Genomic DNA, 539,775 nt, shown 5'->3' with positions numbered 1-539,775 from the left:
CAAACCCGACCCCCCCCACCTTTCCTCACACCCCACCCTGACCTCCAAACCCGACCCCCCCCCCACCTTTCCTCACACTTCACCCCCCCGACCACCAAACCCAACCCCCACCACCAACCCACCATGACAACCCCCTTAAACCCACCAGCCCCCTCGCCCTGCCAACCTTCAACCCCCGCCCCAAAGCTCCCTGACACCCCACCCCCTTACCCCCAAACCTAACCCCCCCCCGACTCCCCAGCCCCTCGGACCCCCCCCCCACTCTTCATGACCCCCTCCAAACCCAACCCCCCAAACTCTTCATGAGCCCCCCGACACCCCCAACCCTTCCTCATCTCCCCCCCCACATTTCATAACACCCTATGCCCCCATCCCCCCTAAACCTGATCCCTTCCCATCCTTCCTCACATCCCTACTACCCCCAACCCCAACTCTCCACCCTTCATGCCCCCCCCAACCCCATTACTGATGCCCAACCCCACTTTACTGATGCCCCGCCCTGCCAGCCCCCCCCAAACTGACCCACCCCAGCCTTCCTCCCACCCCTTCCAAATCCCCCCCATTTCTGCCACCCCCTTTACCCTTCCTGACACCCCACCACCCTGATCCCCCACCCCCCGTTGACTTCCAGAACCCCAGCTTATCACCCCCCCCCCCAATACCCCCCCCCCCCCCCGGCCAAACAAGGAGACTGACCACTGTCTGGTTTTGACCATATCAGCTTCCCAAACTGGTTCAGGGCAGTGGACAGGCCCCACAACCCCCGCCAGGCCCTGGCCCACACCATGGTGGTGCAGTGGCAATGCCATGACAGTGCCGGCCAGTTCTGTGATGCCAGAGTGTGCCTGTCCCGGCGGCTGGCAGTGAGCACCGCATCCCTCCCTCGGCACTGGCCAGCAGGGACATGCAGCGGCCCCTGTGCGCTCTGGGGGATGCAGCCTACACCCCTCGTCCCATGGCTAATGAGGCCATATACAGCGCACCTGCCCCCCCCCCCCCCCCCCCCCCGAATGCTTCAGTGCCGGGCTGCCACAAGCACAGCACCCCCGTTGGGCTCACCTTTGTTACCTGCTGGGGAGGGCCTGGGCTACTATCACTGCCTACTGCAGGGCCTGTAGGAGCACCTGGGGCATGGGCTCAGGGAGTGGCAGAGGGACATTGGCGACAGGGCCCTGGGATACCAGACCCCAGGCCTCAGCCAGGTCCGGGGCACAGTCCACTCAGGCCAGCCACAGTTCTGAGGCCTGTAGCCAAGCCTGCAGCTGCCCCAGGCAATGGTGTTCTGCCCCCAGACGGTGGCTGCCAACACCTGGTAGCCAAAACCTGCCAGGTGGCAATGGCCCCTTGGGCCGCAGTAGCACATGGGGGGAGCGGGGAGTTGTGCCCTCCCCGGGCAATGTGCATCCTGGTCCCTCTGGCTCGGGCTCCTGACTGGGGCTGCCTGGTCCCACCGGATGGGGGCTATAAGGTGGGAGGAGGGGACACTGGGGTCATGCCGCTGCACAGTCCCTGCACCCCCACCCCCAGCACACCCATGACCCCTGGGTGGTGGGCCATGTTGGACAGGACCATTGCGGGACTGTCTCATCGGGCCAGCCCCAGGGGCTGGTGCCTGGGTGGGGCGGGATGCAGCAGTCCCCACCTCTGGATGGTAGGCCTGCTGGGAGCTGCCCCGCATGCATGTAGCCTGTAGCGCTGCCCACAGGGGTGGGTGCTGGCCATTGCCTGTGGCCGTGCCCGCTAGCAGGGAGCCACGCCCACAGGTGGGGTGTGCAGGGTGGACCCATCACCCGGGTGGCTGTCATGTACCCTGGCATGGCAGGGGTGCGCATCTGCATCGCCCAGGTCCTGCGGGGGTCAGGCTGCTTCTCTTGGGGCTGCGGGCAGCCCAGGCGCCATGTCTGGGGGGGCCACTCATGGGGTCTGGCTGGCACACCCCATTCGGTGCATGGGGCAGATGTCAGGGTCGGGCTGTGGGGCCATCCTATTGGGGACCGTAGCGCACCTTGCCCCCCCACCCTCCTCCGCAATGGATGTATTCTCCCCAGGGGGCATGTGCCCCAGGGTGCTGGGAACAGCTCCTGGGACGCCTGTGCTGATGCTGCAGTGCTGGAGGCCAGTGCAATGGTCAATGTACCCTGGCTGGAATCGGGGTCAGAGGATGGGATGTCCTGGGGCTCTGGGGATGAGCTCAGGTCTGAGGTGATGGCCTCACTGCTGGACTCCTCCTTGCCAGTGTCCGCCGTCTCCCGGCCTGGTGCTCTGCCATCACCACCCCACACGTGCTGCAGGACAGCCCAGTAGGGGCAGGTACCTGTTGGAGGGGTGCTGCCAGGGGCCTGCACTGTGACAGGGCTCCAGCTCTGCAGCCGTAGCCAGGGGCATTCCCGCACTTGGCGCTGGGGTCCAGGCCGAGTGGCTCATCCACCCTGGGGGCCAGCAGGTCCCAGACTTTGGCACTGGACCAGGCGCTTTCCTGGGCAGTGTGCCATGTTTCTAATGGCTGCTGAGGGGCAGGACAGAGCACATGCTGCCAGCATGTAGCCACACCCCCAGCTTCCATGATGGGGCTTCTTGGAGCCCTGTTTTTTAAGGGCAGGTAGCTGCAGTAACCATGGAGCCCTGCTGGCTCTGGAGAGGGCATCTCCCAGCCCCAGCTCCCAGCCACCATGTTGACAGAACTGTCTACAGCAGTGTTATACCTGAATGGGAAGAGGTATAACGCTGCCGCCAGAACAGCTAAGTGATGCTGACAACTGTCAACCGAGGACTTTAGCCATGCGGACGCTCAGGGTGTCCTATCGACACAGGGGCTCTTCTGTCAACAGAAGCGCTCTTGTAGACACAGCCCTTATGTAAAAATTTATGGCTAATGTTATGGGAGTTTAACGGTGGAAAGAATGCACATCATAGGAAAATGCACAATGCACATTATAGAAGCAGCTTAAAAAATGCAAGCAAAACATGCTGCTTAATTACTACGTATTGTGGAAGAACTGCCCATAAGCAGCATAACAAAGGATTGCAAATAAGGAATATCCCTGGTCAGCAAACGCACCAAAGCTGAGAATAGAAGGGGAAAGGTTAATCCTAAGTAGAAAAAAAACCTGTGTATGCATAGTGCTAAAATCTAAAAACAGATACAAAAAGGAGTCAGGTTATGTGCACAGCACCACACTTTTATTTAATTCACCCCCAAAGTTGCAAGGACCTGATTAAATTTAAATGTACACACAGATGTCAAGCTACATGAAAGTCATGGTTGATTAAGCAAAATATTTATAACCACTCACTTGTAAAAAAAAAACAAACTAATGTTAATGTTCCTATTTAACCCTGTAACCAAGTGCAGTGTATATGATTTTCTTGTGGTAAAAGACAAGCCTGTAAGAATGTTAAAATGGTAACTGGAAACACCCCCATGATAAAAGGGGAGGGAGGGCTAACTGTAGTAATAATGCTTCTCAGTTATCTATAAATAATGTCAAAGATTAGCACAACAGAGAAACTATTACCAACTTAATCTGCTGTATAAAAAGGGAACTGAGGCACGCCATATCACAAATTCTGAATGCTTGATCAGTGGAGTAATTCACCTCGAACCAACTTAAAGAGTAGAAGACATTAAAAGCTTGCCTGCTAACAGAACAAGAACAAGTAAGTCCCATTTTGCCCCAAATAGGCAAACACATTTGTACTGCAAAGGGGCTATTTTAAAATATAATCTCCTGCCCCCAAAGGGGTAGAAAACTGCTCTTTTTAATCTTTCAGAAAATCAAAAGAAGCTTGTACAAGCTGAAGAGCAACCCAAAATACCACGGATCTACTGTTGCCACAAACATTGTGTTTTCTACGTTTAATGTTTTGTCTATCTGGTGGTGTTTGTCTTACTGCTAGCATTGTTGTGTATTGTGTCTAATATATATGTTCTCTGCTAATTATTTAGCAAAACTGAGGCATACTATAATAAAAGGAGTTGTTTGTATTGTCAAATTATCCATTGTATGGCAAAATATGTTAATACTGGGAAAAATATTGATTTTGGTTTACCTCTAGAAGTTAATGTAACAAAGGTATATAATTGGATTTATAAAATAAATTAGCTTACTACCATCACTGTACAAACTCAAACACACAGTTTCGTAATTTTATGTCAAATGTGATCACTCTCCCAGCTCTAAAGGCATATTGCCTATTGTATTTCACCCACATTGCATTGATGTTATCCTGTATTTGCCTTGTGGGATTGTGCTGTACGTGCTGTTGGATGAAAAGAATATACCTCGAATTAAAACTGGAAAGAGAAATCATGAATCAATACATAGCCCTGAAGCAAATACATGCAATTTAAATGTGACCCACTCAAGAACTGAAATGACAACTGAAGCAGATGGCAGTCAAAGATGAGAACGAAGAAGTGCTCATGAACAGGGAGAAGATTGTGCAGCGATGGACAAGATACTGCACCGACCTATACAAAGCACAGCTGGACCCGAGTGTCTCAGACAGACTGACTGAAGAACTGAAAGAGAAATCTCCACCGAGCATTGAGAGCACGACCGATATTTCGAAGGAGGAAGTAGAAAAAGCAGTGAAACGACTAAGGAACAAGAGCCCTGGAAACGATATGATCACAGGAGAGATGATCAAATATGGTGGAGAAAGCATGATTCAGGAAATACACCAACTATGTCATATAACATGGAAAGAAGGGAAGACACCTAAGGAATGGACAAGAGCTGTACTAGTGACAACACCCACGAAAGGAAGTACATTGGAGTGCAAGAACCACAGAACGATTGCCCTAACGAGTCATCTCGCTAAGGTGCTGATGATGATACTGACTGAGAGACTAAGATGGCAGATAGAAGAACATACAGCAGACGAGCAAGAGGCGTTTAGAAAAGATAGAAGTAACATACAGCAGATACTGGCACTAAGACTGATAGTGGAGAAAGCTTGATGAAAGAACAAACCGTATACACTTGCTTCATCGATTTTCAAAAGGCATTTGACAGTATAGATCAGTAAGCGACTTGGGCGGTCTTGGAGTCATATGGAATGGATAGCAGACTGATACGGTTGTTGAAGAATATCAGTGACAATGCGGAGGCAGTGGTGAGAACATGCAGGGAGTTGGGAAGTTGGTTTAAAACAAGTAGAGGTAGGAGAGAAGGAGATCCAATATCACCAAGTATCTTCATTGTATATCTGGAGAGAGCGATGGACAAGATCAAGGAAGAGGTAGAAGGGATATCTGTGCATGAGAAAAGAATTAACAACTTAAGGTTCGCGGATGATATAGTTATCACTGAGGAAGATGAGGAGAAGCCAGCAAAAACAGTGTGGGTGTTAAACGAAGAAGGGAAGCGGTACGGACTGATTATGAACATTGATAAAAAAACAATGGCATTTGGAGATAAGGAAATAGGAAGGAAGATCAGTGTGGATGGTATTGAACTAGAAAATGTAGAGTAGTTCACATATCTGGGGAGCAACATACGATCTAGACTGTAAAAAGGAAATAGCGACTAGAATAGTGAAAGCAAGAGTGAGTTTGAAGGCGATGGATAAGATCTGGGAAAGCAAAGCAATTGGCTTAAGAACAAAGCTGGGTGTCTTGAAAACGTATGTATTCAGCAGCATGTTGTACGGATGTGAGACATGGGTGATAACGAAAGATTCAAAAAGAAGAATATTGGTGTTCAAAAGGAGTTGTTATAGAAAGATTCGGAGAACAGGACGGATGCAAAAGGTCGCCAATGAGGAATTATATCGAAAGATACAGCCGAAAGAGAACCTGCGGCAGGAGGTTATAAAACGGAAGCTGCAACTATTTGGACATATCTGCAGAATGAACGACGAATGAAAAATCAAGACCCTGGTATTCGGCATAATGGATGGTTTGAACAGGAGAGGCAGACCCCACAGAGAATGGATAGATGATGTAGCAGATTGGTGCGGAGCTAGTCTACAGAACCTAAGCTACTTTGCACTGGATAGGGAAAGATAGTGAGAGAGAGGCATCAGATACCAACGGGCACTGAGCCCACGGTTATTGATGATGATGGTCAAGCAGGGGACATAGCAATTCTGGATAGTAATGTACATTTTAATGGAAACTTTGTATGACTATGTATCTTTGTATCACCCTGTACCTTTTTAACAGGCCACATACTCGTTAGACATGTTATTTTATACTACTTTGTACCTTTATATTTGATATTTTGTATTCATAAGACACTTAGTATCTAACTCCACACGGTGTCTAAACTCCATTTTGTTGTTGTATTAGCCTGTAAACCTTGTGCTGTCTGTGTGAGAATGGGTGTGTGTGGGATCTACCTGGAAGTGTGAATGTGGGTGCTTAGAGAATTACCTTCTGGAGCCAGCTTGTCTGGACAACAAAGATTCGGTGGCTGAAGACCAATGAGAACTGGGCTTTACAGCAGTGACCCACCCAGAGAGGAAGATTAAGTCCCATCTATAGGTGATGAGTCACACAGAAACCTTGGGCATTGGGAAAGGATCAAACCCCTTTGCCACTGACAGGTGACTCTCCGTGCCTGTGGCAGTAGCACAGAACCAGGTCTATGGACTCAAAGACATGTGCACCACTACAGGGTTAGGTGCTTCTCATCTTGTCAGCGTCAGAGCACTGATCCAGACCAACAGAACCTGGCTCCACACTCCCCTCTAACCCATTTGGCCAGTGGATTACAGTGAGCACCTCTGGGTAACCATAAGCAACCGCAAAAGGGTGTGCGTGGGTGGGTGGGTGTGTACCTGTGAGTAAACTAAATATATTTTATGCACGTAATATCATGATGCTGTATTCTCCATAAAGGTGGCGCTCTTGCCTTATCCCTCTGAAAAAATCCCATTTGCTTCTTATAAGCATAACAGCTCCAGCCCCCTAATAATTTTTGTTGACCTTTGCAGGACCTGCTCCAATGCATCCACATCCTTTCCATACTGGGGGGCCCAAGACTGGATTCAATACTCCAGATGTGGCCTCACCAGTGCTGAATGGAGGGGAATAGTAACTGATCTAGCTCTGGTGGAAATGTTTCTCCTAATGCATCCCAATATCCTAGGAGCCTTCTGGGCTACAGGGGCACAGTGTTGACTCATATCCAGCCTCTCATCCACCACAATCCCCAGGTCCTTTTCTGCTGCACTGCTACTTAGCCAGTCGTTCCCCAGCCTGTAACAGCGCTTGGGATTCTTCTGTTCCAAGTGCAGGATTCTGCACTTCACCTTGTTGAATCTCATCAGATTTCTTTTGGCCCAATTCCTCTGTCCAACACCACCTGTGCAATTACACATATACCTCCATGATTTGACCCTTCAGCATATGATTTGGCAAGTAATCTCCCAAGCTGGTTGCTGTGTTGTATGTTACTAGGAAAAAGAAGTTTAGCTTAGCTAATCCTTATGGCTTGCATAACTGGTTAGCTAGTTTTAGACTCTCTCACTCAAGTATACAGTGCAGATTGCTGCAGTACGAGAAATCTGGAGTTGCCAGTTGCCACTGTTATTTTTTTTATTCTATAAACATAACATATGCCCGTTACTTTGGAACCTCGTGGCCACAGACCACAACGGGTAGGCCATAAGACTATTCCCTTTTTACTGCAGCACAACCCTGCTTTTGCAAGGGAATCCCATTCTGCACTTGTTTTCTCAAAAACAGAACTGCCAGTGAGCTCAATGGAGCTTACTCCAAAAGTAAGGGCACTCTAAGCACAGTCCGTCTTAGCTCTTCAGTAACCTGATTTAAATCAATGGATTTTTTTAAATTTAAGTTGTGATTTAAATGGCTTTGCTTTAATTCAATCTACCCTGAGATAAAGGCCCTCCTCTGGTCATGTACATCCAGATCCCCAAAGGCACTGAGGTGCCCGACTCTCAGTATCAGGACTGGGAGCTGAGGTACATTTAGGAACCCTACACGCCTTGCGGACCTGGGCCACACGCCAAACAAAACCACAAGGGCTGGATGAGGAAATGGTGCAGTACAGCAGGCTTGTCTGCAGCAGGAAAATTAGGTCCCATAACTCTCCACATGTGCAGCTCCATCCAGGGCAGCCCTGGTGGAAGCTGCATGTGGTCAGACTGCAACAGGATTACTGCCATGAACCTGGTCAGAGCAGCAGCTTCAATTCTGTTTAATGTTTGCAGGACTTTTAACGCTAACATGTCTGACAGACAGTATGTCCTCAAGCCAGCGCAGTGTCCCTGCAGCCCTGTTTTGGTCTGTCATGCGTACGTACAGGGTCCCATACAGCCTTCTCCACCTGACACTCCAGTGAGGCAGGGCAGGGCTACTTCCACACTGCACAGATGGAAGCTGAGGTAGGCAGACCAGTGGTGAAGCAGGCACTTGAAACCATGTCCCAAGTCCCAGGCAAGTGCCCTTTGCACTTCACCTTAACCAAGTTTTGTACCTGAAATATACACAAAGGATGGCGGAGAGCCTCCCCCGCCCCCGCACCGACCATAACCCCTGAGCCAAGCCTCCCTGACATTCGTAGCTCAAACCTAGACGTGTGTGTTGAGCAGACTGTTCTCTCGACAATCGGCCGAACTGAAAATGGTGACTGTCTCTGGGCCTGAGAGCCCAAGACGGAGGCTCAGCCTCACCCCTGCAGTGTCACAGACAGCCATTTGTCCAAGCTGTAGATGCGCTTCAGCAATCTGTCTCGCTCTTTATTGCTCTCGGCATTTCTCTTGCTATTGCTGCTGCTGCTACTGCTACTGCTACTGCTGCCACCTGGTGCTCTGCTGATGGCTGTGGCTGTTGGAAATGGGCTTTGATCTTACTCAGCTTCCGGATTTTCTTCTCACAGCTCTGCAGCTGAGAATTGAAGAACCGGCAGAACTTTTGCAGCCCTTTCTCTGGGTCACTCTGGTACAAGGCGTGGAGCTGGGAAAGGCTCACGTTGTGCATGGACAGTGTCTGCACGGCGGGCTTAGTGAGAAGCTTCTCATTCAGCAAGGGCTGAAGGGAAATGTAACATTCCAGATTAGAGCAGGTGAGCACGGGCCCTGGCTCCTCCACTGGGTCAACTTCCAGAACTATACATAGATCCCGCAGGGCCTTCGCGTTCTCCAGCGGGCTATTATCTTCAAGCTGCCGCCAAATGTAAGTGCTGGCCAGGTTCTTCAGTTTGTAGCTCCCAGCCTTGGGGATCTTCTCCTTAATCAGAGGCAAGACGTCTAGGAAACCAAAGACCACAGCAGAAAACTCCTCTTTCTTGCTAATGAGTGCTAAGGACTGAAACAGGACTGGCAGGGCGAGCGCCCAGAGCTCGTACCCGGCTAAGACAGGGTTGTGGACAGACCAGAGGTACTGGAATAAGGACTTCATACCGGTCTCACAGACATCACCTTTGGTGACCAAGCTCGGCAAAGCTTTCAGCGGCGGAATCAAGATGGTAAAGCTCTTTTCTCCGTCCACTACGGCCAGCTGAAGGGTCTGATCCACTGTTGGGCATGAAAGACACAATTGGTTGGGGGAAATTTGCATCCTGAGCGTGCCCCTCACCCAGTGTAATAAACTTCGATGGAGCTACACAGCCTAATGGTGGCTACGTATCTGCCCACTCCAATTCTCCTGTCGCTTTCCCCAGGCAGCATCTGACATCTGAGCAGAGCTTGCCTTCTGGAGGGCGCTTCAGCTAACTCCTCCCTTTGACTGCATCTGCTGCTCTTCTGTAGCCTTGTGTTCCTGGAAGAGGGGAAATGGGGCTCCCTTCCCTGAGGCTGCTGAGATGGGGCATCTAAGGTGCTTCCTCATTTGACTGTCACTTCTAAAAGGGAAGGGCTGCTCCAGAGGCCATTAACCTAGAGCTCTGCATGCCGATGGGGAAGATGCCCTGGCCACTTGCAGCATGAAAATCTTTAACTCTTCCTGGACGCAGTGCTCCTCCCAGTGGCAGAGCAGCCTCACCTCACTGTGGGGACCATCCTGCCCCCATTGGTGTCATGGCAGGCAGTACGTCCCCAAGTAGAACGAGGGAGCCCCACAGCATCTGGCCTCTCCCCTCCCCTCGGGCTATTGATCCGCGCAGTAGCCTCGCCCCCAGTGATTTGCCTTTGGACCAGCGATTCTCAGCGTCTTACTCAAGGGCTTGAGGTCAAAGAAGATCAGTGAGGCATGTCTTGTGCCGAGCTTCCTTGGGCTGCTGGCAGAAAAGATGAGGAGGTCTCCCTCGTTGCTCTGATCTGGCAGACTAGACTCCTGGGGAGGGAAACAGTGACTTGTTATCAAAAGCTCCTAAAGACGCCAGTGCTTGGGTCCTGAACACACATGACCGCTCATTCTCCGAGAGGCGCTGAGGTCCTGCAAACTCCCTACGGTGCCGCCCTGGCTCAGGAGAGCAGGCAGGCGATTGGCTCCCAGCTCTGAGCTCCCAGGATAGCCTCGCCCTGGTGTGAACATCAAAGCACTGCCCAGCTGAATGTGTCCTCCTGGGCGATGTGCTCCCGTGTCTGGGGTCAGCCCACGGTTCTTAGCACAGCAGTGAGCAAAGCTGCCATGTGATTCTCCCAGAGACTTCAGGGAGACCGTCTCTCTCCTGCTGGGCTAAGGGGGATTGTGGGAAGGCACTGAAGGACCATCAGCACCCAAGTGGGTTTGCATTCTTGCTGCAAAGCAGATACGTTACCAGCCAGCCCTGCTGAAAGCTGCCCTAGGTGCTAAGCCCCTGCCCCAACTGAGCAAGCTTGTCTGGGTGTAAAGCACCACCAAGTTCAGGGCTTCTAATGGCACAGCACTGAACACCCTGGCCCTGCCCATGCTCTGCCCCTCTCCTGAGACTCTGCCTGTACTCACTCCATCCCCCGCTGTTCACCCTCCCCCAGCCCCAAGCACCTGCTTGTTTTCACTGCACTGGGGCAGGAGGTTGAGGTGCAGGTGGGGTCTTGGGGTGCAAGCTCATCTTAGGCAGCACCTTGGAAGCAGCAACATGTACTGCAGCTCTTAGGCAGCTCTGCACATTGCCTCCACCCACAGGTGCTGCTCCTGCAGCTCTCTTTGGCTGAGAGGCCATCCCCCACCTATGGGGCAAGGGACATCCCCACTTCCAGAGACCCACGTGGAGCCAGGCAGGGAGCCTGTCAGCCCTGCACCTGCTGGGTTTTAACAACCCTGTCAGCAGCGCTGACTGGAGCTACCAGGTCCCTTTTCAACCAGGTGTGTTGGTAAATCCTGTCAGGTGCCTCTCTGCAATGCAGGTGCTGAAATTCCTCTGCCAATCTGGCCAGGGGCATTGGCTCTCCTGCACGCCCTACACCATATCTCCAGACAGTGCCTGGTGCCTCCAGCTGAGACACCTCACCCTGGAGGCTGCTCTCAATCGCCCAGCACCTGCCCCAGGTGCGCTGGGTGTTCTTGGACAGTACGCCACACTCACCGTTGACGCTTCATCGCTGTCCTCCCCTTCAGAGCTGTCCAAAGAGCCTGCAGGATTATCTGCCGGAGACAAAAGGCATGTTAGCCCCCGATGGTGTCTGAGTGTGCCAGGGCCACAGGACTGTGTGTGAGGCAAGGGACTGGAGAGCACGAGAGGTGATCTTACTTTTTCGTGCGGTGCACTGTTAACCTATGGAACTCGCTGCCACAGGAGAGCATTGAGACCAAGAGCATAGCAAAATTCAGATGAAAGACTGAACATTTCCTTGGATTTCAATTGTGCAGCTTCTAGCTCCTGTGACCGTCCCCTTGCCCTCGTACTCCGAGAAGAGGCAAATAGCAGCCCGACCTATTTTCTCCATCCCCTCCGTGATGACAAATGTCTATGTCACATCTCCTTTCCTTCATCTCCTCCCTAAGGTGCAGAGTTCCTAGCTTTGTGATCGCTCTTTATGCGGAAGATTTTTTCTACTCACAGCAAGGGAAGGGATGCCCTAGGTGTGATGGGGTTCAGGGGTTCCCAATCTCCGCACCCCATCCACAGGCAGGAATGACTCTCACTCAGCAGGTAGAACAGGAAGTTTATGAGGTGACAGAGGCCCAGCTCAGCACAGAGGTGTCAGTACAGCAGGCAGAGGCAGTCATTCCAACCCATCCTGGGGAGAGGAGCCCGAGGGGTGCCCCTCTGGGGTGTAACTTCCCCCCTAGCCCAGCTGGCTGCCTTCCAACTCTCTCTCCCCCCACCTTCCAACTGCCGCCTCTGATTCCAACCCAGCTCAGCTCCTCCCTGCTCTTTGTTCAGGACAGAGATGTTACCTGCCATCTTAGGTTACAGCCCCAGGGGATCATCCTTAGCCGCTGGGAGCTGCTCCGCCTGTCTCACACACAATTAAACAGAGACTGGGAGTGGCTTGCAGCTTACAACGGCAGCTTCTCTGCCCTGGGTGTTAAGATCTCCCCAGTAGACTCTGACAAAGGCTCACATCCCCATGTCTGATCTGACTTGTTTTTTTCCTCTTCTGATAAGTACTATTGATACTGGGCCATTTCCACCTTGCTCAATAGACCTTGTCAGCTCTGGTCCTCCCACTTACTGGGACCCAACTCTTTAAATATCCCTCTGAAACCACCCCCCCACCACTCATGCATCTGATGAAGTGGGTCTTTGCCCATGAAAGCTTATGCTCCAAAATATCTGTTAGTCTATAAGGTGCCACAAGACTTCTTGTTGTTCTCAAAGCTACAGACTAACATGGCTACCTCTCTGATACATCCAGCCTGACTCTCTCACACGCACCCTCCCCACTCCATCACACTAGATCAGGCTGCCAGAGTCAGAACAAACCCTCCAGTTGGGGGCTGATTCTGCTCTGACTTACACTGGGTTTTCTGACAGTTCCCCAGGGCACCTGAGAAAGGAAGTGGGCACTGAGAAGGACATGTTGACTCATCAGGAAAGAGAAGAAAGGGAGCCTTTCTCCACCATGCAGCAGCCCGTCAAGAGTCACACCTGGGAGGTGTCACAATTCCCTGCTGGACAGAGTGGAAAAAACACAGAGCTAATAGTACTAACAAAAACAAAAAATGGGCCGAGCTGTTCAAAGGCTCCTTATGGAAATTGGACATTGAGGAGTTGTGCACCTAGCTTCTTTAGGCACCCGGGAAGTTTCTACTCCTTGCTAGCAACTTGACTTCATAGGGTAAGATTAGAAGGGACCATTAGATTAACTATTCCAACCTTCTGTACAACACAGGCCACAGGGTTTCTCCCACCGTCTTCCAGCCTAGGATCCAGCTCAGCCTAGGTGCAGAATCCCCCTGGCTAATGGAGGCACGTTTGCCTTTTCACTTGTTTGTTTTAGGTCCCCATGGCCTGCAACTGCAATCTGACCTCAAAGCCTAGTGCATGCTGGAACTTCAAAGACGATCCAATCAGCTGTGACGCTGAGGAAACACTAGAATAAAAAGACAATCTGTGTGGAGTCAGCTGTCTGGTAGTGGCCTATGCCACTGTGCCATGCGGGGCGCTCACATGTACCCCTAGGCTGGCGTCTGCCTGGGACTCATGTGTGTGGGAGTAGGATGAGCGAATATATACAACAACATTCGGTTCTCTGAAAAAGATCCTGAACAAGAAGATAACGTGCCCACCCCTTCAGGGAATCAGAGGTGGTGCTTTTGTAACTGTCCACCAGAGGCACCTCGCACAGACTCAGACTTTAAGGGCGGAAGGGACCGTCATGATCATCTAGTCTGATCTCCTCATTTTGCAGGCCACAGAACCTCTCCACCCTCCCCTCTAACAGACACCTGACTGCTGGCAGAGTTAGCCAGTTGTCAAATCATGATACAATGACTTCAGATTCCAGAGAATCCACCATTTACACAAGTTCAAACCTGCAGCTGATCCGTGACCATGCTGCAGGGGGAGGTGAAAAACCCACAGGAGTCTCTGCCCACCTGACCCAGGAGAAATCCTTTCCCACCCCAAATGTTAGACCCATAGCACGTGGGCAAGTCACCCACTTGGGAAAGAATTCTTTGTAGTAACTCAGAGCCCGCCCCATCACCAGCCGCTGGAGATACTGGCTACAGAGACTGGCCTATCAGCTATGTGCCACGATAGGTGGTCCCATCTTAGCATCCTGTTTCATAAACTTAACAAGCTCAGTCCTGAAGCCAGTTAGGTTTTTGCCCACACTGCTCTGGTTGGGAGGCTGTTCCAGAACTCCACACCTTCATCTAATATCAAGCCTAAACCTGTCACTGGCCAGTTTCTATCCATCTGGCCATCTATCCACATTGATCCTTAACTTAAATAACTCCTCTCCCTCCCTAACGTGTGTCGCTGCTGATATATTAATCAAGAGCCTTTTTTTAGCTAAGCTAAACAAGCCAAGCTCTTTGAGTCTCCTCTCAACAGGGAGGTTTTCCATTCCCCAGATACTTCTCTGCACCCTCCGAATTCCACTTTCTGAAACTGGAGAGGCCAGGCTTACACCGTTTTCCAGCTCAGGGCTCACAGACCACTTTTGTGTGGGAAATCTCCACAGATGGTCAAGTAAGACTCTAATCACTTCTGCCTACCTGGTTCACACAGCTCGTAGGTGTTATTTTCCAGCAGGTCAGCTACCTTAGCTGTACTGAAGCTGTCAGTTGTACAGAACGAGCTGCTTGCTGCTGAGAAGCTGGTCCCAGGCCGTTCCAGCAAAGTTTGCTGGTGCTTTCTTGCTGATTCCATCCACTCAGACATATCAGCTTCAGTCTTGATCACCTTGGCAGGGCTTTCGGTTTGGACTACTTTCCTCTTCACAGCTGGTGACATCCTGGGGGCCTAAAGAATGAAGACAGACCCTTCATAGGTGATCATTTTCTGCTTGGGACTATGTCTGAAAGAGGTTTTTGGAGACGGTGTGACTTTAGGGTCTGTAACTTGGAGGCTAGAAAAAGGCACTGATACAATCTGGGACACATAAGAGGAAACATACCATAACAATGTGGGGGTGTGGACAGGCCCATGGACAGCAATGAGAAATGTTCTCAGGTCTTGGACAGAGAGGCTGGGGCAGCGCACAAGTCACAAGCAGTGACAGTGTCATTATTTTTTTCTCTTTAGGTAATTCAGTGCAAATACCTTTGTGACTTTAAACTGAAGTTTGCAATTTCAGTCCCTCCTTTGTAAAGTGCTCTGAGATCTACTGACGAAAGATGCTAGATAGCATGAGAGGGTGCGCTAACCCCGCACTGGCAAGGTGAGGGTTAACAATCTTCTTGAGACCCAAGAGGCCAAATCCCCTTGCTGAACATGCACCCAGAGGCAGGAGGGCTCAAAGGGAGCTGCACTGGGCAGCCTGGGCTGCAGGAGGAGAAGAGCAATTGTGCGCTGCAGCCTCCTGCCAGGAAACTACCAGGGCTCCCAGCCAACCAGGGCTGAGCTGCCTCGCTGTGCTGTGGGAAGTCAGCTGGCCCTGGGGACCAAAGAGGACAACTTGCTGTTACCTGAACAGTCGTGAAAGGCACCAGATGTCCCAGCCCAGAGCTGGTGCTGGAAGAACTGAGACAAAGGCAGGCAGCGACCCATGGTATGTGCCTGAGATCGGGCCTGAGCCCAGTACCTGGTTTTGAAGGGCCCGGGTCAGAGCCTGGTGAGGTAGGGGTGGCGGTGTGCACCTACCCCCCTGACTCTCATCACAGAGAGATCACATGAGAGAAGGGTCCCCAGGACTCTCACTGTGGGGCAATAACGCCAATGGTGATACACAAGGGGAAGGGCCCCCAGACGATAGTGACATGAGGCAGAGCACCCTGCAGTGCTGGCTGTTGGGTCTTCGATCGTCGGGTGTCGCTGCTGGATGCCCTGTCATCACCTGTTCACCCAACCAGCCCCCTGACAACAAGAGCTGGGGATTACTACTTTCCTGGGCTCGCGTGGCCCCTGGGAGAGGTGCATGAGTGACCCTAGGGGCAGGAAAAGGGCTGGAATTGAAGGAGTGTTAGGGCCTTAAATGAAAACTCCCGTATTAAAACAAGACGGGGCAAGAGGGTTGTGTACATCACCCTGCTCTGCGTTCCCGCCAATGCCCCAGGCAGCTGAACTTGGATTCCTGCCACAGCGGCACAAAATGCTGCCCGTGCCAATCCCCATCTCTGTCCAAACAGGCACAAAGCTGTCCTACCTTGCTGGAATTATCTGTGGCTCTCACTGGAGCAGCTCCTAGGTAAAACAAAAACAAGTGAATTAAGCCAAAGGCCAAGCCACCATTGCCGTGCGTGGGAACAGCAGTTCCGGCTAACAACACAACCTAGCTCTAAGCCAGCATTTTGCATCAGTAAATCTCAAAGAGATTTGGAAAAGTGTCATTGTTGCAGTTTATATGTGGGTAAATCGAGGCACGGAGCAGCAACATGATTAGGTCAAGCTCAACCAGCCGGTCAGGGTACAGCCAGCAACGGAGCCCAGCTCTCTCGACTCCTAGTCCAGCACTCTTCCCACTGGGCTCACAACATTTGTAACAGGAGCCCCTTCAGAACGAAGGCAGAGCGCGTTTCACATGCGCAGACCTGTCTCAGAAAGCCGCCCAGGGCAGGGCTCGAATTCGCCGCACACAGGAGCTGCACGGGGTGACTGGCCATCGCGCATCAGCTGGCATCATGCACAAGCCCAAGCAACTCTCCTGCAGGGCTGAGTACTGTACATGCCGCTGCTCGTCAGTCTTCTCGCCACACACAGCCATGCCCTGGAGCCAGCAGCCAGTGCATGCCACTAAATCAGCTTGCTCCTCACTTACCCGCTGCAGGACTGTGGCTGCCCACGGACACCAGGAGAGGCAGGAAGAGAGAACACACCCTCAGGCACAGAGGGTGACTGCAGGTGAGCATGCACTAGGGAACGCCCAAGAGAGGGATGGCTGGAATAGGTGTAAGGGATGGGGCAGGGGGGCATTGCTCCATCAGACAGCAAAGGCCTGGAGGGGAAGGAGCCACTTGGCCCCTCTCTCAAGACCACAAGAGGCTGCTGTGAACACCGGGAGAGAGGGAGAGAAGCAGAGCATGAAGGGGAACCCAACAGGTCCAGTGGCCAGAAGCTGATGCTGCACAAACCCAGCCCAGAGGCAAGGGGCAGCTTTTAACAGCGAGAGTAAGCGAGCATTGGAAGAACTTACAAAGGGAGACGGTGGAGTCTCACCAGGTGAAACCTTTACACGGAGACTGGGTAGGTCGGTCTAAACCACATGCTCCAGTTCAGCCACAAGCTCTGGGCTGGCTGCCAGACCCCCGCTGGGTTAGCTGACCTATTTTGTAGAGGCAGCTTGGACTAGCTGATGATAACAGCCCCCCCGGCTTTAAAACCTATTGATGGATGCCGAACACCACCTACAATTCAATCCACAAGACTCTGCAGGCCAGCCGAGGGCAAGAGACAGTCTGAGCCTCTGGACCCTGACAGAGGTAGCTGCTGAACGCTGCGCAGACACTCCATGGGACAGACCTAGCCAGAGGGACAGACACAAAACTCCCTCTCTCAGCAGCTCCCAGGCTGATGAGATGATCCACCAGGGTGAGGCAGCCCACAGGGTTTGGGGGTTGACCAGCTGTGCCCGTCTGTCTCTCAGGTGCAGGCGTGTGCTAGACCAGGGGTGAGGAACCTCCAGTCCACGAGCTGCACACAGCCCCTGGCCGGCCACCTCGGCGTCTGTGGGCACGGTCTGCAGGACGTGGTACCCAGGCCACACCACTTCCAGCAGCTCCCACTGACCAGGACTAGCAAACCGCAGGCACTGGGAGCTGTGAGAGGCCTTGCCAGTGGATGCTCAGGTAAACAAATTGCCTGGCAGCAGCTAGCCCTGAGGACCCATGTGCAGCTGGCGTGCTAGAGGCTCCCTCCCCTGTGCCACTTCCCCGCGAGGGCCAGGACCAGTTATTTCCCTCCTGGTTTTTGGACGAGAGGACAATTCTGATTCCTGCAGTCATCGAAGAAGAGGCCTTGCTCGTGCCATGTCCTAACGCAGACGGTGATGAGACGCTGATTAGCGATTAACAGGGTAGGAGGGATAGCTCAGTGGTTTGAGCACTGCCCTGCTAAACCAGGGCTGTCCGTTCAACCCTCACAGGGGCTACTTAGGGGATGCGGGGGGGAGGGATGGCGCTTGGCCCAGCTAAGAGGGCGGGGGACTGGACTCCATGACAGCCCAAGGTCTCTGACAGCTGTGTATCTCCATATGTCTACTTTGTTAGTACTAGCATTATGCACAGGCGCTGTGGTCTCTGCCCCAAGAGACTGACAAAGGCTGTACTGTTATCCCCATTCTGAGGGGAAACTGAGGCACAGCACGATTGGTTGACTCACCCAAAAAGAACCGAACCCCAACCACCTTAATCCTCCTTATCCACAAAGCCACCTTTTCTTCTCAGTGGCACGCACTTTCGGGGACATAAGGGCCAAAGAACCATGCAGCAGCCAACTCCGGCAATTACCAAAACACCAAGGAACCAAGAGGAACAGCAAGGAAAACTTTAATGTGGCTTCTTTTTGGAAGCAGCTGCCATCAGGGTCTGGTGTCTGTGCTTGCGTCTGCCACAAGCCTTTGATGTGCTAGGCCCTGGCCTGAGCCCCTCCTCCCCAGCTGCAGGAGCAAACCAGCTGGGGCTGGACAGGTGGTTTGACGGAGGAGGAGGATGCCTGGGGAGGAAGGGGGGTTGCAGGAGCAACGGGCGCTGCTGGGAGCAGGGAAATGCTGCCTTCCGGGCTGTCAGAGAACAGGTCCAGCAGGTCGAAGGGCAGCGAGGGCACTGACAAGCCTGTGGCCAAAGGGACAGGTGGGCTCCCAGGGCAGGGAGGGGCCAGGGGAGGCTGCTGCACAGCTTGCCACCAGCTTTTAGCCTCCTGCAGAAAGGGGATGAAGGCCCAAGTGAGGGTCTGGAGGGACCTGGCGATGGATGTGACCCTCCACGACATGGACAGCAGGTGCTGGCTCATGCCGTGCTGTCCCTTCAGGAGACTGTTGCCTAACACGAGAAGGCTGTCTGCCTGGCTGTCTCTTGCCCTGGGCTGGGCTGCTACGTCCCCCTGCCCTGTACACCCCCATGGACACTCGGGCTTTCCATCCCAGGGCTTGCGAGCAGCCTACAGGCAGCGTCCTCCTCCCCATCCCCTTGCGCCTGGGCTGGCACAGTGCTCCGCAGCATTGCAGAGCCATCATCCCAGTTAGCTGGACAGCCACCTCCTCCTCCATCCAGGGTGGGCAGGGCTCAGCCTGGGAGCTGCGGGGGGACCACGGGGTCCTCGCAGGAGAACCACCTTTCACTGCCACTGGCAGAGAGGTGACTCTGCTGGTGTGAAGCCTCTAGAGGATGCAGAGGCTCAAGGCTGAGCATCTCCATGCTCCCCTCCTCTGACGGGGGCGCGGTGGGGAGCAGAGGCACCTGCAGGAGGGGACAGATGGGGAGAATCAGGAGCTGAAGGGCCAGCGGCTCCCTGGGGCCAGTGACGAGTCTGACAGAGTGGAGCGTGAGGGGCATGCAGGTGATGACGCTGTGGATGCGGGAGCAGAGGAGACGGGTGGAGATTCTGACCTGGAAAGCCCTGTCTTCTGGAGCCGTCCCCTCCAGATGGCTACAGCAGGGGTCCCTCCCCAAAATGCCCACCCCCAGCTGTGTGCCACGGGCCCAAGAGGAAGGATGACCAGAGCTGCAGGCTATGCCAGCGGTGCCCTATCCTAGTGCCTGCCAGCAAAGCTGTGCCCTGGGCGAGGACCCCTAGTCCCCCTGCCCCCGCGCAGCTGGCCCCAATGGGCCACAGTGCAGGAATGCAGCATGGCTGCCTCAGAGCTAGTGCCAGCAGCTGCACAGCTACTGCTGCCACTGGGGTGCTGCTCGCAGAAGCTGAGGCAGCAGCACCCGGCGCCCATGCAGAGTACAGGTAACCAAGGTTGGCTCTTCCTTGGCAGCCGGATGCCCGCTACGCCATCTGCCTGCGTTTGCTTCATGCCGACGTGCCTCCCTTCCTGCCCAGCAGAGTGGGAAGGCCTCTCCCCAGGCACTGCCAGCACAGGGCAAGGCAGCTGTGTCCAGCAGCATCCCTGCAGCTGCCCATCCCCCGGTGGTACGGCTTCCCGGCCAGCCTGCACCCTGGCTGAGCGCGTGCCACAGCTGGGAGCTTGACCAACGCACTGGGACTGAGCTAGCGCCAGGAGCTCATAGCATCTGTGTGTTGGGAACAGAGGAGCCCCCCCACCACTCCCAGGGTGACACGGGCTCCCCCAGGGAGGAGCCAAGACCGATCCCCAAAGAAGGTGCTCTGTGCATAGTGCCAGAAGCCCCTTTACAGGAGGCTTTACTGCCCTTTTGTAAGCGGGCATCCCATTCAGTGCAGCCAAAGGAGAACACCCTGGCCTGGGGGTGCCGGCCTTAGCCCTTCTTCTTGCTTAGCAAGTCACTCCAGACCCAGCAGGGGCTTTGCTACTCGCCTGCACTCACAGAAGCTTCTGGACAAGCACGTTTCAGATGACGGGGAGTTAACCAGTTTCACTGTGTCTAGTCACCGTACACTAACCCTGCTGGATGATGCATAACTTAAGTCATGTGCTCTCCTTTGCGCTCCCTGGTTGGGTCACTGAGTCTATCAAGAAAAGACCTGCCCTCTTTCCAGCCCGGTTTCTCAGACAACAAATCACTAGCACACAAGTGCAGGGCATCAGGACTCATGCAGTTTTGCAGACACTCACCACTCTGTGGATGCTCACAGGTAACACGCCCCAACCAGGCAGTGAACCCGGCCTGGCACATGGCTCAGAGGACATGTCAGCAAATCCTTTCTCTTACCATTCAGCCCACCTGTGTGACTGGCCACAGCAACGGTGGGGCCGACCTGCAGGTCAACACAAATTCACAAGCCAGGAGCCCAGGAGCTCATCTCGGTCCCCTGCATAGCCCAGGCCAGGTCCTTTCTCAGACAGGCTCTAGGACGGGGGCTCGTCTTCTGCTTTTTGGAGCTGCCCAGTTGCCATCTGCAGGCCAAGCAGGCCTTGAACTGTCTCATCATCTAACAGGCTTTCCCCACCACAACCCTGCTTCCAACCACACCTACATGGCATGCACATCCCCCTCCTCACCCTTCACACTGACCCTATATGAACACTAAAAGAGCCTCCCAGTGCACCCTCCGGAAGTCCCGTGCCACATGGCCCCCAGCCCCATCCCAGCCCACCACCGCAGAGGGATGCGTCAACTGTGGGAACGCGCCTTACTTCTCTCCGCAGTCACTCGTTCAAACAGCGCCTGGAGTCTGGCCTTACACTGGTCGAAGCCTCCAGCCTGGACACTGGCTTCCACCACCAGGGGCTGCAGCGTTCTGAGTTCCTCCAATGACCCCTTGATGAAGGGATGCAGGCCCATCACCTCCTGGTCTGAAGCATAGAGATGCATCTTCTCCACTAACTGTTTGCTGGCCCCCATCCTTTTGAGCACGGCTTCGGTCTGCTTCAACTTCCCCTCCAGCTCCTGGCTCCCCAGATGGTGCTGCTTCTCCACCATCTCCCGCAGCTCCTGCCCCTTCTCTCGAATCAGCTGCACCATCTGCTCGACTCTCTTTTGGATCAGCTCCTGGGTTTCGTTCCTCACCTGGTGCAGGTGCTCAGCTTTGCTCTTCAGGTTATTATAAGCCTCTTTGAAGAGTTCCTCTCTCTCGTTCAGTTGCTCATTCATGTTCCCCAGGTCCTGCTGTCGCTTGTGGATTTCCACCCGGATGTCACAGTGCTTGCCTGTGTGCTGGCTGTCCAGCAGAGCACAGATGCAGCAGATGGGCTTCTGGCACTCTCTGCAGTAGATGCTGTTGGGGAAAGAACAATTTAGAACAATGAGCCAACGCTTAGCCCATTGCGCTGGAAGCCGTCACACCCTTCCCACGGCCACTCCTCCTTTGTCTATGGCACTGTTGGAAGGTGGCCGGGGCATTGAAGGACAGAACCAACACACGCAGCAGCGAGTGATCTGGAATGTCTGTCCACGTTGGCTTTCTAGTGACTGTTCAGTGAAAGGCCTCCACGTCTTCCCTCCCCATACCCTGCTGGGGCGTCCAGAGCATCCGCCAGGCAGCGCACCCATTTCCTTCCCACAACTTGCTCCCCCTCCTTGTACTCGCCTAGGACCAAGCCTGGCAGATTCCCAGCCACCCTCCCTCTTACAGCTGACACAAACAGCTCTGCACCGACACCCCATTCCTCCCGACAGCGGCCTCTCTGCAAAGCTGCAGGTTCGCTGAAGGGAATCAGGCAGATTCCAGCAGTTCACGTACTGCAATTAACCACACCATTGATACCAGCTGGCCCAACAGGGTTTGTTACCCAGCGGTGCCTACTGCAGTGTGATGGGTTCCTTTACACGAGGCAGGTCTAAGTCCCCTGTGCTAGGGCAGCTGCTCCCAGTTGGGCCGGGTCAGAGGGCAAGGCAGCAGCTGGGGCTGCGAAGAGCCAGACAGTCAGGATGAAACAGGGAGGAAGAATTCCCTGGAGGGGAAGCAATGGGGACCTGCAGGGAACAGGGCCTCTGGGACGAGAGCTCTGGGAGGTGGTGCTCAGCAAGGCATGGACGGAAGAATCCTGCAGCAGGCCCTGAGGCAGGAGGGACTGAACGAGGCATGGGGCTGGGAGATGGAGCCCAGGAGGGGCTGAGGAGCTGGTTGGTGTTTGCCTACATTGAAAGAGAAAGCTGGGCCAGGAAGGCGCCTCTGGGTGGAGCTGCACAGAAAATGGAGCAGGTTGGGAACATTACCTCAGCGTCTGGCTGGCGTGCGTTGGATTGGGACAGGACAAGTTCCTGGACTTCTGGGAGCCACCAAGAAACTCCCGGACAGATGCCACTCTGAGATCCCGCACTGCCTTGGCGTCGTGGCTCTCACGCTTTAGATACCGCTGGTGGGTCTCAAAGCACCTGATACAAAGGAACTCCTCGCAGTCAGAGCACCAGAACTCTGCCTCTTGCCCACAGTTGTCACAGACCAGGTTGTTCCCATTGACGATCTTCTGGTAGATGCTCAGCTTGGCCTGCAGCTTGGCAAAGAGCAGGTTGTCCTGGTCTGGGATCCCGCTGGCTTGTGGGATGGGAGTCTGGCAGATGGGGCATTGGCCAATGGGCTTGTTCTCTTCCAAGCACTCGGTGCACAAGGTGTGAAGGCAGGAGAGGAGCTTGGGATTCCTGGGTTCTTTCTGGCACCCCTGGCAGAGCAGGAACTGGAATTCTTCCTCCATGGCCTTTGGGAAGCAGAGAGCGAGACCCGGGGTTACCAGTGCTCGATGGCAATGTTCCGCAGCCCAGCGAGTGAGGCAGAGGACAGAGGTGACACCTGCTGTATGCAGGCACGGTGATGGGCCAGACTCTGGACCCCATTAAGGGGGCTTTTCTGCCTCTGCTTTGGTATAGTCCTGGAGCTGTGACCCCCTGCCACCCCCTGTCCGTGTCCCAGCCCCAGCCGAGTGGGCGTGGGGTGGAGTAGGCAGATAGGAAAAGCACTTTTCCCATTCTCAGAAACCCCACCCTAGAGGTGTCTTCCCCTCCCTCTTCCTCCTCTGAACTCTCTGACTGTTAGCACTGCCACCCCCCGTCAGTGTACAGCCCCCACCCCGCTTCTCCGCCATCTCTCCTCTCTCAGGGACTCTGGGCCAAAGCTCTTCCCTGCTCTAGCTTTACCTGCCGAGTCTTGTTCTGTCCCTCTCATCGCAGTTACCCCAGCTGCTCACAACGGCACCACAGGGCTCTGCCCATTCTACAGATGGGGAACCGCGGCACAGATTCTCAAACAGCCTCTGAACTCCCCTGGAATCAATGGGAGTTTGCCACCATCCCTTTGAGCCACTAGGCCTGAGTGACTTGGGAGCCTGGGGGGGCGGAGGGGAGGCGCAGAGTCTGGGTTCCTGACGCTCAAGCTAGCACAGGGCCATGCATGGGCTTGCTGAAGAAGGACTCCCCGACAGCCCTGGGTCGGGCTGGGTAACACAGGCACCCCCAGCAGCAAGCAGGAGACGCCACAGAGCTGGGAGGCTCTCCCCTCTGCCAGGGTGTCCCTAACTGACTCAGCCCCCGTGGGCTCACTTTTCTCCCTTTGCCCAGCTGTCTCCCGGGCTGGAAGGTCAGTGCTGTCATGCTAGGCTCCCACGTGCCCTGGGCCAGCACCCCCTACAGAAGGGAGGCAGAGTCCCCCAGCACCTACACCCCTTTCCGCACCTTATTTACTTTTTGCATGTAATGGACCGTTTCAGTCCCTGAACATGCCAGCCCACCCCCCAGGGAGAAGGTCTGCCCATCGCAACAAGCTCACCTCTTTCTGCACGCTGCCTGGGTTCCCCTGGAACGAGAGCGTCACGGCCCACAAGGCCCTGCCTTGGTCGGAACTTTACCTGGGGCGTCTGGGCGCTCCTCTGCAGAGTAACACCTCGGCAAGGCCTGCTGGTAAGTTTCGATTTCTGTGAAGTCAAAAACAATCCTCTTCCTGTTGCTGGCCCTGTCCCTGTGCAGCTGCAGCCTGCCCTGCCCTCTGGTGATCATTCACTGCTTTGGCACGACTTCTCTTGCCAGGGCAGGACAGGCGTTCTTGGGCGGCTCAGCAGAGAATGGGCTGGAAGCCATGCAGTTTGGGCTTGGGATCCAGGCCTGAGCTTCCCAAAGCTCCAGAGCGCAGAGAGCAGCACTATCAATAGACACCAAATTGCTCCAAATTCCACAGCGCCCTGGGCGCTGTGTATGGGGCGCTGCTAGCTCCAGCGGCCAGCCGCACTCCTGGACGTGTGCCCCCACCCCGGGCTGTGCCCTGCCAGGCTGTCTTGGGGGGCGGGGGCCAGGACACTCCCTTACACCAACTTTGGTGCACAGGGCACCAACATTTCTGGGGACAGCCCTGTTTGGGGTCGAGCCTCTTCATATGGACTTTTACTGCTAAGAGACCGGATTCTCTGCCCCACTGCTGCTCCAGGCACCGCTGGCGTACAGGGTAGGGGTGGGGGCAAGCTTCCTGCAGCTCTGCTCCATGCAGGGCTGCGAGTGGGTGGGGACGGCTGCTAACGTGGCCGGATTCCGCTACCCCTGACTGCAGCTGCCCCCCGGGCGCCACTGTACCAGAGGGCAGCAGTGTGTCAGTCACCCGCTCCCGCACGTGACTTCTCTGGGCCTGCAGCGGGGTGCAGCTGGAACGACACAAAGGGGCTGCCCTGAGCACTGACCTCTGTCTCGTCTCTCCTCCAAGGGACATGAGTTCCATGGGGCTGTTAATTTCTGGGGTGTCTTCGGGTCCCTTCTGTTTCTGCTCCATCTCCGGTGACTCACATGTGCCACAGAAGAGCTGACCTAAGGCGCAAACGCAGGCCGGCATTTCAGGCTGCCCGCTGGGAGGCTGGTGACAAGGGGCAGGCAGCGTTCCCTGGACGCTGGGCACTCGGGTGGCCGCTCAGGAGGGAGACTGGCAGGTGGTTTGGTTCCGTGGGTTCCACGGGGCTCAGGAGCGGCGGGGGCCACACGCCTGCTCGGTCACTCCGGGGGCCCAGAGCGCTCGGCCTCCCCTGGGCCGCGCAGCTTCTGGGTGGCCATGCAAGGCCCGCTCCTCTGGCCTGACGACAGGTGCCCGCCTCCTCCCGGCGCCCTGGGGAGAGGAGGAGGCGCTGCCACGCGAGGAGCGTGGGGCGCGCAGGGGACGAGCCGCTGCGCCTGGCGGGGAGGAGCCCAAGCCGGACGGCCTCGGCTCAGCGGCTGGAGGAGGAGTGCGCCGCGCCGCGCCGCCTGTGCAGAGCCGGGGGTGTCTCCCTCCACCTCGTCTCCCTCCCTGGCTGCTCCGGGGCCTGTGCCAAGCAGCGCGCGGCTCCTCCCCGGCCAGTGGCGCTGGAGAGGGACGTGGCGGCGGGCGCAGAGGAAGAGCCTCCAGGCGCGGGGCAGCCGAGTCCCGGGCCTCTTAAAGGGGCAGGGGCCAGAGCCGGCACTGCAGCGCAGCCGGTGGCTGGACCCCTTCACCCCCTCCCCGCACAGCCTGGGCCCCTGCCCGCCCCCTGCCCGGCCTTTCGTCCGCGCTGCCAGCGCTCTTCAGAGCCGCCCCAGGAACGCTCAGCACCTGGCCCTCGTCGCTCGTCTCTGACGGGCTGGTTTGTTCTCCTAGAGGACGGGCCGCCGGGGCCAGGTCTCTCTCGCTTTTCTTTCTGCCTCAGGGTGTTTTCCCTCCAGCTCAGCTCGTTTTCGCAGAGCAGGAGCCGACTCCAAGCACTGCGAGCCGCCGGGCCTGTTCCCTGGCGCTTGCTGGCCCGGTCACAGGCCTGAAATGAGACGTTGCAAGGGGTGAATCTGGGACCCAACTCTGCTTACAAGGTCTGGAGGATGGAACCAGCACTTCACCCGGTTCCCAATCCCAGGGGGGCTGGAACAGGTTTTTAGTGGGCAGTCCTGAGAGCTGGTGAATCAAACTGGTAACCCAGGACATAAGGGACACCGTTTCAAACTGGTGGGGCAGCAGCATCCCCCACACCCAAGTTCCAGCCCCTATGCCCAGTCCTGGCACCGAGCCAACTGCCCTTAAGCGTAGGTCTCCTGTGAAAAAGGGATCACAGCTTAGAACTGCCGTATGTCCAAAGTGCTGCCCTAGCGCCGATTGATCGCAAGGACGAGTCCACAACGTTTGGGCCCTCATGCATGCAGTCACTTTAGTCTGTCAGTGGCAGCTCTCCTGTTGCTTCTTAAGGGCCCAGAGCTCCTGGAGTCCGTGATTTTATGAGATTCTCAACTTTTTTTCTCAAAGTACGTCTCTAGACCTCACAGTTGCAGAGAAAACCTTACGAATTGAGTGCATGCACAAGGCTGGGAAACCAGTCGTTTCATTAGTCTCAGGATCACATCCTGGCAGACAGAAGAGCTAGAGATATTTAAAGCTGCAGTTCCCAAAAATTACTTAGCCACACAGACACCCCAAAGTGTTCATTAGTACAGTCCTTGCTTTCTAAACTCAAAGACAGCTTTGCAGCCAGCCTCCGGGGATTCTGAATGGTTTCAAAGCCCATCAGCACCATAAGAACACCTGACACATGCCAAACACGGGCAGCAGAGCTCTGTAATACCAGGCCAGGGGCAATTCTCAAAGCCATAGAGCAAAGATCATTGCGGATGGAGGTGAGCCACCACCGAGCAGCATTAAGAGCTTGTTCCCCAGCACGCTGAGCCAACCCCTCCTCTGGCTGCTAGGAGCAAACCCTCCCCAGGGTGCAGCTGGGGGTGTACAGCTGTACAGCTCTTCTGCCCCCACCCACTGCTCCCTTTGTAGCACCTTTCGGGGAACCGGTTTGTCTCCTGCCAGGCACACAATGAGCAGAGGAGCCCTTCCTGGTGTGCTGCGTCACATGGGCACTGAGAACAGTGCTGGCTGCAGCACAGGTGGGGAGGAGGTTTGCTTCCTACGGTGTCAGAACTACTCCATCTGCCATGGGGGGGCCTCCCTCCGACCTCAAGGGGCGGGAGCAGCAGCAGGAGGGCATTGCTGGCTGTGCTGCGGGGTTCCCTTCTGCAGGCGAGCCCTAAGCAGCAGGGACCGGGATTGGGATTGTGGGAGGGTGAGTCCCCTTTGGAGTAATGAGTGTCACCGTCTAATGGGAATGCTGGCAAGGGGACCCCCAAAGGCAGGCCCAGGAGATGACAGGGTGAGTGACACCCACTAGTAGTCCAGCACAGGGAGTTTGGGCTGTGGGTGGGGGAAGTCTGTTCTCAGTTGCCAAGTTATCCCTGGGGTCACCCATCACTCTGACCCTGGCTGATCCTCCCACCCCATCTCCTGCTCCTGAATGACCCTATAGGGGGAGTCCTGCCCAAGGCTGTTACACTCTCCTTTCCCCTGCAGCTGAGCTGTGGGACAGGAACCAGGGAGTTCCCAGGGAGAGACAGAGGGTAGGGGAGGATCCTGACTGGGCCATTGGGGGTGGGAGGAGCACTGGTTCTGACAATGGGATTGATATAACGGACCCCACCGCAACACACACACTCACACACACACACTCGCCAGCCTGAACCTCAGTACAGAGACAAGAAGGGGTTCAATCCCATGGAAATAAGGTTCCCCAACCTACCACTTGTCACCACTTCATTCCACTGGAGAGCTCTGCCCATATACACACCTGCAGCACGCTGAGTGGGGAGTAATACCCGCTCCCCTGGGACAGGTCCAGCTTTTAATACAGTCTCCCACAACACTTTGCCCATGAGTTAAGGAAGTGTAGACATGGACGGTAAGGTGGATAGAAAGCTGGCTTGATGGTCGGGCCCAATGGGTGGTGGTCAATGGCTCTATGGCTAGCTGGTGGTTGGTTTCAAGTGGCGTGCCCCAGGGATCAGATCTAGGCCCACTCTTGTTCAACATCTTTATTCATGACCTGGATGCAGGGATGGATTGCACCCTCAGCAAATTCACAGATGACACTAAGCTAGGGGGTCAGGTAGATACATTGGAGGGTAGGGATAGGGTCCGGAGTGCCCTAGGTAAATTGAAGGATTGGTCCAAAAGAAAATTGATAAGATTCAACTAGGAGAAGTTCAGAGTCGTGCACTTGGGCTGGAAGAATCCCAAGCATTGTTACAGGCCAGGGACCGACTGCCAAAGTAGCAGTGCAGCGGAAAAGGACCTGGGGATTATGGTGGATGAGAGGCTGGATATGCGTCAGCGTGCCCTTATAGGCAAGAAAGCTAATGGCATATCGGGGTGCATTAGGAGAAGCATTTACAGCAGATCTAGAAAAGTTATTGTTCCCCTCTGTTCAGCACTGGGGAGGCCTCATCTGGGGTATTGTGTCCAGTTCTTGGCCCTCCCAATATAGAAAGGATGTGGATGCGTTGGAGGAGGTTTAGCAGAGGGCAACAAAAATTATTAGGGGGCTGGAGCACATGACCTGGGGGAGAGGCTGAGAGATTTGGGGTTATTTAGTTTGCAGAAGAGAAGACTGAGGGGTGATTTGATAGCAGCCTTCAACTTCCTGAAGGGAGCTCTAAAGAGGATGGAGAGAGGCTGTTCTCAGTGGTGATGGATGGCGGAACAAGGAGCAATGGTCTGAAGTGACAGAGGGAGAGGTGTAGGTTGGATGTTAGGAAAATCTGTTTCCCCAGGAGGGAGGTGAAGCACTGGGATGTGTTACTGAGAGAAGTGGTGGAATCTCCATCCCTAGCTGTTTTTAAGTTCCAGCTTGACAAAGTCCTGGCTGGGATGATTTAGTTGGGGTTGATCCTGCTTTGGGCAGGGGGCTGGACGCAATAACCTCCTGAGGCCCCTTTCAGCCCTAGGGCTCTATGAGTCTATGCAGCAAGGGAGGTTTATGTTGCACATTAGGAAAAACATCCGACCTGTCAGCGTGGCTAAACAGTGGAATAAAATGCCTGGGGATGTTATAGACTCTCCATCGCTGGGGATATTTAACAGCAGGTTAAACAGACACCTGTCAGGGATGGGCTGGATGGTGCTAGGATGCTATGACCTGGTGTCCTAGAGCACACCTCCCTGCAAGGATGCCAGCCATCTGACATGATGCCCTGTCTTGCCCTTGACTGCGTCTCACTGCCAGCCAAGCAGCAGAGACTGCCCCACTGCATCCCGTAGTCCCTGGAGGGAAGCAGGGCAGCACTGGGGCCATCCCCCTGCTGGCCTGGCCCAATGGGGAACAGCCAGGGGGGTGAGAGACAGCCATCGGGTGGGGAAGAGCAGTGGCTGAAGCCTCATGCTAGCTTGGTGGGCAGGGGGTCTGGGCAGCAAGGGAGAGACCAGGGTGAGAAAGGCGAATCGGGCAGATTGGGCTGTTACTGGAAGTTTGGGACAGAGGCTGAAGCAGGGACAGCTCCAGGCTCTTCTATGCCTCCCAGCCCCTCAGACCGCCCTGTGCTTTCCCACAGCCGCCCCAGGCTCTCAGTCCATGCTCCCATTGCTCGAGCAGGCCCAGATGGGTGCAGCCAGCCGTTCTCATTCCCATGCATGGGGCTGCCTGAGAAGAGAGAGGTCGTTTCCAGGAAAACTCAGAGGTGGTAACTCTGGGCACAGAGGCAAGCCAGGCCCTTGCAAACCTCACTGCAGGCAGCAGCTGGCTCCATCAGAGATGAGCCTGCTGCACAGCAAGCAGGCTGGCACAGCAGCCAGGCAAGGCCTATCCCCTCCATGCTGCAGGCTGAGACAGGCAGACAGGGAACTGGGCCTGCCTGGCCTTGCAGCCAGCTGTTCCTTCCCTCCCACCTTATGTGGTAGGGACGGGAAGGACTCCGCCTTTTTTGGCAACAGAGGAAACTTCCTGCAGCTCCTCCTCCCTGCAAGTATCTCAGAGAAACTGAAAGTAGCTGTGACGCTTCTGTTTTGCAGGAAGTGCCTTTGCCTCTTCGTTGACCACAGCAGCAGCCCCGTCCCAAGCACCGTGGCAGGAGCAGCCCGTTCCCACTGCAGGTATGTCTTGGGGCGAGTGCGTCCCGTTCCCCAGCTGCGCAGGTGGCGGCGGGAGGGGGATGCCCCTGCAGGAGACAACCCCAGCTCCTGCTTTCTGGAAGGCATTTCTGGGAGACCTGCTGTGGCAGAAACACACTGCTTCCCTGGCCAGCACAACAGCCATGGGAACCACGGCCCAGTCTCCGCCCATCACTCTTCCGTGACACCTTGGTGCCAGCATGTGAGGGCAAAACGTGGCCCTCTCTCACGCACCCGGCGTTTTGGAGGGTCCCACTGACTTCCGGCAATGAGGCCAGCAGGCCAGCTGTGAACTTGGGGCTATCCCAAAAACACTGAGGGTGGATCTAGTTCCCAGCACAGGCCGGTGGCATTAGCTCTCAGAGCTGGCAGCCTACCTATGCTTCTCTCTCTCCTGCCTGTCTACTTCTCTCACCAAGTGAGATCCCAGAGGCCCAGCCTGACAAAGCTGTATTGCAACAGACTGCCAGATTTTTCAAAAACCACACCTGAAGTGGGTCTCAAAAGCTGCCCAAACTTCTGGAAACAAGGCCATACAACACACACAAACACAGGAATGGCCAGACTGGGTCGGACCACAGGTCCATGTAGCCTAGGACCCATTATCTTCTGATAGTGGCCAAGACAAGATAACCCAGAGGAATGAACAGAACAGGAAATCATCAAGTGATCCCTCCCCTTTTGCTCATTCCCAGCTTCTGCCAAACAGAGCCTGGAGAACCATTCTCCTACCTGTCCTAACTAATAGCTATTGATGGACCTAACCTCCATGAACTTATCTAGTTCGGTTTTGAACCCTGTTGAATTTCTGGTCTCCATAACATCCTCTGGCAAGGAGTTCCGCAAGTTGACTGTAGATTTTGTGAAAAAATACTTGTTTGTTTTAACCCTGCTACCTATTAATTTAATTTGGTGACCTCTAGTTCTTGGGCAAATGTAGATAAATAACTTTTCCTTATTTACTCTACCGACACAAGTCATGATTTCACAGACCTCTGTCATATCTCCTCTTAGTCTCCTCTTTTCTCAGCTGAAAAAGCACCCTCTGGGGCCATACTCTGCGATGTTCAGGTCCAGCAGCCAGCCTGGAGCTATTCCTCTTTGCCCCAGTTCCTTGCTAGTGCCCAGCTATCTGTTAGGGTACAGTTCCCTTTGGCCAGCCAGGAGTACTCCTTGCACTCCTCGGGCTCCAGCAATAGGGTCTTCACTGCAGCTCCTTTTACAATAGCCTAAGAAGCTCTGATTGGCTGGACCCTAACAACCAGAACCCCCGCCCCCCTCCTCCCCACTGGCTGTCTTCTGTATAGTCTCTGAGCCATTGATCGTCTTAGCCCCGCTGCTGCTTTCCAGGGCTAGGTGCGGCAGGATGTGCTGCTGTCCCATAGGCTATTTCTGGGCCTTGTCTGCCTCTCACGCAGGCTGTACGACACTCAGAACAGCCACATTTCCCCTTTTCTCCCTGGGAAAATAGAAGGGTGTAAAAATACACTACACAGGTATCCAGTAATGTTACGACTGCTACGTAGAGACACGTCCTCACCCTCCATCACTCACTGGGGCTCGCTGCAGGGCAGCACACGCTGTGTGTGACCTGCGAGCTCTCCTTTTCTTTCCCAAAGGCCATGGAGGAAGAATTCCAGTTCCTGCTCTGCCAGCGCTGCCAGAAAGAACCCAGGAATCCCAAGCTCCTCTCCTGCCTTCACACCTTGTGCACCGAGTGCTTGGAAGAGAACAAGCCCATTGGCCAATGCCCCATCTGCCAGACTCCCATCCCACAAGCCAGCGGGATCCCAGACCAGGCCAACCTGCTCTTTGCCAAGCTGCAGACCAAGCTGAGCATCTACCAGAAGATTATCAGCAACAGAGACTTGATCTGTGATCTCTGCAGGGATCCGGCTGAGTTCTGGTGCTCTGAGTGTGAGGAGTTCTTTTGCGTCAGATGCTTTGAGGCACATCAGTGGTTCTCGAAGAAGAAAAGCCATGAAACCAGGAAGGTGAGGGAGCTGAGTGCAGAATCTGCCCAACAGTTCCTCGAGGGAGCCAGGAGGTCCAGCACCCTCTTCTGTTCCAATCCCACCCACAACAACCAGGACTACATCACAAGGTAAGAATATCAGTCTGCTATACCAGTCTGGTTTCCTTTGGTTCTGTTCAATGGGGGTGAACTCACCTCCCCCCAGTTAACACAGCGAAGGAAAGTCAATCCCAACTGCATTAGGCAAAAGGAGTTTTGCAATATGTGCCCATAGGGTGCTGTAATTTATGACCCATGGGTGCTGACAAGCTGATTTTGATGAGAATTTAATGTCTCTGGGGGCAGGGGGGAATAAAGCATGTGCATGCTTCCTGGGCAGGGACCAGCAGCAGGAGTCAGAGCGGGGGATAAATTAGGGGGAGAGGGAGATAAGTGGGGATGGGTGGGAGGGTAGAGGAGAAAGATTGAGGGGTTCGGGTGAGGATGACATAGCACTACCCACATCTGCCAGTGCACCTCTAAACCCCTTCACTCTGCTGCTCCTCCAGGGGTCCAGTGCGCCTCAGCCCTGTATTCCAACACACCTGTTCTTCCCCAGCCGGCATACAGTGGCTGGCACTAGCAGGCACAGAGACAAATAGAAAAAACAGAACTTGGAGTCCATCCCTAGGGGAACAAGCACTGCCCTTCACTTTCTTAAATCACTGGGCAGTGCCTTCCCAAACACAGCAAAAGCGTGCAGGATTTTGCTGACAATCCCAGTTATGGTGGCTTCAGGGAGTGATGCTTTTCCAATTTAAAAGTTATTAAGAACTACTTACCGCCAACTGTATCTCAGGAGAGGCTGGGTGGACTTCCTCTTCTGTTCACTGAGAAGAAAGTAGTATCAAATCTGGATTCCCATGGTCTGATAGAGTTTGTGGCAAGGAAGTCCAGAAAGATGGATTTCAGAATATCAGTGGTATGACACTGATCATGATCGGTGAAGTTTTGTTTTGTTTTTGTTTTTAATTATATGAACTTCATTATAATTATTAAAAGAGCTGCAATATTATATTGCAATTTTACAGCCAAGTGTTCTCAGAATTTAACCGACAACCAGCAGCTGCCTTTGACGCTCACTGTAACCCCATTTCAACTGTATAAAAATGTTAAGAGGCGCTGCTCAGGCCACATCAGGAGTATTGCATCCAATTCGGGCGGCCTCATTACGGAAAGGATGCAGACAAACTGAAGAGAGTCCAGCAGAGGGCAAAGCTGATGATTTAAGGCGCTGAGGTACATGATTTATGAGGAGAGGCCAAGGCAATTGGGCTTATTTAGTTTGCATAAGAAAAGAATGAAGGGGGCTTTGCTAGCAGCCTTCAACTACCTGAAGGGAAGTTCCAAAGAGGATGGAGAGAAATTGTCCTTAGTGGTGACAGGTGGCAGAACAAGGAGCAATGGTCTCAAGTTACAGAGGGGGAGGTGTAGGTTGGATATTAGGAAAATCTATTTCACCAGAAAGGTGGTGAAGCACTGGAACGGGTTACCTAGTGAGGTGTTGGAATCTCCATCCTTAGAGGTTTTTCAGACCAGGCTTGACAAAGTTCTGGCTGGGATCATTTAGGTGGACTTGGTCCTGCTTTGAGCAGGAGTTTGGCCTAGGTGATCTCGTGAGGTCCTTTCTAACTCTAATCTTCTATGATTCTATGATATGTCTCATGGTAAGGCAAATATAACAGACGAGTGTAGTAAGTTATTGCAAATATTCCAACTACTAGTACTACAAACCTCTGTCAGTGAACCCCTGGTCAGGAGATTCCTAGTTCTCTTAGAGGACAATGGTTTGTTTATTCCTTCCATCTTCTCAGCCCTGTTTCTTAGGTTGCTTGTAGCCTTTAAAATCATACTTCAGGGTTTGGTTAATTGGGATGCTGTCAAACTGAAAAATGACGGGCATGAAAAGAAGCAAGACCGGGCAGGAAGAGAAAGACTCACATCACATTTCCATGTCTCAGGCTCTACGTGTCTGTTCGAATGGGCCAGATTCTGATCCAACTTGCACCATTACAAATGCAGAATGGCTTTGTCGTCACTAGTGAGTTATGCTGATTTTATACCGTTGTGATGGAGATCAGAATCTGGCCTGGTGAGATTACTGCGAATGAGAAACATGCATTGCACAGACATGTTGGCTACTCTGACTTGCTCATTCACTGGGTGCAGCTGAATCAGTGCTTGTGGCAAATGGGAATCAGGGATTTTCACGGCCGCATGGTGATCTGCTCGGCGTAACCAGCAAGGTGAAAACAGTGATGGAGCCCTGGGTGTGCTGCAGCTGACACCGTTAGTACCACTCCTGCAGCTGTAGCAGTATCTCCTTGCATGGGGGGCTAGTCCAGGTTTTAGGGACCTGGACTGGGGCCTGGAAGATGCAGGGTGGTCAAATCCCTGCTCTCCCCCCGACTGTGCATGACCTCGAGTGAGTCTCAGCCTTTCTGTGCCGTGGCTCTCAATTTTGTGGGAGGAGAGATGGAATTGGAGAGCCAGGGACATCCCATTTCTCAACAAGAGCAAACTGCCAACTTCTACAAATAGCTCTTCACGGATCCCCTAGTAGATTCCAGGCTCTGGGTGACTGCAGTGGCCTGCAGCGCTTCCCCATTCATCTCCTCTTTGGAGACTGTTCCTCTTCTGGTGTCCCTGAAAAACACCTCTTTCCTACCTAACGTAAATGAGAGTGGCTCCAGCGATCTCAGCACAACCACTCCCATCAACACCAGCTGAGGAGGATCTGGCCCAGAGTATCTTTAAGGAATTCCCCCAAATAGGAAGGGAATTTCCACTGGATGGCTGCCATTATCCCTGCTCTCATTCTCTCTCTCTCCCCTGAGCCCTGAGCCCCACCACCACATCAAAATAGCCCTGGGTAGGAAATTGTTTTCCCTCCCACAAACATGGAGAATTTAAAATGTTTGCCTCCTCCTGGACTGGGTCAAAACGTCAAAATCTCAGTGTTACTTGCAATATGAAACGCTGGCTCTATTCAGGTGAATTGAAACATTTTGTTTAGTTTTTAACCTTATTTTTCTTTTTTATTATAAAGCTCTCGTTGTTGTATAATTAGCTGAAATTTCTTCTAACAATTATTTTGGATGAGAAAACTAGAATTTTTCACTTTGAAGAAATGAAACTAAAACTTTTGAAATGCCTCTTGACCTTTTGTTGAGTCAGGAAATTTGTCAGGTCCAGCCCTGTTTGTGAATGGTTTTACTTGGGCCTAACTGGCATTTCTGATGAAAAAGTTTAATTGAAAAATTCCTGACTGTCTCAAACCACAAAGCTCAGGAGGTGGCTACAGCCAAAGGCCTAGTCAGCTCTCCAGCTGTAGCCGAAATGATGAGCTGTGGGAAAGATGGGACTTCTTGGGATGCATTTGAATTAAACTGTACATATTTGTATCAGCAGCATCTACTGCAAAGGGTGTTGCAAGCCTCTGTGCTGTGCTTGCGCGCTCCTGGATAGCGAGCACTCAAAGCTCTACTGCAACATCCAGGCAGAAATTGATCGGCGGCAGGAGGAGATGAGGCAACTCAGTGAAGAGCTGAAGAGGAAAAAGGCCCATTTTGATGACGCCTATAACAGCCTCAAGGACAAGGCTGATCACATGGACCAGGTGAGGAACGAAACCCAGGAGCTGATCCGAAAGAGAGTCGAGCAGATGGTGCAGCTGATTCGAGAGAAGGGGCAGGAGCTGCTGGAGATGGTGGAGAGAAAGCACCACCAGGGGAACGAGGAGCTGGAGGGGAAGTTGAAGCAGACCGAAGCCGTGCTCAAAAGGATGAGGGCCAGTGAGCAGTTGGTGGAGAAGATGCATCTGTATGCATCGGACCAGGAGGTGATGGACATGCATCCCGTCATCAAGGGGTCATTGGAGGAGCTCAGGAAGCTGCAGCCCATGTTGGTGGGAGCCAGTGTCCAGGCTGGAGACTTTGCTGAGTGCAAAGCGAGACTCCAAGCTCTGTTTGAAAGAGTGACTGGGGAGAGAGGTAAGACCTAATCTGTCCAGCTCTTGTTGGAGTGAAATCGGGTGACGAAAGGTGAGGTGAGGGCATAGCTGCATGATGCTGTTACTGACTGACAAGCGAGGTGGCCTCCTTCAATGTGCCATCTACCCTGCCTTGCTAATTGCTAATAACGATACATTGAAAACGGGGCAAACAATTTTCCCTCTTGTAAAATGCTGCTCGAGAAATCAGGGGAAGAGGTTACACTTTGGGGCAACTACATTAAAACCCAGGAAATATCAGTGTCTCCCAAGTGTGCGGGAATCCCTGCCATCTTTGAGTAACTGTCCTCATTAAGCTCATGGCAGTCTAAAGTTCAGGCTGGCAGGAGGTGATGTGAAATGTGCTCCTTCCGCCTTGGCTCCATTTGCCTGATTTCTCAGTACCTCTTGCTTTGGGTCTGCCATTCCCACCAGTGCAAAGTGCATGCCAGTGGCTCCTGGGTCTGTGCCTTTTGCACCTTCTAGTTTAAAGGATGGCCTGAGGTGGGGTACAATGGAGACTCCAGCTTGTGCGGACGTGACTGAGCTCCCCAATCAGCTAGGTCGATGACGTAAGACCTACGTCTTGCCCCTGAGAAACAGGAAGCTGTTTCCCAAAAGCAGAGCCTCCAGCTGTCAAAGGCACAGAACCACCTCCTCCAGCTGAGGCCCGTCCCACATCATTGCATCATTGCCAGGTGACCAGAACCACTCTCCATGTACGTACACTGCAGTCAGTCCCACCAGTGGTGCGGCCGATCCATTGGCAGTGCTACTCGGCGGTTTGTGTCCCAGCTGCCTGTGCAGTATGAAGATGGTTAGCTGAGATTTTATGACATTCTGGTCACTGCTGTGGTTCTGCTTGCTGGACCCCAGGCCAATGGAGCAGGTACCTGTGCTCCTGGCTCAGTCAGAAACATGCAGCCAAGCTCTTGCTGATGGATGGGGGATTAAAATAAGCAAGCCCAATCTTACTGCTTCAGGCGTTCTGCCAAGGCCACTCCCAGCACAGCTGCTGGCAGGACATGGAGACATTCTGCCATGGCTGTAACCAGCACTCTGGGAGCTATTGCAGTGCCGCCCAGCTCAGTCTTTTCCTTTGCAGATGCTGCCTCCTGTGCCACTGTCTCTGCAGCTCCAGTGACTGACGTGCCTTCAGCTAAGGACGTGGTGAGATGCACTGTTTGCATTGGGTAGGGCAGGGCTCCCTCTGAGCTTGCTCCTACCTGCTGCCCTGGCAGAGTGTCTGTGGGTGCTAAGGAGTGCTGAACAGGGGAAGGAGCATGGGACGACCAATTCTGCATTGCTCAGGGCACGGCTGCCCCATCCCTCCCACTAAGGCCCAGCAGGGGAGGCGAGCATGGCACCTCCCAGTTGTGCTGAGCCCCTGAGTGAGACTGTACCGGGAGTCAGAAACAGAGCAGAGACGTGTGATACTGGTGTCAAGGTTGCCCCACAACGTCCCAATCCCCACACTGCTTAAGGGCTGTTCTCCTCCTCCAGGCTGCCCCATGGAAGAGGAACCCAGGCCAAGCAGAAAAAGCCATCCAGACGCCAGCCAAGGTGCTGAAGCTTGAATCTCAGCCTGAGGCACTAGAGAGATCACCCCACAAATTCCACCAGGGCCTGCCAGACTGCGACCTGCAGCCTGGGCCCAGCACCTCTGGGCCCAAGAGAGACTGTGGAGGGGCCCTTGTGGCGAGGGGAGCCCTGCTCACACAAGAGCTGGGATGCGCCCACTCTGAGCCCAGAGATCAAGGTAAGTAGGGCTGATCTGGAGCCTTGTGGGGAGGCCACCCTGGGGCATCTGGAAAGGGCAGCTTGAGCCAAAGCAGTCAGATGTGTCCTGAAAGGAACATCAGGATTGTGAAGCAGAGGTCACTGCTTCACACTCCACATTTCTGGCTTTGTAATTTGCACCTTCCTTGCTCATGGAGGCAGCAAGTCAAAGGCAGTGCACCCTAGTGGAAAGGGCACGGGACTGAAACCCAGCTACAGTTGCCAACATCGTAGTTTTTTTTAAAAAGGGACTGTTTTATTATGATTAGACCTATTAATTGAGTTGACTCCTACAATTAACTACAATTAATAACAATTACAAATTAATAGTGATTAATCAGTTTTAATTGCACTGCTAAACAATAGAATACCAGCTGAATTTTATTATGTATTTAGACCTTTTTCTACATTGTCAATGACAACACAGAGTGCCATGTACAGTGCTCACTTTATATGACTTTTGTTACAAATATTTGGACTCTAAAACTGATGGATAAAATAGTATTCTTCCGTGTAGCTCATACAATTTATGTCACACAAGTGGTGCAATCTCTCATATGAAGGTGCAGCTCACGAATGTAGATTGTTACGTAACTGTACTCAAAATAAATGGACGTAAAGCGTTAGAGCGGGTGTCTGCAACCTGCAGTTCCACAACCACTTGGAACTCTTTAAGCACTTCTTTGTGATTCCTGATGCTGATTGGAAAGTTAAAAAAAAAACCCACAATCCTCCTGATTACTTTCAATAAACAGTGAACTTCTAAAAGCCCCAAAATGAACAGCTCCTATCTAAATAGCAAACGATATATGATCTTCAAACATTGGATAACTCCCCCTAGTGTGCTCCAGAAAGAGAGCGGGTTTGGGAGTGGAAATCGAGAAGACAGTGGTACATGTGAAGTGTGAGGAAATAGAATATGTAATGGTTTGCAAACATGTATCTCATTACAAATCATTGTGTGCACACTGTTCTTAAACCAGGGGTTACAAAAGCTTTGATTTGATGTTACTTATTAAGAACTGTCTAGTATTCACATGCATTATGGCTCTGGAACGATGGAGTTTTTTTACTGAATTGGAAAAAATGGCTCTTCCTGCTGTTTTGGTTACTGATACCTGCTTTAGAGTCTACAAGTGCAATTAGTCTTATCTCTTTGTCAGGCAATCATTAAGAGAAACAAGTTTTTTTCACATCTGTGGGAGATAATGCTGCCTGCTTCTTAGTTAGAATGTCACCTGGAAGTTGAGAATAGGTGTTCACCCGGCACTTTTTAGCAGGTGTTGCAAGGTAGTTAAGGGCCAGATATGCTAAACATTCATATACCCCTTTCGGCTTTGGCCGTCATTCCAAAGGAGGCCTCCATGCTGATGATGCTCCCTAAAAAATAATGCATTAATTAAATTTGTGACTCAATACTTCGTGTCCTGCTCTGTGTTTTACCCACATTCTACTGTACATATCATGTTACATTTGTCCCAGGTGATGACCCAGCACCTTGCTTAGGCACATTTTCACTGCAGATTTGACAAACACTTCGACCGTACCCATGTGAGATTTCTAAAGACAGCTACAGCACTTGTCTCAAGATTTAAGAATCTGAAGTGCCTTCCAAAATCTCAGGGACAAGGTATGGAACAGAGTTTCAGAAATCTTAAAAAACCAACACTCTGATGTGGAAACTACAGAACCTGAACTGTCAGAAAAGAAAATCAACCTTCTGCTGGCGGCATCTGACTCAGATGATGAAAATGAACATGCATTGGCCTGCTCCGCTCGGGATCATACCTAACTGATCCGTTAGCAGTGGGGATGCATGTCCTCTGGAATGGTGGTTGGATCATGAAGGGACATGAATGTGTAGGGCATGTGGCATGTAAATACTTTGCAATGCTAAATGCAACAGGTGACATTGTAAACAAGAGGCAGGCAGCATTATTTACTGCAAACGTGAGCTACCTTGTCTGTCTGACAGGACAAGAAGGAGAACTGAGTGGACTTGTAAGCTCTAAAGTTTCACATCGTTCTCCTTTTGGAATGCAGGGTTTTTGTACAGAGCTCTACATTTGTAAGTTCAGCTTTTGTGATAAATAGTACTACAGTACTTGCATTAGGTGAATTGAAGAATACTATCTCTTTTGTGTTGACCGTGAAAACATTTGTAATAAAAATATAAAGTGAGCATGGTATGCTTTGTGTTCTGTCTTGAAATCAATATTTGAAAATGTAGAAAACACCCAAATACTGGTATTCTATATTATTTAAGAGTGCAGTTAATCATGATTAATCTTTTAAATTGCCTCACAGCCCTAATTGTTATTAATTAATATTGAGAAGCAGGGTTCTGAGAAATCTGTTTGCTATGAGAATATATGGAATTTGTATTTCACAGAAAAAATCTTTCATTTTTACCTTTTAAGAAAAATACTATGTAGAGTAGAACCCCAATTATGTGGGACCAGGGCCAGATCGGATAATCAAATATGTGGATAATCAGGAGAACAGGCGGAGCTCTGGCTGCCAGCCCCAGGTGACAGGGCTCAGGCTGCTAGCTTAAAAATTTTAAACGGGTCAATAAAAACATTATGTTTGGCTGATATCTGGTCAGATTGTGGCTAGAGAAACTAAAGCACAACATTTCACTGTAACAGCACAAAAAATGGCTTTTTATGTTTCTGAATCAGAGAATTTTCCAGGGTGCGGGGAGGGGAGGTTATCAGGAAACACTGGGGTCCCTGACTCTGCCCCAGGTAAGCAACCTCTAACCAGAGCATGCACCCCTCCTGTACCCCAAGTCTCTGCCCCAGTCCTGAGCCCCTCCCCAACCTAAGCTCCCAGAACGCAGCACACTGCATGCCCTTCTGCATCCCAGGGCCCTGCCCCAGATAGGAACCTGCCTCTGCCCCACCACATCACCCCCACTGACTGGATTTGGGCTTATTAAAATCTTCTGAAATTCTTACAATAGCAACTGGGAGACTGAATCCAATTCCAGAAGACCCCTGGCCAACACGGGAGGCTTGGTAACCTGACTCCCAGAGCCCTCATCCCCTCCCGCATCCAGCCACCTGCCCCACAGTGGAGCACCCTCCCTCACTCTGAACCTCAATCTTCTGCCCCTTCCTGGAGAAAGTGAGTTGGAGGGAGAGGGGATGTTGTGAGTGGGAAGTGGGGCCTTGGAGAAGGGTGGGTTGGGGTGTGGCCTCAGAACAGGGGACATGGTAAGGGTGGTTGGGTTTGTGCCATCAGACTGTTAGCAACCCTATCTCCATCCCAGACCACAGACAGGGATTGCAGTAAGGACTTCTGGTGGACATACAGTAGACCCCCGAGTTACGTGAAGGTTGGGTTCCTGGGCAGCCTTGCGTAACTCAAATTTTGTGCAAGTCGGGAGGAGCTGGGAACCAGGTGTCAGCCTGCCACACCTGGGGACTGGGAAACTGACCACTGCAGCAGCACTGGTCAGTTTTCTATCTCCTGAGAGTGGTGGGGAGCTGAGAGCCTGGCTCTGGGCTGCCCACTTCTCACAGGAGAGGGGAAACTGACCAGCGCTGCTGTGGTGGTCAGTTTCTCCCCCTCCTGTCAGTGGCAGCAGCCAAGAGTCAGTGTGTGGCTGTGGCTGCCCCCGCCCCCGACAGGAGCCAGGAAACTGACCAGCGCAGCATCTGATCAGTTTTCCCACTCCTCTGAGTGGAGGGGAGCTGGCACCTGGCAGCCTGGAGCCCAGTGCCAGCTCCCTGCCACTTAAAGTTGTGTTAACCTGAGATATGCACAAATTGAGTGCACATATCTCAAGGTTCTACTGTATTTAAAAATGCAACCTCAGCCCCTGCGGCTTTTCGTAATCCATCACAACTTTGTTTGGTGTAGCATCACTGGTGCAAATAGCCTCCCAGGTTGTTTTCCATAGTGAAGTCCTGCAAAGAGGACTAGGAGGAAAGGCAGAAGAGAATCCCCTTGACCCACAAGTGGAGGGAATGGGAAGGGGAAGAAAAAAACATAAGGTATTCCAGAGAGGATGGACACTATTCATGGAATAAGGCAGCTTCCCACTGGCACCTGGAATGCAGGGGAGCAGCGGAAAGAGGTTTCAATGCTAGCAGTGTCTGAGGCATGAGTGCACTCTCCCCCACCCACCCAAAGACAAACACTTGAGTGCATCCACACATACCCGGCCATCAGGTAACACACCCGGTGAGCCATCAGAAGTCTGAATGGACTGTTAGTGACACGTGCTTAGCCAAGACACCTTAACCCAGAGTGAAGGGTTGGGTTCCCCAGTTGTCACAGCAGCCCAATCAAAATCAAAGGAGTTGGCACTTAAACAAGCAAACTCAAGTGTCCATTGATGGACCCAGTACAATGATTGCAGAGCAGCTGGCTTCTCAGCCTCTTTCATGGCATGACCCCATGTTACAAAATACTTCAGCAACCACCCCACTTCCAGTAATTGTAAGACTTCTCCCATCTAGCCAAAAAAGGTAAGTTCTACCCACCACATCCCCGAACTGTTCCTTACCCCCTTGCTAGGGCTCTGAGCCACAGGTGGAGAAGCCATGATCAACAGCAGGGCTGGGCAAGAGGGATAGTGGCTGGGCTGCATGAGTGGCCCTTCTTCACCTTGGTGGGCTGCAGAAGCCTGTGGCTCACTGGGGTTCCACCTGCGTCCACGTGGCCCCACACCCCCTGCCTTTCACATGCCAGAGCCCCACACTTACCTGCTCCTCCCCCTCCCTCCCAGCACATTCAGAGCACGGCCTTCCAGCTCTGGGAGGGAGTGGGGGAGAAGCAGGGACAGAGCGTTAGTCAAGATGAGAAGGACGTCTGCTGGGGCCAACAGGAAAGTCACCGCACACAGCAGCAAAGGGAGTTGCCACTCTCTTGCTGCTACACCCCAGACGGGAGTGCGTGCGAATGCAGCGTTCCTCTGCCAGCCTGCTAGGTGGCATTTCTATGGCCTGGGCAAGCGCTGTGTGGCTTGGGAGGGACCCAGGCATGGGGTGGCGGAGGAGGGATCCACTCTGCTTTGCCAGTTTTTCCTCTGCCCTGTCCCCCTTTCTGCACAAGCTCCCAGGGGCTTTCACACTCTGCCAGTTGGAACGGGCCCTTGACTCCCTCTCGTCTGTTTGCAGAGGACTCCACCATCCTGATAAGCAGTTCTGAAGATACTGACGAGGACACTGTCATGGTAAGTGCAATAACAGCTCATCATCTGCAGTGACTGGGTTACAGTATCTATTGTTCCAACAATACAGAGCCCAGCAACTGCCTGTTGTGAGCTCAATGGCTCCTGCCACCCGCCTTGGCATCACAGTCCAGTGAGGGTTGTGGGGCCATGCACTGAAGGCCTGGCATGCCCTAAGGATTACATTCCTTTCCAGATTCTTAGGTGTGGGCAAGAAAACATCTCCTTAGTTGGATAAGAGTCCTCAGGCAGGTGTAATTTTATCCTTCTTCTCTGGGACTCTCTCTCTCTCTCTCAGCTCCTCACCCCATAACTCAATCAGCTGGAACATTTCTGAGCAGCCTTTGATCACCCTGGTGTTTGTTCAGCAACAGTTCTCATCCTCGGCTTGCTCGCTGTCTCCTCCCCCAGCCATTCTGCCATTTCTCAATGCACCACAATAGGCTGAGCTCCTGCTGCTGGTCATAGCAAGGACAGGTCCTTAGCTCCCTTCTAGTTGACTAAGTGAGGTTTCAAAATAAAGCCAGTTGTAGATCTCCTGACTGTTGTTCCCAGTGATCCACACACCTCCTTTCTCCTTCCCAGCGAGGCACATGCCTCCCCTTCACCAGCGGCATTATGCATTTGACATGTCCTGGGCTTACTCCTAGGTAGTGTTGCCTAATGAGTAGCGCCTTGGACTAAGACTCAGGAGACCTGGGTTCAATTTTCAGCTCTGCTCCCGGCCTGTTGTGTGTTCTTGGGTCACATCAGCATCCTGTGCCTGTTTTCCCATTTGCCATATAGAAATAGTGATCATGCCCTACCCTGTAAAGTACTCTTTGCAGAGGGTTATTCTGCAATGCCTCTCTCCGGTGACCGGTATCAGACACTGACCTAAGGAGGAATAGATGGCTCTGGACTGTAGATAAAGTCACAGGCAAGCACATGCGCATCTAGTCCAAGCACAATGCTCTGGGCTGAGGGAGAAACAGATAGCTAAATGTTGGCCAAAAGAGACCAACTCATCCTTGCTGAAAGGCCAGAGAGCCACACAGACAATATCTATCCCAAGATGTCACTGCATCTCAGACACGCTCTCTTCATTGACTGAGTATGGAAAAAGTAAGGCAGATCACCTCTCTCACCCCAGTACAGCACAGCACAGCACAGCACAGCACAGCAAGGACAGCCCTCACCAATGCTTTGGTGCCCTCTAGCTATTGGAAACCCCCTCTGGACTCATCTCCCATCGCCCGATTGTTGTAACTCCAATGCCATGAGCCACGGAGCTCCACCAAGGCCTGGATTCGGTCACATCTTCTGACATCACTCACCTTTGTGAAAAGTGGTGTGAACGACTACCACTCCGGTCTGGTCCGCCCCTGCTGCCTAGGTGCAATTGGCTACCCAGGTGCAGGTATAGGGGGACCTGTCCCCACGTGCTCCATGAATGCTGCTATAATTCGCCATCATTTTGTCTTGCAAGGACAGGCCAGTGAGTACTTTGAAATGGTCTCACTCCACGTGCAACTATGGTTCTTCAGCTGGCACATCTGAAGTGGCCCTCTCACTGCGTGTGACCATCCGCCTCTCTCAGAGTTCATTTCCTCCTTTCTGGGTGTTTTCTTTTCCTGGTTTGCAAGAGACGTACGTGATTAAATGAAGAGGGCCTCCAAACAAGTAAAGATCTGGATTCAGGCCCACATTTTGCTGCTGGCCTGGAATTTCCAAGAGAGGCTAAGGACACTACTACATCTCTTAATACAGATCCTGGCTGTTTTGCACATCTCCTCTATATTTAATGTTTCCAGTTGTGTCCATCCCATCCATTTGAATTTTTTCTGGTACTCCAGCACATTTCTACATCATTTACATCGAGAAGTTCCGGTGTTATTCTTTATTGATGACACTAGCATAAAATTAAATAGGAGGAAATATCCTTATAGAATGCAGGAGTATGATCCCCAACTAATTTCTTCAAGCTTACATGGGAAAGCAGCGCTGTGCTACACTACAGATTAAACTGCATGAAAATCATTTATCAAAACTGGTGCTAGCAGCACCAGATCCAGATAAGATTGAGTTCCGGTTGCGCTTTCAATGGTACACAGACAAATGTAGGCTTTAATTTTATGTTTCACTTCAGCTGTTTGTGAGTTATTGGAGCATGTGGTACTGGGCAACCCTATTAGTTTACGTCAGAAGTGCTCTGTGTAACGCAATACGACTGAAATGCAGAGGAACTAATTCTTCACTCTCTTCTGTCACTTTTACTTTGATATGCATTGATTTCAGGGCTCTCGCTCTTGAATGACATTGGCATAAGTGAGAGGAGAATTAGGGACAAATGTCAAAGTTGCCTTGTTTCTTGTCTCATTGAGATTTAACACTGCAGGCTGTGTTTACAGGTACTTGGTTCAGATGGTTTGAAGTCTGGCGTGTTTAACATCACAGATTTGTGTGTCTGCATTAGAATTTTCCTGTTTTTCACTTGTTTTAAGGATGACTTTGTCAACGATTCTGCCAATGTTCATGCTGCGCTGCACTCTCAGAGTTAAAAGACGAGTATCTCCAACTGAAGGAATTTACCCATTCTGCTCAAGAAACAGGCAGAGTACTTAAGATCTGCAGACCAAATTGCGTCATGTCAAGAAACTGACAAGCTCACTTGAGAATGACTAAATTAAGCATGTTACATTTACAGATAGTTTCACTGAAGTCTCTAGGGGGCTGAACCTTGTTGATTTTATAAGCCTCAGGAAGAAGAGAATTTTTAGCATAGGCCAAAGATAAGCAATATTGTCAGAGATTGTTTGTTCCAAACTGAACTGGCTCTGCTGAAGGCAAAGTTAGGTGTGATGCAAAGCAATCAACACCAGAGGGAGTCTTTGCACTGCCTTCACTGGACTGTCTTTTGCCGTTGGAGCTGGATGTATAAAAGCATTAGCAAACGAGGTTTTCTGTAGTTTGATGGATCAACATGAGCAGTTGTGTAGGGTCTATAAAATAGGGCCCATCTTTAATGCATGGGATAGGCGATAAGTGGTTCAGTGTGTAGAAACTTTAATTGTAGTTATGTAGCTAAATTTCCATACAACATTTGGAAATGGTGCCACCTGCCCTCTACTTTGAAAACAATACTAAAATCCCACAGCAGTCTTGGTACATTTAACTATGTGCAAATCCTAGTGACAGCTGTTCTTATAAATAAACAGCAGTGGAATCAGCGGGATGGGAAGGGGCCTGTTCTCTGTGGAAAGGGTTGGATATTAGCTTGGGATGGAGGCCATGGTTTGGGGACTGTAATGTGGAGGCGCTTTTGTGTGATGGAATAGTGCAGGGGTGTAAGTCGCTCTTGTTAACCTCAATAAAACGATTTTCACAGTAAGAAAAACTCACTGCCCTCTTCCGTACTCAGTTTCTCTGCAATTCCTCTTTCCTTTTCCACCTGTGAATTCAGCCTAAATAGGGTCTGGGCCCAGGCTAACCAAGGGGCTGATGTCCACTCCATTCCTTCTTCCAGTGCTTGCTCCTGCACCCCTTGCCCTCTGGTAAAGCCTAGCAACACTTTCTGGCATTTTCGCCCCTGGGCAGCGTGGTCTGGAGGAACAAGCCTGGGAGTAGGACTTGCAGGGGCCAGGCTTCCAATCGCTTCATTCTTGACTCACGGCATCTTTTATTTGCATTTCCCCACGTGTCACATGGGGGATGAGGATACTCATCCTTTTCGTCTCAAAGGGGTGCGGGGAGGTTAATTAGGGTAGCTTCTGTTCAATGCTTTGGACGTATGAAGAGCTATGTAGCAAGACTGTGCCATACTCCATGGGTCACCTCTCCAGCCACTGACTGTACCCATGAATCCCCTTCTCCATAGGCTCAGTAGTCGGAGTGCTTTGGCTCTTCACGCAAGGTGTTGAGCATGTTGTTGAAGTCATTCTTACCACACTCCTGTCTAAGAACCTCCACAAGCATGTTCTGCTTTTCAAAGGACTTGCCCACCTGACTCCCTCAGACTGCCTTGGAAATCCCAGCCACCAGGTGGAGCGTGAATTGGGACAATTGCTAATCTAGTGGCCCTGTTGCCTTGTAAAGTGCTGTTCTCTGGCTCTGGTGAGGCCTCGGCGCCCCACAGTGGGTATTTCCACAGGATGCAATAAATAGTTAGTCGCTGTTAGCATGGAAAGGAAGAAGCAAGCTGCCCAAAGTGTCAGGCACATGGGCAATGGCTGAGGTGGCCACTGCCCCAAGTCAGTGGACACCAGGAACAGCAATGAAAGTGACAGCAGATTTAAGAGAACAGCAGAGCGACCCCAAGGCACAGATAGTGTTAAGCTCACCTACATAAGTGACACTTGTATCCCACCCTGCAGGCAGCTAGTGAAGGACTCCAGCAGATGTCCGTGAGGTGAGTTGTGTCACTATGGGCTCTCCACAGGGGAAGCCCTGTCTGCAGCTCCATTCAGACTGAGCCTAGAGACCTGGAGTAGCTCCCATGCATGGTGACTGATCAGCAGAGACTTAGCGCAAGCAGACGTTGCTGAAGTGCTTATGAGTTTACCTCTTCAAAGGGTGGTGCCTGTGTTTCAAATGCAGGTGCTGGTGCACGCCATAGCCAGAGTTGGAGGGTTGTCCTAGCCATGTCCATTGACCCAGACATGTATTATGTATCAAGTGCTCCCAGCTGAGGCTGTGTAATGCTGGATGGGTCAACACCACACTAGTTCCCTGCTACTGCTACATGGCTGGAGTCAGAACCACTGTTCCTGTGTGACTTAGGCGACCACTATTCACCATTTGATGTAGTTCTTGTCTGTTGTGTGCTTGCACAGCATGGTAAGAGTACGTGTTAGTTAGTGTGCTTAATTAGAGATGGTTTACTCCATTTGTGGGGTGTTTTCCCTCTGCCAGGGACTGTGCACCCCATTCTGGGGTTTAAAAACTGTTCTATGCCTCCACTTGTTCTCAGTGAGCAACTCGCACCAATGTTACCTACACTGCAGTGGGGAGGCTCATAGCATGACTCATTGCAAGACCTGTAAGTCACCTGCCACCCCCGCCCCCACATGGACTCTGGAAGTGCAGGACCCTCACCTCTGAAAGTGGCGTAAGCAGGAGGTCATAGAATGTGTGAACACAGCAATTTAGAGCCATCACTGCAGCGCCAGTGAACGATCCTTCCAGGGCTTCCCACGGCCTGGCTCCAACAGTACCAGCAGTCAAGGATGAACGAGACACGGGGCATGCAGCATTCTTGTGGGCGTTGGATCAAGTCCCATCGAGGGCAGCACTCCATCCACGAGCCAGGCCTTGTTGAGTGAGTAGGCAAGTGCCACACCACACCCCCCGTTCCTAAGCTCCCCATAATGAGGGCAAAGTAAAGTGCAAAAGGGATCTGGTGGTACTACCAGTCTTCCCAGCATCCACCTGTCTGGACTGGTTTCCAGCTCATGCACTGCCCATTCAGCCCCTCCCTTCATGCCTGTCAGTCCAGCCAGTCCTACAAATATCACTGAGGTTCTCCAGTGCTTCCAGGGACATCCCCATGTCTACTAGCTGTTTGGGGCTCCTTCTCACAACGGAACCTTCTCCATGGCTTGCTTGTGAGCTACCACTCCAGTGACTGAACTGCTATTGCTCCTTCTAGGCCAGCATTTAACAATTTCCCACTGCCATCCATCTCAGGAAATCCTCATTCCTACCCCCTCCACCACACCCACTGCCCAAAGGTCACAAGCACGAGAGATCCGGTTACAAAGGGTAGCTGTGGTTGTGGGCACCATGTTAGAGGGGGTCCAGGACCAGGATCACCAACTTCAAGACATGCTTCAATCACAGAGACAGTCACAAGTAGGACGGCCCATGAATGCTGCTGTCCTTCAGCCCCTCTCCAACTTCCTGTACCCCCTGCCAAAATATGCAAAGTGCCAGTCCTTTGCACCAGCTGAAGGGATGGACCTTCTCTTCTCCCTTCCACTCACCCACCCAGCCCTTTGGATTTGCAAGCAGCCTTGGAATGGGTGCACTGGGACACACCAAATCCAGTGCTCCGGACTGAGCATCAAAGCACTGGTCAAACAGGTCTACTTGGCAGCATGGCAATGCCAGCTTGCAAATCACAAGGCTCTGCTGGCTAAATATGATTTTCAGAGCTACGCTAAGCTCAAAAGAAAGAGCAGTTTCGTGCCCTGGTGGAAGCAAGGCACCTGGTGGCCTCCAAGCAGCAATCGACACCACAGGCTTATCTTTGCACGCCCTCGCCCTGCGCATCATCATGCAATGAGATTCCTGGCTACAGTCATCCAGCTTTCCTCAGGAGGCCCTCTGATGAGCACTAGTTGTTCTCTACCAAAACAGGCTAGGTCCTTCACTCGCTGAAGGATTCTAGAGCAAGCCTGCACTCCACGGGGATCTACATTCCAGCTCTCTGACACAAACAGACACACCAGCTGTTCCACCCACAGCCGCATGCTGTCAGCATCACTATGCACCCCTCTCTCCCCATAGGCAACGGTGATTCAGACCTACAGCATCTGCCAGGGCTACCCCCTCTGCCCTGGCCCACTATCAAGCCAAGACACAGTTTAGACATCACAATCAAGAACTGCGAACCCTCCTCAGTGCCACCTTTGGGGTGTCTTGCATTGTTCACTCACAACTGGGGCAAGATCACAACAGACCACTTAACCCCGCAGAACCCTCACCAAAGATACTCGGAATTTGTCTTTTCCTCCAATCCCGACCCCTTGCATTCCAGGCGACCCTTCCCATCGTGTGTGAGAATGGCTCTAGCCCGCAGGCATCTGTTTGTATGTCATGTACTCCGCTGCTTTGCTTGCTCCGGACCAGGCCCTGTCTTCCCTACTTGCTCTGGTTGTGCTGACACTGGCGGCCGAGTGAGGACTGTAAGCAGTGTTCCAGTTTGCATGCTGTTGCCCAACCTCCCTTTCCTCCTCTCAGCAGACGCACAGGCTACCTCCTAGTGCAGATGAAGCTGGCTGATTCTTGGCACTACTGGGAGCATGGTACATTCTTTCTGGTTCTCTGTTGCAGTTCTCCAAAGTGCTGGGAGACAGCAAGGACTCCTCCTCGTACCTGCAGTCTGAATGGGAAAACAGTGTGCCAGGCTCTGGGGTCGTGGCCAGCGGTGGTGTTGGGGGAAGCACGCTGGTGTTCTTCGACATGAAGGTCAACAAAGAGAGTGAGTCTGCTTTGCTCATTGAGAATCTCAGAGCAGACAACCTGCACAGTGCAAGCAAAGGATAGGAACTTCCATGATAGCACCTTCCCTGCTGTTAACCCATCCCCAGGAGCTTTTCCTCCTGCAGTTCCTACCGACTGACTGGGCACATGCTGTCACCCCAGGTTTTGTGCAACTCAGCCTCCAGTGCCACGAAAACCCTGAGGCTGTCACTCTGTGCTAGGCACAGGTCTCTTCCTACTTTGTTTATCCATCTACCCAGGATATTCCTGTAGTGCCAGCCACTACGAGGACCAGGTGCTTTACAGAGCAGCCAGTTACTCTAATGACCCTGGCTGAGTCTTCGCTGAACCTGAGCCCTCCAGCTCCAAAGCACAGCCCTAACCCTGCCCTTGCACTAAAGAGCTAACCCCATTAACAGGAGGCAGCAGCGGGGCTGATATCCTCTGTGAGTCACCAGCCATCAGAGGGGCACAGCACACTTTGCTGGCATGTTTCCTCCGCTTAGTAAGGACTGGACTCTGGCCCACCTCTTACTGGGGTGGCCACCTGTCTCCTCGCACAAAATAGAACAGCCCTACCCGCCCCTCCCTCTGCTGCTTACTCTCCCCACCCTCCTTCTCCTGCGCATTAGCCCTGGATTGGCTCAGAGGGCTGGCACTGGGCAAGGGCCCTGGAATAGGGCTGAGGTGTTGAGGGCAGAAGGGGCTTTGAACGATGGGGTGGGGGGAGCTGAGTGGTTCAGCGTATGGGATGGGGTTGTGGCAGGGGTCTGGGGGTGGGAGGGGAACAGACTCTGGGCGGGGGGGCAGGCGTGAGGACTCAACTGTGGAGCTAGAAATGAGGGGCTCAGGGTATGGGAGGGCGCTCTGGACTGTGCCAGGGGCTGGGTTACAGACACTGTGAGGGCTCAAGCAGGGGGTAGAGGCTCTGGGATGGGCCTCGGGAGCAGGTGGGTGCTCCAGGCTGGGACCATGGGATTCTGAGGGCGGGAGGGGGATCAGGGTGGAGCGGAGGGCTGGCGCATGGGGGATGTGGCTCAGAGATGCAGGCTCCAGCCAGGGCTTACCTCAAGCAGCTCCTAATGTGCAGGCTCTGTGCAAGGCCCTGTCCGCATTCACTACCCTCACTGTTCCCACTGGCTGCAGTCCCTAGCCATTGGGAGCTGCAGAGCTGGCACTTAGGCAGGGGCAGTGTGCAGAGTCCCCTGGCAGCCCATATGTGGGAGTCTGAGGGCGGACATGCTGCTGCTTTCAGGAGCCATGCAGAGCTAAACCAGGCAGGGACTCTGCCTTAGCCACACTGTGCTGCCAAGTGGGCTTCTAACAGCCCAGCCAGTGACGTTGCCTGGAGCCAGCAAGCTCCCTTGTCAGCTGGGTGTTCTGATCGAAAACCAGCCTCCTGGTACCCTCTCTGTGCCCAGGGCCTCGTTTAGCTCCATGCACACGCATGCTCATCTGCTTGGACAGGAGACAGCAGGGCAGACTGCTGGAGACATGCCCCAGCCCCCAAGGCTACCTTATGCCTAGATATCCCAAACAGAAGGCAAAGCTCTACAGACAGTGTAGGGACCACCTGCCCACTACCAGAGTGTGACACAAACTGAGACCCCTGAGCCATGCGGCCCCTTTTTCTCAGCTCCCCATGTCCCAGTTCTCCCTGCGTTAGATGCTGTTAGATGTCTTGAAAGTTCCTGATTCTGCCATTTCCTTCTCCAGCACAGATGATCACTCAGCTGGCTGCAGTGAACGGAGAAAGCAGCTTCAAGGCTCTGATTCAAACCCCAGAGTCTGTGCTCACTCTGCTCGCCCAAGGCATCTCCCTTGAGACAGGGCTGAAAAACTTTCTCTGCTACCTGCACTCTGTTCCCACGCCCATCTTAGTTGTCTATAATTTCTGGGCACCGGCGCTCACTGTTCTCTTTAAAGCCCTGGATTCTTTTGCCAAGAAATGGGAATTTTGCACAACCGTTGTTGGTTACCTGGACACCCTACCTTGGATTAAGGAAAAGGTTCCCGTACTTGGTCGTTATAAAATGAAGAACCTAACGAGGCTGTACCTGCACAAGCCGCTGAATGACAGCAGTGCTCTGGCATCGGCAAAGGCACTGAGGGACCTGTGTGAACTCCTGGAGATACACACAGAGCCTGATCAGAGACGAACACTCTCTCATTGTAACCTGGAGTCTTACACGTCTCTTCAGCCTTTGCTGCAGGAGAAGTTGCTCACTAGATCCGCCGCAAAGACTCTGGCAATGCGCAGTATGGTTCTCTGTGAACTGCAGGAGCTGTAGCAGGAGAAGGGGCTGTCCGTGTGCCCAGGCACCTCTGGGACAAGCCCTAAGGCGCCAAGTGATGTTACATCATTATTCCTGTGGCTGCTCATTGTTGACACCTGCCGGTGTCTCCTTGCTATGGATAATCGAGTGCCGAAATCCCCATCGGCATCTGGGAGGCCACTGCTCTGTAATACCAGCACCTTCACTAGAAGCAGCTCTCCATTCTCCTAGGGAGAGCTCATCAAGCTCCTGTGTGAGGCCGTTACCGAGCTATGTATCTTTAGATGCTTTTAAAGTGCCAGTCACCAGCTGTTCCCAGTGCTCCCTGTGCCGTAAACAATTAAACCATTTCCGAACCAGAGAATCTCTAAGGTGTTCCTGGTTGGAATCCAGCCCATGGCACAACTGGACAGGGGCCTATGTGCTATCCAAGCCTTTGAATATCTGGTGGGTGCATCAGCCACCACTTCCCGCAGACAGACTTTCACTCATTGAAATATTCCTGTCACCCCACTGCTGCATTTCTTCTGGTAACTTTAGTGCCCTTGTGGCCAGGATGGAGTCTGCTCTGTAGCCAGCTCTGGCCAAGAGAAGACACATTGGGAGTGCAGCTAGGAAAGTCCCTTCCGCCCCAGGCCTATCTGTTCCCGTGCCCCCAGAGCGAACGCAGACGTGACCGCACACCAAAAAAGTGCAACGAATACAGGAAGGGAAACAATTTACGGAGGAGGCAATGAGAAAAATGGGAAAAATATAGGGGGACAGTAAAACAGGGTTGCAGTCAAAACAAGGCCCCACAGGCCCAGTTGTACCACAGGCTGAAAGGCAGACAAGGTGCAATGTGTCTGCAACAAGGTTGTCCCTAGGGGGCTGTATCTAGGGGACTGTGGGGACCAGGACAACCCCTCCCTTGTGCCCCCAGTCTCACCTCTTTCTGGTCTGTCCCTACCCCCACTCTGCCCCTTCTCCTCAAGTGCCTGTCCCTGATCCATCCCCCCTCTTCCTGCTCCTCAAAGAATCTATTTTGGAGCACTTGGAAGAGGGGAAGCGATCAAGAGTAGTTAACATGGATTCACCAGAGGCAGGTGGTGCCTGACCAGTCTGTTTAGCTTCTATGAGGAGGTAACAGGCTCTGTGGACGTGGGGAAGTCAGTGGATGTGATTTACCTTGACTTCATCAAAGCTTTTGATACAGTCTCCCACAACACTCTTGCCCATAAGTTAAGGAAGTGTGGAGTGGACACATGGACTGTAAGAGGGATAGAAAGCTGGCTTGACAGACTGGCCCAACGGGTAGTGGTCAATAGCTCAATGTCTGGTTGGTGGTTGGTTTCAAGTGAAGTACCTCAGGGATCAGTTCTAGGGCCAGTACTGTTCACCATCTATGTTAATGAGCTGGATGAGGGGATGAATTGCACCCCCAGCAAATGCGCAGATGACACTAAACTAGGAAGTCAGGTAGATACTTTGGAGGGTAAGGATAAGAGCCACAGTGACCTAGATAACTTAGAGGATTGGGCCAAAAGAAACCTGATGAGATTCAACAAGGAGAAGTGCAGAGTCCTGCACTGGGGACAGAAGACTCCCAAGCATTGTTACAGGCTGGGAGCTGACTAGCTAAGTAGCAGTGCAGCAGAAGAGGACCGGGGGATTAGAGTGGATGAGAGGCTGGATACACTGTGCCCCGTAGCCAAGGAGGCTAACGGCATATTGGGGTGCATTAGGAGAAGCGTTTCCAGCAGATCTAGAAAAGTTATTATTCCCCCCTGTTCGGCACTGGTGAGGCCACATCTGGAGCATTGTGTCCTGTTCTGGCCCCCCAGTACAGAAAGGATGGGGATGTGCTGGAGCCGGTTCAGCGGAGGACAACGACAATGATTAAGGGGCTGGAGTACCTGACCTATGAGGAGAGGCTGAGGGATTTGGGGTTATGTGGTTTGCAGAAGAAGAGGGAAGGAGATTTGCTATCAGCCTTCAGCTGCCTGAAGGGGGCTGTGACGCGGATGGCGAGAGGCTCCCTGGGAGAATATCGCACTGTGAGGAGATAGAGAGCGGGAATAGCAGGGGCTGCAGGCAGCGCCTTGGTACCCTGGTGGGTGGGAATTGGAGAACGCGGGTGGGAACAGGAGGAACAGCGCGGGAAATGAAGACAGCCTGTGCCCAGCTGCAGTGAGATGCGCCGCCTCGCTTCACACGACAGCCAATGAGCCTGGCACACTTTTTGCCTTGCACAGAGAGAGGCAAACTGGGGTCTGGGCTGCAACAGAGGTCACACGAGAGGCAGCCAAGTTCTCCTGCTTGCCAGAGGGCTTCCCCCTCCCCGTCCTCTCCCTCGGACCAGGAGTCCTAAGTGCAGGCACCGCAGTGTTTACTGGCGTTAGTTTCAAGCAGCACATCCACAGCTGGGCATGACAGAGCCTTGTTTCCAGGCGTCCTGCCCCGCATAAGCACACCTCGAGAGCACGCACATCTCCCACCTCTTCAGCACTACGGACAGCTTCCATGCTGGGGGTTCGTGAGCCTGTGGGCGCCGTCCCACCGCCTCTGTGTCCCTAGGCGGGGTAAGGAGTGAGCCTGCACTTGGGCCAGAGGTGGGAATGTGTTTGGCCTTCATGTGTCCCGTTCCCCCCACCCCAGGCCCGTGTTTGCCCCACCCGGTCGGTTGCAGAACCTCGCCTGGAGGTAGGAGCTGGGTGGTCTGGAAGGCTACGTCTACACGTGAAGCGTACATCGAAATAGTCTATTTCAATGAATAACATCTACGCGTCCTCCAGGGCTGGCAACGTCGACGTTCAACATCGACGTTGCGCAGCACCTCATCGAAATAGGCGCTGCGAGGGTACGTCTACACGCCACAGTAGCACACATCGAAATAAGGGTGCCAGGCACAGCTGCAGACAGGGTCACAGGGCGGACTCAACAGCAAGCCGCTCCCTTAAAGGGCCCCTCCCAGACACAGTTGCACTAAACAACACAAGATCCACAGAGCCGACAACTGGTTGCAGACCCTGTGCATGCAGCATGGATCCCCAGCTGCTGCAGCAGCAGCCAGAAGCCCTGGGCTAAGGGCTGCTGCACACAGTGACCATAGAGCCCTGCAGGGGCTGGAGAGAGAGCGTCTCTCTACCCCTCAGCTGATGGCTGCCATGGCGGACCCCGCTATTTCGATGTTGCGGGACGCGCAACGACTACACGGTCCCTACTTCGACGTTGAACGTCAAAGTAGGGCGCTATTCCCATCCCCTCATGGGGTTAGCGGCTTCAACGTCTCACCGCTTAACGTCGATGTTAACATCGAAATAGCGCCCAACACTTGTAGCCGAGACGGTGCTATTTCGAAGTTAGTGCTGCTACTTCGAAGTAGCGTGCACGTGTAGACACGGCTGAAGAGTGTCTCCGCCTAATCCCCACAGCGACTGCTCCGAGCTCGGCCCGTTACCCAGCCAGCCAGGCACCAGCCCCCACTGCGCATTCGTCGGGGCGCGGAAGCGGTCCAAAAACCAAGCGGGCCGGGCTCCCCGTCCCTTCCACCGCTCGCTGCTCCCCCCGCTTCGCAGATGGACCCCCGAGAACACCGGTCACAGCGGGGGCTTCCCGGCAGCGCCGGAGTCCGTGGCAGTTGCAGAGGCTCAGGGGAGGGAAGATGCCCGGTGGGGAGGCAGCGCAGACTTCCTCTGCGGTGCGCTAGAGCCCAGCGAGCTAGGAGCGGCCGCCGGAGCTCGGCGCTGGGCGGCACCTGCCCTCCCGGCTCCTCCCTCTCCTGTGGCCGGCGGCGGCCCCGGTTCGCCAGACTCCCTCTGCCGCCGGGAGGAAGATCCGTCTCTCTCCAGCTCCCTGCTCAGGCGGCAGCGGCTCCTTCCCGGGCCGCGGCAGCGGCTCCTTCCCGGGCCCCAGCAGCGCCCAGCCGCAGGGAAGCAGCGCCCCGGGGGGAGCCCGCCCGCTCCGGGACTCGCGGGACTCTGAGAGCCCCCTTGTAGGACCCCGGCTCCGCAGCTCCCCGGCCGGGCGGGCTGATCCTGCCCGAGCCCAGGCGCGTTACGGGCAGGCGAGTGCAGTGGGTCAGAAGAGACCCAGGCTCGGGTCCCAACCGCCGGGGCAGCGGCCCATTCCCCGGGCCCCTGTGCGTGGTGGCGGCCCAGCTTCCAGGGAGGGAAACGGCGCAGGGCTCAACCCGCCATCCAACGGGCGGAGCCGCGGCCGGGTACCCGCGTCACACCCCGCTGGGGCTTGGCCCGGGCCAGCGCCTTCTGCTCGCACAGCAGCCCGGGCCTGGCGCTGCTTCCTTCCAGAGCGCCTCGGTCCGAGTCGCCCTTCTCGAGAGGCAGGCAGGCAGCCAGCGCCTCCCGGGGCAGGTCCTCCCCCACGGCCTGGGGCCCGGGCTCAGGTTAACGGGCCTGCGGGCCACGCTTCCGTTCTGGTGGGTCAGTCCTGAGGCTGGTCCCCCAGTCCCGAGCTGCTGCAAAGCCCCTGGCCCCAGCCCAAGACCGTCCCCCTGCCCGGGGGAATCTGCCAGTGCTGCGGAAATCGCCACAGCTTCTCCCGCCCAGCGCCGCCCCCGCAGCCAGAGTGATCCCCAGCCCCGGGAGCAGCTCCTGCTTCGTGGGGGCAGGCGCCCGCCTTAGCCACTTACAGCGGGCTCGGTAAACGGGGCGGTCACTCTCAGTCCAGCTGCAGCCCCCGACCCCCTTGCAGAGGGAGGTGCGGACTGGTGCAGACAGTGGACAGGCTGCACCCCCAGCCCGCTGCAGATCACAGCCCGGGAACTCGGAGACCGCACCGACCTACGCGCCAACACCAAAAGGCTGTTCCCCCGGCCCGGGCAAAGGCTGCGCCGACAGTTCCAAGCCGTGCCGCGGGCGCGCAAAGGGAGGCGCTGCTGGGCTCCGACCGCGCAGCTGAGGACCCTTCGCGACAGGAAACAACAGCCAAAGGGCAGCCTCGGGCAGAGCGCTGGCAGCAGGGGCGGCTCCGCATCACAATTGCAGCCGTTTACACGAGCTGGACCTGCCTCCCTCTGCCCCCGCAAATTCACAATGACCTTGGCAATGGCAGAAGAAGGCGCCGCACGGAGCAATAAACAGCGTTGCTGCCTTAAACTCATCTCGCGCAACGGCACCCCATAGGGCCCGCGCTGATTGGGCATTGTTAATAATGCAGTGCTTAATTTAAGCCACTCATAAAAGGCCCCCGCTAGCCGCGAGCGAAGCGCTATGGGTGGGTTTGCCAGGAAATGCGAAACCCCCCCGCACTTATGGAAAAGATGTGAAAAGGAATTGCAGCCACAGGGCCAGAGGTTGCGGTGATTGACCTGCTATGGTTCCAGCAGGGCGGTGTGGTGCGGGCTGCCAAGCACCCCAGAACCTGGCCCACACAGCCCCACCGCTAGTTCAGGGGCGGATTAAATATCTAACTAACATGATGCTGCTGCCACCCGCGGGAGCTCAGGAACCAACCGCTTTCCGAGCAGACGGGGGTGCAGCTGCAGGGGCTCTGAACCCGGCGAAGACAGGCGCTGCCTTTGTCCGGAGTGGAAGAAAGCCCATCTCACCGGCCAGGTGTTGAGAGGGGCGAGCGCTGCCCCACGGGTAAGAGACCAGACGAGCCTCTGGCGCCCCTGGGTTCCCAGAGTTCTAGAGCCAGGACCCGCAAAGTTCCCGGGCTGCCGTGACCTGCAGCAGAGCCCGAGCAGAGGGCATCCCCCGCCGAGCCCTGCGGAGGGGGACTTCGCCAGCTGCACAGCTCACGGCCAGCTGGCAGTCTGGCCCACTGACTGCAACAGGAGGACAGCTGGTCACACCTGACGGCTTCCCCCCACCCATTCCAGCCGGGCTACCGGCAGGCCGGGGTGAGCTGGACTTTAGGAAGCAAAGCCGAGGGCCAGGCCAGAGGGAGGACCCAGGAGTCAGACACAGGGGACGAAAGCACGTCAGGAAGTGAGTGCCAGGGCCCGGGGCCTGCTAGAGGCACCTCAGCCCCCTCCCGCCTTCAGCCCATTACAGCTGTAGCTGTCCCGCTCCCAAAGCCGCGGGGGAGAACTCTGGGGTGGTCCTTGGGCGGGGTCAGCAGGAGGCTGCTGGAGCCAGGGCGTGTTTCCAGCCGCGGGCTCTGTGAGCCGCCCAGCGCAGCCTCTTTTCTGCCCATCTGGGGTACCTCTGCAGAGCTCTCCAGCCGGGGGCGCATCACGCGCCCCAGAGCAGGGCCCCGTACCCTCATTTTGCAAGTGGGGAAACTGAGGCCCGGCCCGGCCCTGTGAATTCCCCAGGGTGAGCCCAGGGCCGAATCACGAGGAACAACGTGGTCTCCTGGCTCCGGCGAACGGCCCGTTGCGCGCCCCACGCTGCCAGCAGCCACGCGCCTTTGCCCCTCCGTGTGCGCGGCCAGCTGGACCGCGCGGTGGCACGCTCGGCCCAGGTTCCTTCTCCCGCGCGCGGAAGATGCCGCTGGGAAGCAATTGCCCAGACCCGTCACGAGGGGGAGCGTTTTCCACAGGCCGGCGCGGCGCTGGAGACTCCGGGTCAGAGGGACAGGGTGGCAGCGGGGCACGCCTGGAGAGCTGCGGGGGCTGACTTCCAACGCTCAGCTCCTGCCACTCCACGGGCTGAGCCGTCCTGGTGGGAGGTAGAAAGCACTAAAGGAACCGCGCAACGTTTACCTGGCTCACGGCGCGTCCTGCAGACCGGCCGGGGTGGTGGTGGGGGGTTGTACCACGCGAGTCCTGCAGCCCTGCCGGCGTGGGGGGGGCGTACCACGCGAGTCCTGCAGCCCTGCCGGCTGGCGGGGGGTTGTACCACGCGAGTCCTGCAGCCCTGCCGGCGTGGGGGGCGTACCACGCGAGTCCTGCAGCCCTGCCGGCGGGGGGGGGGGTTGTACCACGCGAGTCCTGCAGCCCTGCCGGCGGGGGGGGGGGGGGAGTACCACGCGAGTCCTGGCCCGAGACAGATGGCGCAAAGACGCACACAGTGGTATTGTTCTCGCCAGCACTAGGGCCTCCCGGGCGCTCTGCACAGCCCAACGCAAGACAGCAGGGTCCTGGACAGGAGTCCCACAGGGGGATCTGGTGACCTCCTGTCCCTGGGCGACTCCGCAGACAAGGCTTCCGGGGGCTCCTAGCCGGCTTTCGCCGGGGCCAGGGCTGCGCGTTCAGGCCACGGACAGAGGGAGGCTTCAGCACTCCTGCTATTAACCTTGTGCTCTGAGTGGAGGACAGGTCAGCTACAGGTCTCACTTCCCTCTGTCTGGAGACAAAACCTCGAGCTGGCTCCAGCAGCGCCCCCTCCTTGTCCTTGTGTCTCAGCAGACCCTCTCCACATTGTCCCGGGCCTGACTCTGCTGCAGCTGCCCTGCCGGGTCCCTGGGAGAGCTTGAGGGACGGTCCAGGGTAGGGCAACGAAAACGATTAAGGGGCTGGAGCACATGACCTGGGGGAGAGGTTGAGCGATTTGGGCTTATTTACTTTGCAGAAGCGACGACTGAGGGGTGATTTAATAGCAGCCTTCAACTTCCTGAAGGGGGATCTAAAGAGGATGGAGAGAGGCTGGTCTCAGTGGGGACAGGTGGCAGAACAAGGAGCAATGGTCTGAAGTTACAGAGGGGGAGGTGTAGGTTGGATATTAGGAAAAACTCTTTCCCCAGGAGGGTGGTGAAGCACTGGAATGTGTTACCGAGAGAGGTAGTGGAATCTCCATCCCTGGGAGTTTTTAAGTCCTGGCTTGACAATGTCCTGGCTGGGATGATTTAGTTGGGGTTGATCCTGCTTTGGGCAGGGGCTGGACTGGATGACCTCCTGAGGTCCCTTCCAGCCCTAGGGTTCTAGGATTCTAGGAAACAGAGTGGAATTCAGCTCTTCAGTTCTCTGTGCCCAGGGGCAGGTCTGACATCAGTCCGAAGTGCCCCGCCAACCCAGGCATCCCTGTCCTTCTTGTCATCTTCCCCCGGGACCCCCTGCTTCTCACCCAGCTGTGCACTCATCGGTATGCAATGCGAGTATCGGGGGGTCCCTAAGGACCAGCCACCAGTGGGAGCCTCTTGTGCTCAGCGCTGTACAAACACCCTGTAGCATCTGGTCCCTGCTCCCGAAGAGGGAGCCGTGCAGAAACCGGGAGTGGCGTGGCCCGGCGCGCTGTAAAGCGGCCCGGCGGGCTGTAGAGCAGCCCGCAGCCCTCCCTTACTCCAGCTGCGTTGAGCAGAGCCCGCGGGCCCCCTCGGGGCTGCGCCCGGTTAGCTGGCTCCGCGGGACGACGGCGAGCCCGGGGCGTGGGGCCCATCCGCGGCGGGCTGCTCAGCTGCGGCCCGTGCGCATCCAAGCGGGTCTGCATTTCCCTCGCCTGCGCGCCGAGGGAAGCCGCTGTCTGCCGCCCGAGCGAGACAGGGCCGTTACAGTCCCAGGCAAGGGAAGCGCTGAGCCCGTCTTCGCTGTCCTGGCACTGCCCCCGCTGCGTTCCCAGCCCAGAGCATCTCCCCCGCTCCTCACTGGGAGCCCCGAGCCAAGGGCAAACGGCCGGCCCAGCCTCATCCTCTAACCCGGGGCGTCCGCCCCCCCTGAGCGCTACACGTCCCCCAGCGCTGGGGCTGCAGGGACTCGGAGACCCCGAGAACCTCCCCAGCACCTGCCGCGGCCTCTGGGCCAGGCCTGGGGTGGAGCACAACCTAAAGTGGCAACAGGCGCTCCCCGGCTGGCTGCACCCGGCAGGGAGCTGCGGCCACCGGGGAGCAAATGACTCTCCCGAGGTCTCCGAGGAGTCAGTGGCAGAGCCGAGAACTGAGCCCAGATCTCCTGAGCCCTAGTGAGGCGCCTTGGACGAGCGGCAGCTCGCCCGCCCGCCCGCCCGCCCTGCGTTCGGCTTCTTCCCCCTCCCCGCTGCCGGCTTGCTGAGCAGCCGCCCGCCCGCCGGATCTCCGGCCCCGGAGCCCTCCGCCAAAAGGCAGCGGCACCAGCTGCGGGGGCCGGAGACGCCACACGCTGCTCCGGCGGACATGAGCACCCCGGCCGGCTGCTGCAGCTCGGGCTCTGCGCGCCAGAAGCGCCCGCCGCTGGCGGGTGAATGGTCCCAGCCGCAGCCGCGGGCGCTCCGCTTTGCACCGGCTGATGCGGCCGCCGCTGGGCGGTCAGTGCAGCCCCCCCCGGGGCTCCCAGCGGTCGGCCAAGGGCGCTTTGCATCGCGTGTCCCGACCTAGCAAGGGCCGAGGCGCTCTCGCTCCCGGGGTTACCACGCAGCCCACTGGAGGTGCTGCCCGGGCAGCGGCGCCGCAGGCTTGGGGCTGCTCCGGGCGACTCGGCCTGAGGGAAGCCCTGCGCGCCGCGCTGCACAGGGCGAGCTGAGAACAATAGCCGGGCCGGGCCGGGCTCGTCCAGCCCAGCGCCGAGTGCGGGGCCGTTAACACTTCGCGGCAGAAGCCCCCGCGGAAGCGCTCGGCAGACCCCGCCCCGCAGCCTGCGCCTCAGGGCGCCGCTCTGTCTCCGCAGATCCCGAGCGTGCCCAGCCGCGAGGTCCCGCCCCGCCCCGCCCCGCCGGCCGAGGTGCGCCTGTCTCCGTGTGCAGGGCGCGTGTGGACAAAGCAGAGCGGCCTGGAGCCCCACGCGCCCGGCGCTGCAAGGACTGGAGCGCCCCGGGCCCCGAGGGTAGGACACGCCGGGCCCGGCTCCGGGGCTGCCGTATTTGCGCACACGCCCGAGCGCAGGCTCCTGGAAAGGGCTGGCTCCCGCCGGGCAGAGCGGCGCGGCCGGGCTGGGCGCTCCCAGCAGGCGGGTTCCTTCCCCGCTCCCTCCCCAGCCAGCTCTGGGCTTCGGGCCATTCCCGCCCGACGCGGCGCAACGGGAGCGTTCGCCCAGCGGCCGGCAGGCGTTGTCTCCCGGCCCGGCCCCGCCCGGCTGCAGAGCTGCCCGCCGGCTCACCCGTCAGGGGTGCGTGTCGTGTGCCGAGCGGGGCGAGCCGGCCGCTGCCCACCCTGGGCCTGGTGTCCCTTCCGCCGGACGCCCGCCCCTCGGGCCGCTGCCTCGGCCCAGCCCCGCCCGCCCCACCGCTCTCCGCCTGCGATTAGTGCGCAAGCCGCGGCGCCAGCGGTCGGGGGCGGCGGGGCGGGGCGGGGCGGGGCGGGGCTGATTCCGTAACTAGCGCCTGGGGTTCCGAGGGGCCCTGCAGCCCCAACGCAGCCAGACGCCGCTGGGGGGCGGAGGGGGGGCAGGCGCGCTCCCGGGCGCCTCGGGAGTGCGCACTTGCTCTCCAGCCCGGCAGCGATCTGGAGTTTAAGGGGGGGGTCTCCGAGCCCGGAGAGCGGAGCGCTCCCCGCGTTGCTGCCGCTGCAACCGCAGGGCTCACACCTGCAGTGCCAGAGCGAGCAGCTCCCCAGCTAAACGCCCGCAATTGAGCGCGGCTCCTGCCGCGGGATGCCTCGCCGGACGCTGCCCCCCTAGAGACACGCCCGGGGCCAGGCGGAACAGGTAACGCCGGGCGCGCCTCGCCTCGCCTCGCCTGCGTGGGGCGCGAGGGCGGGCTGCCAGCGGAGGTGCCTGCGGTTCCCCAGGCTGCGGGACTGGCAGCCTGTGGCGCAGAGCCGGGACCGCAGGTAACAGCTGGGCCGGCGGGCCAAGCAGAAGACCCCTGCTGCGCCTGGGCTAGGGAGGACCCCGCTCCCTTGCGGTCAACAGGAGGCGGCCACAGGCTCCCGGGGGGGCGGGCTCCGTCCCAGCTGTGAGGTCCGGGTGTTTGTTTTCCCCTCTGACGCGGGGTAGCGGCAGAAACGCGGGTTCCGACCCGCAGCCTCTGCCGCTGGCGCGCTGTGGCCGGGGCTGGGGGCGAGCCGGGGCGCGGCGCGTTGTGAGGCGCTGAGCTGTGCGCATCTGTCCTTAGGCGGGTCCCTGGGGCAGCAAGGCCAGGGCTGGGGGCGCGGCGCGGCGCGGCGCTGCACGCTTTTTATTGGCCACGTTGGCCACGGCCGCTGTAACCATTGTTCCTGGGACTGGCCGGGGAAGACATCTCTTCTCCCGCCGCTGCCTGTGGGGCCCAGCCCAGGCACCTCCGGGAGCGGGCGGCTTCCCCAGGGCAAGGCTGGCTCCCCCCGGGTTCCACGCACCTTGAAAAGTGCCCGGCGCTGACGGATTGCGGGCGGCGGGAGCGCGTCTGGGAAGCGGAGCCGGCGGCGAGCCAGCGGAGGCGCGGCTGGGAAGCGGTCCGGACCAGGCGGTGGAGAGGTCCGTCCCTCCCCCACGCCCAGAGCTCAGGCGGCTGCTGTCCTGCGCATCGCACGTGTCCCGGGGCCGCGCGCTGAGTGCCCAGACGCTCTCCGCTCCGCTCCCCGGGCTTCTGCCGGGCGCTGCCGCCTCTTCCCCCGGGGCGAAGGGCCAGGCTGGTCCTGCCCGCCAGCGGCTCGCAAGGGGCGGTGTAACGGGGCCTCTCTCTGTCTCCGGCTGCAGGAGGAAGATGGACCTGCTGCTCTGGCTGGGTCTTGCCGCTCTGCTGGGGGCGAGCCGGGGCTGCCCGGAGCCTTGCGCCTGTGTGGACAAATACGCGCTCCAGTTCGCAGACTGCGCCTACAAGGACCTGCAGGCGGTGCCCGTGGGGCTGCCCTCCAACGTGACCACCCTCAGCCTGTCGGCCAACAGGATCAGCGCCCTGCAGCAGCGCTCCTTCCTGGAGGTCACCCAGGTGAGCTCGCTGTGGCTGGCGCACAACGAGATCCGCGCCATCGAGCCGGGCACTTTCGCCGGCCTGGTGCAGCTGAAGAACCTGGACATCAGCCACAACCAGCTGGCAGACTTCCCCTGGGAGGACCTGCGCAACCTCAGCGGCCTGCAGCTGCTGAAGATGAACAACAACCAGCTGGCCAGGCTGCCCCGGGAGGCGTTCCGCACCCTGGGGGACCTCCGCTCGCTGCGCATTAACAACAACAAGTTCACCACCATCGCGCAGGGCACGTTCGACGCGCTCACCTCCCTCTCCCACCTGCAGATCTACAACAACCCCTTCCGCTGCACCTGCGCGCTGCTGTGGCTGAAGGCCTGGACCGAGAGCACCCTCATCTCCATCCCCGAGCGGGACTCCATCAGCTGCGCGGCCCCGGACAGCCTCCGAGGCGTGCCCCTAGCCAAGGTGCCGGACCTGCCGTGCGCGCCGCCCGCTGTGCGGCTGACCTACCAGCCCAACCTGGACAGCACCGAGCTGTACGACGGCTTCACTCTTCTGCTGCATTGCAGCGTGAGCGGCAGCCCGCCGCCGGAGCTCAGCTGGAAGGTTCAGACTGTCAGCCAAGCTCTGGAGTTCAAGGGGCCTGGCGCCGAGAGGGACGGGAACGCGCTGCCGCAGGGCAGCTCCGCGCCGGGCGCCGAGCGCTTCCTGGTCTACGCCAACGGCACCCTGGTCATCCCGCACCTGAGCAAGCGCGAGGAAGGGACCTACACCTGCTTGGCCACCAACGAGCTGGGCAGCAACCAAACCTCGGTGCACGTGGCCGTGGCCGGGGCCCAGAAGCACCCGGCCCGGCCCCCGGGGGACGCCCCGGCTGGCAAGGCGCGGGCGGGGGAGAAGAAGCCGGGCCCCAAAGATTCCAAGAACAGTGTGCTCAGCCCGGAGGAGAGGCCCAAGGCTCTCAACCCCACCCGGCCCGGCTCCCGCACGCCGGCGCTGGAGCAGGGCCCAGCCAAGCCGCCCTCCTTCCAGAAGAAGTGCGGCTCCGGCGCAGCCACCCAGTACGTCTCCAACCACGCCTTCAACCAGAGCGGGCAGCTCAAGCAGCACCCCTTCGAGCAGGGCGTCTTCGCGCTGGAGGTGGGGGAGACGGAGGCCAAGGTGCAGCTCACGCCCTTCTACGGCCAGCCCGAGAAAGCCCAGCTGCGCGCGCTCTACCTGTGCGCCGACAGCGGCCCGGGCCAGGGCCGGTCCCTGGTGCAGTGGTCCCAGATCCAGGAGGGGGTGAACTCCTACTGGTTCCGGGGCTTGGCGCCCGGCACCAACTACTCGGTCTGCCTGACCTATGTGGGGGAGGACTGCGAGCTGCAGGTGGTCTTCGCCACCAAGAAGGAGGTCCCCTCCCTCCTCATCATCGTGGTGGTCAGCATCTTTCTGCTGGCCCTGGCCACCGTGCCCCTGCTGGGCGCCACCTGCTGCCACCTGTTCGCCAAGTACCAGGGCAAAACCTACAAGCTCATCATGAAGGCCCAGAACCCGGACCAGATGGAGAAGCACATGGCGGCCGACTTCGACCCGCGGGCCTCGTACCTGGAGTCGGAGAAGAACTACAACCCAAGTGAGACGGGGGAGGCGGAGGCGGAGGGGGACGGAGAGGCGGAGGGGGACGGGTCTCTGGAGCGAGAGGAGAGCCTGGCGGCCGAGTCCATGGCCGAGTCCCAGTCCAAAGCCAACGCGGAGGAGTTTGAGGCGGGATCCGAGTACAGCGACAGGCTGCCCTTGGGGGCAGAAGCTGTGACCATCTCCCAGGAGATCAATGGCAACTACAGGCAGCCGGCGCGCTGACTGCTCCGCCTCGCCTCGCCCCCCCACCCCACCATCGCCTTGGGTCGCCCAGCAAGAGGGGGAGCTCCAGCGGCCCGGGAGCGGCAGTTTTCTAGGGACACTTCTGCCGCTCGTCGGGGTGGGAGGACTCCAGCCAAAAGCGGCGGCGCGACTTGGCTGGAAGTGTTTTCAGATACAAGTACGCGCTGCTCCGAGCGTGGGACCCCAGACGGAGCCTGGGCTCTGAAGACAAAGGTCACTGGTCTCTGCGCATTAAGACACGCTGGCTCGACTCTGCCCCCACCCTAGGTCAGACAATCCAAGCTGTCCCGAGGGACCTGTGAACCCCAGCCTGGGCGTTGACAGTTTCAGCAGGTTGCTGTGCTGGACAGCTCCCTCCGCAGCGCAAACAGCGGTGCCTTTCCCGCGCTGGGGAGGGCCGTGGGCGTTGGCGCTTTCAGCAGGTTGCTGTGCTGGTCAGCTCCCTCCGCAGCGCAAACAGCGGTGCCTTTCCCACTCCGGGGAGGGCACACCGTGGGCGTTGGCGCTTTCAGCAGGTTGCTGTGCTGGTCAGCTCCCTCCGCAGCGCAAACAGCGGTGCCTTTCCCACGCCGGGGAGGGCACATCGTGGGCGTTGGCGGTTTCAGAAGGATGCTGTGCTGGACAGCTCCCGCCGCAGCGCAAACAGCGGTGCCTTTCCCACGCTGGGGAGGGCACACCGTGGGCGTTGGCGGTTTCAGCAGGTTGCTGTGCTGGACAGCTCCCTCCGCAGCGCAAACAGCGGTGCCTTTCCCACGCCGGGGAGGGCACACCGTGGGCGTTGGCGGTTTCAGCAGGTTGCTGTGCTGGTCAGCTCCCTCCGCAGCGCAAACAGCGGTGCCTTTCCCACGCTGGGGAGGGCACACCGTGGGCGTTGGCGGTTTCAGCAGGTTGCTGTGCTGGTCAGCTCCCTCCGCAGCGCAAACAGCGGTGCCTTTCCCACTCCGGGGAGGGCACACCGTGGGCGTTGGCGCTTTCAGCAGGTTGCTGTGCTGGTCAGCTCCCTCCGCAGCGCAAACAGCGGTGCCTTTCCCACGCCGGGGAGGGCACATCGTGGGCGTTGGCGGTTTCAGAAGGATGCTGTGCTGGACAGCTCCCGCCGCAGCGCAAACAGCGGTGCCTTTCCCACGCCGGGGAGGGCACACCGTGGGCGTTGGCGGTTTCAGCAGGTTGCTGTGCTGGACAGCTCCCTCCGCAGCGCAAACAGCGGTGCCTTTCCCGCGCTGGGGAGGGCACACCGTGGGCGTTGGCGGTTTCAGAAGGATGCTGTGCTGGACAGCTCCCTCCGCAGCGCAAACAGCGGTGCCTTTCCCACGCTGGGGAGGGCACACCGTGGGCGTTGGCGGTTTCAGCAGGTTGCTGTGCTGGACAGCTCCCGCCCCAGCGCAAACAGCGGTGCCTTTCCCACGCTGGGGAGGGCACACCGTGGGCGTTGGCGGTTTCAGAAGGATGCTGTGCTGGACAGCTCCCTCCGCAGCGCAAACAGCGGTGCCTTTCCCGCGCTGGGGAGGGCACACCGTGGGCGTTGGCGGTTTCAGAAGGATGCTGTGCTGGACAGCTCCCGCCCCAGCGCAAACAGCGGTGCCTTTCCCACTCCGGGGAGGGCACACCGTGGGCGTTGGCGCTTTCAGCAGGTTGCTGCGCTGGACAGCTCCCGCCCCAGCGCAAACAGCAGTGCCTTTCCCACGCCGGGGAGAGCACACCGTGGGCGTTGGCGCTTTCAGCAGGTTGCTGCGCTGGACAGCTCCCGCCGCAAACAGCCGTGCCTTTTCCACGCTGGGGTGGGCACACTGTTGGTGGGGCGGTCACAGCTACACCAGGTGATCCAGCGGTCAGGTCACCTGTCCCTAAACAGTGTCAATGGAGCCGTGCTGTAGAACGAGACGTGTGCGAGACGTGGACCTCTCTCAACTTGCGGGTGCTTCTCATTTCTTCGGAGGTCGGGGAGAGGGTGGAACTACTTCCACCTCTGACCCTTGTTGGTCTTTCCTCCAGCGCTCCCGAGAGGAGTGTGACTCGCTGAGATTTCCTAGATGTTTGGTGAATAGCGTAATGTGCTCGTAGAGAAACTTGCGTGCCCTTGGCTGTGAGTCTGTGTTGTTTAAAGGGGAACGGGAAATGTTGGGTAATTTGTGCCGTGGCATGGAGGAAAATCCGAAATGTACATGCCGCAGGTGCATCCCTGCGCTTTTTAATTTTGCCTCTGTATTTAAAAAAGCACCAAAATCAAAATGAAATCAGCACAACTGTCCCCAAGGGCAGGGATGATTGTTTGTTAATTGATTGTTAAAGATTTCCAAAAGCCACCCTAGAAACAGACCGAACAATCTTTTCTAAGCGCTTCTGTATGTGACGAGTCAATAAAGCAGATTTTAAATGGTCTTTTTGTTCGTTTTTTCTTTTTGGCGGGGTGGGGCTGGGCAGATAAATGGAAACCCACGTCCCCAGTCCAGTTGAAATGAAAAGGCCAGAGAGAATTATTTCCCCTGCAATATTTGGTTCTGATTGAAACGTGGGATTGTCTTTTCCCGCGGCTGTTCCTCTGCTAGTAGTGGCGCTGATCCTGGCTCCCGAGGGACGTGTTTTGTTTTCTCTTCTCTCTCAGGGTTTGGTGGGTTTGCTTTTGTAGCAGAACCCTCCTCTGCAGAGGGGCAGTTCTGGATTACAGAGCCGCAGCCGGCTTTGTCTCCCGGCGGCCCTTCGCCCGCGGGAGTCCAGCCAGCGACAGGGTTTGCTTTGTTTGACGAAAGACAGTTTTAAACCCGGGGCACAGCTAGCGGGGAAGGAAATCCGCCGACCTTGAGCCCGCCCGCGGGGCAGAGGCAGCAGGGCGCAGCGGGCAATTTGGCTCGCGGATGGAGCGAAAGGAAACGGAACCCGCCGCGGCCTGTGCCTGCGGAGCAGGGAGCGGACTGCGTCCCACACACCGGCCGGGTCCTATTTCACCAGGGCCCCTTGGTGGGGCGCAGCCCCCAAGCGCTCCTCCTGCTCCTTCCAGGCAGCGGCCGCCAGGTGCGCGGGGACATCTGCACGCCAGCTGGCGGAGAGCTCCCACCAGCTTCCACGCGCGGCTCTGGGCACGGGCGGGCTCGTCCGTGTGGCTCCACTACCCCGGGGCGGGCAGTTACAGGCACCCGTTTGCACACGGCCGGGCTGACGGACGGCCGGGGCTGGAGATTGGTGCACAGCGAGCGGCTCTCGGCCGCTTCGGTAAACAGACCTATTCGGCGTGCGCAGCTGCGGGGACTGCCTGACTGACGGACGGATACACACATACACCCGGGAGCCCCGCCTGTGCCGGCTGCAGGGGCCCATGCGGAGTGCGCCGCGGCGGGGCGCTGGCCCGGCTGCTCTGGCCGAAGCCCCGCGCCCCCGGCTGGCTGAACTGCTAGGACTCCCTGCCCTGCCCGGGGCTCTACGCTGGGCCCGCCGGCTGCTCAGTGTCGAGTCCAGGCTCGGCTCCCCCCGCCCGTCACTAGCCGCTTGGCTCCGAGCCCCGCGGGCCCCTGCCCGGCAAGGCGGAAGGGCAGCACCGGCCCCGAGTCGGAGGCGAAATAAGCGCCCGGAGGGCCCTGGGCAGGGTGCACCGCTCCCCGCGGCTGGCCAGCCGAGAAGGGGCCGTGACGGTCAGGCCGTCTGGCCCCCTGTGCTCCCTCCGCAGCGCCGACAACCCCCGCCATGTTCCAGGAGGAGAGCGAAACCCCTCACACGCCCGGGCTCTGTGCGCGAGCGCCGGCAAAGTGGACCAGCCGGGGCTTAGAGCGAGGCAGAGGCGCTGTGCGGGGAAGACTGCGAAAGCAGGGACTGCCGCGTTCCCTCCCACGCCTTTCAGACGCAGGCTGGTTAAATCTCAGCCTCTGTCAGCGGGCCGCTTCTTTAGACTGCCCCAGGGGAAAGGGAGCAAGCCGGGACAGGAAAAGAGAGGAGATGAAATCTCGGGGAAATTAAGAGTAATGTGGCCCAGATTCCTCTGCAGAACGACTCCACTGTACATTCATTGCAATCGGGGGAGTGAACCCCAGTCACATCAGTGTCATTGAGACCAGAAATTAGCCCCCAAGAATTTCTCTGCCTTCAGTTACTAGGATGCTGCCACTTCAGGAGATATTAGGAATTCAGAATTCCCAGTGCAGATCAATCCCCTTTTGGGAACACATTTTAATTGAGTTTTATGCCTTAAAACATACAAAGAATAAGAAAGCACAGTCATTTCTCTGAATCCAATTAATGAAGGAGGAATAGATTTCTCCCCTAATGTTTCTACAGGGAATCTAGTTATGATGAGAAAATCATTGGTGCTGAATTATGCTGTGACTTTTCCCTTTTGGAAGGTACTACTGGAGATGCAAAGAGAAACAAAAAGCGCAGAGATCAGAAAGGCTATGACAGAAGATGGTGTTTCAGATCATATAGAATCATTATTAGAACAATCGAATTGCACAGGTAATTTAGCTACACTTTAAGTCTATGCATAGGACTAGTGTATAAAGCGTTAATAAATTATTGCTAAGTATGATAATCGTTAATCAGTAGTTATAAATTGTTTTAAAGGCCTTCACGTTGCTTTTACCCATCTCTAGTGCTTTCGACTCATGTGCTCATAACCTTCTGCAACATACACTCTTGCCGTCTGACTATTGCAAACAACCTCTCTAAATCAGTGATAAGCTCCTTGTTAATGGAAATGGAATATAAAGTGGGATGAGGGATTTTTTAAAAAAGCCCTAGTGGTGCCTCCTCTCCAGCGACACCCCGACCTCTGGCATCACAAAGGACACGTTTAACTCTGAGCTCAGTTGTGCCCTACCTGGGCTTCCATTTGAACTCAGGCTGAAGCCTTCACTAGGACGGCTGCTGGAAACCAGCACTTGCAAAGGGCAGGATGCCTGCTGCCTAGGTGCTCCGAGCTCCAGAGGGGCCCAAGCCACTGCCAGCTTTTGAGGTTCCTAGCCACAATAAACACAAAAACACCACATAACAACAAAATCAGGCACCAAAAAGTGAGGCAGAAATGGACTATTTTGATTTCACAGATTTTTATTTATCAAATCTATTTCTAGCCTTCTCTCTGCAAAAATGCTAATTGAGGAATGTGCATAAAAACAAGTTGCAAAACTGATCAAATGCCACAAAATTAACAATTGTCTACATTTGAGCCCCCCTTTGAGCTTGAGACCAAAGGCAAAGGGCCCTCCTGCCCTGCTAGCTTCTGAATAATGCCAAAAATAACGCCAAGGATATGAGGGGGCTCCTGTCCAAATGCGGTCTGCAATCTGCACTGCCATGAAGAGCAGAGAGCAAGTGAGAGAGGAAAGATGGGCAGTGAAGCCTCCTGAAAAGAGCTCAGCAAGGAAGCTGCCGCTGCCGCAGGAGAAAAATGCCAGAAAAGATTGCTAGAGGTTGGTGGCCAGATCCGCATCTGGAGAAAATCACAATCACTCAATTGACTTCACAGCTGATCTACACTGGGGGAAGAGGCACCCTTTGCAAAACAACTGGCAGAGCTTCATCCCATGCTGAAGAATATGCAGACTACAGTGGCTACTTGGAGCCATCTGCTGCCCTTCCAGGCTCTGATTTGCTTCTTGGTTCCCCACTGAGTTTAATGGAGATAGTCCCAAATGGTACCAGGTGTCAGTGAAAGCAGAATCGGATGCTAGATTACTAGATCCTGCCCGAATTTGAGATGAAACATCCATTTAGACAGTTCCTTAATTTCTTCACAGAACATGAATAAAACTGGAGGGTCTGATCCAAAACTCATTGGAATTAATGGGAGCCTTTCCATGGATCAGAGCCCTCAACCTCTCAGGGCTAGATCCTCATCTGATGTAAGCCAGCACAGCTCTACTAACTGCTGCAAAGTGAAACCAATTCATGCCTTCTCTGAGAGAATTATAAACATGCTTTTCCAGCCCAGGTGGAGGTTCGGGCGGAAGTGGAGATTTACAAGGCTCATGCCCCTGAGGGAATTCAACTTGCCAACCCTGATTCTCCACTGCCTTGTATCTTTGTAGGCATTCCCCCAGGTGCCATGGGGGGCAGACTGGTACCCAGGACTTTCCCATGACTCACACAACCAGCACAGAAATCCCTTGTACATGCCACTAAGTTGGCATACCCAGGACAGTGGGAGCTGGTGATGGAGACCCTCAGTGCCTTGCTGTTGGAGCTGCTTCAAATGCAAGTGGCCATTAGGCTGAACTCACATACAAGGGCTTGGTCACTAAGCTGTAACCCCTTTGCAGCCCTAGGCCCAAGTTTTCTGACAGCTCGGCTTGCTCCCAAAGCTGCTCCACCTAGTGAGTGTTCCCTCTCCCCCTTTTTTCTGTCAGTGATTATAGGTAATGATGAAACCACACCTTATCTGGCTTCCTGACCACGTCATCCCATTGCCCCCAAAGGCATTTCATTGCAAGGGCTTACATGGAAATGACATGAACATTATAACAACAAAAATTCCAGATTGTGACAGCATTTACCATCCCGTCAGCCTGACCCTACCAGTTCTACTGCCAATGCCTGACATCCGATCACAGTACTGCATAAAGGGTGGAATTCACCATGGGGTAACCCTGTCACTTGTCATGCATCTCAGCCCTATAGCACAGTGATTTTTATTCAAAGCATGCAACATCGCCTGAATCTTGCATGGCTGAAGATGGGCGTGTGTTATATTACCATGAGAATAGCTGACACAGTGCTTCTAAGCACCCAGGGGAATAGATTATTCCATCTATCAGAAGGCTTAAGTGGCTCTAATTCTTTCCCCATTCTTTCATAAAAATAACTTTGTGGGGAGCTGTATGTTAATGAGAAACATGCTTGGTGCTCTCAAACAGTTCTCACTCAGATTCCTGGAATCTGTACCACCAAAGCCTGACTACACAGCAGGAGCAAAACACATATTCAATGCCGCCTTGGTCTTGTGTAGTGATTTTTATTATAGATGCTTTAAAATCATTCACTGAGTCAATGCCACAACCAGCCTGTGCAAAGTAGGTATTATTACCCTGTCAGCCACAAAAGTTTAGTCCTGGGACTTGGGACAGTGCTCAGGCCTCACTAGGGCCACACTCGTGCTTGGGGCAGGTCAACAAACAAGCCACAGCTCAGCGTACAGTCCTTAGGCCCAGGCCCTGGTTCAAGACAGGGCCACAAACAAACCACAGCTCAGGGTACAGTCCTTATAGCTCCAAGCCCTGGCTCAGGGCAGAGTAACAAACAAACCACAGCTCAAGGCAGAGTGCTCACAGGCAGAGGGCAGGTATGTGCCTTGAATGGTAAGAGGGAGAGATGGCTGCTCCAGGTTAGGGATAGTGGCTGGGGATTGTGGGGGTTCACAGGCCTACTGACTCCACCCTATGCCAGCCCATGGTCCTATCAGCAGCAGTGGTCTGCTGCAGGGATAAGCAGAGCTCCACACTGCAACATGCTGCCCCAGCTGCCCTGCGCCACTTCCTAAACTTCCTCTTGGCTCATACCTTGCGGCCTAGCTGGTGAAGTTCTTTGGTTTTGGACAGAGGGTGGTTTCTGTTCCGGCTGGTAGCTCCTCCTTGCTGAGATTTAGCTGTGGACCTCCCAGGCCAGGCCAGTCTTCAGCCTCCCATGGGGCTGGATCAGCCTCCCAGCCTGGGAGCTCAGGATCAGCACCTGGCTCCTCCATAGACTAAGGGCCCGGTGGGCTGCTGGCTGGGGCTTTTATACAGATAGTTCCCACCTCCCTGCCTCCTTCTGGTCAGGAGGGGGTGTGGCTAGCCTCTGCCCATTAGGGCCTAGGGAGGCCCCGGGGGCAGGTGGTTAGGTGCTGGACTGCTCAGCCTGTGTGCTTTGCATGGATGAGTTCAACACTCTTCCATGTGTGCAGTCTCCATCAGGAGGTGGATGCTGCATGATGGGGGGCACTGGGACTGTGGGGCCTATTTTTTGCCCCTCTCATGTGTCACACATGTGGGCAGCAGCTAGGCAGCCTTGAGGAGGAGTGGGTGCTTTCTGGTGCTCTCTGCTCAGCGCCCCTCTCCCCCATGACAATGCTCTGGTTTCACACCTGTGACCTGCACCTCTGCCCTGAGTTTTTCACTTGTTCTCCACTGGAAACAGTTGGTCCCTGAGTCCAGTAGCCCCTCCCACTATGCTGGGGAGGGGCCTTTGGAGGGGTAGACTCAGGTCTGCCCACATTCCAGTAACCAAATAGTGATCACTGCATACCCATGTTCCACAGGTGAGCAAACTGAGGCAAGATGTGATTATAGGACTTGCCCTGGTGAGTTGGCTGCAGCACATAGGATGATACCTTCCATGCAAGGACCTGAAAGCTAACTATTGTTAACTGAAGCTTTGTTTCAATTGTCAGTCTGGTTCACCTATGCACCTATTGCCTTTGGGATTTAACTATGTGCTTAAATTTTGTACAGCAATGGCAGGGGGTGGTCTAGATCCTGAACCCCAAGTGTTGTGCCAATCAACTGATAACACTGCTTTTACTCCTAGCCCCTCTCCTGCTGTCAGGGGCTAATCCTTTGCAGTCAGCTGGGTTGTCAAGGAGTGAATGTCAGAATAGAGCTTCCCCTGGGGTACATAAGAAGTGGTGGAAACAGTGCAAGTGGTGTGCTGATGGATAACGTCATGGCTTGAGACACATGTGCCATCTCAATAAACTGGTCTTGGAGGACCACCTCTTTACCAGTTGCAAACTGCCTGCTGTAGTCCTGCAACTTCAGTAGAACTACACTGGTTTACAACAGCTGAGGATCTGGCCCAGTAAGCCCATCCATGGTGTTCTGCTCAAACCTTCCTGCCTCTCTAGAGGATTGCTCCCTTTTCAGCCCACCCCATCTGTTTCTTCAAGTTGCACCTTCATCCTGTTATCAGCAGTGTAATAAATCACAGCCCTGGAGAGAACTATGCCCACATTCCTCTATGGCCACGTATAATGGCTACAGCTTAGAGCTAGCCCCAATCTGTAAAACATGGCTGCAACAGAATAGCAATGCAGAGAATGGTAACAAGAGGCTTGTGTAGGCATGGAACTGCAGCCCTTACCTGTCAGGTGCACAAATTAGAGGCTTGATAAAGTGCCAGAGACCTCTGGGTACAGCATACAGGGCCTCAGCATGCACTGTGGCACTGTCTCTTTAAAATTAGTCCTGCCTAGCCCACAGAGGGCCCTGCTTCCTAAGGGGTGTGTGTGTGTGTGGGGGGGGTCTGTTAGGTGGCATAGGCACGCGTAGGCTCTGCAGTGCTACCCAGAGCAGACAGGAGTTGTCTTGTTCAATACCCAGTGAAGGGAGTGGTGGTTTACAAATCGGCATAGCCCTAGCCTCATCCTGGTTTCTGAAGTACAGCAGCTGCAGCTGACCCTGGAGGAAGATGCTCTCAGCTGCCAGCTAGGCCTGAATCCCAGAAGTGCCCAGTGCTGCTAACTTCAGTAATGGGTGTATCAGCCATGCACTGTCCATTGCATCCCTTGCTCCTCATCTCAGGCTCCCACTATCTGGTCTTAAGAACCCATTGGCAAATGAAGGACCAACTTCATGTGATCAGCCACTCTCTGGTGTCTCTCCCCACTCAAGCCTAGACCCCCTCCCTTGCCCCAGAAGCAGGGACTGGGATGGACTAAGAGCTCAGAGAAAGATCTAAGAACCAGGGGGATTTGTTTGATCATTACCAGGGAGCAGCTCATTTTCATTCCCACAAGGAACAGAGAAACTGGCCTTCTCCAAGAGCAGCTGGGTTGAGTCCCTCCTGCCCCTGGAGGCCAAATAATTGGAGGAGCAGGAAGCAAAAGAGGTTTGATTGGATGACCTCAATTTCCCAGTAATGGCAGAGAGAGAACAAGGCAGAGAGACAGACTGTCCAGTGGCTGATGTGCTGAGGGAGGACAGAGGATGTGGCCCTGGTTAAACACAAAGCAGGCCCAGGAAAATGCAGCAGACAGGGGAGTAGAGGGTCAGAGCATGGCTCATGCTGGGCAATGAGGCCAAGCGAGGTTGTGAAGGAACAGAGACACTGGCAAGAAAAGGGGAAATTGGCAGGGGGGTGAAAGCGAGACAGACATGAGGGTAAAACGCCCCAGCTTCAGAGGCCATTGCTTCACACACAGCTCCACCAAGAGTCCTGTGCACAGCCCTGTGGCCTGACAGTGAGTATAAATCAAGGTCCCTCCAGACTTCCATGTTCCTGGAAAGAAGCCGTAGTGAAAACAAGACTCAGGCCTAGCCGGGGACAAATGTGAAGAAGCACGTGGCCATGGTGAGAGGCCTTTGTTGGGCCATGTCACAAGTGAGCGAAGGGGGCTGCAACAGGGGCTTGACAGAGGCAGGAGTCAATAGCGCATAAGACACACAAGTTATTGATGGCAGAGGAGTTGCTCATTTTCAGAATCAGTTAAAAATCAATACCAGAACCACACTGCAGCTTTGCCTTTACATGTCAGTCGCCCCAGAGTAGAGATGGTAAGAAAGGCCTTTTCCTGAGCCAGGCCTGTCTGCACCAGTGGTGGGCAACCTGTAGCATGAGGGCTGCATGAAGCCTGAGGGCGGGGTCCAGTGTGTGCCTCCCCAAGACATTTACTTCACCATTGCCCATGTACAGGGTTGCCAGATTTTGCTGTTTTTTGTCTACATAGTTTGTTTCCTACTGGTTGTACAGAAGTGACGTACCTAGAGCACGGACACATGAGGTGCCTTCTGAGTGTACGCACCATTGTGGGAACTGTGCATTCCCACTGCACAAGGCCGTCCCTACACATAAGCAGCATATGTGGCTGCATGGGGCAGCGCATTTTTGGGTGCTCATGCAGCCGCATGCTGCGAGTACCTTGGGAGAGGGATGGGGCAGCAGGCAGGGCTGGGCTGCTCTGCCTATGCAGCTCAGGCAGGGAAGGTGACCTGGATGCAGGGACCCTGATGTTTGCTCCTTGCTCAAAGCTCCCTAGGGAGCTGTAGGACAGAGAAGCAGCAGTACAGGGGTTGGAGGTGGGGAAGCAGCAATACGGCCATGTCAGTTTCCTCATGAGCATGCAGGAGGGGGATGCAGGGGTTAGCAGTGAAAGGCTGCATTGGGGTTGGGGTGCAGGAAGCGGAACAGGCCTCTCTCTGTGTGTGTGTGTGTGTGTGTGTGTGTGTGTGTGTGTGTGTGTGTGTGTGTGTGTGTGTGTGTGCGCGCGTGCGCGCGTGCGCGCACACACACACGCATGTGCCATCTTTCCCCTCCTTGCTCCCTGCTGGCCCAGCCCACGTGTGAGCAGCACCATCCTGGCAAAAATCAGCTGGCAGCAGGGAGAGGCTGGTGAGTGGAGGCACAGAGCTGAGCCAGGAGGGAGGGAAGTGTGGCCGAGTCAGGGCAGGACAGGTTCGTTCTGCTCACCTGGCCTTGCTCGTGCCACACAGGCTGTGGGGGACTTGGCCAATGGCTGAGGGCCTCAGCCAGCGAGGCAGGCACATGAGCAGGGTGCCATGGAGCAATCTAGCCCCTGCCCTGTTGTTTTTTCCCCCAGGAGATGCAACCCCTCAACACTCTGGGAGTGGTGCGGCACCATTTTATAATCCCACCTAGAGCCCCATAAACCCTGAGCATGACCTGGTCTCTGCATCCCCACAAAGTGCTGCTAGGATTCAGTCAGCACACGCCGCACATTGTAGGGATGCCAGTGCAGTCAACAAAACTCCCCTCGCCTGGGAGACTGTCGTGAGTCCGACAAACCTGTGTCCCACGGAGCCAAAGGGGGGGTGGTCCCTGCACCCCACACTCACAGCCCCTCACTGAGCTGCCACCACTTCCCGCAGATGGAACGACTGCACACAGAGGCCTGGCTGGCTCAGGCTTCTGCAAGGGGCTGGCTGAGGTCCATGACTTATGCAGCTGCTGTGCTGCTCCAGCGCTAGCCCTCAGCAAGGTGGTCTGTATTGCCCATCACAGCACAACACTCAGCCCTGCATGGCCACAGCAAGACCAGGTGTACGATGCCTTAACAGAGCAAAGGTACCTGCCAGCGCAGAACGGCTTGGGGGTGACGCTGCCTCACACACCAGAGACAGAGGTTGGATCTCATGGCTCTCACCTGACACGTCCTCATCTCACCCTCCAGGTAGGCAATGCTCCCACTGTCCACAGCCCTCGCTCCCTCTCCCTACCGGAGGGCTCCTGCCCTGCAGTAGGGAGCCCAGACCCACCCACCCCTCTATGTGCCAGGCTGAGTGTCTGGTTCAAATTGGCAGCAAACAACCCCTGACTGGTTCTCTGGCACAGCCTCAGGCCCAGCAGACCTGCCCCGCCCCTACCAGGCCAGTGGGTCCCCCATCCACTGCCCAGTGCTGTGACTTTCTGAGGCTCTTGCACTCCTCTGAAACCAGGAGCCCTTTGCCCCTCTCGTGGGGGGCCAGGCCCAGCATGTAAGCACTCGCTGCCAGCTCCTTTCACCAGCCTGGCGCCACTCCAGGTGGCAAATTGGGCCAGGTGGGTTTGCTGGCTCCTGCTAACTCTGCCCCTGCCAGCAGAGGTCTTTACAGCTCAAACAGCGCCCCCCCACCACCCAAGGGAGTGCCTGATACTGCAGCAGCCAGAGTGGAGAGGAGCGGAGCCCTAACTGTGCCAGGAGCATTCAAGGTAAATATTCTGCTGGCACATAGGAGTGGGAAATAATCACGCGCCAGAGCCATGTGGCAATAGCATCCCTTCCGTGGGGTGGTGCAGTTTGGGAAGGGGAAGGGGCCAGGGCTACGTGCTGTGAGAGGAGGGGGTGGGGGGCAGGATCTGGAGTGATGGGGAGGCAAGCACAGAGAGCTCCTGAGATCAGCTGCCAGCTGCAGGCTGGGAAGGAGCGACCTGGCATTTTGCACTACCATTTCTCTCTGACTAGTGCCCAGTGCCCTGAGCTCTGCCCACCCACAGTCTGCTGCTGTTGCTCCCTGCCCGACATCTGGTGCCCTGACCAGACCCCAGCAGCTGGTGCACATGCTCCTGCCCCTCCCTCCTGCAGGCCCACACTGACCAGGTGGAGGGCAGAGGTCAGCTGTTGCTATCTGCCCCTGGCAGCCAGCCCCAACTCACCCACCATAGGGGCTGCTGCAGCCCTTCCTCCACAGCCTGCACTAGACGCCAGGAGATAGTGCAGGTGCATAAAACACTGTGGGGCCTGGCGATAGAGGTCAGTCCCCACCCCCCTGCCCACACAACACTTCCACTGCAGGGGCACTGCCTTCCCCATCCTAGCACCGCTGCCACCCTGTCTACACTTTGCCAGGGCACATCCTAGTGCAACAGCCTGCATGCCTGCCAGCAAAGCAAGCTCTGCTCACAAGTGGTGGGGGCAAGTTTTTCACCTGTAAAAGCACTGACAAGGAGCATTCGCATGGCCCGGCTTTTAGCACCATGGCAGCACTGACCCAGCCACATGACTAAAAGCTGCACAGTGGAGAGAGACACGTCACCTCCCTAGCCCTCCGTTTGCCCTTCAGGCAGCTTGGTACAAATCTGGGCTACCGCATCTGCCAGGGTACCCCGGGAGAGGCTGGACCACAAGTGTAACCAGGCTTGGCAGGCGTCAACACTTTTTTTTTTTTTTTTTTTTTCTCCATTTTGCTGGATGAAATCAATGTGAAAATCAAGACTGGCCACAGCCTTGTCACTCTTTCTACACCCCTGCTTCCTACAGCTACAGTGCTTTTGTAGCAGCTTTTGGCTCAAAGTCACTGTTTTATTGCTAGTGCAGCTTGTACATGCAGTGGCTGGACTTGGGCTCGCTTTGAAGTTACAGCAGAGGGTCTGACACATTAAACATATAAACAATGAAGAACAGCTGCATGAAAAAGCACTGAACTGACAAGGATATCAAGCCTCATGCTCCCAGGCATATAGCAAATGGGGCTGGGGTCAGGAACGAGCCTCCAGCCCCACCACGGGATCATGCACATTGGAAGGCTTGTCTGTGTATTTGCTACACCCTGGGGCAAGCATTATACACAAAGACCAGCTATCTCACTGCTCTGTTGAACTTGTCTTGTCTGTGACAATCACATAATGGCGATACCATAACCACCAGTTTGGTGCACACATCACTGCTTCTCAAAGCTCCTGGCTATTACTTATTTACTGTACCTGGCTGCTTGCTAGAAGTTTGTACATTACAAGCATTTTTTTTTATTACCTCAGCATCACGGGTTTTGTTTCACTTCAAAGCCGTCCCAGTCAGAGTGGGGGTTGCCCCCTTTCCTGTGAATGAATGCAATTCAGCAGGTATTTTCCAGCTCTAAGGCCAGTGAATTACCAAACGTCCATCATTTCCAGCCAGGTGCTGCAAAGGAAGGCAACAAACTCAGAGTTGCCAATAAAAGAATTTTTATCTTGATTCATAGCAGCTCATAGTTGGCTGATGTGTTGAAAAATGAGGGGTTATAGCCCTTATATGTTAACCCTAGCTCTGTAACCAGATTGGTCTGATTATTCTTTATGTCAACTGCTCAAACTCTTTTGCTTATTCCTGCCAAGCTCTGGGACTCAGCGATAACAGGTGGTGATGCATTCCACAGGCAAATGGAGGTAACAGACAGATTCATTGCCTCTCAAAAGTTACCTCCAGGAAAGTGGCTCCCAGGGGGAGTTAAAATTGCTTCCACTAGAACAAGAAATTCAAGTGAGGGCAAACAGCCAACCTAGTATCTCTCAGAGGGGCAAATCCCCCCTTCAGTTTAAAGGGCTTAACCACTGGAAGGAAACATGTTACTGGATCACAGAACATGGCCCTGTGGGTCTAAGATTTCTCCAATGGTACCGTCAGCTCTTCAGAAACAAGGGCACAGCATTCTTGGCCCCTGCTCTGAAAAGGGGCAAGTCCTAGCTGACCATATGGCTCACATTTGGGCCTTTTGGCCATTGTACCAGTAGCAGAGGCAAGAAGGAGAGTTTGTACATTTTATAGCAGAAGCATACTGGCCTTTTATCACTAGGAATTCAAACAAGAGAATGAGCCTTTAACAGCATTTTATTTCATCAGTTATCCATTAAAAACCCCTGATGTTATTTGTCCTTCAGATTGCGGAGCCTGGAGCCCAGAAAAATTGAATTTTTAAGTGGCTTTGTGCTGTTAAAAATGGGAAGGAGGAAGGGAGAAATAAAGAGAGAGAGAAAAAAATCAAGTGGAATGGGAACTGCCACTCAAAGTCTCAGAATACTGAGTACTTATAAGAAGCTGGGTTTGTTTCTTTAAGAGATTCCTAGCTGTATTACGGAAGAGAAAAGAGGGGAAATAATTTGGCATCTTTTTCCATTTAAGTTTCAGGAGTCAGGAAAAGCAGGTCCTTGCTGCTGAAAGTAAGTTTTCACAAAGCGCCTCATGGGACACTGAAATGTAATATGCTACAAGCTGCCAAGAAAAATCTGTTCAGGAGTAGGGGGTTCAACTGCTTTGCAAGAGACTGCTTCCAATTAACAGTGCTCCGGGGGCTCCGTGCCCATATCCACAAAGCTAACAGTGGGCCAATAAACACCGTTTTAGTAAATACACCAGGAATAATGGCACAACTGTTGTCAGATGAATAACAAAGAATGCAACCAGCAAAAGGTGACACTGCTTTTTCCCAGCAAATTTTTGCAAGAGCAGAACTACGTGGAAAGTTTTTTTTTTTTAATTAGAAAGACGTTTGTACTGCATGACTCTAACAGGACCCGGAATAATGTTTACAGAGTTGACTTAACTGGTTTGCTTTGGAAGCCAGAAGGGGAAGCAGCAAAAGGAGGTAATAGCCTGGTTTTTAAGCCACCCATATGGGGATCTTTATATTTTAATAAGAGCATTAGCATTTTAACCTTCTTTTCCCAGGTCATCATTCATAATTCTAGCCACGGACCCATCTAGCGTCAGAAAAGTCTTGCCTCTAAGCGGGATGAGAGGGGCGGGGGAACCTTGCTAAGCAACATTATTTGGGCCAATGCTGGTATGGGTTTAGGGGCCCAAGCAAAACTGAGAACTGTTTGATAAACATATATAGGGCAGACAATAGCCTGAACTCAATTGCTGTGATGCCTCTGCAGAAAAGGGAGACTTTTTTTTTTTATGGGGAAAACAGTCACGAATGTTTCAATTAAAAAAAAAATAGCAACACAAAGGGCGTTTGCTGAGAGGAGAGCACAGGGCTGTGTTTGTGTGAGATGGGTGGAGCCCACATTGCTATCAAATCCCTGCAAACCTGGGGATGTTCCTGGCAATGGGTCACAGAGGAGCCCCTGCACTGAGTGCTAGACGAAAGGGCTCTTAGCCCCAGCGGCTGGAAGAGGACTAGGACAACAATCCTCAGACCAGGACTGGGGAGGAAAGGCCAACAGTAACACGCAGGCGCGTTCCTTATCACAGCTGGGCAAAGCAAAAGGCTTGAGCTTTGAGAGCAGACAAAAGCAAGGTTTGAAAGCGCTGCAGCCAGGCTTCCCTCCACCCCACTCTGGGACTTTCTCATATTAGTGGAGCCTTAGGCACATTGCAACACCCGGAGGGGCGGTGGGCAGTCACGCACAGACAGGACACAGACATTTCCGGGCAGTTGCACTCTTGGCCCAAGCCTGAGAGACGAGTAGCCTGAGGTAACACACATCTCGCACAGACTGGTGAGCCCACAGCCCAATCACAGGCAGGTTAGTCAGCCCATGTGGGCACATCCCAGAGGAGAGGAGCAGTGATGGCTCAGAGAAAAGATGGAAACAAAATAACCTGTGCCAATCCTGGTCTCTTTATCCACAGGTGAAATGATGGGTCCATTTCTCTACCTGTGGGCTGCAGCTTTCTTTGGGGAGAGCCAGGGCTGCCCAGAGCCCTGCACTTGCATAGAAAAGAAATTTGGTCGCCAACTAGCAGAGTGTGCTTACAGAGACCTGCAGGCAGTGCCTGTGGGGCTGCCCTCCAACGTGATCACCCTCACTCTGTCAGCCAACAGGATCAGCGCCCTGCAGCAGCGCTCCTTCCTGGAGGTCACCCAGGTGAGCTCGCTGTGGCTGGCGCACAACGAGATCCACGCCATGGAGCCGGGCACCTTTGCCAGCCTGGTGCAGCTGAAGAACCTGGACATCAGCCACAACCAGCTGGCAGACTTCCCCTGGGGGGACCTGCGCAACCTCAGCGGCCTGCAGCTGCTGAAGATGAACAACAACCAGCTGGCAAAGCTGCCCCGGGAGGCGTTCCGCACCCTGGGGGACTTGAGGTCCCTGTGGATCAATGACAACAAGTTCACCATCATCGCCCAGGGCACATTTGATGCCATGAGTTCACTGTCGCAGCTGCAGATTTACAACAACCCCTTGAACTGCACCTGTGCGCTCCTGTGGCTGAAGAGCTGGACTGAGAGCACCCTCATCTCCATCCCTGCACGGGACTCCATCAGCTGTGCAGCCCCGGACAGCCTCCGAGGTGTGCCCCTGGGTAGGATCCCAGACCTGCTGTGCTCACCTCCCTCTGTGCAGCTGAGTTACCAGCCCAACCAGCTCTATGATGGGCTCCGGCTTCAGCTGCACTGCAGGGTCACAGGCAGCCCCCAGCCAGAGATGAGGTGGAAGATACAGACCTCCGGCCAAGAAACAGAGATAAATGGGCAAGACCTGGCTGCTGGGGGCTCCAAGCAGAGTGCAGGGAGCTTCTTACTCTTCAACAATGGCACCCTGGTTATTCCTAAGTTCAGCAAGCAAGAGGAAGGGACCTACACCTGCCTGGCCACCAATGAGCTTGGTACTCACGAGGTCTCAGTCAGCATGGCCATGGCCAATGCTGAGAACCCGGTGGAAGATCTGCTCAGAAACAACCATGCAGCCAGCAAGCTTGGAGCCATCCACTGCAGCAGGGGAGCCGAAGCCAATTCCTCCAAGGCTGAAGAAAAGCTTGTGATCATTTACCATTTTCCTGCAGGGACGGAGAGCAGTGGCACAGGGGCTCTGCTGGAGCCATGGCTGAAGAGTTGCATACTCTGCATAGTCATCAGCCTTTATTGGTAAGGGAAATGCCAAAGGGCGTCTCTGTATTTCTGTATCTTTTATAGCAACATAATGTCACACATGCACTGAGCTCCTGGGGGCTGTCTGAGGCACTCAAAGAAATGTAGAAGTCTGGTCTGACTCTCAAACCTCCCTTTACCCCCTAGCTTGGTAGCATTCAGAACCAGGTGCTTGGTTCAGCTATCTGTATTAAACAAGCCAGCAAGGGCATCTGATTCAGGAGCCCAACCCCACCCTCAAGTCTAAGACAAAATTACTATGAGGTGAGAGCACAAGTGGCAGAAAGATCTTTCACCAAGAGGAGTTAACAATGGTTCACAGGCACAACTGTTGGTGTCCGGCAGTGGTTAGTCTTGGAGAGGTCAGTCCTAGATCTTCTATTATTCAGTATTTTCATTAGTGAGAGACAACAATTCATTTGCAAATGAAGCAAAGCTGGGAGGGGTTGCAACCACTAGGGAGGGTGCAGTTAGAATTCTAAACTACCTTGAAAAATTAGAGAATTGGCCTGAAATCAGTAAGATGAAATTTAATAAAAACAAGGGCAAAGTACATAGAGAGCAAAAATCAAATACACAAGTACCAGAAGGGGAATAACTAGAGAGCCAGACACCCTGAAAGAGAGGTGAGGGCTACAGGAGATCACAAACTGAATGAGAGGCAGCATCTTATGTGACACAGTTGTGCTCTGGGGTGAACAAAAAGGAGAGTCAGGAGCAAGGCATTGTCCTGCTCTACTCAGTGCTGGGGCGTCCAGTTCTGGGTGCACGTTAGGAAAGATGTGGACAAACTGCACAGAGCCCAGAACTAGGCAACCGAGAAGGCAAAAGGTTTAGCAAAGCTGAGCTGGGCAGAAAGGTTAAAAACCTGGGCCTGCGGGAAGATGACCTAGGGGAGGGGAACCAAGAGCAGGTTTCTGATAGGTTGCCAGCTGCTGCAAAGAGGATCTCCAGGGCCACGTAATATATAACAGGAATAGGCTGAAGCTGTAGCAAGGGAACACTCGGTTTGATATTCAGGAAGACTTTCAGCTGTAAGCGGATCTAAGCTCTGGAACAAGCTCCCAAGGGAAGGGTGGACCCCAGCACATCACAGGAGGTTTCAAGGACAGGCTGTGCAGCCCCTGTCAGGGATAGACCAGGTGCATTTGGCCTCAGGACAAAGTCTGGACTTGCTGAGCTCTCAGGTTCCCTTCCAGCCCTCTTTGTATCATCCTAGAGTACCATCTTCTCACTAATCAACAGGCACTGGAGTGAATGGCTGAATGGGAAACCGTGCCAGTCACTGGGTGAGCAGACAGTGAGGACACCTAGGAGAGGAGATGAACATGATCTGCAGGAAAAAGGAAAGGACCAACAGACCCAAATCCAGCAAATCCCTTTTGCCAGGCCCCTGCCAGCATCCTGCCCCTTATTGCTACCCCGAGGGGGCTGTCTTTGGAAGAGAGCGATTGGTCCACTTCCCAGGGGCAAAGGGCAGTGCTGTCATTCCGATAACCTGCTTGAGGCTGGGGGTGCCAGGGCTAGAGAGCACAGGTCACCTTGCTGGATAGCAGGGTGGATGCTGGTGTGCGTTGGAGGTAGCAGAGCAGGGCTGTGTGGTTGTACTGAGGCAGAGGCCACTGAGATGTGTGTACAATTATTCCCAAGCTTTGCACTATTCTGTTCCCGGTATGTCCCGGTCAGAGTTCCCTCAGTGCCCCTGGAATCAGGGACATGCAGCATATCGTGGGGACTGCTCAGCCCTAGAGTCCTTCTATCACATTTATCTTTCCCTCCTCACATCATGCACCAATTACACCATGCCATGGACTGACCCTCCAACCACACCCTCAGCCGGTGTAAACTGACAAGCATTGTGGAGCTCTAAGATCAGCTCAGACCCTTCCCCCCTCACTTACGCTGGCATCAAAATGAGAAGAGTCTCAGCCCAAAGCCCCAACCTCCTCCTCCTGCTCATGCCTTCATGGGGCTAAATGCAGGCCCCTGCGCCCTGGGGAACGAGGTGGAAGAGAGCTGGGAAGACAAGTGAGCTGTACTGCGCTACAGGTGACACTAGCACCTTGGCAGGGGCAGGGGAGCCCCCAGGATACGAGCTATCAGCCCGGCTGGCCCAGGCGTCTAGGACCAGTCCATCTCTTCTGGCAGGGAAGAGCAGGGAATTCTCCCTTCCCTGCACTGTGGAGCTGTTTCTCAGACACTGAAAGCTCTCCCCAGGGTTCGCTTTGCTGGCACTATCCCTGTAGGAGCTAGTACGCTATCACTGTAGCCATCTCACCTTGTCATTTGCAGAACTACATGGCTGTAACATAATGAATGCAATAAAGATCTCTCTAAACAACCCTCCCTTCCAGCTGTGGCTTGGACATAAGGGTCAGAGATCTAAGGCCAGCAACGATCATATTGCCATCCCCAGGGCAAGTGGACATGTCAGCAGGATCCACATCCTTGGCAGCAGTAAAGCCCCCAGGAAGCCATGATGCCTCCTGAATCACCACCTGCTAGCTAGAGCTAAGGAGCCTGCATTGTTCAGGAGGAAGTCCTGAGCAGCATAAGATGATACCTTTCTGGGGTGCACAGCTGAGGGCATTTCCTGGTGTTTCCCACTGTACAGGTCACAAGCGGCCTGGAGAGCATTCAACAAACAGCAGGGTGTCTCTCCCCAGGCTGGGGGCTGGGTGACAGCAGCTCCCAGAGGGGGCTGCAGCTTGTCACTAAGCAACCATCATGACAGACTACTCAGGCTGGAGAACTAAAAGGGCACAGCAGTACCCCATTCCAGGTCATATCTTGCAGATCCCATCACACTCAGTAACAACTAGTCACTCACCAGGCAACTAGGTCCAGCAAATCCTCCCAAGCGTATTGCAGTGCAGTGCAGAGCAGAGGACAGCCTGGTCGCTACCAGAAGAGCTATACCATGTGCTCTCCAGTTCTCAGACACTTTCCACCTGAGGAATTCAAAGCTACTTACAAACGGAAGGTATCTCTGCCCCTTACAGATGTGAAAACTGAGGCCCAGCACAGGAAAATGACCCAATCCAAGATCACAGACCAACGCGGCGTGGAGCTAGGAACAGAAGTCAGATGTCCTGACTTACCCCTAGATCTTGCTGCCTGCCTCTCGTCGTACTTTCCACATAAGAACATAAGAATGGCCATACTGGGTCAGACCAAAGGTCCATCCAGCCCAGCATCCCATCTGCCGACGGTGGCCAATGCCAGGTGCCCCAGAGAAGGAGAACAGAAGACAATGATCAAGTGATTTATCTCCTGCCATCCATCTCCTGCCCTTGTTCTGAAGGCTACGGCACCATACTTTATCCCTGGCTAATAGCCATTTATGAACCTAACCTGCAAAAATTTATCAAGCTCTTTTTTAAACCCTAATAGAGTTCTGGCCTTCACAGCCTCCTCGGGCAAGGAGTTCCACAGGTTGACTGTGCGCTGTGTGAAGAAAAATTTCCTTTTATTAGTTTTGAACTAATAAAGTTTTGAATGTGCCATGTTTGGCACATGCACCCCAGCCCCAGTGGTGTAGTGGGAGGAGCAGTTCAGGGAGAGAAGCCAAATAAATTTGTTTGAAAAGGACACCCAAGAGGCTGCCTCCCAGCACGAATAGCTGAGGAAGGCAAACCACTTCAGACCCCACTTGTGTCCACACCTCAGGGCAATGCACACCAGCTGAGCAGGTAGGATGGCCAATGGCACCAGAACATACTGTCCCGGAGTGGAAAGGGATCGTGGGGAGAGGCTAGAGAGACTGGGACTTTTCAGTCTGGAAAAGAGGCGATTGAGGGGCAATATGATAGAGGTATATAAAATCATGAATGGTGTGGAGAAAGTGAATATAGAAAAATTATTTACCTTTTCCCATAATACAAGAACTAGGGGACACCAAATGAAATTGATGGGTAGTACGTTCAAAACTAATAAAAGGAATTTTTTCTTCACACAGCCCACAGTCAACCTGTGGAACTCCTTGCCGGAGGAGGCTGTGAAGGCCAGGACTCTATTAGGGTTTAAAAAAGAGCTCGATAAATTTTTGCAGGTTAGGTCCATAAATGGCTATTAGCCAGGGGTAAAGTATGGTGCCCTAGCCTTCAGTACAAGGGCAGGAGATGGATGGCAGGAGATGAATCACTTGATCATTGTCTTCTGTTCTCCTTCTCTGGGGCACCTGGCATTGGCCACTGTCGGCAGACGGGATACTGGGCTGGATGGACCTTTGGTCTGACCCAGTATGGCCATTCTTATGTTCCTATGTGTAGCCTGCAGCCCAGCCTCCCACTATGCTGGATCCAGTGGTAATGAAGAGGTTTGGCAGTCAGGGTCCTGTCTTTACTGCAGCATGGACCAGGTCAGGCAGGGATCCCTTAAAATGGTATTTTACTTTGTAGGTCTCTAATGACCTTTGCTGGGTCCCCGAGGGGGCCAGCTTTTTAGCAGATAACTCTAGTGAGCTCTGATGTCTGGAAACTGTAGAAATTTAGGCTAAAAATAAAATAGGACAGTTTTCAACAGGACTAGATGACTTTCTGAAAGAGAGAGAGAGAGAGAGAGAGAGAGGAGCTGTGAGTATGGGCCAGGTGCAGGAATCACAGGGCAATAGTCTCAGGCCAGTCCTGCACAAGCAGTCCAACATCATGGTCTCTTCTGAGAAGCTCCAGCTGACTCAGAGCTGGTTACAAGGAGACAGTTCCCCAGGGGGGAAAAAATAGGGGTTTTCAGTTAGAAAAAAATTCTTCTGGGGTGTCACTGTCATGCTCCCTGGGAACCATAGTGAGGTGCCCTGTGGCTGCAGGGCGTAATGGGAGATGAAGTCACCTGGGATGGGGAGAATGAGGAACCCCAACTACAGCTCCTTTGAGTCACAATTTCAGGAGCAAAATCATTTCACTTTTCAGGGATGTTCTCCTTTAGAAAGGCAAAAGTTTCCTACAGCAAACAGCTGCCTCTCTCTGCCTCACCCGCACACACACTTGCAGCCAGCCCTACTGTGAAGCCAGTGGTTAGGTCTCATCTACAATAAATCATCTGCACGGCTTTGCTCTTCTTGTGCTTTGGGATTGCTACTGTGGTTTGCCACTGACTGTAACAATGCCCCCAGCCATGCACCAACTGGCCACACTAACCACATGAGGTGGTCATACATAAGGTGTCAGGGTTCCTGCTCCACTCTGCCCCCTCCCCCCTGCATCACCCCTTGCGCTCACCCTTGCTTGTGCAGGAGATGGAGAACAGTAGGAAAGAGGCATATTATTTATTCATTCCACATTGCCACGCCAAGGGGTTAAATTCACTGCACTGTACAAATGCTAGCTCAGCTCACTCCCACTCTAGCCTGCCGCCTCCCAGAGAATAAGAACAGAGGCCAAGGAATCATTTGTTTAACAAAATAGGCAGAGGGGGCAGGACGACAGAAGCCGCCAGTCTGCCAGAGAAGTGAGGCCAGGAGATGAGCAGAGCCTGAGGAGCTGGAGTGATCCACATGAAACAGAGAGATCGAGGGCACTTTTCCAGGGGTACAAAGCTACTGAACCTGCAGACTCAGACAGTCAGCAGCTAGGGCTAAAACCTATCACGGCAAAGACATGAAAAATGTGTTTAAAAAGTGATTCTTTTTCATTAAAAGCCTGAAGCCATATTCCTTCCTAAATGCTTCATCAGGGAGCCTCTGCAGCGCCCGAGCTGCTCTCTCTGCATTACAAAGAGCAGACACCCTGCCAGAAAGGCAAATCTGAATCCTGGTGCATCCCAGAGGTCCAGGTGAGATGCCAAAGCAGGCTCTCTCAGGCTGGTGGGGAAAACAGAGTGCTTTGGCCAACACCCTCCAATTCTGTACCTCTCGTTCATGCCCCACCTCACTTAGCACAGATTTACATATGCTAAACCGCCAGGCGGAAGGGCAATTGGGTCCTGAGACCACCCAGCTCATTTCAGTTGTGAATCCAGCAGGACTTGAACTAGAAAGGCTCCTAAGGGGGACGCTGAGCTGCTTCAGGGCTCTCAGGTGTGGCATGAGGGGCAAAGGCGTGGCCGGGCAGGACTTTAAAGCTCAGGCACTGGACTAGATTACCAGGCACTCCAGCCACCTTAGCTCCATGCTGCCCTAAGGAAGCAGCTGTGGTCTCAAAGAGGCAGGCGAGGGTGCATGGCCTTGTGCTAGGGCTCCACAGGGCTAAGGTTGCTGCTGTGGGGGCACCCCAGGCAAGGAAAGAGCAAGCAGCGACAGCGCTGTAACACTACCCAGGGAAGGAAGAGGGCTCCTCTGTGGAGGTCAGGGCTTATCAGGGCAAGACTGGGTCCCATTGGCTGTGGGATCGGAAAGCACAGCCTTTCGGCAGGCCAGGAGTGATGGGTTGTTGAGGAGAGTGTAGGCCAGCCCCCAGCGGGCTCGCATCTGCTTGGACCTGGATGCCTTGAGCAGCCCTTTCACAGGCTGCATCAGCTGGATCCCTGCAAAGAAGGAAACCTCAGCGTCACTCCCATCTCCCGTCTGCCTACAAGGGGCACTGACACACACCCAGAAGAAGGGAAATTGTTCTCCCTGCACATACCTAGGAGGAAAGGAAGCAACAGGCTGGCAGTGCAGAACCAGGAAGGTACCTGCACTGATGGGCCACACCAAGTCAGCCACTTTGCGGGGAGCAAGGGGAAATGGGCATGCAGGAGAAAGGGCGTCATGTAGGGCAGAAGCAGGACAGGAGGAGCACATGGGGCATTTATCCGGCACTACCCTTGACTGGTGGAGTTCTACACTCTCCTTTGTTGGTGTCACCCAGTGCTCATTGGTGGAAGGGTGAAACTGCTCCCCATCCCTCCCCTAGAAGGCAAACAGCACAGAGAGCCAGCCTGCGACTGAGACCTGGAATTCTCCACATGGGCTCCTCACACTATCTGTGCCCAGCATGGGAGGCTGCCCACAGACACGCCCTCCTCCCCCAACAGCAGTGCAGCCTCTCCTGGCTAGCAGCTCTTTAGCACTAACGAACAGCTGGGGGAAGGAGGGTGCATGAGCTCACCTTCTTCCACATCAGTGGGTCTGAGTCTCGTGTGCCGCTCTGGGCCTGGCAGTTGGAGGAGGAGGACACAAAAGGCCTTCATCACAGGGTGCGATTGGCTGGCCTCAACTTTCAAGTAATGGCAGTATGTGCGGTAGCCTAGAGGGGACACAGACCACATAGCGGAGCCTTTAGTGCAATCCAGAGCGCACACGCTTGTGCCCATGTGCACACACAGAGGACAGCAGAACTCACAGCTGCATCAATTTGGCTTTCTCCTCATAGGAATGGCCAGACTGGGTCAGCCCGAAGGTCCACCTAGCCGTGTGCTCCGACAGTGTCCGATGCCGGATGTCCCAACAGAACAGGCAATCATTGAGTGGTCCCTCGTCTGTCATCCATTGCCAGCCTCTGACAAAGGCTAGGGACGCCACTCCTACCCATCCTCCGTCACAGAAAAATAGAGGGGGGCGGAGTGGTAAGGGGAGATCTCAACATCTCAGTTTCAGCTATGCTGTAAGCCCAGAGCAGTTCTGGAGTCATACCAATGCAATCAGACATTAAAACCTAGACCACTGGCCTCACCCTGCAGGCCCCGAAGAAGTTAAGCTTCACCTAAAACGGCCCACAAGGGAAGGGAAGCCTGCAGGATGTAAAGGAAGCAGGTTTCCAGCAGCAGATAATGGTGCAGTGGTGCTTGGGAGGGCAGATTCACCTCCCCAGAACTCCGGAATCACCCTGTTAGCTTTACAGCACTGGGCCCAGAGGAGGATGTGTGCACCATGAGTAGTGCCAGGACGTGGAGGGAGCAGTGTGTGGTGGCTGTGGGGGTGGGGGCGCTCATGTCCTTTACCTGGATCAAAGGCCTCCACACCCCGGTTCAGCAGGCTGATGTCCAGCTGGCAGAAATGGACAGCATTGTAAAGTGCAGAAATGACCATTCTCCAGACTCCAGCCAGGACCCCCACCAGGACATTGATGGGGAAGAGCAGGTAGGTCATGATGCACAAGGCTCGCCTGGGGAATGAAGGTGAATGGAATGAAACAATAGGGCCAGGAAGCTAGGAAACCCAACCCACCCTGACAAAGATCCACTTGCTGCTCTGGCAATGCCCAGTGTCAAATCAGTACACAGCCTGCTGCCCCTCCCCAAACCTTCTGTGCTGCCAGGCTGGGAAGCCACAGGAGGCTGTCTGTTGAGTGTCTGCAGCCCTTTTGGTCCTCTGGGCATCTCAGGAAACTTTACAGACTCTCTGGTGAGGGACCACACAAACAAACAGCTCGGAACCCCCCCAGTATGCACCATTTCGATTGGCGTTTAACCCACATTAACACGAGTTAAGTGCAAATGCAAAGTGCTCCAGCTCCCAGCTCTCCTGCCTGGGGGAAGCCAGGGAGAAGCCATGCCCGGCTCCCAGAGTGGCGGGAGCCAGGAAACTGACCAGGGCTGGTGCCCTCATCAGTTTCCTGCCCCCCCCCCAGCATTACGTGAAAAATTTGACTTACATGGGGGGTTGCAAGAACGCAACTTCCCTGTCAATCAGGGGCCTACTGGAGCTTTTAGGAGGCTAGAAGGAGTTCACATACATGCTGGGAAATTGGAGCTGGTTTTGGTGAGAGAAGGCTTGTTGGCCATTACCCACGCACAATGTCCTGAGCCTGCTGCAGGAATTCTGTAGCCTATGTTCTGCTGGGAAGCAGAGAAGACAATCAATGGTCCCTTCTCAACCTAGCCTTCTGGGAATAGATGAAATTTTCATCTGTTCTGTACCGGAAAGCTAAGACCATGGAACATGAACATGCTGGCCTACCAAGCCTGAGACTTGGTTTGAGGTCCCTCCCCTGGCTCCACCTCAGCAGTTACCATTTCCTCTGCAAGGGTGTTGGAAAGCTTCACAATTGCTGGGGATGTGGGGTCCTTGGATGGATGGCACTGCCTCAGGGGCCAAGTGGCCTCACAGTGAGACCAGGAGTGCTCCTGACCCTCGTCGTGAGCCAGGGTGAGGGGAACTGAACCCTCAGGTGCAACTCTGGCATTTCATATGGTTCAGCCCCCTGTCTCACGGCTGCATTCAAAGACATGTTCACCTAACCCAGAAGAGGTGTCTTACAGCCCTGGGAACAGAGACCCAAGAGCATGCACCTTCAGCTTCTCAGTGCCCCTTCACCTGTGGGTCAGCTCCTTCTGCAGGTGGTGTTTCTTCAGGAAGCAGAAATGAGAAAGCAAGTTCTGCAGGACCACAGCAAGCACCAGTGTCAGCCAGAAGGGCCTGGGTGGGGTACAAGGAAAGGGCAGACCAGTCAGTGAGTTTGCAAGTCAGTTATTCATAGAGCAGATAATCTGCATGTTTGGCCAGGTTATGGCACGGCCCGGAGAGCTGAAAGGAGCCCAGCACATGTGCTGTGGAGCTAGACAATTTGCAGTCCCTAGGATTAGGAGAATACAGAAACCGCATGTGTCAGCATCCTCTGGGGAATAAGAGCAAACTACATCTCACTCATGGTGGGACTGGACTGCTCCTTAGGAGCTCCTGGGGTCCTTCCTGACTTGTCTACCCAGTACTACTCCACAGCCCCTGCCACCAGAGAGTGAATCAGTGCTTAAAAACAAAGCAAGCAGTCCTGTAGCACCTTAAAGATTAACAATACTATTTATTATGTAATGTGCTTTCATGAGAAAGACCCACTTGTTTAGATTCAGGAGCAGAACTTACAGGACAAACTGTTTGCTTTGTTTTGCAAAGATACAGACTAACACAGCTACCCCCTCTGACAATGTTTACTCTGCGTAGAGCAAGGGGAGCCCCAAACCATAGTATGATGATTTTCCAGGGTGGCCCTGTTTTGGCAGAGAATGCAGGGGCAGGAAGAGAATTCAAACCTCCAGGCCATTAAAAGTCCCCATAAATATCAGGGTCAGTGCAGACAGTATTAAGCCCAAACCAGCCACAGGATCAGAGCCACTCTGAAAAACAGTGTGAGAAGGTTCAGATCTGGAGCCGTTTCCCAGGTCAGGCCACAGTCTCTGCATGAGGTCCCCAAAAGACATACTTGATCATGCCTGCACAAGAACCATAGATCGCCCCATCAGCAGGTAGCAAGGGCCTGATTTTTCAGAGGGGCTGGCCACCGGAAATATAACTGTCACAGGTGCTCAGTGCCTCCTGCAGAAGGAGGGAGCTATGCAGGGTAATCGTCAGGATACTCCAGCTGAAAGACGCAACTCTAAGGCTGCCACCTGGCCTAAATCCATGGGACAACCCCAGCTGCTTTTGTTGCACAGAAATGTAATGGAAGAACCCCGCTGGCCCAGCATTGCATCAGGATGGAACCCCATGGCACAAAGCAGCTGGTCGCCCACCCCAGGTCCTTTTGTGTCTTGATGGAGGATTGCATCCCTGTCTCCTCAGCCCCGTGCTTCCCAGTGCCACCAGCAGGGGCTGATGAGCACTCACCACATGTTCTCCATGATTTTAAACAGATGCATGTTTGTGCCCATCTGGAGCGGAATGACCACCAGGAAGCTGAAGCCCACGGTGCAAACGAAGAAAATCACTTGCTGGGTGAGGAGACCTTTGACATACAGAGGATCAGCCACAGTAAAGCATTGCCAGGAGAACAATGGACAAATCACTGCCTGTCTCTATTAAGTGGGTGCCCAGACACTGAGGACGGCAAGGAAGGCACTGTTCCTCTAACCCTACTTAGTCTCTCCACGCTTCTCGGAGTTGCATCATCATTCTAAGGCCCCCCCCCTCCTTACCCTTGTGTGACTGCACCTCTGCTCTGCACAATACTTGGAATTCTCCTGGCTTTACACACTACGTATGTAGACCAGGATTATTTCCAAGGAGTCCAAGTGAGTTAGGCACCCAGTTTCCATTACATACAACAATAGTTGGTGTTGGCTTTCAAAAAGCACCCAAGTGATTTAGGAACACAAGCGCTATTGAAAAGTCCCACCCCATGCACTGGCTGCTTCTAACAAAATCAAATTCAGCTCAATTTCATTGACAACTTGTTAGTTCCTTTCTCCCGTATTAATTTACAAGTCTACCCTGTCATGTTCACACATGTACACAAGTCCGTACCAAATTTAATTGGGAGTCAGCATTTTCTTACCATGTGGCTCGTTACTCACACAGAGAAGAGCCAACTCTGGGAGTTTGGAACTGTGATTTCTAAGTAACAATCACTCCAAGACTGTACTGTCTGCAGAACCATTTAGCCTGATAAGAACATAAGAATGGCCATACTGGGTCAGACCAAAGGTCTATCCAGCCCAGCATCCCATCTGCCGACGGTGGCCAGTGCCAGGTGCCCCAGAGAAGGAGAACAGAAGACAATGATCAAGTGATTTATCTCCTGCCATCCATCTCCTGCCCTTGTTCTGAAGGCTAGGGCACCATACTTTATCCCTGGCTAATAGCCATTTATGGACCTAACCTGCAAAAATTTATCAAGCTCTTTTTTAAACCCTAATAGAGTCCTGGCCTTCACAGCCTCCTCGGGCAAGGAGTTCCACAGGTTGACTGTGCGCTGTGTGAAGAAAAATTTCCTTTTATTAGTTTTGAACCTTAGTTTTGATGTAAGAGGAGAGCAGCTGGACATTACATCACACAACTAATTCATTCAGCTCACCAGTCTAAGGCCATCAAAACTACAGGTTCAGACAAGGCGTCACACTCCCTATGCCAGGATGCATGACTTATGTTCTTACAGGACCCCTAAGGCAATCTGCCACAATCCCCCAGCTCACGAAGGTTACAGGTCTACCCTTTTGCTACAAGGGATGGTGTAGCTCACCAGCCCTGCAGCCTGAAGTTGACTGCGTATCTACCAGTCAGGTACGGCTGCAGCTGGTTGAGCTTCCCCTCCCACATCTGCAACACAGCCCACCTGATACAGAAGGCTACTTTTGGGTGGCAGGAAGTGAGTTCTGGCTCCACAGTCAATGCAGCCATTGGCCTCCCCATTAAAATGGCCAACAAGGTCAATTAGTGTCTGCCATTATGATCAGCCTTTGTTCTTGTTCCATTAATCAAAGGTTAACAGGAACTCGGTACAGCGTTGCTACGTCTGCTGGGTTTTCCAAGGGTTTGACAGATTGTATTAGAACATGGTTATGAACACTTAATGTCACTGCACAGATAGACACACATTACTTATATCTGGATCGTGCTCAGGAGAGCGATTAAACAGAACTTCCTAAGCTTTTACCACAGAGAGAGAGGAAACCAAGCTTGCTAAGCAAGATTTTAGGGTATTTAAAAAAAAAAAAAGGGGTCCATCTTCCACAGAAGGCCCCATTATTAAGGGCAAACCAAACCATTTGCATCTCCATAGCCCTGTGTGAGGCTCTCAAGTGTGCCTTCACTTGGTGCCAATCCAGGCAGCTCCACTGACTCTCAGGGGAGCTCTGCCACTTGACAACAGCTGAGGAGCTGACCTCACCTATGCTTCAGCATATGTCTAGAGGCTGGACATACCAGCCTGTGACCATTTGACTTCCTGACAAAGCCCCAGCCCCTGGCTTCAGCTCTTTAGCCTAAGGCCCAGTGCAGTGTTTGGTTCCTCTTTATGGAGGAGTTACCCAAGCAGGCGAACGCAGTCTGGAAGCTGGCAAAGCTCACCCAACAGACTAGAGCCTGTTGGGAAGGGCGGAGCATCCGAACACAGGAGAAGACATCTAGGACAGCCCCTCGGTACAGAGCCTTCAGATTGGCCCTGTGGAAAGAGAAGTCAGAGCCTTTAGCCCGCAAAGGCAGCACGGGCAAGGCATGGGGAGCATTTTGGTTCCATGAGCAGAGTTATCCCAACCCCTGAGGGAGTTCAGGGCAGATGGGTAAGCAACAAAGCTCACACGCAAGAGCATGAGAGGCTCACTAGACACACAGGTCCATGTTCTCCACCCTGGGAGAAGGTGGAAAAGACAATGGTCCACCATGGTGAGGCTTTGGAACAGAGTAGAAATGGGCTCTCACCTGTGTGTCCCCAGGGACCTCATCAGCATGGAGAGGGTGAGCAAGCAGGAAAGCACAAGGGAGCAGACGTAGCACACTGTAAGGGAGCAGACAAGGAGAGCTGTCATTTGAACGAGAGCCATACAATGGATTGTGCTAGATCCTGAAGTGCAGCCAACCACCGCTCACCAGCAAAGAGGACTCAAGCATCCACGCAATGGACCATTCCCAATTGCCATGACTGATTTCTGAGTCTATGGTGACATCCTCATTGCTGCCTCTGTAGCAGTGGTGACAGGTGCTTGAGAGCAGAACTGGAGGACGGCTAAGTTAGTTTATGCAGCCACTGAAACTCCTCAGTGTCAAGCTTTCCAGCATGGTCCTGTTAGCATATTTCCATCCTGCCCCAGGGGGTACCTCCAGGAGCTGCTCGTCACCTCTGCTGTCTTTGTGGTGAATGTCTGGTGTCTAGACCCTTTGCTAGCCCCCTCCTTGTTTGTGTCATAAGAACATAAGAATGGCCATACTGGGTCAGACCAAAGGTCCATCCAGCCCAGTATCCCGTCTGCCGACAGTGGCCAATGCCGGGTGCCCCAGAGGAGGAGAACAGAAGACAATGATCAAGTGATTTATCTCCTGCCATCCATCTCCGGCCTTTGTACTGAAGGCTAGGGCACCATACTTTACCCCTGGCTAATAGCCATTTATGGACCTAACCTGCAAAAATTTATCGAGCTCTTTTTTAAACCCTAATAGAGTCCTGGCCTTCACAGCCTCCTCCGGCAAGGAGTTCCACAGGTTGACTGTGCACTGTGTGAAGAAAAATTTCCTTTTGTTAGTTTTGAACGTACTACCCATCAATTTCATTTGGTGTCCCCTAGTTCTTGTATTATGGGAAAAGGTAAATAATTTTTCTATATTCACTTTTTCCACACCATTCATGATTTTATATGCCTTTATCATATCGCCCCTCAATCGCCTCTTTTCCAGACTGAAAAGTCCCAGTCTCTCTAGCTTCTCCCCATATGGGACCCGTTCCAAACCCCTAATCATCTTGGTCACCCTTTTCTGAACCTTTTCTAATGCCAATATATCTTTTTCGAGGTGAGGAGACCACATCTGCACACAGTACTCAAGATGTGGGCGTACCATAGTTTTATATAGGGGAAGTATGATATCTTTTGTCTTATCATCTATCCCTTTTTTAATAATTCCTAACATCCTATTTGCTTTACTAACTGCCGCTGCACGCTGCTGGATGTCTTCAGAGAACCATCCACCATAACTCCAAGATCCCTTTCCTGATCTGTCGTAGCTAAATTTGACCCCATCATGTTGTACGTGTAATTTGGGTTATTTTTTCCAATGTGCATTACCTTACACTTACCCACATTAAATTTCATTTGCCATTTTGCTGCCCAATCACTCAGTTTGCTGAGATCTTTTTGTAGTTCTTCACAATCCCTTTTGGTTTTGACTGTCCTGAACAACTTGGTGTCATCCGCAAACTTGGCCACCTCACTGCTTACCTCCTTTTCTAGATCATTGATGAACAAGTTGAACAGGATCGGTCCCAGGACCAACCCCTGGGGAACACCACTAGTTACCCCCCTCCACTGTGAAAATTTTCCATTTATTCCAACCCTTTGTTTTCTGTCTTTTAACCAATTCCCGATCCATGAAAGGATCTTTCCTCCTATCCCACGACCGCCTGTCAAAGGCTTTCTGGAAATCTAGGTATATTATGTCCACTGGGTGCCCTTTGTCCGCATGTTTATTAACCCCTTCAAAGAATTCTAATAGATTAGTTAGACACGACTTCCCTCTGCAGAAACCATGCTGACTTTTGCCCAACAATTCGTGCTCTTCTACGTGCCTTGCAATTTTATTCTTTACTAGTGTTTCTACTAATTTGCCTGGTACTGATGTTAGACTTATCGGTCTATAATTGCCAGGGTCTCCTCTGGAGCCTTTTTTAAATATTGGCGTTATAGTGGCCGTCTTCCAGTCATTGGGTACCAAAGCGGATTTAAAGGATAGGTTACAAACCACTGTTGTTAACTCTGCAATTTCACATTTAAGTTGGGCCTCTAGTATGGTGTCTTTAAACAGTTTCCATGCAGCTTCCAGGGGTTTTAGTTTAGTTACTCTACCTTTTAGTTTCTGTTTAACTAGCTTGCTCATTTTAGTGTAATTCCCCTTTTTGAAACTAAATGCCAGAGTGTTTGACCGCTGCGGTGTTCTTCCCAACACAGGAATATTAAAAGTTATTATATTGTGGTCACTATTTCCAAGCGGTCCAGTAACAGTTACCTCTTGGACCAGATCCTGCGTTCCAGTCAGGACTAGATCGAGAATTGACTCTCCCCTTGTGGGTTCCTGTACTAGCTGCTCCAAGAAGCAGTCATTTAAGGCATCAAGAAATTTAATCTCTGAATCCCGTCCTGAGGTGACATGTACCCAATCAATATGGGGATAATTGCAATCTCCTATTACTACTGTGTTTTTTATTGTGATAGCCTCTTCAATCTCCCTTAACATTTCAGCATCACTATCACTGTCCTGGTTAGGTGGTCAGTAATATATTCCTAATACCATATTCATATTAGAGGAATGAATTGTTATCCATAATGATTCTATGGAACATTTTGATTCCTTTAGGATTTTTGTTTCATTTGATTCTATATTATCCTTCACATATAGTACCACTCTGCCACCTGCACGACCTGTTCTGTCTTTCCGATATAATTTATACCCCAGTATGATAGCGTCCCACTGATTGTCCTCATTCCACCATGTTTCTGTGATGCCTATTGTGTGTCAACCTCCTCCCACATTCTCCCCGGGCCCTGCTGGGGGAGGGTTCTGAAGGCAGCCTTAAGTGGAACCAGCCAGCCCTAGCTGATTTAGAGCAGCCTCCTCCCCAGCTGCTCCGACTCCACCTGATTGCCAGGACTGTGATGAGCTGCTTTGCCTCTTGGGAGCTGCTCCCCTGATCTCACCCTGTCAAACCAACCTAGACCTCCTCCACTACAACCTGGGAGGATTGCTCCTTGTTCTGTCCTCTGCCACCCCTAAGAACAGCCCGGCTCCATCCTCTTTGGATCTCCACCCAGCTTCAGATAGCTGAAGGCTGCTATCAAACCTCCCTCCCGTTGTTCTCTTTTGCAAACTAAATCAGCTTGTTGGAGGGGTTTGTAGTGAGTGAACTACAGAGCGGTTATTATGGATTAGCGTGTGACTGGTCTGGTGGCTGCAGGGACTCAGCCAGGCCATAGAAGTCAACAGTCCGGCCCTCCGGGAGCAACCAAGTGCCAAACAAACATGATACCATCTGTCCGCACCCCAGCCCCTCAAACTGTGCCAGCTCCTCCAAATCTCTTCTACCCTCAATCTAGCAGTGAGTGGCTCCAAGGGCTTGCTACTTGGAATCTCCCTCTGGATCTCTGCCTCCAGCCCATGGCCTGAGCTAGCCATGTAACCTGCTCATCACATGGCTTTTCCTTCCACAGGTGGGGCAGGACCCATCTCCCTTTAACAGGCCCGTCACCCAGAGAAGGGGGCCATAGCCATTACCCACTCTCCAGTCTGCCACACTCTTCACACCCCTACCTCCTCCCCAGGCATTAGTCAGTCTACAGGAACGGTTAGAGGCTTCTGAACCGTCAGGCAGCATGAAAGGGATGACAGGCTGTAAAATCTCTGTGGAAGGGGGAGATGTAAAGGCGATAGTCACAAGCAGGGTTTTAGAGGTGTTGCTGTTTGCAGTGAGGCACTGCCTTCGTTTTAAGTGCTTAAAAGAGAGGCTGTCTGTACCAGGGGGCACCATGCTAGCCTGAGGCACCAGGGTTGCCTGTCCTGACTGGGGCTTTCAATTAACCAGTTCCTGACCCTCTGCAATGGAGCTTTGAAGTTCCACTCTCGAGAAACCATCTGCTCAGTTCCAACACAGACCTACCCCCCACCCAAACAAGTGCAGCTGGTGTGCGGAACGGCTGGCTGTGAGACGCCCTTGCAGGCTGCTTGGCATTCACCGCACTCTGGGTTTGCTGGCATGAGACCAGGGTGTTACTCCTTCCCTTCCGGTCTCCAGTGCTCAGCCTTTCGCAGCAGCTGCCGCCATGTTTCAGAGCTCTGCTGTGCAGCCTGGTTGGGGCTTACTGTCCAGGCCTGGAAAGAGTCAGGAGAGGAGGAGACTGCGCCATGATGTTCAAATAGGGCCATCTCTGGCTCTCCATGACCACTGTGTGCCACACTCTTTAGCCTCTCAGCCTTCCCTGCCCCGCATGCCCCATGAGGTGAGGTAGAGCTATTATCCCCATTGTGTACATGGGAAACGGGGGGAGAAGAGAGATTAAGCGACTTGGCCAAAAAGCAGAGCCTGTGATGGAACAGGGTGTGCCGAGTCCCAGCTAATCCCTTAGCCACAGGGCCACATGTGTTCCTAGCGCAAAGAGAAAGCTGTGGGGGAGGGGGAATGGGGCAAAGAGAGATTACATTTAAAAACAGCCCTGAGCCTTCTAGCAGTTCTTAGTGGGAGAGATTTCCAATGGCATCAAAGCACTATCAGGCACCCACCTCCCAGTGGCTGGCAGCTGGAGTCCTGTTCCATTATTTTTCCTGGCACCTCTCAAGAGCCCCTGGCCCCTCCAGATGTCTGACTCCCAGGACTCTGGTGCTCCAGTCTGAAAGCCCCTCCTGTCAAACTCCTCCCACCAGCCCTGCCCCACAGGGCCCATGAGATCAGCTGTGAAAATTCAGGTCAGCAAGGCACTTGCATTCATGCTTCACTTAAGCATCTGAGTAGCTGGACCCCTTGCCTGCTTCTCTAGGTGCGTGTTTTGGTACCTTGCCGAATTGCGGCCTCAAGGCAGACCTGCAGCCCAGCGACATGAGCGAGCAGACACCCCCTTGACATCTTTGAATCAAGCTTTTTAATTTTTAAGTCTCCTGCACCCAGGAACTTCTCTCCCAACCCCCGCCCCCACCCCTCTCCCAGCACAGCCACAAGCAATGGCTTTAGCCAGGCTCTCGTGAGCAGGGCCAAAAGCCAAGTCCCAGCACTCACCCTCCTGTGACACATTACATCCCACTTTGCCAGACAGACAGTCTGGCAAATGGCTGCTGACCTGCTACACAGGTCTCTCTACTGTCAGGGGGCAGATGGCTCCGTGACTGACTGGTGCCCTTAGTGCCATGCAGTTGGCTATTTTTACTCATTAAAAGGAGAGAGAGAAAACAAACATAAGCAGCTGCTGTCCGCTCACTCTGGGGGGCTGCCACTTGCTTTGCTTGAACTGAATGGGAAGAGTTGATACTTAAAATGATCACAGGTCAGGAATGTTTTGAGTGATTCTTGAGCCTGAAGGTAAGTATCAGCCTCATGGCCCTGCACTGTCACCAAGACAAATGACCTGCTTCCTAGGGAGTCTCAGGGACCAAGGAGTACATGTGGAGGGTGGGGGTGCACAGACACTGATTAACCCCTTCTCTGTATCCCTCCAGAGCCAGACAAGGCAGAGGCCTTTGGGTCCCTATGCAGAGGGACCAGAATTTAGGTAGGGAAATGGGAGTGGGATCACAGGCAGCCTCAGCATAAAGATCAACAAAACTGGAGGAACTCACCTTCCAGCGACCACAGATAGTGTCTGGCTGTGTTCAGCTCCTGCTCCATGTCTCCAGGGAGGCCCCCTGGGTTCTCTGAAGGGATGATGCCAAACTGAACCAGCAGGATTATGACATCCTTCGTCATCCCGGCCCTCACAATCTGAACGTTGGGGATGAAGACTACGAAGAGCAGCAAGGCCACCTGCCAACCAAGAGCCTAGGAGTGCTACAGACAGTGCAAGGGACCAGCAATCTTCCCAGCCCCTCCCACAGCAGCTGGGTGGAAGAGGTGGAGGAGCCTGGCAGTGGAACAGGGCCGCCCATTTTACTTCGCCTCACACAGAACGTAAGTAGGGCATGGGAAACAACAGGACAGGCTGCCAGGGCCACTCCTGGGCCCAGCTAGGCATTGCTTTGGACAGGCTTACCTGATAAACAGCAACCATGGCAGTGGTTACAGAGAGGACCAGCTTCAGAGGAACCTGGAACCCTACAATCCCAGAAAGAGAGGTGTATATGAGAGCCAGAGACTGATTCCAGCCAAGCACCTGTGAGTGGCTGGATGGCGAGTTATCCAAAGGCTTCTAGTCCTCCTCTCCTCAGTCACTCTTGTCATCCATTCAGGTTCACTATATCCATTCATAGCTGTTTGACTCACTCCTCCTCCTCCAAACCCCCATCCCTACCCATCCATCCCAGGCCTTCCTCACTTCATGCACATCTTCCACGCCACCCACTGACTCGCCCAGGAATGCGACCATGTGCACCTGAACCGTAAACCAGAGCGGGAGGCCTAGTGACAGGAAACCTTTGTGCAATCTGGGCCGTGCGAAGGTCTTGCCACTGGAGATCGCACTCTCCTGGCAATGCCCCACGTTCCTCCCACAAAGATAGCCGTTCACAAAAACGGAGTTGTGCTTATTTTCGATGGCAGCTGGATATGCACAGATGCTTTGAGGGAAAGCCAACAGAGTTACTTCATGCAAGAAGAAATCTGGTGCCAGGGACCCTGATATGCCTAACACCACATCAGAAGGCCTTGTCATAACAGTACCTTCCTGGGGCGTGTAGATGTAGGAGCTTAAATACATCTGGGCTCTTGAGAGCAGATTTGCTTTCCTGGTGCTGGAAGAGGAAGAATTGATGAGTTAGGTAAGAAACACTGGCCCAGAACAAAAGCACTGCTTCGGGGCTTTAGCACTCATCAATCAGCTCAGACAGCCTGCCCTGGCAGGTGGGTGTCTGCCAATACACCTCAGCGTGCATGGCCGCTGCAACCACAGGCTCCCCGACGAACAGCCCAACCAGCGTGTGTAGTCCTTGGCCTACCCCCTCCTCCACTATTCAAGAACAGCTTCTGTTCTGAACCCAGCTTCTCAGTCTCTCCAGGCCAGCGGCTGCCTAGCTGAAGTCAAATTTGTCAAAATGCCCTCAGGTTTGCCTTAAGACTAAAGCCGTCAACGAGCACATTAGTTGTGGAATCTAGCATCAGAATGGACCCCGGGAATGTCTAGTCGGACCCCTTGTAGAAGACAGGCCATGAGATTGCCCTGAATACAGGATGATGCTCATGTTTAAATGTATTACGCTTACATGTCTAACGTGCGGGTTTTGAGAGGGTGACAGAACCCTTGAGGCTGCAAGGTGAGTGTGCATGGGGAGCAGGGAGCCAGATTTCCTTTGCTTTAGGCTGTAATGAAATTTTCCATGTCTCAACTTCCCATGGCCTTTCGTGACCCAGCCCCTGATGGGTAACAACACTACAGGTGAGAATTAGAGCCAGGCTGAGTTGCTGGAAAGAGGAAGAGAATTGTTCTGGCCGTACCTTCTTGTGTGTGTTCTTTTGGCCAGGACAGTCTTCAGGTATGCTGTGTAATAGCTGCTCCCTACAACCTTAAAAGAAAGCAGCACAAAAGTCCACTTGTCATTTGGATACAGGACGCAGCTGGGTGCTAGAATCAACACCACAGTTTTCACTCCTTAGGGTGGTTATCTACAAAGGCTCCATAGGTAGCCCTGTACCCAAAGGCTTCAACCCTTGTTCCATTCTTGCTTCCCTTTGTTTAGCCCCGTCCCAAGAAAAAGCCGTCCCTGTAGACATTGTTTAGGGAAAGCATTGCCCAATCTATTGGCAGGCTCCAACAGTGAACTCACTGAACACCTTGTATCCTCCTCCAAAGAGTCACTAAATGGTTTCATTTGCCCGTAGGAGTAAAACTTCCCCACCTGGAAGAGCTACTCAATCCCTTTTTAACATGAACAATTTTTGTCACTTCTCAACAAAATGCTAGAGCCAATAACTCCAGAAGAAAACTGCCTCATTCACTAGAGCCTGAACATCAAGCTAGATGCGAGGGTCACAGGCTCCAGCTCCGGAGACTGTGCTGAGACCAGACGTCACACACAAGAAAACACTCAGTCCAAGGTGGAGAATGCCTGGGAACAGGATTTAGGTGAACTAGAGGGATCTGTAGACGAAATCCAGGATTTGGTATACGACTAAAATCTGCCAGATGGGAATGTCTTTGTGTTTGAGGGGGAGGTGTCAGGAAGAAAGTTTGTGGTGTTGCATTTTTAAATGTGTTTTCCCCCACATTCTCCAAACAACGATGATCAGAGCCTAAAGGATTATCCCCTCCTGCCATGTAAGCTTAGGCACACAAACAATGAGATCCCAGTTCTGGCCTAAATGGGGCTCATTGATGTCTAAGCTTCTTGAGCTAAGAAGTTTACACAGAAGAGATTTTCTTTCCCTCCAAGTGCAGTAAGATTAAAAACTCAGAACCACCAAACTCACTGCCCTCTGAGGCGCTTGCAGGCATTGTCAGAGAGAGCAGCTGGGGAACAGGCAGAACTTCAAGCACAGGATCAAGGGTTAGTGTTAACAGCACCGACACTGAAGTGGGGGTGGGGAAGGCATTTACAGGCATTTAGACCCATTGCCGCCTTTCCCCAGAGCCTGGAATGACGGCAGTGGATAGCTTCCATAGCCTGGATCGTTCCAAGGTCCCTCAAAACAGGAGCATGCCCTTGCCAGCTGCTGTGCTCACATCCCAAGAGTTTTGCTGTGCACTTGAGTGCTGGAACAATGTTTGTAGTGGGGATGCTGATGACAGATGCCAGGGAAATCATGCATTTAGCATCTGTTGCTACTACTTCCAGCCAGAGCACACAGCAGGGTTCAGTGGCCTGCACTCAACTTCTGCCCACTCCTTTTACTTTGGGAGATACAGGGAAGGGTGGAGCACCTTCTGCATTGGTAGGAGCAACCAGAGTGCCCGATAATAGCCGTAGGGGACTCTGGCTGAGTCCCAAAGGGTTGGATCTTGGGGGCAGACCAGGCACCATCAGAACTGATGCAGTAAAGGTTTGCTGACCCAAGACTGGGAGATGAGCACCTTCCAACCCCACCCCCAGCACGTAATGACACTTGGCAGGGGTGCAATGAGGATGTTGCAAGCAAAGAGAAAGTCCATTATCTCAGATGCCTTGTCTAACCGGGCTGGTTCTGGATGTGAAGGAAGGCCACACCTGCCAGGCCCCTGACAGCGGAGAGACCACCAAACAGGAATCCTTGTTGGCTTGGAAGTCTGATTACCAGGATAAAGTGACTTAGCGAGAGATTGCAAGCCTGAGAAGAGGGGATGGGTGGGACGTTAACGAACACTGAATCTAGGACAGGGTTTACTGGAGTCAATAGCACTGAGAGAAGAGGTTCAGCAGCTTGGCTCAAAATGAGCACATCTTCAGCTGGCACTCAGGTCTGCAAACTCCTGCAAAGATTCCTGCGCTAAAATGAGCACATCTTCAGCTGGCACTCAGGTCTGCAAACTCCTGCAAAGATTCCTGCGCTAAAATGAGCACATCTTCAGCTGGCACTCAGGTCTGCAAACTCCTGCAAAGATTCCTGCGCTTTATACTTCTGAGCAAGCCAAAATTATGCCTAGAACAGCTTCTTCCCCACCTTTCCGGCTTCACATCTTAGCTAGAGCCCAACAGCAGTGAAATATTGGGATTGGGGGGGGAGCTAATTCAATATTTGCAAAGTTTGGACTAGAGGCTCTATACACAGCTCAGTGTTTAGTCAAGTCCATTCCTGAAGCACAGCCCTACACAGATACACACTAGGTTACCTTTGCAGGACCTACTTCTGGTTTTGCATTTCTGCCCACTCAGCTGATTAAGCGAGGTACAAGTACAGATATCAATGAAAGCAAGGGACATGCTTGGGAAGTGAGGAAACTGACTCATGCACAGGCATGGAATTAAAGCCCACAATCATCCCAGTGTGCAAAGTTGGATGGGGAAAACATGCCATGCAATTGGAGATCTCTGGCGGCTCTGTTCAGTCCAAAGGACTTGTCTATACTTGAAAGTTATTTTGGACTAGGATGGGACATAAATTTAAAACGAGCCACACGATAGCTATTCAGGAATAAGAGCGTCCACAAAGGCAACTATAGCAGGTAAATTTCTCTGTTGCCAAGTGCTAAGTGGAAGGCCAGATGGAAGCGGAAACAAAATGACCAGCAGCAGGACGACTGCTGTGAGCCCTGGGGCAAGGGGCGTGGGTGGGGGAGACTGTCACCGCAACTCAGAAGGGGCCGGGCCGGGCCAAGACCAGCCATCTCTCAGTGCCCTCAGACGACAGCGCCGTGCCCCTTACACCCGCCTGCAGTTGGAGCTGTGCAGCAGCAGTATTTCAAAAGGGGTCCAGAGCCGCGGACTCCTTTGAAACACTGGGCCCAGGGCCAGCTTCCCCCTTTGCCCCCACTGCCGTGTTGGCAGACTTAAATACAACAAAACCATCATGCAGACACGACCAGCCACGAGCATCAAGTGACCAGGGACTTCAGAGAACTGTGATTAGTACCTCAGGCATTTTCACAACAAAATAGGGATGATCTATTTTGCACATAAGAACAGGAGAGGCCCCTATTGAGAAAAATGTAATGCACATGACATTCAACGTATTGCAACACTGACCAGTTTCCATGCTAATTAGACAGCACAGGCCAAGATGGGATTTAAAAGACAAGATACAGGAAAGAGGATACTGCTTGAAAATTGTCTAACTCATGCCACAGTTTGTGTCTCTTTTATAGCCACACCTCCTCTGGGGGTCACATCCAGACCTCTGTTTTAATTGGCACAGACACCAAAGTCTCATCCACTGATTCACAGGTGCGTGCACACACATGCATCCGCATGCACGTGCGCGCGCGCACACACACACACACACACAATCAAAATTTGAAGCAAGAACTGGTACATGGATGTTGCACAGGAATGGAACGAACATGAAGGGGGAAAACTGAGGTCTTCCCCACACTGTCTTCATTGGCATCAACACCGCATGGGTTTCAAAGGAAGCTGTAGTGCATTACCTCTCTAGCAGCTGGTTTCTCCTGTGTGAAGCTCCTGATGAGCAACCTCGGATACCAAATGCTCAGGACCACAAGGCAAAGGATAATGGGACCATAAGACAGCAGGGAATAATATCTGTAAATCTGGGGAGAAGGAATAGCTGAGAAAAAGTAGCATAGATTACATTATACAACGCCCCCCTTCACCGCTCCTGTGCTCTCTCCATCCAAGGAGTCACAATATAGGGCTTCTCAGATGTTTGCAAATGCCCAAAATGGAGCTGTAGCCAAAAGCCTTTTCCCATCAGCACAGGGAAAGGGGGTTTCACAGACTGTGCTCCAACGTGGCCTGCACCAAAGTTAGTCCTGCCTTCTGGTCCTTCAAGGAGCACCTCACTTGGGGCTTCACCATGAAAGCATCTCCCAGTCCCAAGCACCAGCCATTCATTCCATCTCCCTTTCCACTTACCTGGGGATGATCTTGGCTGCTCCTGTGACCAGGAAGGAAGAGCAATACCCAGATTGTATTTCTCGTTTACACTTACCTTGGGCGACTGAGGGCAGTCCACCTTCTGCCAGATGTGGACCACACAGTGACCCCAGGAGAGCAAGGAGCCTATAAAATACCCAGCTCTGTGCCTGATTGTGGCGCATGCAATTAAAGGGTAGTAGAAGGCAGGATAATAGAACAAAGCCATGATCTTCCAGTACTCTAGACACGGGCAGGGTGGGGAGGGGAGACAAAAACATAATGGCAGCACTGTCAGTCCAAGGATTACCAGGCAAAGCGACGCCCTTGCCTTGTGTATCAGGTTAAGAGGAGATGTTAAATCACCCAGTCCTGGAGACTGGACATCTACTCCATGCGAACTGCATGCAGACAGAGCCAGTGATGGCTTCTCTCTTCCTCTTGGCACGAACATCACCCTAGGGCTTCCCATCAGTCTGCAGTGCCCCATGCTCACTGCATAAGTCCTTAGTGGTGCTGCCTCCATGTAGCAGCACTCAGCAGCTGGCAATCCTTTGCTTTGCCATATGACGCTCAGATGAACCCTCACCTTTTAGATCAAGGCATTTCCCCTCCAGCCCCAGCTGGTTTTGTCTGGTTCAGTCCAGAGGAACTCCGCAGCTGCAGCTCACCCTCATATCTACTGGGGCTCTGACTTTCCTGCGCCGCTGGTGGGCCACACCAGTACAAATGCAAGCACGGGGATAGCAGCGCTAGGCTGGCACTGACTGCTCCACAAAGCTTACCTGAGTTACAGCAGCCCTGGCTTTCTCACGCAAGTCCCTCCCAGCCCTGCTGGAGCTGCACTACTCCCCCAGCTATAATGTGGCCCACTAAGCAGAGAACCTGGAGCACATTTGCGCCGATCTGCATGCAAGACACCCTGCGACAGATTGGCTAACTGCTGCCAAGGGGTGGGGCAGGGAGGGCCCAACACACTTAAAATATTAAAAATACATAGTTCTGTGTATGGGGAGCACAGCACTAAAGATCGAAGCCATTTATTCAGGGTGTCACCCAGGCAGAGGAAAGCTGGTCTGGATGTGATCCCGGTGCCCAACTGGGACAGCCCTGGCTTCTGAGGCTCCCAAGTGATTGAACCAACAAAGCCTCCCATCCTCAGAAAGGAAGGGCCCAGTGCCACCTGCCTTACCTCGAGTGCGCGGTGAGGAGCTGGCAATGAAAGGCAGGGGGTCAGGATCCAGCACCAACACACAAACGGAAGAGAAGAGAATTCCGAACACTGCTGCCACCAGCCCCCAGTGCTCCTCCGCCTCTAAGAAATTCACGGGACTGCAACAAGCAGGGGCAGAGAGAGGGTGGAATGAGAACAGAGAGGGTGCTGTGCACCTCCCCAGCTGCACGGAGACTACCCTGCCAATTGCTGCACAGACACCTCACGAAAGACAGGAGGGTGCAGTAGTTTGAGGCAACTCATCTACCTGCCTCTACTGCATAGGGTGACCATTAGGCGCAGCATACAGCAGCAGGGATAGCGCAGTGACCAAAAAGCCCTCACTGAGTGGCCATGAGACGTACGTGTATGTGTACGTCTCATTGCCAAGGTATCAGGGTGGGTCCCCCATGTCCTTTGTTTAGCTAGAAAAAACTGAGCCCCAACTTGACCCTGCCACGTGCATGCCCCAGCCTTCTCCGAGCTGCAGTTTGGACACAGGTGGCTCTTCACAGTCATTGCTGAGTGTTCCTATCACATTCACAGGGAACCTGGAGCTGCAACCTCTCTCGGGGGTGGATAATGCTTATTTCACTGCCCCACAGGCACGAATGGTGATTTACAGTCAGTCAGACTAAACAGTGAGGCCTTCCTGCCCCTGGTAATTCATCATCATCCATGGTAGAGATAACAGTGAGAAACGATTAACAGAACATAAGAACGGCCATACTGGGTCAGACCAAAGGTCCATCCAGCCCAGTATCCCGTCTGCTGACAGTGGCCAATGCCAGGTGCCCCAGAGAAGGAGAACAGAAGACAATGATCAAGTGATTTATCTCCTGCCATCCATCTCCTGCCCTTGTACTGAAGGCTAGGGCACCATACTTTATCCCTGGCTAATAGCCATTTATGGACCTAACCTGCAACAGGTGGAAGCTGTCAGAGGACAAAGGGGTGTCTGCTTCACTAGAGTTTCTGAATATTGCTCAAGCCACTCCCTACCCCTGGGTGATGGCAGATCAGATGCCCTCATTCCACCCCAACTTCTGGAGCACAGATGTCAAGGCTGGCCGAGAGCAAAGCTCCCAAGATGTCGTATGAGCAAAGGTTTGGGATCCTGGAGTAGGGATGAGGGGAAGGGCTCCACTTACTGGGTGAGTGACTAATGGTCAGGAATTACTGGGGGGAGATTCTTTAGTAGGATACCACAGTCAGCCCCCACTGCATGGGAGGGGAATGGCACACCCTCACTTTGCAGGAAGAGGAGCACAGGCCTCTCTCCAGTTGGCTTTAGTCTGGCCTGCAGACATCTGGCTGAAGGAACATTGGGCTAGGCCCCCAGAACAGCCACAAAGGCCGCCAAACAAATGGCAGAAGAACTCAAACAACCACCCTGGGCTGGCCATAGCTCCCAGTTCGTCAAAAAAGAAGCCCCCAGCAGGCTGACCTGTGAGCCTGGGGCAGAAGGGGAGTGGAAGTGGGGAACTATGAAAGCAGGTGGTTCAGGTCAGGTTTGACAAAGCTCTCAAAACTTTACGATTCTTACTGTGAGCTTGAGACCACTGAACATTTGACTAGCGAGAGGCTGATCTGCCTGGGATTTGAAAAGCAGCCTGGAAGTTTGCATCTGCCATTTCACCCCCTTGCCTAGTTACATGCCATGTTGTATAGTACCAAAGTGCCCAGCTACCCAACAGTCAACTCCATGCAAATCAGAGCACTCAATACCCAAAGCACCAAATGGTGTGCCCAATAAGCTGTGCTCACAAACAAACAGTCTGGATGGCAAAAATCAGAGCCCCAGGTGAGGAATTGGGACCACCAAGAGATTTCGGCAAATCCCATCTGAGTAGCACCAGGAACGGCTGCCTGGAAACCAATGTAAGCCTCAGCCAAGGTTGCCTGTGGGGCAAAGTGGATGGTGTGGGTGGGTGCATGCAGGGGCATGGGCTACAGGGTTATTCAGCATACCTCAGGAGTCCAGGTGCTCCATTCCAACAGCTTTTACGGGGGCTCTTGTGTTTCACCAGCAGAGATAAGACTATCAGCACAGCCAGCTGCAAGGAGAGCCAATGTCAAATAATCAGAGCAGAGAAGGCACCAAGGAGGGTGCAAATGCCCAGGCCATCTCCTTGAACACTGGCACTAGGAAGGGATGGAGGGGGATACCAGATGCTCAGTGAGATGCCCTGCTGCGTGGGAAGGTGCCAGAGAAATGCTTATAGGGAATCGACAGTGGGCAATACATCCGGCCTTGCCTGAGAGGACACAGAGCTCCGACAGGTGGGTAGTTGAAGCAACAGGATAAAGAACAGGAACGCAAAGTGTGGCACAGAATGAAACACAGAACAAAGAAGAGAGCTAGAGCCTCAGCTGATGTAAGTCTGCAGCTCTCAGTGACTGCAGCAGGCTGATTTATATATACATGCTCAGCTCAGGACCTGGCCTTTATCAGCAACCCAGTATTTAGGCAGATACAGAACAAAGCAGACCAATAAAGACGCTTGTCACCCTATTCCTTGTAGCCTTCCTCCCTGCCTCCCTCCACTGGTTTCATCGTAGATGAATTGTTCAATTGGGGAAAGAGTCCCATTAACAGGATGCCAGACACGTCTGTGAGCTGGTGGCTCTTCCCAGCCTTGTGCAGAGACAGCCTCTGTCAGCTTCTGCTAGGGCCACTTAGCATAAATTTCTAATTCTCTCTGCTGAAGAGAGGCATGATCAGTGGTGGGGAACCTCAGAGAGGTTCGGAGGAGAGCCCGGTTATTGGGATCTTTCAACGACTCCACACATCAGGTGGCGACCAAAAGTCATTACCAATTAGTGTCCAAGCAAGTGGCCCAGGTGAAGAGCTGGGGGCGAGGACGATTTCAGTGGACAGCCTAGTGAACAGGCATCTCTCTTGCAAAGCTACCACCATTATTAGCATGCTTCCTGGGGCCCTTGGAAGGGGGGTGGGGGTGCAAAGACTAAGTGGGATACAGGGACCAAATCACCCTATAAGTGGCGCCTTGGTCAGCAAGTGGGCATGTGAAGTATAGGCTGCTGCAGAGCATCTGTCCCTCTGATACGCTGAGCGCCTTCCAAGGTGCCTGACTGGCAGCTCTGCTCAGCTAATCCCCCAGTCCTCATGTAATGGAAACTGACTGGCCAGCAGGAGGGCAGGCAGTCGCATCACACGCTGGAGCACGTCTTACAGATTAAGGCCGGGAGGGTCCTTGATGATCATCTAGTCTGACCTTCTGTGGTCCCAGTCAGAGAAACTCCCCCAGTAATTACTGACATCATGACCCAGACAGGCAGAAGTGACCTCCCTCAGGAAGCAGCACAAAGCTCCACCTAAGGGGGCGTCTCTGAAGACAGACAGATACTTACAGATACAGGAGCCATGCAGCTGTGATACAGACCGTCCGGGATGGTGGGAGCGCAGGCTGGGATAACACTAGGGAACATAGCGAAAGAGAGAAATAAAGCCCCTCAATACAGTCAGTTCATACTGGAGCAGCAAAGATTTAGGAAAGTCAAATGTAGTCACTCGTGCTGTGCCTAGAGGAGCCAGAGGAAGTTTCTTTAGGGGCTGCCCTTCCAGCCATGTGGGGGTATGGGGGAAGTATGTGCGTTATGTCCCACCAATTGCACTTCTGTGAATACCTGAGCCATGCCTACAAAAAGCTTGCCTTCTACACAGCAACCCAGGGGCTGCCAGGTAGATGTTACACAGCAGTTTAAATATGGAAAGAGAGAGATATTACGAAATGAAGAACAATCAAATGACAGAGGGGCTGGAAGGCTGGCCTATGAGCAAAGATTAGAAGATTCAGCATGCAGGGAGATCGATCACCACATAAAACGTGTTTGACAGGTGTAAATACTACAGCCAGGAAAGAGAAGGGAATTGTTTAGGGTGGACCAAGGCAGTTATGGGATCTAATTAAGCAGAGAAAAGTTTAGGATGACTATGGCTGTGTCCACACTATGAGAGAAATTCAAATTTAAGGCCAGTGCGGAGGTGCCACATCTTAAAACCAAATTTATTAGCCTCCAGAGGTGTCCTGTATGTATCCCACAATGCCCCTCCATGCTCCGCTCTGGCCACTGCTCTCCATGTGTGCCAGAATTAGGTAACAGGAAGACCATGAATGTCAAATTGGGAGCAGGCAGCCTGTGGCCGTGGGCTCCTGTTTGTATGAGAGCCTGAGGAATGTCCGTCTTTCTTTGCTATTAGCGCTGTGAGCACATCTACCCATTACAAACAGCCCCAGCACGGAGTTCCTGGCTGTGTCTCTACACTTACTTTGTTCCACGCTGCCTGCCACTAGCCACCATCCCACTGCACCACATGGCAGCAAGGCCGTTGCGGGGCTCGTACTTGCGTAAGAGGCTGAGAAACTTCTTCTCAGCCATCTACGTTTGTGTGCGCTGCCCCCATCTCCCACAGGCACCACACAGTCAGGGTCTTTCCCGTGCTCAGCCACATCGCGTGGCTAGCCCCCGATGCACCAGAAGGACGTGCCTGCCATTCGGTGCTGACCGCGCTGCCAGGCAGCGCTGTATCCTGGCATCGACACAGGTAGGGCTCCAAGGGCAGGAAAGAATTTCAGAGACTTGCAGCCACCGGGAAGGGGGCGTGGGGGAGTCTCCCTGGCAACGACGATATTTGGGGCCTTGCTGCTGGTGTGTGGGGGGGGGGGGGGGGGAGTCTCCCCCAGCTGCTAAGATATTTGGGAGCTCGTTGTTGATGGGGATGGGGGTGGAGTCTTCCCTAGAAGCTCAGATAGTCGGGGGACCACTTACTTCAACTACCTCCCCACTGAGTCTCCCCAGGCCACTAGCAAGGGACCAATGGGGCTTTGCTGATGCCAGGGGTGTGCCGGGGGTAAAGTGCCCCCCCCAGTAGCTAAGATACTCGGGTGGGGGAGGGGACCTACAGCAACATTTCAACTGGGTCTGCAGCTGCAGACCACAGCGCACGCATGCACCAAAACTATCTTCAGGGGCTTCCTGCCCATTGCAGGCACCTGCTGGTTTGATATTTCTGCTGGGAAAAAGAGTTCATCAGTGTCTTCATGCTTTGACCACCTCCCCGCCAACACATGGGGGTGGAGGGCTAGCTTCCACTGTAAGTTCAGTGTATGAGATTTCACTGCCATCCCCTGTGCTGGCAAAGACAAAAAATCCTTTTTTTCCCCCCTAGACTTTTCTATTCTCTTTCTTCTAACTTTGAAATACAGTCAGGATCCCTGTGTTAGTATCAGGTATCAGATGCAATCGGGGTGGGGTGGGAGGGACACTCAGTGGACGGCCGGTTGAGAACACAGCCTGTGCACAGGAGGCTTATGGTGCACCAGAAAGCCCAAGACCCTCCCATAAGCAACTCTCTTTTTTCAAAAGCTTTCCTGTCTTCACTTTTTCAAGCTTTTCAGGGTCCTTGTTATTTTCAAGGATCGGATGCAATCATGGTGGGGGCGGGGGGTGGGGCAGAACCACACTTAGTGGATGGCCAGCTACAGCAGAAAGACATTTGTGTAAACATTTTTGCTGTGTGGCTGTCCTACTTTTCCTTCCTTCCAACAGGAAAAATGGACGTTTGCTTACACAGGAGGGCAATGAGGACAATGCAATATGGGACGATGTCATCAAAGACCAGCGTGCATACCCAGAATGCTATGGGGATGAGGGGACTGTGGGAGAGGTTCCCACAATGCACCACTGCTAGAGTCGATGTTTGCTGATTGAGTGTGGCAGCAACGAGCTGACTTTGCGAGGAGCACGTGGGGAGGGGAAGATGGTCAAAATCAAATTTGTAAATCCAGAGTTACAAAGTCGATACTCACAAATGAATCCAGCTTTCTCTCAGTGTATATCGATGCAGTCAAGTCATGCAATGAGCCCAAACCCCTCATGTTGTCTTAGGTATTTCTTTCCCAGAGTGGATACCTTTTCCAGCCTGGCTTCAGCGCTTTCTTCCTATTTCAGTCATAGGATTTTACAGCATCGTCTTGGGTCTGGATTCAGTGAAGAAACGCTTCTAGATAAACTCGCTTCCCTGCCTTAAATAGGATTTGCATCTGGTGTGATTCCTTTGTTTCCCACTTTGAGCCCCATCCTGAACAGCTGAAAAATACTAGTAGCTCCATTTGCATCCAGTACCAGGTGACCTGATCACATGACCCTGCAGAGTCAAAGCTGCTAGCTGCATCCCAGGAAACTTTACAGGAAAGTGGGAGGCTCTCCAAAGTCGTGTTGTTCCCTCCAATGGCCTATCCAGACAGATTGCGTTCTGTCAGATGGGCATTGCCCAGGTGTAAACACAGATGTCTTAGGTACATAGAAAATATTCCTGACTTCAGATACAAATAGGACAAATCAGAGTCAGTGCATTATAACCCTGAGAATGATACCTTACATGAATCATCTTGGAAAAAAGCACATCTTAATCAAGGCATATTCATATTCACATATTCATAACAGCTCAGCTAAAAACACAGGTGGTAGTGTCACAGTCCATAGAAAGCAGAAGGGAACTGTTATCCTATTATAGTGACAGGTAGACTGAGGCACAGAGCAGCAGATTATGTTCTGAACATGACAGCACAAGGCAAAGCCTTGGGCACACTGCCTCAACTTTGGAACAAGCAGAGAAAGACCTGACCGAACCCCAAGACTTGACCCTAAACCCAGTGCAGGTTGGGGCAGTTTTCAGAAGAGCCAGACAGTACTCCTGCAATTCAGAGACAAGCAAAACAGCTCATTTTATGCAGCTTTGCAAAGTTTCCACGTACTCCTTCCCCCTCCCTTCTCACTGATGGGGCCATGGTCTGTGGAGTGCTGCTTGCACAGTGGCTAACATGTTCTAACATTACGCTGAGAGGTTCTGATGAGCTCCGGAATCACAAGTGTCATGGAGACAGAGTGCAAATGCAGACTTCAAATAACCTGCCTCTCAGGATGAAGTTTAGACTGAGTGGGGTCGGGGGGGGCGGGGGATTGGCTCTTAGAGAGCATGTGGACATGTGTCTCTATTAATGGTCCATACAATCCGAGACTAGACAAAAAGAGAAAGAGGCAGAGGTAAAAAGCAGGAATCCCAAGAAGCAGCTGGTGAGCCAAGCATGCCTTCAGAAAAAAGGTAGAGCATGCTGTTGGCTAAAAGCAAACAAGAGTGACTAACAGGGAGTTTGCCTGGAAAAGCATCCAAGACAAGCTCAGGTGAGCGTGGCTTTTGGAGAATTTCACTGTGAGTGGGTGGGCTGAATATCTGTCTCTCTGAGCAGGCTCTCCAAAACAAAGAGAACTGGAAGCATGTTACCTCCAGGAGAAGAAAACTGAGTCAGGTTTCTCCATTTCCAGTGGAGTTAAGTGACTGCTTTCAGCCTCTCTGCACAGGTGATATGGTGGGAGATAGCTGGGGCAGATACCTCACAATGAAGAGATCAGAAGACAACCCCATTGATTGTAAGGCATGGGATGCACAGTCTTAGGGATACGGGTTCTATGACCACCATCCCTAAGAGAAGACGACGGGTGGTGGTCATGGACTCCCTCCGAAGAGGGACAGAGTCATCCATCTGCCGTCCGGACCCAGAATCCCAGCAAGTTTGCTGCTTGCTGGGAGCTAGAATCCGGGATATTACAGAGTCCCTGCCAAAATTCATTAAACCTGTACACTATTACCGCTTCCTACTTCTCCATGCAGGAACTAATGATACAGCCAAGAGCAAACTTGACGAGATCACTGCGGATGACGTAGCCCTAGGAAGAAAGATGAAGGATATGGAGCATGAGTGGTGTTCTTGTCCATCCTCCCTGTCAAAGAAAGGAGTCCAGGCAGGGATCATCAAATTGCTGAGGTAAATGCGTGGCTGCATAGCTGGTGTCGCAGAGCAGGATGTAGTTTCTTCAACCATGGGATTCTCTTTTGTGACCAGGGATTGCTGGGAAGTGATGGGATCCACCTAACAAAGAGAGGAAAGAGCAGGCTTGCAAACCTAGTGAGGATGGCTTCAAACTAGGTTTGTCGGGGATAAGACAAGCCCTGAGGTAAGTGGGGAAGGAAGAAGGAACAGAAAAGTAGGATTCCTGGGTGTAGAGGAGAAAGTGGGCCAATCAGCCACTTCCCTAAGGTGCTTGGACGCAAATGCAAGAAGCCTGGGAAACAAACCAGAAGAATTAGAGGCCCTGGAACAAAGAAGTATGAGATAATTGGAACAACAAAGACTTGGTGGGATGATTCACATAACTGGAACACAGTCATGGAAGGGCATAAACTGTTCAGGAAGCACAGACGGGAGAAAAGGAGGAGGAGTTGCACTCTATGTGAGGGAGCAGTATGATTGCTCAGAGCTCCAGTATAAGGAAGTCGAAAAGCAAGTTGAGGCTCTTTGGGTTAAGCTTAAAGGTGGAAGCAACAGAGGTGATGTTGTGGTTGATGTCTGCTATAGACCGCCAGATCAGGGAGATGAAGAATATTTCTTCAGACAACTAAGCGAAGCTTCCAAATCACAGGCCCTGGTTCTCATCGGAGATTTTAATCATTCAGACATTTGTTGTGAGACCAATACATCAGCACACAGACAATCCAGGAAGTTTTTGGAGAATATTGGGTATAACTTCCTGGTACAAGGGCTGATAGACCCGACCAGTGGCCATGTACAACTTGACCTGCTGCTCACAAACAGGGAAGAGCTAGTAGGAGAAATAGAAGCGGGTGGCAACCTGGGCTACAGCAACCATGAGATGGTAGATTTTAGGATCCTGACAAAAGGAAGAAAGGTGAGCAGTAACATACAGACCCTTGATTTCAAAAGAGCAGACTTTGACACCCTGAGAGAACTAATGGGCAGGATCCCTTGGGAAATGAAGATTAAGGGAAAAAAAGAGTTCAAGAGAACTGGAAGTATTTTAAAGAAGCTTTACCAAAGGCACAGGAACAAACCATCCCACTGCATAGTAAGAAATGCAAATATGGTAGGCAACCAGCTTGGCTTAACAGGGAAATCCACTGTCAGCTTAAACTCAAAAGGGATGCATATAAGAAGGGGAAATGTGGACAGTTGACTTAGGAAGAGTATAAAAATATGGCTGGAGAATGCCAGGGAGAAATCAGGAAAGCCAAAACACAAGTGGAACTGCAGCTGGCAAGGGATGAGAAGGGTAACAAGAAGGGTTTCTACAGGCATGTTAACAATAAGTGGGTTATCAGGGAAGGTGTGGGGCTGTTAGTGGATGAGAGAGGTAACCTAGTGACAGATGATGTAAGAAAAGCTGAAGTATTCAATGCCTTGGTCTTCATGAACAAGGACAGCTCCCACACAATGGTGCTAGACAATGCAATATGGGAAGGCGGAGGGCAGCCACCTGTGGGGAAGGAACAAGTTAAGAACTACTAAGAAAAACGTAGATGTACACAAATCCATGGGTCTGGATTTAATGAACATAAGGGTACTGAGGGAATTGGCAGACATTATTGCTGAGCCTTTGCCCATTATCTTTGAAGACTTGGAGATTGGGAGAGATACCAGATGACTGGAGAAAGGAAAATGTAGTGCCCATCTTTAAAAAAAAAAAAAAAAAAAAAAAGGACAATCCTGGGAACTATAGACTGGTCAGCCCTACTTCAGTCCCTGGGGAAATAATGGAGGGGATTCTCAAGGAATCCATTTTGGAGCACTTGGAAGACGGGAAAGTGATCAAGAGTGGTCAACATAGCTTCACCAAGGGCAAGTCATGTGTGACCAATCTGATGAGTTTCTATGACAAGGTAACTGGCTCTGTGGACTTGGGGAAGACAATGGATGTGATATACCTTGACTTGAGCAAAGCTTTCGATACAGTCTCCCAAAACGTTCTTGCCCATAAGTTAAGGAAGTATGGATTGGATCCATGGACTATAAGATGGATAGAAAGCTGGCTTTACGGTCGGGGCCCAATGGGTAGCGGTCAATGGTTCAATATCTGGATGGTGGTCAATTTCAAGTGGAGTGCAGCGTGGCTCAATTCTGGGGCCAGTGTTGTTCACCATCTTTATAAATGATCTGAATGAGAGACTGGATTGCACGCTCAGCAAGTTTGCAGATGACGCTAAGCTAGTGGGAGAGGTAGGATCTAGAGTGACCTGGATAAATTGGAGGATTGGGCCAAAAGAAATCTGATGCGGTTCAACAAGGAGAAGTGTAGAGTCCTGCACTTGGGACGGAAGAATCCCCAGCATCGTTACAGTCTGGGGACTTACAGGCTCAGCAGTAGTACAGTGGAAAGAGACCTAGGGATTATGGTGGATGAAAGGCTGGATATGAGTGAACAATGGGTCCTTGTAGCCAAGAAGGCTAATAACATATTGGAGTGAATTAGGAGGAGCACTCCCAGTAGATCTAAAGAAGTGGTTGTTCCCCTCTATTTGGCACTGGGGACGCCACATCTGGAATACTGTGTTCAGTTTTGGGCCCCCAGTATAGAAAGGATGTGGATTTGCTGAAGCAGGTTCAAAGGAAGGCAACAAAAATGATTAAGGGTCTGGAGCACATGACCTATGAGGAGAGGCTGAGGTATTTGGGCTCATTTAGTTTGCAGAAGAGAAGACTGAGGGGCGATTTAATAGCAGCCTTCAACTTCCTGAATAGGAGCTCTAAAGAGGATGGAGAGAAACTGTTCTCAGTAGTGGCAGATGGCAGAACAAGGAGCAATGGTCTGAAGTTAGAGAGAGATTTGATATTAGAAAAAACTTTCACCAGGAGGGAGGTGAAGCACTGGAATGTGTTACCTAGAGAAGTGACAGAATCTTCATCCCTAGAGGTTTTTAAGTCCCGGCTGGGATGACTTAGTTGGGATTGATCCTGCTTTAAGCAGGGGCTGGACTTGATGACCTCCTGAAGTCACTTCCAGCCCTAGGATTCTGTGAAAAGGCTTGGGTCTGTAACCTGAGCAACTGCTTCCCTTGTTCTCACCTACCCACAGGCAAGAGGAACCAAAATTCTTCAATCCTGTACTGAACCAAAACTGCAGCAATGGAAACAATACATTCCATCAACTTCTACTTCCATGTGGGACACCCCCAGGACAAGGGCTCTTGGACTAGCATTTGCACACACACAGACAATAGGGCACACTCATCATTAGATCACTTCTTTTCACCCAGGCATAATGGTGCTGGCACCTGTGCCTCCAGTGCCTCTGCTTGGGTCTCCAGACACGTCACAAACATTTAGTCCCAGCTGAGGCACTCAGGGTCCCAAATAACCAGGAGCACCACTCCCAAGTTACGCAGAGTCATTTGCTCCTCCTGACCTCAAGTGCGCTTCTCAGAATGCCAAGTCCCCCAACTTTGCTCCACTGGGACTCTGACACTGAATACAACACACATCATAACCCTTGCCAGCCCTTCCTGGGCTTCTATTCATTCCCTGCTGCTAGCAGAATGTCGCTCCGGGCTCCTTCACAGACCTGGCTCCCTGTAGTCCTTTCTATTCTCTGTTCCTCTCCTAGAATACCAGCCTCAGGCCTGGCTCCCTGGTCACCTGGCCATTGCTTCACCCTTGTGGGTCCAGCCAACCCCAAATTCCTGGCCCATCTCCTCCTCCTCACCTTATCCAGCCCTCCTCACTTCCTCCTACACTTGGGATCAGTCAGTAGAATTAATTCTCCCTCACTGACACAGGCCCAGCCACTATCACTTGGACTGCCAGGTTGAAAACAAGGCTCAGCCCAGTTTCCTTCAAGGGCCGGCCAATCCATGGCACCACCCCTGCTCCAAAGACAAGGCAGACAAAGACTGGAAGGAATTATGCCCATTCTTAGAGCTGAGGAACTGTGGCAAGCAAAGAGTAAGTGGACAGCCCAGGTCACCCAGGGAGCCTGAGAGGCAGCTAGGATTAGAACTCATCTTCTGAGTCTCAGCACAGTGCCTTACCTAGGTGCTAGGAGGAAGCATGATCACCACAAGCATGTAGGTTATATGCCAAGCAGCAGGGCTAGGGCAACCATATCTCCCTGTCCCAAATAAGGGACAAGGAGATATGGGCAGGAGGGGCAGCTCCTCCTGGCTCCACCAAGCCTTGGGGAGCCGGAAAGGAGGTGGCAGCCCCTGGCGCTCCCCAGGGAAACAGCAGACACTGGTGCTCTGTGAGAGCCCTGGGGAAGCGGCAGGGTCATGGCAGCCTCCCACGCTTCCCCGCAACTCGGGGGAGTGACTCCCGCCAGTCAGCTGGGGATGGCCCGAACGCAGGACAATTAGTCCCCTTTTAAAAATAAGTCAGGATGCCTTTCTGGCATCCCAAATATGGGACCGTCCCCCCAATACGGGATGGAAGGTCACCCTTGGCAGGGACCAGTCACCATGGGCCCCCGGCAAAACTGGGGGGAGGACCCAGCTCTGCACCCTGGAAGGGGCAGGTCCTAAAGCAGCCAACCCTCAGCGCGACTCAGATTACAGCACTGGACCCCGGCGCATGCTCCTCAGAGCCCCCTGGAATAGCAGAGCGGCACTGCTGCAGTGTTTCAAAGGGGCTCAGAGCTCCAGCTGCAGCCCAACCACTGCTAAAGTAACAGCAGCAGTGAGGGCCAGAGCTCCGGGCCCCTTTGAAACACTGGGCCCCAGTGCAATTGTCTCCTTTATGCCCCCCCGCCCCCATCAGCAGGGCTGATGCCAAGCTCATAGCACCCATTTCTGTTCCCTAATTCCCTGCACGTTTTCCAGTGGAATTGGAAGCAGTACTTGCCCCAGCAGTGAAAATGCCAGAACACTCATTTGCAGGCTTTAATATGCAAATTACACCCCCCCTGTTCCAGCTCACAAACTCCCAGGAAGGAGTCAGAGAAACTGAGAAATGTCTCCCTTCTCTTGTAGGGGTGGAAGAGAAGCACAGAGAAAAAGACTGCAAGCTAGGAAAGTGATAACACTCAACAGAGGCTCCTACAGTGACTAAAGAATTCCTCTGGCGGGCCTGCTTGGAAGTGAGGAGAACCTATGCGACATGCAGAACAAACATGGAAAGATAGATTTTATCAAACACCTCTTCGCCAAGAGAGGGTTTCCCTAGGTAAACTTGAATGTAAAGTGCTACACAACATTGTGAGTCACCCTTATGCTTATTAGCTTGTCAGTGCTTTTTTGGCAATATCAGGGCCTCAGACCTCATGATGATTCCAGTTGTATAAACAGCAGTCAGTGATTTCCCCTGGTGTTGCTGAGTTTTGCTTTATGGTTAAGCACATTGTTATGGAGATCAAACATGCAAGAGAAGAAAGGAATTGCTTTCCACACTGATAGATTTAAAGCAAGAGATTGCACCAGACATGTGGAATGCTTCCACAACTCATAGTCCTCTTCCAAGGAATTTAACACACATGGTGCCACCTCAAGATTTTATATTTGTACTGGTAGACTTCGATTGTTTTGCATCATAAGAGTAAGAACCGATGACTTGTCTTTTGGATTGCATGAGGAAGTCAGTAGCAGAGAAGCCTCTTGCTAGCTGCCAAAATGTTACAAATTAATCAAGATCTGATCCCGCATCCTGCAGAGCTCCTATTGATGCAAGTGGTGCAGGGACAGACCTCGGATGAACAAACACAAAATAAAAACCCGATATCAACAAGTGATCTTTGTTCCTGGGCTTCATTGTCTCCTAGTGGATATAGCACTGGACCGTGACTCAGGAGACCTGAGTGTCACTCCCAGCTCTTCTACTGTTTTGCCAAGTGGCCCCTGTTACATCACTTCACCTCCCTATTCCTCAGTTTTCCATTCTGTAAAAAGGGGGGGTTGAAGACATTTGCTATCTGTGTCAAATCCTTTGTGCTCGAGGGATGAAAAACAACTTGTAATCAGAACACAGTTCATTTGAATGAATTATGATTATATCAGGTTTCAATAAGAACATCGAGGGGCTGTGTTTCTCTCTCTTTTTTTTTCCTTTGTGGAGAGGGTGAGGAGTAGGCAAGAAATTAAAGAATGACTTTTGAACCAAACTGACAATATTCTGTAAGAGACTTCATTTTGGTAAAAATTTTTCTAAAGTTCTTAATGAAAAAAATCAATTTTCTTGGTAAAGATCCTCATTTTTTAATTTTCGAAACTAAACATTTGCTTAACTATGCAGGAGGTGGTGTTAGACTCTTGATAAAGGAAAAAGGAATGATTTTTTCCCCCTCAAATCTCCCAAAAATTTAAAAATTCCTACCCAGAACTGGTATTTCTCACCATGCTCAAGTTACGACAATCTATAGCACAGAATAAGGTTCAGTAGTATATCCTGCAAAATTAATGTGCCTTCCATAATTAAGCCTTAGTTATATGGCAACTCATTATACAATCCAATAGTAAATCTTTGCTGACAGGCTGGGACGTAGGTCTCATGAAAAATGGCTGTCAGGCATGTGCTATGGCAGAGTCCCTCTGAATTTACAATTTAGATACAAGAAGAAAGCTAGTGTTCTTTAAAAAATAAAAAGAGCAAAAACCACAACTCGACCCCCAAACTGTGTACTTGTGGGCTGAGAGTTAAGACTCAGCAAGTGAGAAGGGGACAAGAAGAGAACTGGACCTGAATTGGTAACAGATGCTTCATTCCTGGACTGCTTTTCCTAAGACTGGAGGGGAGGGGAGAACATAAGAACATAAGAATGGCCATACTGGGTCAGACCAAAGGTCCATCAAGCCCAGCATCCCATCTGCCGACGGTGGCCAATGCCAGGTGCCCCAGAGAAGGAGAACAGAAGACAAGTGATTTATCTCCTGCCATCCATCTCCTGCCCTTGTTATGAAGGCTAGGGCACCATACTTTACCCCTGGCTAATAGCCATTTATGGACCTGACCTGCAAAAATTTATCAAGCTCTTTTTTAAACCCTAATAGAGTCCTGGCCTTCACAGCCTCCTCGGGCAAGGAGTTCCACAGGTTGACTGTGCGCTGTGTGAAGAAAAATTTCCTTTTATTAGTTTTGAACCTACTACCCATCAATTTCATTTGGTGTCCCCTAGTTCTTGTATTATGGGAAAAGGTAAATAATTTTTCTATATTCACTTTCTCCACACCATTCATGATTTTATATACCTCTATCATATCGCCCCTCAATCGCCTTTTTTCCAAACTGAAAAGTCCCAGTCTCTCTAGCCTCTCCCCATATGGGACCCTTTCCAAGCCCCTAATCATCTTAGTCGCCCTTTTCTGAACCTTTTCTAATGCCAATATATCTTTTTTGAGGTGAGGAGACCACATCTGCACGCAGTACTCGAGATGTGGGCGTACCATAGTTTTATATAGGGGAAGTATGATATCTTTTGTCTTATTATCGATCCCTTTTTTAATAATTCCTAACATCCTATTTGCCTTACTAAAGGGAGAGTTGAGCAATCGACATTTCTGGCCCAAGGTTTTCATTGAAACAAACAGATAATCGTGGAGCAGCCTTGTGAGAGTTGCTGGAAGTAAAGCAAACCTTTCTTTACAAAGATGCTGGCCCAAGTTTGTCTGCTGGGATTGTAAACCGTTTGGGGGCAGGGGGCACTGTTTTGTTCTGTGTTGGTATAGCCCCTGGCGCACACCAGGCGCCAAGCACTGCTACAGTACAAACAGATTAAATGCGCCCGCTCCCAGGTGATTGGCTCTAGCTCATAGTCACACAGAAGCCACTTCATGAGAATTGGGTCTTGGAGCGTAATCATTCCAGCGACGTGCTGCAGTTAGTGGCCCAAGGGCACCTTACAGCTCCTGGGGGGGGGGTGGGTCGCACAACACCGTCACTAAGCCATGTGTTCCCGTGAAGGAACTGGAGGAGTTCTCTTTCTGGCTGGCATCGTATTTCCACTTGCAGCGTGGAAGAAAAGATCATCATCTCCCTCACAAAGCAGTGTTCTTCTGGCATTCTCGTGGCACAATTACATTAATCTATGAGGTTTTCATCTTCCAGAGCTTCAGCTCCTAGGACGGAGCCAGAGAGGTTTGGCGTATGTGGCAGCCACAGGCCTCAATGACAACCAAACATGGGTTTTGGTGTCCAAGCTGATAGTCGGGGACAGAAAATCTGCTGCCCACTCAGACCTTCTCTGCTTGTGCATCCCTGCCCCTCTTCTAGCTCTTTGCCCGTGCCAGCAGCTTATCAGCGAGTCCACCTCATCTCTGGGGACCCTAGCTACTGTTCCACCGCACTTCACCTCCAACCCTCACTTCCTTCCCTCCAGGTGCTTTGAAAGCAACTCCTGCTAAAGGAGGGAACAAGGCCTCCTAGGAGGCCCAGCTTGTGGCTAAGCCACTGGAATGGGGCTCTGAAGACCAGGCTTTCATTTTCCACTCTTCCCCAGACATGCTGCATGCACCAGGATAGGTCACTCAGCACTCTGTACCTGTCTGTACAATCTGAACAACAGGCTTTTCCTGGTCTTGTCTATCTAGGTATCGCAAACCCTACAGGGCAAGGGCTGGCTGCCAGTGGGTGTTTGCATTGCACGTAGCATAATGGGACCCGTAGGCACTGCAGAAATACCAATACTTTGTCACAGACCCATGAGGATAGAAGGGATTGCACAGGATGTCTGGTCTGAGACCACCAAAAGGCATCCAAGGCAGATGGTTGAAAAATCTCTAGTGAAGCTGATCTCCCATGGTCAAGCTCTCCTGCAAGTCGCTGCTTCTCAGCACACGATGAGAGCTTCGCTGTGCTGACCCACTAAACAGCTGAGTCCCTCTTGCTTCCCAGCAGCAGGGAGGGAGGGAGCCAGAGCACCACGTGGGACCAGGTGAGAGGCTGACTAGGGCTACCTTGCACTACAGCCCAGAGTGATGCTCAGAGAGCCGCTCACCAATGGTCAATTTAGAAGCTCTAGGGAAGACCTTTCAAGAGGACCACAGATGGCTCACTGGCCATCTCTGTGACTCTCTCCTGGATGAGATGAGTAAGGGAAGTAAAAGGGAGAGTTTCTCCCATCAACACCCCTTCCTCCGGCAGCACAGAACCTGCAGTAGTCTGTCCAACATTATTCACAGAGCCAGAATTGCATAGCCCAAGCTGACTTTCTGTGGAACTGCAGCTCTAGGAAGCCAGCTGGGCAGTCCTGGATCCTATATCCCACCCACCGTCTCTTCAGTGCAAGGACATATCGGAAGGGTCACAAACCCAGGGCCAGCCAATGCCCTTAAGGTCTGACCAACAGAATGTATGCTTAGGCACGTGGTTCAAAGATTCATCTGATGAAGCGGGTCTCTGCCCATGAAAGCTTATGCTCCACTATATTTGTTAGAGTATAAGGTGCCACAGGACTTCCCGTCGCGTTTGCTGACACAGACTAAACATGGCTACCCCTCGGATACTTGTGGTTCAAAGAGGTGCCCTGAGCCCTGTCTAGGCTTCTGGAGAGATGGAATGGGAGACAGTAGGTGCCTCTAAAAGGGACTACGGCTGAAGAAGAAGAGAAGATGCTGCAGGAATCAGCCATCAGCAGCAAAGCCATGCACTGTCAGTGGAGAAGAGTCCAAGTGAAAAAGGAACCAGAGAGCAGTGGGGAGAGGACCAGGACTGATAAGAGAAGGGTATGAAAGCAGAGCACATGGAAGGAAAACAATACAAGCTTTACGCCAAGGCACCCTCCTTTTGAGTGGGACCACCTGGCCCTAATTGATTTAGGGCAGCCTCCCCACTAGCTGCTCCCACTCAGTCTGATTGTCAGGACTGTGTTGAGCTGCTTTTCCTCTTGGGAGTTGCTCCCCCGGCCTCACCCTGCCACACAGGTCACTGGCACAACCAAGAACCAGACCTAAATCTGCCAAATTCCAGTTCACTGCTTTATCCACTGGGTCATACTGCCTCCCCTAAGTCACACACGGAGGGGGCTTGTCTTCGTGTGCAGAGCTAGCATGGCACAGGTGCTGTGCTTTAGTGAAGATGCCACTGCAGCAACAAGGGAGCTTCTCCCATAGATGTCAATGCATCTCCCCAGGAGACAGAAGCTCTGGGGGTGGAAGAAACTCTCCCTATCACCACTGCACCATCTACAATGGGGCTTAGGGTCATACAATTATGTCGCTCAAGAGTGCGGATTTCTCCCACACACCCACCTACCCAACTGACAAAGGCATACTGGTGTGGCTATGGTCTGAAGAAGTGGGTCTGTCCCACGAAAGCTCATCACTAATAAATTATTTTGTTAGTCTTTAAAGTGCTACTTGACTGCTTTTTTGTTTTGACACAGACCTGTAGCACAGGACTGGCCAAAGGTATTGGTGACCTATTCTGTCACTAGCAAAGTTCAGATTCTTCCCCAAGCCTCCCTGATAAGCCAGAGTCAGCTCATGAGCGTGTGGTCTCCGCCCAAGGAAGGGGTGTGTTTTTAAACCAAGGGCACTATCTCAACATAAAACCCTAGTGCAGACCTTTACCTCCATGTCCTCCTTGCTTACTGTTTTTGGTTCTCTGTGCCTTAAATATTGAGTCTGTTCTGGTCTGGCTATGGTCTGAAGAAGTGGGTCTGTCCCACGAAAGCTCACCCAATAAACCATTTTGCTAGTCTTTAAAGTGCTACTTGACTGCTTTTTGTTTTGATAGTGTATAGACTAGCGCAGCTTCCTCTCTGTTACTATTCAACATGTAACTAGTGCAGGTAAACCAGAGAGGTCTGTTGCACCAGAGTAAAAACCTCACTGGCGGGGCTTGAGCTCTGCTGGTGTGCTACCCTGCACCAACAGCACTGTGTAAGACAGCCTCCCCTCCTGCAGTGGGGACAACTCAGAGGAACAGGTTATTTTAAGAAATTTGGGATGCTTTGCTTATTTCACAGTGGCAAAATTATTCTTGAGACAATATTTCAGCTTCCTCATTTCTATTAAACCCAGAAATGCAAAGGGGCATAAAATGTCTGTCAATAAGGCTAACGTTTTAAAGCCTGCAAATAGAAATAGTAATTTAAAGAAAAAAAACAAAGCAGCAGAAACATAGCACTTAACGATTTTGTTAATGATGAGCTTTCATGGGTCTGTCCCATGAAAGCTCATCACCGAATAAATCATTTTGTTAGTCTTTCAAGTGCTACATTTCTGCTGCTTTGTTTTGTTGGAGTACAGACTAACGCGGCTACTGTTACTAATTTTTTAAAAAGCTATATTTAGTTTAATCCAAGCTCGTTTGCTGGTCCTCAGTGATCAACCTTCAGTCAAAATTTCAAACAACATTTGCCCTTGATATTAATCAAGGGTGAGAATCTCAAATCAAAATATTACCAGACTCTGCAAGCATTAGAGGTTATTTTTGTTCTCCAGGTGGTGCTAACCCTCATTCTTACTGGAACCCTGGAAAGGAGTAATTTGTGTTTCCACTGGGGAAGACTAAAAATCTTTCCATTCCCCATTATCCTTACACAGGATCACATTCAAGATGACAATGTTGATCATGTGCTTGAGTGCTGTCCTGGATGAGGGTCAGAGAGACAAAGTTTGAAGCGCATGGAAATGAAACACTGTGCTGGATCAGGCGGAAGAGAGAAAATACACTTTGCTAAGTCATGGCAGAGCAGATGCAGGGGCTGTTTTTGCATGTTGCAGGCTAGCAAGAATTTGCCACACCCCTCAGTTCTTGCGAGTAACATGCAATATAAATGGATCTAAATGTACAGCTCTGCCGCAAGGGATCATATTTTCCCCCAAGATTACTGCTGCATTACAACGCTCCTGTTATTACCAAAAATACCAAACTGAAAAGTGGTAAATGACTGAGAGGCAAAGGATTCCTGGGAGCACCCTGAACATGAACACTGTCTCCAACATCCTGTCACCCCCGTCACGAGGCAGCATTCTTCTGGAATTCTCATGGCACATTCTTGGGGCACAATTAATTGGTGAGGTTTTCTTCTTCCTGGAATTCCAGACACACATGAATGGAGTCCCTACTGTGCAGTTATGGGACAGTGTCCCCATGGTGGGCCCTTGGGATTGCACCAGATCCCTCGAGAGTGCAGCATACAAGTTTTTACAGCTTTGGCTGAAAAGCTCCTTAGCTGAGGGCTTTCACGCTCTCATACCCGCTTGGACTGGACATCAGTACAGGGATGTGCAGATAACACGTTGGAGGAACATCAGCACATGTGCCAGGTAGCTGGGGGTTATTACTTCCACCTTGAAGCTGAGGAAACTGAGGCACAGGGTGGTCAGATTTCACAAGCAATGAGAGTCAAGTGTTGCTACTGTAGTTTTTAAATTAGTCATTTTTCTAAAAGTTCATTGGGGGACAAGGGACAAGTGGGGAGATGGGAAGAGATTGCAGAAAAATGGGAATTTGAGACTAAAATGATTCCCCTGTCTGAGTGCAGGGCAGCTTCCGGCCACAGGGCGTAACTGGACGCGGTGGGGAAGGATTGGTCACTTACTTATCTTGTGGCATCTCAGGTTCCATGGACTCATACATGTACCAGTCAGGAGCGTCAAGATCATCATAAGCAAGGGAGCGGTGGCCTGCCAAGGAGCTGCCGTTCGCCATACCCCTCTCTCAATTGCCGCTGAGGGAAAGAAAGAAGAATTTAAAAAAAAAAAAAATCCTTGCCGTTGGCTCTTTGTAGAGTAAACTACCCCCAAGGACAGCTGCAGGTTTCTCCCCTGGAGTTCTGTAGGGCCTGTTCAAAACAGGAGATTACCCGTGGTACTGAAGGCCCACTGTGACAGAACCTCTCCCTCCCCGGTAGTACGCTTTGCAATGTGAGTTTAGACCATCTCAACAGCTGACGAAAGCACGGAGTGGGGCAGGGGGCTATAAAAGATCTCTCCAGGGAAAGGTCCAGTCTTGATTGGAGCAGAAGTAGTATAATAAGCTCAAGGCATGTGCGTCTGGGTTCTGTCCAGGCTCTGCCCGCCCGCCCCTCCTCCCCAGCACCGAGTGAATCACAGCCTTTGTTTGGGTTCAGGTGAAAGCCTGGGAGTTGTGCAAGTGCTGAGAGCTGGCTCCTGAGCAGGACACAGGCTCACCTAGGAAAGGACCAAGGTCAGTGCGGTAACTGTCTGCATACAGCTCTGAGCCAGGGTCTGCTCCCTTCCCGAGCATTTCGACTGTCTGGTCTACAGAGCACATGGCTACCCCAGTCAGACACCACCCTGTCCTTTTCGTTCAAGCCGATGCTGTAAATCCTCTGCCTCGGCTTTCTCTTCCTCGGCTGCTTCAGAGCCCGGAGAGGAGTCTTCGCTCTGTTCTACTGCTGAAAGACATCATAGCCCAGGGACGAAGAACAGCCTCTCTTATTGCCAATAGGGCGACCCGGAAACAGACTTCTGATTGCACAACAGGACGGATGACAGACGAGCATTCTTGCACGGGCTTTCCATAGAAACTTCTGTGAGGCCAACAGCTGCTCAGTGCAGCATCATAAGGCTTTGTAGAAAGACGGGGGGAGATCATTTAGGGCCAAACCGCAATATCCTTCCCCACTTGACTAGAGAGTCAGCCACACACTCACAGCTCACTAAGAAAAAGAAAAAAAACCAGTCCTGTAGCTGTGTTTCACGAGGCTACAACGAACACAGCTGCCCTGCTGAGGCTCACTATGAGTAAGGGGACCAGCTGCAGCCCTTAACAGGCTGCTTGACAGGGGTCAGCAGCAGAGCACAGGAAAACAGAGAAACCGAGCTTCCAAACCGGAGATCCTAAGTTAGGCTCCCCCATCTGTATGTTGGCATCTAAAAAAATGCAGCTGTGTCTCTAGGAGGTACTGCACCCCTAGAATGCCTACAAACGGAGCTGCTCAGCACTTTTCTTTAGGCTCCTGCTATGGATTAAGATGCTGAACTTCCAACTCCCAGGTGTGAACATTCTTTTCCCATCATTTTCTCTGGTACTTGGCATAACTTCCCACCTCCGAATAAAACATTTTGTGTCCCTCTCAAGTTGCTTGTCACTGCCATATAGTAACCTTGACATTTACCATCTCCCTTCAGTTATAAGAGGAAAGCAATTTATTACAGTATTGAGTTTTTGATGACCTTTTTACAACACTTTCAGCATTTTTGAACAAGGGCACCATGTGGCTCTCATTACATGAGCATAATCTGACACCGCTGGGAAGCAGAACAGTGCCTCTTACCCCTATTTTACAGCTGGGAAGCTGAACCAGAAAGAGACCAAGACCCAGATCAACAAAGGAATTTAGCCTAATTTCCACTGGGGTGGCAGGGACCCAACAAACGTCAGTTCATTACTTTCAGAGGAAGCTGGGAACCTCACTGCCTCTCTGGGTCTGGCATATTTGCCCAAAAGCAAAGAGCACGTCTTCAGGTAATATACGACAAGATATTGCCCCAGATATCTGGCTTTCCCGGCTGCACCGGAGACCACATTAACACTCCAAGAAAGGCTCTTCCTCTAGCATCTCCGACCCAGACCAAACAAAACCCAGGAAGTACTGGAAACATCACAGAAAGCTAGAGGAGAGAATCAGAGCCACGTTTGTAACTCCCGGTTCAATTAGAGGCTCTGGAGCCAGAGGCGTGGGAAGAAAACCGTCTCTCACACACACAAATCAAGACTGCAGTTAATGATAATTCTGGTTCCTCCAGACACCCCCATAACATGCTAAGCACAGCAACAATTAAAAAGCCTCCAGCATTCCTTGCTACCCCCATGTTGCCTATAAATGCTGCTAACAGAACACTGCATGAGACCATGACTTCTCTCTCCAGACAACATCTATCCCAGCTTCTATCTACTTTATGCTCCAATGCAAACTTTAACAACAGCCTCATCATATTCATTATTTTTTTAAGACACTACAAACCCCCATCTTAGCAGGAGCTTGAACTCAATGACCCTGGCAGTCCTTTTGGACCCTACAATTCTATTTGACATCTCCAAAGCACTTTCCATGACACACAAGTCCCCATCTGTCCTCTCACACAGATATGGAGCACGGGTACCTAGTACAAAATGATGCCTTGCCTTCACAGCAGCAGGCCCAGCCACCCCAGACCTGCGACATGCTTGGATCCAACACCCAACTTTTCAGCTGCCCCTTTATTTCCACAATGGGCTCATTTGAACACTCAGGGTACATCTACACTACCAGGTCAGGGTTGATCTTCTGGGGCTTCATTTCCCATGACTAGGGACTTGAGAAATTAAACTATTAGGCTTCAACAGTTGATCCCTGTACTCAATCTCGTGAGGCATAAGGAGAGGTCCATGGGAGAGTTTCCCCTGTCAACCTCCCTCCGTGAGGGCAGCCAAGTAAGTTGATTGCAGCTATGCAATTGCCATAGCTGGAATTACATACCTACCATAGACACTGAGGTCTAGTAGAGAGGTGGCTTCAGTCTGAAACACCCCAAAACATGTGCAGAGTCCAGACTTGCTGAGCTCCTTCAACTGATTAGCTCCCAGAGCCCCTACCAAGGAGTAGCAAGACCATCATTTGGCTTGGCCTGCTCCAAATACAGGCCACTGCAGCTGAGACTCACCTGCCAAACACGTAGCACTCAGTAGAAGACAAAGGCTAGAAAATCCAGGCAGCTCCTTGCAGTACAGTAAAAGAATCAGTTCACCCTGGAAGGCATCCTGAGAGGGAGCAACACCAGGCTACACTCAAAGGCTTACAAAACGGATGGACCTGGGCAGCTTTCTGTATAGCTCCTGCATCTGTAAATGAGCTTTCAAAATGTGTTAAAACTGCTGCTGCTGTTGCTAAAACAAGGCCAGATATTCAACTGGCCTAACTCAGCATTCACTGAGCAACGTCAAGCTGCACCAGCCAAGGATCTGGCCCATGTCATTTCATTTAGACAGCTCCCAGCCAGGCATTTGACAATCATTTTTACCTACCTGGATTCAAAGTAGTCTGATTTTCAGGATCAAGTCACAAAAGTCAAATTTTTTGCCTCTCCCAAGTTGGTCCCATCGGTCCTTGCTGCTGGAACCCTCTACCAAGGCCATTGGGTTTGTGGCATCTACCTAGGTTTTATACTGGGTCTCTCACTGTGTACTCTTGGGAGAATTCCATGCATGCACAGAATTCACATCCTCCACAGATTTCTTTGCTTCCCTGCAGAAAAATGACTGACAGGGAAGCCAAGGGACTCTGAAAGAGTAATCTCACAACACTCCCTCACAGCACAGGTACATCATTGCAGGCACCTGGAGCAGCTGGCAGAGAGGTAAGTCACTGCAGGGCTGGGAACACCCCAGCCAGTGGCTACTACCCTGAGCCAGGATCAGCTGCTAGTCCCATCTGCACCCGAGGCAGGAGTGGACAGGACTTCCCTTCCCCCTGCAAGGAGTATATGGATGTGTGTGTGTCAGACTCACTCCCAGAAAACTCCCCCCAGCTGCAGGAAGCTCAGCATCCTCCCCTGCTTCCTGCCCCCATCACTCTTCATCTCTGGGTCTCTCTCTCTCCCAGGCAGACACCCCAAGCACCCTATCTCTAGGAGCCTCTCACAGACTCGCCCCCCATCTCTGGGAATCTCTCTGTCCCCTCGCAACCCTCCCTCCTCCCAGTCTCTGGGTGTCTCTCTCACACGCCCCTGCCTCCCCTCTCCAGGTGCCCCATGTGTGCACACCCCTGTCTTCCGGTGCCTCTCTCGCACACACCGTTCCCCACCACTGGCTACCTCTCACCCCCACATACACTGTGCATCTCTCTCTTTCATTCTGACCTCCCAACAAATGCTTGTAATGCACATGTATTCTCTGTACTGTTTTTATTACGTCCAAGTGTGCCAGTGCAATGTTGTCATTCCTCTACGCACGTCACATTTTTATTTCTCTTGCACTTCAATTTAATTCTATGAGTGGGGATTCTAAAATTCCTAGCCCAGCTGGCTGGAGTAACTACCATGCCATCACTTTTAAAACACGTACTAAATCCAGGGTGCTTTGTTTCAGCCAGAGAGGCCCAAGGCATATGCGTCAGTGCACAAAACAACATGGATGGAAAAATTAGAGGGAACACCGCCCGGACCCTCTGCCTCCAGACCCCTCCCCACTGAGCTCCCAGCACTCACCCCTCCAGCCTGCTGTTCCATCCTGAGCCCCACATCCAGACCCTCACACCACTCACTGCCACCGGAGTGCACCCAGAGCCCTGCCCCACCAAGCCCCACTCCCTCGGGACCTAGATCCCCTCCCACCGACAGCCTACAGAGTCCCACTGCCTGCACCTGAAACCCACACAATGAGCCTTTGTGCATCCCACTCCCCACTGAGTTGCCAGCACTTAGCTTGTCCCACACAGAACTCTCTCAGCCTGCACACAGATCCCTCTGCGCTGAGCATCTCTACCCTTGGATCCTGCCTGGTTGAGCCTGCTTGCCCCACTTGGTGTGCCCTGCACAGAGGGGCAGGGCCCCAGCACTTCCAGGGTAGGCAAAAGCCGTGTGCTGCGTCAGGGTCTGGGCAGCCTTAGTACTGAGTCTGTGTCTCTGGGGTAGTGGGCTGCAGGGTGATTTCCCGCCTTTGTGCAGCCAGCAGCCTGTGCTCTGCGCTGCCAAGCTAGAGTCTCTGCATTTACCGAGTGACAAAAAAATCCTGCCAAATTTTAAAATATTGTGCTCAGATTTCTTCCCCCCAGGCGATCGATGTCCTTAAGAGTAACTGTTGCATCTGGCCACTGAGTCACTCGGCACTCTGTTGGACGAGCCAGCATAACATACAACAGCCTTTGTTCTGACGAATTCCAAAGCATGTTGCAAACAGTCACAGGACTCTTTATCCACCTTTGGGATGGAACATGGCAGCAGCTTAACAGCACAGAGTTACATTAATAATAGAGAGATATACCTACCTCAGAGCTTGAAGGGCAGCAAGTCCCGTTCCCTGCCTTCACAGCAGGACCTACCACCATCCCTAACAGACTTTTTTTTAAAATATCTATTTGCTCCAGATCCCCAAATGGCCCCCTGAAGGATTGAACTCACAAGCTTGGGTTTAGCAGGCCCATGGTCAAACCATTGAGCTACCCTTATCTGTGTTACCCAATAGTTTCAGGAAGCAAAGATGGATATTGTAACTGGATCAGCGGAGACCTATTTAGGGAGGCAGAAAGTAACTACCCGAGCTGGAGTTTTTGGGGCAGGATAACTCTACTTTGTACAGAACATTACAATGATCCTTCCACATTTCCCTGCTTCCGACCCTCTCCAGCACAGAGATATTGGCTTAAATCTGCCAGTGCCTGTCAATCACAAGGATCGGATCTGCACTACCAAAGAGCCGCCCCACTCAGAAGTCACAGGGTATGTGACTGAGTAGTTAAGGTGAGTAAGAAGCAGAGACCATACAGACAAGTCTAAGTGCGTCAGTACGCAAGGACATCAAGAGCCCCAAGTAGATGTCACAAAGTGCCCCAGACACACCGTATACAATGCTAGAGGAAGAGCTTGCAGGAGACCTGCAGCTACAGAAACACCAGGACACAGGAACAAACCTTGCTGAGGGAAGTCACTGTCATTACTCGCACTCTACAAATCATAGAGCAATAGAGCTGGAAGAGACCTAAAAAAAGGCCATCGAGTCCAGGCCCCTGCCCTAAGCAGGGCCAAACCCATCAGATCAACCCAGCCAGGGCTTTGTCGAGCCAAGACTTAAACTCCTCCAGGGATGGAGACTCCACTACTTCCCTGGGTAGACCATTCCAATGCTTCACCACCCTCCTAGTGAAAAAGTTTTTCCTCTTGTTCAACCTGCACCTTTCCAGACGCAACTTGAGACCATTGTTCTGTGTTCTGCCATCCATGACCACTGTGAACAGCCTCTCTCCAGCCTGTTTGCAGCCTCTCCCTTCAGTAAGTTGAAGGCTGTTATCAAGTCCCCCTTCAGTCATCTCTTCTGCAGACTAAACAGTCCCAATTCTCTCAACCTTTTTTCACAGGTCATATGCTCCAGCCCCCTAATTATTTTGGTTGCCCTCCGCTGGACCCTCTCCAGTATATCCACATCCTTCCTATAACTGGGGTCCCAGATGTGGCCTCACCAAAGCCATATAAAGAGGAATAATTGCTTCCCTGGATCTACTGGCAACGCTCCTCTTGATGCAACCTAATATGCCATTAGCCTTCTTGGCTACAGCGGCACACTGTTGACTCATGTCTAGCTTCTCATCCACTACAACTCCCAGGTCCTTTTCTGCAAAACTACTACTGAGCCAGTCGGACCCCAGCCTGTAACCATGCTTGGGATTCTTCCGGCCCAAGTGCAGGCCTCTGCACTTGTCCTTATTGAACCTCATCAGATTTCTTGCAGCTCAGTCTTCCAATTTGTCTAAGTCACTCTGGACCCTATCCCTACCCTCCAGCGTATTTACCTCTCCCCCTAGCTTAGTGTCATCTGCAAACTTGCTGAAGGTGCAATCCAACCCCTCATCCAGGTCATTGATAAATACGTTGAACAGAATAGGACCTAGAACCGAACCTTGGGGCACTCTACTAGAAACCGACCGCCATCCTGACATTGAGCCGTTGATCACTACCCACTGGGCCTAACCTTCTAGCCAGCTTTCTATCCATCTTACCGTCCATTTATCCAACCCACATTCCTTTAACTTGCCAACAAGAATATTGTGGGAGACCGTATCAAAAGCTTTGCTAAAGTCCAGATAAATCACATCCATTGATTTTTCCCTATCCACAGAGCCAGTTATCTCATCATAGAAGCTAATCAGATTGGTCAGGCATGACTTGCCCTTCATGAATCCATGCTGATTATTCCTGGGGAAACTGAGGCTCAAAGCCAGGAAGAGAATTGGCCAAGGCAACCCATCAGGCCAGTAGCAGAGCTGGGAATACAACTCTGGTGTCCTGCATCCCAGGTCAGAGCTCTAGCTGGCAGGTGTCACAGCCTAACAACAAAAACTAAAATCAAGTCACAATTCTCGTAAGTTGGAAACTGCTTCTGATCTAGAGAGTGATTGTGTCTGCAGTTTTGGCTGGGACTGTCCCTTTTTAAAGCCTTGTCCCAACTGTCCAGACTTCTTTTAAACCCACAAAAGCAGGGTGCAGCATGCAGTAACATGGGGGTGTGGAGATGCCAGCCCTGCAAGGCAGGGAGACAGGGCTGTGGGGAGCAGCATTCCAGCACGGGAGGAGGGTCTGCGGGGTTCCAGTAACTAGCAACAGCCTCACATGGGGCCAGGCAGGGTTCCAGGCAAAGCCTGGCACCAGAAGGGGGCACCTGGGCAATTCAATGGGAGGGCCCCGTTCTCCCTTTGGGAAACGTGGTTGCCCTGCTTACCTCACATACCTTGCAAGATTTACGCATCACTAGCAGCGAGGGTCTTCTTAGCCTCACACGCAATCTGGACACAGAGGAAGCAAACCCTGGAACCCAGCTCGCACAGGGTCAGCACTGACCCAGGAGTCAGAGTTCCACCTGCTGATCTCTCAACAGCCTATGCAGCTGCTTCTTGGAGGTCTTTTGAGCTTTTGAAAGCTGATGGAGCCGTGGTGTGCAGACGGAGGAGGCCACTAGTTCTGTTGTGTGTCACTGGTGGATTGAGGCCCCACAGAACACCTGTGACCAAGGCACGGCTGCTGAGGACAAGCAGGGGAGCCTCCAGGACTTTCCAAGGGTGCCATGGATTCAGCTGTTCCTCCAGGCTAAACACAAGAGTCCTGTAGCACTCCCACTCTGAGCCAGACTGCTGGGGTGAATCAGACCCAGGATTCACAAGCTGACTCACCTACCCATGCAGCACGGGCTGTCTGGGGTCATACGCCAGGAGAGACTCTCACACTTACACCACTTGGCCTCTGGGAAAGGGCCAGCAATGGGGGACTGGGTCTGGTTCCCAAGCACAGCTGTCAATGGGAGTAGAGTGCCTCAGCGCCTGAGCCAGGTGGTGTTAGCAGCACCCTGCTCACCCCACCTTCAAGGTGAGACCGAATCTGGCACTGCTGCATGGCACCTGAGGGCTAGAGAAAGAACAGCTGTGACAGGGATCACAGAGCAGATGCTGGGCAAGCGTGAGGGAGAGGTGTTGGGTTGTCTGTGTGCACCCCACGGCATGCTGTTAGATCAGCAATTAAAGAATTCACCACCAGGCTGCATGCTGAGGGCCTAATGCATTCAGGGCTCAGCCCTGCAAGCCTGGCCAAACCTTGCTCAGTAAGGATAGGGGTTGTGTGGGGTGGGGGCAGGCCTGTACCAGATGAGGAAAGTACAGTGAGCCACATGCTCAGTGAGTGTAGCGACAGCTACCGAGGGAGACCAGAGGAGGACCAGGTCCACATACAGAGGGAACATCTCCGCACAGTACCATTTGTTTTGGAGCCCTGTCAAATTTTAACTGACCAATCCTGAGCCGGGATTTCTCCCCGGCCCCAGGAGTAAGTGTTACGCATCCCTCCTTCCCCACCACGCTGAGAATACAGAGATTCTTGTGCTGTCCCACTGCCCAGAGCCCCACTCCGCCCAGCCATTACCCGAAACCCGATCGCTTTGCTCCTCCAGCTAACCTCTGCTGGGGAAGGCTGGGCTTTGATCACAGCAACACCAGGGAGATTGATGGCCTCAATAAAAGCCCGTCAGAGCCCTCATTTCCCCCATCTATCACTCCCTGGGGAGCTTTTACATCTCACCACCCGAAGTGGGGCGGGGGCGAAGCTGGGAGAGGTTGATTCCCCCTTCCCCTATGTAATGACAAGGCATTTTGTGCGGCTTTTAATAAAAACGATACAGATCTCGCTCCAGAACTGTTCTGCGAGCCGTTTTATCTTAAAAAAGATTTCACTTAATTCAATAGAGCTTCATGTGGCGCTGAGGCAGTAACAAAACATGAGAGAAGAATTGGCCAGGACTCTGCCAGAATTCCCTGCAGCGCTGGCCACATGAGCCTGAGCTGGGTTTGCTTTGTGCATTAGATTTATTTATTTGCACCAGGGAGGGGCAGCTCTTCTCACAGACTGTTTGCACAGGTGCCAGTTAAGCAAAGCATCTGTCAGAGCACCAGCTGTTAAGCAAATCTATGAAGAAACCATTAGCCATTTAGTCTTAAACTCCATCATCCCCTCCAGGCAGTAAAATGCAACCTGATGTAACAAATCTGTGGCTGCACAGGAATTCATGCTCCTCACAGGTGCCTGGGGTATTACTGTGGTAGAAATCAGAGCCTTCTGCTCCAAACCCACCAACCTGCCCCCACCCCCCAGTCCTCCACCTGTTTTGCTGAAGGAGAATTTCCATTAGCTGTTAGCAGTATAGAGTCTATGGCACTAATGTTTCGCTCTGATTCCATGCAATAGAGCGCCAAGGAATATACAGATGCTAGTGCAGGCCAGACCATCAAAGGTATTTAGGTGCCCAGTTCATTTATTTCAAGACCTTTGAGGCTCTCGGCCCGTGTTATGTAATGCGAATGTATCCACGTACGGCCTGTTTTTTAACAGGTGGACCTCACGGGCCAGCATAGAGCAGGCCTGACCACACCATGTGACGGGAGAACAGGCATGATTTCCTGGAGTGTGGACACGGCTGGCTCTCTGCCTGAAGTAGAGGCCCTTGCACCGGAAGCTTCCTCCAAGAGTGGCCTTAGACCTGCCCTATGACATCTTCTCTAGTCATACTAGCTCAATGGGCTTCATGGGAACATTGAACTGGTCCAAGGTGGCCAAGCACAGCCCCCCTGAAGCCACCCATCGCTGCACCTGTTTTCCTTGCCAATGTTTGGGAGGTCATGTAGGTAGAACTGAACTCAGCCTCATTCCACCACACCAGTTTAGGAGTAGAAATCTCTCTTTCAAAGGGGACTTAAGAATGTCGGCATCTCAGACCCATCACCTGGAATGCTGACTCCCAGGGGCCTAAATCCCCTTGGGAAACAAAAAGATTCAGGCTCCTCAGTCAGTTAGGCACCACAGTGCTGAGCACAACACCTGCACAGCTCTAAGCGTGGGCCGTGGTGGATGGAGACGTGGAGAAGCCAGTGATCTCGGCAGCCTTTAGCCCTGCCTCAGCACTGAAGCAGTGAGAACGAGACACTGGCTCAAAAGGACAAGAGCCAGAATGTGCCACTCTCATTGTCACGCTGAGTTCCTACAGCACAGGCAGCAGGAAGCTTCCTGGAGGTCAGATTCCCCATCCTACTGCTGGGAGACCCTGGCAGGACAAGCAGATTCACGGCTCTGCAGAGGAGATTCGTTCTCTCTCTGCCAACAGTCTACAGGGGACCAAGAGCCACACCCAGGAGGCATGTGGGTACACAAGTCCCCCACAATCCACACACCCCTCTGATGCAATAGCTCGCTGGCCGCAGTACTTGTTCTAGCTGCCCTGGGCCCTCAGCTTCCACTTCGCCAGTCCCTTCGTGCCAGGCTGGTAGCCAGAGCTAGATGCCCTTACCAACAGCCACGTGCCCGTCCCAACTGCTCTGTTAACCTGACTCAGCACTGGCGCAGCACATGGCGAAATGCTCAGAGACTGAAGGGAGACAAAGCTGCCACTGCAGCGCAGAGCGCTCTCTAGGCTGCTCAGCCACGGACAGCCCCCTCGCCCTCACTCTGTCCCCACCACTGATCATGCAGCCCGCTGCTCTCCCTCGCCCTCAGCCCCCTCTTCACAAGCTGGTTGGCTCCCCTCACCCCGCTCGTAGCACGTCCTTCCCCAGACACTGCTCCCGTGGGCTCTGGGCCACAAGACACACCCAAAGAGCGAACTGCAAGAGAGCGGAGGAGCGCGGCAGAACACAGACCCCAGGTAAGGGCCACGTCTGAACAGTGCGACAGCTGCAGCCAGAGGTTAAGGGAAAGCTGATCCGGGTCACTGCAGCGCACTGGCAAGACAGTGGCTGAAGATGCTGTGCCAGCCCAGGCTCTGCACAGCGCTGCTCTCAGGAGATTTGGGCTGGGGCTGGCAGCACTACAGCAGCTGGAGAAGCTGCCAGCGTGGTGCTCCCTTCACCGGGCGTGCCAGCCTCTCCCAGAAGGGAAAGGAGCAGAACCCCCCCACTGCTCCCCCACAGGGCCCCACTGTCTGCAGCCAGAGGAGGTGCAGCTCGGTGGGGGCTCAGGCTGGGGACCTGCTCCTTCGCCTGTTGGGAGGGTCACTGGGGAAAGGAGCAGAACACTGGCAGCTCCTCCAGCTATTGTGCTGCTCCCAGATCCCCTTCCTGCCACGCTAACAGAGTGTGCAGGCCACAGGCTAGGAACAGGGCAGAGTTATGTGGCAGTCACATGGGCCTTCTTAGCTATTGTGACCCCCCCGCCCCGCACCTTCCCAGAGTTAATTTTACTTTCATCCCTGGCTGCAGCCGGACTGGGCAGCTCAGACCCAGCTCCAGAGCACCTGTGGCATCTAAGGCAGGACAGTTTTGTCAGGCAGCGGCTGAGGCTCAAAGACCTGCCAGTCTGAGTTGCTTTGTGTGTGGTGTGGAAGGTGGCTGGCACGCAGGTGCCCTTTGGCAGGACAGCTCTGGTGCGTGAGATGATTCCAGGAGGTCAGCCTCCCACAAGCCACATAAAAGATGAGCTTCCCACCCTCCCACCTCTCTGTGGCTGAATAAACCCATTGAGTGGGTCACTCCTCTGGCCCCAGCAGGTTTGACATGGGCATACGATCTCTCTCAGCTTCCAGAAACCTCAGCATATCAAACACCCCCAGACAACAGCACAGGGCTGGGCGGGAGGAAATATCTTCTGCTCTACACATAAAGCTCTTTGAAGAATGTGGCCTGGAAAGCAGCCAGCACTTGCTCTGCTCCAGTGGAGCAGGTGGATAGAGCATGCTGAATGGAGGAGGATATACCAGAGATCCTGGCAACAAGCCCACTGCATGGGGACAGAGGCTGGATCGTCTGCAGCACTTGGTCCTGTGACACTCAGGGATACAGACGCACTGCTCCCAACACGCTCTCCATGCCATCCTCTGGATGTACCAAGGATGCCTGCTTCACGGTTCTTCCTGGTGTCCCAGAGCTACGTGCTGTATGGGACGTCCGTCGTGCTGTCACATGTTGCACCTCTGCCGCCGGCAGCTCTGCTTCCCATCCTTTCAGCAGCACAGCACCCTCCCTTTGGGGGACAAGCATCCTTGGCCACTCAGGAGCACCTATGTACATCTCCACCACTTAACCCAAACCAACAGAAGCTAAGGTGAAAGTATCTCCTGGGCTAGGTCAGGCTGTTGCTGTATGTACGGTCTGCGTGCACAGTATCTAGTACAGCATGCAATGCCCACCCTGCCTCCCCAGTGGCAGGCCAGGGTTCCCTGCCCCACAAACCACAGAACTAGCCTCTCGTAGCTTTCCCTTTCCTTTGGGTGACATTTACTGTGTGTGTCTCATGACGGACTTTTGTTTTAGTTACTAGCACCAGTTGCTGATGTACATAGAGAGCACCTCTGCCCGGCCAGCTCACAGCCTCAAATGATGAGGCAGACAAAGGGTGGGAAGGGAGACTTCGGCACCAGAGACATGACTTGCTAAAGGTGTCACAGCAAGGCAGCAGTGGGGCCAGGTCTCCTGACTCCCAGCCCAGTGCCCTGGCCACTGTACCACCCTGCCTCTCCAAAGTGAGCAGTGACTTGGAAGACCAAAGCTCCTATGCTTTCGGTTTCTTCTTGCTGCCACGTGTGACATTTTCACCTGCAGCACCTGCCAGCAACCAGCCAGCAGCGCCCAGATGCACCTGTCATGGAGCTGAAGGATTCAAGTGCCACATGTGTGGTTGCTGCTGGCTGGGGCCAGCTTTTAGCAGCCCCTTGACTGGAACAACCAAGGACACGGACTGCCCCTCCACAGATTTTTCAGCTCTGATCTGTGCAATTGGCAACAGAGGAGCAGCTGTTTCCTAAGCATCCCATTTTCCCCAAATCCAACAAGAGCAGAAGAAACCAAGGCACAGTCTTCCAGCTGGTTCCCAGCCCGCAGTTCTTGCCCCACGCTATCTAGGCTAGTGCGCCCAGCACAGGCTGACCAAGAGCTCGCCCTGGGTTCCTCAGTGCCTTGTTCCTCACAGTGCCCATCCAGTCACAGCCCTGTTGTGCAGCCTTCACACAGATGGCCAATAGGCACTAGGAAGGAGAGAAGCAGTTCACAAGCCTACCACAATGGAACCTGCACCCCCCTCCCTCAGCCCCACGCGTTATGGCAGCCCCCGCCCACCAGGAAGATACCAAAGTACTTTACAGGCCTCACACAGGCATGACTCAGCTGAGCTATTGTGCTCTCCTTGACACCCCAGAACCACTCCCAGCATCTCTTCCATGTATTCAGCTCCACCACTTCCCCTCATCCAACCCCCAGGCAGGCAGAGCTGAAGAGGACTCTTTCACTGGTACCCTGACTCAGGACTGATCCCGAGCCCACTAAAACCAATGGCAAAACTGCCCATTGCCTTCAAGGATCACAAGGCCTACAGCTGGCTCATGACTTTCACCAGGCCATCAGAGGTAACCTCTTTCTTGATCCTGTCTTCAGTGACCATGCTCAATCTATTGCACAGGGTGAGGAACGAACCAACTGTCTGCCTCAAGCCTCAGGGCAGCTCAGGCTTTCAAATGGTCCTGCCACTCCTTTGAAGCATCAGGCCCACAGGAGAGCTCCAGTGCCCTGGAGAGAAGGCATTACTCCTTACAGTGAGCAAACAAGCTCAGGACTGAGCTCTTTGTCTGATTACAGGTGGCTGACCTGAGATGTCTGGCTTATCCTTGGAAAATCTTTCAGGGAATATCACAGATACCTGCAAGACATCTCCCACTGGGCTCCTAAAAAACAAAGCATCCAAAATCACTCGTCACTTAAAAACAAAAGTAAACAAAACCAGCCAACCTGGCCTTGAAATCACAAGTGACAGGCATCACACAGGGAGCTCCTATGCAAAATTCCTGGCCCCATACCCCAAACCCTTTAGTCACAGCACTTCATGCTGACCTGGGGTTATTTCTGTCTTGGACTTTTCAACATGCATTGCTGACATGGGGCACAGGGACTAAGACCACCAAACATGTTTCACTGATGACCTGGGAAACATTGCCTCCAAAGGTCAACAGCATTAACCCCCTGGTGTGCCTGAAGCCAGTACGTCTAACAATATTCACATTATTAGCATCTCTAAACCAGGAACTAAGTCAAAGGTATTCTGAAGTCATTCTGTTTAGGAGAATAAGCCCCTGTAGGGGTCTTACCTCCTTGTTAGAGAAGCTGTACAGGAACTCTAGACTCATAGCAGCAAGGGATGGGGGGAAAGGGGATCATTATCATTCTTGAGAAAGGCTGAGACACAAGATTCCTAGACTTCGAACATGAATCATGTTCAAGTCCAGCTGATGTGTCTCCCCACAAATCCCCTGAGTCAGTGGTCGGGCAAGTTCTCAGGAATTTAAAGCAGTGCCAGGGAGGAGCAGGGTGAAAAAATTCCTTTTCTCCCCCCCATGAACCAGAATGTAGGGAGCAAGCTCCCTTTCATAAAACCAGTACAGCTAGTTCCAATCATCACAAACACATCTCAGGTGTAATTTCTCACTCTTGAACCATGACGAGCTAGATTCTGATTCAAGTCACCCCAGTATAAATTCAGAGTAACTCCCAGTAACTATTCCTAGCCTAGTGTAGAAGTGTGGCGGCAGATAAGTTAGGCTTTGTTCACAGCTTTGTAGCCAGCAACTGGTATAGCTCATAAATACACTTATTACCCAGTAATCAATCAAGTTAAGAGAGAGACCTTTTGCTTTTTGAACAGTGATGTGCCTACATTTTAAAATAAGAGATACGTAAAAATGGAGTGCTCGCCTATCACTCCTGAAGGGCCTCAGTTTCATAAACACAGGTGTACCTGTTTAACTTCACTCATACAAACAGTTCTCTTGCAGTCAATGGGCTCATGCACATAATTAAAATTTAGAGCTGTGTGTAAGAGTTTGTTAGATCAAGGAACTTCGCAGGTGATAACAACAAAAGTCACAAGTACAGGAACAAAATTAAAATGCAATAATTAGTGTAATATGGACTTTGGTATCTTGAGGGTATGAAAAACCACATCTCCCAGGCAAAATGACACTTAAAAGCTTAGAATCATTATTAGAAATCATTAACTAAGCAAACTCAAGGGGGTTGATAAATGCCTTTTGCTCTTGTGAGATTTTGAACAGAATTAAGTGCCTCAAACAAGCTCTCTGGCAGTCAGGAGTAGCATATTAAAATTTGCATGTATGAATTAGAGTAATATATACCAAACTGGTTGTGGTCACACGCAGATTCATTTGCCTGAATTTCCCTTAGAGTTTGTCAGGCTGAAGTTTACTAACAAAGACCCCCCGGCAGCAGGGAACAACAACTTAGGAGAGCCAAACAAAGTAAAACATTACCTGCTTTAGTCCAGGCTTCTGAGAGGAGAGCAGATGCACAAAACAACTCCACAACAGTAGGAAGATAAAATCCTGTTAAATATTCAAATATCATTGAGAGAAACTTACGGATCAGCCACTTTGCTGCTCTCTCGGCCTGTATTTCAAACTTACTCCAAGAGCTTTGTCCACAGGCAAGTGCTCTGAGCAACTGCTGCAGCTGTTCCTGTGTTTCCTAATCTGATCAGAGGATCCCAGCAGCGATGCAGTTTAAAGCTTAAAGGCAAAGTTCAGCACAGCAGAGAGAGGAGGCTCTCTCCTGCTGGGGAACTTTATCCCCACCATGGCTCTAAGGGCTTGGCTTGAAGCCACCCCAGGGTTTAGCAAATTAAAAGCACCCAGTCGGTGCTTTGCTCATCCTTTGATTATTAGCCACATTTCTGGAGAGGCTGCGGACAGTTCTTTGCCCCAGCCCTTACTCCACTTTGGTGTTCCTCCACACAAACGCACATAGCCGGCTAAGAGCTGTAGTGCACCCAGAGTCAAGAGGCACCCACATTCTGCAAAATAGTCCTGTTTTTCCTGTGCTGGCCAACGTGAAAAGTAGGAGACCAGATGCCCCACTGTGGTAAATTGGTGTCGCTCCATTGGTGTCAATGGGCCAGATCCCCAGCTGGTGTAAATCAGGGTCGCTCCACTGGAGTCAAAGGGCCAGGTCAACAGTAAATCAGAAGCACTGTGTTGATTTCAGTGGAGTATTGGCAATTTACATCAGCTGAGAATCTGGCCCAGCAGCTTCCCTCCCTTTCCTCTAAGTTGGATTTGTTCTGTTCCTTTGTTCCCACTATTTCCAGGTGCTCAAAGCAGACAGGAAGGGTTTCTCTGGCCTGGCCACAATCTAACATGGCTTGAGAAGAGAGCTGAGTTACCACCTATAGGCCCTGAGTTTGTAGGTAATGCTCGTAAGGGTGTAAGGGTCCACTGACAGCCCTAGAGCCTGTGCCCTCTAGCCACAGGACAGCTACAGCTCAGCACACAGCTGCTAAGTTTCCTCCCTCCCAGCATAACCACCCTGGCTCTTTTTCACTGACCTGATGGGAGGGCAGTCGCAGGGTGGAGATCCCCATGAGTCCTCTGCAGCTGGGGCAAGTCTGGTATATTGCTACCCTGCATCCCCACTTATGCTGTTCCACAATCTTCCTTCCGTATCTACCTCCTGTAGAGGTACCTACCTCTAGGGACTAGATTGCAGAAGCAGTAGCTTCTGTGATTGCAGAAAGCCTTCCAGAGCACTTCTGTGAGCCCAAGTAATCTGTCTGGAAGAGGACAGACTCCCCTAGTCTCTCGGGGTACTTGCATATCTCTCCACAAAGCATGTGTGGAGTCTTAGGCCAGCAGCCCAGGCAGCTGCTCAAGAAGGCAAGCAGCATTTGGTACTGCTGGTGCAGACTGGCCTTTCTGTAAAACAGATTTTCAGGAAAGGTCGTCAGTGTGGCTGAACATGGAGCTGAGCGAGCCAGGAAACGCACTGACATGCCAACATTGGTTTTGCTCCCAGAACAGGCCAAAAAGTTGAAACATCTAAATTTCTCCTGGAACAGAATGTTGCATTTTGGAATTTTTCGGTAGATGTTAAACATTTCAATACTGTCAAGTTAAAACGTCTGATTTCATTTGTTGAACCAACCTAAACATTTCATTTTGAGGTATTTCAACGTTAAACTGCATTTACTGTTTTGATTGTTATACAATTTCTATAGGATAAATTATATAGAATTAATGCATGTAAAATAGTGGGGCTCATTGTCTTGTGGGAGCTGTAGTTCAGAGTGCCTGAGGTTCCCCACTCTCCTCTACAGACCAATGAACCTGGGACAGACTTAGAGTTCTCATGATGCACTTGGAGCTGTATGACTCCAAAGATGCACAACATCAGAGGAAAGACCCTGTTGCATCATGGGAAAAGTAGTTCAGCCAGGTAGCTCAGTGCACAAGAGAGAAAGGGAGCACTGAAGCGCGTTCCCAAGGGCAATACGTTGCAATAGGGAACTCTGATTAATGCTGAATGCTTCAGGTCAATTCAACAAACCAAAATATTTAAGTTCAAGTTCCCTGTACGAGCAACCCACCCAGCCAAGGAGGAGCAGGCCATGGGGATGCCATTCTATACGTGTGGAGCTGATTGCTCCTTCCTAAATGGAGCACTTTGCATTTGTCCTTATTGAATTTCTTCCTGTTTGCCTCAGACCATTTCTCGAGTTTGTTCAGATCATTTTGAATTCTGATCCTATCCTCCAAAGCAGTTGCAACCCCTTCCAGCTTGGTATCATCTGCAAACATAATAAGCATACTCGCTATGCCAATATCTAAATTGTTGATGAAGATATTGAATAGAACTCGTCCCAAAACAGATCCCTGCAGAACCCCATTCGTCATACACTTCCAGCATGACTATGAACCATTAATAACTACTCTCTGAGAATGGCTATCCAGATAGTTATGTACTCACCTTATAGTAGCCCCATCTAAATTGTATTTGCCTAGTTTATTGTTAAGAAGATCATGCGAGACCATGTCAAATGCTTTACTAAAGTCTAGGTATATGGTTAAAGCATGGGTCACAGCTAGGCATAGGGTGAGCCTGGGCCCAGGACAGTGCTGGAACTGAAACCCAGGGATAGGTCAGATTCTGTAGACAAACGAGGATCAGAATCATAGCCAGAGTCCAGGTGCAGGCCAGAGTTTGAAACCAGATGGTCAGAGTTCAAAGCCATATGAAGCCAGAGCCTAGAAACAAGCTGATGGTTGAAACCAGATAGAGTCCATGGCTGGAGGGCATCAGGATGGTGAAGCTGCGCTGGAGTGAGGTTAGTGCAGAACAAGGACAGGGCTCAAGCAAGGCTGGGGCTCATCTGACCCAGGCTCTGCTCTGTGACGGGTTGCTGCTGCATGCCCAAGGGCTCGCGCACCAGAATGACTCTCCAGAGCACCTATTGAAGTGCTGGGATCTAAAGGCCATGTCCTTCAGCCTACAGGGAGGAGCCTCCAGACCCAGGTATCAGCAGATCACAGGAAACAACACAGGAGGAAACAGAGATGGAGCTGGGGTAGGGACACAGGTTTAGAAGCAGGGAAGCCTGGACAGCTGCCACAGCTACTTGAAGGCATTCAGGGAGTCAGCAGATGCCACCCAGAGAAACTGCCTGGACATGTTAACCAAGGGAGTAGACTGTCTCAGAGTACCTCAGAGTACCTCCAGAATCCTCTTCATGGCCTGGGGGACAGCTACGTTGGCCAGCATCAGGAGGAGGTTGACAAGGAGACCTTGCGACTCCATGGGGTCATGTGATGGTGCAGCCTGTACCTGACGGGGAAGCTCTGAAGGACCCAAAAGAGGACCTGCAGCCCAGCACACTCCAGAGAGACATGTGCCAGGGTCCCCCTAATGCAGCAGAAAGAGCAAGTGTCAGGGAGGGGGAAGTGAACTACATCAGGCATCCATGACTCTGTGAAGGAGCCACCAACTAATATCCCTGTGAGGCCACAGGATCGTGGTAAAATACAGACCTGCCCACTGGGGCTCCTCACTCTCCACAGCTGGTAGGAAGTCCCACCATTTGGTGCTGGAGTGGGACATGATGGTGAGGTAACAAAGGGCGTGGAGCACACACACTTACCGCCAGAGGTGGAAAATGTACCCCCAAAGTTACTTGAGTAACAGTGCAGCTGCTTTGGGGGACTGTGGAAAATACTTAAGTACAAGTTACTGGTGTCCCTCTGGAAAACTACTTGAGAAAAAGTACACACGCACGTCCCATCTAGATTGTACTCAAGTATCCAGAAGTGAAAGCAGTTGCACTTTTACTCTAGTAATTTTCTGGTTGCTTTTTCCACCTCTGCTTCCAGCTGTGTTCTCAGCACGGTTTGGAAACAGACCAGCTGCAGGTGATGCAGGTGGCTGAGTTGTTGTGGGTGGAGAAGTGGAGAGAGCGATTTGGAGGGTTCACAGAGTGGGTACGGAGGGCTTGGGAAGGGGGCAATGTTCACTCAAAGCTTGCCCAGCTGTGTGTGGATTTTTTCCCACCCATGTGCAGAATAAATTTTTCTGAACACTGAGGCATGTGCAGATGTACACCACCAGTGGAAACACAAATTTTAGCTGTGGGCTCTCTGCTAATCAGCTGGACGGCATTCAAATCTCTCTTGGGTGGCTGCACAGGGAACACTGGCAAAGGGTGGGCAAGGAGCACCTCCTTAAGGAAGACCTGATTTTCCCTCCCCTCATGGACTTCGCAATGGGGAAACAAGGGGTGGAGAGGTCCACATGTTCATTTGCAGTAGCCCTGGATGGCATGTGCAAATTCCTGGTCTGGCTGGGAATTTGCCTCACATCTAGGGCCTAATTCAAAGTCCAACTGAGCAAGTGGAAAGCCTCTTGTTCTTTCAGGGGGCTTTGGTTCAGGCCTTTAAGCAACTGCCTTCAAGGCAGACGCCTGATTTAGACCAGTGTAACTGAGACGAGACTCAGGCCTGATGGCTAACAAGGCAGCCTGTTGAAAGGATGTCAGCAGGGAAACATTTGCTAGTGGAAGGGTTGATGTAAGGGTTAGAGGAATGGAGAGCAAACCACCAGAAGGAAGTTGAAGAGAGGCCAGTAACTGCATGGTCCTGGATTCTCACCTTCCTTGTCATGCCTAGAAGTGATTCCTGCAGGGCTACCATTCAGCTGCTCCAGGGAGTCTTGTGCTATGGCTAGTGAAAGGATGGCAGCCTCCAGGCTCTCATGGCATTAAACTCCCTTGGTGACAGAGAAGTCCTGTAGCACCTTATAGACTATCAGATATTTTGGAGCATAAGCTTTCACGGGCAAAGACCCACTTTGTCAGATGCATGAGTAGAAGTTCCACAGGAGGATCTAAATATATAGGTTCATGTGTACGAGAGGGGCTAAATATATGGGCTCATATACAGACTGTCCTCTGAACCACCTCCCCTCCCGACTCATGCACCTGATGAAGCGGGTCTTTGCCCATGAAAGCTTATGCTCCAAAATATCTGTTAGTCTATAAGGTGCCACAGGACTTCCTGTTGTTCTCAAAGATACAGACTAACTCGGCTACCCCTCTGATACTTGGTGACCGAGAGTTCCCTTTGGTAGTCGCTGATGTGCTGGGGAATTCCAGGCGCCTCACTGGTTGCTGTCTGCTCTCACCATGTCACTTGGAGCAGGGAGTACTGCTGTCACTGACACCTCGCAGCATAGCATGGTCTCTTGTTTAAAGGTCCTTGGCCCGCCCATGTGAAGCTCATGCTTAGGGACGTCACCCACCTTCATTTCTAAAGCCCATGGTGTGATGACACTGAGGGCATGGGACGTCCGCCAGCCTGCCCCAGCACCCGTCAGCTCCCCTACTCCTGCTCTTCACATATTGCCCTCACCCTGTTCCCAATAAGCCCTTTCTGGTCACTTCACGTCCTCACCATCACCCACGTGCTCCTCCATCAGGTCAGCCGCATCCCTCGCCAGGCTGTGGAGATTCAGCCAGTCTCTCTCTCGCTCTGAACGTGGTTTCAGCTTTCTACCCACATGCTCTGCTGAGGGCCTCTTCTCCCAGGCTGCAGCCACTCTCTGTGTGCTGAATACTCTAACTGTCCCCTGCAGCCCAAGAGCTAAGCCTGCGTACAGACAGATCCATGCGTGCCGCTGGCAGGGGTGAACTGGAGCCATATCCGAGGGCACCTAATGACCAGAAATCTGTTGACACTTCCATGGGCAGGCATTCATAGCCCCCCTGGCACAGCACGCAGGGTGGCACCGCCTGCTTCTCTGCCTGGCCAAAGGCTTCCTCCTTCATTCTGCAGCAGGTTTTGTTTGCTAGAAGGCAAGTGCCAGCCTGAGGCCTAGTTACCTGGTTGCACGGCAAACAAACTGAGATCCAGAAATCCACTTCCTCGTCCTCCTCCCCTCTCCCTCCTGTAGAGCCTGTGAGACAGGAAGTCTGGCAGGAGCTCAGCTGGTGCCTCGCTGAGTTTGGCTGCACTCCTGCAAGCCCACAGGCTCCCCTGGGGCTGGGATGGTTTGTGAATGCCCCTGTGACTGAGAAGACGTGGCAGGGACATGTGCCCCTAACCAGCTCCGGGCCTTTGGTCACTGCAAAGGAAAGCAACCATTTCAAAGGGCGGCCAGGTTTGGTGGGCGCAAGAAGAGCTCAGTGCAGAAGAGGAAGGATTCCTGCTTTGCCTGTCCGCCCGCAGGTGGGCGTGGTACCTGAAGGCTGCCTGCTGGACTCACTGCAGGCTGGAGCCCAGCTCTGCTGGATCTCAGGGCGTGTTAGGAGGGTCACAGCGCAATCAAGGGCTCTCTGGGAGAGGCTCTTCACATGGCTAACCAGGAAGCAGAACCCCGCGTCCCCATGACCCTGCAGAGGGCACATCTGCAGGCTGAGGAGAAGACTGTTGACTTTGAGTTTGAGGTGGTGAATGTACAGTTCAACGAAAAGGGCCGATATGTGCTGCGGCTGACAGTGGAAAACCCGCTGCTGGAGGCGTCTGGGGCTGGGGTGTGCCTGCGGGTGAACGGGGGAGATGTCCTCCAGACCAGCTCGGCAACCACTGACGTCATCGAGCAGAACCACCTCAGCGAGAGCTGCACCTTTGAGAGAAGGAGCTGCCTCTTCCCCTTGCCCACAGGCAGGGGCTGGCTGGGAGGGGCCGGGGAGGAGAGCAGAATCCAAGCAACTCAATGCACTGGCATTAGAGGGCCATAAACAGCCCCAAGTGCATCCCCTGGCACCCACTCTCATACATGGACACACATGTGGGTACAGCCCCATGCCACCAAGGGCATCGTCAGACCCAGGGAGCACAGGACTGGGGTGGGAGGGGGTGTCAGACCCAGGGGTGTGCAGGGCTCGGGTGGGAGGCGGGTGTCAGACCCAGGGGAGAGGGGGGCTGGGGTGGGAGGGGGTGTCAGAGCCAGGGGTGTGCAGGGCTTGGGTGAGAGCAGGGAATCAGACCCAGGAGAGTGGGGTTTGGGTGAGAGCAGGAAATCAGACGCAGGAGAGTGGGGCTGAGGTGGGACGGGGTGTCAGAGCCAGGGGTGTGCAGGGCTGGGGTGAGAACGGGGAATCAGACCCAAGAGAGTGGGGCTGGGGTGGGAGGGGTGTCAGAGCCAGGGGTGTGCAGGGCTCGGGTGAGAGCGGGGAATCAGATGCAGGAGAGTGGGGCTGAGGTGGGACGGGGTGTCAGAGCCAGGGGTGTGCAGGGCTGGGGTGAGAATGGGGAATCAGACCCAAGAGAGCGGGGCTCGGGTGGGAGGCGGGTGTCAGACCCAGGGGAGAGGGGGGCTGAGGTGGGACGGGGTGTCAGAGCCAGGGGTGTGCAGGGCTGGGGTGAGAGTGGGGCATCAGACCCAGGAGAGTGGGGCTCGGGTGGGAGGGGTGTCAGACCCGGGGAGCACAGAGCTGGGGTGGGAATGGGGTGTCAGAGCCAGGGGTGTGCAGCGCTGGGATGGGAGGGGAGCATCAGACCCGGGGGTATGCAGGGCTGGGGTGAGAGCAGGGCATCAGACCCAGGAGAGTGGGGCTTGGGTGGGAGGCAGTGTCAGACCCGGGGAGCACAGGACTGGTGTGGGAGGGGGTGTCAGAGCCAGGGGTGTGCAGCGCTGGGGCAGGAGGGGAGCATCAGACCCGGGGGTTTGCAGGGCTGGGGTGAGAGCAGGGCATCAGACCCAGGAGAGTGGGGCTTGGGTGGGAGGCAGTGTCAGACCGGGGGAGCACAGGACTGGTGTGGGAGGGGGTGTCAGAGCCAGGGGTGTGCAGCGCTGGGGCAGGAGGGGAGCATCAGACCTGGGGATGTGCAGGGCTGGGGTGGGAGGGGGTATCAGACCTGGGGTGTGCAGGCCCGGGGTGGGAGGGGGGTGTCAGACCCGAGGGGTGTGCAGCGCTGGGGCGGGAGGGGAACATCAGACCCGGGGGTGTGCAGGGCTGGGGCGGGAGGGGGACGTCAGACCTGGGGGTGTGCAGACCTGGGGTGGGAGGGGGTGTCAGACCCGTGGGCGTGCAGAGCTGTGGCAGGAGGGGGTGTCAGAGCCAGGGGTATGCAGGGCTGGGGCGGGAGGGGGTGTCAGACACGGGCGTGTGCAGGGCTGGGGCTGTAGGGGATGTCAGACCTGGGGATGTGCAGGGCTGGGGCTGGAGGGGGTGTCAGACCTGGGTGTGTGCAGGGCTGGGGTGGGAGGGGGTGTTAGACCCACGGGTGTGCAGGGCTGGGGTAGGAGGGGCTGTCAGACCTGGGGATGTGAAGGGCTGGGGTGGGAGGGGGTGTCAGAGCCAGGGGTGTGCAGGGCTGGGGCTGGACGGTGTGTCAGACCTGGGGGTGTGGAGGGCTGGGGCTGGAGGGGGGTGTCAGACCCGGGGGTGTGGAGGGCTGGGGCTGGAGGGGGTGTCAGACCTGGGGGTGTGCAGGGCTGTTGCGGGAGGGGGGTGTCAGACCCGGGGGTGTGCAGGGCGGGGACAGTCAAGTGACTCTCTTGCTCTAACTTGGCCATTGTGCAGCAAGCTTGGCCTGTAACATCTGCCGGTGGGGTTTGGGGATCCAGGATTCTGCAAGAACGACGAGAACCATGACCTGAGGCTCCACATAGAGACCCTGCAGCTCCAGGGTCCCTCACTGAAGAGCAGCTTCCGGGCGGGGGAAGCTTTCTTCGCCATCTACCCCCACACCAACCAGCCAAGGATGAACCTCTGGGCCGAGAAGGATGAGAACCTGTACTGCTACAGTCACAGCATGGCATTGCTGCGGGTGGGCGCGGATGAGCTGGCAATGCATTGTGGGAGGTTGGCCTATGCTGTGTCCTTCCACGAGCACCGCCCGCCTTCCAGGAAGGAGATGCCAGTGTTCTTCCACCAGCTTTCACCCTGGCTGTTTGCAGGGAATGGTGGTGCACCAGATGGGGTGTATATCCCAAGAGCCCCCACCCCAGCATCTCTCGGGGCTCTGAGTGGTTCCTGTCAGAGCTGCCTGCACTCTGCTTCAGAAGTATTGACACCCTCTTGCCAGTTACCGCCCATCGAATCCCGTCCTCTCTCTGCCAAGGTAGGGATGCCAGGGCTGCCGACGTGGGCAGGGAAGCGCCGGTGTACCGCTTTAGAAGGAAAGCTGGCAAGATGGCAGGAGCTGGAGGTGTGGCTCAGTGGGTCTGGTGACGCATGAGATGCCAAGGCAGCCATGCTGGAATAGAGTTACCAGGCGTCCAGTTTTGGACTGGAATGCCTAGTCAAAGGGGGCCCTGGTAGCACTGGTCAGTGGTGCAGTGGGACTCAGGCAGGCTCCCTACTGCCTTGGCACGCAGAAGTGGCTACAGAGGTGCAGGGGTGGCCAGAGAGGCTCTGCATGCTGCCTGGCCCTGATCCCCAGCTCCATGGCTCCTCTTGGTCAAGAATTGTGATGAGGGGGAGCTGTGGCGGGAGGGTGCCTGCAAGCCAGGGCAGTACACAGAGCGCCCTGGCTACCCTGTGCATAAGAGCTGTAGGGTCACACCAGCCAATTCCGAGAGCTGCATGAGGTAAGCACTGCTTGGCCAGAGCCCCTGCCTCAGGTTGGAACCTCCTGCACTTCAAACCCTTCAGTGCCAGCCTGGAGCCCACACACCCAGTGGGGCATGAACCTCCTCCCGCACCCCAACCCCACACCTGACCCTCCTCCCACACTCCAAATCCCTCAGCTCTTCCCGGAGGCCCTTTTTGCATCCCAAATGTCTCATCCCTAGCTCCATCCCAGATCCAGCACCCCCAGCTGCAGCCCTCATCTCCTCCCACACCTCAGGGGCCAACGCCAACCCTCCCAGACCGGCTGGGCGTCTCCCAGAATCGGCCTCCATCTTCACACTGCTGTTGAAAGCCATTTGGGAGAGTTTAATAGGCCAACGCCCAGACTGGCGCAGGCTCCCTAGCTGCCCTGGGTCCACAAGGCCCCCCGCAGCAGCAGCATGCCCCTGTGGCTCTTAGCTGTAGGCAGGGTGAGCAGGGCATGTTGGTGTGCTGCCTCTACCCTGAGTGCTGACTCTGCAGCTCCCTTTGGCCAGGAAGTGCAGCCAGTGGGAGCTGAGGGGTAGTGCCTGCAGGCGAGAGCAGTGTGTAGAGCTGCCCCCCCGGCCACCCTGCCTGTGCCTAGCCACAGGAACATGCTGCCACTTCTGCAAGCTGCCTGAGGAAAGTGCTGGCTGGCCTGAGCCTGCACTCCGCACCCCAAGTTCCTGCTCCACCTCTGCACCCCCCCTACACACAAACTGCCTCCCAGAGCCCACATCTCAGCCCCTCCACCCCAAACTCCTGATGTAGCCCTGAGCCCCTCGTGGACATGACACCTCTCTGCCCAGGCTCTGGCTGGACCCACAGCCCATCCTGCACCCCAACTCTCTGCCCCAGCCCTGAGCCCCCCTCCTGCATTGCAATTGCCTCCCAGAACCCGAACCTCACATATCCCAACTCTGCCCCAGGTATGGAGTCTGCCTCAGCTCCACTGTGCCGTGCAGGGGACAGAGCCTGCCCTCCCACACCCTAACCTGCTGCCCCAGAGCGGAGCCCTATCCCCCATCCTGAACCTGTCCATCCCACCCTCCAGTCCAGAGCTGCACCCCCCCTCCTGCACCCTAACCTCCTGACCCAGAGCGGAGCCACGTCCCCCATTCTGAACCTCTCCATCCCACCCTCCAGGCCAGAGCTGCACCCCCCTGCACCCTAACCTCCTGACCCAGAGCGGAGCCCCGTCCCCCATTCTGAACCTCTCCATCCCACCCTCCAGGCCAGAGCTGCACCCCCGCTCCTGCACCCTAACCTCCTGACCCAGAGCGGAGCCCCGTCCCCCATTCTGAACCTCTCCATCCCACCCTCCAGGCCAGAGCTGCACCCCCCTGCACCCTAACCTCCTGACCCAGAGCGGAGCCCCGTCCCCCATTCTGAACCTCTCCATCCCACCCTCCAGGCCAGAGCTGCACCCCCGCTCCTGCACCCTAACCTCCTGACCCAGAGCGGAGCCCCGTCCCCCATTCTGAACCTCTCCATCCCACCCTCCAGGCCAGAGCTGCACCCCCCCTCCTGCACCCTAACCTCCTGACCCAGAGCGGAGCCCCGTCCCCCATTCTGAACCTCTCCATCCCACCCTCCAGGCCAGAGCTGCACCCCCCTGCACCCTAACCCCCTGGCCCAGATCCCCCCCAAATGCACAAGAAAGCTGAGGGTGGGGCAAATGCGTTTGGATTTGTGCCATTAGACAGCTGACAACAGACCCGCTCCCCATCGTCTGCCCCAGCCTGCAGCCCCCTCCCACACTCTGAACCCCTTACCCGTTCTGGCACCCCCCCCTTGCCCCAGCCTGGTGAACATGAGGGCTCAAGGTGGTGGTGGGGGGCAGGACGTCAGAGAAGGGGTGGGGTGTTTGTTATTGCTCACTTAGAAAGTTGGCACCCCCACCTCTAGGACATCTAGCATGGGTAGAACTGTGTGCAAACCCAAAGGCAGCCCCTAGAGCTGGAAGGGACTTCAGGAGGTCATTGAATGCATCCCCCTGCCTAAGGCAGGACCAACCCTGACTAAATGTGGCCTGCTCAACCCAGGGTTGTGAGTTCAATCCTTGAGGAGGCCATTTAGGAATTTGGGCAAATAGATGTTGGGGATGGTGCTTGGTCCTGCCAAGAGGGCAGGGGACTGGACTAGATGACCTCCCAAGGTCCCTTCCAGTTCTCAGAGATCATCCCAGCCAGGGCTTAACCTCTCAGGTATGGCGGTTCCACCACTCTCTCGGTAACGCATTCCACTGCTTCATCACCCACCTGGTGAAGTAGTTTGTCCTAATATCCAACCTACTCCTCTCTCTCTGTCACTTCAGACCATTGCTCCTTGTTCTGCCATCTGCCACCACTGAGAACAGTCTCTCTCCATCCTCTTTAGAACCCACCTTCAGGGGGTTGAAAGCTGCTATCAGGTTTTTTTTAACCTGCCCCAGTCACTTGGGTGGCCCCCTCAAGGGCTGAACTTTTAACCCTCAGTTTACAAGGCCAGTACTCTAACCACTGAACTATCCTTCCCCTTAAAAGTCACTGAGTCCAGTCCCCCACACTCATGGTAGGATCTATTACCACCCCTGGCAAATTTTTTTTTAACTCTAACCTGCCCCAGTCTCTTGAAAGGCCACCTCTACAGCTGAGCTCACAACGCTGGGTTTACAAAGCCAATGTGCTAACCACTCCCCACCTGGGCCTAGGGTACTGGGGAGCCGGCTGAGTGCAAGGCTGCAGCTGCTCTGCAGGGATGGAGCCAGGGGCAGGGCCTCAGACAAATTGTGCTCGGAAGTCTGTTGTGCTGCTCGAGGCAGCCTCATGCCCCGCCTGAATCCCCCTCCCTGTTGGGCTGCAGGTTTGTTGGCTGCCAGCATGACCCCAGAGGTGGTCTCAGTTCAAGGGGGTTGTATGTGCTGCAGGCTGGGTGGCTCCCTGGCTGAGGCTGCCTGGCAAAGGCCAGCAAACTTACTTGGTATTGGTGGGTAGGCTGCCAGGGCCTGACCGTGAATGTTGTGAGGCAGAAACGAGTTCAGGTCTGTGGAGGCAGATTAGCCCAAGTCTGGGAGAAAGGGGCACTAGCTGAGCTGGGTGGCTGTGGCTGAGCACAGGCAGAGTTTTGGGGTAGTCTTTCTCTTCTCAGAACTAATCTGTACATTTTGGTGGGGAGGGTCCAGCCACTGCTGATTGCATTGGGGATTTGAGATAGTGGCTGGGCAGTACACTGCAGCCAAGAGCTTCGCCCACCCCTGCCCACTGCCACCTCTCCTGCAGCTAGCACCTCACCACTTAAGGCCTTCCCTTAACATCAGGAGTGAGGCTGATTCTCCTTCTACCACAGTGCTAGCAAAGGGATGCGATCGAGACGTACAATGCCATGGCACATAGCTATCTTAACCCTGTGGAAGCATTTCTCTCTGCAGCAGGAATGTCTAGCTTCTTGTCTCCCCAGGCCTTTGGTCAGTGTATTGCTGGATCTAACTATCGCCTGGATAATTGCATTGGGCCTGATCCATCTGAGATGGAACCTTAGAGAGGCAGCATCATTTTGGCAGGTTAGGTGTCCTGTAAATCCTCCCCTTAAGGCGTGCAGGCATTGGTGTATTTTGACCACTATGGTCATGAGGTAGGGGATCCAGGAAAGACAAGGGTGGGGCAAATTCTGTGCTAGCCCACTGACGGCACCATTTCAGGCTTTAACTCTGATTCAAGGGGGCATGTAGGCAAATGAAAATTATTATTGTTGTTGTTGTTATTATTATTGCAAATAGTAACTTAGAAATGATCTGTCAGGAGCACTGTATCTGTTTCCCATATTGAGAAAGAAAATTAAAGAAGTATTAAACCCAGTCAGCTCTAATACTGTCATATTCTGATCTCTTCTGGCAAGTCATTTAAAAGACACTGGTTAGGTTTAAAGATGGCGTGTATCTTTTTAACAGATACTCTCAACAAGGTCAGAAAGGACCATTGTGATGATTTAGTCTGACATGATGCATGTGGCAGGCCCCAGACCCTTGCCCCTGCACTCGTGTAAAGGATCCCTGATGTCTCTCTGAGCTACCAAGGTCCTCAAATCATGGTTGAAAGACCTCAAATTACAGCTAATTCACCACTTGCACTAATTTAAATATGCAAGTAACCCATGCCCCATGCTTCAGAGGAAGCAAAAAAATCACCACTGTCTCTGCCAATTTGTCCCAGGGGAAAGCTCCTTCCTGACCATTAATATGATGATCAGCTGGGCCCTGAGCATGTGGGCAAGAATCACCAAACAGACACCTAGGAAAGAATTCTCTATGGTAATTCAGAGTCCTCCCCATCTAGTGTCCTGTCCCTAACCATTGGAGATATTTGCTACAGCCATTGCTGATGGGCCATGTACCATCACAGGCAGTCCTCTCTTATCACCCCCGCCCCCCCTAAATTTATCAAGCTCAGTCTTGAAGCTAGTTAGGCTTTTTTTTTTTCTCTACTGGTCCCCTGGGAAAGGTGCTTCAGAACTTCATTTCTTTGATGGTTAAAAACCTTTGTCTACTTCAAGCCTAAACTTAGTGCTGACAGTTTGTTTCCATTTGTACTTGTGTCTATGTTGGTGCTTAACTTAAACCCTCTCCCTTCCTGGTATGTATCCCTAAGGTATTATCAAGAGTGATCGTAGTGCTCCTTAGCCTTCTTTGGCAAGGCTAAACAAGCCGATCTTTTTGAGTCTCCTCGCAGAAGGGAGGCTTTCCGTTCCTCATATCACTCTAGTGATGCTTGTTAGAATATTTTCCAGTCTGAATTCATCTTTCTGAATCCTGGGAGACCAGGCTTGCACACAGTTTCAGGGAAAGGTAGCAAAGAAGTTAGTATTTTTCTTGTGGGGCCCAGACCAGAGAGGAATCCCTCCACTAGCTTAACAGCAGAGAGTTGTCTGGCACATTTTAGGTAAAAGCAGGTCTGCTTTGGGAGCACACAAGGAAACTGGGGACTGGAAAGTAGCAGATGAGCCAAGATGTGCTGAATTTCTTTTCTCACCTCAGCCGGTGCGGTGGCTGGCTCCCCCCTAAAATATTGCCCTTTTTCTTCTCTTTTGCAGCTGTCCCAGCTGCATGGCAAGCCTGACCAGAGACCCTTTCTGGAGTTAAGGGAGGACTCTGCAGATGAAGTGTGTTCCTCCTCTTCCCCTTCCTCACCAGCCACATCAAGGTGATTGCTGAGCAATGCCAGTTTCCATCTCTCTTCGCCAGGCCCTTGCCCTGAGCTGGGATCCTGGGAATCCTTTGCAGAAGTGTGGGTGAGTGAAGGCAATGTGGAGATTGTCTCAGTGTCTCATCCATTGGATGCAAGGCTCTGGCGGGAGATATTGTATTTGCTGGGGAAATGAGGTTTCATGCCGTTTCCTTGGCATGTTGCTCTCTTCACTGTGTTGGTGGGGGTTCCATGTTTTCTGGGCTGGATCTGTCCAGTCCACCCCTCAGGCTTTGAGTGATGGTGCCCCAGGACATGTATTATCCAGTGCTCTGGGCTGGCTGGTTTGAAATGGCTCACAGGACTGAGCTTCCATCACCCCCTTAGGAGACCCTCACAGTCTCCTGGGCCTGCTGCAGGAAATGTTTACCCAGGCCACATGTTTCTAAACTGAAGCCATTGGAGTTCCCGCAGAATGAATTTGGTGACTTTGACTCTTCTTAACTTCACATTGCTTCCCTCCTGCCATCTGGTGCTCCAGTGAGGTGGAGAGAGAGAGAGAATAAGAAAGAGAAAGATTGAGAGAGAGAGAGAGAGAGAGAAAATATGGGGCATTGAAAGCACAAGGTCTGACTTCAGTGTGGGAAGCAAGCCAAAGCCAGCCAGCTGATTCATTCCTGCTGACTGGTGATTCACTTATAAGGGGAGGCCCGAGGCATTGCATAGCCTCTTGCTAATCTTCCTGTTCTCAGGCTGCATCTACACTACGAGATGAATTTGAATTGAACTCAGTTGGCTCGATTTTACCACGTGACTGTCTTCACTGTAGATACCATTAGCTCGATTTTGGGGGCACTAATCTCAAGATTACAAAATCGCAGTTACCTGATGGATATAGGGTCAAGCTCGAATTCAGAAGTTGAATTAAAGGCCAGTGTGGAAGCGACACATCTTAAAATCAAACGTATTAGCCTCCAGAAGTGTTCTGTATGTAACCCATAATGCCCCTCTCAGTGATCTGCCCTGGCTGCTGCCCTCCAATAACAGAAAGAGCCTGATTTTCCAAGTGAGAGCAGCATGTGGGCTCAGCTTAGTTTATGACAGCCTTAGAAATGGCTTCTTTCTTTCTAGGCTGGTGGCAGGGTGTGTGCATCTACCCATTCAAATAGCCCCTGCAAGGAGTTTGCAACTGTCCTGTACATTTGCTATTTTTTTCTGCACTGCTTGGTGCCAGCCCCTGTCCTGCTGTACCATGTGTCAGCAAGGCTGTGCTGGGGGTCGTGCTTGCTTTACACTCTGAGAAAATTCTTCTCAGCGTTTACCCTTCCCCACAGGCGCCATACCATCTGGGTCTTTCCCGCGCTCAGCCACATCATGTGGGTAGCCCCCAACCCAACCCAACCTAATAAAAGGATGTTCCTGCTGTTTGGTGCTGACAATGCTGCCAGTCACATGGGAAAGAGAGGGCTTTGCTGCCGCTGTGGGAAAGTCTCCCCTGTCAGTTCAGATATGGCGTGTTTTGCTGCTCCCATGGGGAAGGAACAGCTCAACTGGTCATCCAGCGACAACACCCCCCCAGGCCCACAACTGGGCTTACTGGTGCCACCGAGGAAAAGTCTCCGGGCAGCCAAGGGCCTCACTGCTGCCATGGGGAAGTCTCCCCCCAGCGGTTAAGATACGGGGGGCTTTGCTGCTGCCATTGGAAAGGAACAGCTCAACTAGTCATCCAGCAACACCCACCCCTTGACCCATGCCTGGGCTTGTGGCTGCGGAAGGGGAAAACTCTCCCCCAACGGCTAAGGGGCTTGCTGCTGCCGCTGGGAAAAGTCTCCCCCAGCAGCTAAGGGGCTTGCTGCTGCTGCTGCTGGGAAAAGTCTCCCCTGGAGGCTAAGAGGCTCACTGCTGCCGAAGGGGAACAGTCTCTCCCAGCGGCTAAGGGGCTCACTGATGACAGGGGAGAATACTCACTGGTTGTCCAGCAACACCCCCGCCCCCCAGCCCATACCTGGGCTTGCTGCCACTGGGGGAAAAACAACAATTCTTTTCCTGTGTGATGGGAGCTGGGACAGATGGCCAGCTGAGAATACAGTCACAGCACCTGTGTTGGCAATATAGCGTAGGGGGAAACCAAAAATTCTTTCTTGTAATTTTGAGTGTCTTCTGAATTATTTCCAGGGAATGGCATATTTTCAGGGATCGGGAGGGGAATGGTGAAAATGCAACAGAGGGAAGATGATGTCAAGACCAGTGAGCATACCCAGAATGCTACAGAGATAAGGGAATTGTGGGATAGCTTCCCACAATGCACTACTGCAACAGTCAATGTTAGCCAATATGTGTGTGGCAGCAATGACTTGACTTTGTGGGGAGCAAGGTGTGAAGTGAGGATGGTCAAAATCGAACTTATAAATTCCAAAATTCAAAAATCGATATAAATAACTTTGAATTTATCTTGTAGTGTAGACACAGCCTCAGTAACTTCCTCAGCTTAGTCTCTGTTGCACTAGTGTGTGAGTGCTTCACAGATACTAGCAGATTTATCCTCCCAAACCCTCTGGGAGGTGGAGGTGGCTGAAGCCTTTGATCTTGCCTTTGTATTGTTGCTAGCTGGAGCTCTGTTAATATATGGAGCTGCAGCTGCTGACTGTGCAGATTGCAGGAAGGAGTGTTCCCAGGAGCCTGTGACCTCACTCTGTGGAAACTACAGCAGTGGGTTTGTGAAACTGGTGCTTCCAGAGTAGCTGGAGTGCAGTGGGGGAGGCAGGAAGGAAGCATGTCCCTGACTGCATATGTATGAAGTTAACGGTCAGGCCATACAAAGCTCTAGCTTGTTCCATCCAGGTGGTGTGGTTTTACATCCAAGCTGAGACAGGCCTCACCTTCTGGTCTCAAGGGGGCATTGCATGACTATTGCAGTCTAAGTCATCACCACGGATTGAACGGGGCACCTCTGAGGTAGAAGTACAAGCCCGAGCTGAAAGATTAAAGCCCAGCTCCTCCTATGTATTTAGGTACCTAGTGCTCAAGGAACTTAAGTGCTCAAGGATCTGGGTCTAACCTTTCCCCCTGCCTGCCAGTTGGGAGCTGTAGCAGTCATATCTTCTGTGGATCGGGGAGGCTTATGGCACAGGCCCTGAGCACCTTCTTCTGTGATGCACTGGAGTACCTACCCCATTTGGGATTTCCTACTTTGTAGAAGCGACAAGATTTCACCTGATGGGACCAGCTTTGTCATCATATTCAATGTGTGTGTGTGTGTGTGTGAGGGGAGCATAATTAATTTTTTAGGAAACCACACATTTGGGAGATACTTTCATCCTTTCCCATTATCATTGTGACCTCACATGCCTGAGGATGAAACTGATTAAAAGCAACAGTGAAACCAATTAGTTTGTTTTCACTACCCAGCTGTGGAAGAAATCACCTACAGGAAGTGATAGATGTATGTTTTAAACATGGATGCTCTTTCTCTAATCTCATGGGTTATAGTTGTAGATGCAAGGAGACTTGCCAGCTCTGGCAAGATTGAGTGGATTTCTTAAAGCGTCAGCTCCCGGAGACCTGTGGCGGTTGAAGGCTTTCAGTCGTTTTCTTTCAAGTAAACTTGTTAGCCCTCAGGGAGAGAAGCTGGAAAATGAGCATCCTAAAGTTTCAAATTACAAGGCAGAAACAAAACAGTGTAAAATGTATTACTTTTGTAATACCCTGTGATTTTGGAGACAGACTTGTGAATTTGGAAGTGCTTTGGGAAGGCAATATCACATCTTTTCATTACTGCAGTGGTATCACTTGTAGTAAGGCTCCATTCAGGAATCAGGGACCGAGTGTGCAAGCTGCTGTGCAAACGTGCTATAAATAGCCTCTATTCTGCTGTCCTCTGGGGTGTTTTTTTTCCAAATTATACTCAACACTCAGGCAGCACTCATACACTAGGGTAGCAGAGATGGAGTGTAGGAAGTTACTGAGAACAGGGAGATTAGCAAGAGGCTGTGCGATGCCCTAGGCCTCCCTTCATAAACAAATCACCAGGAACAACACATATATTATCTGGCATGTAGGACTGGATGCTCCATCTAGGGTTTATGGGCCAGGTCTTGAGGGGTGCTGAGCACCTGGTTCCACTGAAGACCAGGAAAGTGGAAGGTGCTGAGCATCTTGGACGAAGCCCGCAGCATCTTGAGGCACAAGGGTACCAGACTGCAGCCAGCATTGCTGAAAGTGGAGACCTTTGTCAATGACAGCAAGAGAGGGAACATCTCCCTTTAGCACAATAAGGAGAGCATTCATTGAATGCAAAGCGTTATTGGTGAGCTTGGACTGAATTTTTCAAACCTTTTGCAACAGGGAGCGAAGAAAATCAATTGTAATCAGCATGAACTGAAGTTATTGCAAGGAAACGTTAAGGCAGCAACCTCAGCATGCGGTGGGGGTAGCAAATGAGGTATTTGCAAATGCATTTGATAACCTTGGCTCTAGTCCCCCAGGAGAGCATGACACGCTAACACAGGAATAAATTGCACTGTGCTGATGTCACTTTGCAATGACTTCATTTAGAAATTGAAAACCACGAAGGGGGCAAATGTTATCTCTGCATTCTCTGGTTAAAGGGAAGATTAATGCACCTGAGTGCTCTGCTGATGGGAGATCTGATGGTGACTGAGTGTTTCTGCCACTTATTTGTTCTACATACCATGAAAATATATTACCTGGCATCTAGAGCTAGATACCTGGCCTCTTGGCTCCTGAGCCTGGAGGGCTCTCAAAGGCTGTCTGAAGAGTCCTCTGAAGCAGAGGAAACTTTGGGGTGCATGGGGTGTGCAGCTGGCCTCGCCAGCTCAGTGGCATACACAGCCCATGCCCTCTGTGGCATGTTGTGGGCGGTACAGGGGGGGCAGAGCATATTAGATGCAAAGGGAGGAGTGCAATTTAGGAGAACGCTACCATAGGGCAGTTCATATGGGACTACAGCACAGCATAAAGACTAAAGGCTGCTCTAAGTTACACCTGGAACCATTTTGGCTTCTTGCATCTCCCTGGGTCTACTTAGTCACCTTCCTCTCTCACTCTTCAGTTTAGTCATGGTGCAACTGTGGAGTCTGTCACTGCTGTACCTGGCAACATACAAAGGACACACAAGCGGAGGATGTGTTACTGGAACATGCTGGACACTACAGAACTGAGCAGCTCTGCAGTGTATTGTCGTGTAGCTATACTAGTTAAGATTTCAAACAAATCAAAGGGAACAACCTGGTTGGGAACAGCTTGGTTTCTCTTGTGAGAGGCAGCAAGAATCATGATTATAATATAGGCCAGAGACCTGGCTACAAGTACTTGCTCTGCCATTGATTTCCTGTTTGACATGAACAAGTCAATGCATCTCTCTGTGCTTTAGTTCCCCAGCTGTGCAATAGAAATGATGGCACCACCTGAGCTAAAGGGGCAGTGTGGTCTTGTGTGCTTTGGTACTTCAGAGCATTAGGTGCTGATGTCATATGGTAATGTGGGCTATATAGAGTGGCAGGGTGAGGCCAGGGGCGGAAAGACAACAGTAAAAGCAGGGCAGATTTAGAGCTGACAATCAGAGCGGGAGCAGCTGAGGAGTAGGCCGTCCTAAATCAACTAGGGCCAGTTGATCCCACTCAGGGCTACCTTTATAAACCCTTTCCCAGGTAGGGCAGGGGGAGGGGGAGTGTGATAGGTGATTAAGGAGAGTTTAGGAAACTGAGGGGAATAGTGGAGATTATGGAGGAGCTGCTGCCGCTGCTGCTTCCTCCTCAATGACTCTGGACTGACCTGCTTTGCTCTAGTCTGGTCCAGGGGACCCTGAGGCTCAACTAGAGACTGGAGAACTGGTGAGCCAGTTGAGGAAGGAGACTTGCTTCTGCAGCTGCTGCTACCTGAAGGAGGTATTGGGGTTGTGGGGGAAGATTCCCTGGGGAAGTGTCCCAGGGAGAAGAGCTGTAGGGGTAAGGTGAAGGGAATCAGCCCTTGCCAGTAGCAGCCACCTGGGGTTCCTGGGCTGGAGCCTGGAATGAGTGGGTGGAGGCTGGGTTCCCCTGCAGGCCACTCCTCTGCCCTAGCAGCAAGGGTAATGGGGCTCCTATGGTGGAGCAATGGCCTGAACAGAGGGCCTGAGACCCAGGAATGAGACTGACCCTGCCACGATAGGTACTTAAGATAGATCAACTGTGCTGTGTATCAGAGCAGTAAGAGGTTTCAAACTCCTTCTGCTGTGTGAACTAATGGGGGCCTGTTGGTCAGTGCTACAGAGTCTATGGCATGTTCTTTCAAGACTGGAAGTTCCCTGAAAACCAGGGGGTTGCTGTCTGGTGTCTGTGAAATGCCTAGTGCACCTAAGAGTAGGTCACTAATAACAATGCTTAAAAACAAGCACAAAACAGTTTTGTGCCAGTTGCTTCATTCCCACTGCAAATCTGTAGCTCTGTGTGTGTGTGGGTCTCTGTCCATGTTCCTGCTAACTTTTTCCATCCATGTGCAGAATAAATCTTATTACATACACCACAGCATATGTGGATGTGACCCACCAGTAGAAACACAGGTTGCTGGCTGTGGGCACTCTGCTAATCAGCTGAACAGCACCTGAATCCCTCCTGGGCAGCCTCCCAAGCACTCAGCTGACAGGGACCACTGTTAACCACAGAGGTGGATGCTGATACCTACAGCTCTTTTTTTTTTTTTTTTTTTTATGGCTGCAGATGTAAACTTAGTACCCAGGCAGGTCCCTAGTGCCTGCCTCTCACTCTGCACCCTCCCTCAGTCAGTGCAGCATCTGGCCCTGTGCCAACAAAGAATTGCAAAATTGCTGAGCTGACAATCATCACTGCAGTCTCTTCCCCTTGCTTTCTTCTCAGGGCTACCCTGCTGCATTAGCTGCCCAATAGTATGCAGTTCCGTACATCAAAGGGCAGACACCATCCAGGGTGTAAATCATCAGAAGGCTATGGCAGTCAACGGAGCCACATCATTTTACGCCAGCTGAGGATGTGGCCCTATGTTCTTTACTGCCTGGAATAACTGCCATTCCTGGATTTCCTCCTTTCCTCGCTTTCTGCCTCTGAAAAAACAATGAGGGGTTGCTGATGTTGAGGGGTTGGGTACCAGTCCATGAAAGCTTATGCCCTAGTATATTAGTCTTCTAGGACTCTGTATTTGCAAAAATGGCCTAACATGGCTACCCCTCTGAAACTTGTACTGTGCAGGGCACTTTGGCTCTGCTTTCCTCCTGTGTCTCTTCCCCCTCCTTTCTGGCCCCTGCCAATGATGGTAGATTCATAGTTCGATAAAATCCCCACCAAGGCCACTGGTTTTGTTCAACTGACCCCATGGTGTTAGGATTATCTACAACCTTGCTTGGAAGTGCTGGATGGGCAGAGGTGATTACTGAGAATAGTCAGACTTTGACAAAAAGCTGGGGTAAGAAACCTAGGGGAACTCCCAGCAAATAAATCCCACCACACCTAACAGACAGACTAGGAAGTTTTCTGAATAAACTAACAAGCTTTCTTCCATGTTTCTCAAATATTGTTAAATTAATGCATAGCATCACATTGTACCTAGATAATGCTGTTATTTCTTTGGCCAGGAAAAGTGATTTCTAGTTTATTGAGCTCTGATCTCTCCTGCAGATCCAATGGCTAACATTTCCAAATCTGTGGATGCTGATATCTGCAGATCATTTCTGCAGATATGGATGCAGATACAAATTTTGTATCTGGGACCCTACAAATGTCATCAGATTCTAGAGTGGAAGTAAGGACTCATGGAAATCCATTTCAGAATCTGAAGAAGTGGGTCTTACCCATAAAAGCTCATTACCCAAGGAATAAAATTGTTTGTCTTTAAGGCGCTGCAGGACTGCTTCCTTTGTTTTGTGACAATTTCAACGTGATCATCTTGTCTGAGGCAATTAAAACTGGGCTGGATATAACTGGCAGATATTGCCCAATCCTGCAGTGGTTGGGTGCACACAGCCAAAATGCTTTGTCAGGGTGGTAGTGTGGACTAGTGGACCTGGATTCTAGCCTCAATTCTGCCACTAAGTATGCAGCCTTAGGTGAGACGTTGTACCCTTCTGAGCCTCAGTTTCTACATCGGAATAAATAATCATGCTCAGCCCTTCAATCACATTCTCCATTAATAGAACTACTAGATCAGTGGGGGAAAGGCTAATCGAGGTCTGTAGACTAGAAGGACTAGTATCATTAAGCTGGTCTGTTTCATCTCATGTCTCTCTGATCTGCTTTCCCCACTGGTGGTAAATTCTATTCACTGAATGTGATGGGGTGGGGGTTGGGAGGGCTGGGTGTGAGTCAAGCTGGATGTGTGTATCAGAGAGGTAGCCATGTTAGTCTGTATCTTTGAGAACAACAAGAAGTCCTGTGGCACCATATGGACTAACACATTTTGAAGCATAAGCTTTTGTGGGCAAAGACCTGCTTCATCAAGTGTGTGTGAGTTTGAGAGGGAGGCAGGCAGAGGAGCTCACGCGGGCCTGCTGTCTGTAACCTAAGCTGGCAGGTAACGCCTCTGTCCCTGAACAAAGAGCAGGGAGGAGCCCTGCTGGTTTGAATGGGAGGCAGCAGTTAGAAGGTAGGGAGCCTGGGCTGAGCGAGAGCAGGGGTTTAGTCCCTAGAGGGGCACTCCTCGGCCTTCCTCACCCCAGGAGGGATTGGAATGACTGTCTCTGACACCTGTGCGCTATGCTGTGTCTGACTAAAACTCCTGCTCTACTTGCTGAGCAAGAGTCACTTCCAGCTACAGACAGGGTACAGTGCTCGAGGACCCCTGAACCCCATTATGCTGGGTGGCATTGGGATTCAGCTGAATTAATGCTGAGCTCTTGAAAGGCTGTCAATGACTGCACAAGGCTTTGCCCCCTGCATGGGACAGAGGTGGACAAAGCTTGGAAGAATTTGGCAGAAGCGGTTGAAGAGTTTATGGGCACTATGATGGGGTGTACCAACCCTGCGCTGAGTGGGGGAGTGATGGGGCGTACCAACCCTGCACTGCCCAGGGGGGTGAGGGCCAGGCTATTGGATGGAACAGGCCCCGCCCCCTGGGGAGTGATGGGCCTGCTCCAGCTGTAGGACAGGTATAAAGGCTGGAGAAGCCTGGTGGTTGGGGCTGACCAGTGGGGGGAAGGCGCTCCTGTGGAAGCCCAGGAGTTGCAGCCACGGCAACTGAGAGGGCGGCAGGCGCAACCACTGCCTGAGGAGCGGCAGTGAGAGTGGTGGCAGCCCCCACCGGAGCTGCAGTCCATGGCGAGAGTGAGGAGGGTGAGACCTGAGCGGAGGCGACGGGCCACACCAGGGATGGGATATGAAGCAGCCCAGCGTGGGGGACTGAGGAGGTAGCTCATGAGCTCAGTGTATTGCAGGGGGACCCCACTGTGGCTGGGTTCCCACACCCACCACCAACAGGGCCCTGAGCTGGAGCTTGGTGGAGCAGGTGGGCCCATGCTCCCGCACCTCCCTGTGGGTTGAAAGCTGGGAGATCCTAGGCCTGCCAACTGTGACTGGGCTGCAGAGGCCTGACTGGGGGCTGGGAGGCCTGAGAGCGATTCCAGGTGCTTGGGAGCAAGGCAGGGCAGGAGACCCTGCCACAGGCACAGTTTTGCTAGCAGTCAGCTAGTTCCTGAGCAGTGCAGGGTGGGTCAAATGTGGGTAAATTGGTCCATAGCTCTGCACAATCAGAGGTGGCAGAGCAAAACAGGGAGTGAGCAATACAGTGCTTGTGAACTCATTGGAGAGCCTCACCTGGTAGTGCAGTTTACATTAGGAGACCTCTGTAGCTCTCTAGCTTCCATGCCCTGTGTGCTTCACTAGAGGGCTGTGCTGTATTTGTCCAGACATACAAACAGATGGGCTGGGCTGTGCTGTGACTTCATACAACCATTGGCTTCTGTGCAGAATGCATCTCATTAACTAAGAGTCTGGATGGGAATGTACAAAGGAGGGTGATTATGCAGGTCTGTGGTAGACAGGGGATAATAGCTAGGAAACAGAGCCACTAGGAAGGCCAAGCCAGGGCTAATGATATTTGCATTCTGCAGGAGCCTGCATGTAATATATTCCTAAGCACAGGCAGGGAGACCCTGCTAGCTGTGCCTGGGCCTCTCATGTATTCCAGGGTAGGCTCACAGTAATGATTTCAAAATTGTCTGTAAGCAGATCAGAGAGCATTAAGAGCTGCATGTAAATGCTGTTGCTTACTTAAGTGTTGAGCAAAGAAAGCTCCGACTTCCTCCAAAAGAGCTCTGTGTCTGAGGAGCTGCACTTCTGTGACTGTCAGCCTGGGAAGCTCACACAGTGATCTCCATCCAGGCAAGTCCTGGGTCTCTCTTGAGCCACCAGGGGAAAGAAGAGGGTGGGGGCAATGAGTCTGTGTAAGAAATTCATGTGCTGTGGATAAAATAGCTTCACCATGCTGGCCCTGAATTCCCCCATATGGGGAGAAGACCTCCTTTTGTCTTGTCTCTTAGCTTTTCAGCTCTTTGGAGCAGGCACCATCTCGTACTGGCTCAATGGGCCTGTGACAGGTTGTACCTTGCCCTTTTAGGCCCCCTGGGAGGCCCTGCAGTCATACCACAGCGTGGCCAAGAAAAAAGGCAACAGTGGAGTCCTCCAAGCAACCTAGACAGGGTGGCAAGGGAGGCAGCCAGTCAAAGCCCGGAGGATTCATCTAGAACAGTGGTTCCCAAACTTTTCTGCATCATGACCCCCCACCATTGACTTTGAGAAACCCTCATGTCCCCTACCTTTTACCATCTTCCAACCCTGCCCAACAAAATTTAATTTGTAATTTCAAATAAATACAGACTTAATATAAAAATGTTATTTAAAATTAAAAGTAAGCATGCAGTTTTTCCTGGCGCCTTGCAGGGGCCTGGTGCAGCCTCAGCTGGCCATCTGCCTGAGCCCATGCCGTATTCCAGAGCTGCCTGCACCAGTTGCCTGCCTACCTGAGACCTGCACTGCCAGAGCCTCTTGCCCAAGCCCTGCATGTCAAAGGCCGGCTGGCCTCTGGCTGCCCGAGCCCTGTGTTGCCAGGGTCAGCTGCCTGCCCACCAGCCATGCCAGCTGCCTGTCCCAGCTGTGGGCCAGCTGCTCACCCCTGCCTGCCCAAGCCTCATGCTGCTAGGGCCAGCCTGCCCACCAGCCTGAACTGCCCAATCCTGTTCTTCTGGGGCCAGCTGCCAGCCCAAGCCTCTTGTTGCTGGGGCCAGCCCACCAGCTCAAGCCCTGTGCTGCTGGGGCCAGCTGCCCAAACCACCTGAGTCCCACAAGCCCTGGAAGCTGCCTGCCCAAGCCGCGCTCCTCCCACAAAGCCAGGTACCCCCAGTCCCCCATATAATCCCACCCTCCTTCTCCCTCTTGCCCCCAACCCACATTCACTCACCTTTGCAGGAGGAAGCTAGCTCCACATGGGTCTTTGCAGGCTGCCTGCTTTTTTTTATAGCAGCTGTGCCGGCTTGCCCACGTAAAATGGCTGGGGCTGAGAGCTGGAAGCAAAGGCCGTCTGTTTCTTCAGGTGGGGAGAATGATGGGTGGGCTGGGTTGCCTTGTGCCCCCCTGGGGGCACATCCCTCAGTTTGGAAATACATGGTTTCCCAAACTGGGGGCATGCAGAAATTCTGGGGGGGGGCATGAGGGGACCTAGCCCCTTCATTTTTGCACCCCAAGAAAGAGCTGGCCTATGCTTCAGGCTCTTAGCCCCTTCCACTTTGTGTGTGACCTGGTGAAGACCCACATGAAGCTAGCTGCTTCCTGCAAAGGTGAGTGAATGTGGGTTGATGCGGGGGAGGAGTAGAAGGGGGTTAGATGCGGGGGCTGGTGGTGCCTGGCTTTGTGGGGGAGGGGCTCAGGCAGGTGGCTCCTGGGGCTCAGGTGGCTGGCCCATGCAGCACGGGACTCGGGCAGCTCAGGCTGGTGGGTGGGTGGCTGGCCCTGGCACTGTGGGGATTGGGTGGGTGGCTGGCCCTGGCAGCGTGGGGCTTGGGCAGTGGGTGGATGGGTGCCTGGCACCAGTAGCGCGGGGCTTGGGTTTGTGGGGCTCAGGTGGCTGGCCAATGGCTCATGGGGCTTGGTTGGCTGGCCCTGGCAGGGCCACACAGGGCTCAGTCAGCTTGGGTGGGTGGCTCTGGCAGCACAGGGCTTGGACAGGTAGGTGGCTAGCACGGGCCTCAGGCAGCTGGCCATCTGGGGCTGCACCAGGTACTCGCAAGGGGCCAAGGAAAACTATTTGTGCTCATTTTTAATTTTAAATAACTTTGTGTATTTTAAATCACCAACTGAATTTTTTGTTAGTGGAGTTGGATGAGGGTAAAGAGAAGGTGTGGGGGCATGAGGGTTTTTCAAAAGTCAAAAAAGGGGCATGATCCCAAAAAGTTAGGGAACCACGGGTCTAGAAGGAGTAGTAGCTTCTGAGCTGGTCATTTCCCCTCTGGAGCCAGAGGAGGAAGGGTTCTGTTCCTGGCTGCCTGAGGCAGCTGGACAGAGCAGTCACTGACTGGGAGCAGAAGGCTGGGAGACTATGGGGGCAGAGCCTGTTGGGAGAAACCCTGTCTATGTGGGGGCAGGGCTGTGAAGCTCTCCAGGGCTGGGGGAGAGAGGCTTGATAAGTGGGGCCAGAGACTGATAGAGGCTCACAAGATGAAGGGACCTGAGAGAACAGGGCAGAGGCTGTTCTGAATTCTAGACAGAGGCCTGGGGGTGGCAGGCTGAGAACCCAAGAAGCTGATGGGACAATGAGAAGCAGCTCAGAGAATGCAGCAACAGACACTAGTGAAGGTAGCAACAAGTGGCTGCAAGTCATATGGACTCTCATTTGGGACCAAAAGTAGAGGACAGGCCTGGATCCTTCCACCAGCCAAGGCAAAGCAGCCCAAGGCCAAGGAGACAAATCTCATTTGGCACCTAGGAAGGGGGCAAGTGCTTAAACAGGCCCAGAGACAGGATTGAGGGCCTTGGGGAGGGGCCATACATTCGCTGGACTGGGTCACCTCAAACAGGGTTTGGTTTCTGTGTGTTTCATATACAGACTGTGCATGACTCGGCCAGAGGCTGAGCCACTGAAAGCCCATCTGGGGGGGAAAAGTGCTGAGAGGGTGCTGCAAAAAAACCAGAAGAATGCAGCCAGCAGCAGGTGCTCACAGGAGGCAAGTAGCCACCCCTTTCCAGGGCACCTGATTGCTATTGGCACCTCTAGGTGAGATCTTAATGCAAACACAAACGAAGAGGAATGCAGAGAGCAAACCCAATGGTTATAAAACTCATGTGTGGGCCTGTGACTAGACCCCTCGCCCTGAAGGTCCCACAGTCTGGACTTGTGCTCACCGAAGTCAGTGGCAAAGCTTTGTTAACTTCAGTGGCACAGACTCCAGCCTCAGCAGTGCTGGCATCTGTCACTAGAGCTGAAGAAGATACTCCCTAGCTGTGAGCAGGATCACACCCTTTACCAGCACTATGGGCTTGCTACAGCCAGGCAGTGTGTCTCACATGTTTAGAGCCTATTGAGGTGGTAGCTGGCTTTCCTGGACCCATGCAGGGTGGCTTTGTTCCCAGCCCTTCCAGAGCAGCCTGTGCTGTATGGTTCAAGGTTTTATGTAGCTGCCTGTTGCTGTCATGACAGGTTTTCACAAGCTTCCTTAATCAAGAGGGGTTAGTTAAAGAATACAGTGGCAGAAAGTATTGCTCAAACCTGATAGCCCTGCTTTACCAGGGACCAGAACTTGTGTGTAATGTGTTGACACACAGAAACATCTCGTGGCTGAATAATATACTGCAAATTATATTTTTAAAAGCCTCAGCTCCTACTTGTTATATAGAATCATAGGGCTGGAAGGGACTTCAGGAGGTCATCTAGTCTAGCCCCCTGCTTCAAGCAGGATCAACCCCATCTAAGTCATCCCAGCCAGGACCTTGTCAAGCTGGTTCTTAAAAACCTCTAGGGATGGAGAATCCACCACTTCTCTAGGCAACACCTTCCATTGCTTTACCTCCCTCCAGGTGAAGTAGTTTTTTCCCTAATATCTAACCTATTCCTCTCCTGCAACTTCAGACAGTTGCTCCTCGTTCTGCCATCTGACACCACTGAGAACAGTTTGTCTCCTTTAGAGCTCCCCTTCAGGAAGTTGAAGGTTGCTATTAAATCGCCCCTCAGTCATCTTTTCTGCAAACTAAACAAGCCCATATCCCTCAGCCTCTCCTCAGAGGTCATGTGCTCCAGCCCCTTAATCATTTTTGTTGTCCTGCACTAAACCTGCTCCAGCACATCCCCATCCTTTTTATACTGGGGGGCCAAAACATGACATAATATTCCAGATGTGGCCTCACCAATGCCAAATAGAGGGGGAACAACCACTTCTCTAGATCTGCTCAAAATACTCCTAACACACCCTAATATGCCATTCGCATTCTTGGCTACAAGGCCGCACTGACTCATAGCCAGCCTTTCATCCACCATAACCCCTAGGTCCCTTTCTGCTGTACTGCTGATTGGCCAGTCGGTCCCCAGCCTATAACAATGCTTGGGATTCTTCTGTCCCAAGTGCAGGACTCTACACTTCTTGTTGAACTGCATCAAATTTCTTTTGGCCCAATCCTCCAATTTATCCAGGTCACTCTGGATCCTCTCTCTCCTCTTCAACGTATTTACCTCTCCCACTAGCTTTGTGGTGGTAGCCAACTTGCTGAGGGTGCAATCCAGTCCCTCATCCAGGTCATTACTAAAGATGTTGAACAGCACTGGCCCCAGAACCGAGCCTTGGGGCACTCCACTTGAAACCAACGGCCATCCAGATATTGTCATTGACCACTACCCAGTGGGCCCAACCATCAAGCCAGCTTTCTATCTTATAGTCCATGGATCCAATCCATACTTTCTTAACTTATGGGCAAGAATGTTTTGGGAGACTGTATCAAAAGCTTAGAAGTCAAGGTATATCGCATCCGCTGGCTTCCCCAAATCCACAGAGCCTGTTACCTTGTCATAGAAGCCAATCAGATTGGTCGGGCAGGACTTGCCCTTGGTGAATCTATGTTGACCACTTTTGATCACTTCCCCTCTTCCAAGTGCTTCAAAATGGATTCCTTGAGGATTCCCATCCGTTATTTTCCCAGGGACTGAGGTAAGTCTGGTCTATAGTTCACTGGATTGTCTGTCTCTCTTTTTTTTTTTTTTTTTTTTTTTTTTAAAAAGACGGGCACTACATTTGCTTTTTTCCAGTCATCTGGGATCTCTCCTGATCTCCAAGAACCTTCAGAAATAATGGCCAAAGGCTCGGCAATGGCATCTGCCAATTCCCTCAGTACCCTGCGTGTATTAAATCCAGACCCACGGATTTGTGTATATCTGGTTTTTCTAGATAGCTCAACTTGTTCCTTCCCCGCAGATGGCTGCCCTCCATCTTCCCACACTGCATTGTCTAGCACCATTGTGTGGGAGCTGTCTTTGTCCATGAAGACGGAGGCAAAAAAAGCATTGAATACTTCAGCTTTTCTTACATCATCTGTCACTAGGTTACCTCCCTCATCCAGTAACAGTCCCACAACTTCCCTGATAACCTGCTTATTGTGAAAATGCCTGTGGAAACCCTTCTTGTTACCCTTCTCATCCCTTGCCAGCTGCAGTTCCAATTGCTTTCCTGATTTCTCCCTGGCTTTCTCCAGTCACACGTTTGTTCTTCTCCTTAGTCAACTGTCCATGTTTTCCATTTCTTATACGCATGCTTTTTGCGTTTAAGCTCATGAAGGATTTCTCTTTTAAGCCAAGCTGGTTGCATAACATAAGAACGGCTATAGTGGGTCAGACCAAAGGTCTGTCTAGCTCAGTATCCTATCTGACGGTAGCCAATGCTAGGTGCCCCAGAGGAGGTGAACCAAAGACAATGATCAAGTGATTTGTCTCCTGCCAGCCATCTCCCACCTTCGACAAGAGGCTAGGCACCATACCTTACCCCTTGCTAATAGGCATCTATGGACCTAATCTCCAAATATTTATGGAGCTCTTTTTTAAACTCTGTTAGAGTCCTGGCCTTCACAGTGTCCTCTGGTAAAGGAGTTCCCCAGGTTGGCTGTGTGAAGAAAAACTTTCTTTATTAGTTTTGAACCTGCTACCCATTAATTTCATTTGGTGTCCTCTAGTTCTTATATTATGGGAACAAGTAAATAACTTTTCTGTATTCACTTTCTCCACACCATTCATGATTTTATATACCTCTATCATATTGCCCCTCAGTCTCCTCTTTTCTAGACTGAAAAGTCCCGCTCTCTCTAGCCTCTTGTCATATGGGACACGTTCCAAACCCTTAATCATTTTAGTTGCCCTTTTCTGAACCTTTTCTAATGCCAATATGTCTTTTTTGAGGTGAGAAGACCACATCTGCACGCAGTACTCAAGATGTGGGCGTACCATAGTCTTTTATATAGGGGAAGTAAGATATTCTTTGTCTTATTTTCTATCCCTTTTTTAATTATCCCTAACATCCTACTTGCTTTACTGACTGCTGCTGCACACTGCGTGGATGTTTTCAGAGAACTATCCACTAGAATTCCAAGATTCCTTTCCTGATCTGTTGTAGCAAAATTTGCCCCCATCATATTGTATGTATAATCAGGGTTGTTTTTCCCCAATGTGCACTACCTTACCCCTACCCACATTAAATTTCATTTGCCGTTTTGCTGCCCAATCACTGTTTGAGATCTTTTTGAAGTTCTTCAGTCTGCTTTGGTTTTGACTATCCTGAAGTTTGTCATCTGCAAGCTTTGCCACCTCACTGCTTACCCCTTTCTCTAGATCATTGATGAATAAGTTGAACAAGATTGGTCCCAGGACTGACCCTTGGGGAATGCCACTAATTAGCCCCTTCTATTGTGAAAATTTACCATTTATTCCTACCCTTTGTTTCCTGTCTTTTAACCAGTTCCCAATCCATGAAAGGCTCTTTCCTCCTATCCCATGACCACCTAATTTACATAAGAGCCTTTGGTGAGGGACTGTGTCAAGGGCTTTCTGGAAATCTAAGTATACTATGTCTACTGGATTCCCCCCTGTCCGCATGCTTGTTAACCCCTTCAGAGAACTCTAACAGATGTGACTTCCCTTTACAGAAACCATGTCGACTTTTTTGCTCAACAAATCATTTTCCTCTCCATGTCTGACAATTTTTATTCTTTACTATTGTTTCTACTAATTTGCCTGGTACTGACGTTAGACTTACCGGTCTGTAACTGCTCAGGTCTCCTTAGAGCCCTTTTTAAATACTGGTGTTTGTATTAGCTGTCTTCCAATCATTGGGTACCGAAGCTGATTTAAAGGATAGGTTACAAACCACCGTTAATAGTTCCACAATTTCACACTTGAGTTCTTTCAGAACCCTTGGGTGAATACTATCTGGTCCCACAGACTTGTGACTGTTTAGCTTATCAATTAGTTCCAAAACCACCTCCTAATGACAGTTCAATCTGGGACTGTTCCTCAGATTTGTCACCTATGAAGGACAGCTCAGATTTCGGAATCTCTCTCTAACATCCTCAGCTGTGAAGACAGAAGCAAAGAAATCATTTAGTTTTTCCGCAGTGGCGTTATCTTCCTTGATTGCCCCTTTTTGTCTCTATCGTCCAGAGGCCCCACTGCTCTTTTAGCAGGCTTCCTGCTTCTAATGCACTTAAACATTTTACTATTGGTTTTTTGAATTTATGGCTAACTGTTCCCCAGTCTTTTTTAGCTTTTCTTATTATATTTTACACTTAATTTGGCAGTGTTTATGTTCCTTTCTATTTTCATCACTAGGATTTGATTTCCACTTCTTAAAAGATGCCTTTTTATCTCTCACTGCCTCTTTTACATGGTTGTTAAGCCATGGTGGCTCTTTTTTAGGTCTCTTACTGTGTTTTTAATTTGGGGTATACATTTAAGTTTGGCCTCTAATATGGTGTCTTGGAAAGTTTCCACGCAGCTTGCAGGGATTTTACTCTAGTTACTCTACCTTTTTAAACTTCTGCTTAACTAACCTCCTCATTTTTGTGTAATTCCCCTTCTTTTTTGAAATTAAATACCAGAGTGTTGGACTGTTGCAGTGTTCTTCCCAACACAGGATTATTAAATGCTATGTTATGGTCACTATTTCCAAGCAGTCCTGTAATAGTTACCTCTTGGACCAGATCCTGTGTTCCACTCAGTACTAAATCAAGAATTGCCTCTCCCCTTGTGGGTTCCTATACCAGCTGCTCCAAGAAGCAGTCATTTAAGGCATCAAGAAATTTTCTCTCTGAATCCCTTCCTGAGGTGACATGTACCCAGTCAATATGGGGATAATTGAAATCCCCTATTACTGAGTTTTTTATTTTGATAGCCTCTCTAATCTCCCTTAGCATTTCAGCATCACTATCACTGTCCTGGTCAGGTAGTCAATAATATATCCCTAGTGCTATATTCCCATCTCTTAGCCGATGGCCGGGTAATGAGTGGTCTGTGAGCCTATTAGCGCCGAGTCTTTAACTGCTAGGACCAGCAGGCAGCCAGGGTGGCTGACAGATGCCCCAAAGGTTGGTGCAGAGAGCTTATTTCACCCGAGTCTTTAACTGCTAGGGCAAACTGTCCCTTTGCAGCGGGCAGCCAGGGAGGCTGACGGGTGCCCCGGGAGTCTGTCCCATGGAGGCGATATGACTCAGCGCTCTGCTTTTGCTGCACCTTACCGCTGACCAGGCTGGTATAGCCAAAACAGCTAAGGTTCTTTCTTTGTGTTTGGCTGAGTTGCAGTAACTGGAAGGAGTCAGGCTGAAGCTTAAATGGTTACTATTTATTAAAAGCAGAAATAAGAAATCTTAGAGCAATAATCTTGTAACCATTATCTTGACTACTAGTAGGATGATCCATATGGTATGCCAATTAGATTACAAATGAAAGTTACACATTTGAGGACAAAACGCCTCGGCCTACAGAGCTCTTACTATTAAATGTGCACAAAATATGTTACAGGTATAATTCTCACCCCTGCGTCCTCAGACTTCGGCGTAGCTGGCATCTTTCATTCAATCCATCAGGAAGAAGAGTACAAGGAGGGCATTCCCTGGGTCGTCAGGAGGCAATACCTATAACTGCTGGTCAGGTAAGGTTAATGGAGCTCAGAGTGGGCTGCCGGACCCATCTTTATACCCCTTGGCTCACATATGCTCTTCCTTATCTAAAGGTGCTGATTGTACTGGTTCATCTTTGTGACACCAGCTCTTACAAGGGAGTTGCAACTTAATTTACACTTCTAAAATAGAGAGAACTAAATCATTAAGACAGGACATTCTTTTGTATGGGTGTAGGATTCCTCTCCTAGGATGTGTGGGTGTATCAATTGTCAGTACCCTCCAAGGGCAGTTTAAGGCCCTGTGGTCATCGGCTGGCCTGTTAGCCCTCTTATCTGTATTCTTCCGTCCAGGGTCATGATGAGGTAGCACATCTGTGCTCTTGAGGCAAGCATATCTGTGTTCCCAGGCGTCTAAGACTGTGCTGTTTCCTTCGTCCTCTGAGGCACCTAAGAGGGGTAAGATGGAGTAGAGCGGGGGATTCTGTCTGGCTACACCATCAGAGGAAGAAATTGCTATCCATAGCAATTCTATGGAACATTTTGATACACTTAAGATTTATTTCATTTGATTCTATATTATCTTTAACATACAGTACCACTCCGCCATCCACTCGACCCATTCTGTCCTTCTGATTATATTTTATATCACAGTATGATCGTGTCCCACTGATTGTTCTTACTCCACCAGGTTTCTGTGATGACTGTTAGGTTAATCTCCTCCTTTTGATATAAAGTACTCTAATTCACCATCTTATTAGACAGACTTCTAGCATTTGTGTAAAAGCACTTTAAAAAAAAAACTATCACTATTCATATGCCTGCCCTTCCCTGACGTATTGGATTCTTTTATGTGTTTTTTTTTTTCTCTCCTCTGATCTGGCCCATACGTTATCATCTTCCTTCTCTTTGACTGAATTCTAGAGAATCTCTATCAATGGAGTCTCGCCTAAGAGAAGTCTCCGTCAGATCCACGTGCTTCTCTGCACCAATCGGCTTTCCCCCATCTTAGTTTAAACACTACCATGTTTTGCATTTCTTACTATGCAGTGGGGTGGCTTGTTCCTGTGCCTTCAGTAAGACCTTCTTTAAAAAACTGTCAGTTCTTGAACTCTTTTTCCCCTTCATCTTAGTTTCCCAAGGGATCCTACTCATCAGTTCTGAGGGAGTTGAAGTCTGGCCTTTTGAAATCAAGGGTCTGTATGTTACTGCTCACCCTTCTTCCTTTTGTCAGGATCCTGAAATCTACTATCTCATTATTTCTGCAGCCCAGGTTTCCTCTCACTTCTATTTCTCATTGGTTTGGGAGCAGCAGATCAAGTTGTGCACGGCCCCTGGTTGGTTCCCTCAGCACTTGTACAGGAACTTATCCCCAACATTCTCCAAAAACTTCCTGGATTGTCTGTGTGCAGCTGTATTGGTCTCACAACCAATGTCTGGATGATTAAAGTCTCCCATGAGAACCAGGGCCTGTGATTTGGAAGCTTCACTTAGCTGTCTGAAGAAATTATCTCTCTCTGATCGGGTGGTGTATAGCAGACATCAGCATCTCCTCTGTTGCTTCTGTCTCTAAGTTTAATCCAAAGACAGTCAACTGGATTTTCTCCCTCCTTATACTGGAGCTCTAAGCAATCATTCTGCTCCCTGACAGAGCGCAACTCCTCTTCCTTTTCTCCCCTGCCCGTCCTTCCTAAACAGTTTATACCCTTCCATGACTGTACTCCAGTTATGCGAATCATCCCTCCAAGTCTCCATTGTTCCAACCACTTCATACGACTTTGACTTTGCCAGGGCCCTGAATTCTTCCTGTTCCCTAAGCTTCTGGCGTTTGTGTTATAAGCATCTTAGGGAAGTAGCTGATTGGCCCACTTTCTCCTCTTGACCCAGGAGGCCTACTTGATTGATCCCTCCTCCTTCCCTGTTTACCTCAGGGCTTCTGCCATCATCTCCTGACAAACTTAGTTTAAAGCCCTATTCACTAGGTTTTCCAGCCTGCTCGCAAAGATGCTCTTTACTTTCTTTAAGTGGATCCCATTTCTTCCCAGCAGTCCCTGCTCATGAAGGAGAATCCCATGGTCACAAAACAAATCCTTTCTCCGCAATACCATCTGCGCAACGACGCATTTACCTCTGATATGACGATCCCTACCCAGACCCCTTCCTCCTACAGTGAGGATGGACAAGAACACCACTTGTGCTCTGTATTCCTTGATCGTCCTTCCTAGGGTGACGACATCTGCCTTGATCTAGTCAAGGTTGCTCTTGGCTGTATCATTAGTTCCTCTATGGAGAAGTAGGAAGAGGTAATTAGTCTACAGATTTAACAATTTTTGGCAGAGACTCTGTAACATCCTGGATTCTAGTTCCCAGCAAACTTGCCAGGATTCTAGGTCTGGACAGCAGATGCATGACTCTGTCCTCCTTAGGAGGGAGTGCCCGACCACCACCACTACCCATCCTCTCTTAGGGGTGGTGCTCATAGAACCCCCATCCCTAGGACTGTGCATTCCGTGCCTTACAAACTGGGGGCTGAGGCAATCTCCTGATCCATTCCCTGTGAAGTATTAGCCCCATATACCTCCCTAGTATCACCTGTGCAGAAAGGCTAAAAGCAGTTACTCAACTCCACTGGAGTTGGAGAGACCTGAATTGGTTTTCTCCTCCTGTAGGTAACATTCTTCCAGTTCTCCTCCTCGTTTTGGAGAGCCTGCTGTTCTTGCAATATTAAATGGTGCCTTCTATACACATGTAGAAAATGCCTTGGGTAGGTCCCACTTGTAGACATCAGGTCTTGGCAAATGTTGGTTATATATAAAAATGTTTTGCTTTCTACAGGGTTATTGGCCCTTTAAAGGGAGATTGGGGTCAGCCTGGAAAGGATAGCCTCCTTTCTTTTAAGGACTTAGCCAAAAGGCAGAGTCATGACTGCAAACAAAGCAGGAATGAAAGTCAGGAGACTAGCCTGAGTGAAGGAAACTGAGGCAGTGCTTAGTGTCCTGCCCTGCCCAAGGCAGAAGAGGTAGGTGGTGCTGCTATATGAAACATGGCTCATGCAGCATGTGGCAGACCTGCCCAGTGGATCCCTCTTTTTATTTGTATGGCAGTAGTGCCTAACAGCTGCAGTCTTGTACTAGCATTTTGTGTTCAGTGTTGTACAAATAGAACAAAAGAGATGACCTGGACAACCGAAGTAAGACAAAAGCTGTTGGGCAGGAGGGTGTAACAATCCTGAGGTGGTTATTCATTAGAGTCCTATCCACCTTATTTAATCTACCGTATCAGGAAACCTGCTTAGAACAGGGTAACTCCTTGACATGACTAAAACAGATGTTTCTGACAGTGTTCTCAAATTGCTGGAGCCATAGATTGCTATGGGGCTGTAGCACACTTTGGAAATGGAAATAACACATTCTGCTCATGGCTACACTGTAAGACTCAACCTATGACATGAATAACATAGACATTATAGTGGAAAGCAGGGTGCCGGGCCTTAGAGTTAACAGCAATTCTTTCACTTTAAGATGAATGGGTAAAACAGAACCAATAAATAGGTGTTGAATTGTAGATTCCATGGGCACAGTTGATTGGGGGGGGGGTGAATTTTCTAACTAGGTGTGAGGGGCTGTACCAAGCCCACACTGAGTACATGGGGTGAGCGCCAGGCCTATTGGATAGAAAAGGTGCCAGCTTGGGGCCCTGCGGTCATGGCCTGGTTGTAGAAAGGCTGGGGAAGCCTGGCAGTTGGGGCTGGCCAGCAGGCAGGAAGGAGATCCTGCTGCAACTTGGAAACTGTGGCCACTGCTGCCGGAGGAGGAGCAGCAGCAGAAGCCACTGCAAGAGGACAGGCCACAAAAAGAGCTGCAGGAGAGAGCACAGCCAGAGCTGAGATGGCAGATCACACCAGGAACAGGGCGGGAAGTAGCCCAGGGTAGGGAAACTGGGAAGGTACCCAGTGAGCTCAGCATGCTGCAGTTAGATCCCTGCTGAGCTGGTGGCTGGGATCACCTGCCCACCACCACCAGGGCCCTGCAATGGAGCTTGGTGGAGCATGTGGGCCCAAGCTCCCCTACCCGCATCTCCCTGTGAGCCTGAGGCAGGGAGATCCTAGGCAGCTGAGGTGTGACTGGGTTGTAAGGCCCATGAACAGGGACTGGGCTGTGGAGCCCCGAGGGCAAAGCAGGAGCCCTTGGGAGCAAGGTGGGGCAAGAGACCCTGCCACTCCAGGTTTAAAAACCATTCAGCAAAACTGATTGTGAAACCAGTAGTGAGCTGCAGGCTGGGACTTTCCAACCTAGAAACCTATAGTCCAGAAAAGAAATTGAAGACTCCATTGATCCAGCAGAGAAATGTATCCTTGCACCCAGCTTCCAATGGGACTTTGATACTTAACTCCCTGGGAGAGCCCAGCTGTCACCCAGGTCTGCAGTAAAGGCAAACTGACTTATCTTCATGGTTTTATTCAATGTGTGGCATCCAGTTCCTAATGCAGGGTCTAGACCTGTGCTTAGCACCCTGTGTCCCTTGGGCTGTATGTGGCCCACTGAGGCTCTATCTATGTCTCAGACTCCCAGCTGTCCCTCTCCCCCCCGCCCCCAGCACCTCTTGGAGCTGGGGCACCGGAACTCTGTGCTTCCTAAGCCTCTTCCCTCCCTCCTTCCCTGCACTTCTGGAATAGTGCGAATCAGCTGTTCACAGCTTTCCAGCACTGGGCCAGAGTGCGAATCAGGGGCTTCATGCACTGCGAAAATACTGGGAGGGAGGCTGAGGAGCAGGTGGGGCTCTGGTGCAGGAGAGGTGTAAGGGAAAGGTATGTGGGCTGAGGGCACAGGGCCATGCATGAAACCTCAGTGAACTGCGGGCTGCTGTGGCCCACTGAGATGACATGCAGCGCTCCTACTATTCTTGGTTGCCTATCCCTGGTCTAGGCTATGACAATGTCTTGAAACCTGTCAAAACAAAAAGTCGTCAAGTAGCACTTTAAAGACTAGCAAAATAGTTTATTAGGTGAGCTTTCGTGGGGCAGACCCACTTCTTAAGACCAGAGCCGTACAGGTATGGATATGGTCTGAAGTGGGTCTGTCCCACAAAAGCTCACCTAATAAACTATTTTGCTAGTCTTTAAAGTGCTACTTGACTGCTTTTTGATGTGATAGTGTATAGACTAGCACAACTTCCTCCTGTTACTCTTGGAACCTGGTTGAGCTGAGCTGGTCAGCTATGGAAGGCAGGATCAGATTAAGATCCAATTCCTTTAGGGTGTGGCTGCATTGCTAGTATCTGTTGCTTTGCTATGTGGGGTTATGGGTGGCTGTAGAACAAACAGGTCTCCTTTTGGTAAGTGGCAGAGTGATGGGGTAAATACTGCTGAATGGTGGAAGATGGATTGAGTCACATCTGATGTCTCAGAGATGCTAATTGTCTTGTATCCAGCAGCTTCTCTTCATGTCACTGGGGCTGGATGTGTGACAAGGTGATTACAGCAGCTCACTGCAGAGAATTCTCTATTAGTCTCTGATGAATAGAGAGTCATCTCTCTCTGCCCGGCGTCAGCCTGGTGACTGATTCTTGCCTTACCCCCCCAGCCAGCACTCCATTGTTCATCAGTGTCATTGTGCCTGCTACATAACGAGCCTTGTGGGAGGCCTGAGTCCTTTCTAGTACCTGCCTGTCAGGGTGTTAAAACGCTGGCAGCGTGTTTGGGGGAGGCATGGTGAATAGGGGCTAGAGACAAATCAATTCATTGAGAAGCCCAGTGAGGCTGAAAAACAAAGTGCCCCAGCAGGACCTGCCCGAAGCCTCTGGATGCCCTTAACTAAAACACTGTGCAGCAGAGCATGTGGCCACCAATTTGTAGGGCTTTGAATGGCTGCTAGTGGGGCCAGGGGAATAACAACAAATAGCTCAGGAGCTGCTGGCAATAGAGATGGGCCTTCAGAGCGCCTCAGAGAAAGCCCAGTGAGACAGCCATCCTGTGCATCGGATGGTTTGATCTGGTCAGCTTTGGGTTTTTCTGCACACCTTCAGAAAACTAGAAGTGCAAGGAGTTATGAGGGTAAGAGACTCAACAGTAAGGGCTTGTCTACACTTACTGGTGGATTGGTGCTGCAGCAAGCATGTGGGGGTGTTAATTTAGTGGGTCTAGTGAAGACCCACTAAATCAGCAGTTCCTGACCTTTTCCAAACAGGGACCCATTTTGACAAGCCAGGAAGACTAGGTGATCTAAGGCAATTCGGAAAGGGAGGGGAAGAGAGCAGTGCTGTAACTAGCTACTTTTGTGCCTGAGGCAAGAACATAAAATTGCACCCCTCATACTTACTTATTCATAGTAGTTATATTAATGTATTTTTCCTTTTTCTATGAAATAACACTAAATTTATTATAGTTAATTGATCTGAGTTGTGGGGAGGGGGAAGACCATCATCCCCAAACTGCTTCCCCAACTTAAACTCCACACTCTGGGGGTGGAGGGGCTGGTGGTGATCGCACTCAGGCTGAGGGGTGGGAGGCTGGAGGGGTAACACTTGAGAGCTGAGAGGGTCACTTGGGGACTGGGTGAGTTGCACGTGGGCTGGGGGAGAGACAAACAAAGAGAGCTGACAAATCAGCTACATAGAATAGAAAGGGGGGACAAAGGGATGGCGGTGGGGAAATGACTGACCCCAAGAGTCGGGGTGGCTATGAATATCAAAGGTAGAGAAGTTGTCTTTGTAATGCATAATTGCTTCTCTATTGATAGGGAGAAATGCTGTTTGTGGCAGTGTTAAGGAGCTGCAAACAGCTTCCATAAGAGCCACATGCAGCTCCGAGCTGCTGGCGACCCTTAACAAATCTATTGTGACCCATGTTTGGGTCCTGACCTATAGTTTGGGAATCCCTGCACTAAAGCAACTGCTGAGCGCTCTCACTGACCAAGTACTCCACTGGAGCAAGAAGTATAAGGGGAGTCAGTAGGCCCCTCCCATGCATCTGAGGAAGCGGGTCTCTGCCTACAAAAGCTTACGCTCCAAAATATCTGTTGGTCTATAAGGTGCCACAGGACTTCTTGTTTTTTGGTAGTCAGAGTTTCTCTCTGACTCCCTGCAGTGGAGACCTAAGGTATGTTGACTCACTACGATATTCATGTACCTGCAGTTGTGTAAATTGGGCCAGCTTGCGCTGTGGTGTAGACCTGCTATTGCAGCAGCTGTATTGCACTGTGACAAATGCAAACCTGTCTCCATGACTCACCTCTAGACTTGCACGCTGCAGTATTAACTCTCTGGGAAGGGAGAGAATACTCCTTAAAATTCTGCAGATGACTTAAAACCATTGCAGCATAGTATTGGCTTAGCCCCTTAAGCAACAATACATGTACCAAGCAACTCCTCTCCATGCACTGGCTCCAGAGCTTAGGGCCAGGAGCTCCATCCTGATAGTGCTCTTGTTACCCACACAAATTTCTCATCCCTTCTACACTCAGGGACGTACACACCTTTACCCAATCTGTAGGGCTCAAGGCATGACCCTGTAAACTTAAACTCTCACCCTTACCCAATTCCCAGGGCTCAAGAAGTAGTTCCCTGTGGGTATGCAGGATCTGTGCCACTGAAAAAGCCTTACACAGTAATATTCTTATTCTCTACTTATTTACAATTACCAAGAAAGCAGAATACATGCAAAGCACACAGTGTCATGCTCACCAGTCCTGATCAGGCAGGCAGACTTCCACGGTTGGACAAAGTCACTGTGGATGCTGGTTGCTGCACCTTGGGGTCTTGGGGTGAGTCCTTTAGGTGTGTGTTCTTCCCTCCTGTTGGATGTTCTGTTCTTCTTATTCCCCCTTTGTTCTGTTCCTCTTCTCACCCCCTCTTGGACCACAGTTTTTAAGTAGTGAAACTTGAGTCCTACTTAGCTATACCTTGACCAATTATTTTAGTACAATTTTACTAACCAATTATAACCTACGGTAACAGAATTACCTAACCAATCATAACCCACCACCTTAACTGATTTACAGCTAACAAAATTAATTATACAGCAGACAGGAGCAATTACAAACCAGACAGAATATACAGAAAACTGTAGAAAAGTGAAGAAAATCATCAGAATGGTGAGCAACGAAGGGTCCTGTGGCACCTTATAGACTAACAGAAAAGTTTAGAGCATGAGCTTTCGTGAGTTAACTCACTTCTTCAGATGCTGGAGCATCTTCAGATGCCAGCATCTGAAGAAGTGAGTTAACTCACGAAAGCTCATGCTCTAAACTTTTCTGTTAGTCTATAAGGTGCCACAGGACCCTTCGTTGCTCTACAGATCCAGACTAACACGGCTACCCCTCTGATACATCAGAATGGTGGTTCCACCTCAATCATCGATAAGTTGTTGCCTGCCAGACAAAATGCTGTTAAGTTTTCTTTACCCATCTTGTGATCTGTTTAACAGTGGGTGGCACGAGGATGCAGTGGTCGTCTTACCAGCCTGTTATGCTACTATTTGCTGAAATGTAGATGGAATGTATGTGACTTGTAGCTTCGCAGTTGATGGCTGCTGCTCTTTAGTCTGGCTGCAGTCAAAGTATAGGCCCCTCAAAATGCCCAGAGAAACCATATTGGTCATACGGCTACACTCTTAGCTACCCAAGAGATCCTCTTTCTCTCTATGCCTGTGATACCCCATTAGAGATGATTCATGAGAACTATACTGTTGTCAGCCAATAGCCTTAAAATAGAAGGGATGCCAGCATAGGTAAATACTTCTAGGGCAGTGTGGATGAGGACACATGTGACATTGACACATCCTCAACTAAGCAGTTGACTCTAATTTCTTAAGAATAAGAAGGATCATGGACCACGCACTATACAGAACTACATGCAAAACTAAATTCTACTTATGGCTCTCATTTTTACATCCTATTGAGGCAACAGTTGTAGAGCACTACTGAAGTAGAGTTCTTGACTTAAGTTTGTTTTGGTTTAAAAAATAGCACTTTTTTACACACCCACCCCCAGCTAGGTTTTTTCCATGGAAGAAAGCAGGAGAGGAGTAAAGACGGCAGAATGATGGGTTAGGGGACAGCTTTTCCATTTGCTTTTTTCCTAACTGAAAAGATACAGATTTTTGAATTTTGCTTTCAAAGTCTTCATAAGACACACACTTTTCACTAAAATGTTTCGTTTTGGTCAAAAATGTCATTTCTCTATTGGAAGACAGCTTCTTTTGTGAGTGCTTGCTCATGTTGATTCTATTTTAGCTGCTGAAGCAATATGCGTTGCAGTATCTGTAGGGCTGGTGTGGTGCTCCAATGTGGCAGTATGTTAGTTGCTGCCAGCTCTGTGCCCTCTCAGCATCTTCTGTCCCATGGTGGTTAGTTGAAGTGCCTTTCCTTGCTTCCCATGGAGTGGCAGTTTCTTCTGGTCTAAGTCTCTAGACTTTCTGCCTTAGGGCCTTTTGTAAATAGTTCTGTTGATTATTCTCGGAGCAGCCATGTTAGTCTGTAGCTTCTGAAGAAGGAGGTCTTACCATGAAAGCTAGCAAACAAATAGCTGTTAGTCTCTAAGGTGCTACAGGACTGTTTGACAGTGTTAGCTAAATAGTTGCTAAGTACAGTTCTTCCTCGAGTGTCCCTGTGGGTGCTCCACGATAGGTGTCGGGCTCGCCCCAGCGCCGCAGGTCGGATCTTTCCAGCAGTTTCTGCCGGACTGCGCATGCGCTGGTGCGCGCCGCTCCCTTGCGCGCTCCCGGCCACATGCACGATCTGGTCCCCGCCAGTTCCTCTTCAACTGCCATCGGCTGCACACGGAATCCGTTCAGGCTACTGCCAGAGTTAGCGTATTTAATGTTTTTAAAGTGTTTAGAATTTCTTTTTCAATCTTTTAGCTTAAGTTAGCTTGTTGTTTTTTCTTTTCAAAAAAAAGAAAAGAGTAAAAAGTAAAGTTTTACAGCCTTAGTAGCAAGCGGAGCAGCGGAGGCCTGGGGACGTAAGGCCATTAGTCCTCCTGCCATGGCAGGCTGAGTCGGAGAGGGGAACAGGCACAGAGAAGGTGCTAAGTACCCTATTAACAACTCAAAGACTCACCACAATGTCCTCTTCAGGATTCAAAAAGTGAGAGTCATGTCGCGAAGCGATGCCGGCATCCGATGGGCACAGTCAGTGTATTAGGTGCCTCGGGGAATCTCATGTCACCCAGAAATGCTCCTTCTGCGCAAAGCTCACAGCCAGAACAAGGAAGGACAGAGAGATGCAGCTGAAAATGCTGCTCTTTGACAAGGCCCTCCAACCAGACACACCAGAGCGGCCTCAGCAGGAGGGACCCGCAGGGGCCCATAATAGGAAAGCTGCTTCCCTAACCCCATCAGTGCAAAAACGGAGGAAGCTTTCACCAACCCGATCCCTGCCGGCAGCCACAGCGAGTGGGACGGGTGGAGTGCATAGCCCCCAGCCACAGTCACAGCTGAGCGGCAGCGGGGGGGGGAGACACATGGCAGAGGCTGGGCCTCCGATAATCAAATAGCGGCACCGACCCCCGGGGAACCAGTGGTGCAGAGCTCACAGGCACACAGCCTGCGGGCACCGGGGGAGACCACCTGCGTGGCACTGCAGCGGAGCATGCCGAGTGCGGTGCAGACAGCGGGGCCGAGATCCCTGACACGGAAAGGGGCGGAGCCAGCCCCACAGGGGAGGGGAAAGGCAGCACAGAAAACCTGGCACCGCAGCCCTTCTCCAGACAGGGCTGCAGGGCTACTCGCTCTAAGCCCTCCACTTATGCTGCAGACTCCAACGAGGCGGCAGGGGTCACCTCCAGTATACCCTGAGCCCCCATCCCCGTTCCTACAGCCAGCATCACCATGGCTCGGACCACCATCGCCCTTCCTGGGCTTTGAACCCCTGGAGTGCTGCCACAAATCAGTCTCTCCATTATCTCAATCACCCAGACGATCTCGCTCCCCCAGACGCAGGGGGTATGCGCCTCCAGAGTGGTCCAGGTCTCCATCTCCGGAACAGTGCCCATGTTGCCCTGGTCGCCCCTATCACGCGGGGCATAGATACCATAGCCATACTCCCAGGGACAGATCCCCCCAGAGGGTTCAATATCCCCGAGGGCAATCGCGGACGGGGACGGAAACGCAGATATCTCAGGGGGAGTTGATTCTGGAACCCCGAGATTTTCCCTCGCGAGTATCTAGCGAGAGGATGTATCACTGTCAACAGGACCCAGAGGGGTCCAGAGAGGCTTACCCTAGCGGTTCCTCACTATCTTCCCCTGACAAGGCCACGGCCCCAGGGGACGTCCATCCTCTGGACGATCTCAAACAGTTCCAAGAGCTGTTTAAAAGGGTGGCCTTCACGCAAGGCCTCCAAACAGCAGAGGTGCAGGAGAAACACCATAAGCTCCTTAAAAACCTGAGACCTCCGGCCTCTTCCAAAATAGCTATTCCGCTTGATGAAGCAATCATGGAGTCCGGCACTACAATATGGCAGACCCCTGCGTCCACTCTGCCTATAAACAAGAGAGCGGATAAGAAGTACTTCATCCCGGCGAAGGGCATGGAGTTCCTGTTCAGCCACCCGCAACCAAATTCTCTGGTGGTGGAATCGTCTCAACAGAGGTCGAAAACTTCTCAGTACAAGACGGGGAACGGACAAAGATGCCAAGAAACTAGAGTTGTTCGGCAGAAAGGTCTACTCCTCCTCTACCCTACTGTTGAGAGTGGCAAATTACGCAGCGCATCTAGCGAACCATAATTTCGACAACTACTCCAGGCTGACTTCCCTCATGGATTCGCTTCCAGAGGACAAGAAGCCAGTGCTCAAGGCCATCGTGCAGGAAGGCTATGCAGCCTGGAGGACAGGAGTTCAGATCGCCCTAGACGTAGCGGATACGGCAGCATGCTCAACAGCTACGGCAGTGGTCATGCGCAGGGAGTCCTGGCTCCAGACATCGGGTATCCCGAGGGATCTGCAGGCGAAGATCGTTGATCTCCCCTTTTGACACGCAGAAGCTGTTTGCTGAATCAACCGACTCGGTCCTTCATTCCAGTAAAGACTCAAGAGCTACTCTCAGGACCTTGGGGATTTACATCCCTCCATACAGAAAGAAAAAGTACTGCCCCCAACAAAGACGATACCAGTATCAACCACAGCGTCCCCAGTACCAGAGGGGCTATGATCAAGGGTGACATCAACAGCACCAACAGTACAGAACTCCCAGGCGATGTTCTCAACAGAGCCGTGCGTCCTCGGGGCAGGGCCAAAGGCCACAAGTTTGACACACAGATAGAGGGCTGCACTATCACTACCATCGCGCAATGTCATCCGAAGCTACAATTCCACCATCGCCTCCGACCATCTTATGCTGATAGGGGCAGTGGAAAAAGTGCTGGAGCAGCTCCGAGGGAAAGGGTTCTACTCAGATACTTCCTCACAGAGAAAAAGACAGGAGGCTGGAGGCCCATCCTAGATCTTCGAGGCCTCAACCGGTACTTGCGCAAGCAACGCTTTCGGATGATCAGTCGCCTGTATACTTACGGCACTGAACGATGGAGATTGGTTCGCAGCCCTCGACTTACAAGATGTGTATTTCCACATAACTATTCACCCGGCTCACAGGCATGTTCTCCGGTTTATGGTAGGCAAAGAATACTTTCAGTACAGGGTTCTGCCGTTCGGCCTCTCCTCGGCCCCCAGAGTCTTCACCAAGACCTTGGCAGTGGTGTCAGCCTACTTGCACAGACGGGGTGTTTATATTCCCATATCTGGATGACTGCCTACTGAAAGGGGCCTCGAAGGAGGAGGTACTTCACATGATACGCGTCACAGCAAACATGTTCTCTTTGCTGGGTCTGGTCATCAATCTGGCAAAATGAAAGATAGACCCCACACAGGACATAGAGTTCATAGGGGCACGTATAAATTCCATCACAGCAAGTGTTTATCTACCAGATGCCCGCTTTTGCGCCATTGGTTCCCTCGTGCAAGTCATCACCTTCAGCCGTACGGTGCCGGTTCTGACGTGCTTACAGCTGCTGGGCCACATGGCAGCAGCAACGTTTGTGGTACAGAACACCCGATTGCATATGCGCAGCATGCAGCACTGGCTGGCGAGCGTCTACAAACTGGCAGCACACACCGTCCACAGGGTGGTGTCACCCACGACAGAGGTGCGCAGATCCCTGCAATGGTGGGTGAACCCCCAAGAACATGCTAACAGGGGTGCCCTTTTATCAACCACAAATATCTTTCTCACTACCGATGCCTCCCACATAGGGTGGGGAGCGCACATGGGCGAAAAGGTGAAGCAAGGACTGTGGTCCTCCACGGAACAGTCACTGCACATAAATATACTGGAGCTCAGAGCAGCGTTCAACGCCTGCAAACACTTTCGAGACCATATACAAGGCAAAGTAGTCGGGATCAGTACAGACAATACCTCCACCATGTTTTATATAAATTGGCAAGGAGGAGCTTGGTCCCGTGCCTTATGTGCGGAAGCAGTCCGATTGTGGAACTGGTGCATCGCCAACAACATAACCTTGAAAGCCTCGTATTTACCAGGCGCTCACAATGTGAAGGCAGACCAGCTGAGCAGGCGCTTTGCACTCTCACATGAGTGGCAGATCTGTTCTGATCTGCTATGACCAATTTTTCCACGCGTGGGGATTTCCCCAGATAGACCTGTTTGCCACTCAACACAACAAGAAGTGCCCACAATACTGCTCCAGGGCAGGACTGGGACGGGGATCCCTGGGGGACGCATTCGCGATCTTGTGGAGGGGCCCCCTGCTCTACGCATTTCCTCCCACAGTGCTTATCCACAAAGTCTTGCAGAAAGCCAGGAGAGAGAGAGCCCGAATGATCCTAGTAGTCCCAGCGTGGGATCGACAGCAATGGTTCCCCTTACTCCTGCACATGTTGGACCGTCCACCAATGCCCCTCCCGGTGGCACCGGATCTGCTCACGCAAGCCCATGGGTCCATAGTGCATCCACACCCCCAAGGCCTGCGACTGCAAGCATTGTTAATCCATGGCTCAGCTCCCTAGAGAGCACGTGTACGGAGGGAGTGCAACAAGTCCTAGAAAGTAGCAGGAGGACTTCCACCAGGAAGACCTATAAGCAAAATGGACTCGATTCACTGCATGGTGTTCCACCAAGCAATTAGCCCCCCTTGCTGTGCCTATACCTGTAATACTAGGGTATTTACTGGACCTCAAGAGAGGCGGACTCTCCCTATCCTCGTTGAAGGTCCACCTTGCCGCTATATTGGCTTTCAGACATGAAGAGGAAGGGCACACGGTGTCTGCCCATCCCATGGTTACCAGGTTCCTCAAAGGGCTGGTAAACCTATACCCCCCTCGGAAACCGCTTCCACCTTCGTGGAGCTTGGACCTGGCGCTTAATGCGCTAACGGGACCACCGTTTGAACCCTTAGCCACGGTTTCCCTCCATCTCTTTACGATAAAGACGACCTTCCTTCTTGCAATCACGTCAGCTCGCAGGGTGAGCGAGCTTGTGGCAGTTATGGCAACGCCACCCTGCACAGTATTTTCCAAGGAGGCGGTAATCTTACGGCTGCATCCAGCTTTTGTTCCCAAAGTTTCATCAGAGTTTCATATTAACGAACCTATAGTTTTTACCCTCGTTTTATCCAAAGCCTCATAACTCCAACAAAGAGGCACGCCTACACCTCCTGGATGTGAGGAGGGTGCTGGCTTTCTATATAGACAGGACTAAGTCCTTCTGGAAAACAGACTCCTAGTCTCTCTCGCTCCCAAATCAAAAGGAGAAGATCTCTCTTCACAGAGAATCTCGAAGCACATCGTATCCTGCATAAAAACGTGCTATGAACTTAGACTCCTTTACTGTCCCTGCCTAGGGCTCACTCCACCAGGGCGGTGGCAGCATCAACAGCCTTTTTCAAGGGCATTGCGCTAAAAGACATTTGCAGAGCAGCGACCTGGTCATCCTATGACACCTTCGCCAAGCACTACGCCCTTCACAGGGTATTCCAAGAGGATACCCGTCTCTCGACAGCGGTCCTCTCGGGGACAAGCTGCACATAAACCGATTACCCCCCTCCTATCTTGGGTTACTGCTGGGTAGTCACCTAATGTGGAGCACCCACGGGGACACTCGAGGAAGAAAGGTAAGTTACTCACCATAGTAACGATGGTTCTTCGAGATGTGTCCCCGTGGGTGCTCCACCACCCGCCCATCCTCACCGCTTCGGATCTCTGTTTAGTATTTTTCAGGAGCATCCAAGGCGGTTGGTCAAGGAACTGGCGGGGACCAGATCGTGCACATGGCCGGGAGTGTGCAAGGGAGTGGCGTGCGCCAGCGCATGCGCGGTCCGGCAGAAACTGCTGGAAAGATCCGACCTGTAGCGCCGGGGTGAGCCCGACACCTATCGTGGAGCACCCATGGGGACACATCTCGAAGAACTATCGTTACTACGGTGAGTAACTTCTCTTTAGTAATTGTTAGCCCATGATCCCCAGGACATATGTATCAAATATCTGGGAGAAAGCCTCAAGGTCAAATGTTGTACTTGTAAAAACTTTCAGCCTCTTACACAGGGAGAGCTGGTTATCCTCCTTAAGGGCTGTCCTAATTGAACTGTCTCTTCTTCCCATCCTAGCATCCTCCACGGCTGACCCCGTGTTGAGTGGATTGGCTTTGGTGTGGAGTATACCACAGGCAGTGGACTGGCACTGCATCCCTTTGCTAGTGCCTGAGAAGAAGCAGAGCCATATGGTGCCAAAGGACTACGGGCCTACAAGCAAAGGGTCTGTCTCAGGGCACGTATCTGCTTTGTGGCTTCAGGGGAGTACTGTTCTGATCAGATCCCCACAGCTGGACAGGGGATTGGACCCCCACCCCACACAGCAGTAGGGATTCCCAGCCTACAGAGTGGCCTTTGGTTCATGAAGGGGCTCTAGTATCTAAACAGCAGGGCTGACCAGCCACACCCCAGCACTGAAGGTCAGGTCCAGTGGCCCTGAGACCAAATTCTTGGTTGTAGTCTTCTGGGCTGTCCCAGGAGAATGCAGGCCATAATTTGGGGTCTCTCCTTTTGAGAGTTCAAGGCCCTTCTATGAGCTCACTAACTTTAGGAGTCCTGACCCTCCCTCTGCAGAGAGGTATGCAAACCCAGGGAACAGTCCGTTCTGACTTCCCACTCTCCAGTATCAGCCTAGAGCCTGGGGAGCTCGCAGGTCTGGCTCCTATATGAGAAGACAGATGAGGGGGCCTAAGAGAGGCTTTCCCACCCCAAGGGACATCTCCTTTCAAGCTGCCCAACCTTATCCTCGTAGCAGTCAAGGAGGTGATAAGCACTCATTTTTAAGGTGCAGTCAATGACAGTGCCTGAGCAATGCAGTAGATCCAATCCTCCCTTTTCTCAACCACCTCCATCCACTCTTTCTGATCAGCCTGATCCTGCATCTAGACATGGCTTCTTCAGGCTTCACCCTGCAGTGTTCAGCTGATCAGCCCTCCCACCTACTTCCCCATCCCTCTTCAAGGACCCGTCTCACAAATAGGTCTTCATTGAAGGGCTTGAAAACCACCTTCACTTGAGCCTGGGGGCAGTGGAAATAATCCCATGGAACAAAGAAGGCAGAGGGTTCTAATCCTGGTACTTTCTAACTCTGAAGGCAAAAGGGGCTTCAGACCTATCTGAGACCTGTGTTGCCTCAACAAGTCTCTAGAAGTTTGTTTTGCACGATATCCCAAGCCTCCAGATCCAGGGGGGGAATAATGGGGAAATTGGTATGCTGCCCTTGATTTGAAGGGTGTATGTGTCTGTTTGCAGCTGCCCTGGGAACTTTTAAGTTGGGTAGACCTGCCTATCCAGTTTAAAATGACACCCTTTGTCTCTAGTCAGCTCTGAGGATGTTCACAAACTGTATAGTGCCAGGGGCCACTTACCTGAGCTGTTACAGCATGTCACCCTGGGCAGTAATAGACTTCCACCAGGGCACTTTACCCGACTACATGGAAGCAGTTCACCTGCTGGATCACAGACAAAGGTGTCCGTCCTGAACAGTCATCTCTGCAGCTTATTCTTGACTGCTTCCTGCATCTCAAAGCTCTGGGGGTTGGTCCTTTTCAGTCAAGGTCCATCTAGTAGCCTTCTCAGCCTCCCAACTGCCTGTTTAGAGCATACCAATTTTTGCTCAGAATATTGCACCTAGTTTCCTTAAGAGCCTTAGTGTGCCTCCAACCACATGACGGGGATCTTGTTCTGGTGGTGGGACTTGAATCTGGTGGTGTTGCAACTCGTGTCCTCCCTGCAAGGCAATGGCTTTGTGCGCTCTCGCCTTTACTGAACAAGCACCTTCCTAGTTGCACTGATGTTGGACTGCCAAACACCTGAGATTCACGTGCTCACCTTGGAACCACCGTACACGATCCTTGGCAAAGACAAGGTCCAGCTGGGACTGCACACAAAGTATCTTCCCCAAGATTGTCTGTTTCGTTCAAGTTAGCATGTTTACTTTACCAGCCTTCTTCCTGAAGCTGCATAAATTGGAGGAGTTTAGGGTGCGCTTCTTGGACACCACTAAAGTATGGCAATAGACCTATCTCATAGGTCCTGCTGTGAAGATCCCTTCTAGCTCTATTGCCATCCCTGACAGATCTTTTTTAATGTATTTACCCCAGATCCCTAAATGTCCCCCTCGAGGATTAGTTTAGTAGGCCAATGCTCAAACCACTGAGCTATCCTTCCTCCCCCTCGGAGAGCTCTGGCAAAATATGTTGACAGAAATGGGTTGTTCCGTAAGTTGACACTACTATTTGTCAACATGACAAACAGGATGAAAGGTTGTCCTGTGCTCATTCAGAGTTCCTGCTTGGATCACAGTCTACATTTGCTTCTCCTGTGACCAAGTTGAAGGTGCTGCCTCTGGCAATCATCTCCACACTCTCTACCAGGATGCAGACCTCCTCCACAGCTTTTCTGGCCATGTTCCTATTAAGGACATCTGCAGAGCAGCCACCTGGTCATCTGTCCATACCTTTGCACCAAACTACACACTGACCCAGCAGCCCTGGGATGAAGCTGGTTTATGCGGGGCTGTACTCTAGGCTGCTGAGCTGTGAATTCAAAACTCACCTGTGTTGATATTGCTTTTGAGTCACCTAAAATGGAATCCATATGAGTAAGGACTCGAAGAAAAAATGGTTACCTCCTGTTTCATAACTGCTGTTCAAGATGTGGTGTTCATATCCATTCCAATCCTTGTCCTTTTCTGCTGTAGGAGTTAATGGCAAGAAGGAACTGAGGGCACAGTTTTGATGGCATCTGTTATACCACCGCTTATAAAACAGTTTGGTTCCCCCCCCACCCCCAGGGAATGATTGAAGGCACTCTAGTTGTGAAGCCAATTGTGTATATCATTTCAGCAAATTAAAGCCCATCTGGTGAGAAAGAAAAGGTGCAGGTGCTCTGAGTTGTAACAAAAAGGAACTTGGGTTTCATCCAGTATGTCAGTTCTTGAGAGATGAAAGGAAAGGAAAACTTAAGATAGACTTCTGGAATAACTCACTAGTGAGAAATGAAATCTGCCAGAGTAAAGATTAATCTTAAAGAAATATTTGTACCAAACATGGCTTGATTGATTTAAGACTGTAATGGACAAAATGCAGGCGACTATACTGAGGCCCAATCCTGCACTCAACAGGAAGAGCAAACATGCAGTTGCCCACTCTCTCTCTTTTTTTGGCAGTATATGTAATGATCTCTCTTTAAGTGTCAAATGTCTGCTTTCAAGAGACAAGCAAATGGGATTAAAAAGAGAAAATCACATCCTTTTATATAGACGAGGGGGGTGGGGTGGGCGAAGAGAATTATACCAGCATCACTGACAAATATAGTACATGTAAAACTCTCCTAATGGAGCAGACAATGTCCACGCCTGGCAGCAAGTCGACTTAATTATTTGACAGGTGAAGAGGGATTTTTCTGCATTAAATGGACAATGAATTCAGCAAATTTTAGCCCAAAGGGATTCCAGGATCATGGCAGCTGCATTCTCCGGAGAAATCGGCTTAACATTCTCCCTGAAAATTCCACTTCTCTCAGCATGGTGATAAGGGGTGGAGAGGACAGGGAGTGGAAAGGGAATTAATAGTTATCCCCCCCAGCTCCCAAAAAACTCATGTGATCTTTAATGAGCTCCCCCAGGGCCCCCTCAAGGAAACAGATCAGATAGTCCCACCAAGCTCAAACCCTACGGCATGCTGTAACTGGATTTTGCAAACATCATTTACATGGCATGAAAGCTGCATTTCTTCCATGTAGCAATTACCCTGTTAATAGAGCAGCAAGGAGGGGACTGCAGGATCAATGACTGGGCTGAGATAAAATAATAAGACTGTTCATGTCAGTTTCCTTCCTTTTTCTCTTTGAATTGGATGCTTTTGTTTTGCTAGGTTGGGGGGCTGTTTAGGTGGTTGGGTGATTTCTTGATGCTGGATATTGTCTGGGAGCTGCAGAAAAGACAATGCTTATTATGGTATCAAAACAAAAAAGCTAGAACTACTTGGGCACAGAACTTGCTGGTATGGCAGACCTGGGGATTTTGGAGCAAGGAAACTGCTTGCTGTTTGTCTGTTATGCTCAAGAAAATGTGGCTCTGTGAATGCATTTGGCAGATGAACCGCAAAGCGCACACCTGACTCATCCCTGAATCATCCCTGTGAGCTCCATATTTTGGCTAACCCCCCCAGGGTAAAGGGTACAAGATCACATGCATACACACTTGGAAAGCACCAAGTTTACAGATGAACCAAGGTAATTATTTTTAAAAGAAACACCATAATAAGCAACAGAGATAGCCGTGCTAGTTTATATACTATCAAAACAAAAAAAAGCAGTCCAGTAGCACTTTAAAGACTAACAAAATACATTATTAGGTGATGAGGTGTTGGAGTCTGTCCCATGAAAGCTCATCACTTAATAATGTATTTTGTTAGTCTTTAAAGTGCTACTGGACTGCTTTTTTTGTTTTGATAGTATATAAACTAGCACGGCTATCTCTGTTGCTTATTATGGTGTTTCTTTTAAAAATAATTACCTTTGGTTCATCTGTAAACTTGGTGCTTTCCAAGTGTGTATGCATGTGATCTTGTACCCTTTACCCTGGGGGGGTTAGCCAAAATATGGAGCTCACAGGGATGATTCAGGGATGAGTCAGGTGTGTGCTTTGCGGTTCATCTGCCAAATGCATTCACAGAGCCACATTTTCTTGAGCATAACAGACAAACAGCAAGCAGTTTCCTTGCTCCAAAATCCCCAGGTCTGCCATACCAGCAAGTTCTGTGCCCAAGTAGTTCTATTCTGTTTCTTCTCAGGGCCACAAAGTATCTAGCCCAGTATCCTGTCTTCCAGGTGTTTTTAGAGGAAATGAACAGAACAGGTAGTCAAGTGAGTCTATTGCATATTTCCTGCCACTTATAGATCTTGGGGGGCAAGGACCATTATTTTCCTGTCTTTACAGGACCTGGCACAACGCAGGGTCCCGGACTATGCATGATGCTGCAGTCGAAATAATAAACAATGCTCCTGCAGCTTTGTGAATGAAACATCTGTCCCAGCCAGCAGCAGAGGGGACTCTCATAAGATATTGTAATGCACATTTTGGAGGAACCAGTACTATGTTACATAGCTGCACCCAACACAGTCCTAATATCTAAAGCATCACCCTGCTGTGTTTTGGTAGTGCTAATTGCTGTGCTGGGGGATCTGCCTTCCAAGTACACTCAAGGCTGTGCCATTTATCTGTTTAATAACACTGTGATTGAAATGCTTTTGCGATGAATAGCTGGCAAATGGGAGTGAGTGCCTCAGTTCCTTAATTATATTCTGCAAGTAGCTGCCTTAAAACATGACTTAAAGGGCTGAAGCCTCAGAAAGCTGTTTCGTGGAGCTCAGCGCTTTCCTCCTGTATCCAAGAGATGGGGTCAGAGGAAGAATAGGGCAGATATTGTTTTAATCTTCCTCTTAACCGTAATTGCTTTTGATGCCCCCCCGAGCCAGTTCCGGGAGATGGATTTCCCAGGTAGATTGCTTTCTGTGTTTCACTCATTGGAGACAGGATGGGGCCTGTGTCATCTCAGCCATGCATTAATATAGCTGCAAATGAGATTTCACAACCTCAAATCAGATTATTTCCAAGGCTCCGGTTGTTCTTGAGAGCAGAGAAGACAGACAGACAAGGAGTCACTGATCTGCAAAGAATGGTGTTGGAAAAAGAAATGAATGCTGCTATGGGTCTCAGATGAGCTTCAAGTCCCTGATCCTTTTCAGGGTGCTGGGAATCCAAACCATATATCCACTCTTCTATTTTGCAAACAGACTGCTCCTATCTTTGCAATGAGCTTGAAATAGAGCTCTAATGTTCCCTGTCGTTCAAGGTATGTTAGATCCCTGTGCAAATTCTGCTTCTGGAGTCCATCTCGAGACTCTCCATAAGTAGCAATGGAGAAATATTGAAGGGTCAGGAGCTTGGAGAAGTGCCCATATGCAGAGCTGATAGTGAATCAAACCTCTTGGGTCTGAGGCTCTTGTAGATGCAGGGTCTGATTCTGCATTGTATGGTGAATATACAGTGCTGCCACTCTGATTTGCTAGCATTTTACACTGACTTTGGCAGGGATAAATAAATGATCAGGCTAGGACTGGGTCAGAGAATTTGGCCCGTCATCTGATTCTCCTCTCACTCACCTGCATTTTATACTGAAAAAGAACTACCCTGATTTAAGGGGAATTGCTTCTGATTTACATCAGGGTGAAAAGCAGCAGCAGCAGCCCCTCAGCTCTGCTATAGTTGCTTCTAGCTGGGGTGTCAGGAGTCCCAACAGGGAGAACAACAACCCTAGAGCCCAGGTCACTAACTTTACAGCATCTAATGGAGGGACCCTGCAGGACAGGACAGGCTAAGTTAATCAGGTTATTTTGTGTGTGGGAAGCTGACCATATGCTTGCCAGTTACCAGCACTAGATTAACATTTTTTTTTTTTTTTTTGCAAGAAGGAAAGAAACAAGAATCTCATTTCCAGGGCTGTTTTGTGGTGGTAGGTGCCGGTACTGCATACTGGCACTTCTGTGCCAATTCTGTCCCCAGCTGGGGATCCTGCAGCTGGGCCTGCTGGCAGGGGTTGGTGCCCCAGTGGGTGCTCAGTTGCAGGGCTGATGGGTCTCTCCATCTCCCAGCTGGGGATTCCACAGCTGTAGCTGCCAGTGGGGCTCCATGCCCAGCTGGTTCCCAGCCTTGGGGCTGCAGAAGCCGCTGCTGGCCTTGCAGCATGTGGGGCTTGAGCCGCAGCCCCAACCACAGGGAACCCTGGTGGGGTTGGGAGCATACTGTCTCCTGTTTTTTCGGGGAAAAAAAAACTGCTCGTTTCTATGCCATTGCCTCCTATTAAATAGGGAGCAAAGGGAACACAAGGCAGGAAATACACAGAGCAGCGTAGTTGAGCCAGTGTCTAATGGCAACTGGATACAGCCAAGCTGAAAGCTCTGAATCTATCTGATGGAAGTCACATTGCATGCTGGGCCAACCACCCCATGCTCTTCTCTGGCATAGGCCCTGGCGGTGCAACTGGGATGGCCAGGGTCGTGGCTGACACCCCAGACATTGGCCTGGAGACCACCAGACCTGAAGACACGTGTTGAGGATTCAGGTCTACCTATATGTGTCCATAACAAGTCCTAGCCCATGTGGATTGACACAGTCAGGGACCTGTAACACACTCCAGTTGTGCAGCTCGTGTGGCCAGCACAACCTGGAGTGTGGATAATGCTAAGATGGGGTGGGTGTGTGGCCAGGGCAGTGAAAGGCTTTTTCGGCATAGATCCTAGTTCCAGCCATTATGGATCCCATGGAGTCTTGATGCAGTTTAAAGCTGCTCTTGACAGGGGAGGGGATGGCTGAGAACAAGATCTGGTCCTGAAGTTTGGGGCCTGATCTCCCACTACCTTACATTTTGGGCTGTCGTGCACTTGTGTATAGCAGGTGTGAAATGCTACCAGAGCAGCACCGTAGAATGCTACTCTTGGGCCCAGAGAGCGTAACTGACCACACAAGGTGCACGGCAGGGGTGAAGCAGCTTCTTGGTTTGGATGGTCACCCCTAACGCTAGAAGCATAGTTGACCTTCCTCTGATGTGGAAGCTCCATGAGAACTGCTGCTCCTGCTTAGCTAGTGATGGCAGGGTTCTGGTGTGATGAGCTAGACATGGTGGGAGAGCTTTGATTGGGGGCCAATTCATGATTTATACCTAGCCCATTCTGCTAGCTTGGTAGCACGTAGCCTTCCCCCTCTGAACACTGCAGCTCAACTCTGCTGGTCCCATGGGACAGAACATCATTCTGTCAGCTTCAATAGTGTGGTGCCATTTGACGCCAGTGGGGAATCTGGCTCAGCACCTTTCCAGGTAAGTGACTTTGTTTTCCAGACCCTCTCTTCTCAATGGGATTTACTGCTTAGCCCAGTTACTGACCAGCTCCTGGGTCCTTGTTATGCAGCTGTTAGTGTGCAATGTCCTTATTTAACCCTCGTTTGCTGCCTCATGGTTTGTAAAGGAAGATCCCAATCTACCAGTCCTGCTTGCAGGCCAGTGTCTTACCAGTGCAAGGTGCAGACCAGCTCAGTCATTAAACAGACGAGTGAGAAGGGTAGAGACGCAAACTGTCCTCTTGGGAAGCCCCAGGAATGACCCTTGGACTCCTGACAGTAGCTGGAACCTAGCCTCTGTCCTGGACCTTAGACCCAGATTCCATTCCTGTGGGATTAGTGGGCACAGGATCAGACTTCAGGCCTGATCCAGATCGTACTGAAGCAAAGGGCGAGTCTCCTGTTGCTTTCAAGGGCTTGGGATCATGCTCTACCTTGCTGTGGGTTCCAGCTGCAAGATGGGAGAGCTAATCAGCAGGGCCTGAAAGGGAACACACAGGTATGGAGGCATTGTCAGCCAAGGGAGTAATGAGGACGAAAGGCGGCCTGGGAGTTAGCATGCTAGCCTTGGACTCTGGAGAATCAGGCCCAATTTCCTCCTTCCACTTCAGAGTCCAGTGCAATATTAGGCACAGAGACTAAGTAATTTGCCTCAGTTACCTCATCTGGAGTAGCCCTGCCCTGTCTCTAGCTGTCTCCAGAGCATAAATGCATTAGGATTGTGTGCTATTCAGATACTGAAGCAATGAGAGATTCTAGGTAGAGGGGAGCCTGAGGAGCAGCATAAATATCTTTCCCCCTGGTGTGCCTCTGCAGCAGCTGAATTGTTACTCCCCCAGTACAACTGGGAGCAGCACTAAGGTGTGGGGTGTAGGTTTGCAGCAGAAGGGTGCTCTGGTCCTTTGTCCTACAGAATCACTTCCAGTGGGTATGTAGGTTGGTGCCCTGTATCTGTGCCTTTTTTCCAGGCAGATAAATAAGGCCTGATTACAGAGGCAGTGATAGGGTATAATGAGGGTGAGGATATTTTCCTGCTTGCTTTATCTCATCCCAGAATGGTGAACAATGTTGTCTTGTTTTTAATGGGCTCTCCTGGAAGCACGAGCATTATCACTCTATCATCAAAGCGAGAGGCTATTATATCTTTGCTAAAGGTATCCTTCCTCCCCAGTGTTGATGTGGTATTTGAATTAAATGCTAGCAAAATAGATAACTTAATCAATATAAGTTCACTAGCTTTCCAAATGTTCCTAATTTTTAGGCTAAAGACCTGGATTTTTAAGTCAAATAAGGCAGAAGATTTTAAAATAAAATCCTTCCCTTACACTTCATGATGCTCACTGACTTGCGTAAGTAGAATATGAAGGAATGCCTCCATTAGAGCAGTGTTTCCCAAACTAATGTGGCCACAGAACACTTTTGTACTTGGAATATATTGACAGAACACATACATGCTGGTCAGGATAGTGGGTGAGAGGGGAGGAGAGTTTCATATCGAAAACTGGCTGCATGTAATGCTCAAAACTGGAATTAAGAGTTAGATTTTTAGATGTTTCATTTTATAAAGAACAAAAAATAACTAGAGGAAAAATCACCTGTATGAACTAATGTCCTTTTGATAGGATGGTTAGTAACTCTAGTAGTATGAAAATTAAAAAGTACAAACCCAAAACAGTACATCAATATAACATCTGGAAAAAAAAAGACCGTTAGTGCCTTTCTTTTGTAGAAAAGACAAGATTCAAAAACGGATTGTCCTTCCTTAAAGCTTAAAAACAGTCTTATGAAAAAAATACAAACCAAATTAGATACGGAACCATTTTTAAATTTTGTTTTTTATTTTATGGAAGACTACTGTGAAATAAGTGACATTTGACAGATTTTTTAAATGGAAAGTGGTTTTTTGCATCTTTTGATCACAAATCCACTCGCTGTTAGGAGTGATGCTGGAGAGTTGGATCCTCATATCAGGTGCAGCTGAACATGACTTGTGCCAAAAATATCTGAATCAACTCTGATTGTTTTAGTCTGTGGAGAGGGAGTAGGTTGATGCTTGTCTCCCATACGCAGGAGCTATTGCAACAGTGTACAGAGGGGCAAGGGTGTATGTGCTCTTTCTGTTTTGTTGGCAGCTGAAGCCATTTAAATTCTGCCCTGCCAAATTCCATCTCTTTGCCAGGAAGGGGCTCCAGGTTTTTATAGGCTGCTCTTGTTCTCAGCAATCACAAACGCACTGCTTGTGCAGTTTGTGTATATACACTGAGCTTGGTAAAAAGGTCTCCTTCTGGGTTTATGGGAGCCTGGGGAAGCATTGAGTTAGGGAGGTTTATGCAATGCTCAGTCCATCTTCATTCATGGAGCCCATTGTTATTTGATTAAGTCTCCTGAGAAGGATAAAACTGCCATGTTCCAAACAGCTGCTCATAAATCCTTGACAGAGAATGCTGTGGATCTCTGAGTGAGTGAGAAGTCCCATTCTAAGTAAGCGGATAGTGGGGACTTGTTACCTTATGTTTGGAAGGGTCTGATCCTACTGCATTAAGGCCAATAAGAATTTTCTTGTTGCCTTCTGTGTAAGGAGGATCATCGGCATAATGAGCCCAATGTCAGTGAGGAGGTAAGCTTGTAGCCTCTCATCAAGTGATATCCACAACAATGGCTTGATTACTATTGTTTGTTTGTTCTTTCTCCTGTGGCTCTTCTACGAACCCTGGTCATGGGGCTTCTAAATCCATCACAACTTCTATTTTTTGTGATTCAAAAGGAATTAAAAATGTTATAAATTCTGTTGACAGGACAGTTATTTAGCTGTTCCCAGTCAACAGATTGTCATCAGGGTTTGAACCTGTGCCCTCTGTACCACTGAGTGCCTGAGGTAGAGGAGTAACTCAGCAGGCAGAAAGCAGTACTGGGTGGTATCTTTTGGCAGAGCAGTTGTTAAAGGGAGAGCTGAGAAACTTTGCAAGTTTCCTCTCCTAAGCAAGCGTCTTACACCTTCAAAAGCCTCGTGCAAATAGCTTGGCACAAGGTATTGAGGGGAGCAGTGGCTTGCCACTCAGAACTCAAGCCCCCTTGGTAGGGCTGAACTGTAATAGGGTTTGACTGCAAAAGCTTTCTGGCCATGTCATTGTGTTTGTGTATTTGAGATCTTGCATGGCCAGCTGAGTCATAACACTCCATGGCGCATTCCAGAGCCCCCTGGTTGGGGTAAGCCCTCCACTTTAAAAAGGACAGTTTGGTATTTAAGCTCTGCTCCAGGTGTCTCCACTTTTTCTTGAAAACAAATTATCCTTATTTTTGTCTTGCCCCCATCACTATTGGTGGGTCCTGATGCTGGCCCAATCCCTGCTTGTCAGCCGCTGGCCCACCAGGTGTGAGTGGGGATGGAGGGGTGGTGTCTGGTGGCCAGCGATGGCAGTGAGTGTGCACAGATAAGGGTAGGGCAAAGCACGGTGCATGGGGACCACTGCTCCCCTGCAGATTCATCAGTACAGGCCTTGCTGTGTGTCAGCTCTGAGCCAGCAGGGCCCCAGCCCCCCTGTCCTCTCTCCAGGCAGCACTGCTAGAAGTGGTGGCTGGTGCGAGCAGGAGCCAGACAGTGGCCAGGTACTTGTTGCTCTGCTGTCCACTTATTGGACCTTTATGTGCTCCCCCGTTGATGCCTCACTGCTATGGGTTATGGCCTTTCCTGCCCCCCAGCCTCACTGCTGCTCCTCCTATCCCCTGTGGAGTGTGTCCCTTCTCAGCAGCCCTGCAAGCCTCCATGCTCTCCCTCAGGAAGATGTGGTTCTAGGTACTAGGGAAGGCGGGTCTGTCCTGGAGCTGAGTCAGGAAATGAGCACTGGCCAAGGAGGCTCAGGTCAGTCGGTGACCCTGTTTTCCCCCATGTGAGGGGTGTGAGTGAGAGGCGAGAGGGAGATCTCCCTGTGTGAACCCTAAAGCCTTAACAATAAGGAGGCAGATAAAAAGAATCCGGCTATGTAGTATTTGTGCAACTGAGGCTCAGTCAGTATCATGTTAATTTGAGTGTTTTGTACTGCACGATTCTGACCGATTTGCCTCTCAACTCACCTGGTGAGTAATGTGTCCTGTATTTAGTATCGGGAACCATGGTCACATGCCTAGCAGAGGTGGGTACACAAGCTGGGGGAAGTTACAAAGCGTCTCTCCACCCACCCATCACCTCTCAGGATCCCTGCACTGGCGTTAGAGACAGCCCCGGGCCTTGTGCTCCCAGTGCACAAAGCCTACAGTTGTGAAGGCAGATTGGAACTACAGAGGGGCTGGGCTCATGGCACCTTTTTCCCGCCGCACTGCCTAGTAGAGATGACCTGGGTAGGTGGTATATGGCTGCTGAGGCCCATATTTTCTATTCATAGGGGTGCTTGTTTTAGCCCGGGTTGATGCCGGTTTCTTCCGGTACTGATGCAAGTATGTCATCTTGTGTGGCTTGTTAAATTAAAAGCCTGCTCCTGAGGCTATTTATGATGTGTCATCCAAGAGCCAGAAGCAATCTAATCTTGGCAACTTGCAGTAGTCAGTAGCAGGACTGGGGCTGCATGGCTCTGAGGTGGAGGAGATTGACTCTCTTCAAGTTGATAAAGAGTTTCTAGCTGAAAAACTAATTCTGATCATGAATTTCCCAGTTGCCCTCCCAGTGGTCACCAAAGACTGGCCTCTTAGGAAGTCTGTGGCACAGCTAATGATTACATCTGCTCCCTAGCCTTCTCGGGGTTAACACCTAAAAAGCAGTGAGGGAACATTGGGACTGTCTTGTGGAGGATCCTGCAGAAAGATGTGAGTGTGATTCATATAGAATAACCTAAATGATTTTCTGTGGGACTTTTGCTCTTAACTGCCACAGAGGTAGTTTGGAAAACTGTCTTACATTCACTGAGAAATGGGAGGTCGGATTCACAAACAGGGTTCAGTTGTTCTAGGCAGTGTGCAAAGACCTGGGAGCACCAGTCTGAAAGAGATTTTGATATTAGCACTTTAGATTTAATTACCTTTCTGCAGTGTTCCAACTTAAATACTGCTTCACTGAACTAGTTTGTACGAGAGAAGCTGACTAGGGAGTGATTGTAACCCAAAAAGAAATGCAGTATGCGGAAATGATGATAAAGAAAAGTGATACTGATTCCCCTGTTCGTTTACTTTTTGCATTCCACATTTGGATACAAACAGCGTGGATGGGAACAGCTAAATAACTGTCCTGTCAACAGAACTTAACATTTTAAATTCCTTTTGAATCTCAAAAAATGAAAGTTATGATGGATTTAGAAGCCCCATGACCAGGGTTCGTAGAAGAGCCACAGGAGAAAACAAGCAATAGTAATCGAGCCATTGTTGTGGTGTCTGCCTTCAGAGCTACACTGGTGTCAGGGAAATGAGAATCATGCCCTTATTGTCTGATTTTATTCCTACAATACAAGGATCTGACACTTTAACAGATGTGCCTAGGCTCTAAAGCTCAGATGTTGGATGCAGGGGGTTGGTGTTTTTTTCCTCAGGTTTTCTCCTGGTCATCCTTTAGGGGTGATTATCATCAGGCCTGAAAAGGGACAGTGGTAGCATGCGGGTTACCTCTGGAATGAGGCTGTTGGACTCATCTTGGATGAAACAAAAACGCAGTCAGTAGCACTTTAAAGACTAACAAAGATTTATTAGGTGATGAGCTTTTGTGGGCAGACCCAGTTCTTCAGATCAGGAGATAGTGCTGTCTTATAAAACTGTCATGTCCTGATCTGAAGAAGTGGGTCTGCCCACAAAAGCTCGTCACCTAATATGTTTTGTTAGTCTTTAAGTGCTACATGGTTGCTTTTTTGTTAGGATATAGACAAACATAGATACCCATCTGTTACTAGTCATCTTGGACAGTGGTGCCCAGGCTGGACTGACGTGAGTGAGTGGATATGAAACTGGGGAGTCTGCAAGGATTTTGTAAAAGATCCGGGAGGTAAGTTAAGGCTGCAGTAGTCACCAGCCAGGCTGGTCAAGGGAAGCTGCGAAAAATGTGGATCCTCCAGTTTTGGACAGCTGCTCTTTGCTCCAGGCTCAGAGCCAGTGAGCTCAGCAGTGGATTGACTGATAGTCTGCTTGATGCCTTGTCTGGCACAGCCAGAGTTTTAATTAAGGGGAAAAAGATAAACTAGTGTGAATAAGTGCGGCAGCGAGGAGATGGTAGTCATGCCCGTGTGTTCCCTCTTACTCTCACCTGCCAGAGTGAGCTCCTTTTGACTTCCTGGCTATGGTACTGATGACTTCAAAACAGGCTGTCATGGCCCCACTGCCTTGTGGTTTGTCCTAGGAAGGAGCAAGGCTAAGGGAGTAAACCCTGACAGAAAATCTGGAGGGGAGTCCTAAGGCGGTTCTGTGCCAACTTCTGGCATTGACCCGGCAACTCCTGCAGCTGAGCTGGTACCAGACGTAGAGGTTATCCTCTCCTTTGGACTATATCAGTAAAGCTGAGAGGGGGACACTGGCATCTGGGCAGCCCAGGGTCTCCCAAAAAAAGAAAAAGCCCAGGCTGACGCCTGGAGAGGTACTCCAGCATCGCTTAACAGTGTTGAACCAACATGGGACGTAACAGATACTGGTTATAAGCTCTTGCTCGATTGGCGTGGACAACGAGCGCCAGGGGTTGCCTTTGACAGTGGGAGAGATCGTCGCATCTCGCTGGACAGTCACCGCCTGCCTCAAGCTGGTCAGCCCCCAGCCAGTAGTGTACTGTCCCGCTACAGTTCACCTGCCTCACTGGGTGCATGAGGCTTAAGGTTCCCGAACCTGACAAGTGACTGAACTTTGGGCACCAGGCAAACTAATAAGAAAATCAACAAGAAAAGGAAACCATCAACATTTTAATCTTGCTTGCTGGAATGTGCGGACCGTGCTGACCGGTTTGACTGAAGATCTTCAGGACATCAGCAACACCCGAAAGACTGCTGTCATCAATGAGGAACTGAAGAGGCTCCAAGTTGACATTGCTGCTCTGCAACAGACGTGACTCGCATATTTGGGATCTCTAAAGGAAAAGGACTACACCTTTTTCTGGGAAGGTAAAGTCCAAGAAGAACCCAGGGAGCATGGTGTTGGCTTTGCCATCAGAAACACCCTTCTACAAATGGTGGAATTAGTCATGGTGGATCAGAGACTCCTTCAGGTCATACTTCAAACTTGCACCGGTCCTGTCCACCTGATCAGCGCTTACGCTGCAACCCTGTACGCCACACCAGAAGTAAAAGACAAATTCTGTGACATGCTTAGTGCTGCCATAGCGCAAATACCTGCTCGTGAACCACTGTGCATTTTGGGTGACTTCAGTGCAAGAGTTGGAGCCGATCGTGACTCATGGCCTTCCTGCTTAGGCCACTTTGGCGTGGGAAAAATGAATGAAAACAGACAGTGTCTTCTCGAACTTTGCATGTACCACAATCTGCATCACAAACACATTTTTCCAAACCAATCCACAGCACAGCATCATGGAGACACCTATGCTCGAAACACTGGCATCAGCTAGACGTGGTCATCACTAGACATGATAGCTGCATGTCAGAAGGATGTTTTTGAGGTTATCGTAGTGCCGACTGCGATACAGATCACTCGCTAGTTTGCTCCAAACTCAAGGTGAGACCCAAGAAGCTGTACCACTCTAAACCAACTGGAAGGCCCTGCATTGATGCCAGATGGCGAACTCAGAGCCAAAAAGTTCAGAGACACCCTCGGAGAATCTGTGCAGGAGCCCTGGGGGTGCCGATATGACATCCAGATGGCAGCATCTGAGGGATACAATTTACAACACGCCCTTGTCAGTGTTTGGAAGAAGAGCTAGAAACACAAATGACTGGTTCGAAACTAACTCCAATGAGATGATTCCAGCCGTTGAAAAGAAGCGCGCTGCACTCCTGGAGTACAACCGCTCACCGAGCCGGAGCAGCCAGAAATACAGTACAGCAGACAGCCAGGCGCTGTGCCAACAACTACTGGCTCAAACTATTCAGCAGCATCCAGACCAGTGCCAACTCTGGTAGTCTCAGGGGAATGCACGAGGGCATCAGGAGGGCATTAGGACCCACCCAGAACAAGATGGCACCTCTGAAATCCACATCTGGTGAAGTCATCACTGACCAAGCCAAACAGAGGGAGCGCTGGGTCGAGCACTACTCTGAGCTGTACTCATGCAAGAACATTGTGGTTGATACAGCCCTGAATGCCGTCAAGCTCCTACCAGTAATGGACGAACTGGATCAGGAATCAACTGTGGACGAACTGAAGAAAGCCATCGACAGCATTGCAGTAGGAAAGGCCCCAGGCCAGGATGGTATACCACCAGAGGTAATCAAGTGTGCCACGGACACCCTCCTGGAACCCCTACATGAGCTACTGTGCCTGTGCTGGACAGAGGGAGAGGTTCCACAGGATATGTGCGACGCTAACATCATAACCTTGTATAAGAACAAAGGAGACAAAAGTGATTGCAACAATTACTGTGGAATCTCCCTCCTAAGCATCACTGGTAAACCGTTCACTCACGTCATCCTCGGCAGACTCCAGAAGACTTGCTGAGAGGGTGTATCTCAAATCACAGTGTGGATTCCGCGCAGAGAGATCTACCGTTGACATGGTCGTCTCTCTGAGGGAGCTGCAGGAGAAATGCAGGGAGCAGGGGAAGCCAGTCTACGTTGACTTTATCAGCAGGGATGGACTGTTCAAACTGCTCCACAAGATAGGCTGTCCACCACAGTTACTCAAGATGATCCAGTCTTTCCACGAAGACATGAGAGGAACCATCCAATATGACCGCATGTTATTGGATATTTTCAGCATCAGGAGTGGCATCCAACAAGGATGAGTCCTTGCTCCGACATTGTTCGGGATCTTCTTCGCGCTCCTCCTGAAGCATGCCTTTGGATCTTCAACAGAGGGCATCTTTTTGCACACAAGATCTGATGGGAAACTGTTTAATCTTGCAAGGCTGAAAGCTAAATCTAAGGTGCGGGAAGTCCTCCTCAGAGATATGCTGTTAGCAGATAAGACTGCTGTCATGTCACACACAGAAGACCAGCTTCAGAAACTGCTGGATCGGTTCTCCAAAGCATGCAAGGACTTCAGGCTTTCCATCAGTCTAAAGAAGACAAACGTACTTGGTCGGGATGCTGCTGAACCTCCAAGCAGCATTGAGAGCTATCCGTTAGAGGTCATCCATGAGTTAGTTTACCTCGGGTCCACCATCACTGACATCCTGTAATTGGAGACTGAGCTAAATAGGAGGATCAGAAAAGCAGCCGCAACTCTGTCCAGACTCAGCGAGAGAGCGTAGAATAACATCAAGTTGTACACCCACACCAAAATGCAAGTCTACAGAGCCTGCATCCTCAGCACCCTCCTTTACGGCAGTGAGTCTTGGACCCTCTACGTCTGCCAGGAGAAGAGGCTGAACGTCTTCCACTTGCGCTGCTTCAGGTGCATCCTTGGAATATCGTGGAAGGACTGAGTGTCCAACCCCACTGTCCTTGAGCAAGCTGGAATCCCAACCATGCACACCCTCCTCAGGCAGTGGTGGCTCCGTTGGCCTGGCCACGTCCACAGGATGAATGATGGAAGGATCCCAAAAGACATCCTGTATGGCGAGCTAGCCTCTGGCAAAAGACCTCCCGGATGCCCCCCAGTTGCGCTACAAAGATATTTGCAAGAGGGACCTCAGGGAAGTAGACATCGAGCCGGACAGCTGGGAGGAGCTGGCAGACGATCACAACAGATGGAGGCAGAAACTACACGAGGGCCTTCAGAAGGGTGAGATGAGGATCAGACAGCTAGCAGAGGAGAAGCGAGCCCACAGAAAGCACAGTAAGGACCTGCCAGACACCCATTACACATGCAACAGATGCAGCAAGGACCGTCACTCTTGCGTAGGCCTTCACAGTCACAGTCGATGCTGCAAATGATGATCCCAAATGGAACTACGAAGGGCGCGATCCATAGCCTGCATAGACTGAAGGATGCCTACTACTACTAGGTTGTCGTGAAAGCAGGATCCAGAAGCTCAGGCCACGTCTACAGGTGCAGCACAGGAGTGTGCTGCTGCACTGATGCAGCACTTCTGGTGAGGATGCTTTCTGCTGATAGGAGAGTTCTCCAGAATAAAACCATCTCCATGGGCTGTGTTTGGCAGGAGAAGTTCTCTGGAAGCCAGAGTGCTGCCCACACCAAGGGCCTAGGTAAGGGCAGTTTACCTCACCCTTCAGGGAGATGGCTTATTCGTGATTCCCAGCAACATAAGTTCTTCATGTGCATGCTCATGCCTATTCCAATGTAGGGGTGTGCTTGCCTGTAGCACTGCCACCAGCGAGCTCTTCCCTCAGTGGTATCCATTGGATCGGTTCTGGCGCCTTCAGGAGATGTGCCCTACACTGCCAGTCCCACCAACAGCAATTCTAAAAGACAGAACAGTTAATGAGTCCGCATCCCTCTCCCTTGGCCATAGCTACGAAGTCCCCACCCCCACACTCCCTAGGTCCAGAGAAACCCTGATGCCCACCACCACCCCCTCAACCAGAGGACCCCCTGGCTGGCTGCAACCCTACTCCCGCCTACCCCGGAGAAGCCCTGCATCTGCTGCAGCCATGCTTCCCCTCCAGCCCCTAGACCCAGCCTAGTGCTATTTGTTACTCAGCCACCCAGGAATCTGCCTGGGGCATATCAAAAACTTCTTTGAAGAGCTGCTGTTCCCCAGAGGCACATCTAAGTTTCCTCTGAGGAGCAGGGCAGCATTCTGCCAGCCCAGGACTCTTTTGGCAGTGGAGTGCTGGGGGCTCCTCTGGTGGGGGGGCACTGGGGACTTTCCAGGTACTTGGGGGTTTGTAGCTGGTTGTGGGGCAGGAGGGTCTTACGGCTCTGGCTGTGATGGGAAGGAAAGGCTCAAAGGAGAGGAGCTGGGGGCTAGCCTTTCCCAAGGGGGAAAAGGAGGCCTCACCTGCTGTCTGTGCCCGTGCCTGTGGCCCACCTGGGCACTTTAAAAGAGACTGGCAGGGCTTTGGCTCCTGTCACCCTGGAGCACTTGCCTCTTTTCTGCCCCCCCCCGCCATCATGGGGGGACTGCCTACTGCCCCTTTAGCTCCTTCCTACCACCCAGGACAGTTGCTGGAAAGTCTGCTCATTCTTGCATTTTTCTCACAAGTATCTTCTCTCAGTGGACTTCTTTTATAGATTGAAAATAGCTGCCCTTTGAGAGTTAAGTTTTGATTAGTTAATTAGCTAGTAAGTAGTGAAGTCAATAATGAACCCTGTTTAACTCTTCCTCAGTCCCTGGGGTTCAAACCATGTGTTGTACCATAAAATTTTTCTAGTTAGTGACCTGCACGCTAGCTGCATTAAGTGCCTTGGGGAGGCCCAGGTGTGGGATCATCGCAGGATCTGCAGGTGCTTTAGATGCCAAGCAAAAACAACTGGGACGCAGACTTGAATTCCTTCTCACGTGCTCCGTTCCTCTTCAGAGCCGAGTTCTGGGGACTTGTAGGTGGTACTATCCACTTTGACTTCAATGAGAAGTGCCACGGTATCACTGAGGGCTGTGCCATACCATTCCCCTTCCCTGACACTGTGCACTGATGCCCTGGGAGTCTGGCACCAAGAAGTTAACCCTGGCACAGGATTCTCAGCACCATGAATGAAACAGAGCCTGACTGGGAGTGTACACCATCTCCAAGGTCTTTGGGCCACAGAGCTACTGCTCAAGCGTGACCGGTGCCAGGCCACTTGGAAATACTGAGAGGGTGAGCAGCACTGTTAACTCTAGCCCTGGGAAGAGTGCTGATGAGTTGGATACCATGGGACTCTCCACCCAGTGAGAGCCGTAAGGGTTCAGTAACCCTGGCACTATTACCTAGGCTGGAGATGCTTGAGACAGTCATTCAGGAATAAAGAGTAGCAGCACCAGGCCCAAGGACCACCATGCTATAGAGGCAGGTGCTGTTCAAGGGCGAGCTAGCCATGTTGGTGCAGTGGCAGTCTCCTCTCTGGGCACCATTTTCTCATGCCAATCAATACCACTGCACCCTGGTCACCAAAATGTGACTCCTTGAACTCCAGTTCTGCAGTGGAAACCTATGTCTTGCAGAGAAGCAGACACTTGTCTGATCTGCGATACCCTTTGGCTGGCATGAGCCAGGGCATACTACCAAAAGTCTGGCCACTGGTGCAAGAGCAAATGCCATTGCTGTGCCATTCTAGAATCCCTGGGCTTTCCATCCACTCTAGCTCGGCCCCCGACCAGAAGGTCCTCCTTTGTTCTATCAGACTCAAGATATCCTCTACCATCTCTTGAGGAATAGGCACTGGTTGCTGATGCCAAGCACAGAGCTGACCTATAGGACCTGCCCCCCACTAGACCCATCTGGAGCAGAGGGTGAAGAACAAGGACCTGTGTCTTTCCAAGTTTCTTCTTCCTCCTCTCCTGATGGGCCAGTGGTGGGAACGGCTATAGTGCCCTCCTGAGGACAATCACAGGGCACACTAGGAGCTCCTGAGGCAGGTAGCCCAGATCCTGGGTATCCAGGTGGAGGAGATCTCTGAATTTGCCCACACCCTAATGGATGTTTTAGTGGCCTCAGGACCATCATGGGTGACCCTGCCATTGAATGATACTAAGCCATCCTGGAGCCTGTAAAACTTCTCTGGCAGACTCCTTCATTCTTCCATCCTCCTTCGGAGAGGATAGAGAAGTACTTGATTCTTCCCAAGGGGCATGGTTTTTTCAGTGGCAACTGAAAGGTAGATATGAAAGACAAGTCATGGGGACCAATTCCCGGGACTACATATTCTAACAACCATGATCTTTTTGGCAGTAAGGTCTACTCAGTAGGTGGCCTCCAGGTCAGGATCAACAACCATCACTCCTGGGCTGGTATGATTTCAACTCCTGAAGCACGGTGGTGGAATTCAGGGAGTTTTTGACAGATGTCCAGGAGCAAGTTCTTAGCCCTAGTTGTGGGGAAGGGGGGACAATGGCTAAGGAGTTGCTCAAGGCTGGTCTGGACACCGAAGACTTTGTAGCCATGATTTGGCAGTAGTCATGAGGCAAAGTTTGTAGCTTCAGTCTTCAGGATTGCCTTATGAGTCCAGCAGACAATTCAGCACCTTATGTTTGAAGGCAAATTACTTTCCTTAAAGCTGCATAGCTGAAAGGACTCTAGAGCTATCCTTGAATCCCTGGGGCTGCATATGCCAGCCCCTGCCTGGAAGCCCTACAAGCCCCAACCAATGGCCTGCTTCTGTCCACCACAGCAAAGACAGGAGTACAGCAGGAGAAGGAACACAGGATGTAAGAGTAACTGTCCATCCCAATCCTAGTCAGCCCCACTGCCTCCTCCCCTAAGACATTTGGTGGGACACTCGGGCATGACCAACCAGAACACTTTATGGAACTGATTTCCCTGATGTTTGTGGACCAGCTGTCCCATTTCACATTCATCTTTGTCACCCTTTTCATGAGAAACTTCGAGCACAGGAAGTGTAGTTGCTCTTAAGGCACATCCTGCCTCTGAGCTCTTCCATTACTCCTACCCTTATCTTGGTAGTCTTAGCTTCTCCGTGTCGGCATTGGTTCACCACTCTCCTAGATCTCTTGATGTACGTGCCAGTTGGCCGGCCCCTGTGCTGGACTCGATGTCACAGAATCATAGCCATCTATGTCATCCAGACCTTGAGTCTCTTCACTTCACAGCATGGTAGCTCCATGACAGCACCAAAATATCTGCAGTAGGGTGAACAAGAGAGACTACAAGCTCCAACTTCTCCCCTTCCTCTGCTCCCCAGTTGAGAAATGCACAAAGTGCATGAGAAGTGCTTCCCTTCCTCCATCAGTGTACGTGGCTCCTCAGCTCATACCTGTGCTGCAGTGTTACTGTGCCTCATTGCTGATCTTGGTTACTGCATTACAGGATCATCCATCCCTGCTTCCCTGGGTGCTTTGCTGTCCAGTCAAGCTGTGACCTATTTTTCAGTATTGCAGAATGTAGTCACCCAGTCTTCCCCAAACTCTTCTCATCCACCTCAGGCTCCTAGTAGAACACAAAACCAGCTGAAGGTTTTGTGTCGTGAACCCCAGACCAAGGCTGCTTTGCCCAGAGCCATTGGGGGGGGGAGGGCAGGAGGGCTTTTTGTCCTGGGCCTCAAGCTCAAAGGGGTCCTCAAATATAGACACTCATTCATTCTTTGGCATTTGGTAAGTTTTTTTTCCTTTGCAGCTTGTTTTTATGCGCATCCCTCAGTTTGTGCATTTGCACAGAGAGGCTCTGGGTTATTTAATATTCAAATTCTCACACTTTTTTGGTGCCTTATTTTGTTTTTATGTGTCATCACTTCTGTTTTTGTTGTAACTCAGGGCCTCAGAAGCTGGAAGTGGACCAGGCCTCTCTGGACCATTGAGAGGGCCTGGGTCTGCAGTCTGTTTCATCAGATGCACTGATAGCTTGGCCAAGAGCATTTGGTGTCAACCCTTCAAGCATGCTACGTTCCCATTTCAACCAGAGGGATAGGGTGACCATTTCTCCCTGTCCCGCATTTGGGACAGGGAGATATGGGGGTGGGGGTGGCTCATCTTGGCTCCGCCAACCATTGGAGCCAGGAAAGAGGTGGCAGCTCCAGTGCTCCCCAGGATCTCTGGGGAAGGGGCAGGGACGTAGCAGTGGCCAACACTCCCACCCTGCTTCCCTGAGGCTCAGGGAAGTGACAGCTATGCTGGTGGAGAAGGTCAGCCGGGGTAGGGCCCCAAGACAGGACAATTAGTCCCTTAAAAAATAAGTAGGGATGTCTTTTTGGCATTCCAAATATGGGACCCTCCCAACTAATATGGGAGGGATGGTTGCCCCGTAGAGGGGAGAAGAAAGGGGTGGAGAAAAGAGAATTCAGATCCTCCTCTTAAATCAGCCCCATTACTAATTGTAGATCCCCCACAAGCCCATATGTGCTGCTTTCACTTGTTTTGCCGAAGAGTGTTCTGTATTAGTGCAAACCCCAGCATAGCGGTATTGTGCTATAGCAAGAATGGATTTGTACAGCTGTGATCTCTGCCCCAGGTTGAAACCATTGTAAGCTGCCCCAGGCATACACCAGGGCAGCACATTCGCTGAAAGGGGCTAGAAAGCCTCCTTTGCGGTTTGCGCTGAACCCTGGCCGGGGGCTCAGATTACCACACACTCAACTACCGCACGTCTGAGGGGCAAGCAGCATCCTAAGGATAATGGGAACTGCAGAGCAATTCCCAAGATTGCAGATTACAGCAGCCACAGTTCTCCAGCCTGGTGGGCTAACTCGGGCAAGTGGAGTGAGGGAGCCTGGTTGTGTCTAGGCCAGTCTCTGCTGCCGGACGCCCAAGAAGAGAAGTTCCAGAGCCTGCACGGAAATGGAGTGCTGGGGGCAGGGGAATGCTCTAACTCCCCTCCCCTGCATTCCGGTGGCATGCTACCTCTCCAGAGTGCTCCACAGGCCTGGAGGAGTTCTCACTGCACCCCCTATGAGGCAGCTCCATAGTACTATGGCTTAAGATTCACAGCCCCGCCCTTGACACTGAGGGGTCTACTTGTGACGCTACCTATGGTGGTTAGTAACAGAGAGAAAACCATGCTAGTCTATATACTATCAAAACAAAAAAGCAGTAAAGTAGCATTTTAAAGACTAACAAAAAAAATAATTAGGTGAGCTTTCGTGGGACAGACCCACTTCTTCAGACCATAGCCATACCAGAACAGACTCAATAGTTAAGGCATACTATTTTTGGTTCTCTGTCTTAAGTATTGAGTCTGTTCTGGACTGGCTATCGTCTGAAGAAGTGGGTCTGTCCCACGAAAGCTCACCTAATAAATTTGTTAGGTTTTAAGGAGCTACAGGACTGTGTTTAGTGGCTGGTAGGGAGAAACAGAATGAGGGGAGGGGTTGGAGGGAATGTGTTCCCTGTGCTGGAATGTAATGGCTTAATCCAAACACCATTGAAGTCAGTGGAAAGATTTAAGAAAGTTGGGAGCCAGGAAACAGGTGCTTTGGGACTGGATGTGCAAATTTCTATCATACCTTCTGGATAAATCCCCTATGATGAGATTCAACTCCAGTTCAGAGTAAGCACAGACTAATTCTGTAGGATTTAAGTGTATGGTTGCCAAATTTGTTTGGATGCTTTCCTGGAAGTTTTGTAACATGGCATAATCTTTAAAAGACTTCTCTTTAATTCCTGGAGGCTTCCGGACAATCCCAGAGGGTTGTCACTCCTATTCAAGTGATGCTCTAGGCCTTCTGTTGGTGGTATGTCAAATGGTAAATCCCACTCTCAAATGCTGAGTGAATTTTATTGTTACACAGCACTTACCAGTTGGTTTCCATTCCCTCTATTTTGTTTGCAGTGAATCTATTTGGATAGTCTTTTCCCACTTTCTTTTCTTTCCAAGTTATGCTAAGTGCTGAAATTCTCTGGCCTATGGTATACAGGAAGTAAGACTAAGGCAATCATAATCATGCTTGTGGACCATGAGTCTATGGAAGATACAGTAGTTATCGGTTGCTTCTCTGAAAACATTAATATCTATGAGTCATAGAATTAAGGAGGCATATCTAATCCTGTTTTCAAATGCTTGCACCTATCGAAAGCTCATTCACTGAACAAATCATTTTGTTAGTCTTTAAAGTGCTACATTTCTGCTGTTCTATCTGAAATATTTATCTCAGGTGGAAAAAATCTCTAGTCTTGTGAGGTCCCTGGTATAGGGGGATTTTTTCCTGGAATGTTTGAGCAAAAATGGTTTAAAGGTTTTTGAGCATGACAATGAGCAAAATAGTCTTTTGCAATTATATTGAAAAAAATAAATCTTTAAGCTTTTTCTAACACCTCTCCATTCCAAGTGCCTGTAAGGGACAGCTGGTCTGGCCTAGGAGTAGTGCTCCTAGAGGAGGAATGTCTTTAATTACTGTGTGGATGGTGGTCTTTATCTGAACTGCTAGTTAAACAGGTTAAATTGACAATGTTTGTTTGAAGAATACTTACATTAGTAACATTACACCCATCACTGTAGTATCTCTGTTTCTTGGGCTGCTTTACCAGAAGGCACAATAGGGCAGTTAATTTGAAGTCCTGCCATGGGATTCAAGTGGGTGGATCTGTGCAGAGTCTGTCCCCCTGCAGTTTGGTGGATCTCTGGATGGATGTCTGGTGCTCCTAATCCAGCTACAGGATCAGGCCTATTGGGTATATACTTTTGTTCTCTTGGAAAGAGCTCTTGGCTCTTTTAACTTTCATTTTACACAGAATTTAAGAAAGGGACTCTTAGTGGCTGGCTGTTAAGACACCTCCCAGAATCCATGGGAAGCTGGCCCCTCTCTGCAGGCTGTGTTGAGCACAGGTGGTAGTAGTAGTAGGCATCCTTCAGTCTGCATAGACTATGGATCGCGCCCTTTAAAGTTTCAATTGAGGACTTCATTTACAGCGTCTATTGTGACTATAAAGACCCACACGAGAGCGACAGTCCTTGCTGCATCTCTTGCAGATATAGTGGGTGTCTGGCAAGTCCTTATTGTGCTTTCTGTGCACTCGCTTCTCTTCTGCTAGCTGTCTGATCTTCAACTTGCCCTTCTGAAGGCCCTTGTGTAACCCTTGCCTCCATCTGCTGCGGTCGTCTGCTAGATCTTCCCAGCTGTCCAGCTCGATGTCTACCTCTCTGAGGTCTCTCTTGCAGACATCTTTGTAACGCAACTGGGGGCGTCCGGGAGGTCTTTTGCCAGAGGCTAGCTCACCATACAGGATGTCTTTCGGAATCCTTCCATCATTCATCCTGTGGACGTGGCCAAGCCAGTGGAGTCAACGCTGCCTGAGGAGGTGGGCATGTGGCACAGGTGGTGGTGGACTGGATAGGCATCTTTGCCAATCTCTCTGACAATGCTGTTGGGAGGCAGGCATGTGGCCCATTCTTCTCAGTCAGAATCCATTGCTTTCCCTGCCCTCCATAGCAGAAGCCTTGTTAATTAGCTTGTTGCTTTCTGTCATTACCTTCGTGTTTATTTCAATCGCTAGCTGATTGCAGCTGTCACCTTCCTTTGGGAGCTGAAGGGAGAAGGCAGGAGAGCAGTCCCGTGTTTAACCTTTCTCTTTCTTCCTCAGCTGTCAATAGCCCTTCTGAGACTTCAAGGACAACTGGAGGCCAGCTGAGCCCATATAAGGTTGGCCATTTTCCACAGGCCTGGAATGGTGGGTGGGTGTGTGTGTGTGTGTAAGACACAGAGACGGGCTCTCTGGTGTGGCTTGTGGCATGGGGGGATGGGGGAACACATCCCCCTGCTTTATCACCTTCCTATTTAAGCATTTTTTCCCCTAATATCCAACCCAGACCTCCTTCTCTGCGACTTGAGACCATTGCTTCTTGTTCTGTCATCTGCTACCACTGAGGGCTGCCTAGCTCCATTCTCTCTGGAACCCCCTTCAAGTATTTCAAAGCTGTTATCAAATCCCCCTTCATTCTTCTCTTCTGCACACTAAATAAGCCCGGTTTCCTCAGGCTCTCCTCACAAGGCATGTGTCCCAGCCCCCTCATTTTCATTGCCTTCCACTAGCCTTTCTCCAATTTGTGCCCATCGTTTCTATGGTGGGTAGCCCCAAAGCTGGACCCAGTTCTCAAGATGTGACTTCATTACTACCAAGCAGAGAGGAATAATCACTTCCTGCAGTCTACCGGCAATGCTCCTACTAATGTAGCCCAATATGTCATTAGCCTTTCTGGCAACATGGGCACACTGTGAACTCATATCCAGCTTCTCTGCTATTGCACTCCCCAGGTGCTTTTCTGCAGCACTGCCACTTAAGGCAGTCCCCAGCTTGTGACAGTGCTTGGGATTCTTCCATCTCAAGTGCAGGACTCTGCACTGGTACTTGTTGACTGTTCCTGATCGCCTTCCTCTCCAAGTGTTTCAAAATGGTTTTCTTGTGGAGGTGGTTCATGATTTTTCCAGGAACTGAGGTGAGGATGACTGGTCTGCAGATCTCTGGATTCTCCTCCTGCCCTTTTATAAATATGGACACTAAATTTGCTTTTTCCAGTTATCTGGACTTCACTGTTTGAAAACTCATGGCAATCAAGGGAAGACTTGGTAGGGGAAGTAACTCTGCAATCATATCAGCTAACTCTCTGAGCACATCTGGCCCCATGGACTTGTGCATATCCAGCTTTTCTAAATAGCCCTTAGTCCGTTCTTCCACCACTGAGGGCAGCTCACCTCTTCCCTGTGCAGTGCTGCCCAGTGCAGCAGTCTGGGAGCTGACCTTGTCTGTGAAGACCAAGGCAAAGAAAAGCACTGAAGACTTCAGCTTTTTCTACATTTGTCACTAGTTTGTCTCCACCATTCAGTAAGAATGCTAGACTTTCCCTGATCTTGTTAGTAACATACCTGTAGAAAGTATTCTTATCTTTCACATCACTTTCAAGCTTCTGTTCCAGTTGTGCTTTGTTTGGCTTTCCTGACTGTGGACAATTTGAGAGCCTAGTGGAAGGCAATGAAAATGATTAGGAGGCTGGGGTGCATGATTCGTGGAGAGAGGCTGAGGCAATTGGGCTTATTGAGTCTGCACAAGAGAAAACTACTGGCAGGGATGGCTCAGTGGTTTGCTCATTAGCCAGCTAAACCAGGGCTGTGAGCTCAATCTTTGATGGGGTCTTTTAGGGATCTGGGGCAAATAGATTAAAATCTGCCAGGCATGGTGATAGGTCCTGCTGTGAGGGCAGGAGACTGGAGTTGATGACCTCTGAAGGTCCCTTCCAGTTCTTTGAGATAGGTATATCTCCATATTACATCCCTGCATAGTAATAGTACTAAAGCCTCTTCACTCCTACATTTTGGAGCATAGGCCATTGATGACCATTTGCCAGTGTCCCCTGTCTTGGGCAATCTCCAATTCTGACCAGGTGTATCCCATCTTTTTAGTGTCTGCCATCAGGTCTCTATGCCAGGTGTTTCTTGGGTGCCTTTTTTTTTTTTTTTTTTTGTGGGCTCCAACTTAAGGATTGCCATGTGATGATGGTGGTTGGTTTTCTAAGGGTGTGTCCAATTCTACATCCCTGCATGCACAAGCAATATTTTTATCCTCATCGTAGTCATCTGTCCAAGTTTCCATTTCTTATATAAGCTTCCTTTTTGTTTAATGTCACCAAATATTTCTAGGTGAAGCCAAGCTGGTTTCCTGACATATTTACTCTCCTTTCTACATGTTGCAATAGTTCATTCCTATACTCTCAAGAAGGCTTCACCTTGGTCTACACTAGGTGGCAATATCAGTGTACCTTAGCTCTACACAACAGGGCAATGTGAATAGCGTAGCTAGAATTGACATGCCTTAGATCAAATTTCTATGCTGTCCCCACAGTGGGAAAACTCTCCTGTTGACTTCCCTTACCCCTCACAACAGTACAGAGTACCAGAGTCAACTGGGATGCTCTGAACATTCAATTTAGTGCATCCCTACCAGACACACTAAATTGCACTCCAGAAGAGTGATCTCCGCCATGGTAATGGTAAACCTATGTACCCTTCTTTAAAGTACCATCAGCTCACCTGGACTCCTTTCCCCCTCATATTAATCCCCACCCCCAGGTGGCCCTACTCATTGGCTTACTGAGGGACTCAGTCTGCTTTTTTGAAATCCAGAGTCTGTATTCTGCTCGTCTCCCTTCTTTTTTGTGAGCGATCTCATGGTCACTGCTGCCCACCTACTTCTACTTCCTCTATCAATTCCTCCCTCGTTTTGGGAGCAGCAGGCCAAGCAGAGCATGACCTTTTAGTTTGTTCTTCCAGCACTTGCACGAGGAAGTTGTCCTCAAAGCTCTCCAGATCCACCTTTGAACTGTGCACTGCTGTGTTGCTCTCCCAGCACATGGCAGGGTGATATGAAGTCCCCAAGGAAACCAGGGAGTGTGGTTTGGAAACTTCTGTTAGCTGTCTGGGGAAAGCCTCTTGTACCTCCTTCTTCTGGTCTAGTGATCTATAGCAGAAACTCACCATGACATCACCCTTGTTCTCACCCTTATCTTAACCCAAAGACTCTCTCAACAGGCTTTTCTCTGTGGTGGTCACAGGAAGCGTCAACTGTAAATTATTGACCTAAGGAGTCAAGAAGCTGATCCTTCTCTATCAAGGGCTCCAGAGAGCTCATTCTGGGCAGACACTGGAATCTGTTGTGGCCATCCTTCTGAGGGAGATGAGGATTTTCTCCACCCCAACTCCCCTTTTACCCTACTGTGATGGTATGCTGTATTTAGGGGCCAGTCCATGATGGGCTGTTGGTATTTTTGAGGCTTTATTTGCTAGCCTGTGTCACCTTTTGTTTGAGTATATGTGCAACATTAAGTCAGTGTGGGAGTGGGAGATACGCTAAAGTTTAGCATGTAAATTGAGGTGCCCATGTCTGAGAACCCTGGCCCCAGTGGAACTTGAGTAGGATCCAGGGTCCAAGTATAATTTAGGCAGAACAGCAGTGTGAATACCTCAGTGCTAGGCCTCAGCTGAGGCAGGACAATGAAGTCAGCACCATACAGGGCATTGCATAAGTACTGGCAAGTTAGAAAATCTGCCTGTGAATCTTCTATGACAGGCTTTGCCAGATCTGATCCTGTGTTGTATTGGCAGCACAAAGTGATAAGGCTGCACACTGACATGGTGGACAGCTGTTTGTTTGCACCCACTGACCTGTGTGTTTATAGCTCACCAGAAAGATTTATCTGCTGTTTCTTGGACCCTAGCGGGGGAGCTCTGGGGAGGGGCTGCAGGAGCAGTGTTCCCTCAAGCAGAGTGCTTGGGCAACTGCCCAGGAGAGATTCAGTTGCAGTACAGCTGATTAGCAGAGCAGCCACAGCCTCCCAGAGCTGGCACCATGTGTGTCTGTCAGTGGTACCCATTTGCACATACTTTGTTACATATAACAAAATTATTCTGCACATGGATTGAAACAGTTGGTGGGAACATTGTGCAGGAGTCAGGGCAGGGGGTTAGATGTGGTAGGAGATGCAAGATTCAGGGCAAGAGGCTGGAAGTTGTGGGAGGGCTTGGACTGGAGGTGAGGGGCACAGGAGTCAGGAAAGGGTGTTGAGAGGCAGACCATCTTGTGGCTGCAGCAGTGAGAGCTCTGTGGGCAACCTGCAAAGCCCCGCCCCCAGCTGACCAGTGTCTTAGGGGTGCACCCGCCTCCATTCCAGAGCATAACTATGCCTGCTATCTTACTGCTCCCTTTCAGTCTGATCACTAACCATTGTATTCTAGGCATATCCTATTTGGCCTGGTACAACCAAACCCTAGCCATGCTTTTTTAAAATTAGGGTAAGAGGAAGCTACCTACCAATTTGGTAGCCCTAGGTCTAACTGTTTAGGAGGAGTTCTTGAACACACAGATTTGCAGACAGATGGACAGACAGACACCAAGTTTCTAAAATATATAGTAGACAGACACGTCTGCTGTCACCTACTCCATGAAAAGCACCTGAGTGCTGAAAAGGCACCGATTCTGACCTGGTTTGTGCTTGAAGGCCTGACATCATTTGTTCCTTCAGCATTTTACAGATGACCCACAGGAGTGGGGCTATTCAGTGCAGATCCAGTCCTGTGTCTTGCACAAGTAGACATTGCTGATCATTATCCTATTAGGTGCTCCAGAGGTTTTTATTCCCCATTTGTTGTAGAATAAGCATAGGTGTGGGAACTAGGGGTTTGGGGGAGCTGCAGCACCCTGGGGTCCTAGCTGCCTTCTGTTTACCACAGGCTCTCCTGTCAGCCCCATGCCTGGGGTCCTGGCTGCTGCCACATGTACCTGGGGCTCTGCCACAGATCATGTGCATTTGGCTCGGGGAAGCTCTGCTTCAGCTTCACATGCTGGTGGTTCTGCTGTCAGCTCTGTGCCCTGGTTGCTGGGTCCTCATGCAAGAGTTTTGCTCCGAGCCTCAGGTGGAAGAGAAAGGACTGAAATAATAAGGGGATGTCAGCGGCCCCACTCTTCATGTTCTTGCAACATTGGGAATAAGCCTTAGCGCTGCATGTCGGGAACTTCTGGAAGAGGGTTTTGATGCAAGACTAGATCACTGAGGAAAAATCATGGAGGGAGTCCTCAAGGAATCCATTATGAAGCACTTTCAAGAAGGGAAATGATAGAGTAGTGGTCATGGATTCACCGAGGGCAAGTCTGCCTGACCAATATGATTAGCTTCTATGATGAGGTAACTGGCTCTGTGGACATGGGGAGTCAGTGGATGTGATTTACCTTGACTTCAGAAAAGGTTTTGATACAGTCTCCCACAACATTCTTGCCCATAAGTTAAGGAAGTATGGATTGGATGCATGGACTGTAAGGTGGGTAGAAAGCTGGCTAGATGGCCGGGCCCAACGGGTAGCGATCAACAGCTCAATGTCTAGTTGGCGGCCGGTTACAAGTGGAGTGCTCTAGGGATCAGTTTTGGGGCTGGTATTGTTCAACATCTTTAATGACCTGGATGAAGGAGTGAATTGCACCCTCAGCAAATTTGCAGATGACGCTAAGCTATGGGGACAGGTAGATGTGTTGGAGGGTAGGGATAGGGTCAAGAGTGACCTAGATAAACTAAAGGATTAGACCAAAAGTAATCTGAGATTCAACAAGAAGTACAGAGTGCTGCACTTGGGATGGAAGAATCCCAGGTATTGTCACAGGGTGGGGACTGGCTGGCTAAGTAGCAGTGCAGCAGAAAAGGACTTGGGGATTACAGTGGATGAGAGTCAACAGTGTGCCCTTGTAGCCAAGAAGGCTAATGGCATATTGGGGTGCATTAGGAGAACCATTTCCAGCAGATCTAGGCTGTGCCTACACTAGCCAAAAACTTCGAAATGGCCATGCAAATGGCCATTTTGAAGTTTACTAATGCAGCACTGAAATACATATTCAGCGCCTTATTAGCATGCGGCCGGCCGCAGCACTTTACTTCGAAATTGACGTGGCTCATCCAGACGGGGCTCCTTTTCGAAAGGACCCCGCCTACTTTGAAGTCCCCTTATTCCCATCTGCTCATAGGAATAAGGGGACTTTTTCAAAAAGACCCCGGCTACTTCAAAGTCCCCTTATTCCTATGAGCAGATGGGAATAAGGGGACTTCAAAGTAGGTGGGGTCCTTTCAAAAAGGAGCCCCGTCTGGATGAGCCACGTCAATTGCGGGCAGCCGTGGCTGCCCGCATGCTAATGAGGCGCTGAATATGTATTTTAGCACTTCATTAGTAAACTTCGAAATCGCCATTTCGAAGTTTTTGGCTAGCATAGACACGGCCCTAGAGAAGTTATTCCCCTCTATTGGGCACTGATGAGGCCACATCTGGGGCTTGTCTGTGCTAGCATCCCCACCCCACTTTGAAGGGGGCATATAAATGAGCCTGAGCAGTGATTAGCAATGAGGTGGTGCGCTGCATATACAGCACCTCATTAGACTAATTCTCATCAAGTCAACTTCGATGTTGTGCAGCTACTTAGTGAAGTGCGTGGGCCTTCCGAGTTTGCAACTTTGAAGTTCACTCAGTGAGAATTAAGCTAATGAGGTGCTGCATATGTAGCGCAGCACCTCATTGCAAATCACCTCTCGGACTCATTTACATGCCTACTTCGAAGGAGGGAGCTAGTGTAGACAAACCTCTGGAGTATGTGTCCAGTTCTGCGTGGCCTCCCCCACCCCCCAGCATAGAAAGGATGTGGATGCGTTGCTCTATGCTGGACCATCTCCAATAAAAATGAGTAGGGGTCTTAAGTACATGACCTATGAGGACAGGCTGAGGGATTTGGGCTTATTTAGTTTGCAGAACAGAAACGTGGCGGGTGATTTGAGAGAAGCCTTCCCCTTCCTGAAAGGGGCTATAAAGAGGCTGGAGAGAGGCTGTTCTCAGTAGTGATGGATGGCAGAACAAGGAGCAATGGTCTGAAGTGAAGGAGGGGGAAGTGTAGGTTGGATATTAGGAAAAATTATTTCACCAGGCGGGTGGTGAAGCACTGGAATGTGTTACCTAGAGAGATGGTAGAATCTCCATCCCTAGAGGTTTTTAAGTCCCAACTCGATGAAGTCTTGGCTGGGATGATTTAGTTGGGGTTGATCCTGCTTTAGGCAGGGGGCTGGACTAAATGACCTTCTGAGGCCCCTTCCAGCCCTAGGATTCTATGATTCTGTGTTCCATGTATGTGCTGGAGCTGTTGGTTCTGTGTTCAGGTGGTTCTGAAAGCTTCATTATGATCACTTCTGTGTGGTGGAGTTTAGTCAGGAAATGGCAGTGTAAAAACTTGCAGATCTGTCTGATCATATCAGTCAGCCTGAGTTACAGTGGTGAAAAAGGGTAAGGGATGCAATCTCCTTTTCTTACCATAGCTTTAATGTGGGATCCCAATTTCTTTGAGGTCTTAAATTGCAAAATTCTGGGTATGACACAGGCTGTCCGGGTGGGGACAATGGAGGAAAGCATGAAGAAGGGAAGAAGCTTGCTTAACAAACACCTGGACCAGAGGCCAATTGGCATAGCACAGGAGGAGAGAGCAATGGGGAAATCTGAGATGAGGAAGGGGCTTGGCAGATCTCTGAGGAATTGGCAGCAGAATGGGCTGAATCAGCCATATGGGGGCCTAATGTCTACAGCTACACTAGCCTAGTTCAGCTTCTTCCCCACGAATCGTGAGATGTTTTCATTGTATGTTTCATAAGACACGAGTGTGTGTGCATGCATGTGTGAGAGCATCTCTGAATGTTTCCATATGTGTGTGCAGGTTTGCATGTGTACACGTTTTGTGTGTGTGCTTGTATATGTGTGTTTGCGTATGCGTGTTTACATGTGTGTACCTGTTTCATGTGCATGCCTATTTTTGTGCATGTGTATGTTTGTGTACATATGAGCGTGTTAGCAGTTGGAAGCTGTCACGCATCTGCCACGTCTAGTGAGACTGACAGCATGGTATCTTTTGGTAACTTCAGCCAAAAGTACAAGAAGCTGGCGAGGCCAACTGCTTTTGAGGAGCCGTTCTGTCTTTACCGTTGCTGTGAGCCTGTTTATTCCCAGGTTAGAACTAGACTGCCGGCAGCTTGCTGATCATGGTGGTGTAACCAGGTCAGACTGGCTGGGGATTGGTCCATGTGGCTACAGCCAGCTTAAAAGAACCAGCTGTGAAGCAGGCGAGGGCATTGTGCTGACCAGTGTTTCTTGACCTGTGTTCTGCAGAACACTGGTATTCTGTGAACAACTCGCAGGTGTGCCACGAGCATGGTTTTACTAACAGAAAATATACAATGTTACTACTTCATTGCTATGATACCTGATTGAACTACTTCATTTTGGGTTTGCTGTGTATGTTGCTGTGGTTTTTATTTATTAATTTTTTTGGCTGACAATTTTTTTCTTAGGTGTTCCATATAAAACGTGTTACTGTTTGGTGTTCGTGGTCTCCAGAAGTTTGAGAGGCTGGTTTAGACAGGTTTGTCCATCTGCCACTTTCACAGTGCCGTCACACAGCTCAGAACTCTCATGGCCAATCGCATTCTTGCACCTGTGCTGCATATTGTGGCTGTGACCATGGTGCCACTGGGGCTACGTCTACACTAGCCCCAAACTTCGAAATGGCCATGCAAATGGCCATTTCAAAGTTTATTAATGAAGCGCTGAAATGCATATTCAGCGCTTCATTAGCATGCGGGCGGCCACGGCACTTCAAAATTGATGTGGCTCGTCCCAACGGCGCTCCTTTTCGAAAGGACCCCGCCTACTTTGAAGTCCCCTTATTCCCATGCGCTGATGGGAATAAGGGGACTTCAAAGTAGGCGGGGTCCTTTCGAAAAGGATCCCCGTTGGGACGAGCCGTGTGGTGGCGAAGCGCGTCAATTTTGAAGTGCCGCGGCCACCCGCGTGCTAATGAAGCGCTGAATATGCATTTCAGCGCTTCATTAGTAAACTTCGAAATGACCATTTGTGTGGCCATTTCGAAGTTTGGGGCTAGTGTAGACACGGCCTGGGAGGGCTGAGGGTGTTTCTTACCTAGGCCTGGCTATAGTAAAGAGTCTGTGCTCCAGGGAATTAGAGGATAGGCCCATTGCCATGAGGAATCACTTCCCCACCTCATTCATTCTTCAGCCAGGTGGTCAATGCTGGGCAGAGTGGTTGGATTTTTATTTAGACCTTGTACTTCTAGCCTCCCACTGGAAGGGACATAGAGCTCCGGCCTTCTCTTGTGCTGCCTGCTCCTGACCCATTTCTGAACAGCTCCCTTCTCAGAGGGAGCAGGGAACCCCACTGGGAGAGGACGTGCCTGGAGTGCTGCCCTCTGTCTGAAGCCAAACATGGGAAGAGCTTCCAAGGTAGAGTTCTGCCTGCCCATCAGGCATCAAAAATGATCTGGGCTGAATTGATCATGGGATTTTTATGATAATACCTTGTATGGGGGGGGGGGGGGGGCTGGATACTTTCTGAGTTTAGTGACTTGTGTGGAAGGCTGCCTATCCCAAATTGTGTGTTCTTCAATTTTCAGTGCATCCCTGAGATGCAGACCCTCCACAGCTGCTCCAAGGTTACTCCAGTGAACCTCCCCAGCCTCAGAAGTGGGACGTGTGCCAGTGGGATTGCTGCCAGTATATGCCTGCAATACCCCCACCTCTATTGCTGCCCTGTTTCCCTCCCTCCCAATCTGCTGCTCCTGAATCTCCTAGCCATCCCATCTCCCTCTCTGCTCCATTCCCTTCCCCTTCAGTCTTCTTGCTACACCCCAAACTCCCCACCCACTCATATTCTACCTTCTGAACTTCACATTCCTCTGTCTATGCCTCAGCCCCCTTCCTGTTCCCTGATAATTAGCCCCCTTGTTGGCAATTTCAGAAGAGAAACTAAGTACTGACCTAGCCATGCAAACTGATTACTCCTGCCCTGAGGAGCTGTCCCTTCTAGACTGGGATGAGGCAGGTTGGCAGGGCATTGTTGGGGAAGCTGTGGGCCCATAACTCAGCTTCTTGTCCTGATCTGTGAACTTTTCTTCCTCTGCACTTCCTCTCATAGGTCCCAGGGGTAGAATCCTGCAAATCCACAGATATCGCCTCGACAAAGCCCTGGCGGGGCTGATCTGATGAGTTTGGTCCTGCTTAGAGCAGGGGGTTGGACTCAATGGCTTTTTTTAGGTCTCTTCCAGCTCTGTTGTTCTATGATTCTATGATGATATTCCCAGACATCCGTATCTGCAGATGTGGATGTGAATATATCCATGGCTCATTTTTGTGGATACAGATGCAGGTACAACTTTTTTATTTAAAATCCTGAACATTTGTGGGCATCCCCTTAATACTGGCCAGTTTTGATGCTGATATCCTTGGCTCATTTTTACAGATATAAATTTTGTATCCGTGCAGGGTGTTCATCAGAGTTACATGTAAATAGGGCAAGGAGATGTGACATCTTTGAATTTACTCTTGCTCTGGGACTGAGTCCATTGGCAGGAGCACTTGACGTGTTTATATTCACTGGAAAGACTCCTCTCTCCAAGTAGTCTCAAAAATATGCAGGCTCAGCAGCTCTGAGCCTGTAGAACAGAGCTGGAGATATGGGTCAGTAGAAGGTGAATTTGCCCTGGGAAAGAATACATGTTGAAGTTCCTTCTGCTTGTACCTGGCAGGTATTGGAGGCACCCCCAGAAATGGATGAGGTTGTGCGAACTTCAGAAACCAATCATTGGCACCTGGCACATGCTGGGAAGGAATCTATCTCTGTCACTCGGCACAGTGCCACCAACCTGCCAGCCACCTGGAAGGGCAATGTGCCATGGCCCTTTGTCACTGTGTGAGTATTGGGAAAGTTTATTTCTGGACCTAAGGTGCTGCTTCTTGGCTTTGGTTATAAGATCTGATTTTGCAGCAAAGATCAGGTAAGGAGTTGAGATGCCATGCTGGCCAGAAGGCTGGTCTCTGCTCATCTCTTTGGTCATCATCTGCATTGAATAGGCTGGCGCTTTCAGGATGTCACAGGACAATGTGCCTCTGAGCTGAATGTACAACAGGAGAAATCAGGGACACGGAGAATCATGTGGGAGGGGGAAGTAAGATACACAGAGGGCTTACCTCAGTTGTCAGAAATAATAAATCTAGCTTGCAGGGTAGAGTATCTGTCTAATTACCTTTTGTTCAAAACTTGGCTGTCACACCAGTGAGTCATGCTATGAAAGTGCCAGTAGGAGACTATATATAGCAGTAAGAAAGGAAGGTGGGGTTGCAGGAAGGTAGTGAAATGCACCAACCCCCTGCAGCAGGAGAAATAACATAAGATCAAAGCTCGGGGCATACTGAAGGTTGCCTCCTTCATTTCAGAGCAACACATATATGCAGGACTGGTGTCCATTGGGTGGCTCAGGAGTTGCTTTCCTGATACATACTCAGGTATTCAGGGCTGCCATAATACCTAAGGGCAGTCCTAGATGCAGCTGGCTGATAAGTCTGCATCTGGTGGTTTGGATGGTGTGGGAGGTTGAGGAGATACAGATGACATCTCTGTTGTGGTTGGGGCATCCCACGACATCCAGGAAATGGTCCTGTTCTGCTAAAAACCTAAGGCTGGTCTGCACTGGAAACATATATCAATGTAGCTATATGTGGAAGAAAATTCCCATCTCAGCAGTACAGCCATGCTGACAAAACCCCAGTCGAGGTACATCTCCGTTGACCGGAAGAGGGCTTTTGTCTGCACAGCTAATGTAGTTCAGGGGGTGTTCTGGTAGTCTATGCTGGTAATAAAACTCCAGTTAGTGTACTCTGTGTCTATGCTAGGACCTCTGCCAGTATAGGCTCTGTAGGGAATGAAGGCCATGTCTCTTCTACTATCTGGAATTAAATACACTGTTTGGCAAATAAACCTCAGGTTAGAGTGGTGAAGCCTGGGATATCTGTGGACTGGCCAGAGGGTCATAATTGTGTCAGTTAATAGATGAGGATTGGTCAGGGTGGCTACTCTGTTTTACAGTTCTTTGGATTTTTGGTACTGTGAAATGTATAGAATGATGTCAAAGGGCAGAGGACAGTCATGCTTCAATTTATTTCTATTTGTCAGAATAAAGAAGTAAAACATGCCTTGGTACACAGAATTTGGTTACTTGCATCAGGGATTAAGTGTTGCTGCTATGCAGTCGCCAAAAGGACATGGTTGAGTTGTGCTGTTACAATTAGGCAAAGCCAGTATGCTAAATATCTTCTGAAGGAAAAAAAGAATCTTTTTTCTCACTAAACGAGGGGCAGCTCCTATTTGTGTAGGACCTATGTAAATCATGCTGTGTGTTCCCATACTGTTATTGCAGTAGATGTTTACTGAGAAGCCCCATTCCCAGGCAGGTGTGAGCACCACACATTATATTGGTGCTCTCATAAGAACAGCCATACTGGGTCAGACCAGTTCCATCCAGCCCGGTATCCTGTCTGGTGACAGTGGCCAATGCCAGGTGCCCCAGAGGGAGCAGACCGAACAGGTAACAATCAAGCAGTGTCTCTCCTGTCATCTGTCACCAGCTTCTGACAAATAGGCTCATGATGCCATTCCTTACCCATCCTGGCTAATAGCCATTAATGGATCTAACCTCCGTGAGTTTATCTAGCTCTGTTTTAAACACTGTTCTAGTCCTAGCCTTCATAGCCTCTTCTGGCAAGGAGTTCCACATGTTGACTGTGCGCTGTGAGAAGAACTTCCTTTTATTTTTTTAAACATGCTGCCCATTAATTTCATTTGGTGTCCTCTAGTTCTGATGATATAGGAACAAGTAAACAATTTTTCTTTGTTCACTTTCTCCACACCAGTCATAATTTTACATATTTCTATCATCTCCCCGTTTAGTCTTCTGTTTTCTAAGCTGAAAAGTCCTAGTGCCTCTAATCTCTCTTCATATGGGACTTGCTCCAAACCTCTAATCATTTTCGTTGCCCTTCTTGAAACTTTTCTAATACTGGTATTTCTTTTTTGAGATGAGGTGACCACAACTGCCTGCAGAATTCAAGATGTGGTCATACCATGGTTTTACATGAGTGCAATGAGATATTCTCAGTCTTATTCTGTATCCCTTTTTTAATAATTCCTAATGTCCTGTTTACTTTTTGACTGCTGCTGCATGCTGCATGGGTGTTTTTCAGTGACCTATCTATCATGACACCAAGATCTTTCCTGATGAGTTGTAGCTAAATTAGCCTCCATCAGACTGTATGTGTAGTTGGGGTTATGTTTTCCAATGTGCATTACTTCACATTTATCCGCATTAAATTTTGCTATTTTGTTCCTCCATCACTCAGTTTTGTGAGGTCCTTTAGAAGTTCCTCACAGTCTGCTTTGGTCTTAACTATCCTGAGCAGTTTAGTGTAATCTGCAAACTTTGCCACCTCACAGTTTACCCCTTTCTCCAGGTCACTTATGAATAAATTGAATAGGATTGATCCTAGAACTGACCCTTGGGGAACACCATTAGTTACCCCTCTCCATTCTGAAAATTTGCTATTTATTTCTACCCTCTGTTTCCTGCCTTTTAACTAGTTCTCAGTCTATGAAAGCATCTTCCCTCTTATTCCATGACAACTTAATTTATGCAAAAACCTTTGAGGGACCTTTTCAAAGGCTTTCTGGAAATCCAAGTACACTGTATCTACTGGATCCCCCTTTTCCACGTTTGACTCCCTCAAAGAACTCTAACAGATTAGTAAGACATGATTTCCCTTTACAGAATCCATGCTGACTTTCGCCCAACAAATTATGTTCAAATTATTATCTTCTATGTGTCTGACAATTTTATTCTTGACTATGGTTTCAATTAATTTACCCAGTACTGACATTAGACTTACTGGTTTGTAATTGCTGGAATCACCTTTAGAGCCCTTTTTAAAATATTGGTGTTACATTAGCTCTCTTCCAGTCATTGAGTAAAGAAGCTCATTTAAAGAATAGGTTACAAACTACAGTTAACAGTTCTGCAATTTCACATCTGAGTTCTTTCAGAACTCTTGGGTGAATGACATCTGATCCTGGTGACTTGTTACTGTTAAGTTTATCAGTCAGTTCCAAAACCTCCTCTAATGACACCTCAGTCTTGGACAGTTCCTTAGATTTGTCACCTCAGATTTTGGCTCAGGTTTGAGAATCTCCCTAATATCCTCAGTTGTGAAGACTGCAGCAAAATTCATTGAGTTTCTCCACAAAACTTTGTCATCTTTGAGTGCCCCTTTGCGTATCAATCGTCTAGGGGCCCAACTGGCTGTTTAGCAGGCTTCCTGCTTCTGATGTACTTAAACATTTTGGTATTGCTTTCTGAGTTTTTGGCTAGCTGTTCCTCAAACTCCTTTTTTGGTTTTTCTTATCGCCTTTTTACTTTTAATTTGGCAGTGTTTATGTTCCTTTCTATTTTCCTCCCTAGGATTTTACTTCTACTTTTTAAAAGATGCCTTTTTATCTCTCACTGCTTCTTTTACATGGTTGTTAAGCCTTTGTTGGGTCTTTTACAATGCTTTTTAATTTGGGATATACATTTAAATTGGGCTTCTGTTACGGCATCTTGGAAAAGTTTCCATGCAGCTTGCAGGGATTTTACTTTAGGCATAGTACCTTTTTAATTTTCATTTAACTAACCTTCTATTTTTTTTGCATAGTTTCCCTTTCTGAAATTAAATGTCACAGTATTGGACTACTGAGATGTACTTTCCATCATAGGAATGTTAAATGTTGTTATATTATGGTCACTATTTCCCAGCTGTCTTGTTTATAGTTACCTCTTAGACCAGATCCTGCACTCCACTCAGAACTAAATCAAGAATTGCTTCTCCGCTTGTGAGTTCCTGTATTAGCTGCTCCAAGGAGCAATCATGTAAGGTATCAAGAAATTTTATCTCTGCGTCTCATTCTGAGGTGACATGTACCCAGTCAATATGAGGATAACTGAAATCTCCTACTATTGAGTTTATTTTGATTGCCTCCCTAATCTCCCTGAGCATTTCATAGTCACTATCATTGTCCTGGTCAGGTGGTTTATAGTATATCCCTACTGCTATATTTTTATTAGAGAATGGAATTTCTATCCATAGAGATTCTATGGACCCTTCTGATTCATTTTAAGTTTTTTACTTCATTTGATTCTACATTTTTCCTTTACTTATAGTGCCACTACGCCACCTGCATGACCTGTTCTGTCCTTCGCATATATTTTATATGCCAGTATGATTGATTGTCCCATTGATTGTCCTCATTCCACCAGTTTTCTGTGGTGCCTATTATATCAATAGCCTTCTGTAATATAAGACAGTCTAGTTCACCCATCTTCTTATTCAGACTTCTAGCATTTGTGTATAAGCACTTTAAAAGCTTTTCCCTATTGATTTGTCTGCCCTTTCCTGATTCTCTTTCATGAGATTCTCTCCTGATCTAGCCCATACTTTAACCTCTTCCACCCTCTCCTCCTTACTAGAACATAGAAAATTTCTATCAATAGACTCTCCTCTAAGAGAAGTCTCTATCCAATACACATGCTTCTCTGCACCGATCATCAGCATTCCCCCATTGCTTAATTTAAAAATTGCTCTGCGAACTTTTGAGGTTGTGCGCAAGGAAAACCATGTTCATTTTAGCACCTTTAAGAAGAGAGGTGGAGAAATCATAACCTGATGAGGAATGAAATAATTTTGAAGGCGCCAGATTGTCTATTTGATTGCCTAGGTTTACACTAGTGCAACCCCTTCTTGGAAATTGATTTTTGGAGGTTCACAATCATCAGCACAAAAGAACATAGAAATGTAAGCCCGTGGGCAGTTTATATTGGATAAATATATTTGACGTAGGATGGTAGGGATACTGCATGCCAGATCTGAAAGGGCTCTGGCCCAGCCCTGGAAGTGACTGGGAGGACTTTTAATGGCAGAGGGTAGCATGGAGGTGCATTTACAGATGTGTAGGGGGCAGGATAGCGAGGGGTGGAGTAGTACCAGACTGAGGTGCTTGGGCAGAGGTGTGTCTGACACTTTCACTGCATGCACTCTGTCCAAGCTACAAACCCTTCATGTGAACAAAGAAAACTGACAAGCCAAAGTGAAATGTGCTCCCAGGAAATGCATGTGTGAAAAGTAAATATCCAGACTCTCAGCTTTATGGGGTCGTATCGCAGTCTGTTGCTTGAGCTTTACTCACCTTTGCAACTACACCCATCTTTGTGTCAGTTGTGTGCAGTCAGGCAGTTGCTCCCAGTAATCTGATGCTGTGACCTTCAGCCTTACCATAATAATAACTTAGAGTGTAGAAACACTGATTGCAAGTCCTTCCCTACAAACACATGCAAGAGGGCTGCACATGAAGCTGCATGCAACTTCTTATACAGTCTTGTTCCAGGTACTCAGTTGCTCACACACCTACCTTCTGAGGCTTCCATGCAAGTGTGTGTACAGCTTAGGCAGTGATACACATGCAGAAGGACATAGAATCATAAAACTGGAAGGAAACTTGAGAGGTCATCAGGTCTAGTTCTCTGCTCTTATGGCAGGACCAAGCACCAGATCATCCCTGACAGATGTTTGTTTAACCTGCTCATAAAAAATCTCCAGTGATGGAGATTCCACAACCTCCATAGGCAATTTATTCCAGTGTTTCACCACACTGACAGTTAGGAAGTTTTTCCAAATGTCCAACCTAAACCTTCCCTGCTGCAATTTAAGCCCGTTGCTTCTTGTCTTATCTGATTAAGGAGAATAATTTTTCTCCCTCTTCTTGTAACAATTTTTAGGCACTTGAAAGCTGGTATCATGCCCTCTCTCAGAATTCTTTTTTTTGCAGATCTAAACAACCCAATTCTTTTAACTTTCCTGCGTAGGTCATGTTTTCTAGATCTTACTCATTCTTGTTCTCTGCACCTTCTCCAATTTCAATACATCTTTCATGAAATGTGGCACCCAGAACTGGACACAATACTCCACTCTCAAGTGGCCTAATCAGAGCAGAAGAATTCCTTCTCATGTTTTCCTTACAATGCTCCTGTTAATACAACCCAGAATGATGATTCCTTTTTCTCCCTTCTTTGCAACAGCATCAGATGGCTGACCCCGGGTCCCTTTCTTCAGTCCCATTCTGTGTGTGTGACTGATTGTTCCTACCTAAGTGAAGTATTTGGCATTTGTTCTTGTTGAATTTCATCTTATTTAGCCTGGGAGGCCAGAGAGTGGAGTATTCAGAGCTTATAGAATCCTATGGCTGATAAGGACCTTACAAGGTCATCCTAGTCCAGCCCCCTGCCTAAAGCAGGATCAGTCCCAACTAAATCCTCCCAGCCAGCACTTTGTCAAGCCAGGACTTAAAATCCTCTAGGGATGGAGATTCCACCACCTATCTAAGTAAAGCATTCCAGTGCTTCACCACCCTCGTGGTGAAATAGGTTTTCTTATTGTCCAACCTACATCTCTCCCTCTGTAACTTCAGACCGTTGCTCCTTGTTCTGCCATCGGTCACTACTGAGAACAGTCTCTCTCCATCCTCTTAAGAGCCCCACTTCAGGAAGATGAAGGTTGCTATCAAATTGCCCCTCACTCCTCTCTCTCCAAACTAAACAAGCCCAAGTCTCTGAACCTCATAGGTCATGTGCTTCAGCCCCCTACTCATTTTCATTGCCCTCAACTGGACTCGCTCCAGTGAATCCACATCTTTCCTACACTGAAGGACACAGAACTGGATGCAATACTCCAGATGTGGCCTCACCAGTGCTGAGTAGATGGGAATAATAACTTCCCTAGATCTCGTGGCAGTGCTTTTCCTAATGTACTCCAATATGCCATTAGCCTTCTTGGCTACAAGGGCATGTTGTTGACTCACATCTGCCACTCATCCACAGTAATCCCCAGGTGCTTTTCTGCTGCACTGCTACTTAGCCAGTCAGCGCTCAGCCTGCAACGGTGCTTGACATTCTTCCGTCCTAAGTGCAGGACCTTGCACTTCCCCTTGTTGAGCCTCATCAGATTTCTTTTTGTCCAATCCTCCAATTTATTTAGGTCATTCTGGACCCTACCCCTGCCCTCCAGCGTATCCACCTGTCCCCCAGCTGGGTGTCATTCACAAATTTGCTGAGAGTGCAATTCATCCCCTCATCCAGGTCATTAATAAAGATGTTGAACAATACTGGCCCTAGAAGTGGTCCTTGGGGCACTCTGCTTGAAAGTGACTGCCAACCTGACACTAAGCCATGATCACCTGTTGGGTCCCAACCATCTAGCCAGCTTTCTATCCACCTTACAGTCCATGTATTCAATCTATACTTGTTTAACTTATGATCAAGAATACTGTGGCGGGGGGGAAGCTTTGCTAAAGTCAAGGTATATCAAATCCATTGATTACCCCATGTCTACAGAGCCAGTTACTTCATCACAGAAGCTAATCGGATTGGTCAGGCATGACTTGCTCTTGGTAAATCCATGCTGGCCACTCTTGATCACTTTCCCCTCTTCCAAGTGCTTCATAATAGATTTCTTGAGGATCCCTTCCATGATATTTCCAGGGACTGAGCTAAGGCTGACCAGTCTGTAGTTCCCTGGATTGTCCTCCATTCCTTTTTAAACATGGGCACTAAATTTGCCTTTTACCTATCATCCAGGACGTCTCCCAGTCTCCATGAGTTGTTAAATATAATAGCCAAAGGCTCTGCAATGACATTTGCCAATTCCCTCTGTATCCTCAGATGCATTAAATCTGGACCCATGGATTTCTGAGCGTCTAGCTTTTCTGAATTGCTCTTAACTTTTTTCTTTACCTCACCAAGGGCTGCCCACCTCCTTCCCATAGGTTGTATCTTCATGTGCTGCCGCTTCTGGAAGAAGCGGCATGCAAATGAACTATCTGGAAGATGCTAATGAGGTGTGGATGCAAATTTTCCACATCTTCTTAGCATTTTGGCATGTGGATTGGAGTCCAGAAGAAGCCCTTCTGGCAACCAAAGTACATGTGCAGACATGCAGTCTGCAGAGATCTTACAGAAGGAAACCCTCCTTCTGGAAGCTCCTTCCTCCCCAAAATTTTGGGGAAAAAGGGGCTTCCAGAAGGAGGGTTTCTTTCTGGAAGATCTCTGCAGGCTGCACATCTGCATGTATACTTTAGATTCTGGAAGAACTTCTTCTGGACTCTGAACCATGTGCTGATATGCTAATGAGGTGTGGAAAATTTGCATCCACCTCATTAGCATCTTCCTGATGGCTCCAGAAGCGGCACGTGCAGACACAGCCATACTGTATTGTCTAGTGCCATAATCTGGGATCTGTTCTTTGTCCATGAAGACTGAGGCAAAAAGAAAAACATTGAGTACTTCAGCTTCTTCCATATCATCTGTTACCAGGTTATCTCCCTCATCCATTAAAGTCCCCACACCCTTCCTGAGAGCCCTCTTACTTTTAATATGCCTGTACAAATCCTTTTTGTTGCCCTTCACATTCTTTGCTAGCTGCAATTCCAATTGTGCTTTTACTTTCCTGATTATGCTGAGATTCTTCAGACATATATTTATACTCCTATTTAGTCATCTGTCCAAGTTTCCACTTCATATACGCATCTTTTTTCAGTTTAAGCTCACCAAGGATTTCCCTGGTAAGCCAAACCCGTTGCCTACCATATTTGCTTTTCTTACTGCATGTTGAGATGGTTTGTTCCTGTGCCGTCAATAAGACTTCTTTAAAACGCTGCCTGTTCTTCTTCTACACTCCTTTCCCATTCATATGTTTCCCAAGAGATACTGCCCATCAGTTCTCTCGGGGAGATGAAGTCTGCTCTTCTGAAATCAAGGGTCTGTATTTTATTGCTCACCTTTCTTCCTTTTGTTAGAAGCTTGAAATCTACCATCTCATGATCCCTGCAACCCAGGCTGCCACCCACTTCTATTTCTTCTACTAGTTCTTCCCTGTTTATGAGCAGCAGGTAAAGTTGTGCATGGCCCCTAGTTGGTTCCTTCAGCTCTTGTACGAGGAAGTTATCCCCAACATTCTCCAAAAACTTCCTGAATTGTCTATGTGCTACTGTATTGGTTTTCCAAAAAATGTCTGGGTGATTAGTCTCCCATGAGAACCACGATCTGTGATTTGGACGCTTCCCTTAGTTGTCTGAAGAAATCCTAGTCTCCCTCATCCACCTGATGTGGCGGTCTATAGCAGACACTGACTACAACATCACATCTGTTGCTTCTGCTGCTAAGCTAACCCAAAGTCTCTCAACTGGCTTTTCTCCCTCCATATACTGGAGCTCTGAGCAATTTTATGCCTCTCACATACATCACAACTCCTCCTTTTTCCCCTGCCTGTTCTTTCTGAACAGTTTATGCCTTTCCATGACAGTGTTTAAGTTATGTGAGTCTTCCCACCAAGTCTAGATTATTCCAATCACCTCATACTCTTGACTCTGCCAGGGCCTCTAATGCTTCCTGTTTGTTTCCCAGGCTTCTTGCATTTGTGTTCAAACACCTTAATTAGCTGATTGGCTTACTTTCTCCTTGCAAACCAGGGGTCCTCCTTTGTTTTTCCTTCCTCCTTCCCCACTTACCTCAGGCCTTGTCACCATCCCCTGACAAACCTAGTTTCAAGCCCTCTGCACTAGGCTTGCAACCCTGTTCACAAAGATGGTCTTTGCTGTTGTTAGGTGGATCCCATCACTTCCTAGCAATCCTTGTTCCCGAAACAGAATCCCATGGTCAAAGAAACCAAATCCCTCTGTCCAACACCGCCTGCTCAACTATACATTTACTTCCACGATTCGATCTCTACCTGGACCCCTCCTTCAACTGGGAGGACAGATCAGAAGACCACTTGTGCTCCATATTCCTTGATCTTTCTTCCCAGAGTACCTAATCTGCAGTGATCTGCTCAATGTCATTTTTTTTTGTCTCATTAGTTCCTACATGGAGAAGTAGGAAGGGGTGGTAATCCACAGATTTGATTTTTGGAAGTCTTTCTATCCCATCCTTGATTTCAGTTCCTGGTAAGCAGTAAACTTCTCAAGATTCCAGGTCTGCATGGCAGATGGATGACTCCATCCCTCTTAGGAAAAAGTCCCCGACCACCATCCATTGTCATTTTCTTTTGAGGGTGGTGGTTGTAGAACTGCCTTGCCTAGAACTATGCATCCTTTCCCTGAGAGGTCTCCTGCCACAGCATTCTCCACCATATCACCCCTGTAGAGAGCCTGAAAGTGGTTGCTTACTTCCACCAGAATTGGAGGTACCGGAATTGGCTTTCTTGCATGCTTCCAGTTTTCTTTCCTTGGTTTGTACTGCCCTCACTGCTTGCTCAGCTGCTGTGCTGCATTCTGTCGAGGAAGTCTTCACCTTCTCTGATGGACCAGATGGTTGATATTTGCACCTCACGTCCTCAACTTTTTCTTCCAAGATAGTGATCAGCTCACATTTGGTACATACGAAATCCCTTCTTTCTTCTGGGAGGAAGACAAACATGGCACATGCTGTGCAGGTCACAGCAGCCGACTTGGACAGTGACGAGTCTACTGACATTTTTCCCTTTCTTCAGAGAATTCCTCAGATTGATATCAGAGCTGCCTGGAAGGGCAGAAGAGAGAAAACTATTGGTCGGTCGGGGGGAAACAAATACGGGGCTTCCCATCAGGTGCTCTCCCAAGCAAACTCTTCTGTTGGCAGCTCCTGCTCTTTGCTGCTTCCTACTGGTCATGAGCCTCTGGCTTGTGAAGCCTTTTCTCCTCTGGTCCCTCCTTGCCCCGGTGAGTCACAGGGTGAGGGGCTCACTCTCTCACATAGTAACTGAGCTCAGTTAGTAGCTGAAATTCAAATTCAGAAATTCAAAATCACACAAGCAGCCTAGCAAACTGAAATTCAAATTCACATAATCAGCTTAGCAATCAAACTCACTGACAAGTAACTGAGATCAATTAGTAACTGAAATTCAAATTCAAACAACCAAGCAGCCCGGCAAACAAACCCACACAGTAGCTCTCAACTGGTTCGGTGGGGTTCAGCTTCGCAAACTCCTTTGTTTGCAGCTCCTATCTTGTGCTCTTGCCGCCTCTTGTACCCACTGAACTGGAACTGCAGCTTTCTGCTCCCCTTGGCTTTCAGTGGCCAGCCTGGGGACAGCAACAGGCTGTTGTCCCAGGCTGGTTCAATGACACTGAAATATTTTAAGTAATGGAGGTGCTGAAAGCCAGCCCCCTTACTTCTGTCTACTCTTACCTTTCCCCTAGAGGTGGGTGTGGGAGCAGGTCTGTGTCTGCAGCAGGGGCAGCCCAGACAGAAGGGGTGTGAGGCTGTGGCCTCAGCTGGGAATGTGTGTGGAGTCAGGTGTGGTGCCCCAGGCATGGGGTTGGCAGCTGGGACCCTGGGTAGGGGCCTGGCACCAGAATCCTGGGCACAGGGCTGGTAGCTGGGACATGGGTGCTTCAGCTGCGATCCTGGGCATAGGATGGCAGCAGAGCTCTGTGTGTGAGGGAGTAGGGCATCCCTATTTAAATTGTGGGGGTGCTGCACCACTCCCTGGGCCCTCATTCCCTCCCCTAGGGGCTGGTGTCAGATCCATCATGCAGGGAACTGAGCGAGGATGAAGATCTAGCACCAGTGGCACACTCCTGACCCTGTTCTGTCCTGCAGTGCATCTCTGCCAATGCTTATGTTCCATGCAGGGAAGTAGGAGGGTGAGTTTGGAACCTTGCTGGTGGTAAATAGCCACCCCTGGATTTCCAGTGGCTGAAGTAATTGTGTTTAGCCAATGGATACTCCACTGGTGCATTTTTAACCATGGCAGTCTAAATAACTCACCATTGTTTACAATATCCACCTCACCCATCTTTAACATCTTCCCTTGGAGCATATGCTTTACCAAAGGTTGGTTATGATGGGGGAAACTGAGGCACGAGTAACTTGCTGAAAGTTGTGGAGATGGACGTCGAACTCCAGAATCCTGAGTCTGAAGGTTGCAAGAAGATCTGGCTGCTGTGTACCATTGGGGAGGGAGAAGAGCTGTTGAAGCTAAAAGATAATGCTGACACAAGTTAGCTAGCCATGAATTAAATTGTCTGGAAAGTAGAAGTAGGTCTTTACCAGTCAGAGGAGAGCAGTTCTAGAGCAGCCTTCCAGTAGGCACCCAGGGGAGCACAACCACAGTGGTTTCAAGGTGGACCATGACAAGTGTGTTATGGGGGTGACAGCCACAGAAGAGGACATCTGATTAAGGAGACTGGCTCTGTTCTGAGAACTAGAAGAGTGGGTCTCAAACTGTAGGTTGGGGTCAGAACTCCGTTTAACGATGTCATGAGGGTGGTCAGCATTAGAATTGCTGCGGCCAGGGTCTGAAGCTGAAACTCAAGCTTCATCCCCCTGCTCAGAGACAGGTCTGTTCCTAGTGGGGTGCTAGGCCTGGGGTGACCCCCCCCCACCACTGCCCTAGCCACAGGGCCCAGGGCAGCTCCCCCTAGCAAAGGCTCTGCTATGCCTCTACTCCACCCCTTTCTTTGCCCCACCCCCTCCTCTGAGTTTCCTCTGAGCCAGGAGATTACAGCAGGGCCTAGTGCAGGTCGGCAGTGGGGGCTGCCCTCCCAAACTCGGCATGAGAGTGGGAGCTTGAGAGATCTGTGGGAGCCTGCTCTGCTTCAATCCCTTGCCCGCTCCCAGACCACTTGCTCTACTTCTGTGTGTCTGTGGGAAGCTGAGCATCCTGGGGACAGAACGCTTTGCTTCCTGCTGCCATGGAGAAGTGGAAGGCAGTGGGCTGGGAGAGGACAGTGGGGCACACCTGAGCAGCTGCCAGGTGGCTCTGGATCCTGCTGCTGTGGTGAGTGGTGGCGGGATCCCTGTTGCTGCTACTGCCCTGTGCCAGGCCTCTCAGCTAATCTCCCAGGCTGTCCTGGGCCTTATCCATCGGACAACTGAGGCAGCCCCACAAAGCATCAGCCTGGGGAAGGCACCCTGCACTATCCTAATGCTCAGGCAGTAGGGCTGTGGCTGTAGCTTGCTCTTTCCCCACCCTGGGGAGTGGGGCTTGGATTGCAACCTCACTCTTGGTGATAGGTAGCATTTTTTGTTGCCCAAAGGGGGCTGTGGTGCAATAATGTGGAAAGCCATTGAACCTGACCGCACCATTTGCATGAGTCAGTGTGCCCCAATTGACTTCTGTCCCTGGAGTCCAGATGCATTCAGCTGTGCACTCTGCACTAGAAATGATCAGCCCCCACTGCTGAACTATAGGTAAAGAAAAAGGGGTGTGCGTCTTCATTTATCTCAAGGGGGAATTTAGTTCTGGGGCCTGCAGCTGTTGAGAAGCTAAGCTTACTCCAGGGCCAAGCAACTGCTGGAATGGACTGTCCTTTGGGTGAGGACTCATCTGGGCTCCTATCAGTACTGAGTAAATCAGTCAGCAGCAACTGAGCACCAGAGCAGCTCAGAGCTCTTCTCTGCAAACTATGCATGCTTCCTCCAGCACAAAGAGCAAAGGACCTGGGGGCTGTGGTTAACTCTTACATAGCATCCATCACTTCTGTGATTATAACTCTGCCCTTTGAAGCGTGCTGGAAAACATTCAAGGAAGAATCACAGGAAATGTCTGCTAAAGCACAGCTTTTCCCAGGGACTGATTTGCCTGCAGGCAGAGGTGACATTTGAAGGCAGCAAGAGCAAGCCAGTGTTGCATAGCTGGATATGTGAGATTAAAACCAACAACATAACCTCGATTCCACCCCTACCTGTCAACACGCACCCACACTCCATCCGGCAAAATCAGGAAAGGGGAGCCATTCACGCATTCAGATGTGTTTTGGGCCTGGTCCAAAGCCCTGTAAAGTTAAGGAGAGTCTTCCCGTTGACATCGGCGGATTTGGATCAGGCCATTGGAGTGAGTGAGAGAGAAACCAAACTGTTTCTGATCAAGGCTCCAGTGACGCGTTTTGGCAAAGCTGGGCCCAGTCTGCCTTGTGGCAGATTGACTTCGATGTGATGTTCTCACTGAATCATGATGCCAATTCTGGAACCTTTCCTGGTGCGTGGGGGGAGGGAAAGCCAGCCCTGAAGAACATCTGCTCATGGGCCATGTGATGGGGCGTACCAACCCTGCACTGAGCGGGGGTGTGATGGGGCATACCAACCCTGCACTGAGTGGGGGAGTGATGGGGCATACCAACCCTGCACTGCCCAGGGGGGGTGAGGGCCAGGCTATTGGACGGAATAGGCCCCGCCTCCTGGGGAGTGATGGGCCTACTCCAGCTGTAGGCCAGGTATAAAGGCTGGAGAAGCCTGGTGGTTGGGGCTGACCAGTGGGGGGAAGGAGCTCCTCTGGAAGCCCAGGAGTCGCAGCCACGGCAACTGAGAGGGCGGCAGCGGCAGCAGCGACAGGCGCAACCACCGCCTGAGGAGCGGCAGCGAGAGTGGTGGCAGCCCCCACCGGAGCAGCAGTCCATGGCGAGAGCGAGGTGGGCGAGACCTGAGCGGAAGTGATGGACCACACCAGGGATGGGGTAGGAAGCAGCCCAGCGTGGGGGACCGGGGAGGTAACTCATGAGCTCAGCGTATTGCAGGGGGACCCTACTGAGGCTAGGCCCTGAGCTGGAGCTTGGTGGAGCAGGCGGGCCCAAGCTCCCTCCACCCCCATGTGAGCCAAAGGGTAGGAGGGCTGAGGCCACAGAGGCCTGACCAGGCTGTAAGGTCACAAACTGGGACTGGCAGCAGGGGCCTGACTGGGCGGGAGCTTACCAATGGTGACTGGGCCGCAGGGGCCTGAGTGGTCCGTGGAGCCTTGAGGGTGATTCTGGGGCCCTTGGGAGCAAGGTGGGCAGGAGACCCTGACGCAGGTGGCATATGGGGAACTGCTGCCTTAGGGTAGCCACAAGCCAAGAGATGTGCAGGAATCCCTTCTCGAGTGTGGGTGGCAAGAGAGAATTAGTCACATGGGGTCACTGTTGGCTTAGTCCTTCTCAAATCGAGGAGGACTGTGGAAAAGATTCCAAGGAAGCAGCCAGCTTCAGCTCAAAGCATGGGTGAGAGGAGGGGGCTTTGCAACGATGAGAGCCCGTGTTTGGGACAAGGCCAAAGGGACAGCCACTCTGGGAAAAGAGCTGGTCTTGGAGTTCATCCCAGCCAGAGAGTCACTGGTCTGAGGGGATTAGGGACCCAGACAGGCTAGTCACTGGCAGCTGACAGCTCATTGTGTGTGTGTGTGTGTGTGTGTGATCTCATGCCACATAAAAACTACATCTCACTAACGGGACCTCAGCAAAGGGGCTCGTGGAGGCAGAACTCCCTTCCACCTCTGAGAGCTGATTCCTCCAATTTAGAGTTGGTAGGTGCCAAGAGGCAGCATAAGAGAGAGGATTCTTGGGCAGGTCACCAGGGTAGTCAGCAGAGGGAAGCAGTGAACATGATGTCGTGATTTCGGTGAGGTTTTTGGCACAGTCCCATGCAATGTTCTGATGAGCATACTAGGGAGGTGGGGTCTAGATGGAATCCCTATACGGTGAATGTCCAACTAGTTGACAGCCCATGCTCAGATCCTTGTCAAACCCTGACAGGGATGCCTGTCAGATCCATGCCAAACTGGGAAAGGTATCTAATGAGCACCTGCAGGGGTCGATCATGGCTTGGGTTAGGGTACTATTCATATGTTCAACCATGTCTTGGGTATGGGAGTATAGAGGATGCTTATAATATTTGCAGCTGACCCAAAGCTGGGAAGGATGCAGGCATTTAGGAGAACAGGATTTTAATTGAAAAAGACTTTGACAAACTGAAGAACTGGTCTGAAATCAACAGGATGAAATTCAGGTAAGATGAGTGCAAAATAATTCACTTTCTAATGAGCTGGGGAGTTAAGTTTTTTGCAACAGGCTTCCAAGGGAGGTTATAGACTGCGCCACTGAAAATTCTGAGCCAAGGTTGGACAAATCTCTGTCAGAGAGAGACTGAGGTCCTGCCTCAGCACAAGCCCAAGTGGCTGGAAGAGATGACATGTCAGGGTCACTTCCTGTCCCAACTGTCTCTGATTGTATGAACCTTGCCCTAGCATTGCATGTGCCATGTGTGCCCTGGCAATAGAATGCCCTCAGCATCCAGGGTCACGGGTCTTGCAGTCTTTCACCGGGGCTGCTTTGATTGTGCTGTGCATGACTGCCTGCACCCACGCAGGGTCGGGGTCAGTGGAGTTCGTCTGGGTTTCTCCAGTAGAACCAAGCTGGCAGTCTAGGCTGAGGCATCACCCCCAGCCTAGTCCACCCGTTGTTTTACTCAGTCTGCACTTGAACAGAGTGACTGGAGCTCTCTTGCTACCCCCACAACACCAGCGCCTGAATAACTTCATTGCTGGAGTCATCTCTATTTCCATAAACCAATTATAGCTAGATAATCCCGGGAGATTTAAACATCAATAACATAAATGGTAACATGAGGGGGGCTTCTGATTGTTGCATCTTTCTTTACATTTCAAGGCTGCTCCATGGTTGCGTTGCCATGGTAACAGGAGGCAGGAGCAGGAGGGTTGGGGAGGGTGAAAGACACAGGAGAAACTCCATGGGTGTTAGTGTGAGTGTGTAAATTACCAATGCAGTACACATCAGGTGCCTTTTAGTAACCATAGTGAGGAAACCCAGGCAGAAGGAAATTGATTATTGTTCATGGGAATGCTTCATATGAAGGAGAATAAAAATGAAATCCAAAGGCGGTTTGAGTTGTGTGAAATGGAGCAAGAGGAGGAGAAGGCTGGGTAAGGCCAGATGGAAATCAGCCTTGGGGGAACTGTGCTTCCCCAACCGTGTGCTTGGACACGATGGTGGCAGGTGCCAAAGGGGATGAAGCCAGAATGTAACTAGTTCAGTCATCTCTGCAGGTGGGGCTGCTGGCCAGCAGGTGCTAATGAGATGTTAATGGCAGGCAAGGGTAAACAATGTGGGAGGACATAATGCCTGGTGCTGGAAAAAGGTGCAGGAAAAATTCTGGGACAGTGCACCCTTCAATACCCAGGCCGCTGATGCGGATTGGAAGATGCATTTGACCTAAATGAACAGTCAGAAATGCAGCTCTGCTTGAGGTACTTTGTTATTGGATGATTTAAAGGGGCTCTTAAGAAAGTGCAGTCACTTTAGTTGGCCTCTTAGGACTAAAGGAGTGGAGTTTGGTGTATGGGCTGAATGCGTGGTAGCTTCCATCATGCAACCAGTCCTCCGCAGCACAGGATTGCCAACTGTAGTGTTGGTTCTCCTCCTGCTGCTGGCACAGCCGTCTCAGCACAGCCTTGCAGACGGGACACTGTGGGTCAAACAGGATTGACATTTGGCTCTGTTTGTTCAGGGAGGTGCTGCTCATGTCTTGCATGGTTACAACTAGTGCATTCAGGAGTGGACCAGGGACTGGAACAGCAGGCAGACTGATGTGCATGCAAGGAACAGTTTGCGGGCAATCCACCTTGCAGTCATAGGTTCTGACTTGTGTGTGGGTTGGGGTGGGGGCACTCTGCCAGTGTTGGGAGGCTATTTTCAGCATATGTATGTGCTTCCTTTAAGTTCTAGTTACTAAACTATATCTACCATTGGTATCTTTAGTATTTTAATTTTGATTCAGGTGTGAACTACATAATCATTAATTACAATATATTACAAATATTGCACTCACCTATAAACTGTTCTCTAACACCCCAGGTTGAAGGGATTATGTCTCACTGTAGCTTTCTGGAAGAAATGGTTAGTGATAGTATTTACATTTAAGTTCCTTGGTATTGTTTTGATGCATGTTCAGGTCAGCTGCATTATTCAGTTGTCTGTCCCATTGGTGACAGAAGCAAAGTTTAAAGTGTCCTGAAGCTGGAGAATGAATGTAGGATGGTACAAGCTAGTTTAGGCAAGATACAATCTCATAAAAAAGGTATCTTGCCATGTCTGTTGTTTTGCATTTAACATGGAATTTCATCTGCCATTTTGTTTTCCAAATCATCCAGTTTTGTGAGATTTCTTTGTAACTCTTTGCAAACTGTTTTGGACTTTACTATCTTGAGTAATTTTGTATTGCCTGCAAACTTTTTGCCACGGGACTACTTACCCCTTTTTGCATCTCATTTATGGTTATATGGAACAGCTCTGGTCTCACTATGGAGCTCTTGGGGACATCCCTATTTATCTCTCTAGGATGACTGAGGAGGAGTGTAGTGTGTGTGTGTGCGCGTGTGTGTGTGTGTGTACATTGCTGAAAAATGCCAGAAAATAATCAGGAAAGCAAAAGCACAATAGGAACTGCAAGCTAGGAAGCAACATGGAGGGCAATGCAGGCATGTTAAGAATAAGAGGGTTATAAGGTAGGGTGCAAGCCATTACTGGATGAGGGAGGTAACCTAGTGACATATGATGTTGGAAAAGCTGAAGTGCTCAGTGCTTGTTTGTTTTCATTTTATTTTTATTTTTTCATTTCATTTTATTTTGTTTTGCCTCAGTCTTCATGGAAAAGATCAGTTCCCAAATTACAGCACTAGGAAATACAGTGTGGGAAGTAGGTGGGCAGCCCTTGATGGGGAAAGAACAGGTTAGGAGCTACTTTGAAAAGCTAGAGGTACACAAACCCATGGGTCTGGATTTCATGCACCCCAGGGTACTGAGGGAATTGGCAGATGACATTGCAGAGCCTTTGGGCATTATCTTTGAGAACTCAGAGATCAGGAGAGATCCTGAATAAATGGAAAAAGGCAAATGTTGTGCCCATCTTTAAAAAAGGAAACAACAATAATCTTGAACTATAGAACAGTCAGCCTTAGCTCAGTCTCTGGAAAGATCATGGAGGGGGTCCTCAAGGAATCCATTTTGGAGCACTTGGAAGAGGGGAAAGTGATCAAGAGTAGTCAACATGGATTGGTCAGTTGTGCCTGACCAATCTGATTAGCTCCTATGGTGAGGTAACTGGCTCTGGACATGGGGAGGTCAATGGATGTGATTATACCTTGACTTTAGCAAAGCTTTTGATACAATCTCCCACAACATTCTTGCTTATAAGTTAAGGAAGTATGGATTCGATACATGGATTGTAAGATGGATAGAAAGCTGGCTTGATGGACAGGTCCAGTGGGTAGTGGTCAATGGCTCAATGTCTGATTGGCAGTCGGTTTCAAGTGGAGTGCCTCAAGGACTGGTTCTAGGGCAGTACTGTTCAATATCTTTATTAATGACCTGGATGAGGTTATGGATGGCACCCTCCAGCAAATGTTGCAAAAGACACTAAACTGGGGGGACAGGTAGATATATTGGAGGGTAGTGATAGGATCCAGAGTGACCTAGACAAGTTGGAGGATTGGGCCAAAGGAAATTTGACGTTCAACAAGAAGTGCAGAGTCCTGCACTTGGGATGGAAGAATCCCAAGCACTGTTGCAGGCTGGATATTGACTGGCTAAGTAGCAGTGCAGCAGAAAAGGACCTGGGGATTACAGTGGATGGGAGGTTGAATATGAATCAACAGTGAGCCCTTGTAGCCAAGAAAGTTCATGGCATATTGGGGTGCATTAGGAGACGAATTCCAGCAGATCCAGAGAAGCTATTGTTCCCCTCTACTCTGCACTGGTGAAGCTACGTCTGGGTTGCGTCTAAACTACAAAAATAAATTCGAAGTTGCTTGTTTCAAAGTAAGCAACTTTGAAGTTGTGCATGTACACACACCCTTGAAATAGGGCGCTACTCCATTCCCAGTAAGGACTTGAGAGTTGGACTCCCTACTTAAAAGTTAACTTTGAAGTAAGGGAAAATGTGTGTAGACTCTCTGCTGGCTATTTCGAATTGGTGCCTAACTTTGAAGTTAACTTTGAAGTTAGTTCCTAGTGTAGACTCACCCTTAAAGTATTGCATCCAGTTCTGGGCCCCCTAGTATAGAAGGAATGTGGGTTCATTGGAGTGGGTTCAGCAGAGGGCAACGAAAATGATTAGGGTTCTGGAGCACATCGCCTAGGAGGAGAGGATGAGAGATTTGGGCTTATTTAGTTTGCAGAAGAGAGGAATGAGGGATGATTTGATAGCCACCTTCAACTTTCTGTAGGGGAGCTCTAAAGATGGAGAGTAGCTGTTCTCAGCAGTGATGGATGGCAGAACAAGGGACAATGCTCTGAAGTTACAGAGGGAGAGGTAGTAGGCATCCTTCAGTCTGCACAGACTATGGATCGCGCCCTTTAAAGTTTCGATTGAAGACTTCATTTACAGCATCTATTGTTACTATAAAGACCCACACGAGAGCGACAGTCCTTGCTGCATCTCTTGCAGATGTCGTGGGTGTCTGGCAAGTCCTCATTGTCCTTATTGTGCTTTCTGTGCACTCGCTTCTCCTCTAGCTGTCTGATCTTCAACTCGCCCTTCTGAAGGCCCTTGTGTAACACCTGCCTCCATCTGCCGCGGTCGTCTTCTAGTTCTTCCCAGTTGTCCAGCTCGACGTCTACCTCTCTGAGGTGTCTCTTGCAGACATCTTTGTAACGCAACTGGGGGTGTCCGGGGGGTCTTTTGCCAGAGGCTAGCTCACCATACATGATGTCTTTTGGAATCCTTCCATCGTTCATCCTGTGGACATGGCCAAGCCAGCGGAGCTGACGCTGCCTGAGGAGGGTGTGCATGGTTGGGATTCCAGCTTGCTCGAGGACGGCTGTGTTGGTAACTCTGTCCTTCCATGATATTCCAAGGATGCGCCTGAGGCTAAGTCTACACTTAAAACATTAAGGCACTACTAGTAGTAGTAGGCATCCTTCAGTCTGCATGGACTATGTATCGCGCCCTTTAAAGTTTCAATTTAAGACTTCATTTACAGCGTCTATTGTGACTATAAAGACCCACACGAGAGTGACAGTCCTTGCTGCAACTCTTGCAGATGTAGTGGGTGTCTGGCAAGTCCTCATTGTGCTTTCTGTGTGCTCGCTTCTCCTCTGCTAGCTGTCTGATCTTCAACTCACCCTTCTGAAGGCCCTTGTGTAACCCCTGCCTCCATCTACTGCGGTCGTCTGCTAGATCTTCCCAGTTGTCCAGCTCGACGTCTACATCTCTGAGGTGTCTCTTGCAGACATCTTTGTAACGCAACTGGGGGCGTCCGGAAGGTCTTTTGCCAGAGGCTAGCTCACCATACATGATGTCTTTTGGAATCCTTCCATCGTTCATCCTGTGGACATGGCCAAGTCAGCGGAGTCGACGCTGCCTGAGGAGGGTGTGCATGGTTGGGATTCCAGCTTGCTCGAGGATGGCGGTGTTGGTCACTCTGTCCTTCCATGATATTCCAAGGATGTGCCTGAGGCAGCGCAAGTGGAAGATGTTCAGCCTCTTTTCCTGGCGGGCATACAGGGTCCAAGTCTCGCTGCCATAAAGGAGGGTGCTGAGGATGCAGGCTCTGTAGACTTGCATTTTGGTGTGAGTGTACAGCTTGTTGTTATTCCACACTCTCTTGCTGAGTCTGGACAGAGTTGTGGCCGCTTTTCCGATCCTCCTCTTTAGCTCAGTGTCCAACGACAGGGTGTCAGTGATGGTGGACCCGAGGTAGACAAACTCGTGGATGACCTCTAACGTATAGTTGTCAGTGCTGATTGATGGGGATTCAGCAACATCTTGACCAAGTACATTTGTCGTCTTTAGGCTGATGGTAAGCCCAAAGTCCTTGCACGCTTTGGAGAACCGATCCAGCAGTTTTTGAAGCTGGTCTTCTGTGTGAGTCACTACAGCAGCATCATCTACGAACAGCATGTCTCTGATGAGGACTTCTCGCACCTTAGTCTTAGCTCTCAGCCTTGCAAGGTTAAACAGTTTCCCATCAGATCTTGTGTGCAGCAAGATGCCCTCTGTTGAAGATCCAAAGGCATGCTTCAGGAGGAGTGCGAAGAAGATCCCGAACAATGTCGGAGCAAGCACGCATCGTTGTTTGTCGCCGCTCCTGATTCTGAAAGCATCCGATAATGCGCCGTCATATTGGATGGTTCCTCTCATGTCTTCGTGGAATGACTGGATCATCTTGAGTAACCGTGGAGGACAGCCTATCTTGTGGAGCAGTTTGAACAGACCATCCCTGCTGACCAAGTCTAAAGCCTTGGTCAAGTCGATGAAGGCTATGTAGAGTGGCTTTCTCTGCTCCCTGCACTTCTCCTGCAGCTGCCTTAGAGTAGGTTGCATATTAGGGAAAAGCTATTTCACCAGGAGGTGGTGGAATGTGTTACCCAGATAGGTGGTGAAATGTCCATCCTTAAAGGTTTTTAAGTCCTGGCTTGACATAGTCATGGCTAGGATGATTTAGTTGGGTTTGATCCTGCTTTGGACAGGGGGCTGGTCTGGATGACCTCCTGAGGTCCCGTCCAACCCTGGAATTCTATGATTCTGGAAATGGACCATGTATTCCTACCCTTTGCTTCCAGTCTTTTTTGACTGGAGTTCCTGGAATGCTTTTAGGATCATCTACTGATCCTTAATTTAATTCAATGACGAGCATTTTGTTACCTTAATCAATCTGCCTCTCTTGATAAACTCCCTCATACAGCAACTGCAGTTGTTGGCACAGCACAAGACTCATCGCATTCCACGCAGAGGATGTCCGTGCTTGAGCGCCAGAGCTTTTTAGCTTCTAGCCAGTGAATAGTCTCTGGATGTCTTAATTACCAAGGACAAACTCCCACCCTGGTTCTGTGTGGACGAGTCCTGTTGTCTGGGTCGTCTGCCTGGAGATCCGATGGAGCCTGTGTCTCCTCTGAAAGCAAACAATATATCTGCGTTTGGGGGTGAGGAGGGTCATTGCAGCTTGGATCCACCAAAAAAAAAAAGGCCAGGCAGCAAACTTAGGCACCAATCCCTTACCAGTTTCCATAGTGCCTGTTGGTGGGAAGGGTGCAAAATGTACAGCGATTTCTTGAGAGCCCAGGACCCATATGAACCCTGGAATGTAGCTGCCCTGGTAGAGCAGTGAAGCCATAGGTCAAGTGCAAGGAAACTATCAGAGCTAGGGGATGGAAGTCTCAACGTTAATCCAGGCCTGTTTTTGTGTGCAGTAGCCATGGGCTGAGCTAATGGAATCCTGGTGTCATAACGCGCCTGCTCAGGTGCAGCTGCTACACTGAGGTTTCCTGAAGACGTTTAAACCCTTAGCAAGGAGGTCAAGCTGTTCTTCCCCTGCTCCTTCTTCCGGTCAGTCTCTCCCGTTTCGTTTCACCTCCACTGCTTTTTGTGTGTGTTCGGGACACAAACTCTAGCAGCAGTAGATTTTGATGGGTCATAAAGCAGCCCTAGGAGCTCTTTTAAAGGCTGAGCCTGGGCCAGGGAGTATCCCCAACCCCTCTTCTTTCTGCTGAGTTATGCCAGAAGTTGGAGTCTGGTCAGCCTGGTTAAGACTGGTCCAGGGAGCCTGGGGAGCTTCAGACCCTACAGCTTCCTGGGATGGGAGGCTGAGTGAAGCCCTCAGCCCATGTCTCTACCCCCTAAGTCTCTTGCTCAGGGCTAGTGGAATTTCTACGGCTCCCCACAGTTGCCTGCCTGGCTCTTTTCATGGCCCAACCACTTCCCTGAGGCCCCACCCACACAGACTGCATCCAACTGGGGAGAGTCTTATGGGCAGCGGTGGGGAGCCTGAGCCTCTCCATCTACCCTTGGCAGGAAACCTGGGGAGGCAGAGGGCAGCTCTCATCCCCTACTCCCAAGTAGGTAGGTGAGCCTGAGCTCCCAGGTTGCTTTATGACACTGGTTTCCAGCTTGGCTGGGGTCAGGGCTTTGGGGGCAGGGTTGGGGTCACAGAAGTGGTAAGGCTTCATGGCACCCCCACTTTTATGATGGCTCTGTTGTTCCTGCCCTGGAGAGTCAAGATGTCTTTGCAGGTGAGATGTTTTAAGGCTTTGTGTTTGGGACAAGGTGGGAAATATTGGGATGGCCTTTTAGGTAACATGTTGTCTGAGAATAAGGCTGAAAATACTGTTAGATTGGCACAAAGCATACAAGACAGCATAGCTTGCACAGCCCTGGAAGTACCTCTCACTCCTGACCTGCAGCCCCCCATAGCAGCCCAGCCTCCTCCCTGTGCCCTGGTCATGCCCCCAGTTCTGTCCTGCAGCACCTTGCTAGCCCAGTCCTGAAGGTCACTCTATGGCTCTGCCAGTTCACTTTACTGCTTTTCAGTTTCTTCTCCTAACACCTTCCTTCTTTGCACAGGTGACTGGCACTGTTTTCTAGAGCAGGAAAGGGCTGAAATCAGTACAGCATTCACATTTTTTCACCTAACCAGCCTCTTTTCGTACAAATGCCTAGTCTTTCTATGATGACAAGGAGTAAGTTTAGAGGCAGCTGTCGCCCCTTTTTGTTTCAGGTTCCTGGGAGCATCCCCCAGGCTAGATAAACATTAGCAGCTCAGTGCTGTGCTTGGCTGGTCTAGCTCTCACAACAGGGCAATGGTCTGAGGCTGTAGATTCTGGGCCAGTCCTTGTGCACCTAGCCTGACATAAAGCAGAAGCGACCTTGCAGTGTTGGAGCCGGCTGTGTTTTCAATTAACGCAACAATGAGGATAGAATTGACAGGCCCTTTTGTCTTAATTGCTGGAATAGAGACGGGGCGAGGGCACTTTCTTAGAGAGATGCATAGGAAAGTACCGCCCCCCCCCGAGCTTATGCACTTCAGTCTAGAAAAAAGAAATCCAAGGTCTTACATGAATACATTATTGTGCTATCTGCCTGAATAGTGTTGCTCTGAAAGATTCCATTGCCTTTTGGGGTTTCTCGGCAAGGCAGCAGTGTTTATTTGGCATCACTGTACTTGGGAATGAACTGTTAATAGGAAAGGCACCAAACCCATTGTATGCGAGGATTGAAATGACATTAAATCTTTGCAGTGATTACCTAGCAAAAGAGTTGTGTTTCCAGACACACAGGCTTTTAGCTTAAAATTACACTGATTGCCGAGGAAGGGAAGCAGCAACAAACAGAAGGAACATCTTCATGCAAGAGCGCAGTGTGTGCTATCCTCTCAAGCAGTAGCTGCTTTCAAAACAAAATGGCTGTTCTGCCAGTAGTAGCCAAGTAATTTAAAAACATGGCATCACAGTTTCACAGTGGACATGTATCCTAGTAACTTAAAAACATGGCATCAGAGTTTCAAGCTACATATGCTGAAGAAATGCACTGTGCAAAAGGTCCAGGAGCAAGTAGGTTTTAGACTGTCAATTATTATTTGTATTACTGCAGTGCCTAGGGGCTCTAGTCATAGACCTGGCCACGCTATGCTGGCCATTGTGCAAACACAGAACACGAGATTGCCTTAAAACTGAGATTTTGCAAAACTATCAATTTCAGGTTCTTTTTGCCTGCCATTCTGCATCTGCAGGTTACATTCAGGCATGTTTCCAAACTCTTCTCTGTAATCACAAGGGTTAGAGGTGTGCCTTTTTATACAAGTGAGGTTGAAATTCTCACCAGATTATGGGACTCCAGGAGTTGGGGTATTCATGAAAAAAGTAAACTATTGTGATAGCTGTCAATACGATTTAGACATTACAGAATGGGTTGGTATAACTCTTGTATGAACTGTGCATGCACACTGCGTAGAGAAGCCAGGATAAAGTTCTTTGCAGTACATGCATCAATCTTAATGAACTAGAACCAGTCCTACATTTCTGATCTGAATGCTGCAGTGTATTGATTTTTTTTTTCTTTGGTGGGAATAAGATGTCTGAGCCACCTTGTTTACTCCTGCTAGTAATGTTACACCAAAAAGAAAATCTCCAGTGCTTAGAGGCAATGCCTTAGATAGCTGCATAAATATTTACTGGCTCTGGGCTATGTACACCTCACATCAAAAGAGAACATTTCCCAACAGAATTTGCCTTTCACAATTCTTATTTGTTGAATAACAACAAACAACAATCCCATGGTTTCTGGTCTGTGGGATTGCTGATGTGAAGGAGGAATGACAAGTTATATCATGCTGAGTGCTGTGTCTTAGGGTATGTCTACACTACCAAATTTTGTTGACAGAGCTTACATTGACATCCACAAGTTGACAAAACGAACGTTGCCAGAAGATGTTTACACTTGCTCCCTCTGACAGGTCATGTCTGCACTGGGGCTGCCCTCATGGACAGTGTGAGCAATGCATGGTGGTCCATAGTGCAGTGTTGTTGGAAGGCAGTAATGATCCCAGCATATCTTGGGATTCCCTCCAGGTTCTCCCATGGCACCTTTTGCTGCTGGTAACAGCATAGTGAGCTGTTCTGTGAGCTCAGGAATGTTAAAGCAACCCAGCAGTCTGTCCTCCTCCCCTTGCATCCTCCGTGTCCTTAGTGCAGAACACTGCAGGTTCATACCAGTGATTTGTTCTTTGTTTCCCAAAGGGAGCAGCTCCAAGCGCATGCATTGTGGGATACCGGTGGAGGCTAGTTCTGTCAACAAAACAAATGGCAGTGCTTACACTGTCTGTCAACAATAAGGGAGCAGGAATGAAAAAAGTCTCTCATAAGGGTAGAAGTTTTTTGTTGCCAAAACTGGCAGTTTCTTAGGACAAAAGTCACATTACAGTGTCACCAAATAGATGAACATATTTTGGAGCATAAGCTTTTGTGGGCAGTGACCCACTTCATCAGATACATGAATGAGTCTTTGCCCTGAAAGCTTTATGCTCCAAAATATCTGTTAGTCTATAAGATGCCACAGGAATTCTTGGTTTTGAAGGTACAGACTAACTCGGCTACCCCTCTGATACAGTGTGAACACTCACTGGTTTAAAACTTACCAGTGCAGATGCCCTTAAATATTTATTATATGTAGCACGCAAGCACCTCTCAGTCTTTAAATATGATCTTCACAGCCCCTCTGTGGGGCAAGACAGGGCAGGGCTGTTAGTGCCATCCTGCAGAGGGGAAACTGAGGCATGGAGCAGTTAAGTGACGTGCCCACAGGTGAACTGAACCCTGGTCTCTGGCTGATGCCTTTATCGCTGGACTGTCTCTTCTCTCCAAGTGCAGAAGGCACATGAGGGCTCATAGTGGGAGGTAGGGCAAAGGATTCTAGACTGTTCCAGGGACAGTGTCACAGAGCAGATCTGTTGACTATCTAGAATATGGCAGCCTGGCACCTGCCTGGATTGTCTATTGGTAGCTTGGCAGCCTGGAGCTGGCCAGAATGGCCTGCCCTGTCTTATCCTTAGCCTCAGCCTGACATGCACTGAAGCTGTGGCTTGTGAGGAGTCTGTCTAGTGTAGCCCATAGCTGTTCTACTCAGTGCCTGTGCCTTGTTCTCTTCCCTCAGTTGGGGAAGGGCACTGTGCTCTCTCCCATAGTAGCTGGCTTAGTGTGGGAGAGGTGGATATTACCAGACTTCTTATGTTGGGAGAAGCCATCGCAGCATCTCTGTTCTCACTCCAGCCCACTGGTCCCAAAGAGCATCCCAGGCTGTTTCATTTTGTTTAACATCCATCCAAGTCTTTAGAATGCTCTATGCAAACCTATAATAAGGGGATCTGGAGCAGCTTGTCTTTGCTTTCCTTTTATACAACATCTATATTGCTTCATTCTCACTCTGAGCATGTCACCTGTGCAGTAGTACCCCCAGGAAGCTCATTATCAGAAGGTTGCTTTTTCTCCTAGTCTCCCAGAATGGTGCAAATGCAATGTTAATTTCTACCTGCCAGAACCAGACACCTTATTGGGCTCCTGGCTGGGCTCCTTATTATAATGCTTTTTGTTATTTACCCACTCTCCCTGAGCTGGCCACATTCAGGGTGAGAAAGCAGAGCTCTCAGTATGAGGACATTCCATTCATTGGGTTTGCAGTTTAATTCCCTTGTGAAACTGGGCCTTGTAGAGCAGCTCCCATCTCCAGATGGGATAGACCCCAAGCAGAAGAGGCCTGGAATGTAGCCCACAGTGCGGCTTGGAGATGCTGCGGGGGAATTTTTCAGGTTCCTTTGCATGAGAAATTGGTATTTATAGTTAGGCTGGTAGGACAGGTGCAGGTCACTACATGTTTGCACTTGAGGGATCTTGACATTAGGTGCGGAAGGCTGTTTTGCAATGAAATCACAAGCCTCACAACCAGAGGACACAATGGCAGCAATCTTAGCTATGTGGTTTGAATGACTGTTAAAACCAGGCAGTGGAGTGTCTGATGCCATCAGTAGCCCTACAGCCAAGCTGCATGTTTGTTCACATGCAAATGGTGCCTCTGAAGCTATAGAGATAGCGTCCTAAAACTCACAGTCCCCTTGTCTAGCTCTGTAGGCAGCTCAGCTGAAATGTTCTGCATTCAGGGAGGCACCTGGAATGTGCCCGTAGCTTCCAATTTTGACTGTGTGCTGGGATCTCTTTGCTTCAGCCATACCTCTCTGAAGCTGCCTAGGCTTTCCCTCCCTCCATGAAAGCAGGCAGAGGCTAATGTCCTTTCATCCATTATTGATGCACTGGCTGATCATGCTCTTTGGGGACAGAGAGAAGAGAGTAGATGCGAGGATTAAAGGGCAACTGGATGAGGTCGCATCCATAGCCTAGAGAGCAGGACATTTTCTGGATTGACGTGGCCAATTACTAGATGAAATGCAAGCAGCTACGCTTAAGGAAGAAAGAAAGCAAAGGGATGGGAGGAGAAAGGGGGAGGGGGGCCATGGTGGTTGCAACCTCCTTCTTTTCCAAAACAGACATCCCATTAACACATTTGGGAGGGGGCATGCATGTGAGCAGGGGACTACATTAAAACGGTCTCTCCAGCCAGGAGGGGCACCAAGAGGAGAAATCAAATAGCTTGGAAGGAATGAGCATTAAATTTTCATGGCTGATGGCCATGAGGGGTGGTGGAAGAGCAGCGGGAAGCAGGGCTGTGTGTAAGTGGGGGAGGGAGGGAGGGAGAGAATGAACGGCATCCGAAAGAAGTTTGTGGCACAGAGCAGCAGTGGGGGCTGCTTTAGGAATGTCTCAAGGGCATCCATCCACCCAACCCTCCTCACTAGGAAGGAGGCACTGCACTCCAAATGCTGCCTGCTTCCTCTTTGACGTTCTAGTCATTGGCTGGGAAAGCCGTTATGAGTGGGTCCCCATTGCAGGAGCGAAGCTGGTCCATCAGGGTTTCAAGCTATAACCAGCTGTCTCCAAGCCCCTGTTTTGTTTGCATGTAATGCCTTGAGCACTCGGATTTTGTTTTTCTTTTGGTTCAGCATCTCACAGCAAAAGTGATGTGAATTTGTGCAGTCTGGGCACAAATGCAGAACGCAGAGTGAATTTATCCTCTTGGGAATTGTCTGTTTTCGTGCTTAAAAGATGCTTTCTGTCAAGGTGGCCAAAGAGAGAAGTGTCTGTCCACCTACTGACACACAAGCACCAGTTTAGCCAGAATCTGGAGGCCTGACTAAACTCTGGGTGGTATTGTTAGAAGGGCATGGAGAAAGGGTTTGCTGTTTTTCCATCTGAGCTCCTTGATGGTGAGAATTCTCTTCCACAGCTGCCACCTCTGTTCTTGGGAGCCAAGCCATGCTACTAATCTTTTTCTAAAAGCAGTGCTGGCTCCACTTCAGGGAGCGCTCCTGGGGAAACCAAGGCTGTAAGCCAAGTGAGTAGCTCATTGAGACTCGCATCACATCCTCTCAAGGCGAGATCGTTGTTGCACAACATCAGCATAGTGCTGAGCAACATTGTAGTGTTGCCATGCCCTGGTGCTCTGTTGGTTTGGAATATACTCAGCATAGGGAGATGTGTTAGATGTCCTCTCGAGGTCCTGGCTTCCAGCCCTGCATGTCTATGATTCTATATTTGAAGATATTTTCAATAACCTAGGGATGGGACAATGATTAGAGGTCAATGATCGCTCTGATATACACCCCTTCAGATTATCAGGAGCGTGCCATTGTTTAATCAGAGAAAGGCCTAAGCCAAGTCACTAGGTCTGAACAGTCCAGAGCGAAGATGACTTGATTCAGATTACACCCAAATTTCTTGATTTGCCTTTAGCCAAACCTGTAGATCCAAACACACCTGAACTTTGGGAGATTTGGGTTGAATGTCATTATCCAGGGTGGTCTCTGCGCATAATGATCACTTTGGCAAAGTAGCTGCTCTTGACTCTGGTCAGATGCTCGTAGAACTAGGCAATTTTAACTTTCCTGGCAAGATAGTAATTGAAAGGAGTTTGTTGGGGCTGGCTGTTTAGGAATGTGCAAACCATCTTGGATAAAACAGGACTTGAACCTTCTCTCAAATCAGTCTAAGCCATTACAAAAACAGATAATCAAGTGCAAAGGCTAGAAGCCAGGAAGCATTGGGCTCAGACTAGATGAACTTTGTGGTCCCTTCCACTTTTGTGATTGACCTAGGGAGACAATGCAGCTGGGACTATCCAACTTGTCTCAACTCTGGTTACTTCCCCCTAAGACACATATGGGCTCCCTCATTTGTGAAGTACTGGGTTTAATTCCATTATGGATTGAAAACACTCCTCTGCCACTGACTCCTTCCATTCCCTCTCCACCATTATTAATTGGGCATGCCCTCCCCCCATTAGTTTGCTGTAAGTGAGGAGATATCTTTCCTTTTCTGAAAATAACAAGCCTGAGGGGAGGGGATTCTCTCTGTTTTGGCTGAAATCTGTTCATGTCCCTGCCAAGAAAAAGCCATTCTTCAGAGCGATTGCTCATGTGCATTCCAAGTTGGGTGTGCGCTGGCACATGCCCAGTTGCCAGAAGCTTTTTGCCCAAGCCAGTACCCATAAGGCTGGTGCAGCGGCCCCTGGAGTGGCACCTGTGTGGTGGCCCATATGCACCGCCCCCACAGGTCCCCCCCCCACTCAGTTCTGTCTCGCTGCGCTATTGGTTGCTGGAGCTCATTCACGTGTGTATTCAGCTGGTCGCCTTCGCTCGTACATTAGTTGACAGCTAGTGTAAATAGGTTAGATAGTTGCCTTTTAGTTGTAAATAGTTCTGCTTAATGGTTAGTGAGCCGAGGTGGGACTCTAACTCCTCTCGGGGATGCCCGGGTCTCCAGGTTTCAAAGCCTGTTCAAAATGTGGCAAACGAATTCCCAAAAGTGATCCACATAAGACTTGTTTGATCTGCCTTGGTGAGGCACTCCTCCATGAACGGTGCACCGTATGCCAAGCCTTCAAGCCTAGAACTTTGAAGAACAGCCAGGTGCAGGCGCCAGAACAATCAACAGGTGCACCAGCATAGTTCCTGACACAAATTCAGCCCCCCGCCGAAGCAGTTGCCTCCTTTCGTGCCCTGTATCACGCAACGCAAGGCGCACAAGTCGGTGTGTATCATGGGCCCGGTCGCACTGCCTTGGTCTTCGGTGTCTGAGTCGCTCTTTTTTACTCCAGCTTGGTGCGAACAAGGAGTACGAGGACATAGAATAATGGAATCGTAGAACAATAGAGCTGGAAGAGACCTAAAAAAGCCATCAAGTCCAGCCCCCTGCCCTAAGCAGGACCAAACCCATCAGATCAACCCAGCCAGGGCTTTGTTGAGGCAAGACTTAAACTCCTCCAGGGATGGAGACTCCACTACTTCCCTGGGTAGACCATTCTAATGCTTCACCACGCTCCTAGTGAAAAAGTTTTTCCTCATGTTCAACCTGGACCTTCCCAACTGCAACTTGAGACCATTGTTTCGTGTTCTGCCATCAGTGACCACTGTGAACAGCCTCTTTGCAACCTCCCTTCAGTAAGTTGAAGGCTGTTATCAAGTCCCCCCTCAGTCTTCTCTTCTGCAGACTAAAGAGTCCCAGAAGAGACCCAGTCCCATATGACTTTCTCCATAAGTCATATGTCCAGCTGCCTAATTATTTTGGTCACCCTCCACTGGACCGTCTCCAGTGTATCCACATCCTTCGTGTAAATGGGGGCCCAGGACTGGACACACTACTCCAGATGCGGCCTCACCAGGTCATCTTGGCACAGTGGACATCGGCACCGGTCCTGTCACCCAGCAGCAGGGGATGGGCAGATGCCCTCCAGGGTGTCCGCCAATGGCCCTTTTGGACCCCGTGAGCAGTCCACAAGAAACAGGTGCAGGATGTGGAACTCCCTGCTAAGGCGCCCAGCACTCCCCACGTGCTGAGGTTGGCACAGTCAGTTTCACTGGGAGCGCCTCCACAAGAACAGTCTCAAGAGCTGACAGTGCCAGAGGTGTTCTCAGTGACTTCGGCACTGGTGCAGTTGGCACCGACCCAAATTTGGGCACCAGGAACTATGGTGCCACCAGCGTCAGCACTGGCAGGCCCAGTGCCATCCCAGGTGCCAAGCTACTCTAGCATGACAGCACCACAGTCCACGTTGTTATGGGGCACGGCACCACAAAACACAGTGCCAGACACTCAAGAAGGGGAACTTGAACGCCCTATGCTGACGGCATTGGAGGGCACCAGCTGTCATCCTCGTCCTTCTCAGAGGAGGCCTTGATGGGGTCCTCGGCATCCCCAGTAATGGAGGATGGAAGGGCATACCAGCACTTACTGCAAAGGGTGGCCCAGGGCCTGGGCGTGCAGGCAGAGGTGGTCATGGATGAAACAGACCTGGCTACAGCCATCCTGTCAGCATCTGGGCCCACTAGGGTGGCACTGCCCATTATTAAAACGAATGCCAACACAGCAAAGACAGCATGGCAGACCCTGGCCTTGGCCCTACCCATGTCCAGAAGGAACAAGTGCCGATACTTTGTCCCTGCCCAGGGCAACAAACGTCTTTTTATTCACTCTCCCTGACTCCCTGGTTGTGGATGAGGCTAACCACAGGGAGAGATGGGAGTTCAAGGCCCTTCCCCTAAGAAGAGAGAGTCCAGATGCCTAGACTTCTTTGGCAGGAAGGTTTATTCGAATGGTGTCCTTCAGTTAAGGATCACTAACCAGCAGGCTCTGGTTACAAGATATGCATATAACACGGCCAGTTCCTTATCTCACTTCGCAGAACTGGTCCCACCATAGAGCAAGACTGAGTTTAATGCCAGGGTGGATGAGCAGAAGCTCATATCTAGAGCAGTGCTGCAGGCAGCACTGAATGCAGCAGGTGCGGCCACCAGGGTCATGGCCTTGGGTGTAGCCATGCGAAGGGGAGCTTGGCTTCAGGTCTCGGGGCTCCCCTATGAGATCCAGCAAACCATACAGGACCTTCCCTTTTGCGGGGCCCTCTCTGTTTTCTGAGAAAATAGATAAGACTTTTTGTAATCTGAAGGATTCGAGGGCCACCTTACATTTGCTTGGCCTGCACACCCCTGCGACTCAGACCCGGCATTTTACCCTGAGGCCCCATTTTAGACAATTCCCTCAGCAACACCAGGATACTAGCAGGAGATGAGGCTGCTCCAATAGGAGATATCAGGGCCAACAGACCCAGGGCCAAAGCCACCAAAAACCCCCACCTGGGTCTAAACAATAATTTTGATGGGGTGGTTGGGAGTGACACTGGTCACTACCTCAGTTTCAGCTCAACTTTTATTTTCATCCCACCTATCTCCCTTCTACCATGCCTGGTGCAGCATAACGTTGGACCAGTGGGTTCTCCATATGGTAGAAAGGGGATATGCTATCCAATTTTCTTCATACCCCCTCTTCCCACCCTCCCTCCCTGTCGCTCTTCAGGGTTCCCTCTCATGAGATGCTACTAAGGCAGGAGGTACAGGTCCTCCTACAACGGGGGACTATAGAAGAGGTTCCACCAACAATTTTGGGGGCAGGGGTTTTATTCCCATTTTTTCCTAATCCTGAAAGCAAAAGGGGCGGGGGGGCTAAGGCCCATTTTGGACCTGTGAAACCTAAACAAATTTGTGAAAGTTTCGTATGATATTCCTGGTCCTGATTATCCCGATGCTGGAATGAGGAGACTGGCTTGCTGCTCTCAACTTACAGGATGCATATCTCCACATAGCAATTTATCCACCCCACAGGAGGTTCCTCTGGTTTGTGGTGGGGAAGGACCATTATCAGTTCACAGCCCTTCCGTTTGGTCTCCCCTCAGGCCTGGTAGTGGTGGCAGCCTTCCTGTGCAGGCAAATGGTGCACCTCTTTCCCTACCTGGATGACTGGTTAATTTGGGGTCGCTCGCAGCTCCAGGTGGCGCAGCACGTGCAGCTGATATGAGAGACATTCAACACTCTGTCTCAGAGTAAACAAGGCAAAGTCAGTGCTGACCCCTAGTCAAGTCATGGAATTTGTAGGCGCCCTCTTAGATGCGGGGCAAGCCAGGGCCTTCCTGCCTCCAGAGCAGGGTTCAGGCTATGGTGTCTTGCATCCATGGATTGATCACATTCCCCACCACAACGGCCAGAGGCTGCCCCTGGTTGTTGGGCCACATGGCGCATGCACATTCATAATCCAGCATGCCAAGTTACGAATGTGTCCCTTTCAGTTGTGGCTCACCTCAGTGTACCGGCCTGTCAGGGACAATATGGACACATTAGTGACAGTCTCTCCATGAGCGTTATTGACACTACACGCATGGCTGGATGCTCGGTTGGTCTGCATAGGAGTACCCTTCACCCTTCCCTCTCCCTAGTCACAGATGCCTCGGACTTGGGCTGGGGGGCACATTTGGGGGAGTGCCAAACTCAGGCCCTGTGGAGCAAGGACGACGGTTGGCTCCACGTAAATGTTCGGGAGCTCAGAGCTGTTCGGCTGGCATGCAAAGTGTTTCAGAGCGACTTAGAGGCAGTGCATTGCAGTCAGCACAGACGATACCACAGTGATGCATTATATAAACAAACAATGGGGTGCGTACCCCTCTCCCCTGTGTCGAGAGGCTCTCGTGCTCTGGGAGTTCTGCATCCAGCATCAAATTCTCCTGAAAGTGTTTTACCTGCTGGGAGCTCACAACTCCCTAGTGGACTGTCTCAGCAGGTCTTTCGTGGACCACAAGTGGTTATTACATCAGGAAGCGCTGAATTTAATTCCCCAGAAGTGGGGACGTCCCTGGGTAGACCTCTTTGCCACCCATCTCAACGCAAAGTGCCAGATGTTCTGCTCTTACCAGAACCGAAGCCGGGCTCCTGGGCAGATGCCTTCAGCATTCACCGGTCAGTCCCTCTACTGTGAACCTTCCCTCCGGTACCACTCATCCACTGAACACTGCTCAAAATTGGGTCAGACCGAGCATCAGTCATCCTGGTGGCCCCAGCATGGGCTTGACAAGCCTAGCACTCAACCCTCTTAGAGCTGTCTCTCTGTGACCCAGTGGCACTTCTGTTATGCCTGGAGCTGCTGACACAGGAGGAGGGGAGACGGCAGCACCCCAGTCTCCAAGCGCTACATCTCACAGCGTGGAAGCTCCATGGCTGAGGGCAGTAGAGCTCTCATGCTTGGAAAGACGTGTTGTTTAAACAGCAGGAAGCCCTCCACAAGGGCAGCAGCTGTAGCCAAATGGAAAAGGTTTTCTGTCTGGGCAACTCAAAGGGGTTATTCCTGGGGCAGACCCCAATACCATTGATTCTGGACTACTTGTTGTCCTTTAACCAGGAGGCGTTGTTGCTGTCCTCCCATAGAAGTGCACTTGGTGGCCATTTCAGCCTTTCACCCTGGGCCGGGGCTGTCGTCTGTCTTCTCAGACCCTGTGGTAAAAAGGTTCATGAAGGGAATGGAGAGAGTCCAACTGCAGGTCTGACCCCTTCTGTCAGTGTGGGACTGCAATCTGGCATTGTCAAAGCTTGTGGCGACCACTTATGACCCCCTCACCACCTGTTCCCTCCTATTCCTCAGTTACAAGACAGCATTCTTGGTGGCCGTTACCTCAGCCAGGAAGGCGTCAGAACTAAGGGCTCTGATGGTGGACCCACTCTACACGGTGTTCCACAAGGATAAGGTCAGGTTGAGACCCCGTCAGGCATTCCTGCTGAAGGTGGTCTCCCCTTTTCATGTCAACAAAGATATTGCCCTACCAGTGTTCTACCCAAAACCTCACCCTCCCCTAGGGAGCAGAGTTTACATACTTTGGATGTTCGGAGGGTGCTGGCCGCCTATATGGACAGGACCAGACCCTTCTGAAAGTCTCAACAGCTGTTTGTTGGGGTGGCAGACAAGATGAAGGGGCTTCGGGTCTCCCCCCAGCGGCTCACCTCCTGGATAGTGGCCTGTATCAGGAAGTGCTACAAACTGACAGGGGTCCCCCCTCCCACTATCAGAGCTCACTCTAACAGGGCGCAGGCATCCGCTATGGTGTACTTGGCCAGAGTCCCCATCCACGACATCTGCAGGGCAGCCACTTGGTCCTCAGTTCACATGTTTCCAGCATATTATGCATGATGCAGCACACATGGGAAGATACTGCTGTGGGCAGGCCTGTCCTACATTCCTTTTGGGGCTTGGACCCCGCCTCCCAGGCAAGGGCTTGTATTCACCCAACTTAGAATGCACATGAGCAATCACTCGAAGAAAAGACATTTACCTGTGCTGTAGCTGGTGTTCTTTGAGATGTGTTGCTCATGTCCATTCTAAAACCCTCCCACCTTCCCCACTGTCAGAGTAGCCAGCAAGAAGGAACTGAGGGGGTGGGAGGGGTTGGGTGGTGCATATATGGGCCATCATACTGGTGCCACTCCTGGGGACGCCACACCAACCCTATGGCTAATGACTAGGGCAAAAAGCTTCTGGCAACTGGGTATGTGCCAGCGCACGCCCAACTTGGAATGGACACTTGGACTGGACAACACATCTCAAAGGACACCAGTTACAGAACAGGTAACTGTTTTACTAGGACCTCCTTTCCGTCATATGGGGGACCTAAAACCTCATGCTGGGTAAAGAAACAGGTAATACTTTCCACTCATCACTTCCCAGGATTCTCTTTCCTCCCATGCTTGCTAGCTAGGCCTTATCTTGAAGAAAGGAGCAATCGCAAATTTAATGCTTGGAGTGCTTTGTGGTTGTGTGGTTAAGGCCTCGTCTATACTAGCTCTTCCTTGCCCCCTGCCATGGATCTAAGATATGCAACTTCAGCTTTGCAGACAGTGTAGCTGAAGTCAATGAATTTGCTGCAGTTATCTTCCATGCAGTAAGGTCAGCAAGGGCTGCTCTCCCCTCGACTCTGCCTATTCTTATCCCAGTGGAGTACCACAGTTGACAGGAGAGTGCTCGGAGATTGATTTTTTTCATGTCTAAGCAGCTGTGACAAATGGATCACTGGTAAATCGATTGTTGCAGTTTTGATGCATGGTGTAGTAAAGATCAGCCCTAGGCTGAGCCATGACTGTAGTCCTGACATGGCCATAACAGCTTCCTTGCAGCATAGTGGGCAACCCCAGTGGTCTGGCTGCAGGAAGAATCGGGGGATGCGAGTGTCTCCCCTGATTTGGATCCCTCATTCTATATGCTCCCAGTATTTTGGGGGCCTGTGTAGCTAACATGTTGAGTTCTTGGGATGTGAAGCACTTTGTGTAACAGTGCAACAGCACCTTCTATGCAGGCCCCAGACCTGAGCATCAGAGATTCAGTGGGACTGTTTGGGACACATAGATAGCTGCAGGTGCACAGCCTAAGGGGAACCTGAGTAGGTGGAGGATGACTTTTGGAGCAGCTGCTTGACAGGCACATTTCCCAGCCACAGAGAAGAGGTGGCAGCAGTGTCAAGAGCAGTTGTGAAGGCTCTGTGAAAAGCAAGAGAGTCACAGCACATTGAGAATGCTGTAACCTGTTAATTTCCGGCTCATTCCTGAGCCCCTTTCCTTGGTGAACCACAGGGACTGTGATGAAAGCAGAGGTGATGCACAAAACCGGGTGGCACCAAGATGACCTGATGGAGTTATACTGGTATGAGAACAGAAGTCAGCTCATTACAGACCTGAATGGTTTTATTGATCTCAAAACATAGATCAGGTTTCTTCATTGACCTGCCTAACATGCTTGCTCTGTCATTCCTTTCATGATGTCAAGCCATGATGGTTGATCTATATTTTCTAACTGATGTGTTCAGCAACTGCTCTTGAAGACAGAGTTGGGCTAGAACTCAGGATATGAACAGATTTGTGAAGTTTGGAGGTGGATTAGAACTTCGTGTCTTGGGTCTGTCAGAAAGGATGCCTCAAACCTTTATTAGTCTTTGGATTGTGTAACATAAAAATTGTCCTATAATTTTGTACATTGGGGTTTAAATTCTTATTTCGTCTCCAGGTTTCTAACACAGAAATAGTTGTAGGGTATAGATATAGGGTAGTTTGGAAAATGATATTGTATTTTTCTCCCACAACACTTTTTTTTTTGCTTTCATTAAAATGTTGGCAGAATTTTCAGAGGCAAATTTCAACTCTTTGTAAAACAAAAATAAATAGACCTTTGGAAACTTTCAGCTAAAAACTGCCCATTTTTTGATTTTCAGTGAACAAAATTGAGTTTAAAATGACAAATCTAAAATTCTTGAGGAATGTAGATACTGTCTACAGCAAAAATCATGTTTAGTCAAAACCGTGTTTACTGTTTTACTATCAATTTTTTTTAAACGCAACCATCTGTAGGCAGAATATTCGCTGCTCTTGGTAGGTGCTTCATTAGGCTTGGAACCACATATGGTAGGGATGGGGACGTATAGACCCTGTTCTTGCAGCCAATACAGATTGTTCCCTAATGTTTGGTACAATCTAGTTCTAAATAAGGCATACTGTCGTCATTTCCTTAGAGAAATATGGATGAGATCTATGGACTAGGAATGTTTCACTAATTCTGCTACTGTCAGTTCCATCAGCCATTGATTTGAAAGTCTTCTGGAAGTGGATTTTTCTTCTCCTTCCTCCTTTCTTCTAAATTAAGTTGAACTTTAATGCTACTGAAATGGAAATACTGGCCACAGTTCTCTGTAATGCCTGTGTCTGAAGTACTTGCACAGCCCCATTTTCATAGTGTCTAGGCACTCCAGCAAGATAGACAAGTGCTGTGTGATAGAGTGGTTGTCCTGAACTGGTTGATAAGGGGTTAAAACACAGCCTTGGGAAGGGGATGCCCCAGGGAGCCAATTGAAAGAGGGCTTGAAGTAGTCAATCAGGACAAACCCCCATGCTAAGGCTTTGTTAATAAGCCCTGAGGAGTAGGGGACTGACAGTTGCTGGGCCACTGAGCAAAGGGGGTGTGGGGGAGAGAAGCACCTGGAGTCCACCATGGCTTCCCCTCATAGGTGTCTGGAATGCATTGTGCTGTGCTCCAGCAGCAACTGAAAGGGTCTGCGGCTCTGACTACAACTGCTGCTGTGAGCCCTGGGCTCCAGGGCAAGCCCCACTTTGTCCCCTGCCCCACCCACCACGAGGGGTTAGGCCTGACCTAGGCCAGCATGCTTTCAAAAGCCAGAAGCAGAGCAACCAGGGAGTGAAGTGGACAGGGGGCTGCAGAGAGGGGAGTTTAACAGAAGTAGGCCTGCAGTGGTCAGGAAGACCTGCAACCCATGTGCCAGCACTGCTTCTGTCTCCTCTGCCTGTGCCTGAAGCCAGACAGACTGCCTGACCATGGATGCCTCTACCCAGATCCTGGTGTGGCTTTGCAGGGACTGTGGCTTGCAATTTCCACTTACTGATGTCCAGGCTTGGGGGGGCGGGGGTGGGGACCATCCAGTGTTAAAGGACCCTGCTGGTGGAATCTCTCAGGCAGCAGGTAGGAGAGCTGCAGGAGGAGGTAGCCAGGTTGATGAGTATCCGAATCCATGAACAATTCCTGGACAGTATTCATGCTCAGGTAGCTGTCCCAGTACATAGGACTGCTGACACACGACTGGTGGAAGATGAGATGGCTCATGGTGGACACTGGCAGCTGGTTACTTCTGGCAGCAGACAGTGCTCCACCCCTGCTCAGAACCCCCCCCACTGTGGTACTCGGAAACTATTATGCTGTGGTTGATACAGGAGACAAAGAATCACCCCCTACAGCACAGGAGAAGCCTCATACCTCCAGCGCTGGGAAGTCTGCTGCCACCCCTGTGAGGAGGAAATGTAGAATAGTAGTGGTCGGAGACTCTATTCTGAGGGGGACAGAGGCGCCCATCTGTCGCCCTGACATTTCATCTCAGGAGGTGTGCTACCTGCCGGGGGCCCGTATCAGAGATGTTACAGAGGTGTTGTCAAGGATTATCCAGCCCTCTTACTACTACCCCACCCTACTCATCCATGTGGGCACTAACTATACTGTGAGGTGCGACACTGAGTGGATCAAGAGTGACTACAGGGCTCTGGGAGTATGGGTGAAGGAGTTTGGGGTGCAGGTGGTATTCTCTTCAATCCTTCCTGTCAAAGGTAAGGGCCCAGGCAGAGACAGGTGCATCCTAGAGGTGAATGCCTGGCTGTGTGAATGGATTCGCCTGGAGAGCTTTGGCTTCCTCAACCACGGGCTGCTATTCCAGGAAGAACTGTTAAGCAGAGATGGCGTTCACCTTCCGAGGAGAGGGAAGACCCTATTTGGACACACACTGGCTAACCTAGCGAGGAGGGCTTTAAACTAGGTTCGATGGGGTTAGGTGAGCAAAGCCCACAGGTAAGTAGAGAAGATGGAGACCTGGTAGACGAGTTGGAAATGGGAGGGAGCACAGGCTATAATGACAGAGAAAAAGGAGGGTCAGGGCAAAACTGGGAGGCAAGATCAAATCAATATCTTAAATGTCTATGTACAAATGCAAGAAGTATGGGTAATAAGCAGGAAGAACTGGAAGTGCTAATAAGTAAATACAACTATGACATTGGCATCACAGAAACTTGTTGGGATAATACACAAGATTAAAATGTTGGTATAGAAGGGTACAGCTTGCTCAGGAAGGATACACGGGGGGAAAAGGGGGGAAGTGTTGCCTTATATATTAAAAACGTACACACTTGGACTGAGGTGGAAGTGGACATAGGAAAGGGATGTGCTGAGAGTCTCTGGGTTATGCTAAAAGGAGTTAAAAAAACAAGGGTGATGTTTTGCTAGGAGTCTACTACAGGCCATCTGCCCAGGTAGATGAGGCTTTTTTAAGCAACTAACAAATCATCCAGGGCCTAGGATTTGGTGGCAATGGGGGATTTCAGCTATCCAGATATATGTTGGGAAAGTAACACAGCGACACACAGGCTATCCAATAAGTTCCTGGTCTGCATTGCAGACAACTTTTTATTTCAGAAGGTTGAAAAACCTATCAGGGGGTGCGGGGGAAGCTGTTCTGGATTTGATTTTAACAAATAGGGAGGAACTGATTGAGAATCTGAAAGTGGAAGGCAGGTTGGGTGAAAGTGATCATGAAATCATAGAGTTCACAATTTTAAGGAGGGGTAGAAAGGAGAACAGCAAAATAGAGAGAATGGATTTCAGGAAGGTGGATTTTGGTAAACTCAGAGAGCTGGTAGGTAGGGTCCTGTGGGAAGCAAGACTGAGGGGCAAAACAACTGAGGAGAGTTGGCAGTTTTCCAAAGGGACATTATTAAGGGCCCCAAAGCAAGCTATTCTGCTGCATAGGAAAAATAGAAAATATGGCACAAGACCGCTTTGGCTTAACCAGGAGATCTTGCATGATCTCAAAATAAAAAAGGAATCATATAAAAATGGAAACTAGGACAAATTACAAAGCATGAATATAAGCAAACAACACAAGAATGCAGGAGGAAGATTAGAAAGGCAAAGGCACAAAATGAGCTCAAACTAGCTACAGGCATAAAGGCAAACAAGAAGGCTTTTTATAAATACATTAGAAGCAAGAGAGAGACCAAGGATAGGGTAGGCCCACTGCTCAGTGAGGAGGGAGAAACAGTAAGGGGAAACTTGGAAATGGCAGAAATGTTTAATGACTTGTTCTGGTCTTCACTGAGAAGTCTGAAGAAGGAATGCCTAACGTAGTGAATGCTAGTGGGAAAGGGGTAGGTTTAGAAGATTAAAATAAGAATGAGTTAAAAATCACTTACAAAAGTTAGATGTCCGCAAGTCACCAGGACTTGATGAAATGCATCCTAGAATACTCAAGGAGCTGACAGCTAATGGCTGAGATACCTCCTCTATCATCTTTGGAAAATCATGGCAGACGAGAGATTCCAGAAGACTGGAAAAAGGTAACTATAGTGCCCATCTATAAAAAGGGGAATAAGAATAACGCAGGAAACTACAGATCAGTCAGTTTAACTTCTGTGCCAGGAAAATAATGGAACAAGTAATTAAGGAAATCATCTGCAAACACTTGGAAGGTGGTAAGGTGATAGGGAACAGCCAGCATGGATTTGTCAGGAACAAATCATGTTAAACCAATCTGATAGCTTTCTTTGATAGGATAACAAGCCTTGTGGATAAGGGAGAAGCGGTAGATGTGGTGTACCTAGATTTTAGTAAGGCATTTGATACGGTCTCACATAGTATTCTTACCAATAACCTAGGCAAATACAATTCAGGTGGGGCTACTATAAGGTGGATTTGATTTTAACAAATAGGGAGGAACTGATTGAGAATCTGAAAGTGGAAGGGTTCCACCCTGGAAAGGTATAACAAGTGGGGTTCCACAGGGATCTGTTTTGGGATCAGTTCTGTTCAATATCTTCATCAACGATTTAGATATTGGCATAGAAAGTATGCTTATTAAGTTTGCAGATGGTACCAAGCTAGGAGGGGTTGCAACTGCTTTGGCGGATAGGGTCAAAATTCAAAATGATCTGGAGAAATGGTCTGAGGTAAACAGGATGAAGTTTAATGAAGTCAAATGCAAAGTGCTCCACTTAGGAAGGAACAATCAGTTTCACACATACGGAATGGGAAGTGACTGTCTAGGAAGGAGTATGGCAGAAAGGGATCTAAGGGTTGTAGCGGACCACTGCAAGGGGGTGCAGGGGTCTAGAGGAGTCACACTTGGGCTGGAGGGGACTCGGGAAGTCATACTCAGGGGCTAGGAGTCACACTCAGGGCTGCAGGGGCCTAGGGTAGTCACTTGGGCCAGAGAGGGCTAGGGGAGTCACACTCGTGGCCTAAGAGTCACTAGGGCTGCAGGGGGCTAGGGGAGTCACACTCAGGGGCTGCAGGGGGCTAGGGGACTCTCACTTGGGTTGGAGCGGTCTAGAGGGGTCTTGGGGAGTCACACTCAGGATGGAGGAGGCTAGGAGTCACTCAGGGGCTAGGGGAAGCACAGGAACCCCTGTGTCTGGAAGCTGGCAGCTCCAGAGCCCTGCTGGCAGTGCCAGCTGTGGGAACCTGGCTGGGGGGTACCCCACTTCCTGCAGAGACTGGAAGCCAGGGAGCTGATCACCTCTGCTTTCCCTCCGAACCTCAGATCCAGGCCCCTACCTTACCTGAGCTGGGCACTGCTCCTTAGGTATGCAGGTCTCTGCCCTGCAGTTGAAATGGTTCTCAGTTTAATTGATTGGCTTAACTGCCTGATGCTTTTAACCCAATTAAGAATTTGAGAACCTCTTCAGAAGTGTGAATGGCTTTGTAAGAGCCACCTGTGGAGCCACCCAGTCCGGCTGGTGACCCTTGTGAAATGTAATCATGACCCATGTTTGGGACCTGATCCATAAATAGTGCTTGGTCCTGCTGTGAGGGCAGAGCACAGGACTTGACAACCTCTACAGCTCTTTCTGTTCTAGTACTCTGAGTCTAGAGAGAGCCAACTAGTAGCTCTGTTTTTAGTCTGCAGCTGTGTATGATGCACTTCTTAGACTTCTGTCTCCTGGCTTTGCTGTCGGTCCAGTAGAGCCAGTTCTGATAAGGGAATGTCAGCTGGATTCCATTGTCCATCTATAACTAGCCATCATATGCCAACAAATTTTGAATCTAACAACTCAGACCCTGCTGAGAAGGACAGGAAGCAGTCAAGACAGGATTAAGTCCTGTGTCTTTTATTCACCGGCAACCTAGGCTGGATTGGAATTGGTGGCCTAAGAGGTGGAAAGCTCGATGTCCCAGTCACCACCTATATGAGATTTTAAATGGCAGCAGCACTTCTAAGCTGTTGGGCTGTAGCTGATGATGTAAACAGTGTATAATCAGGACTTGTTTGTTCACTGTAACTACACAATTGTCAGATTTGTCATGGCCTCTTTAGATGTGCACAGTGGACTCTTCTCTCACTTGGCTCTGTTGAAGAAGACCTGGGAGAACTGGAAAAATCCAGCAGAAAGTAGCTTTGGGGCCTTAGCAGGTAGCACTCTGCCTTTGCTTCAGCCTGCAGCCAGTCCTTCAGCCAGGGGCTCAAGGGGGCTGGAATGAGTTAACCTACCTCAGGGGTAAGCTAAGTCAGTTTCACTACATTTCTCAGGGTCATGTTACACTGTGAGCAGCATAGTGAAGCCGACTTAATTGCTGATGTAGATATTGCCAGTTTAACAGAATTTTTCCAATGACTTCTCTGAGCAGTGGATTTATTAGAGAAGCAGAAGAATCCCTTCTGTTTCTGTGTTAAGGGTCTACACTATAACACTACAGGTACAGAGGTATAACAGAGCTCTGGGCCTCTTATGTTTAGTCACAGGTCACTTGGATTTTGTGGTCATTCATTATCCCAGGGGCTGTCATTGCAAGAGGAGAAGTGCTTGGGTTAGGATGGTATTTTGGATTATTTAAAATTCCCCTTCTGGTTTCATTTGGAGAAGTTCTCTGCATCATTGCTTACAACATGTGTAATGTTGCTGTGCATTGCTAACCAGCTGTAGTGCTCCATCTCAGAGGTGGCTGGCTGCGTTTTGCTGATTAAGAAAGCAAACCTTATATGTGCACCCTGCAAAATTCATCTATGAACTTGAGTAGCGTTATGCCAGGCATGAGCTTGGCCTGTAATCAATAATATGCTCTGGGATGCTTTGAGGTGAACAGAGCAGTAGGAATATAAGTGAATATAACTCCTTAGGTCCCTGGGATGGGCATGAATGTAAGGTGAATTCATTCCTTTGTCTTCAGTCCACCAAGACTTTGTGCACATCAAGGTGGGTACACCTCTGTTATTATGTTAAACAGTTGTTTTTTCTTCTTCTTTCTCAGTAAAAGCAGCTTGGTTATTGAGAAGAAGCAGGAAGCCCAGGGAGTGACTCACGTGTCCTCTGAGCCTGCTTGCTCTCCAACCTGGGAGGAGAAGGTGACCGTGGAAATAGACGCAGAGGATGCAGGCCATGAAGGTAAGAATTCAGAGGAAACCTGGATAGTGGTAAATATCAGTAAGATGGCCTGATTGTCTTGTCACTTACACCTGTGCCAGTGCAACCACCTCAGAACTGTCCCACTGCACACTTGCTAATGACTTTCCAAAACAAGACACTTAGAAATCAGGGGCCTTAAATGTAACTGTGTATGCATTTGTTAGCTCTCCTCCTACTTCAGGGCATGAAGCTAGGAAGAGGAAGACATTCCCCTGCCCATGATATATGGTCATAAATTGAAGCTTTTATATAGTACTTTTTACTACTTGATCTCAAAGTATTTTACAGAGGAAATCAGTCTTGTGATCCTCATTGTACAGGTGGGGGACCTGAGGTACTAGGCTGTGAGGTGCTTTGTCTAAGGTCACCCAGCAGGCCTGTTGTCAACATGGGAACAGAACCTGGGTCTCTTGGGCCCCAGTCCAGTGCCATGTAACACAGAAGCTCAATGCAGATTCATGTTCTGGGTTTGGAAAGAAGCTGGATGGTGTGTGCTTAAGCACATGAGAGGCTATCCTGGGCTAGACCAAAGGTCCAGCTGGCCTGGTATCCTGTCTCCTGCCAGTGGCCAATGCCAGGTGCCCTGGGGGAAATGTGATACTCCTCCATACTTTGAGCAAGTACCCTGTAACGCCCATACTCCTTGTCATTTAATGTGATATAAAGCTGGCCATGTGAGGTATCAGGGGAGAGATGATCTGCTGAAAGCCACTGTTCTATCTAAATTATATATCTTGACTAACGTTGAGATCAATATATAGATAGATAATCTATCTCATTTGTGCTTATGAAGTTGTAAAATTGTGTTGTTGTTGTCACAAAAACATGCTGTAAATTGGGGAAATGGTCAGATATCATTTCCTCAGAGTCAACAACAGGGAAAGTAACTGAGGGCCATGAGGGGTGTTAAACAGTAATCAATATCCATGTCCAGTAAAGGAGCTACCATTCAGTAGGAACATATGAACAGACACTGTGTCAGATCAAATGTCCATCTAGCCCAGTATGCCATCTTCCAACAGTAGCCAGTGCCGGGTGTCCCAGAGGAATGAAGAGAACAGGCAAAGATTGAGTGATCCCTCACTGGTCACTCATTCTCAGCTTTTGACAACTCATCCTGGGTAATAACCATTGATGGACCTATCCTCCATGAATTTATCTAGCTCTTGTTTGAATCCTGTTAAAGTCCTGTTCTTCACTGTATTCTCTGGCAAAGAGTTCCACGGGTTAATTGTGCATTGCATGAAGAAATACTTCCTTTTCTTTGTTTGAAACCTACTACCTATTATTTTCATTTGTCAGTTCCTAGATCTTGTGTTATGGGAGTAAGTAAACAACTTTTTCTTATTTACTTCCTCCAGACAAGTCATGATTTATTGATCTCTATCATATCCCCCCTTAGTTTGCTATTCTCTAAGCTGAAGAGGCCCTATCTTTATCTCTCCTCATATGGCACCTGTTTCAAACCCATAATCATTTTTGTTGCCCTTTTCTGAACCTTTTCCAATACCAAGCTATCTTTTTGAGATGAGGTAACCACATCTGCACACAGTATTCAAGATGTGGGCATACCATGTATTTATATAGAGACAATAATATTCTCTGATTTATTCTCTGTCCCATTTTAAATAATTCCTAACATTGTTTGTTTGATTTTTGGAGTGCTGCTGCACATTGTGTAGATGATTTCAGAGAACAATCTACAATGACTCCAAGATCTCTCTCAAGTGGTAATAGCTAATTTAGTCCCCATCATTTTGTATGCATATTTAGGATCGTTTTCCAATACGCATTACTTTGCATTTATCAACATTAGAGTTAATCTGCCATTTTGTGGCCCAGTCACTAGTTTTGTGAGATCCTTTTGAAGCTCTTCATAGTTTGCTTTGGACTTAACTATCTTGAGCAGTTTAATATCATCTACAAATGTTGCCACTTTTACCTTGTTCTTGAGATAATTTATGAATATGTTGAATAGGATAGGTCCCAGTACAGACCCCTGTGGTACACCACTAGTTATCCTGCTTCATTCTGGAAACAGATCATTTGGTCCCACCCTTTGTTTCCTTTCTTTTTAGCAGTTATCTGCCCATGAGAGGCCCTTCTGCCATATTGCTTATTTTACTTAATAGCCTTTGAGGGACCTTATCAAAGGCTTTCTGGAAATCTAAATACACTGTATCCTCTGAATCCCCCTTGTCCATATGCTACTTCACCCACTTAAAGAATTCTAGTGAGTTAGTGGGGCATGATTTCCCTTTACAGAAACCATGTTGATTTTTTCCCAACAAATTCATAGAATCCCAGGGCTGGAAGGGACCTCAGGAGGTCCATCTAGTCCAGCCCCCAGCCTAAAACAGGATCAACCCCAACTAAATCATCCCAGCCAGGACTTAAAAAGTTCTAGGGATAGAAATTGCACCACCTTTCTCGGTCACACATTCCAGTGATTCACCGCCCTTCTGGTGAAATGGTTTTTCCTAATGTCCAGCCTACACCTCTCCCTCTGTAACTTCAGACAATTGCTCCTTGTTCTGCCATCTCACACGGCTGAGAACAGTTCCTCTCCATTCTCTTTATAGCTCCTTTTCAGGAAGTTGAAGGCTGCTATCAAATCACCCCTCTTCTGCAAACTAAATAAGCCCAAACCTCTTAGCCTCTCCTCATAGGTCATGTGCTCCAGCCCCTTAATCATTTTCAGTGCCCTCAGCTGAACCTGCTCCAATGTGTCCACATCCTTTCTATATTGGGAGGCCCAGAATTGGACATGATACCCCAGATGTTGCCTCACCTGTACCTAGTAAAGGTACCTAGTAATGTCCCTACAGCTGCTGGACATGCTTCTCCTAATACACTCCAATATGCCATTAGCCTTTGGCTACAGGGGCATGCTATTGACTCATATCCAGCCTCTCATCCACCGTAATCCCCAGGTCCTTTTCTGCTGCACTGCTACTTAACCAGTCATTCCCCAGTGTGTAACAATGCTTGGGATTCTTCTGTTCCAAGTACAGGACTCTGCACTTCTCCTTGTTGAACCTCATCAAATTTCTTTTGGTGCAATCCTCCAATTTGTCTAGGTCACTTTGGACCCTATCCCTGCCCTCCAATTATCTACCTGAGCCCGTACTTTTAATGTAATGTGCAAATTTGCTGAGGGTGCAATCCATCCCTTCATCCGGGTCATGAATAAAAATGTTGAACAGTACTGGCCCTAGAACCGATTCTTGGGGCACTCCATTTGAATCTGACTGCCAACCAGACGTTGAGCCATTGACCACTACCTGTTGGGTCCATCCATCAAGCCAGCTTTCTGTCCACCTTGCAGTACATGTATCCAATCCATACTTCCTTAATCTATGGGCAAGAATGTTGTGGGAGATTGTATCAAAAGCTTTGCTGAAGTCAAGATATATCACATCCATTGACTTCCCCATGTCCACAGAGCCAGCTAATCAGATTGGTCAGGTATGACATGCCCTTGGTGAATCCATGTTGACTACTCTTGATTACTTTCCCATCTTCCAAGTGCTCTAAAATGGATTCCTTGAGAATCCCCTCCATTATTTTTCCAGGGGCTGAGGTAAGGCTAATTGATCTATAGTTCCCTGGTTTGTCCTTTCCAGTTTTTGAAGATGGGCGCTACATTTGCCTTTTTCCAGTTATTCTGGAACTGTCCAGATCTCCCATGAGTTTTCAAAGATAATGGCCAAAGGCTGTGCAATGGCATCTACCAATTTCCTAAGTAACGTTGGGTGCGTTAAATCTGGACCCATAGATTTGTATACCATAGCTTTTTTCAAAGTAGATCGTAATCTGTTCTTTCCTGCCCAAGGGGTGCCCACCTCCTTTCCATACTGCATTGCCTAGTGCCATAGGTTGGGAACTGATCTAGTCTGTGAAGACTGGGTCCAAAAAAGCAATGAGTACTTCAGCTTTTCCTACGTCATCTGTCACTAGGTTATGTCCCTCAGGCGGTAACAACCCTGCACCCTCTCTGATCACCCTCTTATTGTTAACATGCCTATAGAAACCCTTCTTGTTACCATTCACATTCCTTGCTAGCTGCAGTTCCAATTGTGCTTTTGCTTTCTTGATTATTCTCTGGCATTCTCCAGCAATATGTTTATACTCTTCTTTAGTCATCTGTCCAAGTTTCTTCTTATATGTATCTGTAGTGGGTCAGTATGGCCTCCTGCAGACCCGGAGGCCGGGGAAGCTATGCAGAGGCCCTGGTGGGCGGGGCCGGAGTCAGGAGACCAGAGGCCCGCCCCTCAGAGGGCGGGGCCAAGGGCTAGAAGAGCCAAAGGCGGGACTCGGGAGCCATTCAGTGCTGGGCCTCCGGGCAGGGAGGACGTGCCTGCACGAGCTCCCCAGGGCCAAAGGGTGAGGGCCTGCAGCCGCCCGGCCAGGCCGGAGGAGCAGGCCCCCAGAGGCTCCACGCAACTCCGGGTCCGTATGCCCCAAGGAGACTACCCGGACTTCCCGGACCTACCAGGACCTTCCCGCTGGTGGAGACCCCCTGCCGTGGAAAAGGCCCCGGGAGCAGGCTGCCCCAGAGCCCCAGCGGATCCCTACAGCACTCAGACCCAGGCCCGCCCTGCATCTCCTGTATTGCCACCGCCTGACTACCCTAACGACGTGGTCATGGACGATTGGCCGGAGCCCCCACAGGTGGATGACCCAGAGGAGACCGACCTAGGAGGACCCCTTGACCAGATGGACTGGGACCTGCCGCCAACAGAGGGTGAGGTAGGAAGTGGCCCGGGGAACGTCGCTCACGAACCAATGGCAGTGTGTTGCGGTCTGGATCCCCACTGCTGGGGTTGCACGTGAGCGACCCCCTATCCCCCTCCCTGACAGGGCCAGCCCCCCGCTGAGCCTGTCCGTAGACCCTTGTGTTGCTGCCCCGCCCCAAACTGAGGGCTGGGCCGGTGTTTATCCTTGTGTTGCTGCCCCGCCCCAAACTGAGGGCTGGGCCGGTGCTTAACTCTTGTGAACTGCTGCCCCGCCCTGGACTGAGGGCTGGGCCCAGAACTATATAACTCTTGTGAACTGCTGCCCCGCCCTGGACTGAGGGCTGGGGCCTGTACGGGGGTAGCGGTGAGCCGCTGACTGCCCGAACTGAGTGCGGGCTGGTGCCCTAACCCCCCTCTTTTGTTGCCGCCCGCCCTAGACCAAGGGGCTGGGCGTCACGGGACGTGCTACAGTATCCTTTTTGAGTTTGAGCTCAGCAAGGATTCCCTGGTTAAGCCAAGCTGGCTGCCTCCCATGTTTGTTTTTCTTATTGCACATCAGGATGGTTTGTTCCTGTGCTTTCAATAAGATTTTCTTTAAAATACTGCCTGTTGTCCTATACTCCTTTCCCGTTCATATGTTTTCCAAGAGATCCTGCATATCAGCTCTCTCAGAAAGCCGAAGTCTGCTTTTCTGAAATGAAGGGCCTGTATTTTACTTCTCATCTTTCTTCCTTTTGTCTGGATCCTGAAATCTACCATCTCGCGTTCACTGCAGCCCAAGTTGCCACCCCCTTCTGTTTCTCCCACTGTTTCTTCCCTGGTCTGGCTATGGTCCGAAGAAGTGGGTCTGTCCCACGAAAGCTCACCTAATAAACTATTTTGCTCGTCTTTTAAAGTGATACTTGACTGCTTTTTGTTTTGTTTCTTCCCTGTTTGTGAAAAGCAGGTCAAGCTGTGCATGACCACTGGTTGGTTCTTTCAGCACTTGTACCAAGAAGTTATCCCATACGTTCTCCAAAAACTTCCTGTGCTGCTGTGCTGGTCTCCCAATAAATGTCTGGGTGATTAACGTCTCCCATGAGAGCCAAGGCCTGTGATGTGGCAGCTTCTCTTAGTTGTCTGAAGAAATCCATATCTACCTGATCTGGTGATCTATCGGAGACACCAATCACAACATCACCTCTGTGGCTACCACCTCTAAGCTTAAGCCAAAGACTCTCAACTGGCTTTTTGTCCTCCATACACAGGAGCTCTGAGTAATCATGCTGCTCCTTCACATGCATCACCACTCCTCCTTTTCTCCCCGCCTGTCCTTCCTGAACAGTTTTTATACTCTTCCATGACTGTGATCCAGTTATGCGAGTCATGCCACCAAGTCTCCATTATTCCAATCACCTCATACTCCTTTGACTGTGCCAGGGCCCCTAAATCTTCCTGTTTGTTTCCCAGGCTTCTTGTCTTTGTGTATAAACCCCTTTGGTAGTTAGCTGTTTGGCCTACCTTCTCCTTTGGAATCAGGGGTCCTCATTTGCTGTTCCTTTCTCCTTCCCCGCTTACCTCACGGCTTGTGTCACCGTCCCCCAACAAACCTAGTTCAAAGCCTTCATCACTAGATTTGCAAGCCTGCTTGCAAAGATGGTCTTTCCTCTCTTTTGTTAGGTGTGTCCTGTGTCTTCCAACCAATCCTTGTTCCTGAAGCAGAGTCCCATGGTGAAAGAAACCAAAGTCCTCTTTGATACAACCTGTGCAACCACGCATTTACCTCCACAAGTCAGTGATCTGTACTGACTCCCCTTCCTTCAACCAGGAGGATGGATGAGAACACCATTTGCATTCCATATTCCTTGATCTTCTTTCCCAGAGCTTCATAATTCTCAACAATCTGCTCAAGGTCGTTCTTGGCGGTATCATCAATTCCTATGTGGAGGAGTAGGAAAGGGTAATATTCCACAAGTTTGATTTTTGGAAGAGGACTCCATCACATCCTGGATTCTAGCTCCTGGTAAGCAGCAAACTTCCCGGGATTCCAGGTCTGGATGGCTGATGGATGACTCCACCCATCTTTGGAGGGAGCCCACGACCACCACCACCACTCGTCTTCTCTTGGGGTGGTGGTCGTAGAAGCCCCATCCCTAGGACTATACATCCCACGCCTTCCAGTCAGTGGGGTCTTCTCATCCTGTCCCTGTGTGGTCAATGCCACAGCATTCTCCGCTTAATCACATGGTTAGAGAACCTGAAAGTGGTTGCTTACCTCTACCAAAATAGGAGATATCTGAACTGGCTTTCTTCTCCTTGAGGTCATTTTGCTTCCAGCTTTCTTCCTTGTTTAGCACTGCCTTTGGCTGCTCAGCCTGCTGTGCTTGTAGTATTGTGTTGTGGTCATCCATGTGTCTGACAATTCTGTTTTTTACTACAACTAATTGGCTGGTAGTAACATTTTAAAAAAGCTGGTTTATAGCCACTTTCCATCAGTGACATGGTGAACCAATTACAGGTTGAACCTCTCTAACTCAGAACTGTCTCCTCCAGCAAACTTCGTAATCCAGCATGATTTTAGTGAGCGGGATGACCACTTAGCATGGGTGTGGCCAAGTTTCCCATGGTCCCATAAAGTTTGTTCACAGCCACCAGTCCTGGCTTTCAGTGTTCTGTGCTGTTATTTAGTTGTAATTTACCCCTAAGAGCCCAGAAAGCAGTAGAAGTGTTGGTAATGTGCTAGAAAACATTGACCTCCTGTCTTCTGGCAAATTTTCTTGTCTGGGACCAGTCAGGTCCCAAGGGTGCCAGGTGAGAGAGGTTCAACCTATAATTTGCACTGCTCAAGATGAGCAGAGCAAGGAAGTGTATTCCTGAGGCATAGTGCTAGGTACTGGGAGGGTTTGGCAAGTGTCTTTCTATGAAGGATTCATGAATGGCTCTGGGAGCATTCAGAAAATCTACCTGGGTGCAGGGCTTTACATTTCTTTCTTGTGAGTGACCCTGGTGCCTGGAGATGTTTGTTTTCTGTCACTAGCAAGGCATTGTGAGAGACACCCCAGGCTATAGAGTTAAGGTGTCACAGTGGTCCTAGACTACAACCCAAGGATCCCATCACAGGAATGAACAGAAGATGGCAAAACTAAAAAGCAGTCCGGTAGCACTTTAAAGACTAACAAAAGAGTTGAGTAATCGTCATCCAGACCCAGCTTCTGGCTGACAGAGGTTTAGGGATACCCAGAGCATAGAGTTGCGTCCCTCCCATTTGGGCTTAATTTACTAGGGCATCCACAGTGTTAGTGTTAGTACAAGTAGCCCATTGACAGCAATTGGTAAAGTTGGATAGCATTCAGGCACATTATGCACACTTCCCTCTGAATTCCCATAGTGCACTATTGACTGTATATACTGACACTCTCCTCATCCAGGCCGCAGTTCTGACTTGCTCCAATCTTCAGTTGTAATTCTAGATTCTCGTTCTGTTCTGGGGCTCGTTTTTAGAAATGCTGATCACTTACAACTCCAGCTGAAGTCCATGAGAGCTGTGAACATAGAAGATTAGGGTAGGAAGAGGCCTCAGGAGGTGATTCACTCCAACCTCCTGCTCAAAGCAGAACCAACTCCAACTGTTCCACAACTCTGAAAATCAGCCCCTGTAACTGGGCTCCGCCAACACACTTCTTTCCTGTTATGAGACAATGCTCTGGGACTCCCCTCTAGCTGTGGAAATCTGCATCTGTCTTGACCTGCGGTGTGCCTGCTAATCCATTCCTGGCCCTATACAAAGGATTGTCAGTGTACCTGAATCCAGACCTGGTATGGTTCCAGTCCCAATGTACAGCATTGCTTTACCAGTGCCCCTAGTTTCTGCTCCACTGTGTGCCTGATTATTTTTCAGTCAATACCCGCTAGATGCCTCCCTGATGCAGAGATGGTTAGGCCTCATGGCTTGATTGTTCCAATCACAGTGTAGTTAAATGTACAATTGTAATAATGTAAATGGCATTAGAGTTTGTGATTAGGTTAAAATCAGATGCTTGCAGAATGCATGTTGAGCTGGAGTGGAAATTAGTCATAGTATTATAAGTAATTCTATTAGTGCCACTCCTTAAATGAAATAAAATCATTTGATGTACTGACTGTGCTTGCCTACCATAGGCTGACAGGAAGAGGAGTTGGAGAGAAGGATTAAAATAACTGGGGTAGATCCCCCCACGGATGAAAATTAGCATGGCTCTGCTGACTTTGAAGTGAAGCAGGTTGACCCCAGCTGAGTATCTGGTGCTGCTCTTTGTGTGCAGCTATACCTGTATATGCTTGGTGTTGAGCGGGAGAGCAGAAAGCAATGGAGTGGTGGGGCTAAAGTCTTTACTGGCTTAAAAGGCTCTAAATATGGGTATTTGTTGCTCATCAGAAGACTCTTTTTTCCAACCCAAGGAAAATTGGGTGTAAACTTTGTGTATAGTACAAAGGATTTATTTGGGGTTTTGGCCCATGAGGGGCTGTATATTGGGATGCTGTGTGAAATCCCTGTTACTGAACCTTCCCAGAGCTGACCTGTTCTCAGGATCTGTGTTACTCTGCTGGGAGCTGTTATCGCAATTCTGTGCCTTTGATGTGGCAGACCAGAGTTTCTGGCTCAGCAGGACAGGGTGATGAGGAGCCCCAGAGGGCAGGTGGGCAGGGTCAGTGTTATGATCAGCCTGTCAGGTAGCATCTCAAGGGGATCACTGTGACCCAGCCCATCACAAAAAGTCTGCCTATACATTGAGCTGCCTTTTTTAAGTAACAGTTGGGAAGAGCCTACACCTCCCATCAGAATCTGGGCAGGCATGGAGAAAGGAAACTCTCTTGCCCCCATTCAGTAATTTATCCCTGCTCAGTGCAGTACTCCAGCATGTGCTTAAAGCCAAGGGCTTTCCTGAACTGAGATGAACTTAAGCATGTGCTTCAGTGTTTCACTGCACTGAGGTTTTGGAGAGAGAAGAGTTAAATTGCTTGTCAGTGCAATAAGTAATTGCGCTGGCCGTAGGGAGAGGGAAGTGTAACTGGCAGCATAACAAGATGTGCTGTGCAGGCACCCTGATAGCCTCCGTAGGCCCCTGGGCAAAGTGTGTGTCTGGCTTCATGCCCCTGGAAAGAGGGAGGCCTGGACTATGGCCCCCTGCACCACCCAGAGTGCACTGGCTGGGACTCTGGCAACAGTTCAATGGGCTCTGGGCTCCATGTGCTGCCACAGTAGCAGCTGTGGCAGAGCCCGGAGCCACTTTAAATTTCTGGGCCTCTGGTCATTGTTTCCTTTGTGCCTCCCCATTGGTGGACTTGGTGGCGGTGGTTTTCACTGGTTTGCTTTTGACAACAAGTAAGTTTTGGACAGAGGCACCTGTTGGGGGGAGGGCACTAGCAAAAGTGGGCCATGTGTCTCTCCACGATACTTCTATCCTGGGCCTGCACATTCTCCATCTTGTCCCTTCCCCATGCAGCATTACCTGGTGCAGGGAGCAGGAGTTGTGACCTGCTGCACTGCACCAAAAGAGTGCATTGCACTGCACTGGGCAAGCAGTGTCCACAGCAGCTTCCTGGGACACTACAGCCACCCCGCTTCCTCCTCTCACTGTGCTGCAGGTCACTGGGCAGTGGTCCAGGCAGCGTGGCCTGAGGCTGCCTGGGACTCAGGAGTGTGTTGCTGTGCTGCCCCACTCTCAGTAATGGGGTGGGATGGGGCTCTGTCCACACTAGGCAGTGTCCCCTCCCACACAGTTGCCAGAGGTTGCCTGGGAGCGTGCAGCAGGTGGCCAAAAGAGGAGAGTCTTTGGCCCCACCAGCTGCAGGACCCTTACCCCTGCCTGCCTGTGGAATCTGAGGAGGGGCACACGACCCTTCTGTCCTCCCCACTGCTACTCGCTACCCCTGTGTTTGGAGTTTTCTCCTTCTGGTTTCCCTTGGGCACCAGACATCACTGGGATACTGGCAGGTTCACCTGAAGCCATGGAAGGGGTTAAAGCTGTTTGCTGAGGAACGGAATAGGAAGTGTGTGTGGGAGGGGGAGGTGGGGGCGGTCTCCCTTCTTGAGGAGCTGGCAGTAAGCTGTTGCTGTGGTGATGGGGGTGAGTGGAAAGCAAGGCCAAGTTAATGATAGAGGAGGCAAGATTCCATTCTTCCAGTGACAGGTCCAACATTCCGAACAGGCCTCTCCTCGCCTTCAAGTGGCTGCAGGCACAAAGGAGCCCTGCCAGGGCAAGACAAAGCGGGGACTTAATGAGACATGTTTCTTTCATGGAGACACAAAGCAAGGGCTTCTCTTGCCTCAGAGCTGTCTAATCAGGTCAGCAAGCTCTCACAGTGCAGCTGAGCTTGGCCAGACTTGTGCATTAGGGCAGTGAGTGGGGTACAAGCTGCAGGCGTTGTATCCTCCAAGCCGTTATCAAGCTTCATGCTTCCCTGACAACTGATGGGATTTGGTTTGCTTTAGTTCCCTTTCAAGAGAAATGGCCTGCAGCCATCCCCACTCTAGGCTGGGAGCCCCTAGGGTATCCTTTGTAAACAGCTTGGCCTCACTAGCATCTCAGAGAATATGCCTGCTGTAAAAACCCTGGTGCTGCCTGTAAAAAGTGGTGTTGGTTCCCTTCCCTCTGAGTCATCATTGTCCAGTGCCCCAATGGGTGTTATGTTGGCTCTTGTGCTGACTTGTGCGTGGGATGTAAACCAGGCCCTGACCCCAATCACCCTAAAATACCATTCCAGGCACCATTTCAGAGGTGAGCTGTTGGTTCTGGAATCCTGGCCTGGTTCCAGGATAGGTAATTCCATTCTGCATCACTACGCTGCCTAGTAGCTGTGCAAATACCCACTTTTCTTTACAAATTCCAATCCCCTCCTAACAGTATGTAAAACTGTTGTCTAGCTATGCAGCAAGGGGCCTGCTTCCCTAACCAAGTAGGAGCTAGGAGGCTGATAGTATTTCCTGTATTACTGCAAAACACTATGGCGATATGTGGGGTGAAAGGCACTAATGTAAGGGAAGGCCCTGGAATGATACTGTTATAATCAGAGAATCATGGAAACATAGGGACCACAAGGGTCATCCAGTTAAGGTGCAGGATTTCAGGCATCTAAACCTTCCAGGATAAAAGGCCACCAGCTTCCCTTTGAAAACCTGCAGTGAAGGAGCTTCCATGACCTTCCTAGATGTTCTTCCATTGTCCTGCTGTGAAGTGTAGATGTGGTGGGATTGAGCACCCTGGGGAAGGGATGCTGATTGTAGCTCCATGCCCTGGAAGGGGTGTGGCCAGGAGCAGATGGGACAGGGCCAAGGGCAGTCAGCCCTAAGCACGGTCCATACAGTGGCACTGTCTCCCGCCACCCCCAATCCTTGGCAGCTGCGGGCAGCCCAGAATAGCACTGCCATGGTGTTTCAGCAAGACCTGCAGCTACAGCTGCTATAGCACCAAAGTAACAGCAGTGACATCTGGAGCTCTGAGCACCACTGAAATGCTGGGCGCAGAGGCAGTTGCCCCATTTGCCTCCCCCGTTGGCAGCCCAGCCCCTGCTGCTGTGTTACATGTGGGAAGTTTTTATTGAGATTTAATTTACATCTGCTGTGCTTTCATTTGAAACCATTGCCTTGAAGACCACTATCACTTCCTCACCTTAATCTCCTCTTTTCCAAATTAAATATACCCAGTTCCTTCAGCTTTTGCTCATATGGCTGTGCTCCACCTAGCTGATCATCTTTTCCACACTCCTCTGGATCCTTTCCAGTTTCTGTACATCCTTTCTATACATTAGTGACCAAAGGTGGACTCTAGTACAGCTGAGGTCTTACCAGCTCTGAGTACGGTGGTACTGTCCCCTCCCATGACTTCCATGCTTAGCCTCTGCTTATGCAACATAAATTGCATTTTTGTTTTTTTTCAGCAGCATTGCATTGCTGCATCATGTTGAGGTTATGATCATCCTCAACTCCCAGATCCTTCTCAGCAGTGCTGCTTATGCTAGTTTTCCCTCATTCTACATACGTGCATTTGTTTTTAATTCCCAAAGTGTAGTACCATGGGCAGTGGATAATGCAGGCAAACCATCCATGCTCCAGATAGCTGGGACAGCTGGGGCAATTGCATGGCTTCCTGGTCCTCATGGAAGGCTGGGGCTGCAGCATGGTTGTCTGGCCCTCTGAGAAGGCAGGGGCCATGGCACAGCTGCCCAGGTCTCTAGCTGGCCAGTAAGGATTGGCCCCTGGTGCAACTGGGTAGGCTGGGGCTTTGCCGTGCATTGGGAGAAAGGAGGCTGAGAGACCTGGGGGTGCTCAGGGACTGGGGACAGAAACCTGGAATGGGAGCTAGCTGCTGTGGTGGGGGGTGGTGTTGGTTCCCTGGGAGGTGCAGGGGAATAGGGGTGTAGAGTGGGTTGCAGAAGGGGCATTCACTCACCACCCATATGTCGCACCTTAAATGGGTCTTGGTTGCCTTTCAGTTCCATAGAATCACAGAAGATTAGGGTTGAAGGAGCCCTCCAGAGGTCATCAAGTCCAAACCTCTGCTCAAAGTGGGTCCAACTCCAACTAAGTCACCCCAGCCAGGGCTTTGTCAAGCTCGGACTTAAAATTTCAAAGGATGAAAGATTTCATCACCTTCCTAGGTAACCCATTCTAGTGCTTCAGCACCCTCGTAGTGAAACATTTTTTTCCTAATATCCAACCTTGACCTACCCCAGTGCAACCTGAAACCATTTCTCCTTGTTCGCACAGAATCATAGGGCTAGAAGGAACCTCAGGAGGTCATTTAGTCCAGCCCCCTGCTTCAAGCAGGATCAACCCCCACTAAGTCATCCCAGCCAGGACGTTGTCAAGCTGGGACTTAAAAACCTCAAGGGATGGAGAATCTACCACCTTGCTAGACAACGCGTTCCAATGCTTCAGCACCCTCCTTGTGAAATAGTTTTGTCCTAATATCTAACCTACACCTCTCCCTCTGTAACTTCAGACCATTAGTCCTTGTTCTGCCATCTGACACCACTAAGAACAGTTTCTCACCCTCCTCTTTAGAGCTCCCCTTCAGGAAGTTGAAGGCTTCTATTAAATCACCACTCAGTCTTCTCTTCTGTAAACTAAACAAGCCCAAATCCCTCAGCCTATCCTCACAGGTCTGTGCTCCAGCTCCTTAATCATTTTTGTTGCCCTCCACTGAGCCTGCTCCAGCAAATCCACATCCTTTTTATACTGGGAGGGCCCAAAACTGGACACAATATTCAAGATGTGGCCTCACCAGTGCCGAATAAAGAGGAATAACTACTTCTCTAGATCTGCTCAAAATACTCTCCTAATGCACTCTAGCATGCCGTTAGCCTTCTTGGCTACAAGGGCACATTCTTCACTCATATCCAGCCTTTCATCCACCGTAACCCCTAGGTCCCTTTCCATCATACTGCTGCTTAACCAGTCAGTCCCCAGCCTATAACAATGCTTGGGATTCTTCTGCCCCAGGTGCGGGACTCTACACTTCTCCTTATTGAGCCACATCAGATTTCCTTTGGCCCAGTCCTCCAATTTATCCAAGTCCCTCTGGATTCTCTCTCTACCCTCCAATGAATCTACCTCTCCCCCTAGTTTTGTGTCATCTGCAAACTTGCTGAGGGTGCAATTCAGTCCGTCATCCAGGTCATTAATAAAGATGTTGAATAACACTGGCCCCAGAACCGAGCCTTGGGGCACTCTGCTTGAAACAGACCACCATCCAGATATTGAGCCATTGACCACTACCTGTTGGACCTGACTGTCAAGCCAGCTTTCTATCCATCTTACAGTCCAAGAATCCAAGCCATATTTCCTTAACTTATGGACAAGAATGTTGTGGGAGACCGTATCAAAAGCTTTGCTGAAGTCAAGGTGTATCACATCCACTAACTTCCCCATGTCCACAGAGCTTGTTACCTCGTCATAGAAGCTAATCAGATTGGTCAGGCAGGACTTGTCCCTGGTGAATCCATGTTGGCTACTTTTGATCACTTTCCCCTCTTCCATGTGCTCCAAAATGGATTCCTTGAGGAGTCCCTCCATTATTTTCCCAGGGATTGAGGTAAGGCTGATGGGTCTATAGTTTTCCTGGATTGTCCTCCTTCCCTTTTTTTAAAGATGGTCACTATGTTTACCTTCTTTCAGTCATTCGGTATCTCCCCTGATCTCCAAGAGTCTTCAAGGATAATGGCCAAAAGTTCAGCAATAACCTCTGCCAACTCGCTCAGTACCCTTGGGTGCATTAAATCCAGACCCATGGACTTGTGTACATCTAGTTTTTCTAGATAGCTCAGAACTTGTTCCTTCCCCACAGATGGCTGCCTTCCACCTTTCCATACTGCATTGTCTAGGACCATCATGTGGAGGTTGATTTTTGTCTGTGAAGACTGAGGCAAAAAAAGCAAAGAGTACTTCAGCTTTTTCTACATCATCTGTCACTAAGTTACCTCCCTCATCCAGTAACGGACCCGCACCTTCTCTGATAACCCGTTTATTGTTCATATGCCTGTAGAAACCCTTCTTGTTACTCCTCACATCCCTTGCCAGCTGCAGTTCTAATTGTGCTTTTGCTTTCCTGATTACTGCCCAGCATTCTCCAGCTGTATGTTTATACTCAGTCAACTCTCCACGTTTCCATTTCTTGTATGTATCCTTTTTGAGTTTAAGCTGACTAAAAATTTCCCCTTTAAGCCAAGCTGGTTGCCTACCATGTTTGCATTTCTTATTACGCAGCGGGATGGTTTGTTCCTGTGCCTTCAGTAAGACTACTTCTTTGAAATACTGCCAGTTCTCTTGAACTCTTTTCCCCTTCATCTTTGTTTCCCAAGGCATCCTGCTCATCCGTTCTCTCAGGGAGTCGAAGTCTGCTCTCCTGAAATCAAGGGTCTGTATGTTACTGCTCACCTTTTGTCCAGGTCCTGAAATCTATGATCTCATGGTCGCTGCAGCCCAGGTTTCCTCCCACTTCTATTTCTCCTACTATTTCTTCCCTGTTTGTGAGCAGCAGATCAAGTTGTGCATGGCCCCTGGTCGGTTCCTTCAGCACTTGTACCAAGAAGTGATCCCCAACATTCTCCAAAAACTTCCTGGATTGTCTGTGTGCTGATGTATTGGTCTCCCAACAAATGTCCGGATGCTTAGTCTCCCATGAGAACCAGGGCCTGTGATTTGGAAGCTTCACTTAGCTGCCTGGAGAAAGCCTCATCTATCTCATCTCCCTGATCTGGTGGTCTATAGCAGACATCAACTACAACATCATCTCTGTTACTTCCACCTCCAAGTTTAACCCAAAGACACTCAACTGGATTTTCTCCTTCTTCAAACTGGAGCTCTGAGCAATCATACTGCTCCCTTGCATATAGCGCAAGTCCTCCTCCTTTTCTCCCGTCTGTCCTTCCTAAACAATTTATAACCTTCCATGACCGTGCTCCAGTTATGTGAATCATCCCACCAAGTCTCCATTATTCCAACCACCTCATACTTCTTTGACTGTGCCAGGGCTTCTAATTCTTCCTGTGTGTTTCCTCGGCTTCTGACATTAGTGTACAAGCATCTTAGAGTCAGTGCACCCTCAGCAAATTCTGTCATCTGCCATCTCTGACACCAGCCTACCTTCTTCATCTTGGAAATTCCCCAATTCTCTTCAGGTAGTTGAAGGCTGGTATCCAATCTCACCCCTTCTGCAGACTGAATAAGCCTCAGAAGTCATGCATCCCAGCCCCCGTATAATTTTTGTTGCCCTGTGCTGACTCTCTCCAGTTTGTCCACATCCTTTCCGTAGTGGGGGAGGCCACGAAAAGTGGGCAAAGTAATTCAGATGTGGCCTCACCTAGTGCTGAATAGAGGGGAATAATCACTTCGCTTGATTTGCTGACAGTGCTCCTACTAAAGCAGCCCAATTTGCCATTAGCCTTCTTGGCAACAAAGGCACACTACTGACTTTCATCCAGCCTCATCCACTGTAATCCCCAGGTCCTTTTCTGCAGAACTGCCACTTAACCAGTTGGATGTGGATGGGATTCTTCTGTCCTAAGTGCAGAATTCTACATCTTATCCTTGTTGAACCTCATCAGATTTCTTTTGCTCCATTCTCCCAATTTATCTAGGTCACTTGGAACCCTATTCCTGTCCTGTAGCATATCTATCGCCCTGCGCTGCCACAACTTAGTCATCTGCAAACTTGCTGAGAATGAAATCCATCCCATTATTCAGATCGTTAATGAAGATGTTGAATGAATGCAGCTCTAAGACCTAGCCCTGGAAAATTTTGAATGCCAACTGGACATTGAGCTGTTGATCACTACCTCTTGAGCCCCAGTGATCTAACCAGATTTTTATCCACCTTAACATCCATTTAGCCCATCCATACTACTTTAACTTGTTGACAAGAATACTGTTAGAGATTGACTTTAGCAAAGCTTTTGATACAATCTATTAAATCACCCCTCAGCTTCTTCTCATAGGTAATGTGCTCCAGCCCCTTTAGTCAATTTTGTTGCCCACTGCTGAACCTGCTCCAGCACATCCACATTCTTTTTATACCAGGGAGCCCAAAACTGGACACAATATTCCAGATGTGGCCTCAACAGTGCCGACAGAGGGGAATAAGTACTTCTCTAGATCTGCTCGAAATACTCCTCCAACACACCCTAATATGCCATTAGCCTTCTTGGCTACAGGGGCACACTGTTTACTCATATCCAGTCTTTCATCCACCATAACCTCTAGGTCTCTTTCCAATGTATTGCTGCTTAGCCAGTTGGTCCCCAGCCTATAACAGTGCTTGGGATTCTTCCATCTCAAGTGCAGGACTCTCCACTTCTTGTTGAACCGCATCAGGTTTCTTTTGGCCCAGTCCTCCAATTTATTCAGGTCACTCTGGATCCTATCTCTCCCCTCCAACATATCTACCTCTCCAACTAGTTTTGTCATCCACAAACTTGCTGAGGGTGCATCCAGTCTTTCATCCAGGTCATTAATAAAGATGTTGAACAACGCCGGCCCCAGAACTGAGCCTTGGGGCAGTCTGTTTGAAGCCAACTGCCATCCAGATAGAGCTATTGACCACTACCCCTTGAGCCCAGCCTTAAAGCCAGCTTTCTACCCGTCTTATAGTCCGTGGATCCAATCCATACTTCCTCAACTTATGGGCAAGAATATTGTGACAGACTGTATCAAAAGCTTTGCTGAGGTCAAGGTATGTCAGACCTGGGATTCCATGATTTTATGAGGGATCATGTGCCACAAACATCAGGTGTGGGAGGGGCCAGACTGCAGGTAATGGCAGGGGGTCTCTGAGCTAGTGGTCCATCCCCGTAGTAGGGGTCCATCCCCACCCCACCCTCACCAGCAGCAGGGGAAATGGAGCAAGGCTGCCCCAACAGCCACACTGGGGGAGTGAAGAGGATTGCCTCATGCTCCCTGATGGGAGTGGAGTGATGCCTCCAGGGCCATCTTGCTTTGCTTCCCCCACCACTGCTGAAGAGTGCAAAGTGGGGAGAGCAGATCAGCACCAGCAGCTGCTCCGCTGGAGCCCTGGGCCAACTTTGCTGTGGAGGAGGTAGGGTGAGGGCAAAGCAGGGGTGGGGCAAGAGTAAGGTCAGGGTGGAGCAGGGTCTCAGAGCAGAGTGGGCTTAGCCTCACCCATCCTGATGTGGGATCCATGACACACAAGTCGTCTCTGGTCTTCCAAAATCCCAGAGATCACATCTGGCTATGGCAAGGGAGGTAAGGCACTAGGAAAAGGAGGCGCTAAGCATCAAAGGGGGTGGTTGAGGTGTAATGTCCAAGGTATTACAGGGCCTGCTATTCGCCATTTGGCTCATCATGAAGGTGTCAAGCATATTTCGGGTCTTATATGGGAGGAGACGCCGGGCGTGCTGCAGTCCTTTTTGGAGAAGGCTATCCGAGATGCGGTTACTCACACTGAGTATGTGAAGCGGAAGACCGTTACTGCTATGGACGTAGTTTATGCACGGAAGTGCCAAGGCCATATTCTGTATGGGGTCAGAGGCTAAACATGCATCAGTACTCCACAGGAAAAACAAAAACCTACTCATTTGTCCGGTTTACCCCTCCAGTAAGCTGATTTGTGCGTCAGCTCACCTGAGAGATTTCTCTCAAGTCAAGCAGATTGCCTGCCATATTTTCTATTCTTTCTGCACATAGGGATTGTTTTTTCTTATGCCCTCAACAAAGCTTCTTTAATGTGGACAGAGCTCTCTTGGATTTCTTTCTCCCTTTTATGAGCTTCCCAGAGAATCCTGCCCATTAATTCCCTGACAGAGTCAGAGTCTGCTTTTCTGAACTCCAGGGTCTGTATTCTGCTGTTCTCATAAGAACATAAGAATGGCCATACTGGATCAGACCAAAGGTCCATCCAGCCCAGTATCCCGTCCGCCGACAGTGGCCAATGCCAGGCGCCCCAGAGAAGGAGAACAGAAGACAATGATCAAGCGATTCATCTCCTGCCATCCATCTCCTGCCCTTGTACTGAAGGCTAGGGCACCATACTTTACCCCTGGCTAATAGCCATTTATGGACCTAACCTGCAAAAATTTATCGAGCTCTTTTTTAAACCCTAATAGAGTCCTGGCCTTCACAGCCTCTTCCGGCAAGGAGTTCCACAGGTTGACTGTGCGCTGTGTGAAGAAAAATATCCTTTTATTAGTTTTGAACCTACTACCCATCAATTTCATTTGGTGTCCCCTAGTTCTTGTATTATGGGAAAAGGTAAATAATTTTTCTATGTTCACTTTCTCCACATCATTCATGATTTTATATACCTCTATCATATCACCCCTCAATCGCCTCTTTTCCAGACTGAAAAGTCCCAGTCTCTCTAGCCTCTCCCCATATGGGACCTGTTCCAAAGCCCCTAATCATCTTAGTCGCCCTTTTCTGTACCTTTTCTAATGCCAATATATCTTTTTTGAGGTGAGGAGACCACATCTGCACACAGTACTCAAGATGTGGGCGTACCATAGTTTTATATAGGGGAAGTATGATATCTTTTGTCTTATTATCTATCCCTTTTTTAATAATTCCTAACATCCTATTTGCTTTATTAACTGCCGCTGCACGCTGCGTGGATGTCTTCAGAGAACTATCCACTATAACTCCAAGATCCCTTTCCTGATCTGTCGTAGCTAAATTTGACCCCATCATGTTGTACGTGTAATCTGGGTTATTTTTTCCAATGTGCATTACCTTACACTTACCCACATTAAATTTCATTTGCCATTCTGCTGCCCAATCACTCAGTTTGCTGAGATCTTTTTGTAGTTCTTCACAATCCCTTTTGGTTTTGACTGTCCTGAACAACTTGGTGTCATCTGCAAACTTTGCCACCTCACTGCTTACCTCATTTTCTAGATCATTGATGAACAAGTTGAACAGGATCGGTCCCAGGACTGACCCCTGGGGAACACCACTAGTTACCCCCCTCCATTGTGAAAATTTACCATTTATTCCAACCCTTAGTTTTCTGTCTTTTAACCAATTCCCGATCCATGAAAGGATCTTTCTTCCTATCCCATGACCGCCTAATTTACATAAAAGCCGTTGGTGTGGGACCGTGTCAAAGGCTTTCTGGAAATCTAGGTATATTATGTCCACTGGGTGCCCCTTGTCCGCATGTTTATTAACTCCCTCAAAGAATTCTAATAGATTAGTTCGACACGACTTCCCTCTGCAGAAACCATGCTGACTTTTGCCCAACAATTCGTGCTCTTCTACTTGCCTTGCAATTTTATTCTTTACTATTGTTTCTACTAATTTCTCCTTTCTTCCTTTAATCACAGGGGTGGGCAATGATTTTTTTGGGGCATGGCACTGCAAGAATTGGTAAATGGTCAGAGGCTGTACTCTTCCAGGTAGGGGGTCTGGGACGGAGCTTGGGTATAGAAGAGAAGTTGGGGTGGGGGGCACGGCGTCTGGCAGGGCATTTGGGTGAAGGAGGGGGTTGCTATCTGGGACAGGAGATCAGGGTGCAGAATGGCGTTCAGTGTCTGGGAGGGGAGTTGTATATGGGTACAGGAGAGGATTCTGACCTGAAAGCAGCATGTAGGAGGAGGTGCAGGATCTGGGAGACAGTTGAGACATGGGGCAGAGGTGCAGGGCTTTGGGTTGTGACCTGAGCAGGAGTTTGGGGTGCAGGGCCCAGGAGGGGGCATGGGTCCAGGAGTAGGAGTGTAGAGATTTGGGTTTTGACCTGGGGCAGGGGAGCAGGAGGGAGAGCAGAGGGCTGAGAGGAGGGACTGACTGGCTGGGAGGCGTTTACCTAAGTGACTTCTGTCCAGTAGACTAGCAGGATCTTTGGGCAGGCTCCTTGCCTTCCCTGCCCCTCATGCTGCTGAAAATGGTGGGGCTGTCTCCCTTGGCCAGTTTATGGCATCTGGCCTGTGGGAGGGTGAAGTTGGGTCTGATCTGGTGGTTTGGCAGGCTGAATTTGGCCTCTGGGCTACATTTCTCCCATCCCTGTTTTATTGGGATCTTGAACTTGACTAGCTCATGGTCACTGCTGCCCATGTTGCCACCTCTTTCTATTTTGTCTACCCTGTTTATGAGCAGCAGGTTGAAAGGAGCATAACTTCTAATTGGTTCATCCAGCATTTGCATCAGGAAGTTGTCTGCATCTTTTGTTATCTGTGCATTGCTGTTTTGCTCTCATGGAATGTCATGGTGATCAAAGTCCCCCATGGGAACTGGGGCCTGAGAAGTGGAAACTTGTTTGTGTACTTCATCCCTCTGGTCTGGTGGTCTGTAGCAAATGTGTGTCGTGACATTATTCTTGTTACTGTCACAGGTAATCTTAACCCAATGACTCTCAATGTTGTGGTCCAGTTTTCTAATTTAGCAAGATCCTGTTGAAGTGTAGCTCTGTCATCCAAAGTGTTGGCAAACCTTGCCCCCAGCTTTGTATCATTTGCAGATGTGATTAGTATGTTGTCTATTCCTACATTATGTCATCATAAAGATGTTAAATGACACCTGACTTATCACAGACCCTGCTTTGCATCCTCATTTGCGATCACCTTCCACTCTGACATAATTCCATTCCTAATTGCTCATGGTTTGTGATTGCTTAATTGATTGTGTGTTCATGTATTGTAGTTCCATCAAGCCTTCATCTCTCTGACCTACTTATCAGAAAGTCATATGGGTGTGACAGGTTCCCTGGGTTTCAGCCTGGGACCATGGGACCACTATGCTCCCTTAACTCTCCAGTCTGTCTGCTATATTGCTTTACTAGTGACAAGCAGCAAACACCTCCAGGTGCTGTTATCACTCAACCCAACACCATGTGGATTCCTGTCTCAGATAGTCACTCATGAATTGCTCTGAGAAAAGCGCATCCTTCCAAGCTCCAGCTTGGTATCTTAGGAATAGACTGTCTCATGTGGTGTAAGATGAGCTGTGCAAATTTACCAATTAGTTCACCACTTCCTCAACTGGGAGTGGATATACATCAGCCTCTGATACCCGAGCATTCTTCAGGCACTCACTGTTAAAGGTAAACAGTAAAAACAAGTGTATTGACCTACCAAAGAGAGATTTTAACTGACAATTTATAAGCAAAAAGTTGGAGTAGAATAGAAGCATGCGATCTAAATTCTCAACCCTATTAGAGTGGCAGAAACTAGATTAAGTAATTTTTCTGATCCCACTGGATATTGCAACTTTTAGTATACCTGTTTATCCCTTAAGCCTGGACCAAACTTCTCTACTGGAAACATCAGTCTTCTTCAGAGTGTCCTTGCTGCTTGCAGCCTAGGTGGGGCAGGAGAAAACATGGAGTATGGGCCCACTGTGTTTCATTTTATATACTCAACTCGTGGCTGGAGAGCACGAGTCCAGGCACATCTGATGGACATGACTGAGTCTCCAGACAAGGTCGAGGAATTCCTGTGATGTGGCCTTATGCAGGTGCATCATTGAATTGCAGGCAAATGGCTGTTATTTCTGGTTGGCACCCACCTGGACGTTGGTTACCTTCCAAACCCACAATATATTTTAGTAATAACTCTACAACACATTCTCATAACTTCATATGTACTAATGATATACATATTTAATAGAAAATGACTTTCTGCTGATCATAAGTTATCCATTGACCCCTCACGTGGTATGCTTTACCTGCAAGTTCTCAGTTATATACAAAACTAGTAAAATGGGGGTTACAGGGTGCTCCCCCAGGTATAGAATGTCACACTGGGACTGCATCAGAAATGTTGCTGAAGTCCAGGTATATTATGTACACCACATTCCCCATGCACCAGACCAGTTACTCTGTTGAAGAAGGAACTCAAGACTGTCTGGCATGATTTTTTATTAGCAATTCTATGCTACCTCCAGGTATTCATAAATGAAATGGTTCATGTATTACTCTAATGGCGTCCCTGGTATCAAAGTCAGTCTGACTAGTTTCTAGTTCCCCAGTTCCTACTTTTTCCCCTTTTGAAGATGGGCATGATGTCAGCTTCTGTCTTCCAAGACCTCTCCTGTCATTTATGAGTTTGTGAATATTATTGCCAGGAGCTCTGGGATTTCTTCAGCCAATTGCTTCGGCACCTTTTGGTGACTAACATCAGGTCGTTTCATCCTGATGGGACAGCCCAGGGGATGAATGTTCCTTGGGAGTGAACTGTCCTCTCTGCCACAGGGATGATCAGGGATGTGGTCTATTGGGAAGGTGGTGCGTGTATGCAGGGGCGGATTCAGCTGCCCAAATAGCACCAGTTACGTGGCTAAACAGAGGTCTTCTGCAAGGGCTGATGCTCCAGCATTGAAGCTGAAAAGTTCACCACCCTATGCTGTGGACAGGCTGCACGTTCTTTAGTTCAGAATAGCAGCTGCTCCCAGGCGCTCATGTCATGTGGGAATGAAGATGCGGGTTGTGTACTTTCAGGGCTTATTCCTCTGTCAGCCATCAGCAGCAGCCTTTGCTCCAGTCTGCTGTAAGCCTTTTGCAGAGACCCTTTCAACTGGCAGGCGGATCTCGCTGTGTGCTTGCACACAGTGTCATGCAGTGCAGAGCTGCACCTGCTTCAGGTTGTTTTAAATGTTGAGGACATCCCAAGGCTATGAATGTGGCAACATGCCCTTATGTTGAACTACTCCACGGATGCTCAGAGAGGAGAGAGGAAGTGCACCAGGATCTTCCTCTGATGCATATGTTTGAGCCGTGCAGTGTGTGTCCATGGTGCAGTTTTATTGTTGGATTTTTAACACATGGTAATCCCTCACCCCCCCCTTGAGATTTTCAGAGTGGATGGGACACAAATATTTGCATTCTTGTTGTCACTGGATGTTACTGTTGTGTTAGATGATGTGTTAAAACACAATTGCAAAGCCCATGTGATATGCCTTTCACAGCCCTGCCTCTGGTTTGGTATAAAATGGCCTAAGGAAGCCTCATGTGGGAGATAGAGGAGGTATAGCTGGTCGTTGCAGATTGTACCATCAGTGGAGGACAGCTTCATTCCCAGACTCGGGTGTAGGACTGGTGCAGGAGACATGGAGCAGAAAAGTATGGGCTTGGCTATTCTTGCCTAGCATAGGAGCCCATAGAACTGCGCACAAGACTGGGACATTCTAAAGTGGCCCTCACAAGAGCTCAGGTCAGCTTCCTGAGGGATTGAATCAAGAAAGGATCTCATTCGTGAAAAGCTTTTCACTTCAGTCTCTAGAATTCTGTAGAAGGATCTAATTCTCTGATACTCTGGACGAGGGTGTATAAGACAAAAGTTGTCCTTTCTTTGGAATTCTGTAAGACTCTTCCACAAATGCTGTATAAGGGGCTGATAGACATTTTCAAGCCATAGCGAAAGGAGACGACAGGGGTTCTTGAATCTTTCGTGCTGCATCACAGCAGCTCAGCTCTAGTGGAGACCACAATACAGTGCACAACTTGACCTGCTGCTCACAAACAAGGAAGAACTAGTAGGAGAAATAGAAGTGGGTGGAAACCTGGGCTGCAGTGACCATGAGATTGTAGATGTCCAGATCTGGACAAAAGGAAGAAGGGTGAGCAGTAACATATAGACCCTTGATTTCAAAAGAGCAGACTTCAACTCCCTGAGACAACTGATGAGCAGGATCCCTTGGGAACCAAAGATAAAGAGGAAAAGAGTTCAAGAGGACTGGCAGTATTTTAAAGAAGTTTTACTGAAGGCACAGGAACAAACCATCCCACTGCATAGTAAGAAATGCAAACATAGTAGGCAGCCAGCTTGGCTTAGCAGGGAAATCCTTGGTCAGCTTAAACTCAAAAAGGATGCATACAAGAAATGGAAATGTGGACAGTTGACTAATGAGGAGTATGAACATATGTCTGGAGAATGCCAGGGAATAATCAGGAAAGTGAAAGCGCAATTGGAACTGCAGCTGGCAATGGTTGTGAAGGGTAACAAGAAGGGTTTCTACAGGCATGTTAACAACAAATGTGTTATGAGAGGTGGTGTGGGGTTGTTACTGGATGAGAGAGGTAACCCAGTGGCTGATGGAAGAAAAGGTAGAGTACTCAATACTTTTTTTGCCTCAGATTTCACAGTCAGTCAACTGCCACATGATGGTCCTAGACAATGCAGTATGGGAAGGTGGAGGGCAGCCATCTGTGGGGAAGGAACAAGTTCTGAGCTATCTAGAAAAACTAGATGTACACAAGTCCATGGGTCTGGATTTAATGCACCCAAGGGTACTGAGGGAGTTGGCAGAGGTCATTGCTGAACTTTTGGCCATTATCCTTGAAGACTCTTGGAGATCAGGGGAGATACCGGATGACTGAAAGAAGGTAAACATAGTGACCATCTTTAAAAAGGGAAAGAAGGGCGGTCCAGGGAACTATAAACCAATCAGCCTTACCTCAATCCCTGCGAAAATAATGGAAGGGATTCTCAAGGAATCCATTTTGGAGCACTTGGAAAAGGGGAAAGTGATCAAAAGTAGCCAACATGGATTCACCAGGGGCAAGTCCTGCCTGACCAATCTGATTGGCTTCTATGACAAGGTAACAGGCTGTTTGGATGTGGGGAAGTCAGTGGATGTGGTATTACTTGATACAGTCTCCCACAACATTCTTGCCCCTAAGTAAAGGAAATATGGATTGTATACTTGGACTATAAGATGAATAGAAAGCCTGCTTGATGGTCAGACCCAACAGGTAGTGGTAAATAGCTCAATCTGGATGGCAGTTGGTTTCAGGCAGAGTGCCCCAAGGCTTGGTTCTGGGGCCAGTGTTGTTCAACATCTTTACTAATGACCTGGATGAGGGACTAGATTGCACTGTCAAGTTTGTGGATGACACAAAACTAGGGGGAGAGGTAGATATGTTGGAGGATAGAGAGAGAATCCAGAGTGACCTGGATAAATTAGAGGATTGGACCAAAAGAAATCTGATGCAGTTCAACAAGGAGAAATGTGGAGTCCTGCACCTGAAGCGGAAGAATCCCAAGTATTGTTATAGGCTGGAGACCGACTGGCTAAGCAGCAGTATGATGGAAAGGGACCTAGGGGGTTATGGTGGATGAAAGGCTGGATATGAATAAACAGTGTGCCCTTGTAGCCAAGAAGGCTAACGGCATAATAAGGTGCATTAGGAGGAGCATTTCAAGCAGATCTAGAGAAGTGGTTGCTCCCCCATTCGGTACTGAAGAAGCCACATCTTGAATATTATGTCCAGTTTTGGGCCCCCCAGTATAAAAAGGATGTGAATTTGCTGGAGCAGTTTCAGCGGATGGCAACAAAAATTAAGGGTCTGGAGCACAAGACCTGTGAGGGTAGGCTGAGGGATTTGGGCTTGTTTAGTGAACAGAAGAGAAGACTGAGGGGTGATTTAATAACAGCCTTTGATTTCCTGAAGGGGAGCTCTAAAGAGGATGGAGAGGAACTGTTCTCAGTGGTGTCAGATGGCAGAACAAGGAGTAATAGTCAGAAGTTGAAGAGGGAAAGGTGTAAGTTAGATATTAGGAAAAACTACTTCAGCAGGCAGGTGGTGAAGCATTGGAATGCATTGCCTAGAGAGGTGGTAGATTCTCCATCCCTTGAGGTTTTTAAGTCCCGGCTGGACAAGGTCCTGGCTGGGATGGCTTAGTAGGGTTGGTCCTGCTTGAAGCAGAGTGCTGGACTAGATGACCTCCTGAGGTCCCTTCCAGCTCCATGAGTCTATAAGCGATATAGTCTGGCAGACTAGAAGTGCACGTGGAAGAATAGGGCACGAGGGACCCAGAAGGCACTGTGCTAGTGTAAGCAGACATAGAGAATAATGGTGACCTGGCCTGAAATTGATGCTGTTTCCATTTTCCAAATGGAAAATTCCATCGAAACTGACCCTGTCCCTCAGAAAATTTTTGCTTTGGTGAAAGCCATTTTCCATTGGAGAAAATGTTTCATGTGAAATACTTTGGCCTGCCCTCTGTTAAATGTGCATGTTGAGCATGCTGCTGGTAGTATAAAGATAATGTGTTCCTCATCCAGCCATTAGCTAAGGCTCTGGAGACTAGAGACATCTCTCTCATTATGTCAATAATGTGTTTTAAAGAGGATTGGAATGATCTCATGAGCTAGAACTTCGTAGCCATGGATTATATAATAATTATCCTCAAATCTCTTGCTTCAAAGTATAAACTGATCATGTGAGGGTGAGGAAGGAATTTTTCCCCATTCCACATAGAAGACTGAACAGTTGTGCAGATGCATTAAAGCAGTTTCTCATTTTCCCCTGAACTACCAAAGTGCTGGCCATTGCCAGAGAGAAGGGGGCAGATTAGCTGGATCAATGGCAAATCCTATATTCTGAAAAAAGAAATCTAAGTCACATTTATACCAGCTTTTCTGGGGCTTCAGTGTCGGGCTTCCCTGAGAAACCTTGAAAATGGACTTCATAGTTTCTCAATATTATTTAACCCACAAGGGTTAGATCCATTAAAGCTGGTGCCTCATTCTGTGTGTCTCCCCTTGGGGTGTTCTCACAGATGGAAGAGTAGATGATATTGCTTGCCTCTCTCAGGGATTTCTGAAGGGGTGTGGAGTAGGCTGGTTTCAGACAGGGCTTTATAGGAACCTGACTAGCGAAAGCTGCTGCAGAGATTTGCAGAATCAGGATATCTCCCAATCTCTTGGATGTACCCCTTCCTTCCTGACCACCTGGTTTTGAAGCAGGGCTGGTCCTGTTCACTCTGGGTAGAGAGAAGTTGCAGCTGCTTACACCACCACAGTCTCTATGCATCCTGGTATACGTTCTGGTGTCCTCTCTAGTTTCACCCCACTGCAGATCCTGTCTCCAGATATCACACTTGGTCAACAATGTGAAATAATTCTAAGCTTCCTCCAAGTCTTGTATTGTACCTCCAGATGGGCATTTCTGCTCTTTTCCAGCTGTGATCCTGACTGTGGCCGACAATGTCACCAAGGAGGTGCTAGTAAGCTACAAGATTCCTGTGAGATCTTCAATTGTTCCATCACTACCACTTCAAATTGGTGTTGGTGAGCACTGGCCAATTCATTTGCACTCTGAAGGTGTGGGTAGGAGAGACAAACTGTTTCATTGCCACTCCATCCAGCCATCAGGAAGGCAATCTTTCTGGCTCTCTCTCCATCTGAGCTGTCTACACTAGCGAGTACTTTTGAAATTTCGGACCCTCTTTTGAAAGAGAGCTCAGAGTGTGTACACACACAGCATACTCTTTCAAAAAGAAAATAGAAGAAATGTGCTGCAGCTTTTGAAAATGCTGTTCCTAACTGGAAATAGGAAAAGTCCCACACTTTCGAAAGGGTCTTTTGAAAGAAATTGTGTAGACACTCTGCGACCCACTCTTTCAAAAGAGCGGGTCTGCCATGGCATCGGTCAGCTGGGATGCACAGATGTGCTGCCCAGCGCCTGTGGGGCTCTATGGTCCATGCATGCAGCAAGCCTTAAAGCCACACGGACCCAGAAACACTGATGCAGGAAGTTGAGAGCGTGCAGGCAGCAGTCGTTGCACGTGCTGCCCCTGCATATCTGAGAGAGACCCACAGCACATCTCAGAGCATCATGGCCAGCAGCCATGCCCATGAGGAGCCCCAGAGCACCCACTCTGAGCATGCCCTGGGCTTGCAGGGATCTAGCCAGATGGAAAAAAAGCAAGCCTTCTGGACTGATCGTGAGGTCAGGGACCTCCTAGGCCTCTGGCAAAGTGGCAGAATGTGGCCCCCTTTGCCCATCTGGCTGATGGCCTGTCCTCCAGGGGCCACCCTGTCTGCATTCCTGACCAGATCAGGAGCAAGGTTAAGGAGCTGCAACAGGGATATGTCCAGGCCAGGGACTTGGCCAGTCAGTTAGGGGCAGCGCCTGCATCCTGCCACTTTTATAAGGAGCTGAGGAGCCTTCTTGGGCCCAGGGACACCCCCTCCTCACCCACCAGCTTTCACACTGCTGCTGAGGAGCCCCACCCTGGGGTGATGACGAGCTGGGACCAGCGCCCAGTCCCACCACACAGGGGCCGGAGCCAGAGCCAGCTCTGGAGTCATCAAGCGAGGAGAGTGAGCTGTTCGTCAATCGCCTCTCCAGCCATGCTTCTGCCAGTTGAGCATTCCCTGACCTCGACAGTGGGCTCTCTGGTAAGTATCCAACAGGACGCACACCCTGGATCACAGGGCGGGGGCTCCATACCCACCAGAAGGCCCCCTGCAGACCCTGGCCAGATGGGCTGTGGTCCTCAGGATGGTGTCGCAACTTCCAGTGCCCTTCAGCACCCATTCTCATGTATAGCACCACAGCTCGCTCCCAGAGGGGAGGAAGTGGGCGGGGCCAGACCTCGCATGGGGGTCAGCCCCTGGAACCGGGGATCTCTCCTACCTCCACAGTTCCCCAGAGCTGTCCTGCCATCAGGTGGGGAATGGGGACCTGCTTGCCCACAAGGGGCAGGGGTGTGGCCCGCAGGGCAGGGGTCAGGACTCTCAGCTTGTCCCTCTCTTCCTTTCCTTTTCATTCCTGCAGATGCACTATCAGAGGGCCAGGAGAGCCTCACATCCTCTGTGGCCCTGTACAGCCCACCAGAGGAGAGAGAAAGGGACTGACCAGCCCAGGCACCAGGGCATCCCCGCTCCAGGAGGGGCCAGAGGCGCTGTGTGGAAGATGTGCACCTCATCACCTCTGTCCGGTGCCAGGTCGAGGTGGTGGAGCAGCACCTCAGCCTGGGGGAGGCCAAGTTGACCAGATGGCGGACAGTCTGGGGGGAGCTGATGGGGACCCTCTGGGAAGTGGCAGGCACCTTCCGGGAGCTCCTGGCCCAGCTGTCCCGTCGCACTGCTCCTCCCACTGCAGCCTCCCCACCAGCCCCCATGAAGATGCCCCCCCCCGAGGCTGATCGCCCTGCTGAGGTGGACCCCCAACCCTACCTCCCCATCCTCCCCACCTCATGCCAGCCCCGCCAGGGACCCCAAACCAGGGGAGGCTGTCGATTCTGGGGATAGCATGGCTTGAGGGCCCCCCTTCCCTGCAGTAAGCCCCCCCAGAGGTGCATCCATGTTCCCTGCCCTGATATAATAGTTTACCCCCTTTCCTATGTGTATATAGTTATATGGTTCTGTTCTACGTTGGTTTTAATAACTGCACAGTTTGGTTAAATAGAATATACTTTTTCTGCACATCCCCTGCGTGTTGTGTGCTTGGGAGTGCAGAGGGGGATAGTGGAGGGGAGTGTGTGGGGGAGGGTGGCAAAAGAGAATGTGCAAGGCACCTGCTGCGGGTGGCTGGGGCTGTGATCGTTGGGGCCCCTGTGCAAAATGCGCACAGGGGGGCCTCCTGTACGTGGACCCCATCCTGGTGTATCTGGCATCTGGGGGGAGCAGCTGGCTATTTGTAGCGCAGCTCGGACTTGGTCACCCACCCTTCCATGAATGCCTCCCCTTTACTCTCCACAATGTTATCACAGAATCACCCGGCTGGAAGGGACCTCAGGAGGTCATCTAGTCCAGCTCCCTGCTTCAAGCAGGATCAAACCCCACTAAGTCATCCCAGCCAGGACCTTGTCCAGCCGGGACTTAAACCTCAAGGGATGGAGAATCCACCACCTCTCTAGGCAATGCACTCCAGTGCTTCACCACCCACCTGGTGAAGTAGTTTTTCCTAATATCTAACCTACACCTCTCCCTCTTCAGCTTCAGACCATTAGTCCTCATTCTGCCATCTGACGCCACTGAGAACAGTTTCTCTCCATCCTCTTTAGAGCTCCCCTTCAGGAAGCTGAAGGCTGCTATTAAATCACCTCTAAGTCTTCTCTTCTGTAAACTAAACAAGCCCAAATCCCTCAGCCTATCCTCATAGGTCTTGTGCTCCAGACCCTTAATCATTTTTATTGCCCTTCGCTGAACCTGCTCCAGCAAATCCACATCCTTTTTATACTGGGGGGGGCCAAAACTGGACACACTATTCCAGATGTGGTCTCACCAGTGCCAAATAAAGACTTGGTCAGCAGGGATGGACTCTTCAAACTACTCCACAAGATAGGTTGTCTGCCACGGTTACTCAAGATGATCCAGTCTTTCCACGAAGACATGAGAGGAACTGTCCAATACGATGGCACATTATCGGATGCTTTCAGCATCAGGAGCGGCGTCAAACAAGGATGCATCCTTGCTCCGACATTGTTCGGGATCTTCTTCGCACTCCTCCTAAAACATGTCTTTGGATCTTCAACAGAGGGCATCTTTTTACATACAAGAACTGACGGGAAACTGTTTAATCTTGCAAGGCTGAAAGCTAAATCGAAGGTGCGGGAAGTCCTCATCAGAGATATGCTGTTCACAGATGCTGCTGCTGTCGTGTCACACACAGAAGACCAGCTTCAGAAGCTGCTGGATCAGTTCTCCAAAGCATGCAAGGACTTTGGGCTCTCCATCAGCCTAAAGATGACAAATGTACTTGCTCAGGACGTTGCTGATTCTCCATCAATCAGCATTGACAACTATACGTTAGTGGTCGTCCACGAGTTCGTTGACCTCGGGTCCACCTTCACTGACACCCTGTCCTTGGAGACTGAGCTAAATAGGAGGATCAGTAAAGTAGCCACAACTCTGTCCAGACTCAGCAAAAGAGTGTGGAATAACAACAAGCTGTACACTCACACCAAAATGCAAGTCTACAGAGCCTGCATCCTCAGCACCCTCCTTTACGGCAGCGAGACTTGGACCCTGTACGCCTGCCAGGAAAAGAGGCTGAACGTCTTCCACTTGGGCTGCCTCAGGCACATCTTGGGAATATCGTGGAAGGACAGAGTGTCCAACACTACCATGCTTGAGCAAGCTGGAATCCCAACTATGCACACCCTCCTCAGGCAGCGGCGGCTCCACTGGCTTGGCCACGTCCACAGGATGAATGATGGAAGGATCCCAAAAGACATCCTGTATGGTGAGCTAGCCTCTGGCAAAATACCTCCCGGACACCCCCAGCTGCACTACAAAGATGTTTGCAAGAGAGACCTCAGGTAAGTAGACATCAAGCCAGACAGCTGGGAGGAGCTGGCAGACGATCGCAGCAGATGGAGGCCGGAACTATACAAGGGCCTTCAGAAGGGTGAGTTGAAGATCAGACAGCTAGCAAAGGAGAAGCGAGCCCACAGAAAGCACAACAAGGACCTGCCAGACGTCCATTACATATGCAACAGATACAGCAAGGACTGTAACTCTCATGTGGGTCTTCACAATTACAGCCGACGCTGCAAATGAGGATGCCAAATGGAACTATGAAGGGCGCGTTCTGTAGCCTACGTAGACTGAAGGATGCTACTATCACGAGAGACTGTATCAAATGCTTTACTAAAGTCTAGGTATACCACATCTACCGCTTCTCCCCTATCCACAAGGCTCGTTATCCTATCAAAGAAAGCTAACAGATTAGTTTGACAAGATTTATTCTTTACAAACCCATGCTGGCTGTTTCCTATTACCTTACCACCTTCCAAGCGCTTGCAGATGGTTTCCTTAATTACCTGCTCCATTATCTTTCCTGGCACTGAAGTTAAGCTGACTGGCCTGTAGTTTCCTGGGTTGTTCTTATTCCCCTTTCTATAGATGGGCGCTGTATTTGCCCTTTTCTGGTCTTCTGGAATCTCTCCTGTCTCCCATGATTTTCCAAAGATGATAGATAAAGGCTCAGATATCTCCTCTATCAGCTTTTTGAGTATTCTAGGGTGCATTTCATCAGGCCCTGGTGACTTGCAGACATCTAATTTTCCTAAATGATTTTTAACTTGTTCTTTTTTTATTTCAACTTCTAACCCTACCCCTTTCTCACTAGCATTCACTATGTTGGGCATTCCTTCATCAGACTTCTTAGTGAAGACCGAAACAAAGAAGTCATTAAGCATCTCTGCCATTTCCAAGTTACCTGTTACTGTTTCTCCCTCCTCACTGAGCAATGGCCCTACCCTGTCCCTGGTCTTCCTCTTGTTTCTAATATATTTATAAAAAGCTTCTTGTTTCCCTTTATGCCTGCAGCTAGCTTGAGCTCATTTTGTGCCTTGGCTTTTCTAATCTTTCTCCTGCATTCTTGTGGTGTTTGCCTATATTCATCCTTTGTAATTTTTCCTTGTTTCCATTTTTTATACAATTCCTTTATTTTGAGATCATGCAAGATCTCCTGGTTAAGCCAAGGCGGTCTTTTTCCATATTTTCTATCTTTCCTACACAGTGGGATAGCTTGCTTTTGGGCCCTTAATAATGTCTCTTTGAAAAACTGCCAACTCTCCTGAGCTGTTTTTCTCCTCAGTTTTGCTTCCCATGGGACCTTACCTACCAGCTCTCTCAGTTTACCAGAATCTGCCCTCCTGAAATCCATTATCTCTATTTTGCTTTTTTCAGTTCTACCCTTCCTTAGGATTGTGACCGCTATGATTTCATGATCAGTTTCACCTAAGCTGCCTTCCGCCTTCAAGTTCTCTACCAATTGCTCCCTATTTGTTAAAATCAAATCTAAAACAGCTTCCCCCTAGTAGCTTTTCCAACCTTTTGGAATAAAAAATTGTCTTCAATGCAATCCAAGAACTTACTGGATAGTCTGTGCCCCGCTATATTAGTTTCCCAACATATATCTGGATAGTTGAAGTCCCCCATCACCACCAGATCTGGGGACCTGCATGACTTTGTTAATTGCTTAAAAAAAGCCTCATCCACCTCTTCATCTGGCTAGGCGGCCTGTAGTAGATACCTAGCAGGACATCACCCTTGTCTTTTACCCCTCTTAGTTTAACCCAGAGACTCTCAACACGTCCATCTCCACCTCAGTCCAAGTGTGTACATTTTTAATATATAAGGCAACACCTCCCCACTTTCTTCCCTGTCTATCCTTCCTAAGCAGGCTGTACCCTTCAATACCAACATTCCAATCGTGTATTATCCCACCAAGTTTCTGTGATGCCAACGATGTCATAGTTATATTTATTAGCACTTCCCGTTCTTCCTGCTTATTACCCATACTTCTTGCATTTGTATATAGGCATCTAAGACATTGATTTGATCTTGCCTCCCTGTTTTGCCCTGACCCTCTTTTTACTCTGACATTGTTGTCCATGCTGCCTCCTGTTTCTGACCCATCACCCAGGTTTCCATGTTCTCCACTTACCTGTGGGCTTTGCTCCCCTGCCCTGTCGAACCTAGTTTAAAGCCCTCCTCACTAGGTAAAACTTCCTGTCAGGGTGGTTAACTACAGTTTGAACTTCTATAGTGTGGCACCTTTGGGACCTCATTTGTGCCAAATACGAGAATTTGCTGGATCATGGAAGGTCAACATTGTGTAGCAGTATTACTTACACTTCTACTGCTTACAGGGCTCATAGAAGACATTTGGGGTAACTCAGAGCTAAAACCCAGCACAGAACACTGAGAGCCAGGAATGGCAGCTCTAAACAAATTTTAAGGGACCACAGGAAAGTTGGTCACACCCATAAGTGATGGTCCAGCTAACAAAAATCATGCTGGATTACGCATGTTGCTGGCTGAGAGAGTGGCCGACTAGAGAGGTTCAGCCTGTACTGGAATAAATTGACTAGTCAGATTATGGAATCTCCTTCACTGGAGAATTTTAAGAGCAGATTAGACACACGTTTGTCAGGAATGGTCTAGATAATGCTTAATCCTGCTGTTAGTGGAGGGGACTCTTGAGGTCCCTTCCAGTCCTCTGATTTTATGATATTCTTATCCCTAACTCTCACTGGTAGAGGTCAAGTAGCTTTATGGAATAGATGAGCATCCTTATCTCCATTTTACAGATGGGGAAATTGAGGCATAGAGTAGGATGCTAATTGTTCAAGGTTGCCCAGCAGACCAGTGGCAGAGCTGAGTCTAGAACTCAAGTCTCCTGAGTGCTGTTCCAGTGTTTTTGGTACAGATTCTCAAACAGGTCTATAGAGAATTCTCTAGGGGAATCCATGGAGAGCTAGTTCTACGTGGTTCGCTCCTATGAATGTTTCAACCTCCATGTTGCAGTAAAGAAAGCTAAAAATAGTGTTTAGCTAATATTACTTCTCTGTGCACACACTTGCTGAATCTGTCCAGGGACATTAGACAATTTGGAGTGGAAGGGAGGCAAGGACTACATGTGCGTGAATGGTGCAGTTCTGAGAGATGCAAAAATGGGACAGCAGATGGGGTGGGGGAAGAAGGGGCTGAGTGAGGGTGTGATGGAGAAGAAATGGGAGTTGGGTGGGACTAGAAGGATTGGAGGCAGAGCCCAAGTGGAGCCAGGTGAGGAAGCATGGGAGGAGAGGAGGAGGCTGGGTGAGGGGCCCATACTTAGAGTGGCCAGGTAAAGTGCCCAGCTGGAGCATTTTTTAAAGCTGTGAATTTTTCAAGAGCTGCACAGTGGGACTTTGCCCCCAGGGAACAGCATTAGGAACCATTTATTTCTGTGTTAGCGAGTTTCTCTGCCTAGATGTAAAACCGTGACTGTTATTCCATATGCTGTTCACCTAATTTGCGTAGTGAGTGACTTTGCTTTTGTGCAGTAGGGTGGGCGTATTGATGGAGTAATAACTGTTAGCAGGAGGTGCCTTTTATATGCTCTGTGGTGGTGGGATTACATGGGGAATGCCTTTCGGCACTGGTTTCTCTCATGGTTTATTAATGATCTGTATTAGTTACAGTGGAGTTTATGGAGGAATAAATTGTTGGGGTCTGGCTATTAAAGAGCAGCATGACTGACCTACCCATTATGCTAAGACCTTTCCTTCAGATGTAGTTTGTTATGCACACACCCGCATGCACATGCCAACTGCAGTATCAAAGGAGGGTTATTAATATGTACAATCCAGAGCAGTCAGGCTAGCATCTTTCAAAGATGCTTGCTAGGGTTTGCATTTGCCATTCCACAGCCACAAGGAGGGGTGTAACTCTGGAGTTTAGCGGTAGTGCTGCAAATCATATTTTTCTAATTAACATTGTTTTATTGAATAGTGACAGCGAGATAGCCATGTTAGTCTGTATTCTATCAAAACAAAAAAGCAGTCAAGTAGCACTTTAAAGACTAACAAAATAATTTATTAGGTGATGAGTTTTCATGGGACAGGCCCACTTCTTCAGATCATGCAGAAGATCTGAAGAAGTGGGTCTGTCCCATAAAAGCTCATCACATAATAAATTATTTTGTCAGTCTTTAAAGTACTCCTTTGCAGCTTTTTTGTTTTTATTGTTTTATTGAGCACATGATGTAGGCATAGTGCAGGAGGCAGTTTTTGAGCCAACTGTATGGCCATAATTTCTTGGACCCTTATGTGCCCATTGACGTTTCTTTATGAAATGGAATAGCCTTGTGTTTCATTCCATCCCAGTCTGGAGATAATCCAGCATAATCCTTATCTTCCTGTCTCAGCCTGTCCCAGCTTTCAAAAGAGGACCCCATTTTCCTCCTCCTCAAACTAGTATACTTGATATCAATCTTTCTTGTTCCTCTTAATGCAGCCCAGAAGATCTTTTCTCTTTTCTTGGCTCTCAGGTTTCTTGGACTCTTTAGAACCTTCCAATCTGCCCTGTTCCGGCTCTGGGAAGTCCACAGTACTTAGCACCCACTAGAATGGAAGTGAGAATCTGGTTCAGAGCTGCATCTGTAATGCACCCTCTTTTGAAATGCTGTGGCTGAATTAAACAGCAAGGCACCCACATTCTTTGGTGTTACATTAAAACATGTATGACGAGTCTGCAATGGGTCTGAAAATGGTAACAACTTCTGTACATTGGCAAATTTGGCTGCATCTACATTGAGATAAATTTAACATTTAATAAAATCAATATTTGAACCTTGTTCTTAGCAATTCGAATTTAAGTGTCCACAAACTTTTTGGAAATCTGACACTGTTTCTCCGTGTTGAGTTTCCGCGTCCCCATTGCCTTATCCCAGTTTGTGTGAGCAATGCATTGTGGGTACCTATTCCACAGTGCCTCAGCCCTGTTGATTGTGGCTGTTTCATGTCAGCACTGTCCCAGAATTCAGAGCACCCAGTAACTGCAAGAATGACCTGGAGATCACACCATTTTCTGTGGCATTTTCTCCAGCACCGCTAGCGCAAGCGTGAGTCCCCAGATGCTTCATCATTGCACGTACCGTTACGAAAACTTCCCGGACCGTTGCACAATTTGCTTTCTATTAAAAAACATAATGATGTTTCAGTATGATGAAGATGATTGTGGTTTTGAAGAGGAAATCTTTCAACTGCAGTCCAAGAACTCATAAGGCTGCCTGCCCTGAATCCGTTGACAGTGAGGCGGCTGTTTTGGACTCGTGAGACCAGCATGCACTGGTGGGACCACATTCTTGGAGTCCTGGAATAATCAGCAGTGGGTGCAGGAATTTTGCAAGTGCAAGTCCACTTTTCTGTAACTATGTGATGTGCTGGTACCTGCCCAGAAGTGCAGCAACACAAGAATGAGGCTGGCTTTAATGGTTCAGAAGCAAGTGACTATCGCTCTGCAGAAGTTTGCAACAACCAACAGTTACTGGTCAGTAGCAAATAAAGTCATGGTGGGCAGATCTACAGTGGGGTCTGTGATGCAGGTGGCCCATGCCATCTGTCAGCATCTCCTCAGGAAGGTCGTGACCCTGGAAGATGTACAGGCCATAGTGGATGGCTTTGCTGCCATGCGGTTTCCTAACTAGTGGACCGATAGATGGTACGCACATCCCCATCATGGCCCTGGACCACCTGACCTTTGAGTATATGAAACAAAAGAGATACTTCTTGATTTCACAGGCACTGGTAGATCACACGTGTTGTTTCACCAACATCAACATAGGATGGTCAAGGAGGGTTCGTGACGCATGCATCTTCAGAAATTCTGGTCTGTACAGAAAGCTCCTGGATGGGACTTTCTTCCCAGACTGGAAAATGAAGATTGGTGATGTGGAGATGCGTATTTGTAATATTGGATGACCCCACTCACCCTCTGCTTCATTGCTTTATGAAGCCCTACACAGGAGCCCTGGACCGCAGCAAGGAGAGCATCAGTCACAAACTCAGCAAGTGCAGAATGCTGGTGGAATGCACCTTTGGCCATTTAAAAGCAAAGTTCAGATGCCTGTTTGGACCTTTCTGAAACTAAAGGTGCCTACCATGATTACAGCATGCGTTATTTTGTGTATTATTATGTATTTGTGAATTCAGGTGAGAGAATTTCCCGTCTGCCTGAAATTCTAAGGCTGAGGCCATTAGCAGGGCTTACTTGCAGCTGTGTACGTGACCATTCACCAGTTACCATGCAGAGGCAGCAGCAATCAGGATTGCTTTAAAAAACAGCTTCATGAATGATCTGTCATGCACATGATAGTGATGTATTTTTCTGTTGTAATACCAACCAAGCCCTATTCCCCAAACTGATTTGTGCTTCCCACCAAATGTGAACCAATAAATCAGACTGTGTCTTACTGAAGGAATGGTTTTACTTGGTGGGAAGGGGTTACGTTTCAGAAAGTAGAAGGGATGTGGCGGGGAGGGTTATTTTCCTAAAAAGGGCACCTGTGCTTTCAGGTTGCTCCCCGCCATGCTCTGTTTCCATCTGCCGTGAGTCCTCTGCAGATCTTGGCTTAGTGGTGGACACCTGTGCTTTCAGCCTGCTCCTTCCCCCACCTGGTGCCATCTACCACGAGTCATCTGCAGACCGTTGGGGATCCCTCTGCATCTCCAGCATGGAGCTCAGGACCTTGGTCTGGTCATTCACTGCTGTTACAAGCTTTACTACTTGCTCTTGCTGGAACTCAAGCACTTTCTGCTGACACTCAGCTGTAGTCTGCCACCCCTAAGCTGTGTTCCTTGTCTTACTGATTTCTGCCTCAGGCTGCTCCACATCCTGCAGGATGAGATCCTGCTTGCATCTTTTCCACTTCCTCACCCTGTCTTCCATGCTGAGGTTGGCAGCTGGAAAGTGAAGGTCAAAATTTAGATACAATTCACACAAAGCACTTCTCCATGGAATGGATGGGTCTCTCTCTGTCCTGTCAGGGAAGGTTCCTCTTTGCAAGGCTGCTTAAGGCTTATTAAGGATGGCATTCAAAGTATCCATTGCACAAGCCGTCATTTACTGAGAACTTTTTGTTGTGTACACATGGTAAACTGTTGTCCACTTTTTGGGGGAAGGGGTAGGTCTGCAAAGCAGGGGGAGCAGTCCAGTGTCCTGGGCCAGGGGAAAAATTTTTTGGCCATTCCTGGAGCAGTCCTCTGCAAAGAGCAAGGCACACAGTGTGTGGCAGGCATGTGGCAAAAGAGGATGGTGGGCAAGGGTTTCATTCCAGCTGCATGGACGGCTGGGTGTGGAGGGAATCCCTGTAAAGTAAAAAGAAATGCTGAGGAGTTGGGTGTTTCTGCCGTCTGCTGGGTTGGGGGAAAAATGTTCATCAGTGCTCACTGGAGCAGCAGGGAAAAAAGGCCACGTAAAGAAGGCCAAACCCACCTGTGCTGCACATGCTGTTTTCAGTAGCAGGGTCCTCAGAGCACAGCAGCTGCATGGCAAGGGGGAAAGAGTTCAATTCCAGCTGCATGGAGGCTGGGTGAGGAGGGATCCCTATAAAATAAAAAGAAATGCTGGAGGGAAGGGAACAAGGGAGGGGAGAAGGTCTGCAGAGGCTGCAGTCTGCATGTGGAGGGTAGGATATAGAGCGCCTGCCAGTCACATAATGTGGCAATGCATTCCAAGGAAATTTAAAAGGGCAGAAAACATGGGAAAAACACTTGATCCAAATTCCTGTGCTGCTTTAAGTTGCCAAAGAGGACCTCACCTACCAAGAACTAACAGGTACATATCAACAAAGAACAGCTGCTCATCCTGTGTGACCACAAGCCTGGAAAATTTGCCGAAATGCTGGGTAGCGCCATGACACCAGATTGCTGTCTGGTTGCCTGGCATGGCAAGATGTGCTACTGTGGAAGCCACAAGAAATCAGGCCTGCTCAAAAACCTTGGCCAAAAAAGACAAGAGTGCCTGGATGAGGCCTTTGAGGAAGTCTCCTAAAAGGAGAAGTACTGTCACCAGAAATATTAACACGCTGTTCTGAGGGTCACAGATCCATAGAAAACCTGTACCTATACCTATACATGCCCCCAGTCTGCTTCTAGCATTCAGAAAAAAATACTCACCAGGACTGCTTGGTCCTGGGGGCTCAGGAACCATGTAGGGGGACATGTGTAGAGGGGACTGGTTCTAGATGTAGGGTGAAGAGCTCCGGGCTGTCAGGAATAACTTCCTCGGTCCCTTGCTCATTGCCGCCTCCTATTTGTCGTCTCCTCCTGGGCCCCCAGCTCCTCTTGGATCACTTCAGACTCCAGACCAGGGCCTCTACAAGTGTAACTAATACTCGGCTGTGTGATGGGGTTGCCCCCAGTAAGCATGTGCAGCTGTTCATAATAGTGGCAGGTCTGTTGAGATGACTCTGTGTGATGGGGTTCTGGGGTCCCCCAAGCTCTGCACCCTGTCCACAGGCAGGAGAGTCTCTCACTCAGCAGGAAAACAGCAGGTTTATTAGCCGACAGGACACAGCATCGTACAGAGGAGTCAGTACAGCAGGCAGAGACAGCCAGTCCAATCCATGTTGGGGAGAGGAGGCCCCGAGGGGCCCCCAGAGCTGGGGCCTTGCCCCCTCCTTTGTCTCTCTCTCTCTCCCAGCCCAGACTAACTGCTTCCCAACTCCCAGTTCCAATTCAAACCCCTCAGGCTCCACCTCCTCCTTTGTCTGCAGTACAAAGGTGTTAGCTGGTCATCAAGGTTACCCTCAGCAGGAGCCCCACACCCTCTGTGAGTCACTCACATACACACAGGTATCCCCCACTCCATCACATCTCTCCCCCCTTCCAGACCGAACTGAGCGGGGTCACTCAACTGGTGACCTGGGGAAGTTCGGGGCTCTCCCCTTGTGACAGGGCATCGGCTGTACCCTCTGTTCTCCCCTCGATGTGCACCACCTCCACGTCATAGTCCTGCTGGGGGAGGCTCCAAGTCAGGAGCTGGGTCTTGGCCCTTTTCATGTGATGCAGCCGGGCAAGTCCCTTTAGTTCCCTTGGGTTGGTTGGTCTCACTGCTTCGGCCCCGGTCCGTCAGCCACGTTCTCAAGTCGGGCGGGCAGAGCCCATACAGATGCTGCAGCACCAACAGATCAAACAGGTCTTTTGTGGTCTGGGTCCTGCCCCATCTGACCACCAGTCCATACAGCTGCTCCAGCCAATGTCTGGAATTCAGTTACAGTCCAGTAACGGAAGGTACAAATGCTTCCATCCTTGGCGTTTAGCCAGACCACCACAATGGCTGTGTGCCTCAGTTTCCCCTTTCATGCCACACTATAGGTTTGGAATGTTCCTTCTCATGTCAGAGGTTGCAAGACTAGTTACAGGGAACAATGGTGACATTTCAGAGTTACAGACTCCTTCAACATACAATTCATGCTTCTACATCAATGTCATCATGTCACATGGCTCTTTCCAAACATTCAGTGCATGGTACAATTCTACAGCTTTTGGGAGCAGCACCCCTTGGTTACAGCAGTCAGCGTGAGTAACAGAACAAACCCATTGCAACTGTACATTTTCGTTGCTCTTTGGTAGACCACAACTTTTGTGTAACCTCCTTGAGAATCTGGTATTTTGGGGATAAATGGCTGAGGCCTTTCTTAGCACCATCAAGTTCTAATCTTCTCCCTTGTCCCCTGGGGTGGAAATCTGATCTCTCTGGGTGTGCCCTCCCTTCTAACAAGAGCTGGGCCATTGATGATCTCAAGGAGACGGCCCCCTTCCAGCCAGTCTGGAAATTTGCAAACCAAACTGCTTTTTGAGAGTTGTTTTGTGAGTCCCAGACGCAGAATCCACATGAAGGAATCCCTGTTTATCCCTTACTGGCCCACCAGGCCCACAGCATCTTTGTCCTTTTACCTCCAACTTCTGCCTCCCCGTGGAATCAGAATTGGAGTCCAGTGTGAGAATGTAAGTGTTTCCACCATCTGGAGATGGGGAAGTGCTGGCGCTCTCCTGCATCCTACAGAGACTGACTGTGCAGCTGTTTTATTTGGTTCTCACAGGGCTGCTCACATTCCCTGATAGTTTTCACTTTACTTGCATCAACTTCCAATTCCTGAGAAACGTTTACCCTGCCTGCTTTGGACCCTTGCAGAGCACAGCCAGTGGTTTCACACTCAGGCAGGTCCTGGCCATCAGGAGCTGAAACAAACTTCTCCCCAGGCAAAGGGTTGCTCTGGCTCTTACAGACAAGCACCTTTCCTGTTCACTCTCCTCCACCTCACTCCCATTTTCTGCAGTCCCCACAGACGGGTCAGGAAAAGTTTCAGGGAAATTCTCTTCCTCAAGAGCTCCCCCAAACAACAACTCACCCCTGTCTGGCTCCACAGGGGCACTGCTCCCTTGAGCCACAACCAGCTCCTGGGTTTCACCTACACCCAGGATCACTTCTGGCCCATCAGGCAGATTCCCATGTAATCCCCCTCCAGGCAGACAGCCAGTACCACCGGACAGAAGGTCGGGGTCCCTTTCGTCCCTTCTGCTACCAGCTCCTTTATCTTCATCAGTCAACATAACTCCATTGCCCATCTGTTCTTGTGTCCTGGCGAGAGGATGACTCTGGTAGGACAGAGTCCTCTCACCCCCTCCCAGTAACACCTCAGCATCAGGCAAAGAACAAGTACCAGAATCGTCTGGTCTCTGGGATTCCCTGATGATCCTAACTGGATTAGACCGAGTTAAAGCATCATCCCCCCTGAGAGACACAGAGGTAGGCCCACTTCCCATCTGGGCTTCAGCTGCCCTCAGATCCAGCTCTGGGATCTTGGCTCCATCTGGAGCCCCCACGGGCTCAGGCAAAGGATTCGCTTCCCCAGAAGCAGAAGCACTTTTCTTGCACCAAGGACCAGTGTCCTTAGCAGGGATACCACTGCCCATCCCAGAGCCATTCCCTCTGCTCCAGCCCCCATGGCTGGATTCAGAGACACACCTGGAACGCTCTTTTCTGGTGGATCCTTCTCCAGCCACCCTAGGCTGAGGAATCCTCCTCAGACAATGGGCTAGTTTCCTCATTGGCACCTTTTCCAAACGCAGGCTCTGCTCTCTCCCCAGGCTGCTGCTGCTGTTCAACACAGGCAGACAATGGGAGACACTCTCTCCTTTGTCCCAGCCCCCCGGCTGGTCTCCACACACACACAGAAGGTGAAGCAGCTTCTCTCACAGACAACTTGCCATTCCCAGTGGATCAGCTGCTTTCCTGCACAGACACACAGGCACCTTCCTTGGCCCAGGCCTGGAAAACTCTTCGCAGGTCTGTCTTGGCCACTAGTAGATGATGGGTTGGAATCGCTCCTTCCCTCCTTGAGCTGTGGCAGGCCACTCGGTTCAGAGCTCCAGGCAGTCCAGGGTTCCCTGCCCCGATCCGGGCTCACCTCTGCAGGATTCTCCTTAACCCTCAGCTCTGCCACTGCACATCCACGCTGCCTTGTCCAGCTTCTTTAATCTCGATTCGGTTTCCAGGTGCTGCCACTTCACAGCGGAGTTGCTGAGCGTGGTTGCAGGCTCTCAGGCTGATGCCCTCTGCACCCCACGCTTCCTGGAAGAATCCCTTCAGTGTGCCAGGCTCCTTGCGGGTCACAAGCTCCCCGGGGTTAGGCCGTAGGCCCCTCTGCCCTCTGGGACCAACTCCAACAGACTCTCAGAGGAACCCCTTCTTCAGTGTGACACCCGCTCTCAAGGACCATGAGCACACTGTCTTGGGAAGAACTCATTCATCGTCAGCCTCCTTGTGGGTCACTTGTTTTCTGGGGGTTGGGCCCTCAGCCCCTCCACCTTCTGGGACCAACTCCAACAGATTCCCAGGAGTAACCCCTGCTCGGGTGTGACACCCCCTCTCGAGAACCACGACCGCAGTTGCTTGGGTTCGGCCGCAGGCCCCTCCGCCTTGGGGAGCTGCACCTCACTGCCGTTCAGCACACCTGGGTCTCGCAGGCCCCACTTCTTCCGGGGCCCCGGTCACTTACTGCTGGATGCTCCATCCTCAGGGTGCAGAACATCCCACTTCTGACACCAGTGTGATGGGGTTCTGGGGTCCCCCAAGCTCTGCACCCTGTCCGCAGGCAGGAGAGTCTCTCACTCAGCAGGAAAACAGCAGGTTTATTAGCCAACAGGACACAGCATCGTACAGAGGAGTCAGTACAGCAGGCAGAGACAGCCAGTCCAATCCATGCTGGGGAGAGGAGGCCCCGAGGGGCCCCCAGAGCTGGGGCCTTGCCCCCTCCTTTGTCTCTCTCTCTCTCCCAGCCCAGACTAACTGCTTCCCAACTCCCAGTTCCAATTCAAACCCCTCAGGCTCCACCTCCTCCTTTGTCTGCAGTACAAAGGTGTTAGCTGGTCATCAAGGTTACCCTCAGCAGGAGCCCCACACCCTCTGTGAGTCACTCACATACACACAGGTATCCCCCACTCCATCACACTCTGACGGCTGATTGGATTCCTGGAGTCTGTGATAGGCCAGACAGTGTTCTATTACCTTCACCCAGCATTGTGTAGAGTCCCTGGAGTAACTTCTGGCAGTCATCTCACGTGACAGGTGATCATAGATTACTGCATTTCTCTTGGCCACGTAAAGTCTCCTTGCCACTTATTTGTCTCCCCAAAGTGCAAGAAGATCAAGAATCTCCTGATGGATCCATTCTGGAGCTCTCTTGCAAGCCTGTGAACTGCTAGGCAGATCACTACCCTGAGTGCTCATGATTGCAGGAAATGGCTGCTGATGCGATTGCTACTGATGCAGTGTGCTGGCTGCTGATGAGGTGCGATGCAACGGATAAAAGAATTTTTCATTGTATACACCCTTTATATTTGCATTCCTGGGTGCTGATGATTCAAATTCAAATTTAATCAAAATTTCTAAGGCTTCCTGTGACCTTCTTCGTGCACACCTGGATGGAGAACAGCAGAGAAGGAAGCGGCCATATCTAGTGGGTAACCACATAGCTTTGTGGGATGCATACAGGACACTTTTGGAGGCTAATAAATTCAATTCAAAGACTTGGCGCTTCCACATTGGCCTTTATTTGACATTTTAAATTCGAACTTGACACTACACCCACCCAGTTCCAACGATATATGGATCGGATACGGGCCCCAGTTTGTCTCGGGAGGTATGCTGCCTGCCTGGGGCCTGTATCCGAGATGTTACAGAGGCATTGTCGAGGATTTTCTGGCCCTCAGACTACTATCCCATGCTTCTCATCCATGTGGGCACTAATGATACTGTGAGGTGTAATGCTGAGCAGGTCAAGAGTGACTACAGGGCTCTGGGGGCACGGGTGAAGGGGTTTGGGGCGCAGGTGGTATTCTCTTCAATCCTTCCTGTTGCGGGTAGGGGCCCAGGCAGAGACAGGTGCATCCTAGAGGTGAATGCCTGGCTGCGTGGATGGTGTCGCCGGGAAGGCTTTGGTTTCTTTGACCACGGGATGCTATTTCAGGAGGGACTGCTAGGCAGAGATGGTGTTCACCTTTCGAGGAGGGGAAAGACCATATTCGGACACAGACTTGCTAACCTGGTGAGGAGGGCTTTAAACTAGGTTTGCCGGGGACAGGGGAGCAAAGCCCGCAGGTAAGTGGAGAACATGGAAACCTGGGAGATGGGTTGGAAGTAGGAGGGAGCATGGGCAACAATGTCAGAGTAAAAAAGAGGGCCAGGAAAAAACTGGGGGGAAAGTTCAAATCAATATCTAAGATGCCTATATACCAATGCAAGAAGTATGGGTAATAAGCAGGAAGAACTGGAAGTGCTAATAAATAAATACAACTATGATATCATTGGCATCACAGAAACTTGGTGGGATAATACACATGATTGGAATGTTGGTATTGAAGGCTACAGCCTGGTCAGGAAAGATAGACAGGGAAAAAAGGGGGGAGGTGTTGCCTTATGTATAAAAAATGTACACACTTGGACTGAGGTGGAGATGGACATAGGAGATGGACGTGTTGAGAGTCTGTGGGTTAGTTTAAAAGGGGTAAAAAACAAGGGTGATGTCCTGTTAGGAGTCTATTACAGGCCACCTAACCAGGTGGAAGAGGTGGATGATGCTTTTTTTAAACTAACAAAATCATCCAGAGCTCAGGATTTGGTGGTGATGGGGGACTTTAACTATCCAGATATATGCTGGGACACTAATACAGCGGGGCACAGACTATCCAGTAAGTTCTTAGACTGCATTGGAGACAATTTTTTATTCCAAAAAGTTGAAAAAGCCACAAGGGGAGAAACTGTTATGGATTTGATTTTAACAAATAAGGAGGACTTGGTCGAGAATTTGAATGTGGGAGCCTGCTTGGGTGAAAGTGATCATGAAATCATAGAATTCACAATTCTAAGGACTGGTAGGAGGGAAAATAGCAAAATAGAGATGATGGATTTCAGGAAGGCAGATTTTGGTAAACTCAGAGAGCTGGTAGGTAAGATCCCATGGGAGGAAAAACTGAGGTGAAAAACAACTGAGGAGAGTCGGCAGTTTTTCAAAGAGACATTATTAAGGGCCCCAAAACAAGCTATTCCCCTATGTAGGAAAGATAGTAAATACGGGCAAAGACCGTCTTGGCTTAACAAGGAGATCCTGCATGATCTCAAACTAAAAAAGGAATCCTATAAAAAATGGAAACTAGGACAAATTACAAAGAATGAACATAGGAATGCAGGAGTAAAATTAGAAAGGCTAAGGCACAAAATGAGCTCCAACTAGCTACAGGCATAAAGGGTAACAAGAAGGCCTTTTACAAATATACTAGAAACAAGAGGAAGACCAGGGGCAGGGTAGGGCCATTGCTCGATGAGGAGGGAGAAACAGTAACGGGGAACTTGGAAATGGCAGAGATGCTTAATGACTTCTTTGTTTCGGTCTTCACAGAGAAGTCTGAAGGAATGCCTGACATAGTGAATGCTGGTAGAAAAGGGGTAGAGTTAGTTTTTGAAATAAAAAAAGAACAAGTTAAAAACCATTTGGAAAAATTAGATGTCTGCAAGTCACCAGGGCCTGATGAAATGCATCCTGGAATCCTCAAGGAGCTGATAGAGGAGGTAGCTGAGCCGTTAGCTCTCATTTTTGGAAAGTCATGGGAGACAGGAGAGATTCCAGAAAACTGGAAGAGGGCAAATATAGTGCCCATCTACAAAAAGGGGAATAACAACAACCCAGGAAATTACAGGCCAGTCAGCTTAACTTCAGTGCCAGGAAAGGTAATGGAGCAGGTAGTTAAGGAAGTCATCTGCAAGCACTTGGAAGGTAGTAAAGTGATAGGGAACAGCCAGCATGGTTTTGTAAAAAAACAAATCATGTCAAACCAACCTGATAGCATTTTTTGACACGATAACGAGACTCGTAGATAAGGGAGAAGCAGTGGATGTGGTATACCTAGACTTTAGTAAAGCATTTGATACGGTCTCGCATAATATTCTTATCAACAAACTAGGCAAGTCCAACTTAAATGGGGCTGCAATAAGGTGGGTGCATAAATGGCTAGCTAATTGTACCCAGAGAGGAGTAGTTAATGGTGCTCAATCCTGCTGGAAAAGCATAACAAGTGGGGTTCCGCAGGAGTCTGTTTTGGGACCAGTTCTGTTCAATATCTTCATTAATGATTTGGATATTGGCATAGAAAGTACGCTTATTAAGTTTTCAGATGATACCAAGCTGGGAGGGGTTGCAACTACCTTGGAGGATAGGGTCAAAATTGAGAATGATCTAGATAAATTGGAGAATGGGCTGAAGTAAACAGGATGAAGTTTAATAAAGATAAATGTAAGGTGCTGCACTTAGGAAGGAATAATCTGTTTCACACATACAGAATGGGAAAAGACTGTCTAGGAAAGAGTACAGCAGAAAGGGATCTAGGGGTTCTAGTAGATCACAAGTTAAATATGAGTCAACAGTGTGGTGCTGTTGCAAAAAAAGCAAACATGATTCTGGGATGCATTAGCAGGTGTGTTGTGAACGAGACACGAGAAATCATTCTACCGCTCTACTCTGCGCTGGTTAGGCCTCAGCTGGAATATTGTGTCCAGTTCTGGGCACCCCAATTCAAGAAATATGTGGAGAAATTAGAGAAGGTCCAGAGAAGAGCAACTAGAATGATAAAAGGTCTGGAGAACATGACTTATGAAGAAAGGCTGGAAGAATTGGGCTTGTTTAGCTTGGAAAAGAGAAGATTGAGGGGGGACATGATAGCGGTTTTCAGATATCTTAAAGGGTGTCATAAGAAGGAGGGAGAAAACTTGTTCTTCTTGGCCTCTGAGGAGAGAACAAGAGGCAATGGACTTAAGCTGCAGCAAGGGAAGTTTAGGTTGGGCATTAGGAAAAAGTTCATAACTGTCAGGGTGGTCAAGTACTGGAATAAGTTGCCAAGGGAGGTTGTGGAATCTCCCTCGCTGGAGATATTTAAGAACAGATTAGATAGATGTCTATCAGGGATGGTGTAGATAGTGGTCAGTCCTGCCGTCGGGGCAGGGGACTGGACTCGATGGCCTCTCGAGGCCCCTTCCGGTCCTAGTGTTCTATGATTCTATGATATTATGAGAGCAATATTAGATCAATATTAGTGCTCCCTAATTTGAGCTAATCATATTTACAGGGAAGACAGTCACGTGGTAATATGGCAATAACTGCCTCATTCAAATTTATCCTATAGTGTAGACACAGCCTTCCTGTGCTTTCCTGCTGGCAACTTTGGTGTTTTGGCCAGAGGTGTTGAGGCTGAGCACTTAGTTACTAGGCTAGGGGTGAAAGCTGTTGCTAGATTATTGTGAGGGTGGGGCATTCAAGGGGCTGGGCACGTGGGCGTAGCCGTAACAAAGATTTCTTAGTGCATCAAGGAGAGGACTCTTTATATCACTTGAGATGATGAACCAGGGATCTCTGCTCACCTCGTAGTGAGAACTGGCACAGGAAAAGGTCATGTAGTGCTTAGCCGTACTCAAAGCCGGACTACTACTGGTGATATTGTCTTTGCGCTTCTGAGACCATTTATGAGTGTGAATTCTTGGTGTATTACTAGGTTGCTGTTGAGACAACACAGCAACTAACATTCCTGACAGTGTGCTATAGATGTGCCTAGAGATGGTCCAATAAATAACCTTGTCTGAGGTTGCATAGATAGTAAACGTCAGAAATGGGGTTGGCACTCTGACGTCCCACCTCTTGTCTGTGGAAGCCATCTTGTATAGACGCCATTTCACATCCCTTGTGTGTGCACGCACGCAGGAGCCTATCCTTTCCTTGTCCTGTTTGGGAATGGCTGGGAGGGTGAGCTCTATGGAATGCATTAATGAACTGTTTGGAGTTGGGGATCCAGCTCCCTTGTACCTGTTTTTCCTTGCGGATAGCGGTTTCTCTTTGGAAAGTGATTTACAATTCTTTAACTAATTGCCTCTGACACTGGCCTTGTTTGTGTAAGGGTATAAAATACTAGAGTTAGCTGCATCAAGCAGCCTTGCTGGACCTGGTTTTACTAGTGTCCAGTTTGGTTCATCTGTTGCCTTATTGAATTGAATAAAGCTGAATATTAGCCACCTAAACACAGAGAAGTCTTGTGCTTCAACATGTCCTCCCTTCTAACCAAGAGATATCCATCTCTAAAAAGGATAGCCTCACACAAGTGCCATTCAAACATTTTTTGTGAGTTAAAGTTGCATCCTCTGAAATATCAGATGTTTACACCACCATCAAGGAATCATACTGTTTTCCTTTCAAATGAGCCTTGTTTCCATTTTCAGACCCATTGCAGACTCCCTGCCATGTGTGTTTTAATACAACACTGAAAAATGTGGGTACCATGCTTAGTTGTTTGAAAAACTGGCAGGAAGGTCCCAATTATTTACATTTCACAGTAACTCTTGGTGGAAGTGTGGCCTTTTCATGTGACCAGATTTTTGTATTGGGTCTGGAAGCCATTTTAATGCCCATTGTGGCTATTGGCCCCAAATATTGTGCTGGGGGACCGTCTAAGGTGCCTAATGAAACTAATGAAGCCTTACATTTATATATGCTACTCACACGTCTGGATCACGTACTTAGGTAGCTATAGATTTTTAGCTATGTAGCTGTATTAGAAGATATTTCAGTGCAAAGCTTCACAATAGGAGGTGTGAACTCAGCCACATCCAGGATGAATGGTTTATAAACAAAGGCTCAGACAGTCAAATCCACATCTCAGAGGCTTGGTACTTGTCAATGTAGTGCAGTCCACTGGTCAGGTGACCTCGATTGAGGCAAAGGAACAGGCCCATCTCAAAAATTTGAGACTCTCTCATGGAATTCATCCAATGCCAGTTCGCCACAACAGCCTACCTGAGTCAGGTGGGGGCAGACCCTCCAGGGACTTTGGGAAGAAGAAAGGGCTTTGTCCCTGAACACAAGAACAGAAAGGATGGTGTGGACATAGCAGTATCCATCTTGGATCTTTTGTCTTTTGGACGCCAAGGGTCCGTGTCCCAACATGTGGATTCCAGCAGGCCAGATCTACAGTGCTCCAATAACTAAATCTATGTAACCGAAATGAACTGAGACTCTTTCAAGAAAGTGCAAATAACCCTGCTGGCCTGCATCAGTAGTTATGACTGATGTATGTAAAGTATTGCTTTAACCGTTCTTCTCTCTAACCCTGTTCTTTCTTTCTTTATTAATAAATCTTTAAATATTTAGATCTAAAGGACTGGTGAGCTTGGTGATTTGGGCAAGATCCAGTTATATATTGGCCAGGAACTGGGCTGTAGCCTTTGGGGCCCCGAGGAATCTTGGTGTTGAGTAAAACAGGCTTAAGAGCCCCTGACCTGAATTTGGAGGTTGTTGGTCTGGGCTGTTGCAGCAGCTGAGAAGCCTGTGGGTTTGCTTGTGCAGCTTCTGGCTCGGCCAAGGGGCTGGCAGAAGTGCTGTGGTGGATGTTGGATTTGCCTCAGTGAGAGAAATCCCAGCCTAGGGCTGTGAGTAGCCCGGTTTTTAAGCAAAGCTACCCTGGATTGATTTCCCTAGCTGTGCCCAGAAACCCTGTCCTATCACAGGCCTGACAAACTCACTTTATGCCATCCAGTAATTCGCACCCCTCTCTGTTAGCACAACTGGGTTTCCTCTTCTCCATTTCTCAAGAAGTATCAGGAAGTCAATCGCCATTGTACATGCAAATTATTAAATATTTAAATTCAGAAGGAGAGAGATTTATTCTATTGATCTTACTGGAAAGGCTCCAGGGGACCAGGAGCTTTAATTATCAGTTGTTGTTTTATTGTCAGTTATGGCAGCTCTGTGCCACCACGCCACAGCCCAGACTGTTTGTATATATAACACTTCTTGTTTTGTAGTCTACCACTCATTCCATCCTGTGGTTTTGTCTCCTCCTCCAACAGCCAAAGAAGAGTGACCCCTTGGGTACAAATCTCAATGCTACAGTTGTTTGTAAAGGCAGCCTCATCCCACGCTATGTTGGAATGAATTACGCTGGTTTAGAGGTAAGCTCTGTGCCTGGAAGCTAGCAGAAGGATGGGCCTACTGCTATAATAGTGGGAGTGGGTAAAATGTATGTTGGTACAGTAGGGGTGGATGGGCAAAGCATCAGACAGTAGGAACTTGAAGAAAAACACGAAATCTCTCATCATTGGCCGTATCTACACTTACAAAAAGCTTTGAGATGGTCATGCCTATGGCCAAATTGAAGAATGCTAGTGATGCGCTGAAATGAATATTTGGTGCCTCATGAGCATGCTGCTGTCTGCGGCACTTGCAAAGTGCCATTGTTTGCTTTCCCACAGCTCGTCTACACGGGTCCTTTTTGAAAGGACCCTGTCAACATCAAAATCCCCTTATTCCTATCAGCTGACAGGAGTTAAAGTATTTTTACATGGCTTAAGCAAGATTTATTTTATTTTGTTCTTTTAGTGGTAAAAGTTATGTCTGGATTCCATTTATATATTAACTACCCATTCTTGGTGGCTTTAGTAGCACAGGGAAATGGGTCTTTCTTGCAGGATTTGTGGTATCTAATGTTTTTGTGGATGGAAGCAGGATAAAAAAGCAAGAAACAATGTGGGAGTGAGTGAGGGAAGGGTGGGCTATGTAGTTGGGCTTAAATAGTCTCTCACCGGGCTGTAGTGTGCCCATCACCCTAGAATCTGACTGCTTTTCAAAAGTGCATTCAGAAGCGTGAGTACTCATCTTTCGCATGGAGTTTGTTCTTTCATTCTCTCCCCAGAAGAAGCAGCATATGGAGTGGAATGACTTGTTTGGCAAGATATTAGGTTTGTTGTTTTAAACGTACACACTGCTCTGTATTTATTCTACAGAAGGCAGGTTAAAGAGAAATGTATCTTCCAGTTGGAGTAGAAAGAGATGAGGTTTGGGATGATCTTTGATTCCTGGGGAAGTCTATAGTCTCAGACCACCTCATTCCTGGAAGAGGTTCTGTTTTTATGTGTCAGAGGGGTAGCCGTGTTAGTCTGGATCTGTAGCAGCAACCAAGGGTCCTGTGGCACCTTATAGACTAACAACACGAAAGCTCGTGCTCTAAACTTTTCTGTTAGTCTATAAGGTGCCACAGGACCCTTCGTTGCTGGTTTTTATGCTGCATCTACACTGTAATTAAAAATAGCAGCAAACTGAGTCCCAGAGCCTGGGTCAATTGACACGACAGGGCTCAGGCTGAAAGGCGGTAACTCTGCACTGTAGACTTTCAGACTTGGGCTGGAGCCTGGGCTCAGCAGCCATGTGAATTTGTATTTCTACACTGATTTTACAGGCCTGCAGCCTGAACCGGGGTAAGCTCTGCTGCCTAGCTGCAGCTGTGCTCTGGGTCTTTTTATCCCAATGTAGATGTGCCTCAGCTGGAGTCTTTAGGATTTGATGATCCTGGTGAGGCCCCTTTTCAGGGTGTGATTCTACAGCAGTCCATTGAGTTATGCGAGGGTTGTGTCCCACACGCCCTTGCTCAACTCGAATTTCGTGTAACTTGGGGGTGGCTTTTTTCCCCTGTGGAATGCACATTCTGCAGTTGGGAAAGCAGGAGGAGCACCTGCAGCTCCTTTTGAAAGGTAAGCCCTGGGGTTGGGGGAGGGTAGTTGGGGAGGACTAAGCCTGGTGTGGGTTGGGGCCATGAGAGCTGGCTAGGGGTCTAAGCCTGGGGTGGGTTAGGGCTGCAGGCGGTGGAGTTGAGCCAGAGCCATGCAAGGGGGTAGTGATCCAGGATGCCGGGGGGAGGAGGTTGAACTGGGGCTACAAGGGGTTGGATGGGGGTTGAATTGGGCCCACGCAGGGCCAGGAGAAACGGGATTTTGAGTTGAGGTTAATGCTGGTTAAAGCAAGTTAAGCCCACTCAAAATCTAACATTTCAAGGATTTACTGTATTTAATCTCACCTTAGCTGCCAACCAAGTCATACTGGGGGTGGGAAGAGGAGGGTTGGGGTTGTGCTATGCTGAAGTGCATTATCTAGGGTCAATATGAATGCTTGTATATCGATACCCTGTACTCTTCTCATTGCTAATCAGTGTCCTGGAGCTAGCAATGCTTGGGTTGTTCCCGATCTCACGCCTCCTCTGTCAGTCTGTGATTTGATGGAGAGGGCTGTTTTCATTGCTGACAGCAGCAGAAATGGGTCCAATCAATGAACTGCCATAGGCTGTATGTAGCTTTTGGGGTTTATTTTTATCAAAATCATCAAGCAGGTTTGATCAGTGCTGCACCTGGCTCTTATTTAAAGAGAATTATTGAGGACCCCAAGAAATCCTCTGAATCCCTACTGGGTTTGAGTCAAGAGAACCCAGGATGGCTCTCACCACACCTCCTCTTGATGACTTGGCATCTCTAAGGTTTATCTCTGTTTTTGTTCACAGTCAAGGTGAAAACTATGGTTTTTGGGTATTTGAACACCTTGGGGCAGGGGGTGCAGAACCATACCAGGGGCCACTCATCCCCAGAGAAAAACAGTCATGGGGGACACACAGAAAAGACTCAGGGCTTCCACCTAGGTTGTAGGATTAGGGTTGCCAACTTTCCTGACCATTCACACCAATAGTGTTCAATCGGGAAAGACGGTAACCCTATAACAGGGTTAGAGTCAAAATGAGGCCTTCAGTATGCAGAAGGGGCTACAGGCTGGAGCAGAGGGTTGGGGTGTGGGAGGAGATGAGGACTCTGACTGGGGGTGCAGACTCTGGAGTGGGTCTTGGGAGGATGGGGTTGGGTGCAGGAGGGGGCTCTGGGCTGGGTCCAAGGGGTTTGTGGTGTGGGAGGGGACTCAGGGCAGGAGGTTGGTGTGGGGGATCAGATTCTGGATGGGAGTTAGGGTGCAGAAGAAGGTGAGAACTGGACCAGGGTGTTGGCAGTACAGGAGGTGGTGTTGGAGCGCTTACCTCTGGCAGCTCCTGTACTTGGAAGTGGCTAGCATGACCCTGTGGCCCTTGGGAAAGGGAGGTGGCTCTGCACATTGCCCTCTTGGCCAGTGGAGGCTGTGGGGGCAGTGCCTGCCAGTGAGGACAGAGCATGGAGCTTCTCAGATTGCCACTCATGCTCCAGCCCTGCTGGAGGTGTGGTGTCGGTGCCAAGGCTTGAGGAATTCTGGCCTGTGGCATGGAGACTTGCTGTGGACTGCATGAAATGAAGCAGGGGCCAGATCTGGGCTGCACTCTGGAGGTTCCCCACCTCTGCCCCAGGGTATATCTACATGCTGTAGTGATAGCTGTGAAGCCACAACAGCCACCTGGCTGAGTTATCAGCCTCACCTGAGACCATGTGTATGCCCTGGAGCAGCTAACCCAGCATGGCAGCTTCACTGCTATTGTAATTGCATCCTGCTAACCTAGGATAGTCACACTGCGGATTGCAGGGTAGACACACACACAGGCCACATTTCTGCAGTCTCAAACCGCCATGTTTGACTACAGTGCAGAGTGAGAGTTAAAGCCAAAAGGGGCTGAATACAGGTGTGGTGCTGCTTGGCTGATTCTTGATGATGGGGTCAAACTGTTAGAGCACTGATTTTTTTTTTTTAACTAGTCTGTGTGGCTGGCCAGCATGTCCAGCTACCCAGTGCAACAGCATTATGTTTCTTAACAAAAATGACAAAATGTAGCCTTAAAGTAATATAAGATTTATTTTATTGGAGCAAAACAGCAAGAAAGAATAAAACTAAAGTCTCCAGGAGACAGTAGAGTGTACACATCCTGTGGGCAAAGGGCTGCATCATTGTGATGTCCTCTGTAGGCAAGTTAGAAGCAGAGTTGGTCTGTTGGAAACTGTTTTGATTAAGTTGAAATTTTACACAATAGTATATCAATGTTTACAAAAATTTGTTGATAAATTACAAAGATGTTTTAAAAATGTCAAAATACCTCATTTTCATGTTTTTGGACTGGAAAGTTTAGATTTTTTTGTTTCTAAGTTGCTTTTTGTTTCAAAATTTACTTTATTTGACATAAACTAAGAATGTATTTAAATGGTCAGCCCTGAAAGGCATGTTATCAAAATGAAAAGTTACGTTAACCTTTTCCAGATTTTCATTTCATGGAAAAAATTGCCTTTTCCCCCTAATTCGGGAGGATAGTTTTCCCAAAACTCTTTTTTTCCCCCCAGTTAGTGTTGTTTGGAAATGTCAACAGTGCAGCTCGCTCGAAATAAAGGCATTGCTGTTCCTGGGATCAGGCCAACTTCAGGGCACATTGGTGCTCAAGCAGTCAGTTGTAAGGCTTTGTTGTTTGGACCTTGAAAACCAAAATGTGGACTTCAAAAACCATGAGAAGTCCTGTGGCACCTTACAGACTAACAGATATTTTGGAGCATAAGCTTTCGTGGGCAAAGACCCACTTGGGCAGATGGGCTTAAAAATCTCCTCTCTGCTTGCATGCTTACAAAAAACTCCATAATGGTTAGGCATCCAGTGCCATGAGCTGCTCAACAGAGGCTCCAAGGCTCAAGCTGACATGGAAAAATATATAGGGGTGCTCAGCACCCACCAGCCCATCTTTTCAGTGGTGGCTGGCCTCCAGTGAGCTGCTGGGCAAAGCCCCAGGGCTGGGCAACTGGCAGGAGGTTAGGGTAGAGAGTGCACAGTGGCAGCCAGGGATGATTTTCCCTCGTTTTTTCTATTAATCTGCAAAATGACTTTTTTTATCTGCAGCTTCAATATCGAGGTAATGTGTGGATGTGTGCCACCACTCAAAACAAAAACCTAGAAAGATTTTTTTGAAAACTTACCATAGGTCTGGCCAATGGTACATGTACAGAGGACTGTAAAATCTTCCTGTCAGCAGACATTTTGAGCCAGATCCTCAGCTGGTATACAGCAGCCATGAAGTCGATGGATTTACTTCATTTTACACTTGATGAGGAATTGGCCCTTTCAGTCTATCATATTAGAACAGATTCCTTATTACTACTGCAAATGCATAGACTGAAGTCTTCTGTATACAGCAGGCTTTTCTGAGGAGCAGCAAGCATTGAAACCCTATTTCAGGTTGCAGTTCTCTTTGCTCAGAATTTAATTGGTAGCTGGAAGTGCACAGCTGAACCTAAACTGAGATTCGTCACCCAAATTAAAGGGAAACTCTCTGGCTGTGTCTACATTAGGAAGTTCCTTTGAAAATACTTTCGAAATATCCCAGGGAGCAGCTATACACGAACAGCACTCCTTTGAAATTACTGTCGAAAGAACACAGCCTGCCTTTCGTCATCATTCATCCATTCCCATGTTAGGAAGAGTACATTCCTTCGAAAATAATTTCAAAAGAAAACACGTGAAGCCACTCCATGGGGTGGTCTTTTGAAAGAGAGGGTCCTTCAAGGCACCAGGCCACCGGAGCACAGAGACGCCCTGGCCAGCTCCAGAGGAGCTCCATGCTCCCTGTGTCCAGCTGTGTTTAAAGTCCCAAGGACCCAGAAACCCCATGGCAGGAAGCTAAGAGCATGCTGGCAGCAGGGACAGCATGAGCCTGAAGCCTCATGCCCTCCAGCACACCAGTGAGGAGCCAAACGCAGCCAAGCTAGCCATGGCCAGGAGCTCACCTGCCCCAGAGAGCCAACTTTATCCTGGGGGAGGACTCCCTGGACTCCAGCCAGGGCAGGGGAAAAAAGGGCCCTGTCCTGGTTGGAGCCAGAGCTGCAGGACCTTCTTAGCCTGTGGGGGGACAAGGAAGTCCTGCTGTAGACCACAATGTGCTGATGCAGTACCACAGCCTTTGTCTGCCAGTCTCGCCTCCCGGGGGCACCCCCATATGCCCCAGAGCAAGTGTAGTCAAAGGTAAAGGAGATGCTGCGGGTCTCTTGCAGGTGGCTCGGGGGCAGCGCCTGCAAGCTGCTCCTATTATGACAAGCTTGACTGCATTTTTGGGGTGGAGGAGGCAGCCCCCCCGGAAGAGCTCCTCGACACCCTGGAGCTGGAGGAGGAATGCCATGAGGCCGAGGAGGAAGAGCTGCTGGAACCCTGGAATGTGCGTTTTGTGTGTAGCTGCTCTTTCGAAAGGCGAGTTTTCAGATGGTGGCTTTTGAAACTTCACTTTTTGAAACTGAGCTGTAGTGTTGCCACAGTCTGTGTCTGAAGGTGCTTTTCTTTGGTTAGAGGTAGTAATGTGTGGTATTTCACAGTTTTGTGTAAATCTTGGTTCAGGATGTGGATCAGACTCCGTAAATTATATAGAGACCGATAAAATACCGCTTATTCCCATAAATCATGTGTGAACAGAGGCTCCACAGAAACATTTACTTTCTGTAACAGAATACTTCTCTTCAATAAGGGCTGCTGGGACTGAGGGCGAGGCGCACCTCTCTCCACCACAGCTCCTGAGCTGTGGCCTGGGGAGAGAGGAGTAGCTCTACTAGTTCCTCTGCAGCTGTGGCTGGAGCTGTGGCTGGGGGGTGAGACCTCTCTTCCCCAGCCCTGCATGCCTCAAGCTTCCCGAGGCCTCCATCACCACTACTTTACCCCTTCCCCACCCTCCCTGCACATGCCCCACACTCTCACGTGCACGTCTGCATGGCTGAGGCATGGCCCTTGATGGCTTCCTCTGCACCCATGCAGCCATGCACCTTAGAATGAGGACGGGGCATGCGGGGAGAGGGTGGAGCAGGGATGGGAAGAGTTGGAATGAGGGCAGAGCATAGGGAAGAGAAGTGGTGAGGGTGTTTCTGTGCTTTCCCATGTGCCATGAGAGAATCCGTGCTGCCCGAGCCATCCCATCCATTGGAGGGTTTGGAGCAGCAGCCTGGAGCCAGCACTTTGCAGGGCCCTGTGAGGCCTCAGGTGGTTTAGTGGATTACCGGGGGCCGTGTTGTTGGCAGCAGGGTTCAGGCCTGCCCCTACGCTCACCAGTGGTGATAGCCCCAGCCTGCTTCACTCTTAGAACATAAGAACATAAGAATGGCCATACTGGGTCAGACCAAAGGTCCATCCAGCCCAGTATCCCGTCCGCCGACAGTGGCCAATGCCAGGCGCCCCAGAGAAGGAGAACAGAAGACAATGATCAAGCGATTCATCTCCTGCCATCCATCTCCTGCCCTTGTACTGAAGGCTAGGGCACCATACTTTACCCCTGGCTAATAGCCATTTATGGACCTAACCTGCAAAAATTTATCGAGCTCTTTTTTAAACCCTAATAGAGTCCTGGCCTTCACAGCCTCCTCCAGCAAGGAGTTCCACAGGTTGACTGTGGGCTCTGTGAAGAAAAATTTCCTTTTATTAGTTTTGAACCTACTACCCATCAATTTCATTTGGTGTCCCCTAGTTCTTGTATTATGGGAAAAGGTAAATAATTTTTCTATATTTACTTCCTCCACACCATTCATGATTTTATATACCTCTATCATATCGCCCCCTCAATCGCCTCTTTTCCAGACTGAAAAGTCCCAGTCTCTCTAGCCTCTCCCCATATGGGACCCATTCCAAACCCCAAATCATCTTAGTCACCCTTTTCTGAACCTTTTCTAATGCCAATATATTTTTTTGAGGTGAGGAGACCACATCTGCACGCAGTACTCAAGATGTGGGCGTACCATAGTTTTATATAGGGGAAGTATGATATCTTTTGTCTTATTATCGATCCCTTTTTTAATACTTCCTAACATCCTATTTGCTTTATTAACTGCCGCTGCACACTGCATGGATGTCTTCAGAGAACTATCCACTATAACTCCAAGATCCCTTTCCTGATCTGTCGTAGCTAAATTTGACCCCATCATGTTGTATGTGTAATTTGGGTTATTTTTTCCAATGTGCATTACCTTACACTTACCCACATTAAATTTCATTTGCCATTTTGCTGCCCAATCACTCAGTTTGCTGAGATCTTTTTGTAGTTCTTCACAATCCCTTTTGGTTTTGACTGTCCTGAACAACTTGGTGTCATCTGCAAACTTTGCCACCTCACTGCTTACCTCATTTTCTAGATCATCGATGAACAAGTTGAACAGGATCGGTCCCAGGACTGACCCCTGGGGAACACCACTAGTTACCCCCCTCCATTGTGAAAATTTACCATTTATTCCAACCCTTTGTCTTCTGTCTTTTAACCAATTCCCGATCCATGAAAAGATCTTTCCTCCTATCCCATGACCGCCTAATTTACATAAAAGCCTTTGGTGTGGGACCGTGTCAAAGGCTTTCTGGAAATCTAGGTATATTATGTCCACTGGGTGCCCTTTGTCCGCATGTTTATTAACCCCTTCAAAGAATTCTAATAGATTAGTTCGACACGACTTCCCTCTGCAGAAACCATGCTGACTTTTGCCCAACAATTCGTGCTCTTCTACGTGCCTTGCAATTTTATTCTTTACTATTGTTTCTACTAATTTGCCTGGTACTGATGTTAGACTTATCGGTCTATAATTGCCAGGGTCTCCTCTGGAGCCTTTTTTAAATATTGGCGTTATATTGGCCGTCTTCCAGTCATTGGGTACCGAAGCGGATTTAAAGGATAGGTTACAAACCACTGTTAATAACTCCGCAATTTCACATTTGAGTTCTTTCAGAACCCTTGGGTGAATACCGTCTGGTCCTGGAGACTTGTTACTATTCAGCTTATCAGTTAACTCCAAAACCTCCTCTAATGTCACTTCCATCTGGGAGAGTTCCTCAGATTTGTCACCTAAAAAGGCTGGCTCAGATTTAGGAACCTCTGTAACATCCTCAGCCGTGAAGACTGAAGCAAAGAAATCATTTAATCGCTCCGCAATGGCACTGTCTTCCTTGATCGCTCCTTTTATATCTTTATCGTCCAAGGGCCCCACTGCTTTTTTAGCGGGCTTCCTGCTTCTAATGTATTTAAAAAACATTTTACTATCATTTTTTGAATTTTTGGCTAGCTGTTCCTCAAAATCTTTTTTGGCTTTTCTTACTACATTATGACACTGAATTTGGGAGTGTTTATGTTTCTTTCTATTTTCCTCACTAGGATTTGACTTCCACTTTTTAAAGGCTGCCCTTTTCTCTCTCACTGCCTTTTTAACATGGCTGTTAAGCCATGATGGTTCATTGTTAGGTCTCTTACTGTGTTTTTTATTTGGGGTATACATTTAAGTTGGGCCTCTAGTATGGCGTCTTCAAACAGTTTCCATGCAGCTTCCAGGGATTTTAGTTTAGTTACTCTACCTTTTAGTTTCTCTTTAACTAGCTTGCTCATTTTAGTGTAATTCCCCTTTTTGAAATTAAATGCCAGAGTGTTTGACCGCTGCGGTGTTCTTCCCAACACAGGAATATTAAAAGTTGTTATATTGTGGTCACTATTTCCAAGCGGTCCAGTAACTGTTACCTCTTGGACCAGATCCTGCGTTCCAGTCAGGACTAGATCGAGAATTGACTCTCCCCTTGTGGGTTCCTGTACTAGCTGCTCCAAGAAGCAGTCATTTAAGGCATCAAGAAATTTAATCTCTGAATCCCGTCCTGAGGTGACATGTACCCAATCAATATGGTGATAATTGCAATCTCCTATTACTACTGTGTTTTTTATTGTGATAGCCTCTTCAATCTCCCTTAACATTTCAGCATCACTATCACTGTCCTGGTTAGGTGGTCAGTAATATATTCCTAATACCATATTCATATTAGAGGAATGAATTGTTATCCATAATGATTCTATGGAACATTTTGATTCCTTTAGGATTTTTGTTTCATTTGATTCTATATTATCCTTCACATATAGTACCACTCCGCCACCCACACGACCTGTTCTGTCTTTCCGATTATAATTTATATCCCGGTATGATAGCGTCCCACTGATTGTCCTCATTCCACCATGTTTCTGTGATGCCTATTATGTCAACTTCCTCCTTTGATATGAGGTACTCCAGTTCACCCATCTTATTAGACAGACTCCGAGCATTTGTGTAAAAGCACTTTAAAAAACTACCACTATTTATATGTCCGCCTTTCACAGACGCCTTGGATTTTTTATATGCGATTGTTTCACATCTGATCTTGCCCATATATTATTTCCCACATTCCCTGTCTGACTAACTTCTAGGGAGTCCCTATTTATGGAGCCTCGTGTAAGAGAAGTCTCCGTCCGATCCACGTGCTCCCCCGCACCAATCGGCTTTCCCCCACCTCTTAGTTTAAAAACTGCTCTACGACCTTTTTAATGTTTAATGCCAGCAGTCTTCCATCTGCCAGTGGCAGTGATGGAAAGGGGTGGCCTGGCCTCAGCTCGCTCTGCTGCTCTGACAGATGCAGATGGGAGATGGCACAGCAGAGCAGCCTGGAGTGCAGAGGCAAACGCCTTTGGTACCAGGACCTCCTCAAGTTGTCTGGGTTGCATCGCTTCAGTGAGATGACTTGGGGGAAGGGATGCAATTAGGGTGGAAGGGGATGGGAGGGACGGGGCCTGGGGTGAATGGAGTATGTCCCAGTTTTGCATCCCCATGGCCCTGGTGCTGCCCACTAGGTGTGGGGAGCCAAATGCTGAGTTCTTGGTTGAACTGGCTGCTTAGGTAACTGATTAAACTGGAGGTAGGGTGGGGCTAGGGGATGGCTGGCAGGACCACTCCTGCCAAACTGGGCTGGAGCAGGCCTCTGCCCTGCTCCCCCAGGCAGGGGCTCTGGCCAGACTGGAGTGTCCTGGGGCTGCTGCAAACTAGGGAGGCTTCAGCGGGGCTGGAGCACTCCCCCACCCTGCCGACAGCACAGGCTATGGCTGCTCTGGTATGCTGGAGAGCCTTCACCTGCAGTACTCCCAGGGTCACTGTGGACCTCAGCTGCTCTGGCTAGGCTGGAGCTCCCTGGCCTGCAGCCCTCCTGAGCCGGGCCCACCGAGGACAAGGGTTGCTCCTGCTGTGCTGGAGTGCCCCCTGTCTCAATTGGCCCCCGTGGGGCTGGAGCAGCTCCCCCTGACAAGTAACTGGTAAGCCTCATCCGTTTAGGGTGGGACTTACCAGTTAACCATTACCATCCCTATCACAGACCATGAGATCTCGTCTCTTCTACCTTGCCCCTCCCCTCATGAAATCTGGTCTTTTGTGTGCTTTTTCCCTACACTATATGGAGAAGGAGAGGGAGAAATTTGGGGGGTCCTGATCCAAAAGAGTTGCAGGAAAATAGCAGGGTTATTTTTGGGTGGGTCACAGTGTTGCCACTTGTACAGACATGCCCCTTTCAAAGCTGGGCAGCCAGACATGAACAGCTTTTGGCTGGGCGCCAGCTTGGAAGGCAGCACGCTGCCAACACCAGTACAAAAGTAAAAGGAGTGTTGCAGGGCAGTCACTCAGCCCCAGTGAAATAAGGATTAAACTGAACACAAGGAGAGGTCTGGGATCGTGGGCCAATCAGAAAAGGCATAGAGACAGCCAGTGAGGGCCTAGATAGGCAATGGAGAGAAGCAATGAACACACTCTTGCTCCAGCTGTAGAGCAGGAAGGACCTGGGATAATGATTTCACTGCCCTTCAGTGCATTAAAACACATGGGCTGAGCTGGCCAGGAATGCAGTAGCAGGCCAGGATAGAGGGACACAGGCAGAGCAATGGGTGGAAAGCTTCCCAGCACCCAATGGTGCTCTACATGGCTCTGAACATGGCTCAGGTCCTATCAATTTTACAGTCCATTTTGGTCAATTTCAAAGATGCAGAATTTTAAAAATAATAAATGTCATGATTTCAGCTATTTAAATCTGAAATCTCACCATGTAACAGTAGGGGCCCTGGCCCAAGGCAGCACTGTAGTGGGAGTTGCAGTACTGCTACCTTACTTCTGTGAGGCTGCAGTCAGCTCCAGCTAACTGGAGAGTGGTGGCTGCTGGCTGAGACCCCACTCTGAAGGCAAGAGAGGGTACCCTGAGGCAAAGCAGGACTGGGGCAGCACAGTCAGTGCTAGGGACCTCTGGCCAGGCAAATTCCCAAGCTGCAAAGCTTGAGGTAAGGCCTGAGGGTACTAGGGCTGCAAGGAGGCAGCCAGGGTTGCAGAGGGCAACAGGTCCACGCTCCCTTGCCAATGATGAGTGACCATTTCAGACTGCAGTTTGCCCCTGCAACAGGAGCTAGATGATAACTGGCAGTGGGTCACTGAGGCAAGGTGGGTATAGGGATTTAGCTTTCCTGGGAGGGGGTGGACCCCAGAGTATGGGGCACTACTTCAGGGCAGTACTGTGAGGGAAGGGACACCGTAAGGGGGACAGGGCCTGAAGTAGCACAGATAGGTAACTGAGGGCAAGACACCAGGCAGCAGGGATACTCCAGGGGTGGAAGAACTAATTCCTGCATAGACCAGTAGGAGCTGCTGTGCCAGTGAGGGCACAAACCAGTTGCAGGTAGCAATACCATACCATGCCACCCTTACTTCTGTGCTGTTGCTTCAAGCTGCCAACTAAGGGTGCAGTTCTGCAGGCAGCAGCACATAAGTAAGGGTGTCAATACCATCCCTACTTCTGTGCTGCTGCCAGCGGTGACTTTGCATTCAGAAGTGGGGTTTCAGCCAGCAGCCACCACTCTCCAGTTAGCTGGATCTGACTGCAGCGCTGCTGCCTGCAGCCTCACAGAAGTAAGGTAGCAGTACTGCAACCCCCACTACAGTGCCGCCTTGGGCCAGGGTTTCAGCTATTTAAATCTGAAATCTCACCATGTAACAGTACCCCTACTGTTACATGGTGAGATTTCAGATTTAAATAGCTGAAATCATGACACTTATTATTTTTAAAATCCTGCATCTGTGAAATTAACCAAAATGGACTGTAAAATTGATAGGACCTGAGCCATGTTCAGAGCCATGTAGAGCACCATTGGGTGCTGGGAAGCTTTTCACCCATTGCTCTGCCTGTGTCCCTCAATCTGGCCTGCTACTGCATTCCTGGCCAGCTCAGCCCATGTGTTTTAATGCACTGCAGGCCAGTGAAATCATCGTCCTGAATCAGGACAAGGTAACCTTTTGCCTTGAAAGTGCTAATGATGTACAGTACTATCTGTCTCTTCGTTGTGCACTCCACTAGGGACAGAGGTGGGCAGAGGAGCTTAGAAAGACACAGCAGCTCAGAGCTGCCAATGGGAATCTAACAAGCTATTCTCCAATTCATTTTATAGTATATATGCCAAAAGGATTTTTCCCCAGCCTCACCTTGTTGAACATAATGTAGCATAATTCATGATTCCCATGGACTGGCTGAGCTTCACCCCCTTTGCACTGTGCCAGGATCAGTTTGTCCCTCTGTGCTAAACTGTCTACATTATTATGTCCCTGGGCTCTACACTTGTCCCTTTGCCAAGGTGGTGCCATGCCTTTTTACTTGTGCTTAGTATTAACCTTGCTCTTCCCTTGGATTTCAGGTTTTCCTCCAGGGAATGAAGAATCCTCTGTCAGATCCCCAAGGTCCTATCGTAGCCATTGCCAGAGTGGTGAACAACTTTAATCGCTACAGGTGAGTAGAGGACAAAGGACACCCTGCCAATCAGACAGGAACAAAGGGCCCAGCAACTGCCAGCATGGACAAGAACATGCTGCTGAGGTGTGCTGGAAGTGTCAGGTCTCTGCATTTATATAGCACGTGCTGTACAGTGGGAAAGCCAGGGTTTGAATGGAAGCAGAAGGATTATAAAGCATAGTTCTTCTTCGAGCGATTGCTCATGTCCATTCCAAGTTGGGTGTGTGTGGGCACATCCCCAGTCGCTGGAAGCTTTTTGCCCTAACCCGTTGACCAGGGAGTAAAAGGGGTTTGCTGGACGAGTGGTGGACGGAGACAAGACAAGCAGTGAGCGTAAAAAAGCTTTGTTAATAATGGCTTAATCAACGTTACGGGGGGGCGGAGGGGGAGGGGAATTAAGGGGAAATACCTAGCACGTTCTAGCTGTCTACCCCAACATGATGTCAGGTGATGGACGGGGGAAAGCCCGTACTTACGGGGCAGTTACGAAACCGCAGATGGTGAGCAGAGTCCACACCAACATCTAGCCGAAAGGGTCCGGATTTTCAGCGGGAGGGACAAGTGACTCGGGCTGTTCCGACAGGCTTGTCAAGGTACACGTGTCTCTGATTTGGGAGAGGGGAGTTTAACTTTTTATCGGGTTTTGGACACAGAAGTAACCCCTGGGCCTATGTCAGTGCATTGTGCCCTTTTGTCCTTTTTAGGAGCTTTCAATGTTTGGTGAGGCAGGGGTCTCGCTTCCGCATATGTGACAAAGCCGTTAGCTGGCCCCACGTCCTCGTATGTGGCTGAGCCCTTAGCTCCTCGGGGTGGGGTTTGTTAATGCACGCTGGCGTGCCGGGTTCTGACTGGATAGCGAAGCCTTGATCATGCATGGAGTGCATGCAGGCTGCAGCTTGCAGCACTGTTGTGGTCATGCCACAAACGGTTGTCTGCACATCTGTAGCCATAGGGTCGGTGCAGTGCCCCCTGGAATGGCACCAATAAGGCAACCCATATATGCACTGCCCGACCCTCCTCCACTCAGTTCCTTCTCGCTGTGCTGCATGGTCGTTGGAGCTTTTGCTTTCTCTGCTCAAATCTTTAGGTATTAACCTATTGTAGTGTAAATAGTTCTTGGAGAAGTGTAAATAGTTTAGGACTTGATAGTTAGTTTTTTAACTAGTAGCCGAGGTGGGGCTTTCTGTCCCCCTCGGCGCTGGGGAATGCCTGGCTCCCCAGGCTTGAAGACTTGTTCAAGATGTGGCAAACACATGCCAAAAAGTGACCCACCCCCGCATTCAGCCTGTTTGATTTGCTTGGAGGAAGGACACTTGCGTGATCGCTGTCCTATTTTTAAGGCCTTTAAGCCCAGAACTTTAAAAGATTGGGCCCAGAGCCTTAAAGGCCTCTTAATGGAGGCAGCTCTTAGGCCTCAAGGGTTTCCTGCAGGAGCGGAGAGTGGAGCCTCCTCTGTGCAAAGTGCACTGGTGCCATTAACCCCAGTGCTGCCTAAGGACTCCTGGCACTGAGAGCAGGTGCGGGCACCGTTGCCATCTCGGCACCATAGGAGTCATTCTCCAGTGCTGATGAAGAGGAGGCACAAGAGGCATCACTTGCCGAAGAAGCGGGACAGCCTCAAGTACCAGGCTCGGGTGCACACTGCTGAAAGGCAGGAGGTGCATCCGGTGAAGCCAGCGCAGAGCAGGAGCCCACAGGTGCTGGACTTGCCCTTAAAGCAGGAGGTGTTTCGAGTGACACAGGGACTGCTACAGATGAGACAGAGCGATCAGGGCTCCTGGATGTGACACCAGCACCAAACCCTGCTCTCACGTCTACAGTGGCACTGACACCGTATTCAGTGCTGAGCACTCCGGTGATAATTCAACAGACCGTGGGTCAGTTTCAGGTGGCCTGTACTCCATCACCATCCCTGGTGTGCGTGACATCGATGCTGACCCCGATGGCCCTGCTGTGGTCATCTGCCTCTGAATCGGCGGTGAAGTCAGGCTCCTACTCGAGATCCGGACGGAGCGGGAGCTTGAGAAGTTCACACCATAGCCATCGCAGGCACTGTAGTCGTCGCTCAAATGATATAGGTTGGCCACCGGGTTTTCAGGCAACTCAGCAGTGGCTCTTCTGGACCTCATGGGCAGTCCATGAGGCACAGGGCCAGGCCGTTGACTTGTCTTTAATGGTGCCAGGGACCCCATGGATCCTGTGCTCTGCACTGTCAGCATCACAGGACGACTCACCACTGGAACAAAGACAGGAAGCAGCAGTCATCATGGAGCCGCCTGCTTCTACCTCATCAGTGTTGACCTCTGCTATCGCAGCGGGACTTGACCCTAATGGGACAGACACCAGCTCAGGCACTGGCACCAGCTCAAATACAGGGAGTGGTAATGGCACCGTTTGTGTCACCTGTGGTGGGGTTTTTGGGCCAGCTGATGCCTATGCCAACTCCGCCTATGGTGCCCCCAGATTTGCCCATAATTTTCATGGGGGGCCAAGTGCCTGAACAGGTCATTACTGCCCTTCCCCTCCAAATGGAGGTGCAAGGGCTACCACCATCTTCTTTCCCGGATGAGGTGGTGGCGGGCTCATCGGCCTCGCCCATGTTGGACGATGGCAGGGCTTCTCAACAGTTCCTTAGGAGAGTGGCCCAACACTTGGGGGTGCAAGCGGAGGAGGTCTGGGGTGAAATGGACCCTGTCATGCACATTTTGTCCTCCATAGGTCCTGCCCAGGGTGGATCTGCCCATAATCAAAACAGTTACCACTACAGCTAAAATGGTCTGCCTGCCTGCAGACGCCAGCTACCGCCCTTCCTACAGCCCATAGGAATGAGAGATGGTACTTTGTCCCATCCCAGGGCAATGAAGGTTTGTTCACGCACCCCTCCACCTGACTCTCTGGTAGTGGATGCTGCTAACCACAGAGAGCACCAAGGGTTCCAAGGTCTCTCCCTGAAAAATAGAGAAGCTAAATGCTTGGACCTCTATGGGAGTGTAGTGGGTCAGTATGGCCTCCTGCAGACCCAGAGGCCGGGGAAGCTATGCAGAGGCCCTGGTGGGCGGGGCTGGAGTCAGGAGACCAGAGGCCCGCCCCTCAGAGGGCGGGGCCAAGGGCTAGAAGAGCCAAAGGCGGGACTCGGGAGCCATTCAGTGCTGGGCCTCCGGGCAGGGAGGACGTGCCTGCACGAGCTCCCCGGGGCCAAAGGGAGAGGGCCTGCGGCCGCCCGGCCAGCCCAGAGGAGCAGGCCCCCAGAGGCTCCACGCAACCCCGGGTCCGTATGCCCCAAGGAGACTACCCGGACTTCCCGGGCCTACCAGGACCTTCCCGCCGGTGGAGACCCCCTGCCGTGGAAAAGGCCCCGGGAGCAGGCTGCCCCAGAGCCCCGGCGGATCCCTACAACACTCAGACCCAGGACCGCCCTGCATCTCCTGTATTGCCACCGCCTGACTACCCTAACGACGTGGTCATGGACGATTGGCCGGAGCCCCCACAGGTGGATGACCCAGAGGAGACCGACCTAGGAGGACCCCTCGACCAGATGGACTGGGACCTGCCGCCAACAGAGGGTGAGGTAGGAAGTGGCCCAGGGAACGTCGCTCACGAACCAATGGCAGTGTGTTGCGGTCTGGATCCCCACTGCCGGGGTTGCACGTGAGCGACCCCCAGGGCCCCGGGCTGGGTCGCAGTGGAGTGGGAGGGCCTGCGACCCCCTACCCCCCTCCCTGACAGGGCCAGCCCCCGCTGAGCCTGTCTGTAGACCCTTGTGTTGCTGCCCCGCCCCAAACTGAGGGCTGGGCTGGTGTTTTCCCTTGTGTTGCTGCCCCACCCCAAACTGAGGGCTGGGCCGGTGGTTACCCTTGTGGTGCTGCCCCGCCCTGGACTGAGGGCTGGGCCCAGAACTATATAACTCTTGTGAACTGCTGCCCCGCCCTGGACTGAGGGCTGGGGCCTGTACGGGGGTAGCGGTGAGCCGCTGACTGCCCGAACTGAATGCGGGCTGGTGCCCTAACCCCCCTCTTTTGTTGCCGCCCGCCCTAGACCAAGGGGCTGGGCGTCACGGGACGTGTTACAGGGAGGAAGGTCTATTCAATGGGAAGGTTGCAGTTAAGAATTGCTAACCAGCAGGCTCTGATTAGCAGGTATGCATATAATACAGTCAGCACTCTCTCTAGGCTCTCTGAGGTGGTGCCACCTGAAGCCAAGCAGGACTTCACAGCCATAGTGGAGGAGAACAAACTGATTTGAAGGGCAGCCCTGCAGGCAGCATTGGATGTTGCGGATGCTGACACAAGGGTTGTGCCTCTGGAGTGGCAATGTGGAGGAGGACTTGGTTGCAGGTTTCCAGCCTGCCTCGTGAGGTCCAGCAGACAATCCAGGACCTCCCCTTTGATGGCCCTACCCTAATTTAGATAAGACAGATAAAAAACTGCATAGTCTGAAAGACTCTAGGGCCACCCTCTGCTCCTTGGGACTTCATACACCTGCCAAATAATGCAGGCATTTTAATCCTGTCCTCAGCAAAGACAGTTTCCGCAGCCGCGAAGAGACAGCAGTAGAAAGTGGAACAGGACAGGCAGGTGCCATTCAGACCAACAGCCTCAAGGCCACCAAAAGGGTGCACAGGGACCCAAGCCTTAGTTTTGATGGCATGGTCAGGAGCGTCGAGTCAATCTTGCCCACCCCAGCATCTGCACTTTTTTCATTCCACCTATCCCCCTTTTACCATCCGTGGTGCAGCATCACCACAGACCAGTGGGTCCAGCATTCGGTAGAGAAGGGATATACTATTCAGTTGTCTTCATGCCACCCTTCCCAACCCGCTTCTCTGTTCTTCTTCAGGGACCCCTCTCACAAGATCCTGTTACGGCAGGAATTGCAATTCCTCCTGGACTCTGGGGCCATAGAAGAAGTTCCTCCCAGGTTCAGGGGACGGGTTTTATTTCCTAATTCCGAAACCAAAGCGGGGCTTGAGACCCATCCTGGACCTAAGAGGTCTCAATGAGTTCATGAAAAAGATAAAATTTCATATGATACCCCTGTGTCTCATACTCTTAATACTGGAGTGGGAGGATTGGTTCGCAGCTCTTGACTTACAGGACACACATTTCCATATTGCAATCTAACCTCCTCACAGGAGGTTTCTCAGGTTTGAGGCAGATGGAAACCATTATCAGGTCACAGTTCTACCTTTTGGTCTGTCTGTGGCCTCAAGGGTCTTCACCAAATGCATGGTGGTAGTAGCAAGAACAACAAGAGGCCTTGTGGCACCTTATAGACTAATGGATATTTTGGAGCATAAGCTTTCATGGGCAAAGACCTGCTTCAGCAGATGCATGAGTGGGGGGGTAGTTTCAGAGGGGTATTTAAAGAGTGGGGTCCCAGTAAAAGAGAGGACCAGAGCTGACAAGGTCTATTCAGTAAGGTGGAAACGGCCCATTATCAATAGTACGTATCAAAAGAGGGAAAAACAAGTCAGATCAGACAGGGGGATATGAGTCATTATCAGAGTCTAATGGGGAGATATTAATACGCAGGGCAGAGAAGCTGTTTTTGTAAGCTGCGAGCCACTCCCAGTCTCTGTTTAATCCTTGGTTAATGGAGACAAATTTGCAGATAAACTGTAGCTCAGAAATTTCTCTCTCCATTTGATTTTTGAAATTTTTTTGTTTCAGGACTGCCACCCTTAAATCTGCTACTGAGTGTCCAGGAAGATTGAAGTTTTCACCCACCAACTGCTGTACATTACCATTCCTGATGTCTGACTTATGTCTATTTATTCTTTTACGTAGAGACTGTCCAGTTTGGCCAATGTAAATTGTGGTGGGGCATTGCTGGCACATGATGACATGTATTATATTAGTAGATGTGCAGGTAAAGGAGCCCCTGATGGTTTGGTTGATGTTAGGTCCTGTGATATTGTCACTGGTGTAGATATGTGAGCAGAATTGGCAGCGAGGACCATTGCAGGGGCTGGTTCCAGGCCTAGAGTCACTGGTTTGTGATTTGTAGTGGCTGGTGAGGATTTGTTTAAGGTTGGCAGGCGGTCTATAGGCGAGGACAGGCCTGCCTCTCAAGGTCTGTGAGAGTGAAAGATCATTGTTCAGGATGGGTTGCAGATCACTGATGATGCGTTGGAGAAGCCTTAAGTGGGGGCTGTATGTGATGGTCAGTGGTGGTCTCTTGTTTTGCTTGCGAGGCCTGTCTTGTGCAGGTGGCTTCTGGGTACCCATCTGGCTCTATCAATCTGTTTCCTCACTTCCTTAGGTGGGTATTGTAGTTGGAGAAAAGCTTGGTAAAGGTCTTGTAGATGTTTATCTCTGTCTGATGGATCAGAGCAAATATGGTTGTACCTTAGTGCCTGGCTGTAAACAATGGATTGTGTAGTGTGCCCTGGATGGAAGCTGGAGGCGTGTAGATAAGCATAGCAGTCCATGGGTTTTTGGTACGGGGTGGTATTTATGTGACCATCGCTTATCTGCACAGTAGTGTCCAGGAAGTGGCTCTCTTGTGTGGGCTGGTCCAGGCTAAGGTTGATGGTGGGGTGGAAACTGTTGAAATCACAGTGGAACTCTTCAAGATCCTCCTTCCTATGGGTCCAGATGATGAAGATGTCATCAGTGTAGTGCAGGTAGAGGAGGGGTGCTAGGGGATCAGAGCTGAGAAAGCGTTGTTCCAGGTCAGCCGTAAAAATGTTGGCATACTGCAGGGCCATGTGGGTGGCAGTAGCAGTGCACCTACGCAGGCAAGGGGTGCAGCTGTTCCCATACCTGGATGACTGGCTCGTCAAGGGTTGTTCCAGGGAGCAAGTGATTCAGCATGTACAGTTGATCTGTCAGACCTTTGTAAGCCTTGGTCTCTTGATCAATGAGGCAAAGTTGGTGTTGGTCCCATCTCCATCAATAGAGTATGCAGGGGCACAACTGGATGCCATGTGTGCCAGGGCGTTCCTTTCGGACGACAGGTTCAGGTCCATAGGGTCCATGGGGGCTATCATCCAAGACATCCTGGCAGTTACCACAACAATGGCCAGGTGCTGCCTGTGTCTGCTGGGTCACATGGCAGCATGCACCTTCATGGTACAGCATGCCAGGTTAAGGATGTGCCCTCTGCAGCTATGGCTGTCATCGGCATATCACCATGTAAGAGACAGTTTAGACTTGGTGGTTATGGTGCCGACATGGACTTTGTCGACACTGCACTGGTGGTTAAACGAGGGCATCGCTCTCACTTTCGCTGGTAATGGACGCTTTGAACCTGGGAGCGGGGGGCGAGGGGCACACCTGGTCAGCTACGAACCCAGGCTCTTTGGAGTGTGTCAGTCCTTTAGCTCCACATAAATGTGAGGGAGCTCAGGGCCATCAGACTAGCATGTGAGACTTTCAAGGCCAATCTGTTGGGACGTTGCATGTCTGTCAGCACAGACAACACAACAGCAAGGTAATATATCAACAAGTGGGGGTGCACTCTTCTGTCCCCTGTGTCACAAGGCCATGATGCTCTGAGAGTTCTGCATACAGCACAACATGCTTCAGGCCCTTTACCTGCCAGATGTGTACAATTCACTGGCAGACCAACTCAGCAGGTCCTTTACACATCACGAGTGGTCTCTCCACCTGGAGGCATTTGTTCTATTTTCCAGAGGTGGGGGTATCCCCAGGTGGATGTGTTCACCTCCCACGTCAATGCAAAATGCACCTACCGCAATCAGAGCCTGGGGTCCTGGGCAGGTGCCTTCAGTGTCCCTTCGTCGGGCAGGCTGATGTATCCATTCCCTCTGATCCCACTAGTTCACAGGGTCCTCCTCAAGATTCGCTCAGAAGGGGCATTGATCATCTTGGTGGCACTGGTATGGGCCCATCGGCACTGGTACTCAACCCTCCTGCACCTGTCGATCCTCAAGCTGACGACATTGCTGATCCGACTGGACCTGCTGATGCAGCAAGAGCGGAGACTACAACATCCCAATCTCCAGTGGCTGCACCTCACAGCGTGGATGCTTCCTGTCTGAGGAACTGGGAGCTGGCCTGTTCAGATCCCATAAAGGAAGTATTAAGTCACCCTGGTGGAGGGTTTTCTACTATTTATCTGGTAAGTGGAAAAGGTTTTCAGTGTGAGCGTCTCACAGAGGGCTATCTCCCTCGTAAGCCCCCATCCCGTTGGTGTTAGATTACCTATGGAGTCTGGTACAGGAGGGCTTGTCCCTCTCCTTGGGTAAGTGAACTTAGTTGCTATTTCACCCTTTCTTCTGTGTCATGGAACGTCTTCTGTGTTCTCACACCCCATAGTCAAAAGGTTCCTGAAATGTTCAGAAAGAATCAAGCCCCACATTCGGACACCACTGCCTCCATGATATCTCAATTTGGTGTTAGCCAAGCTTTTGGGGGGCCCCCTTTGAACTCCTGACTACCTGTTTCCTGCTGTTTGAGTTACAAAACAGTTGTTATGGTGGCAGTCACCTCAGCCAGGAGGGTATCTGAGTTGAGGGCACTTTCAGTGGACCCCTTGTACCCAGTGTTTCACAAGGATAAAGTTAGGCTGAGACCTCACCCTGTGTGGTCTCAGCCTAAGGTGGTCTCCGCATTTCATATTAACCAAGACATTTCCCTACTGGTATTTTACCCAAAGCCCCATGCCTCCCCAAGGGAGCAATATTTGCATACCTTGGATGTTAGAAGGGTACTGGCCTTCTCTATGGGTAGAACTAGTCCTTTTAGATTAAGAATGCAGCAACTCTTTGTAGCAGTTGCTGATAGGATGAAGGGCCTTCCGGTCTCCTCCCAGCAGATTTTCTCCTGGATAGTGATGTGCATCAAGGGGTGTTACAAGCTCAAGGGGGTTCTTCTCGCGTCGGTTAGGGCACACTCCACGAGATCGCAGGCATCGTCTGTGCGTGTTTGGCGCAAAGTGCCCATCCAGGACATCTGTAGGGTGACCACCTGGTCCTCAAGTCATACATTTACAGCACATTATGCTTTGATGCAGCATGCACAGGAAGACGCTGTGGTGGGCAGGGCTGTCCTGCAGTCCGTTCAGAGCTCCAACCCCACCTCCTAGGCACGGGCTTGTATTTACCCAACTTACAATGGACGTGAGCAATCACTCGAAGAAGAAAAGACAGTTACCTGTTCCGTAACTGGTGTTCTTCAAGATGTGTTGCTCATGTCCATTCCAAAACCCTCCCGCCTTCCCCTCTGTCGGAATACCCAGCAGGAAGGAACTGAGTGAAGGGTGGGGGAGGTATGTTGGTCGCCACGTCGGCGCCACTCTAGGGGGCACCTCACTGACCTGATGGCTATTGGCTAGGGTACAAAGCTTCCAGTGAATGGGCGTGCACCTGCGCACACCCAGCTTGGAATGGAAATGAGCAACACATCTCAAAGAACACGAGTTAGAGAACAGGTAACTGTCTTTTCTATTTTGACTGTGGAAATATCTGTTCGGGCTTCCCATTTTGTTGACTCTCCACAATCTGCATGTTGTGTGCATTTCCTTCAGACTAACACCCTATGAAAAAGGCACTAACTCACTTCCAGGATGGGCAAAGTGACTAAATATTATGTGCCAGAGTACAGCAGAGGGGAAAGCTAGTCCATGTCCATGCTTTGTGGATAAACAGAACGACACAGAGCAGTCACCTGCCATCTTTAAACGTTTTGCAGAATACCTGATTGTCCTTTCCCTTCCTTCACAGAAATGCTATGAAGACACATCCCCTTGCCTCTCCTGCAGTTGATTTAACCACCATCACTTTCCCAGACCCTTCCCTGTTGGCTTTTGATGTTCCTCGTGTTGCCAGCCAAGGATATCCCCAGGTAGGGGGGCAATGTGTCTTTAAGAATTCCTGCTCCTGCCAGATTGCAGAAGGGAGCCATGCACTGCAGTACTAAAGACAGGACATGGGTTGCCTCACAGCAAGGGTGCTGCACAGACCTGATGCCAAAGGCAGTTCTGCTTAGAGATGAGAAGTGGAATCAGTACCAGTAGAGCATTTGTTCCTCCTTTTTTCCTTGACTCCCATTGTCCTCAGACGTTTTACTGTGCTGCTACCTAACTGAGTCTTGTCTGACCTGACTGGTGGGTATGTATATGTATTGAAGCCCTCCTTGCTAGATATCTACTTACATTTCTTTAACAGTGTTAATCACACAAGGAAGAAAACGAGAATTATCTGTCTCTTCTCTCCCTTTCTCCAAATTGTTGTTAGTTTCCAGCTGCTGGGTTTTGGCCACCAAATATATATGGCCAGATTTTTGGAAAATCTCACTTCTTGGGTCCATATGCTGAGCTCTTTGAGCAATCTGCTCATCATCACCACAATGAGAACTACAGGGGGATTAAGCCCTAGTGAAAGCAGGGCCCCTATGTTGATGCCTAAGTGGTGGTAGTTTGCACAGGGATGATTTTCTTCTAAAGCAAGTTTCACATGCAAAACATGGCTTTAGTACAAGGCTTTGCAAATTCAAGCCAAGGATCACGTGGTTGTTTCTGCTGTTGAAAAATCTGGTGTTTGTGGAGGTAAACGTTTTCCATCAAAATGATCAATTTGCTTCCAGTTCCATCATTAGCTTTCTTACCAGTGGTCACTACTGAGTACTAGGATGCACACTTGCCTTTGTTGAGTAATCACATGATCTAGTCACCATAGTCCTTCCCCCTGCTCTTCTCCCAGGAGCGTGTTACCCCACTGATCATGTCGAATATTAAGGGATATGAGTTCTTTGGGGCAGGGAGCATGTTGTCCTGTACAGTGCCCAGCAGCTCTTGTTCAGGTGCGCAAACATTGTCATTTCTCAGAGCTGGTGCCAATGTATCGTTTCTTTTTGAAGTTGAAGTGAAGTGAGATGTATCTGTCTGTTGGTCTCTGTGGGAGCACTAGTGAGATGGGGGCTTTAGTCATGGATGTTGGACACTTTGTGCCCAGCTCTGACCACACACGTAGGCATGATTCAATGGAAACTACTCTGCCCAGGAGTCCAATACATCTCTACCTGCCCTGGGTAGATGCTACGGAAGGTCATTCACCCAAGGTACCTGTCGGCACCAAGCAGTTTCCCATGGCAGTGGACCTCAGAGCGTGTTCACAGCCTCAGCCTCACAGGGCTTGCACTATTGGCACTAAAAGAGCTCTGTAGATGTTTGTTCTTGGGTTGGAGCTTGTGCTCTGAAGTCCAGAGCAGAGGATTGGGCTTCAGAAGTAAAGATCTAGCCCAAACCTGAACATATGTTTTATTTCTGTAGTGCACGTCCCCAGGCTGTAGATGTGGGCTTGAGATTTGCTATTGTGGGATTCTCCTTGCTATGTAGATGCACCCTAAGTTACTGACTGAATGTGTGATTTAAAAAAAAAAGTTAAAAATTAGATATCTTCAAGTCACCACGGCCTGATGAAATGCATCCTAGAATACTTAAAGGATGTTAGAGGAAGTGTCAGAACCTTAAGCTATCATCTTTGAAAAGTCCTGGAAGTCAGGAGAGATTCCAGAAGACAGAGAGAGGGCAAATGTAGTGCCCATCTATAAAAAGGGAAAAATAACAGCCCAGGAAAAAATGGACCAGTCAATTTAACTTCTGTGCTGGAAAAGATAATGGAGCAAGTCATTAAGGAATTCATCTGCAAGTTTCTGGAAGAAAATAAGGTGACCAGTAACAGCCAGCATGGATTTGTAAAGAACAAATCATGCCAGACAAACTTGATAGCCTTCTTCGACAGGATAACAACTCTTGTGGATAATGGAGAAGCAGTGGATGGTGGTATACCTAGACTTTAGTCAGGCATTTGATACAGTTTCACATGATCTTCTTATCAATAAACTAGGCAAATACAACTTAGATGGGCCCACTATAAGGTGTGTGCATAACTGGCTGGATAACTGTTCTCAGAGAGTAGTTACTAACAGTTTATAGTCATGCTTAAAGGGCATAACAAGTGGGGTTCCACAGGGGTCTGTTTTGGGACTGGTTCTATTCAATATCTACATCAATGATTTAGATATTGGCATAGAGAATATGCTTAAGTTTGCAGATGATACCAAGCTAGGAGGGTTTGCAACTACTTTGGAGGCTAGGGTCATGTGGCAGGGCCAGGGCGGAGGTCCCCCTCAGAGGGAGCCCAAACAAGGAGAAGGGCCTGTGGCGCACCAGCAGGGCAATCAGCCGCAGCTGGGCAGGAGATGGCTCAGCCTGACTGAGGCCAGCTGGCTCCATGACTGGGCTAATAAGAGGCCTTTAAGAACACTCCACAGTGGGAACGGCAGGGAGAGAGTGTGAGAGGTGAGAGGAGAGACAAAGGGAGACCAGAGTAGTGGGGGAGAGCAGGTTTGAGAGGAGCAGAAGAGAGCATCAGGAATACCAGAAACCACAGAGGGAGAGTGAGGAGCTGCAGCTGGCCAAGGGTGGAGACTCACGACTACTGCAGCCTGGAGAAGGTACTAAGGGGAATCATCTGGGGAAGGGGCCGAGGGAGGAGAGCTGCTGTGCCAAGGGCTAAGGGAGTCAGCTCTCCCCACTAGCAGTAGCATAGGGTCCCTGGGCTGGAATCCAGCACGAGTAGGCAGGAGCTGGGTTCCTTGCAGACCACCCCTAACCCCAGTGAGGGCAACTGGGCCATTAAGTGGGACCAGTGGACTGAATAGAGGCCAGGGGCCCAGGAATAAGACTGACTTTGTCACAGTCATAATTCAAAATGTTGTGGACAAACTGGAGAAATGGTCTGAGGTAAACAGGATGAAGTTTAATAAGGACAAATGCAAAGTACTTCACTTGTGAAGGAACAATAAGCTTCATACATACAGAATGGGAAGCGACTGTCTAGGAAGAAGTACTGTGGAAAGGGATTTTAGGGATCATGGTGGACACAAGCTAAATATGAGTCAACAGTGTGACGCTGTTGCAAAAAAAAGCAAACGTGGTTCTGGGATGCATTAACAGGCGTGTTGATAGCAAGGGAACCCATTCTTTCACCTTACTGAGCACTCAGTAGGCCTTAGTTGGAGTATTGTGTCCAGTTCTGGGCACTACATTTCAAAAGAGATGTGAAGAGACTGGAGAAGGTCCAGAGAATTGCAACAAGATGATTAAAGGTCTAAGGAACATGAGCTGTGAGGAAAGACTGAAAGAAAAGGGCTTGTTTAATTTAGAAAAGAGAAGACTGAGGGAACATGATAGTGGTTTTCAGGTACCTAAAAGATGGGTACAAGGAGGAGGGAGAAAATTTGTTCTCCTTGGCCTCTGAGGGTAGGATGAGGAGCAATGGGCGTAAACTGCAGCAAGGGAGGTTTTGGTTGAACATTAGGAAAAACTTCCTGTCGGGGTGTTAAACACTGGAATAAACTGCTTAAGGAGGTTGTGGAATCTCCATCACTGGAGATATTTAAGAGCAGGTTAAACAGACACCTATCGGGGATGGTCTAGACAGTGCTTGGTCCTGCCTTGAGGGCAGGGAACTGGACTCGATGACCCTTTAGAGGTCCATTTCCAGTTCTAGTGTTCTACGATTCTGTGATTGACGGGCAGCTATCAAAATCACTCCTGCAAAACCCTACACTTTTAGATTCTATGAGTTCTGAATCAACAGCCTGCATGGCAATGGGACTTAATCTGGGGGCATGTATGGAAAACATGCATCCAGCAACGTTATGATATGAAAAGCTAATATTTTAAGCAGGTTTAGAAAACTCTAAAGAACCACATGTTCTACCACATGTAGGACAATAGCCAGACTGCAACGCCTGCTTACCTTTGTGTCTTTCTGAATTTTCCCTGTGCCTCGAGCGTGCTGAGGAGTGAATGCATTGTTTCAACACATTTGGGGGAATATAAATAAAATATTAGGGGAATCACCAGAATGCTAAATACCTGCTAGGCTATGAGCTATCAGAAAAATTACTAAAGCATTTCATTAATTAAAATAATTGGGTTTGGGAAGAATTTTAAACAGCGTTCCCTGCTGCTGATAGGGGTTGGTTTTGAGCCCTGGAGACTGATGGTCTTTGTGTGAAAAGAACAGGTCCAGCTCAAGCAGAAGGAGGAAGCATGGTCTTGTAATGAGGATGGCCATCTGCGGGGCTGGGAGCTCGGGGGTCATTTCCTTACTTGGCGCTAACTCCCTATGGGACTTCAGGAAAGTCACTCAGGCTTAGGTCCTCAATGCAATTTAGGTGCCTAATTTTGAAAATCTGGACCTGAGGTGTGCATCTGCACAAAGGGAATACCAGCACTTCCAGACTTCAGAGGGTGTTGGTAAGTGCTTTGATACAATGTAAATGGGGAGCCAGAGGAGATGACATAAGATAAAAATAGGAAGTGGGCAGCCTGGAGGGAAGAAGGCTGTAGGAAAAAATGCGACTCCACATGCAGAACAATGTCTTTTCTTTCCCTTTCTGTATCCGTTAGGAAGCCATTTTCTTCAAATTTGTACAAACCAGTAAATACCCTCTGCATGTGAACTTATGGGGCCTGAGCAGTAGCCCCAGAGTGCAATTGGAGAGCCAATTTCTGTAAGTGTCTGGAGAAGGTGCCTGACTGGCATTCAGTGGCAGGTAGCACCAGTGGCGACCAAAAGGCAGGGGTGCCCTACTACAATAGCATAAATGTTTGAACTCACACATCTGTGCAGAATACATTTCCTTTCTGCTTTTGCTCTCTTTGCAGATCTCATCACTTTGCTGTTTCCTGGATGATTCCCTAGAGCTGTGAAACTTGCTTTTTTCCCTCCTCTCCCTTAGCCCTTCTCCCTTCTAGCAACCTTTGCTCATTGGGGCCTATCTTAGAGGAAAAAGTTGCTATAGTTCCCTTCTACTTAGTAATACAAAGGGCCTGAAAAGTGGGGAGAATCTGGTCCGACGGGATGGTGACTGTGTAACCACAAGTGTTCATGCCAGTCAGGCTAGTCTAGGATTTAGACGTATAATGCCTCTCCATGTGGTACTCTTGCCCACTATGTTTCACATCCATCCTGCCAGAGAATAAAAAACAATGTCACCAATGCACCCAACCAAGCCAGCTTGCATTTCAGTGTTCATTGCTTGGAGAGACAAAACCAAGTGCCCAGCAAATTTGCTGTGAGCCCCTGGAGTAGAAGGTTTTTGCTCAGAGCATTTATTATGCAATTCTGAATTGTGAACGAAGTCACCAAGAGGATGGCCTGTTTGTGGACAGTTCACACCGGAGAGAGAGAGGAAGCTGCAGTCACCAAAAGAACTCTTTGGTGTGAGCAAATAGTTTGGGCAGGATGTGATCTTGTGAGTAGGGCACATTGCTCTGGAACTCACCAGGCCTGAGTTCAATTCTTGATTCAGTCACTGGTCTGTACAAATTCCCAAGTCAGTCATAGCTGTTAGCCTTGATCTTACACTTAGCTATCAAATTATAAAATGAATCCACAAGGGGAATTTCCCCTCCCTTTTCCTTTAATAAGACTTTGTCTCTTTCCATAATTTAATCTAAGTGCCCAAGAGGGGCACGGCTTAGGCCACTTCTACATATGCACGATCTTCCAGAAGAGCGGCACCTTCTTTCAGAAGATCAGTGGAGCATCTACACATGCAATGTGGTCTTCAGGATCGCTTCTGGGAGAAGGCGCTGCATCTTCTGGATTCTGTACTCCGCTGTGAAATCAGGAAGAATGTAAATGTCTGTGAACCTCCCCTGTGCATCCACTACCTCCTGGAGCACGATGGAGTGGTAGCCCTTGCGGTTCACATAGCGGCTGCCACTGTGGTCCGGGGTCCTGAGGTGGGTGTGCGTCCTGTTAATCACCCCGATGTACTGGGGGAACCCGAGCTCTGTGAAGCCCTCGATGAGTGCGTCAAGGTCCCCCCTGTGGACCACCTGCTGCACCAGCACATGGCTGGTGGCTCTCGCAACCTGCAGGGGAATGAGAGCGGGCACACTCGTGGGCATGCACAGGGCTGCCCCTTCCCCTTTCCCCAGTCTCCCCACAACCTGCCCGGCTACGGGCCCCCGCTGCTGAGTCTCCCCTCCAGCAGTAGGTATGTGTTGGTTCCCTTGGGCTACTCCTACCTGCCCCCCACCTCTGTGGCTCCCAGGGGTCCTGTGCCTGACTGTCTCCTCCCTCCCACCTCTGGCTGGGGCTGTGCCTGGGCCTGGGGCTGGGCTTATCTCTAGTATGATGGCCCAGATGGTGGATGTGCCCATCCTGAGCTGCAGCCCGATGGACCAGTAGCTGTCCAGGGCAGACAGCTTCCACATAGCGATGGCCATGGGCTTCTTCATGGAGAGGGCCGGCCTCATCCAGGTATCACAGCATGGGGGCAATCCAGCTGCAGATTTCCAGAAAGGTCTCCTTCAGCTGGAGATTCTGCAGCCAGTGGTCATTGTCCCACTCCCCTGTGATGTACCTGTCCCACTAAGTGGTGGTGGTGGCGGTGGCGTGGCTCCAGATGTGCTAGACAGCCTGTGGCAGGGGAGGGGGCAGGCTGAGGAGGGTGGCCAGGAGGATGGCCAGCATCCGGGTTGGGGCAGCTCTGCTGGTCTGCGGCTACTGGGGGTCCATGCCTGCTGGCTGGAGCAGCCAAGACTGGGAACCTAGCTCAGCCTTGCTGTGAGCAGTATGGCAGCCTCAGCAGCTTGTGCAGGGAGGGGCTGTTTGGGTGGGGCCCTTTTAAAAAGGTCTCGTGGCCAGTGGCCCTAGAACGGCTCTCCAGCCACGTGACCCTGTCTGCAGCATTTCCTGCTCCGTTCTTCAGGAATAGAGTCCGTGCTGGTGTAGATGCGATCTTCCAGAAGAAGGAGTGGCACTTTCAGACTGTATTTACATGTAGATGTGATCTTCTGGAAGATGATCCTCCAGAAGATTGTGCATGTGTAGAAATGACCTTGGTGTACGGGGCTGTAAGTACAGGCCTGTAAAAGAGGCCGTGTAGGGGGCATTTTTCTTGGCAGTTTACTAGGGCGCTAAGCTAAGTCTGAAATGATGGCCATATAGCTCAGTCAGCTCAACTCAGCCTGGATCACCAGTCCCTTTTCTCATATATAGTAATAGCCACATCTGAGTAAAGGCAGTCGCTGCCAGCTGGGTGGGGATCTTTGGGAGCCGAAGTGAAACCCATCACACTCATTTCTCTTGGGAACTAGGCTCTGGGGTGCCAGCCCCATTTCTATCGTGATTGGAGTGGTACATCTGTTCCACATTGCAGTTCTAATTCTGGGCTGTGCCCCTAAACATGCTCTGCCTGTGGTTGCTTTGTCAGAGCCTTCTCTTTGGTGCATATCTGGCCCACATCCAGCTTCCCACTGGTTCAACTCATGCATTACTGCTTGATCCCACCAGCCAAATGCTCAGCATTGAGCCCAGTCTGGGAACCTCAGCAAACCCTTTGATGATCTTGGCTGTGCTTTAGGGTTGCAACACCTTGCCTGACTCCAGATTTGCGTGTTGTTCCTCTTAGCTTTGACCTGCCAGTAGAATCAGTCCTGATGTGCTTTTGCCTTCCTGGTGAATCATGGGATAAACAATAGTCTGTCATTTTTTGAGCTGAAAGCCAAACATAGTCTTCTCTGGCTGCAACCACTGCTCTGTTTTAGCTTCCACCACCCCAAAGTGCACAGGAGGGACTCAAGCAAGTGTTCAGATGTGAATTAGAGTCAGAAATTGGGGGTGGGGGGATCTGGGGATCTAGGTGCTGATCCAATTCTGATGGAATACTAATACAGTGGTAGCTGAGTACTTCTAGAGCATCGCTGGGCTGCAGAGACCAGATTTATCACAGGACTCCTTCCCCTGCAGCAAACTTCCTCCCATCCTGGGTTGCGTACTTGCAGTGGTACTATAGCAAAGTACAAGTATCAGAGGGGTAGCCGTGTTAGTCTGGATCTGTAACAGCAACGAAGGGTCCTGTGGCACCTTATAGACTAACAGAAAAGTTTTGAGCATGAGCTTTCGTGAGCACAGACTCACTTCATCAGATGCTGGTATAGCAAAGTACAAAACCCTTGTTCCTGCCTAGAGGCCCTTGGCTGTGACTTTGCCTGATGAGAGGTTCTTTGATTATCCTTTCCAGCTGAACATCTTGCCCGCTGCTTGCAAAGATGCAGCAGGCAGCAAAATGACTCTGTTCTTCTTCATAAGCTCACAGTGCTGTTTTTTCCTGCAGCTCATCAGGGTGGGCTCCTAAATTCCTCCCATTGCAGAGGTGGAGTTAAGGGAATAAGATATGCCAGGGCTCTTGGAGTCTTGGTGTTGCAGGGCAAGGGTTGAGCAGGGCTGCCAATCAGAAGCCATCCAGTGTGGAATGGTGTGTCTAGACTCAGACCTTCACAAATGTATTCATCACAGGAACTTAGGCTGGTGAGGAGAAAAACAGTATCTTCCCCTCCTCTTATATGGCAGATCTTGACATAAGGGTCAGTGCAACCATGAGCACATCAACTCCTTCCATAAAGGGAACAGAAGTCCCATCGGTCCGGTACAAACCCCATGGTAAAAGTATCTGAATTATATATCCCACCCCCCACACCGCCCCGCCACATACACACACTGTGAAGGACTTTGGGGAGAGGTTACAGGCTGGATGAAGAAAGCAGTTACTCTGGTTGCAGAGGTTAATGGCTTTCCCTGTGTGAACGTATGTACTAGCTAATCATATTTGATAAGTCTGCCATCCCCACATGTCATTTTGACTGTCATTTCCCATTAGTGTCCTCAGACAAAGGCTTCTGATTAACCTTCATCCAGACAGTGGGCTGACACATGCCTCTTTACTCAGAGCTTTCAGGACTACAGGTAGCACTTTGTTTCATGATTAACCTTTTCTGGCTTGCTCCAGTACCCTGCTGCCTGATGTAAGACAGGGGACTCACTCCATCTTGAGCACAAGTACCTTTGCTACATTGATGGGGCAGTTGATTCAAAACCCAGATTTTAAACTGTTTCCTAACAAGGGACACCTGTTTGGTGAAATGTTTGTCAATAGTTACTATCAGCCAGCTCCTCAAATAAGCAGCTTGTCTAACCTGAAAACTTCAATCATTTCCTTTTCCAACCTTTGCTGAGTTCCTGTTATCTTGGGCATAAGCAGTATGATGACCCTCTAAATGGGCATCCCACTCAGCATATACCCATGGTGACCCTAATGATAATACTGCCATCCCGCCATGTGTCTTCAGTGAGGGAGATTTGGAGCCGCATTTCTCCCTGCTGTGCACTGTCCTGGGCAGTTTGGGTACCACCCATCTTCTCTGTATCTGTTGCTGTCCTGGGTGTTACTACTTTCCTGGCCAAGTAGCCTCCTGCAGTGCACAGCAAAGAGCTATCCAACACCCATTGCACCTTCCCAGTAGAGTCCTTTCATGCCAGGTAATTGAGTTCCTTTAACTCTGAGTTTCCATCCATTTCTAATGTGTATTTGCTTTAGACTTTCCCATTGGATGCCTAGATTCTAGGGCCAGAAGGGACCACTGTGATCATCATGTCGAGGGGTGACCAGTTTACAGCCTGCAGGCCATACACAACCCACTGCGTCATTTTCACAAGGCCTATATTTGTTTTTTACATACAAAGCAAGTTGGAAGTAAAATATAAATCAGTGCAGGTGTCTAAATCTTATGTGGGGTCTGGCCCACCCAAGGCTGTGCTAAGGTTTATGCGGCCCTTCTGTGTAATAAAGCTGGGCACCACTGCTCTAGTCTGGCCTATTGTTTAACAAAGGCCAGAACTTCCCTGAAATAATTCAGTGGCTGTCCAGTGTTTGGAGGTTTTCTACTTTTTAGACTCAAATCTGCCTTCAGGGGCTCTTTCCCTTGTGTAACTGCAACCTGACTCTGACTCAACGGAACTTGCAAGAGGTGGAATGCTTTGTCTGCATGATCCCCTTGGCATCAGTCACCTCTAATGTCTGTGGCACTCACTATGCCAGTGACTCTGCCTTTGATCCACCCTTATAGGGAATCTTCATATCCAGCCAAGCAGTTAACTACTGAACTGGCAGAGCCAAAGCATTAGACAGCAGGCGGGTGATGTTTCCCCACCCCCTACTTGTGTTTCTCCAGGAAGCGCTTGGCAGGAGCTATTGTTGTGACTGGATGTCTGCCTGAATCTGTGCATTGCCCGTGATGTGCCAGTGTGGGTTTGTGGCTGAGGAGCACTGTGTAGGCGGCGTGGTCTGTCTACCCACAAGGAGGCTGCAGGAGGGTTGACAGTTGTCTGGCCACTCTGTTCTGCCAGCTCTGGGTTAGGGATGAAGCGAGGGTTTGCTTGCTTGTTTAAGTGCACAGTCAGAGATCGAGGGTCAGTGCTTTTGTCATTTTTTAAAAAAAGAAAAAAAAGGGTACTCAGCCGGTCCCACACCTCCACTCCCGAGCCAGTAGTCAGGAAATACCGGCACAAAAAAACGCTGTCTCGGCTTGAGACAGCAACATGGGGTAGCTGGCACAGCAGCCTTTCAATTCTCTGTGCTGTGCTTGGAGCAGGAAGGGGGCATCAGTCAGATGAATTTTGAAGTCCCAAAACTCACGCAATATCCATATCATAAAACCATCCCTAGAAGTGATGAGTTGGCGCTGCTCAGCAAAATCAGGCTCCAATATACTCTTGTATTTGAGCAACAGTATTGTGCCTGTAACAGCTGGCAGTTTACAGCAGAAACATCTCTTTCCATCAGCCGGAGTTGATCCTGCAGGGAAAGGGCTAAAAGGGTTGGCTGACTTCCTGAAACAAGTGACACATTGCCTTGCATGGCTTAGAGCTGTGGTTCCCAAACTTTTTGGCATCATGCCGCATTTTTGATTTTTGAGAAACCCTCACACCCTCACTTTTTCTTTGCCATCATCCAACCCCCTCTAACAAAAAATTCAATTCATAATTTAAAATAACACAAACTTGATATAACAATGTTATTTAAAAGTAAAAATGAGCACAAGTAGATTTTCTTGGCCTCTTGTGGGTGTCTGGTTCAGCCCCATCTGGCCAACTCCCTGAGCCCTGTGCCAGCTGACAGAGCTGCCCCTGCCAGCTGCCCACCCACCTGAGACCTGTGCTGCCAGAGCTGCCTGCCTGATCCGTGCACTGCCAGGCCAGCCACCTGCCTGCCCACCAGTCACCTGTCTACTTGCAGGCCAGCCACCTGAGCTGCCCGTCCAAGCCCCATGCTGCCTAGGCCAGATGACCACCCACCAACCTGAGCTGCCCCCAAGCCCCAATACACAGTCCGAGCTGTCTGAGCCTCGCGATGCTGGTACCAGCCGTCAGCCCGAACTGCCTGAGCTCTGCAATGCTGGGGCCAGCCGCCAGCCCAAGCCACCTGAGCCCTGCAATGCCAGGGCCAGCCACATGCCCGCCAGCCTGAGGCACCTGAGCCCTGCGATGCTGTGGCCAGCTGCTCAAGCCTCAAGTCCTGCAAGCTGACCAGCTGCCTGAGCCCTGCAAGGCCCACGAGCCACCGGCCCAAGCCCCTCCCTTCCAACCAAGCCAGGCACCGCCAGCCCACCGATTCTTACCCCATCCTGCTTACTTGAGCCAGGCACCCCAGCCCTGCATCTAACCCCATCCTTCCTGCCCCAACCCCCACTCACTCACCTTTGCATGTGGGTCTTCACCAGCTGCCTGCTTTTTATAGCAGCTGCACCAGGTCACCCATGTAAAATGGCAGGGACTGAGAGGCAGAAGTGAAGGTGGCTCTTTCTTTGGGTGGGGGGAAATGATGGGGGGGCAGGCTGAGTCTCCTTTTCTCCCCCTGGAATTTCTGCATGCCCCCCAGTTTTGGAAACCAGGGCTTAGAGAGAGCTGGGAGTGTCTCCCCAAGGAAAGAGGATGTACAGTGTGGGCTGAGCAGTCCTGAGTGAGGGTCCTAAAGAGCAACAGGCCTGGGGAGGGAGGGCAAGCTGAACTTTGTTGTCTAATAGCTCTGCGAAAGCCAAACCACAGGCATGGCATATATTTGGACTTTATACTGTGTAGTGTGCATTTGGGAATGGTATCTGCTCACAGTACCCAGCTCTATGTTTTTAATATTATTTATCTGTACAGAACCCAAACTATGGGTGTGCGCTTTACAAGGAAGAAAAATACTTCCTGCTCCAAGGAGCTTACAATATTGATTTAGAGGCAATGCTCAGAGAGAGAAATATAACAAGAAGAGCAGCGGAGGAAGAAGAGAGATTACAGCCAACATCACATATATAATATAAATAGGCCTTGGATGAAGTGGGTCTTTGCCCAGGAAAGCTTATGCTCCAATAAATAAGTCTGTTAGTCTATAAGGTGCCACAGGACTTCTCATTCTTTTTGCAGGTACAGACTAACACAGCTAATACCCCTCTGGTATTTAATATGCTTATCTGAATGGATTCATTACAATATAGTTTGTTTAAAATCCAAATGACATTTGTATTCTATATAGAAACATACTCTAGTCTAGTGTTAGGCTAGGGAGAGAGATGTGGCTGTTAGCCTCCAGGTCCCCTGACTCTGAGAGCATATTCATCCATGTAGAGAAGTGAGCTTCATATTGTCCACACTGTGTCAGGCAAGCTGAGCATTTGGAGACGAGGTAATGGTATTGAGAGAGGCTGCTGTCGGTGATTTCCCAGGCATGAGAACCCTGTGTTAATGCTGACCTTTTGAGGGCTGACGTGGTCCCTAATGCAGACCAGGAAAGGAGGGAGAGCAGCTGTTAGAAGTGATGGACCAATGCCATTTCAGGTGGCAACCAGTTGCTCAGGGATAAACAAGGTTGCCCACTTAAGCAACCTTTCACAAATCATATTGTTGTCACAGAAAGCATTTTCTGAACCTGATCTTTGAGGCCTATGAAAAAACACTCTGCTTCCATGTGTCCTGTCCATCTAGGGCCTCTGTAATCAGAACACAATAAAGATCATGAGAGGTATGTGTGTTACCTAATAAACTATTTTGCTAGTCTTTAAAGTGCTACTTGACTGCTTTTTGTTTTGATAGTGTATAGACTAGCACGGCTTACTCTCTGTTACTAATAGATGGAGTGTGTGGTACCTCGTTTGAAGAGGGCTGATGGAGCACTTTGGTAACACAGCTACATCTCTGAGACTGTTGATGTTGAGAATGAGATGAAGATGTGTAAGCATTGGCAAACATATCCAGATAATTTGAAAATCTTTCTCAGTGTGGGCAAAAACTGTGCTTGTCATCAGCATGCTGAATTTTCATAACAGATCTGGTGGAAATCTTATGCTTAGCTTTTAGCCTCATATCATCATCATCAACAACAACCATGGGCTCAGTAGCTGTTGGTGTCTGCTTCTCGCTATTTCCTTCCATCTTCCCTGTCCAGTGGCTCAATTTCTGTAGATTAGCTCTGCACCTATCTACTATGTCATCTACCCAGTCTCTGTGGGGTCTGCCTCTTCTATTTGAGCAGTCCACGAAGCAAATACCAGGGTCTTGATTTTTCGTTTGTCATTCATTCTTACAGCCCAAATAGCTGTAAGTTGTGTTGTGTAACCTTCTGCAGTAGGTTCTCTTCGGCTGAATCATCCTATATAATTCCTCATTGATGACCTTCTGCATGCATAGAATCATAGAATGCTAGGACTGGAAGGGACCTTGAGAAGTCATTGAGTCCAGCCCCCTTCCCTCATGGCAGGACCAAGTACTGTCTAGACCATCCCTGATAGACATTTATCTAACCTGTTCTTAAATATCTCCAGAGATGGAGATTCCACAACTTCTGTCGGCAATTTATTCCAGTGTTTGACCACCCTGATAGTTAGGAACATTTTCCTTATGTCCAACCTAAACCTCCCTGGCTGCAGTTTAAGCCCATTGCTTCTTATTCTATCCTCAGAGGCCAAGAGGAACATGTTTTCCCCCTCCTCCTTATGACACCCTTTTAGATACTTGAAAACCTCTATCGTGTCCCCCCTTAATCTTCTTTTTTCCAAACTAAACAAGCCCAATTCTTTCAGTCTTTTTTCACAAGTTGTGTTTTCTAGACCTTTGATCATTCTTGTAGCTCTTTTCTGGACCCTTTCCAATTTCTCCACATCTTTCTTGAAATGCGCTGCCCAGAACTGGACACAATACTCCAACTGAGGCCTCACCAGCTCAGAGTAGAGCAGAAGAATGACTTCTCACGTCTTGTTCACAACACACCTGTTAATGTATCCCAGAATCATGTTTGCTTTTTTTGCAACAGCATCACACTGTTGACTCATATTTAACTTGTGGTCCACTATAATCCCTAGATCCCTTTCTGCCATACTCCTTCCTAGACAGTCGCTTCCCATTCCATATGTGTGAAACTGATTGTTCCTTCCCAAGTGGAGCACTTTGTATTTGTCTTTATTAAACTTCATACTGTTTACTTCAGACCACTTCTCCAATTTGTCCAGATCATTTTGAATTTTTACCTTCTTCTTCTCAAGATCTTAGCTTTCAGTCTGCTAACACTAAATAGCTTTCCATCCATTCTATACATGATTTCAATGTCAGCTGTGAGCTTCCCAGCAATTAGATAAAGGATGAGAGAATAAAAACTGCTAACATGGGTGGAGCAATGGTACAGTGCTGTTTGACTATTGTTTTTACTTTGAAAGATTCGCTCTGGGAGCCAGTACTATTCAGAACAATTGAACATTTGGACACTGACATATTTATCAAGAAAGCAATCTTCAAAAGTACAATTGAGAGGGCATGGCAATTTACTGAATCAAAGGCTTTAGTTAGATCAATGAAAGCCATATACAGGTGGTCAGTTTTGCTCTAGACACTTTTCTTGCAGATGCTGTGCTGTGAATATTGTATCTACAGTTCTGCAACATTGTTGGAAACTATTCTGTGATTCCAATTAAAATTTTTTCTGGCAAGGGCAGAAGGTGAGTTGCAAAGATCTGTGGCAGAACTCTCCCTGCAATGGCAATGAAAGAGGTATCATGATAGTTTCCACAGTCCACTTTATCCCTTTTCTTGAAGAGGGTGGCAAGCCAGGCATCCCTCATTTCATTGGGTATCTCTTCCTTTATCCATGATTTTTCCAGGGACTGAGGTATGCCTGACCAGTCTATAGTTCCCTGGATTATCTTCCTTTCGTTTGTTAAAGATGGGCACCACATTTGCCTTTTTTCGATCATCCATAACCTCTCCTGATCTCCACGAGTTTTCAAAAATAATAACCAAAGGCTCTGCAATGACATCTGCCAATTCCCTCAGTACCCGTGGATGCATTAAATCCAGACCCATGAATTTGTGTGCATCTAGCTTTTCTGAATAGCTGTTAAATCACTCTTCCCCCACTGAACGCTGCCACCCTCCTTCCCATACTGCCTAGTGCCATAGTCTGGGAGCTGATCTTGTCTGTGCAGATGGAGGCAAATAAAGCATTGAGTAATTCAGCTTTTTGCACATCATCTGTCAGCAGGTTACCTCCCTCATCCAGTAACGGCCCTACACCCTCCCTGATAACCCTCCTGTTGTTAACATGCCTGTAGAAACCCTTCTTTTTGCCCTTCTCAGTCCCTGCTAGCTGTCGTTCCACTTGTGCTTTCGCTTTCCTAATTACTCCCCAGCATTCTCCAGCTATATATTTATAATCCTCCTTAGTCATATGTCCAAGTTTCCACTTATTATGTGCATCCCTTTTGAGTTAAGCTGAACAAGGATTTCCCTGGTAAGCCAAGCTGGTTGTCTACCATATTTGCTTTTCTTATTGCGCATCAGGATGGTTTGTTCCCAGGCCTTCAATAAGAGTTCTTTAAAGTGCTGCCTGTTCTCCTGAACTTCTTTACCCTTCATATTAACTTCCCAGGGACCCTGCCCATCGGTGTTCTCAGAGTCGAAGTCTGCTCTTTCAGAATCAAGGGTCTGTATATTACTGCTCACTTCTGCTTACTTCCTTTCTTCAGATTCTGAAATTTACCATCTCATGATTGGTGCAGCCCAGTTTGCAGCCCACTTCTATTTCGCCCCCACTAGTTCTTCCCTGATTCTGAGCAGCAGATCGAGCTGTGCACGACATCTGGTCTGTTCCTTCAGCACTTGCACCAGCAAGTTATCCCCAACAGTCTCCAAAAACTTCCTGGATTGTCTGTGTGCTGCTGTATTGGTCTCCCAACAAATGTCCAGGTGATTAAAGTCTCCCATGAGAACCAGGGCCTGTGATTTGGAAGCTTCTCTTAGTTGTCTGACGAAATTCTCACCTACCCCGTCTGGCTGTCTATAGCAGACACCCACCACAACATCACATATATTGCATCCACTTCTAAGCTTAACCTAAAGACTCAGCTGGCTTTTCTCTCTCCATATATTGGAGCTCTGAACAATCATACTGCTCTCTTGTATAAATCGCAACCCCTCCTTTTCTCCCCTGCCTGTCCTTCCTGAACAGTTTATACCCTTCCATGACAGTGCTCCAGTAATGCAAGTCATCCTGCCTAGTCTCTGTTATTCCAATCATTTCATACAGTATCTCATGTCTGTGCACTAAAGCACAGGGTTGTAGTTAGAACTGGTGCTCAGATATACCTCTTGTCTCACCACGCCTCCCTCTCTCCCCCATATTATTAGTGCATTTAATGGTTTTTTTAAATCCACAGGAGGACTGGCTCTCTGAAAAATTGCTGGCATTTGGGGTTTCACATGATACCATTGTCTCTCCTACACAATTTGTTTCTTTACTTTGTTAGTTATAGACAGAGCTGGACTGAATCTGGACTTGACCAAAGGAAGGAATGTATAGCTCCTCACTCTGTTCCCACAGATCTGCCCTGGCACTCCCTGCCTTCACCCGAGCATTAAACTGGAAGAATATCCACTTTATATACCCAGTGCCCTCCCAGTATTGCCATTCCAGTACAACAGGCATCACGTGCACTCCCAAAACCCATTGTGTCAGAAACCTCTTATTAGAATGTGTGTGTGTGTTTGCGCTCACCCATTCCACCATACACACACAGCCACTCAGCACCTTGAAGCTCTGTGAAGGAAGGGCATGCTTAACAATTAGAGATGATGTAGACCATTCTTTCTAGGCTCTCAGAGGAGGGATATCTGGGAACCAGGAAGCAGAGTGCACTCAGAGCTGAGTCTGTCCTTTGTCCCACTTTGGCTGTCTAGGAAGGCTTCAATCTGTGGTTTCACTCAATAGTGGAATGTTGACCTTGTAAGCCTCTGTGTCAAAGTGGAATTTTCTGTAGTATTTTGAAGAGCCCTATGTTGGCCTCAGTTTCTCACTGTACTTTGTATTGTTATCCTGTGGGGATGGGGTGGAAGGTTTAAGTTTGCTGTTGGGGCAGAAAAGGAGATGTGTGCCACTGCATTGTCTGGGATGGAATGAATGGATTGTTAAGGAACCAGCTGGCCCTAAATCATACCCAAAATAAAATAGCAGGAAATCCCCAAGGGGCCAGAACACTGACACCTGGCAACCAACTGTCCAGAGGAAGTCGTCACCACCCATCAGGGAAGTAGAGCCAGAACCTCAGCTGGAGGCCAAAGGGAAATGTGTTGGGTGGTGATGTTAAGGATGGCTCTCTGAAAAGACAACAGGCTGAGAAGGAGCCATATCCAAAGCCTGAAATGAAGTGAACAGCAGTTTGACTAAGTGGTTGCTGTGGCTTGAGTAGGCAGGCTGTGGTTCTGTGCTACCCTAAGGGCTTTCAGATTTTGCAGCCCAATGACTCATAAATTCTTCTCTGGTTTTGGAATAGCCCCCTACTATCACTGCAAATAGTTCATGGGAAAATTGTGCCCTGAAAGGGCACAGTATACATATGCCACAGGAGTCTGCATGGCTGGATTTGCTGTTGTGAGCCCTGCCTCAGTCTTGAAAGCTGTGGGCAAGTCCTTTTGAAACTGGTTTTGTCTTGGAGGCCTGGTACTTGGACTCCTAAGGGACTGGTTATGGGCTAGGCCATAGAGCAGCCTGTGTGGTTCTATGACTGCCTCTAGTTACGTGCGCTCTCTGGAATGCCCTTTAGTCTATCACTAAAGGTCTCTTTTTCCCTTGTGGAGGGGTGGAATATTACAGCTTGCTTCACATTGTCAAGGGAGACACAGGGATTCCCACAGCCACATATGGTCCAGTGCTCCCCAAATCAAGTGTTTTTCTCTCTATATTTTGATCATTGCCATCTTTTCTAAGGTCACTCAGTCTGGTGGGCCCCCAGAGAAGCCAACGTGGAACACCTCCTTCTTCTTCCAAGGCAGAGATGGAGCCACCCTCTTCTCAGACGATGCCAGCCTGGTGATTGAACACTATCCATACAAAGCAAGTGAGTTCCTGTCTCTGGTACTCAACCAGAGGCTTTGGATCCTTCCACTAGTGCAAGGTAGATAGACTGATCTAGGCACAGCTATTGCTTCAGCCTGGTTCTTTGGGCACCAAAGAGGTTCATGTATTCTTGGGCTGGAAAGCTGGAAGGAGATGAATGGCCACAGGAAGGCACGTGCTCTGGATTTGGTGTGGCTCTGTGTGAGAGAGAAGACTTCTTGGGGAATTCTGGGGGTCTGAGTTTACTACCCCCCAGTTCCCAGCTGGAGTTTCCCCAGGAACCCAAATAATAGTGCATATTGTCACAGCATTCACCCACCTCTCACAACAGAGCTATGCCCTCCCATTACCCAGCACAATCTCACTGAGAACCCGCAGAAGCAGCACTACCATGCTGGAATCCCCAAAACCCAGGACTGCCAGGTTGCAATCTGGAAACCCAGCACTACCATGTGTCAAGCTCTAGCACTGTGATACCCCCAAAGTAGCTCTGCCCTGATGATCCTCCCTAGAACCCAGTACTAGGTCTCTGAGACCCCCCCCACAAACCCAACACTAGAGCCCTGTGACTATGCAAAAACGAGTACTGCCATGTCAGGACCCCCAAAAACCCAGCATCTGAAACTTGAGATCCCCTCAGAACAAACACTGCCATGCTGAGACCCCCAATACCCAGCTTTACCGCACTGGGATTGTTCAAATCTGGCACTACAGTCATGAGATTCCCGCCCCCCTCAACAGCCACTACCATACTGGGAGCCCCTAAACCGAGCATTGCAGTCCTGAGACACCCCTCCCAAACCCAGTACTGTTATGCTGACGACCCAAAATACTCAGCACTATAGTCCTGAGACCATCCACTACAGAGTGCTGTACTAACACAGTGAGACCTGCAATCAAAACCAAGCACTATCATACTAAGACCTATGAAATACAGCACTACTACACTGAACCCCCCACAAAACTTCACACTACCAGGCTGAGATGCCTCCTCACCCAACCCTCAAGTCATAAGACCTCATAACACCAAGTACTATTGCACTGAAACCTCACAAAAAGACAGCACTACAGCCCTGAGGCTCTGCAAAACCCAGAACTACCAGGCTGACACATCCAAACCCCATCGCAATCATGCTGATACCCTCAGAACCCAGATGTGCCTTCAGAGACCTTGAGAAACCCAGCAGTACAGCACTGAGATTCCCCAAATCCAACAATGAAGTCCTTAAACCTTCCAAACCCAGCACTAGTGCGCTGAGATCCCTAAACCCATTTACACCCCCAAACCTTAACACAACAGAGTCAAGACCACCAAAACACACAACTACTGTGCAGAGCCCCTGAAATCCAGCAGCACTGCATTGAGACCACCAAAAAACAGCTTTACTGTATTGCGATCCCTGCAACCCAGCGCTGTTGTGCTGAGACCCCTCTAAAAGCCAGTGCTGTAGCCCTAAGACCAAAACCAAGCAACACTGCACTGAGAACTGTCAAACCCAGAACTACTGCTGAGACACCTAGAACTCAACTCTGCTACACTGACACCACACAAATCCCATCATTATGTTGCTGAGATTCTAAAACCCAGAACTATTACACTGAAGCCCCCATAACTTTGCAATACCTGTATGATACCAGAAACCCAGCATGACCATGCGGAGATGCACTGAATCAAGTAGTATAGCCATAAGTCTCCCCTCAAAACCCAGCACTGTCTCACTGAGGCCAAACAAAATCCTGCATTACTAGGTTGAGATACCCAAAACCAGCACTAAGACCTCCATAATCCTGGCACTACAGACCAGAGACAAACCCAAAACTCACCGGTACTGGGCTGAGGACACCCGCAAACCCAGCACTACCAGGCTGAAACCAGTAAAACCCAGCACTACCTAGTTAAACCCCCAGAACCCAGCACTAAGGGTATGCCAACACTTGGGAATAAAGTAGAATTTGGTAAAGTCAGTATTTTAACACTAGATTCTATAAAGTCGAGGTTGAGTGTCCTGACGAGCTAAGAAAGTCAATTTAGTTTGTTCCCACAAGGGTGCCTGAATCTGACGGTGGTGGTAGTACATTTTGGGCACCTATCCCACAGTTCCCGCCTCCCACCCCTGTTGCATTTTGGGATTTTGCGCTGGTGTCTTTTCCTCACCTCCCCGTTCCGCCTGGAAAAAAAAAATTCATTTTCATGCACTTTTCATCTTGTCTGCCAGCCACCATTACAGACGCTAACTTGGATCCCAATACATTTCAAAGTTTGATTCAGTGTTTTGTGCTCAGTTGGCACACTGCAATGCAGTATCTTCTGAACATAATGCCCATGCAGAATGAGCTCATTATTGCCAGGGCCATCGAGGGACATGAATCTCTGGAGAGAAAAACTGCAGCATTTCTGACAGCACTGGAGTCACTGTACAGCATGGAGTGGAGGTTCTGGACCTGCAAAACCAGCACCAGTTGGTGGGGTTGAATCGTTTTACAGTTCTGGGATGACCAGCAGGGGCTGCAAAACTTCTGCATGCGTAAGGCCGCTTTCAAGTAACTTCGTGAACTGCTGTCTCCTGCCTTGAAGTGCAGTGATACCGGAATGAGACCTCTTTTGACAGTCGGAATCCTGCTCATCAGTTCTCTCAGGGAGTCGAAGTCTGGCCTTCTGAAATGAAGGGTCTGTATTTTACTGCTCGCCTTTCTTCCTTTTTTCAGAATCCTGAAATCTACCATCTCATGATCACTGCAGCCCAGGATGCTGCCCACTTCTATTTCTTCCCTGTTTTGTGAGCAACAGGTCAAGCTGCGCATGGCTCCTGGTTGATTCCTTCATCACTTATACGAGGAAGCTGTCCCCAACATTCTGAAAAAACTCCTAGGATTGTCTTTGTGCTCCTGAATTGGTCTCCCAACAAATGTCTGGGTGATGAAAATCTCCCATGAGAACTAGGGCCTGTGGTCTGGAAGCTTCTCTTAGTTGTCTGAAGAAATCCTCGTCTACCTCATCTACCGGATCTGGTGGTCTGTAGCAGACACCAACCACAACATCATCTCTGTTGCTTCTGCTTCTAAGTTTAACCCAAAGACTCTCAACTGGCTTTTCTCCCTCCATATACTGGAGCTCTGAGCAATCATACTGCTCTCTCACATACAGTACAATTCCTCCTCCTTTTCTCCCCTGCCTGTCCTTCCTGAACAGTTTATACCCTTCCATTACAGTGCTCCAGTTATGAGTCATCCCACCAAGTCTCTTTATTCCAATCATCTCATACTCCTTTGAGTGTGCCAAGGCCTCTACTTCTTCCTGCTTGATTCCAAGCAGAATGGTTTGAGCTCTTCCACGAAAGATGTCTACAGTCAACACTAGGTAAGCTAACCTCAGTTCATGGGGGGAAAAAGAGTTTCTTAAAGCAACACCAGGGTGGTGGGGAGAGGGGTAGGGCTGGTGTGGTGTGTATGGATGGCTCAGTGTGTTCCAGGGATGCCAGGCCATGGGGACGCAAGTGTATGCTGCTTAAAGCAGTGCCTTGATTTTAAATTCCAAGGCGACTGCTCTATGCATTAAAAAATAATTAATTCACTTAGGGCACTCATATGAACCAAGGGAGGGTTCCATCATCTGATGGCCCTAAAGGGAGCAGTAGGGAGGCTACTATATGTGTGATTCACATGTTCACCCTGGATTTTAAAGTGGCTGCAGCAGGAGATGCTGTAGAGGTGAGTTTCCTCTGCACTGCGTAGAGTGCCAGGCAAAAAATAATTAGTGACTCATGAAACTTCCCATGAGTTCTAGGTGGCCAAATGAGATATCAGCCTGATTACTCTAAGGGAAACAGGTAAGGAAAGATTTCTTGTTCTGTTCTGCTATCATGTTGGAAAATTTACAAGAATGCTCTGTGATGCCATGATTCCAGATCACTTTCTGGTGGCTTGGCACAGTAAGTTGTCTTACCATGGAAACAGTAATAAATAAGGTCTCTGCAAAAATCTTGTGTTGAAAATTCGCTAATGCATGTCTAAGAGCTTCAGCTTTTGTCCAAGCAGGATCTGCAGACCATCCCCAGGCACATTAATAAGCTATTCTAAGGAAAAGGGGCATAGACTATCCACAACATGATTGCAACATATTATCATCTGTACAAAGAGCGCCAGAAGGGCCCTCTCCAATATCCAGGATGGCCTCTGAAGCCACCTTCTGAGTTAAGGGGATGGGCCTGGGATCTTCTGGCTCCAGCTCGGTAAAAAGCTCTTGGCTTTCAGGGCCTAATTCTAACCTGGACTGCACTCTGCTGTTGGCCACCATTTCCTCAGCAGCACGTGCATCAACATTTTCCCACCACCACAGGTGTTGATGTCACTTGTGGGGGAAGAGGTTGCATCTGTTGCCAGAAAGCATGCAGCTCATCATAGTAATGGCATTTCTGGGGTCTCTTGCATTTCTGGTAGTTCTGGTGCAGCTTCTTGACCTTCACGCGGCACTGCTGTGTCCCTGTTGTAACCTTTCTTGATCATGCCTCACAATATTTTTGCATAATCATCAGCTTTCCTTTTTATGGATTTGCGGTGGGTCACAATAGCTTTTTCACCCCACACTGAAATCAGATCAAAGATCTCCTGATGGCTCCATGCTGGGGCCCTTTTGCGATCCTAGGAAGTCATGGCTACAAGGTGTGGTAGGTGTGCTGCAGAGATGTGGTCCACATGTCTACTCACCATGCTGGCCAGAGAGAAAAGGAAATCTCATCAAAATTCTCAGGCTAATGACCACTGCTTCCAGTCTCCTACTTCCCGCTCAGCTGGAGAGCAGCAGGGGCAGGGCAATGACCGGAAGGGACACATCGAGGGGCATTGTAGGACAATTTCTGGAGCTAATAAAATTGATTTTAACCCTGGTTAATCTGTGCTGTTTTTGCTGGGCATTGCAAATTCCATTTTTGAATAACTTTGTTGAGAAGTCAGCAGTACAGAAGTCTGCATTTCAGCCACTTTGAGCACAGGGTGCAGATGGAGTTTTTAAAGTCGACCATAGTGCCTTACATTTGACTTTATTTCTTGGTGTAGACCAGGCCCAAGGTGCTGAGATTTCCCAGACTAACCATTATGTCACTGAGCTCCATCAATATCCAGCCCTATTTTGGTGAACCCCCACAAAATACAGCAGTACGACGCTAGCACCCCAAAATCCAGGGACCCTAAAAATCCAGCACAAAAGCCCTAAAACTCCCAAAACCCAGGACTACCTTGCTGGCACTCTGCAAAATCCAGCAGTGGTATGCTGGTGCCCCCCAAAACTAGCAAAACAGGCCTGAGAATCTGAAACCAAGCGCAACTTCACTGAAAGCCCCTCAAACTCAGCACAAGCCCCAAATCCAGCACTATCACACAGAGACTCGACCAAAAACCCCAGCACTACAGCCCTGAGACCATCCTAAGCCTACCACTGCTGAGCTGAGGCCTGCCAATACATAGCTGAGAGCCCCAAAAGCCAGCATTATCTCCCTGAGCCCCTCAAAAGAAACAGTACCCTGACACACTCCCAAGACCCAGCACCACAGCCCTGAGCACCACCTTGTTCAGCACCCCAATCCAGCACTACATGCTCACACCAGGCAAGCTCCAGTGTTTCTCTGCTGAGACCCCTGAAGACCAGTAGTAGTACCCCAAGGCCGCCCAAAACCAAGTACTATGGCCTGAAACCCCCCAAACCAAGTGCTACCAAGCTGTTTACCCCTCCCACCTGCCCAAAAATCCCAGCATGATAGTGCTGGCAAACCCCGAACTCAGAACTGTATCACTGAGAACCCAGAAACCCAGCAGCAGAGCACTGAGACCCCCCAGAAAGCCAGCATTATATCCCCAGAATGCCAAATGCCAAAAGTTACTGTGCTGAGACACCGCCACCCCCCCCCCCCCAAGACCTAGGGCTGCCACTGCCAAAGGCTGCCCAAAATGCAGCACTATCACTCTGGTACCACTCAAACCCCAGCAATACAGCAGTGCACCCCTCCCCAAAACTGTGCTCTACTATGAGACCACCCAAAGCCCAGTACTGCTGTGCTGAGACTGCCCTATCTCCAATCCTGGCACTGCTGCACTGGGACTGCTTATTGCAGCAGCATTAGAGCCTGGAGTTGCCATTTCATGTTATCTAAAGCAGCGTGATGACAGCATTGAAATCCAGTTTGCACCACTCCGGATTGCTGCCTGCTGGAAATGAACTGCCTATAATGTAGTGCTGGGATTTGTATGGATTCCACATGGTAGTGCTGGTTTTTAGTGGTCTCTGTGTGCTAGTACCGGGTATTGTGGGGGTTTGGGTCTGTAGTGCTGGGCTTTGGGGGAGTGTTAGCATGTAAGCGCTGGATTTTGGGGGTCTTAGTGCAGAAGTGCTAGGGCTTGGCAGGTGTCAGCATAATAGTACTTCTTTTGGGGGACCTTGGATTGGAAATGCTTTAGCTCTGAAGAAGTGGGTCTGTCCCATGAAGGCTCATCCCTGAATAAATTATTTTTAGTCTTTAAAGTGCTACATGACTTTTTGTTTTGGGGGGACTTAGCATGGTAATGTTAATGTCTGAGGAGGTGTTATGGTAGTGCTGGGTTTTGGGCGTCTGAAGACTGTAGTGTTGTATTTCAGGGTTGGGTTTGGGTTGGCCTCAGAGCTACAGTGCAGCCAGATTCATGGCAGGGGATAGTAGAGAACTGTCTTGTTTTCACTCCTAAGGTATATTTGATGTGATTCCTTTCCCCAGTGTCAGAAGTGGAAGCTGATATCAAGCCTTTAGGCTATTCTGTGTTGCCCCTAACCAACCGTGTGTATCGGAGTCTTGTGGCGGAGAGCAACCGGAGTGGGGTTCAAGTGGATGACGTTCCAGTCCAGGTAAGTGCTCTGGGACCTGCTGAGGTCTAATTGAATGCTGTTTCCTACTCTTCTGCTGGAAGGTGTCCTTGTGTAAGAATGTGTCAGGCAGGGCTATCCCTAGGGTGGCACAGGGCCTAAGTTCACCCCTTCAGGGCACAGGGCAGCTTCTTCCCAGAACAGGCCCCACTTCTGCTCCGTCTATGCCCTCCCACTAATCTGTCCCTTCCTCCAAGCCCCCACCCAATTATAGCTTGTGCTGGCAGCCCCCTTTTCTGAGTGATGTGAGCTTACAAGGGTGCCTGGCATGGGGTGGCAGCAGGTGTCTACCACCTGCACTCATTTGGCAGCCTGCTTCGCTCCACTCTGCCACCCATGTCCCAGCCTGCTGCACTCTACTACAGTGGTGAGAAGCAGAGTGGACTAGCCCCAGGGAGATCCCCTTGTGTCGCCCCAGTGAAGCAGAGTGCAGCAGGCTGGGAGATGGATGCGGGGAGCAGAGCAGGCTGCCCTGGCGCTCCAGCTCCTGCTGCTGTGGTGAGAGTGGGTGGGGGAAATGACACCGGCTCCCCCGCAAATAATCTCATGGGCCCCACCAGTAGGATGACTCAGGCAATCACTGCAGGGCCTCTGTCAAATTGCATGGGGTCTCCCAGGATTGCTTCTGGGTTTCTAGAAAGAATTAAAAGTCATTGCTTCCTCCTCTACCTAGAGGTGTGTTTCACTTGTGACTGCTGCCAGTTTGTCTGGCATGTGCTCAGCCTTCTCTGGAATAATACTGTAGTGAAGAACTGGCTCAGCACAATTTCTAGAAACCAAGTTCTTTTGGTTACAATCCTCCCCAGCAGGGACTTTGGAACCAGAGCCAATGCCAGCCACTGCTCCCCAGATTGATCCAGACCACCTAAATCCCTGTCTGACTAACAATATTTTGATGTGTAGAGCCACCCTCAGTAACTGCAAGCAACTAATTTCCTGCACTCAGGAAGGCTGACTTCAGCCTGCATTGATCCTGGAGTGATTATGAGGGTGTTAACCACCAATACATTGTACCCATTCTATGCTCAAGCTCCAGCTGTCTAGAAGATACCGTATTCTCCTTATCTATAATTTAACCTCATGTTAAGTTTAGACCAAGCCTAAAGAGGTGACTAACACCCACAATTCCTACACATTTTGTGGGAGCTGTGGCCACACAACCCCTCTCTGGATTTTGCCCCTACGTGGGGAGTATGTGGCCACTGACATGGGGAGTGGGTAATACTTCTGTATTTGGGGAAGGCCAGACCTCACCGGCATCTTTAGAAACACTTCATAATGCCAGCCACACTGGACAGAACAAACAGCCATCTAGTTCCTCAACAGTGGCTGCTGTCAGGTGCCCCAGAAGGAGAGAACATGGGTAATCATCTAGTGATCCATCCGTTGTGGACTAAACAACTGATTGCAGGGGGTTGACTTCTTATGGATCGTTCATTCCAGCTTATTAACTGCTTCACTGCTGGCCCTGCTCTCCAGCATACATACCTGCAGTTGCATCCTGGTGATGGCTTTGTAAAATCCTACAGGGGTGTCATGACATAACTGACACACATCTTAGTCCCAGTCTCCTGTTAAGCTGTTAAACTGCCTCAGTGTTAAACTGCCTCAGTGAAGCAGACAGCTTGCTCGCTGGCTGCTGTCCATAGCAGACTGGCACCAGCCAGCCTAAGCTACTACAGGCTGTGGGTTGCCATCTGACACTCTGATGTTCTCATTTAGATTCTATTGACCTTATCTTCCTTGTTTTGTTCCCAAGGGCACTAATCTGAAAACCTCATTTGGTGCTGCTCCAAGTGTTCAACTCTGCATGCAGCTGATTTGCTCTGAGGTGAGGCAAGGGGAAGGAACCGATTAACTGTAGGGAAAAGGGGCCACCTCCCTCAGTTGGGCAACATGGGCAAGATTTCATCCATGGATGTGGAAGGGGAATTTTCATGGGAAAAGGTGAATGGGATATTTTTATTTGAGAAAGGACCAGATCTATAACTGCACCCAAATCCCCCTGAGACACAGGAAATTTTTGGCCTCGATTCAAAGGTAGATCACCAGAGTTTGCTATTTTCAGCTGGACAGCACATGAGTATTGGCATGCCCTACATTTCACTTCAACACCCTGCAAGGTTTCCACACACATCCTCTGCCAGCTGAACGCCTATCCATTCCCTGCCCCAGTACCACTCTGGAAGAGGCTTCCCCATCCCCTGGCAGCCATAGGCAAGGAAGACAGGGCGGTAGTCATGGAGGCTCCATGCTAGTAGAGCTGGCATTGAAAGGCATGAATGGAAACAAGTTGCAGATTTCCAGGCTGTTGCTATCCAGAGATAACTGTAACACTTTTGGGTAACCCTGAGGTGTGGTGGGTGAATAACTGCCACTTGCTTACAGTATAAGAGAGCCTTTTCTGTGCCTCAGGGAAAATGGTTCCAACTCTGCCAAATGTGGCTGCATGCATGTGCTCCCTCTGTGTGCTGTCCCAGTTCTGCACAGGTAGTCAGCACAGCAGACCCTGAGAGAATCCCCAGTGCCCACAAAAACAGATAAAAGATGAAGGAGCCAGGCCAGGTTTATTTTCAGCAAAGCACTGTCCTAGTACCCTGCAGACTACCAGACCTCTAGCACATGTATGCCCTTTGCGATGGATCAGCTTATTCAGGGGCAAGGCTTTCCACTTTGTCCCATTAGGCTGGACAAAAACAACCCCTCTGAGATGTATCTTTATATCCTGATACGAACAAGGTACCTATAATTTGACACATCAAGGTGCCTCCCTTTACCTTATACATGGTGATTCAATCAAAACTTTCCTGTCCATCATGCTGTCATCCTGCCTGTACCCTGAGGAAAGGCCAATATGTTTTTGTTAGCTTCGGGGAGTGTGCTGGTTTCGGCGTATTCTGATACTATCCTGGAATGTGTTTGTATGACTTGTGCCTAGTGCCTTTGAAGTGTATTCCCTGTTCGTGCCAGATTCTGTGAGCAAGACTTTTCTGTTGCTTACAGCTCTATTTTGCTTTATATTAGCAAAATCTTGACAATTGCTTTTGTCCAGGCCTCTGATATAGAGCCTTGTATTTCAGGCTCTCTTCCCATTATGGATGGCAACAGAAGCACTCCAGTCTGGGCTCTCTGATCCCCGCACATTCTACCTTGGGACACTCAAGTGTCCAATGCCTTGCCTTCTGGTTACCCACAGCAATCTGCTGCTTCTGGGCTGACAGCGTACCCCAGTGTTTACCTGCCTTCCCTTGGTCACCATGATTTAGCATAAAGCACTGGCTCTATAGTAGAAACCAAATAAAAGCTAATTTAACAGAGTTTAGGGAAAAGATCGAAAACAGATGCAAGTATAAGAATTGGAATCACCAGGTTACATAGAAAAGAAAAATATAAAACATAAATTAGAGTCTATTCAAAGTAACAATTTTGGCTCCAGACTTATAAGGGATTTTTCCCCCCAGTGGAATGAGCACCAGCTGTCGCAAGCCTCCCCAAACCGCCAGCTGTGGCCCTGCACACATGTGCCACACCGTGATGCATCCAGCTTCCCACTCTTCCCCCCCCACTGGCCCCAGCTCAGGTTGCTCCTCTTTCCCAAAATTGCAAGGTGGAAAAGAGAGAAAAGCAGCTTGGGTTAGGGTAGGCTGGCCTGTTGTCTGGAACTTGGGGTGACTGGGGCTGCCCATCCAGCATTCTGGGACTGCAGTTATTCAGGCTGCACACTAGGCACTTTGAGAGCTGGGGGTGCTGGGATGGACCAGGGCGCGTGGCACTCAGGTGTAACAGGGCAGCCTGGAGCTGGGGGTCAGCAGCTCAATGGGCTGTGTGTATGTGCGGAGCTCAGGGTTCAAGTGGGAGCAGGGTGTGACAGGGGCATGGTCTCAGGGAGGAGAGACAGGGCACCGGTTAGCCTCCCTGAACTCACAGTTCATGTGCTGCCCACACCCAGTGATCACTCTTTATGGATAACTGAATCTGCCTTTCATGAGAGATCTCTACTGGCAATGTCATCTCTGTAATGGAGGTGCTCTTTCTTCTTCCCTGAGTGTCAGAGGATTTATGCCTTTCCGTAATCAGGGCATTCAGCTTTTTTTCTTTGGTCCTTTGTCTTTGTCAAAGCTCAGTTGATCCAGGCAGGAAACACAGGACTGGGACAAAATAAGCTGAATTCAGCCTTGAGACCCATCCACACTGGTGTATGGTGGCGTTTGTGCAGATGGTCAATATAAATTCACTGATCAGAGCTTTTCTCATTAGTTTTACCATTTACAGGGGCTTTTTATGTCCTCCCTAAACTTTGCAGTGCCCCGGGGTCTCTACTTTACAATCCTTGATGTTATAACTCTTTCTGGGGCATTCCTGAGATGAGGGCGTTCTAGCACAGCAGCAGAGAAATTTTATTTAATTTCAGTGGTGAAATCCCTGAGTCCCACCCAAGACTAGTTAAACCACCCATCTGGCGTTTGCCAAGAGAGTCTGTTTTTCTGTTCTGGTCTGGCTGTGGTCTGAAGAAGTGGGTCTGTCCCACGAAAGCTCACCTAATAAACTATTTTGCTAGTCTTTAAAGTGCTACTTGACTGCTTTTTGTTTTGATAGTGTATAGACTAGCGCAGCTTCCTCTCTGTTACTGTTTTTTTGGTGTCTGTGTCTGGGTGCCATTTAGTGTTGCCAGATGCCCAGTTTTCAACTGGAACATCTGGTAGTGTTCAGCCAGATGTACTGACTGGACACTGGCTCATTAACCTGCATCAGACCCTCTTCAGCTAGGGCCGCCTCCTATCTGCATGTAGGCTCTTTGTAACGCTGCAGCAGCTCCTGAGTCCCGTCCCAGCCCAGAGCTGAGGGAGCTCTGTGGTAGGAGCCAGGCCTGGCAAAAGAGGTGGAGGAGGGAGAACTACCTTGTGGGTAGAGATGGAGAAGGGAGTGGGACCAGAGGGAATAAATGGTGCAGTAGGCAGGGCCTCTGAGGTCTGGTTACCAGCTGTTTGAAAGGAGGGAACTCTGCTTGCTAGTTCTGCTACCCATTAAGAGAAGCAGAGCTCTGGCCCCACTCTCTTTGGAGAGAATGAGGAATTGATTTACGTATCTGTTTCCCAGAACTCTTATGGGCCAGAACCCTAAGCATTCACACTCCCAGTAAGGACCAGAATTTTAAAAGTTCCAGCACCCAATACACAGAGTATGCTGAGCGGAGCTGAGCTGAAAATCTGCCAATTTATTCTGGTGCTTAAAAGGTAGCTGAGTGCGTGTGAAGATGTGGGCCAAATAGCCTATAAGAGGGGTTCCAAACAACCTTCCTACTGTGCCCAAGAGATTATTCTTTTACTCTCCAAACCCTGCTGTAGAACATCTATTTTAGCAATCTGAGCAACAGATCTGTGATTACCCAGAGGCTGAGTTCTCAGCAGCTTGTCCTTCTCTAGTAGGTCACCCAAAACCCATGCCTGCTTCTACATGGGAGTATTTTATCAGACGCTGCATAGCTATTAAAGATTCTAGGCACTCCTTGGCACTCTTGGGCAAACACCTTTCTCCCCTTATAGACTAACAGATATTTTAGAGCATAAGCATTCGTGGGAAAAGACCCACTTCATCAGATGCACAAGACTTTGTTGTTCTCGATGCTATAGACTAACACGGCTACCTCTCTGATACTCGTCACCTTTCTCCCCTGTGGCATGAGACAAACTGTCCTTACTCCTTTGTGAGGAGAACGTGCTGTGTGCTAGTTAGCTTCTGCCCTCCACCCTAGATGTAGCTGCATTTCAGCAGGGCACTCAATATAATTTGTACAGCATTTGGAGATTAAAAATCCAGTATAGAAGTTATGGCCATCTGTCATCATGACAGATGAAAGGAGAAGCAACGAAGCGTTTGGCAATGGTATGGGAAAAGAACTTGATGCACAAGTGGCAGAACTTCCCGCTGTGGCTGCTGGTCAATTCACCAGATTAAGAAGGTTAGTGCAAATGCTGCTTTGTGGCTCACCTGCAGGCCTGAGCTCTTTGAAGGCTCTCTGCAATGACTACACCAGCCTTGACCTGGTTTTCCAGACTGAGCAGCTGTGGCTCAGCTTCTCCCAGGTATCTGGGAAGACTTGAGGCATTTCTTGACCTTGGTGCTGTATGGGAGTTTTTTGTCATTCCTCTACATTATGGACAGTCCTTACACTGGCCACAGAGCACAGCCTTTGACAGACAGTCTCGAGGCACATGTTCCACATTTCACAGCTAGCAAAGCCTGTGACTGTCCTGCACAGTCTGCACAGACTGCAGGATCTCATTACTGGTGATCCTTTGGTCCCAAGTAACAGGATTTTTCTGAGAAGTGAAGGTGGAAGCTGCTCAAGCTCCACATCTGTTTGGACCATGGGCAACAAGTTGTATGGGCCTGTGGTGCCCAGGCACCACGAATATTCCTGGGCCGTGGCCTGGGTTCAGCAAAGCATGGAGCTGGGTCTCTCCCCCCAACCCCACCTGGTGCCCCTGTGCACTACTCCCCAGTGCATCCCCTGGTGCACCTGCTGCCATTCAGGCAATGTCAAAGGAGCCATGTGTCCCCACCACAGTCACCAGCAGTGCAAAAGGGCTGAACCAGCTTCCTGCCTGTTTTGGTTCCCCATGCAGCTGCCAGCACCTTCTTGCAGCCCAGGTTGGGGCTGTGTCTGCATGTGCTGTCCCTGCCCCAAAGTATTCCTGCAGCTGCGGGAATGGTGCCTGTAGGGGCTACTGTCAAAGGGGTTGCCTCAGGTAAGCACTACACTCTCTACCCCTCCCCCTGCACCCTACTCCCTCCCAGAAACTGCACCCCCAAACCCTTCCACCCCCTCTGCTCCCTCCCATAACCTCTTTTCCTATATCCCTCCAACATCCAAGCACGTTCTTGCAAAAAGCCCAATGTGAAGAATACGTCATTCATGGAGCATCCAGTTCTGGCTCTCACACTGGCTCTCAGAGTAGGCTCTTAGCTGGAGTTTGGAGTCTTTGCAATACCTTGCTGACCACACTGAGCAGAGGTATCCTTTGATAGTTGTTGCAGTCTGCTCTGGCCTCTTTACTGTGATACAGTGCAATTATCTTGGTATTTTTCAGATTCTGGGGTGCAAGGTTTCTTCCCAACAGACACAGAGAAGTACATAGATGTCACTCATAAATTTCTTCCTCTCTGTGTTTAGGAGCTATGGGTGTATCTGATTGTCAGTTACTGTTTTCTCAAGCAGTTTCTTTGAAAGCCTTCTCTACATCTTCAAGAACTGGTGTTTGGTCCAACTGCTTCATTGTTTGAAGCCGGGGATTGACACGTAAGGCAGAGTCACAGATAACGGCACCTTTTTAATAGAGTTCTTTGTAACGCTCAGTCCATCAGTCAACTTGTGCTTTCCAGTCTGTCAATATGGTAACCATCTTGTATGTTTAGGTTTGCACTCTTTGTACAAGATGGACCAAATACCTCTTTAATTCCATTATATGTACTGTTAAGGTCTCTCAGAGCAGATCTTACCAATACCTCTGGGCCCATGCTGTGATGGCTTTCTGAATCACAGCCTTATCCTCTTTAAACTTGAGAGTTCTGGTCTTTGTTGTTTGTTGAATGGGAGTTGCTGATGTTCAGGTGTTAAGAACCAATCAGGATGTTTTTCTTTGTTGTTCTAAAGGTATTCATGGCAGTAGTCAGGGTCTGGTTCTTAAAATTTTCCCCCAAGTTGTTAGAATTGGGAATTAGGTCGATCATTTTCAGAAACAGGTTTGAGTGCACATTGAATCTTCTCTAGTGTAAGAGGTCTTCATGCTAATGGTGTTGAGGTAAGAGGTATGCCTTTGACTTCACATAACAGATCTTTCACAGATGTAATTGGAGCTTGTCATGGTTGGTGCCACAGTTAGTGCTATGCGTTGGTTAAAGATTACATCTGCTTCTGCAATGGATCAAGATGAGATTAAGCTGATTCCAGTTTCCTGAGCTAAGGTGCCTCCTGTGGCTGTTGTCAGCAAAATAGGCATTTGAGAGTATCAGCTCAAAGGCAGCACTTTTAACAAATCCCTGTCCACCTTCCCAAACTCTTAAGAGCATCACGCCAGCTGGAGAGTTAAACTTCAGTCCTCTTGTTCCTAAAGGGGAATCATTATTAACTCTTTGCACTATTGGTCATAAGATATGCAGTTGGGTATGCAGGAGCCAACCACTGGAGGGCTGTAGCGCATGCACAGACTGGTTAATTCATTCCTGTCTTATTACTGAAATAATAATCCAGCATCAACTCTCCCTCCCCACACAAACATAATATCCATAAAGTTAATTTGGAATGGAACCTAATGTCATTCTGTTTATTTTGTTGCTATTTTCACCTGGGGAGCTGCACCCTAGAGGCATGGCTGGCTGGTTTGGTACTTTGGAGTAATTGCTCTGAGGGGGTCAGTGGAAAGGGTCTGTGTGTGATGAATTATTCACATGGGTATCAGTAAGTGCAGAATTAATCCCTTTCCTTCCAGCTGGCTGCTGCACTAAATTATCACTTCCAGTCATGTGGGGAAATGCTGCGGAATTCATTTAGCTGATTATTGTTTTGATCTGGGAGCTATAATTTCTTTCTCTCTCCTGCTCCTTCCTCCCCTAGTACCCTCTATTCCTAATAGAAAAGAGTCTAAACAGGAAACAAAAAGCACCCAAGTCAGACCCGTGTTTGGAATGTTTTTTATTCTTTGTCTTTTGGAGGCATGTTTCAGCAAACAGAAACATGCTACAGTGCAACCGAATGAATTTGATGCCACTAGCACAGAGGAAGAGGTGGAGTTTGAGCCTTTTGGAAGGTTCAAGCCATCTCTGTCTTGCAAAGCACTGACTTATTTTTAAATAACCCTTTGGAAACTAACAGAGAGGAAGCCGTGCTAGTCTATACACTATCAAAACACAAAGCAGTGAAGTAGCACTTTAAAGACTAGCAGAATAGTTTATTAGGTGAGCTGTCGTGGGACAGACCCCACTTCAAGAAGTGGGTCTGCCCCACGACAGCTCACCTAATAAACTATTTTGCTAGTCTTTAAAGTGCTACTTGACGGCTTTTCCTTTGGAAACTGTATGTCTTCCTGGGCAGCCAAGTTGGCTGGCAGTACAGTGGGCCAGCACACTAAGGGTTAAATTGAGTGAAAAATCGTGTTCCTGTTGATTGAAGTGAGAGATTTAACATTAGCTAGATGCAGGTACGAAGCTCCTGTACATGGTTCCTATGTTCAGCAACTCCAGGACGACTCATTTCTGACCTGCAGCCCCTCCTTCTGTCCTCAGATGTGTTTCTGCAATTCACCTCAGGCTTGGACTGCAGCCCCCTGCCTTGCTCCCCCTTAACTAGGGCAATATATTCCAACCCTGATGTTCAGTATCTTGGCCTGTTCCACCCTGAAGGCCTTTCACTGACACCAAATAGAGCTCTGCCTATGTATCTTTGTCCTGAGCTCCACTGCTTCCCCCACTCCACCATGACCTTCCAGAGCTCTGCCAAGGCACCTTCGTTCTGACCTGTCCTTCCTTCCTGGCAATGCCAACACTAAGTCTCTGAACAGCTTTGCCAGTCCACCTCCCTTTGTGAGGTATGACAACCCATGTCTGTCTTGTGTTAGCTTGTGACAGACCACCTGTTAGCCAGGGAAGGTGGAGTCTTGTGAACAGTGAGGGGGCCAGGGCCCCCCATCCCCTTTTGTGTTCTGTCCCTCCTCCTCTCCGCATGCCTCAGGCCCTGCCCCGGCAAAAGCAAAAACCAGAGCGGACCAGGGAACTGTAGTCACTCCTGTGACAGATTTGGTCACAGGGTCCCCTTGGGATTGTTACCCAGTATGTAGGTCATGCCACTGAGCCTGCCTACCTTCCCAGTGGGGTGTTCACCAACCAGAAGCTCTGGTGTCCCCCAGCCAAGGCAGAGGATTGTGTAACAGCCACCCAGCAGAGCAACACAGATGCTGTACCAGCTCAGCTTTGGAAGGCTGCGTCTACACAGGCAAGTTCTGTCGACAGAACATGACTTCTGTCAGCAAAACTCCAGAGCATCTACACTGCTAAATTGCTCTGTCAAGAGTTTGTCGACAGAAGTCAGCTGTTTTTTCGGCTGCGTTATCCCAGTGTTTTGTCGACAGAGTGCCTGTGTAGGCAGTTCTGCCAACAGAAGGGGCTTCAGGTTGCTGGGCAGCCTTGTTTGCAGAGCTGCCATTCCGCTGTTACCAGAGGGCAGTACAGTCTGGCAGTTCCCTGTCAACAGAGCAAGTTGTGGATAGTGGCAATCTGTCGGCAGAGGTTCTGTTGAGGATTTCCCTGGAGATTGTGCCATTTCCTCCTTCAGCATTCCAGCACAACCATGGATCTGCGAACGCTCTAGCTCGTAGCACAGATTGTTCTAGCAACCACAGAGGCTGGCTCACAATTTGCCTCTCAATTCCAAAGGTCGATGATGCTTGGCTATCACAATGGTGATGCTGCTGCTGCCGGCGACAAGGAAGGTTTGGAAGAGCAAATCTCCCAACTGCAGTCCAAAAACTCTGAGCAGCTGGCTGCCCTGACAATACTGCTGGCAGTGGAGTGGCAGTTTTGGGCTTGAGACCAGCACGCGCTGGTGGGACCACATCATTTTGGAGTCCTGGGAGGACCAGCAGTGGGTGCAGAGCTTTTGCAGGCCCCTATGATTTTAATCTGTGGTAGCCCATGGCCAGACAATTAATTGTTCAGATGTAGGCTATAACTAGATGCTGTTTAGACTATGATGTGTACCTGTGCTAATTATACTGTACATGTTTAAAGCTGATTCTGGTGAGTTCTGTGTTTCGCAAGTTAGTCTGATGCTCAGAGTTGGTGGGGATAATAAACTTTCTTCTTGCTGCAAGAGTTCCAGGATCACAGAATCATAGGGCTGGAAGGGACCTCAGGAGGCCATCTAGTCCAGCCGCCTGCTTCAAGCAGGATCAACCCCTACTAAGTCATCCCAGCCAGGACCTTGTCCAGCCAGGACTTAAAAACTTCAAGGGATGGAGAATCCACCAGCTCTCTAGGCAAGGCATTCCAATGCTTCACCACCCGCCCGGTGAAGTAGTTTTTCCTAGTATCTAACCTACACCTCTCCCTTTTCAACTTCTGACCATTACTCCTTGTTCTGCCATCTGACACCACTGAGAACTGTTTCTCACCCTCCTTTTTAGAGCTCCCCTTCAGGAAGTTGAAGGCTGCTGTTAAATCACCTCTAAGTCTTCTCTTCTGTAAACTAAACAAGCCCAAATCCCTCAGCCTATCCTCATAGGTCTTGTGCTCCAGACCCTTAATCATTTTTGTTGCCCTTCGCTGAACCTGCTCCAAGTTCCAGATCCAAGACTGCCTTGCATGGCTGCACCAGCATCCCTCCTACTGGCTTGTACTCGGCTGATTTCACCTCAAGAAGCCACGGGCAAAGTGAAATGCACATCTGTTCTTACACAACTTGGCTTATGCAGCTGCTTCTTTCAGCTCTTTTATGTGGCACTCTGGGCTATTTAGAGCTTGTAACCCAGTCAAGGGTAGGATCCACCCACCAGGGCTGAGGGAGAGGCTCTTCCTCCTCAGTGTTGATGGGTGGTCATTCCAGCCTGCTATGGATTGGTTCAGTCGCAGACATGAAATCAGCTATGGTACAAGTCCCGGGGCTCAGACCTGTGGTCCAGCCAAGCTAACAGTCAAACAAGCCCAGGCCCGCCCTCAGGGCAGACAGCAAAAGCCTAGGGCTGGGGCTTGCAGTCAGCCCAAGCTGATGAACATAAGCATTTGTTTACAGCAGTGGTTCCCAACCTTTTCAGTAGCATGGCACACTTCAATGGGGAAACCAGTTCCACAGCACACCTACTTCTTCTTTGAGTGATTGCTCATGTGCATTCCAACTTGGGTGTGCACTGGCACATGCCCAGTTGCCGGAAGCTTTTTGCCCAAGCTGGTAGTGCTAGGGTCGTTGCGGTGCCCCCTGGAGTGGCGCCCGTATGGCCGCCCATATATGCACTGCCCCCCACTCAGTTCTTTCTTGCCGTGCTGTCGGTTGCTGGAGCTCCCTCATTGTTGAGCATTAGCTGGTAGCCTTTATTGTTACGTTAGTTGATAGTGAAAACAGTTGTAAATAGTTCAGATAGTTGTCTTTCATCTGTAAATAGTTCCACTTAGCACTTAGTAAGCAGAGGTGGGACTTTAACCCCCCTCAGCACCAGGAATTGCCTGGCTCCCCAGGGTTTAAAACCTACTCAAAATGTGGCAAACGAATGCCCACAAACGACCCACATAGGGCTTGCCTGAGCTGCCTCGGTGAGGCCCACCTCTGGGAACGCTGCTCTATTTGCAAGGCCTTCAAGCCTAGGACTTTGAAAGACAGAGCTCAAGAGCTGAAGGTACTACTAATGGAATCAGCCTTGCACCTGGAGATTTCCCTGGCGGGAGCTCAGGGCACTGCATCATCAGTGCAGAGTAATCTGGCACCATCAGTGCTGTCAGAAAGCTCCCAGCGATGAGAGCAGGACTCGGCACCTAGCGCCTCCTGGTGCCATAAGAGCCAGTCCCCGGTGCCTCGCAAGAGGAGCAGGCATGACCAGGGTCGATCCCAGGAGAGGAGGAGGCGCCGGCAAGCAACAGGAGAGTCCGCCAGATCGCACCGTGACCAAGGTCATGAAGAGCAGGCGTCAACTCCAGCACAAGGCAGGAGCCCACGCTGTCCCAGACTGCTCTCAATGCCAGAGGCCTTTACCACAGTGCAAGGCCTCCTGCAGATCACGGTGCCGCTGCAGACGCCGCACTGGAGCCTTCATCACCCCAGATACAGGCGTTTGAACAGTCTATACGGACCCCGGCATGGTTCCTGATGCCGGTGAGGCCACCACACATAGTTGCCTCCCTCAGTGCCCTGCATCAGACTGTGCAGGGCATGCAGTAGTCCATAGGCGCCATGGAACCTTCGGCACTGCCATGGTTGTCAGTGTCAGAGTTGGTGTCCGAGTCACTCTTTTTACTCCAGCTCAGTTCAGAGCAGGAGTACAAGATCATCCCAACGCAGAGGACATTGATACTGGCCCCAATGCCCCTCGGAGGGGGAGTGGCAAGTGCCCCCCCAAGGTGCCCCACAATGGCCTTTCTGGACCCCATGGGTGATCCACGAGGCACAGGGGTGGGCTGTGGGACTCCTGGCTAGGGCGCCCGGCACTCCCCAGGTGCCGAGATCAGTACTGACTGCTTCATTGGGAGTGCCTCCAAGAGAGCGGGTGGAGTCTTTGGCACTGGTGCAGTTGGCACCAACCCAAAGGTGGGGACCTCCCCTGCAGGCACCAGGACCTGTGGTGCAGTGGGCACCAGCACAGACAGAACCAGTGCCATCCCAGGAGCTGAGTGGCCCCATCGTCATGGCACCTCACTATATGCCAGTAGGGGGCTCTTCACCCCAGGTACCAAGCTCGGCACTGCAAACCATGGTGCCGGGGACTCAAATGGAGGTACCTGAACCCCCTTCACCCGTGGGCTTGGAGGGAGCAATGCCCTCATCCTCCCCAGATGAGTCATTGGCTGGACCCTCTGCATCCCCGGTAATGGAGGATGAAGGAGCATACCAGTAGTTATTGAAGGCTGGCCCAGAGTCTCGGAGTGCAGGTGGAAGAGGTCAGGGACAAAATAGACCCTGTTACAAATGTTCTCTCAACATGTGGAACTACCAGGATGGCACTGCCCATTATAAAGACAATTGCCAACACGGCAAACACAGTGTGGCAGACCCCGGCCTCAGCCTTACCCACGGCTAGAAAGAACGAGCTCTGGTATTTCTTCCCAGCCCAGGGCAATGAACATCTGTTCACCCACCCTCCCCCGACTCCCTGGTCATGGAAGCTGTGAACAACAGGGAGAGGCAGGGGGTCAAGGAGCCCTCTCCTAAAAACAAAGAGGCCGAACACTTGGACTTGTATGGTAGAAAAGTTTATTCTACAGGTGGCCTCTAGTTGAGAACTGCTAACCAGCAAGCCATGGTTAGCAGATATGCATGTAATACGGCCAGCTCCATGGACCGTTTCACTGAGCTGCTCCCACCAGACACCAAGCTGGACTTTATGGCCTTGGTGGAGGAACAGAGACTCATGTCTAGAGCGGCAGTACAGGCTGCGCTAGATGCAGCCGATGCAGCCACCAGGGTTATGGCCTCGTGTGTGGCCATGAGAAGGGGGGCGTGTGGCTTCAGGTCTCGGGACTCTCGCAGGAGGTGCAGCAGTCCATACAGGACCTCCCCTTTGAGGGCCCCTCCCTGTTTTCAGAAAAGGCTGATAAGAGGCTTCGTAGCATGAAGGATTCACGGACCACCCTGCACTTGCTGGGTCTATGTACACTGGCGACCCAGAGGAGACACTTTATGCCGAGACCCCAGTTCAGACAGTTCCCTCAACAACACCGGGATGGGAACAGGAGAAGGGGCCACCATAGTAGGAGACGTCAGGGCTGCCAGACACAGGATCAGGGCCACCAAAAACCCCCACCGGGGTCTAAAAACCCGTTTTGATGGGGCGGTCGGGAGCAACACACTGGCCATCCCCACAGTTCCAGCTCAGGCTTTATTTTCATCCTGCCTAACCCCATTCTACCACTCATGGTGCAGCATAACGTCAGACCAGTGGGTCCTCTGGACAGTAGAAAAGGGATATGCTATCCAATTTTCTTCCTACCCCGCCTCCCACCCCCCTTCCCTGTCCCTCTTCAAGGACCCCTCTCATGGGACGTTTCTCAGGCAGGAGGTAGAGGCCTTCCTTCAAAAGGGGGCTATAGAGGAAGTTCCCCAAGAATTCCGGGGGCAGGGTTTTTTTTCCCGTTTATTTCCTAATTCCGAAAGCAAAAGGGGAATTATGGCCAATCTTGGACCTGCGAAACCTGAACAAATTAGTGAAAAAGATAAAGTTTTGTATGATATTCCTGGGCATAAATATCCCAATGCTGGAACAAGGGGACTGGTTTGCCACTCTCAACTTACAGGTTGCATATTTCCCTATAGCAATCTGTCCACCTCACAGGAGGTTCCTCTGGTTTGTGCTAGGGAAGGACCATTACCAGTTCACAGTCCTTCCGTTTGGCCTCTTCTTGGCCCCAAGAGTCTTTACCAAATGTATGTCACTAGTGACAGCCTTCCTACGTAGGCAGGGGGTGCACTTCTTCTCTGACCTGGACAACTAGCTAATCCAAGGTTGGTCACAGTGACAGGTGGCGTGACACATGCATCTGCTATGAGAGACATTCGACACACTAGGCCGGCTAGTAAACGAGGCAAAGTCCGTTCTTGCCCCAACTCAGGTCATGGAGTTTGTGAGCACCCAACTAGATGCAGGGTCCAAGCCATGGCATCCTGCATCCAAGGTCTAATCAGGTTCCCAGCCACAACAGGCAGGGGATGCCTCAGACTGTTGGGCCATGTGGCAGCGTGTACATTCGTAGTCCAGCATTCCAGGTTGCGAATGGGCCCCTTTCAGGTGTGGCTCGCTGCAGTATACAGACCTGTCAGGGACAATATAGACAAGTTAGCAACAGTCTCCCCACGAGTGTTAACAGCATTACACTGGTGGCTGGAGGCCTGGTTGGTCTGCATGGGAGTGCCCTTCAGTCCCCCTCAACCCTGCCTCTCCCTGGTCACAGATGCCTCGGACCTGGGCTGGGGAGCACTCTTGGGAGATCGCCAGACTCAGGCCCTGTGGACAGAGACCGACGCTCAGCACCACATAAACATGCAAAGGTTTCAGAGGGTTCAGCTGGCATGCGAAGTGTTTCAGAGCGACCTGAAGGAGCAGTGTGTCGCGGTCAGTACAGACAGTACTACGGCAATGTACTATATAAACAAAGAGAGGGGCGCACGCTCATCACCTCTCTCTCTCGAGGCCCTCGAGCTCTGGGACTTCTGTATCCAGCACCAGATTCTCCTAAGGATGTTCTACCTACCTGCAGCTCACAACTCCCTAGCGGACAGTCTCAGTAGGTCCTTCATGGTCCATGGAGTGGTCACTGCACACAGAAGTACTGAGTTCAATTTTCCACAGGTGGGGACGTCCCCAGGTAGAACTCTTCGCCAACCATCTCAACACTAAGTGCCAGATGTCCTGCTCTTACCAGAACCGAAGTCCAGGCTCTTGGGCAGAAACCTTCAGCATTCGTTGGTCGGGACCCTTGCTTTAGGCCTTCCCACTGATACCGCTCATCCACCGAACACTGCTAAAAAATTCGGTTGGACCAAGCATCAGTTATCCTGGTGGCCCCAGCTTGGGCTTGACTACAGTGGTACTCGACCCTCTCAGAGATGTCTATTCATGACCCAGAGGTGCTTCCACTATGCCCGGATCTGCTGACACAGGAGGAGGAGAGACTGCGACACCCCAATCTCCAGGCACTACATCTCACAGCATGGAGGCTCCATGGCTGAGACCGGTTGAGCTGGTGTGTTCCGAACCTGTCAGGGAAGTATTGTTAAACAGCAGGAAGCCCTGCATGAGGGTAACATATGTAGCCAAATGGAAGAGGTTTACTATATGGGCCACTCAAAGGGGACCTTCCCCAGGGGAGGCCCCAGTACCTCATATCCTAGACTACTTGCTGGTCTTAAGCCAGCCAGGGCTGTCACCATCATCCCTGAAAGTGCACTTGGCAGCTATTTTGGCATTTCACCCGGGGCCCGGGATGTCATCGATCTTCTCAGACCCTGTGGTGAAAAGGTTCTTGAAAGAGATGGAAAGGGTCAAACCTCAGGTTTGGCCCCCCCTGCCAACATGGGACTTTAATTTGGTATTGTCTAAGCTTATGGCTCCCCCATTTGAACCCCTTGCCATCTGTTTGATGTTATTCCTTAGTTACAAGGCATCATTCCTGGTGGCGATTACCTCAGCCAGAAGAGTGTCAGAGCTCAGGGCCCTGACAGTGGACCCACTTTATATGGTGTTCCACAAATATAAGGTCAGGCTGAGACCCCACCCAGGGTTTATGCCTAAGGTGGTCTCCCCCTTCCACAGTAACCAAGGCATCACCTTACCGGTGTTCTATCCAAAACCCCATGCCTCCCCTAGGGAGCAGAGCTTACACACTTTGGACATCTGGAGGACGCTGGCCTTCTATATGGACAGGACCAAACCCTTCTGGAAGCCTTGACAGTTATTTGTTTCAGTGGCGGACAGGATGAAGGGGCACCCAGTCTCCTCTCAGAGGATCTCCTCCTGGATAGTGGCCTGTATCAGAGAGTGTTACAAACTGGCGGGGGTTCCCCCTCCGCTGATCGGGGCTCACTCCACAAGGGCACAGGCATCCTCTGTGGCATACTTGCCCAGGGTCCCTATCCAGAACAGTTGCAGGGCGGCCACTTCTTCCTCCATTCACATGTTCTCAGCGCATTAGGCATTAACACAGCACGCACGGGAAGACGCTGCAGCGCGTAGGGCTGTCCTGCACTCCTTCCAGGGCTCCGACCCCACCTCCGAAGCATTGGCTTGCATTCACCCAAATTGGAATGCACATGAGCAATCACTCGAAGAAAAGACAGTTACCTGTTCTGTAACTGGCATTCTTCGAGATGTGTTGCTCATGTCCATTCCAAAACCCGCCCGCCTTCCCCTCTGTTGGAGTAGCCAGCAAGAAGGAACTGAGCGGGGGAGGCGGGTCAGGCGGTGCATATATGGGCAACCACATGGGCGCCACTCCAGGGGGTGCCGCACCCACCCTAGGGCCACCGGCTAGGGCAAAAAGTTTCCGGCAACTGGGCACGTGCTGGCGCACACCCAAATTGGAATGGACATGAGCAACACATCTCGAAGAACACCCGTTACAGAACAGGTAACTGTCTTTTCTTTCAACTGAATTGATTGCTGTTAAATGTCACATTTACTTACGTTTACTATTGTTACAGTATTACTAGAGAGGTTTGTAACATAGTAGTGCATACAACAAGCTAAACAAGGATCAACTGCATTAATGTTTCAGATCTACCACCAAATACACTGTCTTAGACAGTGAGCACAGGCACATTTTCAAAACACCATGCTAGGGGTGTTGAGTAAATGAGTAACCACTGAAAGCAGGCTCCCTTCCCTGCCACCCCATTGGAGTTAGGATGAGGCATTTAAACCACACCCCAAGCTCTTGCTTTCAGCTGCCTCCCAGTGCAAACGGAGTCCTGCGTCAGCATTTCCCCCACGGTGGCTCTGCAAAGGCCACACAGGAAACCACTAGTTGAGAGAAGCATAGGAGGGAGACTGCCACCCATGGGTTGAGTGGCAGGGGAGACACAGATCCACCAACTCCACTGTGTCCCAGCCCAGTCTTAGTGTTTCTGTGAGCAACCATATTTGTGCAGAGGTTTGTAGCTTACCCTGTGTATAGCAGGAGCAGAGCATTTAAAATTGAAAAAAAAAAAATTAAGGTTTGAAACAATGATAACCTCATGCAAATTCTATCAAGGTTTTGCAAAGGTGCTTTAGATAAGTTGAAACAAACAGTACCCAACAAAAAAGCAGTCCAGTAACACTTTAAAGACTAACAAAATAATTTATTAGGTGATGAGCTTTTGTGGGACACACCCACTTCTTCAGATCATAGCCACACCAGAACAGACTCAATATTTAAGGCAAAGAGAACCAAAAATAGTAATCAAGGTTGACAAATCAGAAAAATTATCAAGTTAAGGAAATCAGAGAGCAAAGGGGCAGAAGGAGTTGGGGGAAAGTCAAGAATTAAATAAAGCAAAGTATGTAAAAGAGCCCCTATAATGGCTAGACAATTGTCATCCCAGTTCAAACCACGTGGTAATGTGTTTAATTTGAATATGAAAGAGAGTTCAGCAGCCTCTTTCCAAACAGCTGTGAAAATTCCTTTTCAGTAAATCAGAGACTTTCAGGTCTCTAACAGAATGGCCCACTCCATTAAAGTGCTGGCTGACAGGTTTGTGAATCAGGAGTGTTTCTGTGTCTGTTTTATGCCCGTTAATTCTTTGTGTAAGAGCGGTTGAAGTCTGTCCAATATACAAAGCATGTGGGCATTGTTGGCACATGATGGCATATATGATGTTAGTTGAGGAACATGAGAATGTGCCTGTGATTCTGTGAATAACCCAGTTAGGTCCAGTGATGGTATCTCCAGAATAGATATGTGGGCAAAGCTGGCAGGGAAAAGACTCTGGAGATTTTCTTCTGAGAAATACCATTTGTAAGCCTGCTCTAAATACTTTTCATAAGGCTGTGTTATGTATCCGAGCTCTCTTGTAACTTCTCAATGTGTACGTGCAGCATGAAATATTTAGCATTATAGAGGGCTGAAATATTAATCAAAGAAATTGCATATCAGAATCATCAAGTTTTTAGGTAAAGAGCAGTTTTCCAGATCAAACACAAGGTAGCACTGATTGTCAGTGTAAAATTGGTAGCATTTTTTTTCTCTAGGGAACTAGATAATTTCCCCTGCTTTACTTTTTTTCAGGAGTTTCTCTTAATCTTAATGTAGCAGTCAGGGTTTCTCACAAGGTTTTAGGAAAAAATTGAAGGAAAGCTGGCCAGAACAATTATCTGGGAACTGTTTTAAAAAAAGGAAGTCTGTTGTATTCAGTAGCTTTCATGTTATAGAGAGGTGTTCAAGAAGTTTGCAAAATTTAAAAGAAAGATAAAAGCGCTGAAGTGCCTCTCTTAGGGGAAACTGAGTATACTTGAAAAAGTATGTCTGTAAAAATAGCACCACCTTACCCAAGCTATGGTGAAAGGGCTTCATGGCTAAGTGTTGTCGCTTTGACTCCTATTGGCCCTGCAGAGTCGGTATGGGAGAGTGAGCTGGATTCTATTCTGCTTCAGGTACTAATCGGTGACATTCTGACTCAGAATCTTCATTATTGGTGAGGTCATATTAATAGTAGAAAGGAACCCAGCTTGACTTCTCAGATCCATATGAGATTGCAAAGCAGGCAGTTTATCCTATTTGTATCCCAGGTCAGCAGATATTACACAGGTGCTTAACATGAAGTGTGTGAGTAATGCCATTGGTAATTCCATTGATGCATGTGCACAAATTTGTTGACTCCCTCCCAGCAGGTCCAAGGAAAGAATTTCAAGTGAATAGGTAGTTGGTAGAGTGACTTTGAGGGCAGCTTTGGATGCTGCACATTTGGCATCATAGTTCATGGCCTCTGCTATCATGATGAGGAGGGCATGGCTCCAGGCCTTGGGACTGTTGTAGAGGTGCAGAATTTCCCACAGGGACCATAAAATGCCTTGGAGAAAGCCACCAGATGCAGTCGTGCATTCATTGTTCCAGCCTGTTGGTGAGAGCCTGTAAAGATCTGGCAAACAGGCTGAAGACCTTTCTCTACAAAAAGTCCTTACAGTCACCAGCTGCAGATGAGCTAGTGGTGAAGGCTGTGGCCAAGGGTGAGGACACTAGGCTTCCCACAGCCTGCAAAGGGTCATTCATTGTTGTACCAGGTCCCTCTCCTACCTATTCCTGGTCTCCAGCACAGTCTCTGCGGGCTGCACCAGGTGGAAAAACCATTATGGGCTCTCCAGCGCTGTCCCTGCCAGCACCGACTAAACTGGCACACTCCATGCTGAAGCCCCAGCATGTGGTGTCGACCTTGTTGGCACCAACAGCATTGGCAATGCCCACAGCACCAGCAAGCCCACCATCATCTAAAACACAGCAGACGACTCCATTGTCTGTGCCACCTGCCAAGAATTTGCACCATTTGCACTCACCATGACAGGCGCTTCACATAATACCAGGGTTGAAACCCCTCCCCAGTCTCTGGCACCAGGGACATAGCACCACACCACCACAGGCATGGCACATCATCCACATCCTCCATGCTACAGCAATCTGCAATGGGAGAGCTGTTACTGACACTGGCACCGACTGGACAACAGACCAAGTCGGCACCATCTAGTCAGCACTGATCATCACCAAAGCCACTGACATTGCCATACCTCTCCCGCCTCTCGGCTTCAATATCCCCCTCTGATGCTAGAACTCTGATGCCAGGTGCCAGATCTGACAGCACCAGTGTATTTTCTTCTCAACGCTCCAGCTCTGTACACCCTTTGTAGAATGTCCCACTGGTACTGGTCACCATGGTTCACCCACCACTACTTCTAACCGGAATAACAGTGGCCCTCGTGGCATGAGCCATCGTGGCACGATGCCCACCTTCACCATGGCCATCCATAGCGCAGTTTCCTCCATTGGTGCACCCCAGCACTGAGGGGCCCTTCTGCAAGGGGGAAGGAGCCTCTCCTCTGCCCTCCTCTTCGTAGTTACTGGATGACTCTGTGCTTGTCTTGTCACCTCCCTCAACTGATGATGCCCAGTCATTCCAGGACCTTTTTCACCAGGTGGCACAATCCAGCTTTCCTTAATTTTTTCCTAGGTAAGGACACTCAGGAAGTCCCAGTTAAGCAGTAGCGGCTCCTCCTCACGGTACAACCTCCATCATCTTCCAGGGTGGATGAGGCCATCATGGACCAGGTGACAGTACTGTGGCAAACCCCAGCTTCCCTCATCCCCCCTAGCAAACAGGCAGATAAGAAGTACCTTGTGACATCCAAGGGAGCTCAGGTTCTTTTTACTCACCTGCCTCCTAACTCATTAGTAGTGGATGCAGTCCGTAATAAAATAAAGTGTTTTCACTCCATGCCTCAGGACAAAAATAACAAAATATAGGACGTTATGGATCGGAAAGTGTGCTCTTCTGGCACCCTTGTCCTTCCTGCCACTAATTACACAACCATTCTGGCAGAATGCAACTACCAAAATTGCTCTAGGCTTCAAGAACTGGTCCCTGCACTACCTGAACATCAGCACCAGACACTCTCTAATATCATCAAAGAGGGCCATATTGTTGCCAGTATGGCTGTACAGCTGGCTATGGATATAGCCGACATGGCAGCACATGTCATTGCCTTGGCAGTATTCATGCATCAAACCTCATGGCTCATCCCCCCAGGGGTACCGAAAGAGCTTCAGCACAAAGTTGAAGACCTTCCATTTGACCACCAGCATCTCTATGCGGAAGAGACCACCAACATCCTCCATTCAATGAAAGACTCTAGGACGACGTTATGCACCTTGGGGATGTATACACCCCTGGCTAAACAGCCCTTGATGTCCCTCTCACAACTCTCCAAGCAACAGTTTTGAAGGTGTGGTTGAGAGTCTGATCCAGAGTTCTCAACAGGGCACCATACAGCTGTTCCAGCACCATCACCTTCCCACTGATGCAAAGAAATGGAGGAATCACCCTGCAGACAAATGGGTTCTGGAGTTTGGTGGCACAAGGATACGCCACCCCCTACCCACCTCCTTACTCCATCCCTCTTCAGCGACCCTTCTCACGAGATTCTCCTCCATAAGGGAGGTAGTCGTGTTAGTCTGTATGTTTGAGAACAACAAGAAGTCCTGTGGCACCTTATAGACTAACAGATATTTTGGCACATAAGCTTTTGTGGGCAAAGACGTGCTTCATCAGATGCACGAGTTGGGTCTTTAACAGATATTTTGGAGCATAGGCTTTTATGGGCAAAGACCCGACTCATGCATCTGACGAAGCGGGTCTTTGCCCACAAAAACTTATGCGCCAAAATATGTTAGTCTATGAGGTGCCACAGGAGTTCTTGTCCTCCATTAGGACGTCCAGTGCTTCCTCAGTTTGGGGACAGTTGACCCTCTTCCCGAGGAATTCCAGGGCAGGGTTTTCTGCTCCACTTACTTCCTCACTCAGAAGAAGAGCTGGGGATGGAGACCTATTTTGGACCTTAGATGACTCAACAAATATGCACTCTACAGACACTTCCTGATGATGATCCTTGCTACCATCATTCCAGTCCTGGACAAGAATGATTGGCTTTCAGCTCTTGACCTACAGAATGCATATTTCCGCATCGCTATTCATCTGGCTCACAGACTCTTCATCCATTGCATGATAGGGCACACTCACTATCAATATCGGGTCTTCCCATTAAGCCTTTCCACAGCACCACTAGTGTTTTCCAAAATGTTGGGAATGGTGGCCACTCATCTTCGCTGGCAAGGAGTCATCATCTTCCCTTATCTGGATGACTGACTCATAAAGGGCCTTTGCTCCCCGAAGCGCAACACATGGTACACATCACCATGCGCCTCTTACTCAGCCTGGGCTTCCACATCAGCTACATGAAGTCCATGATCCAGCCTGCTCAGACTTTGGAGTTAATAGGAGCACACATGGACACTGTCATGACTGTGGCTACCCTACCCACTCAATGATTTTGCACTCTATGCAGCTTCATTCAGGCAGCACATCTGTCCCCTTCCACCATGGTATGTGCCTGCCTAGCACTAGTGGGCCATATGGCTGTGACCGGTCAGGAAGTCAAACTAGCCCTGCTTCAGGTGTGCTATCTCCAGTCATGGCTGGCCTCATGCTGTGCCCCAGCCAGGGATCTGCTTTTCAGGTCAGTAGCTACGTAACTCCCTGGAGTTCTCAACGTGACAGCTGACGCCCTCAGTTGTACATTCACTGATTATCACAAATGGGAAATCAACACAGCTGCCCTCAACTGGGTGTTTCAACTGTGGGGCTACCCTCACATAGATCTGTTGACCACCAGAACCAACAGAAGATGCCACCAGTACTGTTCCAAAGCAGGGCTTGGGAGACAGTCCCTTGGGGATGCCTTTCCCAGTTTTTCCCCCTCATTCTGCTTATCCACAGGTTACTTCTCAAGGTCAGACAAGACCAGGTGTTCATCACCCTAGTAGCCCCAGCCTGGTCCAGACAAACTGGTACCCTTACCTCTTTTAGCTGTCAGTAGCGTCTCCTTATCTGTTTCCCCCTCGCTGCAATCTTGTGAATTGGGACTTTGGCCACACTCTGCATCCAGTGATTCCCCTCAAGCTACACCTCCATGCATGGCTCCTTCATGGCTCCACAATGCCAAAACCACATGCTTTGAGGCAGTGAGGAGAACCCTCATCAACTGTAGATGGGAATAGTCATGCAAATCTTACCTGTATAAGTGGCGGTGTTTTTCCCACTGGATGGACCCCCACTACTCTGTGCCGCCTCCATACTGGGCCCTTGCCTGTTCTTCCAGACTATTTCCTGCACCTACGCAAATCAGGCCTTAGCCTCAGCACGGTTCAGGTGCACACCTTGGCCATAGCAGCTTTTCACCAGTCCAACAAGGGGCTTTCGTTCCTGGCTCATTGTACCACCAAGCACTTCCTAACAGGCCTTCAGAAAACCTTCCTGTCAGTCCACCCCCCGGTCCCTAAATCACGTGCTTCTCTGCCTTATGAAACTGCCCTTTGAGCCTCTGGCAATGTGCTCCTGGCTCCACCTGTCTATGAAGGTTTCTTTCCTTGTGGCGATCACGTCGGCCAGGCGCATTGGAGAGTTAGCCGCCCTAATGGTTGAGCCTCCCTGCGTTGTCTTTACCAAAGACAGAGTTACCTTGCAGCCTCACCTTAAGTTCTTACCTAAGGTTCCCTCATGGTTTCACATCAATGAGCCAATCTACTTATCTGTGTTTTTCCTGAAGCCTCATTCTGAATCAGCACGTGCCATGGCATACATTGGATGTCCATGACCATATGAAGCCATGGTGCAAATCTCCCCAGATTTTCCTGTCCTTTGTGGAAGAGTCCAAATGCCTGCTCATCTCATTCCAAAGACTTTCAAAGTGGGTTTCTTCCTGTATCCACAACTCTTATGCACTTCATCAGAGAGAGTTGCCAGGTGCTGTCACGGCCCAGTCAACTTGGGCTTTGTCTTCTACTACCACTTTCCTCACAAATGTACCACTCATGCACATTTGTAAGGAGACCAAGTGGTCTTACAGTAACACATTTGCCTGGAGTTACGCTCTCTCATCTAATGTCACTTCTTCTATCCAAGTGGGCCAAGCTGTATTGTTTACTGTGGTAGTGACTGAGCTCCAAACCCATCTCCATTCTGCGACTACTGCTTTATAGTCACCCAGAGTGGAGCAGCCACGGGGACACTACTCGAAGAAGAGAAAGTTACTCACCTTGTGCAGTAACATTGGTTATTTGAGATGTGGGTCCCTGTGAGTGCTCCACTCCCCTCCCTCTTTCTCCTGCTTTGGAGCATCCTGCTCTATTTTCAGGTAGAGAAGGAATAGAGGAGCCCATGCTGCACGCATGCCAGGAAGCGTGGGGAGGTGCTTCTGTGCATGCACAGCATGGGAAACCAGGGCTATGGAAGAATCTCTGAGCACTGGTGCGAGGATGCACTAACACCCATGGGTACACATCTGGAAGAACCATCGTTCCTAGACAAGGTGAGTAACTCCCTCTTCCCGCTGGTCCAGGACTCCATTCCTCAGTGGAATCTCGATGTAGTCATCTATAGGTTAACAGGACCATCCTTTCACCATTGGGCTCATGTTCTCCAACTCATTTGTCACCTTGTGGTGTTGTCAATCAGATGGGTGTCAGAGCTTAAAGCCTTGGCTTCGGATCTCTCATATACAGTATTTTTTAAGGATGAGATCCAGCTATGACTGCACCCAGCTTTTTTACCAAAGGTGGTATCATCCTTCCATGTTAACCAAGATATTCTTCTCTTGATCTTCTAACCTAAGCTGCACAGCAACAGCGCGGAGAGGAGGATGCATGCTTTGGCTGTCCGGCATGCCCTGGCTTTTTATCTGGAGCATACAGGGCCCTTTAGTAAACTGACCCAGCTCTTCATCATGATTGCGCACAGGATGCAGGGCCTTCTAATTTCCACACAGATGATCTCCAATTGGAGTATCTCCTGCATCAAGGCATGTTACAATCCTGTCCTGCCATTACCAATTGTAAAGGCTCACTCAACAAAGGGCTCAGGCACCATTGGCTGTATTCCTTGCTTATGTCCTGATCCAGGACATCTATAGAGCTGTACAGTCTGTTCTGCACACACTTACAAAACTGTGTCCTGTCCGTCCATCCCCCGTAGGCTAGGGGGTGCTGGCTTCGGCAGTACTGTGCTATGAGGAACGCATCCCTGAACTGCTTGGAGTCACCTAATGTGTAATGGATGTGAGCAAGTACTGAAAGAAGAAATGACAATTACCTGTTCATAACTGGCGTTCTTTGAGATGTGCTGCTCATATCCATTCCGCACCCCACCCTCCTTTCCTCCTGTCAGAGAAGGAATTGAAGGAGGAGTGCCTGGTGACCCTTATATCATGCCATGAGAGTGCCACTCCAGAGGTCTCTAGAGTCACTCTCCAGTGGGAACTGTGGAGGGAAAAACTTCTGGCACCAGTGTGTATGTTGAGCACACGCACCTAATGGACAAGAGCAACACATTTTGAACAACACCAGTTACAAAACAGGTAACAGTCTTATTTTTTCAGTAAAATAAAAGCACAGTCACGTAGAACTATAAAGAATAACAAAATGATGTATTAGGTGATGAGCTTTCGTGGGACAGAGCCACTTCTTCAGACCTATATAATTTCCAAGCCATACTCAGATACATAGCACAGAGTTCCAAAAGAACTGCAATAAAAACTGACAGATCAAACACATGAACTGAAGGAGGTGAGTGGGGCGTGGGGATGTAAAGTGTCTTGCCTGAGATTATTTTTTCAGTGTGTGTATGTATTTGTGCAGGTAACTGTGCATAATATTGTCAAACCTGTCTAGAGGGTTTAAAAACAGTGAAATCCTGGCCCAAATGAAGTCAATGACAAAACTCCCATTGAATAAAACAAGGCCTGGGATTTTCTCTGATATAATGGAAAAGACCTTTCTAAATCCTCGGTGCTGCTTTGAAAGTCTCAGACTATACCCACCAGTGACTAGCATTGGCAGCAATATTTACCCATCTGGATGGGGAGAGAGAGCGAGCCTGAGTAACAAACTAAATATTGCCAAAAAGAAGTGGAATGTCTTTGAATGAATGGGCAGACTCCCTGGCTCGTTCATCATTTGCTGCCAGATTCCTGCCTGCAATAATCCCAGTGCTGCCTGACTAGACAGATCCCCATATCATGGTAGAAATTACATAAGTTACAGAATTGCTGCTGAAGGGAAACAGATTGGGTTGGGCTCGCTTTGTTAGAGAGCTAATGAGCGGGATACAGCAGGGCAAAGCCAAAATGAGCGGGGGATGAGGGGAGGAAAATGAATATCTTTGCTAAAGAGAATTTGTCAGTTTGTGCCTGCTATTCCCAGAGGAGTGTTCTGGGAGAGCTAATTGAATTAAGAACATGTGCACTTCTACTAGCAAATACTCTTTATCTCTGTTGAGTGAATATGGCAGGTAAAGAGATGGAATTCATGGTAATTTTGGCATGGCCAATAGCAGCTGTATGGTGTTAGCTAGTAATTGTAGAGAACATGATAAACTGTTGCATTTTGCATGATTTTGTCCCCTGGGGAGGGCAGGTGGAGGGAACAGTGGAGGGGGCATTTCCATTTGGCAGTATGGATCGTTGCTTTCTTTGATGCCAGAGAAGCCTTTCTAAGGTCAGGGCCCCCAGCTTACTGAAATGCGTCGGCGCAGAAAACAGCATCTGATGGTGTTAATGAGGCAGCAATCGGGAAGGTCGTGGGGGCACCTTCAAAGCATTTCGAAAGTTCCTTATTCTGTACAGTTTCCCCCAGTGACAGCAGCTTTGGGGAATTAAGGAAGGAAAGGCACTCGGGCCAAATGCTGTGGATGTGCACGGCTTTATGCCTTCAGAGATGGCTCCTCATTACTGTGCTAATGAGATGGTGTCATTCATAGTCACAGAGCAAGACGTAGCAAGGGCCATTTTGCTGCTTCCCATAATAGCTACCAATTTGGTAAGTTAGAGGTGCCTGATTACTTGAGCTATGCCAAATGAAGAAATCATATGAAAGGCACACTCCAGTCACGGAAGAGAGAGGCCTGAGATTATTGCAGTGGCGAAACCTCTGGCTTTGTGGAGTTTCTGCTAAATCCTCTCCGATGAATGATCCCTTCCCTTCTGCTTGAGGGTTTTCTGCCTTTCCTAGCTGTTTGGACTGCTGGTGAATTGCTCTGATATAAGCCATGTAGATAAGCCCTAAACTCATGCCTGTGTCAGCACAGGAATAACTCCAAGAACAATGCAGCCATCTCTGTGCATCTCATCCTCCTGAGTATAGGCCCCTTCAAATGCAAAACAGGATCTGAGTTAATGATAGCACATTAGTCAAGAGTCAGACCTTTGTTACTGCAGAGAGGGGAACTATTACAATATCAGAGGCCCAGAGTTACTGATCATTATGGTGATACCACAGACTTCGCTGATTATTCCAGTGCAGAAGTGATAGCCGTTGGGGGCTGCATCTACACTACGAGATACATTCGATTTTTAATAAATTCAGTTTTTAACCTCATTATTATGAATTCAAATTGTGTCCACAAAGCTTCTTGAAATTCAACCCACCATTTTTTCCGTGTTGAGTTTTCATGTCCCCATTGCCCTGTGCAAGTTTGACGGCGTGAGCATTGCATTTTCGGTACCTATCCCACAGTGCCTTAGTCCAGGTTGCTTTTAGACATTTCATGTTTGAATCCCAGAATGCAAAGCACTGTCCCAGAATTCAGAGCACCAGTAACTGCTCAAAAATGAAAACGAACTGGAGATTGTGCTATTTCCTGCTGCGGCTTTCTAGCGCAAGCATGGATCCCCAAATACTTCAACTCATAGCACACATTGTTTTGGCAACCACGCTGGTTATCATACAATTTTGCCTTCAATTACAAAGCTCAGTGATGGTTCGCTATCATAATGATGATGATGATGATGGTTTGGAAGAGCAAATCTCCAAATTGAGGTCCAAGAACTGAGAGCTGCTGGCTCTCCTGAATGCATTGCTGACAGTGGAGCAGTGGTTTAGACTCATGTGACCAGCACACACTGCTGGGAACCACATGATTTTGGAGTCCTGGGATGACCAAGTCCACTTTTGTGGAACTTTGTGATGTGCTGGTACCCACCCTGAAGCACAGCAACACAAAAACGAGGAAGGCTTTAACGGTTCGGAAGTGAGCGGCAGTCACTCTGTGGAAGTTTGCAATGCACGACAGTTACCAGTCAGTGGCAAATCAGTTCCAGGGGGCAGATTTACAGTGGGATCCGTGGTGATGCAGATGGTCCATGCAATCTGTTGGCGTCTCCTCAGGAAGACCATGACCCTGGGAGATGTACAGGCTATAGTGCTGTAGCAGGCTTTGCTCCCTAGGGGTTTCCTAACTTCAGTGGGGCCATAGATGGCATGCACATCCCCATTATGGCCCTGGACCACCTGGCCTCTGAGTATATATAACCAAAAAGGGATACTTCTCGATGGCGTTGCAGGGGGTGGTAGATCACAAAGGTCGTTTCGCTGACATCAGTGTTGGATGTTTAGGGAGGGACATGCATCTTCCAAACTTCTGGCCCTTACAGAAAGCTCCTGGATGGGATGTTTTTCCCTGGTTGGAAAATCACGATTGATGATGTGGAGATGTCTATTGTTATATTGGGTGATCCTCCTTACCCTCTGCTCCCTTGCCTTATGAAGCCCTACACAGGAGACCTGGACCCCAGCAAAAATAACTTCAATCACAGACTCAGCAGGTGCAGAATGGTGGTTGAATACACCTTTGGCCATTTAAAAGTGAAGTTCAGATGCGTGTGGGTTGCACAGATCCACAAAAATATTCAGGCTCCTATCTCCCAGTGTCTGTTTAAGACAGCCCCAGAGTCTGCCCAATCCTCAGTGAATCTAGTTATTGCCATGGAGAACAGTGGTGCCTTGATTTGTTTTGTCTAAGAAATCACAAGCAAAGAAGTTCAAGGTAGCTGAATCAGATGGCAGAGCTGTCCCAAGGAGAAGGTGGGGCCCAGGACAACCCCAGGCCCCACCTTGCTTTTGCTCTGCCCCACCCCGTTCTGCCACCTTGCTGAAACCCTCTTCCCCAGACAATGCAAGATGGGAGATTATGGAACAGATGTCTGGCTCAGAGCAGCCTCAGGATTCAGTCATCCTCCCGCACTCACCACAACACCGGAAGGCAGAGCAGTCTATCTGCCTGCTCCACTCCCAGCCCTCTGCTCTCTGCTTCTTTGCAGTAGCAGGAAGCAAAGCAGCCTGAGGCCAGGGCGCTCTGCTTCTTGCTGCCACAGTGAAGCCAAGTGCAGTGGGCTGGGAGAGGGCAGCAGGATGGGGCATAGTGAAGCAGGCTGCTGGGTGCTGTGTCTCCCACTACCGCAAAGAGGGGCCCCTGCTGCCACCTCACACTAGGCGCCTCCCCTGGGTTGCCCTGGGACCTGTCCGTAGGATAGTTCACGGTGGCCACTGTGGGGCCCCTCAGTGTGGAGCCTGGTTGGCTGCCCCAAGCCATCCTGTAGCCCGGGTGTCTGCAGATTGGGTTGGGACTTGGCAGAGTCAGGGCAGGGAGAGCAGAGAGTGCTGCTGCTCACAAATACCAGAGGGTGGTAATGACTGACGGGTGGCCAGCACCAGAATAGCAGGTCAGAAAGGAGGAGCATTGTCAGACCAAGGTGGAGGGTCAGCATGGTCGCTGCTGAGCAATGCTGTCCGAAGAACATGCTTGTTCGTAGTGTCTCACATGCTGGCCTGTGCCAGGGCTGGTGCTGACAGGAACAAAACCCTGAAATCAGGGTGAAATAAATGTGCTGAAATAAATGAAATCAGGAAGCAGCTAAGATGTGGGAGCCCTGTCACTGCTGGGAACTGTGAAAGGCGAGTGCTGACGGAGGGGGGGATGATGGTTGTAAGTCATCAGGCACATTCTGCACAGCATAAACCAACCTCCCTTCCCCCATCATTCTGACCATGACCCCTCTTCTAGGGCAGCAGCCAGGGCTCCATAGACTCTATTTTTTATTTCATTAGATTCAACTTCCCTCTCTAACCAAATTAGATGGCAGTCTATAAAACTCGGGCTGATGGGGGGATGGGAGTGAAGCCAGGGCAAATCGCATTACAGTGCTGAATTAGCATCTGATTCAGACCCTGACTCTACTTGCCCAGATAGTTGCAGGCCCTGCCTGGCCACGTGAACCATGCGGTTCCCTTGCATAGCCCACTCTGCTGGGCCTGTCATAGTGGTATTTTCAAGCGTACATGGATGGTGAAGGTGTTGGAAATACTTGGCGAAGCTGTCCTGCTGTGACCTGGTACGTAGCTAACTGTAGGTTGCGGTGGGGGACAGTTTTTTAAGGGAGGGCCACTCCCAAGAATTTAGAAAGTGGTCAAGGGCTCTGCTCTTCAATGATACTAATGTAGGAGATGTGCAGTCTGGGATGGAGGGTGGGTTAGGGGGTTGGTTTGCAGAAGAGGATGTGGGTCTGGGCGTGGATTTGTCTGAAGGAGAGGGTTGTGATCTGGACAGCAGACTGCAGTGCAGAACAGGCCACAGTATATGAGCCTGGGTATGGATACGGGGGCAGAAAAAGATGGTGACCTTAAAGGAGGGGTGCAGGGTCTAGTGGGTGGTTGTGACCTGGGCAGGGGATGCAGGGATTTTGGTTGTGACTGGAGGCAGAAGATTGGCATGCAGTGTCTGGGAGAGGACATGGGTGTAGAGGGTTCAGCTTATGTGGGGCAGAGGGTTTGGGTTCCATGGGGGATGGGTGCAGGAATGGGGCAGAGGGTTTGAGATATAGGGGGGACAGGCGCAGGAAGAGGGCAGAGGGTCTGGGTTACAGGGGGATGGGCACAGGAGGGGGGCAGAAGGTTTGATTTATGGGGGGAGGGGGGCAATGGGGTTGGGTTATGGGGGAGGGGTGCAGGAGGGGGACAGAGGGCTTGGGTTACAGGGGGAGAGGGGTGGGGGGCAGAGGGTTTGGGTGATGGGGAGGGGTGCAGGAGGGGGCAGAGGTTTTGGGTGATGGGGAGGGGCGCAGGAGAGGGGCAACGGGGTTGGGTGACAGGACGATGGGCGCAGGGGAGGGGGCAGTGGGGTTGGGTTACGGGGGGGACGGGCGCAGGAGGGGGACAGAGTGTTTGGGTTACGGGGAGAGGGGTGCAGGAAGGGGGCAGCGGGGTTGGGTTATGGGGGGATGGGTGCAGAAAGGGGTCAGAGGGTTTGGGTTATGTGAGATATAGGTGTGGGAAGGAGGCAGAGGGTTAGGTAACATGGAGTAGGAGTGCAGGAGGGACCAAGGGTTTGGTTTTTGTGGCATAGGGGTGCCCGGGAGGCAGAGGCTTTGGGTTATGTGGAAGAGGGTTGCACAAGAGGTGATAGAGGGTTGCAGGAGGGATTGCGTGGAGTGTTGGAGGCTGGATCTGGCCAGGAGGCACTTATGTGAGTGGTTCCTGGCCAGGAACCCAGCAGGTCTCTCAGGGAGGCTCTGGGCCTGCCTGCTTCACCACAGCATGCTGTTTAGAGTGGCTGACTGCAGGAATAATAGAATCATAGAAGAGTAGGACTGGAAGGGACCTCGAGAGGCCATCGAGTCCAGCCCCCTGCCCTCACGGCAGGACCAAGCACTTTCTAGACCATCCCTGAAAGCCATCTATCTAACCTCTTCTTAAATAGCTCCAGTGATGGAGATTCTACCACCTCCCTTGGCAATTCGTTCCAGTGTTTGATCACCCTGACAGTTAGGAGCTTTTTCCTAATGTCCAACCTGAACCTCCCCTGCTGCAATTTCAGTCCATTGCCTCTTGTTCTATCCTCAGAGGCAAGGAAGAACAAGTTCCCTCCCTCTGCCTTATGATACCCTTTTAAATACCTGAAAACTGCTATCATGTCCCCCCTCAATCTTCTCTTTTCCAAACTAAACAAGCCCAATTCTTTCAGCCTTTCTTCATAGGTCATGTACTCTAGACCTTTGATCATTCTCGTTGCTCTCCTCTGGACCCTCTCCAATTTGTCCACATCCTTCCTGAACTGCAGTGCCCAGAACTGGACACAATACTCCAGCTGAGGCCTAACCAGCACAGAGTAGAGCGGGAGAATGACTTCTCGTGTCTTGTTCACAACACACCTGTTAATGCATCCTAGAATCATGTTTGCCTTTTTCGCAACAGCATCACACTGTTGACTCATATTTAGCTTGTGGTCCACTATAACCCCCAGATCCCTTTCTGCTGTACTCATTCCTAGGCAGTCCTTTCCCATTCTGTATGTGTGACACTGATTGTTTCTTCCTAAGTGGAGCACTTTGCATTTGTCCTTATTACACTTCATCCTGTTTACCTCAGCCCATTTCTCCAGTTTATCCAGATCCTTTTGAATTATGACCCTATCCTCCTAAGAAGTTGCAACCCCTCCCAGCTTGGTATCATCTGCAAACTTAATAAGTGTACTTTCTATGTCAATATCTAAATCGTTAATGAAGATATTGAACAGAACCGGTCCCAAAACAGACCCCTATGGAACCCCACTAGTTATACTTTTCCAGCTGGATCGAAAACCTATATGCATTCTGAACTATATGCATTCTGAATACAAACAGGCAGCTTTCATCAGTCTGTGTCCAGTGAGAATGGAGAGATTGTCCTGGGGGCAGAGCAGCACATGAAACACATACAATCCCTGAAAATGCATAGGCCCTGAAGCCAGCTGCTCTGACTGGTGTATGGGGTGGGACAGTTAGGGAGCCTGGCCAAAGTTCCTGCTTGGCCGCGGGCTGGAACTGGTAGGTTGGTGGGCTAGATGTGACCCATGGGCCATATATTGCCTGGCCATGCTGTAGATGGTAGCAAGGCTCCTGTTGACCCCAGTGTGTGGTAGATCATGCCTGGTGAGAAACGGGCAGGATCATTTGAATGAGGCACTCTTTTTAATGGTATCCCCCACTAGATGGATGGCAAAGTGAAGAGGGCCAAAGAAGCGGACTAGCTTGTCCGAAGTGTGATAGACCACAGCAGACTATTGTAGCCTCATGGAGGGCAAGTGTGTAAGCAATTGGGTGTGTGCTTTTATGTCTCCCAAGGACTGAGGCTTATCAAGGATCAGCCTGCAGCAGCCAGCTAATCCAACACCTGCTGGTCAATAAGCACCTGCAGCCAATTAAGGCCTGCAGAATCCTTTTAAAAGGCCTCCCCTCAGGTAAGAAGTGGGGCAGGAGAAAGGTGCTGGACAAGGAAGGGGAACACACTGGGAGAAAGTTTGCTGCAATTACTGGAGGAAAGTACTAGGGAAACGTCTGGTGGATGTGGCCGAGGGAGCAGACTGCTGTGCCAAGGGGACCAGGGAGGAAGTCACTCTAACAATGGAACCCAGACATGTGGGAGGGGTCTTGTCCTCCCCGCCCACCCACACAGACCGCCCACACCCCCAAGGGCAGCCATAGGGCATAGGAGGAGACTGGTCATACCAGATGGGTCTCCTCCACTGTGCCATTAACTGTGCCAGTGACGAGAATGGCTCAGTGATCTATAACCTGGCCCTCTGGGAGAACAGGAGGCAGAGTAAAGGGACGCAAAGAGCCTCTGAGGTGTTGCCGCAACTGCCACAAAGTGCAGGACCCAAGGAGAACATGCTTGGGGCTTTGTCACAGACGGCGTACAGCAATTGAGAGCAGACCCCCACATCCTAGCCCCTGTTTCCTCTTGTCCTCGCTAGAGCCCAGTCCTCCCTGTGCGGCGCTGGAGAAGATGAGAGCACAAAGCTGTTGGGTCACACGATTCACCAGCAATGAGCCCTAGTCTCAACAGCTGATGCACCCAAACCCCTCAGGCCACTTGCAGGGACCTCCAAGGTGCTGCCCATCCAGGTACCCACAGGAAGAACCAGTGTACTCAGAAGAAAGGAAATCTGATTTTGCTCTTTCACGCACCTCAAGGCCTTCTGCCACAGAGAGAGAGAGTGATCCAGGGGTTACTGTACTTGTCTAGGCCTCGAGAAGCACATCATCAGTTCCACGCTGAGCCACAGCTTTCTGTGTGGCCTTGGCAAAATTATGTTTTGTTCCTCAGCTGTAAAATGGGAATCAGTACCTGCCTCCCACATCTGCTGCTAGGCAAATAGGGAGAGAGTGAGAGCTGCTTGGGAACTACAGCAGTGGACATTGCCTAAATGTCTACAGTAGAAGCCCTCCATGCTAACGGCTCCATGCAGTGCATTTGGGCTGGGCTCCATCCAATGTGTATGGACTGGATTCCCATCACCTGATCCAGCAGGGGTCTTTCCCTTGCCATATAGTAGTAGCTGGACAGACTACTTCCCTGAGTTCCTTTCCAGCACAGGGCCAGCAGAGTGGGGCCACATCAGACTCCTAAACCAATCCTCCTTCTCCACTCCTGCCTTGTAAGAGTGCTCCTTCAGGGCTAAGTGAAGGGAGTACTTTCTACTCAGAACCTCTCTCCGATGTAGCAAACAGCACAGATTCCATCCTGGCAATCCTGGGGAGGTACAGCCAGCCGAAAGGAAAGTCATCCCTCTTTTCCAGCACAAGGCTGATGGGATGGAAGAGAGAAAATTTGAATGTAGGCCAAGAGACCAGACTGGGCTGTGAACAGGTACAGAACAAATCTTGTGAAAAAGGAGTTGTTATAGGTACGTAACACCTCACTTCAGGAAATTAAGCCTCAGGCCTTGAACATCACCGTGATGTGAGAAGAGATTATTATTCCTGCTTAGAGTTAGTAACTTATGGCCACAATGGTTATGCGCATGGCTCAAGCAGAGCCAGGAATTTGAACCACATCCCTGACTCCTATGTCCTGGGCTCCTGGCCACACCAGCCTTCCTCTTTCATTGGCAAATTCGCAGCCCCAGCAGGAGTGTGAATAGCTACTCTGAAAGTGAAGCCCATGGTGCCTGAGATCTGTTGTTTGATAAAAACAGATTGCAGGATTTGTTTTTTTTTTTTTTCCCAGAAGCCCTGCGGGATTCTCTGCCTGCTTTGTTGCATGGCTTCCCTGCTGGACACCAGCATGGCCAAAGCACGTGGAAATTAGGGGCAGAATTACTGTCACGTTTCCAGAGGCAGCTGGGGGTGTTGGGGCTATTGAAAATCAGGCATTTGGGGTCCCAAATTCTAAGAAGAAAACACAGGTGAGAATACAGGTTACTCAGACCCCAGTCCCCCTGCTCAGTTCAGCTCTGACCCATTGCCAACATCTACGCTCTGTTCATTTAAGCAGTACTGTTGTTTTTTTCTAGAGACCAGATGTGTTTCTCACCCCGTCCAACACTGATATACTTCCCATGTTGGATCCAAAACTGCTGGGGAAGATTGGGATGATCAGAGTGTCCTGGGCACAGTCTTCCTCTATCGTACCTCATACTTCTGTCGAAGAGGACAAATCACAGTTAGCACCTCAGCCGTCGGATGAGGTAAGTTTTCCCCTTACCATGCTGAATTCAATTGCGCGCACACACGGGCCTGCAACCACAATAGCCAGAAGAGCCATTTTTTCAAATTCAGTTACAGAAGCAGTCCTTCAGGATCCCCAATGCATGTGAATATGAGACAGTCCTGAATAAATAACGTCAAACTGTACTCTTGGTAACCTCTATTTGAAGAACAGCGCTCACACACAATGATTTGTACCAGTTAGAAAATTAAATTACTCCCATCTTCAGGCTTTACTCACCTCAGCCCCTAAATCCACCCCCATCCCCAAGCTTTACGCCCCCATCCCACTCTCCCATCTCGAGGCTTAACCCCTGTCAGTGCCAAATTGCCCTCCCATCCCCAAGTTTAACCTGTCTTGGCCGCCCTGCCCCAGTCTGCCCACTGAATCTGGATCTTTCTTGCCCACCTGCCGCTCTTCCCCCACATGTGCTTTGGTTCCCCCCGCCAAGTCCCCCCAGACTTCTCAGGCCAGAAAGTGCCTTCAGCTTTCCCAGCTGCACCCCACTCAGCAGCACCGGTGCTGGACTCACCAAGTCTAGGGGCCAGGTGAGAAGCTGGACCGAGTTCTGTGGGAGCTGACCTTGCACTGCCAGGCTCAGCCCAGGCTCCGGCGGCTGCTGCAGAGCAAGGAGGAGCTGGAGGGTGCTGTGCTGCCTGGAGGAGGAGCTGGGCCCATGGTGAGGGAAGCTGCAGTTTCAGGAAGCCTTCCCCAGCAGCCTTTTTCTCCTTAGTGCAGGTGCATGGCTCCAGCAGGGGCAGACTCAGCTGCCCCTCTCCTTGCTCACTTTCCCCACGTGTGGCGTGAGCAGCTCCCTGCACTGTCCCTGCAAAAATAATGGAACTAAATTGAATTGGTTTAACACTGGCCATTAAACCAATTCAATTTGGTTCCATTATTTCAGCAGGGGCAGCGCAGGGAGCCCCGAGAGGAGTCAGCAGTGACAGTGTCTGGAGCCACAAATGACTCCTTAAAGAGCTGCAGGTTGCTGACCCCAACCCACACAGGATTTTGGAGCATTGCAAAGGGGACACTCATGTCTACTAGTCAATGATATTTTCTCAGCTCTGTGCTGGATATGAATTGATCGCTGACCCACTATGTGGATAGTAAAATGGCTCTTACCATTCTTTCCCCGAGACCTTTCAGCATTTTTATGAAGGATCTCAATGATGGGATGAATTGCACACTCAGCAAGTTTGTAGATGACGACGCTAAGCTGGAGAGCGAGGTAGATATGCTGGAGAGCTGGAATATGGTCCAAAGTGATGGAGTATTGGGCCAAAAGAAATCTAAGGTTCAATAAGGACAAATGCAGAGTCCTGAAATTAGGATGGAAGAATCCCATGCATTGCTGTAGGCTTGTGACCCTGACGGTTACAGGGGAAGTGAACCCAGGTATGAGTCAGCAATGCGCACTTGTTGCATTAAGAATGTTGCCAGCAAATCAAGGGAAGTGATTATGCCCCTCCATTCAGCAGTGGTGAGGTCACATCTGGACTATTGTAACAAAAAGCAGTCAAGTAGCACTTTAAAGACTAGCAAAATAGTTTATTAGGTGAACTTTCGTGGGACAGACCCACTTCTTCAGACCATAGCCAGACCAGACCAGACTCAATATTTAAGGCACAGAGAACCAAAAACAGTAAGTAAGGAGGACAAATCAGAAAAAGATAATCAAGGTGAGCAGATCAGAGAGTGGAGGGGTGGGGGGGACGTCAAGAATTAGATTGAGCCAAGTATGCAGACAAGCCCCTATAGTGACTCAGAAAGTTCCCATCACGATTTAAATCATGTGTTAATGTGCCAAATTTGAATGTAAAAACCAGTTTGGCTGGTTCCCTTTCCAGAACGGTGCGAAAATTCTTCTTCAGTAACACACATACCTTTAGGTAATTGACAGAATGCCCCATTCCATTAAAATGTTGACTAACTGGTTTGTGGATCTGGAGTGTTTTGATGTCAGTTTTGTGCCCATTGACCCTTTGTCTAAGGGAGTTAGAAGTCTGTCCGATATACAAAGCATCTGGGCATTGTTGGCACATGATGGCATATATGATGTTAGTAGGGGAGCATGAGAAAGTGCCCGTGCTTCTGTGAGTAACCTGGTTAGGTCCAGTGATGGTATTTCCAGAGAAGATATGTGGACAAAGCTGGCAGCGGGCTTTGTTGCAGAGAGAGGTTCCAGGACTGGTGTTCCTGGGGTATAGACTGTGGCTGTTAGTGAGGATCCTCATGAGGTTGGGAGGTTGTCTGTAGGAGAGAACAGGCATGTCACCCAGGGTCTTCTGGAGTGTAACATCCTGATTAAGGATAGGTTGTAGGTCTTTAAAAATTCGTTGCAGTGGTCTGAGTTGGGGGCTGTTCTGTTCTTGGCTTTTTTGGGCCGATCTTGGAGTAGCTGGTCTCTGGGTATTCGTCTGGCCCTGTCGATTTGTTTTTTAACTTCTCCTGGTGGGTAATTCATGTTTATGAATATTTGGTAAAGTTCTTGTAGTTTTTGGTCTCTGTCAGTTGGATCAGAGCAAATGCGATTGTACCTAAGAGCTTGACTGTAAACAATGGATCTAGTCACGTGAGCAGGATGGAAACTAGAAGGGTGTAGATAAGTATAGTGATCAGTAGGTTTTCGGTACAGTGTGGTACTGATCAGGCCATCCTTGATTAGTACTGTAGTGTCCAGGAAATGTATCTCTTGCATGTTGTAATCGAGGCATAAGTTGATGGTGGGGTGTAGATTGTTAAAGTCCCTGTGGAATTCTTCTAGAGCCTCTGTACCATGGGTCCAAATCATTCGGCACATTAACACATGGTTTAAATTGTGATGGGAACTTTCTGAGTCACTATAGGGGCTCGTCTGCATACTTGGCTCAATCTAACTCTTGACCTTCCCCCCCACCCCTCCACTCTCTGATTTGCTCACCTTGATTATCTTTTTCTGATTTGTCCTCCTTGCTTACTGTTTTTGATTCTCTGTGTCTTAAATATTGAGTCTGTTCTGGTCTGGCTATGGTCTGAAGAAGTGGGTCTGTCCCACGAAAGCTCACCTAATAAAGTGTTTTGCTAGTCTTTAAAGTGCTACTTGACTGCTTTTTGTTTTGATAGTGTATAGACTAGCACTGCTTCCTCTCTGTTACTGGACTATTGTGTCCGTTTCCCCTTCCCCCCCTCTCCCACTACAGAAAGCATGGGAACTAATTGGAGAGAATATGGTGGAGAGTAATGAAAATGGTCAGGGGCCTGGAGCATGTGACTTGTGAGGGAAGGCTGAGGGAACAGGGTTTATTTAGTGTGCAGAAGAGAAGTTTGATAGCAGTCTTCAACTATCTGAAGGGGATTCCAGAACAGATGGAGGTAGGCTCTTCTCAGTGGTGACAGGTGACAAAACAAGAAGTAATATTCTCAAGTTGCACTGACGGAGATACTAGGAAAAACTTTACTAGGAGGGTGTTGAAGCACTGGAATGGGTTGCCTAGGGCAGTGGTTTTCCACTGGTGTGCTGCAATACACTGGTGAGTCATGCGTGCAGTCCAAGTGTGCCATGAAATTTTGTCAGTTCCCCTCACAGCAGCTCTTTGCAGAGCCACTGTGGGAGGAAACAGATGACCTGGTGCCTGAATCCCAGCTGATGCAGGGTTGGTCAATCCTCCACAATGGCTCTTTGTAGAGCTGCTGCAAAGGGAAGTGCTGACTCTGCAAGAGCCAATTCATGCTGGGAGGCAGCTGACATATCCAAAAGGGCTGATGGGGAATCTGCTCTCCAACCCTGCTCTGGGAAGGGGAGGGAGGATGGGAGGCTGCTGGAGCTGGGATGTGGTTTAAATGCTACATCTCAGCTCCAGTGGGCTGGCAGGGAGGGGTGCCTGTTCTCTGGAGCCTCCTTTCCACCCCACGAGTAATTGAGTAACCACTGAAATTTTCAGCTGGTACTGGATTTCTCAACATCCCTAGCATGGTGTGCCTTCATTTGCCCACCTTTGTGCCTGCCAGTCCCACATTTCCCACTGCCCAATGACTTGCTGTTTACTCTACTTTGCATTTTGTACTGACCCATTGAATTTCAGTTATTTAATAAAATGTCCTTTTAAAACTATTGGTACAAATATGAAATTCATAATGTAAAAAAGGCAAAATTCAGATGCTTGAACCAAATGCTGTGAGTGGAACAGATTAAGGGCTATGAACAGTTAGAAATAGTTTAGCAGTTGAGCTGGTTTTTAAAATGTATGTGTGCTCACTGCTGAAGATGGTGTATCCTGTGATGGATTTGAAACATTAATGGATTTGTTCTTTGTTTAGTTTGTGTTATGCACTACAATGTTCCAGACCTCTCTAGTAGTACTATAACCTAAGTAAATGTGATATTTATGAGCAATTGGTTCATCAGAAAAAAGGGGGTATGCTGTGGAATTGTTTCTCATTGAAGTGTACTGGCCTATGGAAGTGGTGGAGTCTCCATTCTTACAGGTTTTTCAGGCCAGGCCAGGGCTGGCAGAGTCCTGTCTGGGTGACATAGTTGGGTTGGTTCTGCTTTGAGCTGGGAGGTTGGACTAGATGACCTCCTGAGGTCTCCTCTAACCCTAGTCTTCTATGATTCTGTGGCCTGGGGGTGCAGCATGTGCCATTCATTCCTTTTTCTTTCCGAATTATAAGCAGTGCTCAGGTTAGTGAAAGCAACCGGAGAGCAGTATTTTGCAAAGAGGTCATGACCCTACCAGTGTCTAAATCTCAGAGCATTTTTGAAAGGGGGATAAATAGTATTTTTCCCAAGTCTGCAGGTGGGTAGAGTGGTACCCGGGCACCAAATCCGAGATCACACAGCTGAGTTGGGAATGGCAACCAAGCCTTTGGACTTCTAAGTCCATGTGCTGTATCCACTGAACCGTGCTGCTTGCGCCGCTGCAGAGGCTTTTACGTAAAGCTTGCAAAATAAGTGATTCTGCTGTGCATGCATTCTTTGTCTTTATCTAACTGTGGTTACCAAGAATCTTCTCTGTGGGTCATACTTGTCAAGTCTAGTGATATTTCTTTTCCTTTAGCTCCTCTCAGAGACAGGATACTGGGCTCGATGATCCATGAGTCAGATACCGTCTGGCAATTTGTATAATCTCTTCTTTTCTGTGCGGGACTCAGGTTTCCTTCCCTTTTTTGAGCTGGAATTGCCTGAACCAGAGCGGGGCTGAGGTAAGTACAGAGCAGGAGCCTGGGCTGAGCTGGAGAACAGAGTCACAGCAGTCAGATAGATGTAGAGGAGCAGGTGAGTGCTGGGGGCAAAGCTGCATCAACCAAAGCCAGAGAACCAACCCAAGTGGCTGGTGGCAGAACAGTATCTGTATTGGGGCTGGAGCTGATCATGGTAAGCAGCTGAGGAGAATTAGGGGAATCCTGGGCAGTAGGCCCAGTTCAGGCAGATGGCCCCAACCAAAAGGCCTTGCAGGCCAAACTTGGAAGGGGATCATAACCCCAAGGGGGGATCCAATATTGAGAAGAAAGATCCTGCCACCTGCAGTCTGAAGGCATGTAACCACTGCCAACAAAAGCATCTGACCCACACCGTCGCCGCAGCACAGCAAGGGTCTGGTTGGGGGCTTGGGACAAGTGTGGAACAGACTGTGAACACCCTGACATTACAGCAACAGCTGTATGTGGTTCCTCTATGGCCAGAGAGTGGGGTTATATGTTTTGCTTTAACGTTTCCCATTTTTTCCTTATTTTTAAAAATTGATTGCTGGTAATAAATTGTATTTGCTTTGAACTCTAGGAAATGGTCAGGGAAGCATTCAAAGCAAAGAGAACACTCTGGAATGGGGATATTCAAGTCCCTTCCCTGAGTGACCATAGCAAGGATGGGGGTTGAACCTCAGGAATCCTGGGCCACGCCTATCTGGGTTACAACGTCTATTTCACACAGGGGAGTGGAAGGGGAGTCCTTGAGGTCATGTAGGCCTCTAATTAAAGGAAGTGGGAGTGAGAACTGAGATCCTTTCACTAGCCCAGCTCACTGGGGTGGTGTAGAAGCCAGGGAAGTTTCCCACTATAGTGGGACCATTACCCACTTACACGTAGGTTTGATTTCTGTGGGATCATTAAACACATGAACAAAAGTCTCAGAGGGATAGCTCTGTTTGTCTGTAACTTCAACAGCAACAAGCAGTCCAGCCCAAAAAGGGCCGGGGATGTAGCTTTGGGTGCCTGCTCAGGGAGATGAGTTTAGCTACCCAGCAATGTGTTAAGTGTCCCCTGCTGCATGTGATCAAGCAGAGTTGGGGGCACTGTCCTAGGGAAAGGAGGAGGCTCTTTAATAGTAGAGGGGAAGCAGGACTGGACAGGTATCCATGGGCAGGAGAAGGCTCCAGTCCTGGGTTGGGGACGGAATGTCAGGGCAGAGGAGTGGATACAGCTGGGAGGAGACATGAGGTGAGCAGGCCCTGTATCCTCTCCTGTGGAGCAGGGTCAGGTCTAGGAGTAGCTTCAGCAGGAGGTCCCTAGGGAATGGTGATGTGGCAATGTTCTGCATGCAGAGGGCCTCTGTGGATCACTGCCTTGGCAGAAAGATGGGGGAAACCCAGCTCAGGAGTCGAGTGACCCGGGCCCAGTCCCTGCTCTGCAGGAGGCATCTTGTGTCACTGCCTTGCTGAGCAATGGTGCTGGCTATTCTGCCCTGTCCCACTGGGACGTAAAGTCTGTGAGGTGCTCAGCTACCATGCTAATGGTGTAAGGAGAGGGGTACCTACAGCCCACAGGCTGGATCCAGCCCCGGGCTTAATTTGATCTAGACTGTAGCAAGCACAAGCCCAAGCCTCAGCACTCTCACCCCTGCCCCCCCCATACACCCTGCAGGGCTGTGTGAATGAGTATATTTCTCTGGTTGTTTGTTTTGCCTCTCTCCTTGGGAGCACTGGGAGTAGATGAGTCACAAGGGTTCTTGGGTTTTGGTTTTTGTTTTGTTTTGTTTTTTTCTTGAGTGTAGCTTCTAACTGATTTTTCCATGGGTCAGCGGCCCCTGACTGAAAGGGTTTTCCGCTCCTAGTCTAAGGCCTTCAGAGTGCAGCGCAGCCTCTGGACTCAGTGGCCTGAGGCCCACATGGACTGAGTGGGGCAGAATCCCTCTCTGGCTTGTGCTGCAGTAATCCTGGGACTTTTGAAACCTTTATGCAATACCCAGACTCGCTGTGCCTCTCCCTGTAGCTCCAGAGATGGGAGCACTGCCATGGAGGGAAAGGTACTTCAGACCATTGACTTCATATCAGCAGTCAGGAGGCTTCTGACCACCTTTCCTTTTCACAGGGGCAGAAATTGGCAAAACCCCATCTGGGGCGCAGAAAGCCTGTTATGGGGAAAGAATGGCCCCTGAATTGTTGAGACTGGAACATCACAAGTCTGACTGCAGCTGTGATGGGTGAGCTAGTGCTGAGGTCACATCAGTGGAAGTGCTGTCTTGGAAAGTGGTTACTAAATGTGTGCATTGGTTTAATGCCTTGAGGCAAAGGGCCATAGTGTACTAGGTGCTGTGCAAACATGGCAATTCCCTGCCCCCAAGAGTTTACAATCAAGTCTTTGACAGAGAGACAGAAGGGGCAAAAGATGAGATATAAAACTAAAGTCCCGAACACTTGTGGGCATAAGAAATATCCTGGCACTTTTCAGAAAAGTTGAGGAGTTGGCCCTCATGGCCTGGATTAGTTCCAACTCAAGAATCAGATCACTGCAGCTATTTCAGTTAGGTGAGTTGGTCTTCTCTTCAGAAACGGCAGTGTAATATAGCTGACTCTGTTGAAGACCTGATGTGTTCCCCTCAGGAGGTTAACACTTCTGTGTCAGGGAAATACATGGACAGTCTGCACAGCGCTACTAGACATGCTGAAATGAAAAGTACTAGGAAGCTGAAAGCTAATAGTTAGGGCTCTTCCCATTGGAGTAGCTCTGGGGGAAGCACTTACTGTGTGGGTAGCTCTGTATAGGAGCTACACTGAGAACTGGGCCTGGGTAGAAGTAACATCAACATGTAGGAGGCGGACTGCCTGCATGAAGGCCTGAAAGTGACAAGGGGTCATTTCTTATTGGCTGGTGAAGCAGTGCTGAAAGGGAGGGTGGGAAGTTCGGAGACTATGAAATAATCATGGCTTGCTGTGGCTTATTCATGACTGATGCATCTGTGCCATTCTGGGAGTTGCTGAGAACAGGCTTTCTGCTCTTGGTGACTTGGGGATATCGTGGTTGATTATTCTAGTCTGTGCACATCCCCAGCCTTGCTGCACCAATCATCTTATATAATAGGAGCTGACAAGTCCTGCTCAGCACCACAGTCTGACCGTGGATCAGGCTGTAGGTACATTACAACAAGAGCCATGATCCTGCAGGGGACATTGATTTCCTACTCTTTAAAGAGCCTAAAACCCAAACAAAAGCCTTTCCCAAGTCAGGCCCTGTATGTGCTCCCCACGCCACCCATCCCTCTCCTTTCTCCTCTCCACTGTTGGGGCCCATAGCTGTCCAGAGCTAAACACTTGGAGAAAAGGAAGAATATTGTAGAACTAGGTCATTTGTGGCATAGCTTTAACTATTCATCAGCCCATCAATAATCTATGGCGCTAAATTCAGTTTAACTGTTGCAGTGGCTGGATGTGCCCAGCAGGAGATGAAATTTGCTACTCGGGCTGTTCCTTGTGGGAAGGAAATAGGGTTCTCAGCTCTTTGTTCACAATGGGCAGGGCAATTGCTGCCTGTAGGGTGAGGGAAGGCTACCCAGAGGGCAAGGAGAGGCATGTGGGGGCACCCCATGTAACCAAGTAAACTTTGGTGGAAATGTAGCACTTCCTGAGTGCTGCCATGAGTGACCTATGCACAGTGGGTTTGGAGAGTTTTTTTTATTAAGAAAAGCAGAGCTGCTCACCCTGGGAGCTCAGCTGCTGAAATGCTTTTCCTAGGTTGATTGGGGTGGATGTGCTTTAAACGCAGAACTCTCTGGGGCACATGGCGCATAGGAACTGTGGGACTGGCTCAGACCTGCAGCCCATTGATTGCAATGTTCTGTCTCAGATGGTGCCAGCACCAGAGGCTGCAGAAGATGATGTGAAGTCCTTCAACTGCAGAATGAGATCATCTCCCTGGCATGTAAATCTCATCCTGGGCTCCAATAGAGATTGACTTAAACCCTGAAGCATGAGGTTTGAGATATCTTCAAAGACTTTGTTGGCAGCAGTGATACTAAATCTTAACGTCCTTGTTGTCGTCCCTAAAAATTTCCAGTCTCTTGTGAGAGTTGCTCTTTTGTTAATGGGCTGGGCTTAATCCATGTCTGTTTCTACTGAGAGCAGAACCTGAGGTACACCTCCTCCCCATCTGCAGTTGCTGGATCTATCTACATCCCCCTGAGATTGCAGCCCTTCGTTCTGAGATTATCCATACACATAGCTAGAGGGCAGTTCCTCCAAAGACTGGGCAGTAAGCAAATAGACTGGCAGGGCAGTCTCAACCCCAAATGAGAGAATAGCATAACAATTGGCACAGTTCTTAGCATGGGACTCTGAGGCCATAGACACCTGTCTAAGTAATTGGTTCCATTCCCTGGCATAATACATGACAATATAAATATATAGCTTTTCTGACATGCATATTGTGTGTGCACATTCTTGCCCTTCCTCCACTGTTTCTCTTTCTCATGTGAAGTGTGAAACTACGTATCTTCTCTTCAGAATAAAAGAAATTGGATGCAATCTATTTCCCCTCCCCCAAAACAAGAAAAAGTGAGACTTCTGATCCAGAGCTTTTAAGAAAATTCCCCAGGCTTAGTAGAAAGGTTTGGGTGACAGAGAAAAACATAAACTGAAGGCTTTTGAATGAGACACTATATCATAAAATGGAGCAGAAAACCCTTATTGGTTTATTAAAATTTGGGAACATCAGAATTGCCTGAGTGGATCAAACTCAAAGTCCAGCTAATGCAGCATCCCACTTCAGACAGTGGCCAGCAGCAGCTGTATGAGAGGGTATTGGAATAGTCTTCTCACTCCCACCCATTAATCTCATCCTGCTCCCTGAAAGCTAGAGAATGGCTTAAATTCTGCAGCAAAAATCTCTGGTCATTAAAGACAACTCAGAGTGTTCTTTTTATTTACACAAATAGCCAGTCCCTTTTGGAATTTTCTAAAGACCTTGGTCTCAGTGACTTCCTTCAGCAATGAGTTGCACAGTCTTATCAGCCCTTCCTAGAAATGTCTGCTTTGAGCGTTGTTGGATTTCCCCCCCCTTTTATTTCATTGGATGGCCTCTTCTTTTTGTATGTATAAGACAGAAGACAGACACACTCGTCTCCTCTTTTACTACACATTCCCCCTCTTATTCGCTCCTTTTTACCACTCCGGAGCTTTTCAGTCTCTCCTTACAGAGTTTTTTCAGCCCCTTAGTCTTTCTCGTTATTCTTCTGTAAACCAACTCCAGTTCTCTATCCTTTTCAAGAAGGGGTATCCAGTCCTATGTACAGTATTCCAAATGAGGCCACACTATTGAGTTAGGTAAAGGAGCTAGGGGTCACAAAATTAATGGTACCAGGTTTAAAAGTAACAAAAGGAAGATTTTCTTCACACGACACCTTGTAGGCCTACAGAACTCCTTGCTAGAGGATGCTGTGAAGACCACGACTTTAACAGGTTTCAAAAAAGAACAAGATAAGTTCATGGAGGGTAGGTCTATCAGTGGCTATTAGCCAGGTTGGGTAGGAATGGTGTCCCTGGCCTCTAAGGCTGAAAATGGATGACAGGAGAGGGATCAGTTTGATTACCTGTTCTGTTCAGTCCCTCTGGGACACATGGCATTGGCCTTTGACAGAGACAGGATACTGAGCTAGATGGACCTTTGGTCTGACCCAGTGTGGCCATTCTTATGCATCTGGATTCTTGCAAATGCCATGAGGGAGGACATTGTCACCCCTTTGTGGCAGTGTTCGCCTTTCATTTTTCCATCCACAAGCAGAATGCATTTTATGTGCACCACCACCAGTAGAAACACTGACAGCTGTGGGCAGCTCTGGGTGCTCTGCTAATCAGCTGGGTGGCATCTGAATCTCTCCTGGGTAGCCACTGCCCTCCAGTGCAAATCCACATGTGTTTTGCCTTTTCCTTAGTGAAAATGTTTATTTTTGTTTGTTTGCACAGAACAGTGAGAGGGGAATGGGCACTGTAAAAACTTGGCTTCCATTAGACTAGAAGGGCTTTTGAGAGATTTCTAGCGAAACTAGCTGGATTTGTTGTTTTAAGCACCTCCAGTTACCCTTGCAAAAAATCTCTTTGTCTGACTAGAAACAGCTTCCTGGCAGTGCTGGGAATCAAGACTGGCACATGAGACTACAGTGCCACTGACACCCTAGTTCTGCTAGAATGTTGTAAATTCAAGGACTGGGAAATACTCATCTGATCATAGCTGAGTGTTAGTTTGCCTGCTCAACCTTTTCAAGTGGGACCGTTTTGATGCAGGTAAATCACCTTCCATTAGCCAGCCTGGATCCATGATACTTTTAGGATCCTGATCAGGATTTTCTAGCTATCACTTTAATTAGATACAAATTAGAAAGCAGGGGAGGAGGCTGGAGTAAGCCATGCAGAAAAACCTCAGCCCGGGGATAAAATACAAGCTAGGGTGCCAAATCTTCATAAAACCACCAATGTCAATGAATCTGACCCTACAGGAGTGGGCTGCATGCTCCATTAGCATGTAGCTCAGAGCCTTACATTAACATTTGGAATTCTGTTTCTGAGAGAACCTTTCCTGAGGCCGGGTGGGATGAAAGGATCCCACTGTGGTTTCTGTTAAGGGTAGGAAAGAAAATGTTTGCTTTGCCAGTACAGTTCTGTAACAGTGCAGTGCCGCTGGGGATGAGAAGAGACTCTAGTCTGCTGCATCTGTCTGTGTCTGCCTCTCACTGAATAGATTTGTAACAGGCTACAGGGCTTTCATACCAGGAGATGAATAATTTAGAAGTGGTATTTAAAGATTCAGGGGAGTTTTTCCAGACTGCTCACACTGGTGTAATTTATTTATTTTAAATGATTTTCTTTCAGCCTTGCCACTGTTAGTTACCATCCTAAGGTTCCAATTCCTTTGTTCTATGTCCTTGAGCTGATTTTTTTTGGTCTGTGCCAGCAGAGGTGTGTCTGGCAGGACTGACTGGCATTCATTCCCCTCCTGGCATTTCTTCCCCCACTCTGTGTACTTTCCATTCATTTGATCTAATTATATTACTTAGGTAGGGGAGATATTATCTAAGCTGTGCGTACAACTCCAAGTACAGGGCAGAGTCAGGCCCTACGTACATGCCTCTTGTTGCAGATTCAGCTGCTTAAATGTATTTCATTGAAGACGGGGCTCTCATCAGTTTTATGCCATGTAGCTGTAGGATGTGCGAAAGCTGCCCATCTGTTGTGCCAATTTCTAATCACCACATGATCTATTAGGGAGGAGGGATGCTAGCCATATGGGCTGGGAGACAGGCAGCATTGAGGCATGATGTACCTCTAGAATGGTGCCGCAGAGCCAATCCTGGCCACCTTGTCTTAAGTCTCTGGGGATGGCACAGTCAAAAATGCCACACTGAAATGAGGCAGAGGATTTTTGATTGCTGCATGTTCCAAACTTGCCAGTGGGTCCTGTCTGTCTCTGTCTGCAGCTCTCACACTACCATCTAGTGGCAAATACTAACATTCCATAGTCCCCCTGAATATAGTGACTGTTGCTCTATAAATACCAAGGAAAGACTAGGGGAGGAATGGGTCTGGGCTCCCAAACACGCAGGGCCCAATGAGCCACTGGATGGAGTGAAAAGGGGCTGCCCAGTACCTGCGTTTACTTGGAGGAACTCTAGCTGACTCTGCCAGAATTTGCTCTAAGGCAAAGCACCCGGGTGCCACACTTTTGCTGCTCTCTGGAAGGGGGTGGCATGCATTCTTCTATAGTGTCCCCTTGGCATGTTTGTCCATGCCACCACTCCATATACTCCCTTGATTTTTTCTGGGCCCAGACTAGCTTTGGCAGGACTAGTCTTGTACTTCACTCCCCATTCGATTGTGGCTAACCCTCAAGAGAGAGGAAAGGTGGCCTAGTGCCTTCTCTGTACCCCATCAGTGCCAGACAAGATCAGCACCCAAGTGACAAGAAGATGTCCCACAGTTCACAGAGTCAGTTCAGAGAAGCGCTCAGAAACCTGCAAGTTTGCCAGTGACATGGGAACCTGCTTGATCTGCAAAGCTGGTACTGGAAATGGCCCCCTCAGGAGATTGCTTGGCCAATGCCCTACTGACAGATTTTTGCTCCTCTGCTTCCAGCAGGGACAAAGCCCAGGAGTGCAGCTGCACCAAGAAAATTAAAACAGGCACATAGCCAAATTTTCTTGCTTAAGGAGACCTTACTCTGACATGGGTAGTGCTCCACTGGGTGTTTCCCAGGAAGGTTCAGTCCTTGTACGTATGAAGGAAGGCAATTTCTATGGATCTAAAACAACCTGAAATGGGGAAAATCTGGATCTGTGTTCTCTGCTAAGAGCTGTATGCAGGAAGCCATTAGTAACAGGAGGCTGCAGCTTTATCAGTTCTACAGCTTGTGAACAATACAATAGCCCCCTCCCTCACTCTTGTAGCAGGTAAAACCCAGCCTGATTACCGGTAGTCCATGAGCCCAGGGAAAGGGCAGTTTTATGAGGGATTTTCGTCCCTTGCATGGAGTGTTTGCCTGTAGGAAGGGGATAGGCCGTGTCCTATCAATTTCTTGCATGCAGTCAGGGAGGTTAAAATAGATTCCAGCTCCATCAATTTATTTCCCCAGAACTCAGCTCATCCTGTCAGGCTCCTGGGAACCCACTTCTGGTGTCAGCCTGAGTTGGGCCATGGCAAGGAAAAGGCAATGTCACGGAAGCCTGCAAAGAGACTCTGTTTTGTGCTGCTGATTTGGAGGCATATGCAGCCTGTCCTGTGCCCAGTTGCCCAGAATGAGGCCTGGGTTGGGCCACCACTGGGGCAGGTACCCTTTGCACAGTAGCTGGATGCATCATTCACTGGAATAGGATTCCTTCCATGTTCAGAGGCATCAGCATTTGTCCCCAGCCATCCACTTCACCAGCCTGTGTTCTGTTGTGGTGCTCCCCTGACTGCTCTACAGGGCCCAAAAATCCTCCAAGGGAGTGACTGACAGTCCAGGCACTAGAAAGAGCTAGTTGTTCTTCTTCGAGTGTCCCCGTGGGTGCTCCACATTAGGTGTCGGGCTCGCCCGGCGCCGCAGATCGGATCTTCCAAGCAGTTTCTGCCGGACCGCACATGCGCCGGTGCGTGCTGCTCCCTTGCGCGCTCCTGGCCACTTGCGCGATCTGGGCCCCGCCAGTTCCTCTTAACCGCCGTCGGCTGCAGACGGAATCCGACTAGGCTACGGCCAAGTTAGCGTATTCAATGGTTTTAACTGTTTTTCTTTAAAGTTTTCAAGTTCTTAGGCTACTGTTAAGTTAGCCAGTTGTTATTTTCAAAAAAAAAAAAAAAAAGAAACAACAAGCGGGACGGCATTCAGTCCAGTCCTAGTAACAAGCGGAGCACCGGAGGCCAGGAGCCTAGGGCCATTAGCCCTCCTGCCGCAGCAGGCTATCGGAGAGGGGGAAAACAGCACAGAGAAGGTGCTAAGTACCCCATTAACAACTGAAAGACTCACCAACAATGTCCTATTCAGGATTCAAGGAATGTGAGTCTTGCCGAGAGGCAATGCCAGCGTCTGATGGGCACAGTCACTGCATAAGGTGCCTGGGGAAGTCCCATGTCACGCAGAAATGCTCCTTCTGTGCAAAATTAACAGCCAGAGCAAGGAAGGACAGGGAGATGCGGCTTGAAATGCTGCTCTTCGACAAGGCCCTCCAGCCAGACGTGCCAGAGTGGCCGCAGCAGGAGGGACCCTCCGGGGCCCATAAAAGGAAAGCCACCTCCCTCACCCCATCAGTGCAAAAACGGAGGAAAGTCTCCCCAGCCCAATCCCTGCCGGCAGCAACACCGAGTGGGACGGGAGGAGCGCACAGCCCCCAGCCGCAGCAACAGCTGATCGGTGGCGGCATGGAGAGCCACGTGGAGGCGGCTTAGCCTCCGATAATCAAACAGCCGCCCCGCACCGCAGGCAGGACGGTGGCTAAACAAGCGCCGGTACCAGCGGCACCGCAAGCAGCGGCACCGACCCCGGGGAACCAGCGGTGCAGAGCGCGCAGGCACGCAGCCTGCAGGCACCGGAGGACACCGCCCGTGCGGCACCGCCCATAAGCGTGCCGAGCACGGTGCGGACGGGGCCGAGATACCCTACACGTCAGGGGGCGGAGCTACCCCCTCAAGGGTTGGGGAAGGCTGCACACAAAACAAGGCACCGCAGCCCCTGTCCAGACAGGGCTGCAGAGTTGCTTTCTCTCAGCCCTCTGCTCATGCTGCAGACTCCAACTAGGAGGCAGGGGTCCCCCCTAGCCTACCTGGAGCCCCCGTCTCCATTTTTTACAGCCAGCCTCGCCCTGGCTGGGACCACCTTCACCCTTCCTGGGGTTTGAGCCGCTGGAGTACTATCACAAATCGCTCTCTCCAGTGTCCCAGGTCTCTCGACGATCTCGCTCCCCCGGACACAGAGGGTATGCACCAAGGGAGTGGTCTAGGTCACCTTCCCAAGAGCAGTGCCCATGCTGCCATGGTCGCCCCTATCATGCAGGGCATAGCCACCACCGGCAGTCTACCAGGGAAAGATCCCCACAGACGGTCCCGTATCCCCGAGGGCAATCGCGAACGGGGACAGAGACTCAAGTATCTCAGGGGGAACTGGTTATGGAACCCCAAGATTTTTCCCTTGCAAGCTTCCAGCGAGCGGATGTACCATCACCAACAGGAACCGAAAGGGTCCACAGAGGCGTACCCTAGTGGTTCCTCGCTCTCCTCCCCGGACGAGGCTACGGCCCCGGGGGACGTCCATCCTCTGGACGATCTCAAACAGTTCCAAGAGCTGTTTTAAGAGGGTGGCCTTCACGCAAGGCATCCAGACAGCAAAGGTGCAAGAGAAACACCATAAGCTCCTCAAAAATCTGAGACCTCCGGCCTCCTCCAAAATAGCAATACCGCTTGATGACGCAATCTTGGAGTCCGCCACTATGATTATGGCAGACCCCTGCTACTATTCCACCTGTCCACAAGAGAGCGGATTAAAAAAAAAAAAAATACTTCGTGCCGGCGAAGGCCATGGAGTTCCTGTTCAGCCACCCACAACCAAATTCCTTGGTGGTGGAGTCATCGCAACACGGGGGAACAGACAAAGATGCCAAGATGCTAGAGCTGTTCGTCAGAAAGGTCTACTTCTCCTGCACTCTACTGTTGCGAATGGCAAATTACGCAGCCCATCTAGCGAACCATAATTTCGACAACCACACTAGGTTAACCTCCCTCATGGACTCGCTTCCAGAGGGCAAGAAACCGGTGCTCAAGGCCATCATGCAAGAAGGCTACGGGGCCTCGAGGATGGGAGTTCAGATCGCCCTGGAGGTTGCGGACACAGCAGCATGCTCCACAGCTACGGCAGTGGTGATGCGAAGGGAGTCCTGGCTCCAGACTTCGGGTATACCGAGGGACCTGCAGACAAAGATAGTCGATCTTCCCTTCGACTCGCAGAAGCTGTTTGCTGAATCAACTGACTCGGTCCTTCATTCCAGTAAAGATTCAAGAGCCACACTTAGGACCCTGGGGATTTACACCCCTCCATACGGAAAGAAAAGTACTACCCTCAATAAAGACGGTACCAGTACCAGCAACAGCGTCCCCAGTACCACAGGGGTTACGAGCAAGGGCGACATCAACAGCACCAGCAGTACAGAACTCCCAGGCGATGTTCCCAACAGAGCCGTGCGTCCTCGGGGCAGGGCCAAAGGCCACAAGTTTGACACACAGATCCAGGGCTGCGCCATCACTACCATCGCACAAGGTCATCCGAAGCGGTTATTCCACCATCGCCTCCGACCATTCTATAACCAGTGGCAAAGGATCACCACAGACAAATGGGTGCTGGAGATCATAGCCACGGGGTACGCCATCCCTTTCCAGTCACTCCCACCGCCACGACCTCCACCCAGGCCCCACCTCCAGGAGGCCTCCCACGTAGCGAGGCTCAAGCAGGAGGTAGACCATCTCATGCTCATAGGGGCAGTGGAAAGAGTGCCGGAGCAACTGCAAGGGAGAGGGTTCTACTCGAGGTACTTCCTCACGGAGAAAAAGACAGGAGGCTGGAGGCCCATCTTAGATCTTCGAGGCCTCAACCGGTACCTGCGCAAGCAACGCTTTCGGATGATCACAATCGCCTCCATCCTTACGGCACTAGACGATGGAGATTGGTTCGCAGCCCTCGACTTACAAGACGCGTATTTTCATATAACTATCCATCCGGCTCACCGACGATTCCTCCGGTTTCATGGTAGGCAAAGAACATTTTCAATACAAGGTCCTACCGTTTGGCCTCTCCTCGGCCCCCAAAGTCTTCACCAAGACCTTGGCAGTGGTGTCAGCCTACCTGCACAGACAGAGGGTATTTATATTCCAGTATCTGGATGACTGCCTACTCAAAGGGGCCTCGAAGGAGGAGGTACTACGCATGATACGCGTCACAGCAGGCACATTCTCTTCGCTCGGCCTGGTTATCAATCTGACAAAATCAAAGATAGACCCCACACAGGACATAGAGTTCATAGGGGCATGCATAAATTCTATTACAGCGAGAGTGTATCTACCAGAGACTTGCTTTCGGGCCATCGGCTCCTTCGTGCAAGTCATCACCTTCAGCCCTACGGTGCCGGTTCTGACGTGCTTACAGCTGCTGGGCCACATGGCAGCAGCGACGTTCGTAGTACAGAACGCCAGGTTACACATGCGCAGCATGCAGCACTGGCTGGCGAGCATATACAAACCGACAGCACACACCGTTCACAGGGTGGCATTGCCCACAACAGAGTTGCGCAAATCCCTGTAATGGTGGGTAAACCCCAAGAACCTGCTAACGGGTACCCTTCCACCAACCACACATATTGGTTTTTCTTGCTACAGATGCCTCCCTCATAGGGTGGAGAGCACACATGGGCGAAGACGCGACGCAAGGGCTGTGGTCCTCCACGGAGCAGTCACTGCACATAAATATACTGGAGCTCAGAGCAGTGTTCAACGCCTGCAGACACTTTCGAGACCATATACAAGGCAAAGTAGTCGGGATCAGTACAGACAATACCTCCACCATGTTTTATATAAATCGGCAAGGAGGAGCTCGGTCCCGTGCCTTATGTGCGGAAGCAGTCCGGTTGTGGAACTGCTGCATCGCCAACAATATAACCTTGAAAGCCTCATACTTACCAGGCGCTCACAATGTGAAGGCAGACCAGATGAGCAGGCGTTCCGCACTCACGCACGAGTGGCAGATCCGTCCCGATCTGCTGTGACCGATTTTTCACACATGGGGTTTTTCCCCAGATAGACCTGTTTGCTACTCAACACAACAAGAAGTGCCCACGATTCTGCTCCAGGGCAGGACTGGGACGTGGGTCACTGGGGGATGCATTCGCGATCTCGTGGAGGGGCCCCCTGCTTTACGCTTTCCCTCCCACAGTGCTCATCCACAAAGTGTTGCAGAAAGCCAGGAGGGAAGGAGCCTGAATGATCCTGATAGTCCCAACGTGGGATCGACAGCAATGGTTCCCCCTACTCCTGCACATGTCGGACCGGCCACCGATGCCCCTTCCAGTGGCACCAGATCTGCTCACGCAAGCCCAGGGGTCCATAGTGCATCCGCACCCCCAAGGCCTGCGACTACAAGTGTGGTTAATCCATGGCTCAGCTCCCTAGAGAGCACATGTACGGAGGAAGTGCAGCAAGTCCTAGAAAGTAGCAGGAGGACTTCCACCAGGAAGACCTACAAGCAGAAAGGGACTCGCTTCACGGCATGGTGTTCTGCCAAACAGCTAGCCCCCCTTTCGGTGCCTATACCTGTGATATTAGAGTATTTACTGGACCTCAAGAGAGGAGGACTCTCACTATCCTCGTTAAAGGTCCACCTTGCCGCCATTTCGGCGTTCAGACACGAAGAGGAAGGGCACACGGTGTTCGCCCATCCCGTGGTTACCAGGTTCCTCAAAGGGTTGGTAAACCTATACCCCCCTCAGAAACCGCTTCCACCTTCGTGGAACTTGGATCTGGTGCTTAATGCGAAAACGGGACCACCGTTCGAGCCTTTGGCCACGGTTTCCCTCCGCCTCCTTACGATAAAGACGACCTTTCTTCTCGCAATCACGTCAGCTCGCAGGGTGAGCGAGCTTGAGGCAGTTATGGCAATGCCACCCTGCGCTGTTTTTCCAAGGAGGCGGTAACCATACGGCTGCATCCAGCCTTTGTTCCTAAAGTTTCTTCTGAGTTTCATATTAACGAACCTATCGTTTTACCCTCGTCTTATCCAAAGCCTCATAACTCTAACAAAGAGGCGCGCCTACACCTCCTGGACGTGAGGAGGGCGCTAGCTTTCTATATAGACAGGACCAAGTCCTTCCGGAAAACGGATAGACTCCTAGTCTCTGTCGCTCCCAAATCAAAAGGAGAATGTCTCTCTTCGCAGAGAATCTCGAAGCACATCGTATCTTGCGTAAAAATGTGCTACGAACTCAAAAAGACTCCTTTATTGGCCACGCCCAGGCCTCATTCCACTAGGGCAGTGGCAGCATCAACAGCCTTTTTCAAGGGCGTTACGCTAAAAGACATTTGCAGAGTGGCGACCTGGTCATCCTATGACACCTTCGCCAAACATTACGCCCTTCACAGGGTATTCCAAGAGGATACCCGTCTCTCGACAGCAGTCCTCTCGGGGACAAGCTGCACATAATCCGATTACCCACCTCCTATCTTGGGTTACTGCTGGGTAGTCACCTAATGTGGAGCACCCACGGGGACACTCGAAGAAGAAAGAAAGGTTACTCACCGTAGTAACGGTGGTTCTTCGAGATGTGTCCCCGTGGGTGCTCCACTACCCGCCCATCCTCCCCGCTCCGGATCTCTGTTTAGTGTTTTGCAGGAGCATCCGAGGCGGTTGGTCAAGGAACTGGCGGGGCCCGGATTGCGCACGTGGCCAGGAGCGCGCAAGGGAGCGGCGCACACCGGCGCATGCGCGGTCCGGCAGAAGCTGCTTGGAAGATCCAATCTGCGGTGCCGGGCGAGCCCAACACCTAATGTGGAGCACCCACAGGGACACATCTCGAAGAACCACCGTTACTACGGTGAGTCACCTTTCTTTCCCCAGACTCCGCATCCTCTCCCCCAGCTATGGCCCCTTGCTCCAGCAGCACAGCCTATGCACAGAGGCTATGCAAGAGACAGAATACTATGGTACTACTTGGACACCTTCTCTCTCTCAGTGCAACTGAGTCACCTCCACATCACAGAACAGAAGGGAGCAAACCACATGTAGCCTGTAGTTTGACAGGGACAGAATGGGAGTCGCTGCAGAGCATGCCTCTGAGTCACAAAAAATGGCCTAAGGAACCACCATATGCCCTTTTGCAAGGACTGTAATTTGAAGTCCCACTTTGTGATGTGGGTGGAGGATGTAGTCAAGAGAGGCCTTAAACCAGTCAGGTCCAGGAGTGGCTGCACATCAGCGGTAAGGAGCTGCATGAGAGGGTGATCACGCAGGTCAAAGGATCAGGTCTGTAGCCAACCAGGCTCGGGTTCCCCAGAAACGAGGCTGCACCCAGAAGGCGAGTGCTATATTTGGTTTATTGAAAGAGCGTGACACCCACAATGGGAGCCCTGGAGATGCCGCAGTCACCTGTGGGGGAAGACCCGATGCGCCAGAGCTTTGCTCGGGGAGAGGCTCTGTAACAGGCCTCCTAACACTAGCTGAGAAAGCTGAACTTATTAAAGTAAGATTGCCTATGCATTTTTTATTACTACCTTTTGTGGCCTACTGCCAGCGTAGCCTTGAAGTCTTGGCAAGCAAGCCTTGTTTCGCAGGTGTTGTACAGCAGGATGAGTTGTTTTGCAGGGTGTAGCCTTGAAGTATTGGCAAGCGTGCTTTTGTATAGGATTCCTCTGAGGGTTCACAGAGGGGTCAGACTGCTCTCGTGAGACCGTTACAAACTCTTCTTGCACCCTACAAGGTCTCTGGGCATGTTTGAATATTCAGACAGCAAGATCTAACTGCAGTTGAGAGAGATGATTTGTATAGCTCTGTTGAGAGGTATTCCTGCACTAGCTGATTCTCTCTCCTGTTCTAGTGTATGCTACAGCTGCTTTCCAGTATAGCTATCCCATCAGCACCCCCTAGAGCAGACACAGCATATTCCAACAGAAGGGTATTTTTCTGCAGGTGCAGTAACACCAGCTACCCGGTATGCTAGAAATACTCTATTCCAGGCATAGCTGTGTCTGCACTCAGTGTTTGCTGTCATTGCTCTGGTGGCTATGTGGGAGATTTTCACCTGTCTGCCTGATATGGCTATGCCAGCAAGATTTGTACTGCAGAACTTGTCTCCCTCTAAAAACCCCAGACCTTTCCTCTTTGTCTTGTCATCATCTCTCAACTGTCTAGCAAGGATGGCAGGGTATCAGCTAGATACTCTAGGCCAAATTCTAGTCTCATTGATACCCGCTGTGCAGCCCCACTTCAGCCACACAAGCAGAATAGTGGGCAACTTATAGCCATGCGGGTTTTGAACACATCAGGTCAGATCAGTGTCAGTGAGCATCAGTCAAGCTCAGTAAAGAGCTAAGACATTCAACAGCTTGCAGCCTTCCAAGGAACCAGGCCAAAATGGTGCTGCGCTTTCCACTGGGCAGGATTCCTCTCCACAAAGGGGGTGATTTCAATGTGATCTCAGTGCTGAGTAAATAAGGAGTGGGGCCCCTGCACATCCAGCATGTAGAGTTAAGCTGATTAATAAAGGAAGCCCATAAATCAGCTAATGGGAAGATGGCAGATATTTATGACCTTGTCTCGCTTCTCAAAGGGATTAAATGTTGGACAGTTTATTTCCCTCCACTCCTCTAGGGCAATGATTAACCAAGAACAAAAGGCCCTGAGCTGCTCTGAGAACTAAGGAGGATTTAAAGGGACTGGATTTCAGACCAGATCCAAAGGGCTCTTAGAAAAGGCACTGTTTTCCAGATCATGTTGTAGCTGGATGGTCTGAGCCATATGGCACTAAGTTTCCCATCAGGGTGATCCCTCAAAACTTTGGCAGACCCATATTGAGGAGGCCCCCAAAAGTTGGAGTGGATTCCTGGGTATGTTCTGCATTAGCCAGGGATCTGTTCTACATCAGGGTGGGATGCCTTACTGGCAGTGCACTCTCACTCTGCTGTCTCACCTTGGCAGCCAGACTTGCTAGTTCTAGTGCAGAGGCCTTCCAGGGCAATCAGGAGCTGTGGAGAGGGACAGAAGATCCAAACAAGAGACAGCTCTGGAAGTGTCTGAGACCCAAGGTTCCCTTAAAGCCATTAATCTGAGTGGCATGCCCAGGAAAGAGACAGTGCCCTATGATAGGCTGAAGGAAATGGGGAAGGAACTTGAGCCCTCTGTGCATTATCTTGCTTAACCAGTGGGAGGCCTAGAGCAACTGCAAGGCTCTTCAGCTGGGTTTTGTAGGCCAAACTGATAAAATGCAAGACCATCCCCCACATTTTTCTGAGTCCCACTTGGCTGCTTGGATGACCCTTTGTCTCATTGACACGATCCTCTGTGCTGGGACTGATGGAGCTCCCATGGCAGAGGCCTGTAAAAGTGAACTGAGAATGAAGTCAGCCCTCTGAGCATAATCTCTCTTCTAGAGGGAATCGGCGATCTGCTTTGGCCCTCTCCTCAAACATCTCAGTCACAGCCCGGTGCCAGCTGGTCACAGGATCTCCCCACCACAGACAGCTTCTAAGTGCTGAGCAGAGGAAAATGCAACAGTTAAAAGGGATTCTTGTACTTTGAGTGGTCCCTGTGGGTGCTCCACCTGAGGTGTCGGGCTTGCCACGGCGTTGCAGATTGGAGATTTCCAAGCCATCTCTAGTCAGACTGCGCATGCTCAGATGCGCGCTGGCCCTTTGCGCGCTTTCGATCACATGCGCTATCTGGTCCATGCCATTTCCTCTCAACCGTCAGTGGCTGCAGACGAACTTCACCTCGGCTTTAATGGCTGAAAAGATGATAAAACATTTAATGGTTACTAGTTGTTAGTTATTTCTTGTTAGTCCTTTTCTCTTGTGAAAAAAACCAAACTGTTCTTTGATGTATATAGTTTAAAAAAAAAAGATGAGGAAAAAGAGGAGAGAGAAGGAGCGTAGGAGAGCAGATAAGACTGTGGCCTCCCTGTCTTTAACTTAGTGGATCTTTAAACCTTATCTACAGTTGTTTCTGTTCATTGTTACTTAAATACCCTTGTTAAAGTTAGACTTCATTAAGTTGCTTAACAAAGAGATGTCTCCAGTGGGTTTCCAAAAATGTGAATCCTGACGTGAAGCCACGCCGGCCTCAGACAGCCATAGTAAATGCATTTGTTGCCTGGGTGAGACCCACATACCCCAAAAATGTCCTCACTGTTCTAAGTTGATGGCTAGGGCAAGAAAGGACAGTGAGATAAGGCTAAAAATGATTGTATTTGACAAAGCCCTCCAGCCTGAAACAACTGAATCATCTCCTCTGGAAGTACCACAGAAATGGAAGGCAACCTCCCTGACTTCCTCAGGTCAGAAGAGGAAGAAAACATCACCAACTCGATCCTTGCCTATACTGTTCACAGACAGGATGAGTGAGGCACAGGCCCGTGGCATGCTTGCCACTAAAGGAACCGAGAGACCCGGAGAGCAAAAGACTGCCAGGATCTCAGTCTGTCAAGGATGCAGCATTAAAGACCCTGCAAACACCTAAGTGTCCAGTGCCAGAGACAATGGCACCAAGGCCCCTGGCACCAAGAATAATGGAACCGGAACCGTGGGAATGGAAACTCCCGGTGCCGACTCCCCGTGCGGCATGGGCTCCAAGTGTGGAACAGCCAGCACCGATATCCGCACTGAAACCCGTGGCACCAAAAATAACACAAGCCACATTGGCACTGATCCACCCATTCCAAGAACAGAGAAAAGCATGCTCCAAGACTCGGCACCGAAGTCCATCACCGGACCTGTTCGTGGCACCACTCTCTCCCAGCTCTCCTCCTGAAACATATATGCTGGAGTGGCCAACAACTCCACTATCACCTTTTCTGAGAATACCATCTCCGCTCCCACGGCCCCCCTCCTCTTGGCTCAGACATCCTTCACCTGAACCCCGACACTCATATGAGCTACATGCATACCCTTATAGAGCGTCTCTGCCTATGTCCACATCATCTAGGAGATCTCACTCCTCCTCTCATCATGGATACAGGCGATGCTCACGCTCCAGGTCCTCATCACTGGGGCTGTGCCCTTGCCACTATGCACACTCATACCACCGTGAGGACTACCATCAACATTGGCACTACTCAAGGTCCAAGAACAGATCTCCACATCCATGTCCCTCATACAGACACTGCTCAACTCCCCCAGCCAGGAGGGATCATTTCCCCCCTGCCCAAGAGAAGGCACGGAACTGGTTATAGACCCTCCTGCAGAAGGCCCAGGGGAATGGGAACAAGAAGTATCGGAGGAACAAACAGAGGCATATCAAATAGATGCTTCTTCGTCCTCCCCAGATGAGGCTGTCGTCCCAGGAGATATATCATCCCCCAGATGACCTCGGACAGTTCCAAGAGCTGTTCAGAAGAGTAGTTCAATCCCAGGACACACAAGTGCCATAGGTGCAAGAGAAGCAACATAGGCTTCTTAAAAATCTGAGACCTCCCACATTGTCAAAGATTGCCATCCAGCTGGATGAGGCTATCGCGGAGGCTGCCACCAACATCTGGCAAACCCCACCCTCTATTCTGCCAACCAATAAAAGGGCGGACAAAAAGTATTTCGTTCCATCAAAGGGAATAGAATTTCTCTTCAATCACCCCCAAGCAAATTCCCTTGTCATAGAGTCCTCTCAACAAAGGTCAAAGATACCACAGTACAAATCCACAGTGTCTGACAAGGATGCAAAGAGACTGGACTTATTTGGACGGAAGGTATACTCATCCTCCACCCTCCTACTACGCATGGCCAACTATGCTGCACACCTTTCCAATCATAATTTTGACAATTATGCTAGACTTACATCACTCATGGACTATCTTCCAGATGACAAGAAGCCGATCCTGAAAGCAATAGTTCAGGAAGGATATGCGGCTTCACGCACAGGAGTCCAAATTGTGTTAGACGTGGCAGACACAGCAGCATGCTCCACAGCCACTGCAGTGGTGATGTGGCAAGTGTCCTGGCTGCAAATATCTGGCATTCCCAAGGAACTGCAAACGAAAGTCGAAGATCTTCCGTTCGATAGGGCAAAACTGTTCACGGAAGTCACAGACTCGGTCCTCCATTCCAGCAAGAACTTGAGAACGACGCTTCGAATGCTGGGCATGTACAACTCCCCACAGAAGGAAAAGATATTACCCATATCAATGATGCTACACTTATCAACCTCAGCACCCACAGTACTGATGGGGTTTTGACCAAGGGCATCAGCAACATCAAAGGCAGCCTCAATGGCATCCCCAGCAAGGCTGCAATCCTGCACCGCAGACAGCCAGGCAGCAAATTTGACTGCTATGTCCAGGACCCCAAAACCACATCCATCATTCAGTGCCAGCAACAACCTCCGCCTCTATTTCACCATCAGCTCAGGCCATTCTGCCACCAGTGGAGGAGTATTACTACAGACAAATGGGTACTAGAAATCATTGCTACAGGATACACCATCCCATTCTGCTTCCTACCACCACAAAACCCCCCTACCCAGTCCCTCTTCAGGGACCCCTCTCACGAGATTCCACTGATACAAGAGGTTGATCATTTCATTTCTATAGCAGTGGTAGAGTCCTAACTGAGTTCCAGGGGAAAGGGTTTTATTCCCAATACTTCCTCACAAAAAAGAAATCAGGAGGCTGGAGACCAATCCTAGACCTAAGGGCCGTCAACTGATACCTCCGCAAGCAACGCTTCAAAATGACCACTATTTCCTCTATAGTTACAGCACTGGATGATGGAGACTGGTTTGCAGCCCTCGACTTACAGAATGCGTACTTCCACATAACCATTCACCCCCGCACAGACGCTTCCTGTGCTTCACCATGGGTACACAACACTTCCAGTACAAAGTTAAGTCTTTCGACCTCTCTTCAGCACCCAGGGTCGTCACAAAGACACTTGCAGTAGTGTCGGCCTTCCTACACCGACAAGACGTTTTCATCTTCCCATACCTGGATGACTGCCTCCTGAAAGGCACTTCGCATGATAGACATTACTACAAAAACATTCCACTCGCTGGGCCTAACCATCAACTTCCAAAAATCAATGATGGAACCCATGCAGGACATAGAGTTCATAGGAGCACATCTCGATTCCATCACAGCAAGAGCCTATCTGCCTATCGTAAGCTTTCATGCTATCCAGTCCCTGATACAGGTGTTGCTATGCAGCCCCACAGTACAAGTATTAACTTGCATGCAACTCTTGGGACACATGGCTGCCACCACATCTGTGGTGCAGAACGCCAGACTACAATTTCACAGCCTCCAGCACTGCCTGCCAACCGTGTATGTACCAACAATACACACCACTCACAAAAGAGTATCACCTCCAGCAGAGGTGCATCTTTGCCTATCCCATCACAACGCGGTTCCTGAAAGGCCTCACGAACTTGTACCCTCCCCAGAAACCAATAGCAGCACTGTGGAGTTTAGATCTGGTCTTGGACACATTGTCTAGGCCTCCCTTCGAACGCTTAGCCACCGTCTCTCTTCGCCTGTTTACCTTAAAAATGACTTTCCTTCTCGCTATCACATCTGCCCGCAGAGTGAGCGAGCTGGCTGCAGTAATGGCGATTCCACCCTACACAATTTTCTTCAAGGAGGCGGTAATACTATGCCCACATCCTGCTTTTCTCCCAAAAATCTCTTCAGAGTTCAACATCAATGAACCAATAACTCTACCGTTCTTCTACCCCAAACTGCACAACTCGAATAAGGAGGTGCGACTTCATGCACTTGATGTAAGAAGGGCGATGGCTTTCTATACAGATGGAGCCAAACACTTCCGAAAGACAGACTGACTGCTGGTGTCCCTTGCCCCCAGATCAAAAGGGGAAGGACTGTCCTCGCACAGAATTTCGAATACCATCATATCCTGTATAAAGATGTGCTATGCCCTATGTAGGACCCCTCTGCTAACCCAGCCCAAGGGTCGCTCTACCAGAGCAATGGCAGCCTCCACAGCCTTCCTCAGAGGAGTCTCCCTGAAGGGCATTTGCAGAGCAGCAACATGGTTGTCCTATGACACGTTTGCCAAACACAATGCAATTCATCGGTTGCTGGAGGAGGATGCACGCCTACTGATGGCAGTTCTCTCAGGGGCAAGCGACACATAAGCCAGTACCCACCTCCATGTTTTGGGGTCACTGCTGGGTAGTCACTTGAGGTGGAGCACCCAGGGGGACCACTCGAAGAAGAAAGAGAAGTTACTCACTTGTGTAGTAATGATGGTTCTTCAAGGTGTGTCCCTGTGGGTTCTCCACTACCCACCCATTCCTCCCTGCTTTAGAATTCTGCTTTATATCTTCAGAGGGGTCAGAGGCGGTTGTTGAGGAACTGGCATGGACCAGATTGCACACATGATCTAAAGCGCACGAAGGGCCAGCACGCATCTGAGCATGCGTGATCCGACGAGACACGGCTTGGAATTCTCCGATCTGCGGCCCCAGGGCGAGCCCGACACCTGAGGTGGAGTACCTGTGGGGACCACTCGAAGAACCATTTTTACTACACAAGTGAGTAACTTTTCTCTTTTTGCATTCAAAGTCTTATTGAACAGGTGCCACTTCAACCAATGCCACAGAGTGTAGGGGCATGATACAAATTTCAGAAAAATCTCTGTTAGGGGCAGAACCAGGGATGAATGTAACTTAAAATTTCCTACAGGCACTGTCCTATTGCAACCCAGGTCCATGCCAGCTCTTTAAATAGCTTCCTGGTGGCTTTTACACCAGAACAGAATAGCAGCAGACAAGGAGCACAAGGCAGAGGTAGGAGGTGGAGAGAGGAGTGACAAACGAGAGCAGTAAGAGCTAATGTCATGGGATCCCCAGTATGCAACCTGGGGGATCACTCTGTCCCCTTAATTGACTAATCTTGGTTGTTTCCCACAGTGCCTTACTGGTAACAAGCATTATACTCCTCCAGGTGCTGTTAGCGCTTGGTACAACAGCTTGTGAAGACCGTCACTCAGTCAGATTGCATGAATGCTCCCAGAGCCATGCACAATACACACAGAACTAGCACCAGCCAACTCCCTTCAACTCGTTACCTCAGGAACACGCCATCTTCGACCACTCAAGATCTTTTCTTGAGAAATGCAAATTTATTTCTCTTTTTTCAATCATCTGGGATCTCTCCTGATCTCCATGAGTTTTCAGAGATAATGGTCAAAGGCTCTGCAATGACGCCTTATAATTCCCTTGGTGCCCTTGGATGCATTAAATCCGGACCCTCAGATCTGTATGTGTCTAGCTTTTCTAAGTGGCTCTTAACCTGTTCTTTCCCCACAAAAGGCTGCCCACCTCCTTCCAATACTGCATCGCCTAGTGCCATAGGTTCGGAACTGATCTTGTCCGTGAAGACTGAGGCAAAAAAGCATTGAGTAGTTCAGCTTTTCCTGCATCATCTGTCACTAGGTTACGTCCCTCATCCAGCAATGGCCCCACACCCTGTCTGATCACCCTCCTACTGTTAACATGCTTGTAGAAACCCTTCTTGTTACCCTTCACATTCCTGGCTAGCTGCAATTCCAGTTGTGCTCTCACCTTCCTGATGACTCCCTGGCATTCTCCAGCCATATATTTATACTCTTTTTTAGTCATCTGTCCAAGTTTCCATTTCTTATACACATGCTTTTTGAGTTTGAGCTCACCAAGGATTTTCCTGTTAAATCAAGCTGGTTGCCTACCATGTTTGCTTTTCTTACTAGGCATCAGGATGGTTTGTTCCTGTGCCTTCAGTAAGACATCTTTAAAATACTGCCAGTTCTCTTGAACTCCTTTCCCCTTCATATTAGCTTCCCAGGGATCCTGCACATCAGTTCTCTCAGGGAGTCGAAGTCTGCTCCTCTGAAATCAAGTGTCTGTATTTTACTGCTCACCTTTCTTCCTTTTGCCAGGATCCTGTAATCTACTATCTCATGGTCACTGCAGCCCAAGTTGCCACCCACTTCTATTGCTCCTACTTATTCTTCCCCGTTTGTGAGCAGCAGGTCAAGCTATTCACAGCTCCTCGTTGGTTCCTTCAGCACTTCTACCAAGAAGTTATACCCAACATTCTCCAAAAACTTTCTGGGTTGTCTGTGTGCTGCTGTATTGGTTTCCCAACAAGTGTCTGGGTGCTTAAAGTCTCCCATGAGAACCAGGGCCTGTGATCAGAAGCTTCTCTTAGTTGTCTGAAGAAATCTTCATCTACCTCATCTATCTGATCTGGTGGTCTGTAGCAGACACCAACCACAACACTGTATGCTGTGTTCTGTGGAGCAAAGTAGACCACAATTACATTTCAGGGCCCTGCCTTTGCTCTTTTTTTTTTCCCCAGTGGTATTGGAATGGCGCCTTCAGGGACTGGGATGTATTTAATCAAATTCATCCTTGGTGCAACTCCCCTGAAACCATAGACTTGCAAATTCAGAAGGGACTGTGTTGGTCATCTACTCTGTCCTAAGAGCAAGTAGACTTTCGTTTTTGCAGACCAAAAGCATAAGAAGATCCAAGGGCTAGGAGTCACCATTAAACAAATTAAATTTTGAAATCAAGTATTTTCTTGGAGAAAGGGTCATTAAGCATGAAAGCAGGTTGCAGGGTAGTGATGGATTCCCCATGACTTAGTCTTTCTAACAGACATGCTTTAATCCAGCTCCTGGGAGAAATTCTACTACCTATGTCTGGGCAGGGATGCAAGTGATGACAATTCTACCACATCCCCAAGTGAACTGGTCTGATGGCTCATGACAGCCACCCTTAAAACATGGTGCCTTATATCTCATCTGACTTTGCCTACTTCAGCTTCTAAACTTTAGCTCTCCTTAACCTTTTTTCTTCTAAGTTAAAATGCCATCTGGTATTAGAAATCTTCCCAGTCAAGTACTTGTAGAACATGATCAAATTACTTCCTAACCTCTAGGATCAGCTATTGGTCTTGCACTATAAGGCAGGTTTTCCAGAGCTAGAATAATTCTTGTAATTCTTTTGTGAAATCGTACTTCCAATAAACTAAAACAACATGTGTTTGCATCAGGGATTAATATGGCCACAACCTACCCAGTTTTGCAGGCCTGTAATTGCTTCAGTAGCTTTCCAAGGCCAGGTTAACACAAGGGGGCAAAGTAGAACTAAGTTATACAACTCCAGCTACACAAATAGCATAGCTCTTGTTGACGTACTTTAGTTCAATTTACCATGGCAGGGGTCAATTGGAAGGTTTTGCCATTGGGCTTCGCTTACTCCTCACAAACTCCATGGAGTACTGGAGTCAACAGGATTGTGAACAGTGGTCAATTTACCCTGTCCCTACTGGACCTGCTAAATCAACACCAGGGAGATCAATCTCCAGAGTGTTAATGTGCTGATAAGTGTTGACAAGCCCCAAGTGATGACCACTTCCTGGGCCAAACACAGAACTGGAGGTGTCACCAGGTTAATGGTGGGAGAGCTGGGTATGAACAGAAACCATCTGTGAGGAAGGAGACAAAGATGCAATGTATCCTTTCCATTTGCACATGTGATAGGCTTCTGACTTGATTTTACCACCTTCTATTCCACTATAGGAAAGGATGGAAATTATCAGTTTGTGTCCAAGGCAGTTGAATGAATGAGGGCATTGCCTCTTACCAAGAGGCACTTGCCGAGCAGACAATAGGAGCTGATGCATTTTATGACAGTGAAAAGCACCATCAGATAAGACACTCTGAAGTGCTTTGCATTACAGCGCTAATCCCCTGTTAATATCACAGAATCATAGGGCTGGAAGGGATCTCAGGAGGTCATCTAGTCCAGCCCCCTGCTTCAAGCAGGATCAACCCCTACTAAGTCATCCCAGCCAGGACCTTGTCCAGCCGGAACTTAAAAACCTCAAGGGATGGAGAATCCACCACCTCTCTAGGCAACGCATTCCAATGCTTCACCACCCTCCTGGTGAAGAAGTTTTTCCTAATATCTAACCTATACCTTTTCCTCTTCAACTTCTGACCATTACTCCTTGTTCTGCCATCTGACACCACTGAAAACAGTTTCTCACCCTCCTCTTTAGAGCTCCCCTTCAGGAAGTTGAAGGCTGCTATTAAATCACCTCGAAGTCTTCTCTTCTGTAAACTAAACAAGCCCAAATTCCTCAACCTATCCTCATAGGTCATGTGCTCCAGACCCTTAATCATTTTTGTTGCCCTTCGCTGAACCTGGTCTAGCAAATCCACATCCTTTTTATACTGGGAGGCCCAAAACTGGACACACTATTCCAGATGTGGCCTCACCAGTGCCGAATAAAGAGGAATAACTACTTCTCTAGATCTGCTCGAAATGCTTGTCCTAATGCACCCCAGTATGCCATTAGCTTTCTTGGCTACAAAGGTACACTGTTTACTCATATCCAGCCTTTCATCCACCATAACCCCTAGGTCTCTTTCCATCGTACTGCTGCTGAGCCAGTCGGTCCCCAGCCTGTAACAATGTTGAGGATTTTTCCGCCCCAGGTGCAGGACTCTACACTTCTCCTTATTGAACCACATCAGATTTCTTTTGGCCCAGTCCTCCAGTTTATCAAGGTCCCTCTGGATTCTCTCTCTACCCTCCAACGAATCTACCTCTCCCCCTAGTTTTGTGTCATCCTGAAGGCTAGCTGTCATTGAGTGGCAATTTGCAGGCCTATTTTGCTGATTCCCCCGTGAAGTGTTGCTCTGGAGAAAGGTGCACGGGCAGTGAGAAGTGGCTGAGAGGACAGAACTGAAATCACTGTGAAACTGCTTCCTGGGGGGAAGCAGAGACTTTTTTTCTTGGACAGATTTGGACGGATGGCCAAGAAGAGAGCATGGGAGCAGCAGTGTTCAGGGGATGGCTTTTGGCTGTTTCATGCAGGATCTCAAAGACAGAAGCAGGTAGGAGTGAGGACCTGTGCAGACCCTTGTTGTTGTTCAGGTGTTGTACTGTACAGCTCTGCAGCGGGTACCTGCTCTCACTTTACCAGGGTCAGTGACTTGCACTCACCTGACCATGGCCCACTCCTGCAGCCCTGCCTTCAGCAAAACAACCCCCATGAGAGAGACTGGTAAGATCAGCCCCTTAGTTCACATGCTGCAAGAGGACAGCCCAGCAGCCTGGTGATGAAAGTGATGTGCTGACCCAGGGGAGCGTGGGGAATTGCACAGGTGCCCTGAGAACCTAGGGATTTCTCTATGAATCTCATGCCATGGGCAGGACTGAGGTTGAAGAGCCATTCCTGGCACTGCCTTGCCAGTCTAGTAATGTGACACATGGGAGGGTACAGTCCACACCACAGCCAGTGGTGTGCTATTGAATGAAAGATTACATGCAAATATAATCACTGGTATTGTTCGAAACTGAAATAGCTTTCTCACAGTCCTCAGTGTTTCTTAATGATATTGCGCCCTTAACGTGTTCAGCATGACACTGCTAGCTGTACAGTAGTAGTAACACCTAGCTGTTAAAATATTTTTGATCAGTAGATAGTGTCTTTTCAGATGCAGTGAGTGTCATTTTCCATATTTTACAAGTGAAGCACTAGAGGCATAGCACAGCGAAGTGCCTTGCTCAAGGTCACCCTGCAGGCAAGGAGCACAGCTGAAAACAGAAGCCAGGTCTGAATACCAGGCTAGAGCTCTAGCCACTAAAGCAATGTTTCCCAAATGGTGTTCCCCGGAACTCTGGGGTTCCGCAAAATGAAAATAAGGGTTCCACAAGAAAATCCCATTACAACTGCTGACTGCTGTGTGACTCCCTGCCCTGCCACGGCTGAAACAATAGAACTAAATGTAATTGGTTTAACAGCTGACAGGGTGGCGGGAGGGATCTGTCCGTTAAACCAAATGAATTTAATTCCATTATTTCAGCAGTGGCAGGGAAGGGAGCCGCAGAGAGCCCCTCACTCACTCCACTACCCAAATGTCTGCACCCCTCCAGTGGGTGTGGCTGGACTCACTCCCACCAGTGGAACACCTCTGCGCCAGCATTCCTTCTGCTGGGTGCATGTGGCCGCCCGGTGTAGGCTCCACAGCCAGCACCACCAATGGGTTAGTCCCCGGGGCCAGTATGGGACTGAGGCAGGTTAATACTGGGGATGGGGGTGGAGGGTTGGGGATGAGAGGAGTTAATCTTGGGGATGTGGGGGCTGGTTTGCAGGATGGGGGATAAAGTTTGGGTAGAGAGGGACTATTTGACGGCTGAGGCAGGTAAAGCCTGGAGGTTGGGGGCGGGTTTGGAAGTCAAGGTGAGTAGACCCTGGAAGTGAGGTTCCAGAAAATCCTTTTGAATTTTTAAAAGGATCCTGTGGCCTGATAATTTTGGGGAGCACTGCACTAGACCACACTACAGTTCTGATCCCTGGCAGTGGTGTCACAGCAGTATCTGTAGCTCTTATTCTAGAATAGAGGAGTCAGGGGCCTTGGTTGCTCCAGGGGAAGGTTTCTTCAGGGCACCAGGAGCAAGGGAGGTGTAAAGTGTGGGTCAGATTCTTTGAGGCTGGTGTCAATGGTTGAAACTCCACGGAAGTCATTGGAGCTGCACTGCACCCATTTATCCCAGTTGAGATCCGGCCTGGCAAGCTTTCTGACTGGGTGGGGGAACTATAAGAAAGAATGAGCAATTTCCTTCATCTGAGGCCCCTGTAAGCCTCACTGGAGAAATCATGGGAGTTTTCTCTTTGACTTTAGTGTAACCAGGATTTAACCTGGGGTGGGCAACAATTTTTGCGGCAGATGGGGGCACTCCAAGAATTTAGCAAGTAGACATGGGCTTCACTCTTCTATCTTAACTGAGGAGGTGTGCGGTCTGCAATGGTTGTTGGGAGCAGAAGGAAGCTCAGGGCAGAGGATTGGGGTGCCAGAGCATTGTGGTGAAAGAGGGGGTTGTGACCTGGGGCAGGGGATTGGGTTACAGTAGAGGGTGCAGGATCAAGGAGAGGGTATGGGTGCAGGAGAGGATTCTGACTTGAGGGACAGTTATCGGAGTGGGTGCAGGGTCTGGGAGGAAGTTGGGACCTGCGGAGGGAGCTTCAACCTCCAAGTACCTCCAAATTGCCTAAAACCCCCAATGACACATGATGAATTTGACCCGTCAGGGTGCTGGAACGGCTGAGCCGTCAACACCCAGCAAACTCATTGGAGGGGCAGTTATCTCTATCAGCTGCACAGGATCAAGCTCATAATAAAAGTTCCATGCAGGTGTTGAACTATACAGTGCCAGTGCCAGGCAAATGTGACTGCAGGTCCATTGAGAGTGCTGGGGCATCACTCCTGAGGTCCCTTCCAGTCCTAGGATTCTGTGATTCTATGATAAACACCACCAAATTAGTAACAGAGAGGAAGCCGTGCTAGTCTATACACTATCAAAACAAAAAGCAGTCAAGTAGCACTTTAAAGACTAGCAAAATAGTTTATTAGGTGAGCTTTCATGGGGCAGACCCACTTCTTCAGACCATATCCAGACCAGAACAGACTCAAAATTTAAGACACAGAGAACCAAAAACAGTGAGCAAGGAGGACAAATCAGAAAAAGATAATCAAGGTGAGCAAATCAGAGAGTGGAGGGGAGGGGGGGAAGATCAAGAATTAGATTGAGCCAAGTGTGCAGACGAGCCCCTGTAGTGACTCAAAAAGTTCCCATCATGATTTAAACCACATGTACATGTGCCGAATTTGAATATAAAAGCCAGCTCGGCTGCTTCTCTTTCTAGAACGGTGCGATAATTCTTCTTCAGTAACACACATACCGTTAGGTCATTGACAGAATGGCCCATTCCATTAAAATGTTGACTAACTGGTTTGTGGATCTGGAGTGTTTTGATGTCTGTTTTGTGCCCGTTGACCCTTTGTCTAAGGGAGTTAGAAGTCTGTCCAATATACAAAGCATCTGGGCATTGTTGGCACATGATGGCATATATGATGTTAATAGAGGAGCATGAGAAAGTGCCTGTGCTTCTGTGAGTAACCTGGTTAGGTCCAGTGATGGTATTTCCAGAGAAGATATGTGGACAAAGCTGGCTGCGGGCTTTGTTGCAGGGAAAGGTTCCAGGACTGGTGTTCCTGGGGTATAGACTGTGGCTGTTAGTGAGGATCCTCATGAGGTTGGGAGGTTGTCTGTAGGAGAGAACAGGCATGTCACCCAGGCCCTTCTGGAGTATAGCATCCTGATTAAGGATAGGTTGTAGGTCTTTAATAAGTGGTTGCAGTGGTCTGAGTTGGGGGCTGTAGGTGATGACCAGTGGTGTTCTGTTCTTGGCTTTTTTGGGCCAATCTTGGAGTAGCTGGTCTCTGGGTATTCGTCTGGCCCTGTCGATTTGCTTTTTACTTCTCCTGGTGGGTAATTCAGGTTTATGAATATTTGGTAAAGTTCTTGTAGTCTTTGGTCTGTCAGTTGGATCAGAGCAAATGCGATTGTACCTAAGAGCTTGACTGTAAACAATGGATCTAGTCACGTGAGCAGGATGGAAACTAGAAGGGTGTAGATAAGTATAGCGATCAGTAGGTTTTTGGTACAGTGTGGTACTGATCAGGCCATCCTTGATTAGTACTGTAGTGTCCAGGAAATGTATCTCTTGCATGTTGTAATCGAGGCATAAGTTGATGGTGGGGTGTAGATTGTTAAAGTCTCTGTGGAATTCTTCTAGAGCCTCTGTACCATGAGTCCAAATCATAAAGATGTCATCAATGTATCTTAAGTAGAGGAGTGGTAATAGGGGACGAGAGCTGAGGAATCGTTGTTCCAGGTCAGCCATAAATATATTAGCATATTGTGGGGCCATGCGGGTGCCCATAGCAGTTCCACTAATCTGGAGGTATAAATTGTCCCCAAAACGGAAATGATTGTGTGTGAGAACAAAGTTACAGAGGTCAGACACTAGATTGGCTGTGGTGGCATCAGGGATGGTATTCCTGATTGCTTGTAATCCGTCTTTATGTGGAATATTAGTGTACAGAGCCTCTACATCCATTGTGGCAAGGATGGCATTATCAGGAACTTTTCCGATGTTTTGTAATTTCCTCAGGAAGTCGGTGGTATCTCGGATATAGCTGGGAGCGTTGGTGGCATAGGGTTTGAGGAGGGAATCCACGTAACTGGATAGTCCGGTGGTAAGGGTGCCAATACCTGAAATGATAGGGCGTCGAGGGTTTCCATTTTTGTGGATTTGGGGAAGTAAATAGAATAATCCAGGCTGCGGCTCAGATGGTGTGTCTGAGTGAATGAGGTCCCGAGTAGCAGCAGGGGGTTCCTTCAGTAGTTGTTGTAATTTCCTTTGGAATTCCAAAGTGGGATCAGCAGAGAGAGGTCTGTAAAATGTGGTGTTGGAGAGTTGTCTGGCTGCCTCCTGTTCATAGTGGCTACGTCTACACATGAAGCCTACATCGAAGTAGCCTATTTCGATTTCGATGAATAACGTCTACACGTCCTCCAGGGCTGGCAACGTCGATGTTCAACATCGACGTTGCGCAGCACCACATCAAAATAGGTGCTGCGAGGGAACGTCTACACGCCACAGTAGCACACATCGAAATAAGGGTGCCAGGCACAGCTGCAGACAGGGTCACAGGGCGGACTCAACAGCCAGCCGCTCCCTTAAAGGGCCCCTCCCAGACACACTTGCACTAAACAGCACAAGATACACAGAGCCGACAACGAGTTGCAGACCCTGTGCATGCAGCATGAATCCCCCGCTGCAGCAGCAGCAGCCAGAAGCCCTGGGCTAAAGGCTGCTGCCCACGGTGACCATAGAGCCCCGCACGGGCTGGAGAGACAGCATCTCTCAACCCCCCAGCTGATGGCTGCCATGGAGGACCCCACAATTTCGATGTTGCGGGACGCGGATTGTCTACACGGTCCCTACTTCGACGTTCACTATTCCGATCCCCTCATGAGGTTAGCGACTTCGACGTCTCGCCGCCTAACGTCAAAGTTAACTTCGAAATAGCGCCCGACGCGTGTAGCCGCGACGGGTGCTATTTCGAAGTTAGTGCCGCTACTTCGAAGTAGCGTGCACGTGTAGACACAGCCAGTGTGACTTATTCAGGATGACAACAGCACCCCCTTTGTCAGCTGGTTTGATTATGATGTCTGGGTTATTTTTGAGACTCTGGACAGCATGGCGTTAGTCAACATTTTAATGGAATGGGGCATTCTGTCAATGACCTAAAGGTATGTGTGTTACTGAAGAAGAATTATCACACCGTTCTGGAAAGAGAAGCAGCTGAGCTGGCTTTTATATTCAAATTCGGCACATTTAGACGTGGTTTAAATCGTGATGGGAACTTTCTGAGTCACTATAGGGGCTCGTCTGCATACTTGGCTCAGTCTAATTCTTGACCTTCCCCCCCTTCCCCCCACTCTCTGATTTGCTCACCTTGATTATCTTTTTCTGATTTGTCCTCCTTGCTTACTGTTTTTGGTTCTGTGTCTTAAATATTGTCTGTTCTGGTCTGGCTATGGTCTGTAGAAGTGGGTCTGTCCCACGAAAGCTCACCTAATAAACTATTTTGCTAGTCTTTAAAGTACTACTTGACTGCTTTTTGTTTTGACCCACTGAATTAGGTGATGTCTACACTCCTCACTGCAGCACAGCTGTACCACTACAGCAGTGCCACTGTAAGCCGCTTTTTGTCAATGGGAGAGAGCTCTCTTACTGACCAAATAATCCAGCCCCCCAACAGCGACAGTAGCTTTGTCAGTAGTAGAGCATCTCCCTGGCCTCACCAACAAAGTGCAGTGCATACCAGCACTTTCCGTTGCTGAAACTTTTATAGGTCAGGGAGTGATTTTTCATACCCCTCAGCAAGAAAAGTTCCTAAAGACAAAAGTGCAGTGTAGACATAGCCTTAGTTTCTTAATAGTTAATAAATCCTGGCTTTAATGTTAGCTTTGTGTGCCAAGACATCCTTTTCTAGTGCTAATTAACCAGCAAATGAGCCTTGTTGGTGTTCATTGGTTTTTTTTCCATTTTAATTAACAAGCCCAAATTATTTCAAGCCAGTTAGGAGAATCAGCCAAGCAGGATGGATCAGTTGAGCCAAAGCTGCCCTCACCACTGCTAGAACAGGCTGTGGCTGGCTGGCACCTAGAAGTAAATAGAATGGCTAGAGGGTAAGATGTTGCACATTTTTAGTTCATTAGCGCAGGCAGTGCTGTGACATTAGTGCTGCTGAATGTACTCATTTTATTGACTGATTTGCACTCTGATTAAATGGAGAAGAGAGTTGTGTCGGTAAAGAATGCCCATAAATAAGCAAACATTTGAAATACAAGGACAGAGGTATATTGATAGATTGCTGCAATGATCTACCCAGCCCCACACTCTGCAGGCAATGTCTGTGAATTGGAAATGGGAGGGACAGTGAATGTTTAAACTTCTTTAGGCAATTATGTCCCAAATGAGAACTTTTGTAGTATAGGAATGAATTCTGAAATGGACTTGACAGCTCATTGAGATCCAGTGTAGAAGTCTCAAAATGGAATAGAGCAGGGGTGTCCAATATATTCACCATGTGCCACTTGAGGCAAATAGGACACCATGTTGTGGTGAATATGGTTCTAAAGCCACATGTGGCTCTTGGAGTCTTTAAATGCGGCTCCTCCTGACAGCCACACAAGGGGAGTGCTGTCCACCCACTCTGCACTCGTGCTCCACTGCTTGGTGGAAGAAGCACGTGGTGGCTCTGGTGGCAGCTGCCGCAGCAGCAGCCCTGGTGGCCCTAGTGTTATGGAAATGCTCACTGGCCACCACAACAGGGCTAGGTCCGACTCTAGGATCCTGCAAATACTACATTAAGGGCCCGATCCAAAACACAGGTTTATTGATGTACTGAAGTACAGCTCGAGCTGGGTGCCTCCAGGGAGGGACCCCGCCTTGCAGAAACCATTAACAATTATACCCCCACAGTTTGTAACACCGCCCATGCCCCTGCCCAGAGTCCAATCCCCTAATCTGAGTAGGGGTCTTCACTTTTCCTAATTGGATGGATCCAGGTGCTGGGAAGATGATCTTGCTGTAGACACCCGATCATCTTCAAGCAATTGTTATCCAAACTCCTTGCATTCCTCTCTCGTTGCTATCTTTTCAAATTCCTTTTCTGCTCATCAAGAACCAGTTTCTACTGGTTTTGCAGCCGCCTCCCTATTATTCTGCTCACATCAGCCTGACCTGGGCCTAAGGCTTCAACAAATTTAGTGACTAGTGCTAAGCTAGGAGAACAAAATTTCTTATAACATTTCTTAAAACATGTATACTTCTTAAAGCATGTATACCAGTGATTCCCCATAACAGTCCCCCCCTTTTTATTTTGTAGGCATCCCTGCCTACCTGTACTCTACTTTGCATAAGCATTTTGCGATAACTTTGCATGGAGCGTGTTAACATATTTTGTATAAGCTCTCTGATAGGTGAAGCCATACAACATAATATCATTAAAACAATAAGCACAGGGAGAAGAGTTTTAACTATCAGGCTGAATAAACTACTTAACCAAGGTGATAGACCCCAACCCGAAAATAAGTCCTGAAACGAGTCACCGTTAGGGGCGGTGTAGGCTGTCTGTGCTCCAGCCCGGGCATGGGCCTCGGCCTGTACCACCTCCTTATAGATCTCATTACTGCTATCATTGATATATACACAACATCGGGACCCAATTAGAGCACACACTCCTCCCTGGGAAGCCAAAAGATAGTCGAGAGCCAACCTATTTTGCAGGGAGTAAGTTCTCAGTTGTTGCACTTCCTTGTTTAGTGCCTCTATAGCTGTTCCTAAATCCCTAACAGAGTCTTCCAATTCCAAAGCCACTTTTTCTAACACCATCTGTAGCCTGATGGTATATCGGCCTATACGTGCCATAGCTGGCCCTGTTAGGAGTGGGATCATCCCCAGGGTAGAACATCCTATAAGTTTCCCTTCTGAGAGGGGATTTTTTGCATTACCATCTAGCGCTTTATTGAGTCTTTGGAGAGTTTCTTCTCAAGTTTCAGTGGGAGCATCCTGTGTGTTTCTGATTTTCCCTATAGGTAGGGAAGAGGTCACATAAATGTGGGGAACTCCGTGAGCCACGTAACAACTACCAGTCCAATTGGATGGTAACACCTTATAGGCTTTCTGACCACACACAAAGTAATGGCCTTGTAGGGCCCAATAAGGACTATTCCTTAGGGGCATGCCCTCTACATTTAATGCAGTCTTTCCGAATAAATTGTACGCTCCCAAAGGGGCTTCCCATCCTCCCGATTGGCTGCGTCTAGAGGAATTTCTGATAGTTCCATTCAAGTTACACTCCCCATAGGGGCCACTACAAATCTACCACTGTCCTGACACCCCTGAGGCATTGACCAGATGACAGGCCACATTTGTTTGACTCCCAATAACAGATGGGTTATTCGTAATAACCTCCCCAAAAGGGAATGAACAACCACCCCCACATTGGCAGCCCCCATCTGATGTCTTAATCCAATACCCCTCAGCCCACTGAGTAATAATACAAGAACTCCTCCCTACAGGACGTGCATACAGATCGGACTGATTCCAGGTAAAACAAAACACTCCTTCAGTTTGCACTGCCACTGAATATTCCCAATCCTGATATGTAGCTTGCTGTAAGGATTTCTTATCCCAAAAAGGGGAATCTGCTGAGTCTCTATTTCCCAAGCTCTCTGTAGCTGCTAATTCTATCAGTGGCAGGGGGACCATAATGAGGGGTATCCCTGCCTTAGGGGACAGTGGAGTCGGGGCACACAGCCAGCAATTGGTCTGGTCGGTTAAATTGGCTACATGATGCGCAAGCAAAACAAAAGAATTATACTCTCGATATGCATAACTTGGAATTAACAGCAATCCAAATAACGCTAACAGTAAAACCATTGCTGGGGCTCTTAGGAACAAGGGTCCCCTATACATGGATGGGCCCAACTAGGTGATGGTTTACTAGTTACTTGAGTCCACCAGTAAAGTATTACAAGGATAATACAAATTATTCCACACAGGGTCAGTGCCACTCCAAACCCAGTTCAGCCAAAGTCAGACATGGAAGAGATGACTTATCCACTGTATTCTCTTCTGGAGTTCACCCAAGCACATCAGCAGGAGAGTCAGGAGGTTGTTCACTCTCAATGCACTCTGTTTTCTCTGTTGCAGGCAGGGTGGCAAGGTGCTTTACCTGGGTATGGTGAAACTAAATGTCTTTCCCAGCAACCTTAACAGCAAAGTAAGAGGTTAATAACACCACATAAGGACCCTCCCACTTCAGCTCAAGCTTAGTTTTCCATGAATGTATCTTAATCATTACCCTGTCTCCTGGCTGAATATCATGCACTCTTATCTCCATGGGAACGGTTTGACCCCATCTAGCTTGGTTCCACATACTTTCAAAGTGCCTTTGCATCGCCAGAACATACTGGGTTAATCACTCATCTCCATCCAAGAGGCTGGTCCTGGCTGGGATATAAGTCCCTGGAATGGCTAACTGGCACCCAAACAGCACTTCTGCAGGAGAGAGACCCACTGGTTGTCTAGGGGTTATGTGAACCTCCCACAGAACCAAATTCAGAGCCTGTGGCCACCTCAGACCTGTATGTGAGCAGACCCGTGCTATCCTACTTTTAAGGGTTCTGTTCATCCTTTCCACCTGTCCCGAAGACTGGGGGTGGTAGGGAGTACGTAGCTCCCTGCGAATCCCTAACACTTGGTACAATTTTTCCAGAATCCCTGCACAAAAATGTGACCCCCTATCTGAATCTATTACCTCTGGTACTCCATATGTAGGGATAATGTCCTTTACCAAAGCTTTAATGACTGCAGCAGTATCAGCTTTTCGGGTTGGAAAGGCTTCCACCCATCCACTCAGTTGATCCACAGTCACTAAAAGGTCTTGTATCCTTCTGCTGGTGGCATATCTGCATAGTCAATCTGTAGCCGCTGGAAAGGGAAATAAGCCCATGGACGGCCCCCCATCTGCATTTTTGGGTGAGTATCAGCAAACTTCTGGCAGGTGGGGCAAGCTGTGACAACCCGTTTTACTGCAGCGTAAACTCCCGGTGCTGCCCAAGTCTGTAAGATATGAGCCGCTATAGTTGTGCTGTCTCCATGGCTCCGATCATGGTACCATCTGGCCACTGGTAACAGGTATCGGCGAGGCAAGATGGGTTTTCCCTGCAGGGTCCAGATTTTGTTATTGTCCTGCACAACTTCCCACTTCCTCCAATCCGCTATTTCCTTATCCTGTACATCTGCATACAGCTTAGCTGGATCTGTTACCTCTGGCCAATTTGTAGGAGGGATGGCAGCAACTCCTAGGTACACTTGTCGGGCGGCTGCTTTCGCTGCTCGTTCTGCAAATGCATTCCCTTTGGCTATGTCAGAGACACTTTTTGTATGGGCTGGGCAGTAGATTACAGCAATCTCCTGTGGAAGTTATATAGCTTTCAACAATTCCTGTACTTCTGGTCCGTTGGCTATAGCCTTTCCTGCTGAAGTGAGAAAACCTCTCTCTTTCCACAACATTCCTGTTGCATGACAAATTCCAAAAGCATACTTAGAATCTGTGTAAATATTCACCCGCAATCCACTGCTTACCTCTGCTGCCCGGGTTAATGCAATCAGTTCAGCACCCTGGGCACTCATTGATGGGGGTAGAGGCTTTGCTTCAATCACCTTATTCAGATCTGTGACTGCGTATCCCGACCGATGTTGTCCCTCCAGATAATATGAAGACCTGTCTGTAAAAAGTACTAAATCCGGATTTTCAAGGGCCTCATCCCGGAGATCCTCATGGTGTCTGCTAGAACTGAGAAGTACCTGCTCGCAGGAGTGGTGCGGTTCCCCATCCTCTGGTGGTGGCAGCAGGGTTGCGGGGTTCAGGACATTACATCTCTTCAGGGTCACATTGTCTGCTTGCAATATAGTTAACTCGTATCAGTGTCCCCTCTGTGGTGACAAAGCTTGAGTAGCATATTGTTTTAATAACAGTTCTACTTCATGAGGTATGTACACCGTTAGGGGGCGCCCAAGTACTATAGGTCTGGTCTTTTCCAGCACTGCTGCGGTGGCTGCCACAGCTCTGATGCACCCTGGCGTCCCATTCATAACTGCATCCAATTGTACAGAATAGTAAGCAACAGGTCTGCGGTGGGGCCCCAGAGTGTGAGTTAGCACTCCACTAGCAACACCTTTATTTTCATGAACGAACAACTCAAAAGGTTTGCTATAGTCCAGAAGGCCTAGAGCTGGAGTGGATGCTAGAGCTGTTTTAACCTTGGGGAAGGCTCTCTCTCGTTCAGGGCCCCACGCTATAGGTTCGATTTCCTCTTTCCGAATGGCCTCTATTAAGGGTTTGGTTAGTTCTCCTAAGCCTGGAACCCAGGGCCTGCAATACCCTACTGCTCCTAGAAACCCCCTAAGCTGTCTCTTGGTTAATGGCCAGGGTATCTCAAGAATGGCTTTAACCTGGTCCGGATCTACCAACCGCATACCCTCCTTTAAAATAAACCCCAAGTATTTTACCTCTGGCTGACACAGCTGGAGTTTGGATGGAGACACGCGATGCCCTTTCTCTGCTAAGGCTTTACATAAAAAGACAGAATCTTTTAAACATTCTTCACAATTTTTGCTTGCTACCAACAAATCATCCACATACTGTACCAATCTCGAGCCCCCTGGGAGTTCAATATCTTCCAAATCATTTTTGAGAATCCTTGAGAAAATAGTAGGGGACCTGGCAAACCCCTGTGGCAATCTAGTCCATGTTAGTTGCTGTCCCTTCCAAGTGAAAGCAAAAAGATTTTGACTTTCCTCTGCCACTGGGATACTAAAAAAAAACAGCTGTAAGATCAATTACAGTGAAACATTTTGCCCAATGCGGAATCTTCAACAATATGGTTGATGGATCAGGTACCACCGGGTGGAGGACAACAACATGCTGATTTATAGCCCTTAAATCCTGGACGAACCGGTATTCCGGATCTCCATCAGCATCTAAATGATTTTTTTTGACTGGCAAAATAGGAGTATTAAAAGGTGACTCTCAAACTCGCAATAGTGATCAATTTGCTTCTGAATGCTTTTGTCTGCCTCCTTTGGAATCGGATACTGTTTAACTGCAGGGGGAGGACCCTCTTTAGTTTTTACAACTACTGGCTCCGCCGATTTCAACAGCCCTACGTCCATCCCCGAAGAACTCCATAGCGACTGTGGGACCGTTTCCTATTTCCTTGCCCTCAGCCAGGACGCAAGAGCCTAAAATGACCAATTTTACTCCACCCGGGTGCAAATAGATCTGAGTATCAAGGGCTTGAAGAAGATCCCTTCCCAGGAGGCAAGAAGGTGATTCCGGAGAAATCACAAAGCGGCCCCACACCCCCTTTCCCCCTATGGTTAAGAAAAGGGGTTTAGTAAGAGCCCTTTCCCGATTACCCCCCACACCATCACAGAGTCTAAAGACCTTCCTCCTTTTGGTTCAAAATTTAGAAGTGAGAGTGTAGCCCTGGTATCTACCAAAAAGGGAACTTCACGCCCATCGATTTTACCCATAATTTGCCCTTGTAGATTTAGATCTAGACACCCCGAAACTAGCCCAGTTGCTTCCAAAATCCCCGACTTCTCCTGTTCTAGTCATTGCCGGCTTGTTGCTCCCTGAGTTTCCACATTCCGTTCCTCCTGATTTCATTGCTGTCCACGCACTCTTCCTGGCTCAGCTCCCCGAGGCCATACCGGACATTCCCTTTTCCAGTGCCCCCTTTCTCCACAATAATTGCAACAATCATTCGGACCCAGACCTCGATTTCTGGTTCCCGAATTCCACCTACCCCTACCTCCTCTTTCTCGGTTCTGGTTTCTCCCTCGTCCCATTCCTTCCCAGATAGCTGCTGCTAACACACTTACTTCCTCCTTCTTCTGCTGCCTTTTACTTTTGGCTTTCTCTTCTTCCCGGCTATTATAGACACACACAGCAAGACAAACTATTTCTTCCATCATTTTCCCTGGCCAATCTGGAACATGCTTAGAGAAGTACTTCTTTATGTGCGGGGCTGACTGATCTACAAATGTAGAGACCATCAAGGGTCTATGTGCCTCTGCCTCCGGGTCAATACCGCCCCCATATACCCTAATCTGCTTAAATAGTCGGGCAAGGAAAGCAGAGGGGTGCTCATCTGGCCCTTGCAGACATTCCCGCACCTTAGACCAGTTAGCAGTCTGTTGGCCTGCCATCCTTATGGCTTCCTCTATGCCTTGCCTAGCCCTGTGTAAAGTCCGATAGTTCGCTTCATTATTGTGGACCCATCCCGGATCAGCTGCTGGCCACGGGGTGCGGGCGTCCCCACCAGCCACCTGTTCCGCCCAGCGGCGGTTGGCATTTAAAATTGCATACCGTTCATCTGGGGTAAACAAAGTCTCCAGAAGTATCTGCACATCTACCCAAGTAGGGTCATGTCCTGAATATTCCCCGAATCATTTGTAAAACATTTTCTGGGTCATCTTTGAGTCTGGGGAGCTGCTGGCCCCAAGTAATCAAATCCTGGGGTCTCCAGGGTTTATGAACTTTACTAGTATAAACCACACGCGCTCCCCCATCGCCCTCCCTCACTGACACCAGGACCGCAGTCAGAGGGGCCTGATAGACAGTAGGAGAAGAGGGAGGAGGTGAAAGAGGAGATATAGCAAGAGGGGGTGCATAGGGTGGAACGGATTCCACAAGCGCAGGTGCAGAAGTAGAGCTCTGTAAGGCCTTTAAAGAAATTTTTCTAGGCTTCTCTTTCTGCCTAACAAATGCCCAATTATCCCACACATACCAATAATCCATTTGTTTAGGGAACCTGCTTTCCAATTGTGCGCGCAAAAAATTTAATTCTTGTAAATCAAAGGTACCTTCACCTGGCCATCGTTCTGCTGGGTTACCCCCTTGAGTTAAAAGCGGCCAGTCTTCCTGACATAACTGCACAAGCCGCCTCTTCCCCAGCCTGTTGGTACCAACAATTTTCCTCCAGTTTTCCAGCACTTCGGCCAAGGGCGTCCCCTTCTCTATGCCAGAAGAATTACCCATCCTGTATTTACCTCAGGTTGCGCCTTAGGCTGATCAGGCTGCACAACTTCCCCAAGTGCACTTCAACCAGTACCAGAATTTAGAATGCAGGATTTTAAGACTCACCCTTCAGTGCCTCCCGTTGCCAAAGATCCCAGGTGAACTCACCCATTGGCGCCAAGTGGACGTTTGGAGACGAGAGGCTCCGACGATGGTCGCCTAGAGTCCCATCTGGGGTGCCAAACTGTTATGGAAATGCTCACCGGCCACCACAACAGGGCTAGGTCCGACTCTAGGATCCTGCAAATACTACATTAAGGGCCCGATCCAAAACACAGGTTTATTGATGTACTGAAGTACAGCTCGAGCTGGGTGCCTCCAGGGAGGGACCCCGCCTTGCAGAAACCATTAACAGTTATACCCCCACAGTTTGTAACACCGCCCATGCCCCTGCCCAGAGTCCAATCCCCTAATCTGAGTAGGGGTCTTCACTCTTCCTAATTGGATGGATCCAGGTGCTGGGAAGATGATCTTGCTGTAGACACCCGATCATCTTCAAGCAATTGTTATCCAAACTCCTTACATTCCTCTCTCATTGCTGTCTTTTCAAACTCCTTTTCTGCTCATCAGGAACCAGTTTCTACTGGTTTTGCAGCCGCCTCCCTATTATTCTGCTCACATCAGCCTGACCTGGGCCTAAGGCTTCAACAAATTTAGTGACTAGTGCTAAGCTAGGAGAACAAAATTTCTTATAACATTTCTTAAAACATGTATACTTCTTAAAGCATGTATACCAGTGATTCCCCATAACACCTAGCGGTGGGCCCAGTGAGTTGCTGACATTGAACTGGAACAGAGGAGTGGGCACTGGGGTGCCTGGTTGTGGAGAGCATTCAGTTAGAGCAAGAGGGAGATGGGGGTTGCCTGGCTCTGGGGAAGGGGGATTTATTTAGAGATGGGCAGTGTGGCAAATATGGAAGGACAACAACCACAAGTGTGGCAAACTTTGAGTTCCTGTTGGACACTGCTGGAGTAGTGTTCTACTAGTTGGACTTTTGAATAATTATGCTGGTACTCTCAATACTGCCGTATCACCAACTAGCTCGATGCTATTGCAAGTCTTGCAATGTTTTTTTTCTCTTAAAGCTTCAGCTTCTGGAGCCATGTGATTGTTGTCTTTCCTTTTAAAAGGACATAGAACAGAACAGCTTGAAAATATGACCCCCTTGAAGGCTCTTACACAAGGATGATAATGTTTAAGCCAATCTCGTAACTCCTTGAATCAGTCTCAAGGATTTTTTCTTTTTCTTTGCATGCTTGCTCATATCTATTTGAGTTAGGTGTGTGTGCATGCATGTGCATGGCTGTTAGAAAGAAAGTTTTACCTAGCAACTACCAACTTAGTGTGCTGCGGGACTCCCTGGAGTAGCACCTATGCAAACCCTATGTGCAACCCAGCAGACCCAATACCCCCTCAGTTCCTTTCTTACTGCCTGGGAGGCTGTCCTGTTGTGTGGCTGAGTGCCTGTTTCTTCACCACAGTTCCCTAGCTTTTCTGTGCAAATAAGTTGTAAATAATTGTGTTTAGCATAACCATTGTTTTGGTTCAGTCAGTGTAGGTAGTCACTGGGTATAGAAAGTCTTTCTCCTTCTCCTGACATTTCCCCTCTAGGGGCCAAGGGAATGAAAAAGTCCCAAGACTTTAAGTCCCAGGGTTGTGACTGCTTAAAGTCCATGCTAATGAGCAACCTCCACAACTACTGCCTTCGTAGTTTGGGTGAAGCTCATCAAACAGGTAAGTGCTGTGTCTTCAGGGGTTTCAAACCCTGGACTCGTAAGGAGTGTGACTTTCAGCTCTGGCAGCTTCTCATAGAGTCTTCCATGTACCCCCATTCAATGTGCAGTACACTGTCCTTGACTCTGGGCCTGGCACCAAGAAGGGGCTCAATTTGCCTGAAACCTTTGGCATGGCACTGCTCCCACTCTCTGATGGGCACCTCCAAGACGCCCAAGTCATCAGCACCAACAGCGTTGACAGCAGCATCATTATCACAGAAGGTACCAGGTACTCCTGCGTCCCAAGACCCTGATACCCCTGCATCACAGAGGTGATCCGGTGCCAGTTGGTCCCATACTGGGTTGTTTGAGGACTCACAGAGATGATGAGAACCCGGCATGTACGGCGGCCACTGCCCCTCGGCAAGTATCCAGAGGTAAGCCTGCACCTGTCCAGGTTCCATTGCCTGACTGCCTGAAGTCTTGGGCCTGCTCTGAGTCCCAGAATAGTTGTCTGAGGTATCACCAATCTGACCTGCAGTCAGTTGAATTCACAGTCACCTTCTCCGTGCCACTCAGTGCTGGTCCCTTCTCGAGCCAGGGCCTCCACTGCAGGCTGCTCTGTTGCTTGGTATCATGTCTCTCTGGTTCCAGTGCCATCTCAACACTTGTCTTCAGGCACTGGAATGCATCCATCTCGGCCTCAGCCTGCAGCAGCTCAGGTCATGCGCCGACTCCATTCCTGCTCTGGGACTTGATCCCGCTCCTCTCTTCAGGACCCTCATGGGACGGGTTTCACCTCCTTGGCATTCACACCCCCTGCACAGATCTCACTTTTGATGCACATCTCTGTCTTGGCACTGGTCCAGTTCCTGATGCTGGTCCTGCTGTCAATGCTGGTCTCCATCTCAGCACTGATCCTACTGTTCACACCAGTCCTCGACACCATTTTCCTTCTGGGTGCCAGTCCCGTGCTTGACACTGGTCCTGTTCTCTCTGACATGATAGTTCTCAGCACTGATCTGGGGACTGGTCTTGCTACCAGTGCCGATCCCTGTCCCAGCGCAGATCCCTGTCCTAGTGCCGATCCCTGTCCTGGTGCTGGTTGATTTTTCCTCCTGTCTCATCATGGTACCACTCTGCTGGACAACAAAGCCAAACTGTGGGTTGTGACCCATCCTGGACCTCTGGGAGCTCAACAAGTTCGTTGTGTCCCACATTTTGCATAGTGTCTCTGGGCACCATCGTTCTGTCTCCGCATCTGGGGGACTAGTACACCAGTCTTAACCTAAAAGATTCTTATTTCCACATTTCCATCCATCCCTCCTGCCAACAGTACCTCTGATTCACAGTGGGCCACAGGCATCTTCAGTTTATGACCCTCCCTTTTGGGCTCTCCATGGCCTCCAGGGTGTTCACTAAACGTATGGCAGTGGTGGCCACCCTCCTTCACCACCAAGGTGTCCAGGTCTACCTGTATCTGGATGACTGGCTCTTCTGTTGCTGATCTTGAAGTCTAGTGCAGGCTCAAACAGCATTCGCCAGATGAAATCTGGATAGGCTGGGCCTACTACTCAACCCAGCAAAGTCCTTGCTGATCCCTCGGGGCAGTTCTCGACGCCACTCAAGCCAGGGTGTTCCTCCCCAGTCAGCACTACCAGGCTCTCATCCAGCTCCTGTGCTCCCTCTCTGAGTTTCTCATCACCACATTTTGCACATGCCTTTGGCTGCTGAGTTACATGGCAGCCTGCACATATGTGGGTCCTTTCACAAGGCTCCATTTTTGTCCTGTCCAGGCATGGTTGGCCTAGGCATTCATCCCAGCCAGGATGGCTTAGACATGATTTTCACACTGCTTCGCTGTGTCTCCAGAGCTCTCCGCTGGTGGCTGTGTCCTGGGGATGTTCTTGTGGGCATTCCCTTTCATGCACCTCTGCTCACCATGTCCCTGGTCATGGACATGTCAGTGTTAGGCTGGGGTGCCCATCTGGGACATCTCATTCCTGGGCATTGTGAATAGTGAGGGAACTGTCCCTCCACATCATCATGAGTGAGCTCTGGGCCATTCATCTCACTTGTCTGGCATTTCTACTTCATCGCCGTGGCAGCTGTGTGGCAGTCCTGACAGACAATACAACAGGCAAGTATTACAACAGCTGTCAAGGGGGGCACACTCCCCTCCAATCTGCTCGGAAGCTCTGCATCTATGGGAGTGCTGCATAGCCCACTCCATTCACCTTGAGGCGTCCTGTCTCTCATGGGTCCAGAATCAGCTGTCAGACCATCTCTGTCATGGGTTCCTGTCCCATGAGTGGTCAGTCTGCGTGGATGTCCTTCACCTGATGTTCCAAAAGTGTGGCTTTCCCTAGCTCGACTTCTTCACATCTCAGAGCAATCACAAGAGGGACCTCAATGCAGGCTTTGAAGCAGATGCTTTCCTGTTTCCATGTACCATGGGACTGCTCAGCTCTTTTCCGGAGTTTCTTCTTGTGCACAAGGTGCTTTGCAAGGTTCTCAGGGATGGGGTGGACATAATCCTTATAGCCCCACCATGAAGCTCACCAGCACTGGTACCTCAGCACAGATGGAGCTCTCCATGCTTCTGCCCATTCAACTTCCCCTATTTCCAGATGTCATCACACAGAACCAGGGTGACCACCACCCCTGGACCTCTGGTCTTTTCACCTCAGGTCATGGTGGCTTCAAGGCTGACACTAGCCAAATGGGCCTGCTTGGGGCCAGTGCAGCAAGTCCTTCTCAGCAGCCACAAACCATCTATGTGACAGTCCTATCTGGCCAAATAGATACATTTCTCCTGCTGGTGCAGTTAGTACAACCTCGTACCTGTTTCTACCTCTGTCCTACAAGTGCTAGATAACCTCATTTCCTTGAAGCAGCAAGGCCTTGCTTCTTCATCTGTGAAGGTTCACCTGGCAGCCATATGGGCCTTCTATCCCAGAGAAGGCAGGCTCTCTGTTTTTGTGCACGCCCTGGTAGGGCAAAAACAAAGGAAAGTCTTGTGTAACCTTATAGACGAACAAATTTATTGGAGCATAAGCTTTTGTGGGCAAAGACACGCTTCCTCCTTCACCCACCAGTTCACCAGCCAGTTCTGTCCTGGGTCCTTAACCTGGTCCTCTGTGTGCTTATGGACCCCTGCCCCTCTTAAGACTGCTGGCCATTCTTTCTCTCTTTTACCTCTTCTGGAAAGCGTCTATCACCTCTGTCAGAACAGTGTCTGAGCTCCAGGCCCTCATGTCAGAGCCCCCATACACGGTGTTCCATAAGACTAGGTCCAACTCCATCCTCAGCCAGCTTTCCTGATGAAGATGGTCTCCAGGTTCTGTACTAGCCAGAACATTTTCTTATCTGTTTTCTATCCTAAAGCTCATAATTCCCATTGTGAACAACAGCTGCACTCTAGATCTAAAACAAGTGCTTGCCATCTATATCAACCGGATTAAGCCTTTCTGTATGACGTTTTGTGGCCATCACTGAGTGCATGAAGGGACTCCCAGTGACATCACAGCACGTCTTCTCCTAGATCACGTCCTGTATACAGGTGTGCTATGACCTTGTGAAGGTTTCCCTGCCAACTGTCATGCCACACTCTATGTAAGCTCAGGCCCCTTCAACTGCCTTCCTGCTGCATGTGCCTGTCCAGGAGATCTGTCGTGCTGCTTTGTGGTCCTCTGTGCATATCTTCACATCTCACTATGCCACTGTGCAGCAATCTAGATGAGATGCTGCCTTTGGGGCTGTTGTCATTGAGTCAGCCACGCATTGACTCCAACCACTTCTCCAGGGTTTACCTTGGGAATCACCTAACTCAAATACTTATGAGTAAGCACTCGAATGATTACTCACCATTGTAACTGTTGTCCTTCGAGATGCATTGCTCCTACCTATTTGAAACCCACTGTCAAAACTCCTGCCCGACTGTTGGAGTGCTTGACAAGAAGGAGTTGATGGGGTGCCGGGTTGTATATAGGCTTTGTACAGGCACCACTCCAAATCCTACCCATCAGGTAGTTGCTAGGGCAAATTTTCCGACAGATGTGTATGTGCGTCTGCACACCTAACTTGAACAGATACGAACAATACATCTCAAACAAGAACAGAGCAGAGAGTAACTCTTTTTTTTTTTAAAGAGCTGAACTCATGATTCTTCTTCGAGTGGTCCCTGTGGGAACTCCACATTAGGTGTCAGGCTTGCCCCAGCGCCACAGATCGGAGACTTTCAAGCTGTACCTTATCGGATCATGCACGCATAGAAGCACACTGGTCCTTTGCACATTTTTGGTCACTTGCATGATCCAGTCTGCTCCAGTTCCTCTCAACTGCCATTGGCTGTAGACGGACTTTGCTTCTGCTCCACCACACATCTGGAAAGATAAAATCCTTTATTCTTCAATACATCGTTCATGTTTGCCAGTTTTAAGAACTATTTACTGTGTATAGTTATAATTTTAAAAAAAAAGGGAAAAGAAAAAGAAGAGAAGGAGAAGGAGTCAGACGAAAGCTCTGCCAACACAACTTTCTTTATCTTTTAGCATAACCCAGTTGGTAAGAGTTATCTACAGACTGTTTTTAGTACCTGTTAAATACCTTGATGCTGGTGAGAGGAAGAAAGCAACAGCAGCAGGCTCAACCGCCCCTGCAGTGATAATGCAACTAGTGTCCTGGAAGCAGAGGTCCAGCATCCCCAGAGAGTTGCAAACAAAAGTAGATGATCTCCCTTTTGATAGACCAAAACTATTTGTCAAATCCACGGACGTGGTTCTCAACTCTAGCAAGGACTCGAGAACCATGTTAAGAACACTGGATATGTATACCTCTCCATATAGAAGGAAGAGGTACTACCCATATCAGCGACACTACACCTACCAACCTCAGCGGCCACAATACCACCAGCGTGGTTACAATCGAGGATGCTAACAGCAACAAAGACCACCAAGGCACCGGACCCAGCAAGGCCGCAATCCTGCACCACAGACAGCTAGGCAGCAGGTTTCACTGCTGCATCGGAGACTGCGACACCACACTCATCATTCAGTGCCAACAATCACCTCATCACCTGTTTCACCACTGCTTCAGGTCATTCTACTGTCAGTGGGAATGCATTACCACAGACAAATGGGTACTGGAAATTATTTCTGCGGGATACACCATCCCATTCTGCACACTACCACCAACAAAACCCCCTACCCAGTCCCTCTTCAGGGACCCCTCTCACGAGACCTTGTTAAAACAAGCGGTCAATCACCTCCTCTCCATAGAAGTGGTGGAAAGAGTCCTGGATGAGTTCAAGGGGAAGGGGTTCTGTTCCTGTTACTTCCTCACAGAAAAGAAGACAGGAGGTTGGAGACCAATACTAGACTTATGGGCTCTCAATCGTTATCTCCACAAGCAACATTTCAAGATGGTGGCCATTACTTCTAGAGTTACAGCACTGGATGATGGGGACTGGTTGGCAGCCCTCAACATAGAAGATGCATAGTTCCATATAACCATCCATCCTGCATGCAGGTGCTTTCTTTGTTTCACCATGGGCACAGAACATTTTCTGTACAAATGTTCTGCCCTTAGGCTTGTCTTCAGCACCCAGAGTCTTTATGAAGGCATTCTCTGTAGTATTGGCTTACCTGAATCATCAAGATGTCTTCATCTTCCCGTAACTAGACGATTGCCTCTTAAAAGGCAACTTGAGTATGGATGTACTGCACATGATAGACATTACCACAAAGACATTCCATTCCTTGGGCCTCATTATCAATTTCCAAAAATTGATGACAGAGCCCACACAGGACATGGAGTTCATAGGAGCATGCCTCAACTATATCACGGCGAGAGTGTATCTACCTATTCTGCATTTTCATGCCCTCCAGTCATTGATACAGGTGCTGGTGTACAGCCCCACAGTACAGGTACTAACTTGCCTCCAACTTCTGGGGCACATGGCTGCCACCACATCTGTGGTGCAAAATGCTGGACTGCCACTTCTGCTGCCTCCAGCATTGGCTGGCTACTATAGATATACCAATGAAACACACCACTCACAACAAGGTTTCACCAACAGCAGAGGTGCAAAAATCACTGAGGTGGTGGACAGACCCTAAGAACCTATTGTCTGGGGTCCTCTTTCGCCAGCTCCAAACTACGGTTTTTCTCACAACAGACACTCCCAGCATAGTCTGGGGAGTACATATGGGACACAGGTCAGTGCAAGGGCAATGGTTGCAGCAGGAGATGTCTACGCACAAAACATGCTGGAACTAAGGGCAGTGTTCAATGTATGCAAACACTTCCTACAGTACCTACAACACAAAGTAGTCAGTGTCAATACCGACAACATTACCATGATATACTATATCAATGAACAGGGTGGAGCCAGGTCTTGCGCATTATGTGCGGAGGCTGTTTGCCTGTGGAACTGGTGCATTACAAATGACATAATCCTGAGAGCCTCATACTTACCAGGCGTCCGCAATGTGAAGGCCAACCTGCTGAGCAGGTACTTTGCATTTGACCATGAATGGGAGATCTGTCCCGATGTACTTCGCCATATCTTCCACGCATGGGGGTTTCCTCAAATCGACCTGTTTGTGACCTGCAACAACAAGAAATGCCCTCAATTTTGCTCCAGAGCAGGCATTGGTCTGGGGTCCCTGGAGGACGCTTTCCAAGGGAAGGGCCCCTTGCTCTATGCATTTCCTCTTGCGGTACTTATCTACAAGGTCCTGGAAAAGGCAAGGATAGAGAAAGCATGCCTGATATTCATAGCCCCCGCATGAGACCGTCAGTGCTGGTTTCCCCTGATGCAGCATACGTTGTGTTGCCAACCACTTCTCCTCCCAGTCGTCCCGGACCTCCTCACACAGAACCAGAAGCCCTGAGCCACCCTCAACCACGAACATTATGCCTGAAGGCATGGCTAATTCTTGGCTCAGTGCCTCAGAGACTTTATGCTCACAAAGGGTTAGAGAGGTCCTAGAATGCAGCAGATGGACCTCCACCCAAAAGACTTGTGTATAAGTGGCAGCGCTTTACTTCCTGGTGCTTGTCCAAGCAACTGAGCCCCCTAGAGGTTTCCATACCCACGATTTTAGATTATCTATTGGATCTGAAACAAGGGGGACTCTCTTTACTGTCACTAAAGGTCCAGCTGGCAGCCATATCAGCCTTCAGGCATATGGTGAAAGGGTCAACTCTCTTCACTCACACCATTGTGACACAGTTCCTGAAAGGTCTTATGAATTTATATTCTCCTGGAAAGCCAGTATCACCCTCATGGAGCCTGGATATGGTGCTGGACAAGTTGTCTAGGCCACCTTTCGAACACCTAGCCATTGTTTTGCCTCACTTACTTACCTTAAAAATGACATTCCTTCTGGCTATCACATCTGCTTGTAGAGGGAGTGAGTTGGCCGCACTAATGGTGACCCCGTCCTATACAACCTTCTCCAAAGATGCAGTGATACTATATTTACGTCCTGAATTCCTCCCCAGGATCTCCTCAGAGTTTCATATCAACGAATTGATCATTCTACCATCCTTCTATCCTAAGACCCATGCCTCAAATAGGGAAATATGACTTCACGCACTTGATGTGAAAAGGGCATTAGCTTTTTATATAGACAGAACCAAACCCTTCCGTAAAACGGATAGACTACTTGGGTCACTTGCACGGCAATCAAAAGGAGGACTAGCATCACAAAGAGTCTCAAATATTATCACATCTTAGATGTGCTACTCATTACATAAAACCCCTTTGTCAGGGCAATGGCAGCTTTGACAGCCTTCTTCAGAGGAGTCTCCTTGAAGGACAGTTGTAGAGCAGCAGTGTGTCGTCCTGTGACACATTCGCCAAGCAGTATGCTATTCATCGGCTACTGGAAGAGGATGCATGCCCACCGACAGCAGTCCTCTCAGGGGCAAGCTACACATAATCTGGTACCCACCTCCATGTTTGGGGTCACTGCTGTGTAGTCACCTAATGTGGAGCACCCACGGAGACCACTCGAAGAAGAAAGAGAAGGTATTCACTTGTGCAGTAACAATGGTTCTTCGAGATGTGTTCCTCATGGGTGCTCCACTAGTCACCCATTCCTCCCCACTTCGGAGTTCTGCTTTATGTTTTTCAGGGACACAGAGGCCATTTTTCGAGGAACTGGCGCAGACCAGATTGCACATGTGACCAAAAGTGCACGAAGGATCAGCATGCTTTTAGGCATGCACGATCCGATGAGGTACAGCTTGGAAGTCTCCGATCTGCGGCACCGGGGCGAGCCCGACACCTAATGTGGAGCATCCACAGGGACACATCAAGAAGAACCATCGTTACTGCACAAGTGAGTAACTTCTCTTTTCTGAATGTTTGAGCCTGGCAAAACTGATGCTCTACAATCGGCAAAATGTTATTGGGCCCTCCTATAAATGGGGATGGGGTCCTTGTTTGGAATCGTGCAGTGATCAAAGCACTGTCCAGGCACTAAATGAAGTAGGAGCTCACAGAAGGCAAAATTGTGACATGGAGAGATTTTGTCTTGCCCAAGCTCATACATCTTGTCAGTGATAGAGTTGGACAGGACTGTTCCTACTGGTGACAGTGCCCTATGCAGCCCCACACCAGCACCTTCCTCCCCACATTCCTAGGGAGTGACCATTCTGCATGGTGGGGGGCCGAAGCTGTGGGGAAAGGGGTTTCCAATTCATCTGGACCAGGTGATCTTGATGCCATTTAATGCAAGGGTGCCTGATCTGGGAAAGATGTCAGTTCTGACACATGGCCAGAGGAGCAATGGGTGGTTGTGCATCCAGCTGGAGGGAGAAGCACTTTTAGGGAGAAATCACCACTTTTCTCCTGCTTCCCCATGCTCTGTCTGAGTCCTCCAGCTCTGTGAGTACCACTTACCACCACTTGGTGAATGGGGGCGAGGCACTGAGTCCTGAAAGTGTGGCTGGGGAATGTGGCTGTGGGTTGCTGAACCAGTGCAGAGCTAAGGGAGAGTGACCAGGACATGTGGATGGACAGTGCCTGAGCCTCCGGAGGTGGGGACTTCTGGTGGCTGCCAGAGCCCCAGCACTGAGCCAGCAGGAAGTGCAGGGGATGGGGATGAGGGCTGCTGGAGGCCACAGGCAGAGCACAGCTGCATAGGACAGTATGAAATTTGAGACAATTTGTTGCTGCATGTTTTGCATATTGATAGAGATGGCCCCGCAGTTGAAAATGTACAGCCCTAGCTCTCTGTCCCCTGTTGTAGCCACTGGAAACCTTCTCTCTTCCATGCTGATGGCACTCCAGATTCTGATCTGTTCTTTTTCAAGTGGTCCCCATGGGTGCTCCACATCAGGTGTTGGGCTTGACCCAGCACCACAGTTCTGAGACTTTTACAGTGGTAGTCGGCCGGACCTTGCATGCTTTTGTTCCTTTTTGGTCATGTGCGTGGTCCGGCTTGAGCCAGTTCCTCTCAACCCCTGACAGCTGCAGATGGAGTGCTCGTTCTCTCCACAACCACATGTTCAAAACTGTTTTCTATATATCTTGCTCTCATTAATAGTTAATAGTGTTAATTGTTAGCATAGTTTGTAGTAGATAGTTATAGCTAGTAGTTTACAGTTCCTGTTTAAAAAAAAGCAGGGGTTTCTTCTTCAAATCATGTTCATGCTGGATTCACCTGGATTCAAGAAACATGATTCTTTCCATGAGGCCATGCCGGCTTTGGATGGCCATTCCTGGTGTATCTGGTGTTTAGGTGGGGGGTGTGTCCCACAGAAATGTCCCCACTGTTCAAAATTGACTGAGAGAGCCCACAAGAACAGAGAAAAGTGGCTCCGAATAATTCTCTTAGGCAAGGCTCTTCAGCCTACCAGTGCCAAGGCTATGGCCCTTGTGGACACAGGAAGCCTCCACAAGCATAGAACCTTGTCCCCTGGCTCAGCCCATCATAAAAAACTTAAAAGCATCACCTACTCAATCCTTGCATTCTCTATCCAGGGGCAGCGATGTTGAGTACAGCAGCACCACCGCAGACATTCCCTCTGGGGGAAAACCACCAAAAACAAAGAAGTCCTCAACTCTGGTTCCAGCTTGGAAGTCTTGAGCGGAACTGAGAGCTACTTCTGCACCTGCAGCACTGTCCCCAAAACCACCAGTACTGAAACCTAAGCCCCCAATCATGGCACCACCACCTAAGACCTTGGCACCGACAGCTAGACCTGCAGCACTGAGCTTGTTAACACTGGCAGTCAGATCCACGGCACGGGCTGCATATTTATTAGCACCAGTCGCTCCATTGGCACTGCAAGCCTCGGCACTGGCAGGGACCATTTCTTCCCCGCCACCATGGAAGGCAGCATCTAAATCTTGTTGCCACCGCAGCCCTACCCCCAGATTCCCCGCCTCCCACCTTTTCTGTGGAGCCATCTCCATTACCACCTCAATCCTTCTTACCTGTTCTACCTCCAAATATGGAGCAGTCCTGATTGGTTCCATCACTCTTCCTAAGACCTTCTTTGCCTTTCTTGGATCAGCCTGAGCACGTATACTGTGATTTTTAGACACGTCTCCATGTCTCCTCCACCTTCTTCCAGGCTGTCCTATGTTACATACCTGCTACATCAGTACACTCACAGACATCACTCAACCTCCAGGTGTTCATCTGTGGCTAGGCAACACTATTTCTATACACATCAATACTCACAATGCTCACATTATGTTTGCTCACACCATTACTACCCAAGTAGGTCTTGTGAGAGATCCACCAGGACTTATTGGTCACCACAGCACTCACAGGCCTCTTCAGCACCTGTGTCTGAACCCCAACCTCCATCCCCACTACCTCACCACTCCAAAACAGAGGAGTTTCCAGTGTTTGAAGTGGAGGACATCCCACCTGAGTCCTCTCCCACTGATTTGTCTGCATCTTCACCTGATGAGGCGGTTATCCTGGGGGATGTTTTGCCCCAAGATGATCTAAGACCGTTCCAAAAACTGTTCAAGAGTGTCGTGGCTAGCCAGGACATTTGGATCACAGAAGTCCAGGAGAAGCAGCATAGACTGCTTAAGAACTTAAGACCGGTCACCTCTTCAAAGATAGCTATTCCACAACCGTCTATGACCATATTACAATCAGAGATTACATCAGACAGATGGGTGCTGGAGATAATTTCACTGGGATATGTCATTCCCTTCCACTCCAGCCCACCGACTAACCCCTTTTCAGGGAGCCCTGTTGTGAGCTCATATTGAAACATATCAGCTTCTCAGGCCCAGGGTAGAACTTACATATCATGAAACAATTGCCTTGCCTTTCTTCTGCAAAATATCTTTACCACACAATTACAGAGGGGTACATGCATAAATTTAACACCTTTACCCTTGGCCTGAATATAGATCTTACCTGGATTGTTTTACAAGGGCAGTGTCCCCACCTTTGATGTTTGCAGTAATGAGACACATTTGGGTTAGTTTGTTTCATTAACTGGTCTTACTAGTGACAGGTTATTTTTTCCTCCTTCCTTGCTCCTTGGTTTAGAAACCCTGGATTCTGTATTTCTACTCCAAATCCATCTGATGAAGTGGGTTTTGCCCATGAAAGCTCATGACATGATTAATTTATTAGTCTCTGAGGTGTCACAGGACTGCTTGTCAATGACCTTGTGCCTTCCTGATTTGAAACTTCCCTGAAAGGGTATAGTCCCTTTTCCTTCTGGCCAGAATCTTCTGAAATAAATAGTTTGTGAAGTGAGGTAGAAAGTTATCAGAATCTCCATAATCAGTATCTGTTCTGGCTGACACCATGCGAAAAGCCGGGAGACTTTTTTTCTCTATGGAGGGATGTGTTTTATTGTTATTATTCCTTTATAATTTTAGTCAGAGATCCACGTCTTTGAGATGAAGCCGATTTGTTTGCCAGTAACAAATCTTTGAACTCACCCAGTTGGAGGTCATGGCAAAATCATTTTGACAGCTTTCAAGTCTCAATATTCTTAGCCATTTCAAAAGGAATGGGAGGGACATAAAGCAGCAGCAACATAAAAACCAGATGGGGCAATCTTGTTCTTTACTGTCTGGAATAGCTGCTTTCAAAGCCTTATCTTGACAGAACAGACAGAGAAGTGAAACACAGAGAAGCCAATGTACTCTGCAGAGAGCTTGTCAGCTCAGGGAGTTTACCAGTGTAATTTGGAAGCTTTTATTTCCTTGTTAAATATGATATCAGCACATGGCAGCTGGGGATGGAGCAGAATGATGAAAGCAAGCTGTCCTGCCCCAAATCACTAGCCTGATGCAGGGGAACATGGACACTGAGTCTCTAGTAAATCAAACTCAGCTAAGATTAAATGCTTTTCAGCACAATCCAATTAACTCTCAAATTGAAAAGTAATGCATTGGCTAATATACCCCAATCAGCCCATTTTTCCCTTTCTTGTCACAGGCTGCTGCTGAAAGGCTGTAGATTATGATGTGTGGGAAATGAGAGTTCAACCCTGGTTTAATCAGATAAAAAGGTTAATTGCAGCCTTGGACAAGCTGCCACGCTGGGTGGAAGAGGAAGAGCAAGGACAGGTGGCATGCAGTATTTGTGTGTCTAGAGATGGGCTTTGTGTTAGAACTGCCCAAAAATACGCATTCTTCTCCTGAGAAATTTCAAACGTTTTTCTGAGTTCTCTTTTTTTCTTTTTGAAATTTCCTGTATGTCCATTTTTTCCATGAAGAACACCACGAAGTATTGTGGCTTTCTCCAAAGTCTGTTTTTGGTTTTAAAATTAAGATTTTGTCTTTTGCTTTTCATGGGAAAACAAACGGAAAATGTCAATGGAGATGCAAATTTTCTCTGAAAAGATTCGTTTTGATCAAAAACCCACTTTTCACTATCACAGTGTTTTGGTGGAAAAGTATTAATCAGCTCTGTTATCAACACAACCAGAGACTGCAAAACTCCTTCAGTGTAGGTTGGTTGGTTGGTTGTTCCTTGAAGGGGAATTGGACAAAATGGGTCCATGAAGAGCCATCTCCATCTCCATGTTTCCCCTCATCATCTGATCATCTCCAGCTCTCTGATGATGTCATCCCGGGAGAAGCGGTGAAGTGTTATCATAACCATATTCAGATTTTACAGCAAGCTGGGCCCATTAGATCCTCTTCTCTGACCTTCTGAATAGTACAGAGGTTGCATCCAGCTTGCCCTGTATTGAACCCAAGAATTTGGGATTGGCTAAAGCATTTCTTTGAGAAAGGCTTCCAGATTGATTTTGAAGACATCAAGAGGTGGAGAATCCACACTGATCTGTGGTTGAGGAGAGCTGAGGTCTGTTCTCACTCTCTCGCTGGCCTAATGGAGGACCTTGGCAAGTCATGTCATCCTTCAGTGCCTCAGTTTCCCATGTGCAAAATAAGGATCAAATGCCTGCCTGCCTTTATAAAACACTTTGGCCATGGCTACACTAGGAAGTTCCTTCAAAAATACTTTCGAAAGCAGGGCCTATTTCAAAATAGCCCAAAACAGCATTCCTTTGAAATTACTTTTGAAAGAACATGGCCCATCTGTGAAATCACTTTTCCCTCCCTTATTCTAAAATCCCTTATTATTTCTAAAAATAATTTAGAAAGGAAAAAGTGTAGCTGCTCCGCATGGCTCTCTTTCAAAAGAGAGGGACTTCCATGGCTCCATGGTGCCGGGACGTGGAGACACCCTGGCCAACCCCAGAAGAGCTCTTTGCTTCCTGCATCTAGCCATGATTAAAGTCCCAGGTACCCAGAAATCTCATGGCGGGAAGCTGAGAGCATGCTGTCAGCAGGGACAACATGCCTGAAGCTGCATGCCCTCTAGCATAGCCGTAAAGGGCCAAACACAGCCGAGCCGGCAATGACCAGCAGCCAGGAGTTCCGTGCCCTGCAGGGAGTGCACATCACCCAGGGAAGGGCTCCCAGGACTCCAGCCAGGGCAGTAAGAAAAGGGCCCTGTCCCAGTCAGAGGCAGAGCTGCGGGTCCTCGTCAGCTTGTGGGGGGACAGGGAGGTCCTGCTGCAGACCACAGTATGCAGACGGAACACCACAGCCTTCATCTTCCTGTCCCCCAGACTCACCTCTTGGGGGCACCCCGTCCCCCGTACTCGGGAGCAAGTGCAGTCAAAGGTAAAGGAGATGCTGCAGGCCTATTGCAAGGGCAGGGACACAGCAAGCTGCTTGGGGGCAGTGCCTGCAAGCTTCTCCTATTACAAGCTTGACCGCCTCCTTGGGGTGAAGGAGGTAGCCCCCCCCAGAAGAGCTCCTCAACACTGTGGTACTGGAGGAGGAACCCCAGGAGGCCAAGGAGGAAGAGCTGGGACCTTGGTGTGTGCCCACCCACCATGAGCTGGAGCCAGACAGTGACAGGGAGCAGTTGAGCAACAGAACCTTGGTGACTGCCGTTCTGTCCAGGTCCTCCAGCCAAGCCACCTCTACCTGGGCGTCCCCTGAGTTCCTCGAGGCACCTTCAGGTGGGACCTGGGCATTTTGGATACCCCAGGGCATGTGGGGGAGGCATTTCCCAGCCCCAGGGGAGGCCCACACAATGCCATCGGCACCCAATCCCATGGACAACACTACAAGGCATATGGCCTGGGTGGGAAAGTGGGAAAGCAGACGATGGCCAGCCTATGTCCCGCCCATGCTGGGACCTCTCGGGGACCTTCCCATGGTCCTGGCCTCATCTGAGCCCCCTAGTGGACCCCAGACCTGGGGTGTTAGGGGCACCTGTGGCTACCGTGGCTCATGACCTCCCCACGCTGGCAGAGGAGTGAGGCCCCCCACCCCATCCCTTGTCCCCATTTTATATAGTTCAAAACCCATCCCCAGTCTAGTTACTCACTTTGAAAGAATTATGTTGTCAGTGTTTGTTATTTCAGCAAAAATTTTAGTGTTCAGCACCTCAGTGTCCTGTGAGAATGGTGGGGGAGCTATGAGGGGCAGGTGTGCGGGATGGGGTGGAGGCTGGGGGGTGGTGAGGAATGGGCATAAAGGAGAACGTGGCAGTGGAGGGTGCCTGGGGGAGGGTCACTGGGGACCCCGGGCAAAGGCCTCCCAGAGGGCCTCCCTTGTGCACAACCCATCCTGGTCCACCTGGTGGCACAGGGCAATGGCCAGCTGCTCAAAGTGGGGTACAGCCTCAGCCAACCACTGGTGGACAAATACCTTCTGCTTGCTTTCCACAATATTGTGGAGAGCGCAACCTGCCCCCATGACAGAAGCACCCCTTCAGGTGGCCAAACACCTGCTCAATGGTGTTGCAGGTATGGCTGAGGCGGGCGTTGAGCTGGTCCTGGATGGGGTCCATGAGGCTCGTGTATGGCTGCATGAGCCACAGGTGCAGGGGGTAGGCAGCATCAGGGCCCTGGAGCTGCCCTCCACCTCCATCCTCCAACCCAGCCAAGTCTGTCCTCAGTCCTGAACTTAGGTATTATTATAGACAGGGAAAGTTGAGGCATACACAGAGATTAAGGCTGCAGAAAGGATACAGATGACTATCAGATCTAACTCTGTTCCAGACCTGTCTCCTGCCCAAACTGAAATGTTCTGCCTCGCTGGTATTGCCTCACGGACGTCTGGTTACTGGCTCAAACTCAGCATGGCTAAAACAGATCCCCACCCCACCCCACTGCACTCCCAAATGCGCTACCTGCTTTCTCAAGCTCTGTGGACAGCAGCACCATTCTTCCAGTTATGGAGACCTGTAACTTGAGCATCACCTTCAATCCAGACCCTCTTTCCAGGTCCTTACATCCAGGCTGTGTCCAAACCTTGTGGATTCTTTTTGCATAAAAGCTTTAAGAAACAGCCAGTCCATCCATGCAGCTAAAATTCTTGTCCAAGATCTCTGCATCATCTGCTTCTCTGGGCTTGACAAATCTAAACTTGCCCTGCTTATTCTCATTTAGAAGGCTGCTGCCAAGCATGTTTTCCTGGTGTGTCACTTTAAACATGTTGCCCCTCTCTTTACATCCTGCCATTGGTGCCCCCTTCTCTATCGCACCAACTGTAATCCGCTTGTGTTCACTTGCAAGGCCCTTCACAATCAGCACTCACCTTAGTCATTATGAAGCCGTCAGTGCTGACTTCCATGGGCCCTTCTTTGCCAGATTGCCTACAAGAAACTTGACAACAGTTAGGCTGTTGGGTTGCGGTGACCGTTGCCTGTCTCTTTGTTTGCTAGTGCTCCTCTTCCTCCAGTTATCTGTTTCCATCTCTTCTCCCTTGTCTTCCACAGAGATCATAAACTCCTTGGGGCAGGCAAAATGTTTTATTCTTGGTTTGTATAGCACCTTGCACAATGGTGGCCTGACCCAGGGCTGGGGTTTCTGTGCACTCTGGTTGTTCTTGGAAATATGAGTTTTCATGGTTTTTAGCCACAAAACCTCATGACCTTGCACATTTGTTAGTCTTCAAGGTGCCGTAGGGCTGCTTGTTGTTTTTGAAGTTACAGGCTAACAGGGCTACCCCCTGAGACTAGGAAGTATGAGTAAGAGCCTGGTCCAAAGCTCTGTCTTTCGTGTAGGCCATAGATGACTGAAAATACATTTGAGAGACTAGTTGTCCTCCAGCACGTTCCTGAATATTTACACAAAGGGAGAAAAAAATGGGGATTTTTTTCCTCTTTAATCATACTAAGCTGCTGTAGCAATTTTTCTGAGGTACGCAAATCTGTGCCTATCTCATTTTCATGACAATGATTGCAAGGGAAATGTTTTTATTATTGAAAGGATTCTGTAGCAGCCTAGGCTAATATGCAGTCTGGATATAAATGCCTGTTTGTTTGCAGGTGAAATGAGTTGTACATCATGACCTCACTCCCTAATTGTCTTTTATTGTCGGTAACATAAATGATGTTGTAATATTACCAAAGGGGGTTGGGGGCGTTGGTTCTGGGCACAGCTGGGGGAACCAATCCTGGGCAAATGGCTTACAACTGGACCACTTACAACCCAGGCTGAAGATTCCTTCACAGTAAGCCAACCCCAGCAACACCTCTGTCAGCCCCCTGGCCAGCCAGAAACTACACAAGCAAACCCACAGATTCTCCAGCTCCTTCTAATGCCCAATCCAGTAACCCTATTGCTCAGATGAGAGGCTCTGAAAACCTATTTCACCAAAAATAAATAGCCTTGGTTTTTCTTGTAACGCCAAAATGTGATTGGTTATAGAAAGACATGTGGCCAGGCTGCTTGATACTGAATGTCATTTTGGATCTTATATTTTTTCCACTTGATGTGAGAAAAGTTTGAACTCAGTACAAAGAATTCCTAGCAGGTTTTTTTTTTTTTTTTTCCCTGCTGGAACACCACAGAATGGTGTTCCAGCACCTTTTCTCCCTGGGTGGGTTGCCGCATGAGGAGCCGCTCTGGGTGGCTCAGGCATGGCTGGGCCACACCAGGAGCCACTTTGGACAGTTTGCACATGGCCACACCTTGCTGGGAGCAACTCTGGGTGGCTCACGCATGGTTTGGCTGTGCCACATTGGGAACTGCTGCAGGCAGGAGAGCAGAGGAGATACCAGCCGCTCCTGTGTGAGGTAGGTGGGGGGTGGTTTGAGGCTGCAGGGTCATGTGAAGTCTGGTGGCAAGTTGAGGCCAGGGGGGATTAAAGTTGCAGCGGGTTGAGGCTGTGGTGGTGGGGGAAAGGGGATAAAACCTGGCAGCAGGTGAGAGGCATGCCCTGGGGGCTGCTGGCTGCAGTGGGAGCCAGGGAGTGTCTCTCCCAGGAGCAGTGGGAAGGGAGCAGCAGTCCCCTGGGAAGGCAGCTGCCTGGGGGCTGCCATCTGTGCCCTTCGCTCCCTGCAGCGCTCCAATCCGCCCACAGTACCTAGCCACAGCTCCCTACCTGGCCCCAGCCCTGCCTATCTCCAGCCCCCTGCCCAGTGCCTTGTGCCCTGTTTTCCCAGCAAACTTGGAGAAACACCTTGTGCACAAGGGGAAATGCAGGGAAGGCACAGAGCAGTCCCAGGGCCCATGGAACGAGAAATGCATCTGCTATGGAGCCTGGGCTGAAGCCCCAGAAGGATCAGAATATGGGATACTGGCGGTTGCTCTGAGATGTGAAGAGGTCCAGCAGTAGAAAGCCACATTTTTGGAAGATCTAATGAAGGATATCCACATGGATCAACTACTCGTAGACTAGGAACTGATGACTGAGATGGTCCACTAGGTGGTTCTGGACCCTTTGTCAATAGGACACCTCCAGATAAATGGAATGGGCTATGCAGAGCTCCTACAGGTGCAGAGCTTCTGAGCAGAGCAGGGAAATGTGTGCCCCCCACCCTTGCTGGTTGCATCCCATGGTGGGGCACTTCCTCAAGGGCACAGATCAACTTCGCCCACCAGTTCGTCAGCCAGTCCTATCTTGGGTCCTCAGCCTGGTCTTCTGCACACTTATGGGCCCCTCTGCTGGCCCCTTGTTCTCTCTTCTACCTCTCCTGGAAAATGGCCTTCCTGGTGGCTATTACTTCTGCCAGAAGGGTGTCTGAGCTCCAGGCCCTCATGTCCGAACCCTCTGTACAGTCCAAGGTCAAGGTCCTACCCTACCCTTACCCGGCTTTCCTGCCAAAAGTGGTCTTCAGGTTCCATGTTAGGACATTTTGCTACCTGTTTTCTATTCTTAAACCTCATGGCTATGTCTACACTAGCCAAAAACTTCGAAATGGCCATGCAAATGGCCATTTCAAAGTTTACTAATGAAGCGCTAAAATACATATTCAGTGCCTCATTAGCATGCGGGCGGCCACAACAGTTCAAAATTGACGTGGCTCGCCATTGCGCGGTTCGTCCAGACGGGGCTTCTTTTCGAAAGTTGAGAATCTGGCCTGGAATAGGTTTGGTTTGGTTTGTTTTTTAAACTTGGCAGTACCCGTGTAGCAAAGTGCTTTGACAGAGACACAGAACAACATATTTGTATTGCTTGTATTGTTTTTCACCTGGGCTCTTTTTCAGTGTTTCAGTCAACCCATAGATCTAGAACCAGAAAATATCTGATTTGTCTCGTTCTGAAGTCAATAGGGGGCTGGGTGCACAGTGCTTTTGCTCATCAGACAGTAGTCAAAACCTGAATTTGCATACTTCACTGTAACCTCTTGGCGCTCTATCAGAACAGCTCACTCTGTTGGAGCAGTGAGAAAATCTTTGGTGTACACAGTGTGCTGAAGCTAGAGTTCGAAGACCGCCTTTCTATGTGGTTGCTATGAGGAACCTTTTTGTTGTAGCAACAGCAGCATAGAGTAAGTTGTGCATGCACAAAGGAAACAGGTGGTGCCGTTCAAACCTAATCTCTCTTGCTAGCAGAAATTTCCTCAAAGACATCTGGCTCCCCTCATGCTACAGGCTAGCAGCTTGTCTGTAAGTTTGGTGTCCTGTCGCTGTTTATAGGACACTTGCAACCTATATGGGGTTTGTGTCTGAGCCCCCTGTGGTCAGGACAACAGAGAAGGGGACAGTTGATTTGCCTTTCAGCTCTGGAGTTTGCATAGTTTTATGGGTGTTGCTGTTTGGAGTGACAGACACCTGGCAACAAACTTGTTATCTTGGTTGGCTGACCTTCCAGGGAAGGGTGACTGCCAGTTATCCCTGGAGCCTAAAGTATCTTCAGGAGCAGCAGCAGCAGCAGCCTGGGGGAGCCTGCCAAACTGCTTGGGATGAGCTAGTAGGACAGGGGCCAGGTACAGGTGGTGGATGGCTTTGTACTACAGGCCGTTATCTTCAACTGTGAGTATCCAGGGCTGCAAATGGGGCTGGAGTTGTGCGGGGAGACCATGAGCCATCTCTCTGGCTCTCACATTAAATGAAGTGCTGGTAAAGGATGCCAGACTGACAGCTGAGGGAGTGCACTCGTCTCATCAGCGAAAGCACAGACACAGCTCAGGCAGTGCATGCTAGCCCATTCTGTGCCGTGCAATCACCTGGCTGCTCTAATCTGGAGAGACCGTGTCAGAACAGGGGACCCCCATCTCCATGTTTGACCCATTCAATCCTTAGCTTCACTGCTAGTAAAGGGAGAGGCTAGCTCCTGTCATTGCTTGGCCCTTCACAGCTGTGAGGAGACAGGGTTCAGCTGTAATGAAGAGCAAGAGGATTGTTTACTGAGCCTGCTGGATGCAGACAGACATTGGGATCTTTTCTGCTCTCTAGCTATCAGGCTGACTGACACTAACTAGTGTCAGGGCCTCCATAGCACCTGGCCAGAACTCTCCAGTTGTGGGTAGAATGCTGCCAAAGTGGCAGTGCTGAGCATTGCATTTTGAAAGCCCACATGTCAAGATATCTTTCCATTCCAGGTGATGCAACATGACAGTGCAGTGTCAGATATAACTAACATACTTTATCACCATGGGCACCAGTGTGTCATGATAGGAAGCAAATCAGTGTGGCTGGAGAGGGTTATAGCAAAGCAGGCATTTTTCAGGGTTTATGACTAGAAGATGGGAATCATGGCCCTGCTTTAGATTCCAGAGAATGCGGGGGGGGTTGCGTAACTGAGTTAATAGTGTTTGGGGTGCATTGGATTTCTGCCGCTTGAGCTCAGAAAAATCTATGTTTTACAACTTGCCAGGAGATAACTTTTTGTTTGCAGTGTGTGGTGCTTGGTGAATTGAGGTTTGTCCCTGGTCATTAGGCATTGACAAATTGGATGTAAATCACTCATTTACATACAGTATATGATGCAAACTGTGTCATGAAGTGAACAGTTACAAAAGGCTGCTCTCACTGTGCCTCTGAGGGTAACAGCTGAGACTACAGTGTTTGATGGGGGTGCCTTCAGAGTTTGATTTAGCATGTTCCTACTAGGCTTGCTAAATTGAACCCTGGAAGGTGGACTGCAGCAGCATCTCTCCCTTAGTGCCGACATACCCTCATTCATAGTTTGTGGAAAAGTACGGTACAAGATGGAGTTCAGGATCACATGCACTTGCATTGTTTGACTCAAAGTTGCAGCCATTACCCATATTTTGGCTAATGCATCCACAACTCACTAGGCAGGGGGAATTTTCTTTTGTGGCCCATTTTGTCCTTTAGTGGACCATCAACTTGAGCAGTTCATGTGCAACGTGCTGGCTAGGCTGGATGTAAACTACCTTGCAGATGCTACCACAGAAGCATAGGCATTTGAAATACTGGTACAGAGTCGGTATTTATAACATTTAAACAAGGATGATATTTGCATATAAAGAAGATAATCATATCTGATAGACTGTAACTTCCATTGATACCTTATATGACATACTGTGTACAGAATTCGGTTTAACTGGCTCTTAAACTCTCTGAGTGCTGACTCCGTGGCCAATGGGAGCTGTGGAGACAGTGCCTACATGGCGGCTAGATGATTGCAGAGAGTACTCCCTGGCCAGGGCTGCACCTCACCTCAGTCAGCTACAGCAGGGAGTGGGTGAGGGAGCTACTTGTGGGGACAGGGAGCCACCCGGCAAAGGAGAGAGGAAAGAGGTCCTCTCTAGATCTTGACACTGCAGGCCTGTGTGATGAAATAGGATCCTGCACATTATCACCTTTGACCTACTGTCTCATGTCATGGTGGTAAGCCCACCCCATTATGGGCCTGCTGTTAGCAGAGGATGAAGAGTGGGAAGGTGGAGCAGGAACTGCCTCTTGGTAAGATGATGTTGGTGAAGGTGCTTGGTAGTTCCTAGGAGACCAGGTTTCTATTCTTGGTGCTGCCTCTGCCACTGATGTCCTGTGGAACCTTGGGCAAGGCCTTAGTTCCCCAGCCGTCACACAGGAATAATAACCACCACCCATTGGCTACGTCTACACTAGCCCAAAACTTCGATTGAAGTTTACTAATGAAGCGCTGAAATATATATTCAGCACCTCATTAGAATGCCAGCAGCCGCAGCACTTCGAAATTGATGCGGCTCATCCAGATGGGGCTCCTTTTCGAAAGGACCCCAGCAACTTCGAAATCCCCTTATTCCTAACAGATAGGAATTTTCATAGCCATATCAAAGTTTTGGGCTTGTATAGACACAGCCATTGTGTAGTAAAGAAGGCCATAAAGAAATATTTGGAAAGAGAATGAAAGTCTGATGGTAGATTCAAAGGGTGGAGAAGGAGTGGAGAATTTCTGGTACACAGTTGATCATCCATGCAAAGCCTATGTGCAATCTGCCCCGTAGTATTTTTATAAATGAACTGCTACTGGTATACAGATCACAGAACTTTGATTTTCTGTAGGCCCTGTAAAAATAGTTGTTCTCAAAAAGTTCATAATTCAAAAGCATTTCCTGCATATTTAATACGTGTGTAAACAGTTGCTAATAACTGGAATAAAAATGCACCTGGGGTACCTTTTATTTCCTCACACACAGGCTACGTCTACACGTGCCCCAAACTTCGAAATGGCCATGCAAATGGCCATTTCGAAGTTTACTAATGAAGCGCTGAAATGCATATTCAGCGCTTCATTAGCATGCGGGCGGCAGCGGCGCTTCGAAATTGACGAGCCTTGGCACCGCGCGGTGCGTCCAGACGGGGCTCCTTTTCGAAAGGACGCCACCTTCTTCGAAGTCCCCTTATTCCCATGAGCTCACGGGAATAAGGGGACTTCGAAGTAGGTGGCATGCTTTCGAAAAGGAGCCCCGTCTGGACGCGCCGCGCGGCGGCAAGGCGCGTCAATTTCGAAGCGCTGCTGCCGCCTGCATGCTGATGAAGCGCTGAATATGCATTTCAGCGCTTTATTAGTAAACTTCGAAATGGCCATTTGCATGGCCATTTCGAAGTTTGGGGCACGTGTAGACGCAGCCACACAGTCCTGTTTCTGTATCATGCACTTTCTCCTACACACATACTTTCCAGTCTGTTTCACACATACTCGCGCACACAGCATCCTGTCTGTCTGTCACGTGTGCACACACACACACACACTCTCTCTCTCTCTCTCTCTCTCACCTCCCAACACATACTTGTATTATTGTAGTTATTACTCACTGGTACTTGCTACAATGCACATATGTTCTTTGCAGTTGTATTCTTTACAAGTGCACTGTTTTAGACTTTTGACTAGTCTGTTCATTCATAATTCTTATTTCTCTTAAATTTTGTTCTTTGGAATCCTCTTCTCTTCTTGGAGGTCACTTGATAATAAGTAGGATGTCTTCTTGTCACCTCCCTATTTGTGACTCTATTGATGGCTGATTGGCCCGATTCTGGAGCCATAGGTCTCATCACAGAACAGACGGGTGTTGGTGGCTGTTGGAGGGGCACAGGGCAGTTTTTGCTGCTCTTTTCTTCTTTTCTGCCTCTCCTCATCTGCACTGTGCTGGACCTCTCAAACTGTGCCATGCCCTCACGGATGATTGCTGTCCACTGGGGACGGTCTTGGGCAAGGTTCTCCCAAGTGTTGACACTGATGCTTCATTTTTCCATGTGTGCCTTCAGCATTCCTTGTATCACTTCCACTGGCCCCTAATGCTCCTCCCTCGTTCCTCAACTACAAAAGCAGAATCTGTTTTGGGAGGTGCTGATCAGACATCTGAATCATGTGACTGGTCCAGCGAACTTGTTGGTGAATGATGTCTTCAATGCTGATCATGTTTGACTCTTCCAGGACGATAGAGTTCATGTCCCTGTCCTCCCAAGAGATATTTAGGATTCTCCTGAGGCAGTGTTGATGCTATTGTTCAAATTTTGACTAATGAGTTGTAAAATGCCTAATTTGTCCTGGTTGAAATATTATCCCTATGGCAGGCATGGCTAACCTGTGGCTCTTTGAGCCTTTAAATGTGGCTCCTCCTCAAAGCAGAACACTGGGAGTATCACCTGCCTGCTCCATGCATGCGCCCCATCACTTGCTGGGATAAGCACTTGCTGGTAGCAGTGGGGGCTCCAGCAGCGGCTCTGGTGAGTTGCCAGTATGAAATTAGAATGGGAGGGTGGCTCTGGAGGAGGGGCAGAGAACATTGAGCCATGCATTATGTATTTATTTTCATATATCTGTATATCAATCTGTTTCTTTTTTATATATCTATATATCAATATATAATATGTGGCACTTTGCACTCCATCCAGCACTATTCTGGATCTTCATCTCTAACTGGTTGGCCACCCCTGCCCTATGGTAACTTTTTAAAGCATACATATAATCTAAATTTTTTACTTTTTGTTCTTTCTAGTAGTGTGCATGTGCATGTACTATAAAACCATAACAAAATGTATTGCTCACATGGATGAAAAAAGTAAGAGAGAACATGCCAGCAGTATAGGCAGCACTGCTCCAGGGCCTGGAATTGCTGTCAGTGGGCCTCAAACAGCCAGACCAAGCAAATTATTAGGAAACACAGAGCTTCTCTTCAGATAAGTGCCCTAAGTAAATAGAGAAGAAGAGAGTTTCTGATATGGTATCAGGCTGGCCTCAATGTTAGGGACCAGGGACATCCACAGAAGTTACCAGAAGTATATAATTGTATACCAGGTGAGGTGTTCTGCCTGGCACCAGCCCTACTTTTTGAAAGCTTTGCTTTAGCCGTGGTGACCTTCTAAACTCCCTGTTTCAGCTTCACCAAGATAATGGCATCTCCCTTCCACCCCCTGATGCTGTCACTGAGATCCTACCAGAAAAGCAGATGCTCCTATATGAAAAGACAGCTACCCCAGCAGATGGTGATGTGGATGACGTGGACATGCACAATAGGTATGGGGAGTAATGTCCCTGCTCTTAAGGTGTCCTTAAGCACCTCTCTAGCTTCCTCCTGCCCCTGCTTTCTCCTTCTATATCCAGTTGGGATCCAGATAATCCATTGCTAGTGGCATTTTAGGAACAAAGGGATTGACTGACTGAACCAGTACCAAGGTACATGCAGCCCAGTATCCTGTCTCTGGGTTGGGACACTAGGGAATAGCCTGCTCCTGGCAGAAGCTCCTAACCCCCAGCATTTTCTTGCTGTGAATAGCTTTCTCTGTCTGCTAAGAGCATGACAGTGCTGACAGGAGCCAGTGACAGCAAGGGCAGGGGTGAGCAACCTTTTCTGTGAACCCTCCCTGCATACATCCTGCAGTCCTACGTCTCACAGAGCGAGGCAAATAACCACTCATGCTGAAATGGGCCAGACCAAGCAGCGGCATCCTAGTACAGACACATCTCAAGGGCTGGCTGGAAGTATCTAGCAGATTCAGTTCCTTAGGGCCACAAGCAAGATTGTATCCTGGCCTCAACTGTGGAAGTGTGAAGAGCATTGGGCTCATATATCTCAGCTTACTTGGCTTTGGTTGGTTTGGTGGGGCACTTCCAGCCTTCTAGCTTGCTCACAGGCCCAGCCAGATAAAACTGAACCATCTCTCACCACCACCTATTCAGCCCTTTCCCCTCCAACCTCCAGTCTCCCTCCTGCTCCTTCTCCAGCTCATTGGCTGGTCAGGTTTGTTCACGATAAGGGAAAGCTCTAGAGGGTATGTGGCGAGAAAACCCAGGTGAAATATAAGGACCCAACGTTTTCTGCAAGGCAAAGGGCCTAATTCCACCTTCCTGTGCCCCTCACACAGCACCTTCATCCTGCCTGCCCCCACTGCCAGTTTCTAGCCCATCTGTCTTCTGAAAGCATGCCTCCAGCATTGGTTCTCCTCTATGCTCAGCATAGTTGGCACAGGTTTCCATAGTTCTTGGGCATGGGTAAGCTGGTTGAGCCCTCACCCTGACAGCACAGAAATATTCTTGGAAGCAGTGGCAAGCCACCAGAAGTAATGGTACACAAAGATGAGGAGTACCCTGTTTCTCCTGGTGCTGGATAGTGATTTGGAGATGAATCTGGATGCTCAGATAGCAGTGGTGGCTAGGAATTGCTTTTCTGTCTACTTTTGGTGAGGACATAGGGACGTCTCTGTAGTCACCCAGGCCTTGTAAGTTCCAAACTTCCACGATCCATTGAAGTCAACAGAAAGACACACACACACACACACACACACACACACACACACACCCCACCTCCTTGACTCTGATAGGTATTGGATCTGGCCCTGGATTAATGCTGTGGGGTCCTGGCTGACTTCCAGACTAGCAATGCCTCAGAGTAGGGGTATTCCACCCTACGCTCCAAGATCTGTACTGGCTCCCAGGCAATTTGAAGTGGTGTTTTGATCCAGGGCTTTTTTTATGGCAGAACGCACAGTGTTCCGCCACCTTTTTCCCTGTTGTTTTGGCGCTGAAGGGCGCCTCCAGCTGTGGCTCGCACATTGCTGGGTGCCTCCAGCCGTGGTTTACGCCTCCAGCTCATGGCTATTCACAGAGCACATGGCCTCTGCCATGGCCAGGCAGTCAGGGAGCCTGCTGAGGAAACCTGCAGGGCTGCTGGCTGGGAGTTGCCCAGGTAAATCTCCTGATCAGCGCTTACCTCTAGCACCCCAAACCTGCCCTCCCTGCAACCATCTGCCCCCTACTCTGCCCCCCTTTTCCATGCAATCCAAATCCTCTGCCCACTCTCCTGCACCCATACCCCTCCCAGACCCTGCATGCCAGTCAGCTGCTCCAGATCACAACCTCCTCCTGTCCTCTGTCACAACTGAAACCTCTGCACCCCCTGCTGCACCACAGTCCCCTACACCAGATCACAGCCTCCTCTTCCCCTAGGTCACAACCACTTCCTTCACCCAAACTGCCTCCCAGACCCCAAACACCCCTGCACCCCAATCCCTTACCCAAAGATCCCTTCTGCACACAACTTCCATCCCAGATCCTGCACCTCCTCCATTAATATCATGGAAGGGTGCAGCCCTTGACCACTTTCCAAATTCTTGTTGTGGCCCTTCATCAGAAAATATTACCCTCCCCTGAGCTAGACGGAGGAGTGCAGCAGGCCCCTGAGGCTTATGACAAGACAGTGGGTTGCTGCTTCCCCTGAAAGAAGGGCAGGGCAATAATACTAGGGTGCCCCATGGTGGATCATGGATTGAGACCAGTGTGGGTCCGGACAGAGAAAGGACTAGAAGCGACAGTGGTGGGATGCTGCTAGTAGAGGGTGCCCTGGGTCAAGGGTCACTGGAACTGATTCCCAGACAGCTTAGCAGGAGGTGCTGGGGCAGAGATTCAACCCGCCTGACATTGCCTTTTTCCCCCCTTTAACTTAAAATAGTCATTAAATATTTTAGGCGGTTTTTACATGGCAGTGTGAGACGTACAGTTCCATTGGATCACTGTCCACCAAAAAAGTGTTTTAAGACCTCTATTTTGAATTATTTGCATTAAAAATGAACACCCTAGCCCCATGAGGAGTCATCAGACTTGAGTTCCAGCACCGCTTTTTCTAGAAAAAAAGTACTGGATGAAACCCAAATGGCTTGAGACTACCTGCTTCCTCCCTCAGGCAAGGGGAAACAATGGGAAGAAGCTTTACTGGTTATTTCTTGTGCTGATGAGCTTGTAGGTTGCCAGGCTTCTACCCATGACCCTCTGTTTTCTGTTCTGCAGAACCCAGGATGTCACCAAATTCCATCTGGATCAGGTGAGTAAATGGCGATGTTTGTTTTCACTCCTGCAGGACAAGTGATGCTAAGGGGCCAGGGAGGGCAATGAACAAAGCAGGCTGGAAATGTGAGACACCAGACACAGAAAGGATGGGCTGTGAGGCCGGAAGGAAAATGAGTGAGAAAGGACAACATGCAGCTCACTAGTTTAATATGACAGGGTTTCTGGGCACAGCTAACGAAATCAATCCAGGGTCCATTTGCTTAAAATCCAGGCTACTTACAGCCCCAGGCTGGGGGATTTCCTCCTCCAACATCCACCACAGCACTTCTGCCAGCCCGTTGGCCAGCCAGAACCCACACAAGCAAACCCACAGACTTCCCAGCCACTATACTAACCCAGACCACCAACCCACAAATTCAGGTGAGAAGCTTTTCAGCCTTTTTCACCCAACACCACACAGATTCTTCCAGGCCCCAAAGGGTCCACCCCAGTTGCTGGTCAATATATACTTGGATCTTACCCAAATCACCTAGCTCACCAAGCCTTTAGATCTAAATATCTAAATACAACTATGACATCGTTGGCATCATGGAAACTTGGTGGGATAATACACATGATTGGAATGTTGGTATTGAAGGGTACAACCTGCTTAGGAAGGATAGACAGGGAAGAAAGGGGGGGAGGTGTTGCCTTATATATTAAAAATGTACACACTTGGACTGAGGTGGAGATGGACGTAGGAGATGGAGGTGTTGAGAGTCTCTGGGTTAGACTAAGAGGGATAAAAAACAAGGGTGATGTCCTGCTGGGAGTCTACCACAGGCTGCCTACCCAGGTGGAAGAGGTGGATGATGCCTTTTTTAAACAACTAACAAAGTCATGCAGGGCCCCGGATTTGGTGGTGATAGGGGACTTCAACTATCGAGATATATATGTTGGGAAACTAATTCAGTGGGGCACAGACTATCCTGTAAGTTCTTGGATTGCATTGGAGACAATTTTTTATTCCAAGAGATTGAAAAAGCTACCGGGGGAAGCTGTTCTAGATTTGATTTTAACAAATAGGGAGGAATTGGTAGAGAACTTGAAAGCGGAAGGCAGCTTGGGTGAAAGTGATCATGAAATCATAGAGTTCACAACTCTAAGGAAGGGAAGAAGGGAAAACAGCAAAACAGAGAGAATGGATTTCAGGAGGGTGGATTTTGATGCACTCAGAGAGCTGGTAGGTAAGGTCACATGGGAAGCAAAACTGAGAGGAAAAACGGCTGAGGAGAGTTGGCAGTTTTTCAAAGGGACATTATTAAAGGCCCAAAAGCCAGCTATCCCGCTGCGTAGCAAAGATAGAAAATATGGCAAAAGACCATCTTGGCTTAACCAGGAGATCTTGCATGATCTCAAAATAAAAAAGGAATCATATAAAAATGGAAACAAGGAAAAATTACAAAGGATGAATATAGGCAAACAACACAAGAATGCAGGAGCAAGATTAGAAAGGCTAAGGCACTAAATGAGCTCAAACTATGTACAGGCATAAAGGGAAACAAGAAAGCTTTTTATAAATACATTGGAAACAAGAAGATAACCAGGGACAGGGTAGGGCCATTGCTCAGTGAGGAGGGAGGAACAACAACAGGGAACTTGGAAATGGCAGGGATGCTGAATGACTTCTTTGTTTCGGTCTTCACTGAGAAGTCTGATGAAGGAATGCCCAACATAGTGAATGCTAGTGGGAAAGGGGTAGGGTTAGAAGTTGAAATAAAAAAAAAAAAGTTAAAAATCACTTAGGAAAATTAGTTCTTCCTCGAGTGTCCCCATGGGTGCTCCACGATAGGTGTCGGGCTCGCCCCAGCGCCGCAGGTCGGATCTTTCCAGCAGTTTCTGCCGGACCGCTCATGCGCCGGTGCACGCCACTCCCTTGCGCGCTCCCGGCCATGTGCGCGATCCGGTCCCCGCCAGTTCCTCTTTAACCGCCATTGGCTGCAGATGGAATCCGCTCAGGCTACGGCCAGAATTAGCGTATTTAATGTTTTTAAAGTGTTTAGAGTTTCTTTTTCAGTCTTTTAGCTTAAGTTAGCTTGTTATTGTTTTCAAAAAAAAAAAAAAAAAGAGAGTAAAAAGTAAAGTTTTACAGCCTTAGTAGCAAGCGGAGCAGCGGAGGCCTGGGAATGTAAGGCCATTAGGCCTCCTGCCGCGGCAGGCTGAGTCCGAGAGGAGAACAGGCACAGAGAAGGTGCTAAGTACCCTATTAACAACTCAAAGACTCACCACAATGTCCTCTTCAGGATTCAAAAAGTGTGAGTCATGTCGCGAAGAGATGCCGGCCTCCGATGGGCACAGTCAGTGCATTAGGTGTCTCGGGGAATCTCATGTCACCCAGAAATGCTCCTTCTGCGCAAAGCTCACAGCCAGAGCAAGGAAGGACAGAGAGATGCGGCTGAAAATGCTGCTCTTTGACAAGGCCCTCCAGCCAGACGCACCGGAGCGGCCTCAGCAGGAGGGACCGCAGGGGCCCACAAAAGGAAAGCTGCTTCCCTAACCCCATCAGCGCAAAAACGGAGGAAGCTTTCACCAACCCGATCCCTGCAGGCAGCCAGAGCGAGCGGGACGGGTGGAGCGCATAGCCCCCAGCCGCAGTCACAGCTGAGCAGCAGCAGCGCGGAGACGCACGTGGCAGAGGCTGAGCCTCCGATAATCAAACAGCCGCCCCGCACCGTGGGCAGGGCGGTGGCCAGGCAAGTGCTGGAACCGGCGGCACCGCAGCTAGCGGCATCGACCCCTGGGGAAGTGGCGGTGCAGAGCTCACAGGCACGCGGCCTGCAGGCACCGGGGGAGACCACCCACGTGGCACCGCAGCAGAGTGTGCTGAGCGCAGCGCAGACAGCGGGGCCGAGATCCCTGACGCGGAAAGGGGCGGAGCCAGCCCCACAGGGGAGGGGAAAGGCAGCACAGAAAACCCGGCACCGCAGCCCTTCTCCAGACAGGGCTGCAGGGCTACTCGCTCTAAGCCCTCCACTTATGCTGCGGACTCCAACGAGGCGGTAGGGGTCACCTCCAGTATACCCTGAGCCCCCATCCCCGTTCCTACAGCCAGCATCACCATGGCTCGGACCACCATCGCCCTTCCTGGGCTTTGAACCCCTGGAGTGCTGCCACAAATCAGTCTCTCCATTATCTCAATCACCCAGACAATCTCGCTCCCCCAGACGCAGGGGGTATGCACCTCCAGAGTGGTCCAGGTCTCCATCTCCGGAACAGTGCCCATGTTGCCATGGTCGCCCCTATCATGCGGGGCATAGACACCATAGGCATACTCCCAGGGACAGATCCCCCCCCAGACGGTTCAATATCCCCGAGGGCAATCGCGGACGGGGACGAAAACGCAGATATCTCAGGGGGAGTTGATTCTGGAACCCCGAGATTTTCCCTCGCAAGCATCTAGTGAGAGGATGTATCACCGTCAACAGGACCCAGAGGGGTCCAGAGAGACTTACCCTAGCGGTTCCTCACTATCTTCCCCTGACGAGGCCACGGCCCCAGGGGACATCCATCCTCTGGACGATCTCAAACAGTTCCAAGAGCTGTTTAAAAGGGTGGCCTTCATGCAAGGCCTCCAAACAGCAGAGGTGCAGGAGAAACACCATAAGCTCCTTAAAAACCTGAGACCTCCGGCCTCTTCCAAAATAGCTATTCCGCTTGATGAAGCAATCATGGAGTCCGCCACCACAATATGGCAGACCCCTGCGTCCACTCCGCCTATAAACAAGAGGGCGGATAAGTACTTCGTCCCGGCGAAGGGCATGGAGTTCCTGTTCAGCCACCCGCAACCATATTCTCTGGTGGTGGAATCGTCTCAACAGAGGTCGAAAACTTCTCAGTACAAGACAGGGGGAATGGACAAAGATGCCAAGAAACTAGAGTTGTTCGGCAGAAAAGTCTACGCCTCCTCTACCCTACTGTTGAGAATGGCGAATTACGCAGCGCATCTAGCGAACCATAATTTCGACAACTACTCCAGGCTGACTTCCCTCATGGACTTGCTTCCGGAGGACAAGAAGCCGGTGCTCAAGGCCATCATGCAGGAAGGCTATGCAGCCTCGAGGACAGGAGTTCAGATCGTCCTAGACGTAGCGGATACGGCAGCATGCTCAACAGCTACGGCAGTGGTCATGCGCAGAGAGTCCTGGCTCCAGACATCGGGTATCCCAAGGGATCTGCAGGCGAAGATCGTTGATCTCCCCTTTGACACGCAGAAACTGTTTGCTGAATCAACCGACTCGGTCCTTCATTCCAGTAAAGACTCAAGAGCTACTCTCAGGACCTTGGGGATTTACATCCCTCCATACAGAAAGAAAAAGTATTGCCCCCAACAAAGACGATACCAGTATCAACCACAGCGTCCCCAGTACCAGAGGGGCTATGATCAAGGGTGACATCAACAGCACCAACAGTACAGAACTCCCAGGCGATGTTCCCAACAGAGCTGTGCATCCTCGGGGCAGGGCCAAAGGCCACAAGTTTGACACACAGATCGAGGGCTGCACTATCACTACCATCGCGCAATGTCATCCAAAGCTACTATTCCACCATCACCTCCGACCATTCTGCGACCAGTGGCAAAAGATCACCACAGACAAATGGGTACTGGAGATCATAGCCACGGGTTACGCGATTCCCTTCCAGTCACTCCCACCGCCACGACCTCCACCCAGACCCCACCTAAAGGACACCTCCCACGAAGCGAGACTCGAGCAGGAGGTAGACCATCTTATGCTTATAGGGGCAGTGGAGAGAGTGCCGGAGCAACTCCGAGGGAAAGGGTTCTACTCAAGATAGTTCCTCATAGAGAAAAAGACAGGAGGCTGGAGGCCCATCCTAGATCTTCGAGGCCTCAACCGGTACTTGCGCAAGCAACGCTTTCGGATGATCACAGTCGCCTCTATACTTACGGCACTGGACGATGGAGATTGGTTCGCAGCCCTCGACTTACAAGACGTGTATTTCCACATAACTATTCACCCAGCTCACAGGCGTTTTCTCCGGTTTATGGTAGGCAAAGAACATTTTCAGTACAGGGTTCTGCCGTTCGGCCTCTCCTCGGCCCCCAGAGTCTTCACCAAGACCTTGGCAGTGGTGTCAGCCTACTTGCACAGACGGGGTGTTTATATTCCAGTATCTGGATGACTGCCTACTCAAAGGGGCCTCGAAGGAGGAGGTACTTCGCATGATACACGTCACAGCAGACATGTTCTCTTTGCTGGGCCTGGTCATCAATCTGGCAAAATCAAAGATAGACCCCACACAGGACATAGAGTTCATAGGGGCACGTATAAATTCCATCACAGCAAGTGTTTATCTACCAGATGCCCGCTTTCGCGCCATTGGTTCCCTCGTGCAAGTCATCACCTTCAGCCCTACGGTGCCGGTTCTGACGTGCTTACAGCTGCTGGGCCACATGGCAGCAGCAACGTTTGTGGTACAGAACGCCCGACTGCATATGCGCAGCATGCAGCACTGGCTGGCGAGCGTCTACAAACTGGCAGCACACACCGTCCACAGGGTGGTGTTGCCCACGACAGAGGTGGACAGATCCCTGCAATCGTGGGTGAACCCCAAGAACTTGCTAACAGGGGTGCCTTTCACCAACCACAAATATCTGTTTTTCTCACTACCGACGCCTCCCACATAGGGTGGGGAGCACACATGGGCGAAAAGGTGACTCAAGGACTGTGGTCCTCCACGGAACAGTCAGTGCACATAAATATACTGGAGCTCAGAGCAGTGTTCAACGCCTGCAAACACTTTCGAGACCATATACAAGGCAAAGTAGTCGGGATCAGTACAGACAATACCTCCACCATGTTTTATATAAATCGGCAAGGAGGAGCTCGGTCCCGTGCCTTATGTGCGGAAGCAGTCCAATTGTGGAAGTGGTGCATCGCCAAAAATATAACCTTGGAAGCCTCGTATTTACCAGGCGCTCACAATGTGAAGGCAGACCAGCTGAGCAGGCGCTTCGCACTCACACACGAGTGGCAGATCCGTTCCGATCTGCTCCGACCAATTTTTCATGCATGGGGATTTCCCCAGATAGACCTGTTTGCACTCAACACAACAAGAAGTGCCCACAATACTGCTCCAGGGCAGGACTGGGACGGGGGTCCCCGGGGGACGCATTCGCGATCTCGTGGAGGGGCCCCCTGCTCTACGCATTTCCTCCCACAGTGCTTATCCACAAAGTCTTGCAGAAAGCCAGGAGAGAGAAAGCCCGAATGATCCTAGTAGTCCCAACGTGGGATCGACAGCAATGGTTCCTCTTACTCCTGTGCATGTCAGACCATCCACCGATGCCCCTCCTGGTGGCGCCGGATCTGCTCACGCAAGCCCAGGGGTCCATAGTGCATCCACACCCCCGAGGCCTGCGACTGCAAGCATGGTTAATCCATGGCTCAGCTCCCTAGAGAGCACATGTACGGAGCGAGTGCAACAAGTCCTAGAAAGTAGCAGGAGGACTTCCACCAGGAAGACCTATAAGCAAAAATGGACTCAATTCACTGCATGGTGTTCTACCAAGCAATTAGCCACCCTTGTTGTGCCTATACCTGTAATACTAGAGTATTTACTGGACCTCAAGAGAGGCGGACTCTCCCTATCCTCGTTGAAAGTCCACCTTGCCGCTATATTGGCTTTCACACATGAAGAGGAAGGGCACACGGTGTTTGCCCATCCCATGGTTACCAGGTTTCTCAAAGGGCTGGTAAATCTATACCCCCCTCGGAAACCGCTTCCACCTTCGTGGAGCTTGGACCTGGTGCTTAATGCGCTAACGGGACCACCGTTTGAACCCTTAGCCATGGTTTCGCTCCATCTCCTTACGATAAAGACGACCTTCCATCTTGCAATCACGTCAGCTCGCAGGGTGAGCGAGCTTGCGGCAGTTATGGCAACGCCACCCTGCACAGTATTTTCCAAGGAGGTGGTAATCTTACGGCTGCATCCAGCCTTTGTTCCCAAAGTTTCTTCAGAGTTTCATATTAACGAACCTATAGTTTTACCCTTGTTTTATCCAAAGCCTCATAACTCCAACAAAGAGGTGCACCTACACCTCCTGGACGTGAGGAGGGTGCTGGCTTTCTATATAGACAGGACTAAGTCCTTCTGGAAAACGGATAGACTCCTAGTCTCTCTCGCTCCCAAATCAAAAGGAGAAGGTCTCTCTTCGCAGAGAATCTCGAAGCACATTGTATCCTGCATAAAAAATGTGCTACAAACTTAGAAAGACTCCTTTGCTGGCCCCGCCTAGGGCTCACTCTACCAGGGCGGTGGCGGCATCAACAGCCTTTTTCAAGGGCATTGCGCTAAAAGACATTTGTAGAGCGGCGACCTGGTCATCCTATGACACCTTTGCCAAGCATTATGCCCTTCACAGGGTATTCCAAGAGGATACCCGTCTCTCGACAGCGGTCCTCTCGGGGACAAGCTGCACATAAACCGATTACCCACTTCCTATCTTGGATTACTGCTGGGTAGTCACCTATCGTGGAGCACCCACGGGGACACTCGAGGAAGAAAGAGAAGTTACTCACTGTAGCAACGATGGTTCTTCGAGATGTGTCCCCGTGGGTGCTCCACCACCTGCCCATCCTCCCGCTTCGGATCTCTGTTTAGTATTTTTCAGGAGCATCCGAGGCAGTTGGTCAAGGAACTGGCGGGGACCAGATCGCGCACGTGGCTGGGAGCGCACAAGGGAGCAGTGCGCACCGGCACGTGCGCGGTCCGGCAGAAACTGCTGGAAAGATCCGACCTGCGGCACCGGGGCGAGCCCAACACCTATCGTGGAGCATCCACAGGGACACATCTCGAAGAACCATCGTTACTATGGTGAGTAACTTCTCTATGTCTGCAAGTCACCAGGGCCTGATGAAATGCTTCCTAGAATACTCAAGGAGCTGCTAGAGGAGGTATCTGAGCCTTTATCTATCATCTTTGGAAAATCATGGGAGACAGAAGAGATTCCAGAAGACTGGAAAAGGGCAGCTATAGTGCCCAGCTATAAAAAGGGGAAGAAGAATAACCCAGGAAACTACAGGCCAGTCAGCTTAACTTCTGTGCCAGGAAAGATAATGGAGCAGATAATTAAGGAAATCATCTGCAAGCATTTGGAAGGTGCTAAGGTGATAGGGAACAGCCAGCATGGATTTGTAAAGAACAAATCATGTCAAACCAATCTGATAGCTTTCTTTGATAGGTTAACGAGCCTTGTGGATAGGGGGGAAGTGATAGATGTGGTATACCTAGACTTTAGTAAAGCATTTAATACAGTCTCACATGATATATTCTTATCAAAAAACTAGGTAAATACAATTTAGATGAGACTACTATAAGGTGGGTGAACAACGGCTGGATAACCGTACTCAGAGAGTTGGTCTTAATGGTTCTCAGTCCTTCTGGAAAAGTATAACAAGTGGGGTTCCGCAGGGGTCTGTTTTGGGACTGGTTCTGTTCAATATGTTCATAAACAATTGAGATATTGGCATAGAAAGTACGCTTATTATGTTTGCAGATGATACCAAGCTGGGAGGGGTTGCAACTGCTTTGGAGGATAGGGTCATAATTCAAAATGATCTGGATAAACTGGAGAAATGGTCTGAGGTAAACAGGATGAAGTTTAATGAGGACAAATGCAAAGTGCTCCACTTGGGAAGGAACAATCAGTTTCACACATACAGAATGGGAAGTGCCTGTCTAGGAATGACTGCAGTAGAAAGGGATCTAGGGGTTATAGTGGACCACAAGCTAAATATGAGTCAACAGTGTGATGCTGTTGCAAAAAGAGCAAACATGATTCTGGGATGCATTAACAGGTGTGTTGTGAACAAGACGCAAAAAGCCATTCTGCCACTCTGCTCTGCACTGGTTAGACCTCAGCTGGAGTATAGTGTCCAGTTCTGGGCACCGCAGTTCAAGAAAGATGTGGAGAAATTAGAGAGGGTCCAGAAAAGAGCGACAAGAATGATTAAAGGTCTAGAGAATGTGACCTATGAGGAAAAGCTGAAAGAATTGGGCTTGTTTAGTTTGGAGAGGAGAAGATTGAGGGGCAACATGATAGTGGTTTTCAGGTATCTAAAAGGGTGTCATAAGGAGGAGGGAGAAAACTTGTTCTTTTTGGCCTCTGAGGATAGAACAAGAGGCAATGGACTTAAACTGCAGCAAGGGAGGTTTAGGTTGGGCATTAGGAAAAAGTTCCTAACTGTCAGGGTGGTCAAACACTGGAATAAATTGCCAAGGGAGGTTGTGGAATCTCCTTCTCGGGAGATATTGAAGAACAGGTTAGATAGATGTCTATCAGGGATGGTTTAGAGAGTACTTGGTCCTGCCATTGGGGCAGGGGGCTGGATTCGATGGCCTCTTGAGGTCCCTTCCAGTCCTAGTATTCTGTGATTCTATGATTGATCTAAATGGCTCAATGTCTCGTTATCAGTCAGTTTCAAGTGCGGTGCCCCAGTGATTGGTTCTAGGGACAGTATTGTTCAACATCTTTATTAATGACCTGGATGGAGGGATGGGTTGCACCCTCAGCAAGTTTGCAGATGACACTAAGCTAGGGGGTCAGATAGCTACATTGCAGGGTAGGGATAGGGTCCAGAGTGACCTAGAAACATTGGAGGATTGGGCTGAAAGAAATCTGAAGAGGTTCAACAAGGATGAGCGCAGAGTCCTGCACTTGGGACAGAAGAATCCATTGTTACAGGCTGGGTGCCGATTGGCTAAGTGGCAGTGTAGCAGAAAAGGACCCGGGGATTATGGTGGATGAGAGGCTGGATATGCGTCAACAGTGTGCCCTTGTAGCCAAGAAGGCTAACGGCATATTGAACATAAGAACAGCCATACTGGGTCAGACCAAAGGTTTCCTGCCATCCATCTCCCGCCTTCGACAAAAGGCTAGGGGCACCATACCTTCCCCTTGCTAATAGCCATCTATGGACCTGACCTCCAAATATTTATCGAGCTCTTTTTTAAACTCTGTTAGAGTCCTGGCCTTCACAGCGTCCTCTGGTAAGGAGTTCCACAGGTTGACTGTGCGCTGTGTGAAGAAACACTTTCTTTTATTAGTTTTGAACCTGCTACCCATTAATTTCATTTGGTGTCCTCTAGTTCTTATATTATGGGAACAAGTAAATAACTTTTCTGTATACTTTCTCCCCACCATTCATGATTTTATATACCTCTATCGTATCGCCCCTCAGTCTCCTCTTTTCTAGACTGAAAAGTCCCAGTCTCTCTAGACTTTCCTTATATGGGACCTGTTCCAAACCCTGAATCATTTTAGTTGCCCTTTTCGGAACCTTTTCTAACACCAATATATCTTTTTTGAGGTGAGGAGACCACATCTGCACGCAATACTCAAGATGTGGGCGTACCATAGTTTTATATAAAGGAAGTAAGATATTCTTTGTCTTATTTTCTGTCCCTTCTTTAATTATTCCTAACATCCTATTTGCTTTACTGACTGCTGATGCACGCTGCGTGGATGTTTTCAGAGAACTATCCACTATAATTCCAAGATCCCTTTCCTGATCTGTTGTAGCTAAATTTGCGCCCATCATATTATATGTATAATTACGGTTATTTTTCCCAATATACATTACCTCACACTTACCCACATTAAATTTCATTTGCAGTTTTGCTGCCCAATCACTCAGTTTGCTGAGATCTTTTTGAAGTTCCTCACAGACTGCTTTGATTTTGACTATCCTGAACAGTTTGGTGTCATCTGCAAACTTTGCCACCTCACTGTTTACCCCTTTCTCTAGATCATTGATGAATCAGTTGAACAAGATTGGTCCCAGGACTGACCATTGGGGAATGCCATTAGTTACCCCCTTCCATTGTGAAAATTTACCATTTATTCCTACCCTTTGTTTCCTGTCTTTTAACCAGCTCCCAATCCATGAAAGGATCTTTCCTCCTATCCCATGACCACCTAATTTACATAAGAGCCTTTGGTGAGGGACTTTGTCAAAGGCTTTCTGGAAATCTAAGTATACTATGTCTACTGGATCCCCCCTGTCCGCATGCTTGTTAACCCCTTCAAGGAACTCTAATAGATTAGTAAGACACGACTTCCCTTTACAGAAATCATGTTGACTTTTGCTCAACAAATCATGTTCCTCTACGTGTCTGACAATTTTATTCTTTACTATTGTTTCTACTAATTTGCCTGGTACTGACGTCAGACTTACCAGTCTGTAATTGCTAGGGTTAAAATATTGGTGTTATATTAGCTGTCTTCTAATCTTGGGGTACTGAAGCTGATTTAAAGGATAGGTTACAAACCACCGTTAATAGTTCCACAATTTCACATTTGAGTTATTTCAGAACCCTTGGGTGAATACCATCCGGTCCCGGAGACTTGTGACTGTTTAGCCTATCAATTAGTTCCAAAACCTCCTCTAATGATACTTCAATCTGGGACAGTTCCTCAGATATGTCACCCATAAAGGACGGCTCAGATTTGGCAATCTCTCTAACATCCTCAGCCATGAAGACTGAAGCAAAGAAATCATTTAGTTTTTCCGCAATGGCATTATCTTCCTTGATTGCTCCTTTTATGTTTCTATTGTCCAGGGCCCCCGCTGTTTTTTAAGCAAGCTTCCTGCTTCTAATGTACTTAAAAAAACATTTTACTATTGTTTATTTGAATTTATGGCTAACTGTTCCTCAAAGTCTTTTTTGGCATTTCTTATTATATTTTGACATTTAATTTGGCAGTGTTTATGTTCCTTTCTATTTTGATCACTAGGATTTGACTTCTACTTTTTAAAAGATGCCTTTTTGTCTCTCACTGCCTCTTTTACATGGTTGTTAAGCCATGGTGGCTCTTTTTTAGGTCTCTTACTGTGTTTTTTAATTTGGGGTATACATTTAAGTTGGGCCTCTAATACGGTATCTTTGAAAAGTTTCCACGCAGCTTGCAGGGATTTTACTCTAGTTACTCTACCTTTTAATTTCTGCTTAACTAACCTCCTCATTTTTGTGTAACTCCCCTTTTTGAAATTAAATACCAGCGTGTTGGACTGTTGCAGTGTTCTTCCCAACACAGGATTATTAAATGTTGTTGTGTTATGGTCACTATTTCCAAGCAGTCCTGTAATAGTTACCTCTTGGACCAGATCCTGTGTTCTACTCAGTACTAAATCAAGAATTGCCTCTCCCCTTGTGAGTTCCTATACCAGCTGCTCCAAGAAGCAGTCATTTAAGGCATCAAGAAATTTTCCCTCTGAATCCCTTCCTGAGGTGACATGTACCCAGTCAATATGGGGATAATTGAAATCCCCTATTATTACTGAGTTTTTTATTTTGATAGCCTTTCTAATCTCCCTTAGCATTTCAGCATCACTATCACTGTCCTGGTCAGGTGGTCGATAATATATCCCTAGTGCTATATTCCCATCAGAGGAAGGAATTGCTATCCATAGTGATTCTATGGAACATTTTGATTCATTTAGGATTTTTATTTCATTTGATTCTATATTATCTTTCACATACAGTACCACTCCGCCACCCGCTCGACCCATTCTGTCCTTCCAATATATTTTATATCCGAGTATGATAGTGTCCCACTGATTGTCCTTATTCCACCAGGTTTCCGTGATGCCTATTATGTCAATCTCCTCCTTTGATATGAGGTACTCTAATTCACCCATCATATTAGACAGACTTCTAGCATTTGTGTAAAAGCACTTTAAAAAACTACCACTATTCATATGCCTGCCCTTCCCTGATGTACTGGATTCTTTTACATGTGATTTTTTTTCTCATCTGATCTGGCCCATACTCTATCATCTCCCTTCTTCTCTTTCTGACTGAATTCTAGAGAATCTCTATCAATGGAGTCTCGCCTAAGAGAAGTCTCTGTCCGATCCACGTGCTTCTCCGCACCAATCGGCTTTCCCCTATCTTTTAGTTTAAACACTGCTCTACAACCTTTTTAATGTTTAATGCCAGCAACCTGGGTCCACCTTGGTTTAGGTGGAGCCCATCCTTCCTGTATAGGCTCCCCCTACTCCAAACGTGTCCCCAGTTCCTTATAAATGTAAACCCTTCTTCCCTACACCATCGTCTCATCCACGCATTGAGACTCTGAAGTTCTGCCTGTCTACCTGGCCCTGTGCGTGGAACTGGAAGCATTTCTGAGAATGCCACCATAGAGGTCCTGGATTTCAGTCTCCTTCCTAGCAACCTAAATTTGGCGTCCAGGACATCTCTCCTACCCTTCCCTATGTCATTGGTACCTACATGTACCACGACCACCGGCTCCTCCCCACTACTGCATATAAGTCTCTCTAGATGCCTTGAAAGATCCGCAACCTTCGCGCCAGGCAGGCAAGTCACCATACGGTTCTCCCGGACATCACAAACCCAACTATCTATGTTTCTAATGATCGAATCACCCACTACTAACACCTGCCTCTTCCTAACAACTGGCGTTCCCCCACCCCGGAGTGTTATCCTCAGCGTGAGAGGATACCATAGCACCCTCTGGAAGGAGGGTCCCAACTATGGGATGGTTTCCCTCTGCCCCCATTGACTGCTTTCCTTCCCTGAGCCTTTATCCTCCTTAACAGCATCGGGGCTGTCAGATTGGAGGTGGGACAGCCCTACTACATCCCGGAAAGCCTCATCAACATAGCTCTCTGCCTCCCTTAGCTCCTCCAGTTCAGCCACCCTGGTCTCCAAAGCCCGCACTCAGTCTCTGAGGACCAGGAGCTCCTTGCATCGAGTGCACACATAAGCCACCCGCCCACAGGGTAGGTAATCATACATATTACACTCGACACAATAAACAGGATAGCCCCCGCTCTGCTGCTGGTCTTCTGCCTCCATTTCCTCCTCTGATTTAATTTAATTCTATATGGGGTTCTTAAGTAAAAGTATCAGATGGGGATGCTATAAAAGATTTAAGGACGTTAGAAGTAACTAGCTCCCTCTAAACTCCCCTCTCAAAACTCCCGCCTGTTAGCAGTCGGCCTGTTTGCAAGAGCCCTGGTCGCAAGCGCCCTGGTTGCTTGCCAGCAGGGTTTAAAAGGCTCTGGCCTTCCTGATAGTCCCTCCCTCTGGCTACAGCTCAGCCAATCAGCACAGAGGTTTAGATTTCAAACCTAATCAAGGCTCACAACTTCCAACTGCCAGCCTGAGCACATGGCCTTTCAAACAAACAGCTCAGCACTCCAAACTCCAAACAAACAGACAAACACAAGCCCAGAACCCCCAAACACAAACACCCACACACTCTGGACAGCCACTTACCTCAAGGTGCTGTAGATTGCCCCCTCCTTCACCAGGAGAACCCCCTCTCAAAACTCCTGCCTGTTAGCAGTCGGCCTGTTTGCAAGAGCCCTGGTCGCAATTGGGGGTGCATTAGGGGAAGCATTTCCAGCAGATCTAGAGAAGTTATTATTCCCCTTTGTTCAGCAATGGTGAGGCCACATCTGGAGTATTGTGTCCAGTTTCTCTCTCCCCAACCCCTATATGCATGGGAGCAGGTCCAGGGGAAGGCAATGAAAATTATTAGGGGGGCTGGAGTACATGACCTGTGAGGAGAGGCTGAGGGACGTGGACTTTAGTTGGCAGAAGGGAAGAGTGAGGGGCAATTTGAGAGCAGCCTTCAACTTCCTGAAGGGGAGCTCTAAAGAGGATGGAGAAAGGCTGGTCTCAGTAGTGACAGATGGCAGAACGAGGAGCAATGGTGTGGAGTTACAGAGGGGGAGGTATAGTTTGGATAATCGGAAAAACTATTTCACCAGGTGGGTGGTGAAGCACTGGAATTCGTTACTGAGACATGTGGTGGAATCTCCATCCCTAGAGGTTTTTAAGTCCCGGCTTGACCAAATTCTGACTGGGATGATTTAGTTGGGGTTGATCCTGCTTCTGGCAGGGGGCTGGGTTAGGTGACCTCCTAGGGTCCCATCCAGCCCTAGGATTCTTTAATCAAAGGGTGTTTCATGTTGTTCTCATGGGAGCTGCAAACCACCCCCACCCCACATTCATCCAGTGGTAGTGTATCATTCTGTGCTCTGGTCTGGAAGCCTGGCTGTTCGAGGAAGGGCTAAATGATGTGCGGAGCTTGCCATAGCTTCGCAGGATGCAGGTAGTCCGTTGTGTCTGACAATGACATCTTGAGCTTGCACAGGCTCATCGGTTGTTTACTCGCATGTGGCTGAGGAGTCCAAGCTTTGAACGGCATTGGCATTCACAGTGGGGGCAAGGGAATTGTCCTGGCTCGGTTGGTGTGACTGCTGCTGTTGCTTTCTTCCTCTCACAAGCATCAATGAGGCGTACGCGTCGCTGCTCTTCAGAGTTGCCATACGCGTGTCGTATGAGAGCTCCCAGCCTGTTCAGTCTTTTGCATGCTGCTCTAGCTGATCTGGTTTTAAACCAGCATGAGCAATGTTGGCCTTCATGCAGTCTTTATGCCTCTTGAGAGGCCTGACTTGATTCCTTTTGCCCTGAGAGAGTTCACTGTAGAGGAGTTGCTTAGGGATTCTTTACTCCTCCATTCGTATGACACGCCCTGTCCAGCGAAGCTGGGCTGTCAGAATCATGTCTTCGATGCTCGTGGTTCCTGCTCTGTCCAGGACTTCCAGGTTCGTAACTCTGTCCTGCCATTGAACGTGTAGTATTGACCTCAGGCTGCGTGTGTGGAAGTGCTCCAGCAGTTTTATATGTTTTCTGTATGAGGTCCAGGTTTCACAGCCATACAGGAGACTGGTCAGGACTACAGCCTTGTACACTTTCAGTTTAGTGGACTGTCAGATATTGTGGTGATTCAACACTCGCGCTCTCAGATGTCCTAGTGCCTGGCTGGCCTGGCAGATTCTGGCATTGATTTCTTTGTCAAGGGAGCCATCGCTGGCTATCACACTGCCAGCGTGCTTGAACTCCTCTACTGTTTTTAACTCTGTTCCTTCAATAAAGATTGAAGTGGGGAGGGCAGCAGTACCTCACTCTTTCCTAGGCTGGTGGTCACACCAAAGAGGCGAGTGGCTTCAGCAAACTTGTTGACGATGAGCTGGAGATCAGATTCCTTGTGTGACATAAGTGCCCAGTCATCAGCAAAAAGGGCTTCAAGGATGAGCCTCTCAAGCGTCTTGGTTTTAGCATGCAGATGATGAAGGTCAAAAAGTGACCCATCAAGTCTGTATTTTATGTAGACTCCATGGTCTGGGTCCCTAACTGCGTGGCTGAGGACGCACGTGAAAAAGAGGTTGAATAACACTGGGGCCAGCACGCACCCTTGCTTCACACCATTGAATATTTCAGATGGATCTGAGGACTCGCCATTTGAAAGAGCAAAGCCAGTCATGTCATTGTGGAGCAGGAGTATGAGGTTAACGAATCTTCTCAAGGCAGACTGCGAATTTCTCATGATCACCAGAATGTTGCAGCTTCCCGATGTTGAAGGAGAGTCTGACAACCTTGAGCTTCTTGCTCTGCAGTGGTGTGATGTGCAGCATAAGGACTGATCTGACGAGTCTGTGATCAGTCCAGCACTCAGCTCCCTGCATGGCCCTGGTGATCTTAATATCTCAAATGTCCCTCCTGTGACTGATGACATAGTCAATCAGGTGCCACTGTTGATCTTGGATGCATCCATGTGGTCTTGTATTTATCGGCTTGCCTGAAGAGAGAGTTGGTAATTGTCAGGTCATTTTCTGCACACAAGCTCAGCAGGAGGAGGCCATTGGCATTCGTGTTACCAACACCATGTTGCCCCCAGCACCCCTTTCCAGGTCCTACAGTTCTTGCCGACCCTGGCATTGAAGTCACCCAACAGGAGAAGCTTGTCACTAGGAGGAGTTGATTTCACGAGATGGTCAGGGTCCTCATAGAAACTTTCTTTTGCTTCGTTGCTGCTAGTCAGTGTGGGGGCATAAGTGCTGATGACTGTAACCTGGTGAGAGGTGTTGAGGGGGAAGCAGAGCTTGATCAGGCACTCGCTGATGCAAGTTGGTAGGTCAGGAAGCTGGTACAGAAGTGGTATCTTGATGGCAAGTCCCACTCCATGGATTCTGTCTTCATTTTTTTGGCCTGTCTTTCCAGAAGAAGGTGTAACTTCTTTTTGGTTTGCAGACGGATCCTTCCTCTGCCTGTCTGGTCTCGCTCAGGGTGGCTATATCAATGTTATAACATGCCAGTTCTCTTGCTATGAGTGCCGTTCTTCTCTCAGGCCTCATAGCATTCTCCCTGTTCCAAGAGGCTGCAAATATCAGCTTTCTTTTCACTAGTAACAGAGAGGGAGCTATGCTAGTCTATATACTATCAAAACAGAAAAGCAGTCAAGTAGCACTTTAAAGACTAACAAAATAATTTATTAGGTGAGCTTTCGTGGGAGTTAAGGGGCACAAAACAGACATTAAAACATTCCTGATCCACAAACCAGTTAGTCTACATTTTAATGGAGTGGGCCATTCTGTTAATGACTTAAGAGTTTGCATCTTATTGAAGAAGAATTTTCAATCTGCTTTAGAAAGAGAAGCTGCTGAACTTTCTTTTGTATTCAGATTCGACACATTAAGACGTGGTTTGAACCAGGATGCAAATTTTTTTCTGGGACATTATAGGGGCTCTTTGGCATACTTGGCTTAATCTAATTCTTGACTCTACCCCCCCCACCCCCAACCCCTCTGCTCTCTGATTTGCTCACCTTGATCATTTTTTTTTCTGATTTGTCAACTTTGATTACTGCTTTTGGTTCGCTATGCCTTAAATATTGAGTCGGTTCTGGTATGGCTATGGTCTGAAGAAATGGGTCTGTCCCACGAAAGCTCACCTAATCAATTATTTTGTTAGTCTTTAAAGTGCTACTTGACTGCTTTTTTCTGTCTTTTCGCTGTTTTTTGACCGCTGTAAGTGTAAAACTGCCAGCTGCAGCATGCTGGCCATTTTGGTTGGGACAAGCAATTTTTGGGGCACCTTTTCTAGTCCCCTCCCTCATTTTGAGGCTGAGCAGTGCTGTTCCTAAAAAGGCCTGCTCAGTCACCTGGGATGCTGCCGAACGCCTCTTTTGTCCCAGGGTCAGAGTCAAGTGACCAAAGTCCACAGGCGGCCTATGTGCAGGTTTGGAGCTACGACTCCCAGTGGTCACCTCCACCATCGCCGCAGGACTTTGAGGTAGACAGAAGTGATGAGAATGTGCAAAGAACATGTGCGGGAGAATGTTTAAAGTGGAAAAGCCGTTGCATGGGGCAGTTCCACTCTCTCGACCTCAGAAGCCTGGTTCCAGTGGTATGAAGTCATCACGGCTGGGACTTCCTAGGCTGCAGTGGATGGCCATGCCGTCTTTGGTGCCTTGTCATGCCCTTCGCTCTCCACAGAGCATTGCAGAACCACCTTCCTTGTTGTTGGATCTTGCTGTTGATCTCATCCACCCAGTCCGCCAGGGCCGACTTTGCATGCTGGGATAGGCAATTCCCTATCTCATCTCAGGTTTCAGACTTGCCGGCTACCCTCACCTGGTTTAGCCTGCCTGTTGAAGTGGTTTAGCAAGGTGTGGCTGCTGCATGCTACAGCTTCTTGGAGCCACAGGTGAGAGCTGGATGCCAGGTGGGGACCAAAGGTGCACGAACTGCCCCTGAAGAGACACGAGAAGACCCCACACCAGAGGTGCTGCCCCTCCCTGAACACCCCATACACCCCAACTTTGCAGGATAGCCATGGGAATAAGCTCCATTCCACTGATACAGACGAATTGGCACCATCGTAGTGGAGATGCAGTGCGGACCAGGATTTTCCACTGAGGCTTGATGCAGAGGCCATTGAAGTTTACAAGGGTCTTTCCATTGATTTTAACCGGGTTTGGATAAACAGCTAATTCTCTGTGTGTCATACACAGGGGCTCCCAAGTGGATACTAGCAACCTGCGAAGGGCAGGAGAACGGAGAACCGGACAGCACGACTGGCTGGCCATGTTGGCATTTGCAATGAAATGCTGCCCTCTGCAGGAAAGAATAGCAAATGCCAGAGCATCCAGCAGAATTGATCAAGAAGGGATTTGATTTAAACAGGAGTTTTTGTGTCTCAGGGAATTCCACAATTTCAAAAGGAAAAAAAATCCTTTAGAAGTGATACAAAAATTTTGAAATTTCCCACAAAACAAAATTCTGCGAAAAGGTAGGGGCTGCTGGAGTAAGAAAGTGAGATACAAATGTGCAGAGGGAATAGTCAAAGAAAGGAAGGTAACTGGGGTGAGCTTCTCTGCTGTATTTCCTTGAAATGAACAACACTACATCAGATAGGGAAGTAATTAGATAAGGACTAGTCCCAGGTGGCACCAGACTCCAGGCTGGGATTTCACATAGACCACCTGCAAGCAAAGTCAATTTTTTCATAGAGCAGCCTAACCATAGATTAGTACTGCAAGACTCTGATGATCTCCTTCCATAGCATTTGTAGCGCATGTAGGACCAAAGGAAATTACAGGCCCCAGCAAAATTGCCAAGGTGGACTACAGACTGGCCTGATGTAACTTCCCAGCCAAGAGGGGAACTCATTAGGGATGTTCTTGGGCCATGTCTGTTGCATTCAGAATGGTATGAAGCGCTGCCTGCCCCTGCAAGAAGGTCCTTTCTTGTTGATTGTGTAACCATCCTACAGGGTGTAACGGGGAACTTTGTACTGCCCATAGTAGATGGTTTAGAAATCCTGTTAAAAAGCTTGCAGTCTGTATTAAATTCTGTAAGGTTTGGGAATCTTCTTTATAACGCCCTGATTTCATCCCTAGTAAAATCTACATGGATTTCTCGTAAGAGATGCTCTTAAGGATAGCATGTATGTCTGGGTGAGATTACGATATTAGGTCCTCTTTGGTACACGGAGACCAGAGTGGCTAATCCGTCTAACTGGGTGCTAATTGGCTGCAGTGCATGATGCATGCCAGCAAGGCAGGCACACCACTGAAATGGAGAAACAATTTCTAGCTGCTAATCTCCCGTTTAAAACACAAACAAGCAAACGGACGTCCTCAAGGCTCTGAGCAACGTACAACTCTCCTGAAGGCCAGAACCAAGGCTGAGAGCTGCCAAGGTCAGCAGTACTGGTGCACAGAGTGCTCTGTTATGGTTGTCTCTGCCCAAGGCCCCAAGTAATACAGCTATGGAAGCTCTTGGAGGGGCTAACTACCTTTCAACTCAAGCATGACCACTTCTTCCTATAAAGGCAGCTGCTTAAGATAACTTCTACTTGTATGGCACAACACGTTATGTCCTCACCTGATTTTATCACTGCCTCAAACTGTTTAACTGGAGCAAATATGATGGCCTGCCAAGTATATAGGTTCATAGATTTTTAACGTCATTATGATAATCGACTCTGAGTTCCTGTATAACACAAGTCACGTAAACTCATGCAGTAATTTCTACATCAAACCCATAATTTCAGCTGGTAAAATCAAATCCTTGCTTTCAAGACTGTAGGCAAAAGAGGGAGGCTCCCCTACATGGTTAATTACCCTCACTGTTAAAAACATGTGCCTTAGTCTGGATTTGTCTCACTTTAGCTTCCAACCATTGGATCGCATTATGCTTTTTCTGCTAGATTAAAGGCAGTCTACTTTCAGAAATCTCTTCCACATGGAAGCAGACTGTGCTAAAGTCACCATTAATGTTCTCGTGGATGGGGTCAATAAACTTAGCTTCTTGAGGCTTTCATTCTGTGGCACATTTTCCAGTCCTTTAATCTTCCTTGTTGCTTTCTTGTGAACCCTTTCCAATTTTTCAACACACTTTTTGACGTGGACAATCTCCAAGAATGGGCTCGCTAATGCAATACACAGAGGTAATTCCAGAGCTGTACTCTTACCTGATATTTCCATGTCCCCAAGTGCTTTTCAGAGTCACCACTGTCTTCTCAATGTGCCCTGCAATCTTTGTTTCTAGAAGTATGACTTTGCATTTAGCTGAGTTTAAAAACATGGTGTTCAAAAGAGCAGCCCTTGCCAAGCAATGCAAGTTGGTCTGTCTGACTGACCCATAACTGACTGGAAGTTGAAGCTAGATGAATTCAGCCTGGAAATCAGATGTAAATTTTTAAGAGTGAGACTAATTCACTACCAGAACAACTCACTGAGACTGGATGGGTTCATTAAAGACATGCTCTAATTCAGAAGGAATTATTTGGGGTGAGGTCTCTTGTCTGTTTTATCAGGAGGGCAAACTAGGTTATCAGAGTGGTTCCTTCTGGTCTTGAAATCTAGGAACATTTGTGATTATTCACCATTCCATCAGTGTTTCCATCACTTTGCAAGAGGATGGGAGAGAGAACTGAGACTCAGAAGGCTGTTTCTCAAACCACATATTCTCTGTCTCTCTCCAGAGATAACCACTGAGGCTTAGTTCTTAATGGAGTTGCTACTGGCTCTCACTGGGCAGGATCCCATCTCTCCTATTGAGAGGGAAGGATTTTACTGTGCACACTTTAGCGCTGCCAGTATGTAGCTGATATCAGCCAGAACTGCTGATAAGAATAGAAAGCTCATGCCCTGTGGAAAAAGAGAGTGCTTGACAATGGAATATAATAGCCCTTGCTCAGATGTCTTAGTTCACTCACTGTACCTTGCACCAAGGATTTGCCCATGTCTGGTGGCTCATGGTCAAGCATGCACCACTCAATCATCATGAATGTTCCAAACATCCACAGAGCTCTAGGTGCAAATCGGCATTTGCAAACCATTCCTAATCAAGCAAAAGCAGAGTGGCCACAGTCTTTCCTTCTACTTAAAATAGAAAAGAGGTACAGACCCTTTAGCACAGTTTGCAAATTTGACTCCATCAACCAAAGACTGAACAGAGACTGGGAGTGGTTAGCCCATTACAAAAGCAGTTTCTCTGCTCTTGATGTTCACACCTCCGCATTAGCATCTGACAATGGGCCACATCCCCCCTAATGAACTGACTTGTTTTCTCCTCTCTTGATGTTCACTACTCCACATTAATTGCTGATAATGGGCCATTTCCACCCTGACTGAACAGACCTTGTCAGCTCTGGCCCTCCCCTTTACTGAGACACCCTCTTTAAATCCTCCTCTGAAACCTCCCCCAACTCATGCATCTGACGAAGTGGGTTTTTGCCCATGAAAGCTTATGTTCTAAAGTACCTGTTAGTCTACATGGTGCAACAGGACTTCTTGTTGTTTTTGAAGACACAGATTAACATGGCTACCTCTCTGATACTTTAGCATAGTGTTTCCCAAAGTGTGGTATGAGTACTAGGGGTATGTGGCAGAAAGTAAATTACCAAAAATCAGTGGATAAGCAATGGGACAGCGCTGGGACAGGGGTACGCCAATAAGGCTGACGTCCCAAAGGAGTACATGAATGTTTTAAATTTGGGAAACACTGCTTTTGCAGATACTACCCTTTTACTAGTGACTGCTTTGTGCAGTATCAGAAGTCATCCAGGGTGAAAAGTACATATCAGAGCATTGTTAGCTCCTGTTCCGTTGGAGTTCTGCTGTGAACTATGAGTGTTGCCTATGTGGGAGATATTTAAAAGAATCTGGATTTGCTTTGTTCCTAATGCATTTTCTCCCCCAATATGCATGCCCTGCAGCATGTCTGATGTCATTGTGAAACGTAGAAGAAGAGCCAAGGGATATGCCTGAAAAGCTGTTCTGAGCTGAGACGAAACATAGGTGTTTCAGTGGCAGTGAGCCACTGCTTGACTTTTACCATCGCATCAGATTTATCCTGGAGTCAGCCGTGCTTTTTGCTTAAAGTTCAAACCATTCACCAGCCAGAATGGCAGTGGATAAACATTGCTTGAAGTCTGGGGTTGTGTTTTGTGAGTGGCAGTGAGTATTAGCTCCCAAGAGGACAGATAAGAGATCTGCTACACAGCTGGCATGTTCATCAGCAGATCAGGTACATCGTCCTGGGCCTGCATGGACACAGCATGGCAGATGTGGTCTGCATGAGTGGCATTCCTCAGCAGAGGTGACCAAGACTCAGACCATTGTGAAAAGCATGGCAGCTCAGCATGTATGGGCTGCGTGTACATCACAGGGAGCCTTGACAGCACAGAAGTGTGCCATACCTGGATCTCTGGCTGGCCCAGCAGCTGCGTTCTCTATGCTCTGCTGCCCTGTCAGATCCGAGATGCCAAACAGCAATCAGCCTCACTGCAGGCTGCAGCTCTGACTTCTCTGGGAATGGAACTTGGCTGGCATTCCTGTGGCCTTGACCGGAACGCTTGCTGCTCTTGGCTAATGCTGCTGGCTGTTGCTTTTGTTTCATCCATTCCTGAGATAGGGCTCTGGAGCGTCCTTGCCCCTAGGCTCCAAACCATGGCAACGTTATCACTTCCCTGCCATCATGCGTAGCAGACTGGCGGCCTTGGAGTGGGAGAGGAGAGCTGGTGCTTTTCAAAGCAACACAACAGGCCAAAGGCTGTTCTGGCCCATATGAAGTGCCAGTGGCTTAGCTAGAGTTATGCCAGTGGGACACAGATCTGTTGAGCTCCAGTCCCTCAGGAGAGCATGCATTAATGGTTCATAAATCCAGTCTCTTTCCATGCCCTCATTTAATCATAAGTATCAGAGGGGTAGCCAAGTTAGTCTGTATCTTCAAAAACAAGAAGTCTGTGGCACCTTATAGACTAACAGATATTTTGGAGCACATCCACTTCATCAGATGCATCTTTGCCCACAAAAGCTTATGCTCCAAAATATCTGTTAGTCTATAAGTTGCCACAGACTTATAGTTGATTTTGTTGTACTAATTCCCTGCTCCCTTTCCAGCTGATTTCTTTTCTCTCTCAGGGTATTCACTGGCTGTTAGTTGGATTAGTGCATAGGTAATTCATTTCTATAACAGGGCAGGCAGATGGGGACAAGTGGGGTCTAATGATTAGAGCAGTGGATTGAGAGTCAGGCTTCTAGATGCTATCCCTACCTCTGCCATTGACTTGTGGCAAGACATGGTTAATCCTGTGATGCCTCAGGTTTTTTGCCTCTAAAATGGTGACAATAATGTTCACACACAACCCCTCTAGATGTAATAGAAGTTTTAAGGCCAGAAGGAGCCATTATGATCATCTCTCCTGACTTCCTGAATTGCATAAGCCCGGGAACCTCCCCCAGTGAGTCCTGTATCAAACCCTATAAGTAGGAGTGGGGGAAAAAGTGGGAAAAAATTTACAGCTTTGTCTTGTTTTTTTCATTATGCATTGGAACAAAATGGAGATCTAGGTGAACGTAGCAGCCTATGGATGTGACAGTACTTGGGATCAAATCCTTGCACTGCATGAGGTAAAATAGGAACTTGAACCACATGCCTCTGGCTATTGGCTTCTCTGAGATGACCCCCACCATCATTATGACCAGAAATTCCGTTCTAGCCCTGAGCCACCTTTACGATGAAAATTCTAATGAGGTACAGAGCTTGTTGTCTCTGGATCACTCTCTCAACTACAGTTGATCGTCTGGAAGCCTCTATATTAAATGAGTTTGATGCCCTCAGTCCATGGCCAAGTGAATACATCGCAAGCCTGTTGTCATAGCTGACACTAGCTGGCCTTCTGTTCGGCAGCCTATGCAGAAAGGCTAGGAGAACCCTATGTTGGGTCAACAACCTTTCCGAGGTGGAGTGCCGAAATTTGACCTTTTGACCTCTGTGTACATCCAAGTGTTGGCGATACTTTTCAAATTCACTAATAGTAAACTAAGAAGCAGAGCTTTACCATTTCGGTGGTGGCTGGTAGCATTAGCTGGTCTTTTGTTAATCCATAGGTTGCATGGCTTTGAGCAAACTCCCAGCTGAATAGGGAGGAGGGATGGGGCTAAGCCCTAGCCTACTTCATGGGGTGTGGACTCCCTGCTCAGCCCTAGAGGTCTTCCTTCAAGATGAGCATAGAGGTACATATGTGGTGTTTCAGAAACTTGTCACTTTGTTGGACAAAGAGATAATATTCAGATGACTGGACCTGTCAGTCTTACCTTTCCCTACACTAGATGAACATAATGCTTAAAACAAAGAAAGAAAAATTGATGGAGCTGAGCTCCTGAAACCATCACGAACTGGACGGAAGCTTTACCCTGAACTTCTCCATTCTGCCTGTGATCAGAAGCCTGCGTGTGTTCCTGTGCTCTTTCCGGCCCCAAAAAAGGCAGAAAGTGACAGTGTGAGTGTGATTTAAAATGTCCAAGCATTTCAGATAAGTGAGGACAGTGTGGTTTAGTTGTTAAGGCACATGACTAAGAATCAAGAGATATGGGCTATAGTTATCACGCTGCCCCTGATTTAGGGTGAGTCATTTCCTGTCCCCTCTTCCCTATCTGTAACATGAGGTCAATAAGGGTACATCATCACTAGGAAATTGTCAAATTTATTAAGGTCAATTTTATAGCACCTGATTTTGTAAAGATAGGGATGCATGTGAAGGTCAGAATAAGGCAAGCCTTCCCAAAAAACTAGTGAGAAGGATCAAAGAGTACCTGCCTGAGAGCATAGTGGAGATGCACACGGAGAATCAGCACTCTGTCTCAAGACACATTAATAAGTTGTTCCAGGGGGCCCAGGGTATGTAGGTACAGTGCCCACCACAGATCACACCCAATTGCCTTAACCCACCTGTAGCTTAATTAAAAATGAGAACTCACAGGAGGTGCCCTTTCTGACATCAGGGTCCAGCTATGAAAGGTCGTGGGAGGAGGGGATGAGATGCAAAATTAAAAAAAGTTGCTGGCTGTTGGTGAGATCAGCGGCTCTGTTTGCCTGCTGACCATTTTCATCGTCCTCTTCCTCATCCTTCTGCGGTTGCCAGATTGTGTCTCACAAATTTTTTTGGAGGTAGACACGGACCGTGTGGGGACAACAGTTAGCAGTAGAATCCCATGCAGCTGCTCATAAAAGCAGCTTGTTGGAGAGATGACCCAGAATGTTGGTTTGCTTCTTTTGTCTTCTGGTGTGCCTTCCTGAGCTCCTTTTTTTTCATGTGGGACTGGTAAGTATCCCTGAGGTGCCCTTTTTTCCACCGTGTTCTGTAAGATCTTGGCATAGATGTCTGCATGTCTTTTGCTGCTTCATAGTTCTGCTATGACAGCTTCATCCCCCCCAGCCCCACTTCAGCAATGAGATCCTTGAAGTGCTCCTTTCTCCATGCTGGAGCTTATCTGCAACCCTAGCAATTCATGGCCAGATATGCTGCTGAGATGTGCTACTGATGTGTGCTGCTTGCTCTGCTCGCCATGCTGGCCAAACAAGAAATGAAATTCAAACTTTCCTGGGACATTCCCTGCACACCTGGAGAGCAGTGGAGCTGTAAATGGTGACCAGAGGGGTCATGCTGGGGTACTATGGGACACCTCCAGGAGGCCAAGAACATCAAATTTCACAACACTCCATCTGCACTACCCTAAAGTTGGTCATGCAAGGTTAATTTTGGTGTTACTCTTTGTGAGAAGCAGGAGTACAGAAGTTGACCTTAGGAGCTGTGATGGAGTGGGGGATACCTGTGTGTGTGGCTCACAGAGGGTGGGGGGCTCCTGCTGAGGGTAACCCTGACGACCAGGTAACACCTTTGTACTGCAGACAAAGGAGGAGGTGGAGCCTGAGGGGTTTGAATTGGAACTGGGAGTTGGAAGCAGTTAGTCTGGGCTGGGAGAGAGAGAGAGAAAAAGGAGGGGGCAAGGCCCCAGCTCTGGGGGCCCCTCGGGGCCTCCTCTCCCCAACATGGATTGGACTGGCTGTCTCTGCCTGCTGTATTGACTCCTCTGTATGATGCTGTGTCCTGTTGGCTAATAAACCTGCTGTTTTCCTGCTGAGTGAGAGACTCTCCTGCCTGCGGACAGGGTGCAGAGCTTGGGGGAACCCCACAACCCCATCACAGGAGCCCTTAAAGTCAGTGAAACAGACCCTGTAGTATGGACTGATTGCTTAGAAAAATGATCTAAATCACTTAAATTCTACCTAATCTCCTATTGTAGACCAGGCCTACTAATATATCCAAGCTTCTAATGTGCTTTGAGCTCTATTGATGGAGAGTGCTATACAAGTTCAGTATGTTATGATGCATACCTGAACACCAGGGAATTATGGCAATTGTGTCATATGAATACTGGGTGGAAAACTTTTTTGCGGCTCATTCATTTGGTTCGTAGTTTGCCCATTCCCAGCCAGATTCTTGCTCAGTCTGGTGGCAGGAGCGTTTGGACATCCTCCTTGAGCATTAAGGTAGGTGGGGTGGAAAGGAGAAGGAGAACACTAGCTAAGCATGAGGTTGTGCCAGCTGCATATTCTGTAATGAATGCTCTCCTGTGGCCAGCAGGAGCTTGATAATTACCGTGCAGCCATGAAGAAGATGGCAGATGACATCCTGTCTCTGCGCAGGCGTGTTGCCAGCCTGGAGGCAGAAAACAGCACTCTGCGCCGCAACCTGAGTATGCATGAGGAAGTAGGCCACATGCTGCTGAACGACATGGATGTGGATGTCATGACCAAAGCAGAGATAGTAGACAGCATAGGTAAGAGATGCGCCTCCCACCCCACCTCTGCACAGCCCAGTGGGAATGAAGGAGGGAGGAGACTAGGAAATACTGAGGAAAAGTGGGAAGCTTCTCTGTCTGTGGCATTACACGGAGTGGAAATGTGGAGGATTCATATGCTAGGCTAGAGCCAGGTACAGTGACAGTGCTGTCAGTCTCTGCTATCCCCATCCCTGCCCTCTCCTCCAGGACTCTACCTCTTGGCCAATGCTCCTCACTCCTCCGTTTAATCCAATTTAATTTTCATCTGCATTTGTGGACATAATCTAACTAGGTACACTTGGCCTTGGTAAATAGACCTGCCCCATACCTGTGCCCCCTATTCCCTGGGAGTCCTGAGAGCTGCTTGTATTCATCAGACATGACTTCATGTTGCAGGATGCTGATCAGGCTGTGTGGTCTCTTGCAGTGGCTCTCAAGCACAAACTGGCTGCTGGGACAGTGGAAATGAGCAGGATGAAGGACCGGGTGCAACAGCTGCAGAATGAGTTAATCCAGGTAACTGTGCAGATGGCTTGCTGGGCCATTATTCCATAGAGGGACTCATGAACTTAAGTAGCTCTGTCCTGAGAGCCTTATGGTCTAGTGCACTGTTTCACAAACTGGGCTCTCTGGCTGCCTTAAATGTGGACCATGAGGCTCAGAGCTGGCCCCTCTCCTGCAACAGGGAGCCTGCAGTGGTGCGCTACCCCATCACTCCCCTGTGATGATGTTGTGTGAGCACCAGTTTACTGCTGAAGCAGGAGGAGCAGCCCTGAGCCACACAGCCAGACCCAATTTGTTGGGGGCAGGAAAACACAAGTGACTACATGTGCTGCCACAGAGGGAAGGTTTCTCTACTGCTCCCATTGGCCAGACTTGCAGCCAGTGGGAGCAGCATGGAGTGCAAGCCAGGTAAGCACCCCCACACACACCTTAAAGGCCAGTCCCTGCATCCCTATCCCCCTCCACAACTCCCCCTCTCACTTAACTCTCCCAGCCTGTAAGCTCCTGGACTCCCCACTCCTACCCAGTTGTCTCAGCCCTGGATTGAATCTGCTTTCAAGTATCAAAAGGATCTTTGTCTTAAATCTTGTTTCCTGATGCATGGATCCAGTGAAAGCAGGCAAGGTGCAAACTAAAGGTGACAATGTAAGTGAGGACATTTGTGAACCACAACATGACGATTTTGACATGAACAATGGAACAAGTGGTGGATGTATGCTCACTGTGAATGAGTTACCTAATAATAATCATCAGTGAAATAAATGCACAGAGCATTGATCAAAGTCAAAACACGCTGACTTACTTGATTTACACCCTATGCTCTGAGTGGAGCATAGGACATCTACAGGTCCCCTCCACTTCACTCTGTTTCGGGGCAAAACTTCTAGCTGGCTCCTGGAGTACCCCAGCTGTTGTCCTTCAGTCTCAGTAGATTTTCCACATTGTCTGAGGTCTTCCGCTTTTGCGTTTTCTTTGGGGGTTTCATTTGACAGTTTGACGGACGATGCTGGATAATGGTTTTCTGTGAGTGCGGCCTAGCCATCCCCACTTTCTGCTCTTGATTTGAACGTCAAGTGGTTCTTGTCCAGCTGTCTTCCAAAACTCCCCATTTGTGAAAAAGTCTTGCCATTTGATGTGAAGGATGTACCTCGGGCATCTGTTTATGAATGTCTGTAGCTTGTTATTTGAAGACGTTTTAGTGTGCCAGGTCTCGCATCCATACAAGAGCACACACTTCACATTTGAGTTGAAGATCCACAGTTTTGTCTTTGCACATATTATTTGTGATGGGATAAAGAGTCTGAAATGCAACTGCTGCTTTCCCTATCCTGGCATTGATATCTTTGTCTAGTACTCCATCTCTGCCCTTAATTCTCTCCAAATAGGTGAGCTACTCTACAGCTTGCAGGTCATCCCCTCCCATTGTGGTGATGTTGTATTTTTGGACTGGTTGATCGTCATTGTCTTGGTTTTTCCCTTGTTAATGCTCAGTCCAGCCACTGAAGCACTTTTTGTCTAGTGTTGTGACCTTTCCTTCCATACTTTCATGTTGGTGTGAAAGGAGGGTGACATAGTCAACAAAATCAATGTCCTCTAGCTGTTTGAAAAGTGTCCACTGAATGCCCCATTGATGGTCATCTGTTGTCCTCTTCACAATCCAGTCCATTTTGATCAAGAACAGGAAAAGTGACAGTAGGCACCCTTGTCACACTCCCAGCAGTATGCTGAAGGATTCTGTCTAGACGCCATTGTGAAGAACTTGACCCATCAAGGGTTCATACATTGAATGAATCAAGTTAATAATTTTGGATGGGATGCCATGGTGTTGCAGCAGTTCCCACCAAGTGTCTCTATCAATGCTGTCGAAGGCTTTTTCAAAGTTTGTGAAGGTTATGTTCTCAAGCATCTGTTCCGTGATCACTCTGAGAGTTGCTATTTGATCAGTACAGGTTATCTCACCTCGGAAGCCAGCCTGTTCTTCCCTGAGCTGTCTATAAATTTCTGTCTTCATTATTTCCAAGAGAATCCTATTGAACACTTTTCCTGGAACAGACAGTAACATGATGCCCCTCCAGTTCTTGCATTCCTTCAGGTTGCCTTTCTTGTGGAAGCTCTTCAGTGTTGCACATTTTCCCAGATAGATTATACATCATGTTGACTGATGTCTCACTACCTGCCTTGAGTGCTGCTGCACGGATGTTGTCTGGATCAGCTGCTTTTCAGATGGGCTATGGCTTTTCTGATTTCTTCTTTTGTAGGTCTGCTCCTGTTAATTTGCCATGGTATTATTTGCAGGTGGTAACTCAGGAAGTGCCATGTGGGTGCAGCAGTTTAGTAGCTCTTCAGAGTGTTCCTTCCATCTACTGACCTGCTTGCTTGGGTTTGTTAGCACACGCCTCTCCTTACCTGTACTGGCTGACACACGGTAGCCGTGTCTACACGTGCACGCTACTTCGAAGTAGCAGCACTAACTTCAAAATAGCGTCCATCATAGCTACACGTGTTGGGCGCTATTTCGATGTTCACATCGACGTTAAGCGGCGAGACGTCGAAGCTGCTAACCCCATGAGGGGATAGGAATAGCACCCTACTTCGACGTTCAACGTCAAAGTAGGGACTGTGTAGTCGTTGCACGTCCCGCAACATCGAAATTGCGGGGTCCTCCATGGCAGCCATCAGCTGAGGGGTTAAGAGACGCTCTCTCTCCAGCCCCTGCAGGGCTCTATGGTCACCGTGTGCAGCAGCCCTTAGCCCAGGGCTTCTGGCTGCTGCTGCCACAGCTGGGGATCCATGCTGCATGCACAGGGTCTGCAACCAGTTGTCGGCTCTGTGGATCTTGTGTTGTTTAGTGCAACTATGTCTGGGAGGGGCCCTTTAAGGGAGCAGCTTGCTGTTGAGTCCGCCCTGTGACCCTATGTGCAGCTGTGCCTGGCACCCTTATTTCGATGTGTGCTACTGTGGCGTGTAGACGTTCCCTCGCAGCGCCTATTTCGATGTGGTGCTGCGCAACATCGATGTTGAACGTCGACGTTGCCAGCCCTGGAGGACGTGTAGACGTTATTCATCGAAATAGCCTATTTTGATCTCACTACATCGAAATAAGCTATTTCGATGTAGCGTTCACGTGTAGATGTGGCCTGTATGCTGTGACCCACCTAACTTCCATGTGATGTCATACAGCTCTTTCAGATTTCTCCATCCTGCAGCTTGTTCTGCTTGTTGTGCAAAACACAAGTGGGCAAAAAAGCAAGAAAAAACTGAGACAGAAGTACAATACTGACTACTTGAAAATGGGATTTTTCTGGACTGGAGATGAAGAAAATCCTAATCCACATTGTGTTTTGTGTTATGAAACGTTGTCTAAAGGAGGAATCAAACCATTGAAGCCTAAATGGTATTTTGAATCAAAACACAAAGATTACATTGGAAAACAAATGCAGAGGACACAACCATAGTAAGAATCCTACGCAATTTTTTGCTACTGGTGGGGAAAAAGGGATGCAAGGTATCCTTGTTGATGGCAAAGACCAAAAGACATTATACTGTAGCAGATAACCTGGTAAAGCCTGCCACAAAAATAATAGTTAACATACTCTTGAGGGAAAAGGCAAAGAATATAATCTCTTTAGAATGATACCATTCAGTGTTGAATAACATCCATAGCTGAAAATGTGAAATACCTGCTTTTGTCAAGACTGCTTCAAAGCCAATACTTTTCTTTGCAGTTTGATGAGTCCACCAACATTGTGGAGGATGCTAACCTTTGGTATGTCAGGTGTGTTTATGCCAGACTGTGGAAGTATACAACAAGTTTGTTTTTCCTGTCAGTCTCCGTCTACCAACACAACAGAAGTTATCTTTGATATACTCAACAATTTTGTTGTAAATAATAATTTTGGATTGGGTACAATGTGTTGCCATTTGCATGGACAGGGCCACAGCAGTCACTGTCAAAGCTGAAGGGTTTAATTGCCTATGTCCAGGAAGCTGTGCCATTAGCAGCAGCAATACACTGTAGCATTTACTGGGAACAACTTTCTTTGAGGACGATGCCTGCAGGCCTTAAAGCCATTCTGGACAAAGCTGTACAAATTGTAAATTTTATAAAAGGGCATCCTTTAAACACTCTCATTTTTAAAGCCTTGTTTGAGGAGATGGGGAGTCAAGCCATACAACTTCTTTTACACACTGATGTTTGCTGGCTGTCGTGCAGCAGGGGAAGTCCTCACCAGCCTCTTTGAACCACGCAAAGAGGTAAAAGTTTACCTGCATGACAGTGGCTGTCACATCTTTGAGCTCTGAACACTCAGACTTGTCATGGCTTGCCCAGCTAGCATCCTTGGCTGATATTTTCAGCATTCTGAATGGACTAACCTTGCTTTGCAGGAAAGAGTTGTCACTCTCTTTAATGTGTTGGACAAAATAAAAGTTTTATGCCTAGGTGGATCTACAGTGTGCCTGCCTTGAGCACAGACAATTTGATTTGTTTTACAATTCCTGCCAATTTCGTTCTTATGGCTGAAAAAGAATTTGACAGAAAAATTGTGGAAGACTTCAAAGCACGCTTACGTGGGTTTTGTGCACAATTTGGGAAAGAGTTCCTGGAACCAAAAAAGCAGGCTTTGAGTGGATCCAAAATTCTTTTGGAAGCAAGAGGTGCTTTGAAGAGATTAGTGTCAAGCTCACACCTCAACAAGGAAGCCCACTGACAGGGTGCAAAGGGCCTGGGCCCAGTGTTTGAAAGGGGCCCAGAGCTCCAGCTGTTGCCATTGCTACTTCAGCAGCAGTGGCAGCCTGAGCTCTGGACACCTTTGAATTGCTGTGGCAGTGCTGCTCTGCATGGCTGTCAGGGAGGGAGAGGGTGCAGTGCCACAGTCTGGGCAGCACTGAGGTCTGAATGTTTTAGGCCTTGCCCCTTGTGCCCTGGAGCCAAGACCCTTTCCCATCTTGCCCTGGGCCTGTGGCACCTCTCCGTGCTGCTGATAATGAGGTAGATAATCTTGTGGATATTACATCAGATGGAATGTTGAAGCAGTTTTTCACAAATAATTTGACCATTTTGGCTTCACATACAGTCAGAGTATCGTGGGCTGGCTGACAGAGCTCTGAAGCACCTGTTGCCATTTCCAACAACATACAACTGCGAAAATGGATTTTCAGCACCTGTTAGCTTGAAAACAAAACAGAGAAACTGACTGAACATGAAGGCCAATATGAGACTTAAGCTCTGCAGCTTGGAGCCAGCTGTGTCTCAGTGAAAGCAGCACCACTCATACCATTAGGATGGTAGATGGGATTGAATTAAGTAAACTGTAGCAGTTTTATGTAATTGTGGGATTTTACTATTAATATCATTAAACTTTATTATACGCAATAAGATCTAAAAACACACCCCTTATGTTATTGTTGCTATTTACTGATTTATGCTCTAGTACTCTAATATGAATAATTTAATATTTAAGCTATTTAGAGATAAGTGCACACATTTTGTCATCATGGGTGGTTGTCTGATGGGCTGTGGAAAGGTTTGAGTTGATCAAGGTGGGCTGTGGACCAAAAAGTTTGAGAACTACTGGTCTAGTGCAAACAGATACAATGCCTAAGGCACAATCCACAGGATCTCAGTTGTCCCTAGTGAGGTGAGCTCTGAGGAAGGCTGCATGCAAGAATGGAGTTTAATGAAGGAGCCAGGGCACATCAGAAGGTGCTTGCAACATAAGGGTAAAAGGCAGGAAGCTGGTATTGTGAGGATGCAGAAGCATGGAAAGAGCAAGAGGGGATGCTGGGCCACTTGCTGCAGGAAGGGGCCTTGCAGAACCTGGGGAAGAGGGAGCTCAGTGTGGTGCAGAGTGTGCAGTTATAACAGCAGTCCTTTTAAATAGAGGCCAAGATGGCTGCAGAGGGAGAGGTGGAAGGCAGGAGGTCACAGTGATCAGAGGGAACCATAGTCCTGCTGTGGGGCAGGAGTTTGGCAGCAGGCTACAGAAGGCAGCGAGACCATGTTGCAGTCCCCGCCTTTCTAGCACACAGGGGCTAGGCAGGTTTCCCTTTGGAGCTGGCCATGCTGGCTCTCAAAGGGACAGAGCAGATGCTTGCTTCCCAGTCCCCTGGGCCAGGACCTGTTAGTAGCTCTGCATCACTCTTCCTGCCCAGGCAAAGGGTGAAAGTCAACTGTGCTCTACAGCCAGCATGCTCTGCCTTTCTCCTGCTGTCCCAGTCTGGGGGACTTCCTCTCCAAAGGAGGAAGCAGGCTACTGCCCTTTAGAGCTGCATGCTCAGAGGAGGTCCTTCCAGAAAGGCACTTTCAGCTGTTGAGGCCTTTTGCCATAATAAAAAATAGAAATGACAGTACATGGAAACAAAATAAGGCACAAAAAAGGGAGGGATAATTTGAATATCTTTACTTAAAAAATGCTTTTCTAGCCTTTTTCTGTGCAAATACACTAATTATTAAGGGAGACATAAAAACATCAAATGCCAAAAAATTAACAAGTGTCTCGATTTGAGGCCCCTTTGAGCCTGAGACCAAAGCCAAATGGCCTGCTGGTTCCCTCCTGATTGGCTCTGGCTAGGAGCAGCTCACCCCTAATTACATGTGGAAGTTAACACAGACACAAAAAGGACAGGCTTGCCCATGAGGCCCTCAGGAGCAGGCAGCCTGGTGCTTGGGTGGCCCTCAAGGGTGCCTGGGAATCAGCTGCAGAAGCGAATCTCCTCAGACCCCTGAACAGTCTCATGGAGCTCCTGGAGGCTGTAGCGAGTTCTTTGCTGAATATCTCCTCACCTAGTCCTGAAACCACCCTGACTGACCAAGGCAGGAGAGTGATCTAAGCAACTACATGATGTAACAGGTGAACTCCAGTAACTTCGGAAGTTCAGTTCAGGTCACACCCTGCTGTTCTTTAGCAGCCCAATTAATGACTGCCTGGGAACCAGAGAGAATCACAAGTCTGCCTGTGCCATCCTCCTCCATGAAGAATCCCCTGTGCATTTGAACTTCCTCCCTGAAAGATCTGATGGTTTCCCTTCCTCCACCAGAAGAATTACTGGGAGAAGGAGCTGATGATGCTGCAACGAGCCCAGCAGCAGCAGCAGCAGACAGTGCTTAGGAAGTACCAGGAGAAAATCACCAAGATGAAAGCCCTGGAGGACACAGTGCGGCAGCAGGAAAGGGTGAGCAGAGCAGAGAGCACACATGTCTGGGGAGTGGGGCGGAGGTGCAGGGGTGGGCGTTCGGCTGGGTGTTCCACAAGGCTTTGCTTCTCTTTGATGCTGGGCCACAGTCCCTGTGCTCATAGCGCACTTCTTCCACAGAAAACTGGCAACAAGTCACAGCACAGCAAATCCCATCAGGGACCTGTCCTGGTGTTGTATTTTTCAGCATTACCTAGGCCCACTGGCTCTGGGCCCCATAGTCTCACCAGCAAGGTGGAATCTTCCTGCCTCCATATGTTGCCCCTTTGTCATTCATCTCTTGGTGGGTGGGCAGAGGTGCACATTATATTACGTGCCCAGTTTTGGCTGCATGGAAAAAGGAGCTGCAGCTGCAAGTCCTCGGCTTGTCATCATGAGCTCCCTCATGCACCAGAGAATGGGACCTTGACATCCCATGACTCGCCCAGCCCAGCCTTTGCTAAGTCCCTAGTGTGCAGCATGATGATATTGATTCCTGCTAATGCAGTGGCTCAGCCACTCAGCTTTTCACAGCATGCAGTCTGTGAAAAGCCTTGGGAAGCCTGGGATCTGAGTAGCAGCGATCCCTCCGAATCCCCAGACAGCAGTGTTGCTCTAGCATGACATTCCCTGTGCAGACCCACAGTCCCTTTCTCCAGTGCCTGTAGGTCCTGGTCTCTTAAGGTTGTCTGCACTGCATACTAAGCCTGGCATCTGAGAGCCAGGCTTACAGACTTGATGTTTCAAGTGCAAGCATGCGTGTGCACACTGCATTGTAAACCTGGCTTTACGGCTGCCGGACGAAGGTCTCTCAACCATACTAACACATACATACTACACGACACAGATCCTCCGACTGGGATCTGTGGCTGGAGCTGCCTTCAAACAGACAAATGACAGGGTTTGAGCCCCAGTCAATAGCAGGCTCTGATCTACGCTCCCAGCCTGGCCCACGACCTAGGTCCTGAGTGTTTGGAGAGCTGCGTCAAACTGATTTGTCAGAAGTAGGGTTTGGGCTCAAACCCGAGGCCATGTCTGTACCTCAAACATACTCTGGTATAACTGCATCATTCAGGGGTGTGAAAAATCCACACCCTGGATTGATTAGATCAGCCTAGCTCCTGGCATAGACCATACTAAGTCAAGAGAAGAACTTCTCACACCCCCCACACCTACCTTCTGTGGGAGGTGGGCTAACTACACTGACAGGGGATGCTCTCCCCTCAGAGTAGTGGTGTGTTTGCTTAAAGGACGTGAGGTCCATTGTCCATGGCCCACACACAGTCCTCTCCATGTGGGGAGCAGTGGAGCAAGCTGAGCAGGAGGGGAGCCCTGCAGCAGCATTGCAGAGCTAGGCCTTGTCCAGACTAGGATTTGACGTTACTGTGAGCATGTGTGACACAAATTTTAAAAATCTAGTGTCATTTTAAAGCCACACTGTCTTTAACCTAGGCTCCCCTCTGGGCTTCTCTTCTGCCTGCTTAGCATTAGTTAAATGCAGCATGTGTTGTGCAAACTAGATGGGTAGACCCTGTTAGGGACCATGTGCTGACAACACACTGCACATGTAGTCTAGCCAAGGCTTTCTGCAACTTCCTGTTGCTGTTGGAGTTATGTGGGCCTTCAGAGGTAATGATAGGAGCTCCCCCATCCACTGAACTTTTCCTTCTAAAGGTGATCGAGAAGATGGAGCGCATGCTGAAGGAGAAGTTTCCAGAGGCCACAAGGAGATGTGAGTGACTGTTGAGTAAATGACCCCCTCTGTGTGTGACAGCCAGGGGCTGGGCTGTGCTCTGTTTTATTTGGGTAGTTCTTGAGTGATGCAAGAGGGGAGAGAGCTGCCCAAGTTACAGTTCAACCAGCCATGAGGGAGGGAGGCAGGCAGAAGAAGCTCATAAGGACACAGCAGAGGGGCTTAGCATTCCAGGCCATACCCTGACCCAGCTTGTTTCATGTCGGGCAGCACCAACCAGTGGGGCTAAAGTGCTACTCTAGGTGACATCTGGCCCTAGGGAAAGGGAATGGGAGTGCATATCCCCTAGAAGGAAGCCTAAAGCCCTGGATCCTTGCTGTGTTCAGAGCGCTCCCTTTCACAGACGGGTTCTGATTCCAGCATGGCTGGCTGGCAGGGGCAAAGGAAAAGTAACGTGACCTGGGTTCCCCAGCCTCTGCCTGTGCAATGGGGTGGGAAGAGAAGGTGCTGGAAGGTATGGAGCTGAGCAAAGGTCTGAGCAGCTTCTCTGTTCTTCTGCCCAAGCTGACGGTGCCTCCAAGGAGCTCTACTCCAGCTTGTTAGCTGAGAACATAAGACTGCGGGACGAACTGGACAGAGCCTGCTACCGCTCCTCGCCCATCATCCTACAGCAGCAAGCCTTGCCGGTGAGATGGGTCTGTTCATGCAGAAGGTCCTCTGCTAGCCAGAAGGAGTGCGTCACTTCATGCACAGACTGTGCGCCTGGCAGATTGTTTTTTTAATTGGGTTATAATTGCTTTGGGGAGGGGACTGTTTCTGCTGACAGGCTTGTACAATGCCTGGCACAATGGGGCCTCGACCTATGATTGAAGCCTCTAGCCACTACTGTAATGCAATATTCTGTTGTATTTGAGGACATGCCTTCACCACAGCTTCCACAGATCTGGGGTCTGCCCAGCACATCTCTCATTGGCTTTTCCAGGCCCTCATCAGGATTCCTATTATCTGATTTCATGGAGTGAGGGAAAAGGGGACACAGGCTCCCTGTGTCAGAGTAGGGAGGGGAAGGAGAGCTAGAGGCTCTAAATCTCACTTGCTGTCTGCATTATCTGTTTGTAGGTCTTGTTCTCCACCAATGCAGAGAAGCTATCTTTTCTGGCCAAGCTAGAAAAGGCGCAAGGTCGCATTCATGTCCTGGAAAGCCAGGTAATTGATGTGCCCTTTCTCACTGGTCTTTCCTCTAGCACTCATGCCCTAGCTCCAATTTCCACTCTGGGGATTGGTCCTGTAGCATGAATGAGAATGAAATCTGACAGCCCTGAGTATGACACACCCCTTATTGTGCCCCGTGGTACTAGCCTTTCCTTTAAGGTATTCATAGATATATGATCACTTGTGGATTGGGGCCAGATACAGTCAAAGCATTGTCTCATCTCTGCTCCTTTCCCAGGGGATATGTTATGGCTGATATATTGGCTGGTGAAGAGCCGACTCTCAGAACCAGCCTAGAAGGCAATTAGTGGCTGAGTGTAACTTTTGTGTACAGGAGTTTCACAGTCAAGAACTGGCTGCTGAAAAATTCAGTTAGTTGTTATTTCTCTCTCTGGTTTTCATTAATGCTTAGAAGCATAATGTGGAGAGAGGGACTGACATCGCTGAGGTCCAGCCTGTGGAGAGCTCAGAAAAGCAGCATCAGGGCCTTAAAACCGATGTGCCCAAAAGCTCCCTTGCTGATCAGCCTCCCTGGCATTGGCCATTTTCAAAGACTTTCCCACAAATAAATCCCAGTCTTCATTCACAGGTGAAGGAGGCTGCAGCCATGGGTTTAGCAGGTACCCAAATCAAACCAGCAGTCATATAGCACTTTAAAGACTAACACAACAAGTTATTAGATGATGAGCTTTCATGGAACAGACCCTCTTCCTCAGATCTGGTGTTACAACATTTCCAGTACAGCACTGCTTGTTTTGTAATACAGAGATCCAAAACAGTTGAAATACTATCTTTGTGATGCACAAGGTAATTGCTGACCTGTGTAACTGTGTTCTCACCCACAATTATTTCCAATTTGGGGACAATTTATACCTCCAGATTAGCAGCACTGCTATGGGCACCTGCATGGCTCCACAGTATGCTAACATTTTTATGGCTGACTTAAAATGTTTCCTCAGTTCTCATCCGCTATTGCCCCTCTTTTACTTACACTGCATCAATGACATTTTTATCATTTGGACCCATGGTAAAGAGACTCTGGAAGAATTCCACAGAGATGTTAACAACCTGCTCTCTACCATCTGTCTCAGCCTTGACCATTCCACCCAAGAGATACATTTCCTGGACACCACAGTACAAATCACTGATGGCCAGATGAATAGCACTGTCTACCAGAAACTCTCTGACTGCTACACTTACCTACATGCCTCCAGCTTCCATCCAGCACACACCACACGAGCCATTGTTTACAGTCAAGCACTGAGATACAAGTATCTAGTATCTGCTATAGTATCTGCTCTGAGCCTACTGACAGAGTCCAAAAACATTAAGATATCTGTCAAGCATTCATAAAATTAATTACCCACTGGGAGAAGTAAAAAACAGATTGCTGGGACCAGATGGATACACACAAACCAGCTACTTGAAAATAGGCCCAAGAAAATCAATAACAGAATACTACCCCCCAGGGCAAACCCCTGCAGTGCATCATCAAAAACCTGCAACCTATACTACAACATGATGCTATACTCCAAGAGGCCCTAGGAGACAACCACCTAACCTCAGGAAAATTCTCATTAGCAACCACAGGCCATACCTCAGTAATACTAATTCTGGAACTTTTCCTTGCAACAAAACCCGGTGCCAGCTTTGTCTACGTATTTATTCTGGATATACCATCACTGGACCTAACCACGTTAATTTCAGGATCGGGGCTCATTCTCCTGTACGTCAGCCAATGTTATATATGCCATCATGTGCCTGCAATGCCCCTCTGATGTGTATATTGGACAAACTGGAAGATCACTTCACAAAAGAATGAATGGGCACAGAGAAGACATTAGGAATCTGAATACACATAAGGCTGTCAGTGAGCATTTCAGTGGAGTGGGCCATTCTGTTAAAGACCCGAGAATATGCATCCTACAACAAAGAGACTTTAACAGCAGGTTACAAAGGGAGACATGTGAACTGGAATTCATGCTCAAACGCGATACATTCACTCTTGTCCTTACTAGAGATAGGAATTACCTCACGCATTACATAGACAGTTTCCCTTTGTTTGATATTCATAATGATCCCAGGCAGGACACTTAGTATTTCCCACCCCACACCCCATCCCATACAGTTCTGTCTATGATTTGTTAGGGTTTTTTTTGGATCCCTGTATTATAAAACCGTCAGTGCTGTACTGGAAATGTTAGACTGCCAGATCTAAGGGAGTGAGCCTGCCCCATGAAAGCTCATCACCTAATGAATTATTTTGTTAATCTTTAAAGTACTACATGACTGTCGGTTTGTTTTGTTAGAATACAGACTAACTCAGCTACCTCTCAGATACTCAAATCAGTACTAATGGGGAAAATGGGCCTCAGAGGAACACCCTCTGATGTGACCTCAAAGACCCTATTGACCAAGTGCCACGCCTCATACTCTCCAAGTTGCCCCTTCACTCTGCTGCACTTTGCTATGTATGACTTGGATGGGGAGCCCACAAGTGAGCAGGCTGAGGTGCATTTGCCTGGTTCCCTTGGTTCAGTGAGCAGAGTTATAGTGCCTTGCACTACCACTGCCTTCAAGAGGAAACTTGTTGTAAGCAGGTAGGAAGGACAGCGCTACTGTAGTGCACTGAATATCTGGTCTCTACCTCCAGTTGGAGGAGTCTGCGAGGAAATGGGGACGGGAAAAGCAGGACCTCAGCACCCGGCTTCTGGAGCAAGAGCATGGCTTTGGGAGCTCATCCAGCACCATCCTTCGTGACTTCTCACTGGTCAGTTATATGTAAGCTGCGCCAGCTGAGCCATAAGCGTGTGAGCACAAGGTTGGGTGGAGCTGATCCCTCCTACACTCAGCTGCTCACACTCCCGCTGTAGGCACTCTCCATCTGCCTGATGTAGGAGCCACATTACTGGTATCGAAAAATGTCATCTAGTTTTCCTTAGCCAAGGAATAATAGCCAGGACAGGGCACCTTATAAAGGCTTCATTTAGGGCACAAAAGATGCTCAAAGAACCTCCCATCCCATAAACATACCCCAGGCCAAAGGTTCTTTGATTTGTACTAGCTCAGTGCAGCAACCCTTCAACACACTCTCAGGAGTGGAGAGAAGGAAGTGGCAAACTGTGCAGAAAGGTGGAAGAAGGGCAGGAAAGAGAGCCAGTCCTGTGCTGTTAACTCCACCCCTCCAGACCACAGAGGTAGCTCATTGATCAAAATACTGGTACCTGAATCAGCTGGTCATAATGATTTTTGAGTCACCCATTTCCCTGCAGTGTCAGTGAGTTCCCTTTGCCAACCCACCCATCTGCACTCTGAACTGTGGCAGCAGTCTCTGAGCCCCACCCCTTAGGCTCGCTCCATCACTCCTGTTGGACTTGGGCCTCCTTATCTAAGCCCTTTGACTTCTCCCCATGAAGACACAGGATCTGGTAGAGTCAGGGCTGGCCCACAGAGTACACTCTCGGAATCAGGAAGTCGGGGCACTGGGCATGAAGGAATCTGCCAGTACAGTGGAATGGAAGAACTGAAAGGAAGTGAGAGATGGATTAAGATTCCAGGAGTATGCACTGATGGTTCATTCTCTTCTCCCATGCAGAAGACTTCACCAGACCCCACAACGCACATCAAGAGGCACCAGCTGCTCAATCCTGTGCCATAGTAAGATGGATTTACTGGTATTTCAGGGGAAGACAAATGTTCTATCTTGTTCTGTCTGGTCTCCTCCCACCCCCTTTGCCCCCTGAAGCAGACTTCTCCTAGGAGGTATCTAGTAGAAATCTTTATTAAATGCTTGATGTCCAATTCCTCCCCTCGGTGCTGGTACTGCAGACTGCACAGTCATGGGAAAAACTTCTGCCAGTCTGTGCTCAGGAAGATGATTGACAAAGAGATAGGATGTGTTCTGCGAAGCCCAGATCAGAGCTTGCTGAAGCATCAGCTTTGGATGCTATTGCAGAAGGGGCAGTGGGGACTGGGGATTTTGAAACTGGTCCAGAACACCAGCACATAAATCTCTGCCCCAACAGTTAACACTCCACAACCCCATCTCGTCCTCATTTGCAGCCACCACATGTATGTATCTCCCCATGAGGGTTACAAGGCAGTTTAACTATACTTTCAGCATGTTTCCAGCAGCTGATTTCTGTAGGTCTGTTGAGTGATCACTTTCACAATGTTCCAAGTATAGTTAGATGAAAAACTGATGGTTAGTGTTGGGCTTATTGTATCTTCCCTACTCTGCCTTTTCCCCTGCACATAGTAGTGCCTTGGAACATTGCATTGCTGGGGGAGGAGGGAAGGATTTGACATGTATAATAGACTGAATTTATGCCCAGTGGAATTGGCCTCCATGTCTTTGGGGAAGTGGCTAAACTCCCTCCGTGGCTGTGATGATGGAACGTGGCCCATTGTATAGCACAGCAGCTATGTCTGAGGGACCAGTCTGACTCAGTTTCACCCTCAGATTGTGTCATGTTCATGGAAGTTGATGTTCTTTTACCTGAGGTCCACTTCCTTTCATTTGTGGAACACCACAAGAAGGCACAGTATGATTTCCAAACCCAAACTGAGAGGACTATGAGAAAGCACTAGCCTGCACATCCCTTGAAGACTGTGCTCAGGCTCCTATGGTCAATCTGCAGACCAGGAAGAAATCTAAAAATGTAATCAAGCCAAGGGTTTTCTGCAGTAGGGCTGATGGCAGCCTTGGAGTTGGGAGCCTGCATCCACTGTGGAGTCCTGAGTAGACAGAGAAAACATCATAAGACAAATTCAGCTCCTTAGGTGCAGCAGGTGTATCAGAGAAACACAGAACTATAGAAGATCAGGGTTGGAAGAGACCTCAGGAGGTTATCTAGTCCAACCCCCTTCTCAAAGCAGGATCAACCTCCACTACATCATTCCCTTCGGGGTTTTGTTAATCTGGGCTTTACAAACCTTAAAGGGTGGAGATTACTGAAGGCACAGGAACAAACAATCCCGCTGTGTAGTAAGAAATGCAAACATGGTAGGCAACCAGCTTGGCTTAACAGGGAAATCCTTAGTCAGCTTAAATTCAAAAGGATGCATACAAGAAATGGAAACGTGGACAGTTGACTAAGGAGGAGTATAAACATACAGCTGGAGAATGCCGGGCAGTAATCAGGAAAGCGAAAGCACAATTGGAACTGCAGGTGGCAAGGGATGTGAAGAGTAACAAGAAGGGTTTCTATAGGCATGTGAACAATAAACAGGTTATCAGAGAAGGTGTGGGGCCATTACTGGATGAGGGAGGTAACCTAGTGACAGATGATGCAGGAAAAGCTGAAGTACTCTATGCTTTTTTTGCCTCAGTCTACACGGACAAAGTCAACTTCCCCATGAGGGTCCTAGATGATGCAATATGGGAAGGTGGAGGGCAGCCATCGGTGGGGAAGGAACAAGTTCTGAGCTATGTAGAAAAACTAGATGTGCACAAGTCCGTGGGTCTGGATTTAATGCACCCAAGGGTACTGAGGGAATTGGCAGAGGTTGTTGCTGAACCTTTGGCCATTATCCTTGAAGACTCTTGGAGATCGGGGGAGATACCGGACGACTGGAAGAAGGCAAACGTAGTGCCCATCTTTAAAAAAGGAAAGGAGGATAATCCAGGAAACTATAGACCCATCAGCCTTACCTCAATCCCTGGGAAAATAATGGAGGGAATCCTCAAGGAATCCATTTTGAAGCACTTGGAAGACAGGAAAGTGATCAAAAGTAGCCAACATGGATTCACCAGGGGCAAGTCCTGCCTGACCAAACTGATTAGCTTCTATGACGAGGTAACAAGCTCTGTGGACATGAGGAAGTCAGTGGATGTGATATACCTTGACTTCAGCAAGGCTTTTGTTATGGTCTCCCACAACATTGTTGTCCATAAGTTAAGGAAATGTGGATTGGATCCTTGATTATAAGATGGATAGGAAGCTGGCTTGATGGTTGGGCCCAACGGGTAGTGGTCAATGGCTCAGTATCTGGATGGCAGTCTGTTTCAAGCGGAGTGCTGCAAGGCTCAGTTCTGGGGCCGGTGTTATTCAACATCTTTATTAATGACCTGGATGAGGGACTGGGTTGCACCCTCAGCAAGTTTGCGGATGACACAAAACTAGGGGGAGAGGTAGATATGTTGGAGGGGAGAGAGAGAATCCAGAGTGACCTGGACAAATTGGAGGACTGGGCCAAAAGAAATCTGATGCAGTTCAACAAGGAGAAGTGTAGAGTCCTGCACCTGGGGTGGAAGAATCCCAAGCATTGTTTCAGGCTGGGAACCGACTGGCTCAGCAGCAGTACGATGGAAAGGGACCCAGGGGTTATGGTGGATGAAAGACTGGATATGAGTAAACCGTGTGCCCTTGTAGCCAAGAAGGCTAACGGCATACTCGAGTGCATTAGGAGGAGCATTTCGAGCAGATCTAGAGAAGTAGTTATTCCACTTTATTCGGTACTGGTGAGGCCACATCTGGAATACTTGTCCAGTTTTGGGCACCCCAGTATAAAAAGGATGTGGATTTGCTGGAGCAGGTTCAGCGAAGGGCAACAAAAATGATTAAGGGTCTGGAGCACAAGACCTGTGAGGATAGGCTGAGGAATTTGGGCTTGTTTAGTTTACAGAAGAGAAGACTTAGAGGTGATTTAATAGCAGCCTTCAGCTTCCTGAAGAGGAGCTCTAAAAAGGAGGGTGAGAAACTGTTCTCAGTGGTGTCAGATGGCAGAACAAGGAGTAATGGTCAGAAGTTGAAGAGGGAAAGGTGTAGGTTGGATATTAGGAAAAACTTCTTCACCAGGTGGGTGGTGAAGCATTGGAATGCATTACCTGGAGAGGTGGTGGATTTTCCATCCCTTGAGGTTTTTAAGTCCCGGCTGGACAAGGTCCCGGCTGGGGTGACTTAGTAGGGGTTGATCCCACTTGAAGAAGGGGGCTGGACTAGATGACCTCCTGAGGTCCCTTCCAGCCCTGTGATTCCACCACTTCCCTAGGTGACCCTTTCTAGAGCTTCACCACCCCGATAGCAAAATCATGTTTTTCCTAGTATCCTCACTAGACTTTCACCATTGAAACTTGAGATTATTACTGCTTGTTATGTCATCTACCACTGAGAATAGCCTGGCTTCTGCCCCTTTGGACCCCCCGCCCCACCATATAGTAGAAGGCTGTCATGGAATCCCCCCTCATTCTGATCTTCTGCAGACTTAGCAAGCCCAGTTCCCTCAGCCTTTCCTCTTAAGTCATGTGCTCCCCGCCACTAATCATGTTTGTTGACTCTACACTTCTCAGTGCATTTATCAGATCAAAGCCACGATCCTCCAATTTGTCTGGTCATTCTGAGCTCTGTCCCTACCCTCCAGTGTATCTACCTCTCCCCTCTAGATGTGTGTCATCTGAAAAACATTCTGAGGGTCCAGTCCATCCCATCATCCAGATCACTAATGAAGACCAGCCCCAGGATTCACCCTGAGGCATGCCACTTGATACTGGCTGTCAACTAGATATTGAGGTGTTGATCAATATATCCATTGAGCCCAATGATCTAGACAGCTTTTTTACTCATTATAGTCCATTCATTGAAGCCACACTTCTTTAACTTTCTCCCAAGAATACTTTGTGGTATCTAAATGATGGCCAGGACTTCAACCATCCCAGCTGTCAGCACAGTACCCAGGTTGGCAGGTGCTGCCTGAGCCATGTTTGTCAGTAGGGCTGACTTCCTAGTGTAGGTACTATGGAAGAGGCCCCTCACATGCTGCTCCTAGTACCAGTGTTGTTGATTTGAAGAGCCAATGGAAGGAAAGTGCCTGTGTTCTGGAGGGAAGAAAGGGGGCAGGGGACTTTAAATCTAAACAGATGAACTGGGCCCCCAGTGGTCTGCAAGGTGCAGGAGGAAAAGCAGGAGCACGTTAGATAAGGTAGAGCATGGCGCAGGGGATGGCCACATCACCAGCCAGGAAGGCAGCTTTGGAGCATATGTCCTGAAACCTCCAGATCTGACATCCTGCCTGGGGATGCAAAACATGACTGTTTTGTACATGAAACTGTGACACTGCATATGTGAATTGGACGTGCCAGTGGTGGCCAGGGGCACCCAGCGTTTTGACCACACATTCAAGGTCCTTCTCTAACTATTCTCCAGCCACAGACATCCCATGTATTTCTTCTGAGTGCAAGTCCAGTGCCTTCTAGTAACCACATTTTCCCCACTCTCCACCTGTAGTAGAATGGCCGTGACAGAAATGGCCATTTTTTCTTAAAATAATCTGATGCCCATCTTTTCTTAAAATATTTATTGTTTTTCCTTGCATGCATCTCAAAACATCATTGCTTAGCCAAGCTTTACCTGATATTGTTTTCCTTGAATCCACTACAGGCTTTTTCATTGGAAAAAAAAAATCATCAGCAGTGACGATGTGACCCCAATACATGGAAAGCAGAAAGCAGTGGTGGACAATTTTTAACACGACGATACCAACCTAGTGATATTGTGACTGACAGGTCCAGTGGTTCTAACCAATCTCACAGTGCTGCTTTCACACCTTGGTGCAAACCTTTGCTAATGTATGTCACTAGCAGGCCTTTGGCAGAGGCATTATGGTAGTTTTGACTTGCACAAAGTTAATCATAGTGACTGCTAAATAGTCATTCTTGGTGGGAACATCTGCCCTTGGTGACACATGCAATCTCTTTATGCAATAGGAGTGTAGATATAATGTGCGAATCACTTTACTGCTGGTGTAAGCAGGTACAGCTCCATTGAAATCTGGGGTGGAGGGGGCTCCATGAGTATAACTGAGCTCAGCCTTTGGTTTATGTTTTCCCCTCCAAAATTCAGCCAGCTCTGATATGGATGTCAGCTGCTGCTTAATATGACATACTGTAGCTTCAGGCTTAGGTTTAGATCTGCGAGTGAGGCACACCACCTTCCGATTGAAACTGCAAGAGGAAACATAAGGGAGCAAAATCTACTGGCTATGACTGGGAATTTGGAGTGCTTAGCCTTAAATCATCGTGTTAGAGTTGGATCATCTGCTGTGAGAATGATGGTTAAAAATCAACAACTTCTCAGTAAGGAATCATTTTGTTTGGCCGGGGGGGTGCATTTCTTACAATGTTGGTATGTCCTTTTTCAGAGTTTTGGATTCAAAATCCCAAAGAAAGACAAAACAAAGCTCCTCCAAAATTACCGCATTTGCCTTGTCTTTGCTTCACTTGGGGTTTTGTTGGGTTCCACCTGGCAGCAGAAAAGAGCCTAGATGACACTAATCTAACCCATTAAAAGCCTGGAGAACATGTGCTCACTTCTAAACCCAGCTCCACCATAGCCAAAGCATGTGACTGTAGGAAAGTGTGCCTCTCTGTGCCTCAGTTATGAAGCTGTAGAACGGGGTGAACATGGTTGACCTGCCTTGAAGGAGGGGTTGTGAGACTAAATTTGTAAATGATTGTAAAGCACGTTGAACTTCCCAGGATATGTCTGCACTGGATCTGGAGGTGTAATGTACAGGTTGGGTAGGCACAGCATGCTGATTCTTATCAAGCTAGCATGCAAAAAAATAGCAGTATGAGCCTGGATCCATGGTCACTGGGCCACAATAACTGCCCCTGTGTACAAACCTGTGTAAAATCCTAGGTATGTGTAGAGGAGGTTAGCTGAGGCCACTGCCCAGTCACCCATGGCTACATGGCTGTTTTTTAGCATGCTAGCTGGATCAGAGCTAGCCTGGCTACCTCCATCTGAGGTGAAAATTACCCCTGCAGTGTAGACATACTTTCAGTTGAAGGGTGCTCAAATCACAGTATTTCTCCTCCAAGCTAGCCGAGTATGGGCAAACAATGGTGGGAGAGGGGCAACGTACTTTTGCCACTTTCCTGCCTGGATCTAGGGCCATGTCCAAGGGCTCTACAAGCCAGGGGACCTGCATGAATATTCATCTTGTCTTCTGGACTAGTTGGTCCTGAACAATGGAGGAATTTGATCAGAGTCATATTTTCTGTGCAGGAGAGAGACTGCTGTTTGCACCCTTCAGCTGTCAAGCCTGTCTGCATCTTCCAGTGACCATTGCATTAGTAAGCAGCAAAGGCAGTGAGAGATGAATCCCGGGTTAGCTCCCTGGAGCTACCACTCCTACCCCGCTCCCACCCGATCGCAAACTGTACTTCAAAATAGACCCTGTAAACTCCATATTCACCACTGTCACCTAGTTGTGATATATCATGCAAAGGAAACCATGTAAAATCAGCTGAAATGTCATGCTCTGATGTAACCCATTCTGTCCAAATCTAACTAGCATTAGTGTGGATACAGTTATGAGGTATTAGCTGCGTGGGTGTTACTGAAATATAGTCTACAAAGGACTCCCACCCAGGAGAGTGCTTCACATGAGAGATGTACTTAAGGGCTTTATAGTTCAATGATAGTACCCCATCCACACACAATGGTGGTTTTGTGCCGGGTCGCCCTTGCAATTTATGGGGCCCTATGCAATTGAGGCCACGCCCTGCCCAAGCAGCTTCTACCAAAGCGCAGCGTTCCCCCTGCCCCATGTGGTGCATTGCTACTGTTGCCAGAATGAGAGTACAGTAGATACTGGATTTACACCCAACCTCGCATACCCCAAAAAATTGCATAAGTTGGGGTGGCCTTTTCCCCAGTGGAATGTCCATGGCTGCCACTTCTCAGGGGCCGGGAGCACCCAGAGCTGCTGCTTCCCCTCAGCTCTGGGCAGGGAGCATCTGCGGCAACTGCTTCCCTGGGATTCGGAGGGCGGGGGGGCACCTGCAGCTGCTACTTTCCCAGGACCCTGGGGCTTGGTGCAGCCAGGAGGGGCTGCCCCTCCCCCCCCATATCTCCTGGTCCTGTACTTGGGGTGGATTAGGGATGCAGGGGAGACAGGGGGTGGAGGTGAGCCACAGCCGCATGTGGGGGGAGGGGGTTGAACCAGGTAGCGGGGGTGGGACGATTGAGCCAGAGCCATGCATGGGGGGTATGGAGGGGGAGCCCAAGCCCAAGTCCTGCTTGGATGGTGAGCTGGGCTGTGGCGGGGGAGAGTGGGGGGTTTGAACCAGGCAGGAGGCTGGAACTAAAGCCGCTTGGGGGGAGTTGAACGGGCGGGGGGGGGGGGTTGAACTGGAGCTGCACAAGGGAGGGGGTGGGCCGGAGCCATGCGCGGGTGATCAGTTGGGCTGTGGGGGGTTGAACCTGGGCCATGTGGGCTGGGGGGGAGCAAGGGGGATTTTGAGTTGTGCTTAACTTGCATTAATGTGAGTGAAGCATGACTCAAAATCGCACATTTCAAGAGTTTACTGTGCAGCCACAGAGAGGGGACATAGAGAAGCCAGGCTGTGGAAATGATCAGTTCGGCCTTAGGCTTACAAGCACACATGGCTGTTTTAGAGTCACTCAAAAATTTCAGGATGCCCTACACAGCTGCATATTTTGCATATACCATGGCCAGCCCCGGTTTTTGTGACTCTGCAAAGCCCACCAGGCCAATCTGGGCAAATGTCTTCCACACACTTGGACTGAGAGCATAAAATAAGGAACATTTGCAGCATGTCTCGGCCTTTCACCTCCCCAACCCATGCTGGAAGGAACAGGCACAGCAAGATGATGACGGTCATCTGAGGAGACTGGCCCAGGCTTAAGGAGAAGCCTGTGTAGTAAGAAATGCATCATCCACTGTGGTGAGAAAGTCAGCGCTAAATACCGCTTAGTGTAATAAGGTTTAAGATTTAGATTTTGCACTTAATCTTTTATTTTCTATGGTAAGATTCTGTAATCTTCATGCCTATCACTTAAAATCTCACTGTAGCAAATAGACTGGTTTAAAGCAGTTTAATTTGATTGAAGTGCTTGGGGAATCTATACTCAATTACAAAGGCTTATACATGTCTTCAACACATCAGAGGAAATGCAGATCAGGTGACAGCTTTACACTGTCAGGCCTGTGACCAGGTCAAGATGGTACTTCTTGGGTGCAAAGTTCAGAAGTGGCTGAAGTTTCTCTATTAGTTCATGAGTAGCAGGGAGAAGCATTCATGTGACTCATTGATGTGTCTCTGGATTTCTGGATAGGTGCAGGACATGCAGAGTTTGGCAGCTTGTCAGGGCATCACAGTGTGAGATTGGTCCAGGCTGATAGGTCAGAGCACTCAGCAATGCACCAGGTTCAGGTTGCCATCTGGCAACCACATCACACCCACCCTCAACCTCCATTCATTTCTCCTTAACAGAGTAATTTTAATGTCTAGAGACAAAGTTCCACATGGGCATAAATCATATGTGCAGA

General features: G+C 49.8%; 8 protein-coding genes across 10 annotated transcripts in view; 5 read left to right on the top strand and 3 right to left on the bottom strand.

Annotated features, from left to right (window-relative positions):
- Positions 1-3,159: 3,159 nt before the first annotated feature.
- On the bottom strand, positions 3,160-25,419 carry LOC142019707 (protein PML-like). Its single transcript, XM_075006898.1, has 9 exons — positions 25,129-25,419; positions 24,231-24,375; positions 22,688-23,166; positions 21,166-21,746; positions 16,096-16,133; positions 14,507-14,753; positions 11,421-11,479; positions 10,129-10,246; positions 3,160-9,489 (listed from the first exon to the last, which is right to left on the bottom strand). The coding sequence occupies exons 3-9, from the start codon at positions 23,161-23,163 to the stop codon at positions 8,693-8,695; spliced, it is 2,316 nt and encodes a 771-aa protein (XP_074862999.1). The 5' UTR covers positions 23,164-23,166; positions 24,231-24,375; positions 25,129-25,419; the 3' UTR covers positions 3,160-8,692.
- A 1,839-nt stretch (positions 25,420-27,258) lies between these two features.
- LOC142019667 (protein PML-like) lies at positions 27,259-53,144 on the top strand. Of its 3 annotated transcripts, none has more exons than XM_075006827.1 (9): positions 27,259-27,313; positions 30,264-30,344; positions 31,932-32,466; positions 35,788-36,368; positions 37,473-37,537; positions 37,871-38,126; positions 43,279-43,334; positions 50,364-50,511; positions 52,230-53,144. In XM_075006827.1, the coding sequence occupies exons 1-9, from the start codon at positions 27,280-27,282 to the stop codon at positions 52,802-52,804; spliced, it is 2,331 nt and encodes a 776-aa protein (XP_074862928.1). In that variant the 5' UTR covers positions 27,259-27,279; the 3' UTR covers positions 52,805-53,144. The 3 variants fall into 3 exon arrangements, with proteins under 3 accessions (XP_074862928.1, XP_074862926.1, XP_074862929.1); XM_075006825.1 differs by having other exon boundaries at positions 35,785-36,368; XM_075006828.1 differs by lacking the exon at positions 27,259-27,313 and having other exon boundaries at positions 30,215-30,344; positions 31,982-32,466; positions 35,785-36,368.
- An 11,062-nt stretch (positions 53,145-64,206) lies between these two features.
- Positions 64,207-66,255, top strand: ISLR2 (immunoglobulin superfamily containing leucine rich repeat 2). Its single transcript, XM_075006952.1, has one exon. The coding sequence runs from the start codon at positions 64,207-64,209 to the stop codon at positions 66,253-66,255; it is 2,049 nt and encodes a 682-aa protein (XP_074863053.1).
- Positions 66,256-81,746: 15,491 nt separating this feature from the next.
- ISLR (immunoglobulin superfamily containing leucine rich repeat) lies at positions 81,747-87,444 on the top strand. The gene is made up of 2 exons (XM_075006620.1): positions 81,747-82,007; positions 83,003-87,444. Exons 1-2 carry the CDS (start codon positions 81,803-81,805, stop codon positions 84,241-84,243), a joined length of 1,446 nt encoding a protein of 481 aa, XP_074862721.1. The 5' UTR covers positions 81,747-81,802; the 3' UTR covers positions 84,244-87,444.
- A 3,078-nt stretch (positions 87,445-90,522) lies between these two features.
- Positions 90,523-113,317, bottom strand: STRA6 (signaling receptor and transporter of retinol STRA6). The gene is made up of 16 exons (XM_075006748.1): positions 113,240-113,317; positions 111,836-111,921; positions 109,844-109,983; positions 108,728-108,894; positions 108,204-108,326; positions 104,642-104,709; positions 103,871-103,941; positions 103,245-103,306; positions 102,835-103,018; positions 97,231-97,306; positions 96,840-96,973; positions 94,702-94,819; positions 93,415-93,516; positions 92,100-92,263; positions 91,268-91,405; positions 90,523-90,701 (listed from the first exon to the last, which is right to left on the bottom strand). The coding sequence occupies exons 1-16, from the start codon at positions 113,315-113,317 to the stop codon at positions 90,523-90,525; spliced, it is 1,890 nt and encodes a 629-aa protein (XP_074862849.1).
- Positions 113,318-230,688: 117,371 nt separating this feature from the next.
- CCDC33 (coiled-coil domain containing 33) lies at positions 230,689-536,669 on the top strand. Its single transcript, XM_075006670.1, is given in 25 exon segments — positions 230,689-230,706; positions 232,008-232,171; positions 277,166-277,299; positions 305,425-305,491; positions 305,493-305,532; positions 328,915-329,016; positions 342,291-342,382; positions 352,074-352,194; positions 370,453-370,582; positions 377,322-377,449; positions 379,227-379,298; positions 413,559-413,732; positions 441,346-441,389; positions 461,201-461,213; positions 486,477-486,613; positions 489,380-489,413; positions 516,698-516,893; positions 517,324-517,412; positions 524,439-524,573; positions 526,248-526,305; positions 526,831-526,952; positions 527,386-527,472; positions 530,132-530,248; positions 531,074-531,135; positions 535,857-536,669. Coding segments are annotated over 25 exon segments (2,337 nt in total). The 3' UTR covers positions 535,858-536,669.
- Positions 292,237-296,066, top strand: LOC142019554 (histone H4-like). Its single transcript, XM_075006621.1, has 2 exons — positions 292,237-292,276; positions 295,750-296,066. The coding sequence occupies exons 1-2, from the start codon at positions 292,237-292,239 to the stop codon at positions 296,064-296,066; spliced, it is 357 nt and encodes a 118-aa protein (XP_074862722.1).
- Positions 536,670-539,231: 2,562 nt separating the features above from the next.
- Positions 539,232-539,775, bottom strand: part of CYP11A1 (cytochrome P450 family 11 subfamily A member 1) — a 14,920-nt gene continuing 14,376 nt past the window's right edge. The window contains exon 9 of the mRNA XM_075006737.1: positions 539,232-539,775. This exon is cut by the window's right edge and continues 238 nt beyond it. The gene's annotated coding sequence lies outside the window, so the exon portion shown is untranslated.

This window comes from Carettochelys insculpta, chromosome 12 (genome assembly GCF_033958435.1).
Source record: "Carettochelys insculpta isolate YL-2023 chromosome 12, ASM3395843v1, whole genome shotgun sequence".
In the NCBI taxonomy this organism is placed as follows: domain Eukaryota; kingdom Metazoa; phylum Chordata; order Testudines; family Carettochelyidae; genus Carettochelys; species Carettochelys insculpta.
The sequence above is the reverse complement of the archived record's forward strand: the minus strand, read 5'-3'. Positions and strand labels throughout refer to the sequence as shown.

Excerpts from the sequence above, each read along its gene's own strand:
- LOC142019707 (XM_075006898.1), bottom strand. The coding sequence starts at position 23,163 with ATGGAGGAAGAATTCCAGTTCCTGCTCTGCCAGGGGTGCCAGAAAGAA. Across the intron at positions 10,247-11,420 it reads ACAGCGATGAAGCGTCAACG|GAGTCTAGTCTGCCAGATCA; the intron begins GTGAGTGTGGCG and ends TTCCCTCCCCAG. Across the intron at positions 9,490-10,128 it reads CTTTGACCTCAAGCCCTTGA|TGGATCAGACCCTTCAGCTG; the intron begins GTAAGACGCTGA and ends CATGCCCAACAG.
- LOC142019667 (XM_075006825.1), top strand. The coding sequence starts at position 27,280 with ATGGGCACTGAGAACAGTGCTGGCTGCAGCACAG. Across the intron at positions 36,369-37,472 it reads AAGAGTGACTGGGGAGAGAG|ATGCTGCCTCCTGTGCCACT; the intron begins GTAAGACCTAAT and ends TTTCCTTTGCAG. Across the intron at positions 38,127-43,278 it reads CTCTGAGCCCAGAGATCAAG|AGGACTCCACCATCCTGATA; the intron begins GTAAGTAGGGCT and ends GTCTGTTTGCAG.
- LOC142019554 (XM_075006621.1), top strand. The coding sequence starts at position 292,237 with ATGGCCAAAAGTTCAGCAATAACCTCTGCCAACTCGCTCA. Across the intron at positions 292,277-295,749 it reads AACCTCTGCCAACTCGCTCA|AGATCACATCTGGCTATGGC; the intron begins GTACCCTTGGGT and ends CCAAAATCCCAG.
- STRA6 (XM_075006748.1), bottom strand. The coding sequence starts at position 113,317 with ATGTTCCCTAGTGTTATCCCAGCCTGCGCTCCCACCATCCCGGACGGT. Across the intron at positions 97,307-102,834 it reads CTATCTGTGGTCGCTGGAAG|TGTGCTACGTCTGCTCCCTT; the intron begins GTGAGTTCCTCC and ends GCTCCCTTACAG. Across the intron at positions 93,517-94,701 it reads AAAATCATGGAGAACATGTG|GCCCTTCTGGCTGACACTGG; the intron begins GTGAGTGCTCAT and ends TACCCCACCCAG.
- ISLR2 (XM_075006952.1), top strand. The coding sequence starts at position 64,207 with ATGGACCTGCTGCTCTGGCTGGGTCTTGCCGCTCTGCTGGGGGCGAGC.
- ISLR (XM_075006620.1), top strand. The coding sequence starts at position 81,803 with ATGAATAACAAAGAATGCAACCAGCAAAAGGTGACACTGCTTTTTCCC. Across the intron at positions 82,008-83,002 it reads AGGGGAAGCAGCAAAAGGAG|GTGAAATGATGGGTCCATTT; the intron begins GTAATAGCCTGG and ends CTTTATCCACAG.